The following is a 531485-nucleotide window of genomic DNA, read 5'->3' on the forward strand; positions in this document are numbered from 1 at the left end:
ATGCTGTGCTTAACGGATATCAAGTGCTATATCCAGCCAGTGGCATCCGTGTCTGGTCTGAAGGTGTGATTTGGAAAGAAGGATAGAGCAGGAGAGAAACCACTTTTGCAGCCCCAGGCAGCAGAGAAGGGATCGGGTAATTGGAGCTGTTGAGATGAATGGGGCGGTGCATCTTCTGTAGGGTTGGTACAACAGAGCAGCATCTGTGTGCGTGCAGCAGGACTTGTGATGAGGAATATCAGGCCAGAAGTGATCCGTGTTGGTGTCAGGTCTCGGCAGCGGGGTGGGATATCCCACTGAGGGTGGGCTGCAGAAAGTCTGAGATGTGCAGTGTGTTCAGGGGCCTCGCAGGGATGGGGGTGCTGGGATCAGACAGGGGATGCTGCCCTGCTGGTGGCGGTGGCTGTGATGGATTCCTGAGAAGGAGGTCAGCAGTAACAAAGGATTTGTGCTGGGCAGCAAAAGGCACCGTCGCAGCTCTGCTTTCCTGGTGAGGTGTTCATCACAGAGGTCCACGTGGAGTTCAGGATGGGGAAGCACTTCTGCGTCCTTGGGCTGAGCCGTGGGGACAAAGGGGACAGCTCCAGGCACAGTGGCAGCTCACAACCTGCACCTCACGAGGATTCAGTGAGTTAAGAGACTCAGGAGCCTGTCCTGGAGCTGTACTTAGGGTGTGTATGTGCACGTGGGGTGAGTGGTGTGGAAGTGTACTTCAGCACGAGGTGATCTGGGAGAAGCAGGAGTGGGTCGGTGCGGTTCGTTTTGTTGTCGTTTTGGATTTTTTTTCCCTTATTTATTAGCTCAGAACAGAACGTCCTCCATCTTTGCTTCAGATAAACCAAATCCCAAAACAGTCCCAGGCCGACGCAGGATGCCAGGTTCAGGTGGGCTCTGCTCCAGGGTCTTGTCATTCAACACTTCAGCTTCAGACAGCAGTATTTAGGGGATGTGTTCAATCCACGACGGTCCCTTAAACACGACCCCGAGGTCTGCTTGAGTCCGAGGTGGCACCGCTCAGCCCTGGGGTGGGATTTCACATGGACAGAGCTGTCACATCGCTCCGTGGCTGCGTGCACCCACGGGACACAGTGATGGCCACGCAGAGCTCAGTGCAGGAGATCTGAGAGATGATTTTAACTCGTCACCGTGAGCCGTCCCTAATTCAGCTAGAATCAGAATGACAACACCCGGGTTTTCTGCAGCGAGCCCGGCGTCGTGCCTTTGTTTTAATCAGTGGAGGAACCTTTTTACACTATTTATGTCCCAACATCTGCCAAGCTCTGACCAGCTCTGTGCAAGCGTTCTGATGGCTGTGGAGTTTGTCCCCCCCCCCCCACATCCCCTCTCATTTCCAGTTGTCTTTTACTTCACTGATAATAAACGATCTGAAAAGTGGAACGCAGGGAATCCTCGTCCTTTTTCATTCCTTTTTCACTCAGAGCTTTCCTACGTTTATTACGGTGTTCACAGAGAAATAAAGAGGTGATGTATCCCTCCCCCCCTTCCCTTTGCTCCTTTTGCATCATTTGTTGCTGCTCTTACACATGCAGGGAACCATCTGCATTACACCATCACCGATGCTGTGGGTTTGTGGGTTTAGTACGACTAAAACCAGTGCTGAAAATTCCTCCTGGGATGCGAAATCTCTCACCTCTGGAGTTTTATTTCTAAGGAGAGACTGTGGTGTGGCTTTTACTGCGTCCTACAGATGAAGGCAGTGCTCCTCATTAAATGCAGCAAGTGTTTAACTGGATAGGAATTCCTTTTTAATTTTGGCCAATATGTAGATGCTCAAACGCTGCACTAATGAATAAACACAGCATAATGGGACGTGCTCTGTGTTAAGCTGTAGGAAAACCAAATGCAGTGTGGAAAGGAATGCTTTACATGGCAGAAGCCTTGAGTTGTGTCTGTACTTCAGCAGAGGCTTTTATAAATGCAGCCATCCCGTTCTTTGTGCAATCAGTGCTGAAGCACAGAGCTCACTGAGAGGTTTCTGTTGACAGCCCGCGGGCTCGCTCAGTATCCAGGAGCTCTTTGCTCCCCTGGAAAACAACTGCAGCAGTGCTGTGTGTGATGGGAGCACGGAGCCCTGGTTTGGCTATGGGGGATGCCCTCAGTGGGGTGGTGTTGCTGGAGGTGCAGCTCGTACCGCTTCCTTCTGTTCAGCCTGTGGGTTCTCAGCCTCTCCTCCTCTGCTGCGGGGTCCTCCAGGATCCCATCCCACCGAAGGCTTTCGTTAAACAGACCACAGAGGCCGAGCTCTGTCTGATCAGAATCTGAAACAGTGGGAGCTGACGGTGAAACCACGCCAACTTCTGTGCCCAGCTGTGTCCCTTTGGTGCTACTTTGGGCCCAGTTGGGGTTCTTCCCATAGCTGAAGTCCTCACAGCGTGCAGCAGAGCGAGCCTTCCTCCCTCTGGGTTTGCAGTGCTGTTTTCCTGCTGGTATATCAACCCCATTAGCCAAAACATCCACACTGCACGGAGGCTTTTCTGCCTTTACTTTGTAACGGGGATGATGAAATGATCCCACATTTACTGCACCGTGCACGTGTCTGTTATTAAGGACTCAAAAACGCTGCCGGCGTTTGGGAAGCACAGATTTGTCTGCTCGGTGAACCTAACAACTCCCACACGGGCACCACGCGCTCGCTGAGGCTGTGAGTAGCACTTCCACGCTGGCCAAAGCCCGTGGATGCAGGAAACTCGATGCCATTTATCTCCTCTTTATTTATTTTTCTTTTTAGTGCAATTTCTGGAAGCTTCCAGCCATGAGGGCCGGGCCTGACCCTCCCCACTGCAGGAGAACGGCCGCTCCACGAGCTGCTGCTGCCCTCATCACAGGAGCGGCTGCTAGGGATGGAGCCCTGGGTGGGAGCCAGGCTGCAGATGGCCCCGAGCTGTGGCTGTGTGACCTCTCCCCAGCCCATCTCACCTCCCCGCGTGGCAGCTGAGCTCTGCTCCGATGGCAGCTCCGTGCTGCGTGTGCAGCCCTTGACCCCCCCCCCACCCCCCCATGCCTGCCCGGCACTGCGGCAGCCCCCGAGCCTGGGGGAGGGCGGGATGGAGGCAGTGGTGAGGTGTCCCCTGCCCCACGACCCCATCCGCCCCCCCCCAGCTCCTCCATCTCACCCCGTCCCCTTCCTCCCCACCTATCTCTCTGCTCACCTCCCCGTTTCATTCCTCCCCTCTGCGTTCTGCTCTCCATCTCTGCGTGTCCTTCTGCAGCTCAGCGATGTCTCCGGGACGGCCGTGGGGCACCGGGGCTGGCCTGGGCTTGTCCTTTTGGCTCAGACCCAGCGTTGCTCTGAGCAAGGCAGTGCCACACAGCACTGCAGAGGGACGGCAGCTCAGCCGTGGGGGCACTGCGGGGCTGCCATCCCCCCAGCCCTCACCCCTTCACCCCCTCGGTGATGGAGGGGTGCAATGGCAGCTGTGTGAGCCGGGAGGAAACACTCCCAGGCGATGTTTTACCGAAGTCAAGCACCTCCTGCCACCAGGTTGGCATGAGCTCCTCTCCCTGGGACAAAACCCAACTTTCTGGCCCCAATCCGAGCCCAGAAGCTCCACGCAGAGTCCCGCAGCGTGGACTGTCGTTTCCCGGTCCTGCAGGGCACGGTCCGTGCTCAGGCCGCGCTCCGCAGCTTTGCAGGGTTAGTTTGCTTCCTTCTGTTTCTTTCTCTCCTTTTCCTTTCTTCATGTCGGTTCCGTTTCTTTATTATTCGGCTTCGCTCCCTTCCTTTCGCTTCTTCACCCTTTCACCTCGCTCTCTTTCGCTCCCCTTTCTCGACATCCCATCCGCCCTCCCCTTCCACCGCAGGTGCCTTCCCCCCCCTCCCGTCCGATCCCGAGGCCGCACCCCGCAGCTCCGCCCCGCCCCGCTCCGGTGCGGGGCCGCCAGGGGGTGCCCGGTCCTCGGGGTCGCCCGGAACGGAACGGAGCGGCGCGGAGCGGTGCAGGTGCGCTCCGTTTGTACCGCACCCCGTCGGGGACGGACACTCTCCGGGATGGGGACGGAGCCCGGAGCGGGGCTTCGGGCGGAGCCTCGCGGGGGATGGGCGGGGTGCCGGCCCCCGTGCTCCTGCGGGGTGGAGGCTCCGAGGGTGGGAGGGTGTCCCCTGGAGTGGGGCCGAGCGTTGCGGGTGACGTGTACGAGAGGCGGAGGGCCGGGGAACGGCAGAGCTCCCCGTGGGGCTGATGGGCTTTGGGGGACAGCCGTGTGCGGGTCCCGTCCCGGGGCTGCCCCTGTGGGTGATCGGACGCGTATCCCGGCTGCGCTGTGCCCGTCCCGGAGCTGGGTCGAAGTCCTCGGGTTCCTCTCGTCGGCCGTGAGTCGACGGCAGCCGCGTTCAGCGGGGATGTGTGACCTCGGGGATGTGTGACCTCGGGGATGTGTGACCTCGGGGATGTGTGACCTCGGGGATGTGTGACCTCGGGGATGCTCCGGTGGCATTTCCCCGGCGTCGGTGCCCGCGGTCGCCCCATGCAGCGGCCGGCAGAGCTGTTCCCGGTTCGTGCGAGGTCACCTCGGGGCTTGGTTCCCTGCTCGCTTCCTCGGCTCTGCCTTTCCTGTCTGCGTCCGATTCTTTCTAAGAATCACGAGGCTGGAGCTGCGGGTTCTGCCCGGGCCTCCTGAGCTTGGGTAGTGAATCGGTGTAGAGAAATTAGTTGCTCTAATTGGCCGTTTAGATGCTAATTTGCTTCTCGGAGACCTGTGCCAGGTCAGCCTGCTCCAGAGCGTGAGTCAAGGAGCTGAGAGCAGCGTGAGTTGTGCGCTGAGCAGAGCACCCGCAGGGCTGAGGCCGGATGGGTACGGACCCACCTTGGCAGGAGCGGTGCTGGCTGCAGTGTGAGCAGATCTGCTTTGGCAGAGCCTGGTTCTTGGTGGCTCACCATTTATCAAGCAGCCACACTAATGAGCATCTCTGATTAATTCGGGCTCGCCGGTACCGTGTGCAGGTTTTCCTGTAGAGCTGATTTTATCTCCCCCCCCCCCCCTCCCAGGACTGGCACGGACCCACGGGGCATTGTGCTTGGTTAATAAGCGCCGTCTTAATGCAGTTGGGCTTCTGCCATGGCTGCTGTGCCCGGGGAGCAGCTGTGGGGAACCTTCTGTTTTGTTCCCCCAACCCTTGTCCCTGTGTGATCCGTTTGGAGGTGTCCCAGAGTCGTGGGGATGTGGCACTGCGGGATGCGGTCAGTGGGGGTGGGGCGGGGGTTGGACCCGGGGGTCTTTTCAGCCTTAATGATTCCATGGTTCTGTGACTGTATGAGCAGTGAAGCCCTGATTGGGGCTGGTGCTTGTTTGGGGACAGTCACACTGCTCGTTGTCCTGAATCAGACCCATGTCTGACCGAGGATCCTTCCTGCACCAATGCAGCCGGGCCCGGTGCCAGTGGGTGCCCTTATCTCCCACATTCCTCCTCCGTCATAGCAACAGGAGCAAACACTCACTCAGTTGCTAAGGTTATGGGGATAATGGGGTCTGGTGCCGGAGCAGAGAGTAATTACAGTGCAATCTTTGAGGGAGAAGCTGGAAGGGACGTGGGGCTGGGACGGCACGGACGTGGCAGTCCTGGGGGAAGCGATGTGCTCGGAGCAGGCGAGTTGAGGAGAGGTAATTACAGCAGCACGGTGGCTGGGGAGCGGGAGCTGGGCTCTTATTGTTTTATTTTGAAAGAAGTATTTAAAAGAAAAAAAATAATTGCCTCGTTAATTTCCTCTAAAAGCAAATTAAAACGAGGGAGAGAGCTGCTTAGCTGAAATAACCGGGCCGTGAAAGCTGCCTGGGGAGCTCCTGGAGGGGAGGTGGAGGACACGAACCTGGAGCACGCCCAGGGCTGCCCAGCAGGAAGGGGCTCCCAGTTCCACGTTGTGGGGTTGTTAGCAGCACGGCCCTGCTGCTTTCCTCCTGCTCTCCATCGGAGGTGCAGTTCCCCCTCCGTGTGCTGCTGGCTCGCTGAGCACAGCCAGGTGCACGCAGCTTTAATGAGGATTTGTTCCGCCTGGTTTCTTCCATCCTAGGGAAAGGAGTAAACAGGTGGAGGGCTGTTCAGCAGGTCATGGGGTGCTGGGAGGAAAAGTGCTCCCTTGCAGACTGTGGGGATGACTCCCCAGCCCGGCGTGGTTCTGCTCTCAGTGTTTCTGATTGGGCTGATTGCACTGCACTCCATGTCCTGGACAGAGATAAGAGAGAGGATGCTCTGTGCTGTCCCCATTCTGGTGTCATCTGTGGCTGTGCTTGTTCCTTTCTTTCCAGCCCTGTTACTGTTCCCCCCCAGCAGAGCCCATGGTCCCACGGTGTTCTCATTTCCTCCATCGAGGCACTTGCGTCCAACCCACGTTTGGCAGAGGCGAAGTGCAGAGCCACGTGCAATGTTTTGACTTGCCTTCAGCTCTGTTGGGGCAGATCAAGCTCTGCAGAGCAGGGCTGGATGCATTCAGCTGATTCCCACCCTGCGTGTGCAGCTGCTGCCAAAGCAAAGTGCATCTCCTGGGGCTGACTTCCAGACTATCACCCCCAGGTGCTGGGCTTTGCTCCAGGTGTGCGTGTGTGAGAGGGCAGGCCGAGCTGGAGCAGCTCTGAGTGGAGCTGTGGGTGCCCCTGCACCTTGCAGGGGAGTTGGACCAGGTGTCCTTAAAGCTCCCTTTGTGCTGTACAGTTCTGATCTCTGGGGCCAACCCTTCAGGACAGGGCTGCTCTGTGTGCTCTGCAGCCCAGCTCAGCACTCCGTGCCCGGGCTGATTGCAGTGCAGGACTGGATCGATCTGCACGAGCTGCTGCTGCTATAAAAGGGCCAAGGCCGTGTGTGCTGCAGGGCTCTGTGCCTGGCACGGCGTGGGTGCAGGAGCTGGGTGAGTGTGCTGTGAATTGAGGCTGGAACACGTGTTTTCCTGGGAATTACGGCGCGGCTGGCAGGTGGTGGGGCTCACTGCAGTTGTATCTGATGTGTTGTTTTGCCAAACAGCATTAAGCGCGTTATCTCTGCTCAGCAGGTATGGTTTCAAAGCTGGCAAGTGCCTGTTCCTGGGAAGGTAAGGATTAATAACTGAAAATACATGCAACAGGGCTCAGGAGGCACCTGGGGAGAAGATCCAGCTGGAGGAAGGCTTGGTGCATCACGGAGCTTCTGCTCAAATCTGTCGGCTGCCCTTCTGGCCACTGCTGGGGGAGAGGTGCTGTCTCCAGCACCGGTGAATGCAAACAAGCTGCTATTGTAGGCTGTGTTATAAATAACCAGCTCTTACGGTGGCAGCTTTAATGAACGGAGTGACTTGCCACTGCTGGTGCTGATTGTTGCGTGGGCTTTTGTTTGTTACCCCCATTAAGAAGTGAAGACCCAGCAGACCGCCGTGTCCTCCTGTCCTTCAGAGCAGCTCCATCAGCACCGCAGTGCTGGGGCTCCGGAGGTGACGGGGCAGAGATCGTTGCGAACAACACTTTTCCCTGGGTTTGAAATGAAAAATGGCAGCGGGTCTGACAGCCCGTGGCCTTTTGCAGAGTGCTATAAAACCTCAGCTCCCAGCTTTGTCTCGGTGCAGCATTAGAAGCTATTTATTGGCCTGTATTTCATGGCCATGATGGCATGCTTTTATTGCTGTCTGCGGGCGCGTTGACGCCGGCGGGTCGCCTCTGGGACATGGCTTTGGGACGGCTGTGCCTCACTGTGCTTTTTCTCCTTCCAGATGTGCCATGGCCGACATGATTTTTGGCAGTGGGACGGGCCCATGGGTGTGCCCCAATGACCGGCAGCTGGCTCTGCGTGCCAAGTGAGTGGCTGAAGGGAAGGGCTGGGGGCAGCACCTCTGTGGTTGTACATTTACACCCTCTGTATAGCTGGTAGCATCCCCCAGTGCTCCTTTGTTTGAGGATCTTGTCACTTGATCCTATTTTCTCCCCGAAGTTAAATGACGGTGTAACCTAAAGATGAAGGGATGGAGATGAGTCGAGCGCCAGAATTGCATTTCTTTCTTGGATGCTTTGCTTCTCTGGCGCTGCCACTGCCACCTCTGCTCCTGGCTGAGCCCTGGGGTCAGCTGCTGGAAAATGATGGGTCACCCCGTGTCTGTCTGAGTGCTTCTGCCTCCACCTGAGTGCCTCATTACAACAGCCGGGCCTGATAGTGCCCTGCGTTCTGCCAGCAGCCCTGACTTTAGCTGGTGACCTCTAAACTCCAACTAAACGGTAATTAATTGAGCTGTGAAAGCTCTGAGCCAGCCAAGGAGAAATGTCAGCTTCGTACATAGGCATGGAGGGAAGTTACTAAAAGGCTTCAAACACTGGAAGGAGGAAAGTGCAGGCAGTCCTTGCGTGCTGCAGTCTGCTGGAGCTGTCTGTGGTGCCTGGCATTGGTTTCCATCCCTGCAGAGACAGGTTGGGTATTAGGAACATTTCTTCTCCAAAGGAGCAGTGATGCCATGGTACAGACTGCCCAGGAAAGGGGGGGAGTCACCATCCCTCAGGGTGTTCAAGAACGGTGGAGATGTGGTTAGTGGGCATGGGATGGCATGGCAGGGCTTGGGCTTTTGCTTTCACAGCTCAGTTTCTCCCTCTATCCCACCCTGCAGGCTCCAGACAGGATGGTCAGTGCACACGTTCCAGACAGAGAAGCAGAGGAAGATGCAGGCTCTGAGCCCTCAGGAGCTTGAGGTCATTCTGGAAGTCATCCGCAAGGCAGAGAAACTGGACGTTGTTGAGCAGCAGCGCATCGGGTACGTCTGCTTGTTCCCTTCCCTGTGGGAAGAGTGCAGACAGAGGTGTGGCTCTCCCACTGCCTGAGCTCAGCCTCCATCCCTTAGAGCATCCCTTCAGCTCTTTTTTTTCCCCTGCTGTGTTGCTTGTTTGGAGGCAATGAACGCTGGAAAGGATGGGAGTTAAGTTTCTCATGCCATCCTGGAGCCTTGGGGCTTGCTGTGGTTGCAGCCACGGACCCAGTGACATTGAATGATGCAGCCTGTGCTAAGCAGTGGCTCTGGAATGGGCTCAGGGAGGTGCAGAGCTGTGCAGCTGCACTGCTGCTGGTGGACAGCGTGGCTTAGACCCTGGCAGCACACTCAGGTCTTCCCTTGCCTGCAGCAGCAGCCCCCTGGGATTTTGCCTGGAGCATTGAATTGGTTTGTGTTCTACTTGGCTGAGTTCTCTGGAAGGGGTTTGTTAGCTTGAATTATTTAATATACTGGCATCCTTTCCCTTTTTGCTGCTGTAGATTTCTATTTGCTCTCAGTCCTGCTGGCTCTGTGGTCAGCCTAAAGCAGGGAGCCCCACAGCCATCCTGCTGCATTTCCCAGCAGTTCTGTGCTCTCTGGGCACACAGCCCCAGTGCCTCCCAGCCCAGCACCGGGCTCTGTCCCCATACAGTGATTCTGAGGGGCAGACTGGGCTCCTCTGCCCTTTCCCTGTGCTGACATGCCCTGATGTGAGCACTGAGCCCTTCCCCTGCTCCTCAGGGGCTGGGGCTGTGCAGTTTGGGGGGCACTGAGCTGCTCTTGTGAGCTGCCCGCTGGCTGAGTCAGGCCTGCCTGTGAGGTCTGCAGTTTTGATTATTCTGGGCTTGGTGGATGGATTTGCAGGGGTTTGTATCCCGTGAAGACCAAGAGCCAGCTCGAGGAATCACAGAATCATTCAGGCTGGAAAAGATCTCTCAGATCCCCACATCCGACCCCACTGAGCACATCAGTGCCACCTCCCCACGGTTCCTGAACACCCCCCAGGGACGGGCACTCCCCCCACCTCCCTGGGCACCCTGTGTCACTGCAGCTCCGCTCTTCCAGAGACGATCCCATAGATGTGGAGTCACTCCAGAGCTGCGCTGCACTGAGCTCTGCTCGACCTTGTTCCCCGCAGGCGCCTGGTGGAGAGGCTGGAGAACATGAGGAAGAACGTGATGGGGAACGGGCTGTCGCAGTGCCTGCTGTGTGGCGAGCTGCTGGGGCTGCTGGGGAGCACGTCAGTTTTCTGCCAGGATTGCAAAAAGGTGGGTTTGCTCACGGGGATCCCTGCCTGGAGCCAGCAGGGCTGTCTGAAGGTGGGTGGGTGGGTCGCTCTGAGGGGTTATCTTAGTCCTGTGTAACTGGCTCGGTGCTGTCAGGCTGTAGGGTTTTCTCTGCTTCCCTAATTCCTCACGATCCTGGAGTGCCTGACTTGGGAAAGGTGTGGCAGAACAAGGGATATGGGTGGTGTGGATGGGTTGGGGTTGGATGTGGGGATCCGAGAGGTCTTTTTCGACCTTCATGGTTCTATGGTTCGTGTTCTGAACTGGTGTGAAGTTTCTGACCCTGACTGCTGCCTGGGCTCCTAGACAAGCAGGGGTTAAGCTGCACTGCTGCGGAGATGATGATCTCCAAGGCAACCACCTGATCCTCCCTCTGCTGGGAGGCTGCTTCTCCAGCACTTGAAGGCCATCTTTGCCAGGGGAGATGTCTCTGTAAGTGGCTTTGCCTCAGTGCAGTGAGGGTCCCCAGGGAACTGCAGCTAGGGGGACTCTCACTTATGCCACCTTCACTGAGGTGTCCTGAGGATGCTCTGAGTAAATCCTGTTCCTGTGCCAGGCAGTGGCACGTGCTGGGAGCTCCGTGGTCAGGCAGCTGTGATGGAGAAGCTCCAGCTAGGTGACAGCATCCCTCCGACCATGCTGCTGTGAGCACTGCTGCCTTTGCTGGACCGAGTCTGCTGGCTCCTGCTTTCAGAAGTGGCTGTGGCTGGGGTTATGCATGGGGTCGTGTGTAAAGCAGTGACAAAAGCCCAGCTCTGAACCCCTGGGTCCTCAGCTGAGAGGAAAGTGGATCTTATAGGAAGGGCTGGGAAAGGAAGCTGCAGGGGGTTACTGGAGAGCGAAGGGTCTGGTGTAAAGGGGAGCTTCAGGTCAGCTCCTGGAGAGGAGCGTGGGCTCTGTGCAGACGTGCCTGGGGAGAATAAAGGGCTGCTGGGCAGACAGGAGGCGGCTGGCTGCTTCCTGCTTTTCAAGCATGCAGAATAACAGGATGTGCCGTATTCCTTCCTCCTTCCCTTTTCCGTTCTGCTCTCACCTGAAGCCAGCTAGGTCACATTGCTGCAGTGCTTGCTAACTTCTGCCCTGTGAGCCTCGTGCACTGATGCACAGGGGCAAAAGCTGGGAGGTGCCCTGGGCTTGTCCCCGTTCTGCTTTTTGGCATTTGGAGCCAGCCCACAGCAGTCCGCCCTTCAGCAGAGCACACAGAGTGGCCTGATACTTAAAGCTCATCCGCAGCCCAGCAATACCCATCACTTATGCAATCTGAGCACTATAAGCAATGGATTTTCTAAGTTCATATTTTCCTTGCTAGCTTTGCTCTGTTACCATCTCATTGGAAAGTCACTGCAGCCCATTTAGCCCAATGCAATACATCTGAGAAGCAGCAGAGGACTTGAGCTTCCAGGAGTCCCTTCTGCTGAGCAGGGGCTCTATAGCTCTTGTTGCCTGATGGATTTTCTAAGTGCCACTTTCTGCTTTAGCATTTATAGTTCAAAATGAGGAATGATTTTAATATTGGCTTTTATTACCTTGGGAGTAAACACACGATGGCAAGACAAAGATGTTTGCAGATACAGACGTGTTAACGTGAGCAGTACTTAGAGCATAATGTGCAGTTCACCATGGAGAGGGTATCAGGACCACATAAAAAAAGTAGGAGAAGAAAGAGCTTTATCTTGTGCTTAATGAGGAATAAGGCTGTGTTTACTGTCCTTGACTTTTTATGTCTTCTGAGGTTGTGGGTGGCACTCAGTTTTCCAGCTATGCTGCAGGGAAGGGAGGAGAGCCCTCTTTTTGTGCTGGAGCTTTCAGAATTTATGGCTTTCAGAATAAAAGCGCTTGGAAGCTCCCACTAGAGGGAGTGGTTGAATGTCCTAAACGTGCAGGGATTGGGATCTGCGGGGGTATTTGTGGCCGAGTTTTTGATCTGAAAAAGGGAGAAGCAGGGGGTAGTTGCCAAGTGGCCTGATTCTTGCAGTACCCTTCGCTGCCCACACCCATTGATTTGGGCAGCACCGTGCTGAAGATCCACGCACCGAACCACTGAGGTTGTTCCTTATTCCTCTGCCCTTCCTAAAGCACTGGGAGCACCGGCTGTCTCCAAGCCAAGCTTTAATCTCCAGAGCCCTCCTGCATGAGCGGCTTTTGATCTGCAAAAGGATCAAAGTATCCCTCCCTTTTCTCACCCAATTGCAAGCCAAGCCTGATGTGCATCCCCTTCATCCTGTGCTATTAGGTGGTTGGGGTTGTAATTGGCTTGTAATGCCAGCGGAGACGTGAAAGTTCCCTCGTGCAGTGCTGAGCTGCCGTGCAGGGCTATCAGGCATTCTGCTCAGGCACTGTGCATGCAGGCATGGCTGTGCCCGCTGCCTCGGCAGCCACAAATCAATAGCTGCCAAGCTGCTGAAACCAAGGGGAAGCCAGGGGGTTTCAGACACAGGGAAGGGAGGAGAGGATTGATGGTTTTGCATGAACTCGTGCTCGTTTTGCACTTGGTTGCAGCTGCTTTCTGTGCTGCAGCCATTGGGTTTTGAGGATTTGGTGGAATAAGAAAGAAAACGCCCTGGGAGTGTCTGTAGGTTGTGAGGATCGATCTGTGCTGTCCGGTTCTCCTCTCACCCGCAGTCAAGGGCTGTGCTGTAGGTTTGCCTTTGTCGTTGCACCCCTATAGACCTGAAGCATCCTCTTGGGTTCACTTCTCTGGGCTAAATAGAATTGTGTCGTGTTCATGTAGTTCAAGGAACACATTAGAACAGATCTGGTGGGGCAGGAGCTTCTCAGCGTTCCTGTGCTGAGGGCTATATGCACGTGGGGAGTCACTTACACCGCCTTCTTTTTCCCCCTCTCCTTGTTGCAGAAAGTTTGCACCAAATGTGGCATCGAAACCTTTGGACCCCAGAAACGTCCCCTTTGGCTGTGCAAGATCTGCAGCGAACAGAGAGAGGTAAAACACTACATCCCCCTGCCCTGAGTGTGCTGAGAGCTTGTGGGATGCACCAGGATGGAGGTTTGGATGGGGTTTGGGGGCTCCAGTGACAGCTTTGTGATGGGATGGGGGGAACAAGCACGCTGACCCCTTCCCTGTGTGTGGCTTTATGGTGTTTCCCTAATGGTGGTCGTAAAGAGGCTGTTGCCTTCCGCTGCCACACTGCTTTCCTTCTGGCTCTGTGGCAAATAAACTCAGCTAACGCCGGTTCCCTAATACATCTGGAGAGATCTACAGCATGGCTGCAATATTTGTCCCTCTAAAAATAACTCAATTGCAGCTTTTAGCTCTGTTCCCCACCCTGCCTGTGTAAAATCCTATCGCTCGCCACTGCGTGAGGCTCCCAACTCAGGACTCTGCATTTCTATATCCTTCATCCTTGACCTTATGCTGCCAAAAGTGATGGCCTGCCTCAGTCCTCGTCTGCCAGCCGACCCCAGGGCTTGCTGCTCTGCAGTGGAGCCTCTGGATTTGTTGGTTACAGAAGGATTTTCTCTTGTTCCCCTCGTGGTCCTTGAACATCCCCCCCAGTGCAGCTATTCCTGCAACCCGTCCGTCAGCTTCTGAAGTGCAGTGAGATCATTTCTGCAGGTGTTTGAGGCAGAGCTGTGGGGAGCGTAGCAGAGCTTAGGGTTTCAAACAGGAGGAGGTGATCTGTGTGGGAGTGCCTGGAAAGCTGCTGTGCAGGTAGGATGGAGGGGGGTGTTGGGGCAGGCAGAGGGCATCCTGCTCCCTGGGTGCTGCTAATTGCTTAATGAACTGACTCATCCAGATGTTGTGCAATCCAGATGGCCGTTCTGGAGCCCAGCGTGGCAGGTCAGGGCAGTTTCTGTATTGTGCAGGGAGATGGGTGTTCTTTTTGTATTTTTCTTCCTTGCTCCCCACTGTACAACTGCTTTTTTTTTTTAAGTTTTTTTTTCTTGTTCCAACTTTCTTATAATAATAAGCCACAGACAGAGAAGAACATTATCCGGTGTTATGTCAGGGTACGGTCACCTTCAGAGATGCGGCCCGAGTGCTTCTCTAATGAAAATGGATGGAACTTTCCCCCTGAGACTGCCTAAAACATAACCCCATCTTACCTCACAGCCCTCAGCTTCATCTTGCTTTTTTTTTTTTTGACTCCTTCAAAGGTCGGTTCAGGTCTGTCTCCTTCCCTCTTTGCAGTGGTGCTGGTGACCATGAGAAGGCTGCAGGGTGGGCACACGGCCTGGCTTCTCCCCAAAGCCATTTTGGGTGCCATGATACAACAGAGTCCATGCAAAATAAACCGGGTTATTCCTGAGCACTGTGTTCACCACCAGATTTTTGTCACTGCCTGTTCCTGTGGTCTGGATCTGTCTTGTGTTGCCATCTGCTTTGGACCAAACCCATTTGGCCACGCTTGGTCACTGAAGGTTATATATGCCATCGATGAGTGCAGATGGACACCTGCTTTTTGGGACTGCACAGTCTTGTTTCTGTCTGGCCTTTGAATCTGTTGTGTGGTGAGTGGGTATTGGCCCAGTTTTGTTTCCTGGGATCCAGACAGGAGCCCACAAATAAACCTGGGATTGTGTGATGCAGTAGCAAGCCGCTATCACCCTTCTGAGGTGTAGTGATCCCACCTCTTCAGCACTGTGTTTGCAGGCTGTGTTCTGCTCTGCTGCCCTGGCTATTTGGGCATGATGTCTGTGGAACTCTGAAGTCTGTTAGTGAGAGACTGTCAGGCAGTGAAGGGAGATAGAGAGGTGATCGGGAAACCTGGATGGACTGAATGACTGTTGGCTAGAGTTAATGATTGTCATCTGGCTGGGGCAGGAGTCTTGGACTACAGCTGTCCCCTTTAACCCCTGCTGTGCATCAAGGTTGTGGCCCTTCCTTCTCTCTCTCTGCACTGCATCACCTTCCTTGGCTTTGCACCTTTCTGGAGACTCCATGTGGGGGGCTGACCCTCCTGAAGTCAGAATGTGAATGTTGGCACTGGACATTTGCATACACCAGCTAACAGCCAAAGTGGGCAGTTTCTTTCATACATGCTCCATCTCTCTTCCCTCCATCTTCCACGTTGTCATTTATCCCTCTAGGCTTGGCTTAAGCTAGTTTAAATGTAGTGATGTGGTAGTTGTCTTTGCTCCTTCGTTGCGTGGACAAAATCTGTTGTGATTAAACCATCAGCCCAAGTCAAAATGAAGACCAAAGTAACAAGCTGTTGTTTACATCAGTCTTTCAGTGGGATTCAAGTGCTCGATGCCCACAGATCCCATTGGGAATCCGGGCCTCACCCGCACCAAAGTGTTCTGTGTTGCTTTGTTTCCTTGAAAACCTCCACTGGGAAGGCTGTGCTGCATAGCAGTGAGAGCCAAGTTGCATCGACACTGTCTGATTTCTGGAGAGTGGAGGTGATTAATGGATTGTGCCCACTGCCTGCGTCCCAGTCATCCAGAAGCAAAGCATCGCTCTGGGTAGCCCTGGAGCTGCACGGAGTGATGCAGGGGGAGAGCACTGTGCCATCACCCTGCTGGGACCTGGCAAAGCCTCAAACCAGCAAAACCTCTGCGTGGTCAGCACATCTCTTCCTCCTGAAATAAGACAGAGCCATCGTTAAGCTGGGAGCATCCTGATGGAGCGACCTCTGGTCCGAGTGTTTGCAGAAGCATCTGTTGAAGAAACCCTTTTGTTCTTCTGGGCTTCTGTGGGCATTTTCCTTCGCAGCATCCTCCAAGCATGGCGGAGCCATCGCCGCTGCGTGTTGTGTTTTATTGCTCGTGCAAGTGAGGGCAGAAGCAAATTCCATCCATCTCACGTTTGCTGCTGGAGGGACAGAGCCTTCCTCCTTCCCTCTGTACTGCATCACCGTTTTGGCTTTGCACCTTACATCGCCTTTCTGGAGACTGAATGCTGGGGGTCAGGCGTGCATGGGTTTCTGTGTTTAGTCTGAGAGCAGCAGGCAGTGCTCAGCACCTTGCTGAACCACCTCTTCACATATGGCTTTTATTATTTTTTTTTTTTCATATCCGTAATTAGCGATGCTATCATCGTAATTAAAACCCTCTTGGAAGCGTTCGTACGCATTTGCATTTGAATCGACACATCCAAAATTGTAGTGATAATGAAAACAGTTTAAGTAGGGTGGGGGGGGGAGACGGCTTTTTTTAAACCCCATCAGATCTGAACGAGCACGTCAGCTCTCGGGGACCTGCTGAAGTTTTCATTTGCCCCTCTGCTTCACTCTCCCTTTAATTTCTTCTCCTTCGCTAAATGACATTTTCACGGCTGGCTGCATCCCTGGGTTTATCAAAACAAACCGTGCAGAGGAGGGGAAGGTTGCTGCGCTGGAACCAGGCAGCCATCTCCTCCCCTTTTGCCCCCAGGGTTTCCCTTTTTCCCCATGCACGCTTTGAACGTTATAAACCAACGTAGCCCGGGGTTATTCCTGCTTGGCACGCGATTTCACACCGTGCTGATGGAGGGGAGTGCTCATTTCGGGATGGAGCGGCTGCGCACCTGTTTGCAATTCAGAGAGCTCATCAGAAGCCTGCCGTGTTATTTTGGGGGGCGGCAGCAAGTGGTTCGACTCAAAATAGTGTCCTCTAGAGCAGAGCCACGGAGGGGGGAGGAGGAGGAGGAGGATTGGGAGAGGAATGATAAGTGGTTGAAGGACGGCTGGCAGTGCAGCTTGGGAAGCGCTGGGGTCGGAGGTGTGACGCGTTCTGCTGCTCCAGAAACAAAACCCCGAACGGCGATTTCGCCGCCTTTTAATTTTCTTCCTCCTCGAATCGACAGCAGATTGCTGTAAATAATGTCGTTGGAAATCTCTGCGTTGTGGAAAAGGGGATGAATGCAAATAACGAGGCCGAGGAGCGCTCTCCCTTCCTCCCTGCCAGCGGGTGGGCACGCGCTGCGTGAGGGCAATGGCAGCGACGTCCTCGTGGGGTGTGGGTGCACTTCTCTCTGCTAAGAGAGCCCACGGGGGCTCGTGGCAGTGGGTCTCCTCTTGCACGGGGGCTGCAGAGTTGGTGGGTGTTGGGTTGGTGGTTGGACTGGATGATTGGAGAGGTCTTTTCCAGTTGTAATGACTCTGCGGTGTGGGACAGCCCGAGGTTAGGAGGTTGCTCAGCACCTGTGTGCTCAGAGGAGGGGGAAAGCGGAGTCCTGGAGAGGGGGGTTGCAGCAGGACCTGGTGATTTTCCATTCGGAGCCATTTGTAGGCTGAGCTGAGTGTGCCAGATCAAGTGTGCATCTGCTGCTGAGTGCCAGGATGCTGCCTCATCCCGTGGCTGTGCTGGCAGCTCCATGCAGCTGTGACGGGGATGTTGTCAGGGTCACAGAATGCGTTGAGCTCTCCGGTCTCAATCGTGGCTGTTGAATTGTTTGAAATAATGCAAAGAGGATCTCTGGCTCAAGCAGTTCCTCTTCCCCGTGCTTTGCTTTTGGGTAGATGAGGTGTCGGGGGAGGCAGAAGGACAGCAGCCTGAAGGCAGTCGATATTTAGCATGGATTTCTGCTGTGCTTGGCTGGGAAGCAGCAGGACTGCTCCTGAGCCACCGCAGGAAAGTTCCTCTGTGCTCTGAGCTTCTGCATCCTAGCTTGGGGTAGCACTGATGCAGATCTTTGCTCTGTCAGGGACTGGTGAGAGCAAAACTCTTCTACTTGCACAGAGCAAACCTGCTAATAACCAGGACTCTGAAGCGCTGTTATAGATGTATTAATTTAAAATCAAGTAGGAGCTTTGCTGTTGGGCCGCTCTGGCAATCAATGAAAGGAGCATCACGAGCAGTCAGCAGCATCGATTCGTTGTGATGGATGCAGGCTGAACCCAACCTGCGTGCCCAAGTGCAGAACAGCACAGGAAACGTGTGTCATTGTGGGGGGAAATGTGATGGAAACACACGGGGAGCAGCGAGCTGAGTTACTGCAAGGGAGAGCATCCCCCTGTAGCTGCAGCTGTTTTAGAGCTGCTCTCAGAACAACTTCAGTACTGCTGTAACGAGACCCAACTATTAGAAGTGAATCTGTGTGCACAGAATCAATGCTGTATTACTAGATGAGAGCTGGGTGTGTTGTAGCACTTAATGCTTGCTCTAGCTGGGCTCGCCCTGGGGGTAATGGCAGAAGCCTGGGGGTGACCAACCTTTCCTTACCGCAGTCCTTGCTGCGTCTGATTGGTTTTATGTTCTGCTGAAATTGTAGTTCGCCTGAAGATAATAGGTCTCTCCAGTGCTTCAAATTAAATTACAGATGTTGCAAGGTCTGTTCGGATAACAACTGTCAAGAAAGGCTGCTTCCTTCCCAGCACTGCCCTGCAGGGACCGTGCATCCTCCTGTGGCACCACGCTGCTTGGGGTGCACATTGCTTTCAGCTGGGTTTCAAGACCCCGACCATTTTAGCTCTCTGTGTTGATGGCTCTGCGGGAGGAACTGGACAATCTGTTGAGTGATCTCCTCCCACCAGTGAAACGGTGATGGCAGTGCTCTGCTTTCTGTGCCTGTGCTGAAAGAGCAGCTCGTAAGTGCCAGGTGTTGTCGCTGCCCTCTGTTTTGATTAAGCCCCGAGGTTAAAATGCAAGCTGCAGACTTATTGCTGTAATTAGGGATATCTGCATTTGTACCTGCTGCCATCGTGGCGATACGACATATGAAATGCTTTGGAAACTTGAAGTAGAAACCTTTATGATCTCCTTTGCACTGAACAGAGGTACAAGGCTTCTACCCCCTTGCATGAAATAGTAATATTAACTTCTTTTTGCCCTGGCTGCCTCATTAGCTCATTATTAGACTGCTGGAAGGCACAAAAGAATTAGGTTTTTGGAGACCGTTTCTCCTTGTCTGAGCTGCCATCTCCCCTTTCTCTTGGCTCACAGCAGGCTTTATATTAAATATACTTAATAGAGCTTCTTCATCATAAGCCACATTAAAACTCAGTTGAAGAGTAGAGGGCGTTCTTAGAGGAAATATTATAGTACAGCTCTCTCAGCTCACTTTCTGCTGCAGGTTCAGATTATTTGAATGTTCTTGTTCTGGGGGGGGGTTTCAGGCATGCTCATTAAGAGATCTGGTGAGGCACGAATCATTCCATGCAATGAACGCCAAGGTTGTGCCCTTCGGTAGCTCACAAGACAGTGTTTTGGAGGTCCAGCTATGGCCTCTGGCATTCCACTGCTGCTGCAGGTCTTTGACCCGCGGAGATAATGGGACAGAGGCTGAGGGATGTGGTTTGGGGAAGGAACAGGTCTACCAGGACTCCATAGAGTCACTGAGGTTGGAAAAGATCATCCCATCCAACCAGTGCAGTACACGTTGATCCCAGCTTAAGGTGTCGGTCGTGTCTCTGTCTCCAACAGGTCTGGAAGAGGTCTGGAGCGTGGTTCTACAAAGGGCTGCCCAAGTACATCGTGCCTTTGAAGAGCAGCAGCAGAGCCAGCGAGGTGTCCTCGCAGCCCTGGCAGAGCGAGCCCGCCGTGCTGGAGGCAGGGAGCGTGGGGACGGGCCGCTCCTTCTCCTGGGCCAGGGGCAAAGGTTGGTTGTGTGCTCCGTGCTGGGGTGGTGAGAGGGGTGAGATCAGCAGAGAGGCCTTGGGGAGGGAGCTGAGGTTTGTGGCTGAGTTGTTCTCTAAGTGCAGCTTGGGAAAGCTGGTGATTAACTTAGCCCTGTGCATGGCTGGGGCCAGAGCACTGACAAGCCTGAAAATTTATCATCTCCAGCACTCCCATCTTTGTTCTTTGAGGTAGACCTTGATTGAAGTAGACCGATGTATCACATGTGGCATCTTGGATCGCTGCCCTATCAGATCCCATTCACAGCACTGCCTTGTAGGGCCTTTTTCCCCCCTCGCTTCCATCTGTCCGCCCTGTCATTGCTCATACACCCACTCCAGTGCTGTGCCTGGAGTCAGCTGGGGGGAAGCAGCACGGCATTGAAGAGCTGAGCATTCAGGGTCATTAGCACAGCGGTGGATGGATGCTGCTGAATTAAAGCTGCTGCCAGTCTGCTTTGATTTCTCTTCATTTCTTGCTGGTGTGCATTAACAGATCTGGCTGGCCTCTCTCCCCTTCTGTCTTTTGCTATTAGGTCCCTTCAATTGGAGAAGACCTCTCCAGTGTACCAGCAGCGTACGCTCTTCCACATCAAGCTAAATTTTATCAGTGTTGCAGGGGGAAATAACCTTTTAATAGAGAGGACTCCGGAGGATCGGGTTTACAAGGCTTCTCTTTAGGCTCCAGCTACCAAAGTGCTCCCAACCCGACTGTAACTTTTGTAATTAAAGACAAATTAGATCAACAATAGGCGGTTGTGCTTCCCTCCAGGAGACACTTGGAAGGGGCTGTCTTAGCAAATGAACTGATTGATGGGCTAATCTCTGTGCACATGATGAAGAAAACACTATGAGTCAAAGACCTTGAGCCCAGACTTGTCCTGAGTTTCAGCTGCGCCTTGTTTTGGGGGAATCCCTTCCCATAAATGTCAGCAGGTGCAGGTGGGGACAGTGCAGCCGCCTTTGGTCAGCTTTGATGTGAGTGTCGAGCTGTCTTTCTCCCTGTGCTCCGAGTTTTGTCTGGCTGCTGTTTTATGGGTGGGATAATACTCATTTGTGGGTTTATTTTGTGGTGCTTTCTTCCCTTATTGCCCTTTTCTACTAGGCTGCCTGTCCTCTGGACGGCTTCCAGTGAACGTTGGTGGCTGTAATTCATCCCTGGGATATACAAGCTGGGAGTTGTACATATCACCCCTCCTTTGCACCTGCCAGTGCTGGAACTTCTTCCCTTTGCCACCTGAAGTCCCCGTGATGAGCAGGGCAGGCCTTCTTCCCAATGTGGTTGTGATGTTGCTGTGTAACCAGCAATAGGAGGAGAAGTAATGGCCTCATGTTGTGCCAGGGGAGGGTCAGGTTGGATATTAGGAGAAACAGCAGTGCTGCAGTGGCACAGCTGCCCATGGAGGTGTTCAGGAACCGTGGAGATGTGTCACTGAGGAACATGGTCACTGTACATGGTGGAGTAGTTGGAATTGGACCTGGGGATCTCGAAGGTCTTTTCCAACCTGAATGATTCTGTGCTGTCCCCTGGTGAGCCCAGGAAGGCAGAGCAGTGATGTTCCTTCCACATCCAGCCCTTCAGCAGGGGCAGGACGATGCCTAAGTGCCTCTTTTTGGGGCAGTGATCGCTGTGGGGTTCGGGAACTCCCCACTGTGCCTGCTGCTGCAGGACTGAGGGACTGCAGGGATGTACCTATTGGGAGCAAAGCCAGCCCACCAGGAGGAAGTTTTATTTTTATACACCCATTATTTCTCTCGTGCTTGCTAATGCTGGGATTTGCCATTGCCTTTAGTTTTTCTGTAATAAACAAGCAGTTGCCATGGAAACCCTGCTATTAGTTAAGGCATAAATGTATTGTCATGGGGAGAATGGCAGTAATATTTCTGGTGCTGGGGAGCAGCTCTGCTCCATGTGGTGGAATGTGGGTGGGATTCTGAACAGGGTCAGGCGGGATGGGGTGGCCAGCAGGTGGGGAGCAGCCAGCAGCAAGGCTCCAAGCTCTGAATTCTGCAGGAGGACGAGAAGCAACTGGGTGGGAATAAGAGAAATAGGAATAAAAAAAGGAAGCACAATCCCTAAGCTATTGGTTTTTCATTATTATTATTTTTATGAGCTTTTTCCATCAGCTGGAGATGGAGAGGAATAAATCTGTTATGTTCCCTGAAAGTACAGCTGTCCAACGGCTCTTATTGATATATCAGCAACTGCTGGAAGAGCAGATTTACGACTTCTGGGCTTTGGGAAGTGCCAGCAGAAGGTCTGGGAGCTTTGGGAGAAAAATTACCTTAAAGGGAAACGTCGGCGCGGTGGGTAAAACACATTTCTATTGTCAGTAGAGGAAATGAGAGCAGGCAGGGTTGCTCCTGTGGTGCAGGTTCCTCCTCATCATTAATATCTTTCTCCTCTTGTGCTGGACTGCTCTGAACTGCTGAGTGGCAGAAGGGTAGGCAGCTAAAGTCACCTCCATTGATTCATTAGGGCCTTCTCTAAATAAATCCTGACTTCCAGCATTTTTGAAAGATGCACAGAGGAAGGAGCTGTTGGAAGGTGATGTGTGTTGTGCATCCTGGAGGCAAAAAAAAAATAGAGAAGAGGAGCAGAGTCAAGACCCATCTGGATGCCTACCTGTGTGACCTGCTGTAGGGAAGCTGCTTCAGCAAAGGGTTGGAGTCAATGATCTCCAGAGGTCTCTTCCATCCACTAACAATTCTGTGTTTCTGGGAGTGCATTTGCCAAGGGAATTGTGCAGTGGGACAGCTGGAATGGTTCTGGCAGCTGAGATTTGGGCTCTGTAGCAATGAGCCAGCTACACGTGTTGTTTGTGCCAGGGCTCTGTGAGTGCTGCTCTGGTGCAAAGTGTTTGGGATGGGAGCTGTGGGGTTGGCAGTAGGGTGCCAGCAGCCTGTCCCCAGCACGCAGCGTGCAGGGAGCTGCCTGCCAGCACAACATCCATCACAGTTTGCAATAACACTGGCAGCCAGCTTTAATATCCTCAGAGATGTTAACTTTGGAAAAGCGCTATTTTAAGTATTAATATGTTGTGGTTTTGTTTTTAAATAAAATATTTTGTGTAGTGCAGATTGCCAACTGAGTGCAGGAGCAGAGGTGTTTGGCAGCAGTGTTGGACAGCTTGTGCTCGCCTGTGCAAGGGGAAGAATAGCAGCCCTCATGCCCTGGGTGGTGGTAAAGGGTTTGCAGCTCAGCAGGCCACCTGCAGTGAGTTTAGTGCTGATGGAGAGAGGTGAGCTGCCACCTCTGCCCTTGCACCCACATCCCTGTGGCAGAGTGAATCTGGGCTGTACCAGAAACACAGTGCCAGGGCAACGTGGGTACCTTCCTCCTCATCCTCACGGCTTCTGTTCTGAGATGAGGCTGTTATCAAAGCCTGGGAGCTGCTGGGAAACACCTTTCTCATTTTGCACAGGGCAGCTGGGCACCCAGTTATCTATGAGGAGGAGGGGTGCTCGTGTAATGGTGTGAAGTGGAAGCAACCTTGCCAGTCTGGGGGTTGTGTCTGGTTAAATGAAGCTTTCAGCCCTTGTAGAAAGTCTGGAGACTGGAAAGCAGCAGAATTAGGACCAGAATTTGATGAAACAGACCTTGGAATGGGAGAAGAGTCTCCTTTAGGAAGAGGAGATGCTGTTGCCTGGGGGCATATGAGTAACGTAGCTCTGGGCAGCATGCAGAGAGGGATGGGCTGAACCGGTGATGAGCTGATAAGGTTGGCTTCTTTGTGTCATCACCCCGGGGTTTTCTTGTTTGAAGTTCTTTGTATTTATCAGGTGCTTTCCTTATAGATCTTGGAGCCTCTGCAGGGGTCCTGCAGCTCAGAGGAGCCCAGGGCTGGATCTGCAGCCTGAATTACCAGCTGTGGATCCTGTTGCTGTGGAGCCAGGACCCTGCCTTGTACCCAGCCAAACCTTCAGCATAGAATAGTGCAGTTATTAAGGTTGGAAAAGACCACTAAGATCAGAAAGCAAACTGCAGCAGGAAGGGGCTCACTGGTGCGTGTGTGGGTCAGTGGGAGCAGGGTGTGCTTCCTGTGGTCCTGGATGGGGAGTGCTGGTGGTGAGTGCACCTGCTCCAGGTGCTGGTGCTGCTGAGCTGTAAATCATCTGGGAGAAGTGCCTCGTGTGTGAGAGGAAGCATGAACAGCTGTGGGAGAACTGCAGGTAGTGCTCCTTTTGGAGAGGGAGATGTGATCAGCGAGTCAGCGTTTGTTCATGTTTTATTTGGATCCATCTGCCACCTTCTTTGTAAGTGTTATGAACATTGTGAATAACTGTCTCTCTCCTCTCCTCCCCCCTCATTTTTCCCTCAGTGGTTTCTAGCGACAGCGACTCGGAGCTCAGCTCTTCCAGCCTGGAGGACAGGCCCTCGTCTGCGGGGTCGAAAGGCTCTCAAGGAGGAAAGCAGCAAGGACAGGGTGAGGAGCTAACCTTGCATGTGGCTCTGGGTTTTGCCACCGGCTACAGGGTCTGGCCCATTATCGCTCAGATAGCAGCCATGTGTTGGACCAGTGGTGGTCCCTTAGGATCTGTTCCCATCCTTTTCTCTCCCCACTAAACACCCTCTCTCTGTTGTGTCCCATAGCATCCTCTGGGGAGCCCTGCCATCCCACCAGGGTGTCTGGGAGCCACAGCAGCACGGGCAGTGGGCAAGGGGAGAGCTGCCACAGCGACCAGGCAGCAGATGGGCACGACAGCAGCAGCAGCAGAGCCCCTGGTAAGCAGAGCCTCCACTGTGGGGCATGTCCCTGACTGGGGGGCTGCTGTCCCTCTAGGCTGAGCCCTCTCAGAGGTGCACCTCTGTGGCTCAGCATCACCTCTCCGTGCTGTGCTGGTGACAGGCGCTGTCACGGCGTTACAGCTCGCTCCTTCCCTCCTCCTGTTGTGCACAACCTATTCTGCAATATGAGTAATGGCCCGGGGTTGGAGCTGCCTGCAGCCAGCCCAGGGAGTGCTGGGAGTCCAGAGCTGTCCCCTGCGAGGAGCTCGCATCTGCACCGAGCTGAGGGCTGCTGGAGCAGAGCAGAAATCCAGCAGCTTTATGAGACAGAACGAAATTCTTCCTTGTGTTACATAGCTTTTAAAGCCGAGCACGGCTCCTTCCACAACTCCGCAGGGAAGGAAAAATATAAATAAAAAGACACCTTTCCCCCTGGACAACCTTGGGACAATTAAGTAAGTGAGAGCAGAGCTGCCATCACATTTGATCTGGAGCAGCTGAAAGAGATGCAAATGCGCTCTCTCCGCGCTCCCTGTTAATGTATTCAATAACCCCTTAAGTTATCGTTTAGCACTGCTCCCTCCAGAGTGCTCCTGCATCCTGTGAACTGCCACTGCTTTGTTCTCGAGCCGTTCTTGTGCTGTGTGTGTTGAGGTGTAAATTGGATTAGGGATCGCAGGTTTATCCTTCAATGCAATGTGGAGCCATGGTCCCCTCCCCACGCTGCCTGCTAGAAATAGCCAGCATCAACTGAAAGCAAATGTCAGGGATTTGCAGTTCTCTTTAATTTTAGAGGGGTTTTTTTTCGGTTTGTTTGTTTGTTTGGCAAAGCAATTCAGCTGAGTGGTGGTTCTGCTCTGTCCATCCTCTGGATTACAGCGTTGCCCCAGAGTGGTGGTTTATTTTTAAGCCCTCGCTGGCTTTAGGTTCCTGCAGAGTGCTGGCTGTGCTGTGGGACTCGGGGCTCTGCGTGACCCCACTGGTGGATGTTCTGCTTCGTGGTGCAATGCAGTCAATGGCCATCCTGGCTGCTGTCTGTCCAGGGTTCAGCACTTCGGAGTTTTCCTGCTACTTGAGCTGGCTGCTGCTTGGCCATGACAGTGCAAACAGCATCTCATAGGCAGAAAGTGCCTTTTTTTTTTTTCCCCAGGAAAAATAACCCTTTTATGCAAAGCTTGACAGAAGGAGTCAGTGCTTTCCAGTGTGATTTCTCCTAGCTGGCAGGAGGGAGCTAAAACGCCATGCAGCATGGGATGTACATTAAAAAACCTGAAAAACAATCACGTGAGTCCAGTTAAAACAGTGCCTCAGCATCCTGCTGAGAGGAAAGTTGAGCCAGACAGAATAGCAGTGGAGATCTTCATTACAGCTGGGGCTGTTTGTGTCCCAGCTCCTGGGAGGGAGCTGCTCGGCTTGGGCCTGCTGGGATGGTCATGCAGGAGCAGGTGCATCACACCTCGTGCCATGTGGCATCATAGGCAGATCTTGCCCACAGCTTTTTGGCTCTGAAACTTTTTGTGCTGCTATACGGGGAGCAGTTTTTGCTTTGTATTAGCACCTCAGGTGTTGTTCTGGCAGTGATTTTCTTCTTCCTTCTCATTCTCACCTCTGCTCTCATTTAAACGCAATGTGGCACCCTTAGATCTGGGGTCAGAGGGAGGAGGTGCTGCAAGCACAGTCCTGAGCTCTTCAGGCAGCGTGGTCACACAGCCAGCAGGGCCAAGGGAAGACAAGGAGCATTTAGAAAGAGTTCTGCAGGTTTCCAGCACGGCGTTTCGGCTCCGACTGGGGATTGGTGAGGCAGATAATGAAGCCTGGGCTTTGTCATGGAGTGACTCATTGTCAGCACAGTGCAGGATTTAGGCAACCTCAGCCCTTGGGCCAAACTTGGAGAAGAAGAGAGCAGTGAGTTGAGAAGCTGCCAAGGGCTGTTGTTTTTTTACCACTTGTTTTCAGAAGCTTTGTTTTCTGGATCCCGATGTCTTTTTCTCGTTGAGAAGCTCCATTTCCTTCCTCCAGAGGTCCCCTCCAACCTTCAGCACTGTGCCCTCACTGAGGCTGTCAGTTCTCCCCCTTTCTGTGGCTCTTGCCTTCCTTTCCATCGAGCACCATGGGTGGATGAATGTAGGGAAGGTCGTGTGGTGGTTTTCCTGGAGAGTCTTTTATCACAAAGAGAAGGAAAACTGCAGATGAGAAATGCTCGTTCTCCCTTTTCCCCTTCCTTGCCCCTGCCTGGGAAAGGGAGACTCCTTTTTCTTTGGCAGATGTGTTGTTCCTTTGATGGGAGAAGACCAAAAGCCTCCCTGTTCTTAATTACAACATTTTTATTAATGAAAGGGAAAATTAAGCTGCGTTAAACAAAGAAACCAGCCATATATTTTGATGGATTTCATTAGCCCACAGAGAGCTTTTAATGGAGATTACAGCTTTGGGTTGGGGCTTGGCTGCTGCAGGGAACTGATTAAGAGCACAGGGGATGGGCTGTGGTTCTACTTTGTGGATCCTCGCTGCAGAGTGCTTTCTGAGGAGTGGGTGAATCCCACGTGGTGGATGCTGGGGTGCCAGGATGGTCTGCGGGCAGAGAAGGTGCAGAGGGTTTGGGCTGCGGGGCTGGAGAAAGGTGTTTGTGCTTCATCTCGGTATGGCAAAGCAGTCACAAGATGAGCTAATTAGCAGCACGCATCTGAGTGCAAATCACAGCCTCTCCATCTCTGCTCCCGTGCCAACGTGTTGTTTAAATCATTAATACTTAAAGAGCAGCACAGCAGCTGGCGGTTAAACAGAGCCACGTTAAGGAGCAGTGTCTGGGAGCTGAGCACTGATGGCAGAGCCAGGTGAGCTCAGGGAAACGGGGTGGCTGGGGGCACCCAAAGCTCCAGCAGGGCACTGATCCCCATGCAGCAAAGCTGCTGCTCCAGGAGCCATCCCTCTGTGCTGAGCTGGGCAGGGAGTGCTGCTTCTAGTGCTCTTCCATTGGGGTGATTGATGCCCCATCGTTCAGGAACCGATTAAGTTTGGGAATGAGGTGGTTGTCACTCCCTCCGTGGCTCAGTGCCTCTCTGGTTGGGGTGGGCGGTGATGTTGGCTCATAAATATGCAAGCTGTTAATTCGTGAGAGGGGCAGAGCTGTTCTGTGTTGTGATTCTCAGGCCCTCTTTGAAGTTAAAGCATTACCTTCTTCTTTGCCTTCCCTCCTGTCTCTCAGATGTCTGGCTTGCTCTCTCGGGGATGATGAGGAGGTAACATTTTGCTTTGCTGGGTCTAACTGCTTCATTCCATGCAGGGAAAAAAAGGGAAAAAAAAATTGTCCTCACAGTAATTAGGCTCCGAATGAGATAGTAATTTCTGTAATGACTTTCTTCGTGGCGGTCTTTGGGGAGGTGACTTTTGTTTTCCAGTGCTTGGCAAGAAAGTTGCTGCAATTTTCCCCTCCTTTAATTGCTCTCCCATCCCATTCCACCCCCCCACCTCCTCCCCCCCCCTTTACCACGGGGCTGAGCCTTCCTGCTGCCGAGGAGGATGAGCTGTCCCTCTTCCACAAGTGGAAAAAATTGAATTGTGCCTTCATGGCTGAGAAGCTTTGAGCTGTCTCTGCCTTCCCATATCGGTGCTGCGGAGCACCAAATGATCCCGCTGTATTTATAAATAAAACATGTCTTCCAGTAGTGACAGCGCTAGGAAGTGATTCAAGGTTTGTGCTTTAGGTACAATGCACTTCTTAATAGGAACCTCAGAAGAAGCCTATGCCCCCTCCCACGTTTTAAGGAATTAAAATGTTTTCATTTTCGAGTGGTAGAACCAAAACATTTCCATTTCTTTGACTCCCGCCTTGAAGTCAGGTTCTCGAGCCTTTATTCGCTTAAAAAATAAATTACCTTCACCATTTCTGTAATTCTTCACGGCGTTTTAAATTGAAGGCTTTTTCCTTGAAAATAGGGGAGTGACAAAGACTCATTCTCTTGTCTCTTCCACTCAATATATCTGGAAACAAGAACTGCAGCTGAGGATGGAGCTCCTATTTCTGTGCCTCTCCCACCGCAGAGCTCCGTGCTCCGGCCTTTGATCAATCACTCTGCCTGCCCTCCTGTCCTTAGTTTCATTCTCTGCCCTTTGCAGAAGGTTTACTCCATGCTTTCAGCTTTCCATCGAGCATTTTGCACGAGCCACCGAGGGCAATGGTTGATGTCATCTTGCAAAACAAAGCATAAAAGAAAGAGAGAGGTTTTAACGGCTCAGGGTGGGGTCTAGCTTCGAACTGTGCCATTGCCAGGAGCTGGTGGGAGGATGGCACAGGACCCCCCCATGCCCTGGACATTTTGCATGATGTAGTGACTGCAGACAGTCCCCAGTTGTCTCTCCAGGGGCCTACATAGTCTGTGTCCCATTCAGCTTAGGGAAGGTTGCCATGTAGAAGAGGGAATGGCCTCAAGTTGTGCCATGTTCAGGTTGGATATGAGGAAAAAAACATCCAAAGAGTGGAGATGTGTTGGCACAGGGTGCCCAGGGAGGTGGTGAGATTCCCACCCCTGGAGGTGTTACAGAACCATGGGGATGCGGCACTGAGGGGTGTGTCAGTGGGCATGGTGGGGTGGGGTTGGACTTGGGGATCTGAGAGGTCTTTTCCAACCTGAATGATTCTGTGATTCATGAGCCCTGCTGTCCTGCGCCCACCCTGCCCCCTGTCACACCCTGGCCCCTCTTGGTAGTGGGGTGGGACTGTCTCTGTGGGTGCTGTTTGGAAACCTTTGGAAGCTGGGGTTTGGCTTTCTGTCTGCCCTCAGCCATGTGCCAGAACACCAGCTCCATCTGCACAGCTTTTTTCTTTCTCCTCCTTTCCCAATTTGCCTGTCTTTTCTTTCTTTAATAAAGTTTAATGGGCCCTGACTGCTGACAGTGCGTGGAGTAATGATGCACAGACATTCTCTTCATTATTATTTTTAGGAAGCTCTTAAAACAGCACTGGGGAGCTAAAAGCAATCTAAAATAACTTTTATCAAGCCTCTCCCCTGCACTCCTTTTCACACAAAGAAGGGCAACAAAGCTGGTGAAGGGTCTGGAGCACGAGTCTGGGTGAGCAGGGATGTGTTGGCACAGATGCCCAGGGGGAACCGTGGGGATATGGCACTGAGGGCCGTGGTCACTGGGCATGGTGGAGTGGACTGGGATTGGACACGAGCATCCCAGAGGTCTCTTCCAGCCTGCATGATTCTATGAAAACTCTTGTTGGTCTTTCTTTTGAAGGCAAAAGGTACACCCACACCAGAACCCGGTGAAGACGGAGCTGCACTGCCTGGACCCAACGCTTTCCCTCTCCTGTAGACCTCACTCTAGACATCAACTGGTGCCAGTGGGGACTGCCACGAGGCCAGCCCTGCCCAAGCACCAGCAGCACGATGGCACACAGGGAGCACCTGCCTATCCTCCCTGCCCCAATGCTCTGGCTTCTGGTTTGGCGTGGCAAAGTTTGCAGTGAGCTCGCTGCTCCTCGTGCCCTGTGGGCAACGCAGATCTGGGTGGGAGAACACCCACCCTCCCACAGCTGGCTGCCCAAATCAGCTAAAAGCTTTCCAATTATTTTATCTTGTTAAGCTCTGCAGATTCTCCTCCCACGTGCACACCTTGTAATCTCTTGCACGAACAGGGGCCTGCATTGTGCCTTTTTCCTGGAAGTCTCAAGCGTCTGGTTGCCGTGATGGTGTGACCATGAGTCAGGCTGTGAGAGCTCTGCCCCAGTCCTGCTGCTTCCCCAGGATGGACAATTTCCCTCTGAGGCCTGGCAGATGAGAAAAAAAATCAAATTACCTGACGTTTCTAGAGCAATTAGATCTTTAAAGGCTTGAACAAAAGCTCACTCTAGGCAAGTAGGAGTCTGTGCATTTTTATGAAATGCTTTGAATCTGACCCCGTGTTTTGCTGAAGGATTCCAAAAAGTTCCCTCTTCAGTCATGGATTTAAAAGCAATTCATGCCTGTTAATGTCAGCCTGTTCCTTTAGTTATTACTCTTTTGTTCAGTGCTCCTTTGCTGCTGTGCGCTTCGTGTGCATGTAGTATATGCTCTTACAAATGGCTGCAGTATGAAGATAAATGAGATCAGGTGCTGGAATACTCTAACAGGAGATTGGAAATCAATCCTTGACTTTCTTTCTAAATGCATATGGTCCAGCAGAGCTCTGTTCCGTTACTGCTTTTCCAGCTAACTCTGTGGCACACTGCTGGGAAAATCCTTGCAGCTATTCCTCCATGATGCTTCAGCCCCTTGGTAAATGAAAGCAAAGCCTTTGAGTGACATGAGCATCAAGCCTCTGGTCAACCACATTGCTGAAAAAAGAGGGTAACCAACCCTGCCCCTGCCAACCCTGTCCTCAGTTTCTGCAAAAACAAAACCCAAAAGTCAGATTTTCCAGAAACACTGGTATGGTTTCAGAGCTGAAGTCATTATTCCTTCTAAAGCTGAGGCTCCTACAGCTTTTGGGAGAGTTCTGCCACCAGGAAGAGCCAAGTCTTCCCTTAGAGCTTTTGAAAGTCCTACCTAAGCTGTTGTGCTTGCTCTGTAGTCACTGCCATGCCGGAGACTTGCTGGCCTGCCAGCCTAACTCTTCACAAGAAGAAGGAGGAAAAAAGACATTTAAAATTTGACTCCATTTTCTAAAACCCTGTTACTTTCTTGGAAAGAGATTTTAAAAACCAAACGCATCATTTCTGAGTCTCCTCATGTTTTTTGTAATCCACTCCAGGACAGTGTGGGCAGATCACCCTCATCCTCACCACTTACACCCACTCACCATGCCCTGGGCTGCCTGCTCTACTCAACCTGTTAATCCCTCCTGCTGCCCCATCCCAACATGACTGATGAATATACTCAGCACTGTGCACGTTGTTTCTCTTAAAGATCTCCTTTCCCTCTGTTGCAGCTCTCTTAGTTGTGTTCTGTAGCTGTGGATGGAACATTATCCCAAAGCTGCACCAGTTGATGCCTTTTCAGTTGGCAAGAAGGGCTCAGTGCTCGATCTACTCTGTTTATTTGTGTTGCTTTTATTGTTTTGTTGTTCTGATCTCCCTCCTGTACAACTTTTATGTACTGTTTTACTACTGGAAACAATAAAACTTTGGCTCTGAAACAACTGCTTACCATTCTTGTGACAGGAAGAAACTTTTTCCGTTCCCAGGTTGCAGATGCTCTCCAAATCCTTCAGCTGGCTCCAGCGGGGATAGAGAACAGCCCAGCCATGGAAGAGTGGTTAACACAGCAGGAGTGTAATTGAATTCTGCATTGAAAGTTGTCCTTTGTTGTATTGCCCCCTCTTTGATGCCTTGGCACAGCACACAGGTCTGCTCCTCAACCCCTCTGAGGGAAAGGTTTGCCATGCCATCACTGAGCGTAGCCCAGCACTGGCTGTCATCCTGTCAAGTGCTGTCCCTCAGCCTCCCATGCTTGTCACTCGCTCCAGTTTGACATTCAGCTCGGGATGGTGCCTCTGCATTGCTCACCGAGTGTGCACAGCCCTGGCTGCTCCTTCTTCCCTTCCAGTCTTCAAGGTTTCACGTGGCTTTTCCATCTGTTTGGCTCTCCCCACTCTAAAAGCACCTCAGTGGTTGTTGTTAGGATTGCTTTGCTGGGGAGCTGCTGTTAGTGCAAGGATGGAGCACGTCAAGGACTCACCGTCTCTTGTGCCACTCCGCTTGCCATGACAACAACCAGCACGTGAGAAAGTCAGCTGCAGGATCTCAGAGCCTAAAGCACTGGCTATGAACTGCCAAGTTCGCGTTTGCTTTGTGCAGCTGCAGACTGAGGGGAAAGGGGACCCTTCCTACGGGGAAGCTGCGTGCAGTGGTTCAGCGCACCAGTGCACAGAAATACCCAATGGTGCTCAGATCGTGGTTTCCTTGTGGGTTTGAAGGGAGAAGAGGTTGGGGAAGCTGTTTGGAAGGGCTGATGCTGCAATCAGCTAACGAGCCTTTCAGCAGGTGCAAGATGCCAGGTGCTGGGTGAGTATCTCCAGAGCTGTTGATTCGCATTCATTCCTGACCACTGCCTGATTAGCAGTATGTTCAGGTAGCACTGAGATGCTGCGATGCTTGAGAGGCAGAAGATGATGATATTGCTGCATACACCCACAGCAGCCCAGGGGTGGGAGTGCGACGTGTGCTGCCTGCCAGCACACCCATACTCCTGCTCCATGCCTTTGCACTGCAGAAATCATTCCTCTCACTGCCTTCATAGCAGAGAACCAACAGAGCCAGCCCAGCTGGGTGGCACTGAGGTTCTGTGCATTTGTTTGGAGGCATCCACATCACATTCCTTTTCCTTCCCCCTCATCCCTGCCTGGCACTGGGAGCTGTTCATAAAATCTTCGGGGGGGAGGGTGGGAAGTCACCACTCTTGTTTTCCCTCTCTGCAGTGAGCAGCCTTACATGATGGGTTTATATTCTGCCAGGAGAGATGGGTTGCAGTTGCAAAGTATTTCTGTCGTGGCCTCTATCTATTCAGAAGCAGCTGTTGTGCTCTGAGTCCCATTCCTACCAGTTGTTCCCCTGCGTCCCACAGCTGATGGCATGCAGCAGATAGGCAGCATCTCTGCCCCTTCCACTCTTGTCCCTGGGCTGGAGCTTTGCTGCTGCTCAGAGCCAGCTGGGTGCTGCCAGAGGGCCTTCCTATAGGGGCTGGATGCAGCACTGGGAAATTCTCCTTGCATGCGGTTACAGACTTCTGCCCCATCCTGCTGGAGCAATGCGTTCAACAGGAGCTGCTGCCACCTCCAGCTCGGTTTTGGGGCTGGGTTTGCCATCCTCATGCTGCCTCAGGGGATAGAAAAATAAACTGAGAAATGCAAACAAGAGCTGTAAATCTCCTCAGCTGCATCTGGGCAGTACCTGTTTAATTAGCATCACTGAGCCACCTTGATGTAGTAAGTGCTAAGTAGGAAACTCACCAATTTTTCCCTGTTTTGACAGAGGGTGACTTGCGACCTGTTCGGATTCCCACCTTGTGACTGTTTTTCCTACACTCCCCAGAATTTGTGATGCAAAGGAGGGAGCTGCTGGCACACGGGTTCATCAGATGCCTCCACATGGAGAGGAGCTGCCCCAGCCTTCTGCAGACCTGGGCGTGCAGGACCTAAGGGACTGCAAAGCTCTTTTGATGCACCCAGGACCCCACAGCAGTCAGTGTGCTGCTGAGCTGCTCTCAGGGTTGGTGCTGGGCACAGCTGCTTTCTATCCCCTCTTACCATTGTGCTGTGGCTTTGGGTTGTTACCCACGGGGCAAATAAAAACACCTTTGTGAGGATTTGGGTTCTTACCTCACCCCTGCGGATCCCAGCGTGCTGACACTAATTAGCACCACTAGAACACAGATCTTTTCAACCCCAATCATGCTTCGAGTTGTGGGATGCCCGGCCTCGACCTGCTGGGGCTCCCAGCACTGCATCCCACCGCTCCACGCTGACCCATCACTGCAGGAGGCAGTGGGATTAGGATGATGGAGTGCTCCGAGAGGATAAACAATAATGATGCTACATCGGTGCCGCCCAAACAATGCCTCTTCTCTTTCATGTTTTCTTTTCCTGCTCGTTTGCCATTCGAGTGTAATAAGATCAGCGTGGATAATTTGTGTATTCATACAGAACATCATTTTCCCTCCTGTGCCTCACCAGCTGCACTGCAGTCGGAAAGGCAAACGCACACTTTCTCTTGCATGGTTGTGAATGGGTGCATCTGTTTCTCAAAGGTGGGGAGAGGAGGGTGAGAGGGCTGGAAAAGGAAGGCAGAAATCAGATGTAGCCCATCTCAGTGCTTCTGTGGAGCTGAAAGCATACAGGACTCTGATTCTTGCTGCACAATTCACACCCCATATTGGCAGAACCGGCCCCAAATACACCATCACTCTTCTGCCTTGCATCTGCTCCATGCAGGGCTCTGTGAATAGCTGGGCTCTGTCCTCCCCAAGCACCACTGGTGGTGTCCCCAGATCCGTGCCCTCCAGGCTCTGCCCCAGGGACCTTGCAGCATCCCCAGTGCTGCAGGAGGAGCAGCAGGTAGTGAAGCAGCAGGCCTGATTCACCAGTCTTGCTTCCCTCATCACTTTTTCTTTTCTGAGATGTCCTCTGGAGAGAGGAGGGAGGGGAAGGGGGTTAATTTGTTGCTGTTATCTGGTGCCTCCAGCTGGAAGCCACACTGACAGCCCCGGGCTGATCAAACACTCCTGCAGTCAGCATTCAGTGCCCCATCTGCACTGCTGTAAATCACAGAGGTGCTGTGCCCCACATCCCAGCAACGACGTGGGAGTGCATCCCCTCCTCCTGGAGCCATGCTCCCACCTTCATTGCCTGTGGCACAGAACTGTTGGGCAGTGGCCTTTGGCATCAGCACCGGAGGCAGCCATGCAAATGTGCTCTTCCTTTGAGCCAGAAATTCTGGTTTTCCTGCTCTCTTCCACTGAGATCAGGTCCACCTGACCTCTCAGACAGGTTTGTCTCTATTTCTCACATGCAAGCCCAGAAGTTTCCAGGTACTCAGACTGCCTTGAGGTGAAGTACCATGCGTGCCAGCAGAAGCATGGGCTGCAAGTTCACCAAAACCACGTGGAGCTCGCAGCTGCCCTCCAGCCAGCGTTCTTGACATGTTTGTTTAAAGTCTTGAAACATCCCCCACTTTAATAGCTTGGGCCGTTGAAGCAGAGAGATGCTAACTGGCAGGCTTTGAAGGCATAGGGGAGGCTCGGAGGAGGCAGACAGGAGCTGCTGTGGCTGAGATGCCAAACTCCTCTGCTTCTTGCTGCAGCACTAGGGCTGTGCTGCCTTGCTGCTGGGACACTGTTCAGCCCCAGCGGGTCAGGGAGTAGGATTTCTCCACCTCTGAGACGCTCAGAGCACAGCACTGCTTTCCCCTAAGGGAACTGCATTTTCATGCCTTCCCTTTGCTTTCCAGTTTCTTCCCATCAAGAGAGAAAAGAGAAGCCAACCAGTTCAGTTCGGGTAAAGAGAGCCCAGAGACATCAGGTGATGGGACTGGAGAGGCACTCACTCCTGTCTACATGGCAGCATCACTCCCTGCAGCAGACAAGCACTGCAGGCTGTGCTCACACATTTAATCCCAATAACCCTCTATGTGAAGCTGTGTTCATCTCACAGGCTTGCAGATAAGCCACTGTTATTTGTGAAGCATACAGTGATGTCCAGGCTGAAGGTTGCTTCTGGTGTGTATAGAAACGTCTCGGACACAACAAGTTGGCCCTTCTACCTGATTTTGTCAGTGTTTGGATGAACCCAGGAGGAGCACAGTGGCAGCTTTGGGGCTGGGGTGCTGAAATGCTATAAGGTGGAGGAAAGTACAGCAATAACAGCAGGGTGGCACAATCCTAGGCTGCAGCAAACGGGAACAAGCCTCAGTGAAGCAGCTGTGGATACAGAAACAAAAGAAGAAAATCTGCTTACCTTTGGAAGGCCTCTGGTAGGCAGGGACCTCCAGCAAGATACCCTCACCTGCACTGCCAAGCCTTAAATGAGGTCTGGGAAGGGCTGGATCCTGGCTTTACCCCTTCCAGCCACTCAGGTGCACCTGAGCTCCCCTGGGTTGGCTCTGCCCTCCCACCAGCTGCTCAATCTCCGTTTCAGGCCATGACTTAGCATTTCCACTACAGGTGCATTAGGAAGCACTCGGGGATACTCCGGCATGCGGCTGCCTGGCTCCTGCTCTGCAGTGCTGTATCCAGGCTGCAGGTCTCCACACTCAGATACCACCACACTGCTCTAACGTCGGAGTGAGCTGTGCTGAGCCGGGCTGTGTGGGAAAGGTTTGCTTCCTACAGCACCATAAACCTGACGTTGCCCCCAAATTGTTGCAGTGCAGTGTTGTTTTGCTTCCGTGGCCCAGATGCTGTATTTCTGCATTCAGGAATCAGGAATTTCGTAATCGAATCCTCTCTTTCTATAAAATCAAATCCTCGAATCTAAGGTCACAAGGTAAGATCCCAGGAAGAGCTGCCCACACACACTGGGGCTGTGTGTCACCCTGGGCAGTTTGGGACTGTGCTGGGCAGCAGGGAATGGTCCCCGGGGCAGGGCTGCACCCCACCACGGCCAGACCCTCCATGCGGTCAGAAGACCTTCATTGGGATGCAAATGGATGTAAATTGATGTCAACATATGTCCCGGTGCAGGTAGTGACTCGCGCCCAAATTATGCAAATGTTCTAATCCAATAATGCTAATGTCATGATTAGCCAGCGACACGATGTTCATTATATGGTTCCCTGGCTCTTCTGCCTATCACTGTCAGCACGATTACACCAAGCAGAGACCTGTGATGTCTGACGGAGAGTGGTGGTGTCCTGGGGATGCTGGGAAGGAAATGGTTCCAGGGATGTGGTCCCAAAGTGCCCCTTCCTCCCTGGGGGAGGCTGGGAGCAGAGAGCAGTCTTGGGAGAAGCCTGCAGAGCAGCTACATGAGCATTTTGGAGCATCCATGCTGAGATCAGATGAGCAGGACTAGCAGGGCCATCTAGTGACTCCTCTGTCTGCTTAATGGCCTGGAGGTGCCATCCAGATGGGTTCATTAGAACATCTGGTTGAAACCTGCCCACCTCTCCCTCCATCATCCCACCCATGGGACCCCGTAGGCACAGCGCTGGGCTGGGAGTGTTCAGCACTGACCCAGGGCTCGAGTTGGATTGCTTCTGGCAGGATATCAGCCTGATGTGCATGTGGGAGAGGAGCTGCTATAATGTTTCTGTAATGCAGCCCAATTGCTCTTTAATTCTGTCAAACGGAGACGTTGTCTCACAAATCCCCAGAGCTCAGGACGCTGCCGGTGATGGGTGGCCTTTCCCACTGCTGGCATCCAGTTCCCTGCCCAAAATGCACAACCCCTGAAATGCCTCCTCCCACCGAAATGCCAGCAGAAAGTCTATCAATTTCCATGGCAACAGGGCCAGGCCCTAAATGCTGATGTTAACTCTGTTCCTGGACACAAACGGAGCCTGAATTGCAGCCCCGGGTGAGGCCCCGCTGCAGGATGGATGCTGGCTCTGCTCCCCATCGCCTGGTCCTGCTGGGAGAGGCAAACAGGGAGCAGTATGGAGGCAACCCGTCTGGGTAACCTCGGAGGATGCTGACTTCAGCTCAGAAAGGCACTGGGAGCAGATAACATTAGCCTAATAGGAGTTGATGCAGCACAGAGCTCTCCCTTCCCTTGGTAGCGAGGGATCGGTGCTGGGCTTGTCCTGCAGCACGGTGCAGCAGGTGGTGGCTGTGCCTCCAGGTGGCAAAGTGCTGGCACAGCTCCATGCCTGACCCCAGCCCCTGGTGTCCCACCACGTCCCAATCCCACAGAGCCCCGCAGCCCCAGATCCCCAGGCTTTGAAAATCACAAAAACGAAAGGCCGACTATTTTGGGATTCACATGGAAATGGCAACATATGCTGTGCGTTCAGCATCACTCCCTGCCCAAAGTCGGGTTGTTCTGAGCCCATCCTGAACAGCTCTGGGTACGGCCAGGGAGCATCCCCCCTTCCCCCCCTCTCCCCCCAACTCCTCCAGAAGCTGTAACACAGCTGGGACAGATCCTCTTAGCATGATCCAGCCCCATTTCCCAGTTATCATTACCACTGCACACACAGGGGGTGTTGAAGCAGGTGGGGTCCTGCAGGACGTGACACACCCCTCCCCGGAGCCGAGGGCAAGACCTCCCCCTGCTGCTGTGGGGCCCTGCTGTTCAATTAATCCCCTTCTGCAACTGAAGAAAACCAAACGTGTTTTGTGTCTATTAGTGGGGCAGGCTGAGGATGAGGCAGGTCCTGAGCTCCCCAGGGGCATGGAGGGGCTGGGGGCTTGGTGACCCCTGCTGCTCCCACCCCAAGCAGGTAAGCTGTAATTCCTGCTGTGCCTTCAGCTGGGACTAAAAGTGGTGGGGAAGGAGCAGCAGGGATGGCTGGGCTGTGAATTTTGGGGCATGTCACAGTGCTGGCTCCTTCCTGCTCCAGCAGAGGTTTGTTTTTGAGCTGATGAAGTACAAAATAACCACGGGGTTGGGCACCAAGTCTGTGATAAGCGATGGAGATGCGCTGCCGTGTCACCACACCTTCCATTTGGAAAGGGATGGATGAAGTGGGAATCAGCTCTCAGTTTTGCCGACTTAAACCTGGAGTTTGACAGCAGAATTGGATGCTTAGCTCCTGATACAGCTTCAGCTGAAGTGTGTGCTGAGGACAGGTGTGTGCTCCATCTACACACTCCATCCTCCCATCTGTGAGCACTACAGAGCCGTGTGGAGCAGGGAGAGCCCAGGAGGTGTGCACGCTCCTGCTCTGCCCCTTGCTCAGAGCAACACTGAAATTAAACTGAAGCCATCCCAGGATGGGATCCTTCCCTGCACCAGCCCTGGAGCTGGGGCAGCTCCTGCTTTCACCCTGCTCGGAACAACGAAGGCCATCCTTCGGGGCGAGGGATCACAGCCAGTCACATTCCAGGGCATTAGACAGACGGTGGGAATTAAAGGCTTTACCTGGCAGCAGCTCCGTATCCCCGAGCCCTGCGGCTGTCTCCCAGCCCGCTGCTATTTCTGTCCCATTACCTGCCGGCCGTCACGCGAGCCCGCATGTGAGAGCCCGCGGGGCCCCAGCAGGGTGAGCAGGTGGGAAGGGGCGGCTTAGTGAAGACAATCTGCTTTGGCTTGTGAGGTGGGGACTCATTAAAAGCCGAGGAAAATCTCCAGCTGCTTTCAGGAGGCTCGGGACCTGCCGGAGACTGGAAATTCCCATCTGGGTTATTAGCCTTGTTTTTGTTTCTTTCCATCTCTCTGTCTGGGGACGGGGCTGTCTATGGGGCCGGTCTCGTCCTGGCAGCAGGGAGCTCTGCCCACCCGGAGAGATGCCTTTGCTTTTCCCTGGCTGCTCCAAGCTGCTCCCTGCGGAGCTGAGCATCTCCCATCCGTGCTGCGGGACAGGGCAGAGCTCAGGGACTCACCCCAACCCCACAGCCTCCATTTCCTGACCAGCAAAGCAATCCGTCCCTATTTGGGTCGTAAGCTATTGGAGAAAACATTTGAAATAATGACGCTCGTGTAATGGCAATAACGACATTATGCGCTTGTACGTAACTCGATTTTCTTTATTTATTTATTTGCCCTTTCTTAAGAGGGAATTTGCTGCTATTTTCTGGGCGTTGGGCCCAATTTTTGCTTCGTGCTGCCTGCACCACATCCTGGAGGCTGAGCCCAAAGACGGAGCCTGAATGCCCGGCAGTCCGGGACCTCCCCCCACTCCCCCCCACCCCCTGACTGCTGGAGGGGACACTCCCACCCCACTTAAAGCACGAGGCATCCTGGGCCGTGGGCTGCGTGGTCCCATCCCGGGCTGGGCACGGATTCTGGGCTTCGGGAGAAATGTTTTCTTCCAGGCAAGAAACAAATCAGGGGAGTTTGCCGAGTGCTCTTCAGAGCGTTATGAGTCAGGGAAGTCCATTAACATTTACCAAAACCTGAATGAGGAATGGAATTTTTCATTAGACAAAGAGGTGTGCGTCACTTCGCTGAGGTTTGGGGGGAAGTTCTCCGAAGAACAGAGCTTTATTTTTAGGAGACATCTGCACGCCAGGCTGCAGGAGGATGCATTTCTGTGCACGTTGGTGTAGCTCCTGCACGCTGCTGGGCCACCAGGCAGTGCTGCCCATGGTCAGCACGACAAGGCCGTGACACCTGGCACGTCCCCATGGCACACCAGAGCCAGAAGAGAGCTGTCCTGTCACATGCAGGGAGAGCATTTTGCCCCACACTCTCCTAGCTGTTCTCTTCCAGTGCTCCTTGCTCAAAAATCCACTCCTGGCATCGCGTGGAAGCGCAGATGTATTGATGGAGCACAGGAGTTGAGGTGGAAGCACCAGTTGGAGCACCACAACAACGCTTCGTGTGCTGCCCTGCTCTGTGCCAGCAGCATCCGTGCAAGTGAGTGCCACGTGTTGCTCCAGCTCCTGGTGCAGGCATTGCTGGGGGAGGCACAGATGGGGCTGAGTGCTCAGCACGTGGCACAGCACCTCCTGGGCACGGCCAGGGGGCAGGGGGACAAGGCAGACCCCTGAGGCTGACTCAGATCCATCCCCAGCCCACAGCTGTGGGGACACAGCGCAGCGGGGACGCGGTGATGCTCTGTGACCTTCCTCCTCCGAGGGGCTCAGGGATGCTCACTCAGAGCATCCCCGAGCCAGAGTGTGCTGCAGCCAGGAGCCAGGGGAGTCGGTGAGGGGTCTCAGCCCCCCCAGGCCCGTGCTGGGGAAGGGTCCGTGACCAGATGCCCACGCTAGCGTCCGAGTCCGGCCACAGCCCTCATTCCTCCGCTGCCGGTGCCGCTTTGTTGCTAGCTGGTGACATCACCCAGAGCCCACCCCCTGCCTCCCAGCCGTCGCTCCGTCTCTCTCACTCCTTCTCAGGCAGCGCCGGCAGGATCAGGGCTGTGCGAGCTCCAGGGCGAGCGGCAGCAGCATGCGTGGGGCGGCCGAGGCTGAGGGCACGAGAAGCACGTAGGAGCCCGGCGGAGCCCGTGCCCACCTCCACCACCGTCGTGGCCTCCTCGCTTCTCCGGGGACACCGGGACAGCCGCATGCATGACACTCCGAAAAGGAGAGAAAACGACCATAAGTATCCAGGAGCACATGGCTATCGACGTCTGCCCCGGCCCCATCAAACCCATCAAGCAGATCTCCGACTACTTCCCCCGCTTCCCCCGAGGGCTCCCCGCTGCCGTCGGCCGGAGCGGCACGTTGCGTCCTGCTGTCAGCCAGCCCTCGGTCGGCCCCACCGAGCCGCCCCGTGAGGATGACGAGGACGTGGACCGGCTTTTTGGGGCGTACGGCACGACGCCCGCCCCGCCGCCACCCAAGTGCCCCCCAAGCGAGGAGGCGGTGGACCCCGAGGGCTACGAGTCCGACGACTGCAGTGAGTGACCGAGTTGGCGCGGGGAGTTTGCGGGGTGAGGGTCTGAGGGTTGGTCCCCGTCTCGCTGCCCTGCTGGGGTGCGGGATGCCTGGCACGGCGTTGCACTGCGGCGGTGACAAACCCTCCGCTGTCACCGCGGTGCTGCCCCGGGGCGTCGGGGGTGGCCCTGGGAGCATCCCCGCCGCAGCCGGGTTGGACGCTGGACCCAAACTGGGGAAGTCTCCCGGGAGCCACCAGTTGCTGTGTTTGCCGATGTGGCCGCTTCCCTGCCTCGGCCCCGCTCGGCTCCTTGCCGGCTCCGGTGGATGCTGGCTGTGCTCGGACCCTTCGCTTCATCCCTGGGGGCTGCTCAGCCAGTGACGGGCATCACCCGGCTTGGAATGGCACCCACCGGGAACCGCTGCCCTCACCCTCTGCAAACTCTGCTCACCAATCCTCACCCACCGACGCAGCCCTGCAGCAGAGGGGCCGGGGGCTTCCGAGCCCGGCTCCAGCAGATGCAGGTGTTTGCGGCTCGGTTTTAACCCCTCCCCACCCAAAACGTCCTTCCCACCCTGCTCGGTGCAGCTTGCAGGCTGCAGAGCAGCTGCTGTCTGGCTCTGCCAGCCGTGGCTGCTGGGGTAGCGAGCATCGCTGCCCTCCAGCTCAGATTCAAACCAAGGTCCCCGCTCAGCTCAGCCCTTAGGAGCCAGATCCTGCTCGGGGCTGAGCACAAAGTTTGCAGCCCGGAGGTGACACGGGAAGCACTGCTGAGCGGTGCAGCGTGCCCGTCCGCGGGGAAGGGGCAGGCTGAGCTCCCACCGAGCAGAGCTGTTTACAGCCCCACGCCAGGCAGGCGCTGGCTTTTCCCGTGCCAAATGTTCCAGCCCCACCTGGGCACGGCTCCTGGCTCCGGGTTGGCTGCCCGTTGGGTCCTGAGTGCTGCCCCAAGGGGGTGAGCTGCTGTGCCCTGCTGTGCCTGTGGTCCAGGGGATGCCGGGCTGCGGGTGTGAGCCCCACATGGGCACTGCCTCCTTCCCAGCCCAGCGTTGGGGTCGTGTCACCCTATGAGGAGGAAGAGAAGGAGGAGAGCAGCTATGTGCCCAGGGAGCTGTTCCCCACTAAGCCACATTTGTCCCAGCCATGCAGTTAACAGCGACTTTAACCGGATTTGGGTTATTTGCTGCTCTAATTATCAGATTGCCTTGGCTCGTGCTGGCAATAGGAACGGGAGCGGACAGGCTGCAGGGCAGAGCTGTGCACGGGAGCTGGTGTACTCAGGGCCACGTCGCTTCCACCCAACACCCATGGGTGCTGCTGTCCGTGTGCCAGAGCTGTGGGCTGGGTGCTGGCACTGGGAGCAGTGTTCCCTGTGGTGTAACAGGTGTCAGCCGTGCTGCCGGGATCCTTGGCCAGATGTGCTGGGCCCTCCCCTGGCATGGTGGGGCTCTCAGCCAGGGCACAGTGCAGGGTGGTCCCAGCTGCTATTAGGACACAAACGCATAGGGTGAGCCTATCCCTCCTCTGGGATCAGCATCCATCCACAAAGCCAGCCGGGGGCTTGCTGGCCCCATTTCACCACCGGGGAGCTGGGTGGGGATTTGTGCTGATCTGAGGCTCAGCTGGGCTGGGGCGTGTCTTGCAGTCCCCCACATCCTCAGTGGGTGATTCAGGGCTGCATTAGTCACCCGCACTGCGCATTCCCTGGGAGCCCGTCCCAGTGTGGATGGCAGGCTGGTGGTGGTGGTCTGGCCCCCATGGGCCTGCAGTGCCCAGGTGACACCTCTGCGTGTGTCCCGAGTGCTCACATCTCCACCCTGACCTCTGCTTTTGTGCAGCCAGGCCATGATGTGCCAAGTGTCATTCTCTAAGGATGCTCCAGACATCATCCCAAGGGATGCTCCATGCATTGCTCCACAAGGGGATGTGCCTGGCATCACTCCCCAGGGGATGCTCCCTGCATCATTACAAGGGATGCTCCCTGCACCACTCTATAGAAATGCTCCCTCCCAGTGCAGCCCCGCAGAAGTGAGGGATTTTGCCATGGCGGGGCCAGTGGGAGGAGGGCTGCACTTTCCTGTTTGTCCCAGCTCCCTATCACCTACACCTGTGGGTGTCCTTTCCTGAGCACAGAAGCCACAGTGCTGGGAGGATTGGAGCTGCCTCTGGTTGGGGGGGTGCAGCATTTATTTGGGTTTTCCTACACATCTTCCTGCCTGGTGTTACCTCTGCAGCTCCAAGCCATGGCCGCTGTCCCTCCCCATCCCTTCATCCATCCACCAGCTGCCAGCCATGACTCCCACCCCATGAAAGCAAGGAGACTCAGTCTGCAGCTCATGGCTGGGATCAGGGCTCTGGGGTTATTTAGGAAGTCTATTCTTCAGCGCAAAGTTATAATTAGGGAGGCGAAGTCATAATGTGGATATTAATCACTGGCTGCTTAAGGACAGGCAGGATAATGATGGTGTTGTGGGGCACCCAGCAAGACGGGGGAAGAAAGGGATGCGTGGAAGGGAGACACACATGTTAGGGATGAGGATATTTACAACTCCTTCGCATATTTATAACCTTTGAATCATCTTTTCGATCCGGAGAAGGGCAAAAGAAGTCTGGGTTTTGCTCAGCAAACTGAACCAACCCCCACCCGGCTCAGCCCGGCTCACACCACGGTTCTGCTGACGCTGGTGGCACATGCGTGGAGTGGGATGATGGCACAGAGCATCGTCCCCTGCGTGGGGACAAGCGGGGCTCTGGTCAGCATCCATCCTCCAGGGGAGGGACAGTGCCGGCGCTGGGGGCTTCCTGCATCTTTCATCTGCGTATTTAACACTGAGAGCCATTTATTTTTTGGGGAGGGGGAGGTGTTATTAATTGCAATACTGTATTTCATTAAAGGGAGAGAGAGGGAGAGATTTGAAGGCCATCTCCAAATTGAAACCGCTGAAAGTCTAATTGCTGCTGACATCAGGGACCATTTAGTGCTGTAAAACATAATTGCATCTCTGAACTGTTCTGAGCAGATAAGTGTTCCTCTGAACACTCCTCCTGGAGAAGACAGAGGAGCTGATGAGCATCCATCAACCAGATCCAGGAAGGAGCAGCTCCCTGCGCCAGAGCGTGCCAGGGATGAAGAAATATCGATTGCTTTCGATTTGGGGTAAATAAAACCCACCCAGTCAGGGTGGGGATCGGTGGCTGCTGGCCAGGGGTGAACCTGGGGGCTCTCAGAGTGCTCCCCATGTATCCACCAGCTGTAGTGATCCTCAGCTGCCCGGCTCAGAGATGGCAAATATCATTTCTGTTCCTCCCGTGGAGTCATTTGCTGACATTCTGCATGGGGCTGTAAGTGCACAGAATCACTCGCTGCCTTCCAGGACCTTTAAAGTGATCTCCGTCGCAGAAGGAAATGAAAGCAATGGAAGAATGGGGTCCGATCTTTTATAGCACGTTAAAAAATCCCCAGTTTGAAGGTGACTGAACCTGCTCTTTCTGTAAGGGAGCCCTAATCCAGACAATCCCCTGCCGTCTCTTTACCGCTCTGCTCTGATCTCCCTGGCGCAAAATCCGTGAGCAGATTATCTTGGGAGCACCAGTGCTGATAAGCAGAGGGACTTAAGGCCTTCGGACTTCTTTTTAATTAGTCCTGTAGTGGGTTTTTGCACTCCGCTTTGCTGTGCTTCCTAATGGCAGTGGCAATGCAGAAGGTTCCCCAGTCCTGGAAGGAAAAATGCCATCGCTGCGTCCCTCCGTGAGCTGTGCCCAAGTTTCTGTGCCCAGAGGTCCGTGGTGGGAGATGCCATGCTCTGTGCAAGTCAGATTTGCTTCTCTTTCCAGCGCCGTTGGTGGCACCTTCCCATCCATCTCTCCCTCTTCGTGGCTGGGAAGGAGGGTCAGAACCTGCTAATGAGTTCACAGCTCCTAATGGTTATTTTATCACTGGAGCAGAATAATCGTAATAATAATGATACCTCCTGCCTGCTGTCTGGTGAGTGCTAAGCTGCCTTTGTAATGCCTGACAAAGGCATTTATTTACATTTTTTTATTTGCAGTCTGTGTGATTAGAGGGCAGCATTCAGAATAGCCCAGCAGAGTTAAATATGTCTGGTAACAGTGCTTCTTGTCTAATTGCTGCCCTTTTCTTTTTTCGGCACTTGCTCCCCTAATTAAAAGCACAATCCACTTCCATCTTAGCTGCGAGGATGGCTGGGAGGGGAAAAGCAATAACCACAATAACAGCAAAGAAAGCAATAAAAACGGACAGCTTGGTTTCTTGGGAATCAAAACTCACTTGCTCCTGAACCAGCGCCGATCCTGCAGCGTGAAACCACAAGCGAGCATCGCCCTGGGGCAGATTGCTGCACCGAGGGGACAGCAGCTCCATTGGGATTTCCCAACCAAACCCAGTTTCCACGCCGAGCCTTTAATTTGCTTTATCCATTGCCAGATTCCCCCATCTGAGCCGCAGCCTCTGTGATCAATAACAGTGTGTGCTGGGGCTGGCTGAAGGGCAGGTGGGGACGGAGAGCTTGTGAGAGTGGAGCGTTCGTCTTCCACAAGCAAAAGTTCAGATTCATGAAGTTGGACTTTGGCATACGCCCGTGGTTTGGGTGGCGAAGCTTTGGGAGGTTTGGATAGATCGGGTGGTTGAGATGGAGATGGTTTGGGTGGCTTGATGGTTCGTTGGTTTGGGTGGCAATGGCGTGGATGGATTGTGTGCTTTGTTGGCTTGGGTGGTGAAGGTTTGATGGTTTGGGTGGTGATGGTTTGTCCCATGGTTTGGTGGTTTGGGTGGCAGTGTTTTAGATGGCAGTAGTTTGGATGCTTTGGATGGTGATCCTCTGGATGGAAGCATCCCTTGGGCTGAACCCCATGGGGACTCAGCAGTTGTCACGGGTTCAGCCTCACCCTGCATCCCTTCCATCTTCCCGAGCCCTGCGGGTGAACCCCACTGATTTACGACTTACCTGAACTGGCAGCTAACGTGCCATGAAATTACTCCAGAGCAGAGGAGGTGCCTTACTCTGGCAGAAACCTCTCTGAATATTTGCTTTCCTTTGAAGGAAAAATATTTGCTCAGGAGCAGTGATGTCTGTTTGCTAGCAAGCAAACCTGTAGCTCGCACGCGGCCGGGCTGGAAGATCGCTGTGAAATTGCAGCACAGTGCTTTCGGTCCCTGCATGGCTGCCACCCCATGGAGCCGTGCTGCTGAGGTTTTGAGCTGGGAAGAAAGCCCCCAGTTTCGTGCCACACACTTTGTCCAATCTTCCTCCTGGGCAGCGAGCCCTGCTTCGGTGTTAAGCAAAATCGGTCTGGTTTTTTTTCTTGTTGTTTGTTTTTGAGGGGGGTGGGGGGAGGTAGGTTGCTCTGACTTTTTCATTGCTTCTGTTGGTGTGACTTGCTCAGTACAAGGGGAAAACATTTCTCAACTCCACTTAACTCCTGCTGCTGAGGTCCACGCTTTGCCCCCCTGCCCCTTCCCCTTGGGCCCACGCGCTGCTACGGCCAATGCTGTAAGGAAATACCTCTCTGTTTGAAAGCAGTTTTTTCTTCTTGATCATAAAAGTATTTCTGTTCTCACTGGGCTTAATTTACAGCTTGCAGACAAACTGGAGCTGGGAGCGGGTCCCATTTGCAACTCATTTGTTTAAAGGTGTCAGAGTTCAAATACACATGAGGGACATTGTGGCAGTGCTGCAGGATGTGCCAAGCACGTGTCCCCACAGTGACACACTGCACATATCTTCCCAGGAATGGGGAACAGCCCCCCAAGAGCCCCTCTGCTTTGTCCAAAATCTTGCTGGATGATGCTCTTCGTTCCTCCAGCACTTTCATCCAATCCTTTTGCACTTACTGAGCGAGAAGCCAGGTCTTACTGGACCTCTCTGGTGAATAACTCCTCACATCTCTCTCACAGCTGCTCTGGGGACCCTGGATTTCAGCTTGCTCTATGACCAGGAGAACAACGCCCTGCACTGCACCATCAACAAGGCCAAGGTACGTCTCGGTGCGGGGTGAGTGAGGAGCAGGGCTGCGGTGGGCACTACGGGGCCATCAGAGCCCTGCTGAAAGCATGAGACCCTTCCGATGCCCACAGCTCCATCCCATGCTCACATCTCCTCCAGCTCCATCCCATGCTTGCACCTCCTCCATCCCAGCCCCGTCCCCATGCCGTGCTGGCTGCAGCTATTCATGTTTTTTTAGCGGAGCGCCCAACCCGATGTTGTTATTGACTTGACGCTGTGACCGGCTGTCAGTTTATAAATGGCTCTTTTAAATGCTGCTAATCACTGCCACAAAGTGCTCTGCCTCAGCTCCTTTGCCGTCTGCGTGATTGAAGCAATTAGGGATTTTTTGGTTCGGTGTGGGTTGGTTTTGGGTTTTTTTTGGGTTTGGGTTTGGTTGGGTGTTTTATTTTTTTGCACATTTCAGAGCAGAACATCCAGCAGAGGTCCTGACTCTGCCTCTGAGTGTACGGAGGGGGCTGTGGGGCACTGCTCTGCTCCTGGCCTTCACCTAGCCCAGGGGCCTGGAGGGACCCCTCCCCGCAGTGTTGGGAAGGGCTGGGGGTGCTGAAGCAAGAGCCCCTTCCGTGCCCCAGTTTTCCCTCTGTGCACTCAGGAGCTGACCCTACACACGGCATCGCCCCACTCGTGGGGGCGGGACACCCCCCCGCCACGCTGACATTCGAGCGTTGCAATCCTGTTCATTTCCATTCTGCTCTCATTCTCCCATTTTTCTCTTTTATTTACATCGCCATCTGCTCGCTCTCATTTCATCTCTCGCCTGGGGAAAGCTGCCAAAACTTGACTACAAAAAGGTAAGGGCCAGGACCCCGGCGGGCGGTGCTGGGCAGGAGCCACGGAGCCCGGATGCGCGCGAGCTGTAGGGTAGTGCCGGGACACACGCTGCCCCGGGCCCGGCTGGGCTGCACTGCTCCAGCATTTGTCTTTCCCCTTTAGATCACCACCCCCCAGACCACGCTCTCTTTTCCTTTTGATCTTCTTTTTTCTCTGGTTTAGTTCCCATCAGTCTCACGTGAGCCGGTGTTCATCCCGAGTCCCGTTATTGTGAACATTATTGTTTAACCTGGGTTAAACCTACAGCCATCTGCGGCCCAACACCTCTTTCCTGCTCTGCAGACAGCACTGTGCAGGAATTCAGGACTCATCCTTCCAGGGGCTGCCCTGTTGGGGCTCTTTGTGTCTCATTTCCCTAACAGGGCACAGAGATACCTGCCTTGCAATCAAATCCAAAATTAAATCCCAAATTAAAGCAGTTTCACGGCCTTGCATGCAGTCACTGAAGTCCCACGTCACCCCCGGGGTCCTCACATTTCTCCCAGCCACCACCAACCTCTCACAAAGCTGGACGTGGCCATTTTGCAAGCTCCTGTCACCCCATCCTCCATAGCACATCTGTTAAAAAAGCCTTTAATAGCCTCCTCAGAAGGTAATTTAATTGCACTGAATGGATGGGTGAGTTACGGAGCTGCCGCTCTCTCTCCATCCATTTTCATGGGAATTCGCTTGCTCGCTTTATGATTTCATTTGCCACGCAGCATCCGGGCAGGAGGGGCACGGATCCTGAGGGCTGCACCCACTTCTCTCTGCTGTGAGCAGGCACTGAGCCCCAGATCAGGTGCTGGGCCCACGTCAGAGCCGTCCCCGTGTGCCACGAGTGCCCACGGAGCTCTGTGCTCCCCATGGCAGTGCTGTCGAGGCAGAGCCATGCAGCCTACGTTCGCTGCTGATATTTTTATCCTGCTGGCTCTGGTTGAGGAACCAAATCCTCTTTGCTGGGCACTGTGTGGCCGCAGGGCAGAGCCCTCCCCGAGGTCAGCACGTGGCCCCTGGGCTCAGTAAGTTACGGATGGGGCTGGAAGCACTGTCCCATGCACCTGAAGCGCACACGGCCATTTACCCATCTCCCCACTTTGACCCACCCTGAAGCAGTCCCCTCCTCGTGCTCATCGCACACAGCTGCAGGGACACAGCTCTGCCAGCTGCAGTCAGGTAACAGCCCTGTGTGGCTCCCACACAGCCCGGGGGCATTTCCACAGCTCTGATTCCCACCCGGGAACCAAGGCTCTGTTTGTTGTGCTCCTGCACTGCTTCCCTTCCCTGTGGAAGTGGCTTTGTGCAGGTCTGGGGCATTGCCCTGCCCTCACCTTAGGTCCCCCAGTTGCTCAGAGGGCACGGGGGCAATGACTGTGCCACAGCAGCAAGAGCAGGGAGCAGCAGCACAGCCACAGATGGGGTTGGGGATTGTTAGCTGCTCTACCTCTGCTCCCCACTCTTCCCCACAGGGTCTGAAGCCAATGGATCACAACGGGTTGGCAGACCCCTATGTCAAGCTGCACTTGCTTCCTGGGGCCAGCAAGGTGAGATACACTCACTTCCCTCTCCCTCCCCATCATTTTCCCTTTTAGAGCAGTATCAGTTTTCCCCGCAGCATCACAGTGTCCTGGGACAGCCCCGAGTGAAGCAGTCCGGAGCTGGGAGCAAACCAAAACTGCTTTGGTTTGGTTCTGTCTTTTTTTTGCATGTTGAGCCCCTCAGATCACAGTACACAGCGTGGTGTAACTCGTAAGGGAAACATTTCCATCTCCCAAAGTTCAGCGCTTGCTGGAGAGAAGAGTAATTAAAGATATTGATGTGTAGTGCGAGCGTGGTGCAACTGATGGGGATGAGGAATTTAAATGCTAAATGTATGTGTGATGAATATTAATTACGCTCTCAGTTTACCACCAAAGGAAAGACCTTTGGTGGGGGGGGGGGGAGGTGTGTTTCAGCTGAATTAATTCATAACATTCGGGGCGGTAGAAGGAGTTTTTAACTGACTTCCACAGGAAATAGGAGAGCTGTCAGTGCTCCCATCACCACCATTGCTCCCCTTCCTGCAGCCAGCTCGGGGGCAGCACTGGGACCACGCAGGGGGGAGAAGGCACACACACCATGGCTGAGCCGTGCCCCCTTCTGCTCCAGGCTGAGGGCTCGGGGTCTGTTTGTCTCTCCCCCACCCCCAAAGTGGGGGTCCCAGAGTCTGTTTGTCTCTCCCCCGCCCCCAAAGTGGGGGTCCCAGGGTCTGTTTGTCTCTCCCCCACCCCCAAAGTGGGGGTCCCAGGGTCTGTTTGTCTCTCCCCCACCCCCAAAGTGGGGGTCCCAGGGTCTGTTTGTCTCTCCCCCACCCCCAAAGTGGGGGTCCCACGCTTCGTGGCTGTGCTAGCAGAGCCGCAGTGCCGGGAAGCGTTCCCCCCGCTAACAGAACGCATCAGAAAGAATTATGTACAGTTCTTCTTTTGAGTCAGCCGGGGCTGGGAGATGTGCTGGAAGCAGGAATGCAAAGAACCAGCCAGAACTGCAAATTGATCGTTTTTAATGAACCTGAAAAGACGTTTGTTATTTTTTTTCATCTTTCCACCCCCCCCCCCTTTCTCGCTCCTGCTGTAGAAACGCGATCCCCGCTCTCGCTGCCTCTGCCAAAGCTCTGCTGCTGGAGGGGGGGATGTGGGGCTGGGTGCTTCACGAGCGGATGGGGAGCTCCCTGGGGGTCTGCCCCGGCTCCCTCTCACTTCCTTGGCTTTTCCAGGCGAATAAGCTGCGAACGAAGACGCTGCGCAACACTCTGAACCCCACGTGGAACGAGACCCTCACCTACTACGGCATCACCGACGAGGACATGATCCGCAAAACGCTGCGGTAGGGGCTGGTCCCTGAGCCACCCATCGTTCCCCTTCAGAGCCTTCCCCTTCAGGCCCTCCTGTCCCCGCTTTCAGGACAGAGCTGTGAATTGCTGCGGTACAAGACGTGTGTTCTGATGCATTTCGCATCATCTCTGGGTGGGGTTTGGTCCCTGCATCGCCGCGCCGGGGGAGCGTGCCCGTGCAGGTTGTGAGATGGGGATCTGTGTGTGGATATCACAGCCCCATCCCATCGTGGAGCTCTGGCTCCCCCGGAGCTGATGGTTTCCCCCGTGCTGGGGGAGCAGAGCCCACCTGTTGTCACAGCGTGCGTGCAGATGAGGAATTCAGCACTGCAGGTTATCATTTCACATGGAAAATATTAGTCATGCTGAAAGTGTCGCAGGCTCGCCGGGCTGGAAAGCCTCTACTTGATTATTATTATTATTATTATTAGCAGTGAGGATTTTTGTTTTATTTTTCCCACTGCAGGCTTTGAATTTTGCAGTTTCTCAAGCGTGGAAATGGGTTTGGGGGAGATGCTTGCTGAGGTATGTGTGAAATGCAGCAGGGAGCCCAAAGCTCTGACTGCACCTCGGGGTGCCAGCTCTCTGCACAGCGGGTGTGGGGATGCTGTGGTGTCCCTGCTCGGTGGCTCCCATGGTCACAGCTCCGTCCTGGGAAGGTTTTTGTGCCAGGAGAACGGAGAGAAGCAGCAAAGCTTTTGCTTTGCCTGGATGTGGTTCTGGAGAAGAACAAAGTGGGGGTGGAAGAAATGTCCAGGCCAGGGCTGCTGCCCCGCATGGGCTGCTCTGCTGATGAAACAGAGCTTTGAGCTCACGTGGCTCTGTTCCTCATCTTGCATGGACGAGTCAGCACCCAAAATTCAAGTGCTTTTCATTTCCCCAAGAGCCGTTTCCCATCCTCCTGTTTCCTCTCCTCCACCTTCACGGCAGAAGGTATTGCAGAAGGAGGTTTTCTTTATCCTGAGGCACACTTAGATGAGACGTGGCTCCTTACAAACAAACCACAAGATAGGAAGTGCAGCTTTTTGTGCAACTCCTTGCTCAGATGTCCTGCTTTTTGGAGGAGGGGACGTTTGGTCGTGCAGAAGGTGCACACTGCAGCTCCCTGTGGATGTGGAGGCAGACGTGTCCAGGAGGCAGCACCGATGGGCCGGGGCTGAGGGGCTCCATGCACATCAATGCTGGGGCTGCAGAGGGGCAGAGCTGTGACTGTGGAATCCCTTTCATGGAAAAACAACAGTGTGGATCAAAACAGTGCAGTCTTTGCCTCCTGGCTGCTCAGGAAGCATGGGGCTCTGGGGCTGGAAAAGGGCCCCCAGGGTTCCCTGCCCAGCTGGGCTGTTCCTGGCTGGGAGCCCAGCACCGAGCGTGGCCCCGTGGGGCAGCAGGGATATACGAGTGATGAGCAAGCAGCATTTTGTTAATGAAGCAGCCCCCTCAAACTCCCCCATCCTTCGGGTTTCAGGAAATGCAGCAAGGTGGGAGGATCTTGAAAGGTCTCATCCATTCATGGAGCAAAGTCCCTGCGTCCAGTCCCAGCCCAAGCAGTGGGAGCTGCCTGCACAGCAGGGCCGGGGGCAGCGGGCATGGGAGACCAACAGGGACATCAATGTGGGCAGAATGTGATGGCCTGCATTTAAATAACCCCGTGTAATAGGCAATACATAGATCACATTTGTAATAAATACCAGAGCTGGCTGTGGACGGGCTCTGATTATTCATATCTGGATGTATTGGCAGAGTGATGCATTATTCATGTGACGCTCGGCGCGCCCGCGAATGCCAGGAATTCTTTGTTTAATCATGTGTTTGACAAACACCGTGACTCATGAAATATATTCTTCAGAAAATAGTATTTGATCGGGTCCGAGAGGGGCAGAGCAGCTTTGTGGGGTCCCAGACCGCTCTGTGCCAGGAGCTGTGGGCGGGCACTGCACTGCTGCTTTGCGAACTGGGACACGGAGTTGTTGGGATGGAGCTGCGACCTCTCTTTGTCCCGGGGAGAGCTGGGCAGTGCCGGGTCGCTGCCTCTTCCCGTGTTCCTGCTGACATGTAGGCATCATCCCGCTCCTCCGCTGAGAGCTCTCCAAGTTGCTATAGGGACAGCACGGGATCTTAAGAGACAGGCGCAGCGTCTCCGGCATCCACCGCCCGCTATGTGCGGGGAGAATAGGGTGAGAGGACCACGATGAGTTCCTCGCTGACCCCGTCCTCCTCTTTCTACACCAGCGGGCTGACACAGTGAGTCAGCAGCAGCGGGGCGGCCGGAGCTGCAGTGAGTCAGGGCCGGAGCAGTGGGAGGGGAGGGCAGGGACCAGGGATGCTCGTGGGCTTCCCAATGCCCCATCACAGCGATCCCGCAGCTCAGAGCTCCTGCTGGAAGGTGTCAGAGCACGGGGGGAGTGGGTGTGCTGAAGGGAGAGGCGTGAGGGGGTGATGTTCTCATAGAGGGGCTCACGGAGGGAGCGAGGGCGGCTGCTGGAGATGCTGTTTGTCATGGAGCTGATTTTCTATAGCCAGGGCATAAAAATTCCATCACAACGATTCCTTGTAATAAAATCCAAGCTGGTGTAATTGCATTACACCCATTTCCAAGGGCAGGGCTGGGTTCAGAGCCGCGCTGATCTGACTCACATTTCGGCACTGATGGGGCAAGGCATTGCCAGCTCAGTGAGGTTCAAGAGAGAGGAACAGGAACCAGGGCTGGGGGTGGCAGAGCTCCTCTGGATGCTTTGGGGTGGCAGGCAGGCAGGGTGTGGGGAAGGGGAATGTATTATTCATTGTCAAAAGGTAAAATCTGCTCTGGCCTGGTGTAAGAGCAGAGCTGGCTCCGCACTCAGCGCTCCCTCCCCACGTGTGCTGGTGATTGCCTCTTGTCTGGAGTTTCTGCTGCTCCTCTGCTGGTTTGGGTCTGTGAAAGAAAGAGTGGAGGAAGGGGAATAAGAAATAGTGTGCCTGAATTTCGGATTCTCTTTGAGGCTGTTGCAGTGGGGTGTTTATCTCCAGGAGTATCTATAGTAACGCTGCATTTGGCAGTGGTTTTCTGGAGAGTGCTTTCCCCATGGTAAAAGACCTTGGCCTTTTTTCCCAACCCCTTGTGCAGCATTGCTGAGCCATCTTGCAGCACCTCGTCAGGTCCTTGTCCTCTGGTGGTCAAACTACTCACAAAGAAATTACCCATGGATAATCAGCCCACGCATAAACCTTCTATGGAGAAACCTTCCATGGATAAATCATCCCCAAAGAAACCAGCTGTGGAGAAACCATGGAGAAACTATCCATTGATAAACCGTCAATGGAGAGATCATCCACTTGTGGATAAAACTCCCCTGGAGAGGCCATCCACCCATGGATAAACCATCCATGGTGAGATCCTTCACCCATGGAGAAACCATGGTGTGCAATTTGTTCCACTGACATGGGATTGAAGGGCACTATTTATCTGTAATTGTTTCCCCCTGCCAGATAGTTCCCATTCACCAAAACCCATTAAAGCCAAGCACAGTCCCACTGGCAGAGATGAGAGAGGGACAGCAGTGGGAATGGCTGACAGAGGAACCCCCAGTGATGCCCCCAGCAGCAGGGACACAGAGGTAGCTGTGCCCTGCTCATGCTGCCCTGTGCTCCTCTCAGGATCTCTGTCTGTGATGAGGACAAGTTCCGCCACAACGAGTTCATCGGGGAGACACGGATCCCACTGAAGAAGTTGAAGCCCAACCAGACCAAAAACTTCAGTATCTGCCTGGAGAAGCAGCTGCCGGTGAGTGGTGGGTGTCACACCAATGTCCCCACGGGGCTGCGTGGCACCACGAGTGCATTTCAGGCAGCACTGGGGCTGGTTTTGATCCCAGTGCACGCGCAAGGAGCGGGCGAGCAGCCCCAGACTGGGCACATTCCCTCCCCAGATAGACAAAACAGAGGATAAGTCACTGGAAGAGCGGGGCCGGATCCTCATCTCCCTCAAGTACAGCTCGCAGAAGCAGGGCCTGCTGGTGGGCATCATCCGCTGCGCCCACCTGGCTGCCATGGATGCCAACGGCTACTCCGACCCCTACGTCAAGACGTGAGTGATGCTGGGCCTCCCAACCTTCCCCTCCCCAGCATGGAAATTAAGTGATCTTGTTAAGGGCTGTAACTCGCACCCATCCCTCATCCCTGTGCTCTCGACCCAACATTCAGCACTCTGTTTGTTGGGATGATGCTACTGAGATAAAATGAGCCCGGTGGGGCTGTGGGAGTTCAGTGATGGAGTTCGTTGGCAGAATGCTTCCAGATTCTTTAACTGCTGTTCAAGAGTGGAGAATTTTGTATACATGTCCACCCCTTCTTTTCTGAATGCTCATAGGAGCAGCTCAATCCCTAAAGCAAAATAATTATTCCCTATTTTTTGTGGTATTTCGGACCATGTCCGCAGGGCTGGAAGCAGACAGCGATGTTTCTTGGTGCAAGCCCTAATTTCTAATGGTGAGCAAGAGATATTAAGTGATATTAAGAGATATTAAGCTAGCATGAGAATGGAGCTGGGGTACAGCAACGGGGGAAGATGCTCATGCTGACGTGGTGAGTGGTTTCCTTGTAGTTACTTGAAACCAGATGAGGACAAGAAGTCAAAGCATAAGACAGCAGTGAAGAAGAAGACACTGAACCCCGAATTTAACGAGGTGGGTCTGTGGTTCTCACACAACTTTTCTCAGTGCTGAGTGAAAATGAAAGATGAAGTAACTCAGTCGCTGCAGGAAGGGATGGAGCCGAGCTCCATGGGCACTGGGCTCCGTGTGGGTTTAGTCTGAGCACTCTTGGTCTCTCTGCAGGAGTTCTGCTATGAGATAAAGCACGGCGACCTGGCTAAAAAGACCTTAGAGGTCACCGTGTGGGACTACGACATCGGGAAATCAAATGACTTCATAGGTGAGTAGGACCCCTTGGAGCACCAGACATCTTGCAGCTGTGGAGGAGAGCAAGCACTCCTTGGTTGTCTTTCCTTTCCCAGTTTCTCCCAGTGGAGAAGCTGTCCCAGCTCTTCCCCCTCATGTCACACCTCCCTTTTCCTTCTCTTTGTGCTCCTGCTGCCCTCTGCTTGATCCCCCTTGCACCTCCCGTCCTGCCTCACCACCATCCCTCTGTCCCAGCTGCCTGTTTCATGCTTCGATTCTTGCTGCTGCCTTCCTCCACCTGAGCTTTCTCTCCTTTCCCCGCTGCCTTTTGCTCTTCTCACGCTCATTTGTTTTAATCTCCATCTCATACGCAGAGTCCTTTTTCACCTGCTGCCCTTCTCCATCCTCCTGCTTTGTGCTCCATCCCCACGTGCCTTCCTGCTGCGTTTCTGCTCCGCTTTCCTCCTCCTGTGCACCTGAGCCTCCTCTCCCTGACCCAAGCAGGCAGCAGCAGCTCATCCCACCTCTCCTCCCTCCCTCCCCCCAGATTACTTTTCCTGGAAAAAAAAGAAAAATAAATCCAATTGAGCAGGGAGGCTTCATTTGTCTCTGCTGGATGTCTGGGCTTCAAAACACCACCGAGGCGATGCTGTTAGCGGCCGCGGTGATGTGCTGCTAACAGGAGCCCGGTGCTATCTCTGCTGCCCCAACTACAAATGGACCCTGTGAGCTGGGGCCCTGGAAGGGCTGGCACGGCTGTGTCCCGGTGTGCCCCAACGTGTCCCACAGGCTGTTGCACACCCGCCTCTTCTCTCTGTCTCTCTCAAGGTGGAGTCGTGCTGGGAATTAACGCCAAAGGCGAGCGGCTGAAGCACTGGTTTGACTGCCTGAAGAACAAGGACAAGAAAATCGAGCGCTGGCACACGCTGACAAACGAGCTGCCCGGGGCTGTCCTCAGCGACTGAGCTCCCTGCACGGCTGGGGCTGCAGGGCAGCACTGCACTGCTCTGTGCTGGAGAGGGGAACGCTTCCCGGGGAGCAACGCGGAGGCCACGTGCTCTGCTCCATGGGTCCCATCCCCTGCAGCTTTTCCAGACTGCATCTGTGCACCTCACACACACCTCACACACACCCACACGCACCCACACGCACGACCACGTGCTTGCACACACGTGCACGCACGCACACACGCACTCAGCACACACCTGCATGCACACAGCTCCGGCTCCTCTCCCAGCTCGTCGCTGTACTGACTTTACCTTCTTGCTGCCTTGCAATTCAGTGGCAAAAATGAGCGCATCCGTCTTCGTTTGTGTATCTGCTGTGAGCAAAAGGCGTCACTCAAACATGGAACTGTTTCGCTGAGGCCGTCATGCCCTGCTCCTGGTGGCTTGTCGTTGTGGTTTGGGCCTAAACTGTCTTTTATGCATTTAAAGCTCCTCCGTTGGAACGATTGTGTTCTCTGGTAACATGGGAACACTGTTTGCTTTTCTTCCAGAAACGCTGTGCTCTGACACCCGCAGCTCTGCCTCCCCAGGAGCTGCCACGGGGAGTAAAGCAGGGACCACTCCTGCTCCCCTCGTGGTGCTGCTCCCCCTGCAAACCCTTCCCCAGAATCCTCCCAGCAGAACTTGGATCCCGTTCTTTTGGCAGGAATTTCGGCTCTTGCTCCTCTTTTCCCACTGCCTTCCATTCCCACGGCGTGCTGCCCTCTGATCCCACCCGTGGGGATGCTCAGCCTGGGGCTGCTGGCTCTCTCCATGCTCCACAGAGCGCTGGTTCCGGCCCGAACCGCCGTGTGTGGCACAGAGTGGGGCCAGCTGCCACATCCCACCCCGTTACCCCTCACTCGAACCCCAGTGAGGCACCAGTGGGTGAGAACTCTGCCAAATGCTGCACCTTGCCTGAAATTTCGGGAGCCTTTAAACCACAGCTCCTTCAGAAGAGCTGCTGTCCCGTCCAGTCTCCATCTCTTCCCTACAGCTTCTGAACCACGTGGCCGCGTGCGTCGACGACTTCCTTTTGGGAAAGCAATCAAGATCTCTGGAAACCTCCGTTGACTTTTTCCAAGTTGCGACAGCGTTACACCATGTTTGATAATGGGGGAGGGGGGGTATATATATATATATATGTTCATAGGGTCTTTTTTAATAACTTCATATTTGTAATGCGTTCTACAGATGTGCATGGATTTTACTGGAATGCCCGCTGCTGCTCCGGCCCCGTGCCGTCGGGGGCTGATTTTGGGGTGCAGGAGCTCATGCAAAGTGGCCATCAAGGAGCAAAGGGATGGAGCACGTCCTGCTGCAGCACGTGGGGTTCCTCACTTCGTACCGAAGCCTTTTCTAAGCGGGCTGTCCGTGCATCCCAGCTGCATGCAGAGCGGTGGTCGTCGCGCCCGCCTTGTGACATGTTTGATACTGATGTTTTGCTACCATGTGAAGGCTGCAGAAGTCGTCCTTAACCTGCATCCTACAGGAATTTTGTATTTCAGTATTATCTCCCTGTGTACTTTTGGTCAGGTTTGTTAATATTTATAATGAGAACCCGAAATAAAAAGGGGAAATAAAAAGAAAGAGGTGCAGCTTGCGAGTCTCGCCTCGGCCACGCGGCCTTAAGTTTCTGAACCAGTGCAGGGGGATCGCTGTGCACTGCCCACTCCTTTCTGCTGGACAGAGCCCCAAAGGGTTGAGGGCTTTGCAAAGGAACTTCCAGGGTGAGGGATTAGATACCAAATCTCTGAGTGTCCGTTAAGTTTGCATGGCTCAGCAGAGTGCCATTAGGGATGAGCCATGCAATACCACGTGCTGCATTCAGGCCACGTTCTGTGTGAGCTATTCCATGTTGGGAAGGATCAGACATATCACCCCCGCCCTGTGCCCACGACATATACAGAGCTAGAAGTACATGCTTTTATGTATTTGCAGTAGTGCATATATATAAATATATTTATAGTACCTATTTGTAGTCTATATCAAACACATATTGTGTTTCTGTCAGTGGTACACAATGTGGTTATTGCATGGCTTTACAGGCAGTCCCAGCTGTGGCCAACGGGGCTCCCCCCACCACCATCACCCCACACCCTGTGCCCACAGCACTGGGCATTGTCACCATGGTGCTCACGTAACCAAACCTATTTACTCGATTAAATAAGTCGCCCTTGATCCCCTCTGGAATAAAGAGCTGATTAGGTAGAAAAAAAGGAGGGTGAACTATTCAGATTAAAAAGAAAAAGCTTAAGGTGTATCAACACAAAGCTCCTCTGGGGCTTTATAAAGAGAGCTGGTTTTTGGGGAGGGTCACCTGTTGGGCTTCAAAAGCTCTGTGCTGCACTGCAGGAGCATCGATGTCCTCCTCCAACAGCACCCAGGCACCTCCCAAGGGGACCCCGGGGCCTTTTGATGGCCCCCAGTGGCCCTACCAGGCCCCTGTGGCTGTGCTGATGGGCACGGTGGTGGCCGGGCTGGTCATTGTGGTGTCCATCTGCTACAAGAAGCTCCACTCCCCACTGAACTACATCCTGGTGAACCTGGCCCTGGCCGACCTGCTGGTGACACTGTGGCAGCTCTGCAAGCCTCTCCAACAACATCCACGGCTTCTTCGTGTTCGGCAGGAAGATGTGTGAGCTGGAGGGCTTCATGGTCTCCCTGACAGGTAAGGATGTGGAGCTCCCCTGCCTGGGCTGAGCTGCAGACTGCAGAGATGTGGGGGATGCAGCCCACCCAACCTGCCCTTAAATACTTCCCGTTGGGGCACCCACAGCTTCCCTGGGCAGCCAGCATCCCCTCATCGCCCTCATGCAAAGGGCTGCAGCTCAGAGGGCTGCAGGCTGTGATGGGCTGGTGCTAACTGCTGCCAGACTGAAATGGGGACTGGAACTGTGGCTGTGACATCAAGGTGTCCAACGCTGCACAGTTTCTGAATGGCTCCAAGCTAAGGCTGGCTGCCACCACCATGCTTCACACACTGCCAAGCATGTGACACGCAGTCACAGCAGCATCTCCCTGCCACTCCATCCCAGTACAAAGCCTGCTGCTGGACCACAGACCCTCCCCTCCACTCCCCCCAGGCACTGTGGGGCTGTGGTCTCTGGCCATCCTGGCCCTGGAGTGCTACGTTGTGGTCTGCAGACCCCGGGGAGATTTCAGTTTCCAACGCCAGCACGCGGTGTGGGGCTGTGCCTTCACGTGGGGCTGTGCCCTGCTCTCAGGAAAAGCCTCTCCAGGGACACCCAGGACCCAGGCAGGTGTCACTGCAGGGCAGCTGCAGAACAAGGTGATGCCAGCACATCCCATGTGACTGCTGCCCGTTCCTGCCTGCAGAAACCTCTGCTTCAGCACAGCATATCCTGCATGGCATCACCAACGTGGGCACAACGAAGGACTGGGGAGCAGGGGACCCAGCAGCCCAGACAAGCACAACTATTGTCTGAGCTTGCTATGATGCCTTAGGTCACAGTGGCAGGAGCCAGTCAGGAACGTATACATGCAGGCTGAGTTAATAAACAGTAACAAAAATGTACTAGCTCACCTTCATCTGCTTTACCAGAGGCAGAGGGTCCCACAGAAAACGTTTTACCTCCAGCTACCCATGGCTGGCACTGCTGCCCTCAGTGCAGGTGCCACAGACACTCTCACCAAGGGAAAGATCAACATGGCAAGAAAAGTTAAAGATACAAAGGTATTTATTTATACTTAAGACAGTAAGGAAGGGTCACTGATCTCCCAGCAAGGTTCTGGGATCACAAGGACAAAGCAGAGCAAAGCCCCTACAGAGCAAAGCCCCTGCCCAAATGGCTGAGGTGTTAACAGAATGCAAAGGATGCCAAAGCTTATCAGCTTCAAAAAAAAATAAGACCCCCAAAACCTGCGTGGGCTTCCACTGCTCTCTGCTAAAACCATCTCACTTGGAAACTGAAAAGCACTGCTCACCTATGGCAGCAAACACACAAAGGGGAAAGAGGGAAGTCATAGTAACAGCTGCATACAATGTTCTCCCACCACTATGCAGTCTGCACCTTGATAACCACCAGAGAGAGAAAGGTATTCTGGACGAGCACAGACTGTGATGAGATTTTGGGTACAGAGGCTTTTCCTCCTTGAGTTTTAGCTTCAAAACAAAACCATGAGCAAGCAACCAAGAAAACAACATCAAAAACAATACAAGGCCAGCATGACAGCAGGTACACAGGGACTGAGGACACGGCTGCTGCTAATGGAAGGAGCACCTGCTTTTGTCCTTGCATGCCTTCACTTGATCAACTTTGTGCAGGGTTCTGCAAGGGCCTCTAAAGCCACAGCAGCAGAGGGACAGGACACCCATCCTTACCCATCTCCTCCAAATCCCTATGTCCCAACTTCCCCCTCCCCCTTTGCTTTCCTGTGAGCAATGTGGCTCATCACAGCCTAGTGCCTCAGAGAGACATCAGAACAGCTCAGCATCACTGTTTTAATTTAATTAATTGGCCTCTCATTCTCAGGGAAGCTGAAAAGCAGCATTAGATGGGCCGCCTCTGATCTCTTCTGCTGTCTTTCGTCGGTCCTTGTTTTATGCTTCCTGTTAATTACAGCTTTTGTGTCCATGCTTTATGTTATTAGGATGATTTACATTCATGCTGAACTTAATTCTGGAAAAGTACAAGCAGCTTAACAACCGAAATCTCCAACTGCCGTGTTCCGGCCGTGATAAGGAGAGCAGACAGGCTATGGACTGCTAGAAAGGTTCTCTAGCAACAGAAATAAAAATTCTCCACGTTAAGATTAAAAAAAGATAGGAAAATGGTTCACAGTCTGCTCACCATTTGGTTTGATAGATAAAGCAGGAAAAAAAACCATATCCAAGAAGCTAAGGAAAAATCTCACGTTACAAACCAAAGTCATTTTAATTACGTGCATTAAAACTCACGTGTGCTCACTGCACTGCACTGCTGCAGACAAGCAAGTTTCAGCTATTTTCTTTTGATTCATCAGGGCTGTGATACATTAAGAAACTGCATAAGCACTGTCTGAAGCAGAAGGTGATGGTCCTCAGGCATTTCTCAGCTATGGGTAACAAGGGCAGGATCACACAGCAAACGTGGGACTTAACTTCTGCATGCATCTGTCATCACCATACATTCCTTGCAACAAGCAGCTCCCCACAGCCCCCTACCTGTGCAGGGTCTTGTTCCAGCAGATTGTGTATCAGGAGTATGATGTACCTCTGCCTGCACATGGAGGAAACTGCACCTGCAACTGACACGAGCAGAGCCTGGAAAATATTAAACTTGGTGGACAATTCCACACACACACTGAACACTGTTTCCCACGCACTGACACTGCTCTTTCCCCACGCACCTCCTTGCTGCTGGTCCTTATATGACCTATCACCACCAGGACTTGACTAAAAGGATCAAAGATATCTGTTTTTTCTTGATTTCTTCTGAAGAAAGCTCCCCAAGCTGTGCTAGTCTGCTCTATCTATCTCCATATCTAGTTGTATACGTAACTTGAAGGCAGAAAATAACAGCAACAATTAAAAAGCAGAATAATCACACTACAGCACGTTAAGCTTAGAAATGTTTATTAGAACCATTAAACCACATTAGTTAACATCAGTTACACACAGGCAAAATTTCCCTCCTTGAACAGGATGAAAAAGAAACATGTGGTACTCAAAACTGTGAAGGCCCACGGAACTGCACTGTGTTCAAAAGGGATAAGGATTATCTTTACACATCCTGCACCTGAACAGCATTAATCACAGGAGCAGTTAAACATGAACTTGTTGGGCCCATCAAAAGCCTGATCCAAAAGGCACTTACTTTCCAGTGACCTTTTTGGACCACAAAATCATGGTTTAATTAAGCAACAGCTACCCCAGTAATGCTAACTTTTCTATGTTCTTGTTGAATGCTGACGAGGAAAATATTGGTGCAGTTGCATCTCTGAAAGAACACTGTTTTTTTCTCATTAACTTCCTGCACAGCAATTAATCTCCTTTATCAGTCAAATCAGCTCAATGCTAGATCACAAAAGCACTAAGAGAAGAGAAAACAAGAAATTACCCTTGTTAAATTTAATGAGCAAGGAAAAAACATACACCACGTGGGCTGCAACACAGCACTCCACACTCCAGCAAGGAAAAATTAGATGAGAGCCTGAGCTGTAACAGCAGTTCACAGAATTACAGTCATTCTGTCTGTAACACTGAAAACTGTAATGCAACAGAGCAAAAAAATTAGTTTGCTTATGAAGTGTGCAAACAGCCAGCCTAGTAAGGGTGTCAGAAAACAGATCACTTCTGCAGTGTAACTGATATCAAGCAGTGGCAAAGAAAAAAACACAGTATAAACTGAACTATAAAGTAAAACTGCACTATGACTTTTTCAGTACTTGCTGCTGCAGATAAAAGAAGTCTGAACATTACAAGTCTTTGTGACCAAAAATGCATGGCAGTTCACAGGCTGAGTATTGGACCAGCAGCAGTAAGCAGCTGATACATGAAGATGCATTCACTATCCATTATAATCATGTAGGAGGAACATTCTGATCCAAAACAATTATTCTGTGGGGAAAAAAAAAATGAAGACATAGTCAAGAAAAGTTACACAGTTCTGGGTTGTTTTTTTTTTGCTTGTATCAGACCAAGTGTGGAAGAGAATGGGGTTTCATATTGCCCCTCCTGGGCATGGAAAACAAGAATGTATCTCACAGAGCCAGAGAATACAGATTCCTGTGAAAAGCCCAATTTAAGTCATAGAGATGCTCACCTGAATGGAGAAGTTGAAGACTGCTGCTCCCTTAAGTGGAATTTCTTATCTTCAGAGTGCTTGCCTTAACAAATAAAAATAAAATTAAAAATACAATTCAAAGAAGACTTAAATTCAGCTCAAAACCAAAACCACACACAATCACATCACATCAGAGAGAAAACCCTGGTTTCATCAGCACTGCAGATTTCTTCAGCTAGACCCATTAAGTTTCACCTGCAGTCAGAAACCTCCTTGCAGAAAGATACCTTAGCTGCCAACTGTGTAAAATGACTTCATCTCTGACACAGACAATAGAGGAAGCTCTTTCATCTCAGCTTGTCTCTTCCTCCCTGCTTCCAGTTTCTATTAGAGGAAAGCCTGGAGAGACTAGACTGAGAAACAGCTGTCTTAGGGATTTGATAGCATTAGCACATGCCACACAGGTACATACCAAATGAGGGTGGAAATTGCCCAAAGTGCCTACAGCATGAAGCCTTTAGGTGCCTAAGCCAGAGAGGCCAAGGGCTAAATGGGACACAGGTGCAGTAATATGAACTGTTCATCAGTGCTCTGGAGAGATCAGAAGAGGAAACTGCACTCTCACAATGGGACGTATTTCTCTGCAAGTGTTTCAGAGCACTGTCAGTCTAAACTGATTCAAAAAACAAAAGTTTCTAAGCATCTCTGGAGAGCTGAAGTCTACAGCAGCTTCCTCTTTCAAAATCATGGGGTAGAAACAATACCCAGATGGAAAAAAAAAGGAAGAAAAACAGAACACTACGCTGTGCAACCTTGACAAATTCAGTGCTAAGAACATAATAAATGAATAAATGAGACACTGTCCAGTACAGCACCCAGCAGCTTTACAGATGAAGAGGACCTTCTGAACTCCCTGCACATCCATCTGCCTCGCTGCTTTGGGCCCTGGCTCCACTTTCCTCTTCTCTCTTCTTCTTTCCAAGCTCTCCTGGATCTTCCAGGCTTGCAGCCCTTAAATGACAGACAAGTGCACATCATCTTGTTTTTTTTTTTTTTGTATTTCTTTCAGAGAGGATGAATTACAGAGTACTAAAATAAAAGCCACTGGAGATACAAGATGCTTTCTTATTTTTACCCTGATCTGTAATGGGCATCTGCCCCCACCCAACCTTCAAACAATCTCTTCCCACTAAATCTGGAGATTTACCTTGACAACCACAAGCTCCAATGATTCCTTACATGCACTACACAAATGTGGTTTGACTGTGAGTGTGAATGGGCTTTGGATTGAGCCATTTATGAATACAGATAGATAGATATTTATATATGAAAACACACACTGCAGGAATCAGGTTGCCCCATCAGCGAGATTCTCCTGGTTATCATGACATTTGCCTTAAAAATAAATAAATCCTGATGCTGAACATCAGGCTATCTTGTGTTCCTTAGTAAGTTATATGTTAGGAATGACTTATGAGCACTCACTGGCATTTACTGTGGAGCTGCTCAGAGCTTAAGGCCCTCGTGATATTCAATTCTAAGAGGAAAAAAATTCATTTGGGCTAAGCATCTTTTTCTTAAAGTGACGTAGAATACATTTGCCATTTTCTTCATTTCTTCTATATAGTCAAGGTAGTTTGGCTCTCCCAAACTCTTTTAAAGTGTTGTGGTCTTTTTCCTCTCCCTAGAGAGGTTTCACTATTCTCTTAATATGCATTCTTCTCACTACCTTAGGGAAAAAAAATCATCTACTACTCTGGTGCATTCATTCCAATTTCTGTGAAGATGATGCACTACCTTCCAGGCCTACTGGAAATGTTTGCTTTCCACCTACAGGAAATTATCTTAACAAAATATTCTCTTCCCTCTCAATTTAGTACTGAAAGTTCTGATGGAAGCCTCCAAGCAGACTTCCTCGACACATTACAGCCTAAAAAGCAACAGCTCTTTTTCCAACAAGTCCATTATAGGACTGTACAGAGAACATAAACAAGATAAAGTTAGGAATAAAGTATTGATTATCAGCTAACCCAAGAGCATGTCCCTGAATTTCCTCATCTTGTTGTTGCTGTTCTTGAAATTGCCCTTCTGCAGAAACAGCACAGACAATTCTTTCCAAAACGTCATCAAGAGTAGAGTGAGCCCTGTTGAATAAAAGAGTTTAAATGCATGCTGCCATATTTAATACTATATATTTTTTTCAAAGAGAACAGCCAAAACAATCACGATTCTCAGATTTATTATAAGCACTGGATCTTGTTATAATACACTGGATGACAAAGATTTAGAATAACTGTTCCAAAGTGATACATGCTGTTATCACCCTTGTCTTTTTCATACCTTTCTGTTTCCTCTGCCAGATTAAATGTCTCCAAAGTCCACACACTTGAATCACGCTTCTCGCTCATCTCAGTTTCTTTTTTTGCCTCTGCACCTTCCATTTTAATCTGATCAGAATCTATTCACAGAAAGATTTTAAAGTCAAAGGTAAGAAATGAAGATAGTAAATAAATTGTGGTTTTATTTACTATGCTCAGGAAACGTGCAGCTGTCTACTGTTGAGTTACTCTTTCCTCAGCCATCTGATCTCCTACCAACTAAGAAAACTCAAATTATTTACAGCAATAGGTGGCCAATAGCAAGATGCATACAAGTATTTTAGTGCAGCGCATTTTTTAGATTTGCCAGAGTGAACATTCTGCTTCATACTTAAATGAAAAATGCATGTGGAAATTAATCTTTAATCTTTCCCCTTACAATCCCAGATATGGAAGAAAAATCAAAAGAAAACCTGTGGATGTTAGCTTTGTTACCCTATTTAGCAAAATCCAATGGTATTCTCAACTCCCCAGACTTATCTCACTAAGTTCTGTTCTCTACAGCATGTGAATATATTCAGCCACCTTCTGCTAAGCTACGATAAGCAGGAAGCAGTAGGCTGTCACAAAAATGGAGTCTGAAATAGCTGTACTTTATGCAAATACAACAAAACCACTGTGACTGAAGAGCGAGCAATTCTCTGCCACCTAAAAACAGAAAACAGGATACTCCTATGATTAAAGTCACGGTAGCTTCTACCCTTTGGGTAACAATTTTAAATGGAAGCAGATTTAACAAAGCTGTAGGATAACACAAACAAGTACCAGTGCCATTCTCAAGTGACTGTACTATTTAGCTAACTCATGTCCTGTATTTTTTTTTCCTTTTTTGTTTTAAAAACTCTTTACTTTCTGACTCATTGGAAACAAACACAGAGCCTACAAAGACTCAGGCTTTCTGACATTACTTGCTGAACATCTGAAAATGATCCCCACTTACTACTATATGTAGTATCAGAGAATCATTCAGAGAATGACTTGGGCAAAATCCTGACTGTGTATTGAAGTACTGTCCTTGGCTTTAAAACGCAGCTGGCAAATCTTGAATCATTTTGGGTGAAGTGTCTCTTATCAATTTCACCCAGCAGCTCTTGGGCTGGTGGAAGGAGCTCATCAGTGAGGTAGATAGATGCCTGAGTGAGCACTGAGATGAGGGTGAAAAAAAAAAGTAATTATCAGTGATTAATTCTTAACAAGGGTGATATAAACCCAGACTATGACAGCATCTTGCTGACATATTTCATTTATCAGCCTTCATGAGCCTGGCTCATTCACATTTTATCAAATATCTTTAAGTATTATCAAAATGGAAAAACTACTTGGAGCTAGACTTGCACATACAGTTCTCACTTTTGCATTGCTAATTTTAGGCCAATAGAAGGTCAGAGTTCTTAGCCTGTAATGGCAAACACAGAATTTCTAACCTAACAGTCCCTAGCAATACACAATTGAGTGCATAATTAGTTACCCCTATAAAAAGAGATGCCCAGGAAAAAAAAGGAAGAAAAAAAACCCTCCAAAATTCCTTTTCAAATCTGTTTATCCATTTACTGATGACTCTATTTGAGCTGGGGGTGGGTTCAGAGACTCACCAGATGCCTTCCTGGTGCTTCTCGAGGAAGGAGCAACAACTGACAGCTCACCCTGTGTAAGATCATATCGAATAAAATACAATGTAAACTGAAGAACTGCTGTTCCCCAACCACCACCTTTAACATACCAAGACAAAAATGAGGTAAGACATTAATAAAAGTCTTAAAATTTCTAAATAAGCTTCTCAAGTTAGTTCAGAAGGTGAAAAAACAGGAGGCATTCAGGTAAGCTAAACGTGTCAGGAATTTTGCTTAGGCTGTTTTTACTCATCTTTTTGCTAGTCATTAAGACACTGTCAGCTACACAATCCTCATTTCGTTTGACATTCTGTATGGGCAATTGGACAGCAGTTCTCTGAAAGGACAGTTCTGACAGCTCCTGTTTTCTACATTTAACCAAAAGAACCCCCTAAAAATCTGTAATGAAAGACCAATCTTCACAGACTTCAAAATGGAAACACGGACTTCAGGTCCATGGTCCTGGAAAAAAAATTTAGGCAAAGAAGCAACACGATTAACTGACTCTACAACCAGCTAAGGCAGCACTGAGCTGCAAATGGGCTTAATGAATTTCAACAGGTTTCCATGCAAGCCTAAAAACGCAGAGCTGACCTGATGACACTGACTGCAGTTGCTACCAATCTGTCTGAACAAATTCTGATTTAATCTTTAAATGACAACTCCATCACTGAATAAGAATCATCACATAAGAAAAGCATGCAGGCAACTGTTTTATATATAAGCTGACTGGAAAGACAGTTAAGATAATGTTGTAGCTACAACATTACCTTCAGTGCCTGTAACTCACAGCTCAGCTGTGAATTGTGAATGGTTCTGGTAAGCCACCAGCTGCTGACATGCCAGAAAATCACCTTGCCAACTCACTCTCCAAACAAAACAGGTCTTTTCTACCTAATAATTTTGCCAGTCTGTATTGCTCTGGTATTGCAAGATCACTGGATCTAACACTGAGAAGAGGCAATTCTTTATCAGCAGGCAAGGCTGTTCTGATGGTGCTCAACATTTACACTGAATTAAGTGCAGTGTGTTTAACTTCCTGGACTTACTGGCTCATTCAATCCAGAGGAGCAAACGCCTGCAGAGGTGGAGAGAAATTCAGTGCTCCTCTCCTCTTCATAGGTTGTGGTGAATGTCCTGGACACTGCAGAGGAAACCACTTGACAAATGCACGAGGAAGAATCCAAAGCTACTTCACAGCAGCATCCGTGTTTTAAAAAGGCTACTGGAATTTTTTCTTCTAGAATTAAAAAAAGAATGACAGCAAAGCTGGAAAATGACACTTCTGCATTGGTGCTACATGAATGGAGTTTCTGTGATTTGCATAAACAGTTTTTACATTAGCAAGTCTTGGCAGAAAGGCCTGGCTCCTGGCATAAAACACTGGAGCAATTAATTTGTCCTCCCTTCTTTCCTCTCTGCAGTTACCTGAATTGATTGGAGTGCTGACACTTGGTGCTGCATGACTCACTGAGGGCGTTTTACAATTTATATCCTCATAGTAGTTCTCCTCACAGGGAATACTTGACAAATCCTCAATATCTGTCACTGATCTGAAGTATTGAAAGACATTCTGACAGTTAGAATAGCCAGTTCTTTTACTTGTAATTGCTAAATTCTGCTGTTTTCAAGTTCTTCACTTTTTACTTTTGTTCAGTCTTATCTAGTTTTCCAGAAGACAATTGCTTTGACAACTTCACACAGAATTCTTCAAAGACTAAAGATCATCATCTTCAATGATCTTGCAGCCAGAAAAGGTTAACTATTAGCCTCTTATTAGCCTTCCCCTTCTTTACAGAATTTTATTTTAATAACTCTCTTATAAAAGAAACCTCAGGAAAGGACAACAACTCCAACTGTGAACCACTGAAGAAAACCTGTCTCCAAAGTCAAAGGAAAACCTCAACGTTTCACAAAAAGAAAAAATAAAGGGCCATTAAGAATAATGTAACACCTTAGGGGTCTGTACAAGAATTACTCAGACAAACTGAAATTGCTACAGATCTGCACAGGAAGTGATGGACACTCAACCAACAATTCTCAACTGTTACCAAGTCAGTGACTGCTATGCAAATTTAAAGTTATCTTTTTGACAGATAATGGAATAGTTGAGCCACAAACTTTGGAAAAATTTACAAGTTAAGAATATAAATCACAAGACAAATAAATTGCATTACAAAAATAAACTGCAGACTAACAATCCACTCTTCAAAATGATTTCTTCTGTGTAACGTGCATGGAAGAACTGAGGAGCGCTAACAAAGAGGCATGCACAAATTACACTGGTTTAATTACTTGTTACACTAATTTAATTACATATAAATATGAAAATATTTTAACTAAGCTAAGGACAACCATATGATGGCTCTTTTACAGCCAACTCCTAACTCCTTTAAACATTCCAGTTTTCCATCTCTCAGCTTTAGTTTGTCATGTCCTCCTGCTTCACACCAACACTGAACTTTTACAGAGGTAACAACCAACTTGCAGCAGTTTCAGCACAGAACCACCTGTGGCTCTTACATGTCTTTTTCTTTGCAGTCTTCCTGCAGCTCCCTCAACACTGGAATAAGGGAAGAGAAGGTCATCATCACTGATCTTCTCAGAAAAAATTATGAAAATAAACGTATTTTGTTTCTTCTCTCGAGAAGTTCAAAGGATGACCTTCACTCTGAAGTACCCTGGAGTTCATATACACTTTTTGCTTAAAACCTTAGAAATCAGAGAGAGACAGAGTACTCTGATTTAAGCACACTGTATGCTTTAAAGAGAAAAAAATCTACAGGGCATGTATGCTTTCAAAGGAGACTGAAAGTTCAGTACACATCTGTAAATACACATCACTACATGGCTTTACCTTCATTTGATTAGTTGGCATTGTAAACTGGTCTCTCAAACTGTAACAATCCCATTCAAGGTCAAAGAGGCATTAGTCTGATGGTAAGAGAGCAAAAGGATTCTGTGTCCTGATGGCCAAAGTGCAGTTCCTAAGTGACAGAGCAACTGGGAACATTACTTTTTACCTTTAGGCCAATTATTTATATTCTTGCTACCTACCTTTGACACTGGTAACTCATTTCCTCCAGTGAAGAGGAGAGACTACAAATACTGAGTCAGTAAAAGCAGCTGTCATTCCCACACAGAGCAGCTGCTAACTGGGGGCACACAAAGCAAGCTGAGGCTACAGGCTTTTAAGATGCCTGAAAACCACTGCTGGATGATCTTCAGGGAGAGGATTGCTCTTTTTAAGGGGCGGTACTCCTTGCAGCATGGAGTGGTGAATCTGGCAGACATCTCTGCACACTATTGGAACATAAAGTTTACAAGATACTGGACATAAAAGCCTCAAGCTTGACAAGTGAGACTGCAAGCCCCTAAGCACAGGCTAATGTTATCTGCAGGCAGGAAGCAGTGAGCATACTTGCATCACTCTTCCCACAGAAGGGGAAAAGGCATGATCTTCATGCTACTCAAGCTCTGAAACCACTGCAGAACAAAATTAAAACAGATGACAGAAGCTACAATGTGAATTATCTTTGCTCTGTTTGAAACCGATATACTGTATCAGTGTAAAAGAAATTGTTATACACATGATTTACTTTTCCTATTTTACTCTTTCATTATGCAAATAAAGAAAATAAATATACTGAACACAGTAAAAACACAAAACCCCCTGAGACTTGTAAAAGCCGTTTTATTATTTTTTGGCAATGGACTATGCTGTGTAGAGCATTAAAAACCACCACTGGCATCTTATTTGAATATTAGATATTTGAGCAGATTTAGTAAAGAGAGCATACTTCATAACCCAATTTATGCCTGAAGTAACAATATAAATAAGTCTGTCTACCTGGCTACAGGCATATGGATAAGCTGATTCACTCCTTGTGTGTTACTGCCACAGTTCTGTGCTGCTGTGCTGCAGAACAATATTTTTCCTCCTGAATACAAATAACAAATGTTCCCTGTTATTGGGTTTTGCAAGTACAAAGGAAAGTGACACAACTCATTGAACAGGAAATTGCAACTTATTAAATTTTTTAGCTCTTGTGACCTTTGTTGTTGTCAAGAGACAAATGTGTTTTAAAGATGCATTTTCATAAACATACCACAGCTGCCAGACAGTCAACCACTAAAGCACTGGGGAATATCACAACATTTACACATTTGAGCTAAGACAAGCAGCAGACTAGAGGAGCAATGTTGATCCTCACATCGCTCTGCACACAGTGTCAGCTCTTAAGGCTTTTACGCTCAAGATACTTTTAACAATATTAATGTGTAAATACAACTCTAATTCACTTCCCAGCACCACAGCAAGTTGCATGAAAACATTAAACTTAGCCTTAAGGCACAAAGCAGAGTAGGATTTGCTTGCTTGCTTCATCAAACAGCAAGAACATAATCATTGCATTAAGTGATATTTCAGTGACTGCAGTGTCCAAATTTCCCTTTCCAAAATCCCAAGTGTTCTAAGCTCTCAGTGTAACAAAGAGGAGACACTAAGTGACCCTAAAGAACCTAGCTTCAGCCTTCTAACAGGAAGGCTGCTGACAAAAATCACAAGTGCAACAAGATTTGGTCTCCCTGACTTCAGAAGAGAAAGCAAACTTACCTGATACCTGAATATCTGATCCTGCATCTTCAGGCAACTGTTTCTGTAAAAACAAACATAAAACATGAGTGTCTTCTAATTTGCCTCCAGGATTTGAGGTCTAAAGCAGGGAGGAAAAAGGAAGCAAATGCAATTTCACACTGGTAAACTGTAAAAAGTAGGACAATTCGCACAGGATGATGTTCACAATAAGCAGAACAGAGACAGCTTTTCAAGTGCTCATCAGCAAACAGCAAGGATTGGAATTAGTAATCTGTTTCAGCTCCAAAATTTCAAGAATCGAATGAAGATTGTTTTAAGATTCTTGAATACTATGGCTGAGTGAGCAGGAAAGGAAAGGTTGAGATTATCAGCAGCCCTAAACCTTTCTCAGCCAACAGAGTAACATCAGGGCTTTACAGATTATTTAATTTCTTGGTAAACACAATAAGTAAACATGTCCTCTTATTTAGGGAGTTCGGGTGTTTGCTTTTTTTTCTTTGCTTGTTTCTAAAGAGCCAGGGTCAGAATTTTCTTACTTTTAGATACATGACGATTTGTAGATATTCCTTCACTCTCACATTTTCTACAGCTGTTCTTCAAATTAAATTGGAGCATGATAAAATCACACCTGATTCAACTTACATCCAATGTTTGTGACACAGCCTTAATTCCTGTCGTATCTGCATCTTTTGCCTCTAGTTCTGAGCCTCCCTGAGCAGCAGGAAGAAGGAAATAATCAGGATCTGGAGAGAATTCTTCAGACACATTGGAAGATGAATTAAAGCAACAAGGTAATTCTCTTGAATGCCCCTGTAAAAGACACCAGCGTTTAAGATGCTGTCTCCACTCTCTACTGAATACACATTTTAGTCAGTAACATTAAAACTGCATCAAACATAAATGATGCATAATTTGATCACTCTGCATTTCAAGCAAGCTCCTACTCTTTACATTACTCTGACAGTTCATGGAAGAGGAAAAAAAAAGCTGAGGTGACTGCTGGTCAGATCACAACTGAAAAGATGGCTGTCTCAATAGTTAGGTTAGTAACAGACCATTCTAAACTGTTCTTTTGCTCACTGCAGCAGCTAGAGTTCTTGGAATATCATACATACTCCAGAGACAGTTGCAATTTGGTGAAAAATGACTGAACTCTTATGAATAGATACTCCAGATTCTACCTGTTCATCTTGTGATGGTGAATGGCAACTTCCCCCTAGAATGTCAGAACAGAATATGATTATTAAGGCAGAAATAATAGGAAGTGAGTGGCTCAATGGAATAAAACAACATCGTCTCAAAAAAACCCCAAAGAAATAAATTCGAAGACATTATTAATCAAAGCAGGCAAAGCTTTTCTTATTCCTTTATCTGTAACTATTACAAAGGCACCATCCACTACTTCTGCTGGTAAAGCAGAAAACTGGTAGCAATCCAGTAGAAAGAAAGAAAACTCATGGATTTGAAAGCTTTAGCTGTCACATGCTGGTATGTGATAATCAATGATCATGAGAGGCCTCCAAGCTCACTGGACATTTCATTCATCTATTAATATGTAAAACTCAGTTGAGGCTTTATTCATGGACAACTGAGCTACTGGCTTTGCTTTTGGAAAAGGACTCTGGAAGAGAAGATGGTCAATTATTTTAACAAAAGTCACAGGAGCTGAAATCTGCTGGGAGACAGAGACAAACAAACAAACCAACAGGAAAACCTCTTTTTTCAGCCTTACCTCCAGGACTCCTGAATACAGACTCCAGATCACTCTCCTCAGATTCAGATCCATCCTCACAGCCCACATCCCAAGGCTCAACACTGTCACTTGTATGCCGTCTATAGCCTTGTTGGTCTTGACTTTTTTGGACTCGTTTAGTGACATGTTGAAATGCTTCCTTTATACTCTCCACTTCACTTTCAGAAGTGCAATCACTGGGTAGATACGGAGCGACCAGTTCCAGTTGTCCTGAGGCCACTTTTCTGGCCATTTGCCTTACTTCAGCTACACAAAAAGAACAAAATTACCAGCTCACACAACACCTTTTGGACCCTGAAAACTTTCCCCATGTTTCTTTGTGTCTGCATACTTGAAAATGCTGTAGATACAGCCTGTGTGCTCCTTTATAATGAAAAGAGCTGGAAGCTTCCTTCTATTTAAGTTTACAATCTGCATAAATCAATACAGATAAGCCTTTATATGAACAATTTCTGTTAGCGTGCATTCTCTATTGTTCATTCTGTACTGCCATCCACTGGTCATTGCTATGCTACCCATTCTAAACTCATTCTCCTACACTTATAGCCTCCTAAAAAGAGGCAGATATTCTTTGTGCTTTATAGTCAAACTGTCTTAGTGTGGATGTGATTACTCCATCTCTCAAACGTGTAGGACACAGGATTCTACTCATTTTTCTCCTCCAGAAATAGCCTAACAGAGCTACAGCAAACAAGGCTGACAGACCTCCCTTAGGTGACAGAATGTATTAAGTGTTATTGCACTCTACTGCATTAAAATTTGCTACCATTAATGCCAAGTTAACACTGATTTACTTACTTCTCCATTCTGGTTGCATCACCCTTCTCTCCTCATTTATTTTCATGCTGCAAATTTCAGATGCTGGTTTTGGATAGCACCTGTGACAAATCATTATGAGACAAAGCAAACCATTAAGGCACAAGTACACTGATGATCTCAGAGGTTTCTTTCAACCTAAATGATGCTGTCAGTCTACATTCTGTTAGGTGTTCCCAATCAGTAAAACACCAGCAGTTGTTTTATTGTTAATTAAAAGGCAGAGAACACACATCCTCTGAGAGCCCAATAAAACTAGCACGCTGAGCTTTGAAAGCACAGGCAAGAATTTAGGTTTGTCACAGGTTGACCAGAGAAGTGCTAAGTGAAAACCTAGATTGCAAAGGCTGCCAACTGCCTTCAATATAAACACCAATAGGCGATGATTGCTATGTAGATCTGCATTATTTAGGTCAGCAAAGTGGCAAATTACAACTGAAGATAAACAGAAATTCAGGGCTGGACAACAACACTACTACTACTATCAACTTTGTTTAAATCTAGAGTGTGTGCACTTCTCCATTAAATCATGTCAGACTCTAGCACACCTACATTCAAAACAAGTATTTCCTTTACCAAGGGGTCTTGCTGATCCATTGCTTAATCGGGTCATTAATCAACTTAGAAACAGGAATGGTTGTTGCAAGTGATCTGACACAAACACTGAAGGTAGTGCCCATCCTCACCTTCTCAACTGATACGAGAACTTGAACAAGTTTTGTTCTGTACTTTAAATATATACTTTTCACCCATACTTAGAAATACAAAGCATAGGGACAACATCAGAGAGCACAGCACACACAGTAACACATGCTGTTATCACTAGGTTTATGAAGGCTATCACTACATTTATGAAGACTATTCTGCTCCCACAGCCCCAGCATAGAGCCTAGTTCTACACCTACGAAAGCTAAAGTGTTTCTACTGGGAACTGGATGAGGCTGTGAACAGAGAACCACCCTTACTAATAACTTCATTATTAGATTGGTCTCCTTAAACCCTGTTACACTTTCAAAACACTGATTTCCATCAGCAAAGCATTTGCAATTTGTCTGAACACCACTTCTAGAAGTAAGTGTCCAGTTGCAGCAGTTACCTTGTCAGCTCTGCAGCTGACAATGAATCACAGAAGAGTCCTAATTGGACAGATGGCTTTTGGCTTACTGGGAAAAAAAAAAACAAAAAACATTCAATGCCATCTTCAATCCTGGATGTATCTACTTTTGAGACTGGCTGTAGCAAGATGAATCTGCTCCAATTAATGTTTTGTGAATATGATTAAAACTCACCACCTCTCTTTGCTTCCACTTGCTGCAGAACGTGAGTCACTCCCTCTCCGATACTGCAAGTTGAACTTTTTTTTGCATCTAACAGATACATGTGGGTGTAAATGCTGAAACGAGTCCAACAAGCCATGATTCAGCACTTGGGACACTCCATTAATTACTAGCTGAGCTATGAGATGTACTAAGAACTGGACAAGACAAACTATATTCCCTATGCTTTTCTTTGTTGAAAAAGGCAACTCCAGCCTTCAGCCTAGCAAAAAAACCCTTCTCTGGATTTATACCAGGTTTCACACATATGTAGGCAGACTGTCACAACATCTCCTTCCTATGGCAAGGAGTACACTTAAATGACCCAAGATTAATCCCATAGCAGACAACACATCTCTCATTCTGGGCTAAGTGTGTCAACTGAAAATGAAGAAGTCTTCATGAAGTGACAGCTCATATCTCCTGAAATAAAAGTATAGAAAAAAACCAAACAACAACAAAAAACAAAGCCCCCCACACTTTATTATAGCACAAGATTTTATCCCCTCCTCAGCCACTGTTATGCATATATATGTTAACTCTTCCTGCTTTCTGGACACCATTTCTAGCTATATCCCTTCACCTAAACCTGCTAGGGAACAGGAAAGTGATAAATGCTCCCCATTTTACCTCATGGTCTAGGTCCACTTGATCATCAAGGCTTTTCACCTCACTGAAGCCATTATCATGCTGGTTGCCTGCATTTTCACTCTTACTCATCTGATTAAAGCAATTCCACTTTTCATCCTGAATTGCCCATGTTTCCTCTGTCACATCTGGAAGAGTCTGGAAACCATCTCCACGCAGAGCTCCCTGTGACTGGCACGTCACCAGAGGTGGAATATAGTTACTTGATGGTGGCCCTACAGCCTTCCACAAAAAAGCATTGACTCCAGAAAAAGGGTTATTGATAATTTGGTAAGTATCATCAGATCTGATCCAAGGCCTGCCATGAAAAAATTGCTTAGGAAGCTGATCGGTCCCATTTTCCTGCAGAAGTTTCCTTTGCTTTAATTTGCCCAGCTTTTCCTCTGTTCTGCACAGGGAGTCTGCTGCCTGCTGCAACGTGCTCTGAACAATCTTTAAATTAAGGATACATTTAAAGATGTGCTGCTCACTTGAGGACAGACTACTCTTCCTTCTGCCAGCATCTCCTCTCACCTGTGCCAGCACATACAGGTCAGAGGCCTTACTTTTCCCTTCCTCTTCTTCTGTAGTGTACTCTGTAACAGATTCTGAAATGCTGCCTTCCTCATAAACTTGCTTTTCCTCACAGCACATTCCAGGGTACAAGAACAAGCCTCTGAGGACATCCTCATCTTTTTCCTTTTGCTGTCTTTCTTTATCCTTTACTGCTTGATTAAGTTCAGCTCCTTCTTCCAAGAAGCCTCCATGAAAGTCAGGGCAACTGGCAAAGACTTCATTCATTTCAAAGCTACAGAGGCTGTCATCCACATCACTGACACTGCTCGCCATCTGGGTTTCAGAAGCTGCATCACAACTGTTTTCCTGTGCAACTGGCTGCAGACTGGTGGGTGCCTCAAGGTCCACTAAAGCATTATTCTCATCAGGACAAACAGCATATACTGGGGCAGTGGTGCTGTCTGGAAAATGTGATGTTAGTGTTTAGCTATTCCTCCAGATGTCCATCAGACAATACTTCTGTTTCTTTAAGGAATCAACACGTTTTATAGATTACACACTTAACTTCTCTGCTGAAAGCAGCGTGCCTGAATTTCAAACATTAACCAGACATAAAATCTTGAGTTAACTCCCTAATTATTAATGTAAACTAGAATCCAAGTCTAAACACTTTCTTCATTCAAACTATGTCATAAGATCTCCAGATGCTCACATTTTATTGATTTACATCAGGTCTTCATGGACTGGGGAACACACTAAGTATAGGACACACAACACCTTGCTAAAAGAAACTTACCGGCCACTGTTATCTCCCTTTTGTTCAGTTCCAGTGCTCTCTTCTGGTAGCTAAAAGCTGACGACAAACAAATGTTGATATCTTCAAAAACAGCAGGACTTTGTGCTTTTGACATTTCATCAGCATGGCAACTCTGAGACTTAATCAAGTCCTGCAACACAAGAAATACTATTAAAGACCTTTATATTTGAATGTCTAGAGCCTCTGCCTTCTGTTTTTAGAGTGGTGCGTCTCCATCAAAGTATACTCAATGTCCAGGTTTCATACAAATAAAAACTTCCCACCCAGATTTAAGCAGAATAACTTGAATCTGAACGGACATAAAACTGCCATTCAAAAAAAAAAACAAAAAAAAACCAGAAGCTACAATTCCTCAAGTTACCTTTAAATCATTTTTCAGTATGTACTGAATATCCTGAAGGTTCACGGAGCGGTTCTTCTGTTTAGATTCTAGCCCTGACTTTACAATGTCATAGTAGGGCACAGGAAGTCTGGCATCTGCTTCTAACTGCTTTCCTGAAACTATGAGCTGTTTAATAACTGAGTCTTCAATACCTTTCCAGGGAAGGGTCTCTGCAATACACAAATAGACACTTCACGTCACAAGCTGTGTCTTAATGCTAATGGAGAGAGGGAGAGAAGTATCAGAGACAAAGAATGAACATGCAGGCAGTAATAATGTATAATTAAAACTACAAAAATAATTACTATTTGTAAAATTACCAAATTTCACTATAATAAGAACAGCACTCAATCCAGTCTAGCATCTCCTCTCTACCTTAGTCAACAGCAGATGCATACAGTGAGCTGTGCAGAGGACAGTCACACCATAACCCAGTATCATTCATTCCCAAACAGCTCATCTTCCAGCTTTCATTTTCAGGACAATTGCTTATTATACTTCATGTGTTGACTTTGTCTGTTTTGACCATAACAGAAGTTTTTCTATATGTTTTTCTTAGTGGTGTAAAGGAGAAAAGCTACACAGGCTTGCCCTACATATTGCAAATAATTATCTGAATGCTTCACTGTCCTTGCACGAGGAGATAAACAGCAGCAAAACACCATACACAAGATTTTATCTCCATAATACCCACCATTAATCTCAGCAATTTCAAGCTTTTCAACACTCTTTACAAGTCTCCAACAGTCCTTGCCATTCCCACTGACATTTGCTTTTTTCCACGAGGGCTCCTCCCCCATGTGAGCACTGTATGTGCATTAACTGCAGGGTTTTATGCAGCAACAGAGGGAAAATAAGCAGCCTGCTCTGAAAGCATTCAGTGACAAAAGCCCAAGCCTACACACATACCTGTCAAGGCCTCTTGCATTACTGTACAGAAACTATAAATATCCGATTTCACTGTGACATTCTTTTCAAGGATTACTTCAGGAGAGCACCATTTATACAGCTGGGCTGGGACAGGGATACGTGTCAGATCACTGTGTTCTCCATCATTCTTGCTGCATGAAAAGGGGAAAAAAAAAGTGAAGTAGTATTTCTGCTCCTTTTTGCTTATTTCCATCGGAAAAATCTCGTTTCCTGCCAATTTTACTCTCTGTGAAGTCTAACCAATCTTTTACTTCTTTTCGAATCAGACTGCTCTATGGGAAAGAAGAAAAAATGTATGCAAAAATAAAGCAGTTTACCTAAATGAAGTGTATGGCATCCCTCAAAAATTGATAATGTTTCCTCCTGTAACTCCTTTGCCCAACTCAGAGGCAGAGCAATATCCTTCTTGATGACTAAATATCTACTAAATCACTTCAGCAGAATTTAGCACTAAATCTGTCTTCACTTATGCCTCCGCAGTAGGGCAACTCTTTACCTCTCTATCATGTATTCCAGGTTGCACAGCTTTGCTTCACCAGAAGAAACAATCTGAACAGCATGGGAGGTAATTGTACGGTGGATAAATCCACGGGAGTGCAGAAAACGTAGAGCATCACTCATTTGAAGAAGTATATGCAGAATGGTCTCTATGCGCAGCACAGGGAATTCTGTACGCTGGAAAAAACCCAACACAATTACTGATGTTGGACTGAGGCTTCAAACCCTGATGTAGTGAGAAACCATTATTGTAAATAAGGAGGCTAAGAAAGCAAAAGGAAACGTACAGATCACACATACTGCACTGCTAAACAACGTGCACGTTCTGGGCACCAAACTATACTAACACATTAAACAGTAATTAATTAAAAGATAACGACTATGCCAAAATTCACCCTGCATCAGAATCAGCCCTTCAGTTCCTCTGCCTTTCGCTGCAGTCCCTACAGTACCTTCACTGCTTGTGTTCAAACACTCAAATAAGTACTATTTGAAAAGCAAATACTCCAATTACCCTTTCATGAAGGATGCTGTACAAAGAACCGAAGTTCACCCTCTCATACACTAAACGGGCTTTCTCCAAATCACCAGACAGGCACACGGACATCAACTGCAGCAAATGTGGATGGCGGAGTTTACTGCAAAGGAAAAGGAATTATTTACAGTGGATTTGAGATCAAAAGACAAGAGTCCTGCCCTTCCAGGTCTTTTTAACAATAGTACATGAACACTTCCAACTTATTTAAATGGACAAACTGCTGCCCCTAGGGGAATCTGTAAGCAAGCTATGAATGGAACATGCAGTGAAGTATTTACATGAGAAGAGAATGTCACCTACTTCTGCATTATATATAGTGGGAAAAAAAACAGGGTAGGAAGAGATAGAAGAAAAAAGCTGCATTTGTCATTTGGAGAGAAACTGTAAATGCAGCCAGACAGTCTTCTCAAGGTTAATCACACTTTCTCTCATTCACAGACCCCAAGAGCACTGACAGCCACTGCACATTCATTGTCTCTTACCTACTATGTTCCTGCTCTGCAATGAGGAGATCAGCTAAGCGTAGCTTACTACAGTTCCGATGGGACTCAATGCTGAGTTCCTTCACTGTCACTCTGCTGCTTCCCCACATCAAGCTACGAGGAGAAGAGTATCTGCAACATGCTTTTTACAGAGGTTTTTCCCCCCCCCAAAGTTAAAGTACTACTTTGTGATTCCAGAAATGCTCTGGAATCCTAAGACTCCTGCTACTAGGAACAATGCCCCTATTTTGTTCATATGCAATAGCATATAGCAGTAGCAATGAAGCACTGACAACAGTGAATAACCACATACATGTTAGAAGGGACAAGAGATATTGAAAGAGAGATCTACAGATATCAAAAGAGCCTAAAGACAACCAACAGACTGCAAAATAAAGCTGCTGACAGAAAGTAGTGGAAAAGTATAGACCACACAATGAAAACAATCCACCTGTATGACAATTTGCCACTTTACAGTAACAGATGTACATGAAGAGGGGCTGAAGTCCCTTTAATGCCACTCACTTTGTCATGATCATGTATGGCCCAACATGGTAAGAAAACGTTGCCTCATCATCTGCCTGAACCACTTCTTTTTCCCCAATAATAGGGAGAAATGCCAGGTACCCTGGGTGCCTGCTGCCTGCAAGATAGAACTGAAACAACACCAACACATAAACCAAAAGGAATACACATGATGAAGATCTCTGGAACTCTTTTCTGCCAAAGCACAGCAAAAACTTGAAAGCAATCACTGCAATGGGAACATTAACTAAAGCACTGCAATCTTTAGGTATCTAGTCAAGAGCTTAACTTTCTAGTGAAGTTGAAACAAGAAAAGCAGAAACAGTCACAGAAAAGATTTTGCTGCCCTAAATCAGCTTCCTCCAGTAAGGCCCATTAATTGAGTACCTGGGATTTCCAAAGCTTTTTCCCCACTATTTCAGTAGAAAGAAGAATGCACTAAAGATAAATAACAACAAAGGCAGGACATTCATGTGAAGAACATGCAACTAAAAAATAAAGAACTGTAATAATATCATTAGAAAAACATTATCTATAGCATCTTACCTTCCCAAAGCCAAAGCTATAGATGTTCTTAGCTGCACTAACTCCACATTTCTGAAATCTATGCAGAGTGCTGTCAGCATTTCTAGGTGACAAAAACATACAAAGAACAGGAGTAACTAATATGTTGAGGCAAAAAATGAAGCACAGAAACAATGCAACAGCCATGTATCTCAAACACCATGCCTGCTTGGTCCCACATAGGAAGCAAAATGCAAATTGCAAAATCCCAAGCTATTGTGTAAGTAATTCAAACATTAAAAACAGAATGTTATAATAGGTATTTGTTTAAAGCAAGGTGGCCAGTAATGTATATATGCAGTCACCCTGCTTCACATTTTCTTCACAAGTATGCATTTTTCCTAATTTCTGACATCAAAGTTCATGAGGGGTTGGAAACACACCTCTAAAAGATTCACAGTGACCTAAAAGGTCAAGAAATTAGCTGCTTCACATGATAGCCATTTAGAAACTACTAAAATGCTGTATTTCCTGTTTATTACATACTGATTTCATGTGTAAAAATTAAAAGTGCAACTATCAAGTTTCTACTTTGAACTCCTATAACAAATACAAAGCACAATCATTTCTAAGATGAATTAGTTTTAAATTTTATATTGCCAAAAAAAAACCCAGAAGTGTTAATTTTTAGATAAATACGGAGCTAAGAGTTCAAGACAGCCAATTCCTCAAAGCATGAGAACATTTTCTTACCTCTGAACAAGGCCACCAAACCTGGATGGACTAAAAACCAGTGCTTTTGATGAGCTGATCTTCCTCAGTGGACCACAGGGAAAATTCTGAATGACAGCCTGCATGTGGCATGTACAACGCTGTATGAACTCCAGCATCTGGGAGGAGAAAAGGGAAAAGGTTACTTCAGAACTGCTAATCCATTTTAATGAATCGTGACCAACAAAAAAAGAGATACATCTCATTACTTGCAATATCACAAGTAAACATAAATGAATAGGCATTTCAGAAAATGGGCAAGCAGAAAACTTTGAAGAAAACAAATTACACGAAAATGTAATCAACTTCAAACACCAGGTGACTAATTTTCAAGACATTCACCCACTGAAAATTGTACTGACTTCTTTTAAGAGCAATATTATAATAACTCTAAAGGGAAATACTACAATGTCAATTTAAAAACTGTATCACAAATAATGAATAATCCCTGATGCATTTTGCCATCATATTAGCAAGAATTACACATTTACTGACCATAATAAGCATGCACAGACTGACAAAACACAGAGCACCTGAAGACTGCTTCAGGGCTGCTGAAACTCCTTGCCTCAGGGACTGAAAACAAGGGGCTGTCATTCTCCTCTCCTACAAGTACACACAATGGTCCTAGTGAGTTTTGGGCATAGACATGTCCACAGAGCCTCAGCAAAACCTGTCTTCAATTTCAATCATTAAGAGTTCAAAATGCCATTATGAAAGTTAAAAATGAAAGTTAAAAATAAAAGTTAAATTGTTTTTCCAACAGGTGAAAGCCATCCTTTCTCTCTGAAATGCTGGCTTTTCTTCAACACGTGAGCATACATACACTAAGATGTGTACACACACTTAAACTCCTACCTGTGCACTGCTTTCTTTACCAGCTGACATAGCCCAGCACTGTGGATTTTTCCCACCTTCATCATGCACTCTCAGATCACCTCCTTCATCCAGTAACTTGCTAAGAATCCATTGATTTCCTGAGAAAGCTGCTGCATGGACTGGAGTGCTCCCATCATAACAGCGACTGAGAAGCAAAAATAGCAGAATTAAAAGCAAATTAAAGCAGAAACATTTCAGCCAACCCCGACCACACCAACACAGCTGAGCCTGAGGAGAAAAACTACATAGCTCTAATGTGTATACACAGCAAAGCAGCAACACGTACCATGACATAAGGAAAATAAAGCATACTTACCTTGAGGAGCTTAGCATAACAGACTGAAAACACTAACAGAAGAAATACTAGTTTCACTTTTAATTGAAAGAAATATTTGTGTACTCAACTGATTAGGGTCTGAGCCGTAATCCAACAGCACATCCACTATATTAGTGAGGCCCAACAATGCAGCAGTGAAAAGAGACGTCTGGCCCATGGAATTCACAGCATCAACAAAAGTACCTATGAGGAAATAAGAGATGATTGGAGTGTGTTTCTCTCACTTAGAGGAAGAAAAAAAAAAAGAGGAAAAAAAAAGAAAGCAGTGGATTGTTAACAGTGAAAGGGACCTTTATGTTCCACTGATGCAGGGAGTAAGAAATAAATAGATTGAAAAGTATTGACACACCATGCACCCCAGATGCAGTGTTTCCATATGAATGAAGTGCTCATGTCAGGAGCAAAGCACTATCAAAGCAGATCAGCACAGTTAACGTGATAAAGAAGTCAACTTCTCTAAGGTGGTTTTTAAAGAGCATAGGAGCGTTTTGACACCTTTAACTAACGTACTTCGATTCCTCAGGAAGAAAATAAGATACCAAGAAAGCAACACTGGGGAATTGTGACTTCCACTTAACTCCACTCTACGCTTCTTCTCAACTTCCGTTCCTTCTTAATTACGTAATTAAGACACAAACCACTCAGCCTGTGTTCTCTCCCTCCCAGACCCGACCGAGCGGGGCGGGAACGGTCATCAATGACGGGCGGCCCCTGCTCAGCAGCACCGCCCGCCCCCTTCGCGCTCAGGAGAGAACACCGCGCTCCTCCTCGTGGTTTGTGACGCCGGACACTTTCGATCACACTCCTCTAGTTACCAACTACAGAAATGATCCCTGAAAGTATAGTCCTAACTCAGCGTCCCCGACTCCGCGCGCCCCACGGCCGCACACCGCTCTGTAGCTCACGGACACCGCTCACACTGAGCCCCGGCCCCGCTCTGCTCCGCTCCGCCGCGCCCCGCACACATCCGGGCTCCTCCCGCCCGTGACCCCCAAACCCGCTACGGGACCCCCGAAAGCACAGCACGGGAAAAATGATAAGCCACGCCCCTCATCTGCATGTACTGCGCCGACTGACCAATCAGAAGTGCCCCTCTCGGGAAGGGGCGGGTCCTGGGCTCAGCGCGGGCGCAATGCCGCCTGCCGCGCCGTGCAACCCTCAGCGGACCCGGAACTGCTCTCTGTGCGGCGGCGCCGGGGACCGGAAACGGCCGTGAGCGGAGCTGCGTTGACAGCGAGCAACTTCCGCCAGAACCCTGCTACGCCAGTGGAAACGCATCCGACCCCAAGAGCCGCCCTGAGTCCATGGCTGCACAACGGCACTGGGCGCAGCCACCGCACTCTGCTGCGAAAACGCGCAGTTCCACCCGCAGCTTCATCCCTCGCGCCCAGAACTCAGGTCTATTTTTTCACCGTCTAAATAAGACACAAACCACTCAGCCTGTGTTCTCTCCCTCCCAGACCCGACTGAGCGGGGTGGGAACGGTCATCAATGACGGGCGGCCCCTGCTCAGCAGCACCGCCCGCCCCCTTCGCGCTCAGGAGAGAACACCGCGCTCCTCCTCGTGGTTTGTGACGCCGGACACTTTCGATCACACTCCTCTAGTTACCAACTACAGAAATAATCCCTGAAAGTATAGTCCTAACTCAGCGCCGCCGACTCCGCGACCCCCACGGCCGCACACCGCTCTGTAGCTCACGGACACCGCTCACACTGAGCCCCGGTCCGGTCCGGTCCGGTCCAGCCCCGCCTCCTCCCGCCCCCATCCACTCTTCCGGCGCTTCCCGCCACCCCGGCCCCGGCACGGGAACCCCCAAAGAGCTGCGGCACAACACACAACGCGCGCCCTCATCTGCATGTTTCGCCCCGGCCGACCAATCAGAAGCGCCGCTCTCGGGAAGGGGCGGGGACACCACCCCGCGGCGGATCTCGAGTTCAGTGCGCAGGCGCGGCGCCGCCCGCACTGCCTGAGTTAAACTGCGGATCCAGCGACCAGAGAGTGCTGGAAGGAATCCAACAGTGATACAAAAAGTGATCGGGACACGGAAATCGTGCTCATGAAGAAAGGCTGAGAGCTGTTCAGCCTGAAAGGGGTTCTGATCTATAAATATACAGCGAGGCGGAGACAAGGGTCAGTGGGCACAGCAGGTATGACAGAGCGCTGGAACGGGTGCAGTCTCCTTCACTGAAGATATTCAAAACCCACCTGCACGCTTTCCCGTGTAACCTACTCCAGGGAGCCTGCTTTAGGGGGGCTGGACTGGGGCACCTCCAGAGGTCTCTTCTGACTTCTACAAATCTGTGATTCTGCCTGTGCCAGCAGCTGACGTATCCAGGCCCAGAAACTACCCCACTTCCAGGGCAGCGTTGCAAGAGCAGGAACAACCACCTGGCTCTGCCAAACGCCAGCGCGTTTCTACCGTCCCCGGGGAGAGCGGCAAAGAAGCCCCGCAGCTGCCCCGAGATCCTTCCCGACACTGGCCACAGCTGCCGCGGACAGCACGTACAACGTGGGGCACGAAAGCAGGAAAGACCACCCCCCACACCTCCGTAAACGACTCTTCTTTTAACTTGTAATTAAGACACAAACCACTCAGCCTGTGTTCTCTCCCTCCCAGACCCGACTGAGCGGGGTGGGAACGGTCATCAATGACGGGCGGCCCCTGCTCAGCAGCACCGCCCGCCCCCTTCGCGCTCAGGAGAGAACACCGCGCTCCTCCTCGTGGTTTGTGACGCCGGACACTTTCGATCACACTCCTCTAGTTACCAACTACAGAAATGATCCCTGAAAGTATAGTCCTAACTCAGCGCCCCCGACTCCGCGCGCCCCACGGCCGCACACCGCTCTGTAGCTCACGGACACCGCTCACACTGAGCCCCGGCCCCGCTCTGCTCCGCTCCGCCGCGCCCCGCACACATCCGGGCTCCTCCCGCCCGTGACCCCCAAACCCGCTACGGGACCCCCGAAAGCACGGCGCGGGAAAAATGATAAGCCACGCCCCTCATCTGCATGTACGGCGCCGGCTGACCAATCAGAAGCGCCTCTCTCGGAAGGGGCGGGGACAGCGCCTTCCCCGCGGAGCGGCCGTTTCGTACCGATGGAGGCGATGGGGCTCAGCCCCGGTCTGTACCGGCAGGCGCTGACGGGACGGAGCGAGTCACGCTTTCAAAGATGAGAGCATGAAACTTAAGTTTCCGTTTAGAAAAACTGACGCTCAAGCTCACGATCCGTGTTTCTTTTAGCTCTGACTACCACGTCTAAAGCTCCCTGTGCTATACGTGCAGCTTCCTTTCGTTGCTGTGTAGTCAGCACTTTAAGGCTCTGAGCACTCTGCTCTCTGAATCACTGACTTAGGAACAGATTTCTACTTTTTAACAGCAAAAGCAAAACAGAACTGCACCAAGAAGCTTCAATTGCAATGTTCCTGTCCCCGTGTCATTAAAAACACTGATACCTACATACGTGCTTCAAGCATGCTGCTGAAAGCTGAACGACACTCCTGAAGGGGACCTTGGGACTTCAGTCTTACAGTACCTCCACCACTCGTGACTGAGGTCCTGTAAGCCTTATTTTTCTTTCCAAATTACCTCTATTCTTTTTATTCATAAGTACCATTTGCCAAAAAGGCCAAATAAACGTATCTCCACAATTGCATTGAAGGTATTCTGATTCTTTTTTTTTCTTTCCTTTAAACCACAGCCATAAGCACACGGTTCAAAGCAGAGCTTTCCTAAGTGGAGGTTTTACCTTTACTCAGGAGCTTCTTCACCTTCCTGCAGTTCCCCTGCCGGACACACTCGTGCAGTTGAGCTTCCAGAGTGTCCCCTTTCAGGCTCCCGAGCTGCACCGGGCAGGGAATGGGCAGAGGCAGCGTGTGAGCCATCCTGCTCCCTCAGAGCAAGGAAATGCTGCACAGTGCCACAGCTCCGAGTTACTTCAGGCTTCAGGAGGCGAAGCCGTCAGCGGTGCCACCACTGCCCGTTTCCACAACACCAACGGCCACAACACCAACGGCCACAACGCCCGTCACGTGCCCACGCGCTTCGCGCCTCCGCAGCCCGCGCGTGCGCAGACGCTTCCCTCCCGCTGCCTCCTCCGCCGTCCCCCTCCCCTTCCTGTCGCGCATGCGCCGCTCCGTCAGAGCCGCGCGGGCGCCATGCAGCGGGACGTGGGCAGCCTGCCGCTGAGCCCCGCACTGCGAGCCCGCCTGCTCAGCGCCGGCTTCCAAACAGCGCAGGAGCTGCTGGAGACCGGCCCCTGCGGGCTGAGCAAAGGTACCAGCGCGGGGCGGGCTCTCCCCGGCCTGCAGGCCGCTCCGTGCCTCGGCTCGCTGCGGGCCGGCCCGGCTCCGGGCGGGGTTCCGCTCGCTCAGGGCTTAACGCGCGCTGAGCGTCCTGAGGTTCAGCTCTGAGGGATCGTCTGCAGCACCTCGGGCGCCTCCAGGGAGGGGGAGGCGAAGTGCTGGCTGGTTTCACGTGTGTGCCGTGCAGTCCTTTCTTGGGCTGAGCGCTGAGAAGTAAAGCAGAGCGTTCTGTCTCGCTCCTCCTCCTCCTTCCCGCGCTGTACGCTTTAAACAGAATGAGCCAATGTGAAGTTATAAGGAGAACTGCCTTTCTGGGGGCGGCCTGCTCAGCTTTGGTTCTCTGTGATAATACGTTGGAAGGGTTTTGTCTCAGAGTGGAGGAACTAAATCCTGAGGTATCTCCGTCGCTGCTCTGTTGCAAGTCTGAAATACCGTGTGCTTGCTCAGCCCTGGGCTGCCCCTCTGCTCGCTGTGATCTGTGGGTGCTGCTGCTGCCTGCCCACCTGCAGCCTGACCTCCAGGGACTTGCTTCAAATGAGGTTAATTCAGTAGTGCACTCAGTGCAGAGTTGGTGAATTGCTTTCCCAGATCCTAAGGGTGTCTGTCTGCACCCGTTTTGGCATTTGTGGATTGCTCGTTGCCTCCTGAATGCTGAACTCAGTACATCATTCTGCAGATCAGATCGTGTTGGCAAGCTGTGTGCACTTCATACTGAAGAGGTTAATAATTCTGTGTTATGCAGCAGAAGCATCAGGCTCTGCCAAGCAAGCTGTATTTTGTATTCTAAATAAATTGATTATAAAAACAAACTTTTCATGATTTTGTCTCTTGTAGAAATTGGAATCTCCAAAGAAGAGGCACTGGAAGCATTACAGGTTGTCAGGCAGGAATGTGCTGGTGATGCAGCAAAGACAGCTGGGGGGTCTGGCACCACCAGAAAGTGCACAGCACTGGAACTTCTGGAAGAAGAGCAAGCCCAGGGCTTCATCATCACCTTTTGTTCAGCCCTGGACAACATTCTGGGAGGTGGTGTGCAGCTGACAAAAATCACTGAGATCTGCGGAGCACCTGGTGTTGGGAAGACACAACTATGGTATTTCTTTTTAAGGTTACTTCTGTGCAGCTGAGAAATCACTTTTCTTTGTTGAAGTGTGGTGGAATTCATCGTGGTATCGTGGCCATATTCCTTCCTGTTCCTGGCCCTGTTCCTTAGCAGAAACGTAACAAGCTAGGAAGGGGGGAGATTTGTAGCATACTTATTTATCTTTTTGTCTTTGTTTTCCATGACAGTATGCAGTTGGCAGTGGATGTGCAGATCCCAGAATGCTTTGGGGGTGTGGCTGGGGAAGCAGTGTTCATTGATACCGAAGGCAGTTTTATGGTAGACAGAGTAGCAGATATCGCAGCTGCCTGCGTGCAGCATTGCCAGCTTATTGCTGAAGCTCATCAAGAAGAAGGTATGTTGCAAGTCATTTCTTTCTGTCTAGTAGGCTGTTTCCAGAGAGTGAATTTTACAGTTGAAGGGTTTCACAGCAGTGCTTGCTTAAGCAGTTCTTGCTGCCAAACCTTTTACTTCCACCTCTGTGTGTCATACCCAGAACTGCGTCAGTGTGACTGTAGAGCTGTGCTGCAGACTGAGCTGACCTTGTTGAAGAGTAACTTTTTTTTTTCTCTGTGGTGTTTCATTGTGGTATTGGGGCTTGGAAGTGATTGGAAGAGTTCTTTTTCATAAATTAACTTTTCATTTTCGGAGCACTCCCTTGGAGGCTCCAGTGTATCCATGTGCAAATGCTGAGAGAGCATCTGCTCGCTAACTTCCTGACTTTCAGACCAGATGGAAGATATGTTTCCCACACTCTTTACCTCCACTGGTTTCTCTAAGCAGAATTTCTGGGTAGGTTTGCTGCTATTGTTGCTATGGGAGAATAATAAAGGCAGCAATATGCTAGTACAGGTTTTTGACTTGGTTATTTATCTGTTTATTCTCAGATCATCTAAAAGCTTTGGAGACTTTTTCCCTTGAAAGTATCCTTTCTCACATATATTACTTCCGTTGCCGTGACTACATAGAGCTTCTAGCTCAGGTCTATCTCCTCCCAGACTTTATTTCAGAGCACTCAAAGGTAAGAGTTATTGCAGAACTTGAAGGTAAGGTTTATTGTGGAGTTACCTGAAGATAACACTCATTTTTGCATTAAATCTCTTCAGTTGTACTCTTCTAATATAATAAGAGTAACAACTGGTACTTGCATCAGCTTGGCAATAATGTATTGGCGAATGCCTGAGTACAAATGTAAGTTTGCTTACTTGTTTGCTTTTTGTTCCAGTCCCAGTGACTCTTGAGAGTATTTAATTTTAGTTACCAGTGCTGCCATCATTCTGAATCTCAGCTTTAAGGCAGAGGTACTGGATCTGTGTTGCCACAAAGGTTATATTTCTTTGATCACTAAGTTAGAAATAATCACAGAGCTGCAGTACTGGAGTCTGAGCTGTGTGTGTGTGGCCACTGTGCAGGGGGATCAGAACGATCTCATGCCAGTTTTTTTTCTTGTATAAGATAACTTAGAACTGAAAGCATCCTGCACATCTTGGCATCCAGAAAGTGACTCTGATTTCTTTCCAGTACATCTTCTGTTGCTACAAGCAACGAAAGCCTGCAGCTTAACTCTTGGGTGGACTACAGCCAAAAAGTTGCCCAGTATCTAGTTCTTAGTGGAATACTGTAGCAAGGCAGATTTTCTCCACCTCCTTTCCAGATTTTTAGATTGTACATAGCAGATCTCTGTGGAGCAGATCACTCCCTAGCAGGATCTGGGGAACAAAACTGCTCATTGCAGCAGAGCACAAATCAGTGCTGTTTAGTTAAATTGTTTTTTGCATATCATTTCCATTTTTGGAAGCTGTTATGATCTTGAAAGCACAGATGGGAGTCTTACTTTTGCTTAGTGTAGTCTGGTATTTCCCTTTCTCTGCCAGTTACTAACGGTGCCCTGTTGTGTTTGCTCTTGTGGAAAGTACATGGCTTCATTAGTGCAGTTACACTGGGCTGCAGTTCTTTGGTGCCATCTGTGCTGATTATCACTGCTTGGCCTGGAGCCTGAAATACTGAAGGTTGCAGGAAAACCGTACGACCTTCTGGTGATTCCTTGGACAGGCTATAAGTGATTTGACAGATTGCTCATTGGAGTCCAGATCTCATTAAAATTAGTGTGATCCCTCTGCAGATCTGGAGCTGAGGTTGGAACTACTGGAAAACCTCCAAGGAGAGGATATGTAGTTGTGAGAGAGACAATAGGTAGTACGCACTACTTTGAGATCTTGTTAGTGTGAGAAATACCAATAATATGTGAAAGGCATATGTTATCTGTCTTTCTCGAGTAGATCTAAAGCATTCAAAACTGGGCTGTATTATTTGGTATTTTGTAACAAATGCATCCAGGAGAAAGTAAATTAAATTACATTTTACCTTGCTATACTAATCTGATAGGCAGGTAATTGAACTACGTAAACATTCCCTTCTAGTGTGAGTCACGCTTAATTGTTAAACTGATGTTTGTTTTCCAGTCAGAAAGTCACACAAGAGGAAGATGAACAGGCTCGTAGAAAGGAATTTGCAGAAAGGAGAAAAAATTTAACAGCAGAACATCACATTTCAGTTCTAACTATTCAGTGTTTGTTATTTTGTTGTTTGGTTTTTTTTTCAGCTGGAGCCTCAGGGCCATTTCACAGTGTGATATTTGTTGCAGGCTTGTATGTTCCACCAAAAAGCTTCTTTCCAGTAACAAGTTAAATCAATAATACAGAAAGTCAGAATGTTCTTGTTTCCAACTTGTCTTGTACATTAATGCAAGAACCTGCAGATATTCAGGATTTTAGAGACAACTCAACGTGTGAGCACTGAGGCAATCCATCTCCCTTCAGTATTTCAGACAAATTTGGGTCATCAGAACAGCTACAACAAATGAAGTTAGTATAAATCAAAATCCCAGACTCATACTTGTATGGTGTCTCACAGAATCACAGAATCGTAGGGGTTGGAGGGGACCTCTAGAGATCATTGAGTCCAACCCCCTGCCAAAGCAGTTCCCTACACCAGGTCACACAGGTAGGTGTCCAGGTGGGTCTTGAATATCTCCAGAGAAGGAGACTCCACAACCCCCCTGGGCAGCCTGTGCCAGTGCCATGTGTGTGTCACACAGGTAACTTCAAGCTATTGTTTTGCAAACAGTTTTCTTGGGCTTCTGCTTAGATATCCATTAACCCAGATAAACCTAAAAAAACCTAAAGAAATTTAACATTTAATCTACACATTGCCACGTTCATTAGAGGTGCCAAAGATGTTGCAAAAGGCATTTAGATGCTACTCTGACTGAGGAGAAAAAAAAATAAAATAAATACTCTCCTATAAGCAAGACTGTCCTTTAGGAGAGCATACTCTCTTGTAAGCAAGACTTTTTGCTTCCATGCTCCTTAACTGGACAGACTTCAAACTATTTCATTGCTGTTCTTTACCCCTTTAGAGCCCATTCCAGCATCATCAAGCATTCTCCTGTCTTTGATGCTGGAATTTATCCTATTCCCAGCTCACTTGAGTGTGATGAGCCTGCAGCAGCATTTTATTCTGCCTTCAACTAACGATTACTACAAAAGAAATAATTCAGCAAAGCAAACATCTCCAGGCAAGGCAGATACTCAGCTCCGTTGCATATGGCATCTGGAATATCTTAAGGCATCTGTTAAAATGCATGTTTCTAAAATGGACAGGACCCGTAGAATCAGATGATGTTAACAGTGACTGCAAGCACTGTGTCCTCTAGCTGTGGTTGGGGCTTGATTTTTTGACAGAGATGGTAAAATAAAATAGTGTTCATGGAGAGTCAATGCAAGTACACTTCTGATTTTCTCTACAGCTTTTCTTTAAGGCCTGAAGTCCAGCATTGTCATTTTGTACTCTGTACCAGGGATAAGTGAGCTTTAAGTAAATGAGATTCGGAACTGGAAAGAGTTGAAGTGGCAGCTCTGTTCTGAGTGAAATAATATTTATATTACTTTATACTTAGGTCCGACTGGTGGTAATTGATGGAATTGCATTTCCCTTTCGCCATGATTTTGAGGACCTCTCACTTCGAACAAGGCTTCTGAATGGTCTGGCACAGCAGCTGATCATCACAGCAAATGATCATAAATCAGCGGTAGGTCTGGGGCAGAGTTGCATCATAAAAGAGTTACTGTGGCTTAATTCTTTGTTATGCATTTATTCCAGTGTGATCTGTAATTGTCTACAGGCAGCAAATTAAAACTGAAGGGATGTCTTTTACTATGTAATGTTTGTCAGTTTGATTGGAAGTATAGATAGCAAGCACGGGCAAAACTGGATAGATGGGAGAAATTGTGTTCTTGCCAAAATAAGTAAAAGCCATCCTAGGAATCTTAAGTGTTTTTGTTTCATGTCGTTTTTTTTTTTTTGTGGTTTCACATAGTCTTCTTTTAGAAGGAAATAGAATGCTTCTTTACAATTTTCTACCTGCTAAGCACACGCAGTAAAATACATTGGAATATTTAGCAGTTACAACTACTGTTAGTTTAAAAATAAACTGTCTTGGTAGATAATCTGTTCTTAGGAAGGAAAAACAATTAATCTGCTAGAGTTTGGTTTGCTGTTTTGGCACCCATGGAAACCCACTGCTTCCTTCCTGGGCACTGTTGCTGCACCACTTGTATGGAGGCCCAGCAAGGTGCAGCCAGGCAGCCAGCAGATGGCACTCAGAAGCTGCATCTGTTCCAGAAGTTGTTTTGACAACTCTTTGAAGTACAGAAAAAGCATTGTTCAGGAATTAGAGCTTACACAGTCTCAAAATGGTGCTTGCTCCTGTAGCTGTTTCCAGGTGATTTGCTTCCTTGTCGCCCACGACTCTCTCGTGCAATTGGCTTTTGTTCATAACTGCTAAAAATAAACCTTCCCTTGTGCATCCTCTATTAGCTGCAGGAAGAGAAGGAGCACAGGTCTGCATTGTGCCTTGGTTCAGTGATTGTGCTTGCTGCTGAAAGTGTACCCCCTCTCTGCTGTGATGTGAATTATGAAGGTTCCTCCTTTTGGAGTGGGCACTAAGGGTGATGAATGTTACGTGACTGCTTTGTTTGCACAGCCTCCTGTTTTGAGTGCTTTCACTCATAAATTGGGTACCTGGTGACCTTGAAAGGGAGTGGTTGTCATTGTGCAGCCTTTTTTCTTCTTTGTTCCAGGGAAACATAACATTTCTATTGAACAAGTGAGTGGTTTAGTACAAACACTTGTTAAATAAACACTTGATAAAGAAGTGATCAATCACAGAGCTTCAGAAAAGGTTTAGCTCAGTGACCCTCTTGTTAGTTTTTGAGTTAGGCTGCTTGCAAGCTATGTGGAATTAAATTCAGCTGGCATACCAGAAATTGCGTGACTGGCAGCAAAGCTGGGCAGTCTGATTGCTCTGATATGGCAGGAAGTAGGTTCTGTTTAGTTTCTAAAGCTGAACTCAGTGGGTTGTGCTGGAATGCCCAGACCACCTCTTCTCCTGCAGTGAGATGGGGAGCCTTGGTGGGGTTCTCATCTGTTCAGGATGAGTTACCTTTCTCAGATGTGCAATATATGTCTCAGGGTTTTCAGCTGTATGAATGTTTTGGCACGTGCCCCATGTGCTCAGGGGAATCTCTTGCCTTAGTGCACTTTTCTGACTGTTCAAGGAAGAATCACGCAAGCATATCATACAGTGAAAATCCCTGGAGCTTAGGATAGATATCTTTTTTTTATTATTATTTTTCATTTTTAATGAACTTTGCAGTTAATATTCCTGGCTCTTTTCTGTCTCACCCACCCTCATTTCTACCAGAGATCTAACCTAGACTGTCTGTGAACCTCCTACGAGTGATTCGTGCTGCGAAAACACTCCCCCGCTCTGTCTGTTCACTTCCATTCTGCTTTGTATTGTACTCTCTTGTGCATTTTTAGACTACAAGGTGCAGAAATTCTGTTAATCACTAGGTTTATACATGCTTTGTGCAGTATCATCAAGTTCACTTAAACCACAGCGACTGAACCCTTATCTCCTTTCTGAGGGCCAGTAGAAGATATGTGCATCTAAATACAGATCCAGTACAAATACAGCAGAAGGTACAAGTTGTGTCCCTTGGGAAGGAAGAAATTTAGGGGGAGTTGTTTTTGTTTTTCTTTAATCCTGAATGAATTAAATAAATGCTTCTTCCATGCAAACTGAAAATCCATTTTAGAGAGCTTTCTTATTTTGTTTTGGCTCCTGAGGAAAAGATGAGGTACATTTATAGTTTCTTCTTGTTAACACAAATGCTTCATTTCAATTGGCAAGAGTTTTGCTCCAGTAACTACTTGATTGGTGAAAACTTCCTGAAAAATGCCAGCCTTCCCTCCCAGTAGTGTGTTTGTTTTCTGGAACCGTTGTTTGTTTGCTTGTTTCCTCTTTTAGGTTGTTCTGACAAACCAAATGACAACAAGGTTTGGACAAAGCCAGTCCATGTTGGTACCTGCATTAGGTATGTGTTCAGCTTTTGTATGACTTCCTCACTTTTGGCACTGGAAGAAAGAAAATGAAATTGCCTGCTGAATTTCTGTGCTGTAGCAAAAACCATGGGGAAACTACTAGACCTGCCTGGAACTGCCTGCACTGAGGAGCTCTGCTTATCAGTGTTGGTGTTGTAATGATCAACTATCAGATTTTATTCTAAATGCAAACACGGCATGCAGGTTAGAGTTCCAGTTAGATTTTTGGAAAGGGATTACAAATATTCTCAAGTGGCATGACACTTGATTGCAGAAACAGGATGAGAATGCTGCTGGATTTTTTTCCTTTTAAACATTAAAAAGAAATTAATAGTAAACTGTGTTAGATGTATCAGTACTCTTTAAGAAGGCAGTATCACCCTCTGTAGAGAAGTCCATGGTACTAAGAATAGTAGCTAGTTTTAGACCTGCAGCTAATATGTTGCAGCTTTCCCTTGAGGATTGTAGGTTGTGGAGGTATTCCAGCTGCAGCTCTGTCAGCCAAGGAGCCCTGCTGGAGGTCACTGCCACGTCCTTTGTGCTGGCTGAGATGTTCATTTGATTGTTTCCCAATCCACTTCTGCTAAAAGTGGGCCAGGTAAGCTTCAGGTGTTTAAATAACAAGTAAGCTGCTGGCAGATCAGGTAATTGAGATGAAACTTGCTGGTGATAGATCATACAAAGAATGTAGGGATGGAGGTAGGGGCATTAAACTTCTACCAGGAAGACTGTGATGAATAAGTTAGTAACAGAAGGACACGTGTCATCCTTACTGGTCATACACCTCAAAACACCCTGCAGTTATCCTGAGAATCATCCTCTGCCTCTCCAAAGAAACTTAAATTATTTATTTTGCCATTACATTTGAACATGTTTCCATTTATTATTTGCAAAAGTGTTTCATACTTGGTGCACAGCTGGAACTATCTATCCATTATCCTCTGCAGTTGTGATACAGAGGAAAGTTCTGTGCAGCTACAGCCTGCCCATAGTGAATTCAAGTGCTCTTTTTACAGACCATCCCATTTTGCCCTGTAATGAGCAGAGTACCCCATATAGAGTCTTCTATTGTGGTCACCGAGGGGGGGGTGGGGGGGTGAAATAGAACAGCTCTTCTGAAGTCGAGATATGGACAAATAAGGCATTAAATGCTGAGCTTTTTTTTCTTAGAGGTTGTAACTGCATTATTTCGTGATGCAGTTAAAGGACACAAATTATCTGTCCACTGCTTCAGTTTCTGTGAGCTAAGTAATGAAGCCCTTGTTATGGGGAGGAAGGAGAGAAAGGAGATGGAACAAAGGCAGAGATGTTCTCAGTGTCTGTACAGGCATTGAACCATTTGGCACAGATGTAAGATAAGATGAACAAATACAGATCATCTCCTTGGAGAATGTGGAATTTTGAGCTGTGCATGCAGATAAAGAACCAGCTTTCAATACCTGACCCTTTTTGTCATTTTTGCCTCTTGCTCTCTGAAGTATTAGTTATTTTTGTCAGCCTTTCTGGCTATAAACTGAATTAAAGGTAATAGATTTTTTTTTTTAAGTAACCAGCAGTGCTTGAGATCTGTTGTGTTTAAATCATAGGGACAGTATGGAGTGTGGAAGGATTCAGAGTAGGCTATAACTCAAAGACATCAGGTATTGTTTGGTGCAGGTTTTTATTTTTATGAACATGTAATTTGACATAACTTCCTATTGACCATAAACTGATAGTGACTCTCACCAGAGCATGCATAACCACATGGTACAGCTAAACTAAATAGGATATATTCTTGCACAATTGAGGGTTTGTAGCTGCTGGTAAAGTTTCCAGTGAGGAGGTATTCTGCTCATCCTAAACAGCAGTATCTCAGCTTGAGCACTTCGGAGTGGTCCAAACCTGTTTTCAGTTGGATGTGAATTTACTCCAAAGACATGGGTGCAAGCACTGAGCTGATGGATTACAAGATGGTTTTTATGACCCACTCTGAAGGGAAGCTGTTTCAGAAGCCTCATTGTAAAGGCTGATGAACCTTGAACTTGTCTATGGTTGGTTGAAGCCAAAGAAGCTGTTGAGGGATGAGTCAGGAGCAAAACCCCGAGTAAAACCAATCCTATTGCCTCCCTTACGTATTTTTTTTTCTTCATTGACTGGTAAGCCTTAGAAATTTCTAAGATTTAATGAGAACATTAATCTCTAAACTCTTACTCATCTTCCTAGCAGAAGGGAGGTTCTTAATTATGATGGGGAAAAAAAGCACAGATGCTGCAAGGTATTAAGTGAAGAGCTTTATGGAAGGACAGCTCTCTTTCTCACTAGAGATAGCTAAGCTGGCTGTTCCAAGACATTTCTACTTGATATATTTAGAAAAGAGGTCAAATATTAATCTGCAAACAGTTTTAACTCAGAAATGTCTCATTTTACAGTAGCATTTTTCTCTCATATTCAGTATCATTGGAAACATGCTGGTGTGGAATTTATACCCATTGTAAAATGTGTTTTGATCTCTGACTCAGAACTGTATCTGATAACCAAAATCTCTAATCTCAATTTCAGTATAATAGGAAAGAGTCTGGCAAGATGCCTCGAGGGTCTAGGTCTTCCCTATCATTGAATCATGTTTTTTCTTCTCCAAGCTGTAATGAATACCAGAGCACACAGGGCATGTTGGCCTGTTGACATGATGGACGTCCAACAAATAAGTGATTCAGAAGTTAGAGCTGTGTGCAGGCTTGCAGCACTTAACCCAAATGACTCTTTTAAAATCTAATCCATCTTCAGACTGCTGAATGTCTCACGGGATAAACAGGAAAAACACCCAGTAAATCTGTTTGTAAATTGTCTGAGCTTGCCAGGTGAAACAGTAGGACCATTTCCCATGAAATACAGTAACATTCCAAACTTCCTTCTTTTTTCCCTTCACTTATGGCTGTGTGTGTTTGTGTTCTTCTGTCAGAAGTGGAAGACTGCTTCAGGGGCTCTTAATACTTTAATAATCATTGACTTTCTCCCAGAGCGTGTATCCCAAAGGGAGTAATGTTTGCTCATAATTATGATTGAGAGACAGAATACCACAATTTTGAAGTAGGGTTTAGACATACTAACTAGACTTCTTAACAGTAATAAGAAAAATCTTTTCATCACAGTGCCTCTGTTTTCTGGATTTGTCGTGTACCTGTCCTTTATTAGGATACAGAGGTATTGCACCAAGCTTTCTATAAAACACAAAGGTTATTCGTTGTCTATTTGATGAACTAAATGTGAAATCCTTGTATGTATGAAAAACGTGGGAGTTGTTACTGCAAAGAAAGATACGTGTGTTTAATCGTGGTTTTCTGGTGCTGCCTTCCTTTGAAGACTGGTCTAATTTCGGTTCAATTTATGAAGCTGCTGTCTTCTAAAGGAGATGAATAAAAGGGCCTGTCATTTCTGTTATGCAGGAGAGAGCTGGGGACACGCTGCTACTGTGCGTGTAATCTTTCACTGGGACAACACTCAGAGGTGAGTGAAAATACAGGCCAGTAAAGGTACACAGTAGGACTGACAAGTGTGACATTGGAGAATCTTTTTCACATGGGCTCTAAAGGCCAAGCAGGGTTTTAAATCTGACTTATGTCCTCTGTCTTCCATGACCCAGGCTGGGGAAGGTAAAGAAAAGTGATTTCATTCAAGATAAGCCCGTGTGGGCTGAACTGTTCTGCTTTTCCTTTTTGGTGCTGTTAGTTGCTGCTGTGTTGTGCCACAACAGTGCAACCTGGGACTTGAGAAGCCTTCACTGGATTTCTTAATCTTCTGCAAACAGTGAATAGAAATGCTGCTGGAATGTTGTGGTGCATGGCTTTGCTTGTTAAACTTGAAGTGCAGTGGCACTTTCTTGTGGAATGTTGTTTTTTAAATTCTAAGAATTCCAAGTGTGAAGGCAATGCAGAATGATTACAGCTGGCTGTTTAGTTCTGAATTAAATCAACGCTGATTAGTTAAGTCTTTATAAGGGAGAAATTGCATCAACACGATGATTATGGAATGAACAAAAGTTAATTTTGTATATCAGAAGTGAAGAGCTTTTTTTTTTTCCTTTCTGCAACACTGCTATTAATTTTGGAGGTATATGTTCTGGAAACAAGGCCAAAGACAGGCAGACATGTTTTAGTTACTGCTGTAAATATGCAGCTAATACAGAGCAGGGCTTGCAGAAGCATAGCAATTTGGATGACAATTGTATGTCTGTAAAAAGCAGAAGTAGCTGGATTCTGCTTGGACCTGATGATCCACTGTGGCTCTTGTTTTTATATTAGGTTACTGAGGTGCAAAGGTGACCATTTGAGATTCCATTTGTCTTTTTTTTTTACTGCACTTTGACTAAATATGATACCCATGTCTTTCTTTCTCTTTGCTACTGGAAATGTCAGAGCTTAATTACAAGGGTTCTTGGTGCTGTGAGGAAAGATCCTTTTGAGTCGGAGTTATGCAGCAGAGCTCCAGCTGAGTGCTTGTGAAAGAATGGCTTCTGCAGCTTCGGATTTAGGTTATTTTGTGAAGTACAGCCCAGCACTTAGATTTTCTGAGGAATTCCCTGCATAGCTAATATGAAGTGGCAGTGTTCCTCAGGCTGTAATTACGTGCTCTCTAATAGAATGGCACCTCAGGGAGGGGAAAAAAGGGAAAAAAAACAAAAATAATTAACAGGATCCTTGGCAGGCTGTCCTGGTACAGAGAGAACACTTTCTGTACTGGCTTTGCATTGGTGCAGCTTTGTGCAGGTGGGCATAGTGCAAACTAGCAGCCTTAGAACTGCTTGAAAAATCCCTTGCTATTGAGGTTTTGCAGTCTTCTCTTTGTATCTTGCATGTACCTGTTGGGCTATGTGCTGCATAAGCTCAAGTCAAGATGCATTGCTTAGACTCTAAATGCACAAAATGAAGGAAGTGTTAGAGAAGAAATTCAAGAAAAGCTGTTTGCTCCAGGTTACGCTGTACGTAGCTGGCAAGGTCAGGCTTAGAAATAGAACATTTTGTTCTTGTTCTTCATCCACTAGGTTGTATTGATAGGCTTGGGAAACACCCAGGGAAAAAATCCCTGGAAGTTTCTGAATTCTGGAGGTTTTCTCCCAGCATTGAGAGCCAAGCAAAAAAAATGACTGCTTTATGGAGCAGTAGGATTGTGCTTAAAACCATTTTTTGTTTGCATTTTTAAAAAGTGGCATTTGAAATTAATTCAGAATTAATATTGTTCCAAGAATGTGAGGAATTACTGTAATGAAACAAGGCTAATTAACTGCTCTTTGTCAGCTCAGATACAATTCAGCCCTACTAACAAGTTGCACAGGGATGGGATTTTGGCATTTGGAGTTTATATGACCTATATGAAAATACACACAGAAATTCCACTGGTCACTTATCACATGACTGTGGGAAGACTTGGGTCTGGTTTTTTTGTTATTTATGATTTTTTATTATTATATTCACAGACAATAATTACCTTTTTCTGTTTGTTTTTTTTTTAAACCAGGCTGGCAACACTATACAAATCACCGAGTCAGAAGGAGTCAACCATACCATATAACATTACAGTTAGTATTTCTTTTGGGATGGAGGTACAGAGATGGGAACAAGGTCTCGGAAGTAAAGAAATGTTCAGGCACAGGCAAACCTGAGAATGCTGTTTGCTTTCTTCATGTTGCCTTTCAGCTTCCTTCTGAAGGTAGCCAGTAATACCCAGGTATCTCCAGGTTAAAGATCAAATTTACATGCAACCTGTGCCCATTTCTGCTTGTCCTAGTGCTTGCATAGTTTATCTGCCCTTCGTGTTAACTCCTGGCCTAAGTGCCATTACAGAAGAGAATCTTGCACTCTGAGCCTTCCCGTTGGAAGACTGTGGAAGCCAAGCTGCTTTCTCTCATTGTTTGTTTCCCTAGTGGCTCTTTGCTGCATCTGTTCCAATTTGTCATTTTTAGGACAAGGGTGACTAGAATAATTCATGGTTTTCTAGAGACTTCCAGATCTCTGCTCTAAGTACACTGTCTGATGTAACATAGTTTGTACTTCTGTCTTTCTTTCATAGCTCTGTCCTGCTGGTGTCCCTATGTCCAGACAATATAGACAGAAGTAGATATTTTTTCTTCTGTTGTTGTTACATGATGAGATTCCAGCTGGAGTCCTTATTCAGCCCTAGGTAAATCCTGTGATTGTTTTCTTTTGTTGAGTGCTTAGATATATATTGAGAGTATATATTGTTTAAGTTGTTAATAGGTTAAAAAAGAAGCACTCAGCTCTTACCACTTCAAATGACAGATACATAGGTACATGCCATAACTATTTGCTGTGTGTCCTCATGGAAACACGTTGCCATAGCATTTCCTGCAGATCTTAATGCTGCCCTAAAATGAGGTCCTCAAACTATTGAGCAGAAATCAAGTTGTTTTTTTCTTTCTGTTTCTAAATGCATTCACTATTTATTTTTATATATATATATATATATATATATATATATATCAGTTTTGTAAAGACTGGACAGGAAAATGGGACCACGTCCCAAGGTTGCTCAGCTCATGTGATGCAGCTGTGCAGCTGCCAAACAGATGGATTCTCTTAGTTCAAATGCCATTTCAGCTTTATATGTAGTATAAAACAGCTATGCTGCCTTTATCCATGTGAATGCACACAGTCATGCAGTTGAGAGTGTATCCTAATCAAAGATTAGTTACAACCTCAGGTTATCCCTGTGTTTTTTCCTTTAATCCTGTTGAGCTGTTTCAGCAAATGTTTCTTTAAGTAAAAAAATGTATTATTCCTGTTTCTGTCATGAAAGTCAGGTCTGATAGTAATTGTTTGCTGTTACCATTTCTCATTCTCATCTCAGTAGTTAAACAAAGATGTAAATATGTGTTCAGTGCTTCCAAGTATGATTTAGGACATCTGTGTATAACTAGCAGACAATTTGAAAAAAAGAAGCATCCAAGATGCTTCGGCTTCTAACTGCTGTTAAATTCAGTGCAAATCAGATGGCTCGGTACCTCTGACAAACTGGTTGATCAGTGCTTGTATGCTGATGGAGAAGTATGTGACTTAGGGTCTGAAGCTCCAGTTCTTTTCTTGCTGCTTCCTTGCCAGCACGTTGGTAAGTCGCCCACCAGACTGAGCAAGTGTGGAAGCTGTGGAACACCTATCAAATGAAGTAATAATTCTTTCATAGGCTGATAAGGATTCATTCTTAAGTGCAGAGTATAGAAATGTAAATTGATTTAAGCACAAGGGAGTAAATGGCTCATCTGATTCATCTAAATTTCCCAGGCAATGTGACCTGATTATTTGGGCATGAAAGATAGGGACCCAGAACTTGTATTCTGAGTAAGAATTGTTCGTATTTCCCTGAATTTTGGAGGGTCTGTCAGACTAACAATGAGAATGTCTTTAAAGTAACAAAGACATCAGTTTTGATGCAGTCTGTAGGTGCCAGGAGACACAAAAGAACAACCCAAGATGATCAGAGCTGTGCAGCTCCAAGTGAGCCTTTTAAGCCTTAGTTCAGTTAGCTGTGTTTTTTCCATATAAAACCACTAACAAACCTTGCATATTCCTACAGAATTCTTGTTTTCTTTCTCACTGGAGAGAGGCTCTATCTAGTGTAAACAGCCTTTAACTATATGCAAAGTGTCCATACTAAGCAACCTACTTCATCATGTTCTGGCCTTCATAACCACTGGAATGCTTTCCTGAGAGTCTAGTATGCTAGATTAAGTGGATTCTTGGCTTTGATCCACTTTTGTGCCTAAGGGAAACAGCAGAGATTAGATGCAAGCAGCAGTGAAACACTAAACTTGAAGATTCCCCATTATGCTATTTAGAATAACACTTGAGTTGCTTAAAATAGCAGAGGGACTGCACAAGCTCTGCCCTTGTGGCACCTCTTGCTGTTTGTTCCTTTAAAAACATAGCAGGCTACATGAGGTGAGGCATTTAGAAATAGAAATACAGAGATGAGAAACAAGCAAAACATTTTGATTGGTTTTATCTTGGATTCATCCTGGAGCAGGACATACTGGCATTTTGAAAAGTCACACATCTGATAGCAGTTCTCCCTGATTCTTCACGCTGTACTAACCTGAAGTGTTTGCCTTCCTGAGGTGTGCTCATCCCCTCGTTGTCTCAACCTGAGCACTTGGGATCCTCAAAGAAATTTCTTTTTCTGATGAACGCTTTTTCCTCTCTTAAGTCTGTGCTATAACGAGTCCTTCACTGAGCTGTCAGCAGTGCTCCCTACACAGCATTTGGAGATAAAGCAGTTGAAGGCTTCACATAACATCCCAATGTTATGTAATAGTTGATGACATTTAACTGCTTTTTCAGATCCTCCATCTTGTAAGATCATCAATTGTGAGATAATGTAACAAAATACCAATGGTACTAAGCAAAATAGATCACCTTAAGCTCTCTACTATGTAGCAGCATCTAGTTTTCAGTTCTACATTTAGGTTTTGGCAGTTGAAGGTACTCAGCCCATTGTGTCCCATAAATCACTGTGCTGGGACTGTCTCTGCTGATTGCAAAGGCCAACTCAGGTCTCTTACAATGTCTCCTCAATGTTTTCAGTTCGTTAAGTAGATGCATGAAAGGAAAATTTTCAGTGTTGTTTCTGGAAGTGGCTGAGGCATTTAATCCAGTGATCATCTTCTCGCTTCTGCAGGAGTTTGACTTGAATCGGGGCTGAAGCAGTTGGCTTTTAATTTATTTCAGTAGGCAGCATAAGTTAATTTGCAGAGAAGCACCGCTGTGTAGTCAGAGGGTTATTAGAGTAAAATGCAAATGGTAGCTTCGTTGGTGAAAGGAAAGTATCTTTGAAAAAACAAGGAGACACAATAACTAGTTGCCACGTGTTGGAAGCCTTTCAGTTCTGAGCTTAACCTCATCTCGAGGCATTCTGTGTCCACTCATCTAAAATAAATGATAGCATCGTGCCTTATTCTGATCTTCCGGGAACTGGAGTTACTCATGTTCTGTATCTTATAGATAAGTGGTATCACAAGATTTTACTTATATATTACAGCCTCAGGGCTTCCGAGACGTGCAGCCTCCACCCGTCACCCAAAATGCAGAAGGTACTGAAATGAACCCTCGCAAACGGCCACGGAGAGAAGAGGAAAAATAATAGTGGTTCAAAAGAACTGTTACAAAAAGCTGTGCTGCAGGAGAACAAGCACATAGAGAACACGCAGCCAGAGGCAGCCAGAGAGCTGGTTGGGATTCCTACTCTGGGCTTTATTTTATTGTTAAAACTAGAATATGATTTTTTGTGTGTCAGAAAAATTATCTGTGTATGGCATAATTTTACTTTTGTAATAAAACCTATTTTATATAATGAGGCTTCAGCTTTCTTGAGATGAAGAATACAACTACTTCGGGTTAAAAAGAAAAAGGAAATGTGAGCATCTAGTGCAGCATGTTTAATGACACAGTTCTTGATCACTCATCTGTTTTTGTGTGCATCTCAATTTTAACAAGGTTTCGTGCAGCAATCTGCTCAGGTGCTTCAAACCAGGGCAGAAAGCTGTGGAGGTGCTGAGAGATGCTCTAAGATAAATGCATCCTTTAATGCTATGCCAGATTGGGGCGTTAGCCCTTACCTGCTGCTAAGTCCTTGATCAAGGGCAGTCAAGCACTGTTTTGAACTTCTCATTTATCTTGTGTTGGTAACAATAGAGACAAAAAGGCTACATTTAAAGGACAAAAGATTTAATGCAATTTTCTGTTTCTATTTTGGTAAGTGAGAATGTTCTGTCATTACTAAAGCTTGAGCCAAACTGCTGTTGAGCCACTAGCTTTCCATGCTCTCCTTGAACCAAAACATTCAGAATGAAAATTCTGTAATTGGAATGTGCTTTGTGGTTCTCATTTAACAGACCTGAGTTTCTTAGACACCAGCAGTGTATTAGCAGCTTCAGGATCTGAACTGAATGATTATCCACTGAAAGTACAGGAGGGATTTGTCCTTTTCTATTAACAGAAAACAAATCAATAAGATTATTAGAGGAGAAGAAAGGGACTGCAGTGCAACGTGGTAATTTCTTCAGTTGTGAGAAGTGTTTGTACACATGCATGCATCTGACCCCCCTTTCTGGCACAGTTTGATAATGTTATAGCTGAGGAAACTCAGCCAGAAAGAGTAAATGGAAAATTCAAGTAGTGGGAGTCACTGTCTTTAATTTTTAATTTAGTAATGCTAAACTGACTTTGCCTTGAAAAAAAATTCAGTGCTGAATCTGAGTCACAAAAGCTCTCTTAATTTAAAAAGCTGCAATAAAAAAAAAAAGTGACAGTGATTTTGGATCTTTATAGTATTAAGATATAATTTACATAATAAAATATTAAAAGGAAAAGTAGGCAGTTGTCATACAGCAAACTGGGCTGTATCAAAATTTTAAAACCATGAGTCAGGGAGAAGCTGTCAAGCAAGCATGACAGAGAGGAAGAAAGACAGCGGGATGCGTGACTCAGGCAAACATTTCAATGCAGGAGACACAGGCAAACAAAAGGGTCCTACTGCATGTGATGTCAGCAAGCAAATGCTCCATTTGGGAATAATAGCTTCCTACGTATTGCAGCACAGGAGGAGGGGGAGCTAGCACAGTGCACATCCCAACGCAGCCACAAGGAAAACCATGCACTACGAACAGCGTAGCGATACTGAAGGAGCTCTGCTGGCTACTAGTGATGGCTGCTGCCTCATCTTTGGTATTTATGAAAAAATCCATTTCTGTCAGCTTATTGTTCTGATTTAATATCCTCAGCACATCCTTACATGTGTGAGGACGTATCCAATACACTGTTCATTTCACCTGACTGTTCTTTTCATTTTGTTTGTAGTAGAGCAGCATCCAGAAGCCCCAGCTGAATGCTGATCCAAGGCAGATCGCTTTGTCCGAGCAAGTGTTCGATCTTCCAGTCCTCCAGATGACATTATAAAATAAATAAATAAAAATAAAAAAGTAGCAGTTATTGGTTAAGAGGGAGTTACAAAACACCCTGAAGAAACACTGCAAGCTGTCAATACTGAGATTTATTTATATATTTACTTTAATTGAAGTTATAATAAAAATCAGCTCTGCAGACCAGAACTAGAGAGAAGGATCTGCCAGAGGAGACAAAATTAGATTAAATGAGCCAGATTTTGTTCTCATCGCTGGAGAGAAGGAAGGAAGCTGTTCCAGGCTTAGAGTTGTGTACAAAGAAATAATCTGACCGTTGCCTTACCAATAAATGTTCCATTTCAAGTTGGTATTTTCTTACATGTGCCTGGAATTCTGCGTTTCAGAGCATCACAGCATAATAGCGAGTGGCAGAAGAGAATTTTATGACTGCACAAGAAGTAAGATCCTAGCTAGCTACTTCATGGCACTGAATCAAAACTAAAATAGGTCGTTCGGTTTGTTTCTGAAGTTCCACTCTTCTGAAAGGCAGCAGCTTTAACTGTCATGCTGAGTTTAATGTTGCTCAGTTTCGTAGCGCTGACATTTACTTGTGGCGTAGGAACTTACTCTGTCACCACAACAAGAATGCAGTATGTACCACAAGGCCTGGCAACAAGAAAACATTGTGGTTAGGATATACTTCTGGAGCTCAGAATCCTACTCTGAAACTCTTCAGTTTGGATACAGAAAATAATTTGTTTCTTCCTGACTTCGTGTGTTCTGTGCCTTTTCCATTACGAGACACTGAGAATCCAACCAACTTCCATGTAGAATAATATTAAGAAAACCTGGAGGGGAAAGAGCTTAATGGAAGATAAGATGTAGCCAAGGTTGAAGTCATGCAGCCAAACAGCCTTGCATCGAGGTCAGTTACAAACTGGTTGACTAATGGGGATGGATGCTCAGCTGCTAATCCGAATGTCACGCACAGAGGGAAACATTATTTTTCTGCTGAATTTCAGTCACTGCTCCTTTGGTCATTTTGGGTGAGGCTTAAATTTAGAATGAGATTATTTGAAGACATTTCATGGATTAATGACAAAGGTAGGATCTGTACTGCTCACTTTTCTATCTCCACCCTTTTCTTGAACAAGAAAAGATGTATCAGCTGGAAGGACAAGTAACTGTTCCAGCTTCTCAGAGGTGACTCTCATGCCCAGGATCCTAATTGTTTAGAAAGTTACATTGAGTTATATTATAATGTTTTAACATATATTCATTTTATACAAAATATCTTCAACTTATGGTTTCTTGCCCTACGACAGAGTACCTAGAGGGAAACTAAATAGAGCTCTTAGTTGCAGCAATACAAAAATTACAATAGAATACGTAAGAGAAATAGTACTTCACAGTACTAGAACTAGAGTTAACCTGTGATTCCCAACCATTCCAGGCACCACCCCACGGGAGGGGAATGTGAGCCACTGGCAGCTGAGTTTGGCAGTGTCACAGGGCTGCCAAGCAGGCTGCCCAGGCCTCCTCTGCACCAGTCCTCCCTGTGACTGGGAACCAGTGCCAGCTGCTACCTGCTCCTGGGCTTCCCCCTCTCCCTGGCTCCCAAAGCCACGTACTCAGTGTCTTGTGGCTCCCAGCCATAGAGTGATTTTGGACCATTAGGGTCAGGAAAGTTGGCATCCCTTAGCAAGTGAGAGATTTCCGCATTGATGCTCTATACTGAAAAATGAAATCACCAGGAACTGGCCCGCTTCCCATTTCTGAATTTCACCCACAAATGCACACACTGTTAAATTGTGAGCTACCATCTTGCTCCCTACCAGCAAGGAGTATTTGTACAGTACGCCCAATCTATTTATTAGAGCTAATAAGCTCTACACAGCTGTAACAATCTACAGAAATAATAAATGGTATTAAAAGCAATAGCTCAATCACTACATAAGCAGTATAAAGTTAGATTATATGCCAAAATGATGCATAGAAAAACATATTTTATTGAAGTCACACTTCAAGAATTATAGCTGGTAAAGTTAATTTAATTAAAAATTCTTGCCACTGAATTAAATGGAGCTTGAGAAACATTGGGATAAAAAAAAATAGACTTCATTTTCAAACAAGGAGAAGGGATGATGTTTAAAATATAAAATATCAATGTATGTAGGAATGCAAAGCAGAAACTCCATGGCCCACAGTCAATGGTTCTAACGGTGTGGGTGGTTTTTATTCACAGACTCCAGGCACATTGTTTGAATACATGCTCAGCTTGGTATCCCACATCACATCATTTTGGACTTCTAAATTTACAACTTGTATACTTCTAATACTCTAATTTATTTAGTGTGAGCTACTGCACTTCTAGCAACACAGTTACAACAGTTAGACTGATTTCCTCAGTGATTCACTTTTAATTATATATGTTGCTAAAATAAAATGTTTTGGGCTGAAGAACAAGTTTTCTCCTTAGCATAGAAATGATGCCTATACAGTGAGTGATAGTCAGCAGGAGATGGCAACGTTATTTGTCACACCTTTCTTCACTATACAGGCTTAGTGTGCATTTGACTATAAATGTTATGGGAGACATTACATAAATGTCTCTCTTTAAAATCATTCATTCATCCCTTATGTATAATTAACCCAAACTCCTATGACTGAAGCGTATTATTTGAGGTTGTTCAAAAGAAATCAGCATAGCTATTTTAAAGTATGTGAATCCTACAGTTTTTTAACTGTATTTTTATAGCACTCGTATTATAGCTGGAGCATGGCCACAGTAGTGATCAGCTGATGGTACTCACGTGAGTCAGGGATATTTTTTTCTTCTTTCCCTTTTTTAATAGGCATTTCTAAGTGACTGTAAAATTTAAAGTCTTGTGACTGGAGAAGGATATTACAGAATCAAGAATTGAATCTACAGTAAGATGTCGATAAGTCATTTAAAGCAAGTCTTAAATCCCCCTAGGCACCTTAACGAGCCTGGCTTAAACTTTGTTTTCATTTCAGGATGAACTTCACCTCTATCCTGAAAGGGCAGAATACGCACACACTGTGAAACCCATAGAACAGAGTGTAAATGTGATTTAAGTGGCATACAGTCTTTTTATTGCCTTCGCTGAACAAAAGTGAGCTCCAGGCTTAGAAATTCCAGTAGTGCTATATTCACACAGTATGGTACTGTTGGATGTCAGCTGAGGATGAAATATGCTACAAAAATGGAAAGTATAGGGGAAGAGCCTGGCACAGAAGCAACGTCAGTAAAGTCTGTTGTTTGCTGATATCAAGGAGGTCTGTGCCCTTCAGCTCCTTTTAGCAGTAAAGGGAAATTATGGTGATGAAGAGTGACTGATAGCTGAAGTGGATCAGCCTTACCAAGTTATTGGACTCTGCTGTGCTCCTGCCTGCAAGATGATCTCGTGATTTGACAAGATCCAGACCACGTTATTAAGTGTTACGTGGTCAGCTGTGTTTTGCTGAGGTAAATTCATGGGCACTGATCTACAGCACACTTCAATCAGTCAAGCAAAGATTCTATGATGTAACAAATGACCTTTGTTAATGGGAAACAAGGTATGTTGTGCTATATCTTGCTATGTCTGCTTTGAGTGTTCCAGACACATTCTATCACTTGGAAGGACCCAGCTTTTCATTTGTTCCTTCTTCCGCATATTTTTCTCCAACACATTTCCAAATCTAACTAAATAGGCACAGACTAATATCCTATTTCTCAATATTGCTATTCAAAGGAACTCCTTTCCTAAGCAAGTGGAATACTGACATGGAATTTTCCTTTAGAACAGGGCTGGAAATTTCCATGATAGCTGGAAGTGGGATTCAGGCCTGAAGTCCTGGCTATTTCAAAATAGTCAGTGAATAATAAACTTTAAAAGCTGACTCAAAATCCATGAGAGGGAGAGATTGTGGTTCATAGGAACATCTGAATAAAATAACTATTATGGTGAAGGTTCCAGTGCAATTGTGGTAACTGAAGGTACTGTGCTTTTTCAAACTGCAAAGGAGGAAAGGCTGAAGCTAAGAAAACAAATTGGAGCTTGATGAAGACTGTTAACGAGAGCCTCCTCACTGTACTCCTTCAAAATTCTCACTGTATTCCTTCAAAATTCCCACCATTTTTACTCATAAACAATTGAAATTATTTTTAGTGAAGTTGAACAATAACAACATTGAGTTTTAAGAGCTATAAAAAGAATGCAGACTTCTATTCACATCCACAAGGCGACAGCTATTGATCGTATGAATACAGAGAAATTTAAGCTCTTTCAACAGTATATTACAAATGTAATTTCATATATTATCCCATATGCAACACCGCAGGAGATTCAACAGTACTAACTGCCTTCAAAATGAGAGCAGTCAAAGGCTTTGAAATACGTGCATTTCTGATGGTTTCATCTGACCAGGAAGACAGAATATAGCTTCTAAAATTACCTCTGGTTTACTGCAAAAGCCCTGCATTTTTTAAGAGATCACCTTTGACTGCAATTTATTCACCATTAGGTTTTCCCATTATACTCCTTTGTATAGTATCAGAACATGTAACATAGGTATATTATTGTCAAATTCTTCTTAAACAGGCCAACTTTTTTTTTTCTATTTGTTAGTGCAGAATTACTTCTAAAGGTAACAAAAAATTAGAAAGCACTTCTCCTTGCCTTCATACTGTTCAGGTCACCTTCCTGAGGCCTGCATAAATTCTGTTAATTTCTCATCAGTAAAATGAGAAAGAGGAAGATGCATTTTCAAGACTAAAACTAAACTTTTTTAATTTTTTTTTTCTAACACAGGACTGTAAAACCTTAAAACACAACATGATGAAGCCAAAACAGGATACAAACACCTGCATTTCCTTCTCAGGCTGGGTGCAAGCCTTATCCTCTTTCGGCATTAAGTTGTAAACCAATGATTTCAGCCTCAAAACTTTATGAATCGTGAGTTTATTCCATTCACCTGACCTAAGCACATAGGAACCATTCATACTGCTGCTAGCCAGCAACCCAGAGCGCAGGCAGGCATTCTAATTTTAGCTTCCAGAGTTACTAAACACCGTAAGCATTTTGAAATAGCACCAAATGCACCTCTCACAGATTAGAGCTTTACTTGATAATACATTGCATTTAGAGCTTCCTTTTCTGGACAGAAGCAAGGAGCACTGTGGCTACCTTCTGTGGCAATTGCCCACCCTGCTGTCTCTGCACAGTGAAGCGAGAGCAGGTTCCTGGCTGCCTAACTTAGTCCCACCACCCACAGTTACCATATGTTCCACATTCCAGGTTAATAAGAATGGTTTTTTTCACCTTCCCTCCCAGAACCAAATGTCAGCATGGCTTAGGGCCATAAGTTCCTTAGTTAATGTCGAAACAAAACAATGCTAACATAAGCGCAGTGCCAGAACTCGACAAAGTGTCCTGAGTACAAAGTTCTACTCTTATTTCATTTTAATTAGCGTCCTTTGCAATCAGACAAACGACAAAAAGCACATGGGACTGCCAATAGGAATCAAGGACATCTGGTAACTAACATTTCAACATGAAGCAGAGTAGGCATTACTCTCAGATACTCTTGGGCTTTAAACAATTCAGTAATATGCAACTAGCACTAAATAAATAAAAGACTACCTTAAATGCTTTTAAAATCTTTTCTTGGAGAGCTTAGTTGCTTTTTGTCATACAACACGAAGATAATCATACATCTCGTTGACGCTGCTTGCGCTTCCTAGGAAATTGCAATCAGACTTTTTAGAATTAAAACCATAATCCTTGAAGATTATTTAGATCACAGCTTCTCGGGGAGTCCAACTGTCTGAATTACTACCGAAAAAACACCTACTAACGAACTTACAACTGTTATCTCCCATACTTGCACCGCAACACATCCTCCCGAGGGCTGTGACTCACGGATGACGCAGGACAAACCTAAAGAAAAAAGGAAGAAGAAAAAGCAATGATGTCATCAGCCGCAGCCACGGGCTGCCTCTTCGGAAAGAGCTGCAACCATTTGTACCCCTCACATCCACCTGGCATCCTTAAACCACGTCACACCGAAAACGCGTTCACGGGGACAGCGGCAGACGCGCTCAGGGGGACGGATGGTGTGGGGAGATGTGCCGCCGCCTGAAGAGCTTTTGGCGGCGGGAGACTGAGACCAACCGCGACAGCCACAGTCTCAGCTCTCGTGGCTTTTACACGCTCCCAAGATCGCGGAGCTCTCCGCACTCCCCATCCCAACCCCTCGCACAGCCCCTTTCCAGAAGGTGGCCCCGAGGGGACCCGCGCTCCCCCTCCCCCGCCACCCCCCGAGGGAGACGGCTTCGGAAACGATGAGAGTAGGGAAATCCTGAGGCGGGGATTAGGTAATAAGGAACGCACTCTCATGTTTCCTCCGGGTTCCTGCGAGGAACCTACGCGTCTGGCTGCCTCCGCGTGACTCATCACATCGGCGCGGCCGCTCTCCGTCTGCTCGCCCCCAGCCCTCCCTTCCCGCCTCCACCTCGGCCCTCTCAGCGCTCGGCCGCATTCCCGCCTCTAAGGCGCGCACCCCCCTCCCCCGCTCTTTCCCTCCCACCCCCCCCGCGGCGTGCGCGCCCCCGCAGGTCCGACTCGGGAGCGCGCGCGCAGGCGGGCGGGCGGGAGGCGGCAGCGGGCAGGGAGCTCTCTGCGGGCGCAGTGCTGATCCTTCGGCGGGCGGCTCGGGAATGCGAAGCGATGGCCGCGGGCGGCTCGGGCAGTAGCGGCGGAGGAGCCGGCGCGGAGGAGAAGAGCTACCGCCGCTTCCTCGAGCTGTTCTTGGGAGAGTTCCGCGGGCCCTTCGGGGCAGAGCCGGCGCCGGCCGCCCCCCCTCCCGCCGCCGACACCGCCGCCTCCGAGGAGGACCCCGGAGCTGAGGGAGAAGCGGCGGCCGCCGAAGCGGAGGAAGGAGACGGCGCGGACCCTCGGCCGCCCACCCCGCCGCCGCCCCCCCCGCCGCTGCCCCCGCTGCCCCGGCCGCTGTCGGAGTACATCACGGAAGAGGAGGTGGAGGGCGAGTGCCTGGACCTCTGCCTGCAGCAGCTCTATAAGTAGTGAGTGCGGCGCGCGGGGTGTCCGGCGCGTGGGGACACGAGGGTATCCCGTCCGCGCGTGGGAACGGCGCGAGGGGGCAGCGGGGACTGAGTGCCCGCGGGGCGCGCCGGGACGGAGCGGGCGGGGGAGGGCCGAAGCGGAGGAGTGAGCTGGCCGGGGCTGGAAATGGAAATGTTCCCCGCGTGAGGGTTTCTCAGCGGGGAAAGCTCTCAGAGCGCGAGAGAAGTGGGGGGGAACCAGGGGATAAAGCGGTGCCCCCCTTCCCCCCCCCCCATCCTCCTCCTCCGGCCCCGCGTCCGCAGGCGGAGCGGAGTGCCGTGCGGGGAAGCTGCCCGCACCCACGGAGCGCTGCTCCGCTCCGTAGGTTCATAGGGCTCATAGAGCGCTCCGCGCTTTCTGAAGGCTGCGGCGTAACGAGGGAGCGCGGGTGGGATCCGTTCGCGTTGTGAAAAGTCTGCGGACGGAATTGCGAGCATGAGTCGCTTTGTGCTGCGCTGGGAGCTGAGGGCTGGGGCAGCGGGAGCGGCTGATAGAGGCGTTTCTTTGGGAGCTGATGCCACGGAGGAGGCAAACGAACCTGTGGACGTACGCGCGGAGCACCGGGGAGCACTCTGAGCTGGTAATTGTAACGGGAGGTGTTAGTCGGTGACCGAAAACCAAAGAAATAGGGAAAGGATCGGCTTTTACAACTGCGAGACGCGCTTCTGTTCGCTCCTGCCCTGCCTCCTCCTGCCCGGGGCATCGCACAATGGGAGCTGAGGACAAAGCTCTCCCTCCCGTTAGCGAAGAGCTCGTCCCAGCTCCTCGGCGAAGTGCCCCTCCTGCAGCAGCACGGCTGGCGTCGGGCTGCCGTGGGGAAGGAGGGCCGCGTCCCCGCCGCCTATTTAGAACGTTTTCTTCCTTATAAACACGCGTGTGAAAACAGATCGGTCCCAATAAAGTTTCAGATAGAGAACAGATTGCTTTAAAATGTTAAAGTGCGTCTGTGTCTCTTTCTCTCTGCGTGTCCCCATACCCCAGGACGGGCAGCCTCCGGTTCCCCCGATTCTGAGGTCCCTGTTCATGCCCTGAATTATTGAGCGAAGACCTTTTGAGGGGATTCCCTACGTAGGGGCAGCTCTTCCCAGTGCTTTTGTGCTGTTGGGTTGGTGTTTTTTTTCCCTCCAGCGTTGTGTGAATCTTTTGATGGTTACTGAATGACTGATCTTCATGGCTTTGTTTATGGTGAAACCAAGGCGAGCTGGGCTGCCTTCTGCAGGCATCTGCCTTACTGAGCAGAAGGCACTATCTGCCTCAAAAGAAAGGGATCGTTTTGGAAAAGTTGCTTGCCAGAGCCTTAAATACCTTGTTAATGTTTAGAAAACGCATTTTCAAATAGAAAGTGAATATGTTTTATTGGTAGACATTGATTTGTGTTTATCGGACATAACTGCAAAATGGAATTCTTCAAAACGTTTTAAATACTATACACCAAATCTAATGCAGAGAGCTAAGGTAAGTACAAGTCTGCAGGAGTGTTCTCCAGGTGAAGTATTGACCCTCCAGTCATCAGAGAAACGTAACACTGTCAAAGGGCCCTAAAGCTGACAGAAGTAGAACGATTTCCCCATTTACAGCAAAGGGTTCACGTGGTCGGACGGTCACAGAGATGGTGTGCGTGTGAGTAGAGCTTCTTCTGTGGCAAATGGTTGTGGTTTTGTTTAAGTGAACAGCAAAACAGAGCCCAAACAACAAACAGTGCCCACGGAACTCACGCAAAGGGAACCTTTTATTGGCATGTTATTAACAGGACTATATTGGGAAGGCATGCTCTCTGTGGCTGTAGCTATGTATTAGTCAGATGGCTGGTGTGCATCGTATGTAGAATGAGGATAAATCATAAATCCTCATTCTGTGAAAAATCCAACAGCTGTTTTTTTTCAGCTATTTTAAGTGCACTCCTTTGGTTCTTTTTTTAAGGCAAGTGAGACCATTTCAGAACTGAAAGCATATTGCCAATCATGGAAAAATGTAAAAGTTGAACACTACTGCGCAGATCAGTATGAGAAGAGTTCCTTTTTATGAGATTTTCCTGCTGTTTTCCAAAAGACTCACAGCCCCCTTTGAGATTTCCAGTTCCTGATTTCCTTCTAAAGACAGCATATGCTTGGAAAGTTAGAGTAATGTAATCTTTGTACTGTCTAAATGCCACAAAATGTATATGAGCATATGAGCTTTCTTAGTGAACCTTAGCAGCATGGAAGTGATTAATAGGAAGTATATTAGATGAAAAAAATGACCACAAAGGGAATAATTGAGGAGCTGCATTGGAGCACTGGATGTTAACTTGAAAGTGGGGTTGGTTGGTTGGTCTGTGTGCACCTATCTTGTGTAGAGTCTTACTCAAGAGAAAGCTGTGTATTTAAAACCATTTCAGTGTAGCAGCCAATATATTAAGGACTTAATCCTACATCTGTTCAATGAGCCCCCATTGCTTACTTGCACCTAGTCAGGAGCAGACATGGTTCCTGGCTTACTTTAGAGAAACAAGTTACCAACTTGAGGTAACAAAGTTGTCTGTCATGATCTTTTATATTCCTTTCAATACTGATACTTTACAGAAAGTCATGTATTTAAGAAGTAGGTTCTTCACAAGTGTCCGGGGAGCTCATCAAGGAGCTGTAGGTGCTGAGGCAGGGCAGGGCCAGTCTGTGTCAAGTCCTGCAGCATGATGAGTTGTGTCACTGGAAGGAACCAATTTATCTTGTTGCTACGTTTTTTTCCTGTTCAAGTGGCATTAAGAAAAAAAGAAATTCAGTGCTATATTTTCCACAATGTCCCTTCTTTTTTTTTTTTTTTCCCCATTCCAGCTCTGCTGGGAGTGGACTCTGTGTCGTTTGCTGGCTCAGGTTGACTTCTGATGACTTTGGTGGTACTTTTAAGCACTCATTCAGAAACACCTTTCTCAAACTCAGAAAGTAGACTTATTTCTGCAGTGTTCAAATTTGGAAAAGATCACTTGTTTAACAGAAGTTTAAAAGTCATCTTAATTGCTTAACTAAAGAGCTGATGGCCAAGTGATAAACTTACCCTTGGAAAATGAAAAGAGACAGGTGAGCATTGCTCTTCGTGTGAGCTCTTGGCGGAGTGCTTTGCAACATTCCCAGGATATCACAGATCCCAGGATTAGGATTAAACAAAATGAGAGACTTAGTGAGATTTTTAACATTAATCTTCTCTTTATTTCTAAGAGAGGAAATATTTTTACTTAGGTTTGAGTAACCCATTTAGTCTTGCTATGAAAGATCAAGCAAAGCAATGCAGGCTTGGAATTATGTGAAATATGGACAACAAAACAGTGTCTTCCCCCCTCCCACCCACCCAATCTTGCAATGTTAAGGTAACAAGGAAGAACATTTCATGGTAAGTCTATGTGAGCAGAAATCTTTTTGTACACTGCACTCTGAAGTTGAAAAATGAAGTTCTATCTGCTGCCTCCATCACTGCTGAGCTGGCTGTAGCTTTCCCCTGAAGAAAGCAGATGTGCTTGTTTTTAATTTACTTTCTTAACTGCTGTTGTATGAAAGCTGGCATTGCTGTCAATATCTGTGAACTGAAATTCATGAGTTGTGCTAGATTTTTTTAACTTCACTCTAAATAGGCTCTGATGTTTTACTCTTATGATTTATCTTTCATCACCTCTTCTATTGATTGCAATCTAAAAGCCCTTATAGGAAATATAATTACGCCACTCGCTGTCTAATATTTGTCATACACACACACAAAAAAAAATGATGGTACTTGTTTAATCTTCTTTTATATGCATTTACAATGGAAACCACGATAGCAGTGTTGGTCCATGTTCACAATAAACAACTGAAGTAAGTACTGGTTGCACCTCTTTTGGGGAATTTCATGCTGGTTTGTGTGGGTGTTTGACAAACCAGGACCACTGGGCTTCCCACCTCTAGCTCTGTGGCAGTGCAGGTCTGTAGTTCAGCCTGTTTCTGCATGGCAGCAGGGCAGTGCTGGCTGAGGCAGGCTGCCAGGATCCAGTGCTGGGCAGTGGCACACTGGAGCACCAGCAGCAAGCATCCAGCTCTGCCACTGAGGCTGGGGGCATGGCTGGCCCGTGCCCTTATCCTCACACCCAAAGGGTCTTGGTCCTAGAACTCCTGGTGCTTCCTTGTTTCATAAACTGGTAGAAGTGCATGCATAAAGTTAAGAGAAACTAGTAGCATTATTAATGCTTTTTTGGTCTTTAAAATAACCTGCTACTAAATTCTGTTCATGTTCCAGATGATGGCATTGTCTTAGAATTGAGTGCTTGGCGTTTCATACACCTTTAACTGGAAACGGTTATATTCTGCAAATAGTATTTAGAGATAATCACATTCAAAACCCAACTGATGATCTCCACAGCAAGAGATTCCTGAAGCCACTTTCAAGGCATCTTCAGTTCACGCTCCCACGCATTTAGAAATACTGAATCAAATTGGAAATTTTGATGTTCCCTCTAAAAAAAGCGCATCCGCAGAAATGAGCTATTTAAATTGCAGATTTACATTTTGTAATAGTTAACATATATGGTGACATTTCCAAACTTCGTACTAATTTATGAGTAAAAGGATGCTGAGTTTTTCAAGTGCAGTGTTGGCTGTGCTTTGAAGTTGCTTTATATAGCATTTAAAACACTCATCCCCAGTGAACAGATTATGGGGCTGTATTCATAGCAGTGCTTTACTTCGCTGAATGCTTCCAGGTACAACAAACTGAAGGAAATTAGTGTTATGAGGAACCAATTCACACTGAGGGTTTTTTTTTGTTTTTTGACCCAAATGAAATGCACACAGATCCTACTGTTCCCAGTGATGCTATTTGCATTTGCACACACACGAATTGTGCAATTAGTCCCATGTTTACACATTCTTATTTGATCTTGCATAAGCACTGTCAAAATTAGTTGGGCTTTTCAAGAAAAAATGTGCTTTTGAATGTGTGTGATAACATTTATTTGTAATACAACACTTCTCATTGGTAGGATACTTGAAAACCTTTAAGTAGAATTTTTTGAGTGCGTTGTGAAACTACCTGTAGCTTCTGGATGTGATGAGCAAGTTGGTCTTCATTCCTTCAGAGTTTGCTTGGCGATCCCATGTCCTGCACAAAGCTCTGTGCACAGAATAGTTTCATCCTTAAAATTCCTCACTGTAATTACCTTTACCAATGGCAGAGGATTTCTCCACCTCCTCTTTGAAGAATCATTTCTGTTGCGTCTCTTTCTGCAGATCTTTTAAAATCACTTTTGTTGGTGTTGAAATTAAATTTCAGTTTCCTTTTTGTTACGTTCATGGAACTTCCAGTGTCTCGGCTGCTCTATCACCAGGATATGTTTTCATTCATTTTTTGTTGTCTTGCTAAATTGCCTACATGATCACATTAAAAGCGAAAGCAACAGGGCATGTAGTGCACATAATGAGAATTCCGTTTCTTCCTCTATTTGATGTCACTCTGAACTAATCTCTGGCTGTCCTGCATCATTCTCTTCCTTCATGGCTTTTTCTATTTTTGTTATTGCATACTGTTTCTTCTTTTCTCCTCGTAATATTCTCACCGACTCAGAAGGATAGATGAAAAACGAGATGAAATGGAATTAACACTTTAAAACATCAGATGTTCTTTATACCACGCTGCATTGCCTTATGCAATGCATCCCTAATTACGTAATGCCAATGGTTACAAAAATAAACGTGCCCTGGACAATATGTGTCCATGACGTGTTGGGAACCTATGACACGCTACCAAACTACAAATGGTCATTACTACTCACTGGGCTCCTCAGCCTCCGTTTAGCTGAAATCAGCTGCTAAACACTTGAGCTTTTTGCTGTTACGGTATGTTTAGTGATTAGATGAGAGGAGTGCAGATTGTGGGCTTGTTTTACAGAAACGTTTCTGCTGTGCCTTTGTACTTCATTAGGAAGAAACAACATCACCCACAACTAATAAGGCATTTTATAAAGAAGCAATCATCAGTCTCATAAATTAGAACTGCAAGGGAAATAGATGCCCCTGGGTACTTCAATAATTAATACGGAACTTAAACGAGCTCACTAGATTGCAGGATTACCTCAGTTTATGTTTATATTGGATGGAAAACAGCTAAGGGCAACTAATGACTGAGTAACTGAAGCATCATTTGAAGCTGCAGCACTGCTCCCCAGTTCTGAATTCCGCTTGGAAAGTTTAAGATGTATCGTGGTAGGGCAGAAATAAAAAGTTAGCAGCTAAACTTGGATGGTGGGAACACTGTGCTTGGATGCAGGCAAGTTTGAATTAGGAAACCTTTCCACTTTCTTGCAGCAGTAATTACAATGGAAGGAATATTAGATTAGTTGGGTGAAATTGTGGGTAGCTCCTTGAAGTTCATCTTCCTAGAGGATATGATTTTGAAACTATTTTTGCTGATCTTTTTTGATCCTGTTAGTTCTGTTCAATTGCATCTGTTGGGTTTGTTTTTTTTTTGTTTAGTTTCTTCTGCTTTTATTTTACACTAAGAGTTTGAGAACTTTCTCTCATTTGACAGCATGATTTTTGTCCATTACGATGTAACTATAAATAGGAGCAGCATATAAAAATAGCAGTTGGCATTTTACATTCTTGGCACTGTTTCTAGGGCTGTTCCTTTAACCTCAGGCTGTGACCTTCTTACTGAGGTTGGGGAATCTGAAACGACTGTGATAACTTATTTCTCATTAGTGTCACCAAAACAAAACATTCCATGCATTATATTAATTCACTTCGGGAATTATTCCTTTACTTTCAGTCCTTGCAACTACAGAGGGCCCAAACCCCCCTGGTGCAGCCAGGAATTTATTTAGCAAGCAGTTGTGCTTTGCTTTTTCTGTTTCTCAGGAGAGAACAGATGAGGCAACTACAGTTTGTTTCCATGTGGACCAGCGTTATATGCAACAAGCTTCTGCTCACTCACCCATTGCTTTTTTTTTTTTTTTAATTATATGATAGCTCTGCTAAATCCCACAGTAGGAATTATATTTTTAAATAAGTATTTGGTTTATTCGTTTATAATAGGTCATGAAAATCAGGCGATGTGTTCAGTTCTTTTCTGAAACCTGTGAAACCCCATGAGAGCAGTAGCAAAGCATCTGAAATTCCCACCCGCGTGGAAGGAGTTTTACATAAAACTAATCATACACACTTGCACATAAAGCACGATATGTGTTTTAAACTAAAGCTTTCCCTGCAACTAGTGTCACTATTGAAGTCATCTAATTGTCATGATGGAAGCGAGTCTGACTGAACAAATATTAAACGTTTTTCATGATTTGCTTTATTATTTTATTTCTAGAGTATGCTCATTTGCATTCAGTGTCAAATTTTTATCAGTGCCTTTATGAACAAAAATTACTCAACCAAACAGGAATTTAGAGTAAGAAGGGAGTGAAAAGCTGTCTTCCAGTCTCATCATCTTTATTATGGAGTGGAACAAAGTGTTAGTTCTGGAGGTAACTCCCTGCATAGGGGGTTATTGTCAGTCTTCAATGCTGAGAAAATAGCCATCTGAAACAGAGATAACAAAAAACATCTGTTGAGGAAGCAGGGAAAGAAAAAGGAAAGCGCTTTGAGGAAGTCTGATTTATATTTGATTGGGTGCTTTTCATGTCTTTACAGGTAGCATGAAATAATAAAACAGAAAGAGGAAGAGAGATGTAACTAATATCAGCATCTGACTCACCCATGGTCTTCTCATTCATTTTTTAGAGACTTGTTGTCTGTCTGTGAAATGGACCTGAAAAATAGAAAAACCTCATCAAAGTCTTTCTTTACCACCGTTTTATTGTGCCAGTCTTCCCAAACTGCTCCAAAAGCTGTTTGTACGCTGCTGTGTTCATGTTTGCTCTGACTGCATGGACGTATTAGGGCTATGCCATTGCTTAAGTTAAAGATCCGGTTCTTCCTTACGCTGCTGCTTCTGCTGGGTTTGCTCTTAATGCCCCATTCAGTTACAGGTGCTTTTCAAGGAGCTGTTGTAGCCCTCAAACGTTTTTTGGAAGGACTGAAAAGCAGTTCAACTGCTTCTTCAGAGCTGAGAGAGGGACAATGCCATCCTGCGTTGCCTGTGGCCATCTAGCACCAGGAAAGAAAATATTCTGAGGTGTTAAATCAGGAGAGAAAAAAATTAAGGCTGCTTCTGCGGGGGAGTAAGCCCCACATTTCTGTAGGCTGGAAAATGAAACATTAGATTTGTTGAAATTAAGAAGCAAATACTAGCATAGGATCATATACTGTTTTAAATACGATGTGGCAGCATGTTTTCCTCATTTTCCAATGTGTTCACTACTGTAAAAAATGAAAATACTGCAGATTCATGTTATTCTGTTGGCCTTGTGGTGTGTTCTATAATGGGATCTTGTTGCATTTTATGATGATAGGCATCTGAAGGTTGATGATAAGAATAAAGAGTCAGAGCGTTTGCTGGGGAAAAAAAAAAAAAGGATTGCTGCAAAATAGATCTTGTGAGGATAATCGAGAAAACTGAACAGGCTAAGCAGATATTTTGCTCGAAGCAATAGCACACAGTTGCATCGAGCTGGGGAGACTGTGTAGGCTCTTCAAAACATTAAACAGGAACTTGTGTTTACTTTTCTTACTTGCTCTTTTCTCGTAACCAGGCAGTGCTATCCATGGAGCAGTAGGGGATGCAAGTTGCTAGTCTCACTTACAGCAAGGTTAAGTGGCACGATGAAACCATTAGAGTGACAAGTCTAAACAGCTACCCTTGGAGTAACGCTGGTGGCAGAAATAAACATGGAAGTTTTCAGGAAGATGCCAAGCTAGACAACGTGTTTGGAGGTGAATTTGCATTTTCTGCATGTCAGCAGCTTCCAAGTTATGTCAAAGGAGGTTCGAGGCAAATTAAAAAGGAGGAGGATATGACCCTCAAAAAACTGCTACTTTTGAATCCAAGAATAAACGAGCACATCCTGTAGTTCCATAAACTCATATGTTTCAGAACTTCATTAATTTCCCACATATTAATCCATCTTCTGGAGAAAACAATTTGTTCAACTTTTCTACTCTCTGAATAAGGAAAGATCAGTATATAAAACAGGGCAGGAAATCGGAAAGTTTTGTAGTCAAAAAAGAGCAAGTTGGTCTTGATTTGAAAGTAAACATTTATAGAAGTTCATCTCTACTTGAGAAAATCATTTTCTTTCTGAACGTTCATTCTCCTCCTTCAAAAATGTCATGTCTTTCTGTAAGCAAGACCTCCACGGCCTCTGCACCATGCACTGGATTCTGGTGGTTGTTCATAGGCTAAATATAAAGATAACTTTCTGCAATGTTGTGTGAAGCACTGAAGAAGTGGAAGAAGACGGTATAACTTGAGCTTCTGTACAATTTGGAATCTGGGATTTGGGAATTGTTTGGCTTTCTTTCTGATTTGTAAGTCTTGCAGTGTTGCTAACGTATTTTCAATGGTGTAAATTTAACTTACCATTTCTTTATGTACACAGTTAAAAAAACAGTTGTGGTGCTATCCATGAAAACAACAGAGTCCTAGTGCTAACGTGGGTAGAAGCTACTACTCTGTTAGGATAAGGGTAAGTGACACGGTAGAGTAGAGCGTGGTGTCTAAAACTCTTACATGGCCACGTATGACTCTGAACCCATTCCCAGTTTTTCCCAGGTCTGACTTTTCTACTTGTCTGTATTTGACAACACACAGAGCTGCTGCCTCCCTCCTCCTGGAATGCATCTAAACCTGAAGAAACAAATCTGGATGGTGTATAATCCTTACTAGCCACATGGAATTGTAATTCTTCCTATCAGTTACCACCATTTGTATGAGTATGTTTCATTCAAGTCCTATAGGGTTGAAATTATAGATTCACTTTCATTAGCTCAGGGCAAATTAATTTCAAGGCACTGCTGTGGGTTGTACTGGTGTTCTGTTTAGCCAGCTTGACACTCAGGTTCAGTTAGAATGCAGAAGTGCAGCAGCAGGACTGTATCCCAATATCTTAATGTGACAGCTAGCAAAGGAATTAGTTTTTCAAGCAGAAGAAGGGAAACTGGAAACATTGAGGGGGTGGATGCAGACAGATATGACAAGATTCTAAGAACCTGGGATTCCTGACAGCGTAGGCCTTCAGAGGCCGCCCACTAAGCTTTGGCAGGTAATAATCTAGGAAATTATAACACGTTTATTTTAAATGAAGCTGTTGAGATGTTTGATCTGAGATCTTCATTACACATACAGTAATGCTTTACTGCTAGAGCTCTGTTATTTTACCAAATGGTATTGCAGTTGAGAAGAGATTTCAGAATGGATTTTCTAATGATGTAGGATCCGGTTAAGTGAGTAAAAGTGTGACCAAATTCTACAAAGGCTAGCATTATAATACTCTTATGAAAGAGGGAGGGAGATTCAGCTGACTTGATCTCTCGCTGAATGGTACTGGTTAGCATCCTCATGCCTTTGTGTACCTATGTGGATGATTACACTGTATAAATCTGGAGTGCAGACAAATCTTTGCAACTAAAGATCTAAGACCTAATCTGCCCTCCAGCTCTAATCTTCAGAAGACTCTTTCAGAGGAGCGACACTATGCAAAAGATGGAAATTACTGCTTGATTGTGAACACTGCGTTTGCAGTGTGTTCTGTAGCCTCACGCCTTTGTTGCAGAGCCACCAGAAAGAGTACAGCAAACTGGGTGAAGCATTCTGGCTGGAACTCTATATAGTTATTACAAAGCATCCCATCTGCTCCCCCTCTCCATCCCACTGTGCCTGATTGCTTCTTTTGGACCTCGAATATAAAGCAGCATGTGCATAATTGGAGAAAGGAAAGGAATATATTTATTGGTGGCAAGGGAGTTCAGCCCCCACGGGGGAAAATGGCAATGTACAGAATGAGGTTCATAGCATAAGATTGAGCAGCATTTTAAAGGAATTCCTGTCAGACCATTGCTGTGATAGGACTTATCAAATAGTACTGGCTACTTATCTATCTTTGGCAGGGGACTCTTAGCTCCATTTAACTGTCAGTGCATCTGTAATCCTTCCTAGTCTGGAATAGTTGATAGGGCACCAGCTATCTTGGATTGGATTATATTTTGTCAGAAAGAGTAAGAACTGTGTTTGTAGAATCAAAGAAGGCAAATGTAGCTATTTAAGCAAATAACACTGAGCTTTTAATATGGCACAGAATAAGCCCAGACTTTTTTTTTTTCTTTTCTCATTTGGTAATGAGCCATTTCAGCACAGTATTGGAGATAAGATGGGGAGGTAGAGTATCACTGACCCCAACTAGCAATTTTGTAGTTATTCTTGCATGGTGGAAATCCCAATACACAAACTCCTGAAATATTCTGCCCATTCAGTACCTACGTGGTATTGTGAAAGTGGTATTAAGCTACACTGGAGATGAGACAGTGTCACAGCATTCAGCATCTTAAAAGTGACATAGGAGAACAAAACAACCTAGTGCTGAATGGTATTGTGTGTGAGCAGGTCAGTTCTAGCTCTCCATAATGTCTGCTTGCTATTTTATTTTTTAAAAACACACAGCTGTGCACACATGCTCTGTGAAGGAAAACACCTTAATTTAGGGCTGGTAGAGACTGTTGTTTCTCTCTTAAAGGTGATGTGCTCTGTTATTTTTCAGAACAATTGATGCTAACTGCTGTACGCATTTTCCATATGGTATCTTCCAATACAAATAATTCTTGTTGAGAAAAGGATAAGTGCAGAGCTTCTCTTCTGGTTTCTGGTGGCTGCCCATCAGTGCTCAGCTCAAACTGTATGCTGCTGGCACTTCTGATGATTTATACGGTAGTCACGTGTGACAGTTGCATATGAAGAACCAGACCAATGCCACCAATTCATGCCATCTCAGTTCCTTCTCAGATGAGTACAGAGATGGTCATCACTCTCAGATGACCATCAGAAATGATACAGAGATGGTCATCGTTTTCATCACTATGAACTTTCAGCTATCTGGATTCAGCTGCCATTAACTCTTGACATTCTTACTGTGAGAATACAGTACTTTAAGTCCTTACTGATCCATAAGATGCACGTCAAGAACATTTAAAACAGATGAATAATTATTCTGCTTTTCCCACAACAAACGAACAGATTTTTTTCTACGTTTCCTTTTCAAGTCAAGTGAAATAGAAGTGAAATCTAGTAAAGTAAATGTTGATAGATGGAACTTATTCCTCGCATCAAACTAATGAGGCATCACAAATATATTTTTGAATGTGTAAAACCTATTGGAGGTAATTGCTGTAGTTGGAAAGATGATGCAGTCTTCTTGATCCCCTTGTCTTTGAGTCAGGCACCAGCAGAGCGAGTCACCGTTGATTCAGATTTTTTCATCCTGCAATGGTACAAAATAGATTCTTTTTCAGAAATCTCCAGAGGAGAGCTGTGACAAAGCAAACCTTTTTTTGTTTGTTTGTTTGTCCCTAGGGATGCAATAAGAATATGGAAATGGGACGGTATGTTGAGGAGTGAAATGGATTAGCGTTCCCATTTCTCTGCGGCAGACATCCATTGTTTACGTGGTCTTGGCTGAGAGTACTTCCGTGACTCATCAGTGTTGTTGCTTCATATACTCAATTGCCATCCAAGGGATTTTTCTTCTGAAGAGCAAGCAGAAGGTTACCTGTGTGCATTACAGAGTATCCTGATAATGACACTGGACTTGATCTATGGGTTGATGTGCAAGTCTGCAGTTAGTGATTAGGAAACATCTGCTGATGTTTAGAAAAGTTTGTCATAAAACAGAGAGTTACAAAAGCAATCTGTAGGCTGGAATTCCTTACGTAAGGGATGCTCATTTGCATCTTAACAGGGTACTTCTCCTTAGAGGAAGAAATACAGGTGAAAAAAAATGGTTAAAATGTGGTTGATTTGCTTCAGTGCATTGTCGTTTGTTTCTCAAAAACGTGGGTTGGGTGAGTGAATATTGACTGTCTATCAATTATCAATATTATTTCTGCAGTGAGAAGCAAATTAACCTTTAATTGCAAAACCTCACAAAGGTGCGTATGCATTAAACCAACTAAGGTTTTGTTTCCCGTGGTGTTACCTTACTGGGATGCTCAAAATTCAAAAGAAGAATTACTTTAACATCGTATTTCTTCAGGTACAGTGGTCTCACTAGTTAAAACTTCCTGAAAATCTAACTGTTACTTTTAGGGTCATTGTTTTTAATGCATAAAAATGGAAAGAAGATGATCCATTTGTAATGGAAAAGAGCATTGCTATGGGAAACGTCAGCATAAATTGTTCCTCTCGTGTAAACATAGTTTCTGATGTCAAAGGTAAATATTCTGGTATTAAATGCTGTGGAATTTATCCAGCTGCAGCAAATGCTTAGACCCAGTTATCATCTTCTGAGGATCAGCTTATCTGACTTGGAGCTCAGTTCTGAGAACCTGACACTAACATTCCTTGTGGACAGGAAACCTGGGCACAAAACCAGTGAAAGTGCAACATCCTGACTTGCCAAGAGAATGTCCATGCACTCCTTCCTACATTCAGGTTTTACATCATCGTTCTGTCCTGAGGAGAGTGGGTTTATTAAGCTGTAAAGTCGTGCTTTATATTTCTAGTGATTACTACTGTTCCATTGCTTTCTTATGCTTTAGTGAAGAGTAAGCTGGCATTTTTATAGAGCTCTTTATTACAGCCTACAAGATGTCTCTCCTGAGTGGTAATAGACAGTTCAGAGCCCACTGTTTTGTATATGGAGTTGGATATTTTCCCCCATGTGCATCCCTTAACGTTTATCCAAGTACAGAATTGTCTGTCACTTTCTCCCCATCCTCTTGTATCGTGCCATTGTTGCACCTCACATTACTCTCCTGAAGAAATACTGCATTAAGATACGTCGTTTAAGAGAAGGTATATATAGCTCTGATTAACCTCTAAATGCTAAACAGATCAAAATAGTGAAAATAAATTGCTCCTCTGTTAAGTATAGGAGAACGCCCATGAATTTTAAACAACAGGCCTCAATGATCCTTCCTGCTGGGGTGCGTTCATTCAGATAAGCCCGCAGCAAAGCACTTGGCCTAAAGATGATTCTGTGCTCTGGTCTCTCCATGGAAACAGTCTTAAACCATAGGAAACGATTCAATTCTAAAGAAGCCGAATCTCCTTTCCAGTTGGCTCCTAAAATAACTTAATTCAGTCTTACGTGTGCTGGTGGCAGGTTAACTAGGCAAAGGCTGAAGGCTGATGTTGGAACCATTTTAAAAGAGAAAGCTCAGGATGTGGCTATGACTGCCATTTCACTTACACTCAGCCGCTAGGGCTGTCTTAAAGAACAACCTGCTTGTTCGCCGCTCAGTTTCCATGCTGCAGCCCTTTAAGGCTGAGCATTGTGAGCTTCTCTGAACCTGTATTGTGGAATCCTGCTGTTAATTCACTCTTGGGGTGTGTGTGTCTGTTTGTTTTCCCCAGTTGTAAAAATGGCAGTGAAAGTTCAATTTTTCAAGGTTTTTTGGCAGCTGTGTGTCTGGTTGATCTGAACACCCTTGTTTATATTTTCCTGTTCTCTACAGATCAAAATATTTTTTTCCTGGGAGATGTAAAAAAGAATCAACAGTTTGATTTAGTTGTAATCCTCCTGAATGTGAACCCAGCAAATAGTTTAACAAAATTAAAATCAAACTTATCTTATAGGTTCTTTTGGAATGAGATGTTTGTTAAGTTTACATCCTTTTTTCCTGCATATCTCTCACGTAGTAAATTTTCTTTGGAAAATGGTCACACATAAGAAAACAAAGCAAATTATTCTGACCATATGTCAGGGCTGCACTGCAAATTATATTTCGTAAATGTGACAGCTTGATCCAAAAGCATCAGAAAACCATTCCTGCTTTAGTGATTTTAGGTAGTGGTTACAGCTGTGACCAAATGAGATACTTTGCTGATATACTGATGTCGTACAAAGCCCTCACTATTCACAGGGCTGGAGCTGGGACATAGAGATAAGTCAGGACTTTCCTGAGCGAATGCCAAATCCTTTGTGAGCAGTCTGAAATGCTGCTAGTGAAATGACTAGATTATGTTGATTCCTTATCACTTAGAGAAACAACGATTGCTGTACAATTGTTCCAGTCGTGTTGCCATGACATGACCTCCTTTGGGTAAATTATGCTCTCTTTTCCAAATCAAAACTACTTTTATCGTCATTTTGAAGGCTCCTCCTTATTCTTACTCATGTTTTCCCTCTCTGTTCATGCCCTGTTCCATCTGCTTCCTGCAGCCTGACGTTGCCTTGTGCAGCAGTCCCTCTGTTCACCTTTCAGACCCTCTGTGTCTGTTGCATTTCCTCTGGCCTTGAATGATCCTCTGTTTTCCTCTGGTCTGTCAGCCCTTTCTTCAAGGTTAATGTTTCCATCCTCCTCCTGATGCTTTTTTTTCTGATCTCTTTACTGACTCACTCCACAAATTGTAATATGCCAACCTGTGAAAATATATTTACTTGATAGAATGAACAAGAAATGTATGGTTGATTAAATTAACTGATTTCCTTCGCCAAACTAAGGCATGACAAATAAAAATCCAAAGGGTTTCATGTTTTTGGTGACACCATTTTTAGCATCATTTTGGTATCATAGGAATAGTTTTTCTTCTTTTCCAAGGTATGTAAAGAATTAAATCATACTGTTACCCATTCATCTACCTTGACCTTCTTATCTAACTTCTGTAAGAGCCGGGTAAATCAGCATGATGTTGCTGTTGGCCTGAAGTATGTGCTGGGTCTGGACACAAGTGATGGGTGATATGTTTGTGAATAAGAACAGACATTTCATAAGTTCATAAGTTCATAAGTTCATAAGGTTGGAAAGGACCTATAAGATCATCTAGTCCAACCATCCTCCTATCACTATCTCTACCCAACTACTAAATTAAGTCCTTTAGCACCTCATCTAAACGCTTCTTGAACAGCGCTAGGGATGGTGCCTCAACCACCTCCCTAGGCAGGCCATTCCAGTGCCTGACCACTCTTTCAGAAAAGAAATGCTTCCTGAGGTCTAATCTAAATCTTCCCTGGCGCAACTTGTGGCCATTCCCTTCATGCTCTGGTTCTACTGTACTACCTGATATCAAAGCAGGACACAGGGCACTTTATGGATGTTTGTATGCTTTCAGAGTGTTTTTGCATCCATGGTAGTTCCATGGTGGAGAAGGGACTGCAGGATGAGGAATGAGATTCATCTTCACTTAATAGATTTCCTCAGTGGTTAGCAATTGAGAGGCAAAAATCTTCCTCCTGCCTGGTACTGTAATAATGGAAGGCAGAAGCTAACATATTTGATCACTGATAGTTACTGTGGCAGCTACAGCCATCTGGAAAGGGAGATTTCAAGTCTACGGCAGAAGGACAAGCAGAGGATGGCTATATCTGCAAGGAGCCTGAGAGAGAGTGGCTGACTGGAGGCACCAAAATGTGGTGCTGCATCTCTGCACTGGCCTGTGAACAGACAACTGAGGAGGTAAGAGGAAACCTGAACTGCTGGAGCTGCCCTTTGAATTAGTATTGTGTTTTTCAGGACAGTCAGACCAGTGCTTTTCACATGCTGTAAAATTTAAAACAAAATTGGAAATATTTCAGATCTGTGAGTATACACAGTCTAATCTGTTTAATTGCTGCCTGACAATATGAAATCAGTTTTGAATATATATCATTCAGTAAAATAATAATTACCATAGCAACACACACTACATCCGAAACATAGCTCATCCCTACAAAAGCCCACAAACAGAAAGCCTGAACTCTTCACACAGCTCTGAGAGCAATTAGTGAGGTTTCTTCCCTTTTTTTCTTTCAAATCACTGTATTTGAAAGAGGCCAACAGATGTTGAACGGTAAACAACAATCAAATGTTCTTTCTCTCCTTCATCCTTAATTAGGCAGAAATCAGTATATTGCATCTCTTATGGCAGAGATCGTGAGTGATTCTTGTGCACCAAAGATAAAAGCTCAGTAGAGATAGGAGAAATCAGCGGGGGTATCATGACGGTGTTTAAGTCTTTCTCACACTCAGCCCGAAGGAAAAGACGTGTCCTGAGGCTGTTCCCCTCAGGGCTCTTTGCTGCAGTCGCCCTTCTGGCTTAGAACCAGCAGCAAAGCTCTCCAGCAGCAGCCACCAGGACTTGAACAGGGACTTCCACCACACGTTAGAATTTTAAACTTGCTCTTAAAATACAGCGGGTCAAATAGAGATGTCACAGTATTTTAATGTGGCACTTCTGCGTTCACTGATATATGGGGACTTGATTCTATGAGTGTGTTGCTTGTGAGTATGGGAAAAATACAGAGAGGTCATCTGTGAGCATCCTCACAAAGTGAGGTCAAATCTTGTTTGGAAGGGGAAAACTTTGTCAAAGAAAGAATAAAAAGGCAGCAGTGGTCTGAGATGCTTAATTTGTTCCCTTCTGTAGTTCAGAATGACAGAAGTGAGGATGAACAGACAATGCCCTGCAGGGAGTAAAAAGCTATAGAGGTGCTTGACTGATAGATGACTATGCTAAAAGTGGTTTTCTTTCCAGAATTGATTTAGAAATCACTGGGTCTATAGTATAAAAACTATAATCTGTTGCCTTTGGTTTTATTTATGTATGTCTGTATTCTATTTATTTATTTTTTTTTACTTTATTTTTGTGCAGAGGAGAAACTGTTTTCAAAGATCAACATACTTGCAAAAGTGTCAGGTGGATGCAAAGTTGCTTTCTTGCCCATTATTCCATCAGCAGCAGCACTGTTCAATAGGTGCAGCCAGGATAATTGTCTGAAAATACATACTTGAATAACTGAGGATGTACTTGCAGTCTTTCTTGCAAACCTTTAGGAACAATGAAAATCCAGCTGTCGTAGCTTATTAGTCTTAATTTATATAAACACGAGATCATTGCTTCAAGAGAAAAATCTGTTTCCTTTTCCTGGCACTGCAAAAAGATGCTTTTAGTGAGGCCCAAAGACACTTGCATTTGCTGTCCATCTGTAGCAAGAAGTGCCATCTCTCCCTGTTCTTCTGTAAAGAATCCATCATGAATGCTTTTCTCATTTTCACTGAGAAGTTCTGTGACATCTGACCACTGCAGATGATACAGGTACCTAAGAACGCATGGTTAGCACGACTGATTCATACCATCTCATTAAGCATTGCTTAAGGACAGAATGAGGAGCTGAAACCTAATTTGGCTCTTAGGTACATATGTAAAATTTTTTAATGTTATTTGTTTATATAACTTAGGACTGTGTCAGAAAATATTCAGATTTACTTTTTTCTTAGTGAGACACTGCTATGGATTAATAGATAACAGTTTTCACATTCTATTATGGACAGTCAGAGTGGATTCATATAAAGCAATCTAGCTGCTTTTAAACAAGCATTTTATATTCAGAGAAGGGAATTATTTCTTTGGCTACCTGCTCAATATGTATGAAATACAATAACAAATATGAGGGAGGAAAAAATAAGCATTCTTTTAGCCAGATAAATTCAGAATTATGCTCTTTTTAATCCAGCTGATTACTTAAAGCAAGCATACAAAGTTATTGCATTTCAGCAATCAAGTTTGTGTGTGGGTGAAAAAAACAGTTTGATGACTGTAGTGGAAATCACAGCCTGGAGCAGTGATGGAGCACTTGGTGGGGAGGCAGGGCCAACCCAGGGGAGCTCAGGTGTATGCAGTGTACCTGAGTGACCAGAAGGGGTGAAGCCAGGATCCATTCCTTCCCAGACCTCATTTAAGGGCTGGCAGTGGAGGTGAGGGTGTCTTGCTGGAGATCCCTGCCTGCCTAAGGCCTTCCCAAGGTGAGTAGCTTTTATCCTGTTTCTCCATCCACAGCTGCTGCATCTGGCCTTGTCCTCATTTGCTGCGGCCACAGACTTTGCTGGCCCCATCAAATTACAGCACTGTAATGACTCTCCCTGTTTCTTGTTGTTTGTCCTGTTAATTATGCTACACTGGATTTCATATTTTTATCTCCATTTCTGTGGGGGAATCTGTAGATTTCATTTGCTTAGTTCTACAGCAGCAACAAAATCTTATGGAAGGACTTTTTTGAGAAGCAAGATCATGCTTATATTTGAAGCTCAAATTGGTTCTTTATTCATTTTTTCCTAGCCTTTGCTTTCTGTGTTTCCATAACAACAGAAAACTCTTTCTTTAGTAACTTAGTATTTTTCAGCAAAGTACTTGTTTTGTTTGTTTCCCCTCTCTTTGCTCTTCTCTGGACTGATATCAAAATGAGTGCGAATTGGAAGCGACAGTGGTGAAAAATAGTTCTCTTTTTCTCTCCTTATAGAGCATTAGTAAGGTATTCATGGGTCAGGACTGTTTTTGACTGCTGTCATCAAATCTGCCTTTTTTCCAGGGAACATGCCTATGATCTTCACATTTTCCACGGTTTTTCCTTCTTATGCTGTAGATGTAAACCATAGCAACTCAGCCTCCAGCCAGAGAGTGCTGCGAGGAGCTGCCAGCACCTCCCTGAGCTCTGGCAGGAGGTCGTGGCTTGGAAAAGAAAGTGGCAGGCTTGAGAAACACCCTCTACACGTTGTCATATTCTTAACAGCCAGATTAGCCTGACCTTTGTTATCAATGGCAAACCCCAGTGAATGCACCTTTTGGCAGTGCTTTCTGATTAAAAGGGTTTCATTTCATTATTTTTAGCCACAGTTGTCAGTTTGAAAGCATTAATTTAATTTTGTGTGCATGTGTGTCTGTATCTCTAGGGAGACTATTAGTGACGTGAAGGATAAAACGCAGTGAAATTTCATGGCTTTTCATTGATTTATTTTTTTTTTAAAGCTCTTCTCTGTTGCTCTTCTTCTAAAATGCATTTAAACCTCAGTTTTTGTAACTACTATTAAGTTTTTATGGCAGCTTTCATCTGATCTTATGAATCATACAGTAACTGTGAACGGTGCAGTATCATGTTGAAATTTATTGGGTTCTAAATCTTTGTTTGGCTTTAGATATTTACTAAATCACCTGGAAAACTGTTGGAAAGAGATTGAGCATTAGATTTGATTTTTGCTTTGATCGTTAAGAACGGATTCTGTTTATGAAAGGTAACTTAGAGTTTCAGGGTTTGGGGGATCAGTGTCGCTCGTCTAATTGGGATGCTGGTAGTTCTTAAATGCACAGGAAACCTGCTGGAAAACTGTAGTGTTTTCCATTGTGTCAAGCCTATGGTGTCTTTTCAATGTCCTAAATGTTGATATCAAACATTTGAAAAGTAGAATATCTCATAGTGTTCAGATCAGTATTAATATTTATCTTCTATTGCATAGTGTCTTTAATATTGAATAAAACACTTCATAAGCATCCACCTACTGGTCAGACAACAGTTGGGAAGACTGTGTTGATGTGGTAATATCTTTCTTGATGTGTTTTGCACAGCTCTTGCTTTTTGTCTTTGAAATATTGCTCATAAAATCACTGAAGTTACCTACAAGGCAGGCCAGTCTGTTTGCTGTCCGCTTCCTCCTCATTCTCTATGCCAGAGCTGTAAACCCACAGGCTGCATGTTAAGTCTTTTTCTTTAACAAAATGCATTGAAAGATTTCACTTGATGCAGATCTTATTTCATCTGGTATTAAAATGTTTCTTTTGGTATAGTGGCTATTGAAACCTTTTCCACTGGACTTTGGCACTGATTATTATTCCTCACCCAATTTATTTTCCACTTTCACTAGCTTCATTAAGTATCTCTATATGAGGATTAGAAAGATAGGTTGGAGGTCACATCATCCTCACCAACTTGTAATTATGTCCCTATTATCTCTAAAATCAAGACTGATCTTATTAAGTAAGGAGATTTCCCTCCCACTCCCTTGGGTATGCTAACCTGATTAACACAAGGTCATCCTCGTATTCTTTAAGTTGCTTGAACTACTTGTTTTTTGCCTTATCCTAACAAATACATTGCTTTCCATCCTGTACAAGTGGGTTGTGCCCAGTGTGTCACACCTCCAAGCTCTGTGTACTTTATATGTTGGCCTTGTATCATGAAGATCAATGTAGTGTGCTGCAGTTCCCAGGTTGATTAGTGATCCTTCTGGTCAGCCTGCACGTGGATCATGATCCTAGAGCAGAAGTATTCTGTTTTGCTGTGGGCTTTTTAATTTCCTTACCTTATAATTACACAGCATCTAGGCATGTTCATTGGTCTTGCAGAGGTCAGAGCTGTTCAGCTATCAAGGCTTCCTGGCAGGCATCTTAGTACAATTTCAAGACATTGGGATTCAACTCTTTCAGGTTTCTGCTCTTTTCTGTTTTGTTTTGCACTAGAAAATTGTGGAGAGAATACTGCCTTGGGCCATTTGGTCTATACTTACTGTGATTCTTCATGCTTTGTATATTAAACAGCGTGGAATTTGCTCTTAAGATCAGTACCGTGTCCAATTCTCCAGCATACAGCTTAAATACAGATTTCAGAAGGCTGCACAAGAGATTACTCTTCAGAATATGGAGTTCTTGTCTGAGAGAAGAGCAACACCAAGAATGTTCTTTGATATTTACGGGGTAATTGAACACTTCTCTCTTCTGGAAGCTTTCTAATCAACTAAGCTTAGAAAGTGTGAACCAAACTATTGTCCACCCCTGGGCTGTAAATACTCCAGGCATCCAGTCAGCTTTTTCAGCATATAGAGTACGTTTTACTGTGCTGGGCAATCAGTTTGGAAGCAAATTATTAAGGAAAAACTAAAGACTGGTTTTGCCTTTTTTATTGCTAACTGTTGCCTTAAGCTGTAGGCGTCTGTGTGAATGTGAAATGTCCCAGGCTAAAGCACTGGCAATTTACCTGTCTCTGCATGACATTAGTAATTATTGATCAGCAGATGCAATATGAACAGTTCTGTACCATTTTAGAAGCAATGTGGGCGTTGGATGCATTTACAGTAATCACGTATTTACAGCTAAAATAAGAACAGAGAGAAAATAGATTCAGGAGGACCCTGCTCACACAGTGTTAGGCCCTCTGAAAAAAATAAAGCAAATGTTCCTGAAATCTGTGTTCAGGAGACATATGTGCACTTACTGTCTCTGTATAACGTACACGTTGCCCCCTTCCAATATCACAGTGGAATCTCTTTTTTGTTTGTGATTTCTGTTCAGAAGTAGCAGACCTTTCTGGAAACAGTGGGATAGAGCTTTTCAGGAATCCACGTAGTCCTCTGTGACTCCTTGTACTCAGAAAGACCTGGCACTGCTGGAGGTAGGCAGGGCTGCAGCCTCCCCAGGCTCCTCAGAGCCCTGCTGGCTATAGGAGCAGTGCTTTATAATGAGCACTAGGATATAATTTATTCTTTCTCAGTCTTCATGGGCAATGAACAGTTCACTTTAGCAATTTGCTGTAATAATAGGATATTCCAAATTATGGTGTAAAAATAACAAATACATTGCTGCATAGAGAGTGAGTTTTAAAATGAAGTTTTCTTTGTCAGATGTCAGTTTTCGCGTTGCATAGTTGTCCCGTCTCCATTTTATGTATGATTAAGACCAGAACTCCTAATTTCTATTCCCATCTCTGATTTGGGGCCTGATTCTGCAAAGAGTTGAGGTAGATCAGCTTCTGTTGCTGTGAGTTTCACACCTCCCCTGCGAGGAAGCATGGTGCTCCACACAAGCACTTGGTTGTCAGCAAATGTACTGAATCAGAATTCTGTACGTGAATATGAAATCTGTTGAGCTGTAGCATGTACGAAGTATTAAACTTCGTAGAGGGGACTTTCCTGAAGCCTGGTGAGATGTGAATCCTTAAAACGAGTTTACTGCTGTATCCTGTTCTCAGATGTTGCTCTTCTTGATTTCTATGTAGAAGTAATACACAAGGCTCTTCTTTTGTAACTTCTTCAGATTTTAAGTCACAGTGATTTTACCATTTTTTTAAATGTATAGTTGGTTTGGGTCTGTGTCCTTCATCTGTCTGACCAAGTAGGACTCAGAAGCAAGGGCTGAGGGATGCACTGGGTGCACAGGAGGTGCTACCCATCCCTTACTACAAACTGCTGCCTACATTTCCTGATTATTTTGTGAGCCATATGTCCTTGAACAATTGTTTTGCAGAGCTCTGTGTGTTCAACACTCTCTATTTGCCATTTTTTATTGGATGGGAAAGTTTTGTAGAGAAAGTTGAGAACGGTTAGCTGCTGCATTTTACGTTTGTTCAGCTGGCGCAGCTGAGTGCTGGTTGTTTCAAACTGTCATGCTTTGTTCTACAGAAAATCACACATCAGCTTCTTGGTGCTCTCCTGTATTGCTAAACTTTAGACAAATTTAGAATATGAAGGTGGTATCTCTGAGATCAAAGATCTCAGTTATGAAGGCTTGCTGCGCCCTTGTTGTTCCAGTGCCAAATTGGAGAGGAGGAGGTGTGTTTGTACGGAGGGAGTGTGAGACTCTTATTGCTCTTAGCCAAATTGTTGCTCATTTTGCAGTCTTTTTGCATTTTTTCTTTTTTACTGGAGACTATTCAGCTCCTGAACCTGCTGGACTCTGACATTTGTCATTCTATTAAAAGCTTCTTCAAAAGAAGAAAATAAGGGACTTTTTCTTACGGGTAAAATTCAGACAGACAAATCCAGCTGTTGCATGTAAAAATAACTGCAGATGTCCTCAGCTATAAAAGGTTTTCTCATGTTGTTATGGCAACTGAAATTCAGTAGAACTTTAAGATGAGATGTGGTATGTTTTTTATATGGTGTGGGGTTTTTATCCTAAACTTCTGTTTGAGAAGCATGCCAAATAATTAGCTTTATTTCTTTCAGATTACACTAAAAGAAATTACACAGTATGTTATTACTACTTGCAGGGTTATAGCCACTATTTTGGCGTGATCTAAAATATGACCTAACTTTTTTAATGCATGGTCTAGTATCAGTTTGAAATATGCTTCTTGTTACCTGCATGGCATTCTGAGCATCTCTTGATGTGGGACATCTGTACCATGGAGCACACACAGGAGGTTGCACATCACACTCTTCAAAGAAATAGTGTATTGTGGCTGAAGGTTTGGAAACTTGTTGGGGAATTTATTCAGATGCTTTGTTTTTTAACAACTACGGGTTTTCCTTTTTACTTGACTATATAAATACTGTTCCATGGCTGATGGATTCCTGTAGCAAGTGTTGAAGCAGCTTGCTCTGTTCTTCATCAGCTTCTGCACCAAGAGCAGTCTGCATCTGCACTGCCCTGTGGTTCCTTTCCCTCGGTTTGGAGCATTGACACATGACAGTAAGGCATTATTCTTAATGCCATAACAATAAGATTTCCTAACAAAATTATTCTGAGTACTTCTTATTGTTGTATGTTTTAGGCCGCTGGGTTTGTAAGATGCCTCTTTATCAGCTTCCATTTTTATCTGCGAGTTATCTGGACCAATTTGATAATACTATAAACAGCATTTAAATAAAAATCCCACACACATACCTGTAAACCTAGCCTGAGTGGCAAATCACTGCTCTTTTCATTCTATTAATGCTTCTCTTGCCCTTCATTTTTCTCTTTGACTGTCGATTTAAGTATTTAAACTGTGTGGTCTTTGGGTCAGGAAACACTTTCTGCTGTGCATAGTAACTATGATTTGAAATTCTGCTGGAATATCAGGAATGACCGTTCAGACACTGAGCCTCCTGATACACCCTGGTTTATTCCTGTACGTTCATAGGGGACTAAAGGCATTGCCATTGAGGATTGTGTGTTGAGCAAACCCTTCATTTCCATTCACCACCATTTGTTACTTTGCTTTTGCTGCTACTTCATCCTGCTCGGCCTTTGTGTTGTGCCTCCAAGCTGTGCTGCTTGGCATGCTCTCTCAGTAGCACAGAAGTGACTGGAATACTGTGCTCAGCAGCACTAACAGAGACAAGATTGGGATTCTGGTTGCTGACACTGGGGGCTGCAGAAGGAGCAGAGCTGGTGCACAAGGAGCAGGGAATTGCGTAAGGAGAGAAATGAGGTAGATTAAGAACCAGGTAGTGTGCTGTTTCATGTCTGTGGTGTTTGTTGTGGCCTTATCAATGAAGATATCTTGGGAATTTGATGGAGGGAAAGAGGAAAAAGTACAGAAAGAAGAGACTTTTTCATGTAGAGTGTTCCAGGTGCTATACCACTGTAACTGAGAGAACGGATGGAGGGAATGGTTTCATTGCAAACCATTCCTTAAATGTTCTGTCTGCAGCCCAAACCTGAGAAGAGCAAAGCACGATGTTATCTTTCAAAACTTTCAAAGGAATCTTGGTTTTTCTAGAAAGCCTGAAATTTTCTCCTTACACTTTGAAGTCCCAACCTACTTTTCTGTTTCCTAAAGTGTACCCAAATCCTGAGTGAGCACAGAAAGCCATGAGTAACTCATGAGATTTCCATCAGTGTTTAAGATGTGGTTCATATCAGGATAGTCCATTAAAGACATCCTCCCAGGCATGTAGTAAAATGGTATCCTGTCTGAAAAAAGAATCCTATTTAAAAAAGTGTCCCAATTACATAGGAAATAATTTTATTCTGTAACTTGGGAAGGATTTTACCAGATTCAGTTCAGGAATAGACCATTTTATGCTCAGTCATGCATTCCTTGCTTTTATTAGCAAATAATACTCCAGTTTAAAAAGTACTGGTAACTATTCCCATGAAAACAGCCGGTAAGACAGTATTAAAATCCACTTATGGTTAAATATTAAATGTAGTTTCATTTAATGCTATCATAGTCTTTCAGTGGGACCTTGCCCAACGCTTACTGAACAAACCTAAACAAATGGATGTGAGAGCTTTCAGAGTGAAGCTCTGAACTGTCTGCCAGACTTCCCATTATTCATAATCAAGATTTTTTTTTAATAAGTTGACCTGTTTAAGGATAAAAATGCCTGTGAGTATAATTAAATTGAATTCTGTGCTTCAAGTGACCCTCTGATTCATGGGCATTTGCAGTAGGAAGAACAAAAATAAAATTAAAGCTTTATTGAAGGGTACAGTAATTAAGTCTCTCAGTTCTGATTATTACCAGCTGGGATGAGAGCAGTAGACAGACAATAGAATGTTACTGAAGCAAAAGGCTGCCCCTATGATGTTCCTAACATCTGTCTGCATGGGGAAAAAGAAGTTCTTATTACAGAATCGTGGTGTTGTGTGGGGTTTTTGGTTTTTTTTTAAGGGCTTTTTATGAAAGTGTTGGATCTAGGGTTGGCTCTTCACAATCTCATGTCTTTCTACGGCTGTATATGAGGAACCCCAACTGAGGGCTGACCATATCACCATTGTTAATGCCTGATAGCAATTCTCTCCCTAACAAAGCAAATTCTTTCTCTTTCCTTGGTTGTTAAATGAGACAGGGAAGCTCTGCACCTGAGAAAAAGATATATTTTTTTCCTCGGAAGCCAATCTATTATTTAGTGCCTGTTTTGGAAGATTAAGCAATAGGAAGTACCTAATCTGATTCTAAAAGCATGTCTTTCTGCTGCCTTGTACTAAGGGCCTGGTTATAATTCTTAATTTGTTACCTAAATACCCATTGATTTCAGAGAGAGTTAGGACACACCAATATCTTTGTGATCAAGCTCTAAATTCTGTATCCAGAAGACACTCTTAATGTAGGACAGAAGCTGGAGGGAGCACGCAGCATTGCACAATGTTACTGCAGGTTACGTTATGAGGTTAATTAATAAGGGCTATGCTCTGGAGATACCGTGTGTCTGAATTACCCTCTTTCCTTCTAAGGAAAAGAGCTAAGGGAAATTTCACATGTTTTTAATAGAATAGAAAAACCATAGAAAATAGGGCTGGAAAGAAGCTCAGGAGGTCATTTCTCCATGTTTCTACCTCAAGGTAGAACTAGCTAAATCTAAACCGTATCCTGAGAGGTACTCTCCTGACCCCTTCTCTGAATTTCTGGCAATCCCACAGCATCCCTATGTGGGATGTTCACTTCCTGCTACTTTTACTTACAGCTGGGAGGTTTTCCTTAACACCTATTCTGAATCTCCTGCTATTTTGTTATTTATTTCAGTAATACTTGTCCCTTTCTCATTAACACAGATTATATGAAGTCTCGTTGTTTTGCATGCAAACTTCCACATTTCCTCCTGCCTTGTCCTGGGTAATATTTTCTAAACTTTTGGTCATTCTCATTGCTTTCCTTTTATTGTCCCTTTGACATTTGCTATTGATAAGCTGAATAAGCTTGGACATTATCTGGTTGGAGGAAAAAAGCAGAAAACAGACATTGCTCCTTGAACCCTTTGGGCATTAAAGGACGGATGCATGTATGTATATATGGCATGTATGTATACAGAATGGCTGCAGCTTGGGAGTTCTTTTGGTGGTAATTTCAGCACGGGCAGGAAGATAAGTGAGCTGAGTGCTGCAGTTGGTTGGGGGGCTCTGCTGGCGTCACTGCTCTGTGAGTGCTACCAGAGGCCCAGAAGTGAACTGAGGCGTGTATGCTCTCTGTGCCCATCTGCTGCTTTTTGTCACAGCCTCTGAATTCCCCATGCTTAGATCTTGCATTTTTCTCTTAAAATCTCAAGAGTCCAAAGGGAATTGGAGTTCCTACCAGTGAAAGTTCAGTAAGACTGAAAGAATGCCTCCTGTGAAGGAGTGGGGTTGATGTGAATGCTGTGGTGCACAGTTAAGGTTATTTTTGTCCAATTTTTATCTGTTTTTTGGGTAGGCTCCTTTTAGGCAGCATTGCTGTGCACGCCTCTTGCTATTTCTGTCCTCAGTCTCTTATGCACAGAAATTTATAGTGGAGCACTGTTGGGTTTTTTTAATGCCAAAAAAGCAAACGGACGATGCTTAAAAATCTCTTCTGTGTTTGCCAAGCTGTAAATCCTGATATTTTCTGGTAAGTGGCTTCAGCTTCACCAAGATCTTTAGCAGGAGAAGTTTCGTAAAGGAGGTACTACTGTGAGTTCACTGGCCACAAAGAGAAAGAAGTATCATAACAACTCGTTACCCATTGTGCTGGGGGATTATAGGAATATCCCATAGTACAGTCAGGACTTTTGTTCCCCTGGTTTCCTCTGAATCCTGATCACTTCATGTTTCTTGTCCTTTTCAGTATATCACAGCAACTACGTTTGTAGGAAATGCCTGAGGCATTCACATCATAAGAAAGATGTATTTAGTTCTTGTAGTAGCAAGTATGCAAACTGATCTCAACCATTCTATTCAAGAATTTTTTTTTACCATGGTAAGGCATGGGAGCTTTCTAAACTGAAGTTTTCTGACTTGTCTTACGGTACACTGCTGTTTTCTTTCCTTGCAGACCTTCCGTAATTGCTACTGAAGATCAGAGTTTTTTCTGATCACTGAGGTGTTAAAATCAGTAAGACTCACTATTGTTTTCACTTGGGATCACGGTTAATTCAGCATGTGTACTAAAAAAGGTACTCTCCTCCTTTTCCAGCCTAAATGAAGTTTGCTGTCAACACGGACACTTTCTTTGTACCAAGGCTAGATCTGTATTTAGGAAGTTTCTGTAAGTACTAATATTTGTTTGCAATTTTTCTGTTTTCCTTCTTGCCATTTGCTAGAAAGGTTGGGACAATGCATTTTGCAAGAGGAAGTATACTGAAGGAATATTCCTTAGGAGAAGGAAATGTAGCTGAGATCTGAAGTCCTCCATCAAATGTGGAAACCCCTTTTCCTTCTGTCCAGGACTAGGAGTGTCTCTTGTCACACCACCCACTGTAGATTACATAAACTATGAAAAATTATTAATAAAGAAGAGGAAGATGAGAGAAATGAGTCAGTTACTTAAATATATTTATTAAACTTTCCTCCCCTGGATCAGAAACTCCTAAAGCAAGAAAAAAAACAACAAGCAATATACTCTTCTGTGTTTACTGAGCTGGGCTTATTTTTCCTATTATATTGGTGACTCATAGCTAGAAGGCAGAAGAGTCTTCTGAAGAATTGTGAGGTACTGCAATGTCCTTGACAAGCCATGCTAAATATCAGGAATTAATATACAGCTATAAACAGGGGACCCAGGCAGTTTTCCTTATTGCATTTTTCAGACTTCCTGCCACAGGCTGTCCTTGTGGGCAGGAGAGCACATTCTGTCCTGGCTTTTAGCAGCAGAGCCAGGCCAATTTGTGTTCTTGTGGGCATTGTTTTCCCTTTCTTTGTTTTGTGGTTACTTGAGCTTATTAATCTCTTTTATTGTCATAAGCATTTTCTGTTCCCACCATCGAGCCTTTATGAAAGTGTATCAGTGCTGGCCCCAGCCTTTCTGTATTTTATTTGGGAATTAGCTGGTTTTCTATCTGTCTTAGGTACTAATAAAAATGTATAACTTAAATGAATGATTTCAGCAAAAACATGGCATGGCTGATGATTATATAACCAGCCTTGATCAGAAAGAACAGATTGAATATTAGAAAACACAGAGTTTTGGTACACGGATGACAAATCTATCACCAAAGCATTATTGCTTTATAACAGAGCTCTGAAATACTCATTTAATTTCCCTGATCTCTGAGGAGTGCCTTTGCATCCCTTCACATTTAGTTTACTCCTCTAATTTGGGTTAGTTTTTATGTTTTCAAATAGAAAAGCACATGTAATGGTTCTTTGTCTAACCATTAAAGGCACTGTAGGACTGAATACGCCTTTCTTCTAAAATTAAGACTACAATATTTTACACTTGTGAAGGTTTTTCTTTCTGCCCATTCTGAAAGGAAGAACTGAGTGTAATTATAGCATGTGCTTCATTAGGATTTCTGGAAGTTTTGAGCATCATCCGAGCTGATTCAGGGCTCCCTCCTGTCATCCTCAGTAACTTCAGGAAGCCTTTGGGCCCACATCATTCTTTCAGACTCCCTGTAGTTTTTCCATCTGCAACTGCACAGCTATCAGTCCTGCCAGCACACTGATGTGCTTGCACACTCTGATCCCAAAACACAACCCGAGACAAAGAAAAGACAAAGTCCTGAGACATTGTGGGGCCTGGAAATTTGAAACAGAGTGTGAGAGAGGGAGAGATGAAGAGTCCACTAAAAGCAATTATACAAAGGAGATTCTGTCTCAGTACAGATTGTCCCTCCTTGCTGTCTGACACTGCTTCACACCAAGGATCATAATCACCACCTTTTTACTGCCACTGTGTGTGCTGGCGAGCTGCTGATAGTATTTGTGTGCTAAAATAACTTGCAGTCATGCTTGTGTTGTACTGTATGAAAATAACTAGTCTTGTCCCGCTCCATATGCAATCCACAGACAGGAATGATGTGCTCATTGTGTGCAGTTAGTTTACGAGGTGGTGGTATATTAGTGTGGTAATATGGTGTCCTTCCCCATCACCTTCTTGCCAAGGATTAAAACATAGTTTCCAGGTATTAATGAATTAAATTTCATGGGGTTCCTCCAAAGCTTGAAGGCAATAAACTTATTTGACACCCAGATAGATGGATGTGTGGAGATTAAATGATTTGCTGGAAGAAGTGTCGTTTGTCAGATGTGGAGCTGGGAGCAGTGCTCAGCCTCCTATCTTGTTACATCTTCCAATTTACTACTGCTGTGTTATTATAACTTAAATCTTGCTCTAACAGTTACTTCTCCCGCGTTATCTCTGAGCTCAGCTGGTGTTCCTAATCTTTCTTTTCTTAGTATATTATTTTCAGTCTAACCAATCACAGCTGGTCACTGTTGTACCTTTTATGCTGACTCTGTGCATCAGTACAAAGCTCACTCGTGCAGGTGCACCACCTGTATTTTTGTTTGAAAGCTGTCTGCCCTCAAGGCAATGTTTTTTGCTGCCTGACTGTACTTCTGATAAATTCAGCTGCATGTTATTAGCAGTCACTTACAACTAAATCCAACACAAAAAAAAAAATCATTTCTGTTTTTCACTATGGATTAAAATTCCAATTTTTATTTTATTTTTTATACTTGGTGCTTTGTTGGTAGTGGAAAAATTCTCACCATCCTGGCTCTTCTCATGGCCTGTCTATAATTTCTCAGAATTCTCTGTTCCAACTAAGAAACCACAATCAGATTTCATCTTTATGTGATTACTTCCTCCTGACTTGGCTTTTTCGTGGTTATGTAATTGCTATTCTAATTTACTGTTATCCTTAGTCCTGAACTCTGCTTTTTGGAGGCCTCTTTATGTTTCAGAAAGGTTGCTGTTGTTGGTGGAGGTAGTACTGCTGCATGTTTGGGAGAGGAATTGATTGAATTTCTTCATTTTCCAAGTATTACTTGGCACAGTAATGGTGCAGCTTCCAGGCTGTTACTTGTTTCTGTGCGACCTTTGATCTTCTGTCTGTGTTAATGATTTTCCTTCTTTTCCCACAGAATTCATATTTAAAACCATGCACAAATATGTATTTCAGTTTCGGATGCTGAGTGCTTAATTTCAAGTCAGTGTTAATAAGATCCTAAAGAATGATGAGAGGATGGTGATGTACCTTGATGTCTCATCCCCCAGACAACACATGACTCATTGTTTTCATTTTCATGGAAAATCCTATTGTGGAATATTCCATCATGGGACATTCTCATTACTAGGTTAAATTTTAGCTTGGAGAACTTCAGTTCCTACAGAGATTCCTAATGTGGATCTCTTTTCTGTTTGTTCAGGAAAGCTGTGTATTTCTGTCCCTAATCAGGAATTTGCTGGTTTTCATCCAGCATAACCTGTGTGTCGAAAGTGGAAGTGATCATTTACTTTTAGATCATAAATCCTTTGGGTATGCATGAAGCACTGTAGGTATAGAAGATAACCACTTGTCCCCAAAAGTTCCTTATTTTTTTGTTAAGGTTTTGATTTCACATTCTGTGTTCATATCGTTTCCTCCCTGAGTATGTATTGTAATTGATAATGTGACTCCTAAGCAACTCTAACTGCTGATTCTAACTGTGATGTCGCTCCGTTTGAAGAAGCTTTGAGCCTACACATCCCCGTGGATGAGTCAGTCCTCAGCAGTGCATTATTTACAGTCGTGGTTCATGGAGCTTCAGACAAGTTCTCCTGTGTTTGAGGCAGATGTCGTCTGATCTGAGCAAGTTTGTGCTAGATCCTGAATTAACCTCCAGATAATGCTGCTTGTTTGCATTTGCTTATCTTCTGTAAAAAATAGAAACCAAATTTTACACATATGTTATACGACTCCATGTTTTACTATAGTTGGCTGCGTGCAGCTTGGATGCACGTCTAGGCACTCAGTGACAGCAACACAGACCTTCACCCCCTTCCCACTTTTATATTACTCAGGGTCATGTTGTCTACAGGCAGTTGTGTGCTGCCTCCTTTCTTGAAGTATTATGTAACAGAGCCTTTTTTTTTTATATTTAGAGCTTGTCTCTCTGATGGAGAGATCACAGGTTTAATAATAAACTCATGGGAAAAGTCAACAGTCTTCTTTGGGGGAAGCAGAGAGAAGGACCAAGTGTTGGGTTATCTTTACAAGTAGCTGCAATAGAGTGGGACAGTGCTATTGCCCCGGGGGTGGGTGAGGTGAGTGGGTCAGTGCAACATCCTCATACAAAATAACATGCCACAGTTAAGATTTTAAGAGGCTGGCTCTTTTACACTAACGCAGTTGCAGGTTCTGATGAATGCACAGGGGGAATGTGAGTTGTGTTGAGAAGTCCAAGGTGGAAAAACAATGCCTGTAATCTTGTAAGATTTACTTCGTAGTGCTATCACTGTAAAAGGTGGTAGCTCTTATTTTCACCTGACCTTATAACAGATTTAGCTTAAAGTGGTGCTGGAAATAACTTTGCAATGAGTTTTCCCAGTTTTAAATAATTCACTGCCTCTTTCAGGGTAGAGAGGCTACAGTAGCAGACTTGTTGGAAATCCTCAGCTTGCTCAGAATGGATTCATACTGCCTTTGTGTGCAAAAAGAGCTCTATATAGATGCATACTGCAGGCAGGCTGTATGCTGTGCAGGTCCTGAACCTGCACAGCACCCAAAGCAAAAGCCATTTCTTCTTTTGAGCACGGTCACTCCTGTGATGTATGGTATACTCAGCACAGCTGTCTCTGTAAAATCAGAGTGGAGGTTTTAAACAAGTCTCTGAACAGGAAGGTTGGAGGCCTGGCAGCTTGGATACTATGGCTTATCCCTGCAATGTAGCATGTGATGGAGCCAATTTCAGATGCCTTAATACCCTCTCATGAGCTGAGAGTGACTTTTTCTTCCCCCTTTCTTTAGTATTTTTCTAGATAAAGGTTTCTGTTTGTTTTCTTGTGTTGGTTTAGGTGTTTTTTATCTCTCCAGATTTTCAATTTTTTCTTTTTACTCCTCAGAGATTCTACAAATTGCAGCGTTTCCTGCTATAAATAGATCCATACAGAAAGCTAAGGTGAACTATAAAAGGAAAACTGTTTGGTTTAAGCTTGTGGTGCTACAACTACTCCCCCAGTTCTTCTCTCTGCGGTATCCAAGTGTAAATCTCTCCTTGTCATTTGTGGGCATGGCTCTATCAATCCTGCACAGTGGATTTCACAATGGCACAGTCCCCTGTGATGTGCATACATGGTGGGGGAAGCAGGATGTTCCTCCAGACACAGGTCAGCAGGCACACACTATCCCATCAGTCATTCAAGACAGATCATTTCGATGCATTTTTAAACCACAGAGAGCATAACCTCAGCTACCATGTTTGACATAATTTGTCAAGTGTAGCCAAGACCATTTCTGTCCCTGTTGTTTTTCATGTGTGCAGTGTTTCATGATGTGGTCTCTTAAAAATGTAGGCAGAGAGGAAAGATGAGGCTTGAGATTTCCACACTGCACTTTTGAATGTGAAGTTGGATTTGTTGTTGTAAAATGAAGATGATAGCTTGGCTTCTTTTTGCAGCAAAGGAGAACAACACTAAGATCAAGATAATTATATAGATAGACTTGTATCTCATGGCATGGATTTTGATTTGATCAAGCAGGTCATGTTCAACTGCTAAATATATATATTTTCTTTTGATGTATATATATATAATGATTATATGTAGGCAAATCTTTCTTACCTGCTCTTTGTGAATGTTATCTTTGAAGATAGCGTTAGGTTTGGCTGTTGTATTTTCAGGAAACCTCTTAAACCAGAATTGGAAGCAGAGTATTTTACAGCAACAGCCTGTGGAAAAACATCTAAAGGCTGCCATTGTGTCATTCAGACAAGAGCAACTGAAAGCCCTTATGCATTTCATCTCCTTTTCTGTTCCTCAACACTATAAATAATTCAGATCTGTTGGCTTAACTACTACTGGCAACTGCTATTTATTAAGAATGACTGAAATAACTATGTAGCTCAGTAGAATAAAATGCATTTGGGACTTTAATATGAAACAGAGTGGCTAAAACATTTTGGTTGTCCTTTGAAGAAAACGAGCTTAAAACCTACTGCCAATATCCTCAGCAATTCTGCAAAGGATGAGTGTCAGTGGGAATTAGGATGTGATCTTTCCATGGTAAGCAAAGGTTTGTTCATACACAAGAGCATGCACACTGCTCCTGTAGCACCACTTCCCCCTCCAGTGTCTTGTTGTGTCTGTGTCAATATCAGTAACTTTGAAACTGAGATTACAGTTAAATCTTTAGTTTGCTCCCGTGTGTAGTATATGTACTTGTGGTTATGTGTTTGCAAAATGTTTAAGTATTTTGTGTAGATTTAATTTTTTATGTCAGTAGGCAGAAAAGCAGCCGTATTTTCTAGTGATTGCTACAAGCAAATTGCAGTTCTCTCGTTTCTTTCCTGGTTTAGGGTTAATTAACCATACCCACCCCTCCTTGGTGCTGTTGACCATTGGAGTTGGAATGGATTTCTGAAGGTCAATGTCATTATCCCTATTCTACAGACAAAAAATTAATCCACTGGTAGGGCTAAATTCAGGCAGGGTATTGCTACAGCAGGAGAGAATGCTGCTGTGGAGTGGCAAATGTTTGGCTGTACATCATAAGATGTATTACTGTAAAACGTGAGAACGCTTTTGCAAGTCAACTGATGACAAATGGTGCATTTGGAATAAATTCTGTATCACAAAAGAGTTGACATCCAGGACTCGGATGACTAATTATCTAATCTTACATCTGGCATAAACACCCAAGCCATTTGTACAATGAACTGCATTTCACGAGAGAGAGGAGGGAGAAAGAACATTCTCTGCTGACTCAGTGCTTGTAAATCTTCTGGGGTGTGTTTTGCTTAGATTTGATATTTGGCCAAGGGGTTGAAAGAAGTAAAGTGATCAAATGTCATTTGGAAATCCTGGCCTGCTGCTTTTATTTTTTTCATTTACCTGAAGACAAATATTTCAGTAAAGGCCCAATTATTTGAGGAATAACTCTGTCGTGTCACTGCAGATTTATTACTTTCGCCCTTTATTTTTCTGAGAACTCATTTTACATTTATTTGCCTCTCATTGGTTTTAGTTGGCATCTCGTTCTGGCCGGACGAAATACAGAATTCATAAATTAAATTTTATGTATACTGTGTATGGTTTTATGCTGATGTTGGCACGCTTTCAGATGTAGAATTAAATTACTTTTTCCAATAAGGCAGCGCAGATTGAAGCCTGGATTCCTTTCTTTGCTAATGGAACTAGTAGAAAGATATTGAATTATGCTGACTTTCAAATTGACTGAGAGGCAAAGAAAGAAAAATCAATGACATTTTTTATGTCCCTTAGAGCTCTTAAACAGTCCCCAGCCTAGCAGGGAAACTCACCATGAGATAATAGCTGTTGTCATTGGTTTTCCAGTTAAGAAATGTGTTTTTTCAGTTAAGCATGCATCCTGTGTAGTTGTAGGCATCATTATCACTCCGAGCACAGGGATGCTAAGTAGGCAGTGACTGATATTTGGAAGGCCAGACAGGAGATCTTGGTTACAAGGTATGCATGTCATTCAAATGTTAAGCATCTCTGTCTGAACAGAAAATACGCTGTGTAAATATTCAGCTATGTAAAAACAATAAAAGATCTCATTGTTATAATAAATGTCCATCAGGCAGCTGATATTAATAAGGATTTGTAATATTTTTATAATTTTCAGAAAATGTATATGATAGTGGCTAGAATAATCCAATAAAAGGCAATTTAATCCCTCAGGATCTTGCTGCCTTGGATAGAGAAGGTTCTGATTTAGATAGGGAGAGACTAATGCATAGTTACAGCCTCAACAGCTCAGTACTGTGACTGAGATTTGTGGATGCTGGTCCATGTCTGTAATGAAATAGTTTCTCTTTGCCTTCCTTCGACGTTCAGGTTTACCTTTCATTTAATAACAGATGGATATAATTCACCTCTGAAGGACTCTAGTCCTGGAATGTGATTTTAAAAGCAAACTCTGTACCTTCAGCTCTTTGATGTAATGAAGAAAACTATTGTACCGTCACTTCTGGGAATTCAGTTTCTTGCAGTAATTTTGCTTTCTGCTCCTTGAGAATTCATCTTGTTTTTTTAAGGGTTGTTCATGTTATTGTAGCTTCTGTCATTTCAAAAGCAGACTTCAATGCAGGTGGCATCAGCTCAGTAGAGACTGAAATACCAGTAACCTCAGAACTGCTGTGTTGTGAGGGAAATCAAATAATTAGGTTTCAAAGATAATATACAGATAAAACAATCTCTACAACTCTTTGGAAGTTATGTATTCTGTATTCTTCTCATTTCACCTCTTCGGTGTCAATCATCACTGGTGACAGTCATTAGATCACAAATATTTGTGTGAATGGTTTGTGATCAGTAGCTGTTTATTTTTTTGGGTATACACCAGCCTACGTGACATTATACCTCGTCACAGAGACGTAGGTGATCCTGTCGTTCTGTTTTGCTTTTAGTTCTCCAGCTTTGTGCAATGTCATTTGTGCTTACCCTGCTGGAGGAAGGAAGGAGCAACTTGCTGCACTGTAGATGCAAGGACTCAGTCTAATTCAGGTGCTGAAGACAGTATGCTAAAATTCAAGGGCTTCTTCTGATGATCACAGGACGAAATTCTACTAATGCCATTCTGAAAGTGAATTTCAGAAGTCTGGTTTGTAATGGAAGAAGGCTGCGATGCTTGCACGTCTTGTCTGCCTGCCAGGTTCCTCCCACCAATCAGCCTAACCTTGCAGGCTGTCTTCAATCTAATTTGAAAGAGGAGCTGAAGTCTACAGGATAACTAAATACCCAGCAATTTTTTTTCACAACTGGAGGCAGAATGGGTGAGAATAACCCCTCCAAGGCAAGGGTGGGCAGGGCTGAGCCCCGATGCCTCTATACATGTGTCTGTCTGCTCCTGTCCCTGACTTGGCCACCAGGGACTTCTGGTGAGCCAGATGTTGAAGCAGTGTGCTAGGAGCCGTGCCGAAGCATGACAGGGAAAGGGAAGTTGGATGCGAGTGAGTGCAGCTGGAAAGGTGCCTGGTCTTGGGTTTGGCAACCCTTGGTAACTCTCATACCAGCTGGCTCTGCACCTCGGAGACTGGGAGCTGGCACTGCCCTCCCCTGCAGTCCCTGGCTGGACAGTGCAGGTGGAGTGTCCCTCTGCAGTCAGCTCTCCCAAGGGGTCACAGAAAAAAGGATATAAGTCACCATTTGCAAGCACGCTTTTATGAGCTATCTTTTTCAGTGTTGTGCCAGTGTTTTAATTCTGCTCTCTGTCCTCTATTTTTTTTTAATCAGGCAGTTTGTGTCCTGCAGCACAGTGGCTCCTTTACTTCCTCATTTGTAAATTCCTACCAAATACCGTGATGGATGAGTGCAGCACCTGAGTCCTTTTGTGGGACTGTGCCAACACGCTCTTGAGTTGTGTGTATTTGCAAATGCTTCTCATCTGATGTCCAACCATAATTTCCTGGAGTTTTCCACTCATACCTATTTCCCATGTGCTTTAGGAGAGAGAGTGGTTTGTTGGTTCTCCATTTCTTTACAAATAAAAAAAGAGGAAAATTAGGAGTCTTTTTATTTTCTCAGGTAGGAGTAGTTTATTTCAGTTTCTGAACAAATCAGAACCAGTGCCTTTGGATGTCTTTATAGTGGATAATAACTGAATGGTTGTTTCTAAGGGTTTTTGTTTTTACTGGTGATGGTTATTTTAAGAGTATGAAATATTTTTAACTAATAATTGTCAAATATAAGATAATAAGGTTTTATTCTATTTTATGATATAGGGTTTCAGCGATGGCAATTAAGGAGAACTTGTATTATTGCTATCAGCAAAGATCTCCAAACTTAATAAGGATTTGCAAGATGATTCGTTGTTCTGGGGTTAATAATTTTATCCTCATTCACTGTATTTCTGTGGAGTCTTTGGGACATTTCTGAGATCATAACTTCTCTAAATGCCTTGACAAGTAAGATGCAGCTATTAAAAAATACAGCATTAAAACAAAGTCATCTGAGCATATTGCAGCTCCTTAATCCAGCTGTTAAAGACACCATCTGATGAGCAGAGTACCATATTTTTTTTAAGGTCTAGTTATGATAGCCTTAATTACAGGAAAATATTTCTTCAAGCTCCCTAGAAGATGTCAGTGAGCGCAATCCCAGAGGTTAATTATTTAGTGAATACAGACCACTGCTGTTCATAGAATATGGGCATGGTAAGCACATCAGAAATGGTGCATTTTTGTAACGGTTGTGTATTATATTTCTGTTGCTTACAACTGTCAACACAAGGACAGAATCATTTTGAATGTGACCGGGCAGCTGTCTCTGTGAAGCCTATAGATAGCAGCTTCCTTGTGTAGAACATTTTCAGCTCCTTCAAACAGATTTATCAAGCATCTTTACTGCCTCAACACTGCCAGCTCAAATGACTTCTCAAGGAGCTTCAGTTATGCAATCCTTTAAGAAATGCATTGTTGTTTTTTTCTTCTTTTTTGTTTATTTGCTTTATCTCTTTTTTTAGTAACTTACAGAAGCAGCTAAAATCCAGTGCAGAGCTCCAGTGTGTTTTGGGAAAAACTTACCCATTTGTCCACCGTGACGAGGCTTTAAATAAGCTTCAAAACTTTCACCTGCTGTGCAGGGCAGCAGGACAGCACAGGTCAGAGCAGTGAGCTCGGGGGGAAGGGGTGCTTTGTGAGTGAGGAGAGGAGAACCTTCAGAGACAGGAGCTGGAAATAGCATTTGTTTGGCATAATTAGAATAGCACCTGTAATTGTGGGATCTGAGGTCTGCTTGACTGAATATTCCTCTCTGATGTATGCTAGGAGACGAGCAAAATCCTGAGCTTGTGCCTTGTCTCTGTGGATAGCCACTGGAACAGGAGGTAGCTGAGCAGAGCTGGGTAAAAAGCAAAAGGATCTTCCCAAAGAATTTCTGCTCGTTATTGCTGCAGTTCTCAGCATGGGAACTTTCAGTAATAAACACTTGAAAGGTTTCTTCAAAGGGCTTCCAGGCTGTATGAGAAGCTCCATCTGGAAGAAGTCTCATGATACTTCAGAGTGTTTTGTAAATACAGGCTGGGGACAAATTAGGCTTTTCTTAAATTGAATTCTTGCAAAACTTGCTTTCTAACAAGAACTTACAGCAGGCCACGTTAACGCAGGGCTGTTTACCAAATTGCATCCCTGGTGTAAAGCCTTTTGGAAAAGGTACAGTTAGCTTGTCATCCCTATAAAGTCTTTTACTAACACAGTAAGTTATAGGTCTTATGGGAATGTGCTGTAGTTGGTTCTTTTCAGGTCATGTTCTTGGTCTTGGATTACTGTGTGAAACTATATACGATGCTTCATACTGTTTGCCCGTGGATTTGTTTTGTGCTTCAGCAGATTGAATAGCATTTCTATTTAAATCGTGCTTCACTCCAACTAAAACAATTGGTGTTCTGTAGTGTCGGGGGATTCTGGAGGTAACAGGAACACTGTATGGTTTGATTTACTGACCCTTTTAGCCATCATTAGGTTTCAGCCCATTTTTTTCTTGCTTTCTTTGAGTTAGTGATGCTTCATCAGTTACACCAGCCCGTGACAGTGGCAGTGTTCTCAGCACCAGTGTCTCCTGATGGTGTATCTCGGTCAGAGGCAGTAGCATGCTTGTAGCTCTGGTTTTCCATCAGCAGTGCTAATGCTCCAGGGACACCAGCATTACCAAATCTTTAGAGCTTTGATGTATTTCTTTCACAGGTTTTCCATCTTCAAAATGCTTCAGTTTTTTCTAAATATGATTACTTTGTGTGGTTGTTTATGACTGTGTGCTAGCTGCCTGCATCAGACAAAACCTGCCTGTCTGGAGCTCTTACTTGTCTGTACGTTCCACTTAGCCCTTCTAGCAGAGTAAGAGAACATGGAGCAAGAAAAAGCAATGAAAGCTACATAAATCTTACATAGATTGGAAACTTTGCCTGGTGTCATCTTGATATTTTTTTCCCCCTGCTTGTGCTCTTATGAAATCTCAGAGTATTTCATATATAAACGTTGAATCCTACAGCCTTCCTCCTCGTCCTTATCTCCCCCAGGAAGTGACATTATCCTCACCCCTTCTTTGTAGGTGAGGAATTGAAGGTCTGAGTGGTGAAGTGATTTGTCCAAGGTCAGCTCCTGAGCTAGTAGCACAGCCATGAATAGACAGATACATTCTTGCTCTCAATTCTGCTAAACAAGACCGTGCCCTCCTGGTTTCGGTTGGTCATAACTTGTTAACTATTAATATTTGAACATAAGAACGTCACAGAAGAATTAATTTTCAGCCAGCCAACAGGTAATCCTTTGTTACACCAGCAACTGGACACAAAATACCTTCTGTGCCCTTGTGGGTCCTGCCTGCTGTTGCTTGCTTTGTCTTAGGGAAGATGTGAGGACGGCTGAGGACTACTAGAAACAGTTATCATTTGAGCGTGGGTCTTTGTTGTTCAGTGGGATGTGGCAGGTACTTGCCTGAACGTTCACCTTTGTGATGAAAATGCAGACAATGGACTCGATTCTTCATTTGTCTCCTTATATAGCAGTGATAAAGCGTCCTGATAAAAGTCAGACTTCAAAGCCTAATCTATTTTAAAAGCAGTTACCAACTCCAGAGCACTCTTCTGTTTGTTGAAGGGGAGAAGTAGTTCCACTGAAGTCCTCTGAGAAGTAAGAGAAGGGGATGCTGCGTCGTGCTAATCAGGAAGTCATCTGTCTGCAGCTGGTTGCTTTGCTGCTTACATGGCATAGCCCTATAAAGGCTACATAAGAAGCTTTGTGATGAGCAAATGTCAAGGGCAATTAATTCTTCGGCAGGCAGCTGTTATTATTAGGACAAAGAGTGGCCAGACATAGAAGGAAAGCCTTCAGCCGATTTATTGTTCTCTACCTTTTCCATCAAAACTGCTAAGTCACTCAACCCCCAGTGGTGAACTTCTGTGCAGTGAGGATTTTAAATCTGCCATCTCCTTTTTTTTTTTTTTTTAAAGGAGGCCTTGTGTTGGGTTTAGAGCACAGAGGGATAGCTCAGAGGAAATACTTGGGAATTCTTCACCGCTTTAATGCTATCAGCAATAAGTTGTATGTTGGGTTGGTAACATAATAACGTGGGCTGAGTTAAACCCACTTCAGACTGTTTTGCTCAAAATTAATTGCTGGAAACTGCCCACTTTTAGGCTTGATTTATTACCTTAGCAAATTTATTCCAGGCTTGCTGCAGTGCATCCGTGGGTGTTCTAAGCATGCCCACAATGCCAGAGAATCAGGAAGGATGTACTTAAAGCCCCCTGATTTATCTAATAACATCTTTAGTGGTTTGTTGGGTTTTTTTTTGTGTATGTGTGTGTGTAGGTTTAGAATTGTAATGGGAATGCACTCTTTGGCTGGATAAAGAGCTCCTGTGTGAGACTGCTAGCACTGGCTCTAGGGACATGTGAATAGCATTTGGAGCTGAGAGAGGAGATGCTCTGACCAGCTGCATAACTTGTAAATGTATGTTTTGGTTTTGTATTTAAGTCAGTTAGGTACTTAAAAGTGACATCTAAAATTTCAGATGCAAACGCTCACGACTGTGTCTTACAGAGGTGGCATTCCCATCCCCTTTTTGGCAGCTGCTGCCTCAGTTCTCAGCAGAGCTCCCATTCTTGAGGGCTCATTTATTTCTGAAGTGTACGAAACAAAGTTGGTTCTTCCCAGATTTCCTGCCCTGAGGTGTTGAGGGCACGTCCTGTGCTGGGGAGCTGGGACTCCTGCAGGTCCCACACAGCCTGTGTGTTTGTGAGTGCTTTCAGTGTGGGTTCTTCTGCTGTGCTTTTTTTAGGCTGTACCATAATAGATGATCTTTGTATGGATTTTTTTAGAATGCTGTTCTCGTGGCGTTGCAAACCAACGACATAATTATCCCATCCCAGGCATCACAACCCCTCACCCTTGTCGCAACATGGAAATTGCATGTAACGTGAACAGCAACCAGCGTTGCTGCTCCGGAGTGTTGGAGCTAATAATAGAAATGAGAAACCTGTTCTTTGTGAGCTAAATAAAGGCAGACGAGACTCGATAGAAAATCACCTCCGTGTGCACGCTAAGTAAAGGAGGTCCCAGTGTTCCTCCTGCTGATCACTCTTACCACCAGGCATTGCTGTATGTAAATAGGATCAGAGTTCCTGTGCTGTGCTGGGAAGAGCCAGTCCTAAGGCAGCTGATTTCCTCCAGCCGTCGTGCTTCATTAGCAGGCACACTGCTGAGGCCTGGAGGTGCTGCGTGAGCAGAATACTCAGCTGCTAATTCTAGGAAATACTCTTAGTGACGGTGCAGTAACACAGCACCAGTGGCTTTCGGCATTACTTGGGGGGCTGGAGCTCATCTTGTGATGATATCACTTGGAAAAAGGTATTTATTGCTGATCTTCTATTTAAGTATCTTATAGATATGTTGAATTCTGAATTACAAGGGTCAGAGGCTGTATGCTCCCTGAAGCTGTTGCATAATCCTGCTGCTTGAAGCAACATTTGGTATCAATTATCCAGAAAAATGTTATGGCAAAATGGTTTTTCAAAAATCTGCAAGCACAATTGTCCTTCCTGGGCAGCAAATCAAATGTGGACACAAGTGATGGCTGTCATGTGCTCCTCAGGCTCCAGAACTAGTCTGACAGCTCCGTGCTTTCTGTGGAGAAGTTTCTATGCTCTGGATCTTGGGTGGATGCTTCTATGCTGATGCCTCCTCTCCATCCTTGGTAAAAGCATGAGTGCAGACTTCCTGGGCCTAAGTGGAAGAAATAGGCTCAGGAGGTGTATTTGCTCATTGCCTGTTCCTTGGACTAGCTGATGTGCAATTCCATTGTCACTGGGCTGTTTCTGATGTCTCTGTGTGGTCCTGCAATGGTAGACACGTCTTATGCAGGACATTGTTACCCCTGATGATAACTAATGGAAACTGGAGGTTTCAGGCTGCATCAGCAAGAGACACCTGGAAAAGCTAAGTCAGACAAATGGGGAATACAAAGGTGTGCATAAATTAAGGGGTATTAAACTCCTCTCGAATGAGAAGGTGTACATTCAAGTGGCCTTGGTTTGCTATAGATTAATTAACCTTGGGATTTATCAGGTTTAATTAAGCTACAGTGAGTTAAAGCCACTTTACTCTTGATGGAGAACATTCACGAGGGAGCTTAATTCCCTTTTAACCTTATGCAGTGCACATAGACTTCGTGCTTCCTGTGGGTTTGCCCTCAGCGTTGCTTAGAAAGGGTTTGGAAACTTTGAAAACTGAAGAGCTCTTATCCTTTGGAATCCTGGCTCCACTTCTTCGGAGGAGCTAGACAGAATGGACTTAGGATACAAGTCAATAATGGACACTCAGAAAATATGCAGTGCACAAGGGTTGTGTGATAAACTCCAGGGGTGTTCAAGTCTAGATTTGAAAAGCAAGTAAGGGGAGAAACATTAAAACCTTAGAAATGGGAAAAATAAAAGTGTCAGGGCTATTAAAATCTATATGGTAAGCTTAGGGAAGGTCCTGCTGTGGGATTCTGGTGCTGTCTGACAAAGACTTGTAGGGTTTACAAGTCTTGGACAAGGTCCACGTTCCAATTTTTCTATAGAAAAGGACTCTGATGTATGTGACTGTAAATTGCTTTGCTAAATATCTCTTCATGGGTTTCTTTTTTTCCTCTTTTCCAGTAACTGCCCTTCATTTCTGGCTGCTGCTTTAGCTAGAGCAACTTCAGATGAAGTCCTTCAGAGTGATCTTTCAGCACACTACTTACCAAAGCATGTGGACAATGCTGATGGGATTATACGTAAGTACATCTGTACATAATAACATATGATTTTATGCTGTGTGAATCTTTCTCCTACACCATATACCAGAGTGTCTTGCAGATAATTCATAGGTTTTAAATTCACCAGTGCCTCCATCTAGTCTGACCATTTGATTGGTACTAGATTTTACCCACGTTAGCTCCTGCTACCAGTTAGCTAAGCAAGGACTGGCTTCATTTGTAGAGTCCATCCTCCATTGTGATATAAAAAGATGAAGAGCATTTACCACCAACCCAAACAGCACTAGAGGCTACTTTCTTAGTCAAAGATTTCTTGTTTTTGGCTCCTAGCTTGTCTAATTTCAGCTTTTACCATTATCTTTTTGTTGCTGTTGTTCCTTTCTCTAGCTGTACTTGAGGTTTTTTTTAATTTCTCCTCTTAAGACCAGCTCTGAGTCACTCCTTTAAGAGCATCTGTATAAGGACTAGGACTGTATCTGGTGGCCCTGGATTCCTTGACAAACACTTGTAATGATGTGGTCCTGCTGCTTGCTGGCAGGCACAAGTTGTTCTTCTTCATCCTTAAAGGAAAGTCAAATATACGTAGGAGGAGATTACTGAAAATAATTCATGATTAAGTTTAGTTTTTACTACAGCTCTTCATTTATTTACTTGTTTTTACTTTCAGCAAAGGGTAGTGCTAACATATCTCATGCTGAACAGGAAAATTTCCATTTATCCATATATCTTTGTTTAGCTATCAAGATTTTGGCAGCATCCAGCTCAAGGCTGTGTATTTTCCATGTATTAAATAATTTCATAATTCTGCTGACTGAACAGACTCAAAACTTTCTGGGATGCTCATTACAACAGAGAAATGCTCCTAATGCTTGCTGAGAGGAATTCTGCCATTCCATCTGGAAAATACTGTTGCCAAGCCACTTTGTCCACTCCCTCCTTTCCCAATTGCAAAAAGAAATATATGCTTCTGGGGGTAAGTAAGAGGTATAAAACTGGTTATTTGAAGATGAAGATTCTGGTGAATATTTCAGAGGCCTTTGGAAACCTGAGAAAAAGAAAAACATGTGATGGGTTCCCATTAGTAGGTATTGCTGCCTCCTCCTGCTGAGCAGGTAAATGGAATAGATTTGTCATTGTTCTGGCTGAGCAGCCTTCATTAATTTCAAATTGAGATCTCAGAGACTTGCATAAATATTTGACAGTCTCCAAGGCAATGTTGACTAAGCCTCCATACTGAATATCTGAAGAGTTCTACCATTAAAAAATTAAAAAAAAATCACACCTACAGAAATTTCCATTTAAATCCATAATACACAGATGCAAACAGAGATTGGGTGGCATGTGTACAGGCTGTATCTAGCAGACACTAAAAGTTTGAGACTTCAGACAGGATGTTGAGCTCAATCATCGTAATGAAGGTACTATAAGTAAAATACACTTTTGCAGACTCATTGTGAGGCACTAAAATATGAAAAGGGAGAGAAAGGCAGAGAACGTATTCTGGACCATGGTAAAGCCAAGGCTTTATATAAATACTGTGATTTCACACCAGAACTATACAAGGTTGCTCTAACCAAGACCCTGAGGTCATTGACGAGTCAGATTAAGGAAAACCTGGTGATGTCAATAAACCTGAGTTCTGAGCCCTGTTGTCACACTGCCCCAATTTTCAAGAGTTCTTAAAATTTAAGTGCTAAAAAGCAAAATCTGATTACTGGTATTCTTTACTCTGATATTCCTCTAAACCATGTCAGTGGTCTTTAGGAACAGTAATGCCTGAGCTGGATTTCCCACTAGCAGTGGTACAATTAAGCACTGCCTCCAACACCAGGGATTTTGGAGCAGCAGGAGGGAAATGAAATTCTCCATGACACAACCACAGTGACAGCTGAGTCAGCTCTGGCTCAGTGCTGCAGCATTAATGAGTGATGAGTAATTTACAGCTGTGAGGGGGTGGTTTGACTTCTGTGGGCCTTTCTCCTGTTTTAACTCAAGAGCAGTTATTGATGAGGCTGACACTATGCGTACTCCCTGCTGGGGAAGGGTATTTAGGATCTCAGCACAGCAAATCCATTTACTGCATTCTTCCTTCAGAGTGATGCTCTGAATTGTAACAGCCTCATGACATTGAAGAGTGCAGTGCTTCCCATGACATATGCCCATTGGAATAAAAAAAAGGTAGAATAAGTCTATGGAGTTTCCTTCTGGAAAATATAATTTGGGCACTTTAGGCTGCTTGTGTTCCCTCTTTAAATATGTTTTCCAGCAAAGAGATTTCTAGTGACACTGGTGGGAGTGGTATAGGTGTTATGGGAGAGGGTATGCATTACGGTGGTGGTGGTGGGGTGACACGATCGCTCACTTTGTTGTATTTTATTTTCTTAATCTGTGTGACCAAGAAGATAGGACTCCTTTAGATCACATACATAGCTTATTTCCAGCTTAATGACTGCTCTTGCAGAGCAAGCTTGAACCAAATCATAACCAGCAGAACCCAGAATATATTTGCTCCTAGAGATCTTGGCTTCCAGATTGCTACAGCCCATGTCGTGACAGAATAGTACTATTTCTGTGGACTGAGAGATGCTGTAGCCTCTCCTCTGCTCCTTGGGACGGGCTGTTCCTCTGTGAGGGATGATTGACCTTTAGGGATTGTTCAGCTGTGAAGATCTTTGGCATTAGTGAATGGTCGAGATAAAGATTTCAGTAAGTTCAGCTCTGATGCTTGCTTCCTGTTTCCCTTCCTTGAGCTTCAGAGTAACTGCAAGTGCCTGAGTTTTCACATTTAAAAGTGTCTATTTGTCAACAGTGGCAGTACAACGTTTTCTTAAGTGTAAGACCTTTGCAGTTTTCTCATTTGTTTGTGCAGACTTCTTTGACACACTTTTGATTCATGAATTGGACGATAATATCACGAAGCTGAGTGTACCTGGATGTGTATACTACTGAATGTGTACTCTGCTGGAATAGCTTAAAGTAATGCTATTAATTCTGCAGCTTATTTACTGTACTGCCTCAGCTCTGCAGCAAGGTGGTGCTTTGAATGGGTACTCTGGTCTAAAACAGCACCTGGCTGGAGTGGTTTGTGCTTTGTGTGTGATGCTGTAGGCCATGAAGTCCTCATCAGAGCTGCCATAGCACGAGCTATACAGAGGGATACAGAGCTACACAGGGGATCAAATGCTGTGGGAAATGCACTGCTTTTCATTTTTCCTGATTCTGCAAATGAGTTCCCCAAAGGCACGGGGGCACGTTTAAATTAAAAAGACAAACAATGAGCTTCTCACTGATGAATGCTGATTATGGTAAGATTGGCTTCCTCTTTTCGTGTATCAGCAGCCAGGATTTCCCTGCTGACATCCATCTCAACTACTTGGCAAAAATGGTTTTGTTTCATCTTTGTAATGTATGCAAGAGGAAAACTCTCAGTAACGCTCTCAGCCTTTTCTTTGTGGCTTCTGTCTTCCCCAGAGATTGAGACAGTGAAGCTAGCCCGCTTGGTTTTTAGCAAACTCCATGAGATCTGCAGCAGCTGGGTGAAAGACTTCCCACTCCAGCCAAAGCCGCACCGCTACTACGAGACGTCCATCCACGCCATCAAGAACATGCGGAGGAAAATGGAAGACAAGCATGTCTGCATTCCAGACTTCAACGTGCTCTTCAACCTTGAGGTAACAGGAGATGATGTGGAAGACAGACACGTGTGCTGAATACACGTGCTGTTCACGGGGGGCCTAGGCTGTCTTCTGGAGTGAGAATGGAAACCGTGCCTGTGAGGGACCTGGGGAAGATGGGATGTCAGGAGGCAATCCTGGTCCTAAGTTAGCTCAGTAGATTCTGTAGTTATAGCAGCTGTGTTTCTATGTACTGTATATAGAACAAAAGAATATCTGCCACTTAATGGAACGCAGTACGTATCCTCTCCATCCTGATGCAGTCACTAGCTCAGTGGCTGAGGAAGTGAGCTGCCATCGTGCAGAAAGCATGATGTAGTGTTATTTGGTGGAACTGTGGCCAGACCTCTCTTTATTGGCCATCAAATGCTCATGCTTGCTCTTCCTTCGCATACAAAACTGGACAACGAGGAGTAGCAAGAGGAAGAAAGTGGCAAGAGCTTTACCATTGGGATCAGACTGCTGCATAATTGATTCTTTATTACATTTTGTCACTTTAATAACCATTTTCTGTGCCCTATCCAAATTCTTACCTTTAAATGATATTAATGCAAGCAGAGGCAGATGTTTCCTCTGCCTGTCAATTGTCAGCTTTCTTATTTCAATTTGTGTTGGAGCCTGTTACTTAAAAATTACAATGTACAAATACTCCAGTCATTGAGCTGGCTGTCAAGGTTGAATTGGCACTGATGGTGGGTTGGTGTTGTATGTATGAATAGGCACAGGAGTTGCTGTCTCCGGGTGCAGAGCATTGTTTCCCTGTTTGAACAGATAAGGGGAAGCAGAGAAAACTTGACTCTAAGATGAGTGGTTTTGCTGTACTTGATTTGTGAATGCAATTGCATTCAATCATCTGATGAGTGAGTGGATATGGGGATTTTAAAAACAGGCATCTGAAGTGATATGGATTAGAATTAAAAGACAAAAAAGGAAAGCAGAGGTTAGCTGGCTTCACATCTTAACTGTTCTGGCATTTTATCCCTGGTGGATTCCAGACTCGATGTAGGCTTCACATAAACTGTACTGGATGTTCTTCTTCACTCTGTGATTTTAGCAGTCACAAAAACTCCTGCTCTGTTTGATGGGAATGGCACTTCCTATTTGAGTTGAGTGACTGAGCTGTAGCAAATGGAACATAAGGAGCACTGAGAGAGCTATACAGGTGATTCTTGCAGGGCATCTCCCACCGTTTGCAGGTAGAATTAATTCCCAATGAACTGGGAATTTTTGTGCATACTTCCCTTTGATGGAAGTGAAAACAGTCTTAGTACTTTGTTGTTCCAGTGGAGAGTGCCTGTAAGTGCAATTTAATGCTGGTGAATGCTCACAGAGGACATCACAAATCTCAAGTTCAGAAGTTTTAAAGACAATCCAATTAACCGTTTGTGTTGCTTTCTCCTCTAGTTGTTTTCTCTATGCTTCCACTGACAGGACCAAGAAGAGCAAGCCTATTTTGCGGTGTTTGATGGCCATGGGGGAGTGGATGCTGCCATCTATGCCTCCATCCATCTCCACGTGAACATGGTCCATCAGGAGATGTTCCAGCACGACCCAGCAGAGGCACTGTGCAGAGCTTTCCGGGTGACGGATGAGCGCTTCGTCCAGAAGGCGGCCAGAGAGGTGATGAGTTACAGGGGAAACAAAGGCTTGGCTGTGGAAGTATTAACTGACCAAGAAAACAAAGCAAAAATACAACCAAAACTTGGGTGAACGTCATGCTAGTGAGAGGGGCAAAACAAGTTTCCAGCACATCAGACTATGGTACAAGACTTTGTTGGCAGGGGTGCACTAAATGCTGTGCTGTGCACAGCGTGAGGTCAGCAGAGAGCTGATCCCACTGGTGGACTTCTTCATGTTCCATAAAATCTCACCCTTGCACTTCTTACAACATCCAGCCCACTAAGAAGGATGCTGCTATTCTCTGTTTGTATGCTAACTAGGTTTAGTCCTCGGGGTATTGTGGTTTGTGGGTTTTTCCCTCATTTCTACAATGTAAATCTTTCTTAGCTCGAGAAAGCTAGAATAAACTGACTGGTTCCTCAGACTCCTGAACTCATACTGGGGCCTGGAGTGAGTGGAGAACTTGATCCCCAGATAGGAATCTGTCAGTTCAAACAGTAGCAGATCTGAGCCCGGCTTCTGAAACAATGCACCTGCATTTCAAGGCAAGTCACAGGGCACAGATCAGTGACACACGCTGGTTCTGAGGGGCTCTGAACGTTCAGAACAGTAACAGAAGTCCTGCCCTGTTTCTCTTTGGGAACAGGCTGCATGCACGTTAGCAGATCGATGTGTTCTGTTCTTGAGTTAAGGAGGAAAGTGCTTTGAAATGGTTCCTGTTGTCTTACTTAAAACTACAAGCACTCCTTTTTCCCATCCAGAGCCTGCGCTGTGGGACCACCGGGGTGGTGACTTTCATCCGAGGAAATATGTTACATGTGGCTTGGCTTGGGGACTCCCAGGTTATGCTTGTGAGGAGAGGCCAAGCTGTGGAACTGATGAAACCCCACAAACCAGACCGAGAGGTGAGCGTGGTCTGTCTTTAATCCACCTGGGCAGTGTTCTCCATGGGAGCTGAAGGTATCACCGTGAGATGGGATTCACTGAGTGTCATTTTGTCAGTGCCCCTCAGAGAGGCAGTGTGTTGCAGTTCATCTGCTTTGGCTGGAAGCTAGTAGGGATTTGTGTGCAAGCCCTTTGCCCTCATCTCAAGGGGCTTGCAGCCCTCTCACTGCTGTTTGTGAAAACACCACGTATTTATTGAAGCATCCAGAGGGAAGCACTGAGAGCTCTATTCAACCAACTCCTGGGTTGTCTTGCTGTTTAGGATGAGAAGAAACGCATCGAGGCACTTGGAGGCTGTGTGGTCTGGTTTGGAGCCTGGAGGGTGAATGGGAGCCTGTCAGTCTCCAGAGCTATTGGTAAGAACGAGCTTCAGTTCCTTTTTCACCCTTCCTTTTCCTTATAATTAAAACCAGTTTTTAATAGTAATCAAACCTTGAAATCCAGCTGAAGATAAACTGAGAACTGTGTGCACCCACCTCTGTTTTTGAGTCTCTAGCTTGAGGGGCTGTTGCAAGTAATTTCTAACGTGAGGAAGAGAGAGAGCCACTTGCTCCATGTTGCATTAAGAAAAGGGCTTCCAGTGCTGCAACTGCAAACCCACGGTCTTGTGTACGTGTTGTTCTTCCACAGGGGATGCTGAGCACAAGCCATACATCTGTGGGGATGCAGACTCTGCCTCCACTGTCCTAGATGGCTCTGAAGACTACCTCATTTTAGCCTGCGATGGTTTCTATGACACAGTCAATCCCGATGAGGCAGTCAAAGTGGTGGCTGACCATCTAAAGGAAAATAATGGTGACAGCAGCATGGTAGCACATAAATTAGTGGCATCTGCTCGGGATGCTGGTTCCAGTGACAACATCACTGTCATTGTGGTATTTCTCAGGGACATGAATGCAGCAGTCAGCGTTAGTGAGGAGTCGGAGTGGACAGAGAACTCTTTTCAAGGTGGGCAAGAAGACAATGGGGAGGATAAGGAAAACCATGGAGAATGCAAACGGCCGTGGCCGCAGCACCAGTGCTCAGCACCTGCTGACCTAGGCTATGAAGGACGAGTGGATTCCTTCACTGATAGAACTAGCTTAAGCATAGGGTCCAGCATTAACCCATTTGATGATCAAGGCTATTTAGACCTGACAAAAACGGAAACTAGTATGCCTAATAGTGCCAAATTCCTGCCGCCAGTTCAAGTGTTTAGCCCTGGTATACCAAAGAATGCAAGTCTGATGAATGGTTTAACAGCGAAGAATGAATCACCAGAGAGCACACCATCCATCTGTGGACAGAGCAATCTCAGTTTGCACGCTGCAGGGCAGAGCATCTACAGGGTGAAGGGTTTAACCCCCATCTTCTTTGGGCTGGAAGATGAACTGTTCAAGTCCTTGGGAAAACGAGCTGCGTCCTTTCGCTTCCGATCGTGTAACGGGAAGAGGCGACGAGGAGCCAGGCTCAAAGCAAAGCTTCACACGGCGCTCCTGGCTCGTGAGCCTTCCCACACTGAGGGGTGGGCTCTGCCCCTGCCCGTCCGACGGCTGTTGGTGAGACACTCCCCGTGCTGGGGGCTGCCCAGTCCTAACCCTTACAGTGAGAGCATGTTTTTGGTGCGGAGACAAAGTCGTTGTATAGCAGATGCGTACCATCATCGATGCTGTAAGATGTAGCTGTCTCCCTCGTGTTTCCCCTTCAGAGTCCCAAAATAGACATTCCCAAAATAAAACTGGCATCGTCAGGAAGCGGGGGGGGGGGGGGGGGGGGGAAAAAAAAAAGGTGGGCATTTCAGAAGTGTGCTACAGTCCCCTGCGAAGCTCAAACCATGTGTAAATAGACCTAGGAATTAACAAATATAGTTGTTTCAATCTCCACAAGGTCTGGTGGTGGTGCCACCCGAGCAGTGCCACAGCCACCTGCACTCACAGCACCCAGTCACACTCACCAGGGAAAGCTGAATAGCTGGGTCATGGGAGCAGACACTGGGAGGGAACAGCCCTTGAAACTGCAGGAAGGTGAACCCACCTGAGATGCATCTATGGAGCAATATGTGGAGAAAGGTTCTGGTTTAGAACTGCCAATGTTTTTTAGATTTGGGGGGGGGGAAGTTTCCATAGAAGTCCAGGTTGTGTGGGTTATTTTGTGTTCTGCTGTTCTGCTTTCTGTTTATTTCAGGCTATCATTAAGATGAATCAGAAAGTTACATCCACTTTTGCAGGTAAAAGACTAAAAGCCATACAGGGTTTTTCCAGGTAACTTAGGAATGGACAAACTAAGCTCCTGCTACTCTGTTCTCAGACTCCCATTGAGGTACAGACTCATAATTAACCTATTTTTTTTTTCTTGTAACATAAAACGTGGAATATGAAGCAAACTGTTTTTGTAGTTTTTAAAACAACACTTCCTATGGCTAGAGGTGCAGCATAGGGAGCTTCGTATATTTCTGGTGCTTTTAGTGGCATTTTTCTTGTTTGTCAGTTTAGGAAACTGTTCTCAATTAGTTTTGATCAAAAATGATTGTGCTTGATGCTTTGAGCCAACCCCTCTCCACCGTAACTTCATCTCAGGTCTTAAAAGAAACCACATCCGTGGAGATGTTCAGTACTGTCACTCACTGAGTCAGACTGGAGAACTGCTTGGAATAACGAGCAGTTCAGGAGCTGTTTGGTTGCAGTAATGCTTTCTAGATGGCAGTGGCATAATTCAGTACGGGGCTGCAGCACGAAGGGCACTCAGGTGCTGTTAGTGCTGCAATCTGATGCTGTCCACAGTGTCCGAAGGGCTGTCCAGAGCACCTGGAAATGCTGCGGATGCCTATGAGCAGGGGAGGTAAAACTGCCAATCCACAGCTCTGCTTTGATTAAACTTGAATTCAGAAGGACCAGTGGGGGATGGCAGCAGCCCTTGCGCTGATCAGCAGAGTGCTGTTGATGAGGCTTGGAATCAGTGCCCACCAGCTCTGCCCGGCTCTTGGGGTGGTGCTGAGCCCTTAAGGAGCACTGAATGAGGACGTAAGTAAGCAGACTGCTCCCATCAGCTCCACTCAGCACCGAGTTTCTGTTTGTTACAGTAAGATGCTGGAGGGGCGTGAATAAAGGAGGTCTTCGTGAGCATTTATTGCACGATTCATTTCAGCAGTAACAGTTTAATAACAGTATTACATTTAGCTAGCACTTGCAGAGTATTTTAATATTAAGTAGTCAGGAGATTATCCAAGGCCAAGAGATGGCCAGGTTTGAATTCTGCCAATTTCTGCTGCTTCTGTCTTTGATGCACTATTTTAAAAGCAATTTCCTGAGCAGTGAGAGGCTCTGTGAGAAACCAGGAGTTGGAGTTGTGGCTTCAGATTCCTTTGATCTTATTCAGACTTTTTTTTTTTCCTTTGAACCTTATGGGATCATTGGCTCTTATCTGTCATCTCAGTAAGCCTGAGCTGTTGTCCGTGTTCTCTTTAGCTGCAGCATATGTTCCAAGTCCCATTTACTGAGGGAATTTGAGAAACGGTGAAATATGCAACTCCAGGGCATCCCCGTGGTGCCTCTGTTTTAAATCATTCACAGTAATAACAGTGCATTGCAGGTCCATCCTGTAGCTGCCTCGTGTGTCTGAGAGAACAGTGGTGTGAGTGCAATTGTGTGTGTGAGTCGATCACAGTGATGCTACGGATGGCAGAACTTCTTCCCAGCCTGCAGGAGCAGTTGAAGAGCTCTGGACTGCACGCGTGCTGCTTGGGGAGGGATGAAGCTTTTTAGGTGTGGATTCACAGATGAGAACTCTGCTACTCATTACCACTTCTCTTGCCAGGAGAACGATCTGCCATCGTAGTTCGTGTGTGGTCAGGCCGACAAAACCCAACAGAACACAAACCATGGTGTAGATAGCAAGTGTTCATCTCGTCACTAAGTGCACATTTATAGAGTAGATAGGAACCATTTGTAAGGTAAGTCCTTTAAAGTTCTATAATATTAAAGTAGTGGTTATTGGTCAGATATATGCTGCTCTCGATTCTACACACTAGACAAAAAAGCAGTGCTTTGTGAAACGCAGTGTTTTAATGCCACTGGTGATAGGAAGTAGTTCTCTTCAGTTCAGAATCCTGTGCCCTTATTTGCTGCTTGCTGACGTAAGCAATAATCCCCTCTGGTAGTAAATAAGTGTTCTGTATCTCGTACTTCGTCTCTCTGGTGACAATGTAAAAAATATTAGGCTAATATTAAAGTATTTAATTGTATTTATTAACCGTTGATGCTGAGATTGTCCGTGAGCTGTGTTCTGTATTTCTATTGTGTACCTTAGTAGTGGTGGAATGTGTAGAACAATTCTTTCCAATAAAGAGCTCAAGTATCCCTTCACATCACCACAACCCGCATCGCTTTCAGTTTCCGCACTGAGAATGTCTGCAGAACTAGGAGGTGTAGTGAAAGCATTTCTGCTTCCTTTCCTTGCTGCCTCTGAGCAGTGGGCTCCGGGGGACCCTGAGTGTCACAGGGGTTCCCTTAACACATTTAGAAGGTGTGAGTGAGCAGTGCCTGCGGGGCAGAGAGCAGCAGAGCAGGGAGCTGTGAAGCCGTGGTGGTTTGCACTGAAGGTGTGTGGCAGTGTGTGTGTGTGACTTTTCTTTTACCTTTTATTGGTTGTCCTCGGAGCCGTTGGGTTCACACTGCGCTGTTCCCACTGAAGGCCGATGGTGAGGGGTTAACTCACACCACGTTTACGGTGGCACACGGTCACAGAACCCCACTCTGTTTCTGGCACAGTGTCAGTGAGCAGCGCGTGCTCCTATGGGCACTTCTGTGTCTACAGATACACGACTGCTGGAGTTCAGGTCCGCTCTCTCGTCACTAAATCCTCCCTCCCCTGGCAGTGCTCTGCAGGAAGAAATAAGGAGCAAGATTGGTCTAAATTAGGGGCTGTCTCAGCACAATTCATTCACTCAGCACTACTCCCGTAGGCAAAGCCATGGGAGGGGACACCCTGGCTTTGTTCATGCCTGTGATTTAGGACTATCTTTAATTCATAGCTTCTTGACCCCAGGAACAAAAGCTTCCTACCCTTGTATCGTGCAATAACGAAGCACCAACGCAACCTCCAAGTGTTCGTCTCCTTTTCCAGTCCCTGATGGTCAGGCAATCACACTGTACTACGTGCCAGCACTAAAGCTAAGGAGCATATAAACCCCACCTCAACCAGTACAGCTATTGTATGTCACGGCTGCATCTCGTGAGTGGTTCTTTTGTTTCGTTCTCTCCTTCATTCTGGAAGAGATCCTGAAATGGGAGCAGGGGAAGCTGGCTGAGCCCACCCTGTGTGCACACAGCCAGCTGTGGGTCAGCACAGTGCCATGTTTGTGACTAACATGTTCTTGACATGAATAAGTTAAAGCTAATCATCTAGCAGTGTTGGGACTTTCCCTCTGCAATTCTGTTCTACAGTTCACGTATGAGTTGATAGTTATAACCATGTATTAGTCCTCCATATTTTATTTATGAAGCTGTTTATACAAAAAAAAACTGTGGAAGTTTTACCAATATCTTAATAAAACAGTAATTTAAACCACGCTCCAAAGCTAGACTGCTTCTTTAAAAGCTCATAGAGACACTTCCACCAGGTGGTGGCTGCTGTCCTCATCGGGGTGGCAGATTTTTCCTTGTGCTGGAGGGAGAAGGAAACACACTTCACAGCTGTGTGAGCACTGGGAAAAAAAGTGCCCACTGCAGCCCAGGAGTGATGTGCTTCATAGGCCCCCAGCTCAGGCTGTAGTAAAGTGGAGCATGGGTGAGTGCTGAAGAGGCAGAGCTCTGCCATTACTGCTAATTGGGCTGTGTGCAATAACACAGCACTCCGTGCAGCAGTAAACACTTTGCAGTCACAGCACACAGCTCAGCCCCAGCGTGCGTAACCCACAGCAAAGCTGCAGCAGGGACCCACTGCAGGGAGAGCCCATTTGAATGCACACAGAGGGAAGCTGCCTGGCTTCCACAAGCACAGCTTTACAGTTCTCTATGGACTTTCACCAAATAATTGAGGAGAAAAAGAGTCACCTGTACTCCAGAAGAGAGTGCTGTACTCAGCCAGGCATCACAACCATTCACTGCTGGAGAAAAGTCACACTCTGCAGCACTGCACTGCTTCTCCAGGCAGACTCTGCCCTTTTCCAGCTTTACACGTGAACAGCTCACACTTCACATCAGATTTCAACATTCATTTTTATTAACAAAGTGCAAACAGTTTCAAACTAGGAGTTGTACAGCACTTACACTGTGGAACATTCATAAATGAACAGCAGTAGTCAGACGAGGACAACTATCAGACACAGTTACTCATGCTTTTTCACTAACCAGTTACTCAGCTCTCATCAGAGCTTCACGAGTAGTGTAGCAGCTCAAAACGCAACGCACAGCGGCAACAAGTTTGGCAATGAGTTGGTCCACATCACAGAGTGAGGAAAAGCAACTTCTGTGCCCACGACTTCAGCCCTCCTCACCCCACCCATTCACAGCCTTTACAAGGAGGACATGCAGACACGGGCTGTTACTGCAGTGACAATGGAGCAGGGCTCCAGCACCTTCTGGACGTCGTTTCAGAGCATCTGGAGCTGGCTGAGCCAGCAGGAATGCAACCTCTACGTGAAAGCCTTCACAGGTCACTCTGCCCCAGTAGCAGACTTAACACGACTGCAGATGACAGAATGGAGTGCACACACAGCCACCACCAACAGCCTGGGGCTGAGCTCCAGTGAATAAAGGTACTCCTTCCCAGGCTGTGACCCGGTGAGTCGGCAGGCCCCAGCACAGCTCTCTACCTGGTGCAAAGAAAGCCAGCTCTCAGTGCCACCCCCCGACCAGGGCACTGCTACTGCTTCCACAGACACAGCCTGACCCAGCTCAAGGGGCAGCAGGGAAAGGAGCATCCCAGGGCTGCGGCCACCCCAGAAGCCAGCTAAGGCAAACAGAAATACCTGGTGGTGTCTTCTTCGTTAACAAAGCTGAGGTCATCAGGACCCACTTCATCACCCCCTGGGAACACTGAGCACAGCTCTGAAGCTGAAAACAAACAAACCAACATTTGTTACCTCCACCACGTGAGCAACTGGAACAGAGCAAGCCTGCTTTCCCCTCACCTGCCAGCACTGCTGTACCTGATGCCTCTGACACTGTGTTAAGGCTGCCAGGGGGCTTTAATTTAAAGATCACTTCAGTCAAACACAGATATGAGCAATGCTTTGATTATTCTGATGAGCTGTCAAGTTTTAGTGCCTGCTGCAGACATACGACAAAGCAGTAAACTAATTACTTAAAGGAGCTGTTAGGTCATCCTGCTAATGCAGTGCAGGATGCCTGCTCAGGCCAAAAGCCAGCTTCACCCAGCATCAGATGTCACCACGCATTTCACCAGAAGGTTAAAGCTTTTAAAACGGCGCTGATGTTTCTCTGAAAAACATCTCAAGTGCTCAAAGTGCACTCCTGCCAGTTTAGATGCAAATCATGTCTAAGGCAGTGCTTACATCCCCGAAGTTACAGCCTACTTAGTGTCAGTGCTGGTACACAGGGAGTTCCAATTCAGAAGAACTAGAGCTATGGGTTTTCCAACAGCTCCCCTGGGATGACTCACCTAAGCTGACTTCTCGAGGCTACAAAGAGTTCCCCTCTCCTGTTTTGATCTGTTTTTAATTAGGATCCCAAGAGAGGAGTTCTAAATCTTATTGGCTCTTACTTGTGCTTAATACCCTCTATGGCACCACCAGCAACCTCTGCTGCAGCAGCAGCCCGCGTTAGCAGGCACACTCAAGTGCCCACAGGAGTGCAGGGGAAGGTCTGCTCACACACCCCATTCACCTTCACTTGAGGTCTGCACAGAGAAGGCATGGTTAAACCCCTCTGACGTGGAGGTGGCATCCTCCTGCTCTTCATTTTCTGTGTCACATTCAATGTCACTGTCACTGCTCATTCCTGGCAGGAGATGAAGGACATGCTTCTGACACGACCCACCTGCCAAAGAAAGAAAACGAATCAAACAAGCAAAAATAACAGCACTAAGACCTCTGCAGCTAAAACATTTGATTTTCTCACATGCAGGAGTTACCAGATACCAAGAGCTGGCAGGAGAAGAAAGAGCACGTTCAGAACTAAATGTGTTTACTAGACACTAATGAAATTGACAAAACAGCAGGGAACAGCTTTGAAACCAGCCTAGTTCTGCTGTGCAGCTTTAACTTGAGAGGAGCAGTTCCAGCATGTCACCAGCTGAGTGCAGGCTCAGGTTCCTTCCTGTCTGAGCTGCACTCCCTGCCAGCTGCTCTGCATACAGAAAAATACAGGACAGAAAATAAAGGCTGCTTCCTGACAGCTAAGGATACTGCAACCATCCACTCAGACATGCCAAGCTGGTTGTTCAAGCAGCAATACTGTCAAAAATCTCTTCTCATGTTCCTCCTACAGAAGGGAACCACAGCTCTGGACAGCCAAGGTGGCTTATTTTATTCTGCCAGAACTTGAGGGTACATTGGTATCAGCCGAAGACCCCCACCTCTCTTTCAGACAATGTTATAGGTGACCAAAGGAGCACGTTGTGCCCTTCTGCTTCTCCAGAGCTGATACTCATTGCAAAGAGAAAGCAAACAGTTCAGTGAGATGCCAACTCTACTGTAGTTTTTCCCTCTGGAAGGAAAAAAAAAGTAAGATTTGTTTCATGGTGTTTTTAACAATGAAATATTTTAGTTTTTAAAACATTTTCCTGTTAAGACTCTCTGCTGTAACAGAACTGCAGGAGCACATCATGATCACGCTGCAGTGACTAAGAGCAGAAATTCAGTTTTGTCACTGAGAGACCTTCTGTAAATGCCAACTCCCACACAATATTGCACACTGCAGATAGAGATGGATGCTGGCACCTTAATATAGGCTTTGTGCTACAATTCAGTCATTGAAATTCAAATTAGTGCAGGGGTGGAAGGCAGGAGAGTTTTAGCAAGATAAGAAAAAACTCTTCTACGTGGACTTTCAAAAAGAATGCCAGTAATATTTTTTTCCAGCGTGGAAAGGATGCAGGAAGGGAGAGGGAAAAGTTTCCTCCAAGTCTCTAAGGAAACTGGCTTATGTATCACAACACCCAGGATAAATGAACTACTGCAGGAGGGATTCTAGTGTGAAAGTGGAGGTCGTTAATGTGGCTTGTCCCTGAAAGCAAAAAACTTAAAAGCCAAGGTCACTGACTACTACTTCAACTAGATAAGAAGTTCTTCCCAAGGTCATGATAACAACCAGCACAGCAAAAGACCCCAAGGCACAACAGGAGGTAAAAAAGCAAGTCCAGAGAAACAGAAGGCACCTTGTCACATCTGCTAGCTCCTCACATTCATGCTGTACTGTAACATCACAGACAGCAGAGATGCTCCCTCATGTAGATTTACATTGCAGCTGCTAAACATCCCAGCAAAGTTCAGCAGCCATGGATCAGCTGTTTTCCCCCTTTCCCCTTCAAGCTACTTCCACTACAGAAACAAACAGACTGGAAGCATTGTAACACTGCCTTCACCCTTCCCAACAGCCAGGTTACCTTCTTCTGGTCCTGCTGAAGCTCCCTCAGGAAGTACATCCTGCAGCTCACCACTTTCAGAGTTGTCTTCCAAACCACCTGACTGCATCCCCTCCGTGCGATATCCTTTAGAATTTGATCTGAAAGAATTTAGGAGAGATGTGAAAACCTCCACTGGAAATCTGGCTTTCATACAGCTCAGGAAACAACTGCCTTCAGTGCCACATCTAGTTTAACTCATTAAGTCTTATCCACTTCCAGCTTTGACTGATTTAAAAGTACTTAATCTCAAAAACACCCCTCAAGGTTTATGGTGAATATATAAAAAAGTGATTTTTTTTTTTAATTTAGGAAAAAAATGAAGTGCTCCATTGCACTTGGCTTGGTTACAGAACACTTATTATGAAACTGCTGAAAAAGTCAAGTGAAGAATTTTCCCTGAAGAAAGTGGTAACCTTCAGTGAGATATTTTGGCAAGGAATTGCAGGACAGAAGACTGGGCCCAACCTTCACATCGAAGGTGCAAACGATATCAACAGCTGAGCAAAATCAAAGGAAAAAAGAAAAGACAACTTGTGCTCTAGTTACAGAGCCAAGAATTGATATCCAGACAGATGAACAGCAACCAATTAAACTTTGAAGAAATTCCTCTTCTGTGTTACAAGCACCTCATTTCAACAGATTGGTACTCCTTTCTTCAAGGGAAAGGAGAGAAGAAAGGACAAGACGAAGGAGAGAACACAAAAATCCTTACCCTACAGCACCAGCTTTCCTGGTCTTCTCTGCAGCAGCTAAACCATTTAAGCCAGGAACTCCCACATCAGAATCTGACCCTTCACAGGGCCTTTCCTCTGGCTTAGGCAGTGCCTCAGAAGCATTACTGCTAGCCAGGGGCCTGGGACAGTGATGCCGACTGCTTGCCTTTGAGCTCCCTGCTCCACCTGAGAAAAAGGAGAAGAGCTCAAAGCACACTCCCTTTCAAAAGAACAAATCTAGTCACTTCACACCACTGGTTCAGCTCCAAGTGTGTGCACAAGCATGCCCTCCACTCCAACCTTACTTTTCCTAAGCATGGCACAGGATCCACGTACCATCTGGGCACGTCCTCTGACCACACACACAGTCTGTTTCCCCATTTCGTGCAGTTAAAGTTTACCTTCTGGAAACACAGACACTCTTTGCTATTTTCCCAGCTACAGAGATGCAAGGTTTCTTGGTGGCAGCCACTCAGGTTGTGAATGAGGCTGAAATGGGGCACAATGGTTGCTTACACTGTGTGCACTATCTTCATGTGCTTCCCACAGCAGACCCCCATCAGAGGTCTATGCTGTACAGCAGCACTAAGTGGGTTTACAGAAAGATCCAGCCAAGTTTCAGGCAAACTTCAGTTGCTACATAAAGGACTTCTCAAAGAAAACCCTTTGTACAACAGATACAGCACAGCACACGACTACAGATGACCCTGCTTACCTTCACAGGTTTGCCCATCTGCCTTCAGGCGAAGACTTTTATCCCCACAGTCCATAGCTCTTCGCAGGGACAGACTCCCTGCTGCTCCGAAGCGGAGAGGTTTGGGTGAATTGCTCTTCTTACTTGCAGCTGCAAACATAGTTTAAGATGCAACAAGCGTTCAACCAAACTGCTTACAGCATTCATGCTTGTTTTAAGGGAAGTTAATGAGCAATGAAACTAACAGGGAGCTTAACTCCCCATCGTGCACAAAACTCCTCTGCCCTTCCTGTCAAAGATGTGGGATAGAGGAAAGCTTTGGTAACTTGGGAGCTTCCAGCTCCCAGGCTGAAAGGCAGAAAGGATAAGGATAGCTAAAACCACCTCTCGTGCTCTTCGTGACTTCCCAAATTCACTGATCCCTGAGCCTGTGGTGGGGCTGCAGAAATCTAGGTAAGTGTAAGAATGGAGTGGTAACTGGAACAGCAAAATACCAAAGTTCTGCTGTCACCACATTTGGGCCCAAGACTGCTCCCATTTCACAGAGCACTGTGTACTACTACTCCTCATTCTGCTGCAGAGCAAAGGGACTTCCCAGTGCCTCAGCAGCCTTCAGAAGATGAGACATTTGCTGAGAAAAGAGGTGGTATTAAAAAACACAAAACACAAAAGTTAGCATTTCCAGTGACATGACTTGATTCTTCCTGTGGCTTACTGATGCTGTGAGTCCCCAGACTAAGACACAATCCTCACTGTGCACTATTAAAGAGCAATTTTTTTAGGGATGTGACAAAATGTCAAGTAGATTTCTGCTGGAGTTGCAAAAAGTCACTGTGGAAAAGAACGGAGAGTAAGAGGACTATTCTATCTATCCTCCACACACATAAGATTTATGATAGATCTCTTACTCATGCTGGCTCCAAAACAGCAAGTGGTAACTTGAATCAAAACCCAGACAACTGGAAAAATCATCTCTTCCTGGCAATAACAAAGTGAGGGAGAATGGACAACGGTGGTATTGAAAGATTCCACACTGGCTTACACCAGTGATGCCACCAGGATTCAGGGACAGCACCTGAACAGACTCAGTCATGGCCACCTCTCTGAATCAAGTCACAGTCAGAAGGTGAAGTCTCTGTAACCATTAGGAAACATCCTCAAGCTCAAAGACAGCCCAAATCTGGAGCAGCATTCAGCAAGGAATGAAGCCCAACTATCACCAAATTCAGTACTGAATCTCTGTATTCACCTGTAGCTGTACAGAGCAGCTATATCATCAACCACCTATACGAGTGACATCTAACCCCACCCCCTCCCCCGAGTACGTACAATTCCTTATGTAACAACTGGTCACTGAAGACTTGGTCAGTAGCTCCATTCCTATTTCCTGCAGCTTGCTGCAGCCGTCTGTCCCACAGGCAGCTAGAGCACCTTGCTCAACGGAGAAGAAGTTGGGCTGTCCATCACACGAGCCAGCATTGCTGCTTCTTACTTCTGACAGCTGGTTTTTCACATCAGACATTTTGCTTCGGACTTCAGCCATCTGAGTTTTCAGTCTCTTCAGCACCTTCAGGTCAGGCGGCACGCGCCACATCGCCTGCTGCCTCCGCAGCTCGCGGTCCTTCAGGGAGTACGACGACGCTTCACCAAAGGGAGAAGGTGAAGAACACAACAGGTAAGCAAAACTGGTCTCAGATAAAAGCATCTGCTTTTAACAGCTGTCAGAATTCTCCCTTTTGCCCTACCTCATGTACAAGGGGTGAGATGCTTTCTCCTGTACTCTACAGCACTGTAATTTAGGATGCCAGTGCTGCACAACCAAGGGACAGCAGATTTCTATCCACTGCCTGATGTAGAGGAAGGGCACTGAGCTTGCTCTTTGGAATGAGCAGGACTTCTGATGCTATGATGACAACTGAGCTACCCTATACTGCAGACAAGTGTCAGTTCACCAGCCTAGCTGCTATTAAAGTGTCAAATTTGTTAAATGTTTTCTATGAAACGTGCTAAAAGCCTGTGTAAGATTCTCATACCACCACCATTTCAGGTTAATAGATAAAACTCAAAGAAATCTGGAACAGGGGGAGGAATTCCCCTAAGTACCTAACACCACATGACCATGACAAAGTGCCAATACCTGAGTTAGTCTATATGCAGCTTAGATAGAAATCCATCAACTTTGATGTCTGTTTGAAGTGCTACACATTCCATAAATGTTTTATTGCAAATTCAAATGTTCAGAGCTTTTTAAAAACCTTCAACCTAGGAGGAGAAGTTCAGCAAACTCCAAATGTAACAGCAGCTTCCTCTTATCTGCATGACTTGAATAGGGTGTGGGAACAGTCAAACCGTACGCATACCTCACATTCCAGCTGTGCAGCCAGTAGCTTAAGATGGCCAAGAACCCAATAAATACAAGAGATGAGCCTACCCTTGCCTAAGTAGTACAGCCCAAAATGCAGTGCCTTCTCAGTTTGAGCTGTTGGTTGTCATCATTTTCCCACTTGAACCCACGCCCCTTTTGCCCTCTGCTTGCTCTTCTACAGTTTTCCAGTTCTAAGTGCCTTCTTCACATAGAAATAAATTCCAGCATTTATCTTCTCGTCCACACACACCGTGCTCCCAGCACTCTCAACCACTAAATGCACAAACTGTGTGAAGCAAGAGCCATAGCTGCCTTCCCAGCAGATAGCTGTTAGAGTTGTTTTGTCTTGCAGTGCTAACCCCTCCTAGAAAAGGGCCTTTCATTCACCTCCCACAGCAGCTTTCAATACACTGCACCAAATGCATGGCTACCATGTTACTACACAGAGCAGCCAGCCACTTCAGTCCCAGCCCCCAAGACAAGACCACACTCCTCCATGCACACTTGTGTTCCCAGTTGAGTCATACAGGGCTCTCAAGCTGAGGTCACCCATCAAGACAAAGAAAACATTAAGATGCTGCATACTGATGAGCACAGATGAGGATATGAAAAAGTCTAGCTAGCAGTGGAAATGATGGCCTGTCATTCTCTTCCTCCCTTCCCACAAACCTGCTCAGGAACAGCATTCACAGAGACATTTCTAGAATGGAACAAAATTGAGATCTGATGTGCAGTTACCTCTGTTCTGCAGAAGAGAGGCAGGCGGACGTGGCTGGAGCCCCCAGAGGTTCTCCATGCCATTTCTGTCTTTCAGATCCAGCAAGTGGATTAAAATCAAGGGATCAATATCCAATAAACTGCTACTAGCTGCTGAGCCCAGGGCACTTCCTCCTCTCCTGGAAGCTCTCCCACTTGCACTGGTGTAGCTGTGGCTAGTGCCTAAGGAGGAGTTGTGGGGAAAGAGCATGCACGTAAAGGACATGAGTCAAGAGAGTTCAAGCACATTAAGGATAAAAAACATTCCAAGAAATGTAACAATATCAGTATTATCTCATGGACTTGAGCATTCTGCAAGCAATCGGATGTTCCTGAACAATCTTTAAGCAAAGAAGGACCACAGGGGACCAAGGGAGGAAAAAAAAATAAAAATGTTTGGCTCGTATCTTCCACATAAATCTCTTAATTGATCTAGTCAATCTATTTATTAGCAAATCAATACAAAGAGCATTTATTCTGAAGGCAGACACAAACTTCCAAGCTTTTTTGCCCTCCCTGTTAGACCTCCACTGCAGCATTTCTGGTGAATGCCAGTTCTGACCAGGTCATCTCTATGGTGATCTCTACCACACTGAAATATGCACATATTCAACCTTCATTAACCTATGGCTCACAACGTGGCCTATAATTATCTCCAGAAGGCATGAGATCTTAAGAGCACCTTTTTATTATTACAATTTAAACATCTTTCTTCTTTAAGACTTCTCCCTCCCTTCCACGTTTTTTAGATTTTACAGACATTAAAAGAACCTGCTTGCCAATTTCTTTTTTTGTGCCACTGAAGGATTTTCTAAGAAGCAGAGAAGTCTCCCTGCAAAGTTCTGCATCATTTCTGAACACCTCCAGATTTCCCCCTGCCTTTTTTTTTTAAGCCAAACCAATGAGATGTTTCTGCTACACTGCAATAATCAGTACAAACTACATGATGCAGCACTTCCAAAAATAGAAATGCCTGCAGAACACACAGCTTGACGTTGCTTCCAAAAAGAGCAGGGGAAGAAGTCCAGCAGTGCTTCGCATACATAGGAATTCTGAAGGCTGTTTTTCATACCTGATGCCCCAGGAGCAGCAGCAGCTGCTGCATCTTCCATGAGATCTCCTTCTTCCAGCTCCATATTATTACTATATTCCACATCATTTTCCCCAGACCTTAAGAGAAGATTGGAGTGGAAATGGGAGAACAGAGTGATTGGATTCTGGCTGCTCCTAAAACACCATGGCACATACCATCAAGAAAAACACAAACCACCGTAAATAGCACCTTTTGCATCCCAAACTACACAAATTTAATTAAAGTGTGTTAATTAAATGACTGACTCACTAACCAGGAGTCCAAAAGTGTCACCCAAATCCAGACTGTAAAATCCCATCCTGCAAACTTCTGTATCTGTATGTGTTACTACACATCCTCACGTTTTAATGAATGTTCCTGGATTAAACATTAGTGTGCCAGATAAGAAAATCAAGTTAGCTGGTTTTAACTAACTACCTGTCCTTATTACCACTCCTCCTACTGCACCACTTTTTAATACCAAGCTCTATTTCATTACGGTGCTGATCAGTATATAAACAAATTCCTTATTCTTTTGTCAAACAATCTTTACAGACTATAAAAGGTAGAACTCATTACAAAAGCAAAGGAAGAGACCAGAAAGTAAAGAACCACGCCTGAAAATTCCATGTTTAACATCAACTCTATCAGCTTCTGTTGTTTCCAGCACAGGAAACATCCTTCACGTTGCACTAACTCCCAAATACACTGTAACTGTGATATAACAAATGAATATGTAACTGCTTGGGAAGCACAAGGTGATTATCTGGGATTGTAAGTTACTTACATAGTTTCTTCATCGATATCATTCTCTTCAGTGTTACTAGTTGCTGTTGAACTAGCTGAAGAGCTGCTGCCATCAAGGTGGTTCACTTCATCTTCTCCAGCAAGCTCTACATCCAAATCACCATCAGAGAGTTCAAGCTACGTAACAAAAAGAAACACCTCACTCAAACCTCACTGCTTTTGCCAGAAGCTACAAACAAACCCTCTCCACACAGAGGTGTCACACTGCCACACAGAAGTTAGGAGAGACTGAAAGCACAGTAAGAGCTGGGAACAAAGTCACACTTTTTAGCTGCAACTGGGAAACCTTACAGTGGGATCAAGCAGCTCTGTTCCCAAACATCTCTCTATGACATCACTTGCTAATATTCAAACCCATTGTCTCCTGTTTCCACGAAGAGATGAAGCCTAATTTACAATGCAAAACTCCACAAATGTTTCTACTGCTAATCTATAATAAAAGAACTACACAAGAGAAGACAAGACGGTTCCTACATTGAAGTCTTCATGCTGAATCTTCTCTTCATCCTCCTCCTTGCTGTCTCGCACTGACCCCGGAGCAGCAATGCTCTCAAGCAGTGCTTCAGTGCTTGGTCCAGATTTTTTTGATCTCGTTTCTGGTCCATCATCATTCTGGGGACTGAGGTGAGTGTCTGGAGGTGAAATGCCTCGCGTCTTCTGAGTCCGGGAAAGCTCAATTGCGACCCTCTGAAACAGGAGAGAGACACAAATTGCACACAGAAGATACCAATGGAACAGCACTGTTGAACCAAATCCTTTTCATTGACTTGCACACATTGTTTTAACGCCATCAGAAGCACAGTATGTGTAGCTACCCAAGTAAACAAAAGTGCCAAATATGAGCTTCGTAACCTAAAACAATGACTAGGCAATAAAAAGGAAATTTTATATCAATAAACATCAAACTTACTTCTTTGAGATTATTTATTTGTTGGATATAACTTGTCTGAGCAGCTTCCAACTGAGCAATGTACCAGTGCTGATCCCGACACTTTTGGAAGAAGGTTGGCGAGCGCACTTGAAACCTTCAAAGGACATTTGAAAAGGTTCAGCTTTCTGACAAAGGCTGAAAGTCCTGGCATCAGAACACGGGATGACCTGAAATCTAGTGGTGAGATATGCTCAACAGACATCACACAAGGGCAACCCTGCTGGATGATCCCCTCCAGCTACTCTGAGGCTCTATGAACACGTGCTTCTGTACACAGTATCCTGAACATAATGAATGGTAATAGCAGGAGCAGTTATAGGACAGGGAGTTATTGTTCCAAAGCAGCACTAACAAAATCAACACACTACAAAGGAGCAAGGGTACTAACACACTAACAGGAGCGAGGGTAGGTCTGTGCAGTGATGTCTGAAGTAGATAGATAAAGCTGCTCTATTTGTCCTAATATTGCAGTTTCCATTCTCAGCTTCAGCTCTCTTACATTACAGACTTTGGCCCTTCAATCCCAAACCTCTCCCACACTCACCCCAATTTGTAAGGAGACAGAATACATCCTCTTTCTTTTTGTGAGTTACCTACAAATCTCCACTCAAGGTGTATTAGTGTCAAAGCTAACCCTCAAATAAATACATACAAACTTCCCTCAACTCACTTTAGCAAACTTGCTCCTTTAACACTTCAGGACAGCAAAATCCATTTATGAAAATCATATCACAGTTATTTTAAATTCAACGGATCATTATTTTTACCTCAGTAGTATGTATGACACTTCCATGAAACACCAGAAAATAAGTGTTGTCTTCCTTACCTTAGGATCACAGTGTCATTTTGTCTGTTTAAATAGCCTTCATTGGCTAGCAAGTCTAGACGAAAGAATCTGTTGTAACCCCAGCATTCTCCAACTTCAAAATCAGAGGCAAACTCTCTAATTATGTTTTTAGTGGGATCGTTGGTGGACTGGTGAACCATTTCTACACGGTACTCATACCTACACAGGAAGATCACAGGGTTAAGAGCAAAACAAAGATGTCAGAACAGCTGAATGCATCAAGCCCTTTCTGAAAGCTAGCATGTCCATCTGAAGAGGTGTAAAACATTGCACAATCTTACTGAAAATAAGGTAACTGGGGAAAGAAGGCAGCACCAGGGAGCAATCTGGTGAGCCAAGTTTACATCTGAATGCTATGAGATGGGTGCTCTCTTCAGGTGTGCAGTCAGTTTACTTCCTTCCTTGAGCAAGTCACTGAGTAATAGCTTGACAGCATCTTCAGGCTCAGCAGCCAAAAGGAATCTTACTTCATTAGCCCCTTGCAACACTACAGGACTCAAGGCCACACTTTTCCAAACCCTCCAGACTCTTTGCCCATAGAAAAACAAAACAGCCATCATAAAAACACACCGACATCAAAAGCCACAGCTGTTTTCAAAGGAGGTTTGCTTACTTGGATGTCTCTGGCAAGCCAGCTGACAGCTCCAAGAACACAGACAGGTAGTAGCCTCGTACCACTCCATTTCCATCCTTGAAAAAATATCAAGAAAGAAAATATAGAAATAAACTGATAAAAAACAAAGCCAAAAAGTCAGACAACACCCACCTCCATGCTCCCCTGAAGGTTCAGAAAATATTTTCAGAAAATAATTTTGATCAGATTTTCAGCAGTAGTCCATTTCATGCACTACAGTTTTGATATATTTATTTACACTCATTTACACTCATTACAATCAAGAACAAAGAATGGCTTCAACTTCAATCCATGAGACTGAAGAAATAGTTTGACCTGCTTGAAAATTAACACTGAAGCCTTTTAACAGCACACCTTGCACAGTCAGTCCTGAATGCACATCACCCTGAAGACTCACACAGCAGCCCTCCTGTGCACTGCTTGCATACAACACTGTGCATACACATCACCCAGATTAACTTCACTGAGAACGTTCACTGATGGGTATCTGGAGGCAGAGAGGGAACACCCCACTGGCTCATGATTAATTCTGCAGCCTTGTGTTCCTCCCCTCCCCCAGCTTTCTACATAAGACTCTCACAAAATGAAACTGATTCTTCCTCTCAGGAAAAGCATATGCACGACATGTAAGGGTTCTGGATGCAATAACCATTTTAGTTGAAGATGTAACTCACTGGGTAAACTTTTAACCTCCAACAAAGTCCTGACACTTGAAGAGGTGGACTGTAAACAGGATCTGCTCGCTGACGCAAAGTACTATTGAGAGAGGAGAAAATACATTTGCTACTGGGACAAAAAAAAATATATCACATACAAACAGAAGAAACAGACAATGGTTCCTGATAATCACAGGAATGTCATGAAATCCATTCTTACCTGAAGTTTTCCAGTACAAAAGTAGTTGAGTCATAGGCTGGAACCAATTCACTGGGAAGAAAAAAAATATATTAGAATACACTGAAAAAGGTGACATTAGAAATGTCAACTTTTTGAATCTTCAGAAGCATTTCAGATTGTTCAGTTCACCAGAGCCAATGTTCACTAGGACTACACTGAGTTAATACAGCACTCCTGAAAACTGCACTTACAAACCACTCTCTCTAGAATCTCTCCAAGCAACACAACACAAAATGAAGTATTTTATGTTATGAAGAAAAAGAAGCTGAAAGAATTTCAAGATAGTTGAGAAAAATTGCCCCATTACTTGTAACACCTAATCATTTATTAATAGATTGAATTTTTAATATAAAACTCACTGGTAGTTCTAGGAGCATCAAACTGGTGCATGACTAAAAGTGTAAAACTTTAATGCTTCAGCTCCAAGAGCACAAGATACTTCACTGGAAAATAAATATTCAGCTTTAAGTTCTCCTGAGAGAGATCATTAAATTTTCTTCTGAAGACACTTCAGGACAATAGTTTTGAGACTGCATTTAAAAGCAGCCCAGATTGATTTGAGGGATTCTTCCTAGATTTCTCATGCTTGCACTTCTATAGGGATGACTTGCAGCCATACCTTGAACTCTGCAACCTCCTCAGAGCCCAGCACTAACTGCACTCTCCTTACAAAGAAGTGTTAGGAAGTGATTTCGTCTGTATATTCTGAATTAAGGTGACCTGCAGAGGCATCTCATGAGAGCCTTGCAATTATACACTGAACGACCCTATTAATTAGAGAAAAAGGACAAACCAGTAAACTAAGTGTAAAAGGGAAAAAAAATCTAGTCAGCTGGAACCCACTGTTCTGACTCCCCAGCAGGGACATGGACATATGACAACGGCCCTGAAAGAACAGAAACCCTACACGAGGCGTAGGCTGCTGAGGGAAGTCACACAGTCAGACATTTTTGGTGTATAAACCTGGAAATCAAATCAGAGACATCAAGTTCAACACTGAGAAACATACAGAACCATGCACCCACAGATTACTCACGCAGCAGAGAAGTGTGACTCCCCTTCACCAGAAGTGGTTATCAGGGAATCTCTCTGAATCCAACCTAATCATCACAAATTTATTGCCCACTCTTTTAAACCAACACCTTAAAACACAGCAGAGCTCTCCTGCCCTTGTTTTACACAAGGCTTATGCACATCAACAGATATCTACCACCTAGGCTCACTGTAATGTCCTCCTCCATGCAGCTGAAATCTGTTTTGTGGGACATGGGATTACCCCCCTGTAATTACTTTGTAATTAGAAAAGCAGTTATAAGATGGCTTTTATGTTCAAACTACACGAGAGAGGGAACCCAACGCTTACCTTGTGAAGTCTGGAGGAACAGGAGTAGTGACAAACGAGGCCATAGGCTTCCGGTGAACCTGCTGGAACATCATCAGGATCTCTGAACTTTTGGATATCAGCTCACTCTTACTGCACGACCGTAACTACCAGGGAAAGCAGAAAGAAGAACAATGCCATCAGCACACGACACATTTTGACACTTTGGGTTTTAAGCAGAAATTGCAGATCTGTGGCAGCTTCACAATTCTTCCACAGTGATATCTACAAAGACACTTGCAGGGTATTTGGTTGTTTGGTTCAGTTTGTTTGATCTTCCTTGAACTTAGCAATTAACTAGTAATACTGACCACATACAGCTGTTAATAGTCAACAGTTCAGACATTCAAAAGTCTTGGTTAAGTTAGATATTCTAATTGTGGGCCCTGTGCATCTCATTTGGGAACTCCTGACTACTGAAGACTCAAACAGGGCAAGTTACAGCAATTTCTATGTAATTAATTTAGGTTAAAAGAATTACATATAAAGACACCTGATTAATAATACCAAGTCATACGATTACTGTGCTTAGTACAACAACAGCAAAGTAAAACCAATCTGGAAAGGAAGCTTAATTAGAATTTATGATAATTTGCCCAATGTATCAAAACACAGCAAGATAGGTTTGTGACATTACACAGCTTTTATATTTCAGTTGTTCCTTCACTGCCTTATTGCCACCCCCCCCCCCCCCCCTTCCAGTCATCCTCACAGGTGAAGAGAGCAAGAAAGCTCCTTCATCACAGCAAGCAGAAATCACTGAGGGCAGGTACAGTCAGGCTCTGCAAAACTTGAATATTTCATTTGCATAAGCTGAGCTCTTACAGTTAGAAGCAAGATAGAAAAAGTGATACAATGCCATCTTTTTGGAGAGAGAAACAGTAGATTTGTTTATTCCCTATTTATAACCACCACAGTTCATATGCTGTTGGCAGCAACAAAACCAGCAGCACCTGCCCATGTGGTTTAAATGCTAAGTTAACTTAAACAAATGCACAACTGTGTATTTCTATACATTTTTGCTAGTACCCCTTGTAGTAGCTTTTCAAGCAACACGAGAGAACACTTTTCCTTTTTCCTGGAAGACATTCTACCTTTTCACAAGTTCTTCATACAACCCATGACCACTTGAATGAAAAAACACCCCCAAGAAATAGCTCTATCAATTAATAATTGAAAAAGAAGTGAAAAAGAAGGTCAGCTGAAGAATTATCCATGTGCTTATATATACAAATGTTACGTTTCAACTATTTTCATAATCACCTGATGCTCTACTTCTTGAAGCAGTGATTCCAGAAGTTCAGTTTCTTGGGTAAGAGATGTCTTTTGACCTGTTTAAAGAAAGGAAGACCTGCTTAAAAACAAGATGACACACTCCCAAGGTTGATTGAGAAAGCATTTTAGAAGCAGGCCTACGTTTTTAATTAGAGCTGTAGCAATGAACTCATTTGAGGTTAAGACAATATTGAAACATTCTGTGACCCAGAAATGGTGGGTCTGCTGTTTCAGACAGAAAGAAGTCTCTTTTATATTAGCAGACACTTTTCAAGTTCACTGTTTCTCTGGACTTTGATGATTGCTTTCTTCATTAAAAACAACAACAGCCAACCAATGGGAAGCATCAATTAATGTGTTTGTGAACTTCCATTAGCATGAGGATTGAGACAAGGAAGAACAAAAAAACCTATGTCACATCTGTCTGCTTTTCTCTCACGAGGATTTACTTTGTCACCACCACACATTAAGTGTCTGAAGGGCTCTTGGTAATCCACAGAAAAAGAGGCTTTGCACAGACAACACGTTAACCTGTACACGCAGATGAAACTGTGGCAGAGTGCCTAAGCTAAGACTGATCTTCAAACTGTACACCTTCAAACAAACCTTGCATCTGGTTACGTATACAAACTATGTATAAATCCTGGATTTAACTTACTGCAGCCATTCTAAGTACTGATATGATCGTGCTGAGGAAACCAAAATACAGCTACAATGCAGTGACTATATGTAATGTGTTGTTTTGTTTTTAAAACTAAGATGAAGTGGAAGAACAAAAGCAAGCATTATCAAAGCTAAGGACATCTTCCAAGCATGAAAGTTACCAATTTTCTTTGGGTGGGTGAGTATATACAGATTTCAAGCATCAGAAACACATCTTGCATCATTTTATTACCTTATTTCTGGGACAAACAGGGCCAAAAATCTATTTATTTACTTGCTCTGATTAAGGGTTGAGTACCGTGCAAGACTGAGGTTATATGTATAACATTTCAAGACTGTCTGAAGAGAACGGTATCTCACAGAGCTGTCAGCTAGGAACCAAACTAGCAACTGATTCCAGATGCCATGCTCTTCATTTGCAGCCTGCCCCTACACATGGCTCTGAATGGCAGCTTACCAGGCAGCAATAAAGACTTCAGGTTCTTTAAATGACATTAAGAGGAGGCAATGTGACAAAGACATCTCCGTTGGCTAACAGCAATGATCATAGAAACGCACTGTCACTATGAGAAAAAGCACTAAATAACTTGGAATTCAAATGGAAGATAAGTGTTTTCTGAGCTATTTATTATACAGGAGTTTGTAACAAACAGAACAAGCTGCCTCCAGCAACTCAGGGCTGCAAACACAGTAACATTAAACACAGCATCTACTGTAGGTATTTTCTGTCAGTTTCCCTGCTTGGCACCATCCAACAGCACGAGTGGTCATGATCCTGGGTAAAGAAGTTCCTCAGTAGCTTTACACAGTTTGAATACGTTGCCCCCATCCATCACAGATCAGGAAATACTCACCCATCAAGGTTATAAGCTTATTCTTCAGCTGAGTGTCTAACCGTGCGATCATCATCTCCACCGCGTTTCTGATCTCCCGCACTCTTTCATCCTTCGCACTACGCACTGCCTCCACGTTTCTCTCCTAAGAGAGTTCAGGGAAAGAAAACAAAAAATGAAACAGGCACAGTGAGGGAGCATTCACACTCTTGAACATTTTATTCATTTACACAACCCCAGAGATTATAGAGTGATCTTCCAGACCCCAGAGATCATAAAACTATAGAATGAGTTGGAAGGGGCATAAAGATCCCCTGGTTCCAACCCTCCTGCCATGGGGCAGGGCTGCTACCCATTGAATACCCAACAATGCCATCCAGAGCCCCTTCCAGCCCTTCTCTGGGAGAAAAAATAAAAATCTTGGTCTTAATGAACTCAAGCTTGCATGTCTAGAGTAAGAAAATAGGAACGTGTCTTCAGATGAGCTACCTTACAGGTTATTCCTGTTGCCACACTAAGTACCTCGTTATGATGTTATAAATATCCCTCGACTTTTATTGAGCACATAAGTGTGCCCTCTGGTGGGTGACCAAAGGTTAACAACAAACCTGAGAAACATTTTCTCAATAAGAATTTTTCATATGAGCATTTTTCAGTATCAAGCTCAGAAAACATAACTATCAGTGCTTCTCCTCTAACTTGAGAGGTATAGGACAAAAAACAAGTTACTTTGTTGGAAAAAGAACAGTTGGACAGAACCTGTACCTTTCTTCCTGAAATGAATCTCTCCAGATTTTACAAATCCTTGTTCAAAAACAGGCAGTATTTAGGCTCAAGTGCACTTGTCTTTAATTTTCCCAAAGGAAGGGGAATGAGATCTGCTAGAACAAAGCATTTGTGTGCTGGTTTGGCACAGCAGACTGAACGTTTTGTTTGTGACTGTTTATAAAAATAACCTTTCAAGGAACCGTCTGAGTTTGGGCTGACACACCACGCACCAAAAGAGAAATCCCCCACGAGCCAACTCACACCTCTTCTGTCTGACAATTGCAAGAACAACATTGAGAATGTGTAAAAGTAACTAGGAAGTGAAAATCTCTCTCTATAGCATTATCTGTTTACCTTCACAGAATCACACACAGGTACGGAAACACTTCTGAGCATAGGAAATTGTACCCTATTTCCATTTCCCACTTCACAGTTATCCTGTGACAGTGGCACACTGCAGGAAAATCCAGTGCTGTTCTGAGTTGATTTCTTACCACTTCTTGCACTAAGCTGATCAGTTCCATGAGCCTTCTTCTAAGCTTCGCCACTTCTTCATTTACTTTTGTGACATGCTGTTCATATATTTCTGCCAGTGGCTTAAAAGTATGTCCTCCATGCTATAAAAATAATAAATAAATCAAGGGAGGAGAATTGAACTTATCATTTTAACTTCGGTCCGCTCCTATTACATTACTGACAGAGGAGAAGAAAGCCTCCCAGTGTATCACTCATTCTGCTTTGGAACTTTTCCAGATTGCAAGTAGGAAGTCTGTCTTTTGCATCCCTTCATAAGAAGTCACGAATTTGGCTTTCATAACATCCAAACTTCCTGTCAAGAACTATTTGAAGTCCTCCAGAAACAAACTGCTTTATTCACTGGGCAGCTCTAACAAATAAATGAAGACAGAAAGACTTACTACTAAAACACCCTTCCCAGGTGCAGCATACTGTCAAAGCAACATTCAATCACCTATATTCCAAGGCATTACAGCAGAGGATAACAAACAGTGTGGTGAACTGTGGTGCTAATATACTTCTGCAGATATTCAGAACTACTACCCAGAATGCTTAAGTAACATTATCTAAATACTCTGAGAAAGACTTCTTCCTTTGCCCAAAGTCCTCACCACCACCCACTGTTTGTCCACAACATCCCGAAGCTTGTAACAAGGAAGGTAATTTTAATTTCCTTTCAGCAAAATATCACTTTGCTTCTCTAATTACAAGACATTACCTTTCAAAACCCACATCCACATTACATTATAAAAGTGTACAGCTATGGTACTGGCATGGTAAGTGAATGGCCAAATCAAGTTTCCTAGCTTTTCTACTCCCTCAAACTGCAGCAGGACACGATGCTGGCTGCTCACACACTGCAGGCTGCTCTTACCATTCCTCCCCAGAGCGCACACTGGTGGCAGATGCACTTCTTACAGGTCCAGCAGAACACACTGAGCTTTTCATGATGATTTTCACACCTCAAGCGCAACAGAAAAACAACACATCAGCCACAGAGGATACGTACTAATCTTCTGGAAACTGGATTTAACATTTTAACTTGTTTTGCTACCTGAATTAAGCCCAGAGCTCCAGTAGACCATAAATCATTAGCATAGATTTACAAGAACAGCCAACAAAAATATTTTGTAAAATAAACATTCCTAGCATTGGCAGGAAGGTGTATTGACCTGGTGTAGGGAGCCTGCCTTGGCAGGGGGGTTGGACTCGATGATCTCTAGAGGTCTCTTTCAACCCCTATGACTGTGTGATTCTGTGAAGTATTTCATAGAGAGGAAGTATACAAACAAAACCAGATTTATGCAGAGCAGGTAGAAGTTACTGCCACTGAATCAAACTCAGAGCTCTGTGAGCAAACCCAGCACAAATCAGGCAAACTTCCACTATGTGCCCCTCCCCTCCTCCTCCTCCAAAGTTTCAGGAACTTGGAGAAGGTGCAGGACACATAATGAGTCCCTGTCCATTTTTCATTGCTTCTTCTCACATTTTTCTCACACTACACTCATTCAAATGAGAAATATTACAGTTTAGGAGCTCTTCTCACTGCTATTAAGCATGACAGAAACGAACTCCAACTTTTAGTCAGAGACAACACTGGTGACACCCATTAAGGAATGGCAACTCAGCATTTAAATCAGAAATCTGAATCTGTTCCCTGACGTAAAGAAACAAGACAGAATTAAAAGTTCATTCACATAATGCAAAGTACAAACCCTCCACGTGAGCAGTGCTCTACTTACTTGTCTTTCTCGTTTTCTTCGTGCTTTGTGAGATTGCACAGTTGAAGAGTATCAAGCTGCTGTGTGACCTCCTCTGCCCAGCGGCAGTTCACGAGCTCTCGCAGCTGCAGTGGGGCTCTGCAAGAAGCACCACCAGAGTTACAGTGAGAACTGTGCTCTGGGAGCCAGAAGAGCACACTGAGATGAGATCACCAGGTCTACACCACTGGAAAAGTCAGTGGTCGTTGCAGTGCTCTTTCTTTTTCTGAAGTGCTTCAAGCTGATTTGCTCTTACTGGGAGAAAACAAATCAAACCACCCCAGAACTACACAGGGACACCCGAACTATTTTTAGATAAACAGATTCTCGGATAACAGTGGGCAAATATTTCATTTCTCAGCACTCCAATTGCTCCCACTATTCAGCCATCCCTACAGTTGTGCTTCAGTGAACACCTCTGTAAAACACAGGTACTCACCTCCTTCCAAGCATTTAAAAACTACAGATTAAATACTTTAAAAGCTGGATATGAAGTTCTGTAAAACTGACTGGCTGCTTTCTTAAAAACCTCCCCTTCCTTAGGGGAAAATATGCCCCCCACCTTCAATCCACACAGATAATTTATTTCTGGAATTAGAAATACCTTACCTACAATGAGGGCACTGAGCTCTTTGTTCCGTCAGCCAACGCTACAAAGGAGAAAAAAAGCCTTAAAAGAAATGGCAAGCAAAACAACCTTCTATTTACAAGTTAATGCTTCCCATTTGCCTTCTGCTATTTTTCCTCTTTTATGGATTTGAAATCTAACTATTCAAGCACTTGTTACAAAAGAAACTGCTGCGTGTATCTCAGACACAGGACAGGCACTGTTCTGCAGTCCCCACAATCACTTGCAGTGAAAATGAGGAATTCTGCAGCACCTGAGGTTCCAGCAGGAGCCACGAACCCAGTGCAGAGCCCCAGAGCTTCGGGGTAACAGACACAAAACAAAGACCAGGAATTCCTGCTGTAACTTATTTCCCCCCTCTTGAGCAACCGGTACACAAGTCAGACACCTGCTGACCAGTGACCAAACCCACAGCGACCCTCTGCATATTTCTGTTCCAGGAGGAAGCACACAAATACGAGCAGCTGATGTGAAATGAAGGGTCATAACACAGCTGCTTCTTAATCGCGGCTCTTCCAGGCAGTCCCTTGTGAAGATCAGCGGTTTCTACGCTCGGACGTTTTGCAGTTGATGATAATGAGCGAACTCACCCGGATACAGCTGAAACAGCACAGCTTGGAGCAATGCGGACACAGTCGCGCATCCCGCAGTTTCTCCATACAAATAAAACATCGGAACACCTCGGCAATGCTCTAGAAAAGGACAAAACGGCGCTATCGTTAATCCACGCGGCTCAGACACGCGAGAACGGCGCTCTCCGGGCAGGAGGAGCAGCACAGCGGACTCGGAACCAAACGGCGCCGCGGAGCGCGTTAAGCACAGCTCGAGGCCGCGGGTGGGGGGGGTTCGGGCCCGTCGTGCCGCCAGGCCGCGGCACAGCCTTCCCAACCCAAGTGACGCCCCACAGCCGCCCCGCACAGCGCACCTGGGCCGCGCCCCGACCGCCGCTCACCTCCACGCTCTGCTCGTCCATGGCCGCGGCTCTCCCCGCGGGAGCGGACCCCCCTCACCGGCCGTCCCGAGCGCACGGCCCGCGAAGGGCGAAACGCGAAGGCGGGCAGCGCTAGAAACCGCCGCGCCGCCTCACCCGGCCCGCAGCCGCCATTGTGGCGGCAGCGGGGCGAAGCCGCCCCTCAGCGAGCCCGCACTGCGCATGCGCGTCACGCCACCGGTCGCTGTGACGCAACAGCGCTACGTTGGGAGCGCGGGAACGTTTGCGCGGGTGATGCTCGGGGCCGGGTTCGCTGCAGTGAGCGAAGGGACAGCTCGCCGTGAAGCGGGGGGGGGGCGGGCTGTGGGTCAGCGGGAAGCCAGAGAGGAGTACAATAAATCCACTGCCACCTCGCCTTGCTTTCATCGTTTATTCAGGAATGGAGAACATTGAAGTGGTTTGGGTTATCTGCTTTAAAAACCCCACTCAGGAATGTAAGGAATCATATGGAAATGTCGTGTGGGTAACAGTAGTGCTCACAGAACTGCCCGGGCTGCTGCTGTGTGAACACCCGAGGTCAAGCACCAGCCTCAGAGGTTTTTCACTCCGTAGTTTAAGTCCCAGAAATAGAATTTGGATACAGAAATACAAACAGCAGCGTCCAGGTAACTCCCAGACACCAAAGAAATAATTGCTCATCAGTAACTCAGAGCTGTGGCCAAGGCACTGCGTGCCCTCTCATTTACATGACTAATTTAACATTTCCTTGTTTGTTGAGCTCCACGATAGCAAGTTCCTTCAGGATCTGTATTCTGGCATCAGTGGCTTTCATATTCATTTTGTTCATCTGTGAAATGCTCAGTGCCGCTCTGTAAGGCAACAACAAACTGTTCAGCAAAGCAGGACAGCACGTCAGCAAATGGCCAACAGACTCCCATTGTTATCAGCCACATTAAACTGAGGACGGTCACCTCCTACCACAACTTTACATTCACACACTTTGGTTTGTTGGCTGTTTGTGTCTCACTTGAAAGTGCTGCATTTCCCTGCAGCTCGTACAGCGAGCAGGGGAAGCCTTACCTGTTCTTATTTACAACGAAGTGGTTAAATAAATTCCTGTACAGATCATTCAGGTCTGCCAATTTAACCGTGCTTCTGATGCTCCTCGGCACAGTCTTAAGTGTTTCTTCAGTCAGCGGTTTGAACTGTGACTCTGAAACGTTGCAAATAGGAGACAGTTGGTTCTTCAGAAATCAGGCTGGAGAAAACCATACCTGCACTACTTTGTAACAAAACAGGGTGTGAAGGAGGAAGGAGAGGAGGAGGATATTCCCCCCAGACATCGTTATTACTACACACATAGTGAAACATAATGAATTTAAGGTCTGATGTGGATGAATAGATGTGGTCTGTCAGACACCAGTTAGAAACCAAAACCAAGGAAAATGCCTTTCAGTAAAGGATAAATGGATTAAACGAGTTACTTCTGTGGTAATAGTACACCATCTTCTTCTAGACCATAAACAGAGACACACACATACAGAAAACAGTGGGAAGAGCCTTCCACTGCTCACCTTCAGCTGAGTCAGGGTCTGCAGATTCTGAACACAACGGCTGAAAATAAACGAGAGAGAATGTCAGGACCTCCTGCGAGTTTGGTTGAGAAATGAGGGGTTTTTACTATTGCTTTTCTGTATGAGCAATGTCAGCCATTAAATCCTGGTTTCAAATAAAGTATGTTTAAAATGGAAACAAAGAGTCACACACAAGACACAGAGCTCTTCAGCTTTCTCCTCTGCATTCCAGTACAGATCTTGCAGAAACCACTGCACATGCAGCCAAAGAAAACGATGGCTTTCCTATTCTCAAACAACCTTCAGAGGCTCGTTACCTTTTGAACTAGTGATTCCATTTCTTTCAAAGTTGGGCAGGTTAACAGCTGTGCTGCGGCCTGTTCTTCTTCTGACAGAGGCAAACGCTAGAAAACAAAGACATTTCTCATATCAGAAACTTGCAGGACAACTTTAACTCAACAGCTGAGTACTGCTGGCTTAACTGCTAGGTGATGAATCTGGCTGCCTCCAATCTTATACACACTTCTGGTAAACTCTTATCTCCTAAGCATCTCTCCATGTAATAGTTTCCAATTAAACTTCCCACGTGTACGCAGAGCTTACACAAATGAGTGGTCATTTAGAGGAGTGAGACCTGAGTTACTGAAATGGAAACGCTACCTCGAGCTCAGCGCGTTGCTGCAGTGCCTGGACTATCTTCATGGTGCTCTCCAGAGCACTGCGGATGCCATTCATGGATTCTCTCTGCTCTAAGGAAACTTTTTCCAGCTGCATACATAACGTTTTGTACCGAGATTTCACCACTGAGAGTTCTTCTAAGAGAGCAATTGGGTTTTCCTGTGTAGAAATAAAAGGTCCATTTAAGCAGTCCAATTAGAGAAAATATGTGGGCACATAGGAATTAAAAGCAGGCATTAAGACCAACCCTTTATGACAAACAGTGCAGCTGAGAGCATCTCTTTCACCTGCATATTTAGTTTTTCACAGGGCAAAAATGATAGATGCTGTCAGTAAACCAGGACAACTCTGTGCTTCCATAATAAATAGAGGAGGAGGCCTTTATTTTATCAGCAACCGTGATATGGTTTTTCTGACTTGGAAGAAGGCAGACATTTGGAAATCTTAAGATTATACATCAAAGGCTGCATGTCACAATACACATGGCCCTGTACGTAGCCACTGCTGCCCAGCAGGTTCCTCCCTGCTCTCACAGTGAGTACGTGCTTTAGCTGACATAGGAAACCATCTCTCAGTGTTTGTGCTAACGTTACTGCCCACCTCTCAAAGTAAAACATGGGATGATTTCACTGTATCAGAAATGGACATTTTCTTTCAGATTGTGCCAGATACCTTGGTGTACATGCTATAAACATCTTACAAATAATAAAAAAATATCACCTAGATAAACATTCACTATTTTCAGATTAAAGAAAAATGACTATTACCAACTTTATGCAGAATGCAATAAAATCTACTCAGTTACTTAGAACACTACCTGTGGTGCTGGATCATCAGGAAGACTTTTCATTATTTCAAATTCCAGTCTGTGTTGAATATAATCCAGATCAGATTCCGCCTTCTGGAACTAAAACATTTAGGGTTAGCCACAACGTATTAAAACAAAACCCCAACACCAACCTCAGCCATTCTGTATTTCAGGAAGGCAGAAGACAGGTGCCTGCACTGGAAAGGCTATGGGAACACCAGCTCCAGGGGGAAGCTATCTCAAGGCACCACAACAATGCACCTTAAAGTGATCTTCACAGATTGCAGGAGACCTTTGATTTATTCTCCCCCGACACAAACGTATTTCCCAGAAGTTGGCAAGGCTTTTCCTTGGGTAGCTGCAATGCTTTTCAGACGTTGAGAACTCTGTTAGCAAAACTGTAACACTCCGTTACTCACACAGCACTAACCAGGAAAAAATTCAGAGTCAAGTGTAACAGACTTTGCTGTTAATTACATCAGGAGTTAATTCTCTCAGATTCGTACAGTAACTGTCACACATTCCACTGTCCCCCACTGAAGCAGACTGACAGATAATACAACTGATGACAACACATTTCTTTCCTTAGGATAAATGAGCCACCAGAGAACCACCCCACTGCCTGTGCAGCAGCCTGCTGCCAGCATCAGCACTGCAACTGTAATACCTCTGACAGAGTTCTGCTTTAAAGAGCAGCGGTTCACTCAGCTCACAGAACACTTTCTTTTTAATGCCATCACTGGAGGGTTTCACAGTGACAGAACAGACTGTGACAAAAGTAAGTCAAGATGCTCATAATTTACTTAGCTCAGTGCAGTTGTCACTAATTATATTGAGCTTAACTCTGAAGTAATCAATACAACTTTTTGAAGGATCAAAATAAGGCTGTATTTGTTAAAGCTCATCTGATTATTAACTCCTGGGAACACAGTGAATAAGGGTGGCTTTCAACATTATCCATGAAGCTCTGTTCTTAAATATTTCAATATCCATCATTTGGGAATCCCAAGTTAATGTAAGTTAATGGCAGCCGCGCTGCCACTGTCACCCAGGAGAGAAATGGGGACAGGAATCTGCTGCATATCTGTCCTGCAGCCCTGGCTTCACTGTTAGTGCTCAATGAAAACACAAATGCAGGAGCAGCATCCTTGCTCTCCCCTGAAAGTATCCAAACTACAGAAGAGACAAAGGTTATTATCAGCAGTTGCAAAACGTGTTTATAGGCCGAGGGATGTACGATGATCCATTTTCCTTTGATTTATAAATACTTATTTGCTGTAGTGTTTACGGAAACACACACTCCAAAAACCCTAAGTGAAGGTTATGGGCTGTGCCACCTGTATGAGTTCTGCACAGCAGCCACATGGAAGTGCAGTTTGTGAGATGTGAATGTGTAAGTTACTCACAGGCTGAGGGGAAGGCACTGCCATCAGAAGCACCACGCACACCATCGCCGCGCACTCTGCTCTCAGATGCTTTGACAATACTATTGCACTGCTAGCTGTGAAGTACAGTAGTGCAATAAAGTCAGAGCATTCGTTAGCAGCAACAATTCTCAACAGGCAGTCAACACACTCAAAGTGTATGTTGGAGAAAACTAAGTTGAACCAGACAGGGCTTGCTGAGGGCCGCGGACATCTGGGTAAGGTAGCTCACCAAATCCTAATACAGACATGCAAGAACTTTCACATTTCAAGGTATTACTGTTCCTCATAATGCCATTATTCTGTTGACTCGGAGGAAAGTTAAAGTTCTCCTTGGCAAACAGCTCGGAGATAACGAGTGCAAAAAACCCCAGACACTTGTTGACAATCTCATTTTAGAGCTGCCTTTCCAATCACCCCCAGTCTGAGATACACAGTGCTATGGACGCAGCTCCGGAGCAGGGAGCACCGCAGGCAGCACTGCTGGCCAATGCCCTTTTAACATTGCACTGCTTTGTGTATGAGCACTAGTAGTACAACATAAAAAGGGCGCTGGACAGGCACTGCTCAAAGGAAGAGGCAGGCTCACCCTTCTAGAAAAGTGAGCAGAAGCCAACCGAAAGGCTCTGAGCGCATCACCTGCCCACCTCTCCACTTCCACTCATCTTACTGAAGGGATGTGCACAAAATGCAAGTTTCTTTTGGGTCAGACTGCTGTAGTACACTCTGAAAAGCACCTCCAGTGAGCCAGCTTTACAGAGTCTGACATAATAAATCACACACTGTAGATGTTGTGGTTCATTCGACCCTTGTTGCTGTGCTTTGAGCACATTAACTGGAGATTACCATTTACGCTGCTCTTTTTAAACTCCTGCAAGTTAGTTTATTCCTGATTCCATGAGGCTAAGGTGAAGCTCTGCACAAAACCCATGTCAGAACCTCTGGGGAAATGAGAAGTGTTATTTCACCACACTTCTTTGGAGAGAGCCAACCTCACCTGCAGCCCAGGAGGAAGAAGCCATAAGCAGAAGAGAAAGCGAGACACATCAAGCTGCAACACACAGCACACAGATGCCACTGTGTATATTGACTTACTGACCATGAGGTGTTACATTTCTGAATGAGGTTTACACATAGGAAGTCAGTTTCCAAATGGATTCCCCAAATGATTTTGGCTAATCACCTGGCTACAATCTCAAAACCCTCACCACCCACTTTGAGTCTCTTTGGATGTTAATGCATTCAGATAAGAACTGAGAGACTATGAAACTCGTTTTTCCTTCTCTTTTCAATCAGGAATTAAAACCAGGGCTTCCAGAAGGGGAGGAGCAGCAAGCAGAAACGTCCTGTGCTGCTTCTCTGTGCGTTTGTCTCTGCGTTGAGATGTCCTTTCCCCCATACACTCAGCCCCTTTCTGCTTTGTCAGCAAAGGCACCTAACAAGACAATTTAATTACGACGACAGAAATGTACAATAACGCTGTAATTAATTAGAATAACTTCAAACGTTTGGAATTCCAGGAATTCCTGGAAGTTTCCGCACAGAGGGGAAAAAAAAAGCCCACAAAGGAGCGCCGTGTTTGATGGGCAGTTCCAGTGCGAGCATTTAACACGTGCAAGGAATGAAACGGTCCCATTTAAACCATTCCCGAAGGGTTTCAGATGAAGAAAGAAGAAACAAAACCGAAACCTGCGCGTGTAACAGAGCCGATAAATAAAAGGTTGGGACGCGAAAGGCGCCGCGTGGAAGTGCACATAAAGGGCTCCGCGCTGCGGTGGCTGCGTGAGGGCACAGCACTGCTTTCCTTCGCTCTTTAACTTTCTTTCCGCTGTCGGTGGGGCGGGCGGCGTTACATAAACGCGCTGCGCCGCGCCGCCGGGGACGGCTGAGAGCAAAGGAGCGCAACGAGGGCCGGGAACGCGGGGCCGGGCGGGAAGCTGAACCGCCCGAGAGAGCCGAGCACGGCCCGGGCAGCGGCGGCCGCTCAGCGCCGGGCGGGAACCACCGCCCCGCTCCCCCCGCGGCTGCGGGCGCCGATGGAAGCGGCCGAGCTCCGCTACCCCCGCGGGGATCGTGCGCCGGGCCAGGTGTGAGCTCTGCTCCCCCCCCCCCCCACTGCTGAGAGAAAATGGATTCGTCCGAGCGCCCCCACCCCACCCCCCATCCCCTCCTCGAGGGGCGGCGGGGAAATGGAGCGGCCCCTTCGCGGCCCCCCCCTCCCCTCAGGTAGAGGGGAGTGGCCCGGCCCGGCCCGGCCGCCGCGCTCAGGGCAGAACGGAGCGGCACGGGGAGCGCCGCGCCCGCGGGGCCGTGCGTGCGTGCGGCGAACAGAACGGACCGGCCCGGCCGAGCCCGCTCGAGCCGGCGGCGGGCAGCAGCCGCCCCCTGAGGGCCGCGCCCCCGGCCTGCCCCTCCCGCGGGCTCCGCTCGGGGCCCGGCTGCGCTTAGCGGACGGCTGCTCCCCCCTCCCCGTCGCGCCCGCGGCCCCTTCTCCCACCCCAGGACCGCGGCCCCGGGGCTCTCCGAGGCGCGGCCACCGCTCCCCGGCCCCGCACCGCCCGCGCTCACCATGGTCTCGAGCTTGGTAACCGCCGTCTCCATGTTGAATAGTTGACATTCCTCAGGCGGCGGCGGGGAGATGCCCACCCCCCGCCCCTCAGGGTGGGAGAGTCGGGGGCTCCCATTGGGCAGCTGTCACTAGGCGCTCCTTTCCGATTGGCCGGAGGCTGACAGAGGGGGCTCGCTATTGGGTGGGAGGGAATGTAAACCCTCTCTGAGGTAGGGGGGAGGCTATTGGTCGGTGGAAAGGCTGCGGGCGGTGATTGGTCGGGGGAAGGAGCTCCGCGAGACGCCAGTTGGCCAGAGTGGAATTCGCCGGTGATTGGCTGGAGGAGAGGGCGCTGAGCTACTATTGGCGGGAAGGGGGAGCTCCACGAGCTGCAGCCTATCGTAGCGCGGCGAGGGCGCGCCTTGATCCAATGGCGGCGCGGAGCAGCGCCCGGCCCGCGATTGGTCCTTTCTCCTCTCCCGTCGAGCTCTGTCCCGACAGCCAATCAGCGCGCGGTTAGCGGGGCCGTTGGGCGGAGACGGTGGAAAGCGGCGCTGCCATTGGCTGCGCGCCGCGCGAGGAGCGGTTTGAATCGGCGGCGCCGGGCGGGAGGTGAGCGGCAATGGGGAGGGGGCGCCGCGGGACCCCGCGGTAATGGCCGCCGGGCCCGGGTCGTGCTCTAGGTCGTGGCGGTCTCCAGGAGCGGGATGTGCGTAGTGTCGGTCCCCACAGGGCGAGCGGGAGCTAACGGGGCTTAACGGGTGACCGCTGTTCCGCAGCAGCCGATGGCGAAGTACAAACAGCGCCGACGAAAGCCGAGAGCCAGAACCAAACCCGGGCGGGGGAGGAAGGCCGGAGCGGCCCAAGCGCGGAGCCGCGGTGACCGCGGCACGGCCGCGTCCTCCTCATCCTCCTCCTCCTCCTCCTCCTCCTCCTCCTGCCCCGGCTCAGCGGGTCGCCCTTCTCCGGCCCCGGGCCCTCCCTCGCTCCGCTCGCTGCCGGTGCCCGGCGTTAAACGCGTGGTGAAACCCTTCGCAGCCGTAGCGTCGCTGCTGCGCTGGTGCCGCAGCGCTGTCGCGCAGGTACGTCCTCTGCGACGGGCATCGGGTTTGGACGCTGGGCTGGCAGCGTCGTCACGGGCACTGCAGCGCCTGGGGTGCGTTGGTTGCTGGAGGAATAGCTGCGAGGAGAACGTCGTGTGCGTTAAACGTGTGTGCGAAATGCAGGGCTTGCATCGCAGCATCAAAGGGTCTTGAGTAGCAGAAGTGGCTGTTCACGCTTAATCATCGTAGAGTTATAGAGCGGCCTGGGTTGAAAAGGACCTCAAAGATCGTGTAGTTTCAAACCCCCTGCCATGGGGGTTCACCAGCCACTAGAGCAGGCTGCTCAGAGCCACATCCAGCCTTGCTTTCAATGTCTCCAAGGATGGGGCAGCCACAACCCCTCTGGGCAACCTGTTCCTGTACATCACCACCCTCTGTATGAAAAGCTTCCTCCTATTATCTAGCCTAAATCTCCCTTGTCTTAGTTTAAAACCATTCCCCCTTGTCCTATCACTATCAACCCATGTAAACAGTCTTTTCTCTCCTGTTTATATGTCCATTCAAGTACTGGAAGGTCATAATGAGATTTCCCCAGAGCCTTCTCTTCTCCAAGCTCAACAAGCCCAGTTCCCTCAACCTTTCCTCGTAGGAGAGGTGCTCCAGCCCTCTAATCATTTTTGTGGCCCTCCTCTGGTGCTGTTCCAATATGTGAATTGTGCCTTAGGATTCCTAGATAGAATTAAAAGGCTTTTTTGGGGAAGCCACTCATTGTGTTCCTGCTGAGAAACTGTTTGCTGAAATTGTGTATTGTTCTGTTGACCTCAGTGAGAACTTCGCACTGGAACTGTCAACAGTAATCAGAGCTCTCTGGAAATAAAAATTAGTGAATATATTCATGTGCTTTCTCTATTTGTAGAGTTTTACGGTGGTTAAAGAGATGATATTTCCATCACAAGTCTACTTAAGAGAGCTAAACACATTTAAAGAGCAGCTGGAAAAGTTGGAAGCGGAGTTTTCCAAACTGCAAGGAATGCTCCAGGTCAGTCTCAATCACAGTGGGGCAGGGTGGTGACGTTTTGTGTAGGGAACTGTGGTCAGGGAGGAGGAAATGAAGATCTCACTGGGGAGTGTTTCACCTCTCCATATTCAGCATTTACAAAGCTGCAGTTACTTCATGGCAGAATGGAGTTGGTTTGGATCAACTGAGGCTAGAAGCTCTGCTCTCAAAAATTCCACTCACTTTTTAGATTTAATATTCTCTTATTTATATTGTCTTCAGAAGAATGGAATTATGACTTTGTCTTCAGAAAGCTCTCACTGTCAGAGATGCAGTAAAACAGTTTGGGGTGCTCCTGTAGAAGTGCAGCCTGACCCTCTGCCAACAGTTCCTGGGCCTCCTGCAGTGCAGCTGCAGCCTTCCTCCATGCCTCCACCTCCTCCTCTTCCTCCTCCTCCTCCACCACCACCACCACCACCACTGCCACCACCAAAGCTTCCTGCAGCACCTCTCCTCCTCAAACGTGGCAATGGTACTAAAGCACATCTGGTAAGGATGGAAGGGGTGTTCTACTTCTTCAGTTGTGGCTGAGTTCTTTGGTGGGTTCATTGGGAATGTGCCTTGATGAATGAGCAGCTCCTTGCCATTCCTGATCTCCCTTCCAACCACGTTTTGTCCTCAGGAGCCATCGGTGAAAAAAGATGCGCCCATGCACATCACTCTCAAAGATCTCCTGAATGTAAAGCTAAGAAAGACAGACAGCAACCTGAGAATGGGCAAGGTAAACCAGAGGACGTGTGGATAATGGTGCACTGGGGCCAACTCTGCACTGGAACCAGTCTATTTCCTGCAGTGCTTGTCTTGACCCCTCAGAGAGTATTTCAAGAGATTAACTCCTGCAAAATCTCAGTGATCACCTTTAAGGAATCCTAATTCTGTATGTTGGCATTGGGAATGAACAAATTAAGCAACTAATGCCAAAGTCAGCTCACGTGCAGCACAACTCCTCTGATTTTAGATGAGGAGCTTTACAGTTTCAATATATTTTGGACTTTCTTTTGCCTAACTGAGCTCTTCTTGCAGTGGTTTGTTGGTTTCTTTTAGAACAAACATAAGTTTATCCAAGAAATACTGAAATCTTCATCACTCAAAGCAGCATGAAAGCCATACACTGCTGAAATCTTTCAGAACATAAATGTTAAATGGACCTGAGTTCAGTGGGGCCCTCTGAAGTTCATCTGTGGTAATATTATTTCCTGTGTTCAGGCAGGGTCGCCAGTGAAGACGTGCAGAGCATTAATTACGGTCTCTGATTTACAGAGTGTCAATATGAGATCCAAATCCACGCCATCAGCTCACGTTACAAGCTCCTTAAAGTAAGACACTTTCATTCATTCTTTAATATTAAACTATTCCCTTCAAAATACATTATTTTTCTGCTCAAAACCATGGTTTACGCAGTGGGCAATGTTTCATTTAAACTGTTGCTTTTTTTTTCACAATAGTACCCCACCTAAAAATCAGTTAGATCTCCGAAAACATCTTAAGAAAGTCAACATACAAAGGTAAGCTCTGCTCTGTTCTCTCGCTTCACTTTGCTAACTAAAATCAGGGAACTGAGCACAGTTGCCCTCGTTTCCAACCTTTTCAGAAGTCCTGGTGGCACTCCACTAAACAAAGAAAACGCTGAGTGTGGGACTGGGTTGACTCCAATAATGACACAGGCACTGCGGCGCAAGTTTCAGGCAAGTCATGATGTCTGTCTTCTTGGAGCTGGCTTTAAAATCCATGTGGTTTCATATGGATTTTTCTTCCTACGGTGCCGTGGTATCGATGTACAGTCCATAATTAACACCCCAAAGTGCTGAGTACCCACAAATAAAGGTGTTTGTTCTATCGTTCCCATTCTAACTGTGAGAAAACAGCATGTGGGAGCTGTTACCCCTCTTGCAGCAGTTGACCTGAGGTGGCTAAGGACAAAAATGACCTTTTATCACCATTCCAGCACTATGCCATCAGATTTCTAAGTACCAGCAGAGCAGAATCTGAGGACTCATAATGTCTTCTGCCTTAAGGATTTGCAGCATCTGTTTTCTTTTATGAAACATCAATTAAGAATTATGTTTTTATCTCATAGTAATTAGTACCAAGGTCTGACCTGGCTCTTGTGTTAACAGATGGCTCATCCCAAGAGTCCCTCCCCGGCCTGGCTGAGCTCTGCAAGCAGCTTGGATGAGCACAAGTAGGTTTACAGAGCAGCAAGCTTCCAGTGATGGTCACATGAATCATGTCTGGATGTCACTGGGGCACAGTGTGTGAGTTTGGGAAAGGGGCACTCTGAAGAACACTTTCTGCCCTTTTGAAAGGCAGAATATAAGGCATCTCTGTGGTTTGGAAGACAAAATGAGGTTTTCTCATTTTCACACCTGGCTGCTGCTGAAATAGGGACTGTTGTGTTCCTGCTGCTGGTTCTGCTTGTAATACGCACGTGTTAGTTTATGGAAATTCAGCTTTTTTATATATAACAAGACTGTTCATGCTTCGAATTCGTACTATCGCTGTCAAAGGAGCAGTCTGGTGCTGCTTACAGCTCTCCACAAACAATTACACGGCTAAAAGCACACGAGATGACTGCAGTGTGTATCGCTTTGGGCCAACGCGAGGTCGCCTACGGAGGCACTCAGCGCGGCCGCGGCGGCGCTCCCGTCCGCTCCGCGTCCCGGGCGGGGCGGCGCAGGCGCGGCCACTGCGCAGGCGCGGGGCGGATACCGGGGCCGATGGCGGCACCGCACGGAGCGATGGCGGGACCGGTGAGCCTGCGGGAGCTGCTGCTGGCCGGCGCCGAGACGGGCGGGGCGGCGGCGGCCGGCGGAGAGGAGGAGGTGTGCGTGGTGGGCATCTTCGGCAAGACCGCGCTGCAGCTGTGCTCGGAGAAGGCGGCCCTGGTGAGCACCGTGTGCGACCGGCAGGTGTTCCCGCTCTTCGGGCGGGAGGAGGACGAGGAGACGAGCGGCGGCGCGGGGCGGGAGGGCGAGGCGGCGGGCAGGGACTACAACCGGCTGCAGGCGTACTACAGCCAGGAGAGCCGAGTGCTGTACCTGGTGCTTACCTCCATCTGCGACACGCCGCAGCTGCTGCGGGCCTGCGGGGACCTGGCTGCGGCCGAGAGCCGGGAGGACGGCCCCGGAGGACCGCTGCCGCACGCAGAGGCGCACGAGTTCTGGAAGCATCAGGAGAAGCTGCACTGTCTCAGCCTCCTCTACCTCTTCTCCGTGTGCCACATCCTGCTGCTGGTGCACCCCACCTGCTCCTTCGACATCACTTACGACCGCGTCTTCAGGGCGCTGGATGGGCTGCGGCAGAAGGTGCTGCCCTCCCTGAAGGCCGCCATCAAGGACTGCCCGGTGGGCAAGGAGTGGAAGCTGAACTGCAGGCCCTGCCCGCCACGCCTGCTCTTCCTCTTCCAGCTCAACGGGGCCCTGAAGGTCGATCCTCCCCCGGGCAGGGGCCAGGACCCCTGTGGTCACCTGGAAAAGCCTCCCCCCAAGAAGCACTCCCCCAAGAGGAGGCTGCAGCACGCCCTGGAGGACCAGATCTACCGCATCTTCCGCAAGAGCAGGGTGCTGACCAACCAGAGCATCAACTGCCTGTTCACCGTGCCTGCCAACCAGGCCTTCGTGTACATCGTGGCTGGAGGGGCGCAGGATGGGGAGGATCCCGTGGCCATGCTTCTCGATCAGCTCAGGAGCAACTGCACCATGAGAGAGACGGACTCGCTGCTGGCTCCCACCCTGTCAGGACCCCGGAGGTACCAGATGATGCGGCACGGCAGGCAGCAGCTGTCCTTCTATGCAGAGAGCAGCAGCAGCAGCTCCAGTTCCTCCGGGCAGCTGGTGGACTGTACCCTCAAGGAGTTCTTGTGGCAGCACGTGGAGCTGGTGCTCAGCAAGAAGGGCTTCGATGACAGCGTGGGGAGGAACCCGCAGCCTTCTCACTTTGAGCTCCCAACCTACCAGAAGTGGGTTGCTGCAGCTCTAAAACTGTACGAGGTGACCATCGAAGGCAAAGATGATGACCCGACTTCTCTCACTGGCGAACTGAGCTCGAAAATCATGGGCAGCATCAAAGTTCTGGAAGGCTATTTAGATATAGACACCAAGTTCTCCGAAAACCGTTGCCAGAAAGCCCTCCCCATGGCCCACAGTGCCTATCAGTCCAACCTGCCCCACAATTACACCATGACAGTCCATAAGAACCAGCTGGCACAGGCCTTGCGTGTGTACAGCCAGCACGCCCGCGGGCCGGCCTTCCATAAGTACGCCATGCAGCTGAACGAGGACTGCTACAAGTTCTGGAGCAACGGGCACCAGCTTTGTGAGGAGAGAAGTTTAACTGACCAGCACTGCGTGCACAAGTTCCATTTGCTTCCCAAAGCAGGTAAAGAAACTCATCTGTGCTTGGTTCTCTCCGTTTCATTTTGCTTTTGCTGCTTTAAAACGCCTTTAGCTTCAGTGACCAACTCAGGCCCCGTGTTGTGGGCAGTGTGTTGCAGATAGTGGGTGCTGTATGATGCGTTTGCGATGCACAGGACTGAGCATCAAAGAAGCTGTAGGTGGTAAGGCCTCGTTTCATGCTGTCACTGTTGTTGTGTCCTTATGCCCTCATATCCAAATGCTCTCTAAAGCAGATTCATTTACCATATGACCACCCCACTCATGTGGAGTAATGTTTAGGAGCAAGACTGCTGTCAAGTTGTAACTTTGATTCCACATTGCTCATTGGAGGTGTCAGGATGGAGCTCTTCTAATGAGAGATAGAGGGGAGAAAAAGTTATTGGGGAAACTTCTTCACCCTCTGCTCCCTTTTATATAGCTTGATTGAGTGCAGTCAAGGGATAGAAACTGAGAGAGAAGTATCGCAGGCCAAAGAACTATTTATGCCTTGTAAGAAGCTTCTAAAAGCAAAGAAGATTCAGTTTGGTGGTGTAATCTGTATTGAAAATTTGCATACAATGGGGGAAAGAGAAATGGAGTTGGTAGTGAGCAGTTTTGCTTAGGTATATAGCAAGGAAGAAGCCATGGATGAAGAGAATCAAAGAGTCTCTGGAAATACTGATTGTTTTATCTGATTTTGCTTTCAGGGGAGAAGCCAGAAGCAGACAGGAATCCTCCAGTCCTGTACCACAACAGCCGGGCTCGTTCCACTGGCGCCTGTAACTGTGGAAGAAAACAAGCTCCTCGTGATGACCCCTTTGACATCAAAGCAGCTAATTACGACTTCTACCAGGTAACCATTGAGTCTCTATTTCTGCTTCAAGCAGTGTTTTTGTGTCATCAGTGTCTGTGTTCTGAATGGACAACAAGTCACTGTCCTTATCAACTTGCAAATGTAGCTTAGGCAAAACGTGCCTGGGAGCAGGAATGGTTTGCAGTGGGCTGAGGGGGCAATTAAGGTCCTCTCCACTGCATAATAACTTCATGTGGTCTGTTTAAATCCATCCTGCTTAGGCTGTACTCCGTTTGCTGTTTTGATTCTCACCTAGTGCAGACCTCTTGAGCCTGAGCTGTACCTTCTGAATGGTGACTCTGAACTCTCCCGTGTCAGTGACGAGTTGGAAGGTTAACCACGTTTTGGTTTTTTTTATAGCTGCTGGAAGAAAAATGCTGTGGGAAACTGGAGCACATCAATTTTCCCATATTTCAGCCAAGCACGCCTGATCCGGCGCCTGCCAGGGATGAAGCATCACCTGCACCTCCAGAGGGCGAAATTGAGAAGCTTAAAGAAAAAGAACCTCAGACTCAGGGTGAAAGCACAGGTCTGAGCTTAGCCCTCAGCCTGGGGCAGTCAACGGGCAGCTTGGGCACTTACCCACCGGACGCCCAGGGCGGAGGGGACAATGCAGAAGGTCAGGGGCAGAGTGGGGAGTCCAAAAGTGAGAAAAGGCCAAGCCTGGTGGATCGTCAGGCATCCACTGTCGAGTACCTCCCTGGGATGCTCCATTCGAATTGCCCCAAAGGCCTTCTGCCGAAATTCTCCAGTTGGTCACTGGTTAAGCTGGGGCCTGCTAAGGCTTATAACTTCCACACAGGCCTAGACCAGCAAGGCTTTATCCCGGGAACAAACTACTTAATGCCTTGGGACATTGTCATCAGGACAAGAGCTGAAGATGAAGGAGACTTAGATACCAATTCCTGGCCTGCACCTAACAAGGCCATTCCTGCAAAAAGAAGTGCAGTTGTGATGGGAAGAGGAAGACGGAGGGATGACATAGCTCGAGCTTTTGTAGGATTTGAATATGAAGATGCACGTGGTAGGAGGTTCATGTGTTCAGGGCCTGATAAGGTCATGAAGGTGATGGGAGGGGGCCCAAAGGAGTCCGCCATCAAAGCCCTCAATTCTGACATGCCACTCTACATCCTGTCCTCGACTCAGGGACGAGGACTCAAGCCACATTACGCTCAGTTCATGCGACTCTTTGTGGTGGTTCCCGATGCTCCGCTGCAGATCACACTGACACCTCAGGTGAGAAACAGAAAGGGATGTGTTACCTGCAGAGCAGCGTTAACTGCAGGCCCAGAAGGCACAGAGTGGGAGGCAAAAGGTGCCAGGGATTATTCCCTGAGTGGGAAAAGTTCCTTGGTGCTGAATCATAAAACAGTGGTCCATATGTTCAACTACTCAGATATGAACCTGTTTCTTTTTAGAGGTTAAGAATACTAATTGAAGCTTGGCACCAGAATTCCAGCAGCATTAGAAAAGCTCACAGTCTATCTCAACAAATGCTCGGTTTTGTTCCCGTCCTCCTGCCTCACTAATTCCTGATGTTTTTGTGAAAACCATCAGGCTCCACAGGGAGCAGTTCAATTTCTCCTTTCAGAGGAGGGTGGGATGAAATGGAAGAGAATGCAAAAATACTTGGAGAATCTGGAGACTTGTAGTGTTCCTTGGATCCATTTGCCTCTTAAGTCTTTATTCTGACAGTGATGGCTAATTACTCATTTCCTTCTTGCTTTCAGGTTCAGCCTGGGCCGCCGCCTTGCCCTGTGTTCTACCCTGAGAAGCAGGAAATAACACTCCCATCAGATGGGCTGTGGGTGCTTAGGTTTCCCTATGCCTACGTGACCGAGCGTGGGCCCTGCTTCCCTCCGAAAGAAAGCCAACAGCTGATGAGTTACAAAGTTCTCCGAGGAATACTGAAAGCGATGACGCAGTGAGAGGTGTTGGGGGGATTGATTTGCAGTGTAAGCGTTCGGTCCTCAATGCAAAATGATGGATGGTTTGGTTCGTGGGTGTCATAGATTCATAGATTCATTAGGTTGGAAAGGACCTACAAGATCATCTGTCACTGATCTCGTGGCTCTCACTGCGTTTCCCAGGGGATGATGCCTGCCATCGAAGTGAAAGAGGGAATGCAAGGGAAGAGTGATTCTGTTTCTTCAGGTTCTTGTATGTAAGAAATAAAAGCCGGTGATCACAGTGCCTGCACTACCAATGTTTGGGTGACGATGCTTTTCCCCGTTCAGCCCCGAGCTCGGCCTGAGATCCGGACTTTCCTCAGGTGGAGGCGAGATGTGGCAGCGCCGTGCGGCCCTACGCTGGGAACTAAGCCATCTCCGCGGACGGGATGCCATCCGCCGCTTCGCGATCACACGGAGCCGGGAGCGGCCCCGCGCCGGGGACGGGACGCGAACCCGCGCCTGCGCGCTGCGCCTCCGCGGTTCGGGGGCGGACGGAGCGGTGCGGCTGCGCGGCCGCAGTGGTAGCGGATCCCGCGGGGAGCCGGGCAGGGCCGGGGGTGGGGCGGGCTCTGCCGGCCGGAGGAGCGCAGGATGTCGGCGACGCTCTACGTGCTGTCCACGCTGGGAGGATACGTCCTCACCTCGGCGCTTCTCCTCAAGTGCCCGGGGCTGCTCCACCGGCCCAAGCGGCAGCGCTTCCGCTGCCGGCACATCTCGCACCGCGGCGGTGAGTGGGGCGCGGGGGGGGTGGGGGGGTTCCGCCGCTCCCCGCGCTGCCCCGGCCCCGCTCCGCTCCCCGCAGCCCCTCCGTGCGGATCCCGGCCGAGCCGTGCGCGCTGCCTTCATCCTCCCTCCCACCGCCTAATTTTAGGTGCCACCTGCTGACCGGCGCTTGATTTCAGAGCCGAATTAATCTCCCAACGCGAACCGCGTCACCCGAAATGGGCTCCGGGCGGGCGCAGCTCCCCGTGCTCCGCTCTCACCGTCCCCGCTCCGGGAACGGGAGCTCTGTGCGGATGGGATCGCTCCGTCCTCCGCGGCCCTCAGCACCGCCGTGGGGATGAGCTGTGGTCATCTGAGCGCTGCCGCTCCGCCAAAATACCCCAAACGCGCCCCGAAAGTTTGGGGTCGGGGTTAAGGTTGGCGAATGTTCCCCTCTCGGTGCTGGGGAGGGTCAGCGCTGAGCTGTGCCCGCTCCCTCCGTGGAAATACCGCTCGGCCGTCCCCTCGGGTTTTGCCCTAAATTCTGCGGGAGGTGATGCAGGCTGAATGGGTTCAATGTGGTTTGTGTGGGGTTTGAGCACGGTTCCATCATTTCTCACCGCTGCCGTGAGTTATTAAAGCACGCAGAGCAGAGCTGAGCTCCGAAAGCTTCTCCTGCCTGGATTTCTATCATTTTCTTCGTGGCACGCTCTGAGCTCCTTTATAACTCATCACCTTAAACACAGCACGAAGCACGCCTCGCTCGGAACGTGTCTGCTGCTTATTTCCTGCTGGGCAGCTCATTTTGTCACCTGCTCGTTAATTGGGAAGCTATCTGAAACTCGCGGGTGACTTTGCAGGAGCTCGGCGTGACCTCCTTAATCTTCTTTTGCTCTCACCTCAGCCCTAAGCCTCCGAGGAAGCGCTTAGCCCGGTGGCACCGAGTGCCGTCGGAAGGGCAGGAAAGCTTTCCCTAAAGGGACGGTTATTCATCAGGTGCTCGGAGACAAAGTCCAGCCCTGGGAGCTGCCCCATGTCCCGTGTGAGTGGAAGGGCACCTGGAGGTGCGGCCTGGGGTGATGCCTGGGGCTGAGGATCGCTTACATCTCACGCTGTGCGGTGTTTACCTCGGAAGGGATTCCCGTGGGGCTCTGGTGCTCATCAGCTGTAGCCGTGCTGCAGCTCCGGGGCCGTGTCAGGTTTCCTGTTGCATTGCTCCAGTGAAGTGCAGGGCTCAAGGTAACTCTTGTTTGACTCCTTCCTCCCCGAGGTGAAGCTGTGCGTGCGGAGCCTGGGGTTTGGCTTGGCCTCGTTCTTCATACAGGACTCTCTATCTAAGTTCACGGCTCCTCGCTGGAAGCTCCTTTCATACAGGAGCTTTCTCATCTCGGTTCGTAGTTCCTCTGTTGGACACATCCCTGGGTTCTTTCTTTACTTTTGCGTCATTTTTTAATTGCTCGTTGCTGGGGTCAGTAGTGATCCTGTGTGCTGGAGTCCTCTCCCTGCTGATGGCAGAGCCTTTGTTTGACAAAGGTGGCATTCTCAGACATAGGTGTGTGTGTCAGCCTGTGCAAGGCTGGCATGGGCTTGCAGGGCAGCTGAAGCTGGGACGTGTCTGTTGGTGTTTCCCCACTGAGCTCCATCTTCACATTCAGCAGTCGTGGGTTTGGACTCCTGGAGGCACCCTCAGCAGGTGGGTCAGAACCCTGCACAGTTACAGTCTGAGTACATCCAAGGATGGAGACTTTGTGGCCTCCCTGGGCAACCTGTTCTGGTGTTTGGTTGCTCTTCCAATAAGACTTTTGGTTTTTTCCCCTCATGCTTAAAGTGAATTTCCAGGTTTCAGTCTGTTCCCAATGCCTCTGGGCATCTCAGTGGTGCACAGTGGCAGGGCTGGCTCAGCCAACCTCCCAGTGGGGGTTTGTAGGGCTGTGTTGTCACCATTGATAAGTTCTCTAAAACTTTTAAATTGTAGTTAATTTCTAACTAATAATCAGTGTCCCATGCAGGGTTTTCCCATCTGTCAGGCACGTATCAGAGGGGTCTGATGGGATCCTCATGCTCCCTGTGTCACTTCTGCCCCTCAACCCATTCCTAATGCTAAATCCAAACCTCACGAAGCATCGCTGAATGCCAAACTGCAGAAGTTGCAGTGGATTTACCATATGTTAAACCATGGAGGTTTGGATTCTGGCAGTTCAGCCTCCTTGTGAGCTCACCAGTGCAAGGTAACCTGATGAACACAGCTGTAAATTGCATTGCTTTACCATCTAAACACAGACTTAGATAAGTGTGTTTTAACAGGCAGGGCCTTGCTGCAGCTTCTGTAATTGCTGTTTACAGAGCCTGCCCTTTGTCACTGCGCAGTAGTTAGGGTTTGCATGGATATCCTTCCTCATTGTGCCCTGTAGCTTCCTCAAGTTCCTGCTGGAGAGAGCAATCAATTTACTTCTCCTTTCTTTTCTTCGCTGTGTTTCATTCCCCACATGAAACCACTCTCTGCTGGGTTAGTGCTGCTTCAGGAGCATCCTTGCACTGACAAAAGGGATTGTCACGTTTGCTAAAATAAGCACTTTCATTTGTGTATTCAAAGTATGCAAATCCAAGGTGATAGCTTTGGCTTTTTTTCTCCTCCCCCCCCAACTGTGTTCATCCTAATTCCTCAAAGTATGTTTTTAGTGTAATGACTTTGTATTCCTTTCCTCTGGGATTGAGGTGAGGGAAAGGGTTTCAGTGCCTGTTCTAGTTCTTGTTATTTTTGTAGGTGCTGGGGAGAACCTGGAAAACACGATGGCAGCCTTTCACCAGTGAGTACAAATGGAAGCAGTACGTCTGTATCAGTGGTGTCCTCGTGGTCTTTGATGAGTGAAGTAATCACTAATGATGGGAATTCCACCCCTTTGGGTGTATGGTGCTGAAGTCACCTCCTGTGGATGACTTACATGGGTTGCTTAACTCGCTCTGATTTGTCATGAAGAAATCTGGGGTCTCGTTTCTTCATCTCATAGCAAATTAAACACTAGAGCTTCCGCATCTGATGGAGATGACATCTGTCGGTTTATCATTACAAAGCTGTTTTTGTAAGTAGGATCATACACTTTTTTTTCCCTTCTCAAAAGGTATTTCAGAGCAGAGCATACCCACGTGCAGCTTAGTGAGCAGGGCTGCGTTTCAGGTCGCCTGAATTCTGGCTGCTGGGAGCATTTCTCTTCATACTCCATGGTTTTGTGGTGTTCAGTTCCCTCCTCTGTACTGAAGGTTAATAATTCATCTCCCACGAGGACTGCAACTGAAGTCTTAATGTTAACAAACTTTAAATGCCATCTGTAAAGCTATTAGGAAGGTTTGAGCTATGTTTTCTCACCACTCACACATAATTCATTCACGCAACGTGTGAAAGCCTCTTACCTGCGGGTTAACAATCGAGTTGGTACTGGAAAGCCCACTAAGCCTCCAGCATTTAAGAAGCACTGCATTCTAACAGTGCTCTCAAAAGCCCTTGCAAAAGCAGCACATCTAAAACCTCACAGCTGCCAAAGAGCAGCGACCAAATGATGTGGGCTCCTCTTTGTTCCTGTGGGGCTGCTGTTTGGGTTTAACTTCCCTCGTGCAGAGTGGCCTCAGCAGTCTGCACGGTGCCTTGCAGGTGGAGCAGTGCCAGCTTCCCCATCCAAACAGTGCTATTGAAAGTGCTGCAGTCTTTTCCATCTCCATGGAAGCTCAGAGGAGCTGTGTTTGATTCCTGCTGGCCTGCCTCTATCAAACTCTGCTACAGCACTTTCCAGAAAGTGCTTCTTTTTTAACCATGTCTTAATTCAGATGTGGTCTCACATTGGTTTAATATGGACAGAGCTCTTAAAAAGAAAAGTCACAACACAGCTGGTTTGCATTTAATTCTCAGAGATAAGCTCTGCTAAGGACTGTCCTGGCACTCAGAGCATGCTGTGTGATGTATCTGCTTCTGTTCTGACCATTTTAATTAGTGCCATAGAGTAGCACATGCACTGAGATCCCTGTATTAAACTGATCACAACTGCCAATAGCATAACTGAAGAAATATTCCAGAAAGAGTTAGCTCTTTGTGCCAGAGGGGTTTTTTATTTGCAGGGTACAAACATCTCATGGACTGGTTGGACCCTTACTGTCATATCCTGTGAATGCTTCTGTGTTGGGTTTAGATTTTAGAATAATTATTTTTAAGCTAAAGAGGACGTTTGCAGTTTCTTGAAGTACCTGAGGTCCTGGCATGAAAGGCATCCCAATAGTTCATTCACAAACACAGTTGTCCTTATTGCAGACATTTAGGTTAGCATTGCCTTGACAGGAAGCTGCTAAGTAAACTCCAGATATTTTTATCTTGCTTCATTTCCATTTCTTTTATGCGCAGACTCTCCTTTAAAGGGAGAGTTTTAAACACTGTTATTACAGCAATAAAAGATCCTGGTCAGCTCAGTACTTGTGAAGCCTATACGTTGTGCTGTGTTAGGCCTTGCTGTGTCCCATGCCATAATAGTCAACTTCAAATGAGCAAAGAGTTTTGCCATCTTCGTTTGCAAATGTGATCTGCTTTACAACTTGAATTCTGCTGCGGTTGGGTTGGATCAGAACACGTTTTACTGATCCTGGAGCCTTACAGATCTCACATGTTGGTACAGAGCTGCAGAGCCAATGATCCCAGCACTTTAAAGCAGCTTATTAGCAGCACACTGCTCATAAGAGCCTGGCAAACCCTCACGTTTGTTGCCAAGGCGAGTTGTTCTCCTTCCTCCACTCGGCATCCTGACCTTTTTAAACAGTGATATTTCTCATACATTTTGGTGGTTAAATGATAACACAGAGTACCATATGAAGACGTCCTCTATGTACTTGGCAGGCATCCTGCAGTGTGCTGGGAGATGCTCTTCGCCAGGAGGAGGGGTCACACACAACGTGTATCTGCTGTGTGCATAACAGCATTTGTTTTCTCCTCATCTGTAACGAATGGCACTGGAAAACAGTTAACAAATTGGTTTTCATTTAACTATCACCTTCCTGACTGTTAACCCAGTTGGGCCAACGGTTATGGCAGCATGTCCTATTTTTTTAACTGCATTTTTTAATGTTTATAGCATACCTGTACTTCTTAAATCAAGCAAAGCAGTTGTTTCAGTCCCTGTTGTGTTGTTGATGCTTACTGCAGGATTTGTATTATTGTTTTTTACAAACACTTGTGTCTTGTGCTCATACTGATGAGGGTCATTGTCAGAGCTGTGGCACAATACTAGGGCAGTAGGTTTCTCAATACTGAGTTGTAGGCTGCAGCAGACAAAGTGTCACTTGCCTTCTGCAGCTCCCAGTCCAACTCCCACCTCTGATTCACAGCACTTTGTTTATTCTTGCATCAGCTTTCTGCTGCAACAGAGTTATTTGTTCCTTGCTTGGCAGTAAGGTAGTGAGGATTCATTGCATCATAAAGCATATGAGGTGCCTTTGCTGAGATTGGTTCAACTGAATAACATGTGTTGGGTCTTGGACCTGTGCAAAGTGCACGTGTGCTTCAAGGCACACTTCTTTGCTTGCAGTGCTGTTAACATAGGGACAGACATGCTGGAGCTGGACTGTCACCTGACCAAAGATGAGCAAGTGGTCGTGTCCCACGATGAGAACCTGAAGAGGTCCACAGGAGTTGATGTCAACATATCCGACCTCAAGTACTCTGTAAGTTGGAGAAACATTTCAGTGCTCGGTGGTGTTTAGGAGTGTGTCTGTAGGATGGCTGGGGGGAGCAGGAAGGCTGTGTGTCCATGCAGAGCCTAAGGAAGGGGATTCACTTTCTCTGACTAAAACAACATCCTAGGCTCACTGTGTTCTAGGGGACAGGAGCAGGCACATTGCTAGAGCCCAACTCACTCCATCCAACTGCAGCTTGGATGAACAGCTTTCTGCAGGCCGGCCTGTTTTGCCACCCTGGTAGCAAAGGGAGTGTAGTCAGCAAGCTTGTCCTGTAACCAGCTACTTGATGGGCAGACTGGAGGAGGAGTCCCACCTGCACTGCTCTGCAGGATTGCCTTTCCATCCAATCTAAGTGGAATTCTCATTTTCAGGGGGTGTGTGGACACACTTTGCCTCGTTCAGCAGCAGGTAGCAGCACTCCAAGAATGCCACATAGTTCCAGAATGCTCACACAATTGCTTTTTAGGCAAGAAATCGAACTGATTAGTTTTGTCTTTAAAGGATGCTTATTTGTCTTTGAATTACAGTTTCTTCATGCTTTTCAAGAAGAGTCATGATTATATTCCTGCATTTAAGTTAGTGAGTTTTTGTGGGCTTTTTTTTCTCCCTTTAAGGAACTTCCACCGTATCTCTGCAAGTTGGATGTCACGTTTCAGAAAGGTGAGCTTTTGTCTTTTGCCATTTCAGTTTGCAGTTGTGGTAACTAATTTTCCATATGGCAGTGTCTTATTTAGGCAAGGGGAGTGGAAAAGCTTGTGCTTGCTTCTAGGACAAGGGAAGTGTCAAAAAGCAAATACAATCATTTTGGTGATGGGTGGTAATGCATAGACCCATGAGCAGTTTCAGACATGAAAATTTGGGGATTTTGCCATCTGTTCCCTCTGCTTAAGTAATGCTTCTCTGGTGCATTTTCCTAGAAGGAAGGATTCTTGTTGCATTTGGTATGTGGCAGCTGAGCCCATTCTGGCTCGTTCTGGATTTTAATGATGCCTTCACTCCTGCTGTTGCAAAAATAATGACTAAATCTTGTGTAGATTGGATCTCATGTCAAAATATCTCAGTGCATTTTCATTGCAGAAAGGAGCTTTCCATAATTACTTACAACCACGAGTGATGTCGGCGGTGTTTTTCCTCTGGTTGGTTGATTTCATTTTGAAAATGTGCTTATTTCTAGGAGCTGCATTGCTTTTACTTTTAAGATAACAAGTGTTCTGACATCTCAGCTTTTACCTGCAGTATGTTGTAAACGACCACAGCAGCGACCACTCTCTTGTTTCCCCAGAAAGTCACTCTGAGGGGAAAGATAACCGCATTCCGCTCCTGAAGGAGGTGTTCGAGGCATTTCCACAAACTCCTGTCAACATCGACATCAAAGTGAACAACAACGTGTTGATCAGAAAGGTCTGTGTACAGGTGTGCCTCAGTGAGGCTGAGCGTTGTGTGAGGATGTTGGAATTCCAGAAGAAAATAGATATGTGGAGTTGGAGTGGTCCAGGAATGTGGATTTCTGACTGCTAGCGTCCTTCACGTTAGATCTTGCACCATGTAGGAGATAACAAGGGATGTAGTGCAAGATCTCATAGGTTCATAGGTTCATAAGGTTGGAAAGGACCTACAAGATCATCTAGTCCAACCATCCTCCTATCACTATCCCTACCCAACTACTACTAAATCTAACCACATCAGGACAAGGGAAGGGCCTCTGATGTCATCTACCTGGACATCAGTAAGGCCTTTGACACTGTGCCCCCATGACATCCTTCTCTCTGTTGCCCTGAACGGAAAGTAGCGTGATTATCTTAAAATGAGAGAGGCTGTAGGAGAACTGTCTTTTCTGTGATGACTCATGTAGTAAAAAAAAAAGGAGCAATTTAAATTAAATTATTCTGCATGTAGTAGTCAACGACTGCACGTTAGATTCCTGGGTTTTTTGGTTCTGTATTGCAGGTTTCAGAGCTGGTGAGTCAGTATAAACGAGAGCATTTGACGGTATGGGGGAATGTCAGTTATGAGGTTGTATCCAAGTGTCTGAAGGAGGTAAGAATGGATCCAGCTGAGCTTTGTTCTTGCCCTCTTGTTGCTGTGTGATGACACGTCCAAAAAAAAGCACCCCGTAAATCAAGACTGACAGAGTCGTGCCAGACTTTTGGTAGTGATCAGAAGTTTTGCACTTAGTGTTGTAAGCAGAATAAAAACTGGAAGAATAAATCAAGCAGAGTTAGCACCCGTATCTTCTGCAATACAACACTTAAGGAATAAAGCTTAATTGTTCTGTAGTATATGGAATCTTATGATTTTTATGCCAGGACCTCTTGGAGCCAGGATTGCACATCATTCATCTGGTGCAAAAGCATTTCTTATAAGGAATGCTTATTGTGTGTTTCTTTTTATTAAAGTAACGGGCATTGATTGTTGCCGTGCACTTATATTGGCACAAAGCTGTTTTACAGCTGTAATTTCTGTTTGTTTCTGTGCTAAGAAATTATACAATTCAGAATGAAATTAAATTATGCTTAGTCCAAGGGGAAGCTGGTATACCTCATCCTGGTTAGGATAACTGTAATTGTTTGTTCCTGGTTCCTGCAGAACGCCGACATTCCCATCATCTTCTGTTTGCAACGTGTCCTTCTGCTTCTGGGCCTGTTCTACACTGGTCTGCTGCCATTCATTCCTTTCAAGGAAGAATTCTTGGAAATCCCCATGCCTTCCATCATCCTCAAGTGAGTTGGGGTTGGTTGGTGGGTGCCCTGCTGAAAACTTGAGCACTGACTGAGCCGCTGAACAAGGAGAGAAGTGAAACATTTCCAAGGGAAATGCTCAGGCAGTTGGCTAGGTGGTGATGTGTCACGTTCTGAAGGAGCTGTGTCACAGCTTACAGCAAGGGAGTACAGTTCTGTTGGAGGTGTTGCTTTTACTTCAGTCTGGAGAGATAAGGAAGGTCCCAGTTAGTGAGGTTTTCATCTCCCAAAGAAGCAAAGCAATGCTGAGACCTATCTGAACTGATGACTTAAGATGATTCCATTGTTCTCAGTGTTCTGGTAGTTGGACTGTGTTGTATTAGAAGTTTTGTAGTGGGGCTTCTCCTTCAGAGGTAGAATTCAGTCCATTCATTTCGGTCCTTCAGGTGGAAAGGGTGATTGTAAAGAGTATGCTCAGCATCTTTATAGATTACATATCCCAAAAGATAACAAATATTATTTATTTTCTCTTAGGTTAGCTGCTTTTGGGTATTCATGAGTGAAAGTTATGCAAATGGTCCCCTGTGCTTAACGTGTTTCTAGGCAGCTCTGAGTTAAGCCATTGATAGTGTGGGGTGCTTGTGCATATCAGTGTTTGAAAGCATCTCCTGCAGATATCACTGTCAGGCAGCTGGTGCTGGTGCCATCCACATAGCAGCATATTTCAGCACTGTACAAATAACTGATTTTTGCACCTTTCTTCTTTTTTAGATATGGAAACAGAACCATAGTGTAAGGTCAATGGGAAGTCAGTAACAGAGTAGATCTGAGATTTCACACGCCCTTGATTTCTCACACCTTACTGAAAATGTAGCTGAACACCCATCTCTGCTGCTTCTATTGAACAAGGCACATCTCTGTTCTGTGACCCAAATTTTAAGTCACTGTCTTGAAGTCTAAGTCTTCTTGAGTCAGTCTACTGCTCTGAGAAACTGCAGGACTAATTCCTCATTTTTCTTTAGCAGAAACATCTCAACACTTTAATCAGTGCTCTGATAATTTTCTATCCTCTTCCTCAACAGACTGAAAGAACCAGAAAAGATGTCAAGAAGCCAGAAATTTATTATCTGGCTAGCTGACGCGTAAGATTTTTAATCTTATTAAATGTTTAATCATATTTAGTTTCAGTATTGACAGTTGGCTTAAGCAGCCAAGAGCAAGTGCTTATGACAAGTACTTGTTAGGCTGTCATTTCTTTCAGATTCTTCTAGCATTTTTGTCAGTGTGGCATAAATTGTGTTCAGATCTTTCATTGATGTTCCTGTACACATATATTTTCATGCATTTTGAGGATATTTGTACTTCAGAGGGAATGTGGACAATTTCAGAAGATGCAGTGAGTGCCTTCTGGCTGCTGCTTCTGCATTTGCCATCCGTTTGATTTGTGAAGTGGCAAATCTGTAGAGTTCTCTCATCTTCTGATGTGAAGGATGAAAATGCCATCTGAAAGCAAAGGGATGGATGTACTGGCCATTGTACAGGGGTATCTGTACACGTAATGAGGATTTGATCTTCAGAACAGCTGATACAAATACCCATTATTAATTCAAACATCTGGAAACGTTAGGTGGGCTTGAGTTGTTTTAGCTTTCAGTAGTTGAGTTTTTAATCACTTTCTCGTGAAAACCATTGAACCTAAATGCTCCATGGAAAAAATGTATTACAGAACGTTGACTGATGTTAAAAATTCCATATATGCTTCTCATTCTTGAACAAATGTCTTTCTCTTTTCTGCAGACTGCTAATGCGGAAAGCACTGTTTGATCACCTCACTGCTCGGGGCATTCAGGTACAGTTTGGCAAAGCTACACAAAATCTGCTTTTGGTGTGAGGAGAGTCTGAGCAAGGCAGACGTGGCCTTAAGATGGATTCATGTCGTCTGTCCTTTCCTGTGAGGATTATTTCAGTTCAAATCCTTTGTAGATCTACATAACCTGAAGGAGATCTTCATTGTTTGTGGGGGGATGGACAGAATCCTTATTGAATGCTAATTCTAAGGATTTTTAATGCAAATAAATTATTGTGTTTAGAAGGCAAGCACCAAAGTCAGAATCAATCATTTTCCCATTTGGTTCATTTAAAAGAAATCTATTTCTTCATCTTCTGTTCCCAAAAATAAATAATAACATCCAACTGGAAGAATCTTTCTTTTTTAAAAAAAAAGAAGTCTACCTTTTTGCTACTGACAGAGTTGAGTATTTTTCACATTTGTTAATGAAGAGTGGATAGCATGTAGTCTGAAATGTCTGTTGTGTTATTAGCAGTGTCAGCTCCTTTTTGGTTCCTGAACAAACAGTCTTCTATTACACTTGCAGTTCTGTAGCTGCAAAGGAAAAAATATATGTTTGGAAAAAGTCCTCTGGTTCAAATCTTTAAGATTTTGTTTTTCCCACTTCCAACTTGAGCTACAAAATGTTCAAACCTGTTTACCTGGTTGGGGCTTTTCTTGGCTTTTGGAAATGCCTGAAGACTTGGGTAACACTGAGTTGAATTCAGCCAGAAAATGTCTTCCCACACACTGCTTTCCTTTGAAGAAGGATACGTCTGAGTGTCTTGGCATCACAGGGCAATGGTTTTAAATATATGTGGCATCAGCTCTGTCACACATGAGACAATCTAGGTCAGCAGTCACTACTCTTTATTTTAGTATTTCCTGTAATAATGGGTCTTCTTCTGTTTTGCAGGTATATATTTGGGTACTGAACGAAGAACAGGAATACAAGAGAGCATTTGATCTGGGAGCAACTGGAGTCATGACAGACTATCCAACAAAGCTCAAGGAGTTCTTACACAACTATCCTGTGTAAATAAGGGAAAACAAGAAGACCTTGCAGAATACATGGAGCCAAGAAATTTAATCACAAAAAGTTGAGCAACGTACACAAATCACGTTGTTCAGAAGGTGATCCTCGACCTTGTTGTCAGGTTGCTTTCTAATGTAAAGGCTGTCTATTTATTTTAAGACTTTAATTACATAGTTTACGTTTGTAAATAGATCATTTAGCAAAGGTGCACTTCACTAATAGTTGTGACTAAGAAGAAAGTTGCTGAATAGGATACCTGTAGATAATAAGTGTTGTTTTACCAGTCACAAGTGCTCCTAAGCAGATGTCAAGGCACATCAATTACTCCAATTATGTTATAGTGTGCAGAAACTGAAGAATTTCTGAAAGTGTGCCCTTTGTGTATGTATTGCTTGTGTTGTTTTTACTTCTCAGATAACTTGTAGGGTAAAAAAGAGAAACAACGCGCAGGAGAAGTAGAAAGCAGAGTCTGTGGATAGCCAGACAGTGTATCCTGTGAAGTGTAGTCAGTAAAAGCAGTCACTTTTTTCTTTCTTTCTATCTTGTTTTCCCAAAACAAAATTAACCCACTTGGTCAGTGTAGATTCCCTCAGTTATTTTTACTGATAAGAATGTTGAGCTCCAGTTACAGCTGTATGTAGACTTCTTTTTGATGTGATGGTAATACAGTGACTCACTGGTCAAGGTCTAGACACAGCATTTTAGTTTGCTTCTGAGTTTGCTTAGTTCTTCTGCAAGGATCTAGGTTTGCCCCTGCTTCTGACTTGCCTTTCAGGCTACCATGGCTTGGCAGCAGCGAGATTCCCAGAGAGGAAGATTGCACTTGGTATAGATAACACTTCCTTTGAAGTACTCTTTTCACAAAGGAGGGTGATGTTTTAGAAGTCTTTTGTACTTTCATAGTTCTAACAGCTCTTGGCTTGATCGATGGGAAGCTGTTTTTTGGATGAGGGACCAAAGAAGACTTTAAATTTGGTCAGGAGTTTTAGGAACAATTTAAAAGGTTTGTTTTAAATGAATTCACCCAAAGGAGGTTATATGTTTGCCTGTAAAAGGAGCAGGTGTCAGTCCAGGATGTCTGTAAGTTTTACTCTTCGTTTTCCTCCTTGTTCAACACTGATGAAGTCTGGGGGCATGGACTCAGAAGTAATTTTACCAGCAAAAGCCAGGAATCCCCAAGTGTTATGGAATGGGGATGGATAGGAATGTATTTTGAGAAGCTGAGTGCTGTGCCACTGTGAACAGATGCTCTGTGTGTCAGACAGACTTGAGCCTGCAATGCCTGTGTGTTTTGGTGTTGTCGTGTTAAGGTTTTTCAGAAAGAATTTGCCTGATTTAGCTTAATTAATCACAGTGACATGTATAGAGCTCAGTCATTTAATCATCAGGTGGTACTGCTGGAACACAGCTGTTGTGTAGTGATGATAGTACCTAATTCCTTAAGGACCTTCATGTGAAAATGATCTCATTTAATAATAAGTACAGTAGCCAGAACAAGAGTGTGTTCACTGCAAGATACACTCGTTACTGTAAAAGCTTTTAAAGTAATGAATTTTTCCCTTCCTAGCTCAGACTTTGAAGGGCTTGTTTCACTACAAGGCTGCTGTGCCATAGCTGTAATCGTGGAGCATCTTTGCTATTTCATTATGCCCATCCGTGGTAGGATGTCAAGTCCATCTGAATGGATAATATTCATTTGTTTATCACAGTCACATTTGTGCAATGTCCAATTAAAAAAAGGGAAGTTCCTTTCCAAGAAATTCTTACAGATGAAGTAGAAGGCACTGCTGCATTTACGGTTAAGTTGAGTGTGTGACAATGGTGAGAAGTGAATTAATGGTGTCCTTCTCAATGTCTGCCTATTAAGATGGCTGTAGATACAATTTCCTTTTAATTTAATCAGGCTTGTTGTATATTGAGTGGCTGAGAGGAAAATGTAACTTCCTACTTGCTCATAGGAATAAGGATGGCATGATTTACCACATGCTGTGCTTCTTGTTTCCACTTCAGGCCAGTTATGCTGTGGTCAGGTAACTGCTAATACCAATCTCTTTATATTTCTTCTTGTTTTCAAATATCCACAGAATAGTTTTAGAATAGGCTCCATATGGATCTCAGTAGGTAAATGGAAAACTTCTACCCTCTCTATTTGTTATAGCTCCATACTACGTTTTCATGGAGTATATTCTTTTTCTACTCAGTTTTATTGCTGTCTAATTTCCAATGTGCACATCTTCATTAAGATGTAAATACAACTCTGTTTTTATCAGATGCTACTGAATAGCACAAGTTAAAACTTTTCTTAGGCTAGGAATGGCTGAGTTTTAAAATACCACTCTTGCTTTCTGGACTTGATCTCTTATGGGACACATGATGACTTAGTTTTTGCTTTCAGGTTTTCCTCACTGCTGCACAAAGAATTATTCTATACTGAATGCACAAAACACTGCTATTAAAATGGACTTTATTTTTACATAATAATCTGTTTTCCTCTAGCAGTGGTGTTGGGAAGTTGTGCCTTCAAAGATGCTCAACACATTCTTCAGCCACTGTTCTTCCTATGTCTGGTGTAGCTTTTGACCGTGCTGTTCATACATGAGCTCTTCTTGATAAACCTGCTACTTAATACCTGAAATGTAAATAAGATATATGGAAAAGAGGGGCTGTAGTGCTGGAAAAACTGCTGAGTTTGTTCAGTCATCCATTTGGACTACAGCACAAGAGCTAAAGTTTGATCTCTTGAGACAGTGTTGTCTGGAAGAAGCCATGAATCTGAGCACCAATTCACAAGGCTTAGGCCACCATAACTGTCACAAAATAACATGGAATTGAGGAAGTTGTTAAATGTTTGTTCTGAATTGCTTTGTTTTGAGTGTTCCCTATCGTGCCATGTGATTTGAAAACCACTTGTACAGAAAACCACTTGCTGAGGTCTTGCTCTGCCGTCCGGGAGGATGTTCAGTTAATCTCCATCTCCCAGGAGAGATTGTTTTATTGTTTTTTTCCCCTTTGGGTAATTTTAACTCTTAAGTATTGTTTAATACGAACTGTGTTCTCAACCTTTTGCAAAATACTTAATGTATGAAGGATGATGCTTGTATTCCATGCACTTTTAATCTGCAGAAACAGTTTCGGACCTCTCTAGCTGAAAATCTGTGATTTTTCTTTTCTTGTAAGGAAAGATTGATGCTCTCGAAATGTGACACATTCAAATATCTTTGCTCATAAAAGATCTAAAACTGATTACTACTTCCTGGTGAATTCTTTGTCTAGAAGTGTGATTTCTGTTATGATAACTGTGCTTAGGCTGTAAGCCTTGATGGTGGCCTTTGGATGGATGCTCAGAAGAAGGAGTTATCTTCTATGCTCTGAACTGTTTGGAAATGTTTGGCTCCTTATGGTTACCATGAGAAAACCAGTATAGCATCTGCCACTATGTGTAGCTAAAGAAACCCTGCAGGGAGCAAAGCCTGCCTTGTCTGTGTGCAAAGCCTTTGGTAACAAACTTGTGAAGTCAGTTCCCGTTTGATTTATCTACAGTTTATTTGAAGACAGAAGCAGCAGAAGATAAACTTGATCTTAAGTGCAAAAACAAATGTGATCGGAATATTATGGGGTATTAAAAGCCTCTGAAAGGTGATGGATAGCTGCTGGTGAGCTAGTGGCAAATAACCAGGTGCTTTGAACGCGGTTTGTACTGCCGGATAGCATCGTGATAGCAAACTTCTGTGCAGGTTGTGTTGTCCTCAGGTGGTGGTCTGTTATAACCCCAGCATCCGCTCCTACAACCTGCACCTTTCCTACTGGCTTACCATTGATTTACGCCTAGTGCCGGGATTTAAGGTCAAGCGTAACTGCAAAGCCTCGAGGCTCTGTGTTAGCTAAGAGGCGAAGCAGGCTTTTTGTAAGCAGCAGCGTTTAGTAACTTGGAAAAAATCTGGACAGGCCGATGGGAGGAGGCGGCCCCGGCGGCCCCCAGCGCTCCCACCCTTTGTCGCACCGCCGGGGGCCGCCAGGGGGCGCTGCGGCCCCGCGGGACCCCACGGGGGCCGGGGGATGGAGGGCGGGATGCGCAAGCCGTGGGTTCGTTGGGGCCGCGAGTGGAGGAAAAACCTTCCGCTGCTGACAGATGAAAGCGTCTTCTGATCTGCCGCACCTGAAGGTGTTGCTCTGAGCTGTCTGGAGAGGTCTGCGGCGCCCTCGTTGTGTAACTGAAAGAGCAGAGGCAGGCTCGAGTGGAGCATCTCGATTAGCAAGGCTACGAATAGAATTTGTGAGTGCTAAGAGAAGGGGATCGTTAACAGATCTTATCGCTACCGATTTAAGTACTTTGCAGCACTAAAAGCTTCGAGTAAACGGGAGTGATTTGATGCTTTCTCCCCTCTCAGTGCTGCTGCGGTACGTCACATAGCAAAGCTTAGCCCTGCTCACTGCTGCTTTATCATTTAGGCTCTCCCAGCCTAAGTCGTGATAATATGATAACAGATGCCGACGCTGACGCCGGATACTGAGCAGGGAAACGCTGTTGAGTTTCCAAACGGGATGCCTGCAATGCCGTTCAGCCGAAAGGTAAAAATAAACACCACCAAAGCCACCCCAGAACTGTTACGTCGCAGCTTCATCGCGCTGGGTGCGCTTATTTTGCTGACAGCTTTAATCCCGGTTACTCTTCTCCGTCCGGGGCCGCCTGCGCCTTTAAGAGGAAGCGGCGCTGTTTGTTGTTCCCCCTCCGCGCCGCACGCCGGCAGCGCCAGCGCCGCTCCCATTGGCTGCCGCCGTCACAGCTGTCTGTGCGTGCGTGCGTGTGTGAGCGGGGAGGAGGGGCGGGACGCCCCCCTGCCCCGCGCTCCGATTGGCGGGGAAAAAATGGGCTGCGGCCGCCTTTAGCCAATCGACGTGTTGTTGCTATGTGCCAGCGGGAGGCGATTGGTCGGCAGCGGTGCCACTCGGAGGCGACGGGAGGGCGGGCTTTCTTATAAGGGCAGGACGCCGGGGGGAGGACGTTGCGGGGCTGTGTGGTGCGCGTCGTTGGCCGCGCTCCGTCTGCGTTGGGGACGCGCTCTGAGGCGGCCGCGAGTGAGTGCGGTGGAGCCGTGGGGTCGCGTTGCGGGGGCTTAGAGGGGTCCGGCCCCGCGGTTCCCCCTCCCTCCCCGGGCCCGGTCCGCCGCCCCCCTCCCTCCCCGGGCTCCGTCGGCCGCGGTGGGGGCGGAGGGCCGCGCCTTTGTGTCGTGCCTTCCCACGGGAAGTTTGGGGTCCGCTCCGGTGCGGTCGGGGGCGGCGGAAGTTGGGGTTGGGGTTGGGGAAGGAGCCGCGGGTTTGGGGTTTGGGGGGGGGGGGTTAGTGCTGCGTTTGGAATCAGATTGGGGGTTTGCGTTGTGCGGTTCGCTTTTGATTTTCAGTTTTAAGGTGCGGTTGTAGAGATGTAGAGGGAAAGAAGCTTCGTCCTCTGCCCCTGCGGCTCGATCTGGCCTCGCTGCTCTGTTACCTCTGCCTGAGCATACGGGCGGGGAAAGGCCCCGAGCCGTGCCGGCGCTCACGCGGTGCTGGGCAGCACGCTGCCTTCCCGGGGCCCGTGCTGTGCTCCCAATAAGGATTTTCTGCTAATGCGTTTCCAGTTACTTAAAGCTTCGTCTGGGTGGCACGGAGAGGCCTTTGCTGAGTGAGGCAGTTGGAAAAGAGCAGATGCTGAGAGCTGTGCTTAGAGTGCATGAGAGGATCCTGCCTGGATAGGATGTGTTCGGTCACTTCGTGCTTGCAGGGCGTCCCCATTTGTTTTAAGACCCCATCGTGTTGGGATCTGAGCACCTCTGGTTTCCTTTAAACGCTGTGTGCTGTGTAATGGCAGTGCTTGGATGGGGAATTGAGAGGATGTTCTTTCCTCACTGGATCCCTAATTCTTCTCTACTGCTATGGGGGGGAATAAAAAGCCCAGATGTTTAAAAGTGAGCCCTCAGTGCTTTGAAGGTAACGTTGGGAATGGTGATGATGTCCAGCCCTTTTTTTTTTTTAATTATTATTTTCATTTTGTAACTTTTATTGCAGGCTCTCTATCACAGTGCCAGTATTGGAACAACTGGCAAAACTGTGCTGATCACTGGTCTCCTCTGTGTCCTCTGCATCACAGCTCTTGACTCAGTGATTTCCTTTCGTTGCTGCTTGGTGTGGGCAGTTGAGTCAGGGCTGCTCTGCAGAAGGCAGCATTGCTACCTGTAATTCTGCATTCCCTCAAAGGCTCATGGGTGAATACCTGCTGCTGAGAGAGAATTTAATTAAGGAACTGGTCACTCTGGTGCAGCTTTTTAGAAAGTGGGAGCTCCTTGATCTAGTGTGGTGCTATACAAGCATTACAGGGGTTACGGAGGAGTAAAAAACATTTATTTGTTGTTCTTGCATCACGATCTTACCTTTTGCCATGTGTGTAGAAGGCTCTTGAAGAAAAGTCAATAAAGAGAGGCCTTCATTGGGCTGCGGTCATGGGCTGAGCTGGCGAAGCTTTGTTTGCTTGAAATTAGGCAGCCTTCATTAGAGGTCAGCTATGAAGTGCCAGAGAAGTGGAATTGGAGAGTGATCGCTCTTGGAGTTTTGAGTAGAGAAACTGAGAGCTGATTTCTCTTAGCTGCTTTGAAGCTAATCAGTGAAGTGTGAGGCAGAATTGTGAAGCAGAGTGGATTTATCACTTTGAAACCATTGCAAAAGATTCAGCTTCCTTTCTTTGCTGTAAGCCAGTCCTTCAGTTTGTACCCTCTTTTCCGTGCTTGTTATTGCTGGGGTCTTGTCTTCTAGATCTAATGACAGTAACAAAAGGCAGAGGACAGGTTTTCTTCTCCTTCCTGAAGCCGGGGCAGCTCCACAGAAGAGGTCTGACCGCTCCAACTCGAGGGTTTTTCATTTCCTTAGAGCACATCTTTATCTGGGAAATCAGCATGTCTGCTGGTGGTGCGATGCCAGCTGAGCACCTGGACCTCTCCTTACAGAAACAAAGCCTTTCTGTAGTATGGCCTCTGGTGGGAGGAGGCAGCAGCCCTGCAGTGTGAGAGCTGCTTGCTCCCGTGTTCTGGTTGTGCCAGACCTGTCTGAGCACCCTCACCGGGGCAGCACATCGCGTCCGGAAGCGTGGCTGGACTGGCCGAGCCACTTAAGGCTGCAGGAAGTAACGTAATTAATAAGACTTAGCTCTCCCACATCTTGTACCTGACAATCTCAAGTCACTTGACAGTGCTAATTAAAGCTAATCGTGCTCCTCTGTTTTTAGTAAATAGCTATTATCCCCACTTCACTCTTGCTTTAATGAATGACAGTGCCAGGCTGTGTGAGTCACTGGCAGGGGTGGGAATGCAACCTGTGTGTGCTGCCTTCCGGTCTGCAGGCAGCTTAATGTCCTCCTGGACATGGCTTTTCCACGCCTGTTTGGGTGTTGTTACAGCCTGTTAGAAGGTGGGATGTTCTGACTCGCAGAAATACATAACTTTTCAACTGACTGCAATTGCATCTCAGGCAGGACAGAGCTCCCCAGGTCTTGCAGAGGCTTTTAGAAGTTGAGGATGCTGTGAGTTTGTCCTTCAGAGGAGGTTTTGATCCTCTGAGGGAGAAGGCAGAGCAGTGTCAGAGCTGCACTCTCACTTCTCCTGTTTCACATTGGCAGCGACTTCATCACGAAGAGAAAAATGTAGTGTGGTATGACCTAAGGATTGCACAGCTCAGCCTCAGAACTCAGGAAGGTTTAAATTTAACTGATGAAATATTAGTGCAGGATGGCTCAAGCAGTATGTTATTCAAAACAGATTGTCCAGCCTCCCCCCCAAAAAAATTAATTAACTAAAAAAACCCCAAAACCATTAATGAGAATCCCAGGAACTCCCAGCAGAAGCATTTGTCTGTAGGCATTGAGCTGTGAGAGGCAAGTCAGCTCACATACCTTGGCAGCACTGTGCTGGCTGGTGAGGATATCCAGGAGGAACTAAACCACTGACTGGTAGGGGAACAGCTGACTTGACTGTTTAAACTCAGTTTGGTTATAAAGTATTTGCCATGTGTGAAGATTCAGGCTTTGAATCTACACCTGAGTTTTCTCCCTTGGTGTAGGTGCCCTGTGCCTTCAATGGAGATGTGAGCTAGAAGGATGATGACTGGATTGCCACGGGAAGGATGTACCTTGTTAACGTGGCAGCTGTTGCATAAAAAGTGTTTCTGAAGGAGGATGGTCCGAATTTGGATTGTTATCCTTTGCTTTTGTTAGAAGAGGAGGTCTGGTGAAGGGTGAAGTCCTTGACTCTCCCATAGCACACATTTCTGAGCAGTGAAAGCCCAAGATGACAGAGCCCTCTGGTTTGTAGGATGCAATATATGCATAACTTTGGCAGAGCATCATATCCTTCACATGCTGCCATCATGTTGAATACACAGCTTTCCTCCACAGGAAGATGGCTGTGGGTTGAGAGCTGCATCTTGCTGTGTGCATGAGCCATTGCTGCTGTGTTGGATGTACCTGACCAGTGTGGAGGAAGGACTGCTGTCCCTGTGGGATGCTGGCATGACTTTTCTTGAAACGTGAAGGAGGAAATGGAGTCTTTTCTGTTTTTAATTAGTTCAGCGTGCAGTTTTTATTTATTTGTGGCACAAGTGGGATTTGCTGGTAGGAGCAAAAGTAAGCGCTGGCTTGTTCCAGATCGACTCAAGGCAGCCGTGCTGCTTTTCTGCATGTGTGTGTCCTCCTCCAGTTCGGCAGGTGATGCTGGCATCTGTTGTGACTGATGGTGGAGCTCAGCCATGGCAGCACATACCTGCCAGGTGCAGGTGGGCAGCGTGCAGCTCTGATGCCTGCAGTGCTGCCTGTCCTCAGCAGCACAGGCTCTTCTGCATTGCAAAGATGCTGCTGCCAGGCAACTCGCAGGCAAGTGGGATGAGAATTCAGGCAGAGGTGTCAGTCATTCTTCTGGCAGAGGCTGAGCCTTGCAGCCTGTGTGCATGCAGTTTCAGAGGCAGGCCCAGGAATGGTAGCTAATTTTGAAGCCAGCCCTGTGAGGTTATGTCTCAGCTGTCCTGCATCTTTTTGAACTGATGAAATTGTGAAGAGAAGCATTTTCGGGATTTTATTTGTTCAGATTTCTCTTCCCTTGCCTTCCATTGTGGTGCATGCAGTGTATTGGGTCGGGCTGTTTTGTTCAGGATGCTTTGTCCTGTCGTGCAGGGAGAGATGAGTTAGCAGTTCTGACACTTGGTGAGCCTCGATGGGCTGAATCCAACTCAGCATGTAAATAAATTCAGCAAGTTCTCCTGGTAGTCTGCAGCTGGGGATGAAGTGTCTGTGCAGCATCTTGCTGAGATACTTTAACCTGTTCCTTTTGTTTCTAGTCAGTCGTGAGCTGTAGCTCAATGCAAGAGAGCTTCTGCTGAGGATGCAGCCATCCTCTGGAATTGCTCATAATGACACCATTGCACTTGAGCTCCTGAGGATGCACTGATGTGGATGTTGGCCTTTGTGTAAACCCTTATTTTTTCTCCTCTGTTTTATTTGATTGAATCTCCAAACTAGCAGAAGGTAAATCAACTACTTAAAGAGCAATATAAAACCTTTTTTTTTCTTTTTTTCATGAATTACTTTTGCTTATGGACAAGGAGCATTACTTTGTACAGTAACAAAGCCAGACAGGCTGTGTGGGGGGCATTAACCTAAGAGATGTGAAGATTTGCTGTTTGTTCCTTTGATTGATGCAGCCACAGTGATGCTGTGGATATCCACGTGGATAGCAGAGCTGTAGCTGCTGCTTTTCCTGAGGAGCTGGGTGGTATGTGGCAGGTGCAGGGTGGTTTCTGTGCCCATCCCTGATTCACTATGGCCAGGTCACCTCTGATTGCTGCTTTCTGCATCTCTTCTTGATGCCCTCTAGTGGTTACCTGCCTGTTGTCTGCAGTGCTTCTGGTGTCAGTGTGGTTTATTTCCATCCACCTCTGCAGATGTTTTTATTCTGGGATGAGGGAGCCAGGGCCCTCAGATACAAGTGACTGATGGGGATATATCCACAGGAATGAAGTATATTTTTGGTTGAAGGTGATCTGAGAGAGAAACCTGCTCTGTGCTGTTTCTGTAGTGCAGTTTTGTGCACGAATCTGAACAAAGTGAAGGTAAGTAGTCTGTCATTTCACTGTTATTTTCCTTTTTCCTTGGGCTCACACGGATTAGAGAAGAAGCTGGAAGAACATAGGCATTAGGAAAAGACACAGTTCTTGTGTCAGTAGTGACTTCTGTTGACCATGTCAGTGCTGGTGCATTTCAGATACTGAAGAAGTAGGGGAGTGTTACCCCATATTTTACGTAGGCATCTTTTATTGTTTTTCCATTGTGTTCCATGTTTAATTTCAAGGTGATCACCCTTTCTTTCAGGGCCTTTCACTACATATATCATACCTTGCTATCTTCAGATCTGGCTTCAGCTTTCCAAAGCTGTTGCTGACCTGTGCTGTGGTGTAAGTCTCCAGACCAACCCAGGATCCTCACTGCAAAGCCCTATTGTCTGAGTGCCAGCTCTCTGGAGCTTCAGCATCTGCACTTCTGACCCTGATCCCACAGGGAATGGGAGAACCCAACCTGCCCTCTTACTGTGTTGTGCTGGACACCATCCTCCTTCAAGCTGCAGTGTGTTAAGCATTGTTTGGGTAGTTTCCTTGTGAAGAAAAGCATTGATAAGGGCATGTGCTTAGCTCAAGGTTTTTATTAAAGCCATGCTAAGAACCTGGAGCAGTGTTGGCTGCTAAGGTTGGTGACCTTGTGGAAACAAAAAACACCCCAGTCTGATTCTGCCTCTGCTCTAATTACACTCAGCATAAGTACATCTCTAGTTCTTCCTATGTTAATGAGAAGAGACACCAAAGAAGGAAGGTTGGGTTTCCAGACAGATGGGCTTTTTCAGAACTGCTCCAGGGAGCTTTCTGTGGCATTTGCTGCGTTCTGCTAAGCGTTTTTCCAGCTCCAGTCTTAAAAAGCAAATAATCTGTAATCCAAACCCTCAAACCCAACAGACCTGCTGTTTGTCCTTTCACAGTGAGCAGGAGCACTTGCCTCTGGGCTGCACTGCACATGGGTTTCATGCAAAACGAGGCTGTGTAATAGCTTTTGTTCTCTGCTGCTGTGGCATATGGGCTTGTACCAACAGTAGCCTCATGCAGCCAGTTTAGCACAGGCTTTGCCTTTCTCCTTTTTTGTGTTTCCTGAATTACTGAACGTTACTTACATGAGACGTGGCCGTTAGGGAGGTCAAGGGTGAATGCTGAGCTAAAAGCTGTATGAATAACAAAATGCAATGGGCTTTTTCTTCATAGGGTGATATCTGACTTTGCAGGACCAGGCAGGGCAGCTATGACATGCACAGTGCAGTGCTGTGGCTGATTCTCACTGGTTGCCACAGTAGATGATGCTGATCAGCTTTTCCATGGAATTAATTCCTTTTGTCCCAGGCAGTTTTCTGACTTCTTGTGGATTAATTAGTATATACAGATTTCTTGCATTTTTTTAAGTCAACATCTATATAATGTATGGAGTTCTTCTGAAGTTTAGTTTTTTTTCTTTCAGAGGTGTTTCCTTTCATAGCATCTCAGCCAGGTTTCCCAGCAAGGCCTTATCTCCTGGGTCTCTGCTCTCTCCTCTGCCTGTAGTGAAGTGATCCATTTGTTTTGCTTTCTCAGCACAGTACTGAGAACAAGAATTATAATTCAACTTAATCTGTGCCCAGATACCTTCTCACTTAAATTTGTCTCCTGAAAGGTCACGTTTTTGCTGACACTGTGTGTTATGATTCAAATTTCATGAGCATTCATTTATACTTTTGCAGAAAGGTGTGTGCAGCAGGTACCGTGTGTGTGCTGTTGGTTTCTCTGTGATACCATGTAGCTGTAGTTTTTCCTGTTCTACTCATTGTTCAAGAGCATTGATGCTTAGATCAGCAAACAACAAATAAGGCATTCCTCTTGCATTATTCTGGCTGGGCATTGTGTCTCCATCTGGCTTCCAGGGTGTCTGTGGAGTGCTTTTCAGGCTGCAGTGCTGAGTTGTTACTGTGGTGGGCAGCTGATAGGAAAATGTTTGGCCCAACAGCAGGGCACAGGTTGGTCAGTTCCACCCCTGGCAGAGCCTTTCTGGCTCAACAGGAGCAGGTTTTGTTCCTGACAAGCTGGGAAGCAAGCCTTCCTGTGTCAGGATGGGCCCTCCAAAGCTCTCAATGTAGCTTTAATTGCAAAAGGTTAATCTGATTAGTTAGTGTTTGCAAAGAGCTTTAAGGATGAAAAGTGCCATGTAAGTGCTGACTGTTATGATCATGATAGATGGGCTTTATCAGCAGTTTGCAGGATGAGTAAGAATCTTTTTCCCATTTGACTAGAGGAAGAGCTGCCTTCTGCAAAGCAAGAAAAAAATACATAATTTTGGGGGAGGAAAGAAGGAACCTAAAGCAACAGATCAAGAACTAGGTTGGCTTACCAGTGCCTGCCTCCTGTTGGCCATACTGTGGTGAGTGTTGGGCTGTGCTAAATGGTGCCCATGTGTGTCTGTGGCAGCTTCCCAGCATAATGCTTGTGGTGCTCTGCTGGGAAGCTGTGCACACAAAGCAGGCTCTGCAGAGCTGCCCAGTCTGCACTAGGGTTGGAGGTGAAGCTGTGCATTTCAGCCTCCTTTAATAAGCCCTGGGCTTATGAATTCTGCTTTTACTTGAATCTTCTTTTTCAGCAATGACAAGAAGATTTAGGAGCAGAAGTGTTAAGAGAGAGAGCTTTCCATAAATGGTGCTTTGGTACCAAGGTGATGAGTTTTGGGTTGGTTGTTTTTGTTGGGTTTTTTTTTTTGCAGATGTGTCTGATAGTGCTCACGCGTGAGCCTTTCCAGCAGTAATGGGTTCACAGCCTGGTTCCTACTGCTCTTTCAGGTTGATGTGCTGTTCTTTATGTGGGCCGTGGGCAGGAGTTCTGCAGGACCACATCCTGCAGCAATTCTTTTGGGTCCTGCCTTAAGTTCCCCCATAAACATTTTGGTTTCCATTGCACTCTGATGGCACAGTTTCCCCTTTATCAAATAGAGAGATGCATTTGCTTCGAATTGTCCATGTCCAGCAGTGCTGTGTGCCCTGAGCTTGTGACTGTACATCCTGGTGAGCTGCAGCACGGCCAGCTCAGCACAGACTCCAGGGAGCACTTCTGGCACTGTAGGGACCTGAGCTGGCTTCACTCTAACCTGGAAGATAATCAGATACACCTCAGGCCAGTTACACACGCTGGCTTAGAGACCACCTTTAAGCTTGTGCTTTTTTCTGTTTTGTTCCCTTTAGGAATTTCCATTGCAGGTCAGGTTTGGTGTTTTTCTTTCTTCTTTTTATTTTAAGAGAGCGGGTTATTGCAGTATTTGATACACAAAGTGCAGACTCAGGAAGTGAACACAATCACATGTTATGGAGGGGGAAAATCCTCCTGGGAGGAGCAGCCAGAGCCCGTGGTTAATTTCTGGAGCATGCATGCACGCCGTGTACTGGGCAGGGAGGGGAGCTGCTTCACTTCTGCTGCTTTCATCCTCAAAGGAAGCATTTGTTACCTCGTGGTAACAATGATGTGGGATCTGAAAAACTGATTTCTGCTAGCAAAATGACCCAGGCTTGAGCTGTCTAGTAGATTGTCAGATAACGTTGGATAATAAATTGGTGTTTGCATCCTGAATAGGATTTGTAGCTGGGTTTGCTGTCATTGGGGCAGTCTTGGAGGCTGCTCCTTGGTTCGGCTGCTGTCAGATGTTCCGAGGGCAAAAAATCACTCGAGTGCAGTTAATAGAGTAGCTCCTGCCTTCAGAGCTCACAGCAAATTATAAAGGTGAGCACAGTGAGGTAATCCTCCATTTCCCATGTGGAAGCTGGGGCAGATGAGAGGGCAGAACTGGTCTGGTGAGTTGTGCACTTGCTGGTGGCAGAGGAAGCCTGAGCTCAGCTCCTGGCCTTCCTTAGTGCTGCATCACACAGCACCAGCACCTGGCTTTCTCAGGATCTGCTGGAGCCCAGCTGCTTCCTGGACTGCTGCAGTGCTGGGCCTGGTTGTGTGCTGTTCCCTGAGGTGTCTGGGAGACCAGACTTGATGAAAATGATCTTTTTTAGCATCTATGTATGTCTGTAGTTCTTTCCAAATCCATTAAGCGTTGGAAGAATGAATGGAGATGGTGAGCACTTGAATAGATAGCAGCAGCAGGAAGATGCAAGGGCAGGCAGCCAGCAAGCATGTGTGTCAGTCTGACCCACAGACAGCACACCTGTCCCTGGCTGCTCTCCTCTCTGCTCACCGTCAGGTGCTTGGCCAGGAGGCCACTGTAGCTCACATAGTGACACCTGTGCTGAGTGTTTCATCTCTGCTCTGTTTTGAACGTAGGTCTGTGTGAAGCCTTCTGTTCCTTAGACCTGAATCTCTTCCTCTGAAGCTGTCACCAGCGTGTGGAGCCTGCCCCACACCCATCCCCTGCCAAACCACGGCCTTTACCTGTGTCTTCCGGTGTTTCCCGTGTGACCCATCCTGTGGCAGTGCCTCCTGGGCTACCCCGGAGTTCACGCAGCGCTCGGTGGCTCCAATGGTGAAGATGACAAGGTCCAAGACTTTCCAGGCATATCTGCCTTCATGCCACAGGACCTACAGCTGCATTCACTGCAGGGCTCATCTTGCTAACCATGATGAACTCATTTCCAAGGTACGTACGTGACCTCACCCTGTGGGTGCGATGCGTTTGCTCATCTCTGTACAGGTGCCTGACCTTCACCAGTACTTCAGTTGCTGCTCAGAAAATGGGCTTTTGGACTGTAGGATCTGTGTGTCAGCTGCTGTTTTTGTTTTAAGTCACTTGGAAAATAGCTGCAGGGGTTGGGTTTCCAAACTGGGGGCCCTTCGAGTGCTTTCTGGGGGGTCTGTTTCTTCTCATGATGTTGGCTTCTCCCTCTCATCTCCAGCTGTAAAACTACACGAGCTGATGGCCAGGACTGTGATTTGCATTCCCAGTACTTGTTTGTGTACATGCTTGTCAACATTGCCAAAGGGTTGTTGCATGATCAAGAGTTGTAGAAGTGCCTGGAAGTGTTCTCTCTGTTAAATATTGATCTGTTCCAAGCAGCTTCCCTAAAGCCCTTACTTAAGGGAAGATTTGCTAGTGCTTCTACTGAAATGTTAGATGTCTTTACAAAGACTGTTGAGTTGTTGCTCAAATAAACATTGTTTGACAGTCTCCAAACTAAAAAAAAAATGCAGTGAAAAAGCAAGGGATGGATGCTGGGCTGTGCTGGTGAGGTTGGAAGGATGCTTGTTCTCTCTTAACGGTCCCTTGATCACAAAGGGAAGAGTCTTGAGGATAAGCTGAATGGAAAGCATTCAAAGCCAATCAGTTAGGGGTCTTTGCAGGGGGAGCAGGCCAGTTAAAGAAGCTCTTTCTGAGGTGCAAAAGCTGCTGCTGCTAAACTTTTTTGGAGCCTGCTGCGCCTGGCTGTGGTCAAGCATCAGGTTTCCAGCTTTTGGCTGCCTTGGCAATCAACTCTTCCATGAAGTTTATTCAGCTCATAAAACGTGTGTTCAGAAAAAAGCAGACGCACTGTGAGATTTATTAGCTGAGATGAGAGGAAATTGTGCTCGAGCTGTGTGTATGTGTGCAACTTAAATGAGTTTGGCTTCTGGAGCAGCCTTAAGAGGGAGGGCAGGATCACAAGGCACAGAGGTGCTCTGCCTGGTAGAAAGGATGCTGTGTTTCCCCCTTCCTTTCTTCACAGAAAAGATAAGAATGTGTCACCTTGCATCAAGGGCATTGGTTGTACAGCTGGAAAGATCCTCTCAGATTCTTGATATTAGGTGCTCAGATGAGATGTATTCTCTTCCATTGGAGGCTGCCTCCTTCCTTTTTCTCTTGGTTGTTGCCTGGTTGGGTTGATCTCCACTCCTCTGTGATGTTATCTCTGTGCCAAGTATTTGAATTTCAGCATTGTGCTATGAATTATGCTGACTGCAGACTGCTACAGTTTTGTTGTTTTGTTTTTTTTTTCAGCTTCTGTAGACAAGCCTTCTCTAAGGCTATCACATCTGAGTCATTCTGGGCCTCCTGGGGGCTCTTCTCGTTCTGGTACAGGGGCAGCAGTTCTCAGCAGAGGAGGGCTGTAAAGCCTCCAGGTTTTAAAGAAGAGGAGGTTGTACATTTCCACAACAGAAGGATGTTCTGAAATGTTAATGTTAGCAGCGTGTGCCCAGGTCTGGATGTGAGGCACATCCTGCCTTGCGGACTAGCTAGGTGCAATGAGGCAGTCACTCCCTGCCTCTCCACTGGGAGAGTTGTTGCAAGCTGAGTTTGGGGCTGAGACTTGGAAGATGCTTTACAGGATGAAGGGGATTGGTTTTGCTTCCTGTGTTCACTGTAGATCAGAATTTGTGCTTTGCTCTTTCTAAGGTGTGTGGTCCTGAGCAAAGGAGAGCACGTGGCAACTCATACCCATTGGTTTCACCTTTTGGTACTTCTTTTTCCTTCTTGTTTCACATCTGTACACATTATGTTCCCGTGTGCAGTGAAGTCTGCTTTGCAGGTGAGTAGCTTCCAGCAGGGCAGTCCCACTGCTGCATCCTGCTTGGAATTTGAGCTTCCCAGCCATCAAGGCTTGCATGAACTGCCCAAAAACACTGACTGCTAAAATATGAATGCAGGAGGGAAGATCTGGAAAGATGAAGCAAAGCTGTGTGTTGAACTGTGGCAGTATTAGCTACAGCATGCTGGGATGCTTGTATCTTCTCGTTGTGGACTGGGGTGTAAGCTTAATGATGTTGGAATGCAGTGCTGCTGGAACGTCAGTGGGTTGTGCAGCTTAAATCCAAAGGGTTTGGGGTTTTAGGTTTTATTTCTCACAGTTATAAACCTCGGTGAGATATATTCCTTGTGTAATTGAGAACTTTATAAAAATAATTGTGCAATCATAATTTGTACAACAGACCATTAAACTGAGAACAGAAGGGCAGTCCCTGCCTCAAGGGGTTTCCAATATGTGCAGAGACTTTCCCAGGCAAACTTAAATAGTCATCTTTTTATCTGTTTGAGTTAGGATTTAAACATCTCCCTGAGGCCTTCTGCAGTGCTTTCATCACAGACTTATATTAGCATCTGAGAACCAGGGGGTGGAATTGCCATGCTCATTTTCCATATGAAAATCTAACAAACTGAAGGAAGGAACAAGTGCCTTGAGGACTGAGGAAGGAACAGGAGATTATTTCAAACCAGCATTTCTCAGTCTGCAGTGTATCCCATCTTGAACCTGTCTGTCGCTTGATTCAGTACAGCCCAAATGACACCATCTTTGGAAGCACTCCCCAGAAAACAGGCCTTTATGTAACAGCAGGGTGTTGGTGTTTTTGCTCAAACAAATTAATTCCTATATTCATTTTGCCCCAAGTTGTACAAAGACCACATGAGAGCTGTGTTGCTATGCATGCTGTGAGCCTTTAGCTCCTTTGGTACATACAAATGGCAGCACTGGCTCATGCTGCTGGCTGAAGCTCCAGCTGGAGCTGAATCCCAGCATTGTTCTGGGTCACTCCATACTTTATTTCCTTTTCATCTCTGCATTTCTCCTCTTAGTCCTTCAGCACCACTGTTAACTTTGGCTTCGGTGTTTTGCCAGGGCTGGATATCAGAAACTGTTCAGCAACTACGCCTTTGCAGGACTCATTTTTGCTTTCTTTCCTTCTTCAGGAAAACCTTGTGCATTAAAATGGATGAAAGGCTTCTCAATAACCCACTGCTATTTAAGGAAAATAATCGATGCTGAAGCTTTTAAGAAAATCTGAAACTGTTACATGAAGCCAGTTACTAAAATGTTGCCTGTGCTCTTGGCCTTTTATCTTCCACAGCCAAAGGGAGAAAGTGGTTTAGTACATCTGATTTGTAATGAGATCTAAATTGTGGGTTGGATCGTCTGGCCAAGAAAGGTTTTACTGACTTAGGAAATAGAAGGTGATCAGATAGATGGGTGGGGTGAAAATAACTAGTTTTCATTTATATCTCCTTTCGGGCCTTGCATTAATGTGAGTGGAGGTTCTTGTTCCCTTGTAGCAAAAGATGATTTAGAAATGAGTGCCAAATATAGTGCATACTCTTATTTCATTGCTTTTTCCAATGCCTGAGTGGGTTGAGACTCTGGGAACGCATCCGAGACCTGCAACAGGTTCCTGTGTGACATGGAGTAAGTCACTAGATGTCTTTGTTCCTCTTCTCCCTACTGTACCATTGAAATGCTGCTGTTTCTTCCAGTCTGCTTGGAAGATAAAGCTTTGGAGCAGATACTGTCTGCTCCTGTGAATTAGTACAGTATGTCCTAATCCCCTCTGGTTTTACCGTAAAAACAAAATGTCATGCCAGGCAACTGTAGTTAAAAAGCATATTTCAGTGCTTCATATTTCCAGTTGCCAAAAAATAAGTGAAAGTCCTTGTTGTTGCATTTCCCTTTCCCAGGCACAACATCCCTTGGTTTTTAGAACCTTTAAGAAAAATGTGTTCTGTAGTCAGTGATGGCACAGCTCCTCTGGGAAGGGGACGGAGGGGCTTCTCTTGAGAAATCTGCCTTCTACATCACTGTCTAGCGAGGCCTGGGGAGCAGCCAATGTAATAGACATTCAATAGTGTGAAGAGCATTTCCTCCGTTTCTCAGAGCAGCAGATGCAGCGCTGCTTTCTACCTTCTCTATTTGAGTTTGTACGTGTCTGGTGTCCAGTAGAGATGGATGGGAATGAGCAGAAAGGACATACGTAGCCACATCAGTGCCTTGGTTGCTGACTTTTTTTATTGCCATGTGAACAGTAATCCAGCAGAAGTGTCCCTGATTATGGAAGTATGTAGGGAATGTCTTGTGGGTGTCCTGCAGTTTCTTTTTCCATGTGTTACTGTGATCCAAGTGCTAAATATTATGCAGTGATGTATCCTCTGAAGTTAGCCTAAGGCTTGCTTAAGAAGTTTAATGCTTTCCTTTGATGTCTGCTTGGGACCCATACTGAACATGAATGTGAAATCCTTTAACACAAAAGGCTGTGGCAATGCCAGGGAAGAGAATTTGGGGGGGGGGGGGAACCCAACAGAACCCACTTGTGTGTGCCTGACTTCCTCAGCTGGGTTGGGTGCCTTGCTGTAGGGAGCACTTCCAAGCTCTTTGCTGCCTTTTGAGACATGAGTTGCAAGGTTCATAAGAAAACCTGACTCCCAGTCATTATGCATCCCTGCACACTGTGCATGCCTGGCAAGCTGAGCTTGTTGGTGCAGTAGTCTCAGTGATCCTTAAGGCATATTGAAAGCCTTAAACGTTGCTCTGTGTTGCACCCTTTGATCCTGCAGTTGTGAGACTTTGGTGCTAGCTTTCAGATAGGTCACATGAATTTAGCTGCTTCAGAGCAATGTGCACTTTGTATGCGTGGTGTGTGTGTTGGGCTCTGTTAAGCAGCAGTTGTTGGGCTTTCCTTTTCTCTTTCCCCTCTGGGTATGTGAGGAAGGCAGTGTGTGACGTTCCCAGAGCCTTGCTTCTCATGAAGCAGTGCTGCTAAGTCAGCATTTGTTTGTTGGTTCACTTTGAAGACATGAAGTTAATGTGCTGGGGAAGGGAAGGGGAGCACGCATACACACAAGCCAAAGAATAACCCTGAAATGATGTCTGTTCCAAAACTTCAATCTATAGAAAATTGTTTAAGTGCCCAAGATGAGTCAAGGGAAAACCCTACATTTCTAATGTGGGGACAAGCTAAATACTGTGGGGTTAGGTATGTGTTCACTTTACCCCCAGAGAAGTTCTTAGCATTTTTCATCCCACTGGGTTTCTTCTTCCTTTAAAAGTAGGTCTTATTTCTTCCATCAGCTTAGCACTGATGAGCTCTTAAGGTCAGGAGGAGCTATCATGTCTAGCACGGGCCAGTGGGTTTCATTGTGGTTGCAGCATATCATCCTAAAAAAGCATTTAGTCTTTATTTGAAGACTTCAAGGGAAAAAAATTTGCTGCTCTCTTTGGTCACTTTTTCCAGTGGTTAATCATCCTTTCTATTACAAGTTGGAGACATCAAATTTAGACTTGTCTGGCTTGTGCTTCTAGTCATTGACCATACTTTTCATTATTAAAAACATTAGATATATGCTGCCTACTATTTCTCACTATAAAAGCTGCTGGTATACAGTAACCGAGGTCACTCTTGATCGCTGTTTTGATGGGCTAAACAGATTCAGCTCTTTCTGTCACATTGAGATATTATTTTTTCCAGTTCTTTATCATTCTTGTGGCTCTTTTCTACATTTCTAGTGTTTCAACATGTTTTTATAAATGGAAACAGGGCTGGTCTCATTGTTCCAACCTCAGACTGAACAGCACACAGCTATGATGTCTTCACAGTGTATGCATTTCATAATTGCATTAGTCTTACTGGCTCAGCTCTGCACAGTAAGCTTCTGTTCATTTATTTTGCTGTTAGCTCCTTATCCACGAGGTTTATCCATTTTGCACACATTTCTAGCAGCTGTCCAGAGGCTTTTGCATCCTGCTTTTCTGCTTTTGTTCCCTAATGAATTGTCTTTTAGATATTACTTGGAGCTTTGTTCCCAGCTGCAAGTATTGCTAGAATTCAAGCTGTAAGTGGTGAGCAATTCTGTAAAGTCATGAGTGGGTCTTGGTTTTGTTTTGTTTTCTGCTTCCCATTTCACTGCTGTGAACTTGAAGTAGGTTTCAAAGCAGTTTAAAATAAAATGGGCACCTCTTCCTCAGCGTGCTGCCCAGGGGACTGAGCCTTGGCTCAGCAGACCTCATGCAGCTGGGGTGCTGTTAGGGACAGGCTGGTGTCTGCTGCCCTCAATTGCAGAAGGGGGACAGGACCTTGGGTCTTGGCAGCTCTGGAAAGCTTGTATTTGAAAGGGAGAGGGAGAATAAACAAAAAATGCCCTTTGCTGGAAAACGTCAGAATATGAAATCTGAACTGCATAATGAGTATTTGTACTACCTGCTCCATAGCACAGCTACCTAAATTAGATTTTTGTCCTGTGTAATTGCTTCCTCTGGGGCTTAGCCTGCAAGTTACTGTGCTCCCTCTGTTCTGGCTGGCCTTAATGGGAGTGGAAGGTGGTCAGGATCAGGCCTCTGATTGAGGCAGGTTGTGGCTGCTGAACAGAGAGAGCCCAAGTAAAATCGTGCCTCCTTGTGTAGTTGTGTTTATATAGCAATTAATTGCTGTGTGATTTTTAAAATATTTCATTCTGTTCCAAAAAAAAAAAGGTGGTAATTCAAAATGGCTTAAAAATCCTTGTCAGGGAGGGTAGAAATGGATTTCCTAATCAATCACTTTCTTTATGGAAATTGCTCTCATTTCATCTGCTGCTTCCTCTGCCTCAGAATTGATGACCTGAGCATAAATAAAAGATAGTTGCCATTTATTATCCAGGGAACTGCTGTGGATGGGGCAGTGAATCGTCGGGGGTTTTGCTGCAGCATGGAATTGCTGAGGGTTCAGCCTTCCTGGGATCCCTGGGTTCAGTTGTTGACCCTCTCAGCACCACGGTGTGCTTGTGCTGCCTTGGGCTCATGGCAGCAGGTCTGTCCCAGGGCTGGGAGCTGCTGCAGCCCCTCACCTCTTCCTGTGCATGTGCTGGTTTTGCTGAGAAGCAGATCTGCTCTCCCCATCAGCACCAGTGCTGTTGTGAGCTCAGTGGCTGCATTAATGGAATATGTTGTTCTGCTGATCCATGGATGGTGGCTATTATGTTGCTAATTAAATATCTGTTGCATTAGCAGTTTCCATCTCCCATCCCAGTTCTGTCTTGTTTATCTCTGAAGCCCATATAGTAGCAATAATTAGTGTGGAAAGAAAGGGCACTACCTCTTCCCTGCCACTCCTTTTCCAAATGGTTTCTTTGTTGGATGCTTTGAGCTGCCATCACCCTACAGGAAAACAGCCCCACATAAAAAATGAGGGAAAAGAAAAACACACACTGGTGCTGTAGTGATTGTGGATTCACCAGAACAGACACATTTTTCATTGTTTTGTATTCAGGAAGAAACTGCTGGGCTTTGTTTCATCCTGCAGGTTTTTCCACTGTCAATAATAAAGTGCTGCACTCTTCTGTACCAACCTATAAAGGGTTGCATTGGATGGATGTTGCTGGTGGCTCAGCTCACAAAGAAAAGAGGGAGCTCTCTCTCCTGAAGCTGCTCTGGTTTTGTGTGCCTCCCTGCGTGTGGAAGTAAAGACTGTCTGCTTCATTTCTCACTGTATTTCCATCACTTTGTATTCCAAAGTGAAATTTTGAAGCGCACCAGCAGCAACTTGAGGCCATCAGAGATGGCAGGAGAAGCCCCAAACTTCTGTGAAGACTTACAGACCTGATGCATTTGGTATACTTATTTGCCTTCTGTTTGTGCCTTTAGCATTCACGTTTTGAAATTTCTCTTTGAAGTCTGGGGGCTGGAAACACATTTAAAAATAAGAATAAATTCTGCTTTGCATTTTTATTTTAGAAGCACAGGGGTTATTAAGGGAGGCTGAAATGCACAGGTCTCATGATAACTCGATGGGATTTTGGGTTGTGTCAGAGCTGTTGGGATAATGAGGGGAGCCCAATGGAGGGAGAATGGGGCAGAGCTGTGTGCATATAGTTTCTAAATGTTGAGATGTTTTGCAGAGCTTTGGCTTTAGATTAGTGCTGTGATGGTTTAAATAGATACTGGAAGTCTGTGTACCTTGGGAGGGGGGGAGGGGGACATACCACCAATAAGAGTGTCATTTGTCTCAAATACTGTTTTTTTTTTTTTTCATTACTGCAAAGCAGGGAAATCTCTTGCTCTTCCCACTGCTGATAATGGGCAGTCACAGTGCAGTGTGTTCAGTTCCCTGGCACTTTTGGGAGTCTTGAGAACAATGGTGGCTTTTCTTAGCTTTATCTCCTAGAAACCTGAAAAGATGAAAGCAACTTAAAAAGAAAAAAAAAAAGAATTAAATAAGGCTGTTGGCTGCAGAGGGAACGAAGGGCTTGGGTGAGTGCTGCTGCTGGCAGAGTAGGAGCTATGATGGGATATCTCCCATCAGCCTGAAGAACCATTGCAGTGACATCCATCTCTCCCCTCTGAGCTGCATCTCCCTTCCCTTCCCACAGCCTGAGATGCAGGCAGTATCTTTGTTGCTGCTTTGAGGGTGAAGCACAAAGTAGTTATTTACTGTGCTATAGCAGCATCAGCTGCTGGGGAATAAGGCTGTGCTGAATTAATTGAATTTACTTCAGAGATGAGTTTGGTCCACTAATTCCTTATCGACTTGGGGCTTTAAATAACATTAAGGGCCATGCTGAAGCTCAATGGAAAGCCAGGAGCACAGCTGGAGCAGGGCAGGGGCATGGCTGTGCACCAGGTGCAAGCACAGAAACGGTTCCCTTGACACAGGTCTGTATCCAGCATCAGCAGAGCAACACTGAATCTCAGAGAAATCAGATCATGAACTGTCCCCTCTGTGGGCAGAGCCTGGTGCAGTGAATGAACCCTGCAAAGCCCAGTGGGTGTGGAGGTTGGCTCACTGAGCTCATGCTTCCCTGGGAAATGCTCAGGCTCGGCTCACTCAGAGCTGCAGTGCCTCTTCCTTGTTCCATTTCCAATTTCTTTCCACTGTGTAGTGACTCACAAGTAATCTCCTGTTGGAGCCGTCCTGTACCTAGTGCTGTTACTAGGCGTACTGGTTGCTGTAAACACATAGCTAGCTTGTTTTTTAATCCATTCATTTTTGCTGTAATTAATAGGGCTTGAGAGGTGCCATTCAGGCAGAGCTTTCAGTGTGATGTCGGTTGTTGGGTGGGACAGCAGCTGAGAGGAGTTGGGGTTTAGAGCTGGGGCAGTGAACAGGAATTGCTGGTAGTGTAAGGGCTGCAGTTTTCTTGGTGTAATGGGGCTCCCTTGGGTTTTCACACGTTCTTTTTGGATCAGACAGCCTGTGTCCTGGAGCACAGCTTTGTAGCAAACTCACTCTAGTCGGATGGGTGTTGTGCATTGACTGTACTTAAAGGTCTTCTCCCCCTTCAGTCTGTGTTTTATGTTAACAGAAATCTCATCCGAAGATGTTCAAGGCCTGAATGTGCCAGGTGGTGCAGGCAGGCTGTGGTCTCCAGCCCTGTCTGTGTGCTTGCAGCAATAATTATTTGTAGCTTTCCCAGGGTTAGCTTGCAGGGGCATGCTGTTCTTTCTCTCCTCTTTGGGACTCGTTGCCTTTTCATTTTTGTTTTATTGGTTTGCTAAAGGTCTGCCAACTGGACGTGGGTAAGGGGGCAGCATTCACTGCAGCCTGCAGAGAACAGGCAGCGGTATGGAGCCATTTAGCCCTGGCAGCTGCTTCCTGGCTTTCTAGATGATTCCAGCCAGTTCTTTTTGTGCTCAGCCTATTGTCAAAGCTATCAAAAAGACTTGGGACGTTAATCCTGTCCTCTGTTTGCTGAGTGGGCATGCACAGTGAATGGGAAGCTGTAGGTACTGAGGGACAGAGCTAGAGTGCATAGGCATTTGGAGTACCTTCAGTACCCACGCTGTTCCCTGGCTGTGTGGATTGAACCTGCAAATCCCCTTCTGCCTCTGGTGGTCACCAGAAGGTGAAGGTGTGAGAAGTGGAGCTGGTGGTGGCACAGCCCTTTTCACATTCACCAGGGTTTCCCAGGGCTGAAGGCTTGGAAGGACTTGAGCATCTTGCCCGGGAACCACAGACAGTGCAAACAGAACAGTGCAGTCAGCACTTCCAATTGAGGTTGGAATATAGCAAGTGGACTGAACTGAAATGACAGCTCCCAAGGTCGTGGGTATCGAATGTATATGGATTCAGCTCTGAATCCTGCAGGATGAGTCTGTCCCCAGTGAGCAGCGTGTGCCTGCCCCACAAAGAGCTCCCACTTTAGATGCTGGCTTCATGCTACTCTTCCTTCTGCAGCAGATCTGATCTGCCCCAGTCCCTGCTCTGCAGTTTGCCTCTCTCTGGGGCTCTCATTCTGCACTGTGGTTCTCTGCCAGCAAATTGAGATTAAGAATTCCCTATGTGGAATGACTTGCCTCTGCCTCTGTACTGTGATTATTTAGCAGTTTGTGTGATTGTCCTTTAAGCTGGATCTGTGATACAGTACAGCAAGAAAAGGATATTTAAATCCCTGCATGCACAGAAGTATTTGTTTTTAAAAACCATTTCACAGATCTTGCTTGGAATCAGCGTGGCTGAGGGGCTGAAAACTGAACAATAGGAACTTCTTCAACCACAGTAACTGCCAAAGGCATCTTCACGTGGAGCTCCTGCTGGAAGAAGAGGCAGCTTGGCAGGCTGCAGCTGCTCCCAGCTGGGTGCTCAGCCCTGCAGCTCTTGGGTGCCTCTGTGCCCAGTGGATCAGAAAAGGGTTTGAGATGTGAGCAGTCAGGAGCAGTAAACTGTTGTGTGCTGCCCATCTCAAAAGCTTGTGTTGGTTTTTATTGGGCTCACAGAGGATGGAGAGGGAGCACTTTGTTGCTGGCGTATACAGATGTGTTTCCAGCCAGATATTCAGTGTTAGCAGTACAGAGAAAAATATGTGCTTGGGTTTTCAGCAGGAAACAACAACCAAAAATCCTTTCTGTTTCTTTCAGCTAGAAAGTGATGCCAGGAGCTGTTGCTTTAGAGAGTCTGAAGTCTGGATTTATATGCATGTGTGAGATACGCTTTTGGATGTATACCTGGAAAACAGAAAACATACAGCACAGAATGTAGGTCTTGCTGCTGTCCAGCAAACACCAAGTGTGCTGCGGAAATCTTTTCTCTGTGTGTGTTTAAAGCAAACTCACTACCCCAAAAAAAAAAGTACATCTGATTGTGTATAAATAGATCTGTTTCTCCTGGTTTCATAATGCCCATTACAGTGTGTGCCATTTTTTCTGGAGCCCTAGCGGAGAGGGGCATCTCCAGAAAATGCTGAGGTTGCAACACACGGGTAAAACCTGCTTGTGTACCTTTATAAAGATACTGACAGCTTGCTTTTGCGGACAGCAAATGCATTAGTGAACTGGAAGTGGCTGCCAGACCTTCCTCGCTTCTTTTTATATTAGTTGCTGAGTCCTTGGCTTGCTGGAGGGTGGATATCAGGACAGGCAGCAGCACTGAGAGCTGTGTGGTGGCACAATGAGAAGTCCTAAGTCCCTTTAGGTGCCCTAAAGCTGTGTCTGAGCTGTAAGGAAAAGCATTTCTGGGGATGGCACTGCCCTCTGGGAGTGCCCAGGGAGCCCCAGGCACAGAGCCAATGGGTTTGGTTTTGTTGTTTATTAAAGGCAGGCATTTGCACAGCAGTAATGGAAAATCCTATTTCTGTACCAATAAAAACTTTGCTCCCATGGTTGTTTTTATTGGCAAACTTACTCTCTCTGGTGTTTATGGAAAAGTATTTACTGGAAGGGCTGGATGGCCAGCAGGCTTCATCTGCTTTCGTTCTGCTTTGATGGCACACGTGTTCTTGGAGGACCTCCTGTTTCATCCCATACCCATCCACAGCCTGAGGGCTGCCAGGGCCCCCTGTTGGGGGCAGCAAATTGGGGTGTTGTGTGGGGCTTGCCTGGCCTCAGTCCCCTGGCCTAGGGGGCAGTGCGCTTCATGCTGTTCCCCTTTCCCACCCAGAGTGCTGAGACAATGTCCCCCGCACCTCAGAGCTGCCAGGCCAGCCCTGCCTGGTGTGTGGGTATCGGCCAGCTGACAGCAGCGATCATAAGGGGCTTGAGGGCTGCAGAAAGATTAAAAGAAGCTTCTCTAACAAATGCAATTACACAAACGTGCTCAAGCCATGTGTCCTATTTAATTTCTTCCCATGAAAAGAGTCGTTCCTCAGGGCACTGCTTTTGTCTGAGTGCAAGAGATATCCATGTGCCTCAGGCATCCATCCTTTCTGCATCTGAGTGCCTTTTCTGAGCCCTGGGTGGCAATAACGTGGGGCTCCAGACTCAGCTGAAGAGCAGCTTCTCCTCCAGGACTCTTCCTTCATGGCAGTGGCTTGCTCTTTGTCAGGGTGGTTTTAAGTTGCTCCTTCAGTGAATTTTGATCCCTCATGCTGGTTAGGGTGGAAGCTGTGACATCTGGTGGTGTGGATGGAAATGGGGCTAACTGCTCCTCAGTGGCTCTCACTTTGCTTCTCTGTGAGGCCATCCTTGATCGTGCAGAGCTCCGTCTGTAAAGGTGAGGGTTTAAGAAAGCTGTTACATAGCCCAAGGTTCCCAGTCAAAGGGCTAAATGGTCCTGAAAACTTCTCTTCAGCTCCACCAGCTCCTCAGCCCCCAGTGCATGCATTCCCTGAGGTATCTCCTAAGGTAACTTGTGTGCAGACAGCACCTGTGCTCTTGCTCATAAGCACCAAATGTTTAATTCACCATGTGCTGTCAGAGTGCATTAATGTTGCAGGTAGCACTTGCTGGCCAGCGTGATGGAATGGCAGAGCAGCCTGCTGCCATTTGTGTGTGTACCACGGCCACGTGCCAGCTCTGAGGGACTCCCTGCTTTTGCAGCGAGGACCTGGGAGATGTGGGGTAGCAGGGATGTGCCCAGATAGCACGAGAGCAGGCGTGTGTGCTGTGCCTTGCACAGAGCTTCCAGGCTTCATTCAGCTCGGCATGTGCCCGTGAGAGGGAACAGCTGAACTCATGGAAATAGGCTCACACAGCACGTAGATGCTGGAGATAGCAGGTGATAAAGCAGGCAAGGCTGCCAGCGACATGTTGTGTGGGCAGAGGAGCCCGAGGCAGCTGCTCCCTTCCAGGACAGGGCCTCTCTTCATCCCTGCTTGTAGCCTGACACTGGCTTCGTGCTGCTTCCACCTGGAGGCACTGCTCAGGCCCTGCTAATGGGCCGTGCTGACCATCTGTGGTCCTTAATGGAGGGTTGGGAGTAGTTCCTGGTTTAACTATTTCTGTCAACCAATCCGCACTGAATTTTGTTTTCTTGCCTTTCAGTCCTTTCAAGGAAGCCAAGGACGAGCATACCTCTTCAATTCAGTGTGAGTAGAACTCCATGCATGTCACCATTGCATGTCCTCAAGATGCATTTAAGAAAACCCTCATGGAGCAGCACAGGAAAGCTTTCTTGTAGAAAATTTCTGCCCAAGACTTGGGAGCCTGCTGAAAACGGTTGGAGAAAGGCAGGAAATAGCACTGATTCATATTTGATTTTAAGTTCAAGTTTCAGATAAGCAGCTAGGAGAAGGTGTTCCTTTTCATCATCGGTTTGAGAAATCAGAGCTAAGGAGTGACTCATCTCTTCCCAGAGAGTGAAGTTGGACAGAGACTCAAGGCTTTGTAAATGCAGAGAATATGAAATATCTAAGTGCTAACTTTTTTTTAGAGCTAGCACAGAAGTTAACTGTAAGTTTCCCAGTAACTGGAAGTGGTTTGGTGAGACCACTGATGTCTGTCAGAGCTGCTTATTGTGCTTACGTTTCCCAAATTTCCATTTGGGAAAGTAGAAGTACCATTCTGGCAATTTGGAAATGAAAATCTTTCTCAATTGCATAAGCAGCACAATGTGATAAGATGCTGTTAATCATCTGCTCAGAATTTTCTAGAGTGCTCAGTTGAATAAAAATTCTGTTTTACCTTTTCATTCTGTTCTGGGACCGCATGAGATTTATTTTAGGAACAGCCATGGTACTCAGTATTCTGAATTTCCTGCTCATGCTTTCAAACACTGCAGTGCTCCCAGCTTCGTGGCAGTCTTGCTGTGGGAAGATGCACTAACAGGGAGCTTCTCTCCATTTTCTCCAGAGTTAATGTGGGTTGTGGCCCTGCAGAGGAGCGGGTGTTATTAACAGGATTACATGCGGTTGCAGACATTTACTGTGAAAACTGCAAAACCACACTGGGCTGGAAATATGTGAGTATCAGTATCATTTGTTTTTCCTGTGGATGTCTTTGCTGCAGCTCTTTCTGAAGGTTTATGAGGTAGAATGTGGTCTGGTGGAAAGAACATTGACTTGGGATCCAGAAGTGTGGATTCTGGTCTGTAGCCACACTGCTTTTCCTTTTTGCATTTCCATTTTCCCTCCTGTCTTTTGTTTTTTCTCTCCATTCAGAGCATGAACTCTTTGTGGCTGATGTTTCATCTTTCTAAGAATTTCTGGTGTGGGCTCAGATTTGGTTGAGGATCCCTTAGTGGCACTTGATGTCAAATTCAGTCAGCCTTTGTGGTTTGCTTTGTCTGTTTTTCCATTCCGTCTCAGAATAACAAGAGGGATCCATATATTGCTAATCCTATGTCCTTCCCACTCAAAATGCTATTGAACATGAGTTGATCTGTTTGCTGTCTCTCGTGCTCCATAAATTCAATTACCTTCAAATAAAGGCTCATGCTACGTTCTAATTTCTGCTTCAGGAGGCACGCAGCACTCTTGTTTGTCAAAACATTTTGACCAGTGTCTAAACAGAACATCTATTGCATCTGTGGCCCGTGGACAGAAATAAAGAATAAAGTCAAAAGGCTGTAAAAAGCAAAGCATCAAAAATGGATGCAGTGGGAATCCATGCAGAAACACAGCGTGGATCTCACAAGTGGAGAAGGACACTGAGTGCATAAATTGAGCTTATTGTAAAGCAAAATACAGAATTTCTTAAATGCAACAGTAAGCTCAGGTCTCTCCAGCAACAGAACTACATCCTCTCAGATGCATTACACAGGTGTGTGTAGAAACAGTGAGCCTGAGCTGGAGCTGAACTGACTTTGAGGATGCAAACAAAATGTTTTAGTGGAGTCCCTCCTGCTTAGAGATCCCATGCTTCATTCATCCTGCCTCTGTGTACAATGGGTGCTTCCCAAGGTGCCCCCCAGCTCCTTTTCCATGTGAAGCTGACCGTAGCCCTGCTCACTCCCAGTAGCAGTGCCTTTACAGCAAGTTTCACCAGAGGAGCTCTGGATTCCTGATGTTAATTAAGTCCTCAGGCTGCTCCAGAGAGAGGCAGACTATATCAGTGGTGATTCCTAAGGCAGAGCTGAAGGAGCAGCTGCTGTTAGCCTGCTGAAAGCAGCATGCTTACGTGGTGCTGGTTGTGCCTTTTCAGCCTATGAAGACAATAAGAGTCAGGTTAAAGATTGTTTCAAGTGTAATTTTTTGCTGAACACCCTCAGGAGCTCCTGCAGTTTGACTGTCCTACCCAGCAGACAGTTCTTGCTGAGCTGGGACCTGGACCAGAGTTCCAGGATCTGTCACTGCGACCATACCTTCAGTCATCATGCTGATGGCATTCTTTCTTCTCCTTTTAGGAACACGCTTTTGAAAGCAGCCAGAAGTATAAAGAAGGCAAATACATCATTGAACTAGCTCACATGATCAAGGATAATGGCTGGGATTGAACGGAGGGAGCCCAGCCCTACCAGTGTGTAAGAGAATGCCATCCAACCGAACATTATATCCAAGAGTGAGAGAGTGACTGAACGCTTGGTTCCATGCATTTAGAGGCTCTGCAATCTGGGAGCATCTTCACACCCTTCTCCATCTTTATTGGTGACTGGCCTCTAAATTTCTGTCTCTCTGTCTCTTTGCTTTGTTATCTGTTTGTGAGTTGACCCTGGCTGCTTCTCTCTCTGTTCTGGCGTTGGCTAAGAGAATGCACCGAATGCCCAACAGCCATTCCATGTTGACAAATGCTTATGTACAAACTGAAGTTGGCTCTGTGGTGGCATTTTATCAGCAGGTCTCGGTGCAGGAGGAAGACCTGAGTATTGGGCAGGAGAACGTGATAGGGGTTGGGGAGTGGGCCCAGAGGGAGGTCATCGGGAGTAAAACTGCACTTCTCCTTTAAGTCCTGGTTAACCAAGGCTTGAAACTGTCTCCTTGTCTAAATGGACAGAAAAATACCTCAGGCTGCGTTCTCTCCGAATCGTAAAACCGCTGCTCCACCGGTGGAGCTTCAGGCTAAGCCGGCTGAGCACTAGGCATCACCAGTTGCAAGTTGCAGATCTGTGTTTTGTTTGCTGTTTATGAACTTGTTGTCTAGGGGAGGAAGGGGAGACCTGAAGGCTGGAGAGATTCCCTGCCTCTCCTTTTTCTCTCTGTTTCAGGGTAGGTAGGCCAAAAGTCCCAACAGAGCACAGCTGTGGGAGCATCCTCACAGCTGGAGAAACCAAATCCTGACACTTGAGCCCTTCAGAGAGAAGGAACAAAACCACTTAAGGCACAAGGAGGCTGGAGCTGAAGCTTAGCAGATATAACAGAAAAAAAAAAGAAAAGAAAAAGAAGGCAGGTGCTAAGCAAGAAAGAGGAAATTGTGTTGGAGAGGATGGGGACGAGTTTAGTAATGTAGGGTACCCTTTGACTTCCCGTACTCCTCTGGGTGTCCTTGGGGGTCTTTTACCAAGCCTTCACGAGTAGGAAAGTGCTGTTAGAATATCTTTCAGTCCCACAGCCCAGCCATCAGCTCCACTTTCAGAGAAATGATGTCAGAGTGGGGCGAGGAGGGAGCAGAGGAACCTGACAGTTTAGCAGTATTGCACAGGTGGATATCTCAAGCCATGAGGTATCCCCCCAAACTTTCCCCCTTTTTCCCATTCCCAGAAGCCTGCTGGAGGCACAGGGAGGATGGGAAGGAAACAAGAAACTAAAGTATCTTCCCTCTACCCCTGAAATTGTGCTCTGGAGTTTAAATGGGAGAGGTGGATGTGGTTATCCTGCAAAGGATAAGTCCTTCGTGTGTGAAGTTTTTCAGACTGATGAGTGTGGACCTTCTCAAGGAGGAAGGAGCACCGTGTGTGAGCGGGGAGCTGCATTAGATGTAAAAGACAATGTGAAGTTTGCTCTGCAGCAGTCCAGCCACTATCTGGTGCATGGCTCAAAGACTGTTGAACCGAATTAGTGTTATCTCTCTGAGTGAATTTTCTTTTTGTTCGTGGAATTCTTTCAAGTAGGTTAATCCACTGGGGGAAATCTTTCTTAATCCAGAAAGAAAGAGTATTGTGCAGGGGTTTGTAACTCCTTACGAAACCCAAGCTTTGGAGCTGTAATCTGTTGCTGCTCGTCCCCACCCCAAGATCCCATGAGCTGGGGAGCAGAGTGGAGGGGCTGGTGACAAAATCATTTACTGTTCATGAAGGGGATGTGAGCAGAGATGCTGCTTATGGGTTGGGGTAGGCTTTATGTGTTGGACCGAAATCCCGACCCGCTGGCCCGTGGAAGCAAAGGCTGCTTTTCTCTTGAACCACTCTTGTGACAGAGCGTTGTTACACCTGGCAGGGTGAGGTGAGCTGGAGGCTCCTGGAATGGGTGGAATTGGCTCATTTTGTGGCTGGCCTGTTCGGAGATAGCTTCTGCCTTTACCCTTTCTGTTGTGGTTGTGTAGCGGTTGCTTCAGCTTTCATTTCTGATTGTCTCTGCTTCCATCATCCACGTTGCCTTAAGCAGTAAAAACCCAGTAAAGCTCTGCAGTACCCACCAGCTTGTTGGCACTGGCACTGGCCTGGTCCCATTTTCCTGTCCTTTGGTTGTTGATCCATGACAATCGATTGGGTTTTGCCTAGTGGGGAGCAGTTTGCATTCTTTGAAGTGCTCCTGGTCTCCCACATACGCAGCCCTTGAAGGGATCTGTTTGTACCTGGGAGGAGGAGTAAGGGATAACCCCAAATTGTTAATATGAGATAGACTGAGAAAAATACCATGCGTGGGCTCATGATTTTATGTTGGTGTCACCTACAAATAAGATACCAGATACAAATGTTTTTATCCTAATATGTGGGACAAGAAAGGATGATGTCCCATCCATCAGGCTGTTTTTAACCGTTCCCTGGGGTTACGCTTCTAATGGCAACCAGTCCAAGCCTGAATCTGGCAAGATCTTAATCTGGTTTTAATTGGCTTTGTCTCGTCAGCATCCACAGATTTACGTTGCTCAGAATCTGGCCTCATGTCCCAATAGGAAAACATGAGTGTGTGCCTTTGGGAGCCCACCCTGTGCACAGAGTCACCCACAGGCTGCCCCATGGTGTGTAAAGCAGCGTGCTCAGCGTAACCAAAGATGCTCCCTCTCTGCACCCTGTGCTGCGGGCAGTGGGTGGCCCACAGAACTGCCCCCTGGGGGAGCACGGGCTGTAATGAGCAGCAGCCTCAGCCCTGCTGAGCTGTACTTCCATCACCCTGCACTGCCCCAAAGCCTTCACTAAGTTCTAAATTTGTTGTGCTCGGGTGGATTATCTGCTGTGAGATCCCAATCCCCGTAATAAATACCCAGATGGTAATATATACAAAGCAGGAAGAAAAAAAAAATAATCGTGTTATCTTGTGAAGTATACTTTTGTAAATAATATTTAATTTAAATAATAATAATATAATAATATATTTGGTGCCGTTTTCTCAGAGCCCCTCCCTGCGAGCACTCATTGCTTATAAATGATCCCCTTTCCTTCTGTGTTCGTTGGGAAAGACATTGAGAGGGAAACACACACACGTGGATGCTGTCCTGCTGGGCAGCCCGTGCTGGGGACGTGGGGGCTGGAGGGCACGTGGTTCCCACGCAGGGCTGGGCAGAGGGGGATGCACACAGCTCTGGATGCAGGAGCTTGGAGGTTTGTAAGGAGTGTCTTTAAACTGAAGGAAGTCTTTGGACACAGATCCCAGTTTTCTTTCCTTTTGTTTTTGTTTTCTTTTTAAACCAGGCTGCTCCATAACGAACTAGGGTGCAAGTTTACCTCTCTGGCAGCAAAGTTTGTTCCTTCGTTTTCCCTTCTGTCCCTGCTCCCCAGTCTCCTTTGTTATCTCATTGAGTCTCTATGTGATCCCAGAGTGGACCAACAGCACGCACAGCCGGGCTGCTCTGCTGAGCAAGGAGCTGTTCCCAGCACTGAGCTGCTGCTGCGTGCTCCCTGATGTTGGCACACACCATTTAAAGACAGACAGGAAAAAAACAAACAGGAAACAAACCCACAAAACTTACAGGTGAAATTTATTGTTCTCGTGGTGATTGCATGAGGATTTTCTCTGTGTGCATTTCCCTGTCTGGTGTGTTGTGCTGGGGGGGAGGTGTGCCCGGCCTGGTGGGAAGGGGCTCTCAGCAGGGCCAGGCCCCAGAGGCTGAGCGCTCAGAAACAGTGATGTTAACACATAGAGTTTGAGGAATCCTGTTTAAAAAAGCAGAAGAGGGGGGGAAAAGAAATGATAGTGAATTCGAAAAAGAAATCCATGTATTTAATGCAAGCAGAATGGCATTGTGTGTGGTACAATCACAAAGAAGCTGTTCTCGTAGCTATGAACTGTATTTATCCTTTGTTTTGTTCTTGTAAGGAAATGGGAATGCTTTCCCCACTGACAAAACTAAAGGACGATGTTTCCAATACCAGCCTGTCTATTGATGCTCTCGTGTTTACAAATTGTGTATACTTTTATTTCTTTGGTCTTATTTTAATTTTATTTTTGGCGTATTCTTTCAGGTCGTTTGCTTCGGTAATAAATGCAATTGTTTGTTTTCAAGTAATTGGTTTTCACCTTTTCATGTATTTGTACATTGTATATAGTTCTTCAGTATTAGAGGGAGGCGTATTGTTTGTCATATTTACAATATGTGTTGGTGCTCATTTGAGAAAATAAAATTTTCAAGTACTAAAGCTGTTCTTTCGTGTTGCTCCGTATACTGTGTGCACATTCTTCAAGGCTGAGGGCAGCAGCAGTTGGTTCTGGAGCACATGGTGCACTGAGCTCAGGAATAGGCTGACCATGCTCCTTGCTGGGCACCAAAAGCCCTTCAGCACCTGGAGGCTGTGCACATGGAGCAGGATCCTGCTGCCTGGGGAGCAGGGGGAGCACAGGGTGAGGCTGTGGAGCAGTCCACATGCCTGGGGTGGGAGCTGCTCTGCCATGCTTATGCCATAACACCTTTCTGAGCCATCTCTTGCAGGTGCTGGTGCTCTCCAATCTGTTATCCCCGGGTCCTGATCCTCGCTGCCCTCCTCTCTGAAGGCCTGGAGAGAAGCCCCCGTCAGGTTGGGAGCAGCACTTTATTTCAGGTGTCCCTCTTCATCCTGCCCTGATCCTGTGGCTGCTGCTCACTGTGACTCCAGAGCTGGCCAGGTAAGCTGGGGGAGCTGGTGGGGTCAGTGCCCCAAGGGCAGCACCACCCGCAAGCAGATGTGGTCCCAAGGAGGACAGTGTTTCCAAAATATGAGGCCGTGCCTCCGGGCTCGTCGTGGAAGTGGGCACGAGTGTGGTTTCTCCATCCTGGTCAAGACGAGTGTTTCCTCCATTAAGAGAGAGCTCACCTTGCCCCACTGCCCTGTGGGTGCACACGTGGCTGGGCAGAACGAGGCCGAAATCCCGGGGCGGCCGTGACCTTTCTACGTGGCCGGAGGACGGCTATAACGGGAGCACGGCTCAGCGCAGGCAGCCCCTGTCACAGCCACAATGATTTCTGGAGAAGACAATCACGGAGCTATAAATACCTCAGTGCTGTGGCCTTTCATCCCGGGGCAAGAGCAATCGGACACCCCGGGGCAGCCGGAGCTGTGCTGCTGGGTGACCGGAACGTCCCCGTCCCGGTTCGGTTAGGGACGCAGGCAATGCTGTGTGTCCTTCCCCTGCCATCTCTGCCTGCACTCACTGTGCATCAGAGGCAGCTTTGAGCTTTGCTCCCTCTGAAATTTTGCATGAAATCCCCGTGATTTCTGCACAAAAACCCCATGGGGAGACCTCCCAGCCCCGGGCAGGAGCTGCCCCTCACCTTGTTCTCCGTGTATGGAAACTTCGGCGTAGGTGCAGTGAGAGCTTGGAAAAAAAAAATGCAGTTCTTCCCCAGGGGCTCAGCCTCACCTCATGGAAACATAAAGGAGGTTTGTGCAACGTTTTGGACGCTTTACAGAAATAACAGAAGTATAGGAGCGTGCTTTTATATAGCTCTGCTTCCTCTTCAGGCTTGGGCTGGTGGTTTTTTCCGCTCGGATCAGGGTTGTCCCAGAACAGTGTTATTTTTGTGGAGGTTTCAGGACAGGAGCTGAGGTCTGGGTGCCCCAGGGGCTGTGATGGGGGGGACCTGGCTGTGCCCTCATCCTGCAGGGCTGGACACGGGGTGCTCCATGCATGAGTTCCCTGCGGCTGTAACGCACACCTCATTAGCTCAGCATCAATCACTGCTGGGCTTTCTCTACCAGACGAGGTGTGAAGGTGAAGCCAACCTCGAGCACCAATGCCCGGTGGGGGTGAGCTCCCAGACCACAGAGCTCCTGCTGCTGCAGGCACTGGGGCTATTAGCAGGGCAGTGCCACCTCTTTAGTCACAGCCACGTCACGCCTGGCACTTGTGACCGCTCGCACGTCCCATCCCGTGCTGCCTGGTATCCTAAAGCCAGGGGCTTCAGGCACACACGGGCACCAACATCCCCAGCCCTGTGGTGCACAACCTGTGCTGGGCTGCTGTGCTCTCTGTGCCCAGTCCTGGCCCCACTGCTGCCCGCCCTGGGCACCCCATGAACCTACATTGCAATCAGAAAAGTCCAGGGACCGGGCAAGGTTCAAACCTGGGGAAACAAACATTGCTGGCGAGGCCGATGGAGGGGAGCGTTCGGTTTGGATTAGCTGCCAGTGAGCAGGAAAAGCTGTTTGAAACTCGAGTCTGGAAACGTTTGAGCTAATCCCAGGTGAAAGCTGATTAAGGGCTCGACGGTGGGAGCTCGTCCCGTTGGTGTCTGTGGCTGTGCTGGGGGAACTGGGGCTGCAGGGTCAGTGAGTGGGCAGCACGTGGCCACTGCAGCACTGTGGTTCCCAAAGGGGCCCCGGTGGTGCTGGCGCTGAGCGTGTCAGCCCCGTGTGTGTCCAAGCAAAACATTCAGACTTTGGTCACTGCTTTCAGGGTTCTGTAACTGAGTTCTGTGGGGTGTGTGCCCTGCACGAGCAGTCTGCAGGTCTGGGCCAGTCTGCTTTAAACCTTTTAAATCATTTGCTCCATCTCACCCTCTCCAAGCGGCCACAGAAGTGCAGTGTAACAGCATCCTCTGGGCCACCCCAGGCAGCACGGTTTGTGCATTGCAGCTGGAAAACCACAGCACTTCCTGTAGGTGTAAGTGCTGCATCCTTTCCTGCATGGCACTCCTGCTGCCAGCACTGCTGCTCCAGCTGCGTAAACACCGGGCAGCACTCAGCACACGGCGTGTGGGGTAAACACAGTGTCATTTCCCTTCCAGAAAAATATTTACTTGCCTCTCTGGGCACTCTGAAATTGAAAACACATTCAGAGCAAGCTTGGATGGGGCGGCTTAGAATGGGTTTTTCAGTTCTGCCCCCCCAATCATGACTGCAGAGAGGGCTTTGTACAGCCCCAGCTCTGGGGGCCCTCAGCACAAAGCACTGCTGAGCTCGGGCTGTGCAAACAGCCCCAGTGCCATCAAAGCCCTGGGGGGGTGAGCTCTGCATGCAAATCCTACATGCATGGATTTGCGTTTGTCCGAATGCAGTTGGTGAGGTGGGAGCGATGCCTCTGCCCAGTGGTGCCCAACCATCTCCTGTAGCCACACACGTGGGCACCGTGCTGCTGTTGCCCTCACATTTACACCCTGCACAGAACCAGCCTTCCCTCTTTGCTGGGAAGCAGCATCCTGCAGCTCAGTGCCCAGCACTTCGTCAAACACTGTGGGCAAATTCAGCCCCACTCGCATTCAGCTGTGCTCCGCACTGTGAAGCCTGTGTTCAGGATGTATATATTCTTGGACTCTGGAAGCCTGCAGGCTGAGCAGCTCACTCCAATCCCTCATTTTCTCTTCCAGGGCATTGGAGCAGGCACAGTGCTGGGGACGTGCGGGGCCGCGCGAGCCCTCCTGTGGGCTGAGCCCCTGCAGCCACGTCACTATTTCTGTGCAGATTAGAGGGAAATTAAAATTAATCCTTGGAGTTCAGGGAGATCTCTGGGGCTTAGTGTTTTTTTGTCCTGATCGCTCATTATTTTTAGCAGCCGCTTTTTATTTTTAGCCTCTTGCAAGTGCTTCAAGTTCTCGTGCTCCCCAGCCCCGGGCAATCATCTCCCTCCCTTCCGCTGCACGTTAGCACCATGCTCTTGCTGAATTCCTTCTGCTGTGTTGCATCCCTCCTTCCCTCACCTAGAGAGGAGAGCCCTTTCTTTGAGCCCCTGTACCCGTGCTGCTGCATCCTTGCAGACCCGGGATCTTTTTGGAGGTGATTGTGCTCCTGAGCACGGGCCCCGCTCCGGGTGGCACTGAGAAATTGATTTCTTGATTACAGTCTAACACGTGGTGGTATAATTAAGGAAATCCTTCTGCTTCTGGAAGTCATTAGGAGGTGGTTAATTGGGATGGGGCTGGAGCTAGCTGCTGCAGGAGGTGCATGGCATCTCCACAGAGCCAGCAGTGCTGCGTGCCCCGACCAGGCCAGACGTTTGTTTGGGTTGGTTTGACTTCTGTGCATCTTTTCCCCTTCTTTTGCACGTTATGACATACTCCAAGGTGGTTTCCATGTCCCTACACAGCGTGTCCTCCTGCACTCTCAGTGCAGGTCACATTTTCAGGCTCCTGCTCACTCCCATTGCTTTTCTCAGGACACTTCCCAGCCCACACACTGTGCCCGGTCCCGTGGTGCCGGCTGTGGTTTGGGATGCTCCTTCCTGCCTTGGCAAAGGTAGAATTCAGCTCACAGCCCATCGCAAAATGTTAATGGAACAGTAAATTGCAGCTCTGTCAGACAGGGTGAGAGGATCCTCTCACGGTGGGCAGAGAGAAACATATTTTGAGGCAGAAAGAATTAATTAGGGAAAAATCAGTGTCTCTAGTCAGTTATTCACACAGGGAGCAGACGTGTCTGGTGGGCTTTTCGTGTGAGGATTGTTACAGAGGGATGAAATTTCAGGCGCTCAGATGCGATGTGCTGTGCTTTTTCAGGAGCAGTGAGGGTCGGGATGGGAAGCGATGGCAGATCCACGCGGCTGAGGCTGCAGGACGGAGGCAGCTGCCTACTGACACTGTGTCCCAGCTAAGGCACGTGCTGGAAACAGCTGCCAGTAATCGATGTGAGAAGTGCTCGTGCTGTAAAATCCCCCGAACCATGGGTGTGTGGCAGCTGTTGAAGGAAGGGGAGAATAGGGCAGTAATTTTCTTGGCCCCTGAGCAGGCTGCGATCGCATCCCCCAGCACTCGGCAGCAATCTGAAATGCACAGCACGCAGTGCCCTGAGCTGCTGCGAGGAGGGGCAGCAGCAAGCAGAGATTCTTTGTTCTGCTGCTCTGACCCAGCTTGCTGCAGTGTATCTGCTGCAGCATCTCAGTTGGGCATCTCAAAATGCAGGGGAACGGCGTGGAAAATAAGACAGGTTTCAAATGATCACCAGCAAAGCCACCTGCCCAGGGTTTGCTCCCACTCTGGGGGTGGTATCTGAGTGAGACACCTGCATTCACAGCTCGGCTGTACTGGCTGCTGGGATTCTTACCCAGATCATCTACAGAGCAGCTCCAAACCTCCCTTAGCTGCTACGTATGTGCCATGCAGAGTGCGCAGCATCAGCTGTCGCTGGTGCATCCATTTCAGACACAGCCACACGCACCGTTCTGCTGCTGAGGTCACTGAGCTGAGCTATAACGGCAGAGTGAGTCATGTTTTCAGCACGCTCAGGAAATCCTCCACTTCGGCTGAGATCAGAGGAAGCCATTAGTGAGGAGGGATGAGGATTCTTCTCCAAACAAAGGCAGACAACGCATAATTGCACTTCTGTAAATGCAGCATCACTTACAGAATTCAGGGCTTCACTCAGCATCTGGGGAAGCACCAAAACTTTGTTTCATCTGAAGATAGATGGGTGAGAACCACTGGGACCCTTACAGTTCCTCACTTCTTTTTCTAATCTGCATCATACGTTTTGGCTTGTCCATTGTAGCAATAAGAAACAGGTGAGGTTGGCAGGCCTGGCTCGGGCCCCATGCTTCCAGTAAGGTCAGGTTCTCAAAGGTTCTTTGAGTCAAATGAGGTTTTAAGTCTGATTCCTTTCTTTGTATGGCATAAGTTATCCCCAGGGCTGGAATCATTAAAACACATCTGCTCTGTGCGACTCGGACCGTTACCGCTGGTTCTGCAAACGATGTGAAATCAGCAGCAACTGGGAGTGTTTGTAGTCAGGGCCAGAAAGGCCCTTAGCATGCACTGATGGATCAAAGTTCCCTTATTTGTGGAGCATGATAGCTGAGGGTTGTGCGATAGCCCTTCCTCTGCAGCGCATGGAAGCACAATGCTTGCTGTAGCCGTGGCCGTTAATGGGAAGCGCAGCGTGGCTGCTCATCCCACTGCCTTCCCTTCGGAAGCATCACTTCAGCTGAACAAACTACTAAATTTAGTGGTGAGATCACACAGGCTCAGGTTGCATTCTGCAGAAGGTCAGGCCAGAGGATCTCCTGGTCCTGCCTGGTTTCCACGTGGAAATGCCATTTGGAATACGGCTGCCCAGCACCTTTCCGTGCTGGTGTGCAGCTGACCCTCAGCTCACACCCAGCTGCTTTTGTCGTGGGGGCACAGAGTGGGAGCATCTCATGCTGAAGCACTTCGGTGTTGCTGAGCTCCATTGCTGCTCGGGGGCAGTGCCTGGGGACAGCATGCTGCTGAGGGACCAAGAGCTGCACAGCGTCCAAGGGCTGGGGCTGTAGCAGCCTCCAGCCCAACATGGAGAGAAAACGGACTGTCCATCAACATTCATGAAGGACTGCAGTTTAAGGTCCACAATTACACAGGGGTGGGGGTTGGGGTTTGTTCCCTCCTTTCAGTGCCTCTTCCTTAAACCACGTTGGTCCACGTCTCAGGGCAGCAGTACGTATGTGCACTGCAGGATCGTTTCCAACTTTCCACCCCTCACCTGTCTGCTGTGTGTGAGGGTGGACGGCCACACAGAGCCCTGCATGGCAGTGCTGACAGCTGAGCCCTGATCCCACTGCCCACTCTGTGCTTAGATACAACAAGGGGGATGCCTTCTTTCTGCACTGCTCGTCCTCTTTTTTAATAACAATTCCCTGATAAGGAATCAGAGCCAGTGCTGCAGAAATCCATCTGCTGGAGCTGCTGGTTGGCAGGCAGGAGTGTGGCTCACAGGGTGCTTTGGGCTGTGCTGCTGCTCGGATCTGGAATTAAAGCTCTGGGATCTTTCTTCTAGAAAGCAGCCCCACTTTGAGATTCCAGACACAAAGCAATTATCTATCTTCGCTTGCTCAGTGTAATTAATAGCTGTGCTTTCCTTCACGGGCATCAAGGGATGCCACGTTCATCGTGGAACAGACTGCTCTGTCCAGAGCAGGAACTTGGGCCTTTCTTCTGTGAAGAGCAACAAACCTGTTGTGTACAACAGGAGGTTTGAATATTTCCCATATCCCACTGTAACTCTTCAGAAGAGAAAAGATATCCTCTGTTCAGGAAAGAAAAAATACATCCTCAGGAGTAAACGAGCACAGGAAGCTGGCAGAGCTGCAGCCCTCTATGGCCTCTATGTGTGATTTGCAGTTCTGTGTTAAGCTCATCCTTAGGACAGGAGCAATTCCATTCTTCTTTTGTAGCCTGAATGACACTGAGTTTCCCTACATAGCACCGTGGCTGGCAGAGCAGCTGTGCGGGTAGAGATGCATTTGTACAGTTATTAGGGCAGGGCATTGTGCTGGGATTACTGGGTTCCTCTCCCAGCTCTGCCTTTGATTTGTGGTGCACTCAGCCCCCTTAATTTGTTTCTGTTTTCCCCATCTGTGAAACTGAGATAACATCACAAGGGAACTGTAGAGTGTGGTTCATTAATGTTTATTAGACTGAGGGAAATCCTTAAATGAATGCAAGAGGGCAAAGTTCAGGACTGCCGAGAGGCTGATTAGACCCAAACCTGCTATTCCCAGCCTGGGAGGACCAAAAAGAAAATTGAAAAACCTTTCATTCCCTGGTGTGTGCCAGAAACAGCTGATAGAGATCCAAGGGGACTGCACACAGATATTCGTGCAGAAATGCATACCCATGAGAAATTTATCACTAAAAGCCCACCTGTAATCATAGTGGGGGGGCTCTGAGCATCCAGCAGGAAATCATAAGGCAGTGAGCAGCATCAGCAGGGTGAGTGAGCTACTAAAGGCAACACAGCGTTAGTGACTCAATGAATACAGTTCACCTTCATGCAGGGACGTACCCACGCCCCCATCGGCACTGTGCACATCTTCCTTGGGGGCTGCAGGTTGGTTACAGCAACCTCAGTGCCGGGCTGCTGGCTGCCAGGGCTCGCAGAGCTTGCACTGAGGTCGCTTCAGGTCATTGCTACGTGACTGCCTCAGTCCGGAACAGATTTATCCCAACACGGCGTGCCACCTTCAGGCCGTGCTGGCAGCAGAGCCGGGTGCACGGCCGGACCGCTGCGGCTCCGTGTGCCGTCATCCACCGCGCTGTGCCCGGAGGAGGAAGAGCTGCGGGCGCCTTGATGTCACAGCGCGGCTCAGGAGAGCTTTACAAGCGCTGCTCACCTCCCCCCGCGGTTGCGGGTGGGGGGAGAAAACCTAGAGGGGAAAATGTGGCAGATTTGAGGGGGTTCGGGGCTCGTAACGGGGGTGTACCGCTGGACGGGGCCGCGGTAAGAAGTCACGTGGCTCTATCGGGGGCGGGCCCTCTGGGAGGGCGTGGCTTGAACCAGAGAGGGCGTGGGTTATGCGTCAAGGGCGTGGTTTAAGCCGGAGGTCGGCGCGTCTTCGGCGCCGCTTCCGCGTGGCGTGACGTAAGCGGAGGGGCGGGGCTCACGTGACGGCGCGGCGCGGGGGTCCCTGAGGCGCGGCCCTCCCCCCCCGCCATGGAGGGCGGTGCGCTGCCCATCCGCCGCCACCGGCGGGCCCTGGTGCGAGCCGTCAGCGAGCGGCCCTTCCTCATCGTCACCGGCGAGACGGGCAGCGGGAAGAGCACGCAGCTGCCCAAGTACCTCTATGAAGCAGGTGAGGAGCCCCGCGCGCTGCGGCCTGCCCTCCGTGAGGGACGCGGCTCCGTGTGTCCGTCCGCCCTGACCGTTGTCCCCGTTGTCCCCTCAGGCCTCGCCGCGCACGGCGCCATCGGGGTGACCCAACCGCGCCGCGTCGCCACCATCTCTGTGGCGCAGCGCGTGGCCGAGGAGATGGGCTGCGCTCTGGGCAGCGTGGTCGGGTACCAGGTCCGCTTCGACGACTGCAGCGCTGAGGTACGGCCCCGCGGGGCGGGAGCGGCGGTGCCCGAGGTGTTCTAGGCGGGGCGTGCTCCGAAAGTAACGCCTCCTGTTTGTTTAGGCGGAAGCCACAGCGGATGCGAAGGGCGCGGCGGTGCTGTTTGATAGAGGAAATGCTCAGCTGCGGAACGCTGTGGTCGACGCCGTTAGCTGTGCGTTGTTGCCAGCGATGGGAGGGTGCCTGTGTGATGCGCTCGTACAAATCTGCACCAGCGGAGGTGACCCGCTGTCACAACTCCTCAGGTGCTCCCCTCGCTGTGCTCAGAGTGCACCACAGATGGCGGTGGGTGCAGTCACACACTCCCGTGTCAGGTGCCGTTCTGTCAGGCTGCCCTCTGTTGTACAGCAATAAAATGTAATGGAATAATGGTGGAAAGGTTCAGGTACTGCTGTCACTCCGCCAGTATTTTGGGCCAGCGTAATCAAACAGGAGGCATGACTTTTGGAGCAGCCCTGTTCTATGAGGTAACCTGTAACTCCTTTTTATGAAGGTTTTCAACACAGTGCAACTGAAACGTTGCCAAGCACGAGCAGTAATGTGCCTGAGCATGTGTGCAGCAATCTCAGCGTGTGTGCTGAGTGAATACCTGATCTATATAGCTGTAAATATCCAGCACAACAGCTGAATGTCTTATTAAACTTTTCAGGACACCGCCATCAAGTACATGACCGATGGCTGCTTATTGAGGCATATTCTGGCAGACCCTGTCCTCAGCAAGTACAGCATCATCATTTTGGACGAAGCCCATGAGCGGAGCCTCAGCACTGTGAGTGTTGCCTTCTTCAATGCCAGCTTTGTTCCTTATTGATCAGGGGGAACTTGGAACTCATTGGTGAAAATAATGAAGGTGTGCTACTCTTTCCTTCTGGTCTGTTCCCACAGAAGTACTTTACCCTTTTCTTGTCCTAAGACCGTAGGATCATTGCTTGGCTTATTACATGCTCTGTATCCTGAAAATAAGGTGCCGCCTGTAATCCAGTTGGAATTGTTGTGGCTGTTCAATTTGACAGCAATTATAGCTTGGCTGTCGTTTTGCAGTTGCTCAAAATGCTCAGGGTTTTGAGGTTAATGCTAACTCCACAATACTTTCAGAAACAACAAAGCCCACACAGTAGCAGGAAAGGCCATGAAACATCTTGCAAGGCCTAACGTCTTATAGGGTGTGTATGTGACTGTGCATTGAGATTATGGTATTTGGCTTATGGAAGTATCTAGACTGGCCTAAGTACAAAAATGTCACTCTGACCCTTTTGGGACAAGCAATGTGGGATTCAAGTGACCCAGGTCTCAAGAGACTGTTTTGTGAGTCACAGATATTGGGTGGGAGAGAGAGAACACGGGGAAGCCAAAGGACTTGCAGCAGGGAATCTATGCCTGCAGAGTCCTAAGGAGCCACGAGAATGGAAGGAAGTGAGCAACCCACTACTCAGGCTGGGAAAATGCAAAGTGCTTTCTGAATCCAAGCTCTGTCCTCAGCTGTCTGAAGGTGTTGCAAGTAAATGAGCAAGAGTGATGTAAGAAGTTGCTGCACCATCACCTGTAACTAACCAAAAGGAGCAGATTTTTAATCCACTGTGGTGTGCAGTAAGATTTACTGAAGTTATAACAAGAAGTAGTAGAACAAAGGAGGGTGCACACTCAGGTAGCATACTGGGTGAAGAAGATGACTTTTTTTTTTTTTTAATTGATCTGAGATATTGCTTACAATTGACTTTACCATGTGACTATAACAATGAAACGCAGAGAATTCTATTTATAGGCTGTGAGAGGAGCTGATGAAACATTACATTCTAGAAAGCTTATTTCATCAAGTGCTTCTAGCAGGACTGAGGAACTAATATGAATTGTTTCTGTTTCCTGTTAGGATATTTTATTTGGCTTACTGAAGAAACTGTTTCTACAGAACAAGCCACCAGGGAGGAAGACAGAAATGAAAGTGGTGGTGATGTCAGCCACCCTGGAGGTGGATAAGCTCTCAGAGTTCTTTGGGCATTGCTCAGTGCTCCATATTCCAGGAAGAAGTTACCCAGTAAAGGAGATATTCTGCAACCTGCTCAGCCCACGGGACACTGGAAGCTCTGCATATGTTACAGAGGTTTGGCCTGTTTTGCTTGATTTCTGTGTCATTTCTCTGCTCTTAGTATGATTATCATCAGTGTAAGAGCACGAGAGTCATCTGTTGGATTCTGTGTTCTTAGCATCTTCCCCTAGTGTGGGGAACAATTAGCATTGTGAGGTTCTTGAAAGAGTGTTCCCAGCTGATGTTGGCTTGTTTGTGGCTTGTTTCAGGCTGTAAAAGTGACACTGGATATCCACTTAAATGAACCAGAAGGTGACATCTTGGTTTTTCTGACAGGTAAGACTGTTATTTCAACAACTGATGGTCCTGTGAGGCAAAGTATTGTGTTATCAGCAAAAACAGCACAGCTCTCCAATTACTTTAGAAGTCTCAGTCTCAGGGCAGTAAACAGAGAAAAGGAAGTTGCAGATTGACAGTCAGCCCTTTCAATTGATAGTTCTTAGAGCATATGTTGGTGTACCCAGCCTGATGAGACATGAAAAATATTTACAAGATTGGTACATCTTTTACATGTTTAGAGCTACTCTGCATTTGTGTTGTGCCAGATTTGCTCTTTATTTGTATGGTTTTGCTTTGATACTACTTCATGAAGGTACTAATTCTGTATCTCCAAAAACCCACATCAGCATATGGACCAGGCACACACCAGACATTCATCTTTTAAGGAAAATCCTCAGTAAGAGGCACTGTGGAAAGACTGGAGTGTCACACCTAGCAGCTCGTAGTACTGCTTCCTTCTTGCAGTGGGGTGGATGACTGTAAGTCAGTCACTCTTGCAGAAGCATTGCAACTGAGGAAGGCAATGTTGTAGTTAAATAGGCCACTTAAGTGCTCTTGTATGTTTTTTAGGTCAGATGGAGATAGAAAAAGCTTGTGATCTCCTTTTCAAGAAAGCAGAGTCTATCGATTACCGGTACGAAGTACACGATCGATCTATTGAGGGACTGCTTATCTTACCTTTGTATGGGTCAATGTCAACAGGTGAGAGCGTGTGATACTATGTGGAACTTAATTCTTGGAAGTGTTACCTGCAGGAGTTATTACAAACAGCATCCTACCCAACAGTTTTCATTGTGATTGGAAAAATGGGCATTCATTAATCGGTTTGTTTTAGCACCCTTTGATTTTGTTTGTTGGTTTTTGTTTCTGTCCTGTTGACAAGCTAAACCAACTTGAGTGTTCTCTGAACTGGCACAGTAGGCTCCAGCCATAATTCCTTTCTGCTGGAAATGGTGGAAATGGCAGGATTGACTTCATATAGTATCAGGGCTTCCAGCTTAGAATTATTTATTTCAACACTGAAAGCTCAGGTGTCTTATTTAGTTCCTCACATTTCATTTTATTTAGGAAAGACACTGGAAGTATTTTGTCAAAGATGAAGGTAGACCTGTAGCAGAAGATTGAAAGAACACAGAGTTACCCAGCATGGAAAGCATAGGTTATCAGCATGAATCATTCTGTTGTATTTGGTGGCAACACGACAGATAATTTTGAAGAGTAAAAAACAAAGCACTTTACCCTTTGTCAAACACAACTGTTGTATTTTTGGATGATCTTGAGTGCAGGGTTTAAATGCCCTCTCTGGTTCCTAAAGTATGCTAAAATCTTGTGTTTTCTTTTCAAATTTCATTGAAATGAATTTCTGATTAAACATCTGATTAAGTTTGTATAGTGTCAGAGATGTGACTTGATGTCAGAGCACTGCTTCACCAACTGCTTATCATTTTAGATCAACAGAAGAGAATATTTTTGCCAGCTCCCAAGGGAATCAGAAAATGTGTGGTATCCACAAACATTGCTGCAACATCTCTCACCATTGAAGGCGTCAGGTATTGTTTCCTGTCCCTCTCAAAAGGTGTAACAGAGGGAATAATTCAGAAAGCTTTACTAGATTTGGAAAAACTCATTTGAATTCCTTCTGCTTCTGTACCTGACCAGTAATTACCTGCTGCCTTTGTGTGTGTGTGGTGGATTAAAAAAAACCATTGATGCTATTGGGTAGTCTTTCAGATGACTAATATTGTTGGAACCTAGTTTGAAATTGAATTTCAGCTCCATTAAATCAGCATAATCTTGTTGGGTGTGGGGAGGTATTATCTGTAACATCCTGTAGACTGAAGCATTGCAGGGCTGTAGCTATCCAGCACATTGCAACTCCCTTTTTGCAGCAATTGTAGCAGAAATGTGTTCTGGCTGTGATTGTATGTGTGTGGCAGCTGCAGGTCTGTCTGTTGAGACCTCTGTTGTTTTTCTTCTCTGACAAATGATGAATCTTTTCCAGGTATGTTGTAGATAGTGGATTTGTGAAGCAGTTGAATCATAACCCTCGAGTTGGCTTGGACATACTGGAAGTGGTTCCCATTTCAAAGTAAGTTTGAAAAAGGTAATTTGCATGGTGTTTCTGGGCTTTGTAATTTAAAGCCGTTTCATTTGGGGCTTAGGAAGTGGTTCAGGGGATGTCATTTCTTACAGACACAGACATTAAGGAGTTGAGAATGCGTTGTCTGTCTCCTGAACAGTCTTATGTTTGCAGAATATAGCACTTTGTTTCAGAGAAGTTTAAAAAGATATATGAAAAGAAGTAAAAATTAATCTTCCTTTGCATAATTCTTCTTTGTTCTGCTGTTTCTTGTATAGCTGGCTTTCTCAGTTGCTGCACTTTGTATTATGTCTTCCATTTAAAAGCACAGGAATTGCTGTTGCCTGTCATAATCACGGGTGCTGTTTTGCATAACACCAGAATGGCTCGAGGTGTTTTTTTGTTTGTTGGTGAGTGGTTTCATTTTCTAGTTTTTATCATTTTTCCCTCCCTGCCTTTCTGTTTTGGCAGGAGTGAAGCAATGCAGCGAGCTGGCCGAGCTGGCAGGACGTCATCTGGGAAGAGCTACAGGCTGTACAGCACAGAATTCTGGGAGCAGTGCATGCCTGATCACACAGTTCCCGAGATCAAGAGAACCAGTCTGACATCTGTCATCCTGACCTTGAAGTGCCTTTCTGTGCATGATGTCATAAGGTAACCCCTGTGAGGAAGAGGGATTATCGTTTTCTTCCTGAGTCTCAGAGGCAAGGCAGCACAGGCACCAGTGGCCTGCTGGCAGGAGCCGGGATTAGATCCCTGGCCAAATGTGATGGTGCAGTACAATCAGCTTGTCAGCTTTTCTGTTCCTCTCAGTCTTTAATGACAGGTTGGATCCTGAGCCCAGGTTCATTGTTCGTCTGCCAAAACTGCCTCTTTATCTCTGAAATCATCAGTGTTCCCTGTGTTCTTTTATTGTAATTCTTCACAGTGAGGCTCTGTGTTGTGTCACACTCATACACTGAGACTGCTTATGCACACTGTGGTCAGTTGTTTCTACTGGAAGGTTACGAAAGTATTTTAATAAATGTGAAAAGTAACAAAGCTTAACTGTGAATCTGAACAGTAAGATTTTTACTTTATTTCTTTTACTGTAGATTTCCCTATTTGGACCGTCCTGAAGAAAGGCATATTTTAGAAGCTCTCAAACAACTTTACCAGTGTGATGCTATTGACAGGTAAAACTGAAAGGGTGTGGCAACTACATGAATTGAAATTTAATTGTTCAATTATTGTTAATGACTTATTCGTGTGGGCTAAAGGACTTCCCCATCAATAGATTGTTTCCTCATTTCACCAGGAAGTTAGCTACTGGATTTTTAAAACACTCATTGTAAAATTAGGGTTAGAGCATGGCTTAGAAGTTGAGAGAGATGAATCTCTTTGCATTGCCCTAGAGTTCCTGAGTAACCACATACGAATAACTTCAACTCCTTATGAGTAGTTCCTGATCCCAGAGTGGTGTGACAAAGATACTGAGGCAGTGGCTATGAGGCCCATCCAAGAACTCAAGACAGGAAGGGAGATCTTATCCTTAGCTTCCAGGAATTCTTCTTGCAAATAAATAAAAAACATCTTAAGCATCTGCTACACTTCAGAAGGCAGCTTGGCCTGCCATGGGTTAGGCATAGACAATCTGAAGGAAGGTGAAACTTTTTGTCTTTCCTGCTTTTTATCCATATATGGTGGCTGACATTGTACGTGCATGTTCTGATTTACATTTAAACCTTCTTCTGTTGAATCTGGTGTTTGGATCTTTTTCCTGGGATAAGGAGAGGCCACGTGACGAGGCTGGGTGAATTCCTGGTGCAGTTTCCCCTCCCTCCCAACCTGTCCTGTGCTGTCATAAAAGCTGCTTCTCTTGATTGTGAAGATATGCTGCTTCCCATTGCAGCCATGTTGTCTGTGGAAAATGTCTTCATTCGTCCAGGTAGGAAGCCCCTTACCTCAAAGCAGCTTTGGGTGGGTGGGAAATTCTGCTTGGACAGGGACTTCTCAGACAGTGGCTAGACAGCACACACTGCTTCACTTGGAGACCTTTTCTACAGATCCTTTGTGTTTGTTTGAGGGCTTTCTGGGGTGTATTACCATATGTAGTTTTCTGTGCTAATACTTTGAGGCCATTCGTATCTTAGATGTATCTCAAGGTTTTAAAATGGGAGCTGATTCTGCAGTTTGAACAATGGTAGAACAAACCTTTACTTGAGGGCAAAAAATACCCTGCTGGGGAGCAAGCTGGTCTCCAATGCTCGGTCCAATGCTGTTGGAGGCTATTTGCCTTAAATGAATGCCTTAAATAACCTGTATATTGCAGTGTGGGGAAGATTCCTCCGGTGCAATGCTTCGTCTCCCAGATCTGTAGGGAACAATGTTAGGATTAGAACAAATATCCAGGTGCCCATGCTGTTCTTACAGCTTTCTGTGCTCTCGGAGGCAGGACATTTTGCATGCTAAGAACAAGGCTTTGGAATAGCCACTGTCTGAAGTAGTGTGGAATTGGGTTGTATTTTTCCCACAGCTGTGAGCTGTGCAGTGACATGTGGGTAAGCTGGAGGATTGCTGAGAGGTCATAAGAGGGAAAGCTGTGCTACAGGAGGAGGGGAAAAAAGAAAAAGACGAAGAGCACACCAAAGCAGATGTTTTGTTGGTGGTGTTTGTTGGTGTAATTATAGATCAGATGGACTGATGAATTACATTTTAAGGAGCAGGGTTACCTACAGATTGGTTTATTTGTTCAATAACTCTATTTAACTGAATAAAGCTTTCAAGTTACTGTGGGAAGCTCAGTATGGAACTGCCTCCATTTCCAGTGTTTTTCTAAGTGGGAAGGGTGATTTTGCTGCCATTCTGACCTAGAACCTCTCTCAGATGTTAATCTCAGTCTCCCTTGTCCTCCTTCCCATCTCTTTTTCCCTTCACCTTGATCCTCCAGCGTGACATCCCATCCCCAAGTGAGTAAAGGCTGTATGTAGCACAGTCTTTGTGGGAGACCTTTGTCCCCTTCAGGTCACTCATTGGCTCAAGCCCAGTTATCTCCGTAGTGTATTAACTGTGCCCGTTAGTGCAGTGGCTGAGGACACTGCTGGTAGTACAGATAGTTTGGGTTCTGTCCCTTCAGGAGTCTTTCCCAGTCCCACAAATGTGTGTTTGCTTTCCCATCCTCCATCTGCCAGTATGCACTTGTTATCTGTTCAGCCAGCACACGCACATGTGGTCATTATGCTCCATCATACATTAGGACACAAACACAGACTTGCCATTCTGAAGACAGTTGTTTGTGTGTGATATGGATGTGAACAGGCCCCCTTACTTCATTCGTCAGTATTACTCATAGTGTCCACAAACTTCTGACATCTGTAGCACATCCACTACACAGTACACCTTTGCCAATCACTCTGTGCCAAGGGGAATAGATTGTACTGGGGAAGGAATTATTTGGTGTTCAAAACATGGAAGGACACTTTGGAAATGTTGCTTTTATCTGGTACATTCCTAGTGTTTGGTGAAGGTGAATTCCCACTAAACTCATAGAGGATTGTTTTTTAGAGGTTTATTTTTTTAAGACCTCTGTTACTATGGCACTCAAGCAGTAGAACAAAAGCTGAGAGTTGTGGATTAGGTGCTGTACTGGGGTGTTTGCCTCAGGGCAAAACTGCCCCTTGATCCCTGTGAGCTGTTTGCTTAGGATTGCTGTTCCTTCATCTTCTCATGTTGGCATCTGAATTGGCTGGTAGTCTTCATCTGTAGTGCTGACTAATGAGATTAATGGCTGATTTAATTGCATCTTTGTATTCTTGTTAGTCTGTAGTAGAAGAGAGGGAAGAACTGTAAGTGCAGCATGAGTAGAGCTCCGAGACCATCAAATGCACTTGGAGGAGAAAGAGGAGTGATAAATAAAGATGACTTTGTTAAAGTGAGGTATAACTTATTTCCTCAGGTGATCCTCAGAAGCAAAAGGAGGCAGAACTTCAACACCAGGAGCTTTCCTCACAAGTGGGAGGATGCAATGACTTTGCAACCCTCTTAAACATTTTTGAGCAGTGCAAAACAAGGTATAAAATGATTTGTCATGCCAACTGGTTTTGTATTGCTTTCAACTCCCAGCTGCTCGTGGTTTTAAAATATATTCCATCTATGCAAGTGTATGTGCTCATTCGTAATTGCAGATTTATTTCTTATTGAGATGTGTAATTTGAATCAAAACACCTATTATTTAAGCTAACAAAGTGTCTGGCTGTGTAAGGTTGCCTTCTTTGTACGACTGACAAAAAATAGAGGCAACTTTCTCCCTTCACTTTACAAAGGGCTTCTTTATAATACAAGTATTTCTGTTCCCAGCAAGTCTCCTTCAGCTTGGTGCCACAAATACTGGATCCATTGGAGAGCTGTAAAATCTGCTTTCAGTGTGGAGAAACAGCTTCGGGAAATAACCAGTAAACTGAAACAGGTGAAAAATGCACTGGTGGTAAACCATGGTTACACAAGTTTGTATTTGAGATCTGTTCAGATGGCTGATGTCTTACTCCAGTAGAAACTAATGTGTTTAGTATTTGTTAGAGCATCCTTGCTGCAGTTTGTGTAACCAACATATCTAGGGGTGGCAGCCTGCAGGAAGGAGGGTTTATTCCATTCCTCGTGGTTTCTGTGGGGTGAGAAACCTAAAGCATGAAGTCTGTGGGATGGAGGGATCATGGAGAAGTTTTCTCTAGCAAAAATCCTTACTCAAGTTATTGCTATTATTCATCTAGCTGCCAGACTTCCCTAAAGAGACGTTTGAAGGTTCTAGAACTGAAATACTACGGAGATGTCTGTGTGCAGGATACTTCATTAATGTAGCAAGGAGGTAAGTAATAAGTCTTGGAAAACTTGCAGGGAAAGAGACGCTATTAAAAGATGTAGCTGCATGTTGAAACAGAATAGCGAGAGTGTGCTGGTGGTAAAAGTAGCAAAGTAGCAATTGAAGCTACAGGTGATCTTCTGCAGAGGGCTAGGAATCTGCTCTGCCCTCTAAGCCTCCTTACATCCCGGGCAAGTTGCTTACTCCTTGGAACAGTAGTTTTGAAAACATCTGTTAAATGAACTTGCAAGCTAGTGAGTATTTCCAGGTATTAAGTTAAAACACTTTGAAGATGTAAAGCATTGGTTCAGTAAGTAAAATTTTTCACAACCCTTTTAGATCTGCAGCCAGGACCTTCTGCACGATGGATGGGCATGGCAGCATAGTCTACATCCATCCTTCATCTACAGTAAGTTGCCAAGTTCTGTTCATAAAGTAGCAAAGGGTCTGTAAAAGGAATCCATGTGAATTCTGTAAGAGTCCATGTAAACTCTTCTTCTCTGGTTTGATTTGTGGTAACTGTGTCTGGGAGAAACACTGATGAAGTGTTACCAGAGTCAAGTATTCGTTTTGAGAGTGAGGAAGAGACTTGCATCTTCAAATCAGATAAATGTTTGGTTTGTGAAATGAGTGCTATATAGGCTGAGCTTTCTCTCTGTCTGTTTTTGGATTTTCTGGGCAATTGTGAACGAGTCTTGCTGCAGTTTCTCTCTCTGAAAAATTAAGGTAATGTCAGCTCTACCTCATTCCTGCATCTGAACTTGCAAGATACTGTAGTAGAGAGTGCCTTTGAATTTATTTGTATCAGTTCTGAAATAATCTTTATATTTTTAAGCTCTATGACCAGGAGACTCGACTTGAGTGGATTATCTTCCACGATGTCACAGTGACATCCAAAATCTATGTCCGGACGGTGTGTCCCGTCCGCTATGAGTGGGTCAAGGACTTGCTGCCCAGACTACATCAGATTGATGCGTATGAACTGAGCAGCGTGGCACGGGAAGAAGTAACTGAAGAGGAAATAACCAGGTGGAAACATAAGGAGGACCTCAGGAGGCAGTGTGGTAAGCACATTGCTGGTCTATGCCTGTGTCACACACGGCTTTCTCAGTTGTCTTGAGCATGTTTATGGTATTCTGCCATGAAACACATTCTGGACTACTGTTAATCTCCATGTGCTTGACACGTTTGATATATTGTTCTGCCTACTGGTCCTTTCTGTGTTCTCTTTCTTTTGGTTTAGTGTTGCTGACTGAAGCAGAACTTAGCCAAGAGTGGAATAAAAGCATTTCATCTGCTATTTAAGTTTGCAGAGGATATCCAGTCATAGAAATTATGAGTTGCTAAAATAACATTGACCTGAGGGATAGAATCCCACAGGACTATTTATATATATATATACATCACAGTTTGGTGAATATCTCTTTCTGACAATAAATTTAATGCCATATATTTGAGTAAATTGTCATTTAATTAAAACTGGTGCACGCTAACTGATCTGGCTGCTTGACATTCTTCAGATTTTTCTGTCAGCAGGTTTTGTAGAGCAGCCAGATGTTCAAAGGGCCTCTTTACTCTGGAGCTGACCCTTCCAAAATATTAATGTAATGCACAGCACTTGCAATCTAGATTCTCTTCAGTTTCCTTAGAATGGAAAAGCTGTAGACTCTTGTGCTGGATCAGCAACTGTTTCTGTCTTGTGTCACTGTATAGAACAGGCACTTTAAACAGTAAAAATACAAATTGGATTGGGTTGATAAAATATCCTGCTGGAAAGGATATTTGAATGGCTGGAAAACAGAGGGGGAGCCTCATCTATTGATCATACCTCCAGGGAGCTGAGGGTGGCCTTAGTTCTCCTTATCTCCCTTAACTTTTTTACTTTACTTGGCAATTGTAAGTGAATTTGAGATCATCCTTAGAAGTGTTCCAGCTTAAGTAAAAACGGGTATTTGAAGGGCTGACAAAAGCTTTGAATTACTGCTTTTTCTAAAGCAAACAAAAAGACCCAAAAAACCTGAAAGTGTCTCCTGCTTTTCTTTCTTTCTGGGGAAAAAAAAAATGCTCCCAAGGTCTTAGCTCAGTGGATGCATTCCTAAGGATGTCTGAGCACTTTTCCCACTGCTTTATCTGTGTGTTACCCTCCCTCTCTCTCCTATCTCCAGAAACTTACATTTTATTCTAAACATTTTTCCTGTTCCCACTGCTGTCCTTCTACCTAAACCTGAGTTTGAGATGTGGAATTTAGAGGAGAAATGCCTGTACAGAATACAAAGATGCACAGTAATTCTTACAATAAAAAGCAAGATGTACTTGTGGGGGCAGGATGAGCCCAGCTGCAAATATTGACATGGGATCGAAAGCATGATTTATTTATTCTTTCTCCCTTTTGTCATACTGTCTGTTTTCTCTGAAAGTCATCTGAATGACTGACTGATGCATGGGAAACATCTAAAATTCTTTTGGGTTTTTGGACATTGTACAAATAGGAAGAATTGTGATTGAACACAAATACTGTATGTCTCTTTCTCTCCACAGAAGGAGTCAAAGACAATCCTGCCAAGAAGCTGGAGAAAAGGAATGATGATAAATCAATTCAGGATGCCAGAGCTCGCTATCTTGAGAGAAAGCAGCAAAGAGCACAGGGTTTAAGTGGCCCATTGAAAGAAGTGAGCTAACACTGATGGCTGTGCTGCTCCCAGTACTGGGAAGGGCAGCTGTTCTGGCTGTGTTTGCACAGTGTAAAATGGCAGTCCGGAATGATGGAAGAGTGCTGCTATGTGGTGAGTTGAACTGCTGAGGTGCAGGGAGGTGATCTTCTTTTCTGCTTTCTTGCAAGGAAAAGTTACCAAGCTGAATTTTGTTGCCGTGTGTCACAGGCAACGATCTTGTGGCTTCAAATGTGGATGAAGACACAATACCTACTGTGGTGCCAATTCTGTGGCATTTAGTTGGCTTAGGAAGGGCTCAGTGCCTTTTAATAAAACTTATTTAATTTTTTTTGTTGTTTTTTAAAGGAGTGGAATTGTCACTTTTTGTCTGAGTTACCTTGTATGGCTATGGCTGTGCCATCTTTATCTGATGCTCAGGAAAACACATAGGAAGTGCTCTTTTAATGATAGAATCGTCTTGATCTAAATTCAAAAGGATGATTGCCACGTGCATTCTCTCCCCACAGTATGATTCCTTCTGTGAATTGTGCTGCACTGTGCACAGCAGTGGTTGGGGTGAAATGTTTTTGTACAGAACACATTTTGTAGATGTTTTCATACTGTTTTTGGTCAGGGATGACTTAGATTTAGGTCTGAAAAATGACTGTATAAAGAACTGCTAGCTTTTTTTTCCTAGTAGAACAAAAGAGCCACGATGCTTTGTCATCATAAAGTTGATTTCCTTAGCAGTAACTAACTGTCTAATTCTGTCACTTTAATCCCAGAATGTAAAAGCTACAGTAAGCTGTATTTTTGTCTAAATGATTTCCAAAGCACACGAAGGAGCTGCTGTCACTGTTTTGTGCCTCGTGTGCTGCTGTTGCTGCTGTGTGGCAAGGGAGGAGCTGCATAACTCAGCCCGAGCACGTGGTGTCACGCAGGGAGCGCAGGGAGCGTTGCATCCCCACCCAGGCTCAGCGTGGGGGGCTTTTGTGGGCGTTGTGGCAGTGCTGCTCTTCCTAAAGGAAGCAGTAAGGCTGTGCTTCCCTCTTTTTGCCACTGCACCTACGAAAATGGAGGGAGGGGGAAGAAGCACGCCTCGTGACTGGCCTTGCAGGGCTGGAAGAGGCCGAAGGGGCCGCAGTGCTGCGGGAGAAGCCAGCAGGCTTTATTTACTACCGCGGAGCCTGACGTACTGCAAACCAACCCATCCCCGCTTGCCATTTTCTCCCACCTCCAGTTCGCACTGCCGGCTGCAGCTGTGAGCACCGCTGCCCCCGGGGTTCCCATTTCAATTACTCCGTTTTTCAGCGGAGGGCTGTGTCCCCGCCCCGTGGGGTTATGACACAGCACCGCCCGCAGCGCAGCGCCCACCGACGGGGAACGGATCCCCCCGGGGCCCGTCCCCATGGCAACCGCCCCCATCCCACGCGCGGAGGGACACAGCGGCGCGGGGCTGCGGCCCCGCCCCGAGTCACCTTGCCCGGCCGCGCTGCCCCCGTCACGTGACCCTCCGGGGCGGTGAGCGCGGACCGGAAGTGACGCAGCGCCCCTCGGTCGCATGATGTGGCAAAAAAAAAAAGAGTGGGGAGGAGGAGTGATGAGTCCCGAAATAGTCCCTTCCGGTGGCCGATCCCTCCGCCGCTCCCATTGGCGCCGCGGCGGGTGAGTCACGGCACGCGGAGGGATCCTTCCGCGCGGCGCCCGGCAGGTGAGGCCCGGCCTCTTCCTTCCGCGGCGGTATCCTTCCGCCGGCGGGGGCAGCTTCCGGAGCGCCGCGGCTCTGCCCTCCCGCTGTGGCCCGTTCCGCCATTGCGGTGCCGCTTCCCCGCGCCGCTCGCACCCCGCTGAGGCGCGACGCCGGTCCGGCCCCGGCCTGGAGCCCCAGCCCGCAGCCGCCGCCATGGCCCAAATCCTGCCGATCCGCTTCCAGGAGCACCTCCAGGTGGGAGCGCGGGGGGAGGCGGCGGAGCCGCTCCCTCAACGGGGCGGGAGCGCGCGGCCCGGCGCTTTCGTTCGCTCCGAGCATCGGGCGGCCCCGAAGGGCACCTTCCGGCCGCGGCCTCTCCGTGCGGGCGAGGCTGGCGCCGGGCCCGGCTGTCACCTGCGGGCGGGGGGGGGGGCGGCGGGCGGAGCGGGGCCAGCGGAACGGAGCCGCTTCGGGACGGGGACTGCGGGCGGGGCCGCGCGAGGAAGGGCCGCCCGCAGCCCCGGGGCGCCTCGGCTGTAACGCGGGGTCCGGGCTCGAGGTGTCCTCTGCTGCGCGGAGAGCCGCGCGTTGCGGTAAAAGTACCGCAGGGCGCTCTGCGGTGCGGGCGCGGCTGCCCGAGCTCCGGCGGCCTGCCTGCACGCCTCGGCCCCGCGGCGCCTTCGGGTCCCTCCCGGCGGCGTTTTGAGGGCCGCGGGCCCGGGTCTGGGTTCTGCGGGGAGGGGGGGGGGGGTGAGCGCTGGCGGCACCGCGATGCGGTGCGAACTTCACACCTGGTGCGGAGCTCTGCACCCCGCGCTGCTGCAGATGCGGCGGTTTCGATCTCGCATCCGCTGCGCTGTTCGTGGAGGAGTGGTGTAATAAAGGTTCTGTGGATGCGTGTAGCGTCTCTTGGTGGGTGGCTTTTCGCAGCCCGCCCGTAGCCCTGCTGCCCCGGCTGTCACCTTGTGTGCGTGCCACACTCATACACACTGCAACCATGGCGAGCGCTGACACAGCAGTGGGTTTGCACGACTATGGTGACGTTTCCCCAACCCCCATAGGAAGAACTTACTTTCTAGGCATGCTGTTAACATCGCAGGATGCTTATTTATTCTGTGAATTCCCACAGCTATGTTGCTGTTATTGGCTGCAGGGCTCCCTGCAGCGCATTCCTGGCGTGGCACTGAGTGGGGAGCTCTGTGTGCCCAGGTGAAACCCAACTCTGGGCAACCCAGCTCTCAATACAGCATTATGGCAGCGGAGTGCACCTCTGGTGCATTATTAAAGATGCAAACACTGCGTGGGACCCAGTGCTGGGTCTCTGATGACATGAGTGCAATTACATAACGGGGCTCATCTGCCGCAGTCCAGGGGTGTTGAGAGGTTTCAGGCCCCACATGACTGTTCAGGCTAAAGAGTGTTTTATTTAACGACTTATTCCCGTTCCTGCTTAATGCAGAACGTTGACTTAACCAGTACCTCTTACAACTGCCTGCATGAACTGATCTTTTGCAAGACTTGGTACCCACCCTTCTGAGCCTGCCTGCACGTGGCTCTTGCCCGTAACGCTTCAGTTTGCTGCAACTGCAGAGCTTCCTCTTTTTGTTTCATTGAAAAACTCAGAGGAACTTGAGTTTTCAGCGTTGCTGTTTTTGTGCTGAGACATCTGATTTGCTGTTGGAGTAAACTTGGAGAGCAGGGGCATTGATATTGCTCTGTTTTTGCTGTCCAGAATGGTTTTAGTGTGTCAGGAATCTTGGTGGACTTCAGTAATAGAACATCTCGAGCTGTGCCTGACCTACTCCACGTAGGGAGATGCCATACAGGCATTGGACAGCACTTGCAAGTTGTAGTTAATGTTTAACAGAGTAGTAAGGCACTCAGGCAGAGCCTTACTCCTGGAAAGGCAGACGGTGGATATGAATGGGAAACTTCCCGTGGGGCTGTTATTGGAAGATGATGTGAATTAATCTTGAAAAATGACAATCAACACTGCGTGTGGTACAGTAGTAGTTGTGCACAGATCCGCTCCTGCAGGTCAGGGTATGGTCAGGCAGCTGTATGAAGCTCATCCTGATCTGCAGCTCCAGCCCTTCTGCATTGCATATTGTGCTGCTCAGGGCGTGCTGGCGTTCACTGTCACTGCCAGCATCTTGCCAAGGTGATGTGGGAATGAGCATGGAAGAGCCCCAGGAGCCCTGCAGCATTCTGCTTCTGCGTGCTGTGTCTCTTGGCTACCCAGTACTTAATGCCTTGTACCCATGGCTTGAACTGAAGAGTCAGAGTGGTCAAGTGAGGTGTGGCTAGTTAGCTTCCTAGGTGTAAGGAAGCATTCGTGGCAGTTATTGAATGTAAAATCAAACTGTGTAGTCAGGCTTTGTTTGCCAGGCTTGAGTCTTGCTATGGAGTTTTGAAATCTCAGCAGCTGCAGATATGTTGGACATTATCTGTGTATTGTCTGTGGCAGGTGCCTGCCTTGCCACAAAAGCATCAACAACACACTGCAGGGAAGCTATCCTTGGGAACTTGCAAGGAGAAACCTTGGGAGATTTGCCTGCTATCAGAACCACCGGACTCTGCCATAACATCTCAAAGTTAAACTATTTATTTAAAGGAGGAAGGAGTCCAATGGGCATGCAGTGGGAGATCAGAGTTCAGTATGTTGATTGATTGCAGGTCTGGCTGCTCATATCCAAGGCTTAGTGTTTCCATAAGCTGATGCTTCTGCATTTAAGGGATGAAAGTGAAGCCCGACAGTTTGCACAGCGTGGGGAAGTTGTCTGTGCTGAGTGAGAAGGAGCCAGGCAGGTTAGCAGGTGATGAACCATGGTTTAGCTGAGCCATTCCATCCTGAAATACATAAAAACTAACTCCAACCAGGCATACTGGTGCGACTGAGAGCATTAATAAATATTCTTCTGAGCCTAACTATATAAAACACATTCGGAGTTATTCTGCAGACTTGTCTAGGCAGTGCAGAAACCCGCCAGCTCATTCTATGCACTTTATGCTGGGGCAGAACCACCCTTTCAAACTAAAGGAGTGTGTTGCAGTGTCTGGCCACTGATGTCACAAACCTGGCCAGCCCCTGTGCAGGTCCAGCATTGGTATTTGTTGGCATTTTAAGTAGGAGAGAATGGGAGGCAGCTCTGCTGGGCCTAACTCTGTTACAGTGGGGCTTCCCCCTCTGCTTCGTGGTCATGAATTCCTAAAGCTTGGGATGTTCTGACAGAGGGTATGGGGGAAAATCTGTAATGAAGAATCCAGACACGCTGATGAGAGTGTGCACCGACTAATTGGATAGGAGCAATTAGTTAAGCAGTTGATAAGCTAGGCCTCTCTGCAAGCCCCTCGCAGCAGGGAGCAGAGGCAGCAGCCTGTGGGGCTCGGTGCTGGGATGGGGAGATGGCTGCAGAAGCAGCTCTGCCCTGGGCTGTGGGGCTTCTAACCCAAACACCAGCTGGAGGTGGGGACCAGAGGGCTGCCCCACCTGCTGTGGGTCAGGCAGAAAATTGGAAGGATGTAGAAGTCTTCAATGTTATAGAGGTTTCTTGTCTGTTAAAAGAATGACTTCCTAGCCTGCCTCAAGCTGTAACTCCCACCTTGAAGCAGTGAACACGAGGTGCTTCAGAGCTGTTAGCACACTGTGGTGCAGCTGTGTGGTCACTAACTCCAACAGATCAGTGTGGACATGAATCTTCTGCGTGACTCAGGTTTGCTTTGCTAGGTTTCATGGATGGAACTAGATTAGCAGCTGAAACACATAGCCTGGTGCTGCTGGGCTCAATGGCCCAATGTGACTCACTGCACACCAAGGTGCTTTACTTAAAAATATCCAAAACAACCACTCATAAACCTACAGGTTTCTCAGAAGGCTGAGAATGCCTCTGTTGATGGGCACGTCCCAGCAATGTGACTTCCAGCAGCACACAGATAAGGGCTGCATGGACAGGGACTCAGCAGCTGCTCGTGCTGCATCCTGTTGAGTGTGAGAGCTGAGGTGGAATGCGTGCTCAGCAGTTCTGCACCCTTCCTTGTAGGCAGAGGGAAACTATTTGACAACTAAGCAAACTGTCACAAGAAAGCCAATGTTCCAGGAATGGGTCATCAAAGTGACTGTTGTCAGCAGTTTTACTGTTCAGTTTGATGTCAAACACGTGTGTAGTGCTGCATCCTCCCTGGGTGAGCTACCCGTACTCGAGGAGTGTGGCAGCAAAACATCATCGTACTCATCAGGCTTTCATTTACTGTGGTAGAACTGTTCACTTTTCCACGCTGCTCAGATAAATGCCATCGTGGAATTTGGTGGTTGACTCAAGTATCTAACCTCGAGCTAGAGAGTTCCTTCAGGGCTGAGTCTCTGCTGAGCAGAACAGATCCTGCTGTCGGTGGCAGCCCATCGATGGGGCAGCTCCTTCACAGAAGCTTTATTTTCAGTGTGCTTTCAGAAAGCTGCTGGAAGTGAGCTCTGCCACAAACATCAGTGTAAAATATCTTGAACTGGAAACTGGTTGCCCAAGCACTCCAGCAAGTTCTGCTTTTGTATCTATGTGAAAGTCAAGGAAGTGTTTTTCATAGCATAATGTAAGAGTATTTCATGATTCCTTCTTTTTAGACTTGTTTCTGGATTGATGAAAGCTGCTGGACCTGAACAAATGCTGTATAAAATAATTGGTTTGATTTGTTTTCCTCAGTAGTAAGAGAAGAAGAAATCTGCTGTAAAACCCTTTTAGTTGTAAACTCTGGAGCTCATCCATGGAATAGTATTGAAATCTTTCTAATAAAAGCCTACTGTTATGTTCCCTGATAGTAAACTCAGTCTCTGTTTACTTAACTTTTAAACACTTGTGCCTCAGTCAGCTGAACTTTAGCCTGTTTGGGGAAGGGGATTACCAATACTGGGGAGAAGCAGTCTTTGCTTGAGGAGCTGTGGGCATTGTGTCTGGGTGGAGGCAGGGGAGCTCCTGTGACCTTTACCAACAAAACTCGGGGTAGTACAGTGCAGAGATTGTCACCAGGAGGGTAAGCCTTGTCCTGGTGCTTGATTCATACACTTGGATTGATCTACCGAGGTTCAGAGATGAAGCATAAGCAAAAGGACTTTGTGTGCTTCAAGAGCTTTACTAAAGGTCGTGCCTCCATCAGAAAGCTTCCCTGGGATTGCATCAGAACTCCAGTGGCAACCCACTTTATTTTCTTTTGCCTTTGAACATCTCATTAAGTTTAAGAACAACCACATCTTCCATGACTAAGCAGGGCTGGACACGTCAGGTGTGACACTTAGCAGATGGCAGCTTCATCACTATTCAGATCCACTTGTCCTGCAGTACCTACACAACTTTGATCCAGTGGTTATGTCTGGGCCTCTCTAAGATTTCTGCCAGCTGCTCAGACTTGCTGCTTTGGTTTATTCTGTTAACCATGCCCATCTGAGTGTGGTGCTGTGAATCACTGCCAGGCAGAGTGCCTGGTGCTCTCAAACTGCTCTCCTCGAACAAGGAAATGGAGCCCTTGCTGAATGAAGCAGCACTTGTTCAGCTTGCAGCCCAAGAAGGAGGAAGCACCACTTCCTTGTGGGTCTCTCACAAGAAATTATCATTTATCATTATCCAGACCTTCTCTACTTGCAAGGATACGAACAGGTCATGTATTCAGGTGCCACCCCTGAGCCTGGAGATCCCTACCAATAATGGTGGGAAATGGAGATGTGAACCAGTTTGCTTAAATCACTTTTGCTTCTAATCTTACCATCGAGCCAGAGAACCGTAATGAAATAATGCCCTTTGAGACAAAGGGCTGAATCATTTTCCAGAAGTATTCCCCTTCAGCACACCTAAGGAGCTGCAGCTGACTTGCTCTGAGCCTCAGTGCAAGCCGTGCTGAGATCTGGCATCTCCATCCCCTGGCTGATGTGGATGTCTATAGCAGTGCCTGTGTGCCTGTAGTGAAGCTTGCTGTGCTAGCTTGCAGTGCAGTGCAACTCAGCTGCTACCTAACGTGTGCTGCCTGAGAGCCAGGGCAGAGGGAAGTAGAGTAAAACACCCTCTTTATCCAGAGCTGCAAGGAGGCCAGGCAGGCTGGCTGGGGCGTGTTCACCTCCAAGCCTGTGCAGAGTGCAGCTGATAAGGGCTTGGCATGTTTCTTCAAATTAAACACTGCTGCTGCAATGGCTGTGAGGGAACCATCTCTCCTTGGGGGATGTGAAAGGGCAGAAGTTCTCATGGCCTCCTCGGGAGCATGAAGTGTTAGGAAAAGTGATTACTCTGCTGGTAGAAAACTGATCCTGTGCTGCGAGCTGGACATCTGCGAGCAGTGTGGAGTAACCAGTTTGCATTTTCCCTGTCAAAAATGGAGTAAACGTTGTTTCAGTGCTGCCATGCTGATACAGTAGTCCAAAAGCACAATGAAGCGGCAACCACTGAACTGCAATTTGTTGCAAGCTGCACTAGAATTGTCATTTTGCAATATACATTTAAAGGTTTACAGAAGCGACTGGCTCAGCAGAAAAGGAGATAGCTTGTAGCTATCTGAAGTATGAAGTAAGGCTGTGAGGAGCCATTTCTGATTGTAGTGGCGTCCATCCTGTTGGTTAGATCTGCTTTCTTGGTGATACACAGCTCTGCTGCTAGACAGGACTAGGCTAAATGCTAGACAAGTAGCTTTTTTTAACTCCACAAGGATAAAGATAAAGCTCAGGCACCTCACATGTGGCATTAAGCTTGAAATAGTGATAGATGCCAAGCTCAAATGGAGTGAGAAAGGGCTCTGGAAGCAAAGCTAATGGCAGTGAGTACTGAAGCTGTGACCCAAACTCTGCACCAGAAGCTGCAAGTTCCCTTAAAACATTTGAGGGGTTCAAAGTCTGAGCACTTGAAGCAAGTCGTACCAGGCCTTGCAGGCAAGGCACCTAGTGCTTGAACACTGCAAAGCTTCTTGGGGAAGCCAACTGGGTGTAACTGAGGGTGGGCAAGAATTCTTATGTTGTGCCATTTAAGAGATGCGTGCTTTTAGTTGTGCTGTTACACAGAGGTGCAGGAAGGCCTCCTATTTCCTCTGGCCTTCACAAAAGCTTTTGGTGATAATGCTGAGCTAGTAACTTAATGCTAAACCTTTTTGTTTTCCAGCTCCAAAACCTGGGCATCAACCCAGCAAACATTGGGTTCAGCACTCTGACGATGGAGTCAGACAAATTCATCTGCATAAGAGAGAAAGTAGGAGAACAGGCTCAAGTGGTGATCATTGACATGAATGACCCCAGCAACCCAATTCGAAGACCAATTTCAGCTGACAGTGCTATCATGAACCCTGCCAGTAAAGTCATTGCATTAAAAGGTATGCAAGTCCTGGTAAAGAAATGTTAGAGGCAGCTGCAGAGCTCTCCGTAGTGTTGGTTTATGATTGACTTAATTCTCTCAGGCAGCTTATGTGGGAGGATGCCTTTACAGTTTTCCTCAGCTTAATGGGAGCTTGAGTTCACTGCTTTTTTCAGATATTCTGAAAGTAACTGGGTAATAATTTCTAGTTAAAGCTTGCTACAATTTTGTTGATCATGAGAATTAACCTTTCTGCTTTGCAGTCAGACTGCTTACAGCTTCAGAGCAGGGAGAGCTGGAAGGAAAGTTGAGGCTTTATGATACTTCTGGAATGATCTTGGAGAGAAGTGAGACCTGATCTCCTGAGCACATAGGGTTTGTTAACTGAACTTCTCTTTACAGAGTGGGAAACAAAGACCAGGAAGGAAGGGAAATATTCCTGAAGGCCGTAGTCTGGCCTCGCTGGAAGAGACTGGTGCACTGATTAGTGCATATTTGTTGTATCAGTCAGAGATAAGAGAATTAAAACTACCCATGGAAGACTTGTTTAGTCCAGAAAGCACAAGGTCACCTAATTGTGGTATCTTTGGCGGTACAGAGAACAAACATGTCTCTGAAGTCTCCAGAAGTGTCGTTCTCTTCCTCCCAGGAGGCTTTGAATGTTCTTTTGCTCTCAAAATGAATGTATTGCTAATGGAAATGTTTAAATGTGCTCATTATTATGTACGTTTGACTTTAATACTGTGCTACTGTTTTGTCACAACTTTAATGCTTTCTTGTGTGTGCAGATGGTGAGTTATCTCAATTGACTGTACTAGTTGCTGTCTTGTCTTACGAAAACAGAAAGCACAATCAGATAGCTCAGGTTTATGGTGGACATGGCTGAACAGGCATGTTAAAAAGCCTAACGTTCTGAGGTTCTTCATTCACCATTCTGTGTAATTAAAGTAACTTGTCCTTTTACCTTTTAGAGCTTGTGTTGGTCGCTAGATCCCTTTCCTTGCACAGTTTGTGTTAGTCTGGTTTGCAGCCAGTAGCTCTGTGTATCCCAATAGCGTGACTTAAGGGTTTTGGTTAATTAGTCTGAATTATGACAGCTGTCTAGCAGCTCAACCTTTCCATGTTATGCTCTGTTATTCTTGAAACAGATGTGGACTTCATTTTGAGTGATGCTGGCATTGCTCTTATAACCTCTGAGGGACTCACTATTCCCTTCACCTGGTTTCAGTGTACATAAGTGTCACAGAGCTTGTGTAGCTTTTGTCTTCTACCAAGCTTTTTTCCACATCTATTTGATTGGTTGGTGAATGTTAAATTCAGACCAAAACATACAGATACGTGGTAGTAAAATTAGGAATGCAGTCTGGTTAAAAGTAATAACGAATCACTAAATGATGCTGCCAGTATACAATAGCATCGTCTAAAAACGTTGTGATAGATTAACATCACAATGCAGCTCTTCTACTTTTAACCAGTGCTTAAAGTGACAGGTGGAAACTGCAACAACCTGGCTAAGGACATTATGTTTTCCAGCTGGGAAAACACTTCAAATATTTAACATTGAAATGAAGAGCAAAATGAAGGCTCATACAATGACAGATGACGTCACCTTCTGGAAGTGGATCTCTCTGAATACTGTTGCCCTTGTAACGGATAATGCAGTCTACCATTGGAGCATGGAGGGGGAGTCCCAGCCTGTGAAAATGTTTGATCGCCACTCTAGTCTTGCTGGCTGCCAGATCATCAACTACCGTACTGATGCGAAGCAGAAATGGCTACTGCTGACTGGCATATCTGCACAGGTATTTTACCACTAAGAAGGCCTTTTGTGGAAGGCTGGAGCTTGGCTCATTTCTTTTTTCTCTCAGAGCAAAATTGGAGTGTTGAGGATGTTTGTTTTGTTTTACTGAAGTATTGTCTGGAATGTAACTGCTTGTCTTGATCTTAAAAGCATAAGCATAACTGAACCTTAACAGTAATGGTATAAGCACACATGGAAAGCTATAAGGTTAATATCTTACACTATAAGAGAAAGCATGGCATAGTACTTGAGTTTAGCATGACAATGTATTTGGTAATGTTAACTTACGTGAAATTGCTGGCCCTGTGCTTGCTATATCTGACTGTTCTTTCTCATCTAGCAAAACCGTGTTGTGGGAGCAATGCAGCTCTATTCTGTAGACAGAAAAGTGTCACAGCCGATTGAGGGGCACGCAGCTAGCTTTGCACAGTTCAAGATGGAAGGAAATGCTGAAGAATCCACTCTCTTCTGTTTTGCAGTAAGAGGGCAAGCTGGGGGTAAGGTAAGACTTGGTTCTGAACTTGCTCTAATCTTCAGTGACTCATCCTGATGACCTGCTCTCAAGAAACAGAGTGGTTTAATAGACCAGACTGCCATAAGGGAAAAAGTGAAGGACTGTCTGTCAGTCTGGATGCTGCTTCTGTAGTGTGTACAAAAAATGGAGCATGTACAGCTTCACAACAGGGCTACTTGATGTGGAAGTCTGTTGCCAGTCATGAAGTGAGGTGGCATGTTGTGACTGCAAACTCGTTAGCGGCTTGAAGGATGTGACTCTCAACTTCACAAGCAAAGCTGAAGTGAAAAGCTATCATTTCTTTGCTGGTCCCCAATATCAGACTTAAATTCCAAATTATTGGATGAAAAAAATTGAACAGTGATGTTGCCAGGCTTGCTAGCAATCTGATGTCAACACCAGAATTACGTGAACTACTGTAGGTGAAACAAAGTAGAACTAAAGCTAGGTGCAAAGAATTGTTTTCTGAACTGTCTCTGTAGAATATGAACCAAGTTGAAGGAGTACAGAAAAAATCCTTAAGCTTGTAAGTAGCTAGAGGTAACTAATGATCATGCTCATGCTCAATCATTTTTTGTCATACATGGGGCATGAGTACAGCATGCTATACCTTACACCTGTGCAAATATTCAGGAAGATTGGTTTAGCTCTTGCATAATCTTTGGATTTAGGCTTGGCAGCAGCAGATTTGCCATATCTTTATTGTTAAATCTATTGTAACATGTATTACATGGTAACTAACAAACTAATCTTACGTATTACACAGCTGCATATCATCGAGGTTGGCACACCACCCACTGGGAATCAGCCATTCCCAAAGAAAGCAGTGGATGTCTTCTTTCCCCCTGAAGCACAGAATGACTTTCCTGTTGCAATGCAGGTATGATTGCCCCACACAGGAACCAATCTGCAGGTTCTCTTGGTGGGTATGACTGAGTAGCAGGGCACTGGGAGCCAGGTGATCAACAGAAACCTGAAGCTTGGTGCTAAACTTAACTAGTGTGATTTCTGCTCCTGCTTCAGTATTGCTGAAGTCAAGATGGGAACTTAAGTGATGCGCAAAGGTGGCTAGTTCTTATTTATGGAACAAATATCTATGTATATCAAACTGACTTCTGAGCTTTTAAACCTTAGTGCACTGTGAGAGTACTTAAGTATTTAGCAAAGATGTAGCAGCACTTTTAGTTCTTCTGAAGTGATGCAATTACGGATTCTCAAAAGCATTTAATCATTTTATCTAATGCCAAAATTGATTTAATCTATTTGTGTCTTCCAGATCAGTGACAAGCATGATGTGGTGTTTCTGATAACAAAATATGGCTATATCCACTTGTATGACCTGGAAACTGGCACCTGCATCTACATGAACAGAATCAGTGGCGAGACCATATTCGTTACTGCACAGCATGAAGCAACAGCTGGAATTATAGGAGTAAACAGGAAGGGCCAAGTAAGAAAGCTGATGTGGAAATCACTTTGCTTAGCCAATCCCACTGAACTTTTAATGATAAGGCTACAGTGTTCATATTGGTACCTCAAAGTCTTCACAAATGAATGAGACACAAAACAGAGTCAGGAGTGTGGTAATATCAGTTATCTGAGCATGAGTGCAGCTTGTATGTTTTCTGGTTTCTTCTACAGCTGTTTCTTATTGCATAATTATATATATATATTTAATGGCAGTCAGTGGATCTAAGCACTCCTACTGTGAGGACAGAAATAAAATATATTTCCACTTGGGTAGATGATGCCTTATGGCAGGGCACTTATTAATGCAGTCTTAATATACTAACTTGAAATTCCCCAGACAGGACATTTCATCTCTGACTAAGTTGTGAGCCCCCAAGAAAATGTGCTACTGTGTCTCCATACGTATCTAACTTGGTTGAATGAGTCTGCTTATAGAACTATGCCTCAGGACTGAACTGTCTCACGTGTTGTTGCTTGTATGAGTAATACTGAGCAGATCTGTTCCTAGTTCATCCTCTAGGATTGGTTACTTAAGATGCTGAGTATGCGTTACAGAAATATGATACTTAGAGCCCTGTTATTTCTGACTTTTATAAACAGTTCAAACAGACTGTTGCTCATCTGCCTTGATGCAGTAATTGGATAGCAGAGGTTCTTTCCAGCTAGAGGCATGCTTCTCAAATACAATGGCAAAGCTTTGCGGTTATCAAGGGATGGAAAAGCTTCCAGGGTATGCTATATAGCTGTTCTGTAAGAGATGAACATAGCAGTTGGCTTTCTTCTTATATTTGAACTAATTGGGAACTATCCTTGATAATTTATTCAGGTGTTATCAGTGTGTGTGGAAGAAGAGAATATTATTCCCTACATCACAAATGTGCTGCAAAATCCCGATCTGGCTTTACGAATGGCTGTCCGCAACAACCTGGCCGGAGCTGAGGAACTTTTTGCCAGAAAATTCAATGCATTGTTTGCACAAGGGAACTATTCAGAGGCAGCAAAAGTGGCAGCCAATGCCCCAAAGGTAATGGACAAGCATTCAGAATAGTGCTGCTCTCTACTGGCTTTAGCTTTGTGCTTCAGGAAAGTTTACTGATTTTATTAGCAGCAAGACTAGCCTGTTCTAATGTAGTGCTTCTTAACATACCTACGAAGAACCTGTACACAGTGATAGTACTCATATGCTAGAAGGTTCTAAAGCTGGGATAGAACCCACAGAGGGAGAGAGGAATAATTGAAGTTGTGTCTGTGTGACTTAGTGTTTCTCGTGCTTAATTTAATCCCCATGGTGATAGGGGAAGTCTCTGTGAAACGACAGCCTCCATCAGGGGCTGCACCTGAAAACAGGGTAAAAAAAGAGTGACTAAGAGCAAAGAGTATTTAGCATGCTAAGTTCAAATGAGAGGAGACATTGCAAGGACAAGAATGTCTCAATTCTGTAGGACTGTCCTCTGAACTTAGACTAGTGTCAATAGCAATACATATTTAATAGGCTGTTATTGCACATCTTCTGTTCAAAACATCTCCAATGCAGTGTTCAACCATACTGCTTCTGACAATTTTTGAGGGTTGCAAAAACATAATGTTGCCATAGTAAGCATTTTAACTTCAGCTTTCTGGAGGAACTCTTGCCAAGCCACAATAGCAGAACAGAAAAATGAAATGCATCTCTATTTCTGGCAGGGAATTCTGCGTACTCCAGACACCATACGCCGTTTCCAGAGTGTTCCAGCACAACCAGGACAGACTTCCCCTTTACTCCAGTATTTTGGTATTCTGCTTGACCAAGGGCAGCTGAATAAATATGAGTCTCTGGAACTTTGCAGACCAGTGCTTCAGCAGGGACGCAAGCAACTTCTGGAAAAATGGTTAAAGGAAGATAAGGTATGTTTGGGATGGCTGCTTCCAGGGACTTGAAGGGGAGTAACTGCCCAAAAGTGCTTTTTTTGATAGGAGAACTCAACTGGGCAGCTCCTCAATGCACTAGTGTCATCAATCAGCTGAGATAGGGTGACCATCTATCCATTTTCTTTGAAGGTGATGCTATTAATCTGATCCTCAATGTTTTTTTTTGCTTAATAAGTGAGAAGAAAAATAAGGAGGAACATAATAATACACTTTAGCATAACACTGTCAGGGCTGACTTACTGTATTTATTTTTAACAGCTGGAGTGCTCAGAGGAGCTGGGAGACCTTGTGAAATCTGTAGATCCTACGCTAGCACTTAGTGTCTATCTGAGAGCCAATGTTCCAAACAAAGTCATCCAGTGTTTTGCTGAAACAGGACAAGTCCAGAAGATTGTTTTGTATGCTAAGAAGGTGAGAGGAAACGTGATTGCTATACCCATGATCTGTTTAAGAATAATTGGTATCTGATATTCGACGTAGTACCTGCTTAGATCTAAGATTGTGTTGTTATCAGTTACTCCTAGACTTCATACGTGTGTCCACTCATACTTCCCTCCATAGCCTCCTCCAAATGAGGAAATGGTGACTGGGTTGTGTAAGCTGCTGATGGTAGCTTTTACTGAGCTCTGTATGTAACAAGGCTTGTTCTCTTGTTGAATTACTACTTTTTGCTGTCTCTTCAGGTTGGGTATACTCCAGACTGGATTTTCTTGCTGAGGAATGTAATGAGAATCAGCCCTGATCAAGGACAGCAGTTTGCCCAGATGCTTGTTCAAGATGAAGAACCTCTTGCAGACATAACACAAGTAAATAACTTTACTGCTATGAAATGTTAACTCTGAGTCCTTAAATCCCCACATTACATACCGTTAGGGAAAGATTTTGAACTGTATGTTTGGGCTTACTTCACTGGGGCAGTGCTGTTTCTTGCTTAGTTTTAAGAATGTAAGCTGCAGCTTAATGCAGTACAAGCCACAGTTGATGTTACTTTGTCTCCAGGTCCAAATCAAAAGCCTATTTTTTATGTTTTTTTTTTTTAACAGATTGTGGATGTTTTTATGGAATATAATTTAATCCAGCAATGTACAGCCTTCTTACTGGATGCACTGAAGAATAACCGCCCCTCAGAAGGTCCCCTGCAAACACGTTTACTTGAGATGAACCTCATGCATGCACCCCAGGTATGCTTTGAGAGTTATACTGGTTCAGTCTGTTTATATGGAGCAAAGCAATGAATTGTGGCGGTGCTGTTGAAACTGATCATTATTACTTTTAGGTTGCAGATGCTATCCTGGGAAACCAAATGTTTACTCATTACGATCGGGCTCACATAGCTCAGCTGTGTGAGAAAGCTGGCTTGCTGCAGAGAGCACTCGAACACTTCACAGACTTGTATGACATCAAGCGTGCAGTAGTTCACACTCATCTTCTCAATCCTGAGGTATGAAACCAGATATCCTGAATCTAGCAAAAGCCAGGCAATTAATAATTTCTCTCAACATTGATTTCATTGATTGTACAGTGTTCTACTCGGGTCTGAAATGGCTGATGTGTTTCTGCAGTGGCTCGTGAACTACTTTGGCTCCTTGTCAGTAGAAGATTCGCTGGAGTGTCTGCGTGCTATGTTATCTGCTAACATTCGTCAGAACCTGCAGATCTGTGTTCAGGTGGCTTCAAAATACCATGAACAGCTGTCAACACAGTCACTTATTGAGCTGTTTGAGTCCTTCAAGAGCTTTGAAGGTAAGTTCATGCTCCTGTCTCTAGCAAAAAGGAGCTAGTGCTCACCTTTGTACAAGTGAATATGAAGGACTGCCTTACCCACTGAAAGCCATATTTAGCTTAAGTACCTCAAAGCTATCTTGAAACCTGACCTAAACCTTAAAGCTCCTCTTTTAAGTTGGCACCAACATTCAATATTGCATATCTTGATTGTCTGGAATATTTCAGTTTTTTTAAAATGCTACCAGAAAGCTTTGAGCTGTAGACAACCTAAGAGGTCAAGTATTGCAATTGAAGAAGCTGCTAACGTTCTTCCTTTGACCAAAACACTCATCATAAGTTTGTGTAGCCTTTGTAAACTTCTGCAGTAATCCAATTTCAAGTTTTCTTGTAATCAAAACAAGGCAGACTTTCTCAGAAGATATTTCTCCAATCAAGTACTAGCAAAATAACATGTTGACTTTCCTTCAAGGTTTGTTTTATTTCCTGGGGTCCATTGTAAACTTCAGCCAGGATCCAGATGTGCACTTCAAGTATATTCAAGCTGCATGCAAGACAGGACAAATTAAAGAAGTAGAAAGAATCTGCAGGGAAAGCAACTGCTATGATCCAGAACGTGTTAAAAACTTCCTCAAGGTAACATCTGGATAGTGGTGGATTACCTTGAGTTGTTTGGGTTTGTGATAAAATGTGGTCTGTGTGAAACTTCAGCCAAGTGAACTGTGATTTAGCTCTGCTAGGATATGCCGTTCTGACAGTTCCTGCTGGGATTCAGAGCATCTCTAACGAAGTTCTGAAGAGTGGAAAAAGATAGTGCACACTCAGTTCAGATTCTGTAGTCTGTTACCAGTACTGAGCTTATTGATGAATGTAACTTTGTTGGAAATGGTGGAAACAGCATGGGAGGGGAAAATTTTATCTGGGAACATTTCCTGCCTTCGTGTTTGTCAGTTACATAGCATAGTCTTAGATTTTGCTGATCGTATCTGAAGATGACAAAACTCTTTGAAATGAGAATTCTATTACAAAAAACTTGGTTTCACTGAGGTGTAAGGTACGTAAATTGATCAAGCCACCTAAGTTAAGTTATCAAGCTGTCAAATTCCTGATGAAAGCTATTGTTTTTTGTGCTGTTCCGTGTCTGGAATGTGCAGGACATGTACCAGGTAAATCCCCCAGTACAGGCTTCCCTGTGTAAACTCCTTAACTATAATTTGTATATGTAGGATTATATTCTGGGATATACGTGTTCAAATAAGTGATCTGAAATGCATGTCTGGACTAGTGTCCAGCACATAGGCAAGCTTTTGTGCTGTAACTGTTGTAATCTGATTCTTGGAATGGTTTTAGCTAACTTAATCTGGTTAACAATTTTAGTACTAGCTTGATTCTTGCTGTTCTCTAAATCCATTGCTGTGTGATATCACAGGACACATGACACTTGAAGTCAGTTCTGTTCATAAGCTTTCTGTTGTGATCTATAACTCAGGTCATGGTTCAATTCCTTCTGAAATCCCAGAGTGCTAATCCTGCACACCAAACACCAGTGGCAACTAAAAATGCTGCCTATAGCTTAGACTTACAATAGCTGTACTGTGTTGTATAACTTCATAGATCTTGCCTTGCGAAGAAGCACAGTTAAACTTCAGAAAGCTTCTTGCTGTAGGTCCTGGTATGGGTGTGAGTACTCCTATTTGCTTCATATTGCAAACAGTAAGTTGAATAGTACACTGTTATTATTTGATTGACCATTGAATGTTGAGCTTTTCAGCTGCTTTAACAGTTTGATTATATGTCTGCTTAAGTGTGAGAACAAGCCAAATAACTGAAGTTCTTCTCCTTGTAGGAAGCTAAACTCACTGACCAGCTACCGCTCATCATTGTGTGTGATCGCTTCGACTTTGTCCACGACTTGGTGCTGTACTTATACAGAAACAATCTCCAAAAATATATTGAGATTTATGTACAGAAGGTAAGCTCCAACTGGCCACTTGGTTTTAGTGAGTCAAACTGAACAACCTTTCTGGTATTGTATGCAGCTATAAACATAATGTTTGTAATTATTTGGCAAGAAGCCTCATACTTGAGTGACATCAAAGGCCACTAGTAGATACTTGGGTAAACTAACCGTTATGGAAGTCACATCTTTTATTTATTCTTCAGTCAAACTGAGCAGCAACCCCAGTAATGTACCTCATATAGGTGAAGACTTGGTAGAATAACTGTGGGTTTCTTAAGATAGTTTTAACTTCCAGCTTCGGGGCAGGGAGGGCAAGCAATTCTCCTGTACAGTTTCCTGCAGGGACAAATTGACTCGCCCAGCAGCTCTTCCTATGGGGAGTGAGCACTAGTGAGCCACTGGTGTTATGACTGGAGAATTGATTTTTTTTTTTCTGTGCTCAGAACCTCAGGAGGTGGGGAAAGTGGGCAAGAGGGTGAGGTCACTCTGAGCAAGCATCCTGTATGTGTTCTTCTGGGGATAAGTACTGACTATCTGTGCTTCATGACATCATGGTGACTTGTTAAAATGATCCTGTTCAGGTGAATCCAAGCCGCCTGCCTGTTGTTATTGGGGGACTGCTTGATGTGGATTGCTCTGAAGATGTGATAAAGAACCTTATCCTTGTAGTGAGAGGCCAGTTTTCAACTGATGAACTTGTTGCAGAAGTTGAGAAAAGAAACAGGTATTACATTTCTGCAAGTCTCTTAATACTGCTAGACTGATAGTGGTTATAATGTTTATTCATCCATGCATGTCCTCATTAAGTAACTAAATCTGGTAATGACAAGCAGAGCCTGCCTTTGAGTGAGAAAGCAGCAGCAGTCTGCTTTAGTTCTTGGCTGATGTAAGGACCTCCATTCAGTAGTGAAACAGAACGTAAGCCAAAATGGAGCACTAAAACTCAGGCTTAATTACTGACTCCTTCATACACTAAAGCTGACTTTCACAGTGAACAAACTATACAAGGGGTTACTTTCTCAACCTATAACGTGAAAAACCCACCTTCCTTCTAGGCTGAAACTGCTTCTGCCCTGGCTGGAGGCAAGAATTCATGAGGGTTGTGAGGAGCCTGCAACACACAATGCGTTGGCCAAAATATACATCGATAGCAACAACAACCCAGAAAGATTTTTGCGTGAGAATCCTTACTATGATAGCCGTGTTGTTGGCAAGTACTGTGAGAAGAGGGACCCACACCTGGCCTGTGTGGCTTATGAACGTGGACAGTGTGATTTGGAACTGATCAATGTACGTATGCCCAAACAGAAGACTTGTGGGTTAAGTGCTAACATGAATATCACAGGGATAGGTACTTCAGGCTTATGGCTGTCAACAGGATTTACTTCCTAGAAAGTATTAAGTTAGAAAGTGCTCACATGCAACAGAATAAGTAGCTGTTTGATTGGCACATGAATGAGAAATGGGGCTTTCCCCTGAAAATTCTAGAATGGGAAGGGGGGAGTGCTAATGGTAGTGTAAAAGCCTGAGATTTCTAGCCTGCTTCTCAGGGGAGTTCACCTGATGTTGCAGTGCAATTAGTTTGACCCCGCTGGTAGGCTCAAGTAGTCGTGACTTCATTCTGAAAAGCTTGTATCTTTCACTAGGTGTGCAATGAGAACTCTCTCTTCAAAAGCCTTTCCCGCTACTTAGTTCGCCGTAAGGACCCTGAACTGTGGGCCAGCGTGCTGCTGGAAAGCAACCCTTACAGAAGACCACTGATTGACCAGGTATAACACATAAAAGCCTTTACTGTCCTGACCTGACTTGCTTGCACCTGACTCACCTGACTTGTCAATGACTCTGCCCACAGGTTGTACAGACTGCACTGTCAGAGACCCAGGATCCTGAGGAGGTGTCTGTTACTGTGAAGGCCTTCATGACTGCAGATCTTCCCAATGAGCTTATTGAACTGCTGGAGAAAATAGTTCTTGATAACTCTGTATTCAGTGAGCACAGGTGTGTAATGACAAAGCTGGGTCACAAGAAACTAGAATTTATACCTGATGTGAGTGTTGAGCTGCTGTAATGTGGAGCAGCAAAAAAACTAGGAACTTCTGCAGAAGGGAGGGTGAATCTTTTGTCCATTACTAGATTTATAGTAGTATTTTTTTTCTCTGTATAGGAATCTGCAGAACCTGCTGATTCTTACAGCTATTAAGGCTGATCGCACCCGTGTCATGGAATACATCAATCGCTTGGATAACTATGATGCTCCAGACATAGCCAATATAGCTATCAGTAATGAGCTCTTTGAGGAGGCATTTGCCATCTTCAGGAAGTTTGATGTAAACACATCGGCTGTGCAGGTATCATTAAAATCTGTCTACAATAACTTTGACCTGTGCATCCTCACGTGAGGACTTTGTTAACTTGTGACTTGGGTAGCTGCTCGGTGTCTTGTCCTATGAAGCTGGACCAATATTCAGTGTGTATTCAATCCTCTAGTAAGGCAAACTTCTTAAGTATAAAATTCTCAAGTACTGTATGCATTGTGTAGCATTGTCTGTTTTTTAAAAGCAACTGTGAGTTCACTGAAGAGCTATAATATGAAACACAGTTTTAGTATGTTGTAAAACTTTATGGGTGGTGACTGATGATGGTAACCCTCTCTGTAGGTATTAATAGAGCACATTGGAAACCTGGATCGTGCATATGAATTTGCTGAACGCTGCAACGAGCCTGCTGTGTGGAGTCAGCTGGCTAAAGCACAGCTTCAGAAAGGGATGGTAAAGGAAGCAATTGATTCGTACATTAAAGCAGATGATCCTTCCTCATACATGGAAGTTGTTCAAGCTGCCAATGCCAGTGGTATGATTTTTATTTAAAACTTTGCTGTTGAATTTGCTTATTGTTTGAAGTTGTTTTTTGCCTGATCTGTTGCTCAAGTTGAGGTTCTGCCAAACCTGTTTCTTGATGTAAGCAGAAGAGTCTGATCCTTCAAAGTCTGCCCCAAAGACGGGTGGGAGAAGATACTGTACTGAATTTGCAGATAATTTCTTGTTTTGTGGCTACCTTCTTTACCTAGCTGGAGACTTCTGTCAGAGCAGGAGGTCTTTGCATTCAGTTAATACCAGAATTGATTCATCTGGGCCTGTCATAACATGAACTTATTTAATGTAGCACAAGCAGTATGAAGGCTAGCCTTCATTGTTGGGGAACATCTACTGAAATATTTATGTAAAACTAGGTTGAGGTGGTAATATAACTGAAGCACCAGTGATCTCAGTGGTAAGAAGTAAACATTCTAAACTCTGTTTGATAGGAAACTGGGAAGAACTAGTGAAATATCTTCAGATGGCACGCAAGAAGGCCCGGGAATCATATGTGGAAACAGAATTAATCTTTGCTCTTGCTAAAACAAACCGTCTGGCAGAGCTAGAAGAATTTATCAATGGACCCAACAATGCACATATCCAGCAAGTGAGTGAGACTGATTTTCAGTTGCACTGTGTCAGCAGTAGGTGTTGTTGATAAGGTGGTGTTGGATCTTCTGTTACTCTGGATATGTAGCTCTTGAACCTTAAAGGCATTTCCATTTTGATAACGGCCTGAATACTACATGTTTTATTTAAATCTGACTGAAAAGCTCTTATAACTTGGTTCTGCTCTCCAACAGGTTGGTGATCGCTGTTATGATGAAAAGATGTATGAAGCAGCTAAGCTGTTGTATAACAATGTGTCCAACTTTGGCCGTTTAGCCTCAACTTTAGTTCACTTAGGTGAATACCAGGCGGCTGTGGACGGTGCTCGGAAAGCAAACAGTACTCGCACATGGAAAGAGGTAAACTTCTGCTTGAGTAAGTTAAAGAACTCCAAAGCTCTAACCTCATCAGAGGCTTTTTACAGGCTATAACACCTTTGTCCATTGCAGGTCTGCTTTGCTTGTGTTGATGGAAAGGAATTCCGCCTGGCCCAGATGTGTGGACTTCATATTGTAGTGCATGCAGATGAGTTGGAAGAGCTAATCAATTATTACCAGGTAATTAAGCTGACTGCTGTTGTACAGTCAGCAACTGAAGTTGCCAGTAGAGAACTTAGGCTGGCAATCACTCAGATTTGTTCCTACTGTGAAACATCTCTGTGTACTTTAGGATCGTGGCTACTTCGAAGAGCTGATAACTATGTTGGAAGCAGCACTTGGACTTGAGCGTGCACACATGGGGATGTTTACAGAGTTAGCAATTCTTTACTCCAAGTTCAAACCACAGAAGATGAGGGAGCACTTGGAACTGTTCTGGTCCAGAGTCAACATCCCCAAGGTGAGATGCCTTGGTCTTGTTAAACCTGAAACTTAAAAAACACAGCTGTCAGGGCTGTGTGTACCCTAGCTTTTGCAGTAGCAACACTTAAGTACTGTTGGATGCTGATAGCAATATATATATATTGATTGGAATTTCTAAAATGCTCTTTGCTTAGGTTCTGAGAGCTGCAGAGCAGGCCCATCTCTGGGCTGAATTGGTGTTCTTGTATGATAAGTATGAAGAATATGATAATGCCATAATCACAATGATGAATCACCCAACAGATGCTTGGAAAGAAGGACAATTCAAAGATATAATCACTAAGGTATTACTTTCCTAGTTGAAAGAGGTAAACTTTTAAACTTTGTACGCTTCCGTTTTCATAGTAGTCTGGTGAAAACTGAAAGTTCTTGATACTGTCATATAATTTCAAAACAAATCAACTACAGTAACTAAGACGCCTTCTAGAGACAGCCTTGTATTTATGGCTTCGTTGTGCTGGAATGTTACGTTTGTTTTTCATTTGGATTCCTTTGCAATCAAGTTTCTGCTCTGAATGTACATCCTTGTTCATCTGTAGGTGGCCAATGTGGAGCTGTACTACAAGGCAGTTCAATTCTACTTGGAATTCAAACCTCTGTTGCTCAATGATCTGCTGATGGTATTGTCCCCTCGTCTTGACCATACTCGTGCTGTCACCTTCTTCACAAAGGTAAATTTTCTGCTTTCCAAATCAAAGAACAAGTTGCAATTGGAAAAGCATTTAGCTATAATAGCATTTTAAAACATTCTGCTTCTTTACTGCCTCCCGGAGAGGCTACTAAGTGGAGTCTACAAAGTTACCTTGACTTAAATTTATCTATCTGCTTCCTTGAAGGTTAAACAGTTACCCCTGGTTAAACCTTACTTGCGCTCTGTTCAAAATCACAACAACAAGTCAGTGAATGAGTCCCTGAACAACCTCTTCATTATTGAAGAAGACTACCAGGTATGTATTGTCTTAAAAGAGCAGTATCTGAAACAGAAATGGATTTGTGTTATGTGTGATTCAAAACAGAAGGATCCACTCGTGAGCTTCGGGCGAGTTCTGTTCAAGCTGGCTTCTGTGTCAGTATTAACCTAGTGTTCTGAGTCTGTCTTTAATGTCTAGAAACACAGGTTTCTCTCTTGTTTTCACTGGATTCAGCCTGCTTGCTGTTAACTTACATTCCTTAGGTGTATGTGTGGCTTCAAGCTAGGCTAGTAGTGGCTAGGGAAGGATTAAGTGAAGAATGGTCAGTGGCTTTGTGGGAGTTTTCTGGGTTATTCCTACTGAGGAGGGTGGCAGATTCCTACTTTGGGTGTGACGGATCTAGCTTTTATTTTAAGAAAACAATGGATGCTAAAGAAAGCATTTGAAGAAAGGTCAAACAGTGATGTCTAGCTTTTGTACTGTTTGTAGCCTGTACAATAGATATTCAGCCTCTTAACCTCAGCAGTCACTACTGAAGTACTGGAGTACTCCAAACTCTATATGTGTCAAACTCTAGCTTCTCCAAAAAGAAATTAGATCTCTCTGCAGGTCTAGTTAGACTGCCTTATCTTCCTGAAATTACAGATACAGAACTAAGATATGTGGAAAATAATTGCATGTTTGAGGATGCAGTTATATTTGTGAGATGTAACACTGCTGTTCTTGACTCAGGCCCTTAGGACTTCCATAGATGCTTACGACAACTTTGACAACATTTCTCTTGCTCAACGTTTGGAGAAACATGAGCTGATAGAGTTTCGGAGGATCGCTGCATATCTCTTCAAAGGAAACAATCGCTGGAAGCAGAGTGTGGAACTCTGTAAGAAAGACAGACTGTATAAGGTAAGACTCGTATATGCAGATCTGGTTTAGTATACTTGACTTATTTGGAGTGTTTTAACTGACTCTCAGACTCTCAAATTTGGCTTAGTCAAGCTGCATCTTTTTGGATGCCACTAGGTGGTGCCTCTTGCTAATCTGGTAAATCTTGCTGCAGAGTTCTTAGGAACAAGTTGCAGAATGCCTCTTCTCTGCTAATGCCAGTAATAAGTTGCAGCTTAGTTAAATACCACATCCATGTGAGTGAGTATACCATAGTAAGGTATACCAAGCTAACCAGGCTCTCTTCTGTTGTAGGATGCAATGCAGTATGCGTCAGAATCCAAAGATACTGAGTTGGCAGAAGAATTGTTGCAGTGGTTCTTGCAGGAGAACAAGAAAGAATGCTTTGGTGCTTGTCTCTTTACCTGCTATGATCTTTTAAGGCCTGACGTTGTCTTGGAAACAGCGTGGAGGCACAACATCATGGACTTTGCCATGCCATACTTCATTCAGGTCATGAAGGAGTACCTGACCAAGGTAAGAGCAGGTGCTTCTCCACCACTGGAAGCTTGTTAGTCACTGTGGTGTGTATGCCTTGAGACTGTCTGCTTGCTACTAACATTGATATGGGCTTTGTCAAATGTCTGTCTGTCCATGTCCACACTTATTTTTCAGTCCATCTGGGGAGAGACTTCGCCCTCTAAGAGACTGAAACATTTGCAGACTCCACCCTTTCTACCAGTTGCAGAACATGCATCAGTAGTATTTGCCTGACCACGGGCAGTGTCTTATGTAGCTCCAGGATTCAGGCTTTTTATGTGCCATGTCAATTGGAAATCCCAGCAGGGAATAAGCTAACTAAATTCTAGACTGTATACTAAAAAAGCTTTATAGCTAGAACTTGAGTTAACTTTGTCTGCTGTGCATTTAACTTTAAAACATGGCTCTGATGCTTAATGACACTAATTATCTGTTTGACTCAACCCTTGCTTGAAGTTGCATTAGGGTGGTGAAAATGCTTGGTAGTGTTCTGACAGACTTGAACCAGGTCAGTCACAGCTAAATGCTAGCTGTCACTAGCAGATTTTGCCCTGCTGAAGCTGTTAGTGTATGTTATTAGGTAAAATGGCTTAAATCCCTCAACTTTCAAAACTCTTTCCATGAGAAGTAAAAACTTAGTTCTGTTTTCAGTGAAGTCCACAGTGCCTATTTATCAAGTAGACTTGCCTGGCTGTTACTCATAGAGGCAGGACTCTGCAGTCCTATAGAGATCTGCTGTCCTTAAGTGCTGTGCTCTGGGGGAGGTGGGCTCCATCTAAGCAATAACGTTGCTTATCAGATATGCCTGGTGTACCAAGGTAATACTATGCCTCTCTTGGGACTGGTTGTCCTGGAGTAGGATTCTTAGATTAAAATGTGACCTCCTGAAAGTTTAGGTTGTAACTCTAGTTGTAGCTCACGAAATCAATGCAGTACAATCTGGCAACAAGCAGAGCTGCCTTTTTAAAGCAGATACTTCTGGTGTATCTTTATTTTCACTCTCCTGTACCTTAATTATTTCTTCCCTGACACTTTTGTTTCTACCTCTTATATGCTAAATATGGAATTTGATTTTTCTAAGCTGCACCTTCTGAATTCCTTTGCAGGTTGATGCAATAAAGGAAAAGGTGAAAGTTGATTCTTGTTTTCCATCTTTAAGTCTGGAGGACTAAGTCTAAGGATTCTGCATGAGTTTTTTTTCTTTCCTACGTTTATTACACTGCTGCTACTGCTTTTTCCCCAAACAAAATATCACTAAAGCATATGCAAATTGTTTTAACTTTGAGTAGCTAGTGCAGTAGGACAAAAGTAGATTCATTGCTACTAATAAGCTAATAGAACCTCAGGAAGGGCATACAGGTGATCAGTTGGATCACAGTCAACCTGATGTCAAAGGGGTAAACACGTGCTTCTATTTGGCTGCCAAACTGACTACAGGAATGACCCACAGTAAGGCATAATTAAGTCTTGGACAACTGTCTCTGAGCCGTAAATCAATACAGCATTTGCTAGTCGTAAGGACTGTGATCCAGTTTCTGATCTCTTGACCATTACTAATGTGTGCTGACAGTAGGCAGAATAGATACTAGCTGCTTCAGAAGAGACTCTTCCTCATTCAGGTGTCTAGTTCTTATGGTGCTAGTTTAATCCACACAGTGCTCTAGTTCCTGTAGTAACTTAAAACCTCAGCTTTTAGACCAAGTCTGTGGTTCCCTTCCCTATAGTAAATTTCTGTAGCTGTGCAAAAAGAAACAAGACTGCCTTCCAAGCTCTTCAGCTTCATTAAATTTCTCTTGCTGCCTGTTTAAAAAAATCAAAGAAACAAAAAAGTAATTGCTCTTCTGAGGCTACTTTTGGGACTTGCCTTTTGCTATGCAATGTTGCCCCTCCTAAGGGTGATCTCTAAGGCTTCTGTCCATCTTCTTCTGTACAAATACCACTTCAATTCTTCTTAAAAACAGCCCTAGTTTGAGTTTTCCATTAACGTGGTTGAGCAAAGGGCAAACAAACTGACTAATGGCTTCAAGATGGACTCTGTGCAAACTGCTTCTTGGTGATGAGATGACTGTAAATACACCACTGGAACTCAAGGCTAACCTGACTAAAATGTGTAGTGTAAGGTCCTTCAGCAGCTAGTAAGTGAGGCAGTAAGAAAGCGTGTGTGTGAAAAAAGGTAATTGAACTGCAGTGTTTGCATAAACTACGCATGTGTAGCAGTCATTGCAATTACATCCCACTATCCTTAAGCTACAAGGCATTGCTGTGGGCTGCGTGTGGTTTTTTGGGGGGAGCCTGTATGGCAGTCATCTTCAGACCTCACTCCTGCTTCAGTACTTTTGCCTCTTTTTCATGCACACATAACACAATAACATTGAATGCATGTTACTTTTCCTCTGCAGCTTATTGCAGTCCCTGTGGAAAAGCCTTTTAAACAATCTTGTAACAAGCGTGTAGGGCACTGAACCTGATGAAGCTCAAGCAAGTGCTGTAAGAACCATCCTGCAGGCTGGTTACAGCCTTGTTCTTGGAATTGTTTGAGGAGAGGCATCAAAACTGGGTCAAAAATGCATGGAATGTCCTGGGCTGGAGGCTTTCCAAGTGTATGTAAACCAAAAGCCTCTGCTGATTAGCAGTCTCTGCACATTCTCCTTGGATCTGCATCCCTGAAGTTGTGCTTTTACGTTCACCGTGTTGCTATTTAAGTTAAAACCAGTGCAGTTCTCAGCACGGTTTCTGGAAATGAGTCTTAAAGGATACACTCATGCACTTTGACAACAGCAAGCCAGATACTGGTGTGAGACCACAAAAAGGCTTGCCATGGGAGCCCGATTCATGAATGAACTCAGCTCAGGACTTACGCCACTTCCTGGAGTAATGCCTCTAACTGAGGTTACAAATTAACAGGTTTAAGGAACCTTATGTTGTAACTTGCAATAAAGAAAGAAGAAAGCTGTTAGTGCTGCCTGCAGGTAATTGCTAAGGTAGCACAGTTAGGCTGAAAACTGTTCAACTCATGGGTGTTGTAAGTGAACAAGAAATGCTGACCCTGTGTAAGTACAGGAGATCTGACTTCAAGCTCCTGTGTTAGGGATGCATGAAATGAAAGACCAATCTGGTTTGCGAGTTGTCTTACTGTTCTACCAAGTAATTGGCGTGATTGTTTCCTACTTTACTCTAAATCTTATCTCTCAGGTAAAATATCCATACCTAATTTTTATGGTTTTAGTTTCAGGGCCTGCCTTAGACCGTAGCAGTGCTGAGTTTCCTGGTATCGGTTTTAGTAGCAGGTGATACTTTGCTACAGAAGTTGTTTCTTCTCTTCCTTTTCGTAGGGGTGGGCTAACAGCACAATCCCACTCTGTGCAGCAGAGTGAAGCTGGCTAGTCTTGTCTTGTTACTGTGTGTAAAGCTCGCACAAGTTGAGTATTTGTGGGTTTAGGCTGACTGCCACACAGTTCTAGAGTGGAAAAAAGCAAGTCTTATACACATGCATTCTCTGCATTTGAACTTAAATTGCATGAGTGAATGGGTTTGGAAAGTGAAATCTTGAGGCTCAAGTGACATGTCGGATGCTATTGCAGTCTGCTCCATACAAATACCAACTTCAGATTACTTTGCCTCAACGTTATATTCAGGGAAACATCTCCAGGTCTGAACGCTGTCCTAGCAGTTGCTCCAGCACCAAAGATCTCCAGCTGACACTGTGCCAAAATCTGAGTTTGTGACTTCAGGCTGTTGGTTTGGAGCTGTTGGAGCAGCAGTCACTGATGAGCTTATTGATATCAAAGTGGCTCTAGTCCAGTATGGGACCTTTCATACAGAGCTTCAGCCTGGAGCCACTTTCAATGAAGTTCCACAAATCCCTCAATTAAGGGTTTTTTTCAGGAAACGGACAATCTTGACTGCACCAGTACCAACATTGCTACTTGAATTGATCTGAATTTGTAAATGGTCTCCTTTTCTTGATGGGTGTTAACATACCACTAAGGCTTTTCCACTTCTCTGCCATGAATAAGTACCTCATCTAGAGGAGTTGTTTTAATTGTTGGTCTCGATTCCAGGTGGATAAACTGGATGCATCAGAGTCCTTGAGAAAGGAAGAGGAGCAAGCTACTGAAACACAACCTATTGTTTATGGTAACGTTTCGGTTCATGTGTTGTAACATACTTGGCTTTTACATCAACACTTCTTTATTTTCTTCCAAGAAATGTTCTTTATGTCAAATAAAGTCTTAAGGAATCGTGTTCTACAATACTGTGTAGAGTACAACTGCAGTACTGCTGCTAAGACTGTGGAGGGACTGCAGGATTTAAGATTGTCACGTCCCATTATGGAAATATTCTCCAGAAGAAAGTAGTGCAGGAGCTGTCCTAGAAGTGCATTATTTAGATCTTGCTATTTTTTTATCTTGGGTATTCACATCCAGAGTATTCCATTGATTGTAGTTAATTACCAGTAGGAATTGTAACCAGTGGTAAAGGAGCTTTCTTTCTGTAGCTGGCCATCTCCAGTCAGCACGTCCTGGAGCAGTGCAATATTGTGGACTATGAGCTGGATGCAGTGTTTCAAGACGTAGCTCTGAGCACTGGACTGAGCAGTTTGACCTATATTGTCTCCAAAGCAAAAAATCTTGTAACAGAGTTTCTTTGGGCATCTGACCATCTGAGATCTTTTGGGGAGATATCCATTCTGGCTCTGAAGACTCTAAGCCAGTCAGTGGGGAGTTATGGTTGAACACACAAAGTCAGCCGGGAAGCAGCAGGAATTCCAACTGAGCTGTCAGTTCCTAGCAGTAAAGGTGGGACTTGTGTCTGTTGTGTCTTCCAGGTCAGCCACAGCTCATGTTGACAGCAGGACCCAGTGTTGCAGTTCCTCCACAAGCACCTTTTGGCTATGGCTACACTGCACCACCGTACGGGCAACCGCAGCCAGGCTTTGGGTACAGCATGTAAGGTGCAGCACAAGTCTGTTTGGAGCTAGCATATTTTCTTACTGAAACTCCACCGTCCCTCCCCGCTTTAACTCATAACAGGGAAAAAGCAAGTTCTGCCTCGTGTTCTTGTAACCTTTATTTCATGAAGGACTGTTTTTTCTAGCGCAAACTATTCGAATCACTTCTGTTAAATCTTTTTCACATTCCACGTCATTTAGACTTTACTTTAAAAGGGGAATAGTTTAAACGACTTTGTCCAAGTGGGCTTTTGCAGGACTGCTTATTACCATTAAGTCTATTGTGAAGATTCTGATTTGCACTCTATAGTGTTAAACTCTAATATTGAATCTTAAGTTCATCGTTATGTGAGCAGCTTACAGTATGTACTGTCTATTCTAAATGCATTTAAGTCTCACTGTATATTCAGAGAAAGCTGAAGTGAAGATACTTGTATTTGACCTTGCAAGACCGCTGACAGAGACAACACTAATCAGCATATCCTACCCTGGTTGGATTGCATAGCTCTAAAAGAATTTAAAATGCATACAGACAACCTTGCCTGACTTAAAATGAGTAAAAGTTTTTCCTTAACCTATGCAGGTTTTTCCAGTTATGCATATAGAAAATGCTAGTGTCTTTTTGCTCACTCCATATGTAACAGATGACCTTATGTTGTGCTGTATCCTGTGCTTTTGTGGGACATTCCATTCAGGAACAGAGCACCATGATTCCAATCTGTGTATTTACTAACCCTGCCCTGAGGTTTGTGTATGTTGGATATTGTGGTGTTTTAGATCACTGTTTTGAGTGTACAGAAGAGAGAATTCAAGCATATTGCTGTTCAGTTTTGTTTGTGCAATTTGAAATTACTCAATTTAAAAATAAATTACTGGACTGTGGACATGCTGCATAGTAGTAGCTTCACTTTACTGTTTTCAAAAAGGACCTTCAACCTCAAACCCAAGTATTACAGTGCTAATAGTGTGGGGCATACAGGTGCATACACTTAGGGCAGGAGGGGCCGTTAGAACAGCAGCAATGGAGACCACACTAGTGGTGTCTTGCACGGAGGGGATAATACAAGAAAATATGTAATGCTTTTTCTATAGAAAGATTATGCCAGACAGAAAGAAGTGAATAGCACTTTTCAGTAGTTGGCTGCATTGTGTCAACTTGCAGCACCGTTGACCAGGTGATACATTAGGATGACAGTAGATTAGGATGGGCGTGTTAGTTAAATTGAGATTATGTTCTAGGTATGTAAGTTGCCTTAAATATATTTAGCTTCAAATAAAATGGACTTAAATGTTTCTCTATGAATACTGTCATATTTGAGTGTAATGAATATGAGAGCACTGAGCACATTTGTGACAGCTGTAGTCACTCCTGTCTCTTAACCAGGAGCTGTTGTCAACATGAGGTTCCAGAGCTGGGGCTCAGGCTCCTTCCTGCTGGCTCACGTGAACTCTGGTTGCACTGAGTGGCAGTTGAGCAGAGGTGGAATATCTGCAACCAGAGTGATTTTAACTCTGCCCAGTTAAATTTGATAATGGCACGCTTCCTGAAATGCTGTCTCACTGAGGATTAGCAGCTCTGTGCAGGTTAGTTCCTATAGGATGAGCTGTTTAGTGTGGGTAACTCCCAACACCGTGGCTGTATCGGGACACTGACCTGTGTGCAGCTTCCTATAAATGCAGAAGCTGCACAGCCACAGCCAGAAAGGAGCACAGATTATGTCCTCCCCTCAGAAGTGCTAACTGGCTCTTAAGCACTGAGCTGCAAACCCTGTTTAACTTGTTCAGTCTCATACCAAGCTGCAAGGTGTTGCATCAGCTGCCACGTAGGAAACAGCACAGTAAGTTAGCTACAGCTCTCTCCATCTGTGCAGTGCCACCTTCAGCCCTCCAGGATGCAGCCCTCTCTGAATTAAAGAACGTGTCTTCCAAAAAAGCAAACAGTAAAACCAACTAAACTCACACAAAGGAAGGGGTGGGAACTTATTTTTAGCAGAAGCCTCAATCACTTACGCCTCCCTAGAGCTTTTCAGCCAGTAAACCACAATGCAAAGCAACATCCTCAATCCACTGCACACGTTTTAAAAATACTAGATTCCTGATGGGGAAGAAAACCTTCAGCTTTAGTTTTCCCAACTCCACCGAGCCTCCAATCTTCTTACCCACTTAAGAATGGGATGCACAAGCTGGAGAAACTCATTAAGAGTATTAAACCAAGCAAATTTACATCTTTTACTAAAAAAAAAAAATAACTTTTATTCTTACTGGGAGAACACACGGAAACATCCCACATCTTGGATTACATCCTTTCAGCACCGATCTCTATCGGTGCACTCAAATTTCTTGGTTCCCCAGCTCAGAAGAGTTTTAGATGACCAGAAACTTTATCTACTAGGTCAGCCGGTCCCGGCCCGATTCCGAGGACGGTCTGGGAGCCCGGGGCTATCTGAGTGCGGCCGGCGTCCTGTATTAAGCTCACAGTCAGCCCCAGGCGCTTGGCATCAGCCAGGAGCTGGATCAGAGTCTCTTCATCGGGAGCTTTGAGGACCACCTTGGGCTGCCCGCAGTACTCCCACTGCTTCAGGAGCTCGGGGTTTCTCCTTTGAACTTGCTTGTAGGCAGAAACAGCCGCGTGGGAACACTGCGCCGCTACTTTCCCCTTACCCATCTTCAGATCGTTGCGGACGATCAGCACCATTTTGAACTCGCCCGACTCTCCCATGACGTTGGCTTCGGTCCCGCAGCTGCCGGCGGACGCTGCCAGGGCGCGGTGCTGCCGCAGGAGTCGCCCGCGGATGCCCCATCCCAGGCACACACCGCAAGCGACCCCCGCGAGGATGCTGAGGAAGCCGGGCTTGGAGAGGTAATCCATGGCGGGTTTGGGAGAGGGGCTACGGAGAGAGGAAAGACGGAGCGCGTGGGAATCAGCGCACCCGGTTACGGAGAGAGCGCATTCGCCGATGGGGCCACAAGCACCGCAACGCCACCGCCCAAAACGCGCCCGAGGACTCACCCAGCGCCGGGCCTCGCGGAGACGGAGGAACACGAGGCCGGCGAACGAAAGAAAGGCGAAACGCGAAACGGACCGGGTCCTCCGAGGGCCCCGCCCGCTCACCTGCCGCCGCCGCCGCCGCCGCCCGGAAGTGCCGCCACAGCCGCGCCAACCGCGTTCACTGCGGCTCTTCCCGCTCCGCCGCGGCTCGGAGGAAGGAGTGCGGCGCGACGGAAATTACGCACTCAACGACATCCGGTAGGAGGTGGGCGGGGGCGGGCTGGCTCCGCCCCTACTTCCGGGTTGGCCCGGGCCCAGAGGGAGCAGCCGGAGCGCGGCGGGGTGAGTGCGGGGCGGTGTGGGGCGGGACGGTGCGGTGTTCTGCTCTGCTCGGCACTGCTCGGCACTCTGCTCGGCTGTCGGGGCGGCTGTCGGGTGAGGGTCTGCTCTATTCGCCCCCGCGGCGGTACCGGTACCTGTTCCCCGCGGTGCCCCTCAGCGCCGCGGCCGCCCCGCTGTGCTCCGCTGCCCTCAGGGCCCAGCCCCGAGCCCCCGTCCCCGTGGCGGCCGTTCCCCCTCAGGGAGGTGCGGAGGTGCGGCGCCCGACGGCGCTCAGTGAGCCCTGTGGGGAACGGGAGCGGCCCAGGTGGGGTCCGGGGGCACGCGGTGCTGTGGGCTGCTCCTCAGCGCTCTCGCTTAGGGTCCGCGCGTCACGTCGGGCTGAAGCCCGGCGACCCTGTGGCATAATCGCCGAGAGCCGTCTCGAGGGACGGGGACTGATGACACAGGGAGAAATCCGTCCTTTGAGCCGCGACGAGTCGGATTCCGATGGTCTTTACGCGCTTCTCCGGCGGAGATGCGCTCTGCTCTCCTGGTGGGCTGTCCTCCCTGCCCCCACCCAACCGTTATCGATTTTCCCTCTTCCCAGAGCACGGCAGTGTCCTGCGGGCTTGGCCGGTAGGCCCACATCCCTAAGGTGCCTCAGTGTCACCCTCTGTTTGTGGAAGTTAACGTGTGTTTGCCTGTTTCTTAGCTTTCTGTCTGATGACAGCTATAAATGGCAGAAGGCTCTAAGCAGTAAGACTCCGTCTTTCTTCCAGTCTTGCTGCTCAGACATTTTGACAAGTCATGCAGGTGCCCTGAGGGAAGGGTTGCTGTGGGTGCCACTGTGTGTGACAGGAGTGGTTTAAGCACTGTGAAAGCAGGTTATCCACCTCGAGCTGCACGAGGAACTTCCTCAGGGTCCTCTCCTGCCCTTGTTCTCTCTGCTCTGCCAAGAAGTGGCTATCCTGGTTTAGTTCACGTTAAGTGCATTGTGTGTGTTGAGTTCAGTGCGCTGAGGTTGGGAGGGGGATGTGATGTTAGCTTTTGGTGCCTTGGAGCAGTGAAAAGGGCTTCCTAATGATGTTCTCTTTCTTTTAGTCCATTGTTTCTGCAGCGTGAATGGACTGTTATTATTGGTATTCCTTACTGGTAACAGATAATCAAAGATTACTTCATCCCTTGTTTTCAGATGAGAGTTTGAACAAACACGTTTCCAGTTGTGCAATGTGTGGTTAGTACTTCTTGTTGGTTTGAGCTAAGCTCCTTGTCCTACTTAGTAATGAAATCAATGGGACTTGTGACCTCTGTGGGGAGGGGGAGGAGGGTACTCAGTGGCTTTGAAGTGGGAATTGGGAATGGGAAAGGTGAGTGCTGGGAGCAGGGATGGCCTTCCAGCTGGAAATGCTGTGCCATGTGCACTTCAAAGCTTTCCAAGTCATTGTGTTTGAATGTCTTTTCAATCTGTCACAACTATTTCTGACTACCTCTTGTGAATGCTGCTTGTTACAATGTCTTAATTAACGTTTTGGGATCTCTCCTTTTTTTTTTTTCCTTAATAAGTTCCAATTTTAAACCAAAATGATAATTCCTGATCTGTTGTAGGAGTAGGCCTTTTTTTTTTTTTTTTTACTTTTTTGAAGTACAACTGTGATGAGAAATGATCACCTTCAGTTAGAACTTTAACTCCAGATGGCTGAAGTGTCAGCTGGATGGACTTTGCTGTTCTGGAAGGACGAAGGGCACAGCCTGGAGGCTGTTGCAACACCGTGCTGTTACTGTAGCAGGCTGGAAACACAACCATGGAGTTTGGTGCTGCATTGACCAGGCAGACCTGGGAGCAGTGCAGGCTGATGGGTAGGTCAGTGTGTTTTGGAGCTGTAGAAGGAATGTTCTCATTCCTTACAAGGCTCAGAGTCAGAGGTTGGTTCGTGCTATGGGCAGGGTGCTCTTAGCTGAGGCAGCCCTGGTGTGACCTGTACTGGTTCCATTAGTCTCTAACTCCTGGTTCTTTCCTAGCTGCAGTCTGGCAGGCACTCTGCTTTGTGCAGGTGTGTTTCCTTGTGGCAGTGAGTGTGTCCTCCCTGGGGCACATTGGGCCTGACTGAGGAGAGCTGTGGCACTGCTGGGGTGTGTGTGTGTGTGTGTGTGCGTGGCACCACTGCAGTTTGTTTGATGTAACATTAAACCGTTCTTTCCTAAAAAGATGTTCCAAAAGCTTTCTGGAAAAAATGTAAGTTTTATCTCCAAATTGCAACTTTGCCCTTTTTTTGTAACTTCCTCTGGGTAGGAATTGGAAAATAGGTCTGGTGCACAGAGGCATAACCCACAAAAAGGAAACCTGTGGTCTTTAATGGAATTACTCGCCCTTTCCTTTGAGGGATTAAACTATTTTAGTTAGAAAACCCTTTTTTTTTTTTTTTTCATATGGGAATAGATGTACTCCTATCAAAGTAGCCCATTGTGTGAGTATCTGTGGAGACTTCCTACATCTCTCAGATGTGTCCTAATTTACTTTAATTGAATGCTTCCCGTGAGCATTGAAGGACTGGAAAAATAAAGCAGTTACTTTTTATATTTTCTGTGGCTTTTAGGGGAGTTATTAACCTTCAAGTCAGGGAGCGGGTCAGCTCTGTGTGAGCAGAGCTGAGTCTGCAGGGGCAGAAGGTTTGGAAGAGCCCTCACTTTGGCCTTGAATGCCTCCGAAGCTGAGGATATAGTTGTTCCATTGGCTTCAAAGGCAGAAGAAGCACTGAAGAGTGGCACAGTGTTACGGAGCCAAAGGGGTATGCAATGCTTCTGTTTGAGACCGTTCTCATCCCTTGTTTAAGGTCGGGGTGTGTGCAGTCTGCCTGCTGAGGAAAGGTGCTCTTAAACCACCCCTGTGCCAAGAAACTGTGAACTTAATCCCTGTGTAAACGTCTGCCTTTGTTGGAGTGTGTGATATGGAAGAATCCTGTGGAAGCCCAACTTTTGTTCTTTGGTTTTCTTATTGCTATTGAAGACCAGGGAGGCAGGTGAAGAAGGGCTCATTATCAGTGTAGAGGAGAAGGAAGGAGCAGAATGTTGTCTGGTCTGGAGCACGTGGCTTTAAAATGCATGAAATGAGAAAAGGCAGAAAACAGTGTACTGTGCTGAGGTGTCGGGGGGAACATCAGCAAAACAATCTGAACTGTAACCCCAATTCCTGCAGCTGAGTGACTTGTAGCTGATGAGAGTCAGGAAAGCAGTGAGATCACCAGGTTAGAGTCACAGCTTCTTCACTGTTCCAGCGCCATAGAAAGGAGTCCTCAAAGCATCCTTAGTGCAGAAGTGATAGTAGTCAGCTCCTGCCAGCACAGAGCAGCCTCCAAACATCAGGAAGAAGGGACTTCTGTCCTCTGTGATCACAGAGTGCAGAACTTGCAGTGCCTCATGTTCTTAAGCTCCAAGAGCTTGTTATGCTTCCTTGCACGGGCACTGGGAAGTGCCAGTCACAGCCACGATAAGCCCTTTCCATTGGCCAATTTACATTTTGCCCAGCAATAATTGTCTTTTTGTGCTTAGTGTTATGGACTGCACTACAGCTGAATAATGCATTGTGGGCTGTTTGTTCAGCCCCACAAAGAAGTTCTGTGTGACTGCAGCTCTGACATGATCTAAACTGCTCTGATACAACAACAGTTCAGAGTTGTTTTCCTCACTCTTTAAATAGTTGATACCTACGTCTGCCAGTAACCACTCACTGCACTGGCCGTATTTTTGGATATGAGCTGTGGGTCTCTTCAGGGGTCGTGAGCAGTGAGGGTCTGTTTAGCAGCTGGGATGTGGTTTTCTTTGGTCAGCTCTCGGACGTTTGCTGAGGACATGGACTCGGTTAATGAGGGGTCACTGCATTTTGGCTCAGTCTCCTGTTCCAGTTAATCTCCAGGTGGAGACATCCCTGCAGGACCTGTAACTCTTACTGGTGTTGGAGAGGTTGGCAGACTGGGGAGCTGAGCTTCGTGTGTGCATGAAGCTCCGTCCTTCACGCTAATATACTTTAAGTATAATTAGGCTGTGGTAAATTGAGAAGGGCTTTCGGCAACCAGTAAGGGGCTGGTGTCTGAATCACTGCCCTTTGAGGCTGACCCTGGGGTGGACACCAAGTCCTCCTGGTCACCTGTGTTCTCAGGTGGGAGTTTTTAGAGTACTTCTGCTAAGTGGTGGAACTCTGGGACCTTCATAACAGGTGCTCAACCTACACAAGTGTGCGAGGGAGTTATTTGACTTTGTTGTAAATGCTGATTTGTGTACTCGAGGTAGTGTTACACAAAGCTAATCCCAGATTACGGCCTTCCCAAGCAGGCAGGATGCAACTGGTTCTGTTGGCCATGGTCGTGGAGGCTGTGTGTCTGTAGCAGCACACCTGGGAACTGCAGAGATGGGTGGGTTTTGTGTGGCAGTGGCATTGGGTGCATTGCTGAGGCAGCACTGTGCACGGCTGAGACCTTCATGTCCAACAGAGTTTGTATCACAGTGTGTTGGTTTGCTTGAACTGGAATGAAGCTGAACGCAGACAACAAAGCAACTGAGACTTCAGTTTTGAAGGCTAGATTTGCACAAGGAAAAAGATGAGCTTCCAAACGAGCAACATGTGTCTTCCACTTAAGGTCTGAGGAACGTTTTTGAGTGTTTGTTATCTTTAAAAGTGTGACTGAGGTTCCCTAACGTGGAGCTCCCCTGTGTGCTGCCCCAGGAGCAGCAGCACTCCGTGCACTTGGTGACTGTGGGTGCCCCCTTCCTATAACGCTGTTCACAGATGGAGCTCTCTGCATGCAGTGTGTGCTCCTCTGATGTGTGTGTGTATCCATGGATGCGACAGATCGTGTGCTTAGGGGCTGTGGTCTGAACAGGAGTGAAGGTCTCTCTCCTGTTTACCAGACCTAAAGTGCTGCTTTGACTCTTCCGACATAAATCAAAGGGGAAATATCTTTTTTTGCCATACAATTTTAATTTCCTGCACTAGGCAGTTTTATACAACCTGTCCTCTTGATGTCGTGCTGCTTCCCAACAAAAGCAGCGTATCACAACCTGCAAGTCAAGTTTCCCTGCAGAGAGAGCAGTAATGCCAACAGACTGTTTTGGCTTTGTGTGACTCTTCTCCAAACTCAAATTGCAGGAGCTGTTTGAAGATTCAAGGGAGGATGTTTAATGCTGTGGGTCTGACTGGCTGCTGCTTGTGTTGGATTGCACAAACACTGTCAACTGTGCACAATAAAAGAAACTCTGGCAGTGTTCCGTTTTACGCTGGTTTCCAATTGCTGCACTATTTCCTCTCCTGAATAAGGAAAACCACAGCAGTTCTTGTGAAACTGTAGGACTGATGTCATCAGAAGGGAGGCTGAACTAGCAGGGAGCGTGGGCTTTTCCAAATGCTTTCCATCAGGCAACGCAGAGCTTTCCTTCTCTGCTTTGGAGCTATTGCACCGTACGATGTGAGATGCAATTCTGGATCTTAGTTGCCACATTGAGGGGTTCTTTTTTAATCTGTGAGCGTTTTGAGGTCAGAATAGATGCTCTCTAATGTGAGAGTCAAACCCTAAGCCTCCCCTTGGGAATGAACAGGAGCTCACACAATGCTCTGCTCCTCCTGGAGTGCCAGCAGTGGGCTGCTGAGTGCAAGGGCTGTTTCACAAGCTTTTGTTCAGTTACAGACGTGAGGGAATTTTATCACTGAAGTGCAGAAATTCGGATTTCTGTAGGTGGAAATGTTTTCAACTTTGTCATTTGTGGGAATGGAAACACTTTCTGCTTTTTCACAATGCATCGTGGGATAGCCGTGGTTTGGGGAGCTGCTGGCTGCTTGCCTGCATCCATCAACTACTGAGCAAACAGTCTTTGTAACCAGCAGTGGAGACATGATGCTTTCTGGTTTTGTTCTGTTAGATCCCTGTACGTGAGTGATCTATGAAATGGCAGAGAATGGAACAGACTGTGACCAGAGGCGCATAGGAATGAGCAAAGAACAGCACAATGGAAACTTCACAGGTAGGTAGGAAACATCTTCATGTTCTCAGCTGGTCAGCTTGGGGTAAGTGACCAGCACAGGATTTGAAAGGAATTTATATTGGTACGCTTTACAATCAGATGATGCAAAAGGAGATGCCTAAATCGGTACTAGAAACTTAAATCTGAAATCTAGAGAGCTTATGTAACGTGAAGCCACTGAATAGTTCCATGCTGTGTGCTGCCATCCAGCTTCTCTCTTATGGACTTCTCCTTTCAGTGTTCTTATTCTGTAGCTCATGTGCATGTGGGCCTCTAACACTGACTTGGGTACTGGTAGGGACTATGAGCTACAATCTGAGCTGTGTAGATGTTGGGCTGTACAACCCCACCCTTTGGCACTGAAGAATTAGTATTGGTAATAAAATCTGTTTTGCTCTGGGTTTCTCCCAGTTTTCAGTCTCCCAGTTTTCAGTCTCCCAGTTTTCAGTCTCCCAGTTTTCAGTCTCCCAGTTTTCAGTCTCCCAGTTTTCAGTCTCCCAGTTTTCAGTCTCCCAGTTTTCAGTCTCCCAGTTTTCAGTCTCCCAGTTTTCAGTCTCCCAGTTTTCAGTCTCCCAGTTTTCAGTCTCCCAGTTTTCAGTCTCCCAGTTTTCAGTCTCCCAGTTTTCAGTCTCCCAGTTTTCAGTCTCCCAGTTTTCAGTCTCCCAGTTTTCAGTCTCCCAGTTTTCAGTCTCCCAGTTTTCAGTCTCCCAGTTTTCAGTCTCCCAGTTTTCAGTCTCCCAGTTTTCAGTCTCCCAGTTTTCAGTCTCCCAGTTTTCAGTCTCCCAGTTTTCAGTCTCCCAGTTTTCAGTCTCCCAGTTTTCAGTCTCCCAGTTTTCAGTCTCCCAGTTTTCAGTCTCCCAGTTTTCAGTCTCCCAGTTTTCAGTCTCCCAGTTTTCAGTCTCCCAGTTTTCAGTCTCCCAGTTTTCAGTCTCCCAGTTTTCAGTCTCCCAGTTTTCAGTCTCCCAGTTTTCAGTCTCCCAGTTTTCAGTCTCCCAGTTTTCAGTCTCCCAGTTTTCAGTCTCCCAGTTTTCAGTCTCCCAGTTTTCAGTCTCCCAGTTTTCAGTCTCCCAGTTTTCAGTCTCCCAGTTTTCAGTCTCCCAGTTTTCAGTCTCCCAGTTTTCAGTCTCCCAGTTTTCAGTCTCCCAGTTTTCAGTCTCCCAGTTTTCAGTCTCCCAGTTTCTAGCTTTTCTGTTGACAAGGCTTCACTATGATTTATCATTTTCAATTGGACGTTGCTGGCAAAATAGTTAACAGCTTCACCTCCTGCCTTGCCTCTGTTTTTCCTACTGGTATGTCTGAAATCAGCTTGGATTGGTGCTTAGAACTTGTGAAAAGTAACCTGAGAACGTTTAATGGAGACCGTTGTGTCACTGTGCTGTGCGTAGTATGGAGATGGTTATCATCTCAGCTGGTTTCCTGTCAGCCTTGAATGTGCCAGTTCCATATTTAATTAAGTTTTGTAATCAAGTGATTTCTCAAGTTGTACACAGGCTTACGCCACTCTGCAGTCTCTTATGACATTTATTGAAAACGTACAAAGTAACACAAAAAAACCCCAAAGCTGAAACATTTTTATTAGACATATCAAGTGGAAAAAGTGGGGAACAAATCTTCTTGAGCGAGGAACGTGGCAAGATTGAAAGAGCAATGTATGCCTACGTGTATGGAGCAAAGCAAAGGCTTCCTGGGGAGTGTGGGTGTCCAGTACTTGCTGTTGTGGGATTCCTGTTAGTTCACCTAAAGCAACGGGCACTCAGAGCTGAAGAACACAGCTGAGGAAAATTAGATGGGCAATGTGAGTAAGGAGCAGTTGGTGCTGCAGTGGTATCAGGCACTGCAATATAACCAGATCACTGCGGTTAGAAGCAACGAAATGTGTAGTGTCAGTTTAAGTGGAGGACTGTGGTGTGTGAGTAACCCCTTCTCACAGGATCACAGGACTTCCCATCTGGCAGGCTCCTTTTGGAGGGCCTGAGCAGTGTGGCAGAGCTTAACATAGCCCAGGGAGGGCAGATACTGTTATCCAGTTACACGGTGCCTGGAGTGTGTAGAGAGCACATGTAATTCAATCTGCTTCATTTGGAGAAGTCTGAGAATAACTTTGGAAGAGAACCAAATTCAGAAGTTCAGAGTGAAATGTGGTCTCTGTAGTGGGCAATAGAGATGCCCTTGACCTGGTGTATTAGCTGATTTGAAACTAATGGTGCATAAATGCCAATATGCTTGACAGACTTCTTGCACCATGGGCTGGTTCTTGAATGGCTACATGGAGGAAAAAAAAAAACAACATATTTCCTTTGCTGAAGGACACTTGATTTCTGGTGGCTTTGGAGCAAATGCTTTATAATCAGTGAAGATGATGAGTAGAGCCCTAACAGGACAAAAAGTTACCAGTATAAATTTGGGTGGGATGGAATCTGAACTGTCAGCCTGTGCTTTCATATTTCTGTTGCTTTTTGTTTGCAGATTCCTCTTTGTTGAGTGAACGGAAGCGAAGGGACCGAGAAGAGAGGTTGAATATTGTCCTGTGGAGACAACCACTTGTTACCTTGCAGTATTTTTTCCTGGAAACTCTAATAAACTTGAAGGAATGGACCATAAAGTAAAGATAATTTCTTTAACTTCTTCTAAGTGTTCTGGGGAGACCTATGCTATGATTCATCACAGCTTTAAAATTCTTTTTCCAGAAAACACATTTGTTTTTGTCCCTTAAAGGTGGCCACTGGAACATACCATGCTTCCAGCTGCATACCCAGAGCTTCTGCCTGAGTGACATAAGTGTAAATGCAGACAGGTCTCGATGGAAGATAATTGCAAACTTCCTTCCTGAGAGTTGAATACTTCAGTTTGAGAGAGTGGGAGAGTATTGAGGGATCCTGCAGGCAAGAGATATTGTACTACATAAGATATAAGACTGCAGTGTTAAGCGCTGATCTTTTAATGTGTATGTTAGTATCACTTAATGATCTTTGAGTAATTTAGCTAGGGCAAGGTTCAGGATTACGTGGGATATGTCTTGATGTTTATGGTGCTGCCAAGAGGACTTTGCTTCTAAGATATGCAGTCCCTTTCATAACAGGAAATTACTGAAGCACTTCTCCTTGGCATCGTTTACACCCTGGATGGAGTGGGCTTTTATTCTGGTTAGAACTGCTAACTGCATATTTCCTAACATCTGCTGAAGCTCCTTTGCAGAGAGCTGAGTTTGGTGACAGCGGGCTCTGTTCATTGACTGCTGGGCTAGGTTTGAGGTGCTGACACATAAATTCAGTTGATACAAACTTCTGTTTTCCGTTTTCATCTTCTGCAATGAGAAACAGCAGATGTGTACACTTAATCCCCTTTTGCACTCCCCAAAATAATCTAGCCCCCAAAGCCCAGTTATTTTACCTTCTTTCTACTGTCACTGGAAACCATTTCTTTGAGCACTGCTTTCCCACATCTTGCCTTAGCAGTTTTGAACAATCTCCAACCATTTACTTAAACACAACAGCAATAACGTTTGAGGTGTTATTTTAAGCTATTTCCTGGCCTTCTAGATACTGCATTTTATTACAGACAGCGCTTGCATCCTCCGTTGCTATGCACCACTATCTGATACAGAACTACACAACCAGAAATGTGTTGTGTAACATGACTGTGTCTTTGCAGAAAATAACAGACTGTATCATGAGCTGTGAAGGTGACCTCAAATTGAGTCTTAATGGTTTCCTGTGTTCCACTTGAGTGAATTGCTATTTAAATGATGACAATCACTTGAAAATCTAATCCTTGTAGTGATACAAATAGGACAGCTGCTTTTAAAATTAAAGGAAGGTTAAAGCTACTTTTTTCAGCTTGCTTAATATGAAACATCTGTGAATGTATTTCTTTATTATATTTCCCTCATTTCTACATATTTCTGTCTTTTTTTTCCATCTAAATAGATAGTTTGCTATGTCTGTGATTTTATAGCATTAGATGACTGAAAATAATAAATACGTGTGGTCACGCAGTTGAGGAATGTATATCAAGCAGGGTTATTGCAACCTTGTAAAATCAGACACAAGCAAAAGTAGCTGGCTGTCAAATTACATAGGAAAACACTTTTCCCCATTACTGCAGTAGCTTGCTGATACTTTGTCATCAGTTAAAATGTTAAACTTTGAGCTGTCACAAGAGATACTCTGTTCGGCAGATGAAGAGAACCAGAATAGAGTGTAGCTTTTTGCTGGCTGTGCCCACCAGCACATGGTTTGAAGTCAGCCCTTCTGCTGCCCACCCACATCCCCTCGCCCCGGGCCAGTGCCTGCTTTGTACTTCACTTGATTACAAATGCTGCTGATGGCCCTGGGTGTGAAACACTTGTTGAAGCTGAACGTTTGTTGTTTAGGTTGTGTTTGCTTTTAGACAGTGACTTTTTCTTAATTTAAAAACAAAACAGCGAAGTAGAGATTCTCCCTAACAAAAAAGGCTCCCCAGGTGTTTTTGGGGGGTTATGTTTTTGTATACCAAACTTTTCAGCTGCCATTGTGCCCACTGCCTACATCCACACAATCCCACTCTTCAAAGATAAGTTACTGATGAATGAATGCTAATTTATGACAAACCCTAACTGCCATTTGTCTTTTAAGATTGTGGCATCGGCGAAGTATCCTGGTGTGTTTTTTACTGATGCTTGCAGTGCTTACAGCTACGTATTATGTTGAAGGAAGGCATCAGCAGGTATGGCGTTCTCAAGTGATTAATGCTTGTCCCTGTGCTAGGGTAGATGTACTGGGAATTGAATGGGGTCTTCATGAGATTGTAGCATGTCTTTTGAACCCATTTGCCCAAGGTTTTTTTGTTGCTTGTGTCATGACTTCCCTTGTGTTGAGCGTGGGTGAGCTGCATTTGAAAGGTGGGGGAAGATCAGCTGTATGATTTCAGCTATTCTGTTGCTTATGTAGGTGTTCCTCTTCTCATCTGTTCTTGACTGAGTAAGCACACCTCCAGTGCTTCAGCACTCCTTCGTTTCTGTTGTTAACAAGTTTTTAATAGTGGTGTGGGAAAATGTTAAAGTGAGTCGTGATAGAACTTCATGGCTTTCCCAGAAATGCTTCTTCTGCTATGGGTAGGGTGTCCTGACCAACCAGGGTAGGCATAGATCTTGACATAAAATGGCTTCATGGCTTAGATCTTCATCTCCGGTGTATCTTATGCTCATATTGTCTTAAAATGTCTGCTTTCAAAACTTAGTTGTTTTGAGTTACATGATGATTAATGCTTTTGCATCACTTGAAGTGTAGACACTTGCCCTAAGTCTCCATTTCTCCCTGAGTTTCAGATTTTCCCTGGAGTCAGCCCCTGTTAACCCAGCAGGGCATTTCTTTGAGCAGCTGAATCGCCTTAGTGCTGTTACTCTGAACATCAGCAGGTTCCCAAACTCTGGGACCTTGTTCACATTCATGCTGCTGCAGTATGTCTCAAACTGATGGACACACAGATCTGGAACAGAAGTCCTGGCCTCCTGGAGTGGGTCTCATACTGCAGTTGAAATGATGCTTCATCTGACAGCATCCTCACTCAATTCTGTCCTTGAGCCCTTAGCAGTGACCATTTCTTCTTCCTGATGCCCAAGCACCTGCTTCCTTAAAAAGTCCTGCTTTGGTGCCTTCATCAGCATGAGTAGCAGAGCTGGACGCTCATCGCCACTAGATGGCTCTTACAAACTGCTGTTGAGGTGTGCAGGGCTTGGCAGAGCAGTGCCTCCAGAGCTCTGCTGGAGGCTGATGGGAGAAACCTGCACGTGTGGGGCTGGCAAGGCTTGTGCAGCCTGCAGTGCCCTCAGTATTTCATCCATTTCCTCGAAAACTTGCTGATTACACGGCCTGTAGGCTTTTCCTGTCAAAGTGTATTGTTTTCTGTACAAGTCTCTGCTGCAATTGTAGTAAGTTGCAAATAGAAGAACCTGGGTTTCTGCTTCAGTTATTGTAACGCAGACTACCACCTGCAGTAGCTTGTAGCTTCAGTGTTCTCCACTGAGAGGCATCGCCACGACTTTTCTTTTCTGTGATTTCTCTTTCAGTATGTGCGGTACATGGAGAAGAAGTTCTTCTGGTGTGCCTACTGGGTGGGGTTGGGCATCCTGTCCTCTGTTGGACTTGGAACAGGTCTTCACACCTTTCTGCTCTATTTGGTAAGTGCATTTCTGCCCCATGTTTTATCTGAATCGTATATTTGGATTGTTACGTGGCTTTGAGATCTTGAGAATAAAGGTAAGTCTGAAACGTTCAGTACTTCAGAAGGGAAAGAAATACTCAGTGTAAGCTGCAGTGTGCTTGGAAGTACTAATCTTGCTGTATACTGCATGGCCCTTCTGTGTAGCTTGTATGCTGTTAACCCTCACTGTGAAACAGAGTGAAAATCAGCAATGCTCTGTGCTTTAATTTACTCCTGTAAATAAAGCATTCCATAGTGCATGCAGCTCCAATGTTTCCATTACAAATTTTTCAGTTCTCTCTTCGTACTTAAAAATGATCACTTTTCCTATCAGAGAGCACAGGAATAGGTTTGGAAGTTCAGTCTGTGTTCATTTTGCTTTGAAGATAATGGCAAGAAAAATGTTTGTCTGCAAAGAGAAAATAATCCGTGTTGTTCTGAAAGTGTGTGTGATGTTGTTTATCTCAGCTCAGTTAGGAAAGTTGGGGCACTGTTTGGCTGTGTTTTGCTTTTGGCCATTGGATTAGTTCCTTGTTTATGAAACCACTGTCCTGGATTTAAGAGAAGGATTCATGGCCACAAAATAATTAAAACCAGTTTATGCAACAAATGTCATCTTGTATTTGGGACAATTACAGATGTTTACTCTCAGAACTGCTTTAATCATTAACAATAACACAGAAAACACTACAGGAAACAAGAAGCTCGTGTTTTTCCACACAGAGAAGCAATGCCTATTAAATCCAATGGCATCAGCTGGCAGTGCTGACAGCCTCTTGGTGTGGCTTCTCTCCTAAAGGCTGGAGGCAGAAAGTGCAGGAGAAAGGAAACTGCTGCTAAATGGAAACAGGTTAACACACACAGCCTTTTAGGCAGGATTTCTTCTAACCGAAGGGATGGTGTGTCTGGGCATCCTCCTGGAGCTGTTTGGAGAGCTTATCAATACTGCTCCTGGTCTCAGATTTTACACAGATCATGTCAGAAATAGCAATTAACTGATGCTTTCCATTGTTTGCAAACTGGATTGTGTTTTGTTGTGTATTGATCTGAAGCAGAATAGAAGGGGCTCCCATTTTGTACTGTGGGCCACTCCAACATCACTGTCCTATAAGGAAGTCTTTGTAAGCCAGCACTTTTGCCTTCCTTTTTGCCTTCCTTTTTGCCTTCCTTTTTGCCTTCCTTTTTGCCTTCTTTTTTGCCTTCCTTTTTGCCTTCCTTTTTGCCTTCCTTTTTGCCTTCCTTTTTGCCTTCCTTTTTGCCTTCCTTTTTGCCTTCCTTTTTGCCTTCCTTTTTGCCTTCCTTTTTGCCTTCCTTTTTGCCTTCCTTTTTGCCTTCCTTTTTGCCTTCCTGATCGTGACCTGCTCTGACCTGCAAGTCGTGTATATACACGATGTTACTTTTCTGTTGGCTTAATTAGTGATCAGCAAGGAATTAAATCCAGAACAGGTGCACTCCTCGGGATTAAATCCATGTCTGGACACAGAAGGATTCGTAATGTGGTGGAGCACGTGGCTGCGTGCCACTAGATGGCAGTGGGGGTGTAGGAACACAGGTTGCTTGCCCTGACTGTGCGTTTCCATTCTAAGTACCAGAGGTGTTAATGTTCTTGTCAGTACAGCTACATCGACAATACACATATGTAATGCACCCTCCATGTAGTGTAGCCCAGTCTTTGATATTCACTGAGCTTGAGTCTACACCTTGTGTGAAAGGGAACAGGGACTTAAGGCAGCTGCTGTGACTTTTATGCGTAAATTAATTCAGTCTTCTGGATTTAACCATCTGTGAACAAAGCAATGAGGAGCTCCAGCTTTCAAAAGGAGCTTTAAAATAGTTTGCTCTTCTCACTGTGCATCAGTAGAAAAGTAGAAATCTAATAGTTGTGGCAAAGTTGCTATATTAACTTTAACATTACTGCGTATCTACTTTCCTTGTTCCATACACTTTGTGTTTCTTGACTTGGCAAAACTCATCCATTGATTCTAAGAAGTGAAAAGTTAAAAAATAATAATCCTCCAGTGTTAGTGCCTGGATTTGCAGGCAGTAGAGAACAGACTCCATAAGTGTTTTAAAATTGCTCGTAATTAATTGCCTGTTTTAAATCTGTATTTAGGGTGAGATTGTTGGGAATGCAATTACATGCCTGGAGAACAATGCTCTCGGGCCCACCCCTGAGCTGCTGGGCTCTTGTTGGTGCTTGCAGCATTGTCTCTGCCACCAAGGGGTAGGAATTGCTGGCATGTAGGCACCTGTTGGTGCAGTGCTGAGCTGCTTCAGCTGTGACACAGGTGCATCTCCTGTAAGTAGAGCCCTCTGCCTGCTGCGTGCAGCCAGTTCACGGTGCACTGTCTGAGCACTGCTAGCTGAGCACTCCACTCACACAACTAGTTGTGCAACAGAAGCAGTATGTGAGTGACTCTGATGTTTGCTTTTCTGGCCTGCTGAGCTGTTTTTCCAGTGTTGAGAGCTATCATTTATCTGGTTTCTTCAGAGTTTCTACACCAGGTGCTCTGTTGCAGGAGAGATCCTGGGGTGAGGGTTTGGAAACAACAGGTTGGCTGGAAGCAGAGCCTACAGACCCCAGCAGCCTCTGTCTGGGGGCACAGTGCTGCCCCTGCTTACCATCAGTTCACATCTACTTCTGATTTTGTTGGTCACCAGGACTCTATTGCTGAATGCATCCTGGTCTGGGAGGGAAAGGTGGATTTTGTCATTCAATTGCAGGCATTTTATTGCTATTTCTACAGTTCAAGGACTTCCTATGTATAATAAAGGATCTGAACATTATCTGCTGTGTCAGTTCCCAGCTCAGTGCTGTCCTCTTGGCCGTGGCCAGCACTAAGTGTAAAATTCAGCATGGTTTTTGGGAAGGATCCTCCAGCTGCAGCTGGCACCCAGCACAGGGCTGGCACAGAGCAGGTCTTCAGCACAGCAGTGTGGAAGCCAGCCACTCTTCCAAGAATCCTCTTTATTCTGACGCTTTCAAAACAAGTCTGCTGGCTTTTTTTCCCAAAGCCCATTAAAGTTGTTTCAGGATTCTTTAAAAACAACACTTTAAAAATAGTAATCACGACGTGGTGCTGTAGGAAATAAAGCTATTAGGATTAATGACTCCAAGGACTGGTTTTAGCAGCATACAGAGCTGTTGTTGTGGGGGCAGAGTTTAGTCTCGATATGTTTGCTCTTACATTGCTGCTGTATTAAAAGACAAATAGCATGAACTGCCTAATTGCTGGAAGATGACTTCTCAGGAATCACTCGTGCTTGTGGAGTGCAGGAGCAGCAGTGCTGGGTGGGGTGCTGGGCTGGAGCTGCCCTCTGCCCTCTTCGTGTGCCACCTGACTTGGTTTCAGTTCAGCTCTGGCAATGGATGTGATCGAGGGAAAGGAAATCAGCTTAGAATTCATGCCCAACAGAAGGCCTCGTGCGAGAGCCAGCTGATAGAAGTCCCTTCTGTATGTGTGCTCTGTTACAATCTGGAGTGGTGGGGGCTGAATGGGAGCAAATTCCTTGCAGGTCAGAAGTGCAGTGCAAGTTCTGGCTGTCTGCATTTGTTTGTGTTTTTGTTGATTTTTTTTTAAATCCCCATCTCTGCTCGTTGCTGACAGAGCCAAGTGGAGCAACTGCCGGAGAGCTCTGCTCCATGGCCAGGCTGCAGAGCAGCACAAACAGGAAACGTGAGGTACAACAGGAATGCTTTGTGCACAGAGCTCAGAAAAGAGCTGGGATTTTTGCAGAACTGTGATGTGTGGCTTTGTCACCTGATTCTTCCTCGGGAGTTCTGCAGCAGAGGGAAGGAGCGTGGCAGTAATTTCAGGCCCTGAAATAGGACCGAAAGCTGCCTTTAAAGAGAAGGACATTGCAGTGACAGTGCCTTCATTGACAGGGCTGGCTTTGGGGTGCCTGCTGGGGTTTATCTGGGCTGGAGGGTTCAACGTCTTGCTTTTGTTCTGAATTGGTTCCAGACTTTGTCCCATTTTGGCCTCTGCAGAGCGTTGCAGTTCTGGCCCTGTCCGAAGTGAGCTGAGCTTACACTGAGAACCCTGATCATCCAGGCACGTCGTGCAATCATGAGCTGGTTAACTTTTCCCAAAAGAAACCCCAGGCATTGTGGGCATGAATCATTTTAAAACAAATACCCCCACGTCCCTCTTTCCTGCCAGGACTACCGAACGCTTTTTAAAATCACATTTCTTTTAGTGATCCAGGCCCAGGAGCCAAACTTGTGATGAGACCCATGATAAAATCCCAGAAGTGGTTCTCAAAAATAAAAGCTCACGCAACAGGGCTTCCTCTAGTGTTGTGAAGTACGCATTACAGTTTGGAAATGCACAGAATTTCTTCTCCTTCCTTCCCCTGTTAATTTGTGACTGTAATACGGCAGTGTTTTCTCAGTGATTTTCAGCTTCAGCTTCTCTTTGTTTTGTTTTTTTAGGGGCATCACTCAAAGTGGTCGTGAATAACTGATAAGTGGTATGTTCTGTGTGTAAAGGAAAAAAGCCAGGAGAACCTGAGCTGCCCAGGCAGGTGGGGGACACAGCCACGCTCCCTCTCACCACGCTGAGTTATTGTTAAGTGTTCATATCCAGCCCTTGCAGCTCTTCAGTTCACATCAATTGGCAAGCCTAAAACAAAGGGAATAAAACCTGGTTTAGTCTAATATCTGTGATCAGGTTACTGCTATTGAGCTAAGGCATGTAAAGAAAAATACACAGTGGTGCAGAAGACAGAAATCAATTGTAAAACCAGTTGAAATGGAGCCTGTTTGTGTGAGGCTGGTATGCAGCCTACTCTTTCATTTGTTTCCTCCATGCCTTTAAACCTCCTTCCTCCAGCTGTCCTGTGCTCTGCACAATGGGACATCCTGGAATACTTGAATCAACACAATTTACAGAATAGCTTTTTTGCTTACCATCTCTTGTTGGGAACTACTGCCTGCTGTTCACGTGGGCTCTGTTCTCTGTTAAACTGTAGTCATAATGTGCTGATGAACTGGGAGAGCCCGATGGGGTGGGATAGGTGCTGCGACCAGATGAGCTGAGGAACCTGGTTGCCTTCCTTGCATTTAAAACATGTGAGCTTAAGTGTGGTATTCGCAAGGGGAAAATGTGCATTTGGAGTCTGAGTGCTGTGTGCATGCCCACTGTTATTTCATATGTTGAAACATCCATCAATACAGCCAGCACCTCTGTTTCACAGTCTTCTGGATTCTGCTGTGGAGTTAACAACTATTGCAGCCCGTGACTCCCCTCCAGCCCCAAGCTGGGGTTTGAGCTTGCCCCAAGCTGCAGGGTCAGTGAGGCAGTCAGTGCACCATCTCTTTATTTCAGAGGTTGCTGGACTTTACCTTTCAGATGGTGATGCTTGGTTTTCATTATCTGCTCTTGATTTCCTCGTGGCTGACCCTGGCTGGTTGCTGCTGGGAGGTCACGTCACGCTCGCTCCTCTCTTGCTCTCAAGCAGCCTCTGCTCTGTTGGTTGTTTGTTCTTTCCAAATGAGCAGCCTGAACTTTGTGCTTTTCTCGTCCCCGCTTCCTTGAGCAGGCTGGAAATAATGATAACAGTGCAAGGCAATCTCTAATTGGAGGCATTAAAGCCAATAGTCTCTGCTAGTGTCAATTTGAGTAGATGCTGTGATTTATTCCTTAGTTAATAATAAGTGGCTGACTAAGGAAGGGCGAGGAAAAAATGTTGACAGGTTATTTTCTCTTCTGTCAGCACCAGGGTATGAGCTTGGATTCTTCCAGTTGTGCCTTTTCCTGACGTGGGTCTGTGCTCCTATAGAAAGCAGTGTGGACATAGCTTCAGAAAACGTCTGCTTTTCTTGTTACCCCTCAAAGTAGCAGCATGGCCCTGTTCTGCATTCCATGGGACCACGTGCCTGCTCCCTTGGTGGTTCTTGTTCAGTCATCGTTTGGAATTTCCATCAGCTCTGCGCCGTGGGGCGAAGCTTGACTGAAGTGGGAATGGAAACTTGCTAACAGACATGTGATGGTAAAGTTAGTACATTGCTTGCAACGCCGTGACAGTGTGCTAGAGCTAGCCCTGGCCACATGATGGGTGCTTGTGTCACCAGAGGATGCTATAGGTATGGGATCCTTCTTCATTCTGGGCCCCTTTTTACGTCCTGTACTGCATCCCAGACAACACATTAAATCACGAGACGTTTTAATCTCATCACACAGACGGACAGACTGGATCAGGATATATACTGACCACCTCCAGACTCAGTTTTCCTCCTGTAATCACAGAGCAGTTTGCTTTGTGGGCAGCTGTCTGCTGCTCCAGGAGATGAGAAGATGCTGTAAGATGGTGTTGCTTTCTGGAGAGGTGTAGTGACTTCATAGATAAGTATGAGATGAGTCGCAGCCTGGGGCAACGTGTGCACGATGTTTCCCATGAGAAGCAAGCTTTTGCTTTTCTAATTTATCTTAATCAAATGTAGAATGACATGTTTCCCCCTGTGGAAAGGCTGAGTCTTGAGGCCAGTATGAAAAGCTCTGTATCCATGGAGGAAAACAGATTTTTAGTGCATTAAGCTGAGCAGTGAGTTCAGGGTAGTATTTTTCTTGCTGGCAGACGTATCGCTTTTCTTTGTGAAATATTTCTCAATTAGAATGAGTCTAAAATTGTCTTCTCCAAATACAAAAGGTTAAAATTAGATGCCATTGTCCTGGTAGCACTCGAGCAGGATGGCTGCTGTGTGCAGGGACACGTGAGGGAACTGCCTCTGATATGCAGTTGTTGCAGCTATGGTTTTGTTCACAGTCTGGATGCACAGGGTGATTAATAATGTGAAAACGTGATTTGCTCCTAATTGTGTATGCAGTCATTTTTCCTTCTGGTGAAGACTTCTGTGTTGCAAATAAAATGAACATCAGTGTGTTTTTAAAGATCTGAACTTAGCCTTGCAGAGGTGAATTTCCAAGTGAGATTTATAGCTTAGAAAAAAAAAAAAAAAGGCTGTACTTCCTAGATATTTCTGAAATAAGAAGTTTCGAAGGATTAGCAATGTCCATTCCAACTCAGGTGACTTCAGACACTAAACTTAGCAATCCTCTGAAGTCCTGCGAGTTCAGGAGTTCGAGGTTGACTTCTGTGAGCGTTGTGCAAATAGGGCTTTCCAGCCCTCCCCCAGATTACTATTACTTAAACATAGATTTATGTTGAGTTGCTCTTGGTGACCAGCTCTTGTCCTGTTTGATTTTAAATGGCACAGATATTTCTAACAAATGGCATTCCATCCTGACCACAGGCTCCTGCTGGTCGTCAGCAGTGGCGAGCAAATGCTTCTAGCCCGAGTCAGCAGAACGTTTCTCAATTTCTCCTGCGTTGGCCCTTGTGAGTGCCTCCTGCAATTAGACAAAAAAGAAAAAAAGAAAAATTCATTGGAAAACAGTGACGAAAAGACAGTTGTGTTCAGGATCTTACATGCCTTGAATTTCTGCAACTGGTTCCTGGTTTGGCAAGCAGCGTGTCTACTGAGTCGGCTGCTTTTAGTGTTCCTTGTCTGGTATGAGGGTTTGAAGTAGTTTTATGGAGCTATTTTTAAAGTAGAGTTGGAGTTGTGAAGGAGATGTCATAGAGGTTTTCCTAAAGCATCGAAAGAGGTAAACCTCGAGTATGTGAGGAGGGGGAGAAGGTGGGAAGGTATTGCTTGGAGAGGGTTAAAAAATGGTGTGAAAATGAGTCCTTCTGTCTCAAAGGAGCACAGAAGGTACAGCTGAGTGTACGTGGCCTGGGATTTCCCAGAGGCAGCAGGCCATGCTGGGGTTTGTTTCCCCATCGTGTTAAAGCAGAGTTCAAGCAGCTCCACTGCTGACTACGAAGCAAAATGATGCCCCCTCTGAATCACACAGACCCCCCCTGCAGCCACGGCCCGTTCAGCCAGCCATTGTTCTGGGAGGTGCTTGGTAACCCGGCTCTGTGGAAGCATGGTGCTCTGTGTGAGCTCTCAGAGCAGCACTCGAACAAAAGCAGATGTGGGGGGTGCTGCCAGCTGCTGGCCCTTGGACTAGCAGGGCAGCTGGGCTGCACTGCGAGGATGAGCGGGATTGTTCTGCTCTCCTTTGGCTCTCTCCGAACTCTGACAGCCCACACTTTGTCGCTCTAAATGAACTGGTTATGCTTTATTTCTTATTGCAGTCAAAAATGTGGCTTCTGTGGGTTCCATAACCCCAACTTCTTTCCATATAGAATTGTTTACATTGCAGTGGAAGAGTTATGTTCAGTTGGCATAGCCTTCACGTGGCTCCTTGGCCATTTGCAGCAGCTTTGCAAGTGCCTTTTTATTTCCACTGGCTGTCACTGGTAAAATGTCTCCTTTTGCAGATGTCTGTTGGTTGAGCTCTTAACAGGAGGTGATGCTTTGGGGCTATTGGGCCATCCCAAGGGTGGCAACCCCACTGGGAGAAGCAGCTCACGGTAAGGAGCTCCTGCAGGAGGCATTTTATCTCTGCAGTCTCTTGGGAGCACAGAGTCTTCACATTACAGTTTGAGAAGAAATGCTGGCAGTGCTCTCAGTGAAACCTTGCAAAGAGGATGGGGGAGCTTTGTTACAGCAGAGATTATATTTGACTACTATAAAACTGAAAGTAACAGCCTGCCATCACGGCTGGCTGCAGTTGTACTGCAGTGTGGTTGACCTGCCAAATTTTGTGGAACCGAAAATCATACTTCTTGATTCACACACTGGATCACCCTGCCCTTACCCTCAAGGGAACGTAGGAAATGGTCATTTAAACTCAAGTGTGTGGGGATATCCCCCATGCAAATTTCATGTTCAGAAGACTTCTACTGCCAATTTCTGCAGGCAGAAACCATGAGTTAAAGGAAGATGGCTCAAGAGACGTTTCTCTGTCCCAGTTTAGCCATCAGACTGGGGAGGGGAAGCAGGGGATGCAGCTAAATTCTGTAAGCTTCAGAACACGGTGGAGAAAAGTTACCAGGTTAAAATTACCAGGTTTGCTGTGAATGTACTTTGTGATTTGAGGAGAGTTTCAGTCTGTCTTTGCCTCTGTCCTCTGTGACTAAAATGGAAATTTGTTTAGGTCTGAAACTGCTGGGATGGAGAGGCATCTTGCAGCCATTGTCAAAAAGGAGTCCATTGCCAGTGTGGCTCATCACAGTGTCTGTAGTACATGTTACACATCGCTTGTTCATTCTTCCTTCCATATCAAAACCACTTCTTGTACATCAAGTTCTGAATCTCTTTCTTATTTTGCTGCAGTGAACTTTGCATCTCATTTCCATGAGATAAGTAGCAGTGTGGATGTGCTCTGGTCTCTTCACTGAGGCCTGAAGTATTGACATGAGTGAACCCTACTAAAATCTTCTTCCAGATAGGTCTACGAAAGGCATTGGGGCCTCACCTTTTGTGTGAGGCTGCAGAATATAACCCTTTCATGTGCAAATGAAGCCTGTAGGATCCTCAGGATGTACCTCAGGCTCCTGCATTTCGAAGTGAGCTCTGGGAGCCTCAAAAGGAGAAATGGCAGTGTTGGGATCTATCATACTTTCTCTTTCCCTTATTATTTTCTAATAAATCTGGCTTTGGGAGGTATCAGGCTCCTTGTTGGTCTAATAAAACTCATTTAAAGGATTTCTCTTCTACAATACCTAGTGCTGGGGTCAGAGTACTAAATGTAGCCTTTGGATTGCCTCTGGACTTCTTTTGTATTAAAATAACAGCAGTTCTTTAATGTTGAAGCATTTCAATCCTTCAGTCAACACTGATGCTCATTTTTTGGTGGTTTGCCCTAAAAATCGTTTAATGTACGATGGAGAGCAGGAGTAATCCATCTATACAGCATTTAAATAACACCACAGTTCTGATTTATATTTCAAACTATTTTTAGCAAACAGCAGTGAGGTCACTTTCTAGTACACACAGAAAGTGCAGGAGTTGAAGCCACAGATTTTTGGAGGAAGATCTAAAAGCTGCAAAGCTTCAATGGATGATGTGAAAAGGGCTGGTTATTCAAAAAAAGAAAAAAAAGATTTAATATGGAATTTAGATGCTTTCATCCTCTAAAAACAACAGTAGGGAAAACACCTGCTCCAGCAGGATTTTTTATATGATGACAAGGAGGAATTTTTTGAAAGAGTATTAATAGCTAACATGGTGCTTCAGATGGTCTTAGAAAAACTCTGTGTGTTATTTAACAACATTAATGGCCAAAAGTGAGAAACAGTAAACTTTACCCTATGTTCTTTGGATCAGGGACAAACGTGGGGTTTTTTTATTTAAATTTTTATTATGACTCACGTGAAATGCATTTGAAATGACTTGTGTTTTTCCAGGGTCCACACATAGCATCAGTTACACTTGCTGCCTATGAATGTAACTCTGTTAACTTCCCTGAGCCTCCTTACCCGGATCAAATTGTCTGCCCCGATGAGGAGGTGAGCGGCGGATCCATCTCCCTGTGGGCCATCATCTCCAAAGTCAGGCTGGAGGCCTGCATGTGGGTAAGGCTTGCTTCATAAATCTGGAGCTTTCCTCTGCACACCTGGTTTCTCTGTTCAGCAGCACTCAGGAATTGCTTACTTGAGCCAAATGACGATGGCTTCATGCTGCCAGCAGTGGTGTTGATGTCTGTGGCACAAAGAGCTGCTTTCCTGATCTACCTTCTCTGTACTGTAGTATTGATCTCCTACAGTATTAATCTTAAAGCTCTTTGAGGACTGACTGATATGAGTGGAGGAAAAGCAGGCTGGCTTCTAAATGAGTCAGGAAGTGCTGTCGTTGGAGCTTCCTTTCTGTTTTGATTTTTTTCTGTATTCCTTCTGCAGTTTTTGTGCAGTTGGCTTTTAGGGTGACTCTGAGCAGTCAGTGCCTGTTTCATTCTGGATAGGTGAAATCCTGAAAATAAATGGCATCTGGTGTCTGCCCTCGTGTTCCCAAGTGCCTCCTCATGGTACAAAAAGATATCTTAAGGCAGCTTTAATCACTGCAGCTTTTAAAACGATCAGCAGCTGCTCTGCCTGCAGAAATGGCGTTCAGGCTGTGCCATCACAGACTCAGCTCACGTCAGACAAAGTACTGCACAGTTCACAGTGTTCATGTGGAGCAATGCGCAAAACCCATTGTGATTTTAACAATGGAAAAAGTGGACTTGGAGCCCTTGTGAGAAGCAAAGTGTATCTTAATTTTCAGCCTTTCTAATGAGAGGACAGATTTCCCTCAATGCTTGATGAGTGACTGGAGATACAAGTTCTTATAAGACCAGAAATATAAGGGTTTTTTTTTCCCCCTTTTTTATCTGCTGCTGCTCTCTTTCTGCTCGAGCTTGTTTAATGAAGACAGAAATGGCATTTATAATCATGTTTCTAGGGTTGCAAAATACAAACACAACTAAGGCTAAACACGCATTGCTTCATCTAAAATAATTTGAACAATGATGAGAATTAAGCTCAGAAATGAATTAATAGCACTGCAAACATTGAAAACTTGTGTCCTGAGGAGAGCAAGCTCTGCCTCCAGTGTTTCATGAGAGCAGTGTGCATTGGTTCAGGCAGGGGAAAGGAGAAGGGCACTGGAGCACACCATCCCCCTGCCCTCCTTCCCTTCTCGCCTTCGAGTCCCTGACCGCCACCTTTTCTCTGACCTCAGTCTCCACTCACTTTTCCCTCAGGAGCATCCCCCTTCTCTCAGTGGTGTCTGGTGTAATGTTATGCTTTCTTGGAATGTTTCATGAGTACATAAACATTGCTTGCTAATTTCCTGTAAGTCAGATCACGTTGGTGGCTGCTGCTGCTTCTTGCAGTGCTTTTCTTTTGTCCCAGTTCCAGTTCATGTTTGATGGAAGCTGTTGAAGAAACTCACTCTGGGTTCTGTCGTATCCAAACCAGATTCCACTGCACTGGAAAGTAACAGCAGCCTCCAGAAAACAAAGCAAGATGAGTTTTAAGCCTCAGAACCTTACTAAAAATTCTTGATTTGAATTAGTTTTCAGCTTTGGAAGTGAAACGGGGAATAGTCAGTGTAATTCCTCATCTGAGTTTTGTTGATGGAACTCAAAATCTTATTTTTATTGTTGTTTCTAAATGGAACCAGGAACTTCTAATGGGACGTAAAATCTGATTGTCATGAGCAGCACTGGATAAATGCAAAAGCAAAGGAGTGGATGTGTGCAGATGTGCTCCTCGCACAGCACGTGGAGCCCCATGAGGAAGAGCTGCAGTAACACTGCCAGCCTCGTTCCTTCAGCCTCGTAAAGTGAAAGGCTGCAGAGTGCGAGCTGGCCCATCTCCCTGATTGTTTGGAAAGAGACAGGAGGGTGGTAGGAATATAAGTTTTCATGTAAAATACTGAAAGCAGGATGGTCCCACAGGGGGACTCTGCAGAGCTCTGCCTGTAAAGCTGCCCAGGCTGAGTATCCTGCAAGGCCTGAGCACGGGGATCGCTCAGCACACGGGATTGGGTTCAGATCACAAAAACATCAGCATCTGTTCCAGCCGACTGAAACCAGGTACAGCTTTTTCCAGAGATTAAAATCATTACTGGTCCCCTGCACGTCAGTGATACTCATTTCTGCTGATAATGAGTGTTGCTGGAATTAAATACCACCGTATCTAAGGAATTATTAGGTGAAATGAAAATGATGGTTTTAAAAATCACCATAAAAATTGGCTCCGCCAGTCCTGGCCTGCAGAAAGGCTCCCCAAAACAATCTGCTAGGTGTATGCCAGTTTTCACAGCCTCCTATCCCATGGGGACAAGGAATTCAATAGTGCCCTACATTTTTAATGTGTTGCAGCTTTCTTTTTTTTTTCCTTTTTTTTTTTTTTACAAGAAAGGAGGGGAAAAGAATAAAAACATTTAATTGCTGGGGATTAGCAGAACAGGCAGCCTGTGTCCTGACCGGGATCACATCGGTTTGAACAGCTCTTTCTAGTGGAGTCATTTCCCCATTTCCTTTTCTGAATATTTTTGTGTAAAGGAATTCTGCTCAGCATCTATTTGATTTTCCAATCTGCTGTTAGCAGAACTTGTGTTCGGTGTTAAATGGTGAAAATAGAGAGCTCGTGTTACAGAAAGCAGTTAAATAGTGACTGGGTTGTATCCTTCATTGCTTGCTTTATTTTTTTTCTCCTTAAATGCACTTAAGGAACCTATCTTGGGTAGCCCTGAAATCATATGATATTGTTGCAACTCTGAGATGTTTTGTAATGAGCATGTGACTTATCCACTCTAATGAAAGTTCATGTCCAGTACACGCATACAAACCTCTTCCTCAGCAAGCAGAACAAAGCCAAGGCGAATTGGCAGAGCCCGGAGGAGCAATGTGACTTTTTGTTCTTGCATCACCCTGAGAACATAACCTCAAGTGAATTTTTCTGAGCCGTTGCTGCTACTGTGTGCAGGCTGATCTCCCACCCCCCTTGTGCCAGCAGTGTGCAGATTAGTGGAGCTCGGCTCGTTGCACCCGTGTTGAGTTTTTCTGCTGTGGAAAACGTGGTGTACAGGTGTGATGATGCAGTGTGATTTGAGTGCTTAAAGTGAGACCTTAACAGCCTTGGGAACTGCAGAGAACGGCGGTGAGGGAAGCCACGGCCTCCTGGTTTGGAGTACCCAGGGCAGCTGGAATTCTTGCTTGCATGCAGCTGCATATAGAGCGGGAACAAAGGAAATTGAAAGGCTTTTACATAGCTTCAAAGGGATAGAAAAGCATTTGTTACCCACTCCTGACCCTAAGAAAGAAAAGCCATCTGCATGCAGCTCGCTTTTAGCACTTTTCCAGTGTGCTGCCCGACTATTGTGTGTTACCTGTCCTATATTTAAACTGTTCTGAGTATAATCCAAGTTCCTGTTTCATTAGCCTCTGTTTATCTATATGTTCAGTCTCGGTCATCTCTCTTTTGTATTCTTTTTCTTTGGTTAAGCTAAAGTTGTATTTGCCCACAAGACTGAAATGAGTCATTTGATGTCCTGAGAAAACAAATATAATTTTCCTGTGGTGAGAAAGGAACCGTGCTTTCATCTCTGGTTCTCTTGGCTTTCTTTATTCCATCTTGAGAGAGAAATCTGCAGAGCGAGCTTTGCTTAACCTTACTTTCCTTGCTCGTAGCTGTAGTAAAACTTGACCCTGTTTTCTAATAAACACTTGCACAAGGTCTCATGGCTTTGTGAACCGTAAGTAAACTGCATGACAGCACAGGGGAGGGGTTCCCAGATCGTTCTGCAGTCTGTGCAGGAGCTGGCTCATGCTGGCAAGTGTGTCTGGATCTGTGCAGGAGGAGAGTTGGCTGGGCTGGGACAGGGATGGGGATGGGGACTGGCCCTGGGGCAGGCAGGGCTCACAGTTGTGACCTTGCTGACCGCAGCCTGGGGACTGCTGATTTGCAGTGTGGTACTCTGCAAAGAGAAAAGCTGCATTTCTTTAATGTGGAAAAGCGTGGTCTCGAAGCAATGGTTTTGTATTTGATGTCAGGAAAAAGTTGTCCTGGTGGATGAAAGCGAGCTCCTCAAAGCATCTGCTTTCCACAGCTCTGCAGTTACAACACGGCACACATCTCTGGCTTCTCATCTTTTGAAATGTCTGTGCATATCATGTTTCCCATATGAGAACAAACAAATAAATCTGGATTATTCTTTTCCCAGGGTGCTGGCACAGCCATTGGAGAGCTGCCTCCGTATTTTATGGCAAGGGCAGCCCGACTCTCTGGTGCTGAACCTGATGATGAAGAGTATCAGGAATTTGAGGAGATGCTGGAACATGCAGAGACTGCACAAGTAAGAACAGTGGAAAACAACAGAATTAATAAAACACAGAACAACTAGATGGAGTAAATAATCATTGCAATGAAATGGGAATAGGCCAGAGATCAGTTGGTGCAAGTACACAGGGGACTTCCCAAGGGCGGAGGGAGATTCTCCATCAGGTAGAGATACCTCTGGGGCAGGAGATTGAGAATCCAACTTGCTGAAGCATGTACAGTAGTGCAGCCAAAGCATTTGTTACAAGTTCTGCATTTATTTGCCTTTCCAAAGACAGCACAGTAAAGGTGAGGAGACAGTGAGAGCCAGCAGGTTGGTGACAGAGGAGGGGCTGTAACAACTGTGGTTATGGAAAAGGTGATTTAAAGCCTCCGTGCGCCAGGTGGCTGTCAGTCAGCTTGCCCCTCCCCACATGACCTTGGCCACTGACAGTCTCATCAGCCAGAGGAAACATATTTTTCCTGATGTGAAAATGCAGTGAAACTGCCCCGAATCCCTTTATGTCGTTGGTCTTGTGATTTGTTCTCTTGACAGTTTAAATACCATTGGTGTGATAACATAGTTTGCAACTGATGCTGTAGGTCAGTCAGATGTTACAGTTTTGCATTTTAGGACAGGAGTTTGCATCTTCAAAAGAAATTCAACATTTTTTTGCTCACTGAATTTCTCTTCTGCATTTTTCCTTCTCATCCTCTGTCTTTGTCTACCACAACCAGTAGGTAGAAGAGGTCACCAGACTGCCATCATAGAAACAGCAGATGCTGTTACTGTGCACTGTTGTCTTTTAACTGTTCTGCCAGGGAACTTCCTTGATATAAATACTTTCTCCCCATCTTCTACAGTGGATGAAGCTTTTGGAAACACTGAGTGCAATCTCGTAATGCTAACAGTGAACCCTGTGTTTTATGAGAGCCTCCCCCTGCTAAAAAGTTCCATAGGGTTTTCCTGCTATTTCAGTAGTAAATTCTTCTGTTTCTTTGAAGGTGTAGTGGAAGGGGAAAAAAAAGTCAGCTTTGGTCTTTGTCGTGCTGTCAGTCTTTGCTTTGTGAAGTAATCCCTAGCTGTATAAAAAGCATGTCCCATTTAAAGGAAAAAAAAACAACATTCAGATGCACGACTTGAGAGCTGAAACACTGTCTGTGTTTAGTGAAGCTCTCCCAGCAAATGATCTGCACATAAAGCTCTGGGAGCAGCCAGAGCTGCTTTCCAGAACGCACAGTGAGATTCTTGGGCAGAATATTTTTGCTAGAGAGTGTTTTGTCACAACAGGCCAAACCCGGGCTGGCTGCATCGGCCGTGAACGGATGGCATTGTGTCATTCATTAAGGGAAACGGTGCTGTTATTTACCAGTACTTTTGATTTTATTTTCTTGACAATTGAGTTGGGATTGAAATGTGTTTTGTGGATGGATAGCCAGAAAAAAAAATCTTTTTGAACTACACTTGTGGTTTGGTTTCTATAAAATTCTCTTCACATGAGGCTTTGACAATCTGATTAAATTGTATTGCACTCATAAAACTGACAGTTCAGTTTTTTCCACTTAATAATATGACTTCCTTTTGGTTTTTGGCATTGATGGTGTTTTTGCTAGATGCCTGTGGGAGGCAGGCCTGCCTTTTCCTATGACCTTGAGTAAATCCCAATCGTAAGCATAGCTTATCACTATTTGTTCTGTAATTGCAACTCCGTGACCAGTTATAAAGTCTATTTTTAAATTACTCAATAACAGCCTTTATTACCTACATCACTTCTGCCGTTCCCCAGCTTTAGGTCTTATGCCTATGAAAGCAGGGAATGTGACAAGTGTCTCATTCCACAGAGGCTGCCACGGTGGGGTTGATATCCAGGGACAGAAGCCTCCTTTCAGCAGGAAGGTCTCTCGTCAGCCTGCCTTTCTGAAGGGCATGAAATCAGGCATGTAGGGTTTGGAAGAATAGCCTCCCCCTCTACTTCTGCTGAGTAGAGAATGCCCACAAGGCACAGCCAAGCAGCTTGACGTTTTGCGTGCGTGGGTTTTGTTTAGAGAGCTTGCTGCTGCTGTTTCTCAAGAAACAATGGTAATTTTGAGAACCAGATGAGGATCTTCTATGGTGAGAATAGTCCATGAACTGAACATCCAGCCTGACTGATCTTTGAGGGGGGGGAATTAACATTCTGCAGCTTAAAAAACAACAGCCAAAAAAAAAAAGGAACTCAGAAGGAATAAACAGTGTAAAATTTTAGTCCTCCTTTTATAATTGCACAGAGTGAAATATTATTTACTTTGAAGAGTCTGTTGGGTGATACTGGGTCAGCTGCCAATCCAAGTGACCTCTCTCCTTGAGCTAGGCTTTGAGAAAACCCATTATCCTGCAGATGAGTCTGCCTCACACTTTCCCCATTTCAGAAAAGCCCCTTGTTTGAAGGCACGCTCACTTCTCCTTTCTGAGTGTCTGCGCATGCTGCTGAGCCAGTCCTGCTAGCATACACTGAGCTCCAGAGCTTCTCCTGCCTCGTGGTTGGTTGCTCATGTTCAAATCAAGTGGCTTTGCCCCAGAGAAGGAGTGTGGTTTACAAGCAGAACTCTTATTTCCCAGAGCTGCACACAATGCAGAGCTCAGCATGCTATAGGAGCAGTGTGATTTGGTCTGACTTGTTGGTACTCAGGCAGTATTTTAGAATTATGCATGTTTAAAATGGCATTCAGTTGCTCTGAGCTCTCTTCCAGTCCAGCTCCAGAGCAATGGAGATTTTCAGCAGAGCTCCCCTGTAGCAGTGGGGTATCTCCAGTGCAGCATTCAAACCTCTCAATGAGGGCACGTGAATGTGCTGCTTAGTGCTGGGGCAGCACATTGCTGAGGATAGTGTGAGCAGAGCTGTGTGCAGCCTCGTGGCCATGCAGCTGTGTGCAGGGCTTTTCCTTTCTGCCTGATTAACGGTCGCTGATTGCAAAGGGCTCTTGTGTTTTCTTGTGCTGAAAAGCTGGCAGAGGTTTCTGGTGCACATGGAGCTCAGTGCCAGCTGCCCTCGAGGTTCCTGCTGGTGGAGGCTGCTGTGCCGTGGTGCTCTGCTAAGAGGAGAGAAGTACCAATATCTTTGCTATCTAATCCTTAATGACTCTTAAGTGTTTGGATTCATTAAGTAGCATATTTTTAAGAGCTAATGATGTACACATCAGGCTTTGCATCTCTGCGGTGTTGCTGCAGCCAAATTTCCATGTGAAAATATTTTCAAGTTGCCCATGTTACTGTCCCTGCTGCCTGCTGGGGGCTCCTCCCAGGCTGCATCGTGCCTCTGAAAGGACACAAACTTGACAAAGGGTTAAACCCGCAGGGATGCAGCAGGAGCCCTGGTAAACCACCCAGTGCCATCTGCACGCTGGCTGCCCGTTGTTGCTGGGACCTGTTTTTGCCTCCACTGAACCTTTACTGGTTGTGGTTTGTCTGGCCATCACATGACTTCTCTGAAAATTCCCCCTCCCCTCCATTTCCAGTAAACTGTTTGAACAGGAGTGACTCAGACTGAAACCAGCTTCCCTGTAACCACAGGGCTTGTTAAAGAATTTGTCAACGTGGACTCAAGAGGGTTTGTATTAAACTAAGCTGCAACTGCTCTGGTTTGCGTTGCGTCAGGACTTCCACCCAACAACTTCCTGCTCTCGTCTGTCTGCAAGGAGTTAAAGCAGTGAACTTTGTGACAGTGGCAGTCGGACACATGCGAATCCCATCTCCAGCACTTGGAGAGGTCCCGTGCCTTGAGCTGGATTGCTTTTCCACGTCCTAGCACAGGTCTCTGAGCAGGAGCAGAACAGTGCGCTCACCACACCCAGCCGTGGTTACGCGGGGAGCCCAGCACTGTTCTGACACGACACTGTGACTTCACTGAGATGGAATGATTGGGTTCAACTAATCAGCGAAATATTACTTAATTAGCAACGTTAAGGATGGCCAAATTAAAAATGGATCTCTCCCGTGGTTTCACTACCAATTAGTATCTGGTGAGTTCCTGCTTGGAAGGGCCTTGCCTGGCTGCTGCTGCTTTAAGCACAAGCTTTTGAGGGTATTTTTTGCGAGAAGAAAGAAGTTAAAGCAGACCACAGAGCCTTCTGTAAAGCAGTTATCATAAAAATGGAAGTGGTAAAGTCATATACAATAACTGGAAACGCTGACTTCTCTTTTTCTTTCCTCAGAAATAACCTGTTGAAATCCAATATCAAGCTCTGTTCATCGTGGTTCTTGCTTGTTCTTCCAGTCACCCCCTTTTCTCGTCAGCTTCCTTTGTTAATTGTCAGTGTTAGGTCTGGGCTGTCTGAGGGGTGCCACCAGGAGGCTTGTCAGCACACAGATCGATGTGTGCTTCAGTTAATGCGTGGATGGAGGTTTCTCCCCTCCTTATCTCAGCCCATAATTAAATGTAAATTCAAAATGAATCAAATCTTGGAGCTTCAATATGAACGTGTTGCTATGACTGCTGTACTTGAGGATGAGATGACGGATGAGTTAGGGTAACTAACACATTCACCCACTGTGAGTATACGAAGTGTCAGCTTTGTTTTAAGTTGTTCACCAAAAACACTGAGCGGAGAAACATTGGAATGGGTCAAAGAAGGCTTTCAGTAGGGGAGCTGCTGCTAGAGGGAGCTTCCTCAGGAAGGGGGGAGCAAAGAGTTAATGTCTGCGCAGGGCAGACAATGGGAGCTGTGAGTAAGAAATGTGTAAGCCACCTCCTTGCTGCATTTCTTTGGACACTGGCAGGAGAATACTGGCAGTCTTGTGCCTGCATTGTTCTATTCATTTGCACACCTGCTTGCAGATAAGGGAAACCAGCGTTAACTTTGCTCGTGATAATCTACGGATGACTTTTTTGCATTTCTTCTTCGAGTTTTTCTTTGTGATACCTCTGTCAGCTAAAACTCCTTTACTGGGCCTTCTGTCTTAGTGTTCAGTGTGAAAGTACATAAATCAGTCAAACCACGGAAGAAATAGGGATTGCTTTGCAATATTTTCACTCAGTATTTGGCTGTGGTGGCAAATAACTCACACAGCAACAAAAATAACCTCTTAAGAAAGAATGTACCCAAGTTTATTGTACGTCTCACATGCTGCTTGGCCTAGAACACCTTTGTTTCACTCTTTCATCATGGGCTTTTTCAGGTTTGTGGTCCATACAGAAGGAGCAGTCACTACTCGATAAAATTTGGATCTGGAAAAAAAGACCAACAAAAAAGCAGTAATAAAATTGTCTGTGTATCTTCTTGGGGGTGACATTGGGCTGTTTCTCTCATGTCTTCACATAGGCTCAGGGTAACATAAGAATCTCTGCTGCTTCATTGTGTGGGATATATATAGATACACTTATTTTTTTCACATGGTGTGGATGGATTGGTTGTGTCGTAGTGCAGGAAAAGTCACTTCTGAAATACAGTTGGCCCAGAAATATTTCAGAGAGGATGAAGAATAAAGGAAAGGTTGAAAAACTTGAAATTAAGCACTCAGTGCTCTGAGAAAGGCCAGTCAGATGTTAGGGTCACGTAAGCTGCTTCAAATATCTTTATTTCAGAGAAAACCTTCAATAAGTGATACAAATTAATTACGGTATCATACAGAAATGGGGGCCTTTTTTTTTTTTCCTGCTCCAGACACTGTTTAAATATCTGTGTTGTACAAGAGTCTGGTATGCAGACCACTTCTCTAAGCTGTCTGGGAACCTCTGCTCCTTCCCAGGGCAAACCAGCAGAGGTATGCTTAGCTGTGCACATCTGCTGCCTAGGTTGAGTAGGAAGACCGGTGTGTGCAAAAGGATTTGTCAGCTGTGCATGAAATCAGTTACTTTTATTAAACAACTGTTTTTTTTCTGTGCATGGGCTTCTTCCTAAAATTATTTCTGAGTTCCCTGTGGGGAAAGTGTGTGGCTTTTTTCACTTCTGGTGACTGCGGCTCTGCTTTGTAAGGGATTGAAAAGGTCGATCTGTGTGTCTGGTTATCAAAAATTGCTTCCTTTCTTGATGACGACGGCTAAAGCAGAGTAATAACTCGCTTAATTCCAGCCCTCTTGAGCCCCTCTTTGCAATGCCTGGATCTTAAACCCAGCAAAAATTGGATTTTATAATATGTAATGGATTAAAAAAAAAAAAAGAAAGAAAGAAATCAGCAGTATCCTGGAATGCCACAGTACACACTGTGCTTTGTAAGCAAGTTGTCAGTCCTGTGGCCACAGGAGTTAATTGCGATTGCAGCTCTGAGATCAGTGAGCTCTCACTGTGCAGCTCAGTGGTATTTTAGGCAGCCAGCACGTTGGTGGAGGCAGTGCCAGCACACACTTCCAACTGCAGAAGCAAAGGCTGCAGAGGTCAACGTCTGACGTGTGGGAACTGGAGTGATAGGATGCTGTGTTGCTTCATTCTTCTCTCTGGAGGTGGCTGCTAGTATCTCGTTATAGAATCACACAAAGATTTGAGGTCCTTGAAAGGGACCTCAGGCAGTCTGTAGTCCAAACTTTTGCTCCAGGCTGGGTCAGCAATGAGATCAGGTTCTTCAGGTGTTATCAGGTCTGCTCTTGGAAGCCTCCAAGGCTGTGCAGCGTGGCTGGGTGATCTGCTGCAGGGCTGGCTGACCATCTGAGAAAATACCTACAAGTTCCTGATGCTGATAGTCTGCTTAATCCTGGGAAGGCCAGTGAAGCCAAGGGCCCTGTCTCACTGCCATCTGTCCGATTTCATACTGGACTTTGTAAAACTGTGTTTTCATTTTCACCATGGACATGTATTTGTTTTCTAACATTCCTATATGGTTACACTGTTCCTTTTCCAGAGTTTAATGTCACTAAAGGCCCAAACCTCTTGTGAGGTTTCTTTCTTGCCCAAACTTAGAATTTGAACTGCTTCTCTTAATCTGCAGTGGCTGTCCTATGCCTGTCACACACAGGCACCTTTTTCAAACGCCCCTTCACTGCTTTCAGTAATTGAAAACCTGTGACTTTTTAACAGCCGCGTTTTCTTTCCAGACTTTCCTAGTGATAAGTAAGCTTAAACTTTACCTCTCCTCCCTTCTTCTCTCCAAGTATCAACATGGAAATACTCCTCCTTCGTTTCCTCTTGCATTAACCTGGAATTATTTCTGAGAAGGCCAGAACAGAGGTGCAGGGCTGCATTCCTTCCCACACACATGAAGATGCTGCAGGTCATCGCAGCTGGAGGAGCGGGAGATCAGGACCACGTGCACCTCTGTCACAGTGTTCCCCTTTGCAGCGTAGTGGAACCTTACTCACCTCTGTCACCTTTGATGTCATGCAGGAGGGGTACAAAATAGTGTTTCTGATCCCTCAGTGAGGATCTGTTTGCAGTGATGGGCAGTGGCTACTGACTGTATCTTCACCTCTATTCTTCCTATCTTAATTCCAGCTTGCTGTGCTGATGGTTAAACTTTGACTGTGCTGCTGCTCCTGTTGCACGGGTGTGTGTTGTAACCTCTCAGCCCATAGGTAGCTGTCTGTCTTCTTTAAAGCTCCCCTTTTGCAGTTAATATGTTATTCCAATGAGTTAATAATTCTTCTCAGTCTTCTGAAATTCTGGAGTTGATTGCCTAACCACAAATGGTCATTCTCCCATAAGTCGTGTTTGGTTCCATTGTGCTGTAATAGAAAGCTGAAGAAACAAAATACTGTGCAGCTCATTTTTAACATAACTCAGATTTTTACATAAAAAGGAGCGCTGTCTTTGTAGGCAGCTTTGTAGATGCTAAGGAATTCATTTTAATAATCTGAGATGGTAGCTTCATACGGTGCCTTCAGTCTCTGCAGAAAAATGTTCTCCTCTGAAGTTTTCTATTTATATAATTAAACTTTGTTTCTAGTGAGAAACTAGACTGGGACTGAGTCCTGTTCAGAGATCCTTCTTCACCAGGAGTTGGTTCATTGCTCTGGACCCATCAGCAATCTACTTCTGGAGATTAAGAAGAAAAAGGCATTCACAATTCCTTTGTGAACAGTGAATTGTGACCTTTCTGTGTTCTGCTACTAAGTCAGTGTGATAGAGGAAAAAGGGTCACAACTTCAGGTCTGCTGGAGCGAAACTGAATCCAACGAACCACTCGGCACTGAAATAACTGAGGAGTTTTGTGTTTTATTTTGCAATGAAAGTTGAAAGAGGAAATAGTGATTTAAGTGATAAACGAAAGCGAGGTAGGATAGGGAACGGGGAGAAGCCTTGCTGTGAGAACAGGGCTGCCCATTCCTTTTCCCAGAAGCAGGGCTGTGCTGACAGGAGATGCTCCATGCTCACACAGGCAGATGTGAAGCAAGCTTCCCGAGCCCGCCGGCGGAGATGTGTGAACCAGTATTCCAGCACTGACCTTTCAGTGCCTCTGGTTTCCATTCCAGTTCTTGCGATCTTATGATTAACCCAATGAAGTAATGTTTAATCATTTAACCTTCCTTTGCCTGTGTTGCAGCAGTCACAGGAAATCTATTTCCAAACCAAAATAACAAATCATCTTTGAAAGGGACATAGTGAGCAAAAGTATCCCGAAAGGCGGCGGGGAGTGAATCATGGTAGCTGAGAGTCGGGTCCGGTCCTGTGCTTTGACTTGGGGGGATATGCTGTGCCTGTAAGTAGCTGATCTTTGTGGCTTTCTTTGGTTTCTTTTTTGAAGCAGTAACTTATGGAAATTGTTTGGCTTTTATTTCGGATGCTTAGGGAAAAAAAAAAAAATGGAAGCCGTGGCGAAAAGATTGTTCCCTGTGCAGGATTTGGAACAGAAAAGCAAATCTGTTGTGAAATAGGTAAAAGTTGTGAAACTGTATGCTCTGAGAAATGAAACTTGGAAGGTTGTTTGTTTTTTTTTATTATCGCAGATGTTGCAAAGATTTGAATAATGAAACGTAAGGAAGCAACCGAGCACAACTGCTTCTGAGCCTGGTCACACTGAAGGCAGCGCGGAGACGCAAAGACGGACTTCACTGTGACCCTGTTGTGTACATTACCATGCAAATGATTTCTCTCTGTGATGACACCACATCATGGGAAACGGGGGGAAAATATCCTCAATTGATGTCTTTTGTCTGATTTAGAAAGTTTGGGACGGGAGAAGTTCCCCACTGCAGTTTGAAGGACGATCACTGTGCTGTCCGTGGGTCACTGTGTAACAGACAAGGAATGCGAAGGGAAAAAGAACAGAGCGAAACCAGAAAAACCACAAACTTTAAAAAGGCATCGAAGGTTTAAATTAAAAATAAAAACTCATAAATTAATGAGGTGACAAAAAATGGTCACGAGTTCTTTTTCTGGATTTTTTTTTTCTTTTTTGTTGTTGCCCTCTTTGCAGCACTTGGACTGTTGGTTTCAGAGCAGTTTCTGTTGGCTGGAGGTGCACAGAGGGATTTCAGGCAGCATGGCATTTTGCAGCCGTGTAGAAATGTTGTGAGGAGAGCTCTTTGTTCTTTGGGAATGTGACCAAACCGATGCCCTGTGCTTACATGGGGGTCACACAGTCAGCCTGAATGGGATCCAGTAAATTGAACAGTGGCAGTATGTTGAGTCAGATGCCAGTTACACCTGGCATTAAACCATCTGTTACACCTGGCATTAAACCATCCAGACTGTGCGAGTGTTAGTCCACAGATCCCTTGATAAAGAGTTCATTTCCAGCCCGTGAGCAGCAATACAAAAGTGCAGTGGTAATGGGTCAGTATGTTAAAATGAGAACACTAACTGCTTCCATTGAAATACATCGTGATGTATCTGAACAATGGGATTCTTTTATTTGAAATATCCTTTATGATGAGATTTACAGAGCTGTGAAAAATTCTGGCTTGCCTTGTAAAAGCACAAGTAGTGTTCTTGTCTGTGAGCATTGTGAAATGGTGGAAAAAAATTAGGAACTGAAAAGACCGTGGTCACATCCAGCTCGGTTAGTTCGGGGTGTCTTATGAAATCCCTGTGGAGGAGGCACTGCTTCTGTTCACCTTGGTGGAGGAGAAATTCTGTCACTGGAAGGACACTGTTATGTTTAATAACTTCTTCATTTTAAATTGCTGTGTATCTCTGCTTTAGGTGAAGGAATAGGAATACGTGTTGCCTCCTCCATGTGTGGAGTTTATTTCCTTTACTTCTGAATCCCTTCGTGTTCTCTTCAGGCGAAAAGCATCCCAAGATGTAGGACTTTTCCTCTCCCTTAATGCAAATGAACTTACACTGCTTGTGAGAATCTTCATTTTTGCTTTTAAAAAAGATTTGCTGTGTTTATGTGGGAGAGGCTGAGACTCGAGTTTGTCCTGAGTGAAAGCAGTCAATGCATTCTCAGCATGGCTGAGAGAAAGAAGAATTAGAAAGCATTAGAAACCTGTTTCCATAGTATTGAACTCAGTGCCACTTGCAGAATTCTGGGGAACCATCTCTGGAAGGAGCACCAAAAACTCAAGAGGTGTAAAAATTCCACACGGACAATCTCTCTCTTCCCTCTGAGCACAGAATTTCAGTTTGGCCTTTTTGTTGTTCGTGGGAAAGTCCCAAAGCAAAGAGGATACTGCAGTCGCATACATTTTGAGGTTCAAAACGTTCAGCTGAGCTTCTGCCTCACTAATAACGTTCTCTCCTTTGTTTGCAGGATTTTGCTTCCCGGGCAAAGCTGGCTGTCCAGAACCTGGTACAGAAAGTTGGGTTCTTTGGCATTTTGGCCTGCGCCTCTGTAAGTGCACTGCAGAGATGGGGGGTTGTGATCACACGTGGCACAGAGAGGTTAATGCTGTGAGCTGTGTTTTGTTTGAGTCCATATGGATCCTCGCATCTTGTTCGCTATTTGTGTTTCTGTGCTGCTCAGGGAAATGGGATGGTTGTGGTATGGCAAAGTACAATAGGATGGAGAAGCTCCAGTCCTAGATTAGTACCAAACACACTGAGTTCTGCATGAGTGCACAGCTAACAGTTGTTACCCTTCCTTCTGCTTTACCTTTGGGCTTCATGACACTAATTCTCCTGGTGAAATAGTGCCTTTGGAATAGTAGTTTCCTTTTTAATCCATCAGAAGAGCACTGTGCTGCGGGGGATCTCCTGAGTTCCTGGGTGGCTTTTTTTTTATAGAACAGCTCATTCTGTAGTTCAGCATGGTACAGGGAAGCCTGCTAAGAAGGGTTAGTTCACTCAAGATGCAAGCAGCTTCTCACAGCAGACTTAGATGGGAGCTAAGGCGTTCCCAAAACCCACCGAGTGTCTGTGTTTCTGACTCAGGCCAGGGCTGCTCCTGGCATTCCTTGGAGGACATGTCGTCTCTAACAAAGGCAAATACGTGTTGCAGCTCCCTGCTGTTAGTGGGTATCTGGCACATGAGATCATGTGCCCCTGACAGCTCTCCTGTTGTGGCTTTCCTAGCCCAGGTTGTTAGCTGTCAAGTTACAGCTAGAGCTATGTTGTTACCTACAGTTTCTGCTGGAATTACTGTACCTTTACTTGTAGTTTCTGCTATTTCTTCAGATGTTTGTGTTCTGTGGCCTGACGTTTTCAGATTCAAAGATTGACATTAATTGAAAACAACCTGTATGAACCTCGAATGGAATATCCATCTGTGGTAGTTCTCCTGAACCTGCTCAGGAGGTGTCTGTGGATTATTAGGAGCTGAGGGGAGCAGAGTGCAGCAGACAGTTTCAGCCATGGCTATCCAAATTACTTATAGATTTCTTTCTCTAAGACAGACATGGTATAAACATTTCCACTGATGCTATTTTAGTGCTTGAAGTGGGCTAATACTGTACTTTGGAGTTAAAAGAATCTCAACTGTCTGAGGTTTAAATCTCCCTGGAAGCTCAACGAGAACTGGTAGGAGTGATGTGCCTTACTCTCCCATCCAACACACAAACGCACAGAAATGTGATTACTGCAGAGAGGGGAATTGTGAGGTCCCCTGCAATCCCATTCTTCTGGAATAACCACAGCCATTAGCCAGCTGCTCAGCTGATGAGGTATTAGTTCCACACTTGTCTAGCATCTCTCTTAGTTTCCTAAATTGTAGAGATGACAATGTCAGCTATTTGCTCAAATCTAAGTAACCTGTGTTAGCTGGAAAGAATTAAGCTGATTACAGCTGCTGGCACACAACCTGTGTTTACTAATCTTTTGAACTGCCTTCATGTTTAGAGTGGAGACGTAGGTTACAAGCTGTTCCCTAAGTCTTTCCGTGCACTGAGCTGTGAGGCTGCTCCTGTGCTCTGACTCACTGCTCTGCAGTCACCATGGTGTGAGCCATCCCTGTCTGTCTGTAACAGTTCTGGGGAGCTGGGCGAGGTGGAATGTGGATAGACAGGGAACGTGAGGAAGGGATTGCTGGATGGGAGAGGTGATGTGTGAGCTCTGCGGAGTTCCTGCTTTGTGATAAACATTTGCTTAACTTCTTCCCTACTTGGTGCACTGTTCCTTGGCGTGCCCTGAGCTCCAGCTTCCTTCTGCATATATGCAGGCTGCCCTGGGCTGGGGGAGGCATGGGAAGTCATGGATCCAACGCAGTGCACTTGAGGACTTGTAAACGTTGGTTGTAGAATAAATGCAGAGCAGCAGCAAGTGGGGAGGTGAAGTGTGGGAGGAGAGGCATTCCAAAAAGCATAGGGATTCCGAGCTGCAATGGCTTCTAAATGCTACATGAAGACACAATCAGATAGAGCTTAAAACTTTGCACATGTAGGCAGTGAAATCAACTGAGCGTAACATGTAGTGGTAATAGGAAAACCATATGATTGTTTTAGGCCTAATTGCCCTGTAAAGGCAGCTCTGGGAAAGAAATGGAGCAAGGAAGAGATCCCAGCTGTGGCTGCTGGGAGTTTGTGAGCGTGCCCCTCCTGTCTCTGAGGGTGTTTTTGGCACTTCACAGTACTGCACACATATGTGTTTCTTAAAAAAAGCAAATGGAGAGAGCCCTTCAGTGGCCAGCTCATACACCCCAGCATGCAGCCAAGTCATCTTTTACTGTGACACGTTTAATGTGTTGGTGGCATGCAGGGGTACTGGTACCCAAAGCGTGCTGCTCTCTCTGTGGTGATAACAACGCAGTAATTAAAATGCACTGTGAATTTATTGAGGTGGGGGAAACCCAAACCAACCAGGCAAGGAGATACCTGAGCCCTAGAGCAGGCTCTGGTGCGGGGAGCTCGTTTACCATCCTCCGATGCCTGAGACAGATGTCAGAGGTGAGGAGGATTTGAGTTGAAGTGGGGTGTATTTAGAGGCGTTTCAGATTTCTCTGTACACAGGTGGTGGTGTGGGTGCTCATGAATTTGAATTGCTGGGCTGTAACAGCTAAGTATATCCCCCAAGGCTTTCTCACAGATTTCAGATTTCCATTCTCTATTTTATTTTTTATGGTCTGAAATCTCCACACTCTGTATTGGTTAGTGTGACAGAATAGGATACTGAAGTATTGAAGTAATGAGCTGCTACTGTGAGTTAAACATCCCCCTGTGTTCAGACCGAGTGTGAGAGGTTGGAATTTGGATCATTCTGGGTTTAAGTTCAGGAATATTGCACAGACACTATCACAGTACCAAATGTCAAACCGAGGGCTTAACAATAACAAAAAAAGGATTCTAATTCTAAATTAAATGCATATGGTTAATAAAATCTAATCAGTGCTTTTTAAACTGGATACACATGACTCTAAATGCCAGTTGGTAATGCATGTTCTCAGTTGGAAGTCACTGGCGATGGTTTAACATGTGCTCCTCGGAGGGGGGATTTGATAAAGCACTCAGAATGGCTTTGCTGTGGTTTCTGTGCATTTCACAGGGAAGACTTTTTGTTGGCTTCTTTAAAATCAAGGTGGAATTGTCTGGGACGTGTCTAGCTGAATGAGTTATGTTATGTGTTGTAACGTCCCTATGTTTTTTAAGTACTAAGGCACAAGAGTTTTAGATCAAGTTGAATAAGGGGAAAATGTTCATTTTTCAGTGTCTGTAGTATTCCTGTTCTTTAAGTCAAACGTTCAATGCACGATCTTTTCTCCTTTGTACTTTATAGATTCCCAACCCTCTGTTTGACCTGGCTGGGATAACATGTGGACACTTTCTTGTTCCCTTCTGGACCTTCTTCGGGGCCACTCTGATTGGGAAAGCAGTAATTAAAATGCACATCCAGGCAAGTACAAGCTACACCTCCCTCTGCCTGGAGCTTTTCTTCTTCTTCTTTCGGCTGAAGGCTTTTCTTATCCCTCTGTTTCTTTTGACTGTTACACTGTGTTACTTCATAATGAACTGTGGAGTCTCCTTTCCTGACCTGAAGTAATGGAAATTCATTTGGTGCAGAGGATTTACAATAAAGGATCTGCTAGGCTTCTTACACTCGAAACTTAGGCAACTGAATAATTTATAGCTACAAACTAATGAGCTCACTGCCCACACCGCTCAGGAAATTGGTGGTTAGCCAAGTTATTTACCTACGGTTTTTACCAGACTGAAAGGAGTTCATACTCATAATGAACTTGCTTTGGTAAAAAATACTCATTTCAAAGGGCAGTGGAGTTAGCCTTTACCAGTTAAGCAGCACCTTTAAATGCTGTCTTTTATCTGAGTTGAGTGTGTAGGGAAAACCCCACTCCTTTCAGTCCCTGCCCCCTGCAGAAAGCACTCCGGGGTGGGGTCTGTCCCTGGGAGTGCTGTCCGTCGTTTCCAGGCGTGGTTAGTGATTTTTGGTGTTCTCAGTCAGTTCTTTCACGAGGGCCTGATTTCAGAGAGGGCCTCTTCCATTTTCTCCTCGCCAACTCAGAGCCTTCCTGGATGTTCTGAAAGCAGTCAGGGATTCTGAAATGTCGAGTCTTGCTTTGCATCACCACTGTGTCCGATGAAAGATGAAGTATCGATTCCCCAGTGATGGTTCACTTGTGGCAGCACAGTCAGCACGAGATCACGAGCTGCATCACTCCATTTGTAATGATCAGAGCCTGAGATTTCAGCTGGGGCTTTTTTTTTTAAGCATCTCCATCGGTCTGTGCCTGCAGCTTTGTTGCTTGGAAGTCTTTGCTGTCACTGCTTTAAAACAGCAGAAGCTCTCAGCAGATCACTCATCCAGCACACGTATGAAGCAGCTTAAAAATCTCTCCCTTTTGCCCTAAACAGAGGCTTTATTCCTCCTCCCTTTCTTCCCATCTTTTTGTAAATGGTTATTTTGCTTCGTGTACTTTTTCAACAGAAGATAACAAAAAGTTGGGAACATTCTTTCCCTTACTGGGACAGAACTGCTTTCCCTCCACATTTATTTTTGTGTTCCCTGAATTTCTTTCCTTTCAAACACATGTGCTGTTAGAATTTGTTCTGGCAAACTGAAAACTGAAATGGCATTTGTAAAATACTCCCTTTTGTTTGCTTCAGTGAGATAGGAGAATGTGTGCTGTGCAGTTCATGATGCTCTACACAGATCAGATGTAGGGTTAAAAAAAAAATCCTGTCCCTTGCAGTGCTGGAAAATGATGGTGTTCTGTAATAGTTTTGCTATTAGAATTCTCTTCTCTGCAGTGTTTGATTTCAGACATACTCTTGTGCAATAGCCCTGATTTTTGCAGCGATCTTGCTGTAATTTGGAATTTAGGAAATGTGGTGATCATAGGAAAGGTTTGTAATGAAACCTTTCTCTGGACAGGAAGGAAGTGAGCTGCCTGTAACCGACCTCTTCCTCTGGGCCACAAAATCATTTTGTGTAGTTCTGGTCACTGCCCTTATCTCCCCACCAGTGAATGCACTTCTCGTTAGATCACGCTGCAGTTGATTTTAGGAGGCTGTGGGAACACTCTGCACATCCACACACGGCCCTGCCTGCTCCGTGCAAACAAACAAGCTGTCAAACACCACGAAAGAGAAATTAGAAAAAGCTACTTTAAAAAAAAATCAGCACTTGAGAAAGGAGAGGTGGAATTACAGTGCAAACTAAGCCATGTGTTCCAGAATCACTCTGTTTCAAATGATCTATTGCCTTACAGGCAGTGCTAATCCAACTGCTCTGGGCGGGTAGGCAGCCCAGGGCTCTCACTTGGTATTTGTTTGGTAGAGTTCTCCATGAACACAAGGGGACTGCAAGATGTATAATTTTCAATTCTGTGATCTTTAAGTACGTGTGTTTGTGGAAGGGATGTGAACTTTTCTGCACGGTGATGACTGTTTTTCCATTAAAACGTTGCTGATGGAGTAAAGTGACCTTGAGCTTCTGGGAATGTAAGCTTAGGGAGGATGTGTGTGGCTGGTAACACAGGCTACGAAAACATTGCAAGAAATGACATCCATGAGGAAATAGAATAATAAAACAAATAGTTGTCCTCTCTTCTCTATTTTTGTAAAGCACATTGAAAAGCAGAAAAGTGAGGGAAAGCTGTGTCTGAGTGCTGTGTCTGAGTGCTGGAGAGGCTGCAGAGTCAGAAAGGAGCACGGACTGTCTTGCTCCACTCTTTGCTCGTCCTTCCATCAGACATTTCTCTAACTGATGTTTTCCTCCCTGCAGAAACTTTTCGTCATTATAACGTTCAGCAAACACATAGTGGAGCAGATGGTGTCCCTCATCGGGTGAGTAGCTCTGTCACACAGTTGTGCCTTCACTCAGTAGGTGGAAAAGTACTGGAGGAGTCGAATGAGATGCACTGAAAATGGTGCTGTGCTTCTGGGTTAGGTCTTGTTTGTGCTTCATTCCTCACCTCAGATGTTTCCAGTGCTTCAGAGTGTAAGTGTTGAAGGTCAGATGGCCTGGATATAAAATACCTCCACTGAGCTTCCACCCAGCAGCACGATGCCCCTATACATACTGCTGCACTTCCAGCTGCTCATGCTGGTTTCACTGGCTTTCCTCAGTGCAGTATGTGATCCCACAGCAAAAAATGAAAGAACTGTTGGGATTTAAGCAGTGTCCCAATAATAATAATAAACATCTCCTGGAATTTAAACTGCTTTACATCTGTAAAATATATTGCCTCTCTCATAAGATGATATTTCCAGTGTGGTAATCCAGCAGATGAGATCTCAACAATGCCTGTTTAAGTCTGATAAACTGCTCGAATGCAAACAAAGGTGCAACTCGTTCATCTTCAATGCTTTAAATTAGGATCAAATTAGAAGGATTTCATTTTCAAACTTGGGCTTAATTCTTCAAAGGAGCAGTTGTTGCACTCAGGTTGAAAGCTACAGCCCTTTCTCATTATGCTGCTCTATTTCTGCAGTGTCAGGGATGCAGGTTTAAAACTTTGCATGCAATTGGCATTTAAATAGAAAACTTCTATTTTTGGTGGTGGTGTTTCTTTAGTTTCTGTTCTGTGGATATCTCAAGCATAAAATAAATTCCCAGACGCGTTTCCTTTTCCAGAGGCTTTCACTTCCCATGTGGAACAAATTGATTGATATTTTGCACCCAAACTTTAATAGCACTGTTCACATTTAAATAATGAAACAGAATAAAAAAAGCCACACTTCTCGGGAGCATTTTCACGAGAGGAGTGTCTGGAAATAATTGCTGTTAAAGTATGTAAACTTGAAGTAGTAATTCTGTGCAGAGGAAAAGGAGTGTCAAAGGCAACATGGTAGGGCAGCTTACTAATGAAACAAATCCCAGCTTTATTACTTCCTGATCTTCTGATTGGGTGTCTGGTTTGTAGCAGCCTTCAGAATTAATTTGTGGCTTTCAGCATTTTTAAAAAGAAAACAAGGGAAACGTGGTGACTTTTAGCAATCATTAGTTAGCTTCTCCTGACCTGTACCCCAGCAGGTAATTCACTAGTAACACTGCTACAGATCTAGGTATGTTTCCAGAGGTCTTCTCTCCTGCAAGTCTTTGAGCCAAAAGTAGTCGTTTTTTCCTACTTCATCTGTCTTGGAGATAATTTTACATCCAGTTACATAGAATGCATTCACAAGACCTCTGCTGGATTTGGGTTTTATTAGGTGGTTGATGTCAGAGTTAAAAAATGTCTTTGTGAGACAGTAAGATTTTAGGAATGTCCCAGTACCCTTGACTTTTCTCAGTCTGTCTGCTAGCATTACCTCATCAATTTCTTCCTAGAGTGGAGTAGGCAATATATTAAACAATAGCTTTCATTAAATCCCTTATTATTAAGTTAAAATATAGATCTATTAAAATACAGATCTGTGGAATGGTCAGTAACTTAGTTATAATCAAACTCAATCCAACAGTGTGACTTCAGACTGTTTGGTTTTTTATTGCCTGAGATACTGCTTTTACACAATAGAAAATGTCTAAGCTCAGTACTTTAAAACAATGAATATTAATGTGTGGAATACCTACAAAGTGGACAGAAGGTGAAGTTGGGATATGACATAAAGTCTGAGGGCATTTGATTTTTTAAGGCAGGGAGAGTTTCTCGATACCGATACGACTCTTGCTGGCTCAGTCAGCAAAGCAGAAGGATTCACCTGCAGACTGTGCCCACAGCTCAGTGCTTCACCTGCTGCCCTTGCAGGCCACACCTGCCATAACCAGCATTCTTAAATATAATTTAGGGTGTAATTTAGGGGAGTTTTGTCTTTTACTAGGAGATCATAAAACACACCTTATGTTGATTAAATATAGAAAGAAGAGGGCATGAAATGGAGAAGGTTTTTTAAAAATGTTTTGAAAACATGGGCCTTATCCAGTGTAAAGAGGGATGAGAAGGGCTGGGTGGTGGCAACAGCACCACGTGGCAGCCGTGGTAGATGGAGAGAGGGGGGTGGGAAGGATTCGAGGAGCTGAAGGCAGCAGGAGCTTTGCAATCAGAGCTGGAGAGGATTACGAAGACATGGGTAGCTCACATGGGGCTGCTAATTATCAACCTGCTCTACCAGTTAAGGAAGTTGTATTATTGCTGGCTAAAATGCTGAAAGAATAATGCTTTCTCTTATGCTGTATTACCTTCGTAGGCTCTTGGTGACGAAGGATGGTCTGTAAGGTTTTTGTCTTGCATTCTTGTCACTGAAGGATGAGGTCAGGTTATTGATCATCCACTTAGACTACTTGGTTGCTGCTTTTAGCCCAGACCTAGCTCATTTAGTGTTTAATCATCATGTGCGTTGTGGGTTCTCTTTGGGCCCTTGGAGCTTTCCTTTTAATTTTTTCGTTACCTACAGCTGCAGGATTGTTTGTGCAGTCACACTGTCTAAGCACCGTCATAGTTTCTTTGAAGTGGTAGTTTCAAATGTGGATTAAGAATTCCCAGAAAACTCCTAAAGCAATAGCACTCGAAGCACACACCACACATCCCATCCCCACAGCCGTCTGCCATCAATTCTGGGTAAATATTAAGAAAAATGCTGCTCCCTTTTAAGTTCAGCGTGGTTGGTTCATATTTTGTGAAAACGAGCTGGTAACTCCACAGCTTCAAAAGAAATCCCAAGGACTCAACAATGTGTTTTCTATAGCACCCGGCACCCCGCGGCCTTCACCCCCGCGGTGGTGCGGCTCCATCTCTGTGGGACAAACCTCACCCTTCGGGCACAGCTTCCTTGGGGTGAACCCACAGAGGATGAGGGGAGGTGTCACCTCTGGGTTCGTGTGGTGCAGTGGTTGAGCTCTCTCTGTGCAGCAGGAGGAGGAGCTGCTGCCTCTCGCAGATCTTTTGCGGATGGTAAAGCTAGTGCAGTCGATGAATTAATTAACCGAGGCATCAAATTGATTGGAAGTTGGAGAGAAGCCATTCAAGTGCGTGTAAAAAAGTAAGAATGCATACTTGTGTAGATTTTAGAAGTTAAACTTCAGTGCTCTGTTCCAGGGGTGAGATGTGAGCCCTGTTAACACTGTGGAGTCCATTTCAGCAAGCTCACACCTGAGAAGCTGCCCCAAAGCAGCAGTTTCTGAAGGGCTTCTTAGTCAGGTGGTTTATTTAATGCTCACCAGTGGTGCAGGCCAGTGTGAATGATGGCATGTCTTAGAGGAAAAAACATTTAAACGTTCTGGTAATGGGTCGTTGAACCACTGCCTCTACAAACCACTTTGCTGCTATTTGTTGTGCCATAATTCTTTGCTTCACAACTGGATCTCGGTTGATTCTTGTAAGGAGCGTGATGTTCCTTCTGTGAAAAAGGTACACGTGGAATTATGGTGACTGACGTAATTGGAAGTTGTGCTTAAAGGTCATTATGTTGTTGTGTGGGGTTATTTTTGGTCAAAAATTGTATACAGCATCAATTTAGATAAATTCTTTAGAATATAAGCAAGGCAAGGAGCTACAGTGATGGGAATAGGGCTGTGCCAGGGGTCAGCTGTCCTCAGGTGGAAAGGTTCTTGTTGTGATCCACTCTGTGGCCCACGATTCCCTTCCCTTTGGGAGCATTCCTGGCCAGGTGAGCTGCATAGCGTGTTCCCCGTGCCAGCAGATCTGCCAGCCGTGCCTTCCGGCCCCGTGGGCCTTTGTTTTGCATATGCCATAAACTCCATATCCGGTGACTATATCCTGTTTTTGTCAAAGGGTATTTTGAATTATCGTTTCCAATCAGCATTTGAGTTAAAACCCGTGTGCTGGGAACCAGTGAAAATCCCCCGAAGTGGCTGAGAACGCGGATAACTGAGCAGTGATTTCAAAAGCTCCTGGGATGGGCACTTCTGGAAGTGTATTGCCACACACCTGATGCTTCCTGGACAACAAAGCGATGGCTTTCCTCCCACGGCTGTATCAGAAACCGGTGGGACCGTGCCCTGTAATACACCCTGTGCACAATAGAGCAGCTCTGCACAGAAAAAGGCTTTAGCATCTTGAAAGGGACGTGGAGGTTAGGGAAATGTGAGCAGCTTTGGTGTTGAAAAGCATCCAGTGGGTCACAGCAGAACTGTAAAAAGTTTATTTGCAGAAGGCTTGTAGGATTTAGCTCCGAACAAGCAAGGTTTTTTATGAAGTGTGTACAGAAATAGTACTGTATCTTTAGAGTACAACCAGAAGCTGCCTTACAAAGAGCAACATTGAGCAGAGTTGGGAACTGGCCGTTCAAAGATGTTGCAATTGCTATTTTTGAAAGCATTAATTTTAACTTAACAGAACATCCCAAGAAGTGCTTTGCGGGCGGCCTTGGTCAGCGTGGGTACTGGAGCACAGCACCAGGTAGAAATGATGTCAAACATGTAACCAGTTCAGCTTAGTAATCTGCAGGAAAGACATTTTCTTTCTTCATTTTGTATGTGCCAAGCAGCCCTTTAACCCCTAAAATGTTTCTCTCGATCTTGACCATAAAGGAGATGTATTTCCACCATTTCAGAAGAAGTGGATGAAGACGGCATCTAAGTTTCATCCAGTGCTCTGAAGCAGCGCAGAGCTGGAGCTGAGGTTTCTCCCTCTGTGATTTTCAAGCCCAGGTTCTGCTGTGTGTGAATGCTTCCTTGGAGCACCTTGGGAGCCTGTCCAGATCTGCTGCAGTGCAATCTATCGGGGCTGAGTCAGGCCCAGAGTCTGAGGTCCGCTCTGAGTCACCGCAGCAGTGTCCGGGTATTGGTGGAGCCTCAGGGAAATGGATGGTTTAAATACTGTGAGAATCTTTATCAGCACAGGAAATGACAGCTCATTAAAACAGTAACCGTTAAGCCTGTTTAGATCACTGTCTGGAAGAAAATTAACCATTGAAGGCTCAGATAACTTGTAGAAGAAAGGTGCTCTATTCGGAGAGAGAACTCCGTATGCAAATCCATCAGCTTCAGCTGGTGGTTGTCCACTGCTGCATAAATGTTTCCTTACCATCTAATTTTCAAGCATTTATACAACTTTTAAAGAAGCTGATGCTGTACTTGAGCAATATTTCTGGTTTCTTCGAGTGGAAGGATGGCAGAAGTACCCATATGCAGTGCCTCCTGCGGAGTGCCTCATGGCTTTTTGAGGTGGATTTTATTGTGTTCCTGCAGGGGAGGGCCACATACGAATCCTCAGCAGGGACACTCGGTGTGGGAGGAATGGGTGCTGGGTGTGTTGGGTTCAGGATGCTTTGTGTAAATGCTCAGCAGGTGAAGGTCTCTGTCCGGCCTTCTGGCCCAGCAGCACACCTGATTTAAGTCAGTGCATCTTTTAGAGAAGGCTGGGAGTGCTGGAAGGGACTGCTGTGTCCCAGCACACCCCTCTCTCAGCTCATTGCATTCTCCAGTGCCATATCTTTGTAGTGGGAGCTATCTCTGGCCTCAGGCCACGCTGCCCCAACAGCAGGATGAGATACTGCACCTCGTGCTGACCGAGCACACAATGCAGTTTCCCTGATAGCTGGGTTTTCTGTTGCCTTCATTTTGAGTTGCAGAGCTGGCATTTCCTAAAAGGATGTTTTTCCATAGTGGGATGAGCCCAAATAGCTGGATCTGAGCAAATGTGACACTGCTGTGTGTCTCCAGACCCTGACAGGGCTCAGACAAGGACAGCGTGCTCCTGGCAGCTGACGGGTCTGGGAACATCAGTCCCCTGCTTGAGTTAAAGGGGTTTTCCAAATTAAGCTGTGGATCTGAGAGCTGATCCACCAAGTGGGGTTGTGATTCAGCACTGCATCACCTTTCCAAGCAGAGCTTTGGGGTTTCAGCCTGGGAACCTGACTCTTTGTTTGCCATTGCTTCCATTATTATCCCTCTGATTTCCCTTCTGATTATGGAGGCACTGATTCTAGCTGAACAGAGAAAGGATTTCAGGACTGAATGGTGCTGAAGTCCTTACTTACATTTTTAATTCCCATCACTGTAAATGGAGTTTAAGAACTGCTTAATCAGCAGCCTAGCCACTTGTGGTCTCTTACAAATGAGAAATTTCACTAACGTTAAAAACAAATCTCACCATATTAACGTTCTGAAGTGTGAGTCTGCAGTGGCCATGTTGCTAATTCTAACATTTCCCTTCTGGAAAAGTGTAGAGGTGCACACAAGTAGAGATGTATAGAAGGTGGGAATTCTGTATGCTGAGTTGTAGAGCCGTGGTTATTTGTCAGATGTTAGCATGGGGATTAAAAACTGCAGCGTTTGGTACAGAGCTGTGCTGCAGCATTTAGCACAGCCCATAATGGTCTGAGTGTTCCCGAACTCCGGAGGTACGGGTTGTGAAATCAGCAGCTCGAGAGTAACCCACGCTCTTTACGATCACTTTAGGGGGAAAATACGCCTTTCAGAAGTGCAAATATCGTGATGAAATGGCTGGAAAGTATTCTTACTATTAGTAATACGGAGCTCGCTGAAGGTCCTGAAGGGTGTAGTGGCTTTGGGTTAAGCTGGAACAGGGAGAATGGTTTCTCCTCCCGGTTTGGTGCTGATGCCGTCTGCATTTGCAAAGCTCCCACCTGTACTTCAAACGGCTCTGCTGCAAAAATAAGCCCCCTGAAAACCTTTCCCACCCTCCGCGCTCACTGATGTGCCCTTGAGGTTCAAATATCGATGGCCGTTGTTTTACATTTAAAAGCAGATGAATACACTGCAGGTCGCGCTGTAATAAACACAGCTTTGCTGTTACTGGGATGGAAGTTTTAGGACTAATTAAGCACGAATTTCACAGAGGGTGGATAGTGAAATGGGGCTGTTGCTCAGTAAGCGATTTCTAGGGAGCGACTTTATCTTTGATTTGAGGTCCTCCAGCAGCTCACGTGCAGTTTTCAGCCCTTAAAGAGGAACAGGGGTTGGTTACTTCTTTTTCTGCCCGTGTTTTCTTTTTTTTTTTCCGGCAGATAGAGACAACAAAGCGTGGATCAGTTCTGCTGTGCATTTCGGTTCTTTTGTTTCCCTCTCCTGTTTTATTCTTTACGTGAAAGACGAGGCTTGGTTCTCGCAGGGAGATGCAAGGAATTCCTGGATGGTGACGGTGCAGGCAGGGTTATCTCGCGGCATCTTCCTTGCAGTCAGATGTGAGTGCTCCGTCGGTCTTTGGCCACTCGGTTGCTTTTGAACACATATCTTAAGGTCTTCGCTAAGTGGTGCGGAATTCTAATGCAAATCTGTTCCTTTGGCATTTGTACCTCGGTCTGCCTTCAGTCCGATACCGAGGACCCTGTCCTGAAGTCCCCTCCCTCTCTGATGGGAGTTGAGCTTCACTACCTCTGTGAGGGGCACCTCTCGTTCCTTTGTATTTAAAACGAAAACCAGGGGTCTTTCCTAAAGCACTTTCTACGCTCCGAATGTGAGAGTACAAATGAGTAAACCCACAGATTTCTGTTGAAAGAGTGCGAATAACCAAAACTAACTCAAGGGAAGGGGAGTTCAGATCTTATTTCTCGAATGGGCTGCAGGGAAAGTTGATTTTCTAATGCCATTCTGCCTCACTGTATTTGTTAATTTAAATTAATTAATTAAAGTTAATTTAAATTTAAATGTTAATTAAATTTAAAAGTTAATTTAAATTAATTAATTAAAGTTAATTTAAATTTAAATGTGAATGTGCAAAGAAACAAAGGTCCTTATGTTCGGGATTTTATAGTTCTTTGAAGTAACTCTGATAGAACTAAAGTCACTGACTGACTAATGTTAACTGTTCTTCACACCCACGAAAGAGAAAATGTGGGGAAAAATGAAATGAAATAAAAGGAAATAAAAGGAAATAGTGGCAATGCACAGAATCCCTCCAAGCCAACTTGGTTTTACGATTTAGATCTGTTGTTTAATGCTGATTTGGCACCGGCTTGATTCAGCTTTCCTCCAGAAAACGGAGAATTTGAATAACTTCTGTTAATCACTCATCTCTGGCACTTCTCGTACTCTTCCTTTCGTATTCATACAACATTTTAGAAGTAAAGCATTACCTTTCAGGGTCTTTCCTGGGCTTCCATTTGCAAAAGGAAAGGAGTCCCAGAGCGTCGGAGCTGTTTCCAGCAGTGACTCTCAGCGCTCAGATCAGAATGCAGTGATTCCCAAGGGTGGGCTCTGAATCGCCGGGGGCTGTTGCAGCCGTTGAGGTGTTTGTTTGCAGGATGTGTCCTGGATGAGCTCGAGTCTCAATCCCCTTTTCTCCTCTTTATTTTTTTGGCTGAAAATGTACGGGGCCGGGTGCAGCATTTACCCACCCGTTGGTATCGGTGTATGGTGAATCATCTTTTTTTCTGCTAAATACGTTTAAAAAATGATTTGCCCTCTTGGAAAGTGGAGGGGATGGAGCGGGGGGAGCGAGCTGATGTGCTGCTTTGTTTGTAATTTTTAAAGGTGAGAAAGCTCTTCCTTAGGGGATGGGATTTAACGTGGAAAAGCAAACATAATGCCATCGTGGAGGCTGTGAGGGGTCTGGGTCCCCCCCGTGTGTAATTCAGGGAGGAGATGATGCTTTTTAGCCCTGTCTGAGTGGCCCGGTGAAGCAGACGTTACTGACTTCTCCCTGAAGTGGTGGTGTAAAGACTCAGAACTGCAGTGCTGAATCATAGGTGACTTTTCTTAACGTAGAAGACCACATTGATTTCTTTAATAATGAAAAATAATTGAGAATAAGCTGACGTTTGGCAGCGGTGGGACGTCTCCCACCTTGGCTGTTGTTAGCAGTGGTGGTGTACACACGTGGCCAGGGCTGTGCCTGGCTGTGCTACCACCAGTTGCTGCTGGTGGGAATTTCTTCTGCGTATCATTTAAGCTTTATTATTTATTTTTTTCTCAAGTGTTAATGAGAATTTCTTTAGCTCCTCAGTCCTCTTGCTCAGTAGTGTGGTGTTCAGCCCTACAGGACAGTCATCAGTGTTGGATGTGGATGGGCTGCGGTGTGTTAACACCTTTGTGCTTCGGGAGAGCGTTGGCAGCTCCGGAAACCTCTCAGCAATCTTTATAACGTGAGCCTAGGAACAAGGTGCTCAGTAACGTATTGCAGTTTTTGTGCAAGTCATCTGCCATAAAGCATGAAATGATTCAGAGCAGGGTTCATAGTTCTCTCTTTGTTCCTTTGTTAATCACTGACCGGTGGGAGGAGCCTGCAGAATTTGCTAATGCATTCTTTCTGGATAAGGATGACGCACAGATTGTCCTAATAAGGACTTAGTTTGAGAAAGGGGCCGTCTCCTTTGAGGAGATAGGGGCAAGTCATAGGGCGAGCAGTTTCTTTTTTAACTGAGGGATGACACAAGCGCAAGTCATTTCCTTATTAATCGGTTCAAACCAGTTCTTACAGGAACTGCTGGTGATAAATGTGGGACTTCTGAGAAGTCATTCATTTCATTCTCAGCACCGCATCAGCGTGCAGCCCTGGCTGCCCTCTCCCAGGCTTTGAGGAAACGCTCACTGCTCCTTTCTGTGTTACCAACAGTGTCTCATCACTGATTCGCTCCGCAATATTTTTCTTTTTAAGCGCTGAGGCTCTGGGGAGATGTGTCCCTTTCAGAAGTATCAGATTAAAGATAAAATACACTTTATTTTGTGCTTATCTGTTTTCCCAAATAGCAAAGCCCTTCTGAGCTGTATGGTCAAGGTGGTAAGTTTTGTTGTGGGTTTTTGTTGGTTTTTTTTTTAATATATTTTTTGTATGGTTTTTTTTTTCCTCTATTTTGTCTTGTTCCCTGGGAAAATCTTTGCATCAGTGCTATTCCAAGTATAGGTCCTTCTCTTCAGAAGCCATTTCAAGAATATTTGGAAGCTCAGAGGATAAAACTGCACCACAAACACGACGGCGGCGTGCCGCAGGTAAGAGCCTCTCTGCCTCCCCCGGGAGCTTTTCCTCTCTGTGCCTTCTCCCGGGTCAGCTGTACAGGTGCTTAACTCTTCATTCTGCTTTGCAAAGGGTTTTGCATCAGCCCAGGGAGTAGCTACAAATTAATTTAAAAAACAACCTGGGAATTAAGGATAATAAAAGAATTGTGTGGGTCTGAGTGTAAACCAGGATAATAAAAGTAAGGTTGGTGGCTCATCTTGCCTCTCTGTTAGTGAGTTCTGAAAGAGAAATAGAAGCAGAAAGAAGTTACGTTTGCATGAGAAGTGATGGTAAATTGCGTCAGCAGTGCTTGGGAAGGCAGTGGGTTCTGTCGCTTAATGGACAATGAGAGAAACAGAACCAGAACCCCCAGGGGTCAGTGTCAAAAGGGAAAGAAAGATACGGTGTTTGGTGTTGGGACAAAGGGGCAGAAGTGCCCTTTTATACAAAGCACTGTAAAAAAATAATCATAATAATAATTCAGGGGAGACAGAGCAAGTTTGTAACTTGAACACGAGCTCCATTAACCGAACTAACTGCTCAGTAGTAGTTGGAGCTCTTAGAAACGTTTCTTGACCCGTTTGTTAATAGAAAAGAGGTTCAATTAGGGAGAAGCAGTCCAGGATGAGCAACTGCTGAGCTGCCTCTCGTGCACATGGATGTGACTGATGCGCGGTGCGGTGCTGCCCTCGCGTGACAAAAAGCAGCGGTGAGGAGCAGCGGGGAAACGGAGCGGGACTGCGGAGATCATCGCTTCACTTTTAGAAGAATCCGATCCTGATTGGGAGATGCATAGGAAAAAATGATGTTAGGAAAAAACCACTGTTAACCAGCGGCCTCATTGTTTCGTATGCGTTGAACGAGGCAGAGATTGGCAGCTGGGGACTGTTAATTCCAAACTCTCTGAACTGTTAGCAGAGACCAACCAATGCTGGGAGTAATACATCACTTCATCAGCACGGGATGAGTGAGCAGGGGTCCGTGGTCTGCCCTGCACTGTGGGTGGCAGCCCCTGCTGCCTCATCTTTCCAGGGACCAAACTCAGCTGTACACACAGCTCGGATCCTGTTTGCAATTTGATAGATTAGTTCTAAATAGAAGTTCAGGTTTTTCCCTTTCACTTATAAAATGGAGAGAACTGCCTTTGTGCTGTCCACTAATCTGTTTTCCTCCTTGTTTTGTTTTGTCTTCTTCAGGGAGAAAACTGGCTGTCATGGATGTTTGAAAAATTGGTGATTGTCATGGTTTGTTATTTTATCTTATCTATAATCAACTCCATGGCCCAAAGCTATGCCAAAAGGCTTCAACAGAAGATGTATTCCGAAGAGAAAACCAAATGAGCTTGGAAAAAAAAAACTGGGAACGGGCTTTAGCAGACACAAAAAGTGATGCATCTTTCCATGCGTTTAAAAATCAGCATTATTCAAAATGGGGGAAAACTTTTTAACATCGACTTTCAACTAAGGCAGGTTGTTATTTTATTTTGAAAATAATTTGGCTGTTAGAGCAGACGTTTCACTGACAGACTTATAGGTGTTAAGGTAAGCTGTGAATGCTTTATACGTCTGAGTTGTGTTCTATGGCATGGACAAGGTGATGTTAAATTGTGTTTAACACAGATGTCCATCCAGATCACTTCCAGAACTGGTTTAGTATTCCCTCATTTCATTTCAGACTGACCTAAGGGTAACCTTTATTTTGAAGGGCGGCTCTTTTGCTTTTTCACCTTAACGTTAAACACCATCAAGATGTATATAAAGAATTACAAATTGGATCAAAACTATTGCATGTCCCTCGTGATAAGGTTATTCCATTTGAATTCTCCGTGTCCCATTGCATTGCACGTGCTCTTGGTTGGAAACGCCGCCCTTTAATCACCACGGTGTTAGCAGAGATGATGACCCATGTCAAAATGCTGAAGCTGACATTTTTTTATTCTGTATATTTAGAATGAAGTTAAGATAAAACTTTATAAAGTCATCTTTGATCATTCCAGAATTTCTTGTGTCAGTCTTTTTAAGCTGTTTCTTTTCCTTTCCCCTTTTGTATGCTGAGTTTCGTCTTGGTTAAGCCTTAATCCCGTGGGTTGCATGCCTTACTCATCCTTCCTGCACAAGTGGTGCTGAAACCACCCTTTATTCTTTTCTCCCTTTTTCTTGAGCACTTCTACTTAGCAGAGCGAAGCAGAAGGCATATCACTGGGTCAGGTATGGCTCCCTGCTTAAAACAGGCAAATTTAGCTCTGATTGTTAGCATAAATTCTTGGTCGATGTTTGCCACTGATCACAACACCATGAGCTGTGAAGGAGAAGGGGGAGGTGGAAAGATTCCAGCTGAAAACAGAGAATTGGTGTCAAACCCAGCAATGGTGTGTGGAACCATGGAAAACCACACGCTTAGGCTTGAAGATTCAGACGTTTATAAAACATTGCTTTGAATCAGTGTTCTGATGTTAATGTATGTGAATGTAATCCATACTGCAACAGATCTCTTCCCTCTTTAGAAAGTAGACAGCCGTTCCACTGCTGCTGTGGATGTGTTACTACTCCTGTAATTGCAGGAGAATTGGGTTTGGTTTTTAGCCTAGGGGGGATTAGGAATTCATCTGACTTTCAGTTAGCATGACCTACAGGTGGCACACAAGCACGAGGGAGGCCTGATTTTGCTCTCGCTTGAGTTGTATTTTTCCCTGCATTAGGTTAGGGCAGGGTGTGAGAATAAGGACTCTGTTCAATCCTGCCTGAATGTCCTCCTGTGTCGCCAGCCGTCGTGACATCCCCATGGCCGTACCATCCTGTCGGATAGCTTATCAGACTGATGTTGACTGTTGGATCTCATGGCAACAACAGTCGGTAGGCTGTCTGACATTTTGGTATCTCTCATCTGACCGTTTGCTCATCCATTTCCAGCTGTTTTCATTGAACATCAGTGGCATGTAAATGTTTTTCAGTTCTGATGGAGTGAGTACGCCAAGCTGCATCCGAAGCATCTCTTAAAGCTCCATCTCGGTTGTGTGTCAGGTTTGTAATGTTTACCTTGTATGCTTCGTGTGTAACTTCAAACGTTACTGAGCGAATGAGGCTTTAAATACGGACTTAGGCATTACATTTAAATATCTGAAGCCCTGAGTGCTGGCAGGTAGTTAAAAGCAGCAGGAGGGGAGGCAGCATGGGGCTGTTAAAAGCAGTGAGGCCGTTGGTTTGCCTCTGCCGAGTTTTAAGAGGTGAATAGTTTTTCTAAATGCTTGCCCCCAGCGGCTTTTTCTCTTTTGGGCCTCAATGAGCAATTCGGCAGTGACACAGAACTTGTTGTAATGCAGTATGCATTCTCAAAATGAAACGAGCTCTTTTTGGTACTTTGCTTTTTTCAGTCTACTAAACCTTTAGTGTTGCACGTTGTAATAGCTGGTGTCAGCAGCTCGTGGCTGTTTGTTGCCGTGTTCTTCGGAGTGTTTGGATTAGTGAGACAGCTGTTTGCAACCTTCCTTGCTTCTGTGCCATTGTTTTTTCCCTCCGATTTGCCATTTGTTTGCAGGACAATGCTGTTTACTCTGCAGTTCCAGTAGTGACTTAAGGCCTTTCGTAGGACTCTCTGAAGATTTTGCCATCTTGAGGTCCCTGCATGCTGTCAGACAGAAGAGACCTTAATAATAACTAAAAAGGGAGGGAAGAAGCCCCTTGAGCCAATAAATGGTAACTTCCTGAATGCCTTAGCAGCCTCTTTGCCCATGGATGAGTAGTGAGAAGTCGCTGGGTAAACTGACAGCTTCCCCCCTTTTCTTTCAAGCTGTTTGCACACTGAAAAGTAAAATGAGAAATATAAACATACAGTTCTGCATGTTGCATTGTGCATATCTGCTCTGCTGAGCTGTGCCATTGTTCTGAATCTTTCTGAAGGCATTTAACAGAGGAGCTGGTCGTTCTGCTTCCTCCCACCTGTTCAGCGATGGGAGATAGCAAGGTTTGGTAAAAGATACTACAGAAAAGTTAAGGTTGTGCAAATGGAGAGTGCTGTGTTTGCTTAAATAAACAAATAACAGATTCCCTGTGTTTATTCCAGCTGGATTATTTCCTTTTTTGTGTAATGAATTTGGTCACGCTGTGAAATTTGTTATCCCATGTGGTGAGTGTGAGGATAGATGTGTTTGCAGTGTATTTTCTGACTACAGAGAAAGACCCAGAGCCTTTCACATCTCATCTGGATGCATTTTGCTCCCTTAGCCCACAGTTTTGTCAGGAATGCTTCCAGTTGTGCACTGGAAGCCGCTGATCACGGAGATTCATAGATTCATAGATACATAAGGTTGGAAAGGACCTACAAGATCATCTAGTCCAACATCCTCCTATCACCATCCCTACCTACTAAACTACTAAATCAAATCAAATGATGTTTGATGTGGGTTAGGCCCAAAGTGAGCTCTGTTTGCAAAGAGCAACAACCTCAGTAGTGTCACTGCGCTTTACCTGATGGATAAGTGGATAAGTTGAGGTCAGGCTGCTCTGCTAAATGGAATCACTGGGCCCACACTGCTCCATCACAGGCAACAGGAACTGCTCCATCTGCAGTTCCCTACCTCCGTCCCAGTGTCCCACTGCTTCCCAGTAACACAGCAAAGCATACTGTGGGTGTGAAAATAAGTGGCAGCTTGGGGTGGCCCTGGAGGTAAAAATAATGGCAGTTAACTTTGAAGCACGTGGTTAAAAAAAATACTTCAGCAGCAGCAGCTGTAAGGTTGAACGTAGTCATGCACAAGGTAACGGAGATGGCTCGTCTGGGATTCTGAGTTCTGAGGGGTTTTTGGAAGTTTGTGTTTCTTATTTCTTGGAGCAGCAGAAGGGAAGAAATACTCCCAACAGTGAGTGCTTCCCCTAGCAGCGAGATCACGGACTGCAGCACCGAGTGGGGTGTGAGGGGGAGCGGGGGGCTGGACTGGGGAGGGTTTGTTGCTGGAACCTCTTCAGGAAACAGAGTGAAGTGACTGCTCTCCATGCAGAACACCCCCAGTGTCCCTGAATCAGACAGATCAGGGTAGATATTTACCCTTTGCAAACTCATTTTTAAAGGGATTATGCAGAAACCTGCCAATCCTGCTGCGACTTTCAGAGTTCACATGTGTCACTGAGGGCAGAACTGCAGCTTCACATTTCTTCCTCTGTTTGCCTTGGTGCCTGCGTGGGCTCAGGGCTCCCAAGGGGCAGCACAGCACTGTTTGCTCACAGTGTGAGCAGGAGAGGTGTGACAGCCCGAGCCAGTGAGAGGAGTCTGAATGCAGGAATGGTCATCAGTGCCTTCCATCTGCCCTTCCAGCTAAAAGCAGACAGGAAAGGCTCAGCAGTCTGTGATAGGCTTTGGGCAGGCACTGGGAATTCAGCAGTGGATGGGCTGTCACGCTCTGAGGTTCTGCATATTCACTGCCAGCAATATTCAGTTGTTTGAGAAATACATGTGAACCTGTTGAACGGGCTGTGCTTTGGTTTAGTTTGCCTTTCACAGCGCCCTTTCCTCTGCTGGAGGGCTTTTTATTACTGTTCACTCACGGAATGATTCAGAGCATTGACTACATGAGCATTAAATCAGAGGTCACCTCTCTCTAACCCACATTTAAGCTGTTCAGATACAGGTACATAAGTGTGTGGCACCTCCTGTGCTTCGGGGGAGTTGCTCCCCCTTAACTGCCTTGGTTTCCCAGGAAGCTGAAATGCAGCACCCATGCAATTGGCAATAAGGAAACGAGCTGCTATTTCCTGGTGAAAGGCAAAAGATAGGGCTTGTCAGCTCCGTGTGCTGTTCCTGCTCAGATAACTGCTGTGCTCCACTCCCACCTCCCCATGGCCTCAGAAACTGTTGTTCAGTCCACGTTAAAAGTGCAGATTGGTCACATCTGTGCTCCCCCTGAGATCCTGTGTGCTTAATGTCAGTGCTTTAAGGCATAATCTACTGATTTTTTTAATGTAAATGTGACATAGGAGGCCCCACAGGTCTGATTCTGCCTCCCCAGGCGGTTTAAGCATTTTGTTTCCCTGCAGCATTGGCAGTGTGTGTTGTTTCACTGCTCTCTGCTGTAATGGAGAATCACACCTGTCCAAAAGATACCTCAGATCCAAGAGATTATAAACTCCCAATGCCTTCAAGTCAGAAATCTCTCCTTCGGCAGTAGAGCTCAGCTGTGACTGAGAGATGGGCGTTCAGATTGAGTAATTAAGGTGTAATTAAGGCGTTGGTGTTGATGGCAGACTGATGCTCACTGCTGGTGAGGCGGTCACTGATGGCTCTTTGCTCAGTTCCTGCAGCCCCAGCTGCCTGTCGTGCTCAGCACTCAGTACAAGCTGAGTTTTGGCTCTTGAGTGGAGTTTTCTTCAGGTTGAGAGGGATCCCACCTGAACATGTAGCTTCAGGTTTCCTTTGTTGATGAAAAACAAGCTACTGTGTCACAGTACACATTCGATTCGCATCTATTTTTTTATATAACAATACTTCACAGTGAAAATACTGAGTGTGGAGACGGTCTTACAGAGGAAAATGATGTGAAAAGCTGAGTTAAGGTCTCGCAGGGAGGGACGTGATTTACAACGTCCAAGAGCTGCATGCATACCTCTGTGGGCCTGGTGACTCTGTCGTGTAGGAGCGTGCATTGGAGCTGCTCCATGTGGGGTGAGGAGGAAATAAATGTCCCAGCGTGCTCTCTGCAAGTGGTGGAAAGGCAGCCATCCCACAGCACTTACATGGCAGTACGTAGTGAACCCGGTATTCGGAGCCATCCGGAGAGTGGCAGCTCTGAGCTGCTGCCCAGCTCTGCCTGTTCTTACTGGGGCCACCACGATGGCTCTATGCTGCCCTTGCCAACCAAGAAGTACAGAGTCAGTGCTTCATTATACCTTCAGCGTGTGGGATGAGGCTGCTTTCCATTTGTCTCCTTGGGTGGTGTGCTGCTCACGTGCTGGGCAAAGGCTGAAATGAAATCATGTCATCTGACCACAGTTACACCATTCTGAGGCAACTGAAGTGTACTCTCGTGAGCCTTTGAATAAACATTACCCTGTACGTGTAACCAAATAGGTACAATAATCATTTCTGGGGCACACTCATATGAGTGCACGTATGCCATTCACGATGGTGTTTGTTTCTCATCATATATAACTAGTGAAGGGAGCTCACAGCTTCCTGAAGCTGAAACAAGAAATGGTGAAAGGAGGCTTGGCCAAGAAAAAGTCCTCATTTTCCTTATTTTTCTATCTGATGGTACCTTACAGCCTCGCTGATCTCTTACCCCAAGCCAGCTCCACCTTTTCCAGCTTGCATTATCACTGGCAATAACATTTGTTTGAAACACCACCCGATGTGCAGCTGTTGGTGCTTCTGGGAAGGGGTTCAGCGTGTTCTGCTGATTCACAGAGGTGGGTGACTCATTACCCACCCGGACAGAGGGGAAGTGGCTGTCTGGAGGGAGAGGATTCATACAATGTGTGCTCAGAAGAGGCCATTGTGAATATCCAGTTTGACTGAAAGAGCCAGAAAGGCTCTACAGTTAAAATTTGGGATTATCAGCTCTGCACCCAGGCGGGATAAAGGCTGTTAGAGTGTCCAAGCTGTGCTGCTGGCTTGGGGAACAAGGCTACGCTAGAGTTTGCTCCGCTGGTAAAGGTGTGGTTGGGGTGCCCTTGAAAGCAGTAGAGGAATGGCAGCAGCTCTGCTCTTCTTGAAGCTTTTTGTAATACAGCAGATCCACGAAGCACATTCCTGGTGGCTGTTATTAACCTTTTAAAGCGGTGTCCAGCAGATCTCAGACTTCCTTAAAGTACACTTTGACATCCGAGAGTACTTCCTTTAGGATGTTTGGGTTGTCATTTCACAGCACTTACACTGGATTTATTAACAAATGCCAAAGGAAATGAATGATTCATTCAATACCATTTTCACCCTGTTTCCCAGTTGTGTACCAGCTGCTAATTCACACACAACTTCCTTCTTCCATATTGGCAGAATCCTGGTCTTTGCAGAAACCACAGGTTTTAGTCCTTAATCTAGAACTGTTCCTGTTGCTGACTCCATGCCTGTAAATCCCCTAGAAGTCCATTTTCATTGTTCATATCCTTTCTTTACTGGTAGGGAGTCCTACTTCACAAGCAAGTCCAAATAAATGGCATCGGTGCCCTGTCTGGCCTGTCACTGTCTTTAAGTATTTGCAACACATTAAACTTAGGTCCTGTTTTTCTGGTGACCAAATGAAGTTATCCTGTTTGCTCAGTACTTCTGCTATAGTTAGTCCTTGAATCAACTTCCAGGGGGCCTGCACCTGTCCGTGACAACAAACAATAGTGAGATGTGATGCATTGTTCCTCGGTTCATGGACTTCCTGTGGGTAGTTTGCCTCAAAGCAGCGGGCTCAGGGCTGCTGGTGCTGCCATCCCTTGCTTCACCATTGCCTTGGGATGGCTTTTGATCTACCTTGCTGATTTCAGTTGCTAATGAAGTAAGGGCGCTCAGCCAGACTCAGGCTTTCGTTTACACAATTAATTTTCTCCAGTAAAACAATACTGAAGAAAGAATTTTCCATCTTGTCATATAATTTGAGATGATGTACATTTGAGAACAGTTATTTGCTTCCTGCCACTTGACCCTCTGCTCTCCACATCCTGGGGAAAAAACAGAGGAATTCAGCCATAGATCAAAAAATGAATGCTTCGTTTGGGAGAGGGTGTGAGAGTCTCAAAACTGAGGTCAGCAGCAAAAAAATGCTGACAGGAAGAGACCCAGAAAAGCCAAAAATAATTCCTCTCAATCTCCACTGCAATGAAAGTGATCATAAGAGCTAATACAACAGTTACAGTTCACTTCTACCTCCAGTTTTTATACCTTCAAGAAATCTGTGTTCATCAGAGTTTAAAATTTGACTGGCATCTTGTTAAGCAGCAATGAATTTGGTGGCATAGCTCTGGCATTAAACATCAACAAAAACCCAGATATGCTCCTTTGTCAACTGAGAGTGACGTACTCCATAAAGAATAGATGCAGCTGTAAGGGTGGGTGAATGGCTCTGAGTCACTTGTGATTGCTGCATTTGTTTCATGATATGAATTGTAAATACACAGACACAGTACAGTGTTATTTCTGCGTGATACTCGATGTAGCAGTGTTGAGAGGAATTACCTGTGGTGGCTTTTTAAAAGCTCTTTCCTAACTCTTTTGTAACACAGTGTAACAGTGAGGAAGAACATCCATCCCTGGGACTCAGTCATTGTTTTTCAGAAGTGGAGTTATCTGGTTTTGTTTCTGACAGTGGAGTTCCCATGAAGTGTATCAGAATCCGCTGTGGCTTGCACTGAAAATACAGCCATGCCAGTGGTCAGCCATTGCTGCTTCTGTATTTGAACTTACCCCAGTACTTTCTCCAGAGTCAGCTGTACAGCTGCTTGGATCCTGTCAGATTTGTTTGCCTTTCCAGATCTCATCCTCCAGAGCTACTTAGAGAACAGCTGTTCCTGGATGGATATTAGTGCTTCTGTTCCTGACCTGAATGAAAATGAAGAGGTAAATGAATCCAGGAAAGGAAGTAGAGATCAGAGTAAAATACAGTGTCTGCTGTCCTCTAACTGAGGCCCAGCAGAATTACAAGGGCATTTCTGCATCTACTGCTGTGTTAATTCACTGAAGATTTAAAATCTAGGTTAGAATTTCTAACAGGACAAGACTTTTCTGCAGGCCATGCTGCAAATGTCCTCAGTATATTTTCCATTCTATGTGCTTGCTTGTCTTTTAGTTAAAGCTCAGAGTCCTGGACTGAAATAGCTCTGAGGCTTAAAGTGAAACTGTGATATTTGTCCATTTCTCGAAGGAGAAGCCCTCGAGACTGATGTGATTTTATTTCTGGGCAGCTTTTGGTTGGTTGGTTTGGCTGGTGTGTTCGCAGGCTGCAGCTTTGCGGTGGCACCACCTTGTGGTCGTGGTAACATTTATCGGGAAAATAAAAGATCTTAACGTTTGAAGTTACACAGTGCATTACATCCATCTGTAATCTACCAGCAATTCCCCTCCCAAATCTTTTCAAGTACTAAAAAATAGGTTTAAAAAAGGACACCTGCTTGCTCTCCTAACGAAGGATGAAGAGTTGCAGTTTTCCCTGTTAAATGAATGGAAAAGCATAGAACTCACTGTAATCTCTAATGTAACTAGAAGACACCAAGAAAATGAAGACCCCCATTCATAGATGTTTTGTTGTTGTTTTCTTCCCAGATGGTTCAGAACTTGCAGTGTTCTGTCAGGGCTATGACCCTTAAAGTAGAATTTAAGCCTTACTTTGCTTTAAAGCAACACTTTAAAGTGTGGCAGACTGTTTCTTGAATGATACTCAAATGGAGTTTGGATTAATAATTCTGGTACTGTGTTTTTATCAATATTAAAGCATTCCAGGGCTAAATGTTAGCATGAAAAATTGGAACTGGAGGAGCCAGAATGCTGAGAGAATTCCTGCTGTATAGAAAGATTTTATTAAAAATATGCAAGTTCTAAAAATGACATTTGAGGATTAAGCTACAACAGATATCAGCTGTATCAAAAAACAGCTACTACAGCTGTTAAATAGGAATAATATCTGCTTATATAAACACACTCAGTTCTCATCCAGTTTGATTCTAACACGTGCATGCCCCGCTCACAAGATTAACAAATAGTTGTAGTCCAGTCATTTATATACTTGATAGTTGATGGAAGGTCTTCCAGTGCTGGGTTCTTTCAGGAAGAGACCATTTCAAAAATCAGAGGTTGGTGTAACTGGAGATAACTTGTTCCAGAGCTGTGAAACTGTCCAAGAAATCTTCTTCTTCGATTCCAAACTTAGTGTACTGGTGAACGTAGGCTCTGTGTGTTGAAGTCACAGTAGAAAAACAGACATTAAGATCTCAGACATTAAGTTACCAGGAGACACCTGGTAACCTTGGGTTCATGGTGACCAAGAGGCAATCATTTTCTAGATTTCTTGACTCTAATGTGGAACTGGGAGCCTGAGTAAGCACAGAAATCCCCTCAATGTTTTTGAATTGAGCCAGGAATTTGTTTCCTGGAATGTGAAGCATGTCTGTATATAATTTAGAAACTGTACAATCAGTGAAAGAGTTTCTATGTATTATTTTTAGAATGGGCAGTCTGGAATGCACTAAGTTTAGGGAGCTAGAGAACTGAGAAAATGGCCAAAATGACAGCCCTAGAATATGTGGTATTGATAATCCACAGAAAGTAAGCACTGCTCTGTGCAAGGTAGCACCCTGGCATCATGTTTCAAGTGCAAAAAAATGTTTCTGCCCAAGTGTGGGAGCAGTAATCATACTCATTCACCATTACTGGGCTAAAAAAAAAAAAGAGACCTCTCTCTGCAATGATTTTGCTACCACTGAAGATAATGTCAGCCGTGAAGGAAATGAACACAATTACTTTCACTTACTTGGAAGCAAACATATTCCAAGCTTTTCCTACAACATTGTCAAGAGGTCTCAGCAGGAACTGGCTGTTGCTAACCAGAGAAGCAGACTTTTCATACTTATTAAATGCTCTTGGGCTTTTCCATGCATTAAAAGCATCCTGAGGATTTAGCCATGATGTATATAATGAGGGATCTCGGAAACTTCCTGTAGCAGAAATAAGATAAATGTAAATATTTTGATAAATGTAAAGCTACAAGGCCTTGCATCTTGAGCTCATTAGTCCTGTGTGACCTAGTCAGTGCTTGCTGGGTCAGTTCAGCCCTTGAGAAGAGTCTTGTCAGCCTGCTTCAAGTGTACTGAATGTTTGAAACAGTTATACTATTTTTAGTATATATTTTTAGCATATATTTTTAGTTTTTTATTCTATACTATATACTATATTTATGCAGAGCTCTTGGAACAGGAGAGGAGGCACTGAAGGCAAGGCTGGATGTGGCTCTGGGCAGCCTGCTCTCGTGGCTGGTGACCCTGCCCATGGCAGGGGAGTTGAAACTACATGATCTTTGAGGTCCTTTTTCAACCCAGGCCATTCTATGATACTACCTAGGAGTGTACTCTATTGTCAGTACTTCATATGCAATGTATGCTTGTCACTCTAGAAGAAGCAAAATATATTTTCAGATGATATTGCTAAGGATTCTACTGTATATACAGACTTCAGTCTCGTCCTCCTTCCCTAAAGCTCTTCAGCTAATATAGAAGTCTTAGCTGTAAATACAACAGTCCTAACCAATTGCACACAGCCTTGTAGATTAAAATCTTTCTTGAGGGAATACTGACTTTATTAGTCAAACATGTGACCTCGTTTTATTTTCACTTTCGTGCAAAGAAAACAGTGAGGTGTGAAAGGAATTACTGAGATGCTGTGCCCTTCCTTCTCACCTAAGTCTACACTGTGCATATCTTTTCCTCTCAGGATGACCAGGTTGGCAATGGAGGTATTGAAATGCAGCAGCTTGTTTGTGGAATGACTGGAGGGGACGGTGGAGCCTGGACACGGCGGCCGTACTTGCCAATCAATACCTGTGAGATTTTAGCAAACAAGATATAAAACAAAGTCAGTGTTTCATGAAATATGGATTCAAACTAACCCTGTGCCCCAAGCTGAGATCACACTAGAGTTTGTAGTTTCTGCATGTCAGCTAAGCAGCAATTACACAATTCTCAGAGGAAAGCTGAGCTTGGCCAGCAGTGTTTTCCTGGTAGTCACTAATCTTGAAATGGATACTCTATAGTTAGCAGTCCGCCAGCCCATTCTTTGCATAATTGGAAGCTTTGCTGAATTCTCGACGTAAATGATATGGGAAAGCTACGCATATGATTTTTATTAGTAGGTATAACAAGAAAAAGCACAGCAAAATAAATGATACAAAATGGTTCCAAATGGATGTTCCAAATGAATCGTGTAAATGAAGCGCATAACCAAAAACTGTTGTTTTGCATATTTTCAATGGTTATAATTAACTGAGATGTCTGGGAGCAAAAACGTGAGGAGTGGCAGCTGAGTGAATAGTGCAGAAGCAGCTGGCTATGTGGAGGCAAATTCCTGCTGTCTGAGGGCAGCAGCTTGCTTCTGAATGGAGCCACTAAAATCAATGAGTGCCACAAAACAATAAATTTATTTCAGCTGTAAAGATGTATGCCTGACGAGTGATGGTTGAGTGAGTGCTTACCTTCCTCCATTTTAGCATTAGCAATGAGCATTTGCCTCAGATGTTTGATGAGTCCAGGCCAACTGAACGTGCTGTATGCGAGGGAGTTTTCAGGCATCTGAGGTATGTTACGAAGACCCAACATCTTGAATTCAGGATGTGGAACTAACGTCTCCATTAAGCCCCCTGAAAAAAAAAAAAGAAATAACAGCTGCTCGTGTTTGACAAAAATATAGGCTAGTTAAAAAAGAAGAGCGTGAGGAATTTTACAAAGATCTAGTAACTGATGGTAGGAAATGAAGCAGAATATGTTAAGTTTAGGGTTAAAGTTAGTTAAATTTAACAAACAGACAGACACATCTGGCAAAATGCAAAGTCTTACAACTTCCCACTGAGCTTTACACAGGCAAGTTAACAGCTCTTATTCTTCCTTTATAGTCTGACTCAGAATCTTGAAGACCTTCAATGCTGTGCTATGAAGAGATGGAAAGGAAAATGAGAGCTTAATTTTACAAGCAAATTTCTGGCAAGCCAGTTGCTTGTTGCTACCAAGTTGCTTGCTAATGTATCTTCTGAGCTAAACACAAAACTAGCATTTTGTTTGTACAAACTTCTCACCTAATGTAAAAACTCAGTCTAAAATTACTGCCTGACACAAATTTCCTCTGAAAGGTAAATAAGCACAAGGGTGGTAGTCATCTGAAAAAGGAGGAACATGTTTTTTTTTGGTAAAGAATGAAACCAGAAGCTGGTTATCTATTTTTGACTCTACTACAAAATTGGGGTTGAAATACTAATTTAGCCTTTCACTTCCCTATTTTTACTATCCTAAGCCACCTTGGGTTACATCCAAATATTTGAGTAAAAGAGACTGAAGAACTTAAATTCCCAAAATGAAATGATTACAGAAAGATGTGTGAGAATACCTTAAGTATCTATATTGCAGTTAGATACCTAAAGGGTTTCTGCTGTAGTGTGTGTCAGCTTCCACTGTGTGAGCAGGCTGGAAAACACTCCCCAGTTGATGTGCAATGACTTGGTTTACATCCCTGAAGGAGATCTGTTTAATATGCATCAGCTGAGCACAGATCTTGTGGATGACATCATTTTCATGAACAAGAAGAGCATCTGATGACCGATACAGATGTGACAGAGTCAAAACAGAGTTGTAGTTTTGAACAATGACCTGCGAAAAAAATAAAATCAAACACAAATGAGAGTCAAACAACTTGATCTCTTTCTATCTAGTTAATATATTCGTCTGGCTACTGTCATTTCCCCAGTTATGGTTAAGGAAGTGATTGAGTTTCTTTGCCAAAGTGCAGAATAAGGTCAGAAGACCTTAGAAAATCACGTTACTCATCTCAGTTCAGAATGAAACCTGTCTAGGAACTGATTATCCTGCTCAGTTGCTGACATAACAGGAGATTTCTAGTTAGCTAGTAGAGCGTCTCGTGAAACTGCATTATACTATAGTACTTTCAAAAGTAGATTTTAAATGTTTTCTTACTGATGTGAGATGTGATTTTTAGATAAATTTGATAATTTTCATTTAATGTAACTATATGTAACCAAATATTAGGCAAACAAATTGCTTTGTGTCGTGTGGAACATTCTAAGAATAAAGCGTTCCCCTTTTCTAGTTTATTTCAATTGCAGATATTTTGTTTTACTTATGAAAAGCAAACGGTCTATTTAAGTTTCCATTCGTCTGTGATCACAACTATAATCTTGAAAAATAGCTCAGAGAAAAATGACATTCACCTCACCAGTGCTGTAGGGCCAGATAACATGGTTTAGTATAAACGAGGTTGGAAAAGCATCTCTTAAACACTGAGTCACAAATGCTCCTAGGCCAGAACCTGTACCACCAGCCATGCTCATTATTGTGAAAAATCCACCGAGTCTGTCACATTTCTCTACTTCTTTTTGTACTAGATTCATGATTACTTCTTTGTTTCTGGGCCCATGAATAGAGTAACTGTAGAATAAAGAAAAAAACAACAAACCAAGCAGGTGATATAAAGGCAGTAAGGTTAGCCTATTCATAAAGAACACTTCTTTCCTTTGTATTTACTGATACAACCTGGCATTATCTAACTCTACTTGTAGTAAATAATCCTAAGCTGTGGCACATATTTTGAAAAAGAGCTGTTTATAAATTGTACTTATTGTTAACCCATTGTTAAACATATCCACTCTATTCTAAGCCATTACATTTTCCCTGTAAATACCAATTTCATTTTGGAAGAAGCAGTATAGAAATGTTGCTGCTCTACGTACTGCTTCTCTGCCTTACCTCATCAAACAATGTGTACCTCACACGGCTGCAACAGTATCACTTCTGGAGAACACAGACAGCTCATTATCCCCTACCAGTGAAGCTGGAAATGATCACTCATACCCATTTGCCCAGTTGTTCCCAGACCCTTGCTTCTGACAGAAGTGTGACCGGTCGTCGTATTTCCAGTGGCCAGACCGGGCAGCTATTGATAAAGTTTGGCTGATTACTTTAGGTTCCATGTCAACAAGCACAGCCCGGGCAACAGGTACTGTACGGGGAAGAGAAACAAAACAAAGGGCTGATATAACAACATGTTTATGTGAGATATAAACTGGCATCATGGCTCAAGTTGTATTCCCTCCACCCACATAAGCCCAAGTAGAACGTGCAATGTGGCCACTGATTGTTCTAAAGGCAGATCTGAATGACAGGTGTATGGATCTTTTGGGAAAGAGATCTTTCATACTGTTTGATAACACTAGATTCAAGTAGTCCAGGCCCTACTCTGTGGTATTATCTACCTACAGTGGAAAATGGGGATGTTTTATGTGGATCGTTTATGCACACACATTCCGTTTCCAGCTGTGTTACTGGCAGAAGTGCTCTGTGGCCTCAGGCACTCTACCAGCTGCGACTTTGCTTCTGTAGTTGTAAGCAATGTCAGGAAAGCAGAAAGCTGGGACAGTTCTTCCAGGCTGAAGGTAAAACTTGGATGATGTCAGTACCAGGCTGGAAAACATTAACACCTAAATGTTGTACCTCCAGACTGTGCCTCGCTGAAAAACCGTTCTGCACAAGCATCGTGGTAGGCTTCGTTCTCCTTTTTGGAGCACAATCCATGTGTGCCATGGGCATCACTGTAGATGGTGTTAAACACCTCATGACCAATTTGATTACCACACTGCCCAAGCTGGACTGCGACTATTGACATTTTAATTCACCTCGTGTTTAGCCCTAAAAAAAGAGAAAGGTATGCCTTTGGTGGGGGAAAATCAGATGCTAAAAAAGGCTCTGACGAGCAGAACTCCACTTTTATCATCCCTGACAACCTCTAGGCGGGGAGGGAAAGGCTGAAGCGCCTATTTCTGGCGAAGGACAGACTGCCAGCACTGCAGCCTGAGTGCCACAGAACGCAGACGGCGGTTCAGAGCCATTCCTGCGCGTGTGGACCGCACGGACCGCGCCCGCGCCGCCGATCTCCCGCCCGCTCCCCGCGGCCGCCATGTTCTGGGGCCGCCCTCACGCAGCTCGGCCGCCCACCCCCCTTCCAGCGCCTTTCTCCTCGCCGGTCCCTCCCGCCCGCAGTTCCCCTCAGGTCGATGCCGGCTCGGAGAGGAGCGAGGGACTCAGGGCTGACCTGGACGCCTCATACTGAAGCGCTCAAGCACCAAGGGCGCGCGCGCAGCCGCACGCCTCAGCGAACGGCCAACCCCGCCTCGCCTCGCTTCGGACTACCTGCTTCGCGCATGCTCAGAGGGAACTTCGGGCAGTTCGGGCACAAGCGCAGGGTTTCAGGGCTTCACAGAGGGCAATGCGCATGCTCTAAGCGAGCGGCTTCGCCTCACCTTCTGCGCAAGCTCTGTGCCAGGAGCGGGAGGGTGGGGGTGGAGGGGGGGGTGCGTATCGCTCATGCTCAGCTTCAGCTCCACGCCCGCCGCCCGGCCGAGGCCTTCGCCGCGCATGCTCAGTACGGCCCCGGCCGCCGCAGAGTTGGCTTGTGCGCTTGCGCGGCGCCCGGAGCCGGGGCGAGGGCGCTTGCGCAGTGAGGCCGGGCAGCCGTGATGGCGGCCGTGGCGGAGTTGGGGGGTGCGGGCCCATGAGGCGGCCCAGGCCCCGGGCACTCAGCGCAGCGAGGAAGGGGCGGCGGCGCCTCGGCTCATACCCGCGCCATGGCGGGCGTGTTCGACATCGATCTAGACCAGCCCGAGGACGCAGGTTCGGATGAGGAGCTGGAGGAAGGGGTGAGAGCGGAGAGCCCGACCGGCGCGGCGAGCGGGCGGGTGGGGAGGCCGTCAGGAGGAGCGGAGTACGGGGGAGGCCTGAGGGGGGCGGCGGGGCGGGCCCGGCCGGGAACGGCGGCGGGAGGGGCTGAGGAGAGGCGGCTGAGGCAAGGCGGGGAGGCCACGGCCCGCGCAGGTGAGGCCGCGCCCTACCCCGGCTGCGGCCCGCGGAGCTCCGGCCCGGCCCGGCCGCGCGGTGCCCTCCCCGGGGCCTCCCCCGCTGCGGTTGCGCTCTGGCGGAGCGTTTTTCCCCTGCAATCTTCGCGGTGGGTTTTAGCACGAGCGTGGCGGCGAGGTTTGGTGTCACATGTGGGGACGTCAGTGCGGGAGCGCTCGCCTCTCTGGAACTGTATGAAGGGATCGCTCTGGCGCCAAAATTAAAAGCAAAGCGCTGAAATGCTATCAGGGGTCTGCACAGATCAACGCGTGTGCCCATCCCACGCGTCCCTGCGTGGGTCACTTTGTGATCTGTAGTTTGTTTTTCTGTAATGCTCTTTGAGATGCTGTTAAGGCCTTTGGGTTGTCTTACTGCAAGATCACAGTTAATATTTCTCTAGTGCTACCGTTGCTTTTTTATGTTGTTTTACACATTAAACGTTTGCTACTGCTTAAGCTCCTGCTGCATTCATGTTGTGCTGTTTGAATACGGGCTGGAGTCCTTGGGATTAGCAGATACCCTGAAGCCCAGCTGGAATATCCACAATGCATGTGAGCTGCAGAGACGTGGTTTGACAGCTGAAGGCATGAGCAGTGCTCAGGTTGCAGGGGAAGTGCTGTCTGTGACCCCAATAACCAATACAGGACCTGGCTTACAAGCATCAGTTGCATCACAGCACCCACATTGCCAAGAACAGGTTCTAAGGGGTGGCACAAAAAATACTTCTGGCCCAACTTCTGTGAGTGCAAATGCAAGATGGCAACCTAATGCAGTACTCTGGTGCCTTTTGGAAGATTAGGATGGACTTGAAGTTAAAACAGAACCGGGGAGTAGGGAATATATGAGCATCAGGAAAGCGTAAGGGAAAAGTGTTTTACTGTAGTGATTATGCGTGCCCTAGAAGGATCAGAAGGACACTGAAGTTGTTCTGGGAACATGAGGGGTGGTTATTCTGTTTGTGGATTTTTTGAATTTGTTCATTGTTGACTAACAGTAGGGTCAAGGGCAGGTTTAGCAGGTTCTGTTGTGAAACAGATTGTCAGTGGGCTGGATTTCTCTAATAAACATTAGCAAGGGGACATGAGGGAGCAAGCCTCTGTCCTGGAAACAGACTTGAACTTCAGGACTCCGTGACTGATTGCGGGTTCTAGGCTGTTCCTCACTAACTTGCAGTTGCTGTTTTATGTGTATATTTTTAAAACTGAAAATGTAACTTGTTGTAGTCTGGAGCTTGTTACAAACTTGCCCGTTAAATTCTGCTTGTATTACTTCCAGCTGTCTGCTTCCTTTGCACTTCTTCTGCCATGTAGAGCCACAATTAGAGGGAGCTTTTATCTTGCATAAGGGCTCAAGTTGAAAATTGTTTGAAGAAAATATGTCTTCAAAAATGAACTGCATTCTTTAATGGCAACTGGTCCTGGTGTTGAAATGCTTGAGCCTTTTTAGTAGTATTTGTGCATTAATCTGTCTGAATGATTGTTGGTCAGAAAATGTGTACAGGACCACAGTGAAGCTTAACTGTGCTACTGCTATTGGGATTTGATTACCAGCAGACCTCCTCCTTGGTATTGGTATTTAAGATATGTAGAAGTGTTGCAACACTTGCACGGGATTTTGTAGACTTCTGCTCATAATTTATTATTCCTGACATTTAAAACTTATATGTACGTAAACATGTATGTGTGTGTATATATATAACAGAAACAATATATGTAAACATATGCATACATGTAAAGAAATTGTAAAAGACATCAGTATATTTATTTTTGGCTATGCTTTGTTTTGTATGTTGCAATTAATCTTCCTTCTACTCCTCCTGTTTCCAGGGTCAGTTAAGTGAGAGCATGGACCATGGAGGAGTTGGCCAATATGACCTGTAAGTTGCTGCTAAGAATATGTTCTGTACCATTCATGCCAACTACATATAGTCTCTACTTTTGTTACATTGTTAAGTTGAATAGAAAATTTTGTCGTTCTTGTTCAATCTGAGTTCAGTTCTTTTGCTATTTCTTCACATTAAAATTTGTGAATTGTATCTTGAAACAATAATAAAACAAATTTGGCAAAACCTGCTGTTGTCTTTAATCCTTGTTTCTCCTAACATAGCAATTGTATTTGATTAATGCTTGCAGTATGAGTATGGTGCCCTCTTTGCAGAACATTGTATGTTCTGTCAGGTTTATAGTAGAGGTTCTGGCTGCATGTTTGCATAGCAGTCTGAAGCAGATGGGAATTCAGTTATGATTTGATTTCACGAGACAGTACCTTTAGCCATGCTCCATGTGCAGATACCCAGCTTGCTTTCAGCATCCCATGTCACAAGAAAGCAGCGATGGTTAAAACAGTTCAGTTCCCTTTTCTGTAGCAGGGTGAGGTATTGGCCTCGCCCTGTCTGTTAGAGAAGTGTAGTATAATTTAGAAACATCCTTAAGTTGTGGATCAGCCTTCTTCTGTGTCATGTTCAGAGTTGTGACTTCCTTTGTTCCAGCTTTTATTGCACAGTATTTGTTAAAGAAGTTGTATTGTGACTGTGGGGACTGCTGGATGTGACTTAACACTGAAACACACCTTGTAGCCTTGTAATCTAATCTTGTGGAAGTGGATTCAAGTCAGTTTGAGTTGTTGGTCCTTCAGACTTAATTCTGGTACTGTACAGAAATGTATTATGCACTAAAATGAAGGGATCTGAAGGAAATCTTGATACGATAAACACAATTTGCAGATATTCTTTTGTGCAAGCTGCAACATAGTGCTTTGCACGCACGTGAATACAGTTTCTGATGCTAAGAATTCTCCTTCAGTCATTCATATATGTCAGTTTTAATGTAAGTTTTGCCATAAGTAATCTGCTTGCTTACTTTTTCTTGATCATTTTCCAGTATCGGGTAGTCTTATATTCTTGTTTCGGTTTTATCCAGCGGCATGGAGCATTGTGAAAAATTTGAGATTTCAGAAACTAGTGTAAACAGAGGTCCAGAAAAGATCCGACCGGAGTGCTTTGAGTTACTGCGCGTACTTGGCAAAGGTGGCTATGGGAAGGTAAGGGACTCTCTTCTACAAAAGTAAATCCATTATGCTGAAGGCAGTCAAAGTGCTCTCTTGCCACGCTTGGTGAGGTCTGATCTTTTCATTCTGTGTTCTGAAAAGCTGTGCTTGACTGCTGCCAGGGTTGGTGTCTTGGGCTGCAGTCACTGGTGGCACACAGCAGCGTCCCAGACTGGTTCTGATTCACATAATTAGCTGTCCTCTATCAGACAGCTTTGCAGTTTGTAGATGTCTTCATATTGACTTCCCAGATCTTTGCTTTTAGCTTATGGCAGCTAATGTAGTTCATAATGAGTAATTGCTTTTGTATTGGTGTTGTATAGGTATTTCAAGTACGAAAAGTAACTGGAGCAAATACTGGGAAAATTTTTGCCATGAAAGTTCTTAAAAAGGTAATATGAGCGTTCAGATTTTGCTACTATCTAAAAAAAAATTATCCCATTAGCTGTTACAATTACATAATTAATATACTGGAAATTGATATTTGCCTATGATAACTAGTTATTACCATGCTACACTGGAATTTATAATGAATCTTCAACTAAGTGGTTCTGCCTGCAAGGTTCTTAAGTGGATAATTTACATATCTGAAGATCTCATCTGATCTAAATTTCTCTATGAAATAAATGAAAGAATTAAGCTTTGGCAAGAAACCCATTATGTATATGTAATGGGTATTTTTAAAATTATGTTGCTAAGTCCTAGCATCGTGATTCAGTAGACTCAAAGGGAGCTAAATATGGAAATCTGCACTTCACCATTTTCTTACCCTCACGTTTCTGCTGTTTGTAGGCAATGATTGTGAGAAATGCAAAAGATACAGCTCATACAAAAGCAGAGAGGAATATACTAGAGGAGGTGAAACATCCCTTCATTGTGGACTTAATTTACGCCTTTCAGACTGGTGGAAAACTCTACCTCATCCTTGAGTATCTCAGTGGTCAGTATATGAAATTCTGTTCTTTATTCTTTGTAGCCTAGGTAATTTAAAACCTGATTTATAGTGAGAAAAAGCAAGCTAAATAGAAAAAACTATAGGAAACGTTTAAAAAAAAAAGCCATAGAAGAAACAAGGACAGAAATGCTGGTTGGTTTTCAGCATGAAGTTTGGATGCGTTTGGTAATTCTTTAAGTTGATGGTATTATGTGAATATCAGAATAGTATGTTCTCAGTTGTGTTTTTTGTAAAACAGAACTTTTTGTAGACCAGTACTGATTACTCACGTTTAAAAGTTTTTTAGGAAATGTTTTTGACTGATAATGATGATAGAGTGTACTTTGACAGAGTATAATACTTCTCATTTTTCTCACGACAGGAGGAGAACTATTTATGCAGTTAGAGAGGGAAGGGATATTTATGGAAGACACGGCTTGGTAAGTGAAACTATTTTGGTAAATTAATAGGCTTTCTCGTGTGCTTAGAACTGTCTGTTCTGACTTGGAGAACTGTAATTGCTTTTTCATTTTGTAGTCTAGTGAAAGAATCTGTTACTCAGGTTTGGGGAAGATGCGTGTGTTCTGTGTGTAGCAGTTTGTGCAGGTGTCTTGAGACTATTGTCTTAATACAGGAGAGGTTCCACTGCTGATTGCTGAGTGTGACTATCCCGTGGGGTGTGATGTGTTTCAGGTGTTAAGGAAAGGACTGAAAGACATGTTCCACACACAATTTTAGCTGACAGTTACAGACTTTACAAATGACTGTACTGGCTGTGTGCTCCTAATGATGGAACGTGTGAAGTAGTAAAGTATTTCAACAAATGAACAAATAAGAAACAGTCCTCTGAGAAGCAATATTTTACATACAAACAAGTTGAAGTTACCTCTTCTCTCAGATACTTTCTAGGAATCATTCATGTGGACATAGTAACTTTAGTGCTTAGGAGGCTCAGTGTGATTCAGTATATCTACTTGCCTGGCTTGTGTTTTCTTCCAGCTTTTACCTAGCAGAAATCTCAATGGCACTGGGGCACTTGCATCAAAAAGGAATCATTTATCGTGATCTGAAGCCGGAAAATATCATGCTTAATCATCAAGGTAGAAATACAGTAGTAATTATGTTGTCAGTCATTTGAAAGTGCTTCTTCAAAGGTCACTACACTTCATTCTTATGTGAATTTTCTTATAACAGTGGCATGCTTGTGGTCATGCCTGGTATAACTGAATTAACTGCTAAAGCTTATTGCTTGCCTTTAAAACATAGCTTCCTCAAATTTAATAGAAAAGCTCCTGCAAGCTCCAAGTTATGTGTATATAGGCACAGGCTTTTTTTGCCATGATTCACTTGGTACTGTTGCATCTCTGAAATCTTAAGCATAATTCTTGTGGGTCATTGTGAAATACTTAAATATATGTCTTCACACGGAAACTTTTAAGTAGCTGTGTCACAGCATCACAGTGACATTTCAGTAATGGAGCAACAAGGCATTAGTTAGGGACAAGTTAGGTAAGATGCCAGTCAGCAGCTGAATGACTTATCTGGCTGCTGGCACTTTATGTCTCAGTAGCAGCAATTCCTGATTGCAATGCTGCATTGTTACATGACAGTGATCAGTCTGGTGATCTGTGCCATCCAATATTTTTGTGTGATATTAAACAACTTTAGTCTTTGTGTATGATTATCTTGTTCTGTCTTACTGACTGTACTGCTTCATCAAACCATTAACAGTAACTGGAGATAGTTCAGAGTTATTGCATATTAATGTTATATATAAAAGAATGTATTTTAAATGTTCCTTAGAGAGATGTCAGAATTCTGGTATTTGCCTGTCTTACATATTATTTATTTTATTTCAGGTCATGTAAAATTGACAGACTTTGGATTATGTAAAGAATCTATTCACGATGGAACAGTCACACACACATTCTGTGGAACGATTGAATACATGTGAGCTGCCTGATGAAACACAGAAGTATTGTTCTGGTCTGGGGGTAGTGGTTAAATATTGCCTTTTATAACTGAATGTTCAGTCAGTCACAGAAATTGTACTTGAAAAGTGGCAGTCAATTACTACTAAGCTTGTTAAAATATTTTCATATTTTCAATGTTTTGATTATAGGGCCCCTGAAATCTTGATGAGGAGTGGGCATAATCGTGCTGTGGACTGGTGGAGTTTGGGGGCATTAATGTATGACATGCTGACTGGAGCAGTAGGTGCACAGTTATAATTGCATGTATTTCTCTTTATAGCTTTTGAAGTTACCCGTCTTCTAATTCAGATGCATATATAAATATGACTATACTTACATAGACTGCAAGTAACAAGTATAACTAAAATATGACTATGCTTATTTTGACTACAGTTGTGAGCTGGTCTTCTCCAAAGAATTATTTCAAATTCCTATTTGCAGTAATTGTATCTGCTTTATACATTACTGAAATTATTTTGTGCACAAGTGAGAGACCTAAACAAGCCATATTTTTCCTTCCACTACAATGGTGCTTTCTAGCCTCCTTTCACTGGGGAGAACAGAAAGAAAACAATTGACAAGATTCTCAAGTGTAAACTCAACTTGCCTCCCTACCTCACACAAGAAGCCAGAGATCTGCTTAAAAAGGTAGAATTTTAATGTCAGTACTACACATGTATGTGAAAAATAGAAACAATGGTACCACTATGGCTCTTCAGCCCATGCTTGTTTTGACTGCTGCTAACTCAGTCTTGGTTTTGTGTGGCACAGAAAATGATTCTCCTTGAAAATATGGTTGTTTGAATACAGATTTTCTGATAGTTCCATATTCATTCTGCGTGGTATTCAATCATGATGATTCATTTCAGGACTAACTAGTCTAATCGTAATGACATAACTAATTCTGGATGTTATTTCTTATTAAGCTGCTAAAAAGAAATGCTGCCTCACGTCTAGGAGCTGGTCCTGGAGATGCTGGAGAAGTTCAGGTAACTTTTCCTTAACCTGAGAAAAACTACTTTACTTAAAATACAGTACTTTACAGGGAGCATCAGGGAAGGGGAGAGCGCATCTGACTTGAAATGTAAAGCACAGAAAGGTCCTGCATGACAGACAATCAAAATGTGGATGCTTTGAAGTATAATAGAAGAGCAGCTGTCTATCAGATCGTTTGAGATTTGGAAAATAATTTTCTTTCTTTAGCTTTGGCTAATAAAATAAATATATATATTATTAAAATCTAGATTTTAACTTTTTAATCTTAAATTTCTGCAAGTCACAGGCAGAAGGCTGATGCATGACTGTGCTGTTGTTAACCCTTCTAGGCTCACCCGTTCTTCAGACACATTAACTGGGATGAGCTGTTGGCACGAAAGGTGGAACCTCCTTTTAAACCCTTATTGGTATGTACTCAGACAGCTGTGAAATACTTCTCCTGTATACCTTTAGGAAAGGTCTTAAACAGTGTGGTACCTGAAACTTAAAAGCATTCACTCCTAGAAACTGGAGTACCATTGCTTTCTGGTACTTCAGTAGTTAAATGCGTCAGCTTAAGATACTGGTTCTCAGATTCACTGTTTTCTATTAAAGGGAGAAACTATCTGGTGCAGATTTCTTTGTTTTTATTTATTTCTTTATTCCTGAGAATGGATGCTATATCAATATTTAAAGAACAAAAAGACCCTTCATGCTGTTCTGTCTTGCTGTTCTGCAGTCATGGTATTCATCTGTCACCAGAATAGGATATCGCTTTTTTATGTGAGAAGGGGGCAACAACACCTGAGAGCTAATTTATCCATCTGTTCAGTCTCCTGAAGGAAGAAACTTCTGCTCCAGTTTTAATTCCTCCCGCTTCTAAGCTGTAGATTATTCAGACTTGGAAGTGCAGTTATTTCTAAACATAAATCAGTATTAGTTGAAACTAAGACAGTAGTTGCTAAGCAAAAGTAAATTATGTTTAATGCTTAGTTAAGTTTAGATGTTTGCTTATTAATATTTACTCTGTATCTAGTGCATTCTATGCAGTAATCATAGTTCACCTCAAGGCAAGGAGGTGGTGAATGAGCCAGTGTTGTCCTACCCTGTATTTTGATTACATGGCATGTCTTTTTTGCTTTGGGTCCAATTATCTACAGCAGCGAAGGTGTAGGTATCCTTCATAGTTCCTGACTCAAAATCTGACTTAAAAATGATTTATGCATCACTAGTGTTGAGCATACTACCGTATGAAGGCTCCAGAGCTTTTATCCTCTCCTTTTTCAATGACATTTAGAATGACAAGAAAGACTGGTATTTCCAAACCAAATATCCAAAGATGATTTTCTGTTATTAGCAAATTTTATGAAAGCTGTTTGTACTAACGAGATGGTTTATAAAAACATGCTTCCTTGGTTTGGTTACATGAAGGCCTCCACAAATGGGTTACGTATTTGTCTTTTTGGTTACACTTAGCAGGAGACAGGCTTGGAGTGATGTCTGTTGTTCTTTGGCTGAATTAGAGAGTATTCCTCATAGGCAGTTACTCCACTGTTGTCATCTGTCCCTTAGTGTAAACACTTCTCTGTCTGTGAAATTGGGATTAAATTATCTGGAGAAAGACTTCCAGAAATTAATAGTTGTACCTGTTCTATACTGGTTATGACCAGAGGTAAACTTGAAAGAAACTGCCATTGTATTTCTAAAAGTTTTTGTTTGTAATTTGAGATTTTTTTTTAAAGGCATCTTTTTAATTTGTGTTCCTTTTTGATCCATAATTTTTGCCCCTCCCCCTTGCCTTTATTTCTCAGTGTCAGTGCCCATAGTGACCTCCCACTGGCAGCGACAGGATTCCGACACCACTCCAGGGCTTTACCACAGCAGAGCTCTGCCAAAATCCTATGGAATGAACTCCATCCAGAGGCTACACTGATCACCGCTAAGCCATTTGGTTGATATCTGTAATATAAACCCTTAATCATTTTGTTTTTGCAAAGCAATCTGAAGAGGATGTGAGCCAGTTTGATTCAAAGTTTACACGTCAGACACCTGTTGATAGCCCAGATGACTCTACTCTCAGTGAAAGTGCCAACCAGGTCTTTCTGGTAAGTGAGCCAGGGACAAGCGTTTGTTACCTGTGGAGAGTTCTGTAGTGTTACTTGGAAACAGTACAGCAATTCAGGTAATTTAATTCATTTGAATCTTACCATCTGATACTTGAAGCAAATATAGATAATATAGAACCCACATAAACGTTGCTTGCTTTCTGAAATGTCATTATTCTAATTCCAAACTGCATTTAAGAATCCTGGGGATGTGATTGTTTTCATTGACATGCAGAGAATCCATCCTGTAAATCAAAGTTAACTAGTTTGAGCATGCTTCTGTGAATCTGTGAGCCAAGCAGAAATATCTGGGGTGAGCAGGCACCCAGGTAAGGAATTCCCTAAAGTCCTGCTGTTTGCATCAGGTAATGAGCAGATGTTCCTGTGTCTGAAGTTACTGTCCTTTTTGGAATTCCCTTTTCTACTTAATGATGGTAATAACTGTGCAAGTCACCAGAAATGTCCATCTCAGCTGTAAGTTTCAGTGTGCTCCTTGCTGTTTTGCAGGGTTTTACGTATGTGGCTCCATCTGTACTTGAAAGTGTAAAAGAGAAATTTTCTTTTGAACCAAAAATTCGATCACCTCGGAGATTCATAGGTAGCCCTAGGACACCAGTCAGGTATGGGTTTTTTTTCCTCCTTTTTTATCAACTTTTTGTCTAGTAGTTTAAAAACAAACAAACAAATAAAACAAAACTGCCTTTCTTCTTAGTGAGCCCATCACTTCCATTGAAGTGCAGTATCAATTCTGTTTTACAAACTACATTATTAGAGTCAAATTTATGGTGTTTGACAGCACAGGAGGTACTCATTAGCCATCTGTGCAGTCTGGTGCAGCCTCACAGCCTGGTGACTTTGCTGTGCTGTTCCTCTAAAACTTCCAGAGCATGGGGATTGCTTATGTGCTGCTAAAGAATCATTTCAGTAAAGAAATATATCCCAGTTACTCAAAGGAGAGAATTTTACTTTACAAGAGGCCGTGGTAGATACTAGACTTGAGAAGTGGAAGCAGAAGGAAGAATTAAATGCTTCTCAGCAGGCATTTGAATTTGGCTGCCTGCAGAATGGAGGACATACCTTTGTGCTGTGTACATCTTCATTTCTGATTTTTGTATTTCTTGTTTTAAAGCCCTGTAAAGTTTTCCCCTGGGGAATTCTGGGGAAGAGGTGCTTCTGCCAGCGCATCAAATACTCAGACACCTGTGGAATATCCAATGGAGACGAGTGGAATAGAACAAATGGATGTGTCAGTTTGTGGAGAGGCTTCGGCACCGCTTCCAATCCGGCAGCCAAACTCTGGGCCATACAAAAAACAAGCTTTTCCCATGATTTCCAAACGACCAGAGCACTTGCGCATGAATCTATGACAACACAATTTTTTTAAGCCTTTGAAGATGGATAACAAAGAATGGACGTAAGCCCCTTGAAGTATGAGGGCTTGTGTGGCTTACTTTTAAAAAGTGACAGTATCAAAGAGTCAGTCCTTGCGCAGAGCGGCTTGGAAAGCAAAGGAAAATGGATTTTTTTTTTCTGTCAATCAATGGTGCATAAAAAAACTTTAGAAAATGGTATTGCAGAACTCTAGGCACATCATCTAACTGATTTGCAGCGACATCTTCTCACCTTATCAAGGATTTTTCAGCTTGGTAGCTTGAAACTGACAGTATTAAGGGGCAGGATGTTGCTTCAGAATCACTGGTCTAGTTGTGAGTGTGTCAAGGAGGGTTAGCCCTTTCACTAGGCAAAGTATGAAATGCCTATATGCTTGCGACCGAGGAATAATTAGCATGCAAGCTTGGTTAAGCTGTTTCCTGCAATGGGGTGGAATCAAAGATGAGAGATAAAATTAATTGGTATTTCACATTCAAAACCGAATGAGTTTTTTTTATATATATGTAAAAAAATATATATTTTTTGAATAGATTTTTTTGATTCAGCTCATTATGGAAAGTATCCCAAAATTTAGCATACAAAATAATTGGTTGCTGTGAAGAAAGTGAAAGCTCTAGTTCTGATTCTCCTCATGAAACAAAAAATCAGTAAACGAGTTACTCAGTTACCAGCTTGGCAACGCGGGGTGGGAAGGAACTGTTTCACTTGCTTACCCAACTGAAATACCTGTTCCTGCAGAGACAAATGGATCTAATCAAATCACAGTGCTGCTATGTTCTAGGCTTAACTGGAAGCCATGGGCTCAGATACACGTCCTCCTTATTTCATCCTTGTCCTCAGCAGACATTTCACTGGAAAGCATCACTTTGGTATATGCCAGTCACTTAGCTGGAGACAGCTGAATACATTCAGATTCTTACTCATATAAAAGGTTGGGAAAAAGTGCACCCGAGCACGAGGTGTCAGGAGGTGTGGCTGTACTACCACAGGAAACATGCACAAGTTCTACGTCACGTAAGCAAGCAAACCTTTTTGTAACCAGTGGGTAAGAACTTGAGGAAATCTTTTTCAAATACATTTTTGCTTATGGGACGGACTTCCCTGCCATTACATATTTCTAAATTTGCTATATATATATATATTTTTTTTTTCTATGCTGGGGCAATAAATTTGCTGATTGTGTGAGGCTGAGGAAAACGTTAAATGGCCTTTCAGCGAATGTCTTCCACAGTGGGTCAGAACTTCAGCAACTTAATTTAGCAAACATGTTCTAAGGACACTATTTATGTTTTTAAAATTGTCACAATCTGTACAAATGGCTTACAGGTACAAAGAATAAAATAAAGGTAACTTTACCTTACTTAATACTTCCTGCCTTAAAGAAAGCATTTCCATGAGCATAGCTGGTGAAAGGGTTAATATCTGCAGAGCTTTACACTAGTTATAGAGCGTGTATGGTGTGTGCGTGTGTGTGTATATGATCATGCAACTGCATACAAGTCCTGTCATTTTTTGCCTGCCACACGTTGCATTATCTTTAGTCAAACTGTGCAAAGTCTACTTCTAGTGTTTCACAACAGTAGGGATTTTTTATAGATTCTGCTTACTCTGTGTATACTGAATCTTTTTGAGCCATAGGATCCAAGCCATAAGACTCTCTACATGTTGAATCCGATCAGAGTTTGCAAGCCAGAGGATTCAGTGATATCTTGTTGATACTAACAAAGAGCCAACAACGACAACAAAAAAAGATACATATGATTGAGCAAAAATTAGTACTTCTTTTTCTTCCTGATAAGCCTTTTGTTGGAGAATTTCTTTTTTAGTTTCATAAGGAAGATCAAGTTACCTTACATTGACATAAACTGTACTGAAGATTGATGTTTTTCAGTGGGCAATGAGCTGCTGGTGACATGCTGTGAAACTGAAATCAGAGTGCTTACATGTGTATATGTTATGCATATTTGCAGAGAGGCAGCACTTCAAGCAGTGCCTGCTCTGTCACTTGTTACATAGGTTTCCTACCACGTTTACTGAGTATAAACGAACTTTGGTTTTTTTTGGGGGCAGATCTCTTGGTCCTAGTTACAGCTAACAGTTCCTTTTTGGTTGGCTGGATAGACTTGTCCAGTAGAGTTGGTTTGGTATGGCAAGAATGGCAAGAGTTGTTTGTCTGAGTTCACTGCTTAATTACAGATAGAGTTTATCATTCTTAAAAGGAAATTTCACATACTGTCCACGTTTCATCCCACAGATTGTAAGTTTAATTCCCTACCATAACTGTGAAACTTCTGGAGTGTGACTCGGACAGCAAGCACACACTATGCAATATGGTTTATCCTGTATTTATTTGTAAAAATATCAGACATAGATCCTCTATATATATATATATATATATAGTAGTGTCAAAATGACTAGTCACGACCTGAGGGGAGTGGAGTCCTAGCTCCTGTCTGGCTATTTCAGATAAGTGCAGAATGCATTGAATATTGGAGAGCTTAACAAGTGCTTTCTTTTGTTCATTTAAAAATGTCTTAAATTTTTCATTAGAGTATAGAATCTTATCTTTTTTATTTTGTACAAGCTGCGCTTTTTTAATTATAATCACTGAAAAATTCACTATGATTTGATTTTATAGAATTTTTGTAGCATTACAAAAATATAGTAAAACTGAGGTTAATACCTGTTTTGGCTAACCATATGAAAGTATTAAACTTGAACAAAAGTCGTATTTTTTTTTACTAGATGTTAAATAGGGAAATATTTTGTTCTGCGAGTCATTACCACAAAAGGTTCCTAATAGGTCAGCTGCATTACCAGCAGTTTTTCTTTTCCCATTTAATGCAGAAATGATTCTGGTATAAGATATTCAGAATTTCATCATTTTTCTCTGTGGGAGTGATGCATACATTTGATGCCATTTGTGTACTAAAATTGTAATTCTGGGAATGCTGGAATAATTCCTACCAAGACTGTCTTAATTGTGCCATCTGACATCTGAATGTCATCCTGGTATTAGCTCACAATAAAATATACAAATAAATGAGTCAGTGATTCTTTGGAATATCCCTTATTATTATTTTTTAATGTATTTCTATCTAGCTTTCCAAAAGCTGAACTGCTAGAGAACATAGGATGTTTGTGCTCACCCTATACAGTGGATGCTTACTTTGGTTCTGTCCTCTGTTTAACATTTAACTCCCAAACTGCTGTCACTGTTAACTGAGTCCCTTGCCCACTTTACAGAGTAATCCCTAGCCCTTCTTACAGATGAGTATAGGAGGAACAGAAGCTCTTAAGAACAGGCCCATGACTTCAGTATTCTTCCTGCAGATCCTCAATCGTTTACTGTATTTGGTTTCTATATATGAGTTTCTAGAGGTTGTTCTCTTCTAGGTTTACTTGGCTCTGTAGCTGTGTTCAAGAAGCACCTGAGCTGCCTTAGTAGAACAAAAGGTAATCCCTGTTCTGCTTTTCATCTTCCCAGTTTATTAGAAGTAGGCTTAAGTATAACTGTAGGTACGGAGGGAGAGGGAGAATTTCCTTTAGAACTTAAAGGTCCCAAAAGATGCTGATCAGTCTATGTTGGCAAGCTCAGGTCCCTAAGCTCTGGCTCTTGAAGAGTGACTGCTGAATGCCATCTGTCATCTTCTCTGTTCTGTCTCCTGCAGAATCAGCTGTGTTCTGGGTGTCTGTGTGCATGCATGTGTGGAAAGCAGGACAGCTACCCTGGCCTGAGCGGGCTCGACAAGGAAGAGCTGCATCTCCATGGCAAGATGCTGACAAATGGTCAGAGAGGACATCCTTCAAGGATGTAAGTTACTCACTTCTTGCTTCTCTGTAACTAAGATGAGAATGACTTGTTTCAGTCGTGAAACATAAATCTAACCTGGCTGATAAAACTCTTTTAGGCTCTTTTTCTTTTAGAGAAACTGTTTGATAATATTGCTGCATTTGGATAATTCTCACTGGATCTTGTAGAAATTAACTTGGAGATAATAAGATAACTTATTCTCTGCTCCTATATCTGACCAATTTAAACCAGTGAGTAAACTCTTGGCATTAGCATTTCAGGTAAAACCTAATCCAGGATAAGTCATGCTTTACGTTTGAAGAATACTGGGTGAGTTGGTTATCTTTTCCTTCTCCAAAGCTGTGTGTTGGGTTCACACACAAAGCGTGTTTTTTTTAAGGTGCTATTTGTTGACAGAATTAAATCTGGCATTTGAACTGCTTACAGAGTACTCAAACCATACCTGCTTTACAAAAAAAAAAAAAGACTTAGAACACCCTTTAGATAAGCAGTGTGTTCAGACTTTGGGGAAGTCCAAATATGAGTGTGTAACTGCCTGAAGAGCCACGTGAGCCCCCACTGTATAGAGGTGTATCAGATTCAGAACACAACCTAACATTCTCCCTGCTCATTTTTGTTTCATGACAGGTTCAGTTCTTGTCTATCACTCAAGATAAGTTCTGCTACAGCTGCAGTGTGAGTGTCAGCAAAGATGACATTCAAATAGCAGTAGTTCTGATCTCACATCAAATTTAAACACAAACTAAAGCATGGTTAGACCTGTCTGAGGAAATAAAGAGCTGGCTGTTCTGCCCATACTGAAAGCATGGGCACAAGCCCCTTACAGCACAGCTCAGGCTGTGTGGCCAGGCATCAGTTTTTTTCCCCTGACATCCTCAGGACTGCTCTAAAGTCATTCAGCTGTACACTCTCCAAGTCAAGTACCTCACCTGCTGGAAAAGGCTTCCAAGAGAACTAGCCTCCTCTAATCCCCTAAGTTTCCCATTACAGACTTGGAAACTTTTGCCTGTTTTCTTTAAGCTGAAGTCTTTTCTCCCAGATAACTGTGGTAGAACAACCACAGGGCACAGTTACTTTGAAATGCAGTAAACTTCAAACAATAACTTCAATTAGAAAATACACAGCATGCTATAGAAAAGCCCAGGTTGCATGTAAAATGAAACCTGTTAGCTTGAATCTTCCCTAGCAGCAAGGTTTTACTTAGGATACCAAATCTTATCACATCTTTAGCTGTACCTTTAAGAGCACTCTTCCCATCATGTCCTGTCAGCCCTATAAATCTGGCTCTGCCTTGACAGTACTGCCTGGCTACAATGGATTGCTACCTTATTCATTAAGTAAGTGTTTAACTTTGTAATTCTTCCTTGATTTAGTAGTTTCCTAAAGGTATTCAGTTAAGACAGACCCAAATTAATGAGCTAAAAATTTAGCTTTGAGTGTGTTTTGTTTTTTTTCCCCTTCAGTATTTTCTGAACAGCAAGGTGAGGAAAGGCAAGCATGAAAAGAAAAAATAAGTTAGCTCTGTAATCACTATAAAGATTAGCTGTGAGTAAGTAGGAGCATTCAGATTTTTGTTTTCCAGAGGCATCAGTTTAACCAGAAAAGTGTGCCTAGCAGTGGGCTGTTACTATGTGCTCTCATGTATGTTAATATAAAACAGCAATGAATCTTCTTTCTTTATTCAACGTGCACCAAACAAATAGATTTAAATGCGTTTATTCTCTCTGATTCTTATGCATACTACAAATTGCATATAGAGTATAAAATATTCTCCCCTGTAAGAAAATCTGGTTCCTGCTGTGACAAAAATAGAGTATTAAAGATCTGTTTAAAAAATACCAATCTCATAAAATGCGAAGTAAAAAACTAACACCAGCAGTTGCTTTTTGGTATCAAATCCGTGACCAATTGGAAATCAGTGCAAAACTAAAGGAGAAACATCTTCTCTTTATCTGCAGGTACAGTGAGAGACAGCTGTGAGTACTGATGCAGGAAGAAGAAGTTGCTCCAGTGTTAAGGGACCATTAACTCCAGGTGTGACAGGTAGCTTTAGCTCCCACTGTAGTCCAGAGTATCAGATTTACTGCTAATCCTGGGTTTTTGGTTGGAGTTATGTTAAAGGGGGTAAATACAGTTTACTACAGACTGGAACACTACGTAAGCTTTTAAATTAAATGCTGATTTAAGAAGCTGCTGCCAACACTAATGCAGTGTTTTGGAAGGGTTTGATTGTTTTCTAAGAGAATCACAAGCAGTGCTGCCTTTCCTGCTTTCGTTTTATAAACCTATTTTCCTGAACTTGAGAAGTTAGCACTTTCTGCACCGTTTTAAATATTAGAACATTTCCTAGAAGCAAGAAATGCCAGATACCTTGAACTGGAAAACTCATTCCCTGTGCCATTTGCAGTAACTAAAAATCAGTTGGTTGACATGCTTTAGAAAATCTGTAGATACATAGATGTGGCTCCATCCTTCCACTTGTTAACATGGTCTGAAATAACAGTTCTGCAGAGTGGACATGTTTTTTCTCTATTAAACCATAAAGAGATGCATTCTTCACAAAATGTGTGCTGTAATGAAAAGAATGACAACTTTGAGCTTCTAAGCTTTTCTCTCTAAGGTTGAATATTATTTGCACAGCCTGATTTCTAAAGACAATCAGGAGACAAACACTGATCTAACTCTACGTAGTTTCATTTACCAGTTCTTAATGACACCCGTAACTTGGCAGAAATTAATTCTGATGATGTGCATTACCTGACAGATCAGCAGGATAGGCTTCTGAAATTCAGCATGGCAGATAGAACAAATATCATCCGATTCAGAACACTGTCTCTTGCTAGCTGTCACCCCGTAGTGCTGCAAAACAACACTTCTTTCAGCACATATTAGTTTCTAAGCAGAAAAACAACAAACCAAACACAGAAAGGAACAGGGGAACAACTTGCTGAACGTTGCAGCAGTTGACATAGGGCCTGCAAGCTGTGTGCTCCCACCCCTGTGGGGTATGTAGTTAATTCAGTTGATTTCTTCCCTTGATACAGGTCTAGGAAAAAACAGGAGCAGTATTTTTGCAAAAGACTTTTGATTTGATGATCCCAATAGCACTTACTGAGTGCTTGACTTATTTTAGATCAGTAATACTGGGCTCTAAAATCTTATGTATTTTACCATGAGAATAGCAGGCTAAATAATACCTGTCCCTACACACAGATAACTGAGAAGCAGAAGTTACTTATATAAGTGAGAAACAAAGCTTGCCAGAACAATGGACATATTTCTGCTAAAAGCTCTGCCTGTATGCAAGCAGTATTTATACCAGTTAAAAAAAAGAAGTAGGAGCAAAGGATATGTTATCCCACAGGTTTATCTGAAGAGACATGCAGAACAGAGGTTTTTTGTTCAAGTCACCCCATAATTACGCAGTCAGAACTGCCAAATGGGGGAACAAGTAGAGGGGGATTACTTTAAAAGCACAGTTGCCATTAAGAGAGAGCTACAAAGCAATACAGGAATGGGTTATTTCAAAAAGGAGCATTTTCATGTGTATCAGATCTACTGTTTTTTAAATGAAAACGTTCAATACTCACTGGTCGGGTACAAAATATCCGTAAAACCTGTCTGAAGTTTCTCCATTGTCCAAAAAAGCTCAAAAGCTGGAATGGGAAGGAAAACATGAGTGCTGGTTAATGTTTTTCTCTGGGAACTGAAGAAAGCCTCCAAGTTTTTGTGCAGATCCCAGCAGCAGAAGTGGCACTGTTAAAGGCTTCAGACCAACCCTGTTCTAGTTGCTCAGGACGTAGCCCAGCTCAGAGCTCAGCCTGAAGGTTTTTCAGTATTAGGTGGCTGTTCTTGGGAAGAAAAATATTACTGGTATTGTGACCTGAAGCGCTCAGAAATATATTAGCACTATTATTGTGTATACAGTAGTCCTTAGACTTGTGATTAAGACACCATAACATCATTGTGTATGTTGTGTTGGCTTACATGGCTCTAGCACTCCAGTGCTAATTACAAAATCAGTTTAGAGGACTGTAAAGCTTACACACCTTGAGAATGAGGTAGGAAAGGGCCAGCAATGTCCCCAGGGTCCATCCGAGTACACTGTCCAGCTCCCCATAGCCAGTAAGATAACGGAACCAAACTGGTATGGGGACAAACATACGGTAATACTGGCAGAGTTCTTCTAACAGCATGTACCAGTAGCCCTAAGCAAGACATGCAAAAGAATCTCAAGATGTAAAATGCAAACATGTACAATTAATTGCTATACTGATGAAAAATTAACAGGCTGACACAGGGCCCCACTTACTTAACAGTACTATCAGATCTCATTAGCACTGAAAAAGAAAATGTTATAAGAACCATCAGCTTCTCGTTGGGAGCTGTGTTCAACGTTCAGGATTAAAAAGAGAGTAAGCTCCTTTCATTCACTAACAAAGGGAAGTACTGGAAGAAAGCAATTCTGCATTTGTGTCATGCCTATGTAAACTCTTTCACCTTGTGGTATAACTCCTAAACAGGACAAGATGGTGAGGACAAGGGGAGAAAGAAGCACAGAGAGCAGTTGAACTGAACAAGATTTTTTCTTTAACTTGGCCTTTAACTAAGAAATGAAATCCTGGTACATTCTGAAAATCTACCCAAGCTGCCTGTTTGGATGCTATCACACACTACCTACACTTGTTCACACTGTTAGTATTGTAACTACGAGTGGTATTTGCAGTTTGGATGTAAAGCCTGGCTTGTTTTTTGCATGTCTTACCTTGGGAAGCACATGCACATAAATACCCCACCAACCAATGCAGGCTCCTTACATGACTTAGTAAGAAACATGCAGTGCTAACAGCCTGTATGCACACTCTTCCACTGCTGCAAATAGAAGGTTTCTTCATCCCATCTCTTAGTGCAGAAATAAACCCATTTATCCAATAAAACAATACAAGCCATTATTTTTCAGATCTGACTGCAAGTCTTCCTTGGCACCAAGCAGAGAAGAACATGAAATCCACAGGGTTCTCTTGCCCACGGTGTAGAGGTGGATGAGACACAGACTTTTAATTAAAAGACTTTCCTCTGGGTAGAATTTAATCATTAGCTATTTTACCAGAAAAGGATGTTCTTAAATTCTTAAAGAGATGGATGGTTTTCTTACCTTGGATTTAAACGACATCATAAAAGAAGGCACCAGGAGAATAAAGCACTTGAAGCCCATGAAGAGGAATTTTAGAATGAAGTCTGTGACTCCCACAGTCCAAAGTACCTCCCAGAAGTTCTTAAAATCCACAGCAGGGTTTAAAAAGATTAAGCTACAAAACAAAACGCCGATGTATCAGAAGTTAACAGCACTCCTTTTAGATGAAAGAGTAACCAAGGATTATCACAGCACTTTCTGCTATAAGTGGATCCTTTGTGACCTCTGACAGCCTCTCCATTTCTGAACCTTCACCACAATCCCCCATCCTCTACAGAGAGCCTTTCTTATCCATTTTTGCATGACAATCTTTGATGTACACCCAAGACCGTATTACAGAACGGTCAATGAGAGAAAAGAAATCACAGATATTTCAAGATGCTGTGAATTCAGCATGCTGAAGGCAGGGTGGGAGGCTCAGAGCTGGGAACTGCACCTCCCCCATGGCTCAGGACTGTCACTGTGTGCGTGGTACCATTTTGCAAATTCAAAGGTATTGTTTTTAAGGACAGCACAGTCCAGAGGAGCAGGAGAGGAGGAATGGAGCTTAGAAGGAACGAGGAAGCGATGCTACGACTGAAGAAAAACAGCAGCACCACAGATAAAGTATTTCCAGTTGGTATCTGAGTGAACTGTGGCACAACAGAGATGTTCCTCTACTTACCTATAATACAGTGACTGAGAATGGAAGGTGTAATACAGGAGGAGGGACGACCCAGTGAGGTACACCAGTAACCAAGCACACAGCAACTTGGAGCACCGTTCCTGTAAGAGAATCAAGACTTCTTACAATACTTACCTACGCCTTAACTGCATCTCCAAAGCACTTTCCATAATGCCTGAGCAGACAGCATTGGAGAAAGCCCCATGGAAAGGTTCTGTCAGAACAGGTTCTGACATCTTCAGCATGATTTTCATCTGCATCAAGGGGTTTCTTCAAGTCACAGCCCAAACCCATCCCACTCTGAAGGAACGTGTTCCTTTGCAAGGGAACAGAGACTGCTGACAAAGTTAAAAGCTGACTCCAGAATTTCAGTGAAGCTTTTCCACAAACAGCTTTTCTCACAACAGCTGCTTTCAACAGGCAAAGGAAGAAAAGCTTTCTGAACTCCACCACCTTAACCTGTGAAGCTGTACTCCACACCGAAGCACTGAGTGTACAAAACCACCTCTGCTTTGTGCCCAGTGGTACCTGGTGCACTGTCTCCATTCATGTTTCTTTCAAAAGCTGATGGGTAAAGGCTTTGGTTAACTCAGAGTTGTGCTGCAGGGGGGTGGGGAGGGATACTTACTTTTAGGAAAACCTGATTTACTATGCTCTTGTTTGCATACATGTAAGTTGTCAGCAGCCCGATTCCAAGAGAAATGCCTGTCAGGGAAAAAAGAGTCCAGTTATGCACAGGAAATAAATGATTACAAAAAACAACACCCGAGTTGGGTTAAAATAACCAGCCCCTTCTTGTATTTCTTCGTGATCACAATTAATAGCTCCGATGGCAATGATTAAGCACGTTCTGTGTATGCCAGGAAGGGAAACAGCAGCCATTGAAAGGCACTTCAGCAAACCTCCGTTTCCACTGAACAAAGCAAATAAGAAACAAAGCGAAAAACAAAACTGGATTCTACTTCAGGCATGGCCACTGGCCCATCGTGGGGGCAGGGCCTGCTCCCTCACTCCTCATCTTGTTACACCCTACCCACGATGTGCTGCACGATCACTTTGACGCCCAGAATCAAGACATAGGGCAGACTGCTGTGCAACCACTGCAGGAGGAATCTGAGCTCCGACAGGGAACTGCTGCTGTGCTCCTCCGGCTCCGGGGCGGGGTCAGCAGACCCCCCCTCCTCGATGTGCCCCTGTCCGTGTGAGTGGCTCTGGGAGCCCGGCCTCCAACGCCTCCAGCTCGCGTTTTCTCTGCTTTCTCCCCCAGCAGAGCTCAGCTGGACGTGAACATCTCCGCTCGGATGACACGAGCTCTCTCCCGACGGCATCGCTTGGGATGGTGGGGAGGGGTCGGCGCTGCCTCGGGTGCTGTGGGGATGGCTGCAGTGTGGCTGCATGCCGGGATCCTTTTCTGGGCCCGATTCGTAGCGCTGTGTCTCCTGGAGCGGGAGAAGGGAAGAACAAGAAGGGAGATCACAACTAACGGAGGAGGTTAGAAGACCCGCAGGAACGCGGCAGGTTGTACGGAGCCAAGTAAAGGCTCCTCCAGCAGATACGGGCTCCCTTCAGACCGAACTCTGCCGCGCTGGGTCTGCCCCAGGGCAAGCTTCCCATCGGGGCAACTTCATCAGCACCTTCGGATGACTGAAACGCGCCCGCAGAGCCCAACCTTCATTCATTCACCTCTCCCAACCTCAGCGGCACCGCGGATAAAAACCAAAACACCCCAAACTCTGCGCGCATCCGCGAATCCTCTCAACCCTCAGCGCGGAGCGACCGTCGGGCGGAGGGCACGGATGTTGCCCGGGATGACATCACGCTCCCGCACTCAGCTCGGGACCGCTCCGGAGCGCGCGGGCCGGGGACGTCGGGGCCGTACCCTGAGCTCTGTGCCCCGGACACCGCTCTTAAAGGCGCAGCACAGATCGGCCCCGCCCGACTCCGCCGTCACCGCGGCCGTTTCCGCGTCCCAAAGCCGCGCACGACGCGCTCCGGGCGGAGCCCTCGGGGGGAAAACCGACGTCCGCCGCAACCGCCCCGGGCGCATCCCCCCTCCCCCCCACAACCGCCGGCCCCGCTCCCTCGGGCCGCCCCGAACCTCATCGCGCGGCCGCCGCCACCATCGCCGCCGCCTAGCGGTGGGGGGGGGGGGAGGAAGAGGAGGAGCCGCGAGGAGGAGGGGAGGAAGGCGTCGCCGTGGCAACTGATGGGCGGCGCTCCCTCCCGCAGGTCGCTTGGGGCGGGTGTGCAGCTCGCAGCCCGTTAGGACGCGTGCCGGTGCTCGCCGGGGCTCTTTCGGTGACCCCGTGGACGTCGCCGGCGCTCGGCGGCCGTTTTCCGCGGTGCCCGATGACCGCGTTCAGCCGGCGGAGCTGTGGCGCCGCCTGCTGGACGAGACGGGAACTGCAGGCGGAGCGCCGGGCTCGGCCGCCCCCCCCCCGCGTGCGGGCAGTGCCGCTGTCGGCAGCTTTCCTCGGTGTCTTTTCCCATCGTGGTTAATAAACGCGGGGAACGAGGCTGGAACAAACGCCGATCCTCGTGGGTCGGCCCCATGGCACAGATCGGGGTTCACAAAGCTTCATCTTCATCAAGTGCTCCTCCTAATGAGCTGTGACGCTGCTATTTTTCACGAGAAAAATACATAACATGAGCAGAGACAGAGCCTAAAGAACAGCAAGGCCACCTCTGTGCAGGAGGCAGTGGACTCCAAAAAGCAGCAAGGACTCGGTCACCCCGGAGCACCACACGCCCGGGAGCGAGGCTTTCACCGGGAGCTCCCAACCTCAAGAGGTGTCCCCTCCACAGCTGTCACATCTCTGCTCTTCTGGAACACCTTCAGGGATGGGGACTCCACTCAGAAATGAGAATCGTTGGGTTTATGGAGCAGATGAACTGCAGAGCTCCATGGTGGCCACATTACAATGCGATTACAGCCTCCTCCATTTCTTATTGTCTCAAGGGAATTTCTATTATTTTTATCTTCAAAATAAATAATATTTCCTCCCCAGAAAGTAATCTCAGCTCTGGGTTTCTCACAGGCCTGCCAAGTGCAGCATCCCTGTGTCTGCCATGGGGAACACAGCATCCCGCAGCAGCCCTGGGGGGAAAATAGCATCAACGTTTTTCATAGAGTAGACAAAATGGATGAGGGAGATGATAGTTTATATTAAACCATAATCAAATTCTTGTTTATGGCCCAGCTCCTCCCTTACATCCAGAATCTGTCATTTAGGTGATTGGGCCAGCAGGTGGCAAATGGAATTGAATTCAAGAAAATAAATAAGGAAGCAGGCTGGGGACCGGCTGCTAAAAAGATGACATCTAGTTTACTAATTAGGAGGATTTATAGGATGGTGTATTTAAAAATGGATGATTATTGATAGCTCATCTGGATCATGAAAGTTACCCCATTGGTTCTGCTTCCCAAAGCTGATGCTGTCGCTGCACGTGGTTGCAGCTCATGCAGTGATGCTGATGCAGTAACTGGATCTGGAACAAACCCCCCGTGGGTCATCTGCCCGTGCAGATCTGCAGGAACGTGGCACTCAGGCTCTCGTGTGTCAGTGGTGAAAACGTGCAGCAAATGGTGGTGGCTGTGCTGAGAAACGGTGCTCTGAGGGCGAGAATTTGCTCCATCAGAAGGTGTTGTTGTGCTCCTTGTCGCTGCTGTGGTTTGGTATTTCAGTAGGAGTGGTGGAATCATAGAGTTATTCAGGTTGGAAAGACGCCTCAGACACCCAAGGGCAGCCCCGACTCGTGCCCACTGTGCACACATAAGGTGTGTGCCTTCAGCTTTGCCCTGCACATCGGAGCCTCCTGCTGCAGCAGAGCACGCTCTCCTGTGTTGTGTACCCACAAAAAGCTCTGGAGAAACAGTGATGCTATTTAAAGATGCGTCATCAACATTGTTTTAGTGCTAAACCAATATTAAAGGAGGACACAGCTGATCTACCGTGCGTCCCTGCAGTGCTGGATGTCCTTCTTCAGCCATATCCACGCAGCCAGAAGGCTCTGAACTGTGCACTCTGCTCGGAATCCTTATGTCAGGGTACACTATGGCTAAACAATGAATTAATCCTTCCTTTTGAACTTCCAAGGCATTACAAAGGGCGGATGGCAGCAGGTTTCCCTCCAGCCAACCCTGGAGCCTTTTGTCAGCGCACGATTTCGCTGTAAGGGAATTGAAAGTTGTGCATCTCTTCCCCGCAGATAGTTAGTTAATCACCAGATGTGAGCTTTCATTGCCCTTTTGATATATTCGAGCTCATAAACTTCTCATTGAGTGGATGGGATTTACCGCCACGCCGTTACTCTTTTATGAATGGAATAAATCAATATAGGACGCATCGGATTCTGCAGAGTTGTTTGTTTTAATGGGCGTTAAAATAAATAATGTAATAATAATCTGCCTCACTTTGTGAGGCAACAAACACAACCAAAGTTATGGCAGATATGGAAATGCCACACGAATTCCAATTCCCAACGCACTTCCACCAAGTCTGCCTCTGTGTTCTGCTTTCCATTTCTTCAGCCTATCTCTTCCAGTGTCTTTGTTGGTTCTCTATTTATTGTTTTCTTGTTCTTTCACTGTTCTGGGGTTGCTTTTTTCCCTTTTGCTTGTTTACTTTGCCTTCAACTTTCTCCTAAACCCTTCCATTTTCCTCTCAGCTACACCTCAGTACACACATTGAAACACCACTTTTCTCCCCTCTCATTTCCACTTTCCTTTTCTTCTCCAGTCCTCATATTTCCCCCCTTCCTCCCTAATTTCACCATTTTTTCCTCTCAGTGTTGGTTGATATCTTTCCCACACACTTCCCCCTCAGACTGAAGTAGGATTAGGACCTTGAGCTATTTCTTAGTGATGGAAAACTGGGTAGAAACGATGTTAAAATCTCAGGGGATGGGATATCTCCTCAGTGCTCAGAACAGAGAGAAAATGGTCCTGTTCAGCAAATTCAACTTCCCCTGACAATTCAGGCTCCGTCCTTCCAGTTGGAGAGAAGATGATATAATGTGTTGTTGCAAGCTGTTAAAGTCTGAGATGGAGGGAGGGGAATGGGCTGAAGTTATTTTATGAACTGTTCATTTCTTTGTGGGAGGCTGTTAAAATAAAGCGAGAGTATAAAAGATGAATTATATACGATTTAATGTAAAGCTGTTTGATGTCATTATGATATTTCTTCCTTGATTGTCTCACATTTGTGTACTTTTTAAAAAGTTTGGCATTTTTTTGGTTCTTTCTGCACATTATGAAAATTGTACTGAGAGGAGTAAATTCATTTGCATAAAATTGACTGCAAAGAGCAATTAGCCCTTCATTAATATGCAAATTTGGTCCAGTGCAAATTCATCTATATATGAGGTTTAAATATGCAAGTCAGTCTTGCTGTGCGAGAAACCCAGATGCTTTTATTTACTTTGAAATTGAGGGATTTGGTTAATGATGTTGTTGACAGGAAAACTTGAATAAATTTGATGATCACCATCTTTTATATTAGACGAGACCCACAGAAAAAAATTACCAAGTAAAATACCAATTTTATTTGGTAATTTCCTATTACCAATCTAGTAATAAAATGTAAGATACAAAGTAATAGAGCTAGATTTCCTAGTGTAGTTATCCCGAGCCTTAAACCATTCCCCAAAGATAGAACCATTTTTCTTAAACTTTTTTTTTTCCAGAGGGTAAAGACATCTACATAAGCCATATGAATAACATGCTGCCTTGAGATTTAATGCTGGAAAATTCTCTCTGTTGCTTGTTTTCATCTGGAGAGAGTGCACGGGCCTGGGAATTAAAAGCAGGAGCTTGGGAATCGGCCATCACCGTCATCTTCCATTAATTATCCGTTCAGCCTTCCCAAGAGCAGTGTTGAGGTCTTTACTTTGAACCTGTGGAGCCAGACTGGAGACTGTCTGAACCCATGGCCAATTTCAGTTGGATCACCTAAGCCAGCTCATAAACATCCTTCTTTTTTTCTTCTTCTTTTATAAATATATGCATGTACATGCTCAAGTTTTTCCAGCTTTCACACGGTCATCACTCAGCATGGATGGGCTCAGAGAAGCAGGACCTATGATTCCGTGATTGTCCTTACTCCTTACTCACAGATGGACCACGTGCTTCGTCCTGCTCACCCTGCCTGCCCTGCAATGTGGGTTTCCCTGGTTTTATCCACTGGTGCCACAGCGATTGTCCTTCTGATGGGTTCCCCTCGCACTTTTCTGTCTTGTTTCCTTGGTATTGCACACTTTCCCTCTTGCTTTTCTCCTCTGTGGTTCTCTCAGGCCTAATTTTAGCTCTGGCAAAGACAACCCCGTCTTTTACTTCAGCCATACACCCTTTTGCCAGAACTAAATTTGATCTTCTGCCTTGCCCGTGTGGCACACTGACACGATTAAAACAACAGAGGAACGTTCCTTGAATGAGTGGAGCAGTGGCAATGCGTGAAACTCTGGTTGTGACTGCCCAGGGCTGAGTTAATGGGTTGTGCCATTTGCTTCCTCCTTTTTGGCACAGCTGTTGGGGATGGAAATCCTCACAGTGGCCAAAGGTTCATTTCCAAATCCTTCGTGCACTATACCAGGATAAAGTTTATGGAATGATATTTTGAGATGAAAACGTGTAATGAGGCATTGGACTTGATGTGTGTGCTCACCGCGTGGTATAGCCTTGAAAGGAAAATCTAAAAGCAGATAACAGAACTGAAAATTCAGAGAATCATGGAATTATTGAGGCTGGAAAAGGCCGCTAAGATCACCCAGTCCAATCATCCCCTGAATTCAGGGGATGTGGGGGATCTGCTGGACTTGTTGGTTACTGCAGGAGGAAATCTGCCCTTCCTTCCCATCAGAAGGCACAGTGTGGACCTTACGCTGCAGTACGTAACAGCTGGGGAGATGACAAAATGGTGAAAGGGTGAAACTCTTGAAACTGTAACATCTTTGAAAGTGTTAATAGTCTCTGTCTATGAGAACACACGGCTGCTGGATGGTTTCTCAGGGGCATCCACAGCACTCCTGGCTCTAGGTCCTAACAGAAGAAAAATATATTTTCAGTCCGTGGGTAAACAACAACATCTCAGCACAACCTGAGCACGTCTGCTATCAGCTTTATAATCTTTATATTCTAGATAAATAAACGTTCCAGCCTCAGAGTTTATTAGTCCAAAATATACTTATTACCTCATAAATTCAACCCCCCTTCCAGTTAACATCTAATTAAACTGCAGCGCGGCGCATGCTATCTTAGGGGATGTATTAATAATGAAATTATTGTTGTGAAAGAATCATTACATACTTTGGGCATTCTTTTTTTTTTTCTCAAACCAATGTGATGAGTGGGGCACACAGTGCCCCATTGTTCTGAGCTCCTCCAAACTTTGCAAGGATCCAAGTGTAAGTGGATTTTTTTCCACTTAGTAAAAGGGAGAGAAAAGTTTGTGCGTTTTTGCACTTGGGAGAAGGGAGGACCAACGCCACTGGGTAGGCACGGTTATGCAATGTGATTGTGCAAGCAATTTTAGCTCATGTTTTCCCCCCTTTGAGGAGATTACTCACAGGAATAAAACCTACTTACAAGATCTTTTTTTAAGGCAGCTCTCCTCTGCGGTTGCTAAAAAGTGAAGACAACCACTTAATTTGCAAGAGAGCATTCACCTATGGGACTTCACAGTTACACAGATTTGAAAGTGGGAAAATAACCTTAAAACCTTCCTTAGGGGAGAAATTTCCTTTAATCCTCTTCTTTTCAGTAGTAAGTGTGGTTACTGTATTATAACTTATACATATGTGGGCTTTATCTGTGCTTGTGCTTCACCAGGATTGTCCTTCCATCTTCTCATTACACTGATGATTGTGCGCCGACAAGATTTCCTTTATTCAGTTTTCTTCACTTATTACAGATCAAGGAACTCAGAATCCCAGCTCACGTACACATCCTCTACAACGAAGTGGTTGCACAATGGTTTGCACACACCTCCCATGCATTCCCCATGTATCCCTTTTATCTCTCTAGTTTGAGTACCTCTGTTGAGTAATAATATGAGCACATGATCCTGGTTGACGTAACTCTGACTGAGGTGAGTTTTCATTCTCTGACTTGCTGTGTCTGTGCTGTTAGGAGAGGCAAAAACATCCAAAAGAGAAACAGCAGTGAGGCTCTTCCTGATCATTTTCCCATCCGTTTGTCTCCCAGAACAGATCTTAGGTGGGTTCCACAAACAGGATCCCCCATGGGTTCCTTGGTGGTGGCATCCCAGAGAGTTGGTTTCTCCTTAGGCTGGAAGGAAACGGAGGGATATTTTCTGCTGTAATGTGACCAATCCACCTCTGTTGTTGTCACTTTAATTGCTGGGGATGTTTTTTTGAGCTCCTCTACAGACGGTCTTTGTAGCGACAAGCGGACGGTTTACGCTTCATAAGCAAACATAAAGGAGCTGCTGCTCATTGGAGAGCGAGTGGTGCAGTTATGAGTCCATCAACATTTAAGTTACAGCACTGAAGGACACAATGTAGAAGGTTGTGTTTATGCCACCTCATAAAATTGAACTCAGAGTGGAGATTTTGTAAAAGAAAAGGGGAATTCTTGGAGTAGAGGGGGGAGAGGGAAGCCAAATGATCAGCATTTTGTTTCTCTTTCTGTTTATTATAACTCTGAGCATATTGCTATATACTCGATTGCTGTCTTGCAGAGTAGCTTGTCTATAAAAATGGAAATACACCATCACGGCCCAAAAATCTCACCTTACCCCACACTGCAGAGCCACAGCATTTCATGTTGGCACTTGAAGTAGCTGTAGTCACTCCATTTCCCAAAGGAAGGAGGTTATCATTCAGTCATTACGCCTTCTGTTGTTTTTCCTGGAGATTCTGCAGATCTTCATACCTCCCAGCTCTACAAGTCTGAAGGACGCTGTTTAAACTCTTCCTCTTTTTCATAAGTTATATTTCAGTGGAGCATTTGTCTGCAGATGAGTAGTTTTACACTTACATGCCCTAACTTTTCATGGTTTCCTATCTTTTTTTCTCAAGTGACACCATTTTAAGTGCCTCATTATGCACAGTGTTGAGAGGGCCAAAGCTGTTTCCTTTCCCAGTCCTTTGCCCAGCTCCTCTGCTTGTGGATGATACCATTTTTTAGCATCTGAACAGGGAAATTACCACTGTTTAAGTGAGAAGAACACGGGGATGAGAGAGGTTCCCCCTACAAAGCGCTCTGCATAATTGCTGACGACGTTCCAAGCCACACTAATGAAGTGCTGCCACTCTGTGCTCTTCTTGGAGGGTCACCTGTTGTGCTTCAGACCTTTATGTGTCTGGTATTGGTATTGCTGCCATTTGTTGCATAAAACAGATCACTTTCTTGTTCTGATGTGCTGTAACTAACAAACGGGGACCTCAGGGAGTTCTGTTGCAAAGTACAGGATATTTTCTTTTGGTGCACTATAAATGGTCATCATTCATCTCCAATGTCAGGAGACAGTGATTAAACTCATATCAGCACTTCTGAATAATTTCCACTTATTTGTCAGCAAATGACAATAACAGGAAAAGTCTGAGATCTCTGCACATCGGAAGGTTTCGGCTTCTGGCGAATGAATCTGCCCATTGTTGTGGCATCCAGATCTGATATAGGCTGACACGTGAATGAAAGCAGTTTAACTTAATTCTTCAGTTGGCTTATTTTTATCCATTAGCTTATTTTTTTTTGGAGTAATTCAAAGAAACTTTCAGTGCCTTTTGGTAAACAACTGGTTCAGAAGATGGAAATGCTTGAGGTTTTTTTTCTGATAAACAAATATTCCATAAAGGATGTCACAATTGGTCATACCGTTTTTATTCTTACGAATTAAGCAGAATCCCTTCCATGATCAAAAGGTGCAAGATCAGACATGCAGCAATGATTTGTTTTGGTTTTCCTTCTGCAGATATAAGGAGTGTGTCATTCATCCCAGCCTGGGGATGACATAGTCACAGCACAGTGCTGTTCAGACTTCCAGGCCACGAAATACAGAAATATTTATCTTGGACTGTGGGATGGTCGTGTCTTTTTCTCTTTCCTTCTTCCTGAATGGTGGCTAATAATGTGGTCAGAAGCAATAACATGTTAGATCCTGAATGTCAGCACCCACAGAGATCCTGATGGGACCATTCATGTGCATCCATACGCCTTAACCAAAGCTGACACCAAAGAGAGCAGAAATTCTCATATTCTTCTTTTTATTGCCATGCATTAAACTCAGCTCTTCTCTTACAGGCCTCTGATAAAAATGTTGTCTTCATCACTGGACAAAAAGCATTCTTGCAATATCTAAACAGAGCAGCTGAGCTTCAGTGTGTCACCAACAGATGTCTCCCGTGAAAACAGTGCAGGTCCAAATTATGTTTCACACCACAGTTATGAACATGTTACAGACGCTTAAGATTTGTAAGTATGTGACTAATGGGAAACAAACAGTGCTCCTAATCTCATCTCCTGTGGGAGTACTGATATTGTTATTTTTAATTAAGAAGTAACTGTTCTAATTTCTTGCAACTATATGGCATGGCCTTCTAGAAACACGTGGATTCAGGTAAGTGGAGTGAGCTGTTTTCCAAGCGACACGCGTTGTTTAAACACCCTGCTGTACCATTTATATACATGCTTGCAGCACCACGTACAGCACAGGTTGGGGTAACTTTGTCGGATCTCATCGTATTGCTAAAGCCTGATAGACATTTCTTTCCAGCAATGATATTTGTGATCTTTTGCCAATTGTTTGGTAGCAGTGACTCTGCAGTCGAAACGGCTCTGGGCATCCAGCCATTTTGAGGTAGTTTAATTTGTTAAAAATTATCTTTCTTCCCACCCAAGTCCCCTTGAAACCATTTGGAGAAGAGAACTGTTGAGCAGTTGCCAACAACAAGGCCTGCTGAGACCTCTGTATCCTCCCAATAGAACTCTGTGTGCCAGCCAGGGCCGCTGGCACCGGCCTGAACTCTGCACTGCTGATATATTTCCTTCACGTGGACCAATTACAATAATTACCACTACAATAGCTGAGGTTTAAGCAGTCAGTCTGCACACCATACCTCAGGTGGCTGGCAGTGCGTTCCATCCTATAATCTCCGTTTTCTTTGAACTAATGAAGTAGAAAATAAAAACTTGGAAAATTTGGGAGAGAGTCTGAATGGAAAGCAAAGGCTCAATAATGGCATTGCTCCTCATGCTGTGTTCCCCTTAAGATGCATTTCTTTCTTTTGAGTCTGTAGTTCTAAAAGATGGCATCTCTCAATCCACAAGGAGATGTGGGAGGAGATGCTGCAGAGCACTGACTTTCCATCTCCAATGGGGGAACCTCTTTCAGTGCGAATGAAAAAGCAATGGACAAGAACACATCAGGAATGCCAACTATATTTAAAACCCCATGTTTTGTTTTGCTGCATTCCTGTCCAAATGAAGACTTTTGACCGAAGAGAAAATCACCTTAAAATCCCTTACTGCTCTTGGATGGATGTTTCCATGAGACCCTATTACTGAGACCAGTGACTGTGACTGCCCAGTTCCCAGCAACTCCATTGGCTCCAATCTGATGCAACACCATCATCCCACCCAACTCCTGTTCTTTCCAAAGCACTGGTTAATTTTTAAATCTGAGCAGTAGCTTTTTTTTCTTCTTTCTAATCTGGTGAAGCTTATATTACAGAAAGATTAACCCAAGAACAAGCACAGCCTCACCTGGCTATATCGCTTGCAATACAAGTCCACTGCACAATGTATATGCTGAAATTCATGTTAGATTTCCCCAGTGCAGCCCACCTCTGGGGAGGGGAAGGGGGAGGAAGAATGCTGCGTGTGACAGCTGCTAATTATGCAGCCTAATGCACTTCTGGAAGTTGCAGAGATGAGAACCCTGTGAGAATCTCTCTGAAAAATGGCATATTTTCATGAGCATTTTTTTTTTTCCACGATTTTTTTCTTCTTTTTCAAATCTGCCTCCTCCCCCTTTTTAAGGAGGTTTCACTTCTCAAACAGCAGCTGCTGTGTGCAAAGGGCAAGCGGTGTCTCACGACCAATATTTCCCATTACCACAGTGTCCTAATGTCATTGAATGTATGTGTCACTAGGAAAACCGTGGCCTGAAGATTCTGTAGCCCTGACTCGGGGAGGGGGTGACTCCTGAAGCACATCTCCAGTGGGTGGGTTGATTTTCTTTCCTCTTCTGGCAGTGTTTTCTGCATTCTTCATCTTATATTTGTGCCTACTGGAAAAACTGTGATCTGCACTTGGCTGCTCTAGGGTCTTGTATAGGTATTTATTGTGATTAATACTTACGTGCTCACAAACTGGGTCTCAAAGTGCATTTTACATACAAGGGCTGCTCTGAAAGTAATGCCTCCTAGTCGATGGTTGTTGGCCACCACTTCAAAGGTGGGTAGTACAGGTTGAGCCTTCCCATCCACTTACATTCATCAACGCTTCCTGAATGTTCACAGAGACAGTGTTTTGTAGCCGAGACTTTGCTCTACCAAATAGCATTGCTGTGTTCTTCGTGGCAGCTTCCGTGGATATAAATAGGAGGCATTAGTTTTGGAGCAACCTACGTAGGGATTGGGATCCTCCAAGCTGTGGTGTATAACAGTGCCCAAACCTGCACTAGGCCTGGGTTAATCTTCTCCTCCACACACTGATGTGCGTTGTTTGAGGCAAAGGAAACGGATTCTTCTCCGGTAACCATTTGGTGTCATCCTCTTGGCACAGGCTGCCCAGGGAGCGGCGGGGTCCCATCCCTGGTTGTGTTCCAGATCTGTCCCATGTGGCACTGAGGGGCACGGTTGGAGGGCATGCTGGGGGTGGGTTGGGGTTGGACCTGGCCACCTGAGAGATCCTTGGTGATCTTTTCCAATTGTAGCTGTTCTTTGACACTATGAATTCAAGGGGACCGCATGTAGTAACACCGAGTGCACGCTGCTTTCTTTTATTCCTTCTGAAGTGTAGGGTTTCTCCCTGGGGGTGTGTAACCCAACGACACCGCACCTCTCCCTCTCTGTGCAGTGGGAATCTCTCTACTGACCAAAGCTCTGGAGGCCTCCACGTGCCTCTTGGTGGCACAGAGCAGAGCCCATCACCCCACGGATCCACACACCATCACCGCAGTCAGAAATGCACCGGGTCCACGTGGAAGAGGCTCCATGCACCCACGAGGGAGTGAACCTCCTGCATTAAAATACTCTGCTGCTATTTAGATAAAAAGAAGGATCCCGCGTGCCTACACTGCCACGCAAAAATAGCCCAAGTGTGAGTAAACCTCCAAAGTTTCTCCCCGTGAAAACATCCAACGGCTCATTTTTTTCTCCCAGCTCTCCATACCCATGTATTTATAGCGCTCCTCCCCTCCCACTCCCCCCAGGCAGGAGGAGGTTGCCACTCGTCTCCTTCGCCAGTCCTGAAATAATTTGCAGTGCCTTTGAAACATCATCGCGTTGCATAGCTGCGATGCAGCGCCGCTGCTGCGGGAGCAGATCAGGTTTTCATGGGAATGTCACGTTAACGGCGGCCTCACGGCTTCCCCTCGCTGCAGGGACTTCGTATTCCCACTTCTACTTCGCCAGCAAAATCAATCTGCATGCAGGAGAGTAATGTTTTATATCCCGTGCTCTTTAAAGATGTTAATGGGGAATAGGAGAGGGTGAACACGATGCGTTGGCTTTCCAGGTGTTTTGTAAAACTGGCTGTTGCTGTCGCTGTAGCAGCTTAATTCCGAGTTATCTCAAAGTCCTGTGCTTTGGGGCTGACTCTTTGTGGGCTGCAGTGCTTGCATTGGAGAAAACGATGCTTCTTGGAGTGCGGTCTTGGTACAGAACTGGAGCACAGATCCGATGCTGAAAGCACCGCTGCTGACATTAAAGCTTTGCTGCAAGCTTTCCATTGTTTCAAAACTGCTCTAGGATTCTTAATACGGAATCTATTCCGCAACGCAACACCGTTTGGAGCACGGACCTCGTGAAGACCGCGCCAAGGGCTGAGATCTGGGGCTCCCATTGCTGAGAGATGAGAGCACCCACCCTTCGGCTCATTCTTGGGGGGGGCACTGAAGCGGAGGGCCGAGCGGGGCCGCGGGATTCGAACCCGCGGACAGAGCGGCCGCTGCGCCCAGACAGCAGCGCGGCGCGGCCGCTAGATGGCGCCCTCCCAACGAGGAAGCCGCCCGCTCCGCAGCGCCCGGGAGGCGCCCGGCGGCCGCGCCGCGGCGCCCCGCTTCCCCCGGCAGCGACGGCGGCCATGGCCGGGCGAGCCCACGTGACGTGGCTCGGGCCAATGAGCGTGCAGCAGGGGGGCCCCGACTTTCGTCCGTGCGGCCGCCATTAAAGAAAAAGGGGCTCAGAATTAAACGGCGGAAGGATCCCCTCTCCCCCGCTCCCGGCCGCGACGCGACATGGGGGAGACGCGCTGAGGGGCAGCCGGCGGAGCAGGATGCCGCGGCCGGGCAGCCGTCGACAGAGGCACCGCTGAGAGGGGCAGCGAGGAGGAGAGCCGGGGGCTCGGGAGCAGCAGCAGCAGCAGCAGCGGCCGCCGCGTCCCTCAGTCGGGGTGGGGTGGGGGGGCTCCGAGCCCGTTCCCTGCGGCCCTTCCGCCTGAGGAGAGCCCGGGGCTCGGCCGCCGCCTCCTGAGCGGAGACCTCAGCGAGAGGAGGGGGTCCTCCGCTCACCGCCCCCGCGCAGCGCTCCCGGAGCCCCCGCACCTGAGGAGAGAGCGGCGCGCGGGGCTCCGGGCACCCCCCCACCCCGCCCCCATCGCAGAAGAGACCGCTGAAGATCTATCATTTAATTTTTAATTTTTATTTTTTTTTTTTAACCTCCCCCCCCTTCTTCCCTTCTCTTTTTTATTTTTTTTATTTTTTTAAGGGACCAGTCCCTCCCCCCTCCACCTTGGGGGGGGCCGTCGTTGCCCCCCCCCCCCGCTCTCGGCCGTGACCCGGCGCCGGGGGGTCCGCTTCCCCTCCCCCCGAAGACTCTGCGATCCCCTCCCCTCCCCCCCCCCCCCCCGACGGCACCGCTGGGACACTCCGTCCGCGCCCGACGACGCTCCGAGGGCCGCCCGCAGTTCCTCCCCCCTCCCCCTCCTTCCCCCCACGGACGGATTTTCACCCTCTCTACGAAGAGCGCTGATTTCGGGGAGGGGGCTGCTTTCCCTCCCCCATCACCCCGAGGAGACTTTTGCGGCCTTTTCCTCTCCAGGAATCTCCCTCCTTCCCCCCCCCCCCCGGCTCCCGCAGATGGTTTTTCGGCTCCCCCCCTCCAGGACAATCTCCTCGCATCGGCCTTCGCGAATCCTTCCGGCTCGCCTCGCCGCCGGCCCCTCGCGCTTGTTTTGATGATTTTACATTTTTAATTTATTGGGAATTTTTTTTTTTTTTTTTTGGAGCGGGGGAAGAATTTACCCCCCCCCCCGCCGCCCCCCTCCCTCCTCCTCACCCCCGCCCCCCCTCCTCCTCCTCCCATACACACACACATATACCCTGTTGCCCTCGGACTCCGGAGCCACGAGCCGGGATCGGGCCCTGCGCTGTGCCCCTTTCTCCCTGAGGAAGAGGAGGATTCGTTACCCCGTTGGATTATTTATTTCCCCGCGATCAGAGGAAGGAGAGATGCCGGCCGGGTTCTCCCCTTAAGCCCCGGATTCGTTACCCCATTTTCTCCTGTTGGATGCATCACCCCTTCGCCTCCCCTCCAGAAGAGGAGCGGGGATCGATCCCAATCTGCGCTGCGTTACCCACTGCCTCCCTCTGTCCTCCCCCTTTACCCCCCCTTCCCCCCCACCCTATTTCATATCCAGAGGAGAAAACGCTCTGAGTTTCTCTTTTTAAAAAAAAAAAATCATAATAACAATAATAATTTTTAACCCCCTCTCTTACGCCCTCCCGGGTTATTTATCCTGACACTATTCCCTGTGTGTGTGCGTACGTACAGCCCTTATTTAACCGCATTATTATTTGTGCGTGTGCCTCGCCCCCTCCCCCGTCCCCTCTCTCTGTCTGTCTCCCTCTCTCTCTCTCTCTCTCTCTCTGTCTGTCTCTTTCTTTCTTGTCGGAGGCTGTGGGATAATGGCGTGTGGGTTGTGGCTGTGAGGATGAGTTCCTGCTTCGTGCCGAACGGGGCCAGCCTGGAGGATTGCCATTCCAACCTCTTCTGCCTGGTGAGCGCCCGCGGCCGCGCACACGCGCGACGTGCGCGGAGTGGGAGCGGGAGGCGGCCGGGGGAGGGGAGGAGGCCGGGCAGTGGCAGCAAGCAGCCATTTTTAGCAGAGCTTCTGCTGGAGGAGCGCTCGGAGCAGGCCCAGCCGGGCTGCAGCCAGCTCTCCGTGCCCCCCCGGCTCCCCGCCGCCTCGCTTCGCCCCTCCCTCCGCTTTCAGCCCGGGCCTCGCGGCTCCGGCCCTGCCCTCAACTTTTTGGGCTTTCTTTCACCTCCCCGGCTCGTTACGTTTGCCTTCTCCCCTCGGCCAACTTTCTCCTTTCCCTCCCCGCTGCACGCATCCCATACAGACCTCGGCCCAAACCCTTGTCCCTCTGCCTTTGAGCCACCCCCTGTCGCCTTTACCCCGACAGCCCCGAGCACTGGTGAAGCCCCGCTGCCTTCTGTTGGCTGTGCACCATTTTGTGCTTGCTTTCTTTCTTTCTTTTTTTTTTAATTCTCCTTCCCCAACCTCAGTGCGAAATTGTTGGGATTTTTTTTCTTTTCTTCATTTTGGTAGCGCCCGACGCGGATTGGATTTCAGTCGGGCTGTGATGCAATTTGGGTGCTGCGCTCACCTCCTTCATCAGCTTCATGCAAATCAGCCGATATCAGATGGCTGCCTGATGTATTTTTGTTTTGTTCTGGAGATCATTAGAAGTAAAACTGTGCCAGGCTGTAGTGCGGGGTTTGTTGGAGGGAGGGGATCCCCTTGGGGCCTGCGCCCCATCGTGCTGCTGCCTCTGTAAATCCCAGCTGTCTGAATGTCAACTGTTGCAGTCCCTGTAGCTTCCATCTAAATTGTTTCTCCTCCTCAAGGTAGAGGGCTGCCATGTTGGGTTTAAATGTTGCAGTGATCTTAGGTGCCTTGTGTGCTACGGGGGAGATCAGTGACTTGTTGGCAAGCAGCACCTCTCCCCCGTGCTGCCTTCTCGTTGGGAACCGAGGGGAGATGCAGCCCTAAAGGGCCTTAGGGCCACAGTGCTTTGAGGGGGAGAAGCTCAGTGTTAGAACTCAGTGAGGTGCTGGGTTGGGGATAATCCAGGAATTGCTTTCCTGCTATAGGTACGGTGGTAGCTCTTCGCTCTGTAAAGTCGGATGAAGCTTTGCCCAGAAGGGGATTTAGTGGATCATAACCAATGATGTGTAATTTAATGAGAGAAACAGGATTTAAATTCTTAAAATGTGGTGTGGGAAATGAAAAGCGTGATGGCTTGGAGTAAAATAAGTGTGCTTGAGAAGCTTCCCGTGCGTGATAGGGAATTTTACGATAGGGAAACTGTGAAATTTTCTGAAGTAGCAGAGGAGTGGCAGAACAAATGCCCGGGTTCGATTTTCCCGTATTTCCTGTATCCTCAGAGTAATCTTGGATTTCAAAAAGCAGCGTAAGCATAAGTGAGCATGAAGTGAGTCGTTATTTGCTAAGGCAAGTACTTAAAAGGTTGGACAGTTGGAGCCTGCAAGTAGGTAATTGTCACTCATTTTTCCTTTTTGTTTTAAATCAAATGGGCATTTTTTTCTGTCACTTTAAAGCTGCAGTGAAAATGAACAGCTCCTGCTTTACTGCAGCTGTTAAGAGATTTTGAATCAGGGTGTCTGCTTACTTCCAATTTATCTTCTCAGGTGTTCAGAACTCAGAAGCCTGCTTTCTGTTACAGCTGTCCGTTTCTGTTGGGAATGGACCACGATGTCTGATGGCTGGTTTCTTCTTTTTCCTTCCCTTAGGCTGATCTAACTGGGATTAAATGGAAGCGATACGTATGGCAGGGTCCAACATCTGCCCCCATTCTCTTTCCGGTCACGGAAGAGGACCCTATTTTGAGCAGCTTCAGTCGCTGTCTGAAGGCGGACGTGCTCAGTGTTTGGCGCCGAGACCAGAGGCCTGGACGCAGGGAGCTGTGGATATTCTGGTGGGGTGACGACCCCAACTTTGCTGACCTTATCCATCATGATCTCTCAGGTAGGAAGAAATGAATACCTTCTTTTGGTCACTGCAAGGGTGCTGTTAGTCAGGGCGTTCTCCTGCCAGCCCTCACAAAAGTCTGCGTGAGATAAACTCTTGTCTAGAGATAAGATAAATGTGTTCCCATAATCTACAACTTTGATTTGATGGTGATAGCGGGAAGAACTGTCAGAAGCCAAATTACAATGGCAGTGCACTGATCAGACAGCTTAGGTGGTCTTGGTCTGCTGGGTAATAAAGAAATAAGTCTTTCCTCTCTGCTGTTTTCTTTTTATTTTTTTTTTTTGGGGGGGGTGAGGGGTGTGGGAGGAATACACAAAATCAACAAAGCAAGCCTATGAATTTTGGCAACTTCTTTGGCCTTCTTGTGCCCAAGGCTGTGCCTGTGATTCAGAAGTGATGCCTTAAATGTGTTTTGATCAGGTCCCTTTTGTTGGGTAATGGGAACCTCAGCATTCAAACTGAAACCCCATTTTATTATGTAATAAAAATTGTAGAGATCTGGGCAATTCTGAACTGTAGGGAGTTGTTTGGATTGTAAGTCAAATTGTTGGTGGGAAGTCCTCAAAAGAAGGCAATTTGCTTCATGGTTTTGTGTGAGAATCCTTACACCTTGTATTTTTCTCTCCTGTTCCTCTGAACCTGTACTTGCTTTCCAACTTAGACCTGCCACTTCTGAAAGACTAACAGGATTTATTTCTCAGCACTGTTTTATTTGAGACTTGGCACTTTATTTTGAAGACGTTTACTTGTTGATGTCAGTTCCAGAAGTATGATAAGAAACTGGGAAGCTATGGGATGAAATTCAGCATTTAGACAATCTGTAAATCTGTTGGTGAGACTACACTGATTCAGGGGGAGGGAGGGGGAGAAGAGAGTCACAGCACTGTAATTTCCTTTCAGTAATTCAAATACTGTACATTATCTGAAGTGCAAAATGAGACCAAGGTTTGGTGACCTGCTAACCAGAAATTGTTAATGTTGTTGGTGGATAAGCTGAAGGATAAATACAAATTTGAAGTGCCTCTGTGGCAGGTGGCTTGAAACTATTTAAGGTGGGGTCACCCTGACATACTGAAACAGTGTTTATTTGTTTGGATAGTGGACCTCAGAGCTGGGATGCTGCTGGTATTCTGGTCTGCCCTGGAAATAAAAACTTTGCCTCTTTAAGTGTTACTGACGTTGTAGGTTGCTTGATATTTCAGTGCATTGATGGCTTCCTTATTTTTGCCCTATGAGTAACCTCGGTCTTGACCTGCAGGAAACATCCTTTGTATGGCTGAGTTGTAACTTAGACTAAAGGCTATTTTTGGCCTGGGCCTGCCCTGACCAAAGACCAACTGTTGCGGGAGAGTATCGGTGCGTGCTGTTGGCTGGTGAGATTAAAGCGAGCCCAGCGTGTTACATTGGTGTCCGTGTGTTACAAGATAAGCCCTCTGGAGACTTTGTTTCTGCTGTAGGTGGCCATCCCAATGTTGTCTGAGCCAACTTCCTCTCTGCGTTCCCTTGAATCTATCTAATGTTGAAGTACCTTTTGAAGCAGCCGTGTTTAGTAGCTGAGCTTCTAGGTCAGCCTGTGTTTGTATTTAGGGATCTATGCTTCTGTGAAGGTAGATAAGCACCAAGGGAGATGTGTGCTTATCAACTCTGAACCCCTCCTCTGCTGTAAGGGAGATGCCCCTGGGAGACACTCACCCACTACTGCATCTTTGTGATTGAGTGTTGTCTTTGTTCAGGTCACCTGTAGGTGTCTGCCCTTCCAGACAGGTTATTCTGTTTGTTTTGCTGTTAAATACTTTTCCACATAAATTCTTGCCATTCTGAGATTGTTACCTATGCCCATGTGTAGAGGAACTGACATTGTTGTTTTAGCAGGCTATTTTTTTTGTGTGCGTCTCCTCTTAATTAAGGGGGGTGTTATCATATCTTAGAACATATTAGTCTGCTTGGTTCTTACATGACTAGAAGCTGATAAAGATATTCAACAGCTGGGTTGTGGAGATGTCTGAGGAGTGCCTGCACCTGTGCTTTTTCTCTTCCCCATTACACAAAATCTTAATGTGAGCCTCATATAAGAAAGAATTACGGCTGAACCCAAACAATGTTATCTGACCTTTGTCATGGACCTAATGGATTTTTTCATTGGTGGACAATTTCTCCTAGTAATTCACATTGCCCTGTTCTCCCAATGATTGCTTGTCCCATTTTCAATGGGAAAGATAAATTACTTCCTGGCAGAGGCTTGTTACCTTCAAAATTGATTGGAAATTGTTTGATGCTGATGATTGAGGTGCTGCCTCATTTAGAATTTTTCTACTCAGTAGGAAAGGAATTGTCCTAAAGAACTGAGCACAGGAAAGGAGTAGGAGCAGCTTGCTGCCTCTAGTGTGTGCTTTGCTGCCTACAGACAGGGAAGGGAGGCAGCTTGGGTTTTGGCTTCCTTTGGCATGAGACTCCTGTTAGGGAGAGGTCAGTACTTCGACAGTTTTTGGTAATTTCTTTATGATTTGTTGTTCCAATGAATAATGGATGATCAGTGTCTGGAACGGATCTCAGTCATCAATTTTCAGTACCTGAAATATGTCAGCCTTTGAGACCCTCCTAATCCCCTGCAGAAGCATCTTCCCAAGATCACTTCAAAAGGGAACATACAGTTTTGTGGGTGTACATCTGTGCATATCAGAGAAAAAAGATGTTTCTTTCTCTCTCTTCAGCCTGTATGTTCTAGAAGTTCTGCCTTTGCCCTAGAGGTATGTCTGAATGACTGCTACTGGCTATATCTGAATTCTTGTATCGAGCCTTGGGTAACAGTCTTGTTGATGGTCAGGGATTGTTGTTGCCTGGGGGCATGTCAAAAGGAGACTTGTTCAGAGTTAGTAATTGATCAGTAATATTGACTTCACTCAATCATTTCTCTCTTCCTTCCCTAAGAAGCTACTTATTGTATGTATTACCAAAAAACCCGTCGGTCTGTTTCTCCCTCAACATAGCCAGAGGCAGACAGAAGTTAGTGAAATGTTATTTTATCCTCCAACAACCTCAAAGGTTATGTTTTTGTTGTGATGGTGAGGCTTGGTTATAGTAATTTCTGCAACTCAAGCTTTCACATAGGACATATCTGAGAATTTCAGAAGGCAGTGATCCCTCACTGGCCTAATCAACAGGTTGTTTTTTTTATTAGGTAGGTTCTTTTTTTAAATTCCATTGTAGTGGTTGCCTATACTTTTTTTTTTTAAATTGGTAGCAGTTTCAAACCTGAGAACAGTTGGGCATGAATTATGCACAAGACATAGTCCCAAGGAAATGGTTACGTTTTGATTAATGCTTGGGTAGGGGAAAGCTTCAATGTGCCATTGACCTTCAAGTTGCATCTTTGAAATGGTGAGCTGTAAGATGCAGCTTTTTCCTTCTGGTGTCTGTTAAATCTCGTTAATTTGCTTTAGAGTGTTTTCCTCGTATCTGTCGTATATCGAGTTAATCCGTTTTTTGTTTGCTGAGCAGTCTTCCTCCCACTTCTGTGAAGGATAAATGTATGAGCATAATACTGGTCTTAGCTCCGTGCTGAGCCTCGAGGAGAGCTTTAAGGAAGGAGGAGTGAGGTCTGTACGACAATGGCTTGTTGCTGATCCTGAGTGGGAAAAACAGCCACAGCGATGGCACCGAGGGCTTCTTTCTGTGTGTTGTCTAGTTCTCAGTGTATGTGCATTATAGGTCATATCCTTGTCTTCAAACAGATCTGAGAGCTCTTGGTTTGTGCTGATGTCAGCATCGGGTGTCTCATTACTTCTAATACAATGGAAACCGGAGTCCGAGCCAGTTATCATACTGTGAGCTCTGCAGAACAGCCTGCTGCTTGCAAGTATTCAGCAAAGTGAGCTTGGAAAACAGCTCAGCTGGTGGCTTGCTAGTTTGGTTTTGTTTTTGTTTTTGTTTCTTTTAGATACCATTTGCTTCCTAAACCCATTTTACTACTACAGCTACTATGAGGAGGATGCATTCTCTGTAAACTCTGCAGCTGGTGGCAGGTACAGCATCGTGTGCATAATATATTTGCATAGATAAGAGCAGGGAGCCCACAGTTGCTAAGGATAAGATTTAACAATATATCTGCTTATGGAATTACTCAAAGATGGTGTGGAGGAGGATATTAGTGAAACACGCAGTGATATCGCCATGCCGTAAGTCTCTGTGCAAGGGAACTTGGAGCTGGCAGATCCTGAAGGCAGTTTGTAGGCAGGCATAGTTATGTACTTAAAAAAGGTTGTACTGTCAGGCTTTTAGTGCTGAGAAAACAAACCACTTCTGCTGAGTAGAAAAAGCATTAAATACGATCATGTGGATCTGGTGGAGGGCTCACGCTTCAAAAGTTGTGTTGTAGTGATGCTGAGTATTGTGAGGATGGCATTTGGGACAGTAGCTCATGTTTTGGCTTGTCTCTCAGTTGATGAAATTTTGCAGTGAGTTTGGATAACTGTAGTGTTCCCAATGAATGTAGATTAGATACAGCCCTGCATCCTATGTTTTCTTACTTGGATTGTGAAGCTGGTAGTTTTGAGTTCCAGTCAGTGCCTTTAAACACAAATTGGTGTTCCTCACTTAGTTTTGTAAGGGATATAGGCCCTCAAATCTATTTTTCAGTATGTTAACAGAGCAATTGTTACTCTGAACAATTTTATTTCATCTTAAAGCATTTGGATTTTTAAATTCTTCTTTTTTTTCCCTTTAAAAGGAGAGATCACTCAGTGTTACTATCATGTAATTACAATATACAGCAACAATTGTAGTCTGGCACTTACATAGGAAGTGGGATTTGATCGTTTAAATCAGTTTTTCATCTGTCTATTTCTATAATTGGCTCTCTGTCAAATGGTGACAGAAAGGAAGCCCATGAAAGTAAGCAGTGCTTTATAAATGCTTCTGAATCGTGATACGAAGGAACGGATTTCCCTCCCCCTCCCTACTTTGTGGTTAAAGTTATAGAGGGGAAAAAGTTATAGTCCAAAGTGCTGGCTTGACTGTGACTTTGGGTTCAAGTAAAGCAAACTCTCTGCTTAGTGTGTGTTATAAAGGGAGAGGAAGAAAACTAATTCCAAGAGGACAGTTCATGTAAATACTTGTCTGATGAGTTGACATATGTGCTACAGAGCAGTTAACTGAATTGGAGAGCCAGAGGACCGACCAGAAGGATTTGTAACCTCCAGATTACCAGAGCACTCCTGTGGATATCGCTTGTCTGAAGTAAAGTTGTGGCTCAACTCCTCTTAAAATGAATCAGCGACTTATTTTGGTTTATTGCTACTATCAGGTTGAATATTTACCGTTATTCAGTTTAAGAAAGATTAGAAGATGAAACCATCTCTTCCTCTCCCTCTCACAAAAGGATTTTTTATCATTTACTTTGTACAATTCCTATTAAGTAAGAGGATTTTTCAGACTCTGAGAAACAACCATTTAAATAAAGAATAAAAATATGAGAGGTCTGAGCTGATGTTCTATTTCTTTCCTACCATTCACCACCAAAATAAGAGGGGTGGGGGTGATGACCAAATAGACTTCAGCACGATGCAGAACACTTACTGCTGTTTTTCTGCACAAATTTGAATAATGCTCTGGAGTGAGGTTATCTTTAACCACCATCTTATTTAACCTTTGCTTTCCATAGCAAGTGCGATGTTGTTGATCCCAGGTGCTCTTTCTGATCAGCAGGCATGTTTATAGCATGCTGTCTTTTCAAATTCTAGAGCTTTAATTGTAATTTCCACCTAAGACTTACACTTACCCTACATAATGTGCTCCTCTTTTGTAATTCCTAAGAGCTCTCCTAGCTTAGCTTGCTGCTGAAACAGTCTCGTGGCAAGTTCCTGCATGCAAACTTTTGTTAATAACTTGATTGTCAGCACAACTATTAATGTTAAATGGAGTACTCGTTTCAGTTTTCAGAGGATACTACAAAGCACTGTCTCCTTTGTGCCCGTAGTATGACCATCAAAATAAAAGCAGAGTTACCCTTCAGCGTATGTACGACTTCAGCATCTTCCTGCTCACTGGTATACACTAGTATGTCAAAACAAAACTGGGCATGAAGGCTGGAAATAACTCTTTGTTCCCCTCCTGGAATGGGTAATTGATGCTGGGGGTGTTCTTGGAAGGATTTTTTTAAACTACAAAAGCTGTACAGACACCAGGTATTTAACCTTTGAAATGGTGCGGAGTTTATTGTGCAGTTAAAGTCCAATATCATTAAGCTTTGTAGTTAATGTTTGCTCTATTGAGCTGCTTGTTTGCCACCGGTTGAGCAGTATGTGCTGAGCAGCAAAGCTGCCTGTAGGATAGGATTGCTCGTTTGTGTGTGTCTCCAAATCTCTGAGCCAGGGAAAAACGCGTCCTCTTGGCACCGGTGTTTTATGCCCTTTGACTTTGGACCTTTGTTGCTTTTTGTTGCAAGTGCCTGGTATGATGTTTCTTCAGTGAGTTACTGTATTATCTTGTAGCTTTATGGTTTGCAAAACAAGTTTTTGCTGAACGTCAACACTGCTGTGAAGTGATGGAAGGGAAGCACTCCCTCCTTTAGGAAATACCTTGCTTTTCCTTGTCTTTACCAGGAAAGTATTAAATGTAATGATTCATCTGTAGTGATGTGCATCTCTTCCCTTACAAATTATGGGGCAGGTCTGTTTACTCTTCTTCTATCCCTCAGAGAAGGATTCTGGGACAGTGAGTAATCTTCTGTAACTCATGGCAGTGATGCAGAATGGAAACGTGCACTTATTAGTGTGGAATTAAACAGGTTGCAGATGTCCCCCTCCCATTTTCCATTTGCACTGGTACCTTGAAATTCCCTTCTCTTCATCTTTGTCTTAAACATTGCTTGTTGCAGTAAGCTGCATGGTTTCCTTCTAAATAAAACCCTTAGGTGTTTGGTTTTCTGTATGCTCTCTAATTTAAGGATATTGAGACTTAATACCATTGCAACCTTTTAAGCTTCTAAGTGGCTTCCAGATAAAGGTGAAGGGGCTTATTTCAAAGGGCGATTTACAATGCAAGGACTTGGCTGTGTTGCTGAGGTTTTCTGACCATGAAGCAATCCAGAGGAAAGCTATTTGAACCCAAATCCTCTCTGAAAGAGAAGCAAGCAGACAAGTTGCCTCTGTAAGATCTCATGTGTAGAACTAAAGTCTGAACCCAAAACTCACTTCTTGGAGGTGTGAGGGATAAGGGATATGGGCAGCCTGGTCTAGCTTTGAACTCTGCGTGTAGGTGGGAGCAAATGACTTCCACAGGTAGCTTTCAACCTACGTTGTTCTGCATCAACCCAGAGACCAAAGTAAAAGTGTCTCCTTATCCATGTCAGGTGGTCTGTTAGGTCTGTGCTGTTATCTGCAGTGCCAAAACAATGGAGCTGTAAGAATTAACTGTGCTGAACTAGTCCAAGGTGACTGGTAGCAGATTTTTGGGGGATATCTGTCAAATATGATGTACGAGGGTTGTAGGCATAAAGGTAGGACCTGGCTGCCTGGAGAAGATCCTGAGTTTTCCTGTATTGTCCTCAGTATCAGTGCGTTGATGAGAATGAACTGTACCACAGTATGCATTGAGAGATCACAGGAACCATGAAATGTCCCTCCTTTCACTTGTGTGGTGTAACTGCCACTGTAATTCTTTGGGACCACTGCTCCTAAGGCCTTTGGTTTATGTTTGAGCACTGGGGGGGTTGAAGAGATTGCAGCTTCTTGTAATTAATCTTGCTTTCTGATTTGGAAAATCAACTTGGCTTGCTAAGATGTCATGCCTGTGTTTAATCTGTGGGGCCTGTGCATAAGATCTTGGTGCTTCACTGGAGAATCGTGTCGGTATGAACTGGGCTTTGTCTCTCTGATTGCTGTTCTGTGTATAGATCTGGAAGTGGCACTAGCCTGATCTGCTGGCTGTCTTGTTTGTTTGTTTTAAATGTTTAACAGTTCCAGTTGTGTGAATCTAAAGAGGAGGGGATTCAGGTTGTTCCTACTGCTGCTTTCTGAATCTGGGTGGTGCTTCCCCCCCCCCCACCTCCCTTCCTCATTAGCAAATGGGTGACCATTAAGGGTCAGTTAATCATTAATACTTCTGCCCAGCTCCTCAATGAGCAGTAGCTAAATACACAAGGATATTTTAAAAATCTGGCTGTGGGCAATTTTATTTATTTTCTTATTAAGCATAACTGTCACTTAACATTTCAGGAGAACTAATTTGAAATACTCAAAACACAAGCTACCTTGCAAACAAATCGGTGGCTTTGCAGTCTGAAGTGTGTAACATACTGGTGCTGATTGTTTCCTTCTGTTTACAAACAGCCTTGAATCTTTTTTCCTTTTTCAAGGAAGGAGTGTGGGGGAGAGATTTTTATAACTGATTACTTTTAGCAGATATGCTCTTGTAACATTCAAATTACTCTGCTCGTGCTATAGGCTTGCTTTGGATGTATGTTATGCTGTGACTGTCTGAAGAGCCTGTGGGAGAGGAAGCAATTTCATGAGGTGTCTACTACATGAAATAATAGGATGTAATTCAATGTTTGTTTATTTATTCTCTTCTTTGCCTTGTAGAAGAAGAAGATGGTGTTTGGGAGAACGGACTTTCTTACGAATGTCGCACTCTGCTTTTCAAAGCCGTTCACAACCTGTTGGAGAGGTGCTTAATGAACCGGAACTTTGTGCGCATTGGGAAATGGTTTGTGAAGCCTTATGAGAAAGATGAAAAACCTATCAACAAAAGGTAGGATGCTTTATTTTGCTTTATTAAAAGAAGCTGTAGGGTTTGCTTAAGCTTTATGCTAGAAGAAGCGTTTAATTAAGAGCACTCAATTTATGGGTTGTTCGGGATCCTGAATCTCTGATCTTTCTTGGTTTTCTGCCTTTTGGAAGTTCTTCAGAGCTTTCTTATGAAGAAAGGCAGTAATACTGAAGATAATAACTTGTCTCTCCTGTACTGAAGACCATGGATAAGAAGAGTTGTAAAAGAAAGCTGCTGTGAAGCTACCAGTATAGTGACCAGGGCTAATTCTAACTCTAAAATAGTGCTCATTCTTTTAGGAAGTGGATTCTGGAGAGCTGTTTACAGGCATCACACATAGGGGACTTTGGGAAGGGAGTTTGTTAACTCCTGCCTGGAAAGAAAGTTGCATCTGGGGACGCTGTTGGTAGAGGAATACGTGTGGCCTCCATGGGAAGGGCGAGGAGGCCAAGGAGCAAATTTCTGATCTATATTGGAAGAACTTCTCATGGTTCTAACATGGTTTGACATGATCTATGTTGCCTAGCAATAAGTAATGAAATGAATAAAAACTAGGTTATCTGGAGCAAGTTTAATCTCTGTTCCCAAATCAGCTTTTAAAATCCAAAGTAATTTAAAGCTTAGAGAATGGTGGTGGGTTTTCTTACTTGTTTTTTATCTGTGTGTTTTTTATGCACACAGAACGTTTGGAGATTGGTGGCTTTGCTTTTTTGGATGTGGGGTTGGCTTTTGTTGGCATCTTCTGCAATAAATTTAAGCTTGAAAGAAGTCTAGAACTGCTTTGCAGCAGAAGCATGTTTGTGTTTGTTTCTATCAGTTGTGGACTGCTGCTTTTAATTCCTGGGTGAACTTGTCCTTTTAGTTCCACACATCACCCTAGTCAGAGCAAATGTCTCCTCTCCACCCATTTCTTCTTTCTGTTGGTGCCATAAATCAATAATAAAGTGTTTACTTTTAACTATTTAGACTGATGTTGTCTTGGCACACTCTGAGCTTTCCACAGTTGAGGAGCTGTTTTTCCAAATTGCTGTTTGAAACCAGCATTCGTTATGTCATGGCATCTCTTGCAGTAATTCTGCAAAGCTCTCTGCAGCAGCTGGAAAAGCTGATGAAAGCTTTTAAAATAAAATAGCATTTGTTTAATTTGGAAACTGATTCTTTTTTTAAGAAGCTCAGAAGGTCAACGTGCTTGATGAGAATAGCTGAAGGAATTGAGCTTACCCACAACACTACTTCACCATAAGTAGTTCAGAACTACTGGAAAAATAGATGGAAAGATAAGACAGATCTGTGCAACACGATTTTATTGCAGAGAAATCTGTTTTCTACCAGGTACCTCAACCATCTGATATTCTGAGTAGCAGTTTGTATGAAATACTCCACTAAAGTGAGGAGAGTAATTAACAGATGTGCATACTCCTGGCATATTCTGCTCATCCTTTCTAGGAATGTCTTTAATTTTGTTAGGTTGTTCAGGGGTATCTGCTAAGGCCTCTGTCGATCTAACAGATGCACTTATCTTAGCTTCAAAAAGAGTACAGTGATTTCTCTGTTTTTTGGTTTCTTCCATCTTTCTAATAATAAGAATAGCAATTCATAAATTCCTAACATTGACTTCAAATAGTGTCATACTGGCTACTTAGTGTGATGAGAATAGAGTCCTTTTTCAGAAGACAACTTCTTCCTGTATGTATGTATTTCCCTCTGGAACAGCAGTGCTCCTCCTGCACTGAGGTGGTCATGGATGAATGTGGCTGCACCTGTCATGGAGAGGAAAGCATTGCTGTTCAGGAAGGTTGTAATTACTTCCCTATATTACTTGTTCATTGAATGCCTATCTTGTTACTAAGAATGAAAAAAAAAGTCACCTTCTGATGATGTTGGTATATCTTTATTCCTCCCTTTGAGAGAAAATATGAAATAGTGGGAGAAATACAGAAGAAAGGGCATGTACCTGAGGCAAGGAAGGGTTTTCCCCACTGTAGAGTCAGTGAATGAATATTGCTTTGCTTCATTTTAGCCCATGTTGCTGTTATCTTTAGTGGCTGCTTTCATCCTCTGTGTGCTTTGTGTTCTGTGGGACCGTGCTTTGCATTGACTTCCAGCAACCCTGAGTATAGAATCTGTGTGCCTATATAATTTAGAGATGCCTATTATCCCGGGTATGAAATCTGCTGCCAGTCTGCTTCAGCTCAGAGTTTATGCTACCCTGTACTTTGGGACATGGCTAGTTACTATGCAGATTGTATTTCTCTGTGTTATAACTACAGATTTACATAAGGTCAGTTGTTCTTGTAGGCAGTCTTAAAAGACTTTGATTAGAGTCTGAGTAGCTGATGCTCTTGACTGTGAAGGTAGCTGGCTAACCTCAGTGTGCTGGAGCTAAAGCTGGCTGTGTAGAGCCTTAGTCCCACTTCTTCACTTTCCTTCTCTTCAGAGCATGTACAGATAGAGCTGCTGCTTCTGTATGTGATTGTTCCCACCTGAATACTGAGACTTTGTTACCTGTTGTCCCATCTGTGAAGATCAGCACTGTGTTTTCCCTTCTGTGGCAGTGCATCAAGGGCTAAGAGACTGTGTTGGGCAGTGTGCTGCAGTGGGGAAGGAGGCTGTGACTTGGAGGTGGTCGTGAGCCAAGAGGACAGATCCTCAGCAGCAGGCAGGAAGCTTGGCTGCCTGTCCTTTCTCATCATTTTATTTTTTAATTTTTTAAGAGCACACTTGTCAATGCTCAGAAACCAATGGCTATGTGACATGTGAATAAACGACCAAGGAAGTAAGAACTGGTTTTAGATATTCACTATTTAATGGTGTTTATGGTCTGACAACTAAAACTTATGAAACTGAGCTCATATGATTGTGAAATCTTTTTAAGTTATTAAAAAAAAAGTTAAGCGAAAGAGTCAAATGTTTGCATTATGCAGTCACACGCTGCACGTTGACGGGGCTGCAAGGCAATCACCATGACCTGCTCTTCCCTCCCTCCCCCTGCTTCCCCCCAGTCTAAAACCAGCATTGGGAAAAGTGAGACAGTCATGTATTTGGTGAAATTGGATCTGCCAGTGCAAGTCACGATTGCCATGCCTGAGGAAACTGCTGGAGGTTTTTGAGCGTGCTGGATCCACTGCTGTTTATAGAGACAGGGGAATGGAGTGGCTGACTCCATGAAGTGGGTGTGTGGATGGTGATTTTTCTTTCTTTTTTTTTTTTCCTCCCTTTGTTGCTGCCCTTAATTTGTAAGGAAGTGATTTCCAAAATGTTCAGGAGTGGGTGATGGGAGTTGCGGGGATAACAGTAGAATTAAAGACTGAATTGAAGGTTTTGTTAATACCCAAAGGGAAAAAAAATGCTGCAGTGCTTGTCATGTCCTTTCTCCACAGCTTAGATTACAAAAGCTCAATAAGGTGACCACATATAAAATCACAAAGTTTGACAAATAAGCACGTCTTTCCCTTTCCTCCTTTCCACCCTATTGTGTTGTTACCATCGTGTTCAGAAGTAATTGTGTATGCTTTATTCAAAAATCCACACTGTGAGAATATGAGATGGTGACCATGATCTGCTGCATCCAACTCTGGCTCCTTTTTCTGGTTGGACTGCTGAAATACCAGCCCTTGAACGAGGCTTTTCCTCCTGCCAGCTGGATGATAAAATAGTGGCGTAAACCTAGCATTAATATTATTAGGAAACTTGTCAGAGTAAGTGCTATTCTAGGCAAAATTCCTTAATGAAGATTAAATCTGACACTCCTACTGAAAAGTATGAGGGGCCTGTGTGGAGCACATCTGCTGAAGGTTTTTAGGTAATAAGTGAAGCTTGCTAAATTTTAACATAATTGGAAAACTGGTAAGCAAATAATTGAGCAATGCTGATTTGGTGGGATTCCTTTTAAATAGTAAATGAGTTGTTCTGTTCACGTGGAGGGGGGGGGTAGAAAAAGAAAGAACCCACAAACACAACACTCCCACCACTTGGAAAAACAGAAGCGATAAGCTTATCATAGCTTACAAAATAAAACTTGCTGCACAAGTTTCACAAGTTGTGCTGTTCGACCTTAGCCTGGGTACAGGATTATATAATGCAAGTACATAACTTCCAGGGAAATGACTGCTGAGAAGTATTTCTTGTGTATGTTTGTGAGTCTTTTATTTTGTGTATGTATATGTGTCTATGTACACACACTTTTTTTTTTTCCTCTGCCTTATCTTACCAAGAGGAAAATGTAAAACCAGCCACAGTGGATGTCTTTCATGAGCATGTTGGCAATTGAGCAGTCCCAGATGCCCATGGCTTGTCCAGGGGCAGCAGTTTTTTAACTAGGACATAGCAATTGCTGCCTTTTTCAGGAATGTTGATAATGTAACAGCAGTTACTCCAAACGATTGGCTATTGTCTGTGTGGTCTTCACTGCCCTTAGGACAAAGGGAATGCTATGCTTGAGCCCAGGTTCCTGCCATGTTCCTCTCTTTGGTGTCTTTCTCATTTTCCGTGGGGACTTCTTTCAATAGGAATGAAATAATTCTTGCTTCCTCTAGAAGCTCCAAATTACTGTTAATAACGATTCTTTTCAGGAGCAGGGTGAGGAGGTTTGAGTGCTAAAACTCAAACGTTATTCATACTTGAGAATTAACTTACAAATATAACCTATACTCACGGGTTTTACCTTTATTTCTATATATTCAACTTGAAATCTTAATAGCTGATTTCAAGTGGCTCTTCTTTGGTAGTATTGGAGTATTTTCTCTCTATTAAGTCTGCTCAACTCTTTTTGCTGTGTAAATTTCCTCCCTATGTTAATCTTTAAATCAAACAAAGTCAACACTTTTTTTTCTTTTTACAACAGCTCTAATGAGGCTGTTCTGGCATCGTGTACCATCAGGAGAGCAGGTGATGTTTTTCCTTTTACTGTAGACAGCTGGAATTGAGAGCTGCTGTAAGTAGGACAGTGCAGGATAAACAGCAGGAGCTGAGAGCATTGATCACATGATTGTCTCTTTGGAATATTGGGTTGCTACAGAGACTACAAGCAGACAAATTTAGCACTTTACATCAGAAAGCAGTTTTCTCTTATTTAGCTTAAGTTACAATGCTAGTTGGTTCATCAGGAAAAACTGGTAGCAGTATGGCTCTCAGTTTTGGGCTTTCAGCAATAAATTCATATTGTTTGTTCACTGAGCAATAAGGTAATACAAAACCATACAGATTCATCAGGTTTTGTTAAACAGAAATTTCAACTTGGAAAAATCTGGCTTAACGAGATGGTTTCTAAATGTTTCAGAGCGAGGCTGAACCTAGGAATTCACTGAAAGCTGTTGCCTTGAAATACAGCAGAATCACATAATCACAAAACCTCACTGTTATCTGTTGTGCAGAATCCAGAATTCATTTGGATAACATGCATATATTTCCTTGTGGAAGTGTCAGTTTAGATAATTGAGATTTGCATCCTGAATAATGAAAGGATGCTAAAATTTAAGGGGACAGCTTTGTTCTTCTCATCTCAGTTCTGAGGTAAGGGAACACAAACCAACTATTTTCTTTCCACATATTACTTGTAATTGTTCAACCTGGAGAAATATGCATGTGTTTTTTGGGTTAGCATACATACCTGAAGTTCCAGCTGTGTTCTGAAAGAATCACCATTGCTTCCTTGATTTTTTTTATTAATGTACAAAAAATATTTTTGTTTCAACCTTGCTTATAGGAATGAAGCTCAGCTCGTTAATAAAGTAATTAATAACTAAATGTAGAAGTCTACAAGGTGGCTATGGCTTATTCTGTAATGAGTTTCTACATTTGTATTTATTGTAGATTACACAGCTGGGTTGTAGAATAAACAAATTGATCTATCTTAACTTCTAGCTAACATCAAAACATCCTTAGCTAAGTGAAAAATATTTTGGAGAGCCTTTGACAGTAGTCATTAACAATGTGCTTTGAACTGGAAGTTTTTCTGCTTAGCTATTAGCTATGTTTTTTGCTTTGTGTTATCATCAAAATCAGCTTTCTGCTATATTTACCTCCGTGACCATAGGGAGTTACTCAGATGCTTAGAAAGATGTGTGCTGTGCCATCTTTGTGTCAATAGTTAGAAAAGCATCTGTGTTTTGAGATGCTGTTACTTCGTGTTAAGAAACAGAATATGCAACTTGCTAGAAAAATGCAGATGTGCATTTGTTTAGAGTTGTTTGAGCTTTCACATTGAGGGTATTAGTGCCAGTGTGTCTGCTTGAAGTGCAGACCCTGTGATAGGGGCTGATGCAAACCCTGATGTTGTGGGGGAACTTGTAGCCAAGGGCAAGAAAGGCATGTTTGTGAATTTGATTAATGATAATTCCAACTCTTACATTGCAGCATGACTTTCTGTGATAATGAGTGTGTATGTTAGCGTGTTCTTCCTGGAGAACTAAGAGCCTTATCCTCTGTGTCCCTCACCCCCAGTGCTTTAATAAACAAGCTAAAACAACCCCCCAGAATAAAACAACAACAAAAAAAAAAAAAGAAGAAAAAAGAAATCTGCTGGGGTGTTCCATAATTGAGATAGGCAGGTACACAGACTTATGTTTTTTATCCTTCATTTCTTAAATTATAGAACAAAGCAAAAACTCTCAACCACCACATATTTTTCATGTCCTTTTTTTTTTAATGCTGATTTAATAGAACAATCTAATTTTAGTATTTTAATTGCATTCATATTTTGCTCATTATAGCAAATGCGTATTCAATTTCCTGTTCCTTTCTAGTCTGAATGAAGATTTTTGGAGTCTCCTAATTCAGGATTACGGCATGGTGAGCCTTCAATTCCTGCTCCACATTTAAAATAGCTGTGAAGGTGTGAAGGTGGCAGCATGGGAAAGCTGCTCTTCATCAGTGCATTACAGGGTTGTGGCTATTCCTGGAAGATGGATATAGCCACCAAGAACTATTTCGAACAAGCACTTACAAAGTGGTGGTGGGTGGGTAGTGTTGAGGAGTAGCTCCCGTTGTGTTCTGTGAGCCCAGACATCCTCAGGTGGCTCAGCAGCTCTGTTCCTTCTCTGCAATGAGAAGCCTGAGGAGCTGCCTGGTGGGTAACAGAATGTGAAGCAAAGAACAGGTGGTAGTGCAGGTTGAGCACGCGCTCAGGTATGTAATTCCTCCAGACTTGCTCTTTTGCAGTTATTTTATTTTCTGTTCTACACTGGTTGCTGCAATGTTGTTTTTCAACCAAGTTAAAGGGGGGGAAAAAACACAAACAACAACAAGCTAACCTAGAAGCTCCAACAAAAACAAACAGACGAACCAAAAACCAAATAACTGAATATGGAAGGATTTTCTTTCAGAAATAAGATATTTAATTATTTAATTTGCTATAGAAAGCTACTAACCTTTTAAAAATAAACTTCTTTTATTTAAATAAGCCGGTGTATCGCACACCACCTGTGGTTGGCTGTAGTGAGGAATAACTGGTGGGAGATGCCTTCATTTGGGGAGGTAGGATGAATCAGTCGAGAGCTGCCGGGGCAGTCACTGCTGAGAACTGTTGTCAGCCAGTCACAGTGCAATGATTCATGGTCAAAACGGCCTGAAGTTTCAGATTGTTGGCTGCTATATACTGATTTTTAGCAAACATAACAGAAACAGTGAAGCATATTAATCAGAGATTTAATTCTCTCTGTTGTGTTTGTGCTCCTGAATGAACGGTTCTTCCCAATTGAAAGGAGAAGTAATGGTGTAAGTCATTAGTTCTGGGAGAGTAATTTTAGCTTTGCAGTGTCCATTTTCCTCATCTGCAGAATGGGAATAGAAAAATACATAGTGAGAATATGGTAGATATTTTAGTATGGCTGGCAGCCCTCTGGCTTGGTCAGCTGCTTGGTTCAGCTCCAAAGTAGTTTACAGAGGCAATGTAGGAAGAAGAGTGGTGGTAGTTATGAAAACAAAAGCGTTCACACTGTCAGTGGAAACATTTGGGTGCTTTCTTGATTTTACCATCAAATGTGCTGTAGGCTTGTTGTTTTCTTTGTCGTTGTGGACTTCCTCACTGTGTTTGACGTTGCAGTCTCCTTGCCTTTCAGCCGTAGTGCAGTGCTGACTTGATGTAATCCATTGAAGTGTGGATTAGGGAGGTTCTGATGCAGCTGATGTGCATGAAGCTTTTTGAAGATATAGAACTACAGAAGTACTAGTGTGAAGGGAAAAAACAACAACCAAGTATCTTTTTATCAAGAAGCTGAATTCACATTTGCTCATGGAGATGCAGAAACGTTGTATATATGCACTTCTTCGTGTGCTTTCTCCTCCTTTCCTTTTGCTTCTCTTAAAAAGGTAGAAGTGGAATTTTTTTGAAATTGTCCATATCAGCTTCAGTTGCTTTTGGTGTATTGTAATCTTCCATCTCCAAAGGATTTTGTTCTTTTTCATTCACAAAGAATGCTCATTCTGATGATGTTTCCTAGTTCAGAGACCAGTTGCTAATACTGAAGATCAGATGATCGATATTAATGTTCTATAGTTAGGACTTCCCTGAAATTAACTTTATTTTCAGGGTCGTGCAAGAAGATGAGATTCTGGGGGGGAATGAGCGTTTTGTTTTCAGAACTTTAAAATTCTGTGCTCTACTCCTACGTGTGCACACATGGCAATGCCTGATGATAGTGTGAAACTAACAGAAAGCAAGTGGACTATGAGCAGAAATGTTAAGACAAGCTTCTGGTGTTGGGAAGAGACATCTGTCTGCACCTCAAGGTCTGCCCTCTGCATATAATGAAAGTTCTGAGCTCTGTGGTACACGTATTCTTTATATTGCAGACGTGAGATGCTCTGCACAGATTATCTAGAGATCTTTCTATCTGCTTTAAAAAACAAACAAGTCTGCAAATAGAAGCATAGGATGAACTCTGTATTGGTGGGCAGGAAACCATCAATTTTCTCACTGATCTTGTGTACTTGACTAAATTGTAAAGGCAATTTGCCTATTTACCCTTAAGTGAAATGCTTTTTGACCAATTAAGTGGACTTGCTAATTACTGAAGGGGCTGCTTTGCTTTTTTTTTTCTTGCTTGATTAGGATTTTTGGCTGCAGTGTGAGTCATTGAGAACAGGAGGGGAATTCTAGAGAAACAGTGGCATCTTTTTAATAGCTTTTGGAAAGGCTTGAGAAGCATCCTCTGAAGCTGAGGCTGAGGTAGCAACGAATCTCTGGAAATGCAGAGAATTGGAGAATGAGCAAATGTGTTAAAAACCTGAACAAAAAGCAGGCGTGCTTGGAGTATCTTGCCTAGTCTGTAAAATGGTGTATGTAGGGACTGCTGCTATCTTAGAGTTCTGTTTCCTACTGTCATTTCTCCACCCCCTTACAAAGAGCTTCAGTATGTTCCTGGGTTGTTTATTATTAGTCTATTTCTTTTGAATGTTATCAAGCCCTAGCATTTCCTACTACTGTGTAACATCATAGTACCTATGATGTTAAATGTGACCAAAGGCTTTCTGAGCATGGCTAGTTGGGAAGAAAGTTAATGCTGTGTGCGAGTTCATAAAGTGTTAGTTTTTCCCTTCACTTTAACCTTTAGAGTAGAAGATTTATGTTTTTAGGAGGTACCATGTGGAAATCTTTCCCTTAGCTCAGGTTTAAGGACAGCAGTATGTTGCTGTATTCCTTCTACGTAGCAATATTATTCTGTTGTGCGTGAAATGACATTGCTGCAGACCCTGAAGCAAAAATGAAAGGTGATGTGTGTAGTTCTTCTGTTTCATGTTTTGGTTATTCACTAATTCTAGTTATAAATTGATGTTTAGGTTTGCAAGAATCGATTGTAGCATAGTGGATCTGTTTTCCTCCCGTACAAACAGCTTGCTGCTTTTATTCTAAAGCTGTTTGAATGATGTTGGTGACAATGGCTACTGTCTTACTAATGAAATTTTGATGGAAGCTTCCCACCTGCTGAATGTGGGGATGAATGCCTTTTTTTTTATGTGGCTTTTGCATGATGACCTTGAACTTTTGCTACTATTTAGAAGTAGCTTTGCAGCATAATGAATGGACGTGCTTCCGTTATCATGCTGATGCTTCCCTTTGTCTTGGTTTATCTGAATTCTCTCAGATAATAGTACAGATGTCTGTGTAGCAGTGTAGAGCTAACTAGAGAAGCAGCTTAATCCCATTTGAAGTGTCTTTAAAGAAAATGTGTTTTTAACTCTTCCTCATGTACGTGAAGCTTCTGAATTGGTGTCAGTCTTTTGGATCCAACAACACTATCCATTATTTCAGTTTAAATCACCCAATATTTGTGAAGTAGAATTCATCTGACAAAATCAGTCTTCAGTAATTTGTGTAAGGATTGAAGTTTAATGAGACTTCTATATAGGAACTCGAAACCATGTGGATCCACTTGAACTCGAAATCATCAATGTGATTCCTGGGTCCATCACCACAGGATTTTGTCAGCAACCTTTATTGGGATTCCTGGGCAGCTTTTTGCCTGCAGGGAGAACATTGTCCTGAGCTGGAATGCTGAAGCAATTGTGCGAGTAGTTGTCAGTGAGTAATGGTAATTCATTTGCATGTCTGGATCCTGGCTTTTTTTGTTCTTTAAAAATGAAAGAAATGACAGGTCAGCATACTGTCACAGGCTTGATGCACCTTGAAAATGGTTGCGGTGCAGTCAAGGTAAACCCCCATAGAGGTTTCTCTTGGTTCACTTCATGGCCTACATCTTTCAGTTACTGAAATAAAAAATATCGTGCTTCACTTGCTCTTCCTCCTCAAGCAGCTTGTGGGTTTTCTCATCCTTGAAGAGTTTTAGGTCCCTAAATTTAACGTGCTTGTAGTTGAAGCCATGTATTTTACAGTGCAGTGGTTTTCTTGCTGCGGTGCTCATCCTGGTGGCTGCTCTTTGGGGTGAGGATCAGTAAACCAAGTTATCTCTGCCCTCATGGATTGAACAGTGCGTGCTAGGTTGAGAAATATTTTTCCCCATACAGTTTAGTCTCTTACCATCTACCTCCTGCTGGAGGAAATGCCTTGGCAATGACACTCATGTATCTGGTAACCACGCCTATGGAGGTTTTATTTTAATAGGGATTCTTCAGTTCTTCCATGACCTGGAGAAATTTATTCATTTATTTTTTAATTGTCAGAATCTAATTTTATTTTTGGGACAAAAGGTGATGCTGCATTCATACAGACCTTTTTAGGGTATGGTAGTTCATGAAGTGTCTTTCCATTTGACCTTGCAAAAATGCACTGCCATCTGCTATTTTGACTCGCTTCATTTAGTCTGTTTCCCTTGACCTGTATCTTTTCTTTTCCTGAGACTGAGCAGGTGCTTGATGCTGCCCTCCTTAAAGGGAGAGATTTATTTTCTGATCAGTAGTTTATGAAGGATTTTTTTCAAGCTTCTCCTTGACTTCCATCCTTCTATTGCTGAAATGTGGGCCCTAATCTGATGTCCCATGTGAACAGCATCTTCTTGCTTTTAACTCTTAACTCCTGTCTTTTATTATTGGTATCTATTGGTCTGTCACACACTTGAGATAACTTACAGCTATGGAACTCAAATAGTTGTGAATATATTTTAAGTGATTTTTCAGGTGTAACTGAATACTAAGATGTGCTATTTCTGCAGCTTGCTCACTGGGTTCTGCTTCTCCTTCCTTCCCAGTCTCTGCCTGCCATTTAATTAAAATATATATGAATGTTAAAATAAATTCTGCTGACTGAATCTGTGGCAGGAGGACTAGATATGACCTCATTAAAATTGATGAATGTTCAGAAATATGTTTGCAGCTTTTAAGTGGATACACTATAGAAATATTGTCAGAGTTTACTTTTAATTGATTTGCAAAAAGCAGAGTTTAAATTTCTTTCCAGAAATCAAAATATAAAGTCTCAATCTAAAGAGACTGAAAACTTTTCCTCTCCTGTTTGATCAATCTTCCTTGATTGATCTTTGGTTTTATCTCTAAACTGAAATACTTTGTAAGAATGTGCACTAAGCATTTCCTTGTTATTTAGATAGAATGGTGTGTTTCTTTTATTTATTTTTTTTAGTGCTAATTAAGTAAGACTTGGGAATGAAATTCTTTCAAATCAGTGAACAAATGCATCGACCCACTGTTATGAGATGTATAGTTAAGGTTTGTTACTTCTTTCTCCCCAGTGAGCACTTGTCCTGCTCATTCACCTTTTTCCTACATGGGGATAGTAATGTTTGCACCAGTGTGGAGATCAGTCAGCATCAACCTGTGTACCTGCTTAGTGAAGAACACCTCACCCTTGCCCAGCAGTCTAACAGCCCTTTTCAAGGTAGGTTTTCCTGGTCACTAATGTCTGTTAAAATAAATCAGTCCTTTGGATTGTTCAAAATGGATTTCTGGTAGAGGATGGGAGAGCAGGCACAGAGATGTTGTGTGTTGTGCTCTACTCAAATGTCTGCTGTATTGACATAGCTAGTTAACTCATTTGGTATATCTCAGATCTTCTGCAGGTGGATGATTTCCATATTCCTCTTATGGCGTGTTGCCCAATAATGATGATATATGGCACAGTAAATTTAATACCCAAGTACTGTCCTATTGGTGACTCGAGTATTTAGCTTTTTCATCAGTGTTTTTCAACGTGCTTTATAACTCCCACGTACCTTCCTTGGCTCCTATTTTAGAAGTCCATTTCTGACCTGACTTACTTAATCTATTCACTCCCCTTCCCCCCCTTTTTTATTTGGCTCTCCCTTGCCTGTAAATTCCTTTGGTTCCACCAGCAGATGCAGGCTATGCTCTCGAAGACAAAGGAGCGATGGGGCCTGAGTCTGGTTAGTGGGCTGTTTGATCATTCCCTATGTTAGACACACTTATTTTGGCTATAGAAATCACTTCTCCTGCATGACCACGTGCTGCCCTTGTTTATTAATGCTCAGTGTCCAAACTTGCTTTCTTGAATGCAATTTAACCACAGCTGTGCTTTCCTAATATGGACAAGACTAAACATGAAACGGATTTCTTCCTTCTATATATGTGGCATTGTTGTAACAGTACCCAACAGAACAAAAGGATGGGGAAACACCTTAACTCTGTCAGAATTCAAGATGGTCCTCTTTATCCCACCTGTGTATTGCAGAGTCTATGCTGGCCAAGATCAAAACTTGATTGCTGCTTGTTTAAACAGATTAATTGGTAATTGTTATTGTAGTAACTTGATTCTTACAGTACACGTATATTTAACCATGCATACACGTTGCCTACAACTTGTGCCATGTAGTAAAATGTGATCAGGTTGCATTCTGACTTGCCAGTGGTAAGTTGTTAATTTGGTGTGGCTGAAATAACACTAATGCTGTTTTAATGGGCAAGTGCAAATTTTGGTTAGATACAATCTAATTTATTTCTATTTATCTTTTTAGTTATTCTAAGTCCCTTTGGATTAAATGGCACGCTCACAGGGCAGTCATTCAAGCTTTCTGATTCATCTACAAAGAAGCTTATTGGTGAATGGAAACAATTCTATCCTGTCACTTCGAACTTGAAGGAGGGGTCTGAGGAAAAACAAGAAGATATGGATTGGGAGGATGATTCTTTAGCTGCTGTTGAAGTCCTTGTTGGTATGTCCTCTCATTACCTTTTAATTACTGAAATTAACAGATTAGGCATAAAAGTTCTAAATGTGAATGTGACCCCATTTCATTCTTTTGCAACTATTTGTGAGCATTTTGCTTTTCTAGTTATTTCTCAATCCCATTTAAAACGAGTGGCTACTGAAATTGGGTTCTGCAGACCTAGTGGGTGAGGTATTTTAGCGTGTGCCCTTAGAAGCAAGGACTGTTGTTTTTATATTATAAACAAAACAGAAAAAGCAAACAAACTGCTGTACTATCACTGTTGGCATCTGAGATGCATCAAACACATGTTGTGCTGTTTCAGAATCTGTGCAAATCCAAACAGAACAGACATGCCTTTCAGGGATTTCTTCAAAACCACAATCCTAAAGAACTTAATGTACTCAAGCACTGCATTTATCTGCCTCTGTTCCTAAAGTGTAAGCTCCTGGGACACAGTAGTTTGTTTGTCTATGGTGGGCTATTGACCTCTGATTGCCAACTAATGTAATCGTTTCTCTGTAGTAAGTGTTACGAGCTTGTATTGCAGTGGTGGCTGGAGACCATTGTGCTGATGGGGACAGGGGTCTTGTTGGTTTTATATGATAGTTAAAACTATTGTCTTCAATTTTCTTTATAAATAAAGATAAACTCAAGTAGTTGTATGTACAGCCACAGACAACCTTATCATACATAAAAACCCATTTTTATTCACTCCATATATAACAAAGCATTAAAGTAATGATGATAGCAGACTTCTTGTGCAAGGTTTGGTGCAGGCCAGGTAAATCTAAGAGCAACTGGTAAGGTGATCCTTCTGTTGGCTATTTTAAATGTATGTTGTTGGTGAACAACTGTAAAATAGGCATGCTTTTTATTTTTCCTTATTAGCTGGTGTGCGAATGGTGTATCCAGCGTGCTTCGTCCTAGTTCCCCAAACAGACATCCCTGCTCCTAGTACTGTTGGGACGTCTCACTGTTCAACTACTTGCTTGGGTGTCCACCAAGTGCCTGCTTCCACACGAGATCCTGCCATGTCCTCAGTAACTTTGACTCCTCCGACATCCCCTGAGGAAGTTCAAACAGGTACAATGCAACTTGCTTCTTGTAGATGTTTTGATGGCTGCTGCTTTAGATCAAGCAGTGCTTGGAAAGGATTCAGATGTTCCCTGTATGACCAACTTAATAAAAAAATTGATTTTGTTAACAATATTTTGTTTGCACAGTCTGTTGTGGGAAAAACAACTTTTGTATTTTTATTCTTTGGTTTGGGGCAAAATGAACTTGGACGTTTTTGTAGGTGGGTAGAATGAGGGCTGCTTTTATATCTGATGCTGTACTTAAATATTCTGTCTTTTTTTTTTTTGATTGGTTATAATTAAAAAGGTGCTTATTTTCCCAGATGTCCCAGTGTTGTTTGAATTGAGCTAATAGTGGTTGTAAGTGTATCGCATCATTGCTTAAAACTCGTTCCTTTGGTATTGCTTTTCAGTTGATGCTCAATCTGCCCAGAAGTGGGTGAAGTTTTCTTCAGTTTCTGATGGATTTATCTCTGACAGCACTAGTCATCATGGTGGGAAAATACCTAGAAAACTAGCCAATCAAGTGGTGGACAGAGTTTGGCAGGAATGCAATATGAACAGGACGCAGAACAAGTATGTACTCCCTTTGTGAAAAGGAAGGAAATGTGGTATTTTGTGTGCACTGTAGAAAGAAGCTCTGGTAAATATGCTGTGACTGCTAGTTGGGAGGTGTTCTACTGTTATAACACATTTTAAAGGAGTGAATTGATTTCTTACTAGTGGATTGCTTATCTCAAAGTTGAATATGTTAGTGAATGGTTATGTGTGACTTCTTTGCTGAATCTTATGTCACAAAACCGTTCTTGAGGCTTGACAAAAGATAAGGAGAGAATATGTGCTGATCTCAAATAACTCTCCCGTACTGAATCACAGGCGGAAATACTCTGCTACATCAAACAGCTTGTGTGACGAAGAGACAGCTGACAAGGTAGCATCCTGGGATTTTGTTGAAGCCACGCAGAGGACAAATTGCAATTGTTCAAGGTACGGTACTCAGCAGACTCACAGTTAATTTCAGTCAAGTTTCACTCTTGCAGAATGTTTATCTTTAGGTGACGGAAGTGTTGCAAAGGCACAAAACATGTCTGATTTAAAATTGTGACAGTTATTACCTTGCAAATTGAGCATCAGGATATTCAAAATTTATGTCTGGAGGGTGTAGCATGTTGAAAGAAATGCAATTTTTTGTTTTAACTTTTGATTTTTAACATGAGCTGTGTGTTTCGTAACTTTCCTAGTTACAAGAGTGGCAGAGAATACCCAGGCCCTAAGGATGTACACTCAGTTCAGTAGCATCATCCAACACATTTAATTCTAAGCTTTGTTGTTTTGTATCACTCATTCTGTTAGATCATCCTGAAAGTTGTTTCCTGAATTGGAAGCTGAAATGTTTAATCTCAAGTGCATTTATACTGGGGAGGGGGGAAAAAAAGGAACAGATTAACTGTATTAATGCAGTAGAGACATGAAAACTTTCTCAGAGGTAAATAGCTACAAAAGGTGTAAAATATTTTGTGGCTTTTGTGGGACTGAGAGCTTCTAACTCCTTTAAGGGGAGACTTACACAACGCTATTGTTTTGCATTGATGCTCGAGTCCAAGAAGTTACTTGCTAATTCTTACTTTTTCTATTGATGGAAGTGAAAAGCAACATTTTGCTCACATAACTATCTATTTCTGTTATAACTGTCTTTGAGGATTAAGTGCATGTTGGGCTCATACAACAGCCTTTTCTTTTTAAAGTCTGTATTCTGAGTTATTGCAATGATACTCCAATCATTCAAATTAAGTTCTGGTCAGAGGCAGCTTCATTTCAGAGTAGTATCCATTTCAGACTTCTATGATCACCTGTTTAATGACTTAGTCAGGTCTTACACAGTGAAAAAGCCACGATAGGCATATTTGAAAGATTAACGTGAAGTCTTTTCCCCTATGTTAATTCTGCAGGCACAAAAATCTCAAACCAAGAAATTCAGGTCAACAGGGCCAGGCACCACCTGTGGGCCAGCAACAGCAAGCAGCTCCAAAGCACAAGACAAATGAGAAGCAAGACAAAGGGGATAAGCCACAAAAACGCCCTTTGACTCCTTTTCATCATCGTGTATCTATCAGTGATGATGTTGCCATGGAGGCAGATTCGGCAAGTCAGAGGCTTGTGATGACTGCACCAGACAGCCAAGTGAGATTTTCAAATATCCGAACTAATGATGTAGCAAAGACTCCTCAGATGCACAGTGCTGAAATGCATAATGCTGAAATGGCAAATTCACCTCAGCCGCCGCCACTTAGTCCTCACCCGTGTGATGTAGTTGATGAAGGGGTAACTAAAGCTCCTTCTACTCCTCAAAGTCAACATTTCTACCAGATGCCAACGCCAGATCCCTTGGTTCCCACAAAAACAATGGAAGACAGACTTGATGGCTTGTCTCAGCCTTTTCCAGCTCAGTTTCCTGAAGTAATAGAGCCTACGATGTATATTGGTACTGCAGTGAATTTGGAAGAAGATGAAGCTGATACTACTTGGAAGTATTATAAAGTTCCAAAGAAAAAGGATGTGGAATTCTTACCACCTCAGCTTCCAAATGATAAGCTGAGAGATGATCCAGTAATACCTGCTGGACAGGAGAACGTAACATCAGTTACAGAGTAAGTAATACTTAAAGTTACAGTAATAATGTGAGAAAGTGAGGGAAGTGAAAGACCAAAGGCAGTAGTTTCTCCTAATAAACGAGCTTGACACTAAAGTATAATGTTGCTCTTATCAGCTTGAGCAGTGTTGCTGAGTGAGCCTTGCTTTCAGTGCTGTCTGTACACAAGAATGTAATACTTGTGAAATGTGGGCATGAGGCACAGTCAAATATGTAGTAAGACTGTCCAGCTTTTCCTTGTTATAACTCTGAATTAGCAGATGATAATGAATGTTATTTTTCTGCTCGAAGATGACTCTGTAGCCAAATTATTCCCGTTTGGGACTTACGGTCCCAAACAGTTCTGTTCTTGTCTTTATTCTTTAATTTTGAAAGCTGGTTATTTAAATGGCTGGGAACAATGAAGGAGCTAATCTGCTTTCCTGGAAGACATTAACTCTAATATGGATGATGACTCCTTTCTAATACCAGAAATTTCTCACGAGTATATAACATAAACTGATGTTCTTGCTGTGACTTGGGTTTGTTGCTCAATAGACTTAAGGACTTGAGGTTATCATTCAAAGGGAACAAGTGACCAGTGTGTGTCTGCTCTTAATGTTTTGGGCCTCAGATCATATGGGAAACCCCTATTCATTGAACCAAGTGTGTTTAAATTGAGTCATGCTAGTTCCTTCTTAAAACCACAGCCTTGCAGCTACAGGAAATGTCTGGCATCTTGGAATTCTTTGTATTTTTGCTTAAGCTGATATTTTGGTGGTTTATTGTCTGAGTGTTGATAAATTGTGAAGCTTAGTGGCAAACAAGGGAAAACAACAATGGTGTTTTTAGTGTTAAGACTTGTATTGATTCCGTCAAAGCAGGGGTAGCTGTATGAGTTTTGTTTTGCTGTGGAGTGAATCAGTGTGTTTTTGCTCTCCCAGTTAAAGCGAATAACCAAACCCTAAAACAGCCACCACTGGCAAAAATTAAAACCAAACAAAAGCCAACAACAGCAAGCAGTTTAAGAAAACCACCAAAGCCTCTTAGCTTTGTGCTGTCTCCTTTGCTGTCAAACTGCTGGAGAAATCCTTCCTGTCATCCCTCTTACCTCACTTCCTCGTGAGGACACACAGCTTGAAGTGGGAATGCTGCAGGATAAGGGTGGTAATGGGAAGCAACAGGTGCTGATAGGGCTGCAAATAGCAGTGTAAGTTTAACAGGATGCAGACGTGGGTGCAGAGGTGACAAACTTTGGTTTAGGGGTGTGATCTATGGCCAAAAAAATTCATCATGAGTGCACGAAGAACTGCCTCTGCCAACTCAATTGCTGTCAATTATTTTGATCCATAATTGTGTTTTTGCTCAGGTGGAAGGAGAATCTCAGTGTGACTGATACTCAAATTGAGTTCCCCTCCACCCCCAGGACACGGTGTGCTTAATTTGTGATAGAGCTGAAGCAGCTCCTTGCAAGGCTGAAAATTGGTGTGGCTTTTCTGTTCCACTGCTGGCAGTGGAAAGCTACAGAGAGCAGTCATGTTGAATTTGCTGCATAGGAAAGCTGTGAGAAGAAATGTGTATACTGTGTCTGTTGTCGTACGCATGTTGTAAGCCATATCTTCTATCTGATTAAGAATTTACATTAGCCAGTTTTTTCACAGCTTTTTCAAGATATGAATTTATAGGATTTTTGTGGTTTTTTTTTTCCCTCTGAATTAATTCCAGCCAGCCAAAGACTTGCTTAACTTAAGGTTTTTCTTTTTTTCCATTCAAGAAATGACCTTTCTTTTCATGGTCCATAGCTTGATTTTTACCAATTTATTAAATGTGTGTATTTTCTCCCAAGTGTTTTACCATTAATTTATTTTCCTCTGTGCTTATCAGAAAATACTGGAAGCTGCTGTTTTTCCTAGAAAGCTGTCTTCCAACTCTTCCTTCCACGGGATTTATAGAGGATGAAGTGCTCAGCTCTGAGTGCTACTCCATACATAAATGCCAATGGTTCTTGACATGAAGCCACGCTCGTTGCGCTGTTGGCTGGGGGTAGTGGTGTTAAAGATTTTATTGGGGCTGTTGCCATGACCAGCATAGATGGATTTGATGTTGCTGGCTGTGAGGTGTTTCTTTGGAAAGCTTATTTCTAGGACTGACAGGGTATAGCTGCCACTGTGTCCTTTTGCAGACTACTTCAGTTGACAGGCAACGTACAAGGCAGTGAGGAAGCTCTTCAGGAATCACTGTGCATCTTTCTATACAGAATTTCAAGGTCCATGTGTTTGAACTGTTCTGTAGTACTTATCTTGCTTTCTGGTCTCCTGAAGGAGAAATCTAAGCCTTATCCAGACCTCCAGATAGTATCTGGATAGTATGTAGGCAGTCAAAGCCAAGCCCTGCTGACTGTGAGGGGCATTAGTTTTCTAAGAGATAGCATTTCCTTCTCAGTAGTGACTTAAGCATGTAAAGAATAGATGAGTTGGAACCAGTGTCTGGACTCAGTACCTGTGATCTTCATTCTTGGAAAATGCATTTTGATTTCATTTGTCAAATCTCTGTGAGTGCTTCTTACTGGCTGTTCTGCGTCAGTTGTCAAGTCAATTTTTGGCTCCAAGTTGGACAAAAAGAAAAATGCTGACAATGAGAAATCTGTTTGTTAGTAAATCAGATATGGATGTGTTGTGACCTTCGTGTGATGTTTTTAGAAGTGATATAAATGACCACTAAGTGTCACACGTGTGTAGTTATTTCTTGGGATTTTTGAATAAGCCTGACTTAATTTCCAACAGAACACTGATGTGCATTGTCTGTTGGTTAGACGCAGCCAGGTGTTATGGGAAAGGTTGACATACTGTCTTTCTGTGTATTATTAAATGCTCAGGAATTCTTAAAATATGGAAAACTCAAGTTGAACCACTTCTTTCTGAACATTTGTTTAGGTGTGGATGGGGAACGGCAATGTGTAATTTTCTAACCTGGTGAGTTTCTTTCAGTGGCTATGGACTGTTTAATCCATTTGTACTTCATCATAAATGACAGCTATAGCCTGGGATGAATTACTAATCTTTATCTGGGTTGACAATGCTTGAGGAGAGCTGGTCAGAATGAGTCACAGTGCTGGATCTGACGTGTGTATGGAGGATGAATTACATGACTAATGATTTTGTCTTTTTCCCAAAAAGTTTTTTGAAGCTGGAGTGGAAGGGAAGAAAGGGGGAAGGAAAGATTAAGTTGCTTTTGTAAAGGGCTGCGTGGCAGCAAGATTATTTGCACATAAGTGACAAATAATATCTTGTCCTTTTTCATCTGTGCAGATTAATGGTGCAATGTAGGAAGCCTTTAAAGGTTTCGGATGAACTGGTGCAACAGTATCAGAGTAAAAACCAGTACCTAGCAGCAGTAGTGTCAGAAGCTGACCAGGAACCTGAAATTGATCCTTATGCCTTCGTCGATGGTGATGTGGAGTTCTTATTTCCTGATAGCAAAAAAGATCGACAGAACATTGAGAGGGAAACTGGGAAGAAACACAAGGTAAGGGAGCAACAGTATGGATCAGTGATTGAAAAACTGCTTTAGTCACTAAATACAGTCTTAATCCTTCTCTTATATGTTTAGAAGTACATTTAGAAAAATGTATTCAAGCAGAAGTAAGCGATGAAAGGAAGCAGTGTTCCCTCAATGGCTGGCACACTGGTGGTGCTGTTGCACTGGGGCTGATGGCTTGTACTGGGAGAACACTCCTGAATCCCAACAGAGATGCACTTATCTGGAAATGGGTGATAGCAGATGCTAGTGCAAGGGCACAAACCAAGGCAAATGCTTTGCTCATGTGCAGAAAGGTCGAGAGTAGCTGGGGTAACTCAGAATAGTTGCCTGGAAAGTGGATTGTACTTTTTTTTGTTGTTGTTCTATTTTAGCTAATACTGGCTAGGTGAGGCTGTCTTTAAAGCAGAAGAACCACCTGCTTCCCTACACCTCCAAAAAGGGAGAAAATACAGAGGTGTTGGGAGCTTGCAATAAGTTCACTTACTAGGACTACTTCTTTGTCATATGCTCTTCTGGTATTGAGAGTTTCATTAGTAATCACTAGTATAGTTAATTTATAGCATTGATGTAACGTGCTATTTTTCAGGAAGGTGTTGTAGCAAGAATCCACAGCTTGCTTTTTAAATTTAAAATGTCTATCCCCAAGACAAAAGCTACAGTTTATGCTCTTATCTTCCCCTCTTTGTATTGATAGCACATTGCCTGTGCTGCAGACCTCCTTCTCCCTGAGCAAGTACCACTAACCAGACCCCTAGGCTACACCTTCTTCAGCTAGAAGGCTAATGAGAACCTGATCCTTCTGATACATGCAAGAATTCCCATAGGGAGATGAAGTGTCCTTCACCCCAACTGATTTTAAGCAGAGTTTTCTACCTTTTTCTTTAATAGGCTGAGGATGGTACATCTGGTGTCACAGTTCTATCCCATGAAGGAGAGGATGCAATGTCTCTGTTTAGCCCTTCTGTCAAGCAAGGTAAAGGGGCTTTTTTTCCTTTCTTCTTATTGTGGTGTATTAATGATCACTTGAATAGTCAATAGCCAGTAGTAGTCTGCAAAGTTTGTACTTTGATACGTATTAACCCTCTGCCTTCAGAGTTCAGAATCTGCTCAGTAACACATTGTACTTGTTGAACCCTGCAAATAAAAGATGGCTATGGAACCCAAATGTAATGAAGTTGCAGGGATGGATCTCACTTATGTTCTCAGTATCACTCAAGTATCTTACACATTTTCTTATTTCTCCTTGTCTTTCTAAACTGTTATTGGAATGTGGTTTAATTTTGTTTATCACCAGTGTTTCTGTAATGTTTTTCTTTATAGATGCCCAACGTATTGCTGCTCATGCCCGCACTGCATCGACTAGCCTGATCCACGAGACAGACTTGGTGGTCTCTTACACTGACCTTGACAATCTCTTCAATTCTGATGAGGATGAGTTAACAGTAAGTGATGTGCAAAAGTAATGGCAGCTGCTAGACAAAAAACTGCAAGGAAAGTGTGTGTGTTGGTTTTTAGGAGGTTCCAACACACGTGAATAAGCAAATGTCATGATTCCTCTGTAGCAGATACACTGTTCTGATTGGCACATACAATTGTTTTTGATACACAAGGTTAAAAGCTTGTTTGTATCTTCATATGCAGTCAGCGTATGCCTCTGGGATTCATATGTCTAGTTATAGTTTCACAGATCTGGCAGTGATCCTCATGCTCTTTTCCTGTGGCCTAGGTACTGTTTAACTTGTCAATATGGGTGATACTGCAACATAACAAAATCATTAAGGAAAAGAGGAATTTTAAATGTAGACGTTCTGCTGAATAAGATGCTTCATTGCAGTAGTTATTTTTTTAGTGCAGTTTCTCTTTCAGTCTCCAATGGTTCTGAACTCATTATCTTTACAGGTCTGTTTCAGTACTGTTAGTAATCAGTTGTCTTTTTGGAGTTGGACTTTGTTCAGTTAATAAATCTATATTCCCTTACTCAAACAAAATACCCATCAACTTGAATGGGAGCCATGTGAAGGATCTTAATAGCCATCAAAGGTCATTACTATATAAAGCACGAAGCAAATGTATTTGCTTTTCAACACGGAGACTCATATTTTCTGTAGATTTTCGTATTGTCTAAACATTGTAAAATATCTTGTTTTAATTTCAGTGGCATTTCTTCCCTGTACCTCTTGTTCCAGGAATTGTTTCTCTATCTATTCTATGCCTGTCCCTGTGGTGTACCATCAGTAATGTTATCGTGGCTTTGGGAGTGCATATGTTTTATCTGAGAGATTGTAGGTAGCCCTTACTTGGTATTTTTTTCTTGAATGTGTCTGAACAGGCTGAAGTTACTTTATAACTGGGCGTTCATTTTAATAGCATTGTGATTTTATGGGAGAGCATTCTGAGTTACAAATGCAAAGGCAAGTGTAACCCCAAATACTAAGTGCTGGGCTTATTTTACTTCGTTTATAGTCCCAGCTTTGTATGCTCACTACACGTGAGATTTCCAGTTAGCAGGAAAAATGAACGTGTTTGTGTCTGACGTGATTTTATTGCAATACTTCTTCCCTAGCCTGGATCTAAAAGAACAGTGAATGGTGCTGATGACAAATCCAACTGCAAAGAGGCAAAAGCAGGAAATTTAGATCCACTGTCATGCATAAGTAAGCTTTATTTTCTTCTCTAATTAGAATACTAGCTTTTAAACATTTAATTGCTAATACGCTGTGGGAATTTGGAAGCATATGCTTCCTTTGCCCTACTGAAATATTAAGACAAAGGAAATAACTCCAAATGTTGTTGTATTCTAAAGCCTACTTCTAATCTGAAATTAGGCACTGCAGATCTCCATAAAATGTATCCAACTCCACCTTCTTTGGAACAACACATCATGGGATTTTCTCCAATGAACATGAATAATAAGGAATATGGCAGTATGGACACTACACTTGGAGGAACAGTACTTGAAGGGAATAGTTCCAGTATGGGAGCTCAGTTCAGAATTGAAGTAGACGAGGGTTTCTGCAGCCCCAAACCTGCTGAAATAAAGGTAAGTGGTGTTGATAGCTCTGATGTTTCTAATGGTGTTGTTCAATCTATTAATTAATCCCGAATAAGAACAGTGGAAAATTACATACAATCAATAACTTGTGTCCTGTGTTATGCAGAGCTAGGTAACACGCATCTAGAAAACTATATATACTGTCTTACCATTTTAACTTCAAGAAAGTATAGTATCTAATTATCCATCAGTAAATTTAAGAAACGCATGTTGTTAATTTTAGCTCATGGCTTGCTTTGTATTGCTGTATCATTTCTGAGTGCAAATGATAGGTGTGTAAATCTCAACTTTTATTCAGTCACTTTTTTTTTGGAAGCGTTTTACTGGCTGATACCATCTAATTCTCATGTCTAACTTCCAGGACTATTCTTATGTTTATAAACCTGAGAACTGCCAGGCCTTAGTGGGATGTTCTATGTTTGCACCACTGAAGACTCTTCCCAGCCAGTGTCTCCCTCCCATCAAACTGCCAGAAGAGTGCATTTATCGCCAGAGTTGGACTGTGGGAAAGCTGGATTTACTTCCTCCAGGACCTGCCATGCCATTCATCAAAGATGGGTATGACTTAGCTTTAATCTTTGTGAGACTTTGAGTTATTGACAACACAGAAAGTACTCTATCATTTTATTTTATTTTTTTGTAAAGGTCTAACAAGAAAAATTTACGAAGGCACTGTGTTCAGACAACTGTCAGGAGATTAAAAGAAATATTTACACTTAAGCCTTCCTGCGAGAGACCATCTTCTAAATGGCTTCTTAACTATGCATGCATCTTATTTGTTGTCTCATGTTAAGGTTTCTTGGGGAAGCTTGATGGTGTTAAGTCCAGTGTTTTAATAAGTAGTGGAGATGGTAACAATCAGGATGCATGTGAACTTGGGATTTTTGTTTGTTTTTTGCAGTGGTGTTGTAGGTATGGTGAAGGCTTCATAGGTGGTTCTTCTGTTCCTTAAATTATTTTCTTGAATAGCAATCATCTCAGCCATACTGGGACCAGAAAAACATTTCTTTTGGTTGAAATCTATGCCTGGTGTTACTGGTAACACTAGTATTGCAGTAGGCATTCTTGTAAGCTGCATTTGGTAGTGATGGTTTTGCTGGCAGCTCTTGAAGAAAATATTTATTCCTCCTACTATCCTTCAGTAGTAGCTTCTACAGACAGATCAGGCAACAAGGAGGCCATGTGTTTATCAGAAAAAGTGTGAATTTTGATTTGTGTGGAAATACTGTTGCTGCTTCTATTAAGGCCATTCATAAGCAGTATGATCCCAAGTCTCATCAGTCTTACAGGTCTTTGGAGTTATTCAGCTGTTTAGGGAGGAAGAAAGGAAGTTAAATGTTTCCAGGTGATACTTTCCTCGTGGATCTAGCTCCACCTGCTATTGGTATACCCGGTATGTTTTGTTAGTGTTGTGTCTCAAAACAGCTTTTAAATAAAACATGAAAGGGAGAAGGTGCCCTTTAGACTTCATGCATCTGTAGAACTTGTAACTTGTACTGTCTACACTTGTTTCCTGGAAGCTTTGTGGAAAGAAAAAGACAAGAGAGGAGGAGGGGATGGATTCTTTAACGGCTCTGACAATGGAAATTCTGCAAAGTCATTTAGAACAAACACTCTTGAAGTTCCTTAGGGAAAGAAAATCCTTCAGTAGATTGTGAAAGACTACTTCAAAAAAGCAAATATTAATTAGGAAGGTCCTTGTTTAGCAATTTGACTTGACTTCTTGGTTTTGAATTTTATTTAAAGTATTTCTTTCTTCTTGTGGCTCCAATCAGTGACGGAAGCACTATGGATCAAGAGTATGGCCCTGCATACACACCACAAACTCATACTCCGTTTGGAATGCCCCCTGGTAGTGCACCGCCCAGTAATGGTGGAGCTGGAATTCTCCCTTCTCCTTCCACCCCTCGTTTCCCAACTCCCAGAACACCAAGGACTCCTCGGACTCCTCGTGGAGCTGGTGGACCTGCAAGTGCACAGGGTTCAGTCAAATATGAGAACTCTGATTTATACTCACCAGCTTCCACACCGTCGACATGCAGACCACTGAATTCTGTTGAACCTGCAACCGTGCCTTCCATTCCAGAGGCACACAGTCTGTATGTGAATCTCATCCTCTCAGAATCTGTAATGAATCTCTTTAAAGACTGTAACTTTGACAGCTGCTGCATATGCGTTTGCAATATGAACATCAAAGGTGCTGATGTTGGAGTTTACATTCCCGATCCAACACAAGAGGCCCAGTATCGGTGTACCTGTGGTTTCAGTGCTGTTATGAATAGGAAGTTTGGCAACAGTTCTGGACTGTTTCTTGAAGATGAATTGGATATTTTAGGACGTAACACAGAGTGTGGCAAAGAAGCAGAAAAACGCTTTGAAGCTCTCAGAGCTACTTCTGTTGAACATGGCAGTGGAGGACTGAAAGAACCGGAGAAACTGCCTGATGAGTTAATACTGTTGCTGCAAGATCAATGCACCAACTTGTTCTCACCATTTGGAGCAGCAGATCAAGATCCTATTCCCAAAGTCGGTGCTGTTAGCAACCTGGTACGTGTAGAAGAAAGGGATTGTTGCAATGACTGCTACTTAGCCTTGGAACATGGACGCCAGTTCATGGACAATATGTCAGGAGGGAAAGTTGATGAAGCACTTGTGAAAACGACTTGCTTGCACCACTGGTCAAAAAGAAATGGTAAATATTGAAAACAGCTTAATTACTCCTTGTCCACCTATGAACTTTTTTTTCCCGTGTTTTTCTTGTTGGTTATTGGATACTTAAAAAACAGTTTTCCCACCTGCATGCTTATGTGTTTGGAACAGCATTACATGTTTGAACTGTGTTCAGGACGATGACTCTTTTTAGCTCTCTGTACACCAAGCAAAGTGTAGGCCTTGGCTACCATCCGTTGTCTAATTCTAATATTGCACACGTCAGTAAAGACCACGGTAACTGTCCACAGTGCTTTCACTAGGCTTGCTCCTTTAAAGCAACTCGTGGTGACTGCATCCACAGAAGTTCTGTGGAGTGAGTGATGTAGGAAAGTGTAGGTGGTTCAAATGGGGACTGTGCTGTGAAAGGCTACTGTGGTGGAGTGAAATGAGTGTGATTCAGCTGCCTTCTGCCCCTGTAAGAGGGGGTGGTTGTTTAATGGTGTGTGTGGTAAACAGTGCTGCTTTGTGGCCTTTGCTGTATATTGCATCTACCAAAGGCTCTTGAACTTTTCTTTCCATGCCTTGTCTACTAACACTTTGTCTCACAGAGCACCCTTGCCTATGTGTATTTGCTTATCTACCTCTCCAGTAGCAATCCAATCTTTCAAGTAGCAGCTATAGCCAGGTAAACAGTAAAACGTGAAACTTGGTGAAGTTAGGTGCAGTTAATAGTCACTGCTGAGGGCAAAGAGGATGAACAGGAATGCACGAGTGGGTTTCTGTGTATTCATGGGGCACTAACATTTATTAAGTCCCTGGTTCTGGATAAATCAGTGCTTTCAGGTACCCAGGAGAAAGAAGGCTTGGTATTGGTGCTTAGGATGTAAAGATATCAAGATGCTTTTTAAAGGAAAGCTGTGAAACTGTAGCCCTTACAAATTCTGTGTCAGTTTTTTATTCTTCAAGTTTGTGTGTTAGTTTACATATAGTGGTGGGAAGCTGATGAAATGGGCTATGTGTGAAGCTTCTCTTGACTTCACTGGAGTGAGCACTGGGTGGCAGTCTGCCTAAATCTCCTTGTTAGGAGGGGAAAATGCTGCAGTTTTTAACTTGTACAGCGTGATGGGGTGGTTGGTTTGTTTTGTTTTGTGATTTAGAGCAAGAAGTGAAAATACTAAGATATTAAGGCTTTTGGGGGGAGAAACTATACAGACCAGAAACAGTTTGTTGTTCTTAACTGGCTGATTGAGGAAGAAGAAAACTCTAAATCTGGGTACTAAACCTCTGTCTTGGCCTTTGGCTGACCTGCATGGACTGCACGTGCATTTTGGAAGAAAGCAGTCATCTAAAACCAAGGCATCTTGGGATCCAGACCCGTGAAAGGTTGTGGCAGACCTTGACAGCTTTCTTCTTTGTCCCTTTCAGTTGTGGACGTGAGCATGCAGTGTTCCCAGGACATCCTTCGTATGCTCCTCTCGCTCCAGCCCGTTCTTCAGGACGCCATTCAGAAGAAGCGCACGGTGCGGTCGTGGGGTGTGCAGGGCCCTCTCACGTGGCAGCAGTTCCACAAAATGGCTGGCAGGGGCTCTTATGGTAAGCTGCTGTGTGGGCTCCTGTCTGTTGGTCTCTGCTGGATCCGGCCACCAAACCTCACTGTCTGGATGCTGCCCAGCCTATTGGGATTCTGAGCAGCATTTGGCCCTTTCTTCATACTAATGAGAGCCATTAGACTGGGGAGAATTCTTCTCCTTTACAGGAGCAGGAAATACTTTTTTAAACAGTAAATGAGTTGAAAGTGTGTGCTTCAAATTGACAACTGTGCTGCTTGTATACATCTGATGCTTGTTGAAGTGAGGGACTGAAATGACAAAGATGGGTTTCGTGTTGAAAATACAGCAGCTACTAAATATTAGCTTTGAAGTACTTGATAAAGTGTGCTTTATTGATCAGTAGTTTCAGAGTTATGGTGAAGACCTGAGGTCATCCAGTGTGCCAAACAGTTGGAGTAGCCAACATGTGATGCATGTTTACAGATAGAAAGTCAACCTGGTGCACTCACCTGAAGGTTTAAACCCTGATTTTGTTAGCATGTGTGAGATTCTCATTTGCCAGCTCAGAAAGGAGTGACCTTTCACCAGCAGATCTTCTGGAGCTGTTCAAATATTTAGATCACCTTAATTACACATTTAGGACACGTGTAAATGAATGTTCTCATCTGTTTTCCTTCTGTGATCCTTCATGTGTCCATTCAGATAGGGGAAGAGTTGTAAATGTCCTTTTTTGATTGCTGATTCTTAGATTCTATCAGGTAGGATTCCTAGACAGTGAAAATCTGATCCTGATTGTGTAGTGGTTAACATCATGAACAACTGTGTAACTTCTTTAGGCCCTGGGTGATTTCAGATGAGAATAATTAGCTGGTTTTTTTCTTTTTTGTTTGCTTATTTTCAGAGGGTTGGATCATGCATGTGTGCTTTTCATTTGTTTGTTAAAAGGAGAACTATTCCATTTATATTCACTGCTACTTCCTTTTAGCTGCTGGGAATGCTGGTGTTTCTCCTTTTCATGTTTTCTAGAAGCAGGTTGTTAATTTTTAAGCTTGCTGCTTAATATATTGGAAAAATCTATCTTGCTTTTCCAGGAACTGATGAGTCCCCAGAACCACTGCCAATCCCAACATTTTTGTTGGGATATGATTACGATTTTCTGGTGCTGTCTCCGTTTGCATTGCCGTACTGGGAGAGGCTGATGCTGGAACCTTATGGATCTCAAAGAGATGTTGCTTATGTTGTGGTGTGTCCTGAGAATGAGGCTCTGCTAAATGGAGCAAAAAGCTTCTTTAGGGATCTGACTGCGATATATGAGGTACATTATTTATGGCAGTTTGCAGTGAAATGGGTCTTTGAAAAACTGTTTCTAATACACACTCATAACTACTTACCAGGCTTGTCTCCCGTGATATAAATGCTTGCACAGAATCCTATCTCAGAAAGCTGCTAGAAAGGGTTTTAGGAACGGGCCCTTGAAAGATAAGGGCTGTTCGTGCTGCCCGTCGTTCCTCTCGGTAATAGATGTTTTGAGGATCTGTAGCAGATAAACGCCGCTCAGTGGTGGAACTGCGTATTACCACTTCGATTTTAGCTGCGTTCAGTGAGTGCATTACATGCCTGTACTATTTACATTCTGATTAAGATTAGAGCAGATGATCTATCAATCTTTTTTTCTTGTATTTAGGAAAACATGAAAATAAACGGTAAAATCATTATACAGTGCTATAAAATTGCTATACAGCACTTCATACTGATGTGGTTTTCCTGAATTAAAATATTACTTAGAAATGTCATAACTAAGCTGTGAATCTCTCTCCCAATCTCTGCTCTTTTCTTTGACGTTTTAGCATTATTGTCATTATTATTTAATCCTTACCTTGTGTGTCTTTTGCCTTTGCAGTCGTGCAGACTTGGTCAGCATAGACCTATCTGTAAATTATTGCCTGATGGAATCATGAGAGTTGGACCGACTGCTTCAAAGAAACTTTCTGAGAAGTTGGTCACAGAATGGTTCTCACAGACAGCTAATGCCAACAATGAAGCATTTTCCAAACTCAAACTATACGCCCAAGTTTGCAGATATGAACTGGGTATGCACTTTTTTTGTTCTTATTCCATGGGGTTACTACCTAATCCAGTGCAGTAGAAGATGGGAAGTCACTGCATTTTCTTATTGAATCTGCTGTTTGTTGCAGTTTTCTGATTTTAAGCTTGGGAAAAAACAAAACAAAACTAACAAAAAAAAAAAAAAACCAACAGAAAACCTATATCTGTAGATATGTTATAAAATGGCTGCTTATTATCTATCATTATCATCAGGGAATGGCAGTGCTATTGCTTGATAGAGACTGCTGCTGTCTTTTTCCATTGCTGACTTGGGCTCTGAGGCAGTGATTTCTTGCTCAAATTCAGATGACTGGAAAACAGAAATCACTTTTGAAATAAGACTTTCAGAAACACCCAGGAACCTATGAGTCTATTAGAAATATAAATTGTAGTGCTTGTATTTTTTTTTCTTTTTGAAAGATGAAATAGATGCTTAAGCTTTATTCACTCTTTTGTTAAAACTGTAGTCTTGCTTAGTTCAAGTATATTCAAAACTAGTTGCAGTATAAAATGTATGGTTTTTTTTCCTGTTTTTAGGTCCTTATCTTGCTTCTCAGCCTTTGGACAATTCATTACTTGCCCAAACAAATCTGGTCCCTCCCTCTAGCCAGCCAGCCTCTGCTCTGCCCCCAGTGACAGCCAGCACTGGAAATCCCAACACTCCGTCTGCTCCTGCAGCTTCTACCAGTAGTACTATGACAGCAACGTCAAACAGTGCCATGTCTTCTGCAGCTACTACAGCTAACTCAACTTTGACTACCACTGCCACCTCATCCTCTTCTGCTACTATAGGCAGTGGGATAGCAACAAACAAGCCTTCTTCATTTCCACCTTTTGGCAGTATGAACAATACCACTTCTGCTTCCCTGCCCTCTCAGGCTGCCACAGTCCAAAATGGGCAAACGGGAGGACAGCAGCAACAGCCAGTGCTGCAAACAGCAGGGATGTCTGGAGATGCTGCTACAGCACCTGCACAGCCCCACCCAGAGGTTTCTGAAAGGTAACAGAGCTGTCAGATCTCACTTAACCAACAGAATGATGTGCTGATGAGCTTCTGTAAGAAAGAAGGCTAAAGATGCTGAGCTGCTGATGAGCATGCGTATGAAATTGAGTTGCAAACGCTATTTCTTATGCCATAGTTAACTTAAAGGTCTTTAATTGTTGATAGTCTGGTCTTAGTTCTAGTGTAACCAAAAATAAATCACTCTAAAACTCAGCGTTTTCTAACTGCTTTCAAAATTTCACTTTCAGCACTATGGATCGTGATAAAGTTGGAGTTCCTACAGATGGAGATTCACACGCTATCACCTATCCCCCTGCAATTGTAGTTTACATAATTGATCCTTTTACGTATGAGAAAAAGGATGAGAGCAGTAGCTCATCTAGTTTGTGGACACTTGGACTTCTGCGCTGCTTCTTAGAGATGGTTCAGGTTCTTCCTCCTAACGTCAAGAATATAATTTCTGTGCAGGTGAGCCAACATCCACAGAAATGTGCTGAGCAAGGTATATTTAGCTGTGTTTTGGAGATGATAATGTCCTTCTTTTGTTCTACGAGGAAATGTTCAGTGAGAACGAGTACCTGATGTCCTGCAGAGCTTTTGAAATATTGGCAGATCTCAAAGAATGAGAGAAATGATTGCACAGTTAAATCCTGAAAGTAACGTACCCAAATACTACAAAGAAAACGTAATAATGAAACATTTGTATTTCCCTGTGTGATCTGTTCTAGATCGTTCCGTGTCAGTACCTTCTGCAGCCTGTGAAACACGAAGACCGACAGATTTATACTCAGCATTTGAAGTCTTTAGCATTTTCAGCATTTACTCAGTGTCGGAGACCTCTTCCATCTTCCACCAACGTGAAAACATTAACTGGCTTTGGCCCAGGCTTAGCCATGGAAACGGCTCTTAAGAGCCCTGATGTGAGTATTCTTATGATTAATGTGGTTCTGTAAATATGCAGATGAGAGAAACGTCCCTTTTGTTAAATCCTCAGTGTCTTTCATGTGATCTAAACAGAGTCCTTAAGAATAAGCACTTCTTGAAACTTCTGTTCTGTCGTCTTTATAGAGACCTGAGTGTATTCGGCTGTACACCCCTCCTTTTATACTGGCTCCTGTAAAGGACAAGCAAACAGAGCTAGGAGAAACTTTTGGAGAAGCTGGCCAGAAGTATAACGTGCTCTTTGTAGGCTACTGTTTGTCTCATGATCAGAGATGGCTTCTTGCATCCTGTACAGATCTGTATGGAGAGCAGTTAGAGACATGCATCATCAATATCGATGTACCCAACAGGTAAGAGCTGCACTCCTTTGATTTTTATCATGTGCATATTCTTTCTTTCAAGGAACTGTTGTGTTCAGGATGAGGTAAGATTCTCTCTCTCTCTTCTGTAGACCCCACTGTATTACAAATTTAAAGGGAGTGGATAATTTTGGTATTATGTATTGAGTTAAATTTCTAGAAGGAATGTTGAGTGGTTCCCTGCAATTTGTGAGTGTTTTTGTTTGTATGTTTTCCTCTTTCACCCCTTCTTCTGCCTTTTGATGTCAGCGTTAGAATGTAATGAGTGAAAAGCAAACCAATCCCCTTTTTTGATCTGAAGTTAATGTGCTACACTATTAACATTTTTGTGTCCTGTGAACGTTCAGTTTACTACAAAGAAATGCCAAAGGAGGCAACAGAAGTTTGTTGCAGATGGTTCTAGTTTTGTTTTCTCTTCTGTTTTAATACTAGAGCTCGCAGGAAAAAGGGCTCTGCCCGCAGACTTGGTCTTCAGAAACTCTGGGAGTGGTGCCTGGGCCTCGTGCAGATGAGCTCTTTGCCTTGGAGAGTTGTCATAGGCCGCTTAGGAAGAATAGGACACGGGGAATTGAAAGGTAATGTTTGTGTTTTAGACTCTAAAAGTCAATTTGAAGCTTTCATTTTAAATAGCATAGAGTCAATCTCACTTCCTAGGAAGAAAACCTAAATAAAGCAGACAAAGGAGCTCTGAAGTTAACACAATCGAATACTGTACCACAGAGTATTATGTGTAGAATAAGTATTCTTCAGCAAGCACTGTTCTGATAGACAAACGTATCTCCTTCGTATCCCCAGATTGGAGTTGTTTGCTGAGTCGCCGAAACCTTCAGTCCCTCAGTAAGAGGCTGAAAGATATGTGCAGAATGTGTGGTATCTCTGCTGCAGACTCTCCCAGCATTCTCAGTGCTTGTTTGGTAGCAATGGAACCACAGGGGTCCTTCATTATTATGCCAGGTATGTGAGAAACTGCATTCTGGTGGGGGAAACTAATTGTTTTTGCAGAACTAAGGAAATATTTGTCTTCCAAAGATTCTGTATCGACCGGCTCCGTGTTCGGGCGCAGCACCACTTTAAATATGCAGACATCTCAGCTGAATACCCCACAGGACACATCGTGCACTCACATACTTGTGTTTCCCACGTCTGCTTCTGTGCAAGTAGCATCGTCCACTTATACCACTGAGAACTTGGATCTGGCCTTCAACACGAACAATGGTTGGTAGATTGCATTTATTCTTGTTTTAAAAACAAACCAACTAAAAGCCCATCATCCCTTCCCTGTAACAAGAACAAAGCTTTATTCTACTGAACCGCAGTGTTTATATGAAAAATCACTTGACTTCAGTACGTGCTATCCTATGCCATAGGTAGGGAAGCTGTAGAAATTAACTGTTCCTGTTCTTTTTCAAGATGGAGCGGATGGAATGGGCATCTTTGACTTGTTAGACACTGGAGATGATCTTGATCCTGATATTATAAATATACTTCCTGCATCCCCTACTGGATCCCCTGTACATTCTCCAGGGTCCCACTACCCCCATGGAGGTGATATGGGCAAGGTAACTGTTAGAGTAAATATGGAGTGCTGTGTGTGTGGTTGGTTTTTTTTCTTCTTCTGACATCTGCTTATTTCCTTTCTGGAATGGAAGGTTCCCATGAAATATCTTTGAATTAATTGGGTATTAGATTGTCATTGTAAAATCCATATAATGTCTGCATCTTTCAAAATGCTTTGTGATTTGAAAGCTGTGGATAATTTCTCATAACTTTGCAGTCTCCTAATGTGAAACCATTGCCTGTTGTTTTATAGGGTCAAGGTACAGATCGATTGCTTTCAACAGAATCTCATGATGAAGTAACAAACATACTGCAACAGCCATTGGCCCTTGGTTATTTCGTGTCAACTGCCAAAGCAGGTCCCTTGCCTGACTGGTTTTGGTCAGCGTGTCCTCAAGCACAAAATCAGTGTCCCTTGTTTCTTAAGGTACTGTACCTCAGCAGGCTGCACTGCTGTTTTTTGGACAGCAGATCTGTTATTTACCCCAAGTGCCTTTTGTGTGCAGTAGTCTGACCTTAGGGACAGCAAATGAACTTTAGAGTCTGTATTATTCCAAGTCTTGTGTCACTGGAGCTAGCCTTTTTAATCATTTCATAAGGGCACAGATGTTTTTAAAACGATTTCCTTAGGTGTACTACGCTGTTAGCACTGTGCTTTTAGGAGAAATCCTTCCGCAGTTCAGGAATTCTAAGCTTTATTTTAGCTGGTGTCTCAGAGCATTGTAAGTGGCTGCAATATATGGGTCAGGAGAACAAAGGGAAGGAAGTGGTAGTTGAATCAGACACTAACTACTGACACCTTCCTTCCTCCCTTAGGCCTCTTTGCACCTCCACGTGCCTTCAGTGCAATCAGACGAGCTACTCCACAGTAAACACTCCCATCCACTCGATTCTAATCAAACTTCTGATGTGCTCAGGTATTTATGATTGCTTGCTTGTGAGAGCATTTGTGCATTTCATTTTTACCACTGCTGCAGTGGATCTGGATATTTGCTTTTCTTGCTGTTAGTTTTCTCGTTGTCGCTGATGCCCTCAGTGCATCACAAAGCAAATTGCTGTGCACTGAATGATGGGATGTCTTCACCACAAGCCAGTGTGGTTAAAATCCAAGATCTCTAAACCCTTCTGTAACTAATTAATGTTGGTGACAACTGAAAATGTTGGAAAAAACCTTAAATTCATTAATAAATAGTGCATAAATGAGTGGAGGATGGTAATACTCGAGCCAGAATCTCACGTGAGTTGTGGGAATACTGAGGTACAAGAGTGTGTAGATAGCTGTGTAAGCATAAGACACCGGATAATGAGAATGCATCACATTTATTTGTTGTTTAGAATGTGAATCTCTCAGCATTATCATCAACAACTAAAATGAATGTTTTCTACTGAAATGAAGTTTAACTAAGAGCTGTTGTGAGGAGATCAAAGCTGTGTTATTTCCAAGTGCTGGCAAACCTACTTAAATATATTTAATACCAAAGCAATTGCATTACATTAAACCAGTGCTGTGAAATGCTGGTGAGAAAGAGCTGTTGGCTTGATGGAAGCTTGTTTGCTTTTCAGGTTTGTTCTGGAACAGTACAATGCACTCTCCTGGCTAACCTGTGATCCTGCAACCCAGGACCGACGGTCGTGTCTCCCGATTCATTTTGTGGTGCTGAATCAGTTGTATAACTTTATCATGAATATGCTGTGATCTTCATCTGAATTTTGCAAGAGAAAAAAATGAGGAAAAGGGATATTTCACTGCAGGACTAAGTTATAATTCTTCTCAGTGCAAGTTGTTTGTGATGGGGTATGAATCTTGTTACTTCCAGCAAATATTGTTCTGACTTGTGAGAAGGGGTACTTATCACCTGCTGTCTTTGAGTCACTGACTATGGGGGACGTTTTAGAATGATGATCAGAAAGTGTATTATAACATTTTTAGTAGCAAATTAACCATTTTTCCCCAGTCACAGTATTTGTGAAGAGTAATGAGCCATAGTACCCAGTCACGGTTAATGAATATTAAAAGCATGGAGATGAGAAGAAACATGAGGAACAATGAATTTCAACCTATGGCTTCAGAACATCAAGATGTTCTTGTATTGGATTATAGTACCTAGTATTCAAAAATGCCTGCATCTCTTATTTATTGTAAGTTTTTAAATGTATAAATTGTCTTATATTTCTTAACCTCTTTTATAAAAATTTTCCTAGAAGGTTTATACTGCCTTCTTGCTTTAAAGCAATTGGTCTAAAATATATGTAATCGTCTTAATTAAAAGTTGCAGTAGGTTGCTTTTAGAGTATTATTTTTTTGTAAGGGGGTGGGCGGGGACAGTAAATTTGTATTGTCTTGATGTACAGTTTAATGGGTATAGAGGGGTTAATGTCCATACCATTGTGTGTGGGGGATTTACAGCTAAGCTGTAGTTGCAGAGTACATGTACAGTAATGAAGTTCACTGTGTTTATATAAATTGAAAAGGTACCGGGTCTTACAGCATTTTATATCACACCTTTACAGAGTAACAATGGCAATATATCAGTGATATTGTAGGTGGTTTAACTTGTAGTGAGAATAAAACGAATAAACTCTTCAGTGGAGGTTTGTGTTATGGTTCAGGGCTGTGGCTAGATTCTCAGATCTATTTCCAGTATCCTAGCTTAATTACTACAAGAATATCTGCCGTGCATTGTTGTTGCTGGATATTCTTGGCACTGTGGTGAGCGCATTATTTCCTCATGTTTGTGATGCACCTAAAGCAGAAGGCGCAGAGCACGGATCTTACCCGAAATCTCCTGTGAGGCTGAAATTTAGCCCAGCTCTAACCATTTTACAAATGCAAAGAGTCCATCTGACTTTAAGATTGGTGTGTGTTTAACTAAAATGTGATGTATATAGATTCTCAGTGAATTCTGGTATTCGGATTTTATTCCAATAGTGGGGGGGGAAAAAAAACCCTAAAAAAACCAAACCAACAACCAATCCCCCCCTTAAAAAAGAAAGACAAACAAGCTAGCAACAACAAAATGCCCCAACGCTTTCTCTTCTTGTGTATTTTTGGCACGGTGGGGAAGGTTCCAAGTATCAGTGTGCAACCTTCCTTCCCCATATCCCCTTTTCAGCCTGGGGTGTGTGTGCTGAGGAGGCTCAGTCCCCCCGAGGAAGGGCCCAGCAAACCCCACGGCTCTGCTAAAGCCTCTCCTTCGTCACCATTTTTTTTCCCCTCTGTAGTTCCTTTCTCCCAGCAGACGCCAAATGTCTGATGGTGCTCTGAAATAGCCCCTACGGGTGCTGAAGAGCAACTGCATCCTCTTCTCCTTGGTTCCTCATCTTCTGACTGCCACATTGAGAACTCAACTCCTGCAGTGCTCACGTGAGCCTGCAGTCGTGTCCTGGGTCTTAACGCTGTCCGTCGAGCTGGTTCAACCTGTAAAGGAGCAACTTAAGATCCATTTCCACACCCACTGTTAATCCTCGACAAGGAAGAAATCGCTTGTATTTACAAAACGTACTATGTTAATGAAACTTATGGTTTTGTAAATGCAAAATACCTGCCTGAGAATTTTTTTTCTTATAAAGTCTCCTTGAATTATGTATATACACTATTAGCGCCTTTTTGTTTTGTATAAAGAAGTTGTACAACTGATGATGAAAACTTTCAGTCATTTCTTCAAAATAATTTGAGTGCAATCAGCAGTTAGCATATTTTGATAAACAGTTAATGACTGGCTCTGTCCTTTCCTTCATCTCAATAACCCCAACACTCTGCAGGTGGAGCAGTGCGTGGTTTTATCTGACAGAGGGTTTTTTCCCTCATTTGAAGTGGGAAAGTGCTCCTGAAACTGGAATCTGAAGTGTATGTCCTAGTTTTGTTTTTTTCTTTGAAAGCTTTGTTGCTCAAGTGGTCATTCTTAATTGGTCATTCTTAATCTTGGCTCCATTAGCCACGCTCCCAGGGCTGGGGTTGGTGTGGCTTTTTGTGCTGTTTGTACAGGTAAGTGAATCAGCTGCCTGCACTGGGATGTAGCTCAGTTCTGTTACCTGCACCATAACCCTCCCTGGGAAGCTCTCCACCTGGGGAAGCTGCCTGTTTCCAGTTTCCCACGTGCTCCCCCTCCCTTCTCCAGTGCAGCTGAAGTATGATAATCAAATGAATACTGTGACCACTACGAAACCGAGGAGGGCCATTTCTGAAGCGACAGCCGCAGGCAGAAGCGTTCATAGCACAGCTGCCAGCACTGAACTACTCCGTGGAGTGCACCCCTTCATCACTTAATTCCATTTCACTGTTTTAAGTGCACGTAATTGCGGGTTTATAAATAAAGCCATCACCAGCCACTAACCCCGGGTCCTTCAGCAAATGCAATCTTAAGTAGTTGAAGATCTCAGCTCTGGCTGAGAAAACGCGTCGTCCTGGAGGTGCTCTGTTCAGAGGATGTGGAAATTCTCCCCAGTGAGAGTATTTGTTAATCCTGTGACACCAAAGCGTTATTTTAAAGCTTTCAATGAGTAAAATGTTTCCTTTGAAAGGCTGCCGCCCCCTCTGCTTTGCTGCACAGCACTGCATGGGGGGGGGGGAGGGGGGGAATCTCCTCATCGAAGGACCCTGGGGCGGTGCCCCACTCTCCCAGGGTCGCCGGTTTTTAATTATTGTTGACATTAATTGGCAGTAGGACGGGATATGAGGCTGTTCCCTCCCATGGGAGGGGTGAAAGGGGGTGGTGGGGGGGGAAGGTTTATACTTTCTGAAAACAGAAAAGAATTTCAAAAGGAATAAATGATCCCCGAAGCGTTAATTGCGGGGTAGACAATTAACGGGGGGGGGGGGGGGGGGGAGCTCGTCCTACTTCCGGCCGTGACGTCATCGCGGCGCGCCGGAAGTAGCTGTGGCGCGGCCGTGAGGGAGGGGTCGCCATGGCGGAGTGTTCGGGGCTGCAGTTCGTCAGTCCGTACGCTTTCGAGGCCATGCAGAAGGTGGACGTGGTGCGCTTGGCCGCGCTCAGCGACCCCGAGCTGCGTCTGCTGCTGCCCTGCCTGGTGCGCATGGCTCTCTGCGCCCCCGCGGACCAGAGCCAGAGCTGGGCCCAGGACAAGAAGCTCATCCTGCGGCTCCTCTCGGGCGTGGAGGCCGTCAACTCCATCGTGGCTCTGCTGTCCGTCGATTTCCACGCGCTGGAGCAGGACGCCAGTAAAGAGCAGCAGCTCCGGTAACGCCCGGGATCTGCGGCGGTCTGGCTGAGGCCGCTTTCCCCGCGGTTGTAATTAATTTGTTCGTTTTGTTTAACGAATTTGCCGAAAACGGCTTTGCGTGGCCGGGGCAGCGCTTCCGTTGTGCTGCTGCGGAGTGCAGGCCTTACAAACGGCGCCTCCGTTCTCCGGGTGCGTCCTTTTAGTGCCTGAACGCGTTTAACGCGGAATTGTCTTTGTAATCCAGTTACAGTGCTCTTTTCCGATCCTTAGCGGGATAGAAAAAAATCCCTGCTAAATCGTTGCCTTCCTCGAGCTGAAAAAGCTTTTGGTGTTCCCGTGAAACGGCATCGCTGTGCTTTCGTTGTCTGCCAGGCACAAACTGGGAGGAGGCAGCGGGGAGAGCATCCTGGTGTCCCAACTGCAGCACGGGCTGACGCTGGAGTTTGAGCACAGCGATTCTCCGCGCCGGCTCCGCCTGGTGCTCAGCGAGCTGCTGGCCATCATGAACAAGGTTCGTGTCTGCAGCTCCGGGCCATGTCAGTGAAACGAGGAGGAGCTGCAGGGCTGAGCTTCGGGTGGGCCGACGTACTGCCCGGTGCTGCTGCTGTGCTTATCTGCTTCACTAAGGCTTAGCAATTCAGCCTCACTGAGCACTGGGCTGTGGTTCAACTCTGCGTGAGCCCAGCGCCCTGGAGGAAGCCTTTCTTCCTCAGAATGAATGAGGATAATCTTTTCTAATGTGATAGAGGCTCAGCATATCTCATAATGTGCTTCATTCAAATATAACGTGATTTTTGTGAGGCTTCAATGCAGAAGCCATATCTGAAAATGAAATTATGCCTTTTCCTTTTTTTCCATCTCATTTTTCAGTCCTACTGCAGTGTGGTATTGGCCACTGTATTTCTCTTATTTTTCAGTGCCTGTGTTTTATTTTCCCCATGTAAAATCACTGTATTTCTGGAGTTCTTCATGAGCTGTTTTTCTTCTGGGAATAAAAAATAGCACCAGCTTCGTTGTAGCACTTCTGCTGGTAAATGTTGATTATTCTAAACGTTCATCTTGATCGTTCTGTGATTGTAACTGTACTTTTTAGGTCATTTTAATATATTAAATTATTGAATTTGGGACTATGGAAGTCTGATCAGGAAAACTCCTTCACAAAACCTGTTTGGTGTCTCGTAGGTGTCAGAATCAAATGGGGAGTTTTTTCTCAAATCTTCCGAGCTCTTTGAGAGTCCTGTCTACCTGGAGGAGGCAGCAGATGTTCTGTGCATTTTGCAAGCAGGTGTAGTACTCTTTGTGCTGTGTTCATTAACATTGCTCTGCTTTTGAATTCTTCTTACACGTGTAAAAATAATGACCTTTTTTGCTGCTGTGGCTGATTTGACATTAATCTCTGCTTTGTAGCTCTCTGACAGAGGAATAAACCACAGATTGATGCATATATATATTTTTTTCATTAATACATTGGAGCAGGTTTTTATTTGTTCTGTGGTGAAACACTCTTAACTGTGGAAACTCTCTTTGCCCAGAGCTGCCATCGCTGTTGCCCATAGTTGATGTGGCTGAAGCACTGCTGCATGTTAAAAATGGAGCCTGGTTCCTCTGCCTGCTGGTGGCAAACGTTCCTGATAGCTTTAATGAGGGTGAGTTTCTTCTTGTCTGGTTTATTTAAGATTCGTAATAAAGTTGATTCTAGGCTAAATCATTTATCCTGAGCATGAGAGCTGGGATGCTGATAGTTCTTTCTCACTGTGTCCATTCCCCTTTTTGCAGCTTCGTTATCACTGTGTGCACGTTCCCACCTGTTGGCCACCTTTCTAAAGGCAAATTCCAACAGCTGCTGCTGGGGTTCTGAACCCGGTGTGGCCTTGCTGATAGTACCATTGGCACTGGCAATGCCTGCATAGTATTTATTACCACATGATGAGATTTCATTCTCCAGTGCTCCCAGACACACGGGTTGCATTAGGTAGAGTGCAAGTGGGAATTGGGTGATGTGTAAACCTGTAAACATCCTGTAAGCTCCTAGAGAAGAAAGGGAAGACCATTTCCTTGCTCTTCCTACTCAGCGTTCGTTGCTAGCTCTTGGTGTAGTCCAGCTAATAGAGCACAGTGAGCTCAGCTGGTGGCTTTCTATTGGAAATGAGATGTAGTTACAGCTCCTGTTGGGTGCTCAGTCTGTAGAGGTTTGATTAAGAACGGTGAGCGCCAAGATGAGGAGAGCGTTGGAGGCCGCCGCAGAACGGAAGCGCTCCGTCACCTCTGCAAAATGAACCCTTCCCAGGCTCTGAGGGTCCGAGGCATGGTGGTGAGTCTGATGTGGCTGTGAGACCAGACACGTGTCCTGACTGGGAGCTGTTGAAAACAGAGAGGTGATTCGTGTGGATGTTTCGTGCAGGTGGAGGAGTGCCATCTTCCAGGTCTCGGTGTGGCTCTGACGTTGGATCACACCAAGAATGAATCTCCAGATGATGGAGTGAGTGACCTGGTGTGTTTTGTCAGTGGTTTGCTGCTTGGGACGAACGCTAAAGTTCGGACTTGGTTTGGAACCTTTATCCGCAATGGACAGCAGGTGAGGCTGCCGTGGTTGAGCTGCTTTTCAAAATACACCTTGCTGTGGATTTTCCACTTGTGGACATCCACGTTGGAGTGCACATCCATGCTCGCCCTTGACGAGGCACTTCACTTGTTGGGGATCCTCAGATCTGTGATTCGTGTCACTGAAGGCAGCTCTTCAGTGGTGCTGCTGAGAGATTTTTAGGTACATATAATTAATCAGGCAAAGAAATCGGTGAATGGTGACTTATCAGTGATTGCTGTTCACACTCAGTGTTCACAATAGGAAGCTGAATCCTGACTTGCAGGTGTTAGTGAATGTTTGTGTTTGTTTTGAAGTACAGCCCCACAATACGATCATGTCGTGCCTGTTCCCCCAGTACTGGAAATTTTCTTGAAAAAAGCCTCCTTTCCCTGCTCTCATTTGTCCTTTTTTTTTGTCTTGGGCTCATCACTGTGGAAGTTCTTCTCTCATACACTGTCTGATGGGTTTTATGTTGTTCTCGTTTCTTTAACTTCTCTCATAGAGAAAAAGAGATAATATCAGCTCTGTGCTTTGGCAAATGAGGAGACAGCTGCTTCTGGAGCTCATGGGAATCCTTCCCACGGTTCGCAGCACACACATTGTGGAAGAAGCAGATGTTGATACGGAGCCAAACGTGTCTGTGTATTCTGGACTGAAGGAAGAGCACGTTGTGAAAGCCAGCGCGCTGTTACGGCTCTACTGCGCTTTGATGGGAATTGCTGGGCTGAAGTAATGAGCTGTGCTTTTACTCACTGTCTGTTCACTTAAACAGAGGATGAGAGCTGTGGGCACTTCTGATGTCGCTGTACCTTAATGTCCTTTAAACCGTTCTCAGTAGATTCAGACTGTTCTAAATGCTGAAGGAGGTGCTTCAGATGTGCTCAGGACTGGAGCTGCCAGCCAATGGAAGCTTCTCTATAGCACTGAGAGTGATTATTTAACCCTAAAGGACTTCAGAAACAAACATGTTTTTAACTTCCTGGTTCTATTACTGAAAAAGTTTTCCCTTCTGATGCTGAAGATCCATGTGTGAACTTCACTGACATTTGTTTCAGCTAAAATGTTAATCTGGGAAAAGCACTGCTCTGCTTAAAGCTGCCAGCTCAGTTCTACAGCCTCATTAAAAGAAGCCTGAGCATTTGGAGCAGCACATAGAACAGAAAACTCCAGCAGCATGCACCGTGAAAACTTTGATTGGACTTAAGTGTAACAACAGAAATTCAAAGGGCTGTTTAATTTTGATCCCCGTCCATTGATCCTAACCTGATAAACAAATGAAATGATAGAGAAAACTTCACGTTTAACCACAGTGATGAGATTGGAAATCACTGTGAAACAATCTGTGTTTTTTTTCCCCCTGTTCAGACCAACAGATGAAGAAGCTGAGCAGCTGCTGCAGCTGATGACCAGCCGGCCGCCTGCAACCCCCGCCGGGGTTCGCTTTGTGTCTCTTTCCTTCTGTATGCTTCTGGCCTTCTCCACCCTTGTCAGGTACTTCCTCAATTACTGCATTTCTTAATTGTTTTGTATTTTTTTTTTCCCTGGTTGTAATTGTTAGCAAAACAAACGTAATTCCTGGGCAGATAACCTTTTGTGTTATTTCTATGTGCAGTACACCGGAGCAGGAGCAACTCATGGTGATGTGGCTTAGCTGGATGATAAAGGAAGAAGCTTACTTTGAAAGGTGAGAGGAGGCTCCTTTTGTTTTTAGTGATTTCAGTAATTTCATTTTTATTTGTGTTGGAAATTAACCCCTCTTCTTTGTTACTGCAGCATTTCTGGTGTGTCTGCTTCCTTTGGAGAGATGCTTCTCTTGGTAGCCATGTATTTCCACAGCAACCAGCTCAGTGCTATCATTGATTTGGTCTGCTCCACGTTGGGAATGAAGGTAAATCCTGAGCTGTTTCTGACACATACTTTCCTCTGTCAAAATGGGCTTTTTTGTTGCGTATTTAAACTGTTATATTTGCTTTGGTTTCCATACAAAAGCTCCAGTTTTGCTGATCTGCCTCAGTAAATGTACAGTCAAGAAGTGAGTAACTAAGCTCATCTAGAATATGTTGCACTGTGCAACAGAACACTTGGAACAGAGAAACATGATGATAAAAGGGACCATTGAAGTTATTGAGTGGACTCATTGAAATCATTATTGGCAAGAAATGATCTTTTGAAGAAGTCTGATTGCAGCTCAGTTTAGAAATGACTTCAAAGGTTTTATTTGAAATACATCAATGAAATATTTGTATTTGGAATGCTTAAGCTAGAACTTAACGTTGCATTCTGTGTTTCAGATTGTGATAAAGCCCAGCTCTCTGAGCAGAATGAAGACAATCTTCACACAGGAGATTTTCACCGAGCAGGTATTCCAGGTTTTAGCCTTTGTATGTTTTGTTTTGTTCTACATTAATCACTTAAGTTTGACCTACAAGAATTTATCCCCTCCAAGGACTGATAAAGTTTGGCCTTTTCTTTGCATGTTGATGCAATTACATGAACAGTTCCCCACTGCTGCATTATTTATCATTGCATTTGTGCTGCACTTTTACATCCTGTATGTTCTGTATTAAATGTTCATTAGTTTCCAGACAGTTGAGCAAATGTCTGAAAGGACATAGCTCTGCAGCTTTCCCACGCTGAGCTGTGATCTGTGATACAGTGAATATTTGTGTTATTTGTCATGGCAATTAGAGCTTTCTTTTAGGTTGTCACAGCCCATGCAGTTCGTGTGCCTGTTACAGGCAGCCTCAGTGCCAACATTACTGGCTTTCTACCCATTCACTGCATTTACCAGCTCTTAAGAAGCCGATCGTTCACCAAGCACAAAGTATCCATTAAGGTATGACCTTGATTTTATTTCTGTTCTCAAGTTTGGCTTTTCCAATGAAAACACGACCAGAGTTACTCACGATTCTTAGAGCTGTTACCAGCCTGAAGTTACCAAACCTTCAGCTCTGATGTCAATCACTGGTTTTGGTTTTCTTCCAGGACTGGATTTATCGGCAGCTCTGTGAAACCACCACCCCTCTCCACCCTCAGCTGCTTCCTCTTATCGATGTCTACATTAACTCTATTCTCACTCCTGCATCAAAATCCAACCCTGAAGCCACAAACCAGCCTGTCACGGAGCAGGAGATACTGAACGTTTTTCAAGGGCTCACTGGGGTGAACTATTTATTTGTGTTGTTTTGTTTTTTTACCTACTTTCACGTCAGTGTGTGTGTGGTTTGGTACATTGTGTGCGTGCCTGTTGTACATTGTGGAAGTTGTATTTTTGTCTTTAATCCCTATATAGTCAATTTCTTTGCCCTACAGTGATGGTTATGTGTGCAGAAGTTGGTGCTGCCCGGTGTTCAGGGAGGATTGCTAGTTGTAGGGAGGTTTCCTTAGGAAGTGATCAACTTGTGCTATTAAAAATAGATACACTTCTTAAAAGTCACAAACTCCTTCTAGCAGTAAAGTGGATTGAAAAGAACAAGTGTTTATCTAGGGTTTGTGTTATTGGCTATCTTAGATAGAAGATACTAGAACTGTTCCCTAGAATTGGGAGCACAACGTGACCTTTGCACGTGGCTTTTTATACAGGCAGAAAACACTCGACTTACTCAGCGTTACAGCATCACAACACAACTGCTCGTGCTCTACTATGTGCTGTCCTATGAAGAAGCACTTCTGGCAAACACAAAGATACTAGGTATGTGTGAATGCATCTGTGGGCATTTCAGGCCCACTGGTTCGAGCACAGTAGGAAATGTTTACATTTTTGTAGTAAATGCAGTATTCTAACTGTTACACGTGGTTTCTGTTCCTGTTCCTTTATAGCTGCCATGCAGAGAAAACCCAAGTCTTACTCTTCAGCATTAATGGATCAGATTCCCATCAAGTACCTCATCCGGCAGGCACAGGGGCTGCAGCAGGAGCTGGGAGGTACATCTGTTTGTGAAAGCCCAATGTGTGTGAGGAAGGAAAGCTAAGCTTGTTTCCAGCTCTGCTGCTGTTGTCTGTTTCATAGTGTGCTTGCCTTTCTGCTTCTTTCAAAACGTCAGGAGTAACTAGTGAGATGAGAGGTAAATTGAAAGACTGAGAAACGACCCTGGAGTAGTTTTTAAAGTAGAGCTGAGCTGAGGATTAAGCTTTTAGTGTTACTGTAGGGTCCTCTTCCTTCTCCAGAGTTGAGCTTTTCCTTTCTCTTGGGGATGGAACTTGAGGCAGTAAACATGCAGGCTCACTGAAACTTTTGGCAGTGAGTCTGTTAAGGTCTCTTGTTGAGATAATAGGCAGGATTACGTTCAGGTGCAGCTGTTTATATCAAAGGTGTGTACTTCCCTGATACCCTTCCAGGTCTGCATTCTGCCCTGTTACGCCTTCTAGCAACTAACTATCCACACCTCTGCATTGTGGAAGACTGGATCTGTGAGGAGCAGATCACAGGCACTGATGCCTTACTGAGGAGGATGCTTCTCACAACCATTGCAAAGAATCATTCTCCCAAGCAGCTCCAGGAAGGTAACAACTGTACTAAGCAGTGCTCTTTCCAAATCGGTGGGATGAAGGGGGTTTGGAAGTGTGTGGTCATTCAGTTAATCTGATCATAGCACCACATTTGTGTAATGAGAACGTTCTGCTGCAGCTTTATTAATGTGTGAGTTTTCAGGTCACAGAGTCAGAAAAAATGTTAGAAGTCCAGTTTACTGAGTTCCCATTGTCTTTCTCTTACAGCATTTTCCATGCTGCCTGGAAATCATACCCAGCTGATGCAGATTTTAGAACACTTAACACTTCTCTCAGCTGGTGAATTGATCCCATATGCAGAAGTATTGACATCGAATATGAATTGCTTGCTGAATGCTGGAGTCCCTCGGAGGATTCTTCAGACCGTCAATAAATTATGGATGGTTCTTAACACTGTGATGCCAAGAAGGTAAGGTTCAAGATGCTGTTTGTGCAGGTAGAGATGGAAGGCCACTTTGTGTTTGAAAAGTCATCATTCCTTTGTCTGCGACTCAGTAGGATGTGTTGGGGTTGCATTCCTTTTTGCTATGTTAAAATGTTTAAATGTTGATACTGAAAAGGAATATAGTTCTTGTTTCCAGGAGAGATCAAGTCTCTCCTTTGCTTGCAGTATAGAAAGGTGGTTTTCTAAAGCAGGAACTCAGTCTAGTGAGAATGGGCTTTTTTTAGGGAAGAGGATACACTGTGCTGTTTCTGGTGTGAATGTCAGTTAACTATATCATGCTTAACTTCAACATCTGCAAATGCAGTGTGGGGGTTTGTAGGCCTGTCAGGGAGCAGGAAAGTACAGCTGGTGGAGGTGAGGGAGTACCCGGATGCTTACGTGAGCCTTTTGCTTTCCCTATGCTAAAAAAAAAAAAGTCTAACAAATAATCTCATTTTAGGTTGTGGGTGATGACTGTTAATGCTCTGCAGCCTTCGGTGAAAATAGTCCGACAGCAGAAGTACACTCAGAATGATCTGATGATTGATCCTCTGATTGTGCTGAGGTGTGACCAGAGGGTTCATAGGTAAGCACCTCCGTTAGCTTTTCTGCCCTGAGGGATCTGATAAAAAACCAAACATTTCGGTGCATCAAAACACATTTTCAGACTTGTGTGAGCTGGTGAGATCCAGCTTTGAGTGCACCATTTTCTTGTGCTGAACTTGTTGGTCTGAGGAGTGACAGAACTGTGCGTGCTGCTTGGGCACATCTTGCTGTCCAGCCAAGAGCCCTGATAAAGAATCTTACACACAGCCCTGGTTTGGAAACTGTGGGATTTGTGCATAGATCATCCATTTTAGATCCGTGTGTGTGTGTGAATGTGTTCTAGACCTTGCAATAAGCTTAAAATGGCTGCTGCCACATGGTGGGGGGGGCTGTCACTGCAATGTCCTGCCTCTCCACAGCTGTCTTTGCCACCCTTCACGGGTCTGTAACTATTACATTTTTTTGGGTGATGGTTTCTCCCAGTGGGTGTTTGGTGTATGTAACAAAGGTAGATTTGTTTCATTTCTCAACTAAGTCTGTTAGCAGCACTCAGAAATCCGTTCCTGTAGCTGTCATGGTGACAGAGGAGGATGTGTAAAGCTGAGTTATGGCTTTGATGTGGAAGAACAAGCTGAGAATTTGAGTAGTGGAAATGATCATAACTGATAGCAGCAGACTGGCTTTTGAGGACAACTTGAAATAAGTAATGAAAAAATTTAAATCAGAATTTCTACGTCACAACTTTGGGTTTTCATAGCACTGATGAAAATTGTATTTGTTATTCTGAAAAGGATATGGCTAATTAGTTAATCGTTTTAGGGGTACTTCAGCCTCCAGCTTTTTTCCTTTTTGTATCCTTTTCATGTCTTCTGTCAGTTGTGGTTTAATTTTTCCCTTTTTACTCTTTTTTTTCTCTTTTTTACTGCCCTTCTGTTTGTAATAAATGAGTGGTAGTCATCTCGATGTGTTCACCACGTTCTTCTTCATGTGTATCTGTCCCCTTTTGCCTTTTAGCAATTGAGCTCTCTTCCTCCATCATTCTGATCGTGGATTCACAGTTTAACTCACTACTGCAGATTCAGTTCAACTTTCTTCTTCATCAAGAGTTAGTGTCTTCAGTAGTTCCTTGTTTTTGTAGGGCGTATGCATGACAGAAGCAGGACGAAATGGCAGGGCATGTAACCTTCAGTATTCTGCAGTGATAGGGGAAATAGCTGTAGTGTGATCCAGAGTACAGCCGAGTGCATCTTTGAGTTCTCATGGTTTGCTTTTACTGCCTTACTGTTCTGCCTACTGAAAAGGCTTCATTGGATGTGTTCCCATACCAGGAGCCCTCCTCTGATGGATATAACCTTGCACATGTTGAATGGATATCTTCTTGCTTCAAAAGCTTACCTCAATGCCCACCTTAAAGAAACAGCAGAGCAAGACATCAGGCCGGCCCAGAACAATGCCATGGGTCCAGAAACCCCAGAAGTTACCAGGGAAGAATTGAAAAATGCATTGCTTGCTGCTCAGGTAAAGAGGAAGAATGGATAGTCAATGTCATAAAGAAAGAACGTGATAAAACAGCAAAACAGAAGTAGAAAATAAAAACAAGGAAAACCAGGAGACCTAGCTGATTATCTGTTTCGTTTTAGTTGACTTTTGTTACCACAAAGAAAGAAAAGCAGTCTCTGCATTCAGATTGTTAAATACTTTCTGGGGAGTTCTTGATTAACCCTGTTTCACAGACATTCTTTTCTTACCTTTGTCTGGAAGAATGTCAGATATAAAGTGCCTCTTAGAGAAGGTTTTTTAGTTAATAGAAGCTTCTATATTTAAATGAATACTGTAGTCCTCCCTGAATCCTGTGAATTGTATGGTATATGCATGTTCTGTTTGATCTGAGTGCTTTAATGGACTGTTGGAGATAGATTTTTGGAACAATACTTGACTCTGAGATGACTGCTGTGATCTGTGGGTATGTTAATGTAGTGGATGTAAGCTTTTATTCAGGTAACTTTAATGTTTTCTGGGATTTGTGATTCTTGATCTGTGTTTTCTGGGTTTTTTTGGTTTTGTTTTTTCTATAGAAGACAGTTTCAGTAGCTGGAAGTTGTAGCAATCTAACTGCCTTTATTTTCTACAGTTGTCCTTATTTTGTGTTTTGTGTTGGGGTTTGCTCATCTCTCTATTATTTATGTACTGCTGCTGCTTTTTTCTTCACAGGACAGTGCTGCTGTGCAGATCCTCCTGGAGATCTGCTTACCGACAGAAGAGGAGAAAACCCAGAGCAGTAGCACCTACAGTTTGCTGAAGAGTGTTCAGAGTACCACAGGTCCTAAGAGTTCAGATCTAGAGGAAGAAGAAGATAGCTTGCTGTGCAACCTTCGAGAGGTCCAGTGCCTGATCTGCTGTCTGCTGCATCAGATGTACATAGCTGACCCGAACATAGTTAAGCTAGTTCATTTCCAGGTCTGGTTTGCATTATTTTAATTCTTTTATTGTTGGTGTTCTTTTTTCTGGTTAGGAAAGAGCCATACAAAGTGTTCAAAGGATGTTGGGTGCTATTGTTGTGTTCCTCACAAATTACAAAAACACTCCTTTCTGTCTTCCCAGCTTTGTAGTAACCACATTCCCTCCAAGTTGCAGTGCTTTTGCTCGCTGTTGTAGCTGAGAGGGGAGCAGCTAAACCATGTCTGTTCCTCATCACTAAGCACATGCTTTGGTTGTGCCTTTGCCCTGTTTTATACTGGAATAGTGTGTCTGTTCTAGGCCAAGGAAAACTGGCATGCACATCTTTTAATTACTTGTGTTCCATGTACTGTAGGGGTTTACTTTTTTTTTCTGGCAGTGGTCCTAAGTTCATATATCCATTATTCAAAATGATACTTTGGCTTTGAATGTAAACCTCTTATCTCTCATTTTTGTTAGGGCACACTTAATCTCTTCAGAGTTGAAGGATGAAGAATGCTCCTGTCAGGGCAACTGCAGGCCTTCAAAAAACGAAGCCTGGGAAGCTTAGCAATTTTTTAAAATATAAATATGTTTTTTGGTGTGTGTTAAATTGTACATTGCCAGATGGCAGTCTCTTAAAAAGCAGCTAATTTGCCTCGACCTGGAATTGATTAAGTGACTGGAAAAGTCCTAATAGTTCAGTTGTGAAATAAGCAAGTTAGGGCCTATAGTGGTGTCTGGAACACAGGGCAAAGATGCAACAGGAAAGGGTCACTGCAGCCTGGTTTAGTGTGGGGGAGCCAAGGGGCTGTTTATATGTGAATGCTAAATGTTGGAGTCCTGTGGATAAAGAACAGATTCACCCAGCCTCCCTCAAGTTGCCTTCGAGGTGCAGGCCTGTTGCTTGTCCTTCAGAACAAAATAAAGTTACGAGTGTATTTGTGGAGAAGAAAGCATTGTTGAAGCATTTCTAAAACACCTTTGGCAAGTCTGTTTTCTTTCCTTAATCCGGCAGGGTTATCCATGTGAACTTCTGGCACTGACAGTGGCTGGGATTCCATCAATGCACATCTGTCTGGATTTCATACCTGAGCTCATTGCCCAGCCTGAACTTGAAAAACAGGTACTGTGCACTCTTAGAGTCAGAGAGTCACTGTGCGTAGTTCACTGTGGTGCGGTACTGGTTAGGGGAAGAGAAGAAAAAGATCCCTTTAAAAGGTGGTATCTGTAGCATTTTTACTTTGAATTAAAGGCCCTGCCACCAAATCCAGGACTCCTCCACAAAGCTCTGTACATTTGTTTTGCAGATGCTTGTGAATTTCATTATTAGCACTAAGAACATGAATAAAAGCAACGGCTTTCATATTTTATATTGTGCATCTATCAGTTGGCAGAAGTTTTGCCTACTTAGTTTTTTGCTGATACTTTATAGCAAGAGGAACTTGCAGGACTTTTTTTTGCAGAGGTGCTCTGCAGAACAGATGGAGCAGTGTGAAGATCAGCATTTTCTTTTTTCTTGTGAAAGGTTTAACCACCACGTCATGTTTTTTCCCCAGGGAATATTACTGCTGTTTCTTGAATGAAGCTCAGCAAAGGAAGAGTTAGAAATTTTATTTTTGAAAGGTCTTCTCACGATAGTTGTGAAAAACAACAGCAGAAAGATTGTTAATTAGTACTTCCTGAAGCAATGATAAACATTGTGACGAGGGGAGATTACATATTTGACTAGTCCTAACTAGCTGGATATTTGGGGGCTAAAGATTCCTCTGTTTTCTGTATTAAACAAATGTCTTGCTTGCTTTTATTTAATCCCTTTTAAATACTGCTCATGAGAAGGCATTCAGCTGAAGTTTAAGCTAGAACACATGGGATATTTAGCAGCTTTTACAAGGATTACATTATAAATTGTCTGTTCTTTTGTTGCTCATTGAAATGTTGGAACAAATTGTGTCTGTGAGGGAGATTCTGAAAGCCTGACTGATACTTGACTAATGTTAAACATCTGTATTGTGTTTTTTTTAATGTCAGCAGAAAACTTTTGCAATAACTATTTTTAAGGCTTCTCTTCCTTATTGTGAAATGGAGTATATTAACTCACTTTTAAGTTATGTGAAGAGCTTGGGATCGTAGTTGCGAAGCAATGTATAACACATTGCTTATTTCTCTTTTGCCTTTCACCTACTTAACAGATATTTGCCATCCAGTTACTATCGTTTTTGTGCATTCAGTATGCTCTGCCAAAATCTCTCAGTGTTGCTCGTTTGGCTATCAACGTGATGGGAACCCTCCTCACAGGTGAGCAGTGCAGCAACCCCTGAATGCATCGCTGTGAAGGTTAGATTTGTCTTATCTTTACAGCAATAATTAACAAGTCTTTGATAGATTTTGGTAGTAGTTCCTTTTTCCTTTTCCTCCATAGTTTTAACCCAGTCGAAGCGCTATGCCTTTTTCATGCCAACCCTGCCTTGCTTGGTGTCATTCTGTCAAGCCTTCCCTCCTTTGTATGAGGATATCATGTCTCTGCTGATACAAATAGGACAAGTTTGTGCCTCTGATGTTGCTACACAGACAAGAGACTTTGACCCAATAATTACACGTAAGTGAGGCAGCTTGTATTTCACAAGTAATTTAATGGCGTTACAGAGGTGATATAACTTTCGTGATATGTACTTTGTTTTTCCAACTTAATTTTTTTAGGTCTCCAGCAACTAAAGGAGAGACCAAATGAAGCATCAGGATTTTCTAAAGATTCGCCTTACAAAAGTTGTTCAAGAGACATTACAAGCGTGGACCCCGATGTTCAGTTATGCCAGTGTGTTGAGAGCACTATAATTGAAATAATTAACATAAGTGTAAGTGGAGTTTAGGAAGAACACAAACGAAATTGTACTGTAGGTAGTAGTCCCATGGCCTATGGAGTCTGGATTTGGAGAGAGCTGCCAAAAATGGATTGCAGCACAAGTCTGTGTTTTTCATTCATTGGATTCAGTTCTGGCTGAATGTTGTTGAAGGAAAAGAATACTTCAAAGGGACTTACTTTGCTTGGTAAATCATTTCTAGTGAAAGTGGACGTGATTTTTCAGGCGTGCTTGGTTTCTGTTTTGATACAGCAACACACCCATGATGGGTTTTGTAACACTGTAAAGTGAGAACTTCGTTTGTTGAGCAAAATGATCAGTAAGAAAAATTCAAGATTGGAGAGCCTTACTAAAACTCTGATGAACTATTTCAGAGCCTTGCAGAGCAGGATGGAGTAAAATATTCCAAGGAACGCTTGAAAAGTGATGTAAACAACTTGCACCATCACGTTGGTTGCTACGAAGAAGCTTTAACTTTTTATTTGCCTTTTGAACTCAGTGTGGTCTCAGTGTGAATTAGTCACGGAACTGGGCTGAGCCGTCCCGTAAACTGTTGACTGTTCATGATATCAGTAACTTCAAAACTGATTAATTTAAAAATCAGCCAGCCTTCATGAAAAGTCTGAAACTGGTCTTAAAGTTTCTTCTGAGAACTAAAGACAAACTAAAACATGAAAACCCAAACAAAAACCTCCTACTGTAGTACAAACTGAGCTGTAGGGCAGATTGGTATTTATAAAGCTCAGTTTAAAAGCGATGAGAATGTGGTTATGCTTAAGTTATCTCGACACTTAATTCGTCATCAGGATATAATTAAAAGAAAAAATTAGTGTTGGAGGCGACTGTGACAGAAGCTCAATTTCCCTGTAGCAAGAGGGGTGATAGATCTCATCCAGAACACAGCGGTTGCAGCTCAGAGAATGAAGAGGCCGAGTCCACGCGTGTATGTGATCCTTCATGTACAGCTGCAGGATGTGGCCTTGATGGATGTGTTGTGGGACTGCAGAAGAGGTTTATGGTGCAATGTTATTGAAGGTTGCACAAGCTCTGATGTGTGGCAGCAGAGAGAGAAAATCGTTGGGCTGTTGTGCCAGAACTGGATGTTGTTCTCGACTTGCTAAGCTTGGCAACCCATCTTTCCTGGATTCTCAGTGATAGCATTCAGTGTTCCTCATTAAGTAAAATATTTTTCATTTAAAATCAGTTTATACTCCAGAAATAATGGTCTGATTTTTAGTGTGGCTGGTGAAAGGCTGTCTTTGACCTGTGCTGGGTGTTAACAGGGAGGGTAATGTTGATTCCCACCGCCATTCCAGGATTATTTCAGTATAATAATGCAGTAACACCCGTTGGCCACGGAGTGTATTTTTTGTCAAGTCGATGTAACGTATGTAAATATGTACTTTTTTCCCCGTTATGTTTAATTTTCTATGCAGTATTGGTATTTAAATAAATAATTTTAGGGAAAAAAAACAAGGACAAAAGGCAGATGATGCGAAGCGGTTCAGAGCTGCGCGTATTATTAATTTGAGGTGAACTTTTGCCGGAAGCCCGCGAGCAGGGGCAAGGCCTGGTTGCTTAGCAACGAGCACAACGCGGAATCCAGCAAGGTCCTCTGCCATTGGCTCTGACGGAGGAGCGGGAGCCGCTCAGTATGCGGTTTGCCGATTGGTGGCTCCGCGCGCTTTCCTGTCAGCTGATTGGCGGGCGGTGCCGAGGCCCCGCGGGAGGCGGGAAGGACGGACGCGGAAGGAGCGGCCGCCTCAGGTGAGCGGCCCGGGCCGATTTGTGTCATTTCAAAGCAGGCTATCCTTTATCATTCAGAGCAAGAGAAATAGACATCTTTAAGAAGTTTAAAGCATCTTTTTACATCAGTGCCCGGTTTTGCCTTCTTGTAGCTATTACAAAAGCTTTTTTGCTCTTGTGATCTTGGCCAGTTGTGTCACTGTGGATTACAGCACCTTGAAGTTCAAGCTAATGGGTCTGAAGGGCTGAGAAACTTTTTCATTTTCCTTTTTAGTGGTTATTTCAATCTCCTGAAATAATTCCATCCCTCTCCCCACAGGGATCTGAGCTGTTACCTCAAAAATACTCAGTTTGAGAGATAGACTCTAAGATGACGCATGCATTTCATTCGTGGTCTTTTTCATTCTTTTTATATGCGTGTGCTTTATTTTTATTGCTGATGTAACTCATCAGATGGCAGTAACTTGTTCTTTGTAATAGCAGGTAGGCCAGAACAGGGGACACAAAGCATGAATTTCTCTCTGCCAGTTCCATTGATGTCCAGGGCTTTTAGCCCTCTTGGATTTGTTTGGTTTGAGCTTTCCTTGTTGGTAATGTTGACTTCTTGATTCTGATTTTATTGCAGTTATAAACCTGAAATAAACAGGGAAAAGCAGCTATGTCTTCTGATGTGTCACAATATACGATTGGGGGAGTGAAGATTATGTTCCCTTGCAAGGCTTACCCTTCTCAGCTTGCTATGATGAATGCTGTAAGTAGAATTTGTGCGACTGTCTGCTGAGCAAATAGTTTACAGCTTGCAGTACCCAGCAAAAAATAACATACTTAACTCAGAGCCTATAGTACTTTGAGTACCTTGAGAATTTTACTCCTCAGGGACCTTTACTGTTCTCTGTGCTGTGCAATGATACCCCACCTGGGTAGGGAATGTTGAAGTGATTTTGGATTTGTGAACATTCATCCTGAGGAGTAAGCTCCTTAACATATATGCTCGTTGCACATATGTACTCTAACACAGACTTTATGTAATTTTGTAAATACGTAAGGAGAAAATGATTTAACAGAATGCATCTTTCAATCAAGACGTTAGCATTTCAGTAAGTTTTCACTTTCCTGAGAATTTTATTTTCCTAGTCATTCTTGTTTTGTTATTCTCCTTAAAGATTGTTAAGGGCTTAAATAATGGGCAGCACTGTTTGTTGGAGAGCCCCACAGGAAGTGGCAAAAGCTTGGCATTACTTTGTTCTGCATTATCATGGCAGCAGTCTCTGTATGGTAAGTGTTTGTAACGTCTGTCTGCATAGCTTTCAGTTACCAGAATGTATTTGATGATTTGCTCTTGTTGCTTTTCAGTCCTTAAATATTTGGTATCAGGAGTCTAGCTAGGGCTCTGTCTGTGGTTACACGTATTGCCTTCTTGGCAGCGTGGCATTAGGCAAACGTGAGAGTAGTGGCCAGTAGCACCGAGCAAAATAGCTTTCATATTTAAGTGGACTTAGCTATCTGTTATTTTATGGGAATTACATGGCTTTTGGACTTAAAAGGAAAATACTTGTGGTTTGCAGTTACGCAGATTGAATTGCAAAAAAGGCTGTTTGGGTTGGTTGTTTTTTCTTTTCAGTTGTGCAAGGTGTTACAGTTTCTTTGCGCTGCAAATCTTAAGTGAGCGATGACAGCTTGTTCAGGTTGTGTAGCATGTAGAGAGATGCGAGTTTTATAACTGGTATCTGCAGGAAGCCTTTCATCTTAACTGTTATGGAAGTCTAGTTCTCGTCTACAAGCCTGAATAGATTTTCTGGAAGACAAACTGCTGTGTCCTTTACCTTCCTTAGAGAAATCACTGCTCAAATCATGTGAAAAGGAGGACAGGGAGCCAGCAGCCTTGCCACCGTGTCGCTGTGTGTGTCACTCCCGATCTGAGAGCAGCGAGGTGACTGCAGGAGTGAGTCACGGTGCTGCGTGTTCTTCGAATAATTATGAAACAGGAGGTTCTCTAAAAGCTGGAAGCCAGCAAGCAGACACAGGTAATTCTGAACAGGAGAAGGTAAAAATCTGTTCTAGCACTGAAAAGCATTGCCATTGATGTCACGTCTCATGCTTTCAAGTCAGAGACTTTTTTTACCATCATAGTAACAGAGTACTGTGTGATTCTGCCGTGCATGGACGTGGTTATGTAGAAATCCTGCTGTGTTGTGTCTTAACCATATTCGTAATACATTATATATTTAAAATGTTGCCCTTGCTTAATGCATTTCTAGTAGTAGACATGATTTTTTATATTATTATTTTTGTTTTTATAGAATGCAAGGAAAACAATACCCTAGCTTCAAAACTGTCTGCCAAAAAAAAGGCATCTGTATGTGGAAATGAGAGTGATGATTTTCAAGTAGACAGGAAAAGGATTCGTCCTTTAGAAACAGAGCAGCAGGTGAGCAATGTTCATTGGCAGTAAGGTTATCCAGGTGCAGCTCTCAAAAGCAGCTGTCAAATACCAGCCAACATTTCAGAGAAAAGAATAACGAATCTTTGGCATGGCTGGGATTTAGGTGGACAGATTTTGTTCATTCATGTTGCAACAAAAGAGCCCATTGTTGCACTAAATTATGAAGAGTACCATATCCTAAATGACTTCTTGCATATTTAAACACGCAGTATCCTCAAAGTATTTATCATCAGTTGATACATAATCTAAAATCTCATACTTCTTCCACTTCATAGATCCGTGCTCTTGCAAATGTGTGTTAAAAATACAAGTAATACATTATTAGAATATGTATTGAATCCTTGCACCTGTAGTTGTCGCTACCCTACAATGTAGAGTGCAGTATTTCTGTAATAGCTTTCATCACATTCCTTTTTTTTTTTGCCCCAACAGGTTAGAAAACGTCACTGCTTTTCAAAAGAAGTGCAGCTAGTCGATGCTTTAGAAGTTTATAATCAGAGAAAAAATGGAGAGCTGATTGTTCAATTAGAAAAAAGTATGAAAAGCACTGCTTCTTCTCCCAAAACGGCAAGTAACACAGTAACATCTTCTACATCATGATTATCAGTTCAAGAGCACGTTTCTAAAATGATTTCAACTTGGTCCTTTGTATGACTCAAAGTAGCCTTAATTTTAGTTACAGTTTGTTTTTGCTTCAAGAGCTGCTTTCCAGTGTGCTCTGCTTCTGTAAACAAAAGAAAACAAAAGCTTTGCTATCACTTTGGATGGAAAGTGAGAGAGAGTGGGAGTTGAGTCTTGTCTTGACAAAAGTGGAGCTGTTCTCTAGGTTGTTTGATGGGAACTGATTTTTATGAGTTCTGGAAAGCTCCATAGATTTTTGAGTAGGATATGAAATGCTTTGTGCCCCTGAACTTCACTTGATACTCTGAAGTACAAAGGCCAGCAGAGTGTGCTGTTGATTTTCAAATAAACAGGCTTTTCTTATTTGATTGTCAGATTTGCTTGGGTACTTTAGTGCAAAACTTCTTTATTTTTTATAAGTTCTACAAATATTATGTAGTGAAGAAAACTGGAAACAGTTAGTTGATCACTACTAAACAAATCAGCCATGAATCAGTATTATTTTGTGATGATACATCAAGGCATTATAAAGGGCTGTCTGTGGGTCTGGCTGTGCGGATTGACCTACTCAGTTTAAACAATACACTGCTCACTACTTGTGTAGAAAGGGAGATATTACCTAATAAGAAATAACTGTTTTTATTCTTAAGAAGAATTTTAAGTGTTAAATTATTTTTATTTAAACCTTATTTGTGAGAAGGAAAGGATGAGGTGTTATTTCCCTGTGTTGAACTTCTTTATGATACTGGGAACTTGTCTCACACCAAGGAAAGGTTGCAGAAAGCGAGGCCTTTCTTACCATTAGTCATCCTGCTGCTAAACCATGGAATCACCAAGGCTGGAGGAGACCTTTAAGACCATCCAGCACAACCAACCACCAATATTTCCCCACTAAACCACATCCCTTAGTACCACATCTAAATGTTTCTTCAGGTTAAAAGCATGCCGGCTGTCATGTCAGGGGCTGCTGTGTGTAAAAATGCTTTCCTTGCATAGCTGCAAATGTGTAAAAACGAGGGACTATACCATACAAGTAATTCCTGTTAATTCAGAGTGCACACATTGGTTGAATGTCCCTAATACTTGCTAAATGGTGAAGGAGCTTGGCAAAACTAGCTTTGTGTCTCCTTGTCAGGATTCTGTTTCGTAGCTGAGCAGAGGCTGTGTGGGATGCTGCACACCTGCAGGACCTGCAGCCAGGTGCCCGCTGCTGTGTGCCCAGCTGAGAGGGGGCAGTCCTCTAGGAGCTTCAACTGAGAAATCATACCCTTATGCTGCTCTCTTTATTTCTTCTATGAAAGCATATGGTCTGAGAAACTGGGGCAGCTGAGTTAAGGAATCCCCATTTATACTTGGTTCAAAAAAAAAAAGTAAACAGTAAATGGAGAGTAGTGTAACAAACACTTGGGGTATCAAGAAACAGCTGTGAAAAGAATCTGTCTTAATGTGCTAGCCTATTGCAGTCGAACATATTGCTTACAACCTTCACAATGGAGTTTGAGTGACTTCTGTTACACATTCCAGGAGACTGGCAGCCTGTTACAATCAGGGTCTGGACTCCAGAATAGGCTAATTTACCACGATGGGATGAAGAAAGTTGTGGATTTGTGTTACACGCTCTCACCTGACACCGTATCTGATCCTTTACCTGCTGATTGACGTTTTGAATGAGCCCTTTGAAGCAAGTTCCAGCTTAATTAAAACGTTTGCTTGGTTAGCAGTGATCTGTGAAAGCCTGTGATAAATATTGAACCGGGTTCACCTGCTGGTTACTGTGGAGGATAAACAGCTGCTTTGTGTGCCTTAATCAAGGGGCTGCAGCAGCCATGGGGTGCTGTGCTTCCCGAGGCCCATAAAGGACGAGTTGAAAAGCTCTGTAATGTTGCTGCTGATATCTTTCTAGATTGTGCTTGTGTGATATTTCACACAAGCAGTGTTCGATACTTTATCATCTAGATGGCTTTGTAAACGGGAAATGTAGATGCAGATATGAGGAACTCCTCTTATCTCTTTGTGTTTCACAGATCACAGCCTCGGTGTTTGTTTAGCTCCTTTTTACACGTAGGACAGGTCGGTGGAGTTGATTATTCTTTTATTAATCTGACTTCTACGTTTTTGCTGTATAAATATTGATGCGATAGGCAGCTTTATCTGCCTCCTCCAGAAGGGAAAACAAGCTGGATTGCCCCAGGTCCATATAGCCAGTATCTGATCTCTAACTTCTGTCACTGGATGCTAATGATGAAGTACTGTGGAAGGGTATATGTTTTTCCTCTCTCAAAAAAATCTATCCGAGATTCCAACTGCAGACAGGTTTAGTTTTAAAGCTGGTGGCCATGGTGAAGTAGTTTTCTACTTTAAGTATTTATGCACCCCCACATCTATAGATTCTTTCATAAACAAATGGAAGAATTTTCTGATTTTGGCGTAGCTTGACCAGTATCTCTGCAGTACACATCTGAAGGCTTGTACCTTAAGGCAGTGCTGCTCTGGGTACTTCTGCAGTGGCATTGTCACTTTGGTTGGAAAATGTTCCCTTTCTTTTTTTTGTAGTTATTGGAGAAGAATACCTCTGCTTTAAGTTTTCTATCTTTTATCGAGAGCAAATAATTTTATAGAAATACAGAATTGAAATGGTTTGCTTTTAATAAAACTTAGCCACTGTGGTTATAAAACCATGGCAACCTTCTAGAAAGGTTGGTTTTTGATCTCTTTATTTGGAGCTAAAGGCATCTGTGGCTTTCAGAAGTGCTGTGACTACTGCAGGCAGTGTTACACCTTTGAGGGTTACTGTAAAAATCAGTTGGAGTTTATGACTTTCTCAATGTTCTTATCTTTTTAAACCTTTTTCAAAGCAGAAGGTAACATTTTTAAATTGGAGTAGTGGCTGAGGTGTTTCTTGAAGCCAGTGTTGCATCAGTGCAAAGCCTTTTAGGAACAACGTTTAAAAACAACGTCATTTGTCCTGTTGTTAGAACAACTGTTGCAAAATGGTTGCTTGGTTGGTCATGATGTTTCTCTATAACTTCTACTCCACATAAATGTGGGGCTTAGCATTAGCACCAAGTATTAGTGATAACTGTATCACTGAATTCTGCAAATCCATGGTGCAACTTGAATTGAAATGAAAAGCCAAATACGTGCCTAGAGACCCCGCAGAGTAGGCAAACTGCTTCTGATGCACTAATTGTCAGCATGTTAATGTGCTGTTCGCTGTTTCAAAGAGCAAAATAGAAATATCAAGGTGCAATTTGCAGTTCTCTGTGTGAGTACAAACAGAGTTGAGCATTGCCACGTATGTAACATACACCACATGTCAGCTGTTTCCTGCCTCGCCGCTGACAAGAGCCCCATTCATAACTCTTCTTTTTATCCTTTTGGTGAATAAGTAATTATTCAATATCGGAGGCAGGATATTTGGAACTGGCTATTTAATGTGGCAGCACAGGGTAATGAAATCTGCTGTTACTGGCAACCTGAGAGGGGAACGTAACAATTCCAGCATGGGTGTAACTGTATCTGCTTTGAGGGCCTGTTTATTTGGCACATCAGTGAACCTTTTATCCCAGTGAGTGACAGCCCCAGAAGGGTTACATTTACATGCATCCTATCATGTATTGTAATATTTAATGGTGGACAAGGCTGAGTGGAGCTGAGGGTAACGTGAACTTGCTTTGCCTCAGAGTGGAGGCTAAAAGACAGCTTGATCCGCAGTTGTGGTGTAACACACGGCATGACTAGCATTTGTTTATAATGGATAATCTTACTGATTACAATTAAAAAGGGAGGGAGGAGTATTGGAGCTAGCAGCTACATGTTAGAACTTGCACTGGCAAGCTGAAAACCAAGTACAAGTCCTTGTGCACTAGGAGAATTCCTTATTTTTATGGGAGATGTACATAGGCACTGTTACTCATGAGTTTCTTGTTTTCTATGCTTCTTTTCATGCTAATAATTACAGTTTGGGGACAGGTGTTCCCATATCTCATATTATGGCGGGCATTCAAAAGATGGTGCTTCTCAAGAATTAAAAAAATGCTTTCAACAAGTATTTTATGGGGTCCACTTACAATTATTCCCTATTTTGCCTTCTTCATAATTACTAGAAGGCATTTCACAAAGTAGCACGTCAAATTTGTTCCTAACTGAGTCTGTATGAGGTAGCCTGTTTTTTTTTTTCCTGCAGATTTTGTTAACCTGTCTGGGTTCCTTTTACATGCTTTAAGGAAAAGTGCTCTCAGTATTTCCAGGCGTCAAGTCCCAAAGTTTTCTTCCTTTAAGATGCCAGATGCTTCTTGTTTTCATAAGTTCATAAGTTCATAAGGTTGGAAAGGACCTATAAGATCATCTAGTCCAACCATCCTCCTATCACTATCTCTACCCAACTACTACTGTGAGTTTTGTAACACTGGTATCCTTCTGCCCAAGTTTAGATGTCAGAAGTTTCCTTACAGTGTTCATGTGTGTTACCTGTGTACATACTCTATGGGAGCAGTGGTTTTCTCTGCCATTGGGTTCTGATAAAATTGTATATGGTGATCGCAGACAGTATTCTAAAATTGTCAGGCATGAGAGGATGTGATGTTTGTTCTTTAACATTTCTTAACGTTGATAGGCCAGTGTGATGATTTAATGGGATATCTTGAACTATCCCAGAGGGCTGTTTCTAAATAGACCGTAAAAAGATTTGGCTTGTTCATCTTGCAGTGGGATTTTGCTAATTTTTTTGTTTTGTTTGTTTGGGTTACAGCATTTCAGCCCTTGCACGGAGTGTTCCTGTTCTTCTGGAAAAGAAACCTGTAAAGATGCTGGTAACACGAAGAAGAAAGCAAATGGAGAACAATCATTCATTCCCAAAATATTTTTTGGAACGCGAACGCACAAACAAATTTCCCAGATTACCAGAGAGCTGAAGAGAACAGCGTATTCCAGTGTCCCCATGACAATTCTCTCTAGCAGGGATTATACCTGTATTCATCCAGTGGTGTCCAGTAATAGTAGTAACAGGAACGAGCTGTGTGTAGAATTACTGGAAGGAAAGCATGTGAGTAATTTTGAGCATGTGACTATAAATGTATTTGAGTGAAAGGTAGTGAAGTTCTTTTTATTCTTTATGCCGTGTTGGCTAAATGCTTCTGGTAACTAAGATTAAGGTACGTTTCAGTTGACTGGTGCCACGTGTCAGTGCTTTCTGTGTTGAAGAATGGACGTTGGAAATAATCTTTATTGCTCATCCCAGTTGTGAACTTAGTCATAATTTCAGCAATTCTATTCAGAATATTTTCCTTTGAATTATGAAGTTACACATTCAGGACTGCTTGCTCCACACTATATTTTTGTGACCTGTATCTGTAGTCATTAGTAATGTTGTCTACAATGTGTGGAATAAAAGAGCTGACTTTATTTTTGCAAGCATTTAATTTCTTGTATCATATGCATAAATGTCAAGAACCTCTTGTTTATTGAATTGACCACAGATCCAGCCACACTGATCTCTTCAGGATGTGCTTTTCATTATTGACCATCATAAAATAAAGAGACTAAAAAGTAACTGCTAGAAATGTTTTCAGGAAATAAAGTCAAATGTATTGAACAACTGAGGGTTTTAAGCTTGCTTGTTTTTCATTATTTTTGTAACCTGTAATGTTCTGTGCTCATTTACTTTTAGGGCAAATCCTGTCTTTACTATCATGGTGTTCATAAACTCAGTGAACACTACGCCCTGCATTCTGCACAGAACACGTACCAGGCTTGGGACATTGAGGATCTAGTGAGCCTGGGAAGGAAACTCCGTGCCTGTCCATACTTTGCAGCCAGAGAACTCATGGTGGGGGCAGATATTGTCTTTTGTCCTTATAATTACCTCCTAGATCCACAGATACGAGAAAGTGTAAGTATGTTTGGAAGAGGGACACTGCAATAGGTGGAAGTTAAAAAAAGAAAAAAGGAAAAACTGTAATGCTCAGTGGTGTCATTATCAACTGAAATCCTGTTTGTATCCAGATATACTCTGCAAATAACTCCTGGGTTAAATCATTTTCTTCTTTCACTTTTTTTTTCTTTCTGTATTCTGAGTGATGTTTCCTCTGTTTCTATAGCTTACCTAATCAGTCACTTTTCTCTTTTTTTAATCAACCTCACAGTTTTTGGGCTCATGGAAAGCGTTTTTGAATAGAATCCTCTTAGCTGCTACTTCTCATTCTTGCATTTCACACTGTTTTACTAGGTAATCATTTTATTTTTCAGATGGAAATTAACCTGAAAGGCCAAGTAGTCATTTTAGATGAAGCCCATAATATTGAGGACAGCGCTCGGGAGGCAGTGAGCTACAGTGTTACAGAGAGTCAGCTCAATGCTGCTCGAGAAGAACTAGACTTCATGGTCAATAACAACATCAGGCAGAAGGATCATGAGCATCTACGGGCTGTGTGCTACTCTTTGACAAAGTAAGACAGTTCTTTTTAATTGCTTTATGGCAATTAGTATTTAGAAAGTGACTTTTAGGCTCCTTTTGTCTATCCTTAAAATGTTCATAATCTGCTTTAGTAGGAATCTCAGTCATGTGCAGATGCTTCATGTTTGAAAGTGAATTTATCACTCATGCCCTTTGTTTTCCCTGCAAAACTTGGCTCCAACTTCAGCAGAGTGTTAGAGGTCTGAAAACCTGCATACATACAAGTTTGCAGTAGAGACTCACTAAGTCTTTAGAGGATTCAGTCAGCAAACTCTTTGCACAAGCACATCCTGTCCTTTTTCCTGATTGTTCTCAGGCACGAGTTGTCTGCACACTGTTACTGGTCATTCTTTCTCCCTGTTATGTCAGCAGAATTTGATTTTAATCATTTGCTTTTGTACTGAATTTGAAACCAAGGATGAGCTGAATCTCTTAGCACCTGCCCTGTTGGAACACAGGTGTCACAGAGTTCAGTGAACAGAGAAATATGAGTGACTGAGAGTGTGGTTTTGGGAGCTAGAGTTGATAAGTAACGCAGAGAGAAGCTGAGAAAGTAGAAAACGTTTTCCTCTCCTCTGCTTTGTTTTTGTCCTTGTTCACGTAAAGGACAATGTAGTAAGAGGAAAAAAGCATGTAAAACCCAGAAAGCACAGAGAGGATTGGAAGAGGGGATCTCAACAGAAGCTGAAAATCTTGAGAGGAAGTGGAATGGAAACCAGTAGACAAGGGGCAGAAGCTTGGGAATAAAACAACAGGGGCACAAGGGGATGTTTTCTGTGGAGTGGGAACACAGGAAAGTTGAACCACGTGGCCTTGAAGTTATCTGAACTCTGATGCAGTGTGTGTCAAATCGTTCTGTTGCATTAGCCTCTGCTGGAATACATTGTGCAGCACGCTGCAGCAGGTAGTTCATCGCTTTCCTGTCCTCTGTCCTGAGAGTTAATGTTTGTGTCAAGGAAATGGCTTCTGGTTTTCTCTTCTGCAGAAGCTAATTCTCCTACGTTAGATATTTCAAATGCTGTATTTTAGTACATGGTTGGAGATTTGATTGCCCCAAGCCTTTAACCTTATCAGAAAAACAAAGGTTGACTGTCTTTGCAACTGCCAGCAGTAGGAAAGGCAGTTGGAAAGCAGAGGACAGGGTGTAAATGGCCAGTAATTGGTAATGTGCTGTTGCATAAAGTGGCTTTGCCAAGTGCATGGGTAATTAGAAAAATCTTATTTCATCTGGAAGGGTCCTGAGCCCTCATTCCAGACAGCACTTAAGCAATGGGCTTAGTGCCACTGAAGTGCTAAAATGACCTTTCTGAGGAATGTGAAGATACAGCAATGGAGGTATACTAGCAAGCTCTTCTGATGAGATGCAGGTTTAAAAGGACAAATTGGTTGGTCAATGGGAGGACAAGTCAGTCACTTGTTCAGTGTCAACAACAGGATTTTCTGGTAGGAAGGGAAGGGGCAAACATGCTTGAACTGAAGGCACTCTGTAACACATGCTGAATCTTTTCCTAAAAATACTGCATATGATGGTTTCCACTTCCATACTGTAGATGTCTGAGAATGAAGCTGATTTTATTTATACTTATGACTTCCCTCTGAAAATAAATACTTATTTTAAATAGATGAACAGGTATTTCAAGGAAATATTTCACTGTTAGATTTAATAGGATGACAGTTCTTGTTTTCTAGAATTTGCCCATTTTTGTGCTTTTTGTATTACATTAGGAAGTTGTTTGTATTTGCATTTATAGCATAACCATTTTGAAAGTATGTGATTACATTTAAGGTTTAGAACAGGGAAACAGAAGTTTTACATTTCCTGAAATGCTTTATCCATTTATTCATTTTTGTCATGCTGGCCTCTTCCTAATTTTAGTCCCACGTCTTTTTGATGTTACGTTTGAGGAATTGGGGCTGAGTAGTGTGTTTGTGAAATTCAGCCTGTGTTAGTGATCATCATTCCTTAACAAGATAAAGCAAATTATGGCCAAAGAAGTGATTGTCCTGGTGGGATTTATGGAGATTGTTGTTTGTAACCTGGCAAAAAGAAAGGTGTTTTTAATTGTTCTGTTGAGCAGATGATTTGCAGTGACAGGACAGGAAATCTGGAGCTGAAACAGTTACTAAGCCTTGTTGCTTTATTTGATAATGATTAACTGATTTTACAGATACATATTTTGAACTGTTGTGGAAATGACAGCTGTCTTTCTGATGCCTCCTGCTGGTTGATGAGACAGACAGCTTCGGCATTTCCTGAGAAGGAAGGAACCTGACCGCTTTTCTAGACAGAGGGGGAGAAACTTGTAATACTGCAGAGATGATGAAAGACATATTTAGGTAGTGAAAATTTCAGCTGTGCCTAAGTAAGATGATGTGCTTGTTTTAGGTTCTGTCATGAATTGCACTGTCGGCATGGTTATAATTCCACTTAATTATCAAGTTGTAGCAGAGTTACAAATATCTGCATTGTCCCACCCTCCCTCATGGTGTATAGACACAAAAAGGAGTCACCTCATGCCTCAAGATTTCTTTCTTTTAGGGAGGTTTGTAATTGAGAGGATGACAAACCAACTTGTATTAATGAGTGCAGCAGAAACCTTTCTTAAATGAGCCTGACATCTTTTATATCATAAGAACAGATTATATTTTAATCTCTCTTCCTTACTGTAAAGGTAATAGCAATAAAATATAAATGCACAGGGACAAGTTTTCTTCTCGTGTCATTGAGCTGCATCAAGAGCAGCTCAGTTCAAGAAAGAACAGCTTTATCACGGTCATCACAGAAGCGTGGTGCAATTCAAGGTTCAATTTATTTGGTACTCAGAATGTATTTCAAAGTTTGTGCTGAAATTGGTTCTGGTTTCTTTCTTTTATAGCTGGCTACGGGAAAACTCCAGTCAGCTGGTAGAAACAGGGTATGAAACCTCCTGTAAGGTTTGGAGTGGAAAAGAAATGCTCAACCATTTGCATGAAATGGGAATAACCAGTATTAGTTTTCCTGTTTTACAGGTAATGTTGTAAGCTATATAAATGAGTACCAGAGTTGTTAAACATCTTAAAATACCTGTAAACTAAATGTTGACACATCTGTTACTTTACTGCCATTTTGAAAAGCTGTCTAAAAATTATACACGATGAAAACCAGGAGTAATCCATTTGAGCTACTGCAACTTGTGGAAAATCCATGTTTTAAAGGTTAAAATTGATCATGTACAATTACCTTAAATAGAGCCAGTTAGTCACTGATAGCTTTGTCTGCTCAATCCGTCTGCGTTTTTTTATTGACTGTTGAAATGTACTTAGAGTGTTTTCAATCCTATCCCTCCTTTTTGTGTAAGCCAAATATGTTAAAAGCTCTGTTAGTTTTCCTTTCCAATTCTGTCTTCAGTCAGACTTTATAGGTGTCGTAGGTGAACTTCCAAAGCAATGCATTCGTTGTCTTGCATCTGTATTAAGTTCGCTTTTGAGAAGGTAAATCAGAAGTGTTAATGTAGAATTTGTTTGCCTGTCATAGAGACACCTTTCTGCTGCCTTGGAAAAAGAAGAAAAGATATCTATGTTTGGTAAAGAGGAACTTGTCGAGATTCCTATCGTGAGCTCTGCCACTCAGATTGTGCTGAAGGGGTTATTCATGGTTCTTCTATGTCTTTTTAAAGATAACAGCAGGTCAGTGTAAATACGTAGCCCGAGCTGGGTGGTGGTGTTCAACTCAGCTGCGTTGCCAAACTGTCCTTTTCATTTGTGCAACACTTCTGTCATCGTGTCTGGACTCTGAGGAAAAACTAACGTTTTAAAAAGCTTTGGGAAATTTAGTGATGTGGGAAGAATTCACTGAGAATTAATTTAGATACTACCAAATCATGTTGTTTTCACTCAGGAATGAATTCATATGTCGAAGAAATTTATGTGAAGGTTAGAGATGAATTGTTTTGATGTGTTGCTAAGTCAAATGTGCACGGGTTTTGTTTTTCTGCACAGCACTTACTATTTGACTTATTTCTACTAATTCCAACAGTTACTTATGCCTTCTGATTTAAACCTATTTTTTTTTAATATTAATTACTGTGAAGCTTCGTTATTTATTCAAAAGGGGAACTGTCAACTCGTGAAATTTTACATCTCTTGCAGAGTTACCTTTTTCTAGTGAAGGCTTTACACCCTGCACAATCCACAGCTTTTCTGTTTTCAGATATTACAGCATATAAAATTATTTTTATACTTAAATAGTGAGGGCATTGCAGCAACATATTGTCTTTTCTTTTTATGAGCTTAATGCCTGCAGTTTAACAGTTTTAATGTTTCTGTGCCTCTTCCCAGGTTTGCAGATGATTACAGGGTTGCTTTGCAACAAACTTACACTTGGACAAGTGAAAACCAAACTGATGTTTCAGATACCGGTGCTTTCTTTACAAAGACCAAACATAAAAGGAATTCACGGCATAAAACTGTAGTCCACATGCTGAATTTTTGGTGCTTGAATCCTGCTGTGGTAAGCTGAGCACGAAGGAACTGACTTTAATGTTAGCAAATACACAAAGAGGATCGCATCTGTTTTCTGAGTTCCTGAATTTCTCTCTCCAACTTAGGCTTTCTCAGACTTAAATGATGTCAGAACCATTGTTCTGACGTCTGGTACGCTGTCTCCAATGGATTCATTTTCTTCTGAACTTGGTGTGAAGTTTTCTATTCAGCTGGAGGCAAATCACGTTATCCGGAACTCACAGGTAAACTGCAGAGTTGTTCCCTGCTTTGAGGTATAATGCTGGCAGTTGTGAAATCAAAGTAGCTTGCAAATAAAAATGCTGACAGATGCATTCAATGAGTATGAAAAAACGTACAGATCTGGCTGGTACTTGGAACTGTGCAATTGTAATGTAAACTTTCAGTTTTGCCCCCTGCATTCAAAAATTGAATGCCGTGCTATCTGATAATTCAGTTTTATCTCAGTTATTGCACTCTTCTGAAGTTTTAAATGCCAGGACTTATTTCCCTAGAGAGTTATCTCAATATTTTAATTTATCTTTAAAGTTTCATTGTTTAGCATAACATAATTTAGCACGTTTTGTGTCACTTGCTTTAGTATTAACTTATTAAATGTGAAATGCTGAAGGTTTGGGTTGGCACCATTGGAGTGGGCCCGAATGGTCGGAAGCTGTGTGCCACGTTCCAGCATACAGAGACTTTTGAGTTCCAAGATGAGGTGGGAGCACTTCTGCTTTCAGTGTGTCAAACAGTAGGCCAAGGAATTCTGTGCTTTTTGCCATCCTATAAGGTAAGGAGATCTTTCTTTGTATTTTTCCTAGTTTTTACTGTGAGTTAATAACTCTGTGTGTTCTTTGTATACTGTTTGATGGCAGTGTTCATCCAGTTCATTGCTTTCCTTGTTTCTTGTTTGCTTTCACTGCACTGAAGATTGTGGTATATTTTTTCCCGAGTCTGGTGGGAATTGCACAGTGGATCAGCTGAAAGGAATCAAATTTCTCAATTTCAGACTATGTGATATCAAATTTCACTAACAGCAGATACCTAATTATGGTTGCTTTGTACCTCACAGAAGTTCTGCTTTCTTCTCCGTTAGTTCTTACTGTCATTTGTGGTCAGCTCTAGGGAGCAGCAGTATTAACCTGCAGTATTAATCTGCTATTCTTGCCCACATTTCAGGTAATATTTGCAAGAATTTGACTTCTTTTTCATTTTAAATTCTAAAAAATCTTAGCAATGTTGAGTTTGGGTTTTTGTTTGTTTAAACAACCAGCCAAAATAAAACCATTAAGGCCACTACTGTACAAACAAAAAAAAAAAAAACCCAACCCAGTCTGAAGGAAAAATAAAGATTTCAGAGCATTTTGCTCATCTCTGGGGTTCCTTACAAGAGAATATTTTTTCAAATGAAAGGAGACTTGTCTATTATTTATTTTCAAAGGTTTCATGTTCATTTGATCATTAAACTGAATGACAAATGATAAAACCAACAAAGGTTAGCAAAGCAAGGGCTTTTCTTCTTTTTTCTCTCTGAGTGTCTTTAAAAGATTCCAGTCATCAGTGCAGTTACTGGCAGTAACCATTAGGTGACCACATTAGACCAGGTAATGTACAGTCAGTGAAAAAAGCAGATTACTGGCTATAAATTTATTTAACGTATCTTGGAAAACTCTGTGCTTATACTCGAAGGCAACAATCTGAAATCAAATTTTGCATTCGTTTCATTTTCTTAAGGAATTTGAGGACCTGTTTCAGTTCTCACTATCATTGCTGTTCTAATTAGTGTTTAATGTTAAGCAGCATGTGGTACTTGATCATCTTATGTATGGATCTGGCAAATGCTTCAGGAAGTTTGTATGAGAATAGCAATCTGAATTGAAGGTATGGAGAGACTTGGTAATGACATTTAATAAAGAAGGAAAGAGGCTGTTGGACAGCTCTGGTACCCTTCCCCCTCTCACTGCTCTTATGCTTTGCTAAAGGTCACCCAGCTAAACACGTTGAGTGTTTTTTCTTTGTGGGAATACTTCCATGAACCCAGCAAAAGTATTGATAAATATAAATTGCAGACAATTGAAGGATGATATTTTCAAATCACATTGCCAATATTTTTCTATGGATGCCCTTTTTCATTCCACCTCTTCTTCTATTCTGGATTGGGTTGCCTTTAAATCTAAGAGATTAATTTGCTGAAAATACAGAATAATGTAAGCATAAGTATATTAGTACAGGGAAAATAAGATATTTTTCTTTCAGCGTCATACAGAACATGATTTACCTGCAAATTTGCATTTCAGAACTGCTTATCAGAGATTTCCATGGGGACATTGCACCTTTTCAGGAAATTGTTCAAGCCCATTGAGTTGGAATTAACATACCTGGTCATGTACCTCACTACTTTTCTTCTAAATAAAAGGACAAGAAAGAAAGAGGCAGATATTGCATCTTATGTTTTAATAAAATAAGGGTATCGTTCCTTTTCTGCAGTGAGAATGGTACTTTTATGCTTTCTAGCCTTAATCACTGGGAACAGAAGGAATAAATGTGTACCACTACCCACAGGAAATAGAGATAGAGAAACCAGTCTGCGTGGCACTGTGTGTCATGATGAACAGTGCTGGGAGCATAGAGTGATGAGTGGTGTTCTCTCACTGCTGGTCCTCTTAGACAGGACAGCATCATTATTCAGCGTCAGAAATAAAATAAATAGATGGCAGAAGTAGAACAAATTAAACCATTTAATCTTCTTCCTGCTCTGGACGTTAAAGGGCTTTTATAAGTAAAGTTTATTTTATATTTTGCCTGGAATTTCAGGTGGTGCTGTAAATGTTAAAGACGTAATGCACCAATTCCAGGTGAAAGTGATGACCCATGTATTCATGTCAGAGCCTGTGAAACTTGAGCAGAAATGTAGTGATTTGTTTCAGACTTCTGAAGTGCTTAATAGAAATCCTACTCAACAAGTACAGGTGCCAAGGTTCTTGAAAGTTTCTATGTGCAAATAAATGGAAGGCAAATAAATTTTCTAAATGTCACAACTTTAACTGAATCGTAAGAATAGAGAACGAGATGCTTCTTATAGAACATTAGAAATGAGACCAGAGTATGGTGCTATAGGAGCTGGCATGTAAGTCAAATACTCCAAAAAACAGTAGTAGAGAAACTTGCCTTTATCTTAATTAAGCATTTGACTGTATATGTACAGCAAATATCTGAGATGAGCAATACAGTGGAGAAAAATGTATGCACGAGCAGAAAGCAGTGCATCAGGTGTCTTCACATTTCATAGTTTTCTGTTATAAAGATCTGTGATGCCGTATTTCATATACAGAGTAGTCTCTAGTAACATTATTTTTTGGTAATTAACAAAGTTCCAGCATGTTGACTTTTTCTTTTTAATAGAAACTTAATCTATTGAATTGCAAACCAAGATATTTTTTAGGGCTACTAAAAAACACACTGTTGATACCGTGCAACAAAAATGCATTTATGTGGAAATCAGTAGCAACTCCAGGAAAAACACTCTATAAAAGAGAATTTCAGAAGGTGAAAAGATTACTCAGAAATCTAAGATGCTTTTAAACAAGATTAAGATAAGGACCATTAAGGTTCATGTCGCCGACCTGTCTGCATTAAGATATATCTTGCCTGGTGCCTGCATCTTAGATGATTCATTCAATATGTGTCATATCAAAGTCAAGGTATCCAGCGAGGAGAAAAATGCTAATGCTTATAAATTTTAGTGATAATCCATCATGATGAATTAACTGACCTTTCTTTAGTAGCTCTTTTACAGAATAAGCTCTGGACAATAATGTTAATGTTTCTTTTTTTCCTCTTTTTTTTTCCCTTAAGATATTTGTTAATTTATATCTGCTAATTACTGACTCATAACGTAGAAGTATAGTTTTTAAACAGTTGGTCGAAAGGCTTTGAATGATTTGGTTCTTAAGATCTTTGCTTGAGAATCAAAGATTTTTTTTTCCTACTTTTTCTCTACACTTTAAGAAGTATTGTCCACCACTGATTCAGATTAATCATGTTTCTTTTGTATGTCCTCTAATGCTTGAAGTCAAATACCAATTTTAATTGATAGTTGTGTAGTATCGCTGTGTGTTTCATGTTTTGTGGCCTCAAATAGATTTGTAGAGGAAATAGCTGGGACAAGGAGAATTCCAGGAATACAAGCCTAAGAATATAGAAATATTAACTATATTCTCTCTTTTGTGAACCCCTAGGAAGTGGCTGAATGGCCTAACTCTGCAGTTTAAATATCACTTGCTGTACTATCTATGAAGTATTTATATCCAAATGTCTGTAATGCTGATTTTTCTTGTAGCAGTTGCATTGCTGCGTGTTTTAAAATGCAGGTGGCAGTGGATGGGGTTTGCAGCTATGCTGCTGTGTGAAAGAATTCCACCCTTAATGAGTTTTAACCTACGGAAGTCACTTCTTTTCACTGGCAAAAATAGAAGCTGAATTTCGTTTAGGAGTTTCTATGGATCCTGATAATTTTAAGAGCTTCCAGATCCTAATGGAAGTTCTATTGATCTCATCCTCTTTTCCTGAGTGACTTGACTGGTCACCTCATCTTCAGTAAGGACAGACAGAGAAGGCAGCCAGCTAATCCATTTGAACTGAAACACCTATGCATTTCACTTTGACTCTTCTCACATTCAAGGTATCAGCCAAAGTAGCAGTGCTGATACAAACAAGTGTTGTTTTCCATTCTTTGGATGTACTCTTCGTGGCAGTGTTACGTGACTTCAGGTAAGCACACCTCAACGACATCGCTGAGCAGTGCAGAGCACAGCAATTGGTCCAGCCCAGACTGTTTTCAACTGACAGACTCTTTGGATTCAGTGGAGGTAGTTACTTGGGACCTCCCTTTAACCTCTGACTTTTGCACTTTCCTGTTGCAGAGCAGTGGGTCTGCAATGGCTATGAGTCCAAATCCTGGGATATTCTCTCTCCTAGCCTGGACATAACTGTGCCACCCCCATATATGACAGGCTGAAGGAGGGATACAGTTATAGTATTAATTCTGAATATCTGTCTCTTCTTAGTTGAAGACCTATTTTTTATGGTGGGTTTTTGGTTTTTTTTTTACTGAGATTTGTTTGAGGTTGGTAGAAAAAAAGTTTTCTAAGAAGTTTTTGTCACAGTGGAGGAAAATGAATTGGACCTAACACTGAAAAAAGAACAGAAAATGTTCATTTCTAAAACTTTCCTGAAATGCAGTTTTGTAAACAAATTCTAAGAAACCCATTTTTGCTATCATCAATAAGAAAAAAAAATGCTGCTTTCTGACAACGTGTATTTATTTAATAAATTACTTCAATACATTTACAAAAGATGGTAGTCTGTTTGGCCAGGCCTATTAAAAGCATTAAGATTTGAGCACTGGCTGTTAAAATGAGTAAATGGCAATATCACAAAGTTAAACAAATGCCAAAAAACATTTTCCAGAGTACCAGGATTGTAACAATACCATTAATGAGGGCAAAGAGGTTTTAATGCAATTTGCACGTTCTAAAGTTTCAAAAAGAGGTTTTGAGTTAGTGCATTATTAATGTTCTGAACATCTGGAACTGTGTAAGAGCCATAGACATTGAGCAAGTGCAGGGTTTCCCCACTAGGTCTGATGCTGACTGATTTCCTCCCTAGCGAAAGGCTTGTTTTAAGAAGTTTGAGACAGTAAAATGACAATATCCAGATAAGAGAGAAACATTCCACAATGTCTTTTTGTTTGTAGCGTGCGTGGAGGAAAAATTGGAGACCATTAGGTTTGTGCAGTTAAAAGGTGAATTTGAAATTAAAGAGGAAAATGGTGATTGGCACCCAGATGGTGCTCTGAGGTGCAGTTGCACTGACTGCACAGGGATTACCTAGTGCCACTGGGTGGGCTCCAAAAGGTTGCTTACGTTTTTCTGTTGGGTGCATTTAGGGCTGCCTTTAGGTGTTTACAGAGTCACAGAATTGTAGGTGTTGGAAGGGTTAGGGTTCAATGTGTCTACGGCTATAGTTATGACATCTAAAACAAATATCCAGTGTCACGTTCATTGGGATGAAAAGAAAGGAGGCCTTTAAGCAGGCTGGCATATCAGAGATAAGTTATGAAATAATTGTAAATTAATAATGATACTCACTTTCTGCAAAGCATTCACTTGCTGCTCTCAAGGGAAAGGCATTCTTTTACTTCAGAAACCTTATTTGTTTGAGTTAGACAGCTGCAGTGCTGCTATTACAGTATGTTACAAACTCTAAAACCAAGAAAAAGCTTTAGGGAATAGGGTTCTGTCATCCTTGCTGACGCAAATTATGTGCAGGTGTCTAACAACTGAAGTATGATGGAGGGGTAATTAAATGAGTGAGAAGCACTCTGTGCCCTGTCCTGGCTACAGTGGCTCTGTGCAGTGCCCACTGGAAGTCACTAAGGTTTGTTTCAGGGACTGCAGACTGCTGAGGTTGGTCTCGTGACACCGAAGTGACCCTTTTGGTGTGGGTTTAATTTGAGAAGGACTTGCTTCCAGATTCTAAAGCTGTGTCTTTTTGCCTTCCTATGGTGAAAATATTAGCAGACTGATTTCTGTGTAATGGAGCATAACTCTGGGAAAATAAGTGGTCTAAAAAAGCTGAATTGAAATGACTTAAACAATGCATTTCAACATTTGTACCTAATAAATGTAGATGGAATTTTCTTTTCTTGTTGACCACTGTTTTTTCATAGCTTTTTACTCTCACTCTGTTCTAGTACTTTTCTTTCTGATCTTTATCTCAACTTCCTCATGTTTTATGGTTTTTGTTGCTCCCATTAATCATGTACAGTATCTTTACTTCCAGTTTTATTCTCAACGTTTTCATCATTTAAAAGCTTAAATATCTGCAATATAAACTGTTCAGATATTGGAGCCCTTACATTCATCTGAAAGGACAATTTTCAGACTTGGTGTGCATTATCTGAGGTGTCTTCTGAGAGCTACAGTGGCTCCTTAAACCTTAATGCAATTTCTGAAGTCTGCAGTTTCAGTTTATCATACAGACTCAAGCACAGAGGTTTGTGAAAGGCACTGCAGGTGATGGAAGAGTTCAACCATTGCATCCCAGAACTCTTCACTGAAGACTGCTGAGGTGATACTGCCTCAAATAGGAAAGAGCTGTAGCAGGAGGGATATTGAAGGTTATACAGAAAGAACTAGAGTAAGGATTCTTCTATAAGCAAGTATGTAATTTTTGCCTTCAAGTTCTGGTGCAGGCCTCCCTCTTTCATGTCATCAGTTCAGTCAAGCTGTTGTGCCAAACTCGGTGTGGGGATGGAGCTGGTGGATCACACCGTGGCAGGATCGTTTCTTAGATGCTATGGCAGAAATATTGCCCTGGAATAAGAAGACCAGTGTCGTGTTGAATTACACTCAGAATGAATAATTGAAGAGCTGTAGAATAACTCCTAAACTTTCAGAGCTGATGCTTGTTTTACTGTAAAGATTTATTAGAGTGTTTTCATTTAGAATTTTTTAACTTTTTGAATTTTTGGAATCCATTGCTTGGTTACTGATGGCTTTTGACTTTGTGGTACTTGCAAAGCAGGCAAAGAAAAGATGTGTGTCAAAGATAATGGTACAGTTTTCAGGTTGATAGCTAACAATCTGAATAGCTGCAAAAGATTTCTTTTTTAAAGTAGTATGATCAGATCCTGAAGGTGCTCTGGTAATGGCAATAATTTTCCTGATGTCTGGGGAAATAGAAATAATCCAAGTGTGAGATGATCCAACAGCTGCTGACCAAGGACTTTTTTCCTCCTTGTGATTGTTTTCCTGCTGCTCTAAAGTACGTGTGATTCAGATCTCTAGAACAATGAAAAGGGATTTCTTCTTTATTTTTTTTCCTCTTTTCTAGTTAGTTTTCTTCTGGCCTTGTGAACTGAGCTGGCTCATCAGAAGGTCAGGTAAGTGTCAGAGATGGCTCAGGGGAAGAGATCATGTAGTGTACTCATGGATGTGAGTGTGGTCACCCCTTCTGTGGCTAGAGCTCAGCTTCAGATGACACAGTGTTCCTTTTATCGTTCCTTTTTCAAACATTGACCTTAATATGAATATCTGTAAAGATACCCATTTGAAAGTTGTGATAATTTTATGAAGTATGATCTGTAATAAAGTTGTTAGGAACTAGAGGTGTTCTCTCAGACTGTCTTCACTGTGTATTAAGTGGAGAGTTACTCAGGTGGATATTCTGGGTGAGTGGGAATTTGGGTGAAGTGATATGAAAGAAATGAGGTGTTCTGACTTCAGTCTGTAGAAACCCACTTACATGAAGGAGTGAGAATCCCAGGATGAGTTTAAAGAGCAGTGAAGATTGAGCTGTAGAATAAATGGGTTTCCACTCTCCAGTTCCTCTTGCTTTCCAGAATCTGAGTGCCCCGTTATTTTCTGAGTTCAAAACTTGATAGCATTTTCTATGTGTAATCCAAATAATTTTGCTTGGGTAGCAGGGAGAAGGAACTGGCTAACACATTTTTCACTGAATCCTGTTGGAAAATTGCAACAGGAGCCATTTTGGTTACGAAGCTATCCAAACAACTGCTGCTTTCCGTGAGAAGTGGGGATGAAATACCCTCAGTTGTTCTTCATTGAGCTTTTCTTTTCTGTAGTATCTTCTCTCCAGAGTAGTGCCACAGTAAATACCAAATATGTGTAGGCAGAATAAGAATCTGAGCTTGGGAGGTACCTTCTGGGTCAGGGAAATCAGTATTGCAAGAGACTTGCAATTATGAAGTGCCCTCTGGCACTTGCTTTTTACGTGGAGCAGATATGCTTTCTGATTGCATGTGATAGCGAATAGAATCTGCAGCGACAGTCTGTGGCAGATTATTGGGAATAATGCATAAAAAAATTATATGATGTACTGGTAGATGAGTGCTTTCCTTGTGCATTTCACACCCTGAGAGCAGTGCAGTTTAATATTTTATTGCACTGTTAGTTTAAATATCCTGAGCATACAGCATCAGGAAAATAAACTAAAAATCTATTACTGTTTCTCACTTTTGAGCTCTGGCTTGTCAAAGTGCTGCAAGCTGAACTGTTGTATCTCGTTAACACATGCTCTCATTTCTGTTGTAATTAACAAGTTTTTTTCCTACCATATTTTTTTCCTACCCATTAAGTAGTAATTACACTGGAAATGATTTTCTGCAGTCAAGGAGTCACTGCACCCAGTTTGTGAATGACGGAATCCAAATAATAAGTAACAGTTACACTCAGAATTGTTTTTTCCTCAAGAACTTGAAATGAAAGGAAGAGAAAGTGGGGTGGAAAGAAGTAGTAGTTAATGTTTTTATGCGTATTGTTCCTTATTTTTTTTAAGAAGGTGCACCTTGCACAGGTTACACTGCTGGTAATGCTATTCTATACCATTGCAACCTGCAGAATTGCTTATGAAATCGTGTCTTAGAAAAATCATGATTTAGTTGCCAACTAGGTAAGAAAGTTTATGAGAAACCTCTGCTCTTCTGTCTGTAGAACCTTGTCTTTTCTCTCATTTGTTATCAAAATGCTATGTACTTAATTAACTGTGCTATAATGCTTTAAAATTTTCTTTTGTTAAAGTCATTGCATAACTTCAGAGTGTAATTCTGTATTGCCATCTCTACAGAAAGTTGTGTCACTCTGCATCTTTGTGTTTTAACATTCGGTTCATGCTTTGACTCAGATCTGGGGTTGCACAGATCTGTCGGGACGCAGTCCTCTCCCAGGGGAGAGGTTTCAGATGGCTCTGAGAATCAAAGCTGATGTGGTTCCATGTTTGAAATTAAGGAACAATTTTTCTTTTCCATAATCACTAATGCAGAGCTGAGTGCTGTGCATACATTGCGTGGCTGTTGCTGAGAAATTGTCCTTTTGCATGCTGTGATTTGCTGTCTAATGAGGGAAAAATGACCACATTTTTTTTTCGGGTCGGTTCTCCCTCGTGGCCCCACGCCTCACTGCTGCCGAGCCACGCTCATCCCTTCCTCCTCCTCGGGCTTGGGAAAAGAGGTCAGGGATGACCGAGTGCGATTCGGGGCTGGTGAAGAAGAGAAGAGCAATACAAGATGCTGACCTCATTAATGAGCAGTTCAGATTTCCTGTTTGATTCAGAACCGGCATCTAAGCAGTTTCTTTATATGCAGATTTTCCTGGAGAGTTTGCTATGCATGGAGGATTGTTTTTTTCACTGGGAAGTGTAGTGATAGCCTAGGGTGGATGTACAAGCACTTCTTGTAACACAGAAAGCTGTTGTCTTGGTTGATTTTAAAACCACAGGAAACAAAACTGTTTTGAACCAGGTTGGTTACAAACAGCTGTGACAGAGCTCAAAGCCTCCAAATTGTTCTGCGGTGAAAACAAGATGTTATGTTTTAGAAGAAGATTTTATGTATTTAAAAAAACAAAACCAACACCTTCTTTAACTGTAGGAGTAACATATTAACCGTGTTATTCTAGAGCCTTTGGCGTGCAAAACATTTCATTTTTCATTACTGTTGTCGCCGTTCACATATTCCATTATTTAAGGAGGTTATTGAAAAATTGATGGTATGTTGGTACCAGAGAGACATCCTGTAGGCTGCAGTGTTGATTTATGGCACATGGAACACAGTTCAGTGCTTCAGTTTCCTGCTGGTGAGCGGCACTTTGTCATTGTCCCTGAAGAAAAATCATACCAGTGAAATCCCCTGTGTTTCCCCCAGGTTGAGTGATGCATACTTTTCCTTCAAATATGATTATGAATTATTCACCTTTTATTGTGCCGGAGTGTGCACATGGTGATCAGAATCTTGTTCTTAATACAGAGTTTTTCACCATGTTCAGGGGTTAGTTAATTATGTAGTTGAGTTGTGCAGCAGCTTTTGTCTTTTTTTTTTTTTCCCCCTTCCTTCCCCATGCATGCCAGCCTGCATGGCCAAGCACAGGTTTTACCCTGTGTTTCCTGTCTCAGCACACAAGACTTGGTCCCCAGTGCTTGTTTTTTCCTCTAATGATTGTATAAAATTGTGCTCAGGGCAGTAAGCATGGTACTTCTGAACTTAAGAAGACACATTTTCTGCACCAGTTCTTGGAAATCATAGACACCTGTGAGGTTTTATTCTTCAAGCTGATCTTCTGTTGTAAAGATAGCATGTCAGATGTAACTGAAAGGTCTCTTGAAATAGATCACGCAGTAGTGATATGGATTTGCTATTGAGGACAGTTTTCTCCTGGGAGATGTGTAGAGGAAAGACTCAGAGGCGCAGAGCAGCTGATAAGGAAACTCAAAGCCTGCGTGATCTTTCATCGTAACTCTGGGAAGGAATGTGAAGTGCCAGAATAAGTGTGAGAAATAGGTCGAAGTCTCTTCACAGCTTTCTGGGTTCTGCCTCCAGCCTGCTGGAGTCTTCCTGCAGAAATGGGACTCTTCATGGAGAAGAGACTAACCTACCCAGTACTGATCAACTTCAGCAGTTTCAATTTGGGAATCAAGACTGACAGTGCAAGCTTGAATTTGTAAAGTCACTTTCCTTCTAGCTCCTTTTGCTTTAAATAGATGCATTCCTATTTGACTTTGTGTTCCTTAAAACAAAGAAATTGAAGTTTCTGAACTTATTGTGTTCCCTGGTTTAATTCTTGGGTTTAAAGTAGAATGCTCTTTTTTCTGGCAGAAGAAATATGCTTGGTAATATTTGCTTGTATTTTCTGTTTTACAGTTAAGGAGTGTTTCATTACAGAGGTTCTATGACACTTTGAGATAAAAACTGATCAGGAAATAGTATTCTGTAAAGGAAGGCTGGTTAAAAACAACACTTTTCTTCGTTGCTGGTTATAGACCCATGATGATAATAAATAGTTGGGGAAACATGCAGTAGAAAAGAGGCACAGCCTCTCTTGAGCAAGAATAGCATCTGTGTGGCCTGTTTCCATTAAAATTCTGCATTAAATAAGTTTACTTTTGGCACATAAAGTAAACAGTACTTCTTCATATGCATTTATATGTGCATTTGGTACTTTTCTCCAGTTACCATTAACAGTGGCGAATTGACGTTCAATTCTGAAAGCAGATTTTACTTGACAAGTGAAATATTTGGGACACAAATATTTTATTGCTCTCCTTCAATTTGAAGCTTGAAGTACTTCTACTTTTTATTTTTGTGTGTATAGATAAGTTATTATTTTCTATCAGCTTAGTCATTCAAAAGAATGAGTTTTAAGTACCTCTTCGTACTGTTTTAGCTACGTTCCATACACATGAAGAGATTTCTGTGAATCTATTGCTTAACCTTTCATGAAAATCTAATTGAGTGCGAACAACTGCTTGAATAATTCAATGGGCTGCGTTATTCTTGGCTGGTGCAGCCTCAGCCTCGTGCAGTGCAAGTGACTGGGTGTCATGCAGAGTTGAGCTTTTTTCTGTTTTGGTGATGGATGTGATTAAGAGTCAAATCACGGTTGAAAAATCACACAGAGAAGAAAAGGGAAAAAATATGAGGTGTGGATCAGCTCTGACAATGCAGGAGAAATGACTCGTGGCAAAGAGGTGCACACTCTTCCACCCTCTTGTGATATTTTTTGACGATATTCCTCCACGTTGTGTTTATTTTCTCTTCATACACGTTCTGTTCTTATTAAAGGATGTTCTGCTCTTTAGAGCAGGCTTTATTAATAGTTCTGGAGTGATATTTCAGAATTCATTTGGAATACCTGGATGATGCTCATTGGAGTTTCTCGATCAGTTGATTCAGATGCTTTCTTTCTTGTTCCTGGAAGGAAGCTCAGCTCATTCCTTTCACCCAAAACCCTTCCATGCAGTTGGCCATCTCTTGTCCCTTCAGTTCTCTGTTCCCATTTCATTACTCTGTTTCCTTTGTATTTACTTTTAACCTTCAGTGGCTTTTTTTCTTTTAAATGTAGAAATAAAATGAAACTACTGTTCCCACGCCACCACAGTGACTTTGTAAACTGTCGTTTACCCCAAACTGAAGGTTCCTAATAGGTCCCAGAGGTTCATTGTCATTCAGAGAAATTTTGAATGAATTCTGCCAATTCTGTACTTTTCCAGAACATCGTGAGTTCTCGAAGAAGCATTTTTAATAGCAGCCTGTAATGCCAGCATGCAAGTGATGTTAAAGAAGTGGGTGGAGTCTGGCAAAGGATGATCTCCAAGGCTTCTTTGAAATGACATGGATTTGAGACCACTAGTGTTTAAGCAACATAATAAATGCATTCATTTAGTGCATTTATTTTGGGATTATCACTAATATAGAAATGGCTTAATTCTTTCTAAATAGTAGGAGAACGTTTGACTGGGTAATTAGGCATCATGCTGAATAGAGGAGAGCTTTGAGAGCAGTAGGAGAGTGGTTTGAAGGAAAAGTTAGAGCTGTAGTTAAGCAGTCGATTCAGCAAGCTGTGCCTCGTCCTCAAAGCTTATTAAAGGTAATGCAATGCCTATGGAATTAGATACATTATAAAAACATCTGTGCCTTGAGATCATCAGAGGATTACTTTTGTGGAAAATATGATGTTCTTTATCCTAATAGCTTAAATTTGCAGAAGGATCTGTCAGCCTATGGATTTAGGAAAAAAAAACATATATATATTTTGCCACTGGCAGGAAGAGGATGCAGCTGATGTAAATGCAGTGTGAGTTATCTGGTGATGTATGAAGCAACCTGTGCTGTTTACCTGCAGATTGCCCATGCAGTGGGAAGCATTTTGTAGTATGAGAAAACTGAGTTTCATTTTAATGCAATTTCTTAGTTTTTGGTACTGCAAAATGACAAGTGCATTACTGAAGTAGTCCTCAAAAGATTATGTAAATATACCTCATTATACCAACGCCACATCTTTGTATGTTGCTTACACATGGGTGTGAATGCTAACTCTGTTTTCTGCAGGTGATTGCACATCTAGTCCTAAGCCCTCTTGGTTCTACCAGAGCGGAGCCGGGCGATGGAAGTCCTGTTGCTCACCCTCAGGGTTGGCTGGAGATGCCTGCTTTCCCTTTCTGAAGTTTTGTGCTGACTGTGTGTAGAACTTCTGTTTGACCCTTCAAACACATTTCCAGCCCACTGGAGACACACTTTGATTTGAAGCAGTGCTTATTCAAAAAGAAAATTCTAGTAGCAAACACATGAAGAGTTCTGCATGGGAAAAGGCTTTTAGATCAATGTTAGTCCCTTGAGAATCTCTGACTTTTTGCACTAACAGTGGTGCCAATACTGTGATTTTTATTAAGAAAAACGTAATGGCTGCTTACTTTTTCTCCTCAGCTACCCTTTGTATCCAAATAACAAAGAAAATGTTAAATATCAGTTGAAAGTTTTATCATGAAAATGAATTACATACAAGTGAGATGAAAAGATACTGAAGTTTGGGAGAAGCATTTTTTTGGTGTTTAATCCCAGATTGAAGGGGGGGTTATGAGAGATTTGTGGGAATTTTGTGCCCCTTGAAATACCTTTTGTTCAGCTGCCATTATATAGACATGTGGGTAACAAAATAGCATGCACTTTTATAGTTGCACAAGTTTATGCACTGCAGCTATAACCGACAGTTATTAAACTAGTTAATAGTTGTTAAAGTAGCTAATAAATCTGGAGTTTATTCTGTCAGGTGCTGCTTAGGTCATGATGACTTCGTTATCCTTTTCTGCATTGCTCTTGATCATCCTCTTTCATTTTGGAGTCCATTGCTTCCCCAAGCACTTTTGATGGATTATTTGTGTTCCCCTTTTCACCTATTAGCGAGGTATGATCTGTCCATGATCTGAACTAATGCTAAAATATTGAAGGAACAACTCTACGTAAGGAAATGTAGTAACAGGTGCTTGTAGCAGGATGAGCTAAGGAGCTGTAAGTCAGAATATGTAACTCACTGTGTTCTCCATGAGACCCTTCCTCATCACAGTATTTGCTGCTTTAACACTCACTGTCGGAGCTACTGAATGCTGCAAAAGAAGTGTTCCCAAATTATACTGCAGCAGTGTGACTGCTGCAAGTTAACTTCTCGGCTTCTTTAAGATGCTGGAAATTACAGTGAACTTGCCTCAGGGTAAAACACATTAAACAAATCTTTGGTCTTGCTTCATGACATGGGAAACCCCTAATGCAATTTTTGGCACCGAATAAAACAAAACAGCAAATGGAAAGGGGCAAAGCTTTTCCTTCATGGACACAGGATGAGAGGATTTAGCATAGGAGCACAACATAATGGCAAGAGATGTTAAAAAAACCTTTGTTCTCCATTCTCAAACTTCAAGAGTGCTTCAAAAGCAGCCTGGAAAAGAGAATGCTGACAAAAATGAACAGTAAATCTAAGTACTGAGCTCAGAATTTCTGTGGGTCGTAGCTTACAGGTGTCTTTAAGTTGCAGAAAGGAAAACAAGAATAAAGCTATCAAAGTAAACATCCTTCAGTGCATGGGAAGATGGCAGATTCTTTCTAACAAGATTTTCTGCTCTCCTGGAGGAAGAGCATTTGTTAATAAACCATTTGAGAATCCATTTTTAGGGGATTTAATAAAATATACGCAGATTGCCTTCTACCACAGAAGCTATTATTCCCTTGGGTAGAAAGAGTGACTGACTGTGGGCATTAATGGTTGTTCCTTGTGATTCCTGGCATTATATCTTGCTCCCATTTACACTTTTCCAATGTGAAGTGAAATAATTTTTTATGAGAATCTTGCCTTTGATTCATAGCTCTTACGAGGCATGTATGTGTTTTATATTTTATTTATTTGTATGCAGTCATGTCCATAATTCTGGTTGTTTTAGTGCCTGTGGTGATAGCCCAGGTATTGTGTATGCTTGTGCTTAGGTTTCTGTGCACAGGAAAGTTTTCATGTCCTGGAAGTGCTATTCAATGGGAGAGGTAATAACTTTCATCAAAAATGGTAGATTTTCTGTTGCGATGATGCTGATTAAACAAAAAACGTGAGCCTCCTGTGGTCTTATAAATACATGCCTGGAGGGGCCAGCACAAAGGAGAAAAGGCATTTTCTTAAGAATTTGGAGGAAGGTTTTCTAGTGCCATCTTTTTGGTGATGCATGGAAGTTATGCTACTTTTAAGTATGGAAGAAAGCCAGTGGAGCTGAGGGGTTAAGTAATTCTGGTAAGGAATCTTGACTTTTCTGAGACTTTGATTCACTTAATTTAAGAAGCAGTTTTTCTGCTAAGAATGCTTTATTGGGGTGTGTTTGTGAAAAATACTCATTGATTTCAGTAGCTGAGATAATAAGACCAAAAAAGGCTGGGGCAAATGATCCTCAGAACTCTTAATGTGGATAGTTTTATATATGTAAAATTCAAGTTCAGTTATACCCAAGTGCATCCTGTCTGTATTGTTTCCTCAGCCTCCTTTTGTCAGACATGGCAAAGAGAAGGCAGAAGTGAATTTAGCACAGCCCGTCAAGTGAGTGCCTGGGCAGGCATTAGCTTCACAGAAGGAAGAATGAAATCTGAAAAGCTGATAATATTGCAGTCAGTGGCAGCTCTAATACAGCTTAAGTGGATGTACTTAGGTGCATCATTTGTTCGGTTCTCTTCTTTACCAGAATTATCTCCACATCATGTCCAAGAACTGAGGACTTATGGCAGACTGTGGATGGCCAGATGCACTGTCATTGCGTGCTCATAATATAACCTTTTCTACAAAAAGAGATTACAGATAGCATGCTGCCAAGAAATGACTGAGCTGGCAGAGAAGTGGACGAGCACAGGGCAGGCACTTTTAGAAGAGATGCTTTCTTTTGCAGTGACATCTGTATGTGTAGGAAGTGTTACTACTCTTCATCATTTGGTCTTTCTGTGCTTGTTTGAGAACGGTGTCCCAATACCAGTAGGTAGTCAGAACTCCTTGAATAGGAGCTTGAACAAAGCTAGTCAGCATTCAGAAAGTAATGTGCAAACTATTTGTCCCCTCTGCTCTGGATGTACCAGATCAACTCAGTTCATGCTGGAATGTAGTCATTGCTTTTCTTTGGTCCGAAGGAAAGTGCTGTGCGCCATCAAACGAATATATTACCTGCAGGAATGACTTTTGCTCCCTACCTTCGTAATATTCAGTCTAACAGCTGATGGGTATAAGATGTGATGGCAGCTAACTGCAGAATTGACCCCTGCCCACCTGTGCAATTCAGTGCCTGTGATATTTCTAAACTTACCTTTAAATAATGCAATACATATTTCTATTACGCTCACACTACGTAAGGAGCAAGCTTATTTGCTTACAGGATGTGACCGTGTGCTGATTTGGAGTGCAGTAAGTGCAGTTCAGAATCTGGTAGCTATAACAAAGCTGACAGGCCCTCAAAGCAGAGGAGGCTGTTGATAAGTACCTGCATCAATACCAGTATTGCAGAGCTGTGGAACTTGCTTTCATAAATGCAAAAATAATACAATTGCACCGCAATAAGTGTCTTTGCTTTATTTGAACAGTTGGTGGAACTGACCACTTATTTAATCTCTTCTGGGTTTTTCAATTTGCAGCTGTTGGACAAGTTAAAAGACCGCTGGATGCACACTGGCTTATGGAGAAACCTGGAGAACGTTAAGACAGTCATTGCAGAGCCTCAGGGAGGAGCAAAAAGTGACTTCGATGAATTGCTGAAAATATACTACGATGCAATAAAATTTAAGGGAGAAAAAGGTACTTTCTGCAGACAAAATAGTTAATACTGTCTCTTCAACTTAAAAAAAAAAAGTGATATTATTCTCAACAGTTATAAGGTATGGATGAACTCTGAAGTTAACTTCATCTCGATAAATTATCGTTATAAACGAGGAAGATTAAGAGCTATTTCCATGCTTGCATGAGAATAAAGGGACACACAGGTTGATGCACAATCCTGACAGTGGTAATCAAAAGGCAGTGAACTGTGTAGGAATGTGTTTGTGTGTCCAGCAGGGTGCAGACTGGCTTCTCGAAGAGTCAGTCACAGATTGATTTATCGTATATTACAGCTACCGTAGGATTTATTTTCAAAACACCTGAATATTAGTATAAAGAGTAAAGGATGAAGTGTGTCAACAGGTACATAGTTTTTTGGAGTGCAGAGCTGAAAGCTTTAAATTTGAGACTTTGTAGTAAATGCATGTGGTTCATGCATAATTAAGTATCACTGCCATACATAGTGGAAAAATACTTTGCTACTTGTAGCAGTTTTATCAACGAAAATAGAGTTGATCTCATCACTCTAACAAAAAAAATGCTTCTCATTTTAAATCCCCTCACCTTTTCCAGGCAGATGCACAATGTATTATGCTATAATATGTTGAACTTTTTAAAGATACTGCTGAAACTTTCTTTTGATGTTCCCCTTACCCCTGGGAATGATGCATGTCCCTCTTTGGCTTCTTCAAGATGGAGCACTCCTTATAGCTGTGTGCAGAGGAAAAGTTAGTGAAGGCTTGGATTTCTGTGATGAGAATGCCCGAGCAGTTATGACCATAGGTATTCCGTTTCCAAATGTGAAAGACCTTCAGGTAGGATACTGATATCTTATTGAAGGAGTTATGTTATTTTTTATATCCTGTGTTAAATACAAAATATGCACAAAATTTGTTGGAAATGTTTACCTTTGGACTCCTGTCAATCCTGTTTGAATTCTTTAGTATGTTCTACACAGTTGAGAGGTGGGACAGCTCAGAATGTCTTGTTGGCCCACTTCCATAATTCCAAATATATCATGCTATGTAGAAGTACTGTAGATTGGTTTGACGCTGCTAGCAAAGCTTTTGTGTTGTTAAAATGCTCTTTTTTTACCTAAAAGCAGTACTCTGATGTGTCTCCAATTAAGGAAATTTGATGCTATGCATTATTCAGCAGGTGGCCAGAGTTGTATCCTGTTGCTTTGGTGTTGCTGTGCAATTGACTGCATCGACACTTCCTTTCTTTTGACTTCAACAGAGCTCGTCTTGTAGTCAGACAATGTTCCATGAGAGCAGGCAGTTTCTAGCTGAGTCCAGGCTTTTATTAAGGAAAAGAAAGCCAATGAATATGGAAAAACATTTTTCTAGACTTACTTTCTACTTAGTGAAAAGAATGTATATTACTAACTTGCATGTAAGATCACTAAAAATAAGCTTAGTACACAGTGCTTCATTGCTGGCTCTTTTCTTTTCAGTATGATGGCCACTGTCTCTGTTCTCTTTGTGCACCTTTTAGAGCATTTTTAGACTTCTTCATGAAACTAAGAAACAAGTAGCACAGAAGAAATATCAGAAACAGCTGGATTCTTGTTATTAATAGTGCCAAATCAAACAAGAAAACCATAGGTTTGCACTTGAATGCTCAAGCTGCCTCAACTTTGGTTTTAGAGATGTGTTCTGAGCTTAAGTGAACAACCAAAGACTTCTTTGTTGTCTACGGCATGTGCCTAGTTAGACCCTCGGTAGGAAAAACCCACATCCTATGAGGACTAGTAGGGTTATGTTAGCAGTGGCTGCCTAGTGCGGTGTTCTCTGTGTTTGCATAACTTTCTTGAGGCACTTACTCAGCCATAACATTTTTCTTCTACTTAAATATAATACCCTGTCCTTCAGTATAAAAACATGTACATTTAAAGAATGTTCATTACAGTTTGTAGAGTCAGAAATGCTTTGTTTTAGAAATGTTTGCTGAAATAATCTTTTGGAAACTCTTGGCCTGTAGTAGAGCTGGAACTCTTACGTTTTGCTCTAAATGATTTTCAGAATGTCAATATTTTTCTCTTCTAAATTATACAAAATTGAATTGAGAAGTATGTGTCAGTGGTGAATTGTGCTCACAATGGATTATGTTCTTAAAGGTTAAAATACTGCATTTGATTTTCTTTTGGATATAACCAAATGTGTATTATAATAGAAATTTGGGCAGTGCACATCATTACTGATAACAGTTCCAAAATGCCAGTGTTAGGTTAATCTTTTTTTTGTTTGCTTAAATCAGACTGAAGAAAATCTCTAAATTTTTAAGTAAGGATAGAAACAGTAGCTGCCAAATTGCACACAGCTAAAGGTTTGTATGTGTATATTTAGATGCAGTAATGCACAAAGCACTCCAGTGATCAATTCTAAATGAGAGGAGGGCATGCAGTGGTCTCTTAACATCAGATTTGAGGAGCTGGCTGGTGTGTGGTAGTGCTGCTAGAATAGTGCTAGGGGAAACTGTTCTTATTTTGAACATGTCTTTTGATCAACAGTTTGGATTCAAAGTGATATCCAACTAGCAGTACTTCCCTGCAAGTTGAATAATGCTCTGTTTGGTCCAAAGCTTTCGTTTAGTCGATACCTCAAGAAGTTCTGGAGTAGTGCATGCTTCTTTTACGACTTAAGCTCCCATAATCATGTGAATCAACTGAATCAGAAGATAGGCTAAATACTGAAAAATTTAAACCTTCCAGCTTTGGGGATTTGCACGGAGCTTGGATTCTGGGCAGACAATTCAAAACATGGTGGCACAAGTCAATTTAGACCTAAGTAAACATACACCTGTGAAAACAGTTGCATCTATTGTTTTACAAAGCAACCGATGCTTTGTATATGTACTGAAGAAACTAATATTATTAGTAGTGATATCCCTTTATAAATAGAAACTGCAAGTGGTTAACAATTCCCTAGGAACATTCATGGGATACTTCTGAGATTGGTGTAAATAAGAAAAAATGCAAGTGTATTTTTATGTAGAAAAAGCACTGTCTGCTTTTTGGGTTAGTAAAAGTCCTCTTAAGACTCAGTTCTATAACCCCTTACTCCTGCACATGGCTCTTACTTGTGTGAGTAATCCTTTTAATACTACTAGGACTATGCACAGTCATAAGGGTTTATTGAATTGTGCCTTTGGAGACCGATATTTTATGTTGGCAACTTGATGTTGGCTCATCTCCACTAGTATTACTTGTCTGTGATCAACCTGCTTTCTAAATATATTTTATGGTTTGTAACTTGATGCTAAGACCAGCGAACACTAATATTAGAGAACATAAATAATGTGGCAGAAAAAGATGCGTAATCCCACGTACATGTTATCTGATGCTAACATACTATTCATTAATTCCTGTTACGTATTCTGAGTTGTAGCATTTTAGATCCAGACATCATTCTTGGACAAAAAACTCATCACCAAATATGATGTAAAATATCCAATATTATTTTCTCCATATGTGTGTTGTAAATATATGCTACGATTTCGGGTGTTAAAAGGCAAGCGTTGGGTCTCCTTCAGTTACTGTATGCCTTTGTGTGTTGCATTATTTTGTGTAGAACCATTAAAAATAATGTAATTTTCTTTTCCAGTTGCTTCACTTAAGAATTTTAAGTACTTACATTCACTTGCTGTCACAAAGAGAAGAGTCTAAAACTCCTTGTCAGTGTTAGGAAGAAAGCAACGATTAGGATTCCTAAGTGTACTTAATAATAACAATACTGTGTTAAGAAAGAGGGGCCAAAGCTGTAATTCTGTATGATTGAAAATGGTTTCGTATTGCTGAAGAATCAGGTTGCTAAAGCAAAATATATAAAAGAAATGTTAAAGGATTGCTTAAAGCTACGGTACTCTCAATGGTAGGGTTTGGCTCTTGAGAAGCAGGAAAATGTATTTCAGAGCCAAAAATGACTTCTTTGGCTGTGACCAGGTTTTCCTCTGCCCACCTCTGGGACCTGAAACTAGAGGTAGGAAAATCTGATTTTGGAGCCAAGTGTGACTTGTTTAGTTCAAGTCATAATTTACTGCTTTTACCTTGGGGACCTGAAAATAAAGGAACTCGCTATGAAATGTTGATAATGGGCGGCTCTGAAGTGCAGGCATTAAGCTAACTTTCCCAGAGAGCATTTCTTCACTTCCACCTTTCCAGATGCTTTTGATCACAGTACAGTAGAGTGTACATAATCATAGAACAGCAAAGAGAGCGTAGCAAAATATAGAGGGAAACACAGGCAAACCCTTTAATATCAAGAGATGTGCAAAAAAATAAACTTGGTAAGGCTGGACTTCCTGTGCAGTGACATTACTCAAAAACTGTAGCTGTTTGCCATTAATGAGAAGTATTCCTCATTGCTGCCATGCTGTGATTATGAACTATGATAGCAAATGTTTCCTTTGTTGTTTCCAGCGATATAATTTGTAAAGAGTGAAAGAACACATCATCTCAGTTACAATCTTCTTGGTTATATGCAGCTTCACGTCGCCATAGGGGCTGAAGTTTCTTTCTCTTCTGGAAGGATCAAAAACTTGAGATATTTGTATCATTTCAGATGTTTCTGAGAAACTTTACCTCGTCTTTCCTGTCAAATTTGACCTCATAAAACCCTACAGTATGCGTGATATCATTTTCAGAAGATCTGACATCAGTATGATTTAAGTGATTGTGGAGAGTGGTCTTTTTTTCTGGTGTGATTTTCTGTCTTAGCCCAGGCTTAGGAAATCGTTATGTTTACTTTCACCTTCACTCCATTACTGAGAGGGAAAAAATATATAAACTAAGGAGCAGAGATAAATGTATGGAACTTGCATGGGAAAGCCACGCATCGTGGTATTTTGTTCGTTGGCAATGCCAATGTCAGTCGGAGATGGTGCGGCTGCTACTTACATCAGCAGGAAGATATCACAGAAGCCTTTCCCTTCCCACCTTTCCTGAAACAAAAATGGTTGTAGAAAGTCAGAGCCATCTGTACTTTTCTTAAGTGGAGGCTCCATTTGTGGGAGTAGCTGCAAAATCCTCTGGCATGGAGCATTCCTGTGGCTAAGCAAGGGAGCGTTTCAGTTCAGCTTTACTTGCAAGGCTGCTGGATGGCATTTTTCTTCTATTGGTGCAAGGCTAATGTCAATATGTTGCCATAGATTACAGAAATCATCTCTGAGTATATCTGGAAGTTAAGCCTTTGGATAAATAATACCACAAATCAAAACTTTCCCTTTACCTTTAATAGTTCACTTTTATGATCCATAAAAAATTCTGAAGTGATTTTCTTGTGTTTATCTTATCCTTAGCAAGTAGCGTTGACCTTTAAGTTTTTACTTCACTGTCAAAGTATGTTGAAAGCTTTAAAAGTGAAGCTATCACCTTGGGGATTTGTAAGGATGACTGACACTTACCACTTCACCTCTGCCGCAGCAGCACCGAGCGTACGCAGCAGCGTTGTACCTCAGGGGAAGCTGGTTGATTTTTTTCACTTCTGCTTCAGTGGAAATGGATTGAATTTTCTCTTCAGAGGAGAGTTTTGGTTGCATTAGATTTTAATCAAGTCACTTGTTCACAGTCCCTCCAAGCCTACAAGACTGAGATGAGTTGATGTGCCTGGGGTGAATGTGCTACGAGATTTGTCAAACCGTACAACTCCAGGATCTCGGAGATGCTGCATGGTGTAGTTGACAATACTCAAAGTGTTCGGAGGTTGTGGCGTTACATAAGCTTCCCATCTCTTTAACACTGGGATTAAGAGTGAGAATACTTGGGAAGCATTTAGTCATAGAATAGCTTGTGAGCACATCACGCAGGAGGTACGACTTTGCATGAAGTGGTACTGCTGCTTTTCTTCCCCTGAAGGTAGTGCTGGCCGGTTAGCAGACTCTGACATGCAATAGTTAGGTTGTTTGCCTTTACTTTTATAAGTGATATCTCACTTTTAATTGTTTTGGATTATAGGGAAACAAACTATTTGTCTTTTTCCATATATAGTTTCTTTCTTGACACTTCCATGGTTTTCTTTTTCTTTCTAATTTGCACATTTAATTAATTTTCCTTGCTTGGTTCAGTCTTCGTTCGTCATTCATTACTTCATTGTAAGAAGTAATTGTAATATACATTCTCTAGTTTAATAAACTTCAGGTGATGAGCATTTGCTTATTTCATACTGTTATATGTGTTAACACTGTTTGTACTTGGAATGCCTGGAGCATTTGAAGGTAATATCCTACCATAATAACTTCCTCCTGAGGGCTAGTAAATTGAGGTGTTGTGTTTAGATAGGTGAATCTTATGCTTCACCCACGTCTGTATACATGCATTATTTAGTCTTAAATCTCACAGATGTTGTTACTATTTTTAAAGCAAGGGGGTGGGGAAAGTTAAGTGCTATACCATTTCATACTTCTTTCATTTAAGCTTTCTCACGTGTAAAAGAGAAGAAAAAAAATAGATTTTCATGTCTTTTATTTTCCCGCACTTGCAGACATTTATGATTACTTGGCATTCATCAGGAGGAAAGTAGATGCCAAACGTGTTCTTGGAGAGTTCTGATTATTGCTATTTCAGGTGGGGGAGAGACTCTAACTGGACACATGAGGTTTTTAAGAGGGTAGATTTGCTTAAAAAACAATTTCATGGTTTTTTTAGGGGACAAGGGGTGAAAGCAGGGAATGAGGTGACCACCTGAATTTTGTTAGGTTTCGGGAGGTGGGTAATTAGATGTTAAACACAAACGTGTGTTGTAAAGCTCACTGCATGATGTAGGCAGTAGTCTTTATTTCCATTACAATTTGTCCTCCTAAACCCAGAGAAGCAAGTTACTGAGAACATTCATATCCATTCTCTGTTTTTCATTTCTATGGAAGATAATGCTGAAGAGATGGGGGTGTGAGTTTCCACGTGTCTTCATGTCCCTGCCTGTATGTGTGTATTGATACAGCTCCGAGGTTATTTGCCTTTGTCCTTTGAGCTTTTTGTCATAGGCTGATGAATACAGTCTATAGTAACTCCAGTATAAGCCCACTTTGTTAGTTATTTGCCTATCACTTGAATTAATTCTTCAGGTGTAGTACTGTTGTTTATCCTCTTTTTTTCCTCAGTTGTCAACATTTAAAATATAATATAATGAGCATTGTTGAATATTTAATGCAGTTGTTGGGAAAAAAAACCCGAAATAAACCAAACAAAACCAACCCTCGTTTTACTACTTGGATTGGAGGAAAAAAAAAATCAAAATTCTTTGGTCTTGTAGTAGAAATTGCCTCAAAAGATTTTTCCAAGACAGGAATAGGGAAGTTTATTCATGGCATTTACTTTTTGTTGCTATTTCTCAGTTGATATTCCATAGTGAAAGATGTCGAACTAATTAAGCATTAAAAGAACGAGCGGTTAGCAGGTATAATGCTGTTAGACTTCAGTAAATGTGAATGTGACCGTGACCTCCCAGATAGATCAAAGCCTAATCTGTCTGACAGCTACAAGATGGCAGAGCTTGCCGTGGGCCTTCTGCTGCTGCCTGCCGAAGCTATTTGTCTGTAAAGCATGCCTGATAGCTAAGAGTATATTTTTAAGGATGAACAGGTAAAAGTAAAAGGCTGTCTTTTGACATTTTAACTAATCCCTTCTAGCCTGTGGTTTACTGCACATTTAGGATATTTGCTAGCAGGAGAGACTGGCTTTTTCACATATGCAACATGTCATTTTGAATCGGGCGTTGATTTGATGTTTGATAATGTAAGAGTTATACAATGAAATAGATTCTGATTGCATTAAAATGACATGCCCTGGCCTTTTACCTTTCGTAGACTTATAATGAAAACTGAACTCTCAGCAACGTAAGTTGTCATCTCATGCTGAGACATGATTGTCAAAGTGAGAAAACCCAATGTTTGCTTTCTGTTAACCCTTTATACATCAAGATAGAAAAAATGTTTTAGACATTTAGACCAAGGCAGTGCTGATTTATTCTTTTTTTTTGTAATTTGAAAAATGAAATGCCATTGTTGATGGGCATTATGAGTCATATACATTTGCATAACGCTAATACGTATTGGAATGTAGCTACAGTGCATTTTATTTGTGGGTAATACATTATAATAGAGATGATCTGGCTGCTCTGCCTTCTCCTGTTGCCATTGGTTAGGTTTGAAAGACTTTGGTGAAATTCTCCAACCTCATTTCGTATGGTGAGGAGTACCCTGTTGTTCCTCTAAGTAGCACTTATGTATGTGGAATTGCTCAGTTACACTTTAGCTCCTTCTTAAAGATTGGTATTAATGCTCCCCAGCTGCTCAGAAGAAATCATCTTCTGTTTTGAAAGTTGCAAAGGAGACCTCATATGCCAGTCAATATATTCAAGGTGACTGGAACAAATATTAAATCTGTGAAATCAAACTGAATTTATTTTCTGGCTGTAAAGATTGAATTTGTGAATTTGACAGGCAATTTAAAGGGCATAAGTACATAAAATAAAATTTCTTATCCAAATCCAGCTTGAAAGTTACCTGTCAGAAGGGGTTAGAAGTCTGCTGTTTTCTCTCCTGAAGCGTGTCCTTTCACTTGTCAGTTTAGAAAGGTTAATACTGTACAAAAGAGCAAAGAAAGGGCCCTTTCTGGTGTAGTTTTGTTTGTTTTAAAAAACAGTTCAACAAACACAACCATCACCTCCCCCACAGTAATGAGAAATTCTTTTGCTCTCCGTTACGACTGTGCATAATGTTCAATTAAACAATTCTTGCCCCAGTTCAGGCCAGGCACTTCATGCAAAGCTGTCCAGACGATCAGTAAAAGGGAGTCAAGGAATTTGTTTCACAGTTGATATCAGAGAGCAGTGAGGAGAGGCTGCTGCTTGTAAATACTTCCCAGCCTGAAGTCCTCAGTCGTTTGGTGTTGCATCATATAGCAAAAGGTTGTGGCCAGCAGGAGCTCAGCAAGTGCAGTAACACTGCAGCAGTCACAGGCAGCCTGCACAAGCAGCTTTGCTCTGGGGACACTGTTGCAGCTTAAACCAATTACATGGCCCCTCCGCTTTTGCTTCACGTTGTGGCGTTACAGTGTATTTTTTCTGCACTTCAAACATGCCTTGAAGGATTGACTGTATATCAGCACACTGCCTCATATGAACTGTGAGTAATACAGGTATTAATGGTCGTCCTGATGAGTGTGCTGGAATTCATTCTTTTGTGGCTAGAGCAGCTTGCTTCCTGCTGGGTACTGATGCTGGGTAATGACAGTGTCCTGGCACGCATTATGATTAATAACTGAAGTACAGCTACTGGCAACCAACATTCAGGGTATTCTGCAGCAAAATAGGTTATGGAGCTGCTGTCTTCTGGAGCTTCCAGCATTTCCTTTTGCCACAACAGATGAATTCCCAACTTCATAACCTGCTGGTTGCAAACTTGAGCCTTGCAGTTAATGGACTCGCTTGGCCACGGATATCTGAGACCTTTCAAATGTTTTATGGTTAGAAATGTTCATTGTATTAAGTCATTGTTGCTAAAGCACTCCTGAAGTATTTATGTAATACAGGTGCAGTCTTCTGTGTTGTGAAATTTGTACTGAATGTTTTCAAATTCCATTTGCTTCATAGCAGATCTGATGATACGTTTCTAGTTTATTGTATCTGCTCCATTTAAACTACAGCTATGAATCAGTTGCATATTTTGACTTTGCCAGCTTGGAACATTAAAGTCTTCACCGCATCACAACTGTGAATAAATGATAACTGTGGACAAAACTTGGGAGACTTTCCATGAGATCATTGTTGTTTCTAATCTATCTTATCTAACAAGCTCTCTTTTTTCCTCATAATATTCAATGATTAAATCAGTCTTTGATTCTTTTCTCATTTTAGAACATTTCCTTTTCAAAATCATGATTGCAAACAATATTTTGTGATTTCTTTCTTAGGTTGAATTGAAGAGGAAGTACAATGATCAGCACAAAACTACAAGAGGCCTTTTATCAGGGAGCCAGTGGTATGAAATCCAGGCATACAGGGCTTTGAACCAGGCCCTGGGAAGGTGAGATAAACCTAGCATGATTAAGAACGTGTTTCATTGTAGAATGTTTTGCTTGTGATGTCTTCAGTGATTGATTCCTCATTATTAACATGAAGTAAATCAGACCAGAAAAGTCCTATTGTATAGATCTGGTATTCATCTGCTCCATGCAGGCAACTGTCTGCTTTTCTGTTGTGTATTTGAGCATAGTTAGATTCTAGAATTTTCATTTTTCATTCTGCATAATTAGGCTGCAGGTGTTTATTTGTTATTTCTTCAGATACACAGAAACGAAAGCATTTGCAGAAGAATAATAATTGTGAGCTTATAAACCAAGTGAAAATTCTTAGGTCTCTTCAGATGTACTAATTATACTCTTGATGAGCTTAGAACATTTTTGTTTTAACGTTTAGTTTACAGTATTTTTGAAAGGGACAAATATTGGTTTAGGTTTTATTTTCTCAGGCCTTTCCAAAAGGTCAATTCAATTATCGTGCTCGCTGATCTCTTTCCAGCTTCAGAAGTGGCATAGCTTACTTTCTCAAATGAAATAATTCCCTGAAATTTTATTAACAGGACAGAATTAGTTCATCCTTCCCCAGCAAAGTTTGCCATACAGAGATTGCTATCAGCTGTATCCATTGTAGATGCTGTACATGTATGTGTGACATACGTCTCTATGATAGAGGCGCAGGCACGTTTATAGACAACATACAGTGATATGAACGAAGGCTTAGAAACAAACTTGGGGCAATATAGTCTGAGTAAATAAAATCTCACTGTATATTATTGTTATTGGTATCTCAGATTCCTCTTATAATTAGCTAAGAAGCTGACAGATGTGGTGAAATGTAATAGTAAGAAATTAATTTGAAGCTTTGTCACCGTGGAATAAATTTTAACTTCATTCTAGCTTAGTGAAAATTACTTGTATCATTTGTCATGTGAAAGAACTTGTGTTAGTCAAAATAACGGGAGAAAATTGACTTCCATTCTGCAATAAACATGTAAATTGTGTGCAGTATTGTTGGACTAAGTCCCTACTGGCTGAGGTTTGGTGAAGGATGACAGCAAAGGATGACAATTTTTATAAAAACAGAGCAGCCTACTAAGTTATTATAAATCACAATACAGCTTTTTGTGACAGCCACGGGATGTAGTTGCTGTAGATACACAAACAGTAGTTGCTGCAGATGCCTGCGGGGATGGAAGTGAGCAGAAGCATGCTAGATCTCAGCCTGGCTCTTTGCTCTTAATTCAGTGTTCTTACAGTATAAAAAAGGAACACAAGTCCATGAAATGAAATAGCAGCCTTTGGGAATTGAACAGATGGTGTGTACGGCCAGGTGACGCCGAGCGATGAATTCCTTGCACTGCTGCTTCTCCTGAAAGTGCAGGATGTCTCTCCAGTGTGTGTCATTCATCTAAACTCTGGGTGTTAACCCTTATCCAAGCAATGAAAAAATAAGAAATGGGAAGAAGTCTGTTTCTGAAAGAAGTTGTGGTAGCTTTTCTTATCATGGAGAGATTTCAAATATAAACAAATACTGTTTCTTCAGCTTCACTGTTCCCATTTTAAGCTCTGACTGATACACGTGTGTTTTCATATGCATTAGTAAACATCTTCCAAAATATCTTAAGCAACAGATATAATAATCCTGAACTATAACTGACAGATTCTATTCCATATTTCACTCATGTTATTATTGGGAGGCAGTATGGAAATCTGAATAATGTTAAAAATATCAGCGCACGTGAAGTGAATGTTGGAACATTTTTGTAAGTCTATAAAATCTCAGCTACAAACTAAACAGTGTCACCCAATCTTTGATCTGTGCCATTGTACGTTGCTTTATGAAAATGCATAGTTACTTTAAGAAAAGAAAAATCCAAACTCTTCCCACTGCATCAGAGTTCATTTTCTTTTCTCCTTTTATGTTTTTTCCTTTCAATATTTAATTTGTCCAGTTAAGAGTGGAAAACAAATATGTGCTTTGATTAGATGCTAAATATTTGTTTGTTTTTAATTTGTTTTCACATAAAACAAATTCTGTGATATACTCTGGTAGTGTTGTTTGTGCATCCAGAATGAATATTATTTGCTGCAAGGAAGTAGGAAAATACTTGATGTATTTTCACATATCCCAACAAGCTGACTCTTAACAATTTCTCCTGTCTGATCCCCACAGTTTTTTTTTTACTAATTATACTAATTAGTGGCCACTAATTATACAGACATTATTTTCTTATTGCTTGCCTGTAGGTGTATAAGACATAGGAATGATTGGGGTGCTCTCATCTTAGTTGATGGCCGCTTCCGGAATAACCCTAACAAGTACATAACTGGTAAGCTGTTTTTTAAAAGAAATAATCTGGGAGACTTCCTATTAACAAATCAACATTACAGAAATATGATTGTACAAATACAGGTGAGGAGGAAACGAAGTATAGCCATGAAACTAAAAAAATTGCAGTTGAAAAGAAAGTGCTTAGGAGCCAGTGCATTATGTGTCTTTGTTCCTGATCTGTTCAGGAAAGACATCTATGGAGGAGTAAACAGATAATGTTGCTGTCTGGTCAGCAGGTGGAGCTCAGCTGCCATGATACAAGTCAAACCATTTCCTGACGTGTCTTTTGCACAAAAAATGCATTCAAATTGTATACCTTATGCTTCCTTAAATACGTATACATCTATCTATCTATCTATATATATTTGCATATATATGCAAATAAAAAGACACATACAATCTGTATTATCAAATTATCTGTATAGTTATCTAAGGAAACAAGTTTACTTATATAAGCACATATAATCTATATGTTCAAGATTTGATAAAATTAGTATTTTTCTTAGAGTATAAAACTTCACAGAAGAATCCAGTTCTGTTGCGTCAGTTTTTTTCTTTCCAGCAATTGTTAGTAAAAAGAATATTTCACTGAACTCAAAAGCATTCTGTTTTGATAATCAGTGAAGTTCATTTCTACTGTAGTCTTGCATGTTCTGGCATCACCTGAATGGATACTAGGCTGAAGACTTCTGCTATTTGAGAACTGTAAAAATGATTGCTGTATAAAAGCATATTACGTTACATTGTTTTGCAATTGACAGTTGTGATCATTTCTGAATATCTTGCTTAACCTTTGTTAAGCTTTGTTTTACTTAAATTCTAATTTTTGTCATACATTTAGTACAGTCACAAGTGACTGTACTCAAAATCAGTTACTTTTTAATAATTCTTGATAAAGAGAAAAATGAAGACCCAGGCATAAAAGCGGTGCATCTATAATAATAAAAGTGGGTATATATAATGTAGTTTTATGGTAATGTTTTTTTTTTTCTCCTCCCCATTAGGATTATCTAAATGGATTCGACAACAGGTCCAGCATCATGAAAATTTTGGTAGTGCACTTGAATCCTTACATGCATTTGCTGAAAGAAACCAGAAAGGCATTGATTTTTCATCACAGTGTAGCAATGGATTTTTCCATGTACCTTTAAATTCAAAAGAGCTGTCATCAGCTTCTCAACAGGAGGCAACTATTCACCTGTCACCAGATGTTCCTGTTAAAAGTGAGGAGCAAAGTTTGGTCACAGAAACTCATTTAACTACAACCATCAACTCAATTAATCCTGAACCATCAAATCAGCCGAGCAATATCACAGCAATAATGCAACAAAGTATGTTCATTTCCTGCAGGGGGAGAAAAGTCTTAATTAAGAATTTCAAATGTCCAGTCATATCTCTCTTGGAAGAAACAAATATGTTTGTTTTTTTAATTATTGAAATGCTATGGTGGAAAATAATTATTCACAAATGTATATGAGCTGTGCTCAGCATACTGCAGTTAGTCTTAAAACAACTGATAATGTTTGGAAAGTTTGTAGTGCAATCAAAACTGCTTTCACTTAATATTGTTTTTGTCACTGAAAAATGTGAAGATAATTTAAAATAAGCTTAAAATGTGTGATTTTGAGTATTGTTGCAAGATGAGTGCTTTGATTCAAGCTGTATCTGCTGCTTAGATTCAGTGAGACTCCTTGTGTATAATCAGTTCCTGTAACAGCTTTACAAGCAATTATCCATCTATTCCTCAATTTTAGAAAAGCTTATCACTTGACTTTGAGTAAGGTAGATGTAAATAATGTGAGAGAATAAAGAGCAAAAAATACAGATTTTTAAATCCAGTCGTACATATGCTCTCACTTTACATGGGCCAGTTAATCTATTGATTTCATTAGGACAATTCATGTGCAAAGATAGTTGTAACATCTGGGCTTTTGTTTGTATTGGATCTTAATGAGCATTATAAAATATCTGCAAACCTAATAGAACAGTGGTAATTTTGATGTGCTAAACATGCTGTAAATCAGCAGGGGGAAGGCATATACAATTAATTAATGTGTTGTGATTTTTCACAGGTGGCCAGAAAGTTGATGTAGAGAGTCATTCTCACAATGCAGCACAAAGAAGAAAACATATGGACTCCACACCCAGAAGGTCTGCAACTAAAACAGAGAGAGAGAAAAAGAGCGCTCGGACTAATTCTGATTTTATGAAAGAGCACTGCTGCTTTAAACCACTGACTTCAACACCTTTGCCTGTAGCAACGAACTGGGTGTCCACAGCAAGCAGCAAACAAAGGAGGAATGTGAACGGTGCTAGTGAACTTATTGGTGGTTTAAATCAATGCCAGTCATCATTCACTTTAGAACATACACCAAGTGTACGAGAATCACATTTGGAAACAACTGATTTTTCAGTGGAAAATGCAGAGGCTCCAGTTGCTGAGGAGCATGTTGATGAGCAAAAGCTTCAAATTGAGCCCTGTAGTGAGCTTCCTTCTGTAGGAGGGAAACCTGAACTTTCAGCATTAGACTTATCTGCAGACGATGAGGATGAGAGTCTTTTCTTCACACCAGAGCTCTATGATGATGCAGAATCAGAGGAACAGAAAATGAGGCCACTAGATCCAGATGAGAATCAGATTGAATGTGGAGAACCCACAGTAGCTGATGATCTTTTTGTAATCAGTAACTCAAAAACACTAAGTGAGACAAAAGAAATGATTAACGATGATGCCAGAAACACAAGTTTACATGGAACAGTGCTAAATGATCTCAGTAAGAATAGTGCAGTTAGTACTGCAAAAATGACTAGTGGGAAAGAAGCAGAGCAGGTAGAACCTCAAGAGATGGACACCAAAAAGCGGAAAATCAGTCTTTCCAGGTCACGAAATAAAGGTGTGTCATCTTTTTTACTGGACAGTGCTAGCACATAGTGACAGCCTGCATAGGAAATGTAATGAGTGCTCTTTACAATATAGCCTCGCTGCAGAGCAGTGATTGCTTTCCAGTTGTCATATGCTATTATCAGGCTCAATATTTCATTTTGTTCTTCACTGTGCAAATTACACAACCTGCAGTTATCTGCAGCTATAGGTAAGATTCTTCACCCTAACTGTGTGACCAAAGTGTGGTAAATTCTCTTGCTCACAGGGTGAGGAGAAGGTTTGTGTCTTACAGGTTTTATTAGTTTGCCATTAAACGCAAATGGGTTTACATCAGGAAAGCAAAAAATCCATCTAAAATCAGGGCTTCCTGCATTTGTTAGGATTTTTGTATTTCGTTAAATGCCTATGACAGCATCTTTGCAGATCAAGTAATCCTGTAGACTGAGAACAGATACTGAAATAGGTATGTCCTTCAGGACTTGATTCCCTCCAATTTCTTTTGTCAAAATGAGTATATCAGAAGCTATGTAATAGTAACATTTGCACACGTTAGAAGCCTGCCGTAATCAAATATAAACTATCTTCATTTTATATGGAAGTTGAGGTTTCTTTAAACTTTCCTTTTGAGAAGATACAATATCTGATCCCTAGAGATTTTATGTATTCACGTCAAAATGAAGACTCATTCATTTGCCCCTCGTGCACGTTTTCTACGCCATACATAACAGTGTAAATTTGTACATAACAGGCTGCCTCAGTCTCTTTTTTTTTTTTTTGAATAATTTTAAAGATTTTTTTACTACAATCATAAAAACAACCAAGGTTTTGCTGTAATAAAATGTCACTCATGATTGTCAAGAGAAGATTGCTTGTTTCCATCGTGTATCAATATGCAGATAGAAGGTTTTTACACATGTTTTATACCCATCTGTATATTCTGGACGAGAGCTGAGTAAAATTTTGCTGGTCATTTTCCATAGAAGTTCATCTAAATAGCATTCTGATGTCCACCTCTACGTAACTGTGAATGTGTTCGTGTCATAAGTGATTTAAATTCTCTGTCCTCTTTACACAATAAATACAACTATATAAAATTAGGTCAAAGGGTGGGAAGAATGTTGTTCTCTTTCTTTCATGAGCATTATCATGCAGTATTTACTATTTGGTTAAGCATTTTCTTTTACTAGTGCTGTATAAGGATCACGTTTAGGTTTGTGGAATTCTCATCATCTTCAGGTTCTGATGGTAACTGTGTCCGTGCTCCCACTTGATAGGGCAGAAGCAAGCTCTAACACTGGGAGCCATTTAAACATAAAACATATCTGAAGATAAGCATAGCTAATTTAGATTTAAATGTAAGTAATTGATTGAATATCAGGACTTGGTAAGGTGATGGTAATTCTCTGTGGGATTAATTTCTGGACCAAAACTCTGACAGGAAAATGGGGAAAAGGAGGAGGAGGAAGAGGGGCAGTTTCTTTTTGAATAAAAGCTGTATGAATTCAATCTTTATTTGTGTTTCTATCACTGTAAAATTTGAAATTTCTGTGGTAAGAATATTTGAACCAACTTTCCTAGAGTTGTTTGACTTTCCAAATGTTGAAAATTCTTGTATGTAATAGGATGGCATGATCTCATGTCTAATCATAATATCTTGACTTTATTAAAGGATTGAAAGTTCAGAGGCAGTACAGAAGAGGAAAAGCTACTGTTAGGGCAAGAGGCAACACCAGTGACAGAAAGGTACCCTGTAGATAAAGTATCGATTTTTAAGTGATTACTATGGAATGCCAAGGTGCAGAGGAAATACAATCTATTATATGATCTTTTAAATGATACGTAGATAAACACTCAGCAACAGTGTATTTGTAGTCTGTATGTTTTGCTCTAGCTCCCTTCCAACCCCTGCAGTTCCGATTCTGTGAAACCCTTGTTTTTCGTGAGAACCAAAAAGGTCCAGTGTTGCCAAGTCCTGTTAACATAGGTAGAAGCAACAGCTATTGACAGCATACAGACTCCAGCTTGTAACCCACTGTAGGTGGGATTCCTGTCTCAGGATAATCCATGCTTCCAATTTCTGGTTCAAAGGTAATTTTTAGGACAGTTGGACTTAATGATGTTAGAAGTCTTTTCCAACCTTAATGACTGCATGACTTGCAGTGTAAGAACATAGTGATACTGAAACAGTCATCAACCACTTTCCAAGGTTCCTCTGCAAATTTCCAATCTTAATCTTTGATAATCTGCAGCATTATTGGCTGGAAAGTATCTCATTTTATACAAAGCTCTTTCTATTTAGGTGAGGTTAAACGTTAAACTATATTTTGAGTTAATATAAATGATAAACATGGATTTGAATTAATATGAGCATTTCATATCTCAGGTAGTTTTGATGAATTTCTTAAGGATTTTAAATATAAATACATTAAGTGTACATAATGCACAGCTAGTATATGCCAAGGACTATTCACATTAACTTGTATATTGGCTTATTAGAAGGAAAACCACCAACAACCTTGCAAGAAAGGACTCTATTGTGTTATCTGCGGAGCAGAAATACTACCAAAAGCAGAAGGTAAGGCCTGTGCAACTGGTCTGTTTCAGGTTGGGTACTGTAGGACTCTTAACCTTTTTACTTTCATGGAGTTAGATATTGAGGGGAATTTTAGAGTAATCGGTTAATTTTTCTACTGGAAATTCTAAGTGATATTTCAGTGGAAATAAATTACCGTTAATGTAGCTTTCCAGACAGATTTATCTTGCTTGATCGTGTTCCAGATATATTCATTTATCTTTGAAATGCAGTGGGATTCTGAGTGGCATTGAAGAGTTAACTGAAGACAACTGGTCCTGGCATTGTGGAAGGCTGAGAGAGATTATTTATAACACAGTGGCCCATTCACTGGGGTGTGTTGCTTCTCAGGATTAGGTGTTAATTTGCTACCGGCTGGGGTGAGAACATCGATTGTATCTTGGCACAGTAACTCTAGGAAACGAATACAAATTTAAATGAAGCTCTCAAGGGTTTTTACTGACAAACTGGAACTGTATGATCACTGTTGTTCTTCACAACCTACATCATATTATTCAGTTTGCTCTTTTGCCCTCCGCTGGCACATGTGAACTAGGTGTGTTCTAAAATCATCTCTACTATTTTTTGTGAGCTTCCTCAGTTCAGGAAAGTCTAAAAGCTGATATTGGAAATAACTCCTCTATTTTATAAAAAAGCCCTGTATTTTCAGTCTATTATGATCTAACTGTAGGGTGTTTTCATCAAATACATGAAGAAACAATTAGAAATAGGTGCTTAATATGCTTAATATAGGAAAGCATTGTCTTCCAGGATAATTTAGGAATCTTTTTATGTTAGTTGTTTATGTCTATGTTGGTCCCAGTTTAAGAAGAAGACACTTGCCTTTGTGTGTATTAAAGTACATCTCTCAAGCTTGAAGGGAAGCCAGAATGCTAATTTTTTTAGGTGGTGATAGAAATGATACAAAGGCTGAGATGGAGAGATGAACAAAGACCCGTTTCTTCCCCAGAGTTATGCTCACAGCAACCACTATGCTATGGGACCTTTACACATCCCTTCTCTAAGGCCCCAGAAGCTCATTAAGTGA

The 531485-nt window shown here is 44.5% G+C and overlaps 22 protein-coding genes, 1 long non-coding RNA gene and 3 other non-coding genes across 31 annotated transcripts; 16 read left to right on the forward strand and 10 right to left on the reverse strand.

Annotated features, from left to right (window-relative positions):
- The first annotated feature begins 3902 nt into the window (after nucleotides 1–3902).
- On the forward strand, nucleotides 3903–30550 carry RPH3AL (rabphilin 3A like (without C2 domains)). Of its 3 annotated transcripts, none has more exons than XM_065732054.1 (9): nucleotides 3903–3961; nucleotides 7689–7772; nucleotides 8571–8714; nucleotides 9847–9976; nucleotides 12849–12935; nucleotides 19301–19475; nucleotides 23814–23918; nucleotides 24086–24217; nucleotides 29462–30550. In XM_065732054.1, the coding sequence occupies exons 2-9, from the start codon at nucleotides 7696–7698 to the stop codon at nucleotides 29491–29493; spliced, it is 882 nt and encodes a 293-aa protein (XP_065588126.1). In that variant the 5' UTR covers nucleotides 3903–3961; nucleotides 7689–7695; the 3' UTR covers nucleotides 29494–30550. The 3 variants fall into 3 exon arrangements, with proteins under 3 accessions (XP_065588126.1, XP_065588128.1, XP_065588127.1); XM_065732056.1 differs by lacking the exon at nucleotides 3903–3961 and adding an exon at nucleotides 5534–5619; XM_065732055.1 differs by lacking the exon at nucleotides 3903–3961 and adding an exon at nucleotides 7003–7037.
- Nucleotides 30551–40766: 10216 nt separating this feature from the next.
- On the forward strand, nucleotides 40767–56812 carry DOC2B (double C2 domain beta). Its single transcript, XM_065732049.1, has 9 exons — nucleotides 40767–41143; nucleotides 47037–47116; nucleotides 49428–49502; nucleotides 50711–50820; nucleotides 54461–54587; nucleotides 54733–54890; nucleotides 55407–55488; nucleotides 55639–55735; nucleotides 56530–56812. Exons 1-9 carry the CDS (start codon nucleotides 40813–40815, stop codon nucleotides 56664–56666), a joined length of 1197 nt encoding a protein of 398 aa, XP_065588121.1. The 5' UTR covers nucleotides 40767–40812; the 3' UTR covers nucleotides 56667–56812.
- Nucleotides 56813–59050: 2238 nt separating this feature from the next.
- Nucleotides 59051–60003, forward strand: LOC136045993 (pinopsin-like). Its single transcript, XM_065732233.1, is given in 3 exon segments — nucleotides 59051–59259; nucleotides 59261–59358; nucleotides 59774–60003. Coding segments are annotated over 3 exon segments (537 nt in total).
- A 3166-nt stretch (nucleotides 60004–63169) lies between these two features.
- TEX14 (testis expressed 14, intercellular bridge forming factor) lies at nucleotides 63170–87575 on the reverse strand. Its single transcript, XM_065732234.1, has 31 exons — nucleotides 87440–87575; nucleotides 85567–85693; nucleotides 83334–83499; nucleotides 82458–82594; nucleotides 81747–81828; nucleotides 81201–81331; nucleotides 80676–80789; nucleotides 80170–80293; nucleotides 79654–79832; nucleotides 79137–79288; nucleotides 78207–78397; nucleotides 77825–77975; nucleotides 76516–77489; nucleotides 75859–75962; nucleotides 74552–74631; nucleotides 73733–73999; nucleotides 73116–73216; nucleotides 72643–72810; nucleotides 72019–72061; nucleotides 71254–71344; nucleotides 70477–70502; nucleotides 69927–69966; nucleotides 68832–68956; nucleotides 68453–68643; nucleotides 67386–67437; nucleotides 66875–66937; nucleotides 65756–65873; nucleotides 65446–65559; nucleotides 64317–64426; nucleotides 63455–63518; nucleotides 63170–63249 (listed from the first exon to the last, which is right to left on the reverse strand). The coding sequence occupies exons 1-31, from the start codon at nucleotides 87573–87575 to the stop codon at nucleotides 63213–63215; spliced, it is 4458 nt and encodes a 1485-aa protein (XP_065588306.1). The 3' UTR covers nucleotides 63170–63212.
- On the reverse strand, nucleotides 84328–84540 carry LOC136045998 (small nucleolar RNA U3). The gene has a single exon (XR_010621943.1). It is a non-coding gene; the product is annotated as a small nucleolar RNA U3 (small nucleolar RNA).
- LOC136046008 (small nucleolar RNA U3) lies at nucleotides 85122–85334 on the reverse strand. The gene has a single exon (XR_010621953.1). It is a non-coding gene; the product is annotated as a small nucleolar RNA U3 (small nucleolar RNA).
- Nucleotides 86280–86492, reverse strand: LOC136046007 (small nucleolar RNA U3). The gene has a single exon (XR_010621952.1). It is a non-coding gene; the product is annotated as a small nucleolar RNA U3 (small nucleolar RNA).
- Nucleotides 87576–87848: 273 nt separating the features above from the next.
- On the forward strand, nucleotides 87849–104846 carry RAD51C (RAD51 paralog C). 2 transcript variants are annotated; one of them, XM_065732052.1, is made up of 9 exons: nucleotides 87849–87966; nucleotides 88830–89088; nucleotides 89286–89452; nucleotides 89985–90118; nucleotides 93056–93187; nucleotides 95471–95537; nucleotides 98967–99027; nucleotides 101035–101157; nucleotides 104549–104846. In XM_065732052.1, the coding sequence occupies exons 1-9, from the start codon at nucleotides 87849–87851 to the stop codon at nucleotides 104625–104627; spliced, it is 1140 nt and encodes a 379-aa protein (XP_065588124.1). In that variant the 3' UTR covers nucleotides 104628–104846. The 2 variants fall into 2 exon arrangements, with proteins under 2 accessions (XP_065588124.1, XP_065588123.1); XM_065732051.1 differs by having other exon boundaries at nucleotides 101035–101095; nucleotides 104569–104846.
- Nucleotides 104847–105237: 391 nt separating this feature from the next.
- On the reverse strand, nucleotides 105238–107612 carry LOC136045869 (uncharacterized). The gene is made up of 2 exons (XR_010621932.1): nucleotides 106363–107612; nucleotides 105238–105813 (listed from the first exon to the last, which is right to left on the reverse strand). It is a non-coding gene; the product is annotated as an uncharacterized LOC136045869 (long non-coding RNA).
- A 5529-nt stretch (nucleotides 107613–113141) lies between these two features.
- PPM1E (protein phosphatase, Mg2+/Mn2+ dependent 1E) lies at nucleotides 113142–165648 on the forward strand. Its single transcript, XM_065732047.1, has 7 exons — nucleotides 113142–113519; nucleotides 157572–157690; nucleotides 161144–161343; nucleotides 162778–162966; nucleotides 163728–163871; nucleotides 164174–164267; nucleotides 164542–165648. Exons 1-7 carry the CDS (start codon nucleotides 113164–113166, stop codon nucleotides 165570–165572), a joined length of 2133 nt encoding a protein of 710 aa, XP_065588119.1. The 5' UTR covers nucleotides 113142–113163; the 3' UTR covers nucleotides 165573–165648.
- A 5013-nt stretch (nucleotides 165649–170661) lies between these two features.
- TRIM37 (tripartite motif containing 37) lies at nucleotides 170662–192122 on the reverse strand. Its single transcript, XM_065732033.1, has 25 exons — nucleotides 191968–192122; nucleotides 191606–191707; nucleotides 190997–191037; nucleotides 190370–190486; nucleotides 189502–189589; nucleotides 188606–188728; nucleotides 187365–187488; nucleotides 185836–185903; nucleotides 184555–184679; nucleotides 183171–183221; nucleotides 182969–183050; nucleotides 182274–182350; nucleotides 181640–181819; nucleotides 180793–180907; nucleotides 180357–180569; nucleotides 179863–179999; nucleotides 179076–179173; nucleotides 177986–178186; nucleotides 176212–176523; nucleotides 174904–175032; nucleotides 174188–174374; nucleotides 173455–173573; nucleotides 171735–171887; nucleotides 170858–170942; nucleotides 170662–170701 (listed from the first exon to the last, which is right to left on the reverse strand). The coding sequence occupies exons 1-25, from the start codon at nucleotides 191986–191988 to the stop codon at nucleotides 170698–170700; spliced, it is 2952 nt and encodes a 983-aa protein (XP_065588105.1). The 5' UTR covers nucleotides 191989–192122; the 3' UTR covers nucleotides 170662–170697.
- A 560-nt stretch (nucleotides 192123–192682) lies between these two features.
- On the reverse strand, nucleotides 192683–199099 carry SKA2 (spindle and kinetochore associated complex subunit 2). Its single transcript, XM_065732020.1, has 7 exons — nucleotides 198999–199099; nucleotides 195016–195105; nucleotides 194181–194357; nucleotides 193838–193924; nucleotides 193521–193560; nucleotides 193027–193159; nucleotides 192683–192815 (listed from the first exon to the last, which is right to left on the reverse strand). Exons 1-7 carry the CDS (start codon nucleotides 199029–199031, stop codon nucleotides 192689–192691), a joined length of 687 nt encoding a protein of 228 aa, XP_065588092.1. The 5' UTR covers nucleotides 199032–199099; the 3' UTR covers nucleotides 192683–192688.
- Nucleotides 199100–199671: 572 nt separating this feature from the next.
- On the forward strand, nucleotides 199672–203567 carry PRR11 (proline rich 11). Its single transcript, XM_065732021.1, has 8 exons — nucleotides 199672–200060; nucleotides 200938–201060; nucleotides 201301–201567; nucleotides 201701–201799; nucleotides 202285–202394; nucleotides 202524–202583; nucleotides 202670–202763; nucleotides 203196–203567. The coding sequence occupies exons 1-8, from the start codon at nucleotides 199764–199766 to the stop codon at nucleotides 203262–203264; spliced, it is 1119 nt and encodes a 372-aa protein (XP_065588093.1). The 5' UTR covers nucleotides 199672–199763; the 3' UTR covers nucleotides 203265–203567.
- A 249-nt stretch (nucleotides 203568–203816) lies between these two features.
- SMG8 (SMG8 nonsense mediated mRNA decay factor) lies at nucleotides 203817–208296 on the forward strand. Its single transcript, XM_065732022.1, has 4 exons — nucleotides 203817–205455; nucleotides 206159–206304; nucleotides 206665–207540; nucleotides 208035–208296. The coding sequence occupies exons 1-4, from the start codon at nucleotides 203817–203819 to the stop codon at nucleotides 208230–208232; spliced, it is 2859 nt and encodes a 952-aa protein (XP_065588094.1). The 3' UTR covers nucleotides 208233–208296.
- Nucleotides 208297–208792: 496 nt separating this feature from the next.
- Nucleotides 208793–222358, forward strand: GDPD1 (glycerophosphodiester phosphodiesterase domain containing 1). Its single transcript, XM_065732023.1, has 10 exons — nucleotides 208793–208983; nucleotides 211723–211765; nucleotides 214520–214655; nucleotides 215285–215330; nucleotides 215953–216071; nucleotides 216618–216707; nucleotides 217257–217390; nucleotides 218431–218490; nucleotides 219146–219197; nucleotides 220093–222358. The coding sequence occupies exons 1-10, from the start codon at nucleotides 208848–208850 to the stop codon at nucleotides 220213–220215; spliced, it is 939 nt and encodes a 312-aa protein (XP_065588095.1). The 5' UTR covers nucleotides 208793–208847; the 3' UTR covers nucleotides 220216–222358.
- Nucleotides 222359–234699: 12341 nt separating this feature from the next.
- Nucleotides 234700–253471, forward strand: YPEL2 (yippee like 2). The gene is made up of 4 exons (XM_065732059.1): nucleotides 234700–234913; nucleotides 248178–248221; nucleotides 248985–249093; nucleotides 250477–253471. Exons 1-4 carry the CDS (start codon nucleotides 234797–234799, stop codon nucleotides 250564–250566), a joined length of 360 nt encoding a protein of 119 aa, XP_065588131.1. The 5' UTR covers nucleotides 234700–234796; the 3' UTR covers nucleotides 250567–253471.
- A 9503-nt stretch (nucleotides 253472–262974) lies between these two features.
- DHX40 (DEAH-box helicase 40) lies at nucleotides 262975–275666 on the forward strand. The gene is made up of 17 exons (XM_065732044.1): nucleotides 262975–263113; nucleotides 263207–263352; nucleotides 264024–264143; nucleotides 265242–265472; nucleotides 265667–265733; nucleotides 266307–266438; nucleotides 267187–267286; nucleotides 267739–267825; nucleotides 268288–268470; nucleotides 268911–268991; nucleotides 269586–269743; nucleotides 271751–271865; nucleotides 272152–272260; nucleotides 272562–272656; nucleotides 272990–273059; nucleotides 273486–273714; nucleotides 275189–275666. The coding sequence occupies exons 1-17, from the start codon at nucleotides 262975–262977 to the stop codon at nucleotides 275326–275328; spliced, it is 2202 nt and encodes a 733-aa protein (XP_065588116.1). The 3' UTR covers nucleotides 275329–275666.
- Nucleotides 275667–276885: 1219 nt separating this feature from the next.
- On the forward strand, nucleotides 276886–306171 carry CLTC (clathrin heavy chain). 3 transcript variants are annotated; one of them, XM_065732031.1, is made up of 33 exons: nucleotides 276886–277012; nucleotides 284116–284323; nucleotides 285838–286106; nucleotides 286446–286607; nucleotides 287386–287499; nucleotides 287896–288069; nucleotides 288916–289113; nucleotides 289773–289973; nucleotides 290256–290408; nucleotides 290681–290803; nucleotides 291041–291178; nucleotides 291274–291438; nucleotides 291560–291740; nucleotides 292192–292355; nucleotides 293566–293691; nucleotides 294261–294403; nucleotides 294735–294969; nucleotides 295326–295448; nucleotides 295532–295677; nucleotides 295844–296027; nucleotides 296337–296529; nucleotides 296984–297141; nucleotides 297338–297502; nucleotides 297593–297700; nucleotides 297813–297980; nucleotides 298138–298287; nucleotides 298543–298674; nucleotides 298840–298950; nucleotides 299647–299817; nucleotides 300112–300333; nucleotides 301443–301463; nucleotides 304398–304473; nucleotides 305165–306171. In XM_065732031.1, the coding sequence occupies exons 2-33, from the start codon at nucleotides 284167–284169 to the stop codon at nucleotides 305287–305289; spliced, it is 4956 nt and encodes a 1651-aa protein (XP_065588103.1). In that variant the 5' UTR covers nucleotides 276886–277012; nucleotides 284116–284166; the 3' UTR covers nucleotides 305290–306171. The 3 variants fall into 3 exon arrangements, with proteins under 3 accessions (XP_065588103.1, XP_065588101.1, XP_065588102.1); XM_065732029.1 differs by lacking the exon at nucleotides 276886–277012 and adding an exon at nucleotides 277051–277246; XM_065732030.1 differs by lacking the exons at nucleotides 276886–277012; nucleotides 301443–301463 and adding an exon at nucleotides 277052–277246.
- Nucleotides 306172–307520: 1349 nt separating this feature from the next.
- On the reverse strand, nucleotides 307521–308156 carry PTRH2 (peptidyl-tRNA hydrolase 2). Its single transcript, XM_065732201.1, has one exon. It carries the CDS (start codon nucleotides 308154–308156, stop codon nucleotides 307641–307643), a length of 516 nt encoding a protein of 171 aa, XP_065588273.1. The 3' UTR covers nucleotides 307521–307640.
- A 931-nt stretch (nucleotides 308157–309087) lies between these two features.
- On the forward strand, nucleotides 309088–364017 carry VMP1 (vacuole membrane protein 1). The gene is made up of 12 exons (XM_065732048.1): nucleotides 309088–309107; nucleotides 314505–314606; nucleotides 317073–317208; nucleotides 319220–319310; nucleotides 320653–320763; nucleotides 331089–331256; nucleotides 335392–335523; nucleotides 346090–346170; nucleotides 349482–349598; nucleotides 351948–352009; nucleotides 361910–362012; nucleotides 363216–364017. The coding sequence occupies exons 2-12, from the start codon at nucleotides 314531–314533 to the stop codon at nucleotides 363357–363359; spliced, it is 1221 nt and encodes a 406-aa protein (XP_065588120.1). The 5' UTR covers nucleotides 309088–309107; nucleotides 314505–314530; the 3' UTR covers nucleotides 363360–364017.
- Nucleotides 364018–372472: 8455 nt separating this feature from the next.
- On the reverse strand, nucleotides 372473–378361 carry TUBD1 (tubulin delta 1). The gene is made up of 8 exons (XM_065732024.1): nucleotides 378189–378361; nucleotides 377550–377697; nucleotides 376910–377126; nucleotides 376100–376331; nucleotides 375167–375331; nucleotides 374376–374516; nucleotides 373454–373637; nucleotides 372473–372873 (listed from the first exon to the last, which is right to left on the reverse strand). Exons 1-8 carry the CDS (start codon nucleotides 378358–378360, stop codon nucleotides 372771–372773), a joined length of 1362 nt encoding a protein of 453 aa, XP_065588096.1. The 5' UTR covers nucleotide 378361; the 3' UTR covers nucleotides 372473–372770.
- Nucleotides 378362–379197: 836 nt separating this feature from the next.
- On the forward strand, nucleotides 379198–391375 carry RPS6KB1 (ribosomal protein S6 kinase B1). Its single transcript, XM_065732025.1, has 15 exons — nucleotides 379198–379390; nucleotides 381413–381462; nucleotides 382505–382625; nucleotides 382955–383023; nucleotides 383424–383571; nucleotides 383948–384005; nucleotides 384565–384665; nucleotides 385425–385515; nucleotides 385688–385778; nucleotides 386079–386186; nucleotides 386465–386527; nucleotides 386864–386941; nucleotides 388511–388618; nucleotides 389126–389238; nucleotides 389748–391375. The coding sequence occupies exons 1-15, from the start codon at nucleotides 379319–379321 to the stop codon at nucleotides 389983–389985; spliced, it is 1509 nt and encodes a 502-aa protein (XP_065588097.1). The 5' UTR covers nucleotides 379198–379318; the 3' UTR covers nucleotides 389986–391375.
- Nucleotides 391376–396227: 4852 nt separating this feature from the next.
- On the reverse strand, nucleotides 396228–401807 carry RNFT1 (ring finger protein, transmembrane 1). Its single transcript, XM_065732050.1, has 9 exons — nucleotides 401781–401807; nucleotides 400716–401121; nucleotides 400311–400387; nucleotides 399683–399783; nucleotides 398980–399133; nucleotides 397874–398032; nucleotides 397415–397480; nucleotides 396582–396683; nucleotides 396228–396394 (listed from the first exon to the last, which is right to left on the reverse strand). The coding sequence occupies exons 2-9, from the start codon at nucleotides 401077–401079 to the stop codon at nucleotides 396260–396262; spliced, it is 1158 nt and encodes a 385-aa protein (XP_065588122.1). The 5' UTR covers nucleotides 401080–401121; nucleotides 401781–401807; the 3' UTR covers nucleotides 396228–396259.
- A 13900-nt stretch (nucleotides 401808–415707) lies between these two features.
- Nucleotides 415708–463632, forward strand: MED13 (mediator complex subunit 13). Its single transcript, XM_065732028.1, has 30 exons — nucleotides 415708–415862; nucleotides 417623–417857; nucleotides 426443–426611; nucleotides 438770–438915; nucleotides 440009–440206; nucleotides 441092–441286; nucleotides 441693–441855; nucleotides 442156–442266; nucleotides 443229–443927; nucleotides 447217–447433; nucleotides 448337–448421; nucleotides 448769–448890; nucleotides 450012–450102; nucleotides 450274–450488; nucleotides 450862–451058; nucleotides 452276–453192; nucleotides 454578–454745; nucleotides 455794–456017; nucleotides 456603–456792; nucleotides 457346–457808; nucleotides 458060–458279; nucleotides 458540–458731; nucleotides 458880–459103; nucleotides 459545–459687; nucleotides 459908–460066; nucleotides 460142–460327; nucleotides 460523–460671; nucleotides 460923–461096; nucleotides 461486–461586; nucleotides 462233–463632. Exons 1-30 carry the CDS (start codon nucleotides 415797–415799, stop codon nucleotides 462363–462365), a joined length of 6552 nt encoding a protein of 2183 aa, XP_065588100.1. The 5' UTR covers nucleotides 415708–415796; the 3' UTR covers nucleotides 462366–463632.
- A 1941-nt stretch (nucleotides 463633–465573) lies between these two features.
- INTS2 (integrator complex subunit 2) lies at nucleotides 465574–480115 on the forward strand. The gene is made up of 24 exons (XM_065732032.1): nucleotides 465574–465867; nucleotides 466223–466361; nucleotides 467033–467135; nucleotides 467383–467496; nucleotides 468031–468161; nucleotides 468252–468425; nucleotides 468937–469163; nucleotides 469800–469925; nucleotides 470047–470118; nucleotides 470208–470322; nucleotides 470726–470794; nucleotides 471136–471270; nucleotides 471420–471596; nucleotides 472017–472125; nucleotides 472254–472358; nucleotides 472773–472937; nucleotides 473151–473352; nucleotides 473828–473953; nucleotides 475242–475431; nucleotides 476125–476370; nucleotides 477368–477475; nucleotides 478542–478647; nucleotides 478772–478948; nucleotides 479050–480115. Exons 1-24 carry the CDS (start codon nucleotides 465575–465577, stop codon nucleotides 479217–479219), a joined length of 3579 nt encoding a protein of 1192 aa, XP_065588104.1. The 5' UTR covers nucleotide 465574; the 3' UTR covers nucleotides 479220–480115.
- A 1466-nt stretch (nucleotides 480116–481581) lies between these two features.
- Nucleotides 481582–528100, forward strand: BRIP1 (BRCA1 interacting helicase 1). Its single transcript, XM_065732060.1, has 19 exons — nucleotides 481582–481707; nucleotides 482120–482231; nucleotides 482789–482980; nucleotides 483257–483384; nucleotides 483832–483966; nucleotides 488771–489064; nucleotides 489689–489910; nucleotides 490267–490466; nucleotides 493351–493483; nucleotides 493989–494140; nucleotides 494792–494963; nucleotides 495061–495198; nucleotides 495585–495746; nucleotides 512454–512613; nucleotides 513328–513449; nucleotides 522542–522654; nucleotides 524897–524979; nucleotides 525986–526312; nucleotides 527054–528100. Exons 1-19 carry the CDS (start codon nucleotides 481615–481617, stop codon nucleotides 527911–527913), a joined length of 3798 nt encoding a protein of 1265 aa, XP_065588132.1. The 5' UTR covers nucleotides 481582–481614; the 3' UTR covers nucleotides 527914–528100.
- The last annotated feature ends 3385 nt before the right edge of the window (nucleotides 528101–531485 follow it).

This window comes from Cyrtonyx montezumae, unplaced genomic scaffold, assembly GCF_038088225.1.
Source record: "Cyrtonyx montezumae isolate F1298 unplaced genomic scaffold, pur_monq_1.0 scaffold_15, whole genome shotgun sequence".
NCBI classification, from domain to species: domain Eukaryota; kingdom Metazoa; phylum Chordata; class Aves; order Galliformes; family Odontophoridae; genus Cyrtonyx; species Cyrtonyx montezumae.

What these genes read in the sequence shown, in the direction of transcription:
- RPH3AL (XM_065732054.1), top strand. Translation starts at nt 7,696, where the DNA reads ATGGCCGACATGATTTTTGGCAGTGGGACGGGCCCATGGGTGTGCCCC. An exon ending in CAGCTGGCTCTGCGTGCCAA is followed by an intron (nt 7,773 to 8,570) that starts GTGAGTGGCTGA and finishes CCCACCCTGCAG; the next exon opens with GCTCCAGACAGGATGGTCAG. An exon ending in TCTGCCAGGATTGCAAAAAG is followed by an intron (nt 9,977 to 12,848) that starts GTGGGTTTGCTC and finishes TCCTTGTTGCAG; the next exon opens with AAAGTTTGCACCAAATGTGG.
- DOC2B (XM_065732049.1), top strand. Translation starts at nt 40,813, where the DNA reads ATGACACTCCGAAAAGGAGAGAAAACGACCATAAGTATCCAGGAGCAC. An exon ending in ATGATCCGCAAAACGCTGCG is followed by an intron (nt 50,821 to 54,460) that starts GTAGGGGCTGGT and finishes TGCTCCTCTCAG; the next exon opens with GATCTCTGTCTGTGATGAGG. An exon ending in GAAATCAAATGACTTCATAG is followed by an intron (nt 55,736 to 56,529) that starts GTGAGTAGGACC and finishes GTCTCTCTCAAG; the next exon opens with GTGGAGTCGTGCTGGGAATT.
- TEX14 (XM_065732234.1), bottom strand. Translation starts at nt 87,575, where the DNA reads ATGGCTCACACGCTGCCTCTGCCCATTCCCTGCCCGGTGCAGCTCGGG. An exon ending in AATGCAAGAGGCCTTGACAG is followed by an intron (nt 78,398 to 79,136) that starts GTATGTGTGTAG and finishes TGTGTATTGCAG; the next exon opens with AGACCCTTCCCTGGAAAGGT. An exon ending in CTGTGTCACAAACATTGGAT is followed by an intron (nt 72,062 to 72,642) that starts GTAAGTTGAATC and finishes TTGTTTTTACAG; the next exon opens with AAACAGTTGCCTGAAGATGC.
- RAD51C (XM_065732052.1), top strand. Translation starts at nt 87,849, where the DNA reads ATGCAGCGGGACGTGGGCAGCCTGCCGCTGAGCCCCGCACTGCGAGCC. An exon ending in TTATTTCAGAGCACTCAAAG is followed by an intron (nt 90,119 to 93,055) that starts GTAAGAGTTATT and finishes CTTTATACTTAG; the next exon opens with GTCCGACTGGTGGTAATTGA. An exon ending in GGTCTCGGAAGTAAAGAAAT is followed by an intron (nt 101,158 to 104,548) that starts GTTCAGGCACAG and finishes TGGTATCACAAG; the next exon opens with ATTTTACTTATATATTACAG.
- PPM1E (XM_065732047.1), top strand. Translation starts at nt 113,164, where the DNA reads ATGGCCGCGGGCGGCTCGGGCAGTAGCGGCGGAGGAGCCGGCGCGGAG. An exon ending in ACGTGCTCTTCAACCTTGAG is followed by an intron (nt 161,344 to 162,777) that starts GTAACAGGAGAT and finishes TTCCACTGACAG; the next exon opens with GACCAAGAAGAGCAAGCCTA. An exon ending in GTCAGTCTCCAGAGCTATTG is followed by an intron (nt 164,268 to 164,541) that starts GTAAGAACGAGC and finishes GTTCTTCCACAG; the next exon opens with GGGATGCTGAGCACAAGCCA.
- TRIM37 (XM_065732033.1), bottom strand. Translation starts at nt 191,988, where the DNA reads ATGGACGAGCAGAGCGTGGAG. An exon ending in GCTCAGTGCCCTCATTGTAG is followed by an intron (nt 190,487 to 190,996) that starts GTAAGGTATTTC and finishes TGCTTCTTGCAG; the next exon opens with AGCCCCACTGCAGCTGCGAG. An exon ending in GGCTTGCCAGAGACATCCAA is followed by an intron (nt 181,820 to 182,273) that starts GTAAGCAAACCT and finishes CTTCCTGTGTAG; the next exon opens with GTATGAGTACCGTGTAGAAA.
- SKA2 (XM_065732020.1), bottom strand. Translation starts at nt 199,031, where the DNA reads ATGGAGACGGCGGTTACCAAGCTCGAGACCATG. An exon ending in AGCAACGCGCTGAGCTCGAG is followed by an intron (nt 193,925 to 194,180) that starts GTAGCGTTTCCA and finishes TTTGTTTTCTAG; the next exon opens with CGTTTGCCTCTGTCAGAAGA. An exon ending in TGGAATCACTAGTTCAAAAG is followed by an intron (nt 193,561 to 193,837) that starts GTAACGAGCCTC and finishes GTTTATTTTCAG; the next exon opens with CCGTTGTGTTCAGAATCTGC.
- PRR11 (XM_065732021.1), top strand. Translation starts at nt 199,764, where the DNA reads ATGGCGAAGTACAAACAGCGCCGACGAAAGCCGAGAGCCAGAACCAAA. An exon ending in CACGTTACAAGCTCCTTAAA is followed by an intron (nt 202,395 to 202,523) that starts GTAAGACACTTT and finishes TTTTCACAATAG; the next exon opens with TACCCCACCTAAAAATCAGT. An exon ending in AAGAAAGTCAACATACAAAG is followed by an intron (nt 202,584 to 202,669) that starts GTAAGCTCTGCT and finishes CAACCTTTTCAG; the next exon opens with AAGTCCTGGTGGCACTCCAC.
- SMG8 (XM_065732022.1), top strand. Translation starts at nt 203,817, where the DNA reads ATGGCGGGACCGGTGAGCCTGCGGGAGCTGCTGCTGGCCGGCGCCGAG. An exon ending in CCATTTGCTTCCCAAAGCAG is followed by an intron (nt 205,456 to 206,158) that starts GTAAAGAAACTC and finishes TTTTGCTTTCAG; the next exon opens with GGGAGAAGCCAGAAGCAGAC. An exon ending in CTAATTACGACTTCTACCAG is followed by an intron (nt 206,305 to 206,664) that starts GTAACCATTGAG and finishes TTTTTTTTATAG; the next exon opens with CTGCTGGAAGAAAAATGCTG.
- GDPD1 (XM_065732023.1), top strand. Translation starts at nt 208,848, where the DNA reads ATGTCGGCGACGCTCTACGTGCTGTCCACGCTGGGAGGATACGTCCTC. An exon ending in ACGATGGCAGCCTTTCACCA is followed by an intron (nt 211,766 to 214,519) that starts GTGAGTACAAAT and finishes CTTTGCTTGCAG; the next exon opens with TGCTGTTAACATAGGGACAG. An exon ending in ACAACGTGTTGATCAGAAAG is followed by an intron (nt 216,072 to 216,617) that starts GTCTGTGTACAG and finishes TCTGTATTGCAG; the next exon opens with GTTTCAGAGCTGGTGAGTCA.
- YPEL2 (XM_065732059.1), top strand. Translation starts at nt 234,797, where the DNA reads ATGGTGAAGATGACAAGGTCCAAGACTTTCCAGGCATATCTGCCTTCA. An exon ending in ATGATGAACTCATTTCCAAG is followed by an intron (nt 234,914 to 248,177) that starts GTACGTACGTGA and finishes CTTGCCTTTCAG; the next exon opens with TCCTTTCAAGGAAGCCAAGG. An exon ending in CCACACTGGGCTGGAAATAT is followed by an intron (nt 249,094 to 250,476) that starts GTGAGTATCAGT and finishes TTCTCCTTTTAG; the next exon opens with GAACACGCTTTTGAAAGCAG.
- DHX40 (XM_065732044.1), top strand. Translation starts at nt 262,975, where the DNA reads ATGGAGGGCGGTGCGCTGCCCATCCGCCGCCACCGGCGGGCCCTGGTG. An exon ending in TTTGAGCAGTGCAAAACAAG is followed by an intron (nt 271,866 to 272,151) that starts GTATAAAATGAT and finishes TTCTGTTCCCAG; the next exon opens with CAAGTCTCCTTCAGCTTGGT. An exon ending in TAACCAGTAAACTGAAACAG is followed by an intron (nt 272,261 to 272,561) that starts GTGAAAAATGCA and finishes TTATTCATCTAG; the next exon opens with CTGCCAGACTTCCCTAAAGA.
- CLTC (XM_065732029.1), top strand. Translation starts at nt 277,205, where the DNA reads ATGGCCCAAATCCTGCCGATCCGCTTCCAGGAGCACCTCCAG. An exon ending in GTACTCGCACATGGAAAGAG is followed by an intron (nt 297,503 to 297,592) that starts GTAAACTTCTGC and finishes TGTCCATTGCAG; the next exon opens with GTCTGCTTTGCTTGTGTTGA. An exon ending in CCAGAGTCAACATCCCCAAG is followed by an intron (nt 297,981 to 298,137) that starts GTGAGATGCCTT and finishes CTCTTTGCTTAG; the next exon opens with GTTCTGAGAGCTGCAGAGCA.
- PTRH2 (XM_065732201.1), bottom strand. Translation starts at nt 308,156, where the DNA reads ATGGATTACCTCTCCAAGCCCGGCTTCCTCAGCATCCTCGCGGGGGTC.
- VMP1 (XM_065732048.1), top strand. Translation starts at nt 314,531, where the DNA reads ATGGCAGAGAATGGAACAGACTGTGACCAGAGGCGCATAGGAATGAGC. An exon ending in TTGAAGGAATGGACCATAAA is followed by an intron (nt 317,209 to 319,219) that starts GTAAAGATAATT and finishes TTGTCTTTTAAG; the next exon opens with ATTGTGGCATCGGCGAAGTA. An exon ending in ACGACGGCGGCGTGCCGCAG is followed by an intron (nt 362,013 to 363,215) that starts GTAAGAGCCTCT and finishes TGTCTTCTTCAG; the next exon opens with GGAGAAAACTGGCTGTCATG.
- TUBD1 (XM_065732024.1), bottom strand. Translation starts at nt 378,360, where the DNA reads ATGTCAATAGTCGCAGTCCAGCTTGGGCAGTGTGGTAATCAAATTGGT. An exon ending in CAGCGAGGCACAGTCTGGAG is followed by an intron (nt 377,698 to 378,188) that starts GTACAACATTTA and finishes TTCCCCGTACAG; the next exon opens with TACCTGTTGCCCGGGCTGTG. An exon ending in TATGCACAGTGTAGACTTAG is followed by an intron (nt 373,638 to 374,375) that starts GTGAGAAGGAAG and finishes TTTCTGCTACAG; the next exon opens with GAAGTTTCCGAGATCCCTCA.
- RPS6KB1 (XM_065732025.1), top strand. Translation starts at nt 379,319, where the DNA reads ATGGCGGGCGTGTTCGACATCGATCTAGACCAGCCCGAGGACGCAGGT. An exon ending in TATCATGCTTAATCATCAAG is followed by an intron (nt 384,666 to 385,424) that starts GTAGAAATACAG and finishes ATTTTATTTCAG; the next exon opens with GTCATGTAAAATTGACAGAC. An exon ending in CCAGAGATCTGCTTAAAAAG is followed by an intron (nt 386,187 to 386,464) that starts GTAGAATTTTAA and finishes TTTCTTATTAAG; the next exon opens with CTGCTAAAAAGAAATGCTGC.
- RNFT1 (XM_065732050.1), bottom strand. Translation starts at nt 401,079, where the DNA reads ATGCAGCCACACTGCAGCCATCCCCACAGCACCCGAGGCAGCGCCGAC. An exon ending in TCTCAGTCACTGTATTATAG is followed by an intron (nt 399,134 to 399,682) that starts GTAAGTAGAGGA and finishes TTTGTTTTGTAG; the next exon opens with CTTAATCTTTTTAAACCCTG. An exon ending in GGATATTTTGTACCCGACCA is followed by an intron (nt 396,684 to 397,414) that starts GTGAGTATTGAA and finishes GTTGTTTTGCAG; the next exon opens with CACTACGGGGTGACAGCTAG.
- MED13 (XM_065732028.1), top strand. Translation starts at nt 415,797, where the DNA reads ATGAGTTCCTGCTTCGTGCCGAACGGGGCCAGCCTGGAGGATTGCCAT. An exon ending in CCCTGAGGAAGTTCAAACAG is followed by an intron (nt 441,287 to 441,692) that starts GTACAATGCAAC and finishes ATTGCTTTTCAG; the next exon opens with TTGATGCTCAATCTGCCCAG. An exon ending in GGCTGGCAGGGGCTCTTATG is followed by an intron (nt 454,746 to 455,793) that starts GTAAGCTGCTGT and finishes TTGCTTTTCCAG; the next exon opens with GAACTGATGAGTCCCCAGAA.
- INTS2 (XM_065732032.1), top strand. Translation starts at nt 465,575, where the DNA reads ATGGCGGAGTGTTCGGGGCTGCAGTTCGTCAGTCCGTACGCTTTCGAG. An exon ending in TGCTGGCCATCATGAACAAG is followed by an intron (nt 466,362 to 467,032) that starts GTTCGTGTCTGC and finishes GGTGTCTCGTAG; the next exon opens with GTGTCAGAATCAAATGGGGA. An exon ending in GCTGCAGCAGGAGCTGGGAG is followed by an intron (nt 472,359 to 472,772) that starts GTACATCTGTTT and finishes ATACCCTTCCAG; the next exon opens with GTCTGCATTCTGCCCTGTTA.
- BRIP1 (XM_065732060.1), top strand. Translation starts at nt 481,615, where the DNA reads ATGTCTTCTGATGTGTCACAATATACGATTGGGGGAGTGAAGATTATG. An exon ending in ACGTTATCCGGAACTCACAG is followed by an intron (nt 495,199 to 495,584) that starts GTAAACTGCAGA and finishes GAAATGCTGAAG; the next exon opens with GTTTGGGTTGGCACCATTGG. An exon ending in CCCTAACAAGTACATAACTG is followed by an intron (nt 524,980 to 525,985) that starts GTAAGCTGTTTT and finishes CCTCCCCATTAG; the next exon opens with GATTATCTAAATGGATTCGA.